Source organism: Sminthopsis crassicaudata, chromosome 1 (assembly GCF_048593235.1).
Source record: "Sminthopsis crassicaudata isolate SCR6 chromosome 1, ASM4859323v1, whole genome shotgun sequence".
NCBI lineage: Eukaryota > Metazoa > Chordata > Mammalia > Dasyuromorphia > Dasyuridae > Sminthopsis > Sminthopsis crassicaudata.
In genome coordinates, this window is record NC_133617.1 from 582,102,863 (window position 1) to 582,679,578 (window position 576,716).

Below are 576,716 nucleotides of genomic sequence, written 5' to 3' on the forward strand. Positions count from 1 at the left end.
AAAGTCAAAGATAAAAAAAGGAACCTATACATACAAAAATAATTACAGCAACTTTCTTTGTGGTGAAAAAGGATAGAAATTGAGGGGATACTTATCAACTGAAAAATGACTGAACAAATTGTAGTACATGATTGTAATGGAGTATTTGCACTATAAGAAATGACTAAGAAAAACAAACTTTGAAAAATTTTTTTTTTAATTTATCAAAGAGGTGGCTTCAGAAAAAAACATATAAGACCCTTATGAACTGATGTAAAGTGAAATGAGAAGAACCAGGAGATCATTATGCACAGTAATAGCAGTGCTGTTAATGACCATCAACTATGAAAGATTGGGCTACTCTGATCAATAGAATGATCCAAGATAATTCCAAAGGATTCATGATAATAATAATAATAATAATAATAAACTATCTACACCCACAAAGAGAACTAATGAATTCTGAGTACAAATTGAATTATAATTTCCTCACTTTTTATTTTTCCCCTTTTTGGCAATATGGCTAATATGGAAAGATGTTTTACATGATTTTATATTTATAACTGATATTTTATTGCATACTTTCTCAGTAGGTAGGAGGGGCTAGGAGAGAAGATTTAGAACTCAAATTCTAAAAAGAAAAGAATGTTAAAAATTTTTAAATGGTAATCTTACCTCATGGGATAGTTGTGAGGATACAATGAGATAGCATATGTAAAGCATTTTGCAAATATTAAAATGATACATGAACATTAACTGTTTTCATTTTTTTTGGTTAAAAGAGCTTTATCCGGCATATCTTACCCAATCCAATATGTTCCAAGCATTCTCAAGTCCATTGGTCTTGGCAGTTGTTCTTTCCCTTTACTACCACAAAATGGGACTATCAGTGCTATATATCTGATGAATTTGGCTCCTCACTCCTCCAGATCAACAAACTTAATCTCTGTTCTATTTCCTGCTTTTCAGGCAGTTTTGATTTGCATACTTATTCTTGGTGGTCCTAGAAGTCCATAAGTTATGAAATTCATATATATATAAAACATCTGTAAGCTAAACCAGAAAAGAAAAATATATGAGCACTTTCTGTTCTACTGCTCCTTACAGGTGAACAGAATCAAAACTCCAAAGCAGATTGATGAATTGATTGAAATTGAGAGTGATACAGGGACCTGGTACAAGAGATGTTTTGTTCGAATCCGCACAGAACTGTATGGAGTAAGTAATGAACCCATCTGAGATGTTTGTCTTTCTCAGCATTATGAGGTTAATACTCTCTAAGATTATAAATTAAAAATGAGTTATTGATCTATAAAATATAAGTTCAAATTGGCCTCAAACACTTACTAACTGGATAACTTTAGCTAAGTCACTTAACCCTGTTTGCCTTGGTTTCCTCAGCTTCTAAATGAGGGAATTTCCATAAAAGACGTTTCCCACATCAATAAAACCATAGGCCCCAATCCCAAAAGAAAAAAGAATAGTAATAAATAGATATAGCAGTCACTCTCAAGAGCTTATACCCTGCTGATACATTACACCTGATTCCAGAAATAGTTTCAGGTAATTGGAGGGCCTTGATTCACAGTCCCACTCTGCTAGGTTTTACTTGTGACCCAGAGGGACCCATTACCCCTCTTTTCACCTCAGTTACTTCATATATAATGTCAAGGATTTGACCCAGATAAGGTACATTCCATTTCCTGTGTTCCCAAAATGCTGGGATATCCTTAGGACCAGTGAGACCAGAGAAAATTGAAGATCAGTTCCTCTCTTTGCAAAAGGCAAGTCTTTAAGCAATGATGTGGGATAGGTTATAATTTTGGGATATCTAGGGAAGAAACCACAGTCTCAATATTGACAGCATGAAAACTCATTATGATCTAGTTTCCTGACTTGGGAACCTTTTCTCTTTTACTTTAACTAAACAGGATCAAGGAAAGCCCAATTTTTCCAGACCAACAGTCTTCCCATCTAAGCACATCATTTTAAGTTTTATTCATCTTGGGTTTTGCTGAACTATTATGTTAGAGAAACTAACTTTCTAATATTTCACAGATCTGGTTAACTTTTATGAGATGTTTTAACTATCCGGTTAAAGAGAATACACTGAAGCTGACAGCAGTTTGGTTCACCTTGTCTTTTGGGTAAGAGTCATTTTGATTTTTAGAAGAAAAAAAAAATGATAAGAATTCTTCCTTCCTTATGCCTTTTCCATTCTAATGGTAACTTTTATATCACTTGGTGACCAAGACACACTCTGTGGTTGTTTTATTTTTCTTTTCATTTTAACGTGTGAATAGTTCCAGTTTCAACAAAAGGAACTGTCTGATGATTTCATTTATTTCATATATCATGATTATGCAAATAGAGAGGGCAAAGCCCAGTAACATTTGGAAAATGATCTTTTTGCCACAAAGCTTACCATCTGGTAATTAGAATGCTGAAGAAAGGGGGAGCAAGGGAAAGAGGGAGGAATTTTATCTGCTTTTGATTGAATCCCATTTGTTGTTGGAAAATTTTAAGTTATCATCTTCCTAATTCATTGTTTAAATAACTGAAAAACAGATAATATCCTGCATTTGGAACTATATAGTAGAGATATGCAGCCACCAACTATAGTGCCTCAAATTAACACACTTCTGGAAGTGACTCAAAAGGCTGCTCAACATCCTACTGGCTCAAGCTAAAGAAATAGCAAGAGAGCCTTCTTTCCATGGAATTTAACTGGTTTTCTACCCAACAAAATTTACACAATGGTAGACCATAAGTCTTCCAATTTTCTCCCTTTTCTTTTCCAGCTAGCTAATATTTATTTAGTGTTTTGCAGTCAGCTAAGGGGCACAATGGAGGAAGGGCCAGTTCTTGAATCAGGAAAACTCATTTTTGTGAGTTCAAACCTGGCCTCAGACACTTAAAAACCGTCATCCTACGCAGGTCACTTAACCCTGTTTGCCTCCATTGCCTCATGTATAAAGGAGCTGGAGAAGGAAAAAGCAAACTACTCTGGTATCTTTGCCAAGAAATGCTTAACCTGGGGTCACAAAGAGTCAAATAATATTGAAACAACTGAACAACAATAATTTACTGCTTTAAGATTTACACAGTATGTTATAAATATCATCTGACTATATAATTCTATAAGATTTTATGGCATCTTGAAAGACAAGGTTTCATGAGAATTTTTGCTTCTAGCAGAGTACCTCTGACCAAAGTGATATATTCCAGGGGACTTCCAAATAGCTTTTACCCATCAGAATAATCTGATTTTTTGTTCTTTTAAAGACAACAACTGTATGTTCAGTAGAGAGTGCAGTAAATCAGAAAGAATATTGTATGGGAGAGTCCTGGGTTCAAATGCAAACTCCACCACTACCCTTATGACCATGCACAAGTTAATCACCAATCTGAACCTTGGTTTCCTGAACTATAAAATGGAAACAATAGTAATTGTAGTGTCTACCTCACAGGATGCTGTGAGAATCAGAGAAGCACTTATCAAGTGGATATTAGTTATTATTATTAGTCTTAGATGGATATAAGATATGTCTCCTTTACTTGACTCCTTAAAAGGTCTTTTTAACTCTGAATATTTTTGGGTAATCATCAAGAATATGAGAATACACAATCATCACTGGAAACCCTTATATGATAACAAGTGGGGTACAATGGAAATGGGCTAGATTTGAAGTCAGAAATACTAGGTTTGATCCTGCCTGCTTATTTGTCTCTCATATGATATTGGATATATCTTTTCCCTTTTGTGAGCCTCAGTTATTTTGTTTTCATTTTTAAAATGAAGAAAGAGGACTCTTCTTTAAGAAATCATTGATCTCACTGACTCTGCATATTGAGGGGCTCACTCTCTTGAAACTGCTTAACAAGAAAGGCTTTTTATGTTTCCACAGGTACTATGGATTGTCTGTCTGGTTCCCTGATGTCATTAAGCATCTGCAATCTGATGAATATGCTGCCCAAGTGAGAAACATTGGCAGAGAAAAAGTGGCCAATTTTACTCTCAACTTCACCTTGGAAAATCAGATCCACACCAATATAGAATACGACAATGGCAGGTCCAGAAACGTTTAAGTACAATCATTTATACAATCACTACCAATCTGGGAAAGGAATTATAAGGTTGCTAAGGCAATATGATAGTGAATGCTGAATATTCTTTTTAGTTTCTAAATATAAGATTTTATTGTGCTCAGCGTTAGAGCTTATAGATGGACTTAATAAAATAGGAGGTATCAATTTTTTCCTATTTAATTTATGAAGTGTGTGTGTGTGTGTGTTCCAGTCATAAAAAAAGTTAAGAAAGATTTGGACAAAGTCTTAAAGGGCACAAATAGGAAGAGAAACAGAACACATACACACATATATCCATCTGGTGTTTTCATTTTATACTAAAGGGGGAGGGGAGAGAAGGATATTGTATTAAGTTATAGCCAAGAAGTTTAGGTTAGACTGTTGGAAGAATTTCCCAGTGCATGGCAAGGGATGTAAATGTAACACTAGTCACCTGGTCCGGATTACATAGAATATATAACTGACCTCTAGATGTTTTTAAGATAAAGGTTGAGAACTGTCTTTCTAAGAGAGTTCAATTTCATTCTGGCCTAGAGACAGAAACATATTCAAGATAGTTCTAAGGATATGCTGTCCATATGACCATCATAATAACTTATATTTGCATTCAATCAGCAAAGACAGGGGACAATTTAAATCTTCTCATTTGAGAAAATGGAAAAACAAAGATCTGAGATAACTGGGCAGAGTTCTATAACTCAGAACTAAACAAGATTGAAAGATAGGAAGGGGTTCTAAGCACTCTCTTCTCTGGAACTTTTTCACTATCCCTTATCTTGAGGACTAAATGGAAAAAAAAATATTAAGAATCCAGTACATGCAGTCTGATCTAGCTATGTGAGGCAAGAGGAACTATTATTTGCTCAATATAGGGTCAACTTTGTTGTCCTACAACTGTACTTCTTGACATGGTAGTCCACAGACTCCTAAGGAGTCCTTGATAGATTATGGAGGACATGTGAACTTGAATGGGAAAAAGAATTATTTTTACTAATTAAATTACTTTAGGTAACCAAAAATTTATTTTCATTAACTTTTGTTTTCCTATACAATCAATTATTTTCTAATTTTAAAATACTATTCTATGCACATATTTAACTTATATCAGATTGCTTGTTGTCTTGGGGAAGGGAGGAAAGGGAAGATGGCAGAAAAATTTGGAACACAAAGTTTTAAAAAAATAAATGTGGAAAGTTGTCTTTAGATGTGTTGGAAAAATAAAATACTAATGAAAAAAAAAATACTACTATTCTAAGGCTTCCCCAAAGTGCCAAAAAGGTGGGTCATAATATAGGAAAGGATGAAGAATTCCTAGTCTGTGGCATATTATTTACTATCACCTGGAGTTGCAATCCTTGAGGACCCTAAAAGCTATCTTATTTAGCCAGTATAAGTTAATGAATGATGTTTATAAATCTTATTACTCTATATCCTCCTTGGATGAGAATTCTACTTTTTTTTATATTATAACTCTGTGTATAGTATCCAGTAAATATCTCCATGGAATCTTGTATTCAGTAATGTCCATGAAGATCATAAGCAGAACTAAAAAATTGTTTTCATCAGTAATCCCCCAGATGACCCAATTAATAGTGTTGGGATAATTTCTTTAAAATGTACACATTTGAAGGTAGATGAGATTACAGGATTTTGTGCAATGCAAAGAAATTTAAAATATTAGCCCAACTTATTTTTTAAAACAGCTTTCCCATTCCAAATCCACTTCCATTTCAAAAAAATTGATTGTCTCCTAAAAATGCAGGGCTATTTAATGCCATTTTGTAATTTCAATCACTATCCCCTCTGCCCTCAGTGAACTGATCACTTCCAAATAAAAATGCCTTGGAGAAATAGCAAGGCTCCAGCTTCATTTGTTAGGCTAAAATACATTTTCAAAAGAAAATTAAGCCAGATGATAGTTGAGAAAGGAATATGCACTAGATCTTATTTGTCTTTAAAAGGAATTACAAATTGGTAAATGAAGTATTTTTAAATCAATGGCATTCTTTACATTTTCTTCTGTTGATAGGGGTAGTATAACTTTTTTAGTATTGACAAGACCTTAACTTATTCCAGTCTCTGAATTTGTAAAGAGATGGGGAAAGACATCTCCCTCTCAGTAAACCCTTGTGCTTTTATATCCATTCTGAAAATTAACAAGGAGCAATTGTTGATCCCATGGGGCACCTAAGTCTCTGTTACCTGGTGCAAATGAAAGACTCATTCAGAATATTATGATAACATTATTGCTACCATCTGTCAGCATTCCCATCAGTGCCATCCAAGCATGTTTTCAGTTAGTTTCATCGTTCTACTTACTTTTCAAAATGTGCTGGGTTATCACCTTCCTTTTTGATGAACAGAGTCTAATCACTAATACTGAAAAAGAAAATGTGGCTGGAAGTGTTTGTGTCTGTGATGCTTCTCAAACTTTAAAAGAGGCCAGAATCTTTATTTCCTTTCTGTAGGAAAGCCTGAAATCATAAATATGAAACTGTGCTCTTTTAGAGACAATAGATGAGGGATTTTTAATTTTTATGTGTCAAGAAACCTTTTATTTACTTGTGATGCCTGTGTTTAAATTAAATGTACAAAATTTCAAAGGAAAACAATTATATTGCAATGAAATTATCAAAATATTTTTAAAACCAGTTCATAGATCTTAGGTTAAAAATCTCTGTTTAAGCAGACCCTTTCTATATTGTCCTATCATTCCATTCAATGGTCAAAGAACTTTTAATTAGAGTCAAAAAAGAGATATAATGGAGAGATGCTTGAGTATCCATGGTAAAAGTCTAAATGACTGAAATCCAAAAGTAAAACCCAAATCTAGATTTTAACTAAGTCCTACATTCTTCTTTCCAAAAAGTTCATTCACCAGAGCTGCTTGTAAGAAATGATGTATTAGTGTTTGTGTTTTATTTATTCTTTTTCTGGTGAAAAAAGAAGCTGTTGAAGTATACTGTTATAAGGTCAAGAAACAGGCAAAGGAGAAAAGAAATAGACTGGGGAAATCTCCAAATGTAATATTTTGAATCCTGAATAATCAGGAACTGATAATAATCAGGCAGTAAACTTCTACTCCAGCTGAGTCTTTTTGACCTAATTTTATCTCCCTTGGGCCAAGGTCATCAACTGAATCTTTTTTGTATCCTATCAGATTCATGGGGATGAAGTTCAAATCTGTAACTTTTAAAGACTCCATTTTTAAGAGCTGTTACTTTGAAGATGTGACCTCCCTGAACACCTACTTCAGGAACTGTACATTTATTGATACAACTTTTGACAACACAGGTATGTCATTCACCACTGCCATCAAAAACCGGTCATTTGGGAAGGTCTACAATAATCATTATAAGCTCTATGCATGTAACTAATGTGGGGATAATGGATATGTGAAAGATAATAATAACACCTGAAACAAATTCATTCTCTCAGAGTCAGGGTGAGTTTCCCATCTTATTGCCCATGTTGGTACAAGTATATTTGTCTTACAATTGTATCTCACTTTACCTAATAGGTGTGTTTCTAAAAAGTTGAATGTGAATTAATTTTTCATTAATGATTCTACATACATGATTCTACATGGAGAGTTCAGTACTTAAAAGTCATATTATGAATCCTTTGAATAGCAGAGAATTTGTTTATAATTTATCTGCTTTTGCAAATCCAGGTTTTCTTAGTTTTCTTAGCCTGAGTTTGCTTAGAGTGTACTACATCTTTCTTCTTTTGTAGCAAAAGTCAACAGCATGATTTAGGGGGAAAAGTTGGAATCAAAGCTCCAGTTCAAATGCTAGATCATAATTACTATACATGTGACCATAGAGGAATCATTTTTTTTTAAATCCTCAATTTCCTTATCTACAAAATGAAGGAGTTATGCTAAGTAGTTTTTAAAGTCTCTTCAGGCTCTACATCCATGATTCTAGGGAAGTGTGGATGTTATCTACTTTTTTGTTTGTCCCTCTTGGGAACCTTAAAAATATCTAGGTTGGGATCTAGCAGGAATGAGTCCTATGTGACATCCCCAACCTAGAAGAAAAGTAGAGCAGACTCTGCTCACTTGTCCGTACTCTCAGGAAGAGAAAGGGAGGAGCCCACTGAAGGTTAACATGAAGAAAAAGGAGTCCAAATTTATGACTACTCATTCCTATCTTCCCCTTATCTGAGCCTTATGTTAGGCCATATGTGAGCAACTAATAGGAGGGGTCCAAGGTTACAGAAACAGGACTAGCAGTACTTGACAATTGTTAAGTGCTTGACATGTAAGCACCTGAGTGCTTACATTTATAGTTGCACAAAGAACTGCTGGGTGATTAAGTAGGTAAAGCACTAGCCCAGGAAATTAGGAAGACCTAAATTTAAATCTGGCTGCAGACACTTAATAACTGTGTGATCCTGGGCAGACAACTTAATCCTGTTTGTCTCAGTTTCCTCATCTATAGAATGAGCTGGAGAAGAAAATGGCAAACCACTCCAGTATCTTTGCCAAGAAAACTCCGAATAGGGTCACAAAGAGTCAGACGATAGAAACAATAGCAAAATGTCCTACAGAGTAGGTGGTTAATAACTTTATTGATTGATTACTTGATGAGCAGAACTTTCTGGAGGATCCAAAGGATATACTGCGCTCTAGATTCAGCTAATTTCACCTAATATTTATTTTTGTTGTTGTTGTTCTCTCTCTCTCTCTCTCTCTCTCTCTCTCTCTCTCTCTCTCTCTCTCTCTCTCTCTCTCTCTCTCTTCTTTTTTTGAGAGGCAAATGGGATTAAATGACTTTCAGAGTATACAATTAGTTTTAAGTATCTGAGGTAGAATTTGAACTCAGGTCCTGTACTCTATCCACTGTGCCATTTAGCTGCCTCACACCTAAATATTTCTAAAATATTTAACACAGTGCCATTCACATAGTAAGCACTTTTTCTTTCCCTAAATGTGAATTCATTTACTTAGTCAATAACTATGTTTTGCCTATGAAATGTGCTAGATATTGAGGAAGTTACAAAAATAAATATATATTAAATTCCAATTCAAGTTACATTAAGTTACATTGTATGGTTAGAACAATCAGGCAGCTCCATGATATAGTAGAGTGCTGGATCTGGAATCAAGAACCCCTGAGTTCAAATCTAGCATCAAATGGAGATAATAATAACATTTCCTTCTATGCAGATAAAATGAGATACTTGTATAAAGTACTTTGCAAACTTTAAAATGTTATATCAATGCATACTTTTATTATCATGCAACTTCCTTGTCTCAAATTCCCACAAAATGATAAGTATAGCCCACAATCTTACATTTTGAAACAAATTGTAGCCTCCATTAACTAGATGATGTTTGGTGCTATTAGAAATGCAATATTAACATGATTCAAAAAGAACAAAACAGTCAAGAAAAAAACAAGATTAATGACAGTTCATGATAAAACATTGCAAAAATAGTCTAAAACATGGTAAAAATGGTTTTTAAATAGTTAGAATTGGTAAAAGAAGAGACAAATAGTCTTCCTGAATTCATTTATTAAGTCAATAAATATTAGAGACAGTTTGGCTTGATTGGAGAAAGCTCTGGGATTGGAGTTAGGAAACATAGGTTTAATTCTGGTTTGTGAAACTTATTAGCCTTGTGACTCTGGAAAAATCACATAACCTCTCTGTGAATTAGTTTTCTTATTTATAAAATGAAGATATATAAAATTCAATCAGTCAATATATCAGCACCTTCTTTGTATCAAATACTATTCTAGTCACTGACACAAAAAAATAAAAAATCTCTTACCTTCAGAAGCTTACAGTCAGTCTATGGGGGGAGGTAACATATATACAAATAAGCATATAAAAATGTATTTCTCAAGTTGTGAGGAAAATACTTTATAAGCTCACTCTTCAAGTCCTATGCAGATATGAGTTATTATTAACAAGTATCTGCTTATACAAGGCATTATGGTTATTTCAAAAATGTGTAAAACATGGTTCCTATCCCCACTGGTCTTAGAATCAGGAATTTTTATCTTCATGAGTTCAAATCCAGCCTCAGACTGGATGACCCTGGGCAAGTAATTTGACCCTGTTTATCTCAGTTTCTTCATATGTAAAATGAGCTGGAGAAAGAAATGGCAAAACACTAGTATTTTTGCCAAGAAAATCCCAAATGGGATCACAAAGAGTCAGCCAGGACTGAAATGAATAAATAACAGCAGCTATATTCAGGAGGCTTACAATCCCAGTGGTCTTAATTCTTGGCATATTTCCTAATTATGTCACAATTAGGTGATATCTAATCACCTTTATTCTCTCTTTCACAGATTTTGAGCCATATAAATTCATTGACAGTGAATTTAAAAACTGCACATTTGTGAACAATAAGACCGGATGTCAGATCAGCTTTGATGATGACTACAGCGCCTACTGGATTTACTTTGTTAATTTTCTGGGTACACTGGCAGTATTGCCAGGAAACATTGTATCTGCGTTGTTGATGGACAGGATCGGACGTTTAACCATGCTAGGTATGTATGTGTTTGCCTAGATTATGTAAAATGAAGAAACTGCTCTTACAGTCTGATGCTCAGTTTTTTCTTTGGAAGTAAAATGTTTGGAGGTAAAAAAGACATCCTTTCTATAGATGTTTAATTGTAACCTGAATTTTAACTCCATTTTATAGGAGCAGTTCTCACTAAGAAATTTATAATATTCATTTCATAGTTTCCATGTTTGAAATCCAGTTGATTGGGCAAACTAAACTTTCTTCCTGCTGACTATCCTGCTAGGTCAGGTCAGAGATTTACAGTGGGGCATGGAATATAATAGGAATACTTCTAGGAGTCAGAAACTCCCAGATCTGACATTTTATTAGGTGTGTGATTAATCCTGGGACAAGTCTCTATTCCCCATTCCCTCAGTTACCTCATCTATAAAATGAGTTGGAGAAGGAAATGGCAAAACACTCTAGTATCATTGCCAAGAAAATCCCAAATGGTTGCAAAGAATCAGACGTGACTGAACAAGATGTCTCTGAACCTTGGATTCCCCTTCCTTAAAATAGAGATGATACTTATGTATAGTAAAGGCAACATTGTATAGCAGATAGAGTTCAGAGCTGGAAGTCAGGGAAATCTGGATGCCTCTGACATTTAGGAGCTATGTAATCCTTGACAAATCCTTTAATGTGCCTCAGGTGACTCCCTGGGATTTACCTGTGAAGTCACAGTACGATCTGTATTGATGGAGAAAGTTCCTATGTTGATAACACAACAGACTCATAATATTTTTATCACTACCAACCTTACAGGCTCATTGTTCAGCGTCATGCACAATGTAAATGTGAGCTATTAATGATGATTTTTGTCATGGTACTGCAAAAGTCCTTACCTTCAAAAGCTAAAAAGCTTCTTCCTGTGCTTAGCAAGGATTCAGATGGTCTATCAGCATTTATCAAGAGCCTATTGTGATGAACAGGCTGATTTTAGAAAAACCTGGGAAGACTTACATGAACCATTACAAAGTGAAGTGAGCAGAACCAGGAGAACATCATATGCGAGTAATAGTATTATTGTATGATGATCAACTGGAAATGACTAAGCCATTCTCAGCTACTCCAAAGGATTCATGATGAAAAATACTATTCACCTCCAAAGAAGGAATCAGTGAAATCTGAATGCAAATCAAGCATACCATTTTTAATTTTCTCTATTTTTCATTTTTAGTCTTCTTTTGCAACATGGCTAATATAGAAACATGTTTTATATGATTACACATATGTAACATATCAAATTGTTTGCCATCTCATGGAGAAAAAAGGAAGGGAAAGGAGAGAACTTAGGACTCAAAATTTTAAAAAATGAATGTAAAAATGTTCTTTACATATATTTTGGGGGAAATAAAATATTATTTAAAACAAACAAAAAAGAGCTTACAATGTGCTAAGTAATGGGACTTTGCTGAATTGAATGCTAAATATATCTGCTTTAAGGAAACAAACTGACAGCTTTTTATGTGGTTTCTTATTAGGTGGCTCCATGGTGCTTTCTGGGATTAGCTGCTTTTTCCTGTGGTTTGGTACCAGTGAATCCATGATGATAGGCATGCTATGTCTCTATAATGGCTTGACTATTTCTGCCTGGAACTCCTTAGATGTGGTCACTGTAGAACTCTATCCAACGGACAGAAGGTACGTTCTAACCAGTCAGCATGCTTAGGAGGCAGCAGGACCACAGAAACACGGAGGTATTAGCATTATCCAAATAGATTATTGTCCCTAGAAACTATTTGAAAACATCTGGCTTGTGAGCTGCAGGTTCCAGAGGAATATCAAATAATAATAATAAGCCACAATGTATAACTGGTAGCAAAAACAAATAGGGCAGAGAAACTGAAAGAAGTTAATTAGAAATATGAATTTGTTTATTGGCCGAGGATATGTGGAGGCTATAATAACACAGCAGGCACTGGGATTTAATAGCATCTTTTGGACTGGCTAATGAGTATGGGCAAAAATTTCCAACTGCTAATCAGTGCCAGGAGGGTGAATATGTTGGGTCAGCAGGTGTCTACATGATTTCTGTATTAATCAACCGCAAAAAATACCCCTAAAACTCAGATTGGAGGAAGGGACAGCACACTTCCAATTTCTATAAAGATTTCTATTGGGAAAAAAAATTATTTATCCAGTCCTAAAGGTGGAGGCATTCAGATCTCCAGCCTTGTGCCAGAAAAAAAAGGGTCTAGAGGAAAGGGCTTTTAGTTAGGAGGTGGAATGAATTCCACAATGGAATAATTGATTTAAAGAAAAGGAAGCCATTTTCTTGTATTGTTAGGCATGTGTGAAGGCAAGTCCTTTTTTGTTTTCTCTCAGTCTCAAATGACTCTTCCATTTTCTCCCCATGGAGATTCACTCTGCTTTTGGATGGAGTCAACATTGTTCTTGGTGCTTTGATTGGGAATGTGAAAGGGAGGAGGAATTTTTCCAGGATTTCAGTTAAAATGTTTTCACTCCTGAGTAGTAATGTTCCTCTACTTCACCATCCTGACAGTTCTCTTCTGCTTTTCAAGTGTTTCTCTTCTTTTACCCTTCTTACCTCTAGTTCTCTCTATTCCATCTGGTTGCAGTTTTTATTTCTTTTTTTTTTCATTTTTCTTTTATGTAATGAACATAACAATCATGACCAAAATCATTTTAGTTTACAAAACAAAAAAAAAGATTGTCTCTGAAAACTGTGACCTTCTCTCATATGAATTTTACCACTACCAAAATAATCATCTTAAAATACTACTTTCTTCATGACTTTAGCCTTCTCTAAATCTTCTACAATTCTACAATACCAACTGAATAAAATCCAAATACCTTAGTTTGGTATTTATCTTAGGAAATTTCCCAGAAGGAGTAGAATGAAATGGAATGAGAAGGTAGGAAAATTAATGTGACAAACAAAAAGGTCTGAATTCAAATGCTACCTCTGAAATTGCTACTTATCCATTCTTGGAGAATGGAATTTACATCAACAAAGACTTATTAGCTCATCATTATTGAATATTTTAGCCCAGGACTAGAAAATGGAAGCTTTCCAGAAATGTAATGAAGTAGTCCTCACTAATGACACAATTAAAGTCACCTTTCAGTTTGCTGGTGGAAATTGGCACTCATTAGAACCTAATAAAGTCAATGCATTCTATTTTTGCTACCAGGCCTAGTTTGTCCTTACAGGTTATTGCTGGTCTCAGCCCAGTGCCCGTTATTTCTCTCTAGAGATCTAGCTCAGGGAATGATCATCCAAACCTTCTGAGTTGCAGATCAAAACAAAAAGTTGGTGAGTTTAGACCTGGGGTCCAACAAAATTTCAAATCTAGTGCCTGTGAGTCCTTCATTGGCACTTTGGAAGAATCCATCTTGGCCGCTTTTGTTTTAGCCAATAAGGCCTTGAAGGACATAAGGCTAATTAATGTAAAATATGAAAAATAGTAAGGTTCTCAGGTCTGCAGTGAGATAGTCCCATGCAGTAATATTACTTCTACCCACCAGTTGTTGTTGAGTCATTCGGTCACGTCTGACTCTGTGATCTTATTTGGTATTTCCTTGGCAAAAATACTGGATTGGTTTGCCATTTCCAGATCATTTTAGAGATGAACAAACAGGATTAAGTGACTTACCCAGGATCACATGGCTAGTAAGTGTTTGAGGCTGGAATTTGAACCCAGAAAGTGAATCTTCTTGACTCTAGGACTGGACTCTATCCATTATACCATACATCTGTCATTTAAGTAGTAAGCATTAGAAGCAGGATTTGAACCCAGAACCCTTGACTCCAGAACCCTTGAAGAAGTATTAAGCTAATACTTCTTTCTACTGTATCATGCAGCCTCTTAAAGTGATTGAAAGTTCTTAGACATTTGCCCAAGGTCATATAGAAAATTAAGTGTCAAAGGCAGAATTTTGATTCAGGTCTTGTAGATTCCAAGTGTCAGTGAATCCATGATGATTCCTCCTATTATTACACCATGCAATTTGAGGGATTATTAGATTTCATGAGTTAATACATACAATCAGTGGGATGGGAGGGGGAAGAAGGAAGAGGGATTCTTTCAAACTTTCATATGCAGATATTTAGAAGATCCAGGATGTCTATTTGGGTGAAAATCAACTTTGGGGATATGGATGAGGATGATTTGGAATTTTAGGTATTATATGGAAATAGGACATGCTTACTTCTGTCTACCTGGTGAGACTGAGGCATAGGTAATTCTTTATTTCATTTGCCATATGCTCATTTGACCCAAATTTAGGAAGAACACACACACACACACACACACACACACACACACACACACACATACACACCCCTTCAGAAAAGGCCATACCTTTCTACATACCATTTTCTTCTCTAGGATCTATATCCAAGACAGTCTTCTGCCTCTCCTTTTGGGGCAAAAGAGTCCAAGAATTACCACTCTCCTTTTCCCAAATAAAATTTAGTGGAAAAAGTATTGACTGAGCTACAAATCATATATAATCGTGTTCTAGGCTTGACTACTCCATAAGCTGACTGTGAGATTCAGGATAAATGGCTTATCCTTTTTTCAATAGCATTTTTTCCCAATTATATATAAAGACATTTTACTTTAATTTTTCAGTTTCAAGTTTTTTATCTTACCCAAAAATAATAAGCAGTTTGACATTTGACACAGATTACATATATACATATATATGAAGTTGTGTAAAATATATTTCCCTATTAGTCATGTTGTAAAAGAAGAAACAGACCAAAAGGAAAAAAAAGGACATGAAAAAATAAAGCAAGTAGAATAATAGCATGCTTCAATCTGCATTCAGATTAATATTTTACTTAACTTCTTTAGACCTTTGTTTTTCATCTGGAAAATGGGGTTTTGGCATTAGAGGTTTGCAAAGTATTTTTCCAGCTCAAATGCCTTGTCAACAGGTAGAAATATTTGCTGAAATCCATTTAAGAAGTGTAGGCACTCATTACTGGGTCTGTATCCCAAGGAAATCATAATGGAGGGACATGTGCAAAAATGTTGGACACCCATCAGTTGGAGAATGGCAGAATGAACACTTTGTGGTATATGAAGTTAATGGAATACTATTGTTTCATAAAAAATTATGAACAAACTGATTATAGAAAGGCCTAGACAGATTTACATAAACTGATACTGAGTTAAACAAGCAGAACCAGGAATACATTGTACACAATAACAGAGAAGGTGTGATGATCAACTATAAAAGGCTTGGTTCTTCTCAGTTGTTCAGTGATCCAAAGGAATCCCAATAGACTTTGAACAGAAAATGCCATCTGCAGAGAGAACAAGAACAAAGGGGACAATATAGATCAACACATGATATATTCACTTCTTTTTTTTTTCTGTTTTTTTCTCTCTCCCATGGTTTTTCCCATTTGCTCTGATTTTCTCTCCCAGTATAATTCGTAAAACAATGTGTATTAAAAACAAATAAACTAAAAATAAAAAAGAAGTACAGGCATTTCACTATTCCATGTAGGAACTGATATAGGGATGTCAAATGTTTACTTTTCTTGGGATTTCATGAATTATTTTTGGTTTATTCATTTATAAGAAATTTGGTACTATATTTATTAAAATGTGGCTCTAAATTCTTTGGATTTGGATTATCATGGGACAAATTAGTGCTCCCTAAAACTCTCTACTGATTACATCTTTGATCTAGGTGTTTACTGGCTGTTGCTAGAAGCTTTCTAAAGGAGGACCTCTACCTTTAGAAAGTCTTCCCTCCGTGGAGTGTAATCATTTTATAGTGGGAAAAGTCTGGAGCTTTAAAGTTTCCACAGAGGAATTAAGAGCAATGAAATACTTTCTGACTACTGAATTCTAACTTATTTGCTTGTATTTAAAGAATATATCTGTGCATGGAATATTTTATAATTCACTTCAGTATGGCATGGAACAGAACTGCAAATATGATGTAAATCATTACAAACTTATTATCTCAAAAATTGATCAGAAGTTCTGTTTTCTACCATTGACCATTACAATTTCTATGTAACTTGCTATAGTCTGCTTGGTTAATACTGTCAACACTAGTATATCGGGCTGGAAAGATCACTGATCTTAGATGAAGGAGGCTTGGGTTTAAATCCTAGTTCTGCCACTGTTAAGAAAAATTCTATATTAATACTATATTTTTCATTTTAAGCACTTCTACCAAAAACAATTTAATTTAAGTTGATCTTAATCTATATCCAAGCCATCTCTAGCTTAGAGAGAGAGATCTTGAAATTGGCATGGTTCTACCATCTTTTAGGATAACTCTCTCCCTCAAGACAATTTGAAGTGACATTTGCAGGAAGCTTGAACAAGGAAAAAATTTTGTTAAAATACTGTTTGGGATTAACATTCCAGAGCAATAATTACTAATAGATTTCTTCCATTCTACTCCCCTGAGGAAGAAAAGATCTGCCTTTCTGAATAGATAAGAATGGGTCATAAACCAGTTATCTCAGGAAATGGAGAAGGAAGAGATCCCAACAACAACAACAGCTAGTGTGTTTGTGGGTGGGGTGGGGGGGTATAAACATATATATGTGCATATATATTTTATTGTGTGTACATGTATGCATATATCTATATATGTATACATATTACATATATGTGTATATTTGCATATATATATCACATTATATTACATTCTTTGGGGTTTACAAAATTCTTTAAGAATTCTTTTTATCTTCTCAACAATTCTATGAAGCACGTATTATCCCCATTTTACAGATGAGAAAACTGAGGCAAATAGAAGTTAATGGGCCTGTCCAGGGTCATATAATTAGTAAGTTTATGTAGTAGGATTTGAACTTAGGTCTTCCTAGTTCCACATCCAGAACCTATTCATTTTGGAACGTTACCTAGTTGCAAATATCTCTTTGTTAAACTTTGTTTTATACCCTTAATCCATTTTCTTAGGGAATAAGCAAAGGGTTTTTAGACCAGAGAAATAGTTTATCAATATTTCTAGTTGCCCTACTAAAAAAGGGGTTTTTAATATGGCCACTGTGTAATTTGGAATAAGTCACTTTAGTTTTTTGAGCCTCAATTTTCTCATGTGGAAGATGAAGATAATATTATCAGTATAGAAAGTAAGATGAGGCACTATGGGACAAAGGGATGGAAAAAAGAAAGGTAGATCCATATATGTTTCTAGCATATCTAGCAGTAATTTGTGTAGAATCAAAGAACTGTCGGAATGCTGAACAAGAATCATATTGTAGTGGAGGAAATCTGAAAGGATTGAGGAAACAAAAGTTTGAGCTTTAAAGCATATCAATTTATTAAACGATTGCATGCCAACTGCAAAGCAAATCAGTACCAGATCTCCTCAGCTTGGCAATGGATCCTGAAAACAGGGAGAAATAGGTAAGCTGGATAGAAAACAGAATGTATAATTTGGTAATCTGATTTCTAATTAGAAGAAAGATTAGGGGCTTTCCAAATCAGGACAGGGAGAAAAAACAGGTTCAATTTTCTGAAATAAGAAAAATGGATGTCCCACTCCCCCTCAGTGTCTGTATTTAATCAAAGGAACATAGAAACAATAACTGACTGATTAGCATAAAGCTAGTTTTCAGGTAAGACATATCGGTGGCTTTAAATATTTAATTGTGAGAAAACTCTTTGTGTCAATCTTTGGAGCTGATTGTGTTTTTGGTCAGCATTACTTAGGTTCTAGTTAAGAGTCTCTAAAATAGGTAGAAGTGGTCCAGCTTCCCAACCATACAAGGGTAGATTCAAACAATTCAATAAAGTTTTGTCACAACTCCCATAACTGAATAAAGTTTTCTCATAAGGCAGAAATTGAATTAGACCTATTTGAATAGAAAAGAAACTGAGCTACCTCCAGAACTGAGTCACAAGATGTCAGTGTGGTTCACTCAATTTCCACAATTCCCTCAATTCTCCTTTTTTTTTTTTTTTTTTTTTGTTTCTGAGAGAGGAGGCACCAATTCTCCCATGGATAACTTATCTATATGTCATATATCTGAAAGATTTTTCATATAGTCATAATGAAGATTATGTAAATTAGGCCACAGATCAAACTACTTAGAAAGCTCACAACAGACTAATTTTGAGAGAGATTTACATGTGACTGAGGTAACCAAGAAAATGCAACAAATATAAACAACACAAAACAAACCCTCAAAATAATACAATGATGATCATCAATATTAAATAATATCAAGTCTTCTTCTAGTTTGGTGACCCACCACCGATGTTCATTTAGTCATTACATTTTGTTGGAATCCCAAATGTCTCCTGTCTGGTCCTATCTTCTATTGAACATTCTATCATAAGTCTCATCCTCAGGGTTATCTTTGAAAGGGGCTCAGCTTCTCTGGGTTCTTAATCACTTGTAGTTATTCCCAAATAATTCTGCTAAAATCTCAGAGTAATAAAAATTAATACAATTTAGTACAATCTCTTAAATTTGGTTCTCCAAACCTGAAACCTCAAATAATTCCAGTTTTTGCATATCATTTGTTGTTTCTATCTTTACTGAAATCCTGTACCTAAAATAAATAAATAAATAAACCTGTACCTAATATAAGAACTTTAAAAAAATAAATAAATGAGAAAATAATTTTGCTTTTATTTTATAATTACTAATACAAGTTTATATGTAAAATCCTTAATCTAATTTTGAGAATTTATTACTCACAGACTCAAAGTCCAAATTTCCCTGCTAGATAATTTTGGAAGTAATCATATACATATGTATATAGTTCTCAGAGAAAGTATCCTGTTGCTTTCTCAATGATTATATTCTATTTAATTAGAAAACTTTTATATTATATCTTTATATAATTACTTTGTTTAATTCTCCTATTAGGAGAATATTATCCCCATATTATAATTTGACCATAAAATTTCTTCATACTTGCATCCTATTATAGTAACTCAGTATCAATTTATTAATTAGTCGATTTAGTATTGTACTTATCAAACTTACTCTCCTGAATATACAATTTGCTATGAAGGAAAAAGAAGGGAAATAGTTATTACAGTGTCAAGACTCATCCCCTTAAGGACACAGACTGTCCTGATAATAGATTATAGTAGGGGAAAAACAATCTTATCTCTGTTTGATTATAGACATGAATCATATCTGACAGTCAATTATGTATTAAAGCTCCAGAGAGTATTAGAGATTCAAGATTAACAAGTTGGGAAATTTTCTGTTCAAAAAGGAAATAGCACAATGGAGAAACTGAGTCAAAAAAGATCCTATCTGGAATTATGGCTTCCCATTATGTTAATTAGAAAACTGATAAGACTGAAAAAGTATAAGAAGGGAGATAAGTTTGAAAAACTAGGTTATAGACAAAATGGTCATAAAAACTTTGACTTTTAAGTCAAGGTATTTAGAGTTTTTTCTGTGGACAATGGCAGGAGTTACTGAAAGTTTTTGAGTGGCAAGTGACATTATCAAAGACATTAGAAAAGCCCTTTATAACCCATTGTTTTCCCAGTATGCCCCTCTCTCTCTCTCTCTCTCTCTCTCTCTCTCTCTCTCTCTCTCTCTCAGAGCTGTTCTACATAACAAATAGTATTTAAGACAAAAAAAAAAAAAAAGAAAAGAAAAATGAGAGAAAAAAATCATCATACTTGATCAATGAGTAGGAAAAAAAAGCTGAAATATGTATAATGTGTAATACTAGTGAACCTACCACCTCTACAAAGGGCTGGAAGGTAGGAATATATTCTCATATCTTTTTTTCCGACAATGCACATTTTCACTTCCTGTCCCTCACATCTGAAATGTTCTCCTTTATTGTCTCTATGTCCTAGGTTCCTTCAAATTTCAGCTAAAATTCTACCTTCTGAAAGAAGCCTTTCCTTAACTCCCTTAAGTCTAGTGCCTTTCCTCTATTGATTTATTTCAATCTGTCCTATCGATATCTTGTTGGTACAACTATTATTAACTTATTAACAATTTATTAATAAGTAACAACTTATTGTTAACTTTACGTATTAGGCTGTGACCTAATGAGAGCAGGGACTATTTTTGCCTTTTTCTGTATACCAAGTACTTAACATACTTCCTGGCTCTTAGAAAGTGCTTAATAAATAGATGCTGTTGGACTTGAATTGAATTTACTCCAGGAGTGAGAGAGAGTGTAACCAGAAAAGCGATGCCAGAATCAGAACTGGGGATGGTGAGTAGTCCAGTTGTCTGTAATATAGGATAGCATGAAATTAGGCTATAAAGCAGATTGCAGCCATATTGGGAGGGCCTTGGATGCTAGGCTAAGAAATATGTAGTCATCCCTTCCAAATTGCAACTTGCTCCATCGTGGTTTTGATACATACACACACACACACACACACACATATACGTATGTGTATATATATATATATATATATATGTATGTATGTATATATATACATATATATGTATATATACATATATGCACATATGTATATATACATATATACATATGTGTATATATATAGTTTCAATATAGCATAAAAATTAAATTGGAACATTTTGAGAGCTTTGCAGAAGCTGCATATGATACTGCAGGCAGAGAAACAGAAAAAGTTTAGAAACTCAGAAATGCACAAAATATACATATGTATTATATAATATTAACATTTTTATCTCTTAATTCCATTAACATGCACAATTTCTTCTCTGTTATGAAGGGAGGGCTAAATTTTTTTACATGTATTTTCCTGGTATCCTGAGATTATGGGAACACTGTGCCCCTAACTCTTACAATGTGGAAGGGATAATCAGATTTTATTTAATTGACAAATATTGATTAAACATCTACTGTGTGCAATAAATTGTGACAGGTGCTACAATATAAAGATAAAAATAATTGGTTTCTTTTTTTTTTCCCCCCTGAGGTTGGGGTTAAGTGACTTGCCCAGGGTCACACAGCTAGGAAATGTTAAGTGTCTGAGACCAGATTTGAACTCGGGTCCTCCTGCAATCAGGGCTGGTGCTCTATCCATTGTGCCACCTAGCTGCCCCAAAATAATTGGTTTCTAACCAACCAACCAACCTAATAGAGAAGATGACATATACGAAAATTGCCAAAATTATCCCCTCCAAAAGACTAGGAAAAGTGCATGAGATTTGAAAATTCATGGGAGGGAGAAATGATTGAGGGAACTAGAAATTGGAGGTAATGGCATTTGAGCTGGCTCTTGAAGGATTGCTAGGGCTTCACTGGATAACTTTTGGAGAAGGATGGAAAGATAGCCTAATCTTAACAAAGGTATAGATGCAGAAATTTCTTCTAGTATAGGTAGAGTTCAAAGTAAAGGAAGCCCAGAGTATAAGAAAGAAACTGAATAAACTTTTTCTGTTTCTTTGCCTGCAGTATCATATGCAGCTTCTGCAAAGCTCTCAAAATGTTCCAATTTATTTTTATGCTATATTGAAACTATATATATATACATATATGTGTATATATATGTGTGTGTGTGTGTGTGTGTGTGTGTGTGTGTGTGATCAAAACCACGATGGAGCAAGTTGCAATTTGGAAGGGATGACTGTACATATTTCTTAGCCTAACATCCAAGGCCCTCCCAATATGGCTGCAATCTGCTTTATAGCCTAATTTCATGCTATCCTATATTACAGACAACTGGACTACTCACCATCCCCAGTTCTGATTCTGGCATCTCTTTTCTGGTTACACTCTCTCTCACTCCTGGAGTAAATTCAATTCAAGTCCAACAGCATTTATTTATTAAGCACTTTCTAAGAGCCAGGAAGTATGTTAAGTACTTGGTATACAGAAAAAGGCAAAAATAGTCCCTGCCCTCATTAGGTCACAGCCTAATACGTAAAGTTAACAATAAGTTGTTACTTATTAATAAATTGTTAATAAGTTAATAATAGTTGTACCAACAAGATATCGATAGGACAGATTGAAATAAATCAATAGAGGAAAGGCACTAGACTTAAGGGAGTTAAGGAAAGGCTTCTTTCAGAAGGTAGAATTTTAGCTGAAATTTGAAGGAACCTAGGACATAGAGACAATAAAGGAGAACATTCCAGATGTGAGGGACAGCAAGTGAAAATGTGCATTGTCGGAAAAAAAGATATGAGAATATATTCCTACCTTCCAGCCCTTTGTAGAGGTGGTAGGTTCACTAGTATTACACATTATACATATTTCAGATTTTTTTTCCTACTTATTGATCAAGTATGATGATTTTTTTCTCTCATTTTTCTTTTCTTTTTTTTTTGTCTTAAATACTATTTGTTATGTAGAACAGCTCTCTGAGAGGGAGAGAGAGAGAGGCTTACTGGGAAAACAATGGGTTATAAAGGGCTTTAAAATGGAGAATTTTTGTATCTGACTCTGAAGGTATAATAATGAGTTAACTGGAGTTTATATTGGATAGGGAAATGACATGGTCTGACCTGCATTTTAGGAAGATCATTTTGATAGCTAAGTGTAGGATGGACTGAAATGAGGAAGACAGGGGATACCATCCAGAATGCTGCAATGGGAGCATGCATGCTCTCCCCTTCAGTTTTTGACTGTTGAAATTCCTCCCTTCTTTCAAGTTCCAAAACATCTTTCATAGTGTCTGATATGATTTCCCCCCTCATCCCCAATGGACATCATTTTTCACTCCTATGAACTCTCATTGAATGTTTTTTGGACTTCTCCTTTATATAAACTACACTTCCCTGATATTCACGTGTGTGTGTGTGTGTGTGTGTGTGTGTGTGTGTGTGTGTGTACATGTTATTTCTTTCAGGGGTAGTCTTATTTTATCAGTAGAGTCAGGGTTCAATACATCTTTTATATTGACTCTAACACTAATTATTGGTGTATATTAAGTCAAGTCCTATGAAGCACTTTGTAATAGATGGGTAGGAATGTCTTAAACATAAACAGTTACACACTAATTGGGGAAGAATAAACTAAACAATAAGGTCTCCCTTTAGGTTCAAGAATGTTTGACAGAAGTTCTGAAAAGGAGAAGGGTCTTAGTAGATCTTGTCCTTGGAGAGATTTCAAGTAAGACTGAAGAGAACGTCAATGTAGTTGTAATTATATACTTTGACTATTAGAATGAAGAGAGAAGTCCTGTTTGAGAGGCATCATACAGAAACAGATCAAACAATTGGGTTGATTAGTGATGGCTTCCAGGAGGTCCAACATACAAGCAGGAAAGAAATTTGCATTTTCTCAATTCAGCCACATTCTGCCATTTTGCCTATTCACTAAATAAGGATCAATAGAATAGAACTCTGATTACTATACTCCCCTCATAGAAGGTAAATACATGAACAGTTTCTAGTGAAATTATAATAAAAAGATGGACTCACGTTTATATAAAACATTATTCCTTATCTGAGCACAAGATGTAGAATCAGAGAACTTTGGTTCATGTCCTATTTCTAATGCTGACTCCCTGTGATCCTGGACAGATCATTCAAACTTGTTGGATTTCAGTTTCCTCATCAGTAAGATGAAGGGATTTAGGCTCAAATAGAAGTGGAGTTCCATTCCAGTTCTATACCTGTGCTCCTTCGACCTCACAACTCTCTTTATTCTTCCATAAAACCTCTCCCAGAGCAAAAAAATCTGCCCATATCCTTCTCTCTCAGGACTTTTGTCAAACATTCTTGAATGTATAAGGACACCTTATAGTTTAGTTTATTGTTTCCCAATTAGTGTGCAACTGGATCATATTTACGTTTAAAACTGTCCTACAGTTATAAAGTCCTACTGTTATAAAGATAGTATAAAACTTATTTGTTTCATAGATAAGGAATTGGTTAAGTGTTTGTTGTGGTGGTGGTGATGTCAGTTTTCAATATGTCTGATTCTTTGTGATCCCATTTGGGGTTTTCTTGGCTTACATGAAGGAGTGGTTTGCCATTTTCTTCTCCAGCTCATTTACAGATGAGGAAACTGAGACAGATGTGGTTAAATGCTTGCTCAGAATCATACAGCTATTAAGTGTCTGAGTCCAGATTTGAAGTCAGGAAAATGAATCTTCCTGACTCCAGACCTGGTACTCAACTACACCACTATAAGTTGGTTAAGTTTCCCTGTCTAATAAGTAAGTGCCAGAACACGGACTCAAACCAAAGTTGATGCCAGATTGAGTGCTCTTTCCAAAACACAATGTTGCTTCTTATTGTCTCCATCCTTCCTGACTTCTCCTCTGAGATGTCTTCCAACTGCCCAAAGAAATATGCTAATTCACTGAGGTTCATTTCTTTTCTTTAAATCATGGGAATTAAGAGGAGTTTTGTTTTGTTTTGAGCCATGGAGCTTAAAGCTGTCATCAGAAGAATCTAGACTTTTTTCTTGCCCTGGCCATGGTTTTGCCAATACCAATTTTGCCAAGTATCAATTTCCCAATAGTGATTTTCTGCTGCCACCTTGTGGACATGAAGATTTTTCTCTCCAAGCACAACACATCTTGTCATCCATCCAAAGCAATTTTTCCAAGTCCAATCAATGCATTGTGTTCTTTGTCCCTACCAATGGCCCCTCTTTTTTTTTTGGAGTACAGGATCCAGAGTCCTCATATAAAACACCCCCTACTTTCTACCAATGATGAGATCCAGACTCTCATTGTTGGTTTCTGACTATGGTCAGATTCTTTCTGTCCAATCAGACAAGTCTCGTGAGTATTTATAAAGCCAGCTTTTGTGTTTTTCTTCTGGTCACTGACCTCCTTCCTCTCTTATTTTGAGGCTGTTGCTTGCTATATGTTTGGTTTCAGACATGATCTCAGAAAAGGATTTGAATGTAATAATCTGGATCATTCACATCTGCTGTCTTCATCTAGTCCGAACCAAGCATCTGCTTTCAAAGAATTTAACTGGGATATTACTTCCCCCTCCCGATTCCATCCCTCTGGCATAGTATTAAACACCTGGGCAGAGTTAAACAATTAATTCCTTTCTCTAAGAGCTTTGAGGGATATGTGTGTGTGTGTGTGTGTGTGTGTGTGTGTGTGTGTGTTGATGAGGGGTTTGATGTTGTTTTGGAGTGGTAGGGACTTTATCAGGAGATCAATCAAATTGTATTTTGATGTTAATTGATATTGATGCATTTTATTATTATAATGCATTCATTTCTAAATCTATCTCTTCACTCTCTGCTACCAGCCCCCCGTCATGCAGCAGTTGCAATAAAATATTAAATGAAGAAGAAAAAAAAGCAGTTTTGGCAAAATCAACCAAAATGTTGATCATGCCTGATAGTACATACAATATTTCACACCTGTAATCCAGAGGAATTTTTTTAGACGACATAGTTCTTTTCTGGCTCTTGCAATTCAGTATGGTGGGTGGTGGGGACACTAAATTAGAGGACAGGAGACATCTAAATCTGCCAAGTAGCCCTGTGACCTTAAGGAAATCACCCAGACTTTTTCAATTCTAAGTCAACATCATAAATCTGTGTAGCCTTGACTCTGTTTGTTTTCCTTAACAAGAAGGGTAATGCAGTGGAAAGAACACTGAATCCTGGCTCAACTGCTTGTGGCATGTGGGACTTCAGAAAAATCATTTAAGCTTTTTGTAAAGGAAGGGAATAAGCATTTAAACAGTACCTATGAAGTACTAGGCATTGGTTATAAATATAATCTTATTTGATCCTCACAATAATTCTGTAAAGTGCTGTAATCCCCATTTTACAGATGAGGAAATTGAGGCAAACAGTTTAAGTGACTTGCCAACCATATATAGCTAATGAGTGTCTGAGGCCAGATTTGACTCAGGTCTTCCTGACTCCAGACCCAGCTCTATCCACTACTTTGTCTTTGAGCCTCAATCCCCTCATAAAATAAAATACCTTTTGGGTCTTGTCCAATTCTAAATCTGTGCTCTTATGATAAATTTTTGTTGCACTGAGATGAGGACTGAATTTGAAATTAAGAGATCTGCGTTCAAACCCTAAGAGAAATCATGTTTCATAGCATGAAAAGCATTATATAGGCTAGTAATGGAGTTAATTTAGGACAAGATGGTTTTTTGAGGTCTCTTCCTATTATGTGTTAGGATGACCCTATTTGTAAACATAAGTGAATTCAGTGTGTTCATATTATGTGACTATGATAGTGCAAAGAGGTTAGGGACCTTTTCCAGAGTCCCATAGCTAGTAGATATCAGGGGCAGCATAGAAACTCTGTCTGTTACTACATATTGCCTCTACTGTTAGATGAGGGTTGAGGGAGGAAGTAAGGAAGTTTAAATTTCTGTCATTCAGGTCAGAAAACTATTGTTTTTTTGGAATATGAAAACTGATTTGGCCACACACACACACACACACACACACACACACACACACACACAATCAAGACGTCTGTCTCTGCTTTAGAAATATATAGAAATGTATTGTGCATCCACCATGGAATTCTCCATGAAAAATGACATTTTTGACATCTTAGCCAGTTGAGAAATTTGCCCAGAAAATTTCAGCACATCATGATGTTTCTAATAATGCCTTTTGTTTTCTAAATAAAGCGTATTCCCTGCCAGTTTTCTATCTTCCACTTGTCAGAGCCAGGATATATATGATATAGAAGGACTTGCCTTTTTTTTTTCCTTTTTACCTGGGAGCAGATTTAAAGATAGAAAAAAATTATCTGTCTCTCACATGTAATAATCCCACAAATAAATGCAGCCATGTCTGACTGGGGCCAAGATCCCCTGCTGGTGGCTGGCATGCCATCAAGGGCTAAAGCTGTGGGCCAGGTGGTGGAGGAGTCTGGTTTGGCAGGAATCAAGCTCAAGCTATGGCTGTTGGCCTTGTATCTAACAGTGATTTGGTCAATGGGATCTTCTCAAGAAAAAGTTATAGATTTGAAAGGACAGATTATCTGGTCCTCCTTCTGTCAAAGGAACATAATGGACAACAGCCAGGTAGCAGGCATTTAATAAACATTTACTATGGATCAATCACTACTTTAAGTACAGGAGGACACAAATATAAGCAAAAAGAAAGAAAGTCCCTAACCTTAAGCGGCTTACATTCTAATGGATGAGAAACAACATAAAAATAAATGGAACTGAAAAACTGGGAGGGGAATATCTATGGGGAATTGGTAATTAAGTCCAAAGAATGAAGAATGGCTAGCCTTGGACCCACCCAAAATGGAAACCCTAAGAGAAACTTGTAAGGGGCCTTTAAATGGGTGCCACAGCAAATCGGGAGATTGAGTGGTCCGGAAGTAATTTCTGTGGATATTAGGACTGCCCTTGGACGGGATCCTGGCCATATTGAGATAGTTTCGTAATGGGTGACTCTCTCGCTGATTGGCTGTGTGTGTGACCTCACAGGCCCTATCTAAGCCCACTGCAGGCAGCAGTCATTCTCTTTAACCTGGCGTTCTTCACCCTGGCTTCCTAGCCTGGGTGGCCAAGCCAAGATGGATAGCCAAAAGAGGTAAGGGTTTTGGTAGTGAACACGTGGGTCTTCTGATCAGGTGTTCACTCGGGAACCAACAAGTCAGGGCATCAGTTAGGGCATTATGTGAGTAGGTATAATAAAGGCTTTTAAGATTACACGTGGCTGTTCTTGAGTGCGCTACCGGTTATTAAGCTAGTAATTGTAACTGCCAGGAGAGCACGTTACAGAAACTCACCAAAGAGAAAATGGGACTAGAGTGTTATGGACCAGTACTGCTGTCTTCCTCCCCGTGCTGGGTGGGCATGGACAAGCCCCACTTTATTCTGGGGTTCAGAGGCTCACTGTTTGCATATGGTATTGGCCTTGGATGTCTCATAAGTAATCTGCTGATCCACTGGCTTTTGAACCAGAACAGATTAGCTAACACTGCTGTATTTTGGCTAAGAGCTTCCCAGGCAATTACCTGGCCCTGGACCTGGGTCTCTGCACTGTACCTGTACTTGGCTGCCTCCTCCCAAACCTGATTGAAACAGACCTTTTCTGAATTCCTCCCTCTACACTAGAGGATACTCCATGGTAAGAAGACTCCAGATACTAATGAGTTTTGAAGGAAGAAGGCAACTAAGACTTGGTTATAAAGTTTAAAGAGTAAGAAAGGGAGTAAAGATTGACCTGACCTGAGTCCCCTCTCCAAAAGAGAAACCCTGGAAAATATTCACTATTAGGAGAAGGGAGTCAGAGAGATGTTCTAATGTGAGAAGACCCCAGGTTCTGAGGGATGGAGCTCCTGGAAAGTGGAAAATGCTGAGTAAAGAGAAATAGCTACGGTCAAGAACACTCTTTAAACTATATAGAAAGTCTTTTTTGGCTTTGTGACAGCTGCTTCCTTACAGCAAAGTCAAAGTCTAGCCTGCCTCCATCCCTCCACCCCCATCCCAATAAATGCTGCCCTAACTAATCTCAAGCCTCTTTCCTTCAGAGGGATTTTGGGTGTTCTTACTGTCAAAGACCAGGATACTCAATAGCTCAGCCTGCACTGAGAACTAAATAGAAAGTTTAGAAAATCCTAAGGCTGCATTGTTAAAAAGCCATTTTTTCCAACCCCTTGCTCAGCATAGGATACAGAGAAAAACCCATCTTGTTTTTTAAACTCTCCAGAGAAGGCGGTTGCACAATTTCCTTAAAAAGCTATATTTTGATGCAACATGATTTTTGCCTTCAGGAATCTTTTTTTTATAATTCATTTAAAATCTATTTAGAATTCATTTTTTCTTCTTTTCTCACCACAGTAGAAATTTAGAATTGATGCTCATTGTCCTACACACACTTAAAAATCATCCAATTCCTCCAAAATTTCTTCTTTTCTAAATTTCCTTCATTTTAATATAAGCTCCTAAAGGCACTTCACTGCCTTGCTTCCTTGTATTTGTATTCTCAGCACTTAGCATAATGCCTAGCACATAATAAATGCTTTATATATCATCTATATATCTATCTGAAGAATATCTCTTCAGATACCTACTAGCAGTAGGAACCTAGGTAAATCACTTAAAATGCCTTTGCCTCTGTTTTGTTATCGTGGAGTTGTTTTTAGTCCTGTCTGACTCTTCATGGCCCTTTTTTGAGGTTTTCTTGGCAAAGATCCTAAAGTGCTTTACCATTTCCTCTTCCAATACATTTTACAAATAAGGAAACAGAGGCAAAAAAGATTAAGTAATCATATAGCTGGGAAGTCTCTGAGGGCAGATTTAAACTCAGGAAGATAAATTTCCCTGACTCCAGGTCCAGCATTCTGTGCACTATGGCACTGCCTAACTGTCCAGTTTACTCATCTGTAAAGTAAGGAAAACTGAACTCAACAGATACTGAAGTTCCTTTCAGCTAAAAATCTATCATCTTATGAATCCCAGTTCCTACCCTTCCACTTGGGCTTTATTTTTCAGCTCTTTAATCTTCTCTGTGGTTCCTTCTCTGAACTTTATCCACATGTTCTCCTCGTCTTTTATCAGATCATAGACCAAGAATTGGAAGAAACCATAGAGACCACCAAGACCAACCTCCTCAATGGCAGTGTCTTGCTCAGAGTCATACAACTAGTATATGGAAGGGGATTTGAATCCAAGTATTTTATCCTTTCCATATCACATCACTTCTCAAATGGTGGTGGCCAAAACTAGACACAATTCTTTAGAAAAATCTAAACACTCCTAATTTGGTCTGTATTAGAAAACTAGGAATTTGTTCACCTAGAGGCAAGTTATAGAAGCTTCCTGAAATTCCATCTTCATCCCACCTCTTACCTGGTTTCCTTTGGAAGGCCCTCCCTTGATAAGATGGAAACCAGATAAGATACTTCTCTAGAGTTTATCCTAGTAAATAGAATTTCAAGAATTATCCAGGTATAAAGGAAGAGTAGCACCTTTTCTCCTCTCCAGAGGTGATCAGAGGATAGTGATAAGTTTGTGTTCCCTAAGGAATTATGTAAAAATCCCAGATCCTCCCCTCCCCCCAAATAACTTTATTCTGAAATGGACATTTTGGCCAAAGAACTCCAACCTTTGATTAAGATCATCTCCTGGTTGGTATTTGGGGAAGAAACAGGATATACAAAGAGAGATCAAATAAAACCACAAAGAAAGAGAAGATATGCTCCAGATATCACCTTCTGTTCTTTCAAGTTTTGATCTATTGGTCTTCTAAAATATTTTCACTAGTGAACTTAAAGACTGACCAAGAAAATACAAACAAACAAACAAACAAAGCACTTACTAGTGAAGTCAAATTTATATATTTCTATTAAGAAAAGTTCCATTTCTCAGAGGAAAGAAGTTTACCAAGGCCATAAATAAGTTAATTTTCCTATCCTTTCACTCACCTATACATGGCAGAGTCTAATGGCCTCCCCCAGTAATTTATTCAATTACTGATGACTGAATCAAAGAATATGGTAAATCACAACAATCACTGTTCTTTTGTAAGAGCAGTAATCATTGTAGTCGTTCCTTCTGTTGAAAAGGAACTATGACCAAGAGCCAAGTGTAATTCACCCAGTCAAACTATATTCCTGTTTATGGAGGACAGTGTCCATACCTGCTGGTTATTGATTTTGGTGAATTTAGTGCAAAGTCCAGGACATTTACTTTCACAGAAATCCCAATTTGTTTTTTTATAGCCAGCAATAAGGAAACATATAAGGAGACTATAAATTGCAGAGCAGGTGCTGATCTGTCTTAGTGGAAGGAATTTCCCTTATAAGAAATTCCCTAGAAAAGTGAAATGACAAATCCAGTTTTTAAAAAACGTTTCCTAGAGTTTTCTGAAACATATCTACATCTTCTCCAGTTTCATCCATGCATGAGAAAGTGTATGTTGTTTTTACTTTTGTTTTCTTCACCAGAAATAATGGTGGATAGAAGGGTAGGAGCAGATAAATGGACAGAAAAATAGTAGAATAAAAGGAAATGAAAGATAAAGAATAGGTGGTGAAACTATAATAAAATGTGAAAAAACATTCTCAACCCAGTCTTCAAAATCACCAGCATATTGTATCATCTCTACTTACCCTTCCCTGAATTGTCTCTCAAGGCATCGTTACCACCACTAATAGTGAAGGAGGGAAGGTTGGGGGAAGAGTAGTCTTTCTGTCACTATTTTAAAAAGTAAAATCCAAGAAATGAAGTTTTGTTTATTCAATGAAAAAGTCCCAGGGATAAGTAGGTACCAGGTCAGATCACAATGGCCCTGGCTGTTACTTTCCCCATAGCTACTTAGAATATCTTCAGGAAACCTGCTATATATTATATATATGTATATATATAAATATATATGTATATATATATATATATATATAAATATATATGTATATATATATATATATATATATATATATATATATATATATATATATATATATATATATATATATATATATATATATATATATATATATATATATATATATATAAAACCAAGTTCACACTTGTCAGACAAAGGAGCTAATAATAAGAAAGAGAGAGAGAGACTGACAGAGAGAATGATAGAGAGAAATGGAGAAAAACAGAGACAGAAAGATGAGGGAGGAAAAGAAGAAGAGAGAGAAGGGGAAGGAAAAGGATGGATAAAGGAAGAGAAGGAGGGGAAGAAGGGAGAGAAGAAAGAGAGAGTATTAGAAATGTGGGAAAAGCCAATGCTGCTACTTAAACACAATGTGCCATCAATTGGGGTGGGAGTGGGAAATTAATGTTCAAAAGATTCCAATAGATTAGAACATGATAGAAACAAGGGAATTTTCAGTAAGAAAAGGAATGTTTAGTCCTCTTCCACACTTTTGTTTATTGGTAGTTGTTAGAAGATAGAAAAGGTTCATTACCATACGTAAAATGCTGCAGTAGTCAGCCCCAGCTGCCTAGAAACCAGCCAACAGCAGGAGACTCCACACCACCAGATCTATCTGTCTGTAGGAGCCTTGCTTTATGCATTTCTCTTAAGTACAAGGAACTGTGTTTAACTTAGCTCTGCTTACCTCATGTGCACAGAACTCTCAAAGAGACTTTCCCTTCTGTGAAAGACCTTTCTAAAACTGCACTGTTTCTGATGACTGGCCTCTACCACAAAGAGTTGGAAAGTATCCCACTTTCTCCAGCTGCAAGTGTTCCCTGAAGGAAAGGGAGATGAATTCTTTAGTGGGTTGCCACTATTTTAAGCCTGTCATAGGTGTCAAATCTCCTGCAAATTGTCCTCCTCAAAGACTGTCTTTGCTTTTTTAAATGAAAATGCAGATTCCTGGGAAATCAGGACAGTGGAATCTTCCTTAGAATCCCATGGATACCAAACAATCAGTATGTTTGTTTGCCTTTAAACACTGAATAGAAAAATCGAGTTCCAGAATGTTCAGGAAATTTTATGCAAGCCTTTGTTACTATTAGAATGTCAAAAAAATAAATAAATAAATAAATAAAGGAACAGTCTTTAACATTTTCTCAGTAGTATAAAACAAGATATTTCTTGTATTGGGGAAGTATTGTGTTACATTCCCTATCCTACCATCATTTGCCTAGTAATTTTTATACCAGATGTAAATTCTGTATTGGTTATTTTGTTAACCCTTGAAAGAGATTTGCTGAAAAGCTTCTTAAAAAAAAAAAGTTAAAAATCTCTTACTTCTTCTCCTTTATTTACTATGTACAACACACAAGAGACAATGCCTTCATCTACTGTTATGTTAATAACCCAAACCCTGGAGAGCTCTGCCAAGTCCTAAGGGTAACTATGAACAAATCTTTTCACTTTTTTGAGACTGATTCCTCAAGATTAAATGGAGATAACATCACTTGTGCTTTCCCAACCCCACCAACTGCTAGGTGGAAAGCTGCCTTGTAAACATTAAAGTGTTAAAGTTTATAAACATGTTCTTTTTTCCAAGGGGGAAAAAAAAGACTAAATTATTAAACCAATGTTTAAAAAAAAACAACATTTTTGCTGACAGAAGACAACTTCAGAATCCTGGCATCATCTCTTGATCCTACTCCTAGGAAGAAATTTCTTTATACTGTCTTCTGAAGAACACTAATTATTCAAACTTCTAACACTCAAAAAGCAAACTTTAAGTCACTTTATTTTTTCAATTATTTTCCATGTAAGCAATCTCTTCATTTTTGGACTTGGTGCTGACATTACTAATCTCTTCATTAAAAAAAAAAAAAAAAAAAAAAAAAAAGGAGATAAAAAATAGCATGATCTTGTGACTTGTTTCATGCATTTCTCTAGTTCCCCCTATTCTCTCCTCAGAAGTTCCCATTTTTTTCCATCATAAGAGATCCTGTTACATATCCTCCACATTCCACACTACTGCCAACTCCTAAACTGCAGGAATCAACTTACTTTGTGGTTTGACTAAAAAGTTCTTTTTTGTTGCTGGTTACTAGGTTGCTTGCAAGTAGTAAAAGGATTAACATCACCTTTAGCCATAGGTTCAGTTGACAAAGTTCAAAGAAGAAAGTTTTTTATTGATGGCACATTTTCTAGGACTATGACTTCCCAATAATGCCGTTCCTACCCACATTGAGGATAAGCAGATAGCACAGTGAATAAAGTGCTATGTCTGTAGTCAGAGAGACCAAAGTTCAAATCTGACCTCAGACACTTCCTATCTATGTGATCCTGGGCAAGTCACTTAACTCTTGTTTTGCCTCAGTTTCCTCATCTGTAAAATGAGCTGGAGAAGGCAAAATGAGGGTTTTAATAGCACTTACCATCCAGGACTTTGTGAGGATTAAATAAGATAATAAATATAAATCACTTACCACAGTGCTTGGCACATGGTAGATACTAAATAAACATTTGTCTTTTTCCTTTCTCTTGAATGATTAGTGTATTTGTGAATATGCCGAAGAAAAGTGTACATGCTGTAGCAATCAGATACTTTCTGGCTCACACAACCTTCTTTTATATTTAGCTAGTTTTGATTTTTTTCATAAGGAAACACATTATAAAAATAAAAAATATCACATTGGGGCATAGTGATAATCAATTCAGGCCAATTTTTGTCTCTGCAAGTTGAAAGAAAAGAAGTATCTGGAATTTTCCAGGGAACAGAAATGTGGATGGGCATTTTTCTTCCCATACCAGATGAGACTGCCACCCCCACAACTCATGATCCTCAACTGACAACGCATTCCCCTCCCCTCCTGTTCTCATATCTATCACACATTTGTCCCCACTCCCTTACCTGGGCTTCCAACTATACCTTCTCCTAGGGTCCGGGCCAACCCACTCTGCCACTGCTTGGACATCCTGCTTTCCTCCAATAATAAAAGACTTGATTTTTACCATGCCTTCTCCATCAAAATGCTCTCTGCCTGCTGCTTCTCTCCCCCACCTTTTATTGGGATTTAGGGGATCCAGGGCTTTGTCTGGGGAGACACATAGACTTTCCCTCCCCTGTATAATTGGACCAGATCAGGTAACGAGTGGGAGACCTACATAAAAGCCATCTGTGGTGTACTGGAGGTACAAAATCCTCACACTTTCCTCAGTTCCAAGTGAGCTCTTACCCAATGAGCAGCTTCCTTATCTATCTCAGCCTTGCTCTTCACCCTCTCCTTTTTTCCTCCCCCTCCCCCTTCCCACTGCCTACATTCCTTTTTTTTTTTTTTTTTTTTTTTTTAGCACTTGGCCCAGACATAATCATATCTTCATCCAGCAAAGTTACCTAACAGCTTATTCCCTTGGTCAAACCCTGACAATGCAAACTGAAGAAAGGATGTACTAAGACACAAAGCTCCAAATGACTTATAATTAATATTTGTTCCTCCTTTGTCAATGCAATTTTATATTTTCATTTGTACATAGTGGTGTGAAATGACATTTTGATAAAATGTTAAATTCTAAGCCAAGAACTGTCAATCTTCCTTTCAGTCTTCCCCAGACTCCATGCTTTCTTGTGAAGATGGAAGATGCTACCTCTTAGATTGCAGACTAGCTGCAGGATAGTTGAGAAGATGATTTAAGTTTTCTTTTAGTCAGCTTTTCTAGTTAATGGAATAAAGCTGAAGAAAGGGGGCAGGACTTCCTCAACTTCCTCACACCTTCGTGCCCTTCTGACTCAAAGTTATAGGAAACTGTCCAAATGGAGGTAGGGAGGGAGTCATCAGAGGCGCCTGAAAGCAAAGCATCAGCTGCCTTGGCTTTGTCTCAGTTTTTTGCTTTTAAGGGTTTAATTATTCATCCCCATAATATGCAGAATAATCCACCTGTGAAGACTTTAACCTATATTATAATAATTGAATGTTCTTAAAGTAACTCTTGATTGTAAGCACAGAGACCGTTTTCTTCATGTTTTTCATTTTTCTTTTTTTTTTTTTTCAGGTCAACAGGTTTTGGCTTCTTGAATGCTCTATGCAAAGCAGCAGCTGTGCTTGGAAACTTAATATTTGGCTCCCTTGTTGGTATCACCAAAGCCATCCCTATTCTACTAGCTTCTACTGTGCTTGTATGTGGAGGATTGGTGGGACTCCGTCTACCTGATACGAGAACCCAGGTTTTGATGTAACTGATAGGGAAGAAAAAGCCATTTGTCATTTTGTTTTTCTCTCTTTTCCAAGTGTCAATTTTCTTGATTGGTGCAAAGGCTTTAGAGATTTCATGCCAAGAAAGATGGGTCAGATATTATCATAAATTGACCTCTTGTGGTGACTAACGCTTAGCTGTGTGAGTCCTTTCCCCCAAACACAATATTTGCACACATTGCTTTGCCATGCATCATTTCTTTCCAAACTGTAAGGAAAGCTACCTCCTCCTAAAGTAGACAAGAGAATGACAATGCATGCTGAAAAGCCGGCTCTTTTCATCAACAGAGGCCTTTCTAAAAATGGTACTAAGATAGCCAGGATGGCTTCAGATTTTGCTGAGTCAAATCAAGAAAGCTGAAAGGGGAATAGTGATGGTGTATATAAGTGCTAATGTCAATGCAATAATACACAGGAAATATAGGTTGGCTTATTACTACATTCATGTTGAAAAAAGAGATTCTATTTTTTCCCCAACAGTCTGATATTTCCTGTTTACATAGAAAAGAGCAATGCATAATTTGGGCTATCCGAACCATGTGGTGGTATAGAGTAGATAGGGCGGGGTACTTTCAGTTATGAGGGTGAAGGAGAAAAATCATGACAGGACAGCTGACAACAAAAAGTGTGGTAAACAATCTGTGCAAGAAAAGTCCATGGAGGGACTTGTTTTCTGATTTCTGACATGATGTGCAGAAATATTGGTGAGAACAGTGTACATGAATGTGGTTTTCTGAATATTTGAAAATTAAAGAGAAATTCTGATCCTAATAGGCAGCTGTCATAGACAGAAAGGTTAAGAAAGGTTCTAAAAAGGTTTCTGTTCTCTCTTCTGCCCTATCTTGTTCTACTACTCTATCCTTCTCAGTAGAACAGAGATGTCAGGTGCAGTTAAACAACTTTAACAAATTAGTTTTGATTTAACAAAGTGAAATTTGGTAGAAAAATGGTCCCTCCATCTCATCAATTCTGATCTCAAAGAACAGATGCTATGGCTGTTGATGAAGTGCTTACACGTGACTACTCCTGCTGCTTCCCTGCAACAGATCACCCAGTTTGAAAATATTGTTTTAAAATTTGTCCTCAAACAATTTTAAAATGATTCCCTGAGGCATTATAGGGACAGTGTTTTCGGGGTTACAGTGTTTGCCTTCGGCTTGTGTTGATCAAATCCATCCATATCTCTACAAAGGTAGCCATGGAGTTATAACAGCATCACAATCCCAGTTGGCTGCTTGGTTGTAATTTTTCATTGGGAATTTGCTTGAGAATGGCAATGGGAGGGACAGCAAAGAATTCCCATGGACCAGCTGTCATCCAGATGACCCCCTCACCTCTCCCACATGCCTCAGCCTTGGAATTTTGCTACGTGTAAAGACACATCTTTCTTTGAAATCTGAAGCTTCTGTACATACTTGGAATAATAGCTCAGTCCGCAGTAAATCATCTTTTGTGCCATACATACTGTCACTTGAAATGATACATGCTTTTGAGTTTGGTACACTTCCTTAGAAGATTGTCAACATTAGCTATTCTGTGGGGCAATATGACCAAAAGAGCTAGGTCTCAGGAGCCACACAAAAGTGAAGACTAGCCAATGGAAGCTCTAGTTTGGGACCTTTGTGTCTAATAATTAATTGACTATAGGTTTGACTCTAAAGAGCAACTCTACCTCTCCCTGTCCCATGATCACTGTGATCTGAACTGTGATCTCAGTTCAGACTGTGCATGGAAGCTTATTTCAGTAAAACAAGCCCCGGACACCGACTGCCCCTCATTGTTGCTCAGGTCTATAGCACCAGAATGTCTTGTCTTTGGAAGAGCAGGAAGGGCATTTTTCCATAAGAAGAAACTGTTCAGGGCTAGGCTCAACAAGAAAACTATAACAAGAGAGGGAAAAGGATGGAGAAAAGCAGGAAGAAGGACTATAGAAATCAAGGAAACAGGAAAGAGGAGCCCAAAACTGGAAAACTAACCAAAATAAACAAGAGAATCCGCTGTCATTAAGAGGCAAAGACATTGGCTGTACTAAATATCTTAGACCTACGTTCCTTTGAAATTTACTCACTCTCTTCCTTCTGTTTCCCCTTCACTTTTTTTCCCTTTCAAGGAAACATTCTCAAAGTCTTTTAGATTGATGAGAAATATGTAAACAGCAAGACTGTCAGTCATTCAGCATCTACCACATTCCAGGCACAGATAGAAAAAAAAAATTGTCCTTGGTCTCAAGATGTTCCCAAAAGTAGTATTTCCAAATCCTATGTAGTCTGAATCAATAAATCCTCATTACTAATTATATGGGGGGGAAAGCATGTGTTCCTATACATCAAGATCATCAACTTTTGCACATCCTAGATACCTCTGATAGTCTGGGGAAATTTTTGAATTTCATCTCAGAATAATGTTTTTGAATGTGTACAATCAAATGCATAGGGTTTAAAAACCAATTTTATTGAATAGTTATCAAAAGTATAAGAACAAAAAAGTTTCTCAGACTCCAGGTTAAGAAGCCCTTATCTAAACTCAAAAAACAATTGTTCTTATAGTCTTACTGGGTTCTCTAGTCCTGTTATACGATTTTTATTTATCTTGTGTCAATCAGTACATATGATGCTTCTACAGAGAATGTACATGATTGAACTATATTTTAGTATAAATTGAGTCAGCAAAGCATTAATGAAAAGTTAAAAGCAGAACTCCACTTCTCTGAAGCCATCTCTTTCTTCTGCCAGTAAGCAGGGTTCTAGGAAATCCACCTCCAGAGATCTACAAAGGACCTTTCTCATCCCTTGGTCCAAAATCCAAGCTATTGGTCTTTTCCAAGTGGGAACTTTTTGCATGCCCCTATTTATAAACAAGTAATTTTTTTGCCAGTTTCTACCTATTTCACCTAAGTTCCTCACATTTGTTTTCCTCTTCCAAAGATTCTCCCTAAAAGAGATCAGGTTGTTTCCAAGGTATGTTGCAAAGCCTGTCTAGCGTGTTTTGGGTTTGACATTTAGCTGCAGATTAAGATGTAATGATGAGATAAGTATGCTTATGAATCTATCCAGTTATTGGGTTACTCACTGATACATAAAAGTTTGGGTGACATGTCTTTTCATCCAAAACAATGAAGAAAATAAGAAAGAACTCAGATATGAAAGCCCAGAAGAAAAACAGGCATATTTAATTCCTAAATTTCCTATTCTTTTGGTACATATGCCAATGCTTCTGAACCTTCCCCAGAATCCAACCAGAATTCTTCATGTCCCCTCAGGGAGAACAGAATACCTTCCCCATATACAAGTTCAGTATGTCAAGCTGTGCTTCTTATTATTATGTTTCAGTGACCAGACTCACATTTAGCATCACTGTTTTATATGCCAAGCATAGTTGGCAGGAGGTATCTCACTTACCCTGTTGTCCCAAGAGCCATCACAGACTACTCCATGGAGGGGATCCTCTACCTATCAAAATTCAGCTGAATTCAGGGAAAAGGCTCCTTCAATTCTGCATTAATCAAGAGATTGCATTCTGGAGTATTACCTACTGGTAATACTTCTACAAACATTTGATACACTCAATTTATAACTGAAAATATTAGGGAATAGAATAGAATGAACAGAGAGAAGTTGGGTAATCAATTGGGACACAACTGTGAGAAGTGTCAGAGGTCAGCGTTCTAATTGTGTTTACCCTGACAGCCTCTTTAAAGTCAAAAATTCAACCCTTCAAAGCTGAGAACCCATCTTTCCAGATTGATATATTTGTCAAATTCACTAGTTTTTTAAAATGTACAATGGTCATATCTATTGGTTTTCCTGCACATATGTTTGGCTCATATACTCTTGAAAAAGCTCTTGAATAGGTCTTTGCTGCCAGGAACACAAGGTTCTGATGGATTCTCTCTTAGTTGAAAGTTACACTATCACAAATATATACATAAAATGACAGTTCTGGTTCTTATCAAAAAGAATTTTGCTCTCCATTCATGGAAAGGATAAAAGGGGGAATGGAGAGCAGGGAGAGTGATGGAGGGTCAGAAATGCTAGTGCAAAAAAATATTGTGGTGAAGAAATGAAGAGTATAAGGAAAGGACTTTTTTTGAACCACAGGATTCAATTAGGTAGCATGCCAAGGGAATGCCATCTGCTCCTTTCTGCTAACCAAAATAGAATTGGATATCTGCTAACCAAAATAGAATTGGGCAGTTTCAACATTTATTCTTTTCAATGACAAAAAAGGACTTTATTATTTCTTTCTTCAATAAAAACACTTTTCCTGTTCATGTAGTAGATTTCAGGTCAAAAATGTTCGAGTTTGACACTTAGCACCATAGAAAGAGAGTCAGCTAGCCCTTAAAAGCCAGTTTGGCTCTAAGTCTAAATTTCCTTTTTATTTTTTATTTTTTTGAAATCTCTATTCTACACAAAATTCATCTCAGTAGCTGGGGGTGGGGAGGTAGGAGGGAGGAAACACCAGTCATGTTGTGATAACAGAAGGAAATGTTACCAATCTGCACCTTAAAAATTCTGAAATCAAACCTAAACTCACACAGTTTTTCCTTCTTTCAGGCAATGTATGTTTTTTGTCATATTTACCATGTTATTCAACAAGTTAAATCTATATAGTATGTCAGTGTCTCCTGTGTGCTTTATCTGTCCACTTAACTATTTCCTTGTATGTGTTTACAGTTGCTTTTGTACTATTCTTGTCACTGTCTTGACACATGGTTTATGTCTGTTCTCCTCAATAATCTTTGCCCAACCTCAAGAAATAACCATTGCCAGAGTTTCCTGCAACTGACAGTTGATGTGAGCAGGATCTCATTCTTTATTAGTGACTTACTTTTTTTCAAGAGTCCAGTCTACAAAATGGCAGCCCACATTGGGAACAAATGGAGCAGTAGGGGAATTAGATGGCAAGAGAGATTCTCTATTGCTGGGGACATTTACTGTACTCTTCTCCTGTGATAAATGATTCATTCTTTGTACCACCTTTAAAGAAGAGGACACAAAGTTAATTGTGTCTGTCATTGAAAGGCAAAGAGCAGAACATCACATTGACCACAAAAGCAATAATTTCTTACAAGGAGGGAGAGAGGAATTTGGAAATTAAAACCATCACCCAAGCCTGCCCAGCAAGGCAAAAAAGCTGGTACTACTACATACCTAATAGGTAGAGCTACCTATTCACAAAGTAGCATTGTCACACTGGGCATCCTTATAGAAGCTATTTAGCCCACACTTGGGGGGAAAAAAGGAGAAATAGACAAATCTGCCGTTCTTTTCAATGTTATTATTTTAAAAAAATATATCACCCAGAAATATTATTTTAAGGTACAAGATGCAAAAATAACAACAAAAAAAGTAGCTACATTTTGAAGGAGAAATTATTTGATTTTTAAAAATAAGAAATGCTCTATAAAACTGTTGCTGTCTATTTTCAGGAATCTTTTCTAGGCCTGCAACTAAAATGTGTTGGAAACTCTGTAATCCAGCAGTCTTTGGACTCTTCACTCTGGAAAGCATAAATTAATCTTATTGCTTCTTATATTTCCCTTGAACTAATCAACTGGGTAAATTTTCCTTTCTGTTTTCAAAGATTTCTCCACCAAAGGCTTCCCTTATTCTTTCTTTCCCTTTCTATCTTTTCTTCAAAGTTAGGATAAAGCAACAAGGATTCTCCTCCCTCCCCCATCAAGCATTATGAGTTAGAGGGTACATTTTAATATAGTCACGTAGAAACTACAGAACTTAAAGTAATTACAATCAGTTAAAAGAGGTAGCTACTAAATGTACCCACATCTGGGCCACAACAGTAACTGATTCCCCCTCCTGACAAAACAGAATCAATCCTGATTATTTCTTATATTATTTTCACATCATAAAATACAAAGCTACTCACCCTAAGTGTGCTGCTTATTCCAAGCACTAAGCTATGACTACATTGTCCTTTCTTCCAATTTATCTATCTTTTCACTCTCTCTCCTGCTCACCTTATATCTTCCTCACCTTTGTTTCCTTCTCTACTGCCTGTGCCTTAGAGGAGCTCAGAAACCTAGCTTGATCATAGTAATCCTCAGCTGAAGAAAGGAGTTTTTAATCATTCTTCTAAAACATGAATATAGATATAACATGTGGATAGTGATTGTCAAATATATTAGTTGTGAATACATTGCCTAATGAAAAGCTGGTATTCAACAAGCCCTCAACGCCTCTGACATACAATTATGAAGATGATATTGAACCATGATTTGGCAAAAGTTTTCATTTGCTTAGAAGCCATATACAATAGCCTAGTCTCTGTCCTGTCTCAAATTCCTAAGTCAAGATCACACATGTAATCATATATTCAAAGATAATACTATTCATTTGACTGTATTTGTGATAAAACTATATAAAACATTGAAAGTTCTAGTGCCTTCCAACCCAAATGCTAAAATTACAATGGTTGATCTTCCCCCTTCTTCCTTTAAAACAGAATCATGGCACTACAGAAGGTACCCCTTTGTCCATACTCTTTCCTCATCCTCCAATAGGGTTTAATCCAAGTTAAAACTAAGTTAAAGTAAAAAAACAAAAAAACAATTGCCCACTTGAACAATAAGACAAAGTCCTTGGCTATCAACTAACTTAACACTGATAAAGAAAATTTAGGCAACAGGGATGACCTTTCTTGTTGAAGTTGCACGCCTTACAACAGTGATTCTCCAAATCTCATTCTTTCACAAGGTCCACCAGTAAAAATAATTTTATAAAAATACTAAGACGTTTTAGTTTCTAATAAGGTATATATATATATATATAAAACCTATATAAGCAAAAGCATGGGGGATGGTCCTTAATGATTTTTAAGAATGTAAAAGGGTCCCGAGACCAAAAAGTTTAAGAACTGCTGCCTTAGAGAATATTTAGCTGCTCATCATGCAAAGATGTGATTGTGACTGCCTTACTGGTCTTACAGAAACCAAGATAATGAAGAGGAGAGAAAGGTCTTCTTTATGCCCCACTCTCATGAAAATTTGCAAGGGCTTTCTATCCTGAGTTTATGGGAGTTTATCCTCCACCCCACAGAATAGTGAACCAAGTTCCTTGCTTTACCCTCAAAAGAAGAAATTCTAACAAATCAGAAAGGATGCCAGATACATTATTAGATGCAAAGTAAATAAAACCAATAGAATTCCCTTTCCAATTGTATGAAGTCTATCTCCAATCCTACACATGCGCAGGTAGAAGGTCCTAGGCTGAAACTCCCACCCCCACCTGCCTTTGAAGTTCACCAATCTTGCCTAGGTGCTGGTTGACATATTGTTCTAATTTCCTCTCCACCACAATTGTTATAAATTTATGGTGCCTAATCTATATACTAAATCAAAAAGATTAAAGGGTAAAGAAGTGTTCTCTCTTGATTTATGCCCTCTCCACATTCAAAAACTCACTGTACATCCTTAATTCTGACCCAGGGATATGATGCCCAGGTCTCACATCTCATGCTCTTTGCTCATGTGTACATAGTGTATATAAAGCACTAAGCTATTTTTTAAGTTAGATTTCCATTTTGGATGCATTTTCAGATCAACTCTTTTGCAAAGAGATCTTGGCAATGGTCTTGTTTTTGGTTTCTATATTTCCTGCTCTGTGTGCTCTCCTGTCACGTGGGTCCTAGTCACCACTATTGTACATATGTGTTTGCATGTGCATACCCCCAATAAATCCTCACTTGCAGGTTTCTGGATTTTTTCATCCTGAGTCCAACTGGTCCAATTGTGAACTCATCCCTCTGGAATGCACCTCTGTGTCAGATTGCTGACTGCCAAAATGTTTGACCAAGTGTGTTTTTACCGAAAGCCTTGAAGGAAGTTGGCTGTATCTTGGTGGAAGGGCATGCTCTGTGTAGAATGATTGTACATACGGTATAAATCTATCAACTGTGGAAGTGTATGTAAATTTATCTGCCAGATACCTGACATTCATGTAACAAACACAAAGATATTTAATGTACATCAGATTAATAAATGGGCATTTTTTGCTCCATTATATTCAAATAAAGAATTTTTCTTCATCAAGAATATAGTTGGTTGATTATTGTTTTTTTTATTCATAAAGAGGATCAAAATGGCATCACTATGTTAGAGTTGGGTTACAACATGTCTAGCTGTGGCTGATCAGACCAATACAACTTTGGAGCGTGCTGTTACGGGTTGGGCACAAATAGTCCATATTTGGAGGGGATTCTCTAAATTTGCACATCTCCCTTTTCTTTTGAACTACTTTCATTCTGTTTTGCTTATACAGCACAGTGCCTTCACTGATGAGGGAATGCCACGCTAGGTGGTGTGTCTCCTATATCACGCAATCAATTCCAAGTTCTTCGGAGAGACCTTGAGACAGTCCTTGTGCCACTTCTTCCTACCAACATGTGAGGGCTTCCCTTGTGTGGGTTATCTATAAAACAGTCTCTTAGGCAAGCATACAATTGGCATTCAGACAACATGGCCAGCTCAATGGAGTGTGCTCTCTGTAGTAGTTAGAGTGCTTGCCAGTTTACTTGGAGAAAGGACCTCAGTGTTCAGTACCTTTTCTTACCAGATGATCTTCAAATCTTGCCAGGTGTTGTATGAAAGGAGAAAAGGTTAGCACCTACTTGATAAGGACAGAAGAGGTGCTAGTGGTCTTTACTATATATATACACACAGGTAAAGCATTGCCACCTATTCTATAGCATCTAACACTATCAAGAATATAAGCCAGTATTAACTTTCTTTGAAAATGGGTTCTTTCCTCTGCATGGTGGTCCATACTTATAGCAACTGTTACTGGGGAAGCTGAACCTGCTGGATTGCTTGAGTTTAGAAATTCTTTGTAAATGATCGCTTAGCCAGCTGGTGTCAATATTAGGTCCAGCATTAATATGGTGCAATATTAATTAATAAGGAAGGAATAAGCATTAGGAAGGAAGGAAGGAAGGAAGGGAGGGAGGGAGGGAGGGAGGGAGGGAGGAAGGAAGGAAGGAAGGAAGGAAGGAAGGAAGGAAGGAAGGAAGGAAGGAAGGAAGGAAGGGAGGGAGGGAGGGAGGGAGGAAGGAAGGAAGGAAGGAAGGAAGGAAGGAAGGAAGGAAGGAAGGAAGGAAGGAAGGAAGGAAGGAAGGAAGGAAGGGAGGGAGGGAGGGAGGGAGGGAGGGAGGGAGGGAGGGAGGAAGGAAGGAAGGAAGGAAAGAAGGAAGGAAGGAAGGAAGGAAGGAAGGAAGGAAGGAAGGAAGGAAAGAAGGAAAGGAGGGAGGAAGGGAGGGAGGAAGGGAGGAAGGGAGAGAAAAGAGAAGGAGGGGTAAGGAAGGGAAGATTAGGGAGAGAGGGAAGCAAGGAGGAAAAGAAGAAAAATGAGCCTTTTAATATATCTCCAATCTTTATATATATATATATATATATATATATATATGCTTTCCTTGACATAGGATTTACTTTTTTCTTCTTCTAGTGAACTGATATATCTTGAGTATTGATATGTTTCACCAGAAAACTCCATGGCAACTATAAGGGATCACTAAAAGGAAAATTCATTTGTAAGGAAATTCAAATTCTTTTCCCCCAGCAGATGCTCCTTATCTCTTAGTTCAGAATAGCATTTCTTTAACAGGAATATTAAGAAAAGTCATAAAAGAAGTTGTAAAAGGAGAACAAATGCTAATTCCCATGTATTCCAAAATTTAGTCCCTCTCTAGTCTAATCAGTGATGCAATAGGCAACAATCTCAACTTGAATAAATGAGTACTTACTATGTGCCAATCACTGTGCTTGAAGTAAAAATAGAGAATACTCCATATTCTCAAGGAGCTCACATCCTAATTGGAGGTGATAAAACATATAGAAGAGTTTATCTATAGAGCAAATGGAAATATCTGGAGGTCCTCAGGATGCATTGACTGGAAAATAAATCTGGAGGACATAGCCATAGAGAAAATAGGGCATATAGCATGGCAAGATACATGGTAAAGTGTACCAGAGGGATTTTAGATAGTGAATCTTGGTTCATCCAAATGATATTAGCAATCATGTCTTCACCACAGTGGGAGGGGAAAGAGGGGAGGTTGGAGGCCATTGCTCAATATTATTAAGAAACAGGAAGTGGGCCCAAGAATCAAAGTATACTAGGACCACTAGGTTCCTATCCAGAGTGATACAATTGGCATTCAGACAACATGGCCAGCTCAATGGAGTGTGCTCTCTGTAGTACTTAGAGTGCTTGCCAGTTTACTTGGAGAACGGACCTCAATGTTCAGTACCTTTTCTTACTGACTGGAGTTAAAGCCATTTTGTTCCTCTCTATTTCTGCCAGCATAGACTAGAAATATCCAGGTCAATCCCAGTGATATGTTGATCACTATTTTACACCAGGCACTTGGTAAGGAGGGAGTGAGGGGAAAGAGAAAGAAATCCACAGAACACACTGCATTAGTCAGTCTGCATTATTAATATTTGTGCCATCAATTTCTTTAGACTAGACAATTAACAAATCAATAAACCATACTCTGTTCTGTAGGGAAATACTTATACTAAAAATTTAATGATTAACTCTCACATGTCTGTTGGAGATAGCCCCTACCAACTTCTGTCCATCGTTCCGAGTGATCTCACAGTCAGAGGAAATACAATTTTTAAGAAAAACTGTAATCTGACTCCATAAAGTGTTTTCTTCACAACAGTCCTGTGATAAAGGAAAACTCAATAATGCAAGTATTAATACCATTCTTGAATAGATTAGGAAGCCAACAATCAGAGAGATAAAGTCTTATGATGAGAATAGAAGAACTGGGGCTCAAACTCAAATTTTATGAATCCTTCATTCAGTGTTTTTTCTACTATTACACTTGAAATATACAATATAGCTTATGTGAATTCAGGGCACTCCTACCATGCTTTCCTAGAGTCCAGGTTCAATATTGTCTTTCCTTTGCTGGAAAACATTTATTTTTCCCTATTGTCTATTAAAATTAAATTTACCTGGCATTCAAAATCTACACGTTTTAGTCTCAACCTACCTTTCAGGTCTTTTCTTTTATTTACCCTTTTTTACCTTATACAAAGTCTAAATTATTTGTATATTTCAGGAGAAAGAAAAAGAGAGAAATAAAGGGAGAGGGAAGGAGGAAAGGGGAAGGAAAGAGAGAAGAGAGAAAAAGAAAAGAGAAAGAGAGGAAGGGAGGGAGGGGGAAAGGAGAGAGAGGGTGAGGGAAGGAGGAAGAAGAAGAGGGAAAGAAGGAAGGAGGGAAGGATGGTGAGGGAAGGGGAGAAAGGGAGGAAAGGGAAGGAAGAAGAAGGAGAAGGAGAGAAGAAAGAAGAAGGAAAAGGAAAGAGAGGGAAAGGTAAAGCAAGGACATCTAAAAATCCCAGGGGATAAGGAGGAATTATAAGTGATAGTAAGCTGCTATCTCTAAGCACACAGTATACTTTCACCTTGATTGAGTAAATAATTGGACACTCAGGCTCTTTTGTGCAGCTAAGCAACTGTCAAAAAAAAGCTTCAAGATGTCAAGATAGTCAAGTGGTTCCTGTGGTGAACTGCCTGTTGGTCATTCCCACACTGCTGCATCTTCATTTTCAAAGGTAGCACCATAAAATCATAAAACTAGAGCTGGAATTAACATGAGAGGTCATATATTCCTGAGATCCCATGTAGGGTCATGTAACTGAATGTGGAGGTTGTAAAAAACTGGGCAACAGTAAAGAATTTCTGAACGTAACAACCAAAAATTAATTCATTATCAAACACATAATGCATTGGAGCTATTTCTGGCAGCACTTGCTTATGTTGCATTCTGTGACCACTACAGTCTTGATTTTTGAACATATAACATGTGCATTTTTCTCTGAACATGCAGAAATGCTACCAAAAATACTTTGGCTTAGATTTGAGTCAGGATCATGTAAAAATTTCTTGGGTGAAAATGGACTTCAATCTAGTCAATGCTCTCATTTTTAAAATGGGGAAAATGGGGCTCACTGAGCTCCTTGAGTGATTTGTTCTAAGTCAAATAAGCATTAAGTAATAGAAATGAGATTTTTAACCCAGATCTTCTGAATCCAGAGCCAGTGCTATATCATATTGCCTATTTAAATATACTCCTTGCTCTGAAGTTTGTCTATTGATTCAGCCAGCAAATAAGAAGAGTCTGGTGGGTAAAAATAAGGATATTGCATAATTTCAAATTAATAAATGCTAACAACTACATATGGGGACTCTATATTTTTCTCTTGCCTTGCAAAAATATTAAATATATTCCCCCAAAGGGTTCTGGTTGTTATTCTCTGCTAAGATATTTGTCACCTCTTCTTACATATCCCCAAAGTCCTCTCACAGACCTTTAAGGTGTTTCAAAATATATCCAATATCACACATTTTGTCCATGAACAATTACATAGGGACTCATGCTTGGCACTGAAAAGGACCAAATGAATTTTCAGAGTTCACAGGGACATACGCTATCTAGCTATCCTGTAATACTACAAGAATCCTTGCTACAACATACTTGCCAGGATCATGCAGTTATTTTAAAATGTATTTATTTATTTTTTAATTTATGGAATGAAATAATCATTTTCATATCAATATAATAAAAGATAATTGAATGTGAAATTACAAATATGGTATGTACAAATTGCTATTCCTTTTAAATATATAATAAAGTTATCAGGTAAATTTCTATTTTTTCTTTTTTTTCCCCTCCTTTGCCCACTCTAGAGATGGCTACCATTAGAAACAAATATGTGTGTATCTATCTATCTATCTATATACACATATATATGCATATATATAAATTATATATACACATATATAATCATTCTATACATACTTCTATTTATTAGTTCTTTCTTTGGATATATCCATTTATTTATTGAAAATGTCCAGTGATTCTTTGGATATATCCATTTATTTATTGAAAATGTCCAGTGAGGGGCAATCTACTATTTTCCAAGGAAGCCCGTTCTACTATTGGCCAACTCCAAGAGTCAGAAAATGTTCCCTGCCATCAAGCCTAAATTTTCCTCTTTTCAAATATTATTTATAGCTCCCGGTTCTGCCCTCTGAAGTCATAAGCAAAAAAAAAAAAAAAAGTTTAATCACTCTTTTCTACATGACAATTCTTCAGATCCTTAAGGATTATCATATCCCTATTAAGTCTTCCCTTCTATACACTAAGAATCCCCAATTCCTTCCATTTCTTCTCATATGATGTTTCCTTGGGTCCTCTCTATATTTATGACTGTCCATAAGCTAAATTTTGTATTCTATCACATCACCACTCCTACTCCTACTCAATAAACTCCAGGGGCTCCCTAAAGCCTCAAGATCAAATACAAAATCTTACATTTGTCATTCCAAGCCCTTCATAACCTAGTCTTCCTCTACCATTCCAGTCTTCTTATCCTTAAACTGCCCCCTTTCCAATCCTCACACCCCCTTGTACACCCCCAAAACACATACTGTATGATTCAATGACAATGACCTCTTTGCTGCGTGATAAACTCTATCTTCCATTTCTGGCCATTTTCTCAAGCTATTTTCAATTGCGAGAATCCTTTCAATGCTAATCTCTGCCTCCTGCCTTCCCTGACTCCCTTCAAGTTCCTACTAAAATCCCATCTTCTTTTTTTTTCTCTCAATAATATTTTATTTTTCCAAATATATATTAAAATAGTTTTCAACATTCATTTTTGTAAGATTTTATGTTCCAAATTTTTTCCTGCCCTTAATTCTCTCCTACTTCCCTAAGATGACAAGCAATCAGATATAGGTTAAACATGTGCAATTCTTTTAAACACATTCCACATTTGCCACATTGTACAAGAAAAATCAGACCAAAAGGGGAAAAAAAAAACAAGAGAAAGAAAAAAACAAACAACAAAAAAGTTGAAAATGCTATGCTTTAATCCACATTCAGGATCCATAATTCTCTCTCTAGATACAAATGGCATTTTCCATCCCACTTCTATTGCAATTGCCTTAAATCGCTGCATTGCTGAGAAGAGCCAAGTTCATCATAGTTGATCATCACATAATCTTGCTGTTACTGTGTACAATGTTCTCCTGGTTCTACTCACTTCATTCAACATCAGTTCATGTAATAATGGATTAATAATAATCCATTACATTTATTTACCATATCTTATTCAGCCATTCCCCAATTGATGGGAATTCACTCTATTTCCAAATCTTTGCTGCTATAAAAAGAGCTGCTTCAAACATTTTTGCATATATGGGTCCTTTCCCCTCTTTTATAATTTTTTTGGGATACAAGCCCACTAGTGACATTGCTGGATCAAAGAATTTGCACAACAAAATGCCATCTTCTACAGGAAGTCTTTCCAATCTCTTCATTTTAATGCCTCCCCTCTTAATTATTTACTATTTATTATGTACATAAGTTGTTTGTACATATACATTAACTTATTATCTCCCTCATTAGATTGTGAACTTTTTGAGGGCAAGAACTATCTTTTTGCCTCTTTTTGTATCCTTAGCACTTAGTGTAATGCCTGATATAGAGTAAGTACTTAATAAATGTTTATTAACTGACTGCTCATGATGGAGTATATTGAGATCATCACTACTACCACCAACAATTATTCTGGACATTATGACTCCAATCATTCAACCAAAAAATGTAGCTTTATTTGCTGGTCCTAATCAACCTGTTGACTCATATTGAATTATAGTTCCCTAAAATTGCAAGAACTTTGTTGAGTGAATAACTATTTAGCCATGCTTTATCCATCTTGTATCTGTAAAGCAGTCCATGATTATTTATGATTTTATTTTTATTCCTATTAAAATTCAGTCAAGTGTTGCAGCTTTTAGAAAAAAAAAATCTATTGAGATACTGATTTTGTTATCCAATATGATCGCCATCCCTCCTAGTTTTGGATCATTAGCAAATTCATGAAATATGTCATCTATGCTTCCATGCATATAACTAATTAAAATATTAAGCAGCACAAGGCCAAGCATAGCTCTCTCAAATACTCTTCTAGAGGCTTCCTTCCCAAAGGACATTGAATCAATAATGACTATTCATTGGGTCTCAACTTTAAACCAGTTTTAAATCTAATTTTACCATTATACACCATGTCTTTCCATCTTTCTCACAAAAGTTTCTGGAGAAACTTTATCAAATGCTTCACTAAAAGGTAGGCAAATTATATCTTTAACAAAATCCTGATATACTAATCTAACTGCCCTATTTTAAAAAATGACATTAGGTTAATTTTATTTGCCAGAAATCAAATCAAATTTGCTGTGCTATAGTTTATAGATTCCATTCTTTTCCCTTTTTTTAAATTCTAAACCAGAAACACCATTTGTCAGCTTTTTGCTATTTGTCAGCCCTTCAGAACATTTCCCATTCTCTTTTTAAAATTTTCTTTTACATATATATTTATTTTATCCTGAACTTTAAGAATAAAACAAGCATTTCCATAACATAGTAAAATAGAAAAAAATTGCACATGAAGCTGCAAACTTATTATATACAACTTGCTATTATTTTAAAATACTATATAATAGTCATCTTGTAATTTTTTTCTTCTTTCTTTCCTCCTTTCCCTATCCTGAATATAGCTTCATTAGACACAAATATGTATATGTAAGTATACACAGACATATACATGTGTGTATGTGTATATATGTGTGTTTATACATGCATGCATAAAATTATTTTATACATACTTTTATTTTATAAGTTATTTCTCAGGAGGCAAATAGCATCTTCCTTCATATGTCTTTGTAGTTATTTTAGGTATTCAAATTTGGGTGGTCAAAATGAAGTTACTCAAAGTTGTTCTTAAAACAATATTGCTTTTTGAAATATGCCTAAAGGGTTATAAAACTGTGTATAACCTTTGATCCAGCAGTATCTTTACTGGGTCTGTATCCCAAAGAAATCATAAAAGAGGGAAAAAGACTTACATGTGCAAAAAATATTTGTAGCATCCCTTTTTGTAGTGGCAAGGAACTAGAAATTGAGTGAATAGCCCTCAGTTGAGGAATGGTTGAATAAGTTATTGTATATGAATGTAATGAAATATTATTGTTCTACAAGAAATTGTGAGCAGGCTGATTTCAGAAAAGCCTGGAAAGACATGAACCAATGCTAAATGAAGTGACCAGAACCAAGAAAACATTGTACACAGTAATAAGATTATGTGATTATCAATTGTGATGGAGTTGGTTCTTTACTACAATGAAATGATTCAAGGCAATTCCAAAAGACTTGGAAAGTGCCATACACATCCAAAGAGAGAATTATGAAGACTGAATGTTAATCAAAGCAAAGTATTTTTACTTTTTTGTATTGTTGTTTGCTTGCTTGTTTTTTTTTTCTTTCTTGTGTTTTTTTTTCTTTTGATCTGATTTTTGTTTTTTATTCTGCATGACAAATGTGTTTAGAAGAATTGCACACATTTAACCTATATCAGATTGCTTGCTATTTTAAGAAGAGGGAGAGAGAAGGGGAGGGAGAAAAATTTGGAACACAAGGTTTTGCAAAGGTGAATATTGAAAACTATTATACGTGTATTTGAAAAAATAAAATACTGTTAAAAATCAGTGAAGGAAAAAACCCCAGTTTTGCTATTACTATATGTAATATTCTCTTGGTTCTACTCATTTTGCTTTTCATTATTTAATGCAAGTATATCCATGTTTTTCTAAGATCAATAAGCTCATCATTACTCATCATAATATTCCATCATGACCACATACCACAAATTGTTCAGCCATTCCCTAATTGACAAGCATCCCATCAATTTTTAGTTCTTTGCCACCACAAAGAGAACTGCTATAAATATTTTAGAACATATAGGTTCTTTACATTTTTTTCCCTATTCATCTTGGGAAATAGACCTAGTAATGGTATTATTGGATCAAAGGGTATAGACAATTTAATAACTTTTTGGGCATAATTCCAGATTACTCTTCAAAATGATTGGATCATAATTCCACCACAGTGAATTAATGTTCTAATTTTTCCACATCTCCAGTTTTTATTACTTTCTCCTTCAATCATTTTAGCCAATCTGATAGATATAAAATGATATTTCAAAGATGTTTTAATTTGCATTTCTCTAATCAATAATGATTTGGATCATTTTTTCATATGAGTATAAATTATTTTGATTTATTTTATCAGAATGCTATCTGTTCATATCCTTTTTATCAATTGGGGAATGACCTATATTTTTATAGATCTGACAAAGTTCTTTATGTATTTGAAACATGAAACTTTTGTATGAGGAACTGTCTACAAATTTTTTCCCCCAATTTCTGCTTCCATTCTTATTTAGGCTACATTTGTTTTATTTGTACAAAAACATTTCAATTTACTGTCATCAAAATTACCCATTTTACATCTTTCTACCATTCTCTGTCTCTTATTTATTCATAAATCATTTGCGTAATTGTAGCCATAAGACTGATATGTAATATATTCCATGCTTTTTACATTTTCTTATAACATTTCTTTTTATATTAGATCACGTATCTACTTTGATTTTATCTTAGTAAGTGGTATATGATATTGGTTTATACTCAATTTCTGCCCCACTGCTTTCTAGTTTTCCCCAATTTTTAACAAATAATTATTATTCCCAAAATTTAAGTTTTTTTACTTGTTAAACACAAGCTAATTAGAGTCATTTGCTACCATAAATTATGTGTATTTTGTTTCACTGTTCTCCCTTTATATTTCTTAGTACCAAATAATTTTGATAATTAATGCATTGTAATATAGCTTAAAATTTGGTATCACTGAATCTCCTCACTTTACATTTTTTAATTAGTTCTTTTGACACTGTTAGTCTTTTATTCTTCCAAATAAATTTTATTATTATTTTTTCTCAATAAAGTAATTTTTTGGTAATACAATTAGGATCACATTGAATATATAAATTAATTTAGGTAAAATTGCTATTTTTATTATATTGATCCTACCTATGAACAACTAATATTTCTACAATTATTTAACTCTTATTTTATTTCCATAAAAATGTTTTATGGTTTTGTTCATATAGTTTAAGGGTTTGTTTTGGCAGCTGTACTCTTAGATATTTTAATGATATATCTCTTAGTAGCTCTTCTTGCATATTTTTGTTTGTGATATATGAGAGCTGATTTATGTGGATTTACTTTATATCCTGCTACTTTGCTAAAATTGTTATTTCAACTTACTTTTCAGTTGAGTCTTTGAGGTTTTCCAACTATTTCATCATACTGTCTGCGAAAAGAAATAGTTTTATCATCTCTTTCCACATTCTGATTCCTTTTATTTTTTTCTCCTTTTATTGCTATTGTTAGAGTTTTTAGTGCAATATTGAATAATATTGGTGACATCTTTGTTTCATAACTAATTTTATTGGGAAGGCTTCTAGTTTATCCTCATTATAAATAATGCCTGCTAGTGGTATTAGGTAAATTCTTTTTACCAATTTAAGGGGAAAGCCATTTATATCTTTGCTTTCAAATGTTTTATTTTTTTTTTCTTTCAAGCGTTTTTTTTTAATAGAAATGAGTGTTGTACTTTGTCAAAAGCTATTTTCTGCATCTTTTTATATAATCACATAATTTTTGTTACTTTAATTATTGATATGACCAAATATGTTAATAGTTTTCCTCATGTTAACTCCTGATATAAATCATGTTGTGTAATCTTTGTAATATGTTATTATAATCTTTTATTTCAGTTTTTCATCCATATTCATTAATTAAACTGGTCTTTACTTTCTTTCTCTGTTTTACCCTACCTGGTTTAAGTATTAATATCATATTTGCTTCATAAAAGAAGTTTGATAGGACCTCTTCTTTGCCTACTATTCCAAATAATTTATTTAATATCAAAATTAGTTGGTCTTTAAATATTTGATAGAATTCACTTGTAAATTCATCTATCTTTTTTCTTAGGAAACTTATTTATGGCCTGTTCAATTTCTTTTTTCCAAAATAGGCCTATTTAGATATTTTATTTTCTTTCCTGCTAATCTAGGCAGTTTACATTTTTGTAAATTTTTTTCTACTTCATTTAAATTGTTCAATTTATTGGCTTAAAATTGGATAAAACAACTACTAATGATTGCTTTGTATATTCACCCTTTTTATTTTTAATGCAAGTTATTTGGTTTTCTTCTCTCTCTCTTTTTTTAATCTTTCATGATCTCTCAAAGCTCATTGATAACTGCTCTATGACCATAACTGCCAGTTCCCTTGGTACCTGAGATATAGCTCATCCTGGACTTGTTGGGCATATCAAGCACAAGATAGGTTCTTACTTTCTTCCTATATATCTTAGATATTAACTCGCTATTAATCATTTTTGTTCTTTCCTTTCCAATTCAAAAATCATCCTCCTCCACAGGAAGAAAAAAAAAAAACAAATAAAATTATGAACAGCTCTGTTCTGCTCAACAGTGTCTGTTATAATCATCCTATTGTCCCAAAATACAGGTTCTATGCCTTCTTTGAGCTTTCTGTTTTACCCAATATAGCCTCTTCCCAATCCTATTTATTATTGGTTTTCTTTCCCAGTCTCAGTTCCTTCTGAATTTTTAGCATTCTTAACACTATTCCAAAAGGACCAGACTAGATTTTTGCATTGGTCTTCTTAAAAAGACCAGTAGTTAGGAAATAGTTTTCATTCCAGCTCTATTCTTAAAAACTTTGAGCCATTTACCTTGTCATTATCTTAGTTTCCTTCTTTATTCCTCTGTGACATGTTGATAGACATTCATGACATCTCCCAAGTCAAGAAGCTCCATCAGAATCTTGATGACCCCAGAGTTAGCCAAGGCCAGTGTCTGCCCCTGAAAGGCTTCAACAATTTTTTGTGTCAGTTCTTGAGATTAAGCTGAAAAGATATGATCAGATAAATATACTCCCACTCTCTCCAGCCATTTGTAAGAGGTTTTCTCACTTCTCATGAGTTTTCTGAAGAATGTGCTTTTCTTCACTGACCGATTATTACTTATTTTCTTTTCTATCCCACCTCAAATAAATGCTTTGCTCCTTCATTTAATGTTCCCACTTGATCTAGAACTAAAATGTACATTTAAATGTGAGCTTGAAGTGGAATAATTGTAATCGTTCCCAGAACAACCCACATTGGACCCAGATAAGGAAGGAGTCCAGTTTCAAGAGAGAATCTGGTTACATACAATGACTGTAACAATGTTAAATTGTATACATATATTGTATTTAATTTATACTTTAACATATTTAACATGTATTGGTCAACCTGCCATCTGGGGGAGGGGATGGGGGAAGGAAGGGAAAAAGTAGAATAAAAGGTTTGGCAATTGTCAATGCTTTAAAATTACCCATGCATATATTTGGTAAATAAAAACTAAAAAAACCAAAAAAAAAAAAAACATTAAATAAGGAAAACATTAAAATAAACAAAACTTTGGACAAGAAAGTACAATATTAATAACTCATACTACAGAAATGGAATTAACATATTCTATAAATTGTAACTAACTATAAGAAGAGTTCACTTAAGCTTTAGAGTAGGGATTGTAAGGGATTGTTTGATAGAATGTATCTTGTTTCAAAACAAAGTATTTCAAGAAAAACCATTTTCCTAAAAAAGAAAAGGAGAGGAGGAACTGTTCCTTCCCATATCCTAATGTCCTGATTCCCATAAACATGAAGTGGTTGTACTGGACAGTCTGTAAGAAGGTACCATCCAACTCTAATGGTCTAGGAGTGTCAAAGAACAGAATTTACATACTGCTTACTTGTATTACCTAGCTGACATGATGTCCTGACTAAATTTTTGCAAGATCAACACTGATAGGCTGCTACTGGTTTCTGATTAAAAGTCAGTAAACAGCCTTTTAAATTTGTTATTTCTTTTCTTCAATAAATAATTTTTATCTTACATTTCTAAACGAGTCCTCTCCCTGGATCCCTACTTCATAATTTGCTCTTAAAGTAGAAGTCTAAATTCCAGGGCCAGAAGGGGGGGGGAAATCATACCAGCACCATGACTCCCTTACTCTTTGCTACCTAAAAAATAAGCAAATTCCTTGCAAAATGGCAATCTCCTTTGTTGGCCATCCTTCCCACAATGTAGTGATTATTTTATTCAAACGAAAGCTTTTCCTCTTCTCTTAAAACAGGACACACTGTGTAAGAAGTCTAAAGGTGTTGGCATTTTAGAATCTTGCCCTTCTATGCCCATGCTAAAACATGACTGACTGAATCACATATCCCTTGTCTGGAAGCTATTCATTCCTTAGTTGTAAGAACCAAAGATTCTAACTCAGTAGATTACAGTTTGTCCCTAAATGTAGACTGAGTTATGGGAAATCCCATATGAAGTAAGCTTCAGTCTTTCAGGTTGCTTGGGTAAGATAGCATTTATCAGAGAATCAGACATGTGGTAATCTCAACCATCTAGAATACCTGTCATTGAGGAAATGCTTTTTAAAGAAAATAATTATCATATCATCCATGGGCTTTTATTTCAGGAGGGCAATGAAGCCCCCTTATCACAATTTAACAATATTAAGTCTTGGTTATATAGCTTCTTAAGATGCAGATTATAGTAGTGGATAAAAAGCTGGATTTGGAGCCAAACAGCTATGGATTCATGTCCCACCACTGACATATGCTGTATGATGTACTCCTCATTAAATTGCTCAACTTTTCAGAGTCCTAAATAATTTTTAAAGGCTATATAAGTTACCCACACAATGCAATCATAAATTGAGTCTATCCATGTTGTACCCCAAAAGCATGTATTTAGGAAAATAAAAAGCTATTGGGGCAGCTAGGTGGCACAGTGTAGAGCACCAGCCCTGATGTCAAGAGGACCTGAGTTCAAATCTGACCTCAGACACTTAACACTTCCTGGCTGTGTGACCCTGGGCAAGTCACTTAATCCCAATTGCCTCAAAAAAAAAACAACTTTTAAAAAAGAATCAATAAAAATAGGAAAAATGGGAAATAAGGGGGGGATGAAAGCAGAAAGTCAATGGAGAAAATGTTTTAATAATACAGGTTAAACCCTGCCCTCCCCAACCCCATCCTGAGAGATGGCTGTTAAACATTTCACCTGCATACCCCTAGAAAAAAAAATCTTTATAACCTGAAGATCTGAGAAGGTATCAAGAAAGAAATAGCATTTGAACTGACTTTGGAAGAAAGATAAGGATTCTGAAATGTGGAGATAACTGAATACTGGCCTAGGAAAAGTAAATTGTTAAAATGCAAGGTGAGAGGGCTCTGGGAAAGTGAGGAGAGAAGCACCTGCTGAAGGCATTGGGAAGCTACAGAAATAGTATGAACTTAGAATCAGAGAATCTACCTTGGGTACCATTGCATGACCTCAAGAATGTCTCTTTGGGACCTAGTTTCCTTGTCTATAAAATGAGGGAATTGGGCTAGGAGACTTTGAAGTTCATATATAAATCTAAGATCCCAAGCTCCTAAATGAATAGACAACTAAAATGGGCTATAAATCTTTTTTTTTTTTAATTTGGGATAGCCATTTTATTAACATTGGCTACCTCCAGCTGCAAAAGATGCGTCTATTTCCCCCATTTAAAACTTTCAAGTTTTGGAGATTCTTAGAAATTCTTTCTTGTTGACAAGTGCAACTTGAGAAGGCAGAAAAGTACAGTAGAAAATGCACTCACCTATGTGCTATAAATCTTAGGAGAACTGGCTTATAAATTGTTAGAAACGTTTGCAGGTGAAGAGGTTAGCTGTTGAGAACTCAAAGTACATTTTCCTATATAAACAAAGTGATCCGACTTCTAGATCAGTCTACAAAATTCCATTTTACCCATAACAATCTTGAAGTACAGAGCACTACCAGCATTTAATCTTAAAGAGTTGTCTAAGGTAGGTAGAAGCACAGTGACTTGCCCAGTATCACACAATTAAAATAAAAAGTGTCACAAGCAGGAGGAGTTGAACTTAGATCTTCCTATCTCTAAGGTCAATATTTAGAAACTTGCCACTAAATCTCAATGTTGTTTTATTGCTTTAATTATAGCTAACTTAGGTGGAGCTGTGGGTCAAGAGTTAAAATAGGAAAACTGAGTTCTAATTTAGCCTCAGAAACTTAACTATTTGTGTGATTCTAGGCAAGTCATTTTACCTTGTTTGCCTCAGTTTCCTCATTTATAAAATAAGCTGGAGAAGGAAATGGCAAACCATTCCAGTCTCTCTTTCAGGAAAATCTCAAATGGGGTCAAGAAAAATGGAACATGACTGAAAAATGACTGAATAACAACGCTGAGTTCCAACTCATTCTAAAGCAGTTTCCAAAGCTGCTTTCCATACAATTTCATCAACATTTGGGCTATAACTTCATTGGGAGAAGTAGAATGGATATAACTGCTAAGTCATAACTTCTATATTTGCATGAAATAGAACACAATCTTTACATGGATCATTCTCTAAATATTCTGAATTCATGAACAAGAGAGAACAGGGATGGAATTGTGATAGTTTAGCTTCATGTTAGCCCATTTTCTGTGTATGGACACATAGTAAGAAACTAGTTAGTAAACATGTAGACTGACTATTCTTTATTTCACATTTTCAATGTACCTAATGTTTCATAGTATTTCCAATGACAATAATATAGAAAAAAAAAGTAAATTATCTTACTAATGGGATAATCAAATATAGGTACAAAGGGCAAATATAAAGCAAAAATATTCACTGAAGCTCTCTTTATGATGGAAACAGAATTAGTAACAAGGTGGGGGGAGTCTGTTGATTAAGAAATAGCTTAAAAAGAAAAGAAAATACATTAAATTAATGTAATGGAATATAAATGTGTCATATGAAATAACAAATATGAAGAATTTAAGGGAATTTGGGAAGTTTTTATTAAGCTGATGCAGAATAAAATAAATAGAACCAACTAAATGGGGACACAAAGAATCAGACACAAATTTAAATGGCTGAATAGAAAAGTCTGGAAAGATTTACATAAACTGATGCTGAGTGAAGTGAACAGAAGGAGGAGAGCACTATTCATAGTGGGTGATGATCAACTATGATAGACTTAGATCATCTTAACAATTCAGTGATTTAAGATAATTCCAATAGACTTAAAATGGAAAATGTCATCCATATCCAGAAAGAACCGTGGAGACTGAATGTGGATCAAAGCATAGTGTTTTTTATTTTTGCGGCATTTTTTTTCCTTTTGGTCTGATTTTTTCGTGTAGCGTGACAAATATGGAAATATGTTTAAAAGTATTGTACTTATATCAGATTGCTTGCTGTCTTGGGGAGAGATAGGCAAGGAGAGGGAAGGAGAAAAATTTTGGAAAACAAAATTTTACAGAAATTAATATTGAAAACTATATATGTATTTGTAAAAATAAAATACTATTAAGAAAATAAAATAAAATGAAAAGACTGAATAACAACAGCTTTTATGAACTTTAAAACATTACATAAATATGACATTATTATCATGGAACTCTTTTTCTTTCCTCTAAATTCAGTGAATGTGAAAGAAGCTATATAAGTTAGGAGCAAGAATGCTGGAACACCAAAGATGTGGGGAACTCTTGATGTGGAAATTCCCTCACTTAAGTTCTAGAGAGTAGCTGGGGCATGCTGAGAAGCAGGATTCCAACCTAGTTCTTCCTGATTCAAAATTCAGCAGCACCCAATATGCTGGTTTAATTCTGTGTTGTGTCTCATATCTTGAGATGGAACATCTCTGACATAGAAAATAGAGTATTGGAGTGAAGATTTAATACTAAAACCTGTACTAGATACTTACTAGCTGTTACCCTATTTTTCACAATAAAATTTATTCACAATCAGTCCCAATTTCATCATCTGTAAAATATGTATAGTGATAATTATAGCACTACTCCACAAGGTTGTTGTACTAAATGAAATTATATGTGTATACATATTATAATATTGGAATATATGTATTTTATGATATGATACATATATGTATATGTATAATGTTTTATGAATATTGGCCATTAAGCTTTTCTGATAAGGCCTTATTTCTCAAACATAGAGGGAACTAAGTCAAATTTATAAAAAACAAGAGCCATGCCCCAATTGATAAATGATCAAAAAATATGTTTTATGTCCAAAGGGCTATAAATTCATGCATATTCTTTGACCTAACAATATCACTATTAAGCATGAATACAAAAGAGATTTTTAAAAGGAAGGGCAGAAAAAAAAAAGGACCTATATGTTAAAAAATATTCATAGCAGCTCTCTTTTCAGGGCAAAGGATTGGAATTTGAGGGAGGCCCATCAGTTGGGGAATAGCTGAATAAATTGTGCATTGTGATTGTCATGGAATATTGTTGTTCTATAGGAAGTGATGAACAAAATGCTCTTGTAAAAAAAAGAAACAACCTGGAAAGTCCTCTATGAACTTAAGCAAAGGGAAATGTACTGTATACAAAGTAATAGCAATATTCTGGGATGATGAACAATTAAAAATGACTTTGCTATTCTCAGCAGTATAATAATCCACGACTACTCTGAAGGATATATGATGAAAAATCCTATTCATACCCAGAGAAGAAACTGCTTATGCCTCAATACAGATTGAATCATACTTTCTCTCTTTTTTTTAACTTTATTTTTTTTGAGTTTTTTTTCCTTTTTTTTTTTTTTTTTTTTTTTTGTTAAGGGCGGAAGACAGATGTTTTCTTTCCCAACATGACTTTTATGGAAATGTTTTCTATAACTTCACATGTGGTTTCTTATTGGGTATGGGAATGGGGATAAAGGAGAGAATTTGGAACTCAAAAGTTTTTTTTAATGTAAAAAAATTGCTTTAAATGTAATTGGGGAAAATACTAAATAAACAAATAAGATTTAAAAAATTTTAATAATATTGTAATCTGGAAAAGTGCCCCAAAATTGTCTAGGAAATTGAAATATTACTTTCTGCAAAGAGGCTACATATAATATTTATTTGGCTCCACATTATGAAATTATATTTTAAAAAAGGACTAAGTCTATGACTTCATTGGTATAGAGGACTCCTAGATGAATAAACTCAAATGTAGGTTGCAATCTTCTCTATAGCTTATTGTCAGAGAGTTCCCTAAAACATTGCCCAGGATCATATGGCTTAAAGGCAGGAACTGAATCTAAATCTTTCTAGCTTTGAGGCTTTCTCTATAACATCTCCATTGTCTTGCTACTTCTCATAAATTACTAGATTTTAAAAAAACAACAACATATGGGTAGCAAAATTATAATATTTGTTCACATTAATTTTATTTTGAGTTTGAAGGAGAATCTTAGATTTTTTTCTTCAATTTATTATATATTTATTTTAAACATTCTTTTCAAATTTTGAGCTCCAAATTCTTTCCCTCCATCTCACCAAGTTCTCTGCCACCCACTGAGAACACATGCAATATGCTATTAATTATGCATATAAAATCATATAAAACATCCTGCCAAATTAGGAATATTGCAAATAAATAAATAAAACAAGGAAAGTGAAAAAATTCTAATTCAATTTGCATTGAGAGTTCATTAGCTTTCTCCATGGGGGGTAGAAAACATTTTTTCATCATGAATCTTTTGGAATTGTTTCAGATCTTTGTACTGATCACAATAACTAAATCATTCCTAGTTGATCATCAATATAACATTATTGATTCTGTGCACAATTATCAGTTCACTTCACTTTGCATCTGTTCAAAGTCTTGCCAAGTTTGTTTTTTTTTAATTACCTTCTTCATCATTTCTTATAGCACAATAGTACTTCCTCAGAATTATATGCTATAACTTGATCAAGTATCCCCTAGTTAAGGGTAATCCCCTCAATCTCCAATTCATTCCTACCACAAAAAGAGCTGCTATAAATATTTTTGGACATATGAATTCCTTTCCCTTTGTTTGATCTCTTTGGAGTGCAGATCTAGTAGTGACCTTGTCAAGTCAAAAGCCTTTAGGTATAGTTGCACATTGTTCTCCAGAATGGAGAACCAGTTTATAACTAAACTGAGTGCTTTAATGTACCTATTTCCTCCATCCCCTACAGTATTTGTCATTTCTGATAAGTGTAAGGTGGTACCTCAGAGTTGTTTTAATTTCCATTTCTCTAACTAATAGTGAATTAGAGCATTTTTTTCATTTGGCTAGAGATAGTGTTGATTTCATCTGAAAACTGACTGTTCATATCCTTTGATCAATGCTTATCTATCATATTCTTAAAAATTTAACTCAATTCTCTATATATTTGAGAAGTGAGGCATTTTTCAGAGAAACTTGCTATAAAAATTTTCTTTCAAGTTTTCTGCTTTCCTTCTAATTTTGGCTGCATTAGGGATTTTTTGTTTTACACTTTCTAATTTGACATCATCAAAGTTATCTATTTTACATCTTGTAATACTCTATTTCTGTTTTGGTCATGAATTCTCTTCTCCATAAATCTGATAAGTAAATTATTCCATGCTCAACTAATTTGCTTATGGTATCACCCTTTATATCTAAATCATGTACCCATTTTGACCTTATCTTGGTAATATGGTGTGAGATGTTGATCTATAACTAGTTTCTATCTAACTACAATCTAGTTTTCCCAGCAGTTTTTCTCATATAATAATTTCTTATCCCAAAAGCTAAGATCTTTGAGTTTATCAAACACTAAATTTCTATGGCCACTTACTACTGTATATTGTTTGCTTATCTATTTCACTGATCTACCACTTTTTCTTAGCCAATATCAGATTGTTTTGATGATTACTGAGGATACAGTTTAAGATTTGGTATGGCTAATCATCTTCTTTCAATTTAATTTTCATAAATTTCCTTGATATTCTTGACTTTTTGTTCTTCCATATGACTTTTATCATTTTTTGAGTTTATTTGAGGAGTTTGTTGAGATAGTTTGGTATGGCATTGAATAAATAAAAGCAGAATTTATTTTAGAATATTTTTAACCATATAGACAGTCCATAACTATTTGGAATGTCTCATTTACATTAGATTATAGTTCTGAAATAAACTTTCCTCTGGATTCTATTATAATTTTTTGTCTGTGCCAACAACAACAACAAAAAAAGAACTTCTTAATGAATGTCTGATTTTTAAATGAGTTATAGAATCATAGATCTTTGAACTTTGAACTGGAAAGGACCTTGAAGATCACCTAAGTCCAACCCTTCTATTTTCAACTTTACCTGCCATAATATAGATAAAAAACCTGACTTCAGAAAAAGAATACTTGGAGAAATCTGATGTCTTTGAATTTTAAACAATCCAGTTTGGATTGTCAAAGAATGACTGCCTTTATGAATCCTCATCATTCCAGAGCATATTTATCCCAATAACTTGCCCATTCTACCAGGTGAGTGATTCAATTCATCAAATATTTGAAAGAGAAAGTCATGACTTTAACAGCTGTTATACATTTACACAGCACCATCTGTAGGCAAAATGCTTTATGTTCACTTTATTGTTCTTCAGGTCATGTGAGATAAGCAGATATATGTTCAGGCAAATAAATTAAAATACACAGTTGGATGACTTTGGGTCCACAAGGATACACAGTTAGAGTCCAGCTTAACATAATAATCTAGAGGGAGTACTTTTCATTTTGAAATAACCCTTCTTTTATCTTTAGGTCCAATGCCACATCCATTTTTACTTTTGAGCAAGTAAAGAGACTTACCTTCAGATTCTTTTTTAATTATCCAATTTGAAACTACCTAGGAATAAAGTGACCATAAATCTACAATGAGGTCCTTTCAGGCAGTCTATCCTAAACTTTGCTTCCCATAAAGAATAGAGGTTCCTCCCCACCCCCTAGGAAAAGTTAGAAAAGTATAGCCAGCTAGAAATGAAGACCTGACTTCTATATTCCTTCCCTTCCCCTTTCTCCTCCCCCATCCATAGCTCACAATTGTCTTGTTTGCTGACAATGCTAAGCTTCTGTGGGTAGATTCCAGATCTTAAGGAAAGAAAAAGAGGAAGGGAACAAGGGGAGATAGTGAATCTTAGGGTCAACTCAGAGCAAAGTGAGGAAGGGAAAGAGGAAGCAGTCTTCTCCCTTTTCACAGAATCACTTTTCCCAATGTCTCTGCTGCAAGGGTCTCTAATTTTATATTTTATATTTTATATTTCTGATCAAAGGGGTCAAGACTAGTTTGGATTATGTGCCAAAAAAGGTTTGTGCTCTAATCCTCCAACTGGGAGGGAACAGGATCATGATTTAGCATCGGAGCTGTCAAGCTACAAAGCCAGATCAGCTCTATCTTTCCTATTAAAGAAAGTGAGTCCCTTTTTGGTGGCTTTCCCAGTCTAATACATGTTTAAGTAGGGATCGTGGCTTCCTTCACATCCTAACTAAAAGTCTGGCTTCTGCAGGAATACTTCCATGCCTTCTCTATGTTGATCATCTCTAATTTATCCTCTATCCAGCTTGTTTGTAATTGTTCACAAATTGTCTCCTCAGTAAGACTGTGAACACCTTGAGAATAAGGATTATCTTTTGCTTTCCATTGTTTCCTTAGTAGTTAGCACAGTGACTTGTACATATTAGAAATGCTTATTGAGTATATCGCTATTTTGTGTGACTGGATCCCCAAGGTGATGCTGTGCCAAAGGGACACAGTATCTTCGTCCCCATCTCTCCATGTCTTTAGACAGACATGACAGGAGTTTTGTTTCTCCCTTAGAAATATACCACCTGACATCCTAACAGGAAGTAATTTGCATTGAATCAACTAAAATGAAGGAAAGGAAATTTCCCTTGGGGAAAGCTGTGTCACCAATGATAGACAGAATTTCTGGCAGTCTCTATAACATACAATCTAATTTGGGAAGGCTTTGGGAAGGAAGGGAGTTCAAGTTGCAGGAAATAATAAGACTAATTCACCTTTCTACAGAGCTTAATGTGCAATATATTTTATTTGTTCCTCACAACCAAATTCAAACTATTCTGTCTGGGAAAAGGCATTCCAGGGATTTCCAATTACGCTCATTCACCCAGATCCCCTCTTTCTGGATCCATCATACTCCTCTCTGGTGACCACATTCAGATAGTGGTGAAACAAATAAAAAACCCTGAAAGACAGAGATCAATTTATTATATTATAATTACATATTTTATATTATATGTTATTTAATTATAATCAATTTATTAATCTGGCTAGCCGGAAAACAATAAATTGAAAGTCAGTGGGTATCTCTTGGTAACCAGACTCCTCAATAAGAGTCTGAAAGCTTTAAATAATTCTTAAAAGAGAATTTCCTTGACAACTGAAATTTAATGGAAATTTAATGAAATGAGCTAACAATCTTTCAGCTCCTCCTGCTGAGAACATGGCTTGATCATGAAACTCAGCTTCTTCCAGTAATCTGGAAGCGGGAATACATTTCCTTCTAGACTACACTGGTTTTCTCCTTTAAGAGCCGGGCCATCCTAAATTCTTTTTTTTTTTTTTAATTGTTTTTGCCACCCTAAATTCTTATGGAGAGATACAATGACAGGAGTTCCCTTCCCTAGAATAAGAACTTGCATAGATTGGATTCTATTTATACTCAAAACAGAAGTTAGGTCTCCTTGTTGGGTGGGGTCCCACTCTCAATCTCAATAAGTCATGTAATCAGAGACTGGCTTTAACAAAAGCTGGGACTTAGGAAACTGAGGAAAAATTTGAAATTTATTTTATAGAAATATAGGAAACTTATAATTTTCTCAGAAATCACATTGCCCCATACTAATATCAAGTATAAAGGAATCACTCAGCAAATAACTGTCAGTGATTATGATAAGTTGATATGTTTCCTGTCAGATAATCTACCATTTTAAACTCACCTGTAATCAACTAAGGGGATCTACCTCAGAGTCAGGATCTGCAAAGACATTAGCAGATCTTTGTAATTAGAACCTTGGAGATGATTCAGTTTCTCGGTACTCTGTACTTTCCACACACTATGATTAGTAAATTCCTACCGTCTGTATCTCTAATCACCATGACTCAGAAGTATCTGCATGAAAACACCAGTTCTGCTCACACTCTCATTTCTGTCCAACTGAGTCTTTTCCGGGTCTATCCTTCACTGTCTTAACTTTCCCTTCAGTTCTCCAGAATCTTCCTCTTTTTTATTTACCCATTTGTTCCTGGATTTGTATCTGGGATTTCTTGGGCTTTTTTGTCCTATCCAGCTACACATGTGGTTTAAGATCTTCTCCTTATACTTTAAATGATACCATTTTTAGTGCCCTTTTTATGAATTTATCTTCATTTTGTCCTCTTCCTTATTACTTTGCCTTTCCTCTCTAATCTTAATTCTTTTGTCTAAATAACTGGCTCTCTCTTATTTGTTTTTTCATAATTTTCTTTGTGTCCTTCTGGAGGGTAGAACTTCTGGCATTATTCTTTTATCCAATTTCAATATTATTGTCTTTAAAGATATTACCTCCTTCTCCCTTTTTTACTTTTATCTCTCTTGGAAATATCTATTCATGAAATATCATTAAATGTAGAATGGAAGCAGTATTGTATGGTGATCACACTATGATTATTCACTACTCCTGCTGCTAGGTTATCCTGTCTCTTTTTCTTTTTTGTTTAATAATAACTTTTCATTTTCAAAATACATACAAAGATAGTTTTCAACATTCCCCCTTATAAAACCTTGTGTTCCAGATTTTTCTCCCTCCCTTCTCCCGCCTCTCTCCCCCAGACAGCAAGTAATCCAATATATGTTAAACATGTGTGATTCTTCTATACATATTTCCACATTTATCAAGTTGCACAAGAAAAATCAGCTCAAAAAGAAAAAAAAAAAGCAAACAACAAAAATGGTGAAAATGCTATGTTGTGATCCACATTTAATTCCTATAGTTCTCTCTCAGGATGCAGATAGCTCTCTTCATCACAAGTCTATTGGAATTGATCTGAATCAGCTCATTGTTGAAAAAGTCATGTCTGTCAGAGCTGATTATCGTATACTCTTGTTGCTGCAATGTATGATGTGCTCCTGGTTCTACTCACTTCACTTCATGTAAGTCTCTCCAGTCTTTTCTGAAATCATCCTGCTGCCTATATCTTTTTTCTATGTTGGAATAAGGTAACCTCTATTACCCAGATTGTTTTTAGAAACTCATATCCCCTATTTCCCAGAGTGTGCCATAGTCCTAGAAGTTAAAACACTTTCTTATGCAAAGTGTTCTATTAATGAAAAAATTCATTTCCTCCTCCTATAAAACCAAAGATGCCATCTTATCACAGATGCACACCTTCTCATACTATAGGGTTATTATTTAGTGAAATTCTTTCCTTTTCCCTACAGCAAGCTTTCCTTATGTTCTTCCTATCTCAAGACCTCATTTCCATTGCTTTTTATCCTATTCTAGGAGAATCCTGACTCTTGCTGAGACACTAAAGACATTTTTATCCCCTTTCTGCTCATCTATGACTTGAACAAGGATGAATCTTTGACTCATATTTCTCTTACCTCCTCTCCTTCTTCTTCTTCCCTTTACATAATGTGTAAGTTTCTACAGTGTGAAATAGGGAGAAAGAAGGTAAGAGATATAAAAGAGATAATTTAAAATTGTGGGAACAAGAAGAAGGAAATTAAGAGAAATAAAAGACTTTAGATATGTAAAAGAGATATGAGAAAGATATCTTCCTCAAAAGCTATTGGTTGAAGCAGAATGATTTCAGAGAAGCCTGGAGAGACTTGTATGAACTGATGCTGAGTGAAATGAGCAGAACCAGGAGATCATGGTATACAGCAACAAGAAGATTATATGATGATCAGTTCTAATGGACATGGCTCTTTTCAACAGTGAGATGATTGAGGCTATTTCCAATGATCTGGTGATGGAGAGGGCCATCTACACCCAGAGAGAGAAATGTAGGAACTGGGTGTGGATCACAACATAGCATTTTCACTCTTTTTATTGTTGTTTTTTTCTTGCATTTTATTTTCTTCCTCATTTTTTTCCTTTTTGATCTGATTTTTCTTATGCAGCTAGATAATTGTATACATATATATATATATATTGGATTTAACATATATTTTGACATGTTTAATATATATTGGACTATTTGCCATCTAGGGAAGAGGCAGGGGGAAGGAGAAGGAAATTTGGAACACAAAGTTTTGCAAGGATCAATATTGAAAAATTATCCATGCATGTTTTGAAAATAAAAAGTTTTAATAAAAAAATTACTAATGCTTAGTCAATCAGATATAGGACAGCTATTTATTTCCTCTACATTAAAGAATTGGTTAATATATGTAAAACCCCAAAGAATGCTGGACAGAAAGACAGGACACAATTACTTATAGCCATTGTTATGCTCTCCCAAGAAGTTAAGATTTTAAACAATAAAAATATAAGTCATTAAATAAATATATTGATTGATTTAGAAAAGATCATGAGATTTGAGCCTCAGAGTATTAATTCAGATCTTCTCCATTAATTCATTTCTTTTCTCCAGATTTTAAAAATTCTTCTTAAATCATTAACTACATAGGTCCCTTCATGATTCCTCTCTGTACTTTCTTCTATCTTTCAATGCAATGCCTCTTATTTTTTATTTTAAAAATAGCCTATACTGGCAGTTGGATGGTGCAGTGGATAAAGCACTGAAATTAAGAGAACCTAAGTTCAAATCCAGCCTTAGACACTTAACATTAGCTGTGTAAACCTGAGCAAATCACTTAACTCCTATTGCCTCACAATAGTAATGATAATATTATCATAATATATTATAATTACATATAATATAATAATTAATTATTAATAATATTAAAATAAATAAAATAAAAATAGCCTATAAAAATAAGGGAATTGATTTTATATTTGCTCGTTTCTTTATAACTGAATTCATCTTGCTCATATTGTTCTGGTTGTAATGTTTTCAAGCCAATTATTATGCTGATTTTTGCATGTTTGTTCCACAATGCCTCAAATGCCTATTTTTTGTTAAAGGTATATAACTTTTTTTCATTAATGATAAGGCTGAGTGTTGCAGTAATATATCATTTTCAATTGCAACTTGAACTCCCAGATATAAAAAAATAGCCACACACACACACGTACATGTACATGCACATATATCCAAAACTTCCTCAGCTTCTTCTAGAAATCAATATGCTACATCAGGGAAAGCACACTATGAAGCCAAGGAATCTAGATTTAAAGCCTATCTCTGAAATTAGCTACCTGTGTGAAAATTGTTTCACTTTCCCGGATTTATTTCCTCATCTGCAATAGTAAGACCATAAGTTATGACAGTCTGTGAAGCATCTTCTTGTTCTAGGGATATTGTCCCATTATCCTCTCATAAGAGATTGTGGGGGCCTAAGGTCCCTGGCCAGAGTAAACTCAGGGAAGAAATAAAACTGGTCCAAGCCAGGTTTCCAGGATCTGTTCTCTTAGGAATTGAAAGTTTTCTGTGACTCATTCAGTTTATATCTTCTGCTCCCCCCAGAGATGTGCTGGAGTGAACTCAGACCAGCAGCTTCCAAGATCTGAATCAATTGTTAAATTTACACCAAGCATTTAAATCTTGGAAACCAGGAAAGCTACAAATCAGGGTTTAAATTATCATTTTGTGTATTATAGACTTAAGAACATAATGGAGAAAATGTTAATTCAGGTGAAACTTAAAAGTATGTTATAAATGCATTCATTTGCCCTTGACAGCTGGTTGTTAAACATTTATCAGCACACTACTACTTCAATCAGTTAAAGTCTCTTTCTGCCTGCTGGTAGCTTGGTGCATTCAATGTCTACTGACTTTTGTAGGGACCAGGAAGATAGTTTTCAGGTTTAATCCCTGCTATTTGGGGATTAATGCTTAGTATAGTCTCTGACATATGGTAGGTGCTCAATAAATGTTGATTGATTGACTAATCAAAGAACCTTAGCAGTCAGACCTGTGAGTTTTTCTTGGCAAAGATAGCAGAATAGTTGGCCATTTCCTTTTCCAGCTCATTTTATAATGAGGAACTTAAGCAAATAGGGTAAAATGATTTGCTCAGGGTCACTGAGGAAGAGTGCCTGATTCCAAGCCCAGTGCCCTATTCACTATACCACCTAGCTGCCCACACATTTATTAATGACCTACTCCATACTAATCACTATTATAGACAGCGAGATCTTATCCTGCAGGACTTCAGTCCCATAAGGGAGACAACATGCAAACAATTATGTACAAAAAAAAAGTATACAGAATAAATAATTGTATATATAGGAGATAATCAACAGAGGAGAGACGCTGTCATTAAAGGGGATTGAGAAAGTCTTCTTATTAAAAAGTGGGATGTTATATATGTGCCAAAATGTTTGTGGCAGCTCTTTTTGTTGTAGCTAGAAACTGGAAGATGAATGGATGTCCATCAGTTGGAGAATGGTTGGGTAAATTGTGGTATATGAAGGTTATGGAATATTATTGCTCGGTAAGAAATGACCAGCAGGAGGAATATAGAGAGGCCTGGAGAGACTTAAATCAACTGATGCTGAGTGAAATGAGCAGAACCAGAAGATCACTGTACACTTCAACAACAATACTGTATGAGGATGTATTCTGATGGAAGTGGAAATCTTCAACATAAAGAAGATCCAACTCACTTCCAGTTGATCAATGATGGGCAGAGGTAGCTACACCCAGAGAAGAAACACTGGGAGGGGAATGTAAATTGTTAGCACTAATATCTGTCTGCCCAGGTTGCATGTACCTTCGGATTCTAATGTTTATTGTGCAACAAGAAAATGATATTCACACACATGTATTGTACCTAGACTATATTGTAACACATGTAAAATGTATGGTATTGCCTGTCGTCGAGGGGAGGGAATAGAGGGAGGGGGGGTAATTTGGAAAAATGAATACAAGGGATAATATTATAAAATATATATATATATAATAAAAATAAAAAATAAAAAAAAATAAAAACCTAAAAAAAAAAAAAAGTGGGATGTTAGCAGAAGCCAGGAGGGAGACATGAACAAGGAAAGAGTTCCAAGTATAAGGGAGAGTTCTGGGAATGAAAGATGTTATTGTCTGCCCTTCATTCTCTTTTTTTTTTTCCCCCTGAGGCTAGGGTTAAGTGACTTGCCCATGGTCACACAGGTAGGGAGTGTTAAGTGAATGAGACCATATTTGAACTCAGATCCTCCTGAATTCAGGGCTGGTACTCTATCCACTGTACCACCTAGCTGCCCCTGTCTTTCGTTCTCAAAGAGGATGATGACATCAGGGAGATGATGTTGTGACATGCAAGTGAATTGGATATGAAGGAAAAAGGGCTGTCCAAGGTCACCAAGCTTACTTTCTTCTCCAGGGCCATTTGGGTCGAGTGGCCAGATCTAGATCAGAATGACTAGAGATGGCCCTGAATGCACAGGGAGACAGACCTTGGATTTAGAAAATCTTTTGTAAGAAACAGCAAAGAACCTGATCCTGCTGGATCAGAGAAAGTGTCAAAGAAAGTAAAGTATCAGAAGACTAGAAAGGTAGGAAAGGATCCAAATATAAAGATCTTTAAAATTTAGACAGAGGGTTTTAGATTTGAGCCAGGATGTAATAGGGAGTCATTGGCATTTTTTGAATGGTGGTGATATCGTCAGACCTTTGATTTAACAACCAAGTGGAGGATGGACTGAAGTGGGGAGAGATTTGAGACAAGAAGATCAAGAAGCAGACTATTGCAATAATTCAATTCTGACTTTTATGGAAATGTTTTGCATAACTTCTTCACATATGCCTTCTCAATGGGGGAGTGGGAGTGAGGGGGGGAGAGAGGGAATCTGGAACTCAAAGTTTTTAAAAACAAATGTTTAAAAATTGTTTTACATGTAACTAGGAAGAATAAAGTATAACATTAAAAAATAATAATAAATTCAATCCTGAAATGAAGAGGACCTATACTAAGTTGGCAGCAGTGTCAAGGGAGAAACAAGAGTTCATATGAGAGATGTTATGAAGGTAAAATCTAAGGAATTGGAGAACAGAGTGGCTATATAGGTATGAAAGAGGAGAGAGTAGAGTGAAAGTTGATACCTAGATTTTGAGCCTGGATATTTGGAAGAAGAGTAGAGTACTAGATTTGGTGGCTCAATACTGTCTCAGACTTCCTAGTTGTATGATCCTAGGTAAATTATTTAGCCCCTCTGTCCTTTAGTTTCCTCATTTGCAAAGTGAGAGGGTTCCATCTCTAAATTTACTATCCTGTGATCCCAGCTGTGACTTTACATTGCTTTCATCTTCTGATGTTCATTGAGATTTAGTTTTCTCCTTACACCTCATTTGTCAGCTAGTTGTTACTTCTCTTACATCCCCTGACACATAGAGCCATGAGGAATAATCATCACCCTCTTTGTCACCCATTGTTACTTTCAGATCCTCCTCCTTCAGTCATCATTTTGCAGAAACTTATCTGTGGTGGTTCCACTATCCTAAATGAGGGTAAGTTAGGATGCAAGTTGGATTCAGAGAACTTAAGTCACAGGCTTTTATATCACTTTCTGGTTGTCTAAATACAAAACAGTTACATAGAGCTCTGAGTAGATGCTTGGTGGACAAACCATGATTGGCAGGGAAGCTTTGCTCAGCTAAATTAACTTGGGGTATCTTCAATTCATGGGATAGTTAGGTGGTGCATTGGAGAGGGTACCAGATGTGGAGTCAGGGAGACTCATCTTCCTGAGTTCACATCTGGCCTCAGACACTAACTAGCTATGTGATCCTAGGCAAGTCACTTAACCCTGTTTGCCTCAGTTCCTTATCTGTCAAATGAATTGAAGAAAGAAATGGAAATTACTCAATTATCTTTGCAAAGAAAACTCCAAAATGGAGTCACAAAGAGTCAATCACAATGGAAACAAACAAACAAGAATATCCTCAACCCATATCCTTGTTGAATATCCTTCACTGACTATGACTAAGTAAATCTTTTATTAACTATATAATGACTTATAAGTGTCTCTTTTTGTTCATTATAAAACATAAACTATCATAAATGATATCCTGAGTCAGGCTCAACCCCAACTTCTCTCTGAGTTCAAATTGAATTTTTTTTTAATTTCTTGCTTGAAAAAAATTGAACTGCCCAATGTAGAAATGTGTTTTGCATAACTGTACCTATTCATAATGTTTTAGGTTTTTTCCCCTTCTTGGTGGGTAGGTAAGGGAGAGAATTTGTAACTGAAAAAAAAAACTGAATCATGAAAAAAATAACATAACTATGGGAAATGAGAGTGGACCACAACATTGCATTTTCACTCTTTCTGTTATTGCTTGCTTGCATTTTTGTTTTCCTTCTCAGGTTTTTTTTACCTTCTTTCTAGATCCGATTTTTCTTGAGCAGCAAGATAACTGTATAAATATGTATACATATATTGTATTTAACATATACTTTAACATATTTAAGATGTATTGGACTACCTACTATCTAAGGAAGGGGGTAGAGGGAAAGCGGGGAAAAGTTGGAACAGGTTTTGCATGGTTTATTGTTAAGAAATTATTCATGTATGTTTTGTAAATAAAAAGCTATAATAATAACAATAATGAAGAAAAATCAAATCAAAAAGGAAAAAAATTGAGAAAGAAAAAAAAGCAAGCAAATAACAACAAAAAGGTGAAAATTCTATGTTATGCTCCACATTCAGTCCTCATAGTCCTCTCTCTGGATGCAAGTGGCTCTCTCCATCACAAAGCTATTTGACATAGCCTTTAAATATTGCATGGGTATTGTCTTAGATAAACAGACATGAGAAGGACCTTAGCTTAAAAAGATCAGGGTTTCCCATTGTATCTAAGGCCATTGGCAGTTATTCTAACCTAAATCTTGCCACTTGATTCAGATGATCCTGGAGAAAGGAATGAAGTGGATGACTTTGCAAGTAAATTCAATTCACTTGTAAGCCAAGATATCACCCTTCTGATACCATTGATCCTCTTCGTGAATGAAGAAAGAACAGCTGGCAATCTTCTCCACTCTAGTTCCTAAAATAAAAAACCATGACTTCTCAGTTCCCCAGTGCCCTCAACTATTATGACCTCTTTTCTCCCTCTACCACAGGAGTGGTCATGCCTTAGTTATCATTCCTTAACTCACCTCTCATTCTCAAATGAATTTGCTTTAGATGCTGAAATGACTGAATGAGGGAGGGGGAAAAGCTGTAAATGAAAAAATAATAAAATTTCCTCTATCCTGACTAGATACATCCTCTTAGAACACTAATTACAACCACCTGTGAGGTGGAGGTACTAGCACTTATACTTCTCACCTCTAGATATGAAATACCTTCATATAGATATGCTACTAGCTTTGCTCAAGTTCAACTGCCTAATAACTGGAGACATCACAACTAGGTCTTCTAACACAAAGTTCAAAGCCCATTGCTGCCTAATTTCTTTCATTCCATTCCAAGGAAATCCTTTGGTAGGTCATGGAGCTCAACCTAATCCTGCCTCAAACACTCATCAGCTGTGTGATGTTGGGCAGTCCTGATATCCTCCATTATCCTCATGTATAACCTTTCTCATCTGAAAAAGAAAAAAAAAAAAAAAACCCTGGATATAAAAAAATGAAAAGGAAAGAAAAAAATGAAACTTTGCCCCTTCCCCAAATATCATTAAATCTCAAGAAATCATGGTGGGATGGGGGGAGGAGAGGAAATACATTTACTAAAACCTCACTATTCTACATATATAGATAAACCGCAGGTCAAATCACAACTTTTGAGGGTATAGTATCTTATGGGGTATTTTGCCACCTTCGCATAAAGAAACTGTACCATTGGTAATAAAGTTTCCCCACTTTCTTCTTCCCCTCTCCATAATACTGTTAATGGGTTTTATTGTCTACATGTGCCAGTTTTAAGAAAATGATGCATGAAAATTTAAAACTTGCAAAGCAAATAAAATATAAGTGAGAACAGACTTGACAAAAAGATACTTTACATGAAAGATTGCCCAGAGTTCCTCTAAGTATATCTTCCTTTAGGACATTCAAGTGTTTATTTAGACCAAGAATTCGTAACCTTTTTTGGATCATGGATGCCTTTGACAATATGGTGAAACCTAAGGACCCCTTTTCAGAACAATGATTTGTTGTCTGCATAATTGATGGAAATGCTAAATTTTAGTTCATTAATGAAAATAGATATATTTTTCCTCATCCAAATTCACTGATCTCCTGAAGGATATACATGGAACCTTTTGATTCAGAACCAAGTAGGGTAAATCAACAAGAAGGCTTAACCTGGAATCATAAACCTTTGAGTATAAATCCAACTTCTGACACTTTAGGTGTCAGATGTGGAACTGTAGGCAAGTCACTGAAGTTCTTAAGAGTCTGAGAAAATTCTCAAAAACTATATGATAGATAGGGAGTTTTAAACTAAGTAATAAAGGAACTTGAAAGTAAATTGTCAAAAACTCCAGGCAATTGAAAATCACTCGGGTGGATGCCCATCAGTTGGAGAATGGCTGAATTAGTTTATAGTATATTAATGTTATTGAATATTATTATTCTATTATAAATGATCAGCAGGATGATTTTAGAGATGTTTAGAGAGACTTACATTAACTGATATAAAGTGAAATGAACAGAGACAGGAGATCTTTGTATACAACAACGGCAAGATTATAAGATGATCAATTCTTTTTTTTTTTTTTGACTGAATATATATATATATTTTAATTTTTTTTAAATTTATAATATTATCCCTTGTATTCATTTTTCCAAATTATGCTCCCCCTCCCTCCATTCCCTCCCCCCGATGACAGGTAATCCCATACATTTTACATGTGTTACAATATAACCTAGATACAATATATGTATGTAAATACCATTTTCTTGTTGCACATTAAGTATTAGATTCTGAAGGTATAAGTAACCTGGGTAGATAGACAGTAATGCTAACAATTTACATTCACTTCCCAGTGTTCCTTCTCTGGGTGTAGTTATTTCTGTCCATCATTGATCAACTGGAAGTGAGTTGGATCTTCTTTATGTTGAAGATAACCACTTCCATCAGAATACCTCTTCATACAGCATTGAAGTGTACAGCGATCTTCTGGTTCTGCTCATTTCACTCAGCATCAGTTCATGTAAGTCTCTCCAAGCCTCTCTGTATTCCTCCTGCTGGTCATTTCTTACAGAGCAATAATATTCCATAACCTTCATATACCATAATTTACCCAACCATTCTCCAACTGATGGACATCCATTCAAGATGATCAATTCTGATGATGTGGCTGTTCTCAATAGAGACCATTCAGGCCAGTTCCAATGATCTTGTGATGATGAGCACCATCTACACCCAAAGAGAGGACTGTAAGAACTGAGTGTGAATCACAACATAGTATTTTTACTTCTTTTGTTGTTGTTTGCTTAAATTTTATTTTCTTTCTCATTTTTTTCCTTTTGGGTATGATTCTTCTTATGTGTTAAGATAATTGTATAAATACTTATGCCCATATTGGATTTACATACATTTTACCATGTTTAACATATATTGGATTACTTACCATCTAGGAGAGGGGATGGGGGTAAGGAGGAGAAATTGGAACACAAGATTTTGCAAGAGTCAATGGTGAAACTTTTGGGATAAGAATTCATTATTTGACAAAAACTTCTGGGAAAACTGGAAATTAGTATGGCAGAAATTAGGCATGGACCCACACTTAACACCATATACCAAGATAAGATCAAAATGGGTCCATGATTTAGGCATAAAGAATGAGATCATAAATAAATTAGAGGAACATAGGATAGTTAACCTCTCAGACTTGTGGAGAAGGAAGGAATTTGTGACCAAAGAAGAACTAGAGATCATTATTGATCACAAAATAGAAAATTTTGATTACATCAAATTAAAAGGCCTTTATACAAACAAAACTAATGCAAACAAGATTAGAAGGGAAGCAACAAACTGGGAAAACATTTTTACATTTAAAAGTTCTGATAAAGGCTTCATTTCCAAAATATATAGAGAACTGACTCTAATTTATAAGAAATCAAGCCATTCTCCAATTGATAAATGGTCAAAGGATATGAACAGACAATTTTCAGATGATGAAATTAAAACTATTTCCACTCAAATGAAAGAGTGTTCCAAATCACTATTGATCAGAGAAATGCAAATTAAGACAACTCTGAGATACCACTACACACCTGTCAGATTGGCTAAGATGACAGGATATAATGATAAATATTGGAGGGGATGTGGGAAAACTGGGACACTGATGCATTGTTGGTGGAATTGTGAAAGAATCCAACCATTCTGGAGAGCAATCTGGAATTATGCCCCAAAATTTATCAAAATGTGCATACCCTTTGATCCAGCAGTGCTACTACTGGGCTTATATCCCAAGAAATACTAAAGAAGGGAAAAGGACCTGTATGTGCCAGAATGTTTGTGGCAGCCCTTTTTGTAGTGGCTAGAAACTGGAAAATGAATGGATGCCCATCAATTAGAGATTGGCTGAATAAATTGTGGTATATGAATATTATGGAATATTATGGTTCTGTAAGAAATTCTGTAAGAATACAGAGAGGCTCAGAGGGATGAAGTGATGCTGAGTGAAATGAGCAGAACCAGGAGATCATTATACACTTCAACAACAATACTGTATGAAGATATATTCTGATGGAAGTGGATATCTTCAACATAGAGAAGATCTAATTCAGTTCCAAGTGATCAATGATGGACAGAATCAGCTACACCTAGTGAAGGAATACTGGGAAATGAGTGTAAACTGTTTGCATTTTTGTTTTTCTTCCTAGGTTATTTTTTACCTTCTGAATCCAATTCTCCCTGTGTAACAAGAGAACTATTTGGTCCCACACACACATATTGTATCTAGGATATATTATAACATATGTAACATGTATAAGACTGCCTGCCATCTAGGGAAGGGGGTGGAGGGAGGGAAAAAATCAGAACATAATTGAGTGTAAGGGAAAATGTTGCAAAAAATTACTCATACATATGTACTGTCAAAAAAAAAAGTTATAATTATAAAATAAAAAAATAAAAAAAAAAAGATGAAGAGGATGGGGGGGGGGGGGGAGAGTCAATGTTGAACAATTACTCTTGTAGGATAGCTAAGTGGTGAAGTAGATAGAGCACCAACCCTGAAGTCAGGAGGACCTGAGTTCAAATCTGATCTCAGACACTTAATACTTTTTAGCTGTGTGACCCTGGGAAAGTCACTTAACCTCAATTGCATCACAAAAAAAAAAATTATACTTACATATGTTTTGAAAATAAAAGGCTTCAATAAAAAAAAAAAAACCTTAAAAGAAAGAAAAAAGAAAAGCAAGACAAAGCATGTATGAAACAAGTCAAAAGAAAAATAATTTGATTTCTATATAATTTTTCAGGAACACATCTATATCTAAGACAAAATACACTTTTATTTAAATTTGGTATAAAACTATGGTTAGAACCACAAATTTCTGAGCATTGTCTATAATAGATTCCTGGACAGGTAGAGATTAGGGTGGCTTGGTTTATTCGTCCTGAAATGGCATTTGCTTTAGTGAGTAGACTTTTATTAAGCATCTACTCAATGCAAAAAAACATTTTAAACAACTACTTTTTTCAAAGTACTATGTACTTATTTTTAATAACATAAATTTCACTGTGAGAGCAGCTAGAAGGCCTGCTTTGGAATTAGAAGACCTAGATGAAGGGTTGTTCCTAATACTTAAACTGTGTGGTGATGGAACCACATTACCTAAATTCTCAATGTTCTGGATCATTCTCTAAGATACCAATTTCCACTGGTGGGGGGAATTTCCACACCAGAAGTTCAATGTCCTCATGAAATAACTAATCTGGCTCCCACCATCACCCCACCTCCACAAAAAAAAAAAAAAAAAAAAAAAAAAAAAAAGCAAAATTTAAAAATTATATTTCCCTAAATGAAGTCTATCACTCTATAAACTTGGCAAGTATAGGATTTTGGCAAGTATTTCAGTACTAAGGGAAATACATATGGGCATACTTTCTTTAAGACATTAGAAGGCACAAATGTGTTTCATTATCATGACTTCACCATACTATTTTAAAATATAGTAAGTTCCTTTAAAATCCCCACAGCTCAAATTTCAAGTCATCATAACTCACAGTCTTGTTTAGATTCCCAGTGATAAAAAAAACAGGAGACATGAGCCCCTCCTGGTGGGAAGCAGAGCTGCAAAGACAATCTCAATCTCTTCTGTTATAACCCATAAACCAGTCAACCCAAAGCATGCTTCATTTCTATTTCAAAAATAAATTTCTTTCCATCTCCAATGAAACAATATATCTGTCTGCAAAAATGTCCCTTGCTCTAAAAATAGTATTAATCTTATATTCATACTACTATACATTAAGATGATCAAAATTGCAGCTCTTTTTTAAGAAAATTAAAAATGATTCTAGAAATATACTTTTTTTCTCAACCCATTTCCTTTCCTGAATTTTATTCTATTCCATCCATAGGACATTAATTCAATAACAGAATAATTCAAACTGCAACAGGTCACTCAGGTGACTAAGCTGCCTATTAAAAAACATGTAAAACAGAGTGAATACAATGAACAGTTAAACCTTGGCTTTCATTCCTAGCTTCCCAGTGTCTGAAAATGAGGTTCCTATTTCTGGACACTTAAGTAAATTTGCTTGCTTTTTAATGAAATTTTGCTGTCATTTGGAATTCTAGGCTAGAGTAGGCACTTTTAGGGCTTCCTATTTATAAAATGACTGAGACATTGTGATTTGGAAGCTGAGCTTTGGCAGAATATGCTTGTACAAGCTGTACGAGAGCCAAAGAACTGCTGTTGCTGCAGCTATTTGCTTGGAGATGCCATGGCCTCCTGTCTCTTGTACTCAATGTGAACATATGAACCACACCAAGCTCTATTTCCAGAAATTTCATTTTATATTAAGTACATAGCAAATGGAAAATCTTACATGGCTTTTAAACTCAATGAGCCTTAGCTAATAAAACCAATAAAAAAATAACTACTCTAAAAAGAAAAGAAATAAGTATTTATCAAGAGATTCACTATGTACCAAGGGCTATACTAATCTCTTTACAAACATTATTTCATTATTATTGTTCTATAAGAAATGATCAGCAGGATGATTTCAGTGAGGCCTGAGATACTTATATGAACTGATGCTAAGTGAAGTGAGTAAAGCCACAAGATCATTGTAAACGGCAACAACAAGTTTATGTGATAATCAAATTCTGATGGACTTAGCTCTTTTCAACAGTGAGGTTATTCAAGTCAATTCCAATAGAATTGTGATGGTTGCATATATCTAGATGAATCCAGAAAGAGGATTATGGGGATTGAATGTGAATCACAACATTTTTTTTTTACCTTTTTTGTTGCTATTTGCTTGCTTTTTTTCTTTCTCATCTTTTTTTTTTTTTCTTTCTGATCTGATTTTTTTCATGCAGCATGATAAATGTGGAAATCCAACAAATGTTGGATTACTTGTTTCTAAGGGAAGAAAGAGGATAGAAGAGAGGGAGAAAAATTTGTAACACAAGGTTTTTCCAGGGTGAAAACTATGTTTGTATGATTTTGAAAATTAAAACCTATTATTAATATATATATGTAAAATTTCATTTGGTCCTCAAAATAACCCTGTGAGGAAGTGATGACATTAAGCACATTTTATAAATGAGCCTATGAGTTAAGTACTAAGATTATGCTCACTTTACAGATGAGAAAAAGGAGACATAGAGATTGTGACTTGTCCATGGTTACAACACTAGCAAGTAACTAGTTCATATTTGCATATGAGTCTTCCCAATTTCAGGATCAGTGCTCAATCCACTATACCATCCAGCTTTCGTGTCTAGAAATTTTAGTGTAAATAACTTAAAGTGAAAGATTTTCAACTATTTTTTTTTCCATCGTTCTCACTGAACTACCATTAATCACATAAGAAGTTAAAATGTGCAACTTTAGCAGGTAGACCATTGACTTTGAATCTGTGTTGCTGAATCTAAATAAGATTTTCTCCTCCTACTGTATCATTTAATGATGAGTCTCAATGGACTCCATATACCTAGCCTATGGAACTGGAAAAGGAATTTTTCTTAACACTCTATAGGACTTTTAAATATGATGTGATGTTTTCTGGAGTGGCTATATTTACTACAATGAGACTTTCTTCAGAGAAAATATTTCAACTCCCAAGAAACCATTTTACTGACATAGAAGTGGGTTCATGATCTAGACATAAAGAATGATATTTTATATAAATTATAAGAACATAAGATAGTTTACCTCTCAGACCTGTGGAGGAGGAAGGAATTTGTGACCAAAGAAGAACTAGAGATCATTATTGATCACAAAACAGATAATTTTGATTATATTAAGTTAAAAAGGTTTTGTACAAACAAAACTAATGCAGACAAGATTAGAAGGACAGTAATAAACTGGGAAACATTTTTACAGTCAAAGGTTCTGATAAAGGCCTCATTTCCAAATTATATGGAGAATTGACACAAATTTATAAGAAATCAAGCCATTCTCCAATTGATAAATGGTCAAAGGATATGAGCAGACAATTTTCAGATGATGAAATTGAAACTATTTCTAGTCATATGAAAAGGTGCTCCAAATTACTATTGATCAGAGAAATGCAAATTAGGACAACTCTGAGATATCACTATACACCTCTCAGATTGGCTAAGATACCAGGAAAAGATAATGATGAATGTTAGAGGGGATGTGGGAAAATTGGGACACTGATATATTGTTAGTGGAATTATGAATACATTCAACCATTCTGAAGAGCAATTTGGAACTATGCTCAAAAAGTTATCAAACTGTGCATACTCTTTGATCCAGCAGTATTACTACTGGATTTATATCCCAAAGAGATCTTAAAGAAGGGAAAGGGACCCACATGTGCAAAAATGTTTGTGGCAGCTCTTTTTGTAATGGCTAGAAACTGGAAACCAACTGATGGATCAGTTGGAGAATGGCTGAACAAGTTATGATACATGAATGTTATGGAATATTATTGTTCTATAAGAAATAGAATGATTTCAGGGAGACCTGGAGAGACTTACATGAGTTGATGCTAAGTGAAATGAGCAGAACCAGATCATTATACATGGCAACAACAAAATTATATGATGAACAACTCTGATGAATGTGGCTCTCTTCAACAATGAGATGATTCAAACCAGTTCCAATTGTTTAGTAATGAAGAGAGTCAGCTACAGGAAGAGTGAGAATTCTGGGAAATGAGTGTGAACCACAACATAGCATTTCCATACTTTCTGTTTGCTTTAATTTTTGTTTTTCTTCTCAAGTTTTTTTTTTTCTTTCTTTCTAGATCTGATTTTTCTTGTGTAGCAAGATAATTGTATAAATATATATATACATATATTGGATTTAACCTATACTTTAACATGTTTAACATGTATTGAACTGCCTGCTATCTAGGGGAAGGTTGGGGGGGAAAGGAGGAGAAAAGTTGGAACAGAAGGTTTTGCAAGGGTCAATGTTGAAAAATTATTTATGCATATGTTTTGTAAATAAAAAGCTATAATTTTAAAAAATTTAATTAAAATAAAGAAAATATTTCACTCAAAAGCAAAAGACTAACAAACAACTTCATTTACATTTAAAGGGGAAAGATCCAAACCAAAGTTTGGACTTTTGATTTTTTTGGTGGGGAGGGGCTTCTAGTTTTGTGACATGTGTACTCATCACTCTCATGATGACATAAATTATAATAAAGATTATTTTTGAATAACTTTTAAAAAAAACACAATCCCAGAGAGTAGCAGTGCATTGCCAGTTGCAGCAAATACTCTATTTTCTCAAACAATAAACAACCCATTCTTCAGTCTTAGTCTTTTTATCATTCATTTTTTTTAATTATTAAAGTTTTTATTTTCAAAACATATGCATAGATAATTTTCAACATTCACCCTTGCAAAACCTTGTGTTCCAATTTTTTTTTCCCTCCCTTCCTTCCACCCCCTCCCTGTAAAGGGCTAGAACTGAGCAGATTCACTTAACAAGATAACCAAGCACTTAAGGCTAATTACCAATTGGACAATAATCTAGTAGCATATGCTTGGAGGATGACCCTGCTCAATTATTCTGTGCTGGCTTGGTTCTGTGGGTGTGGAGAGAGAAGGGGAGAGAGATCAGAGGGTGGAATAGGACAAGCAGGATCATTCTTTGGCAGTGGAGAGAGAGAAAGGAGGTGTGGAGATTCCTATATTTAATCCCTTGACAGCGACCCCAAAAGACCAAGAATAAAGACTTTTGCTTATCCTGACTCCAGCTGATTCTAAGATATCTAGGGTACTAACACAATCACTACATATGGCACCCAATGTCTGGGCCAAGCACCCTACTATCACTGAAGAAGTCCTCTGGTGACCAGGAAATTAGGTGAGTATTTTAATAGACAAACAGGGAACTTACTTTGTTAAGGGCTAAACTAGTAATCTTTTCTAGCTGAAATGGGGCAAATGTTAGGAAAAGATTCTCCCCCATCCCCACCCCCACCCCCACCCCAAAGGGGCTATAGAAAGCATGCTTAACTTAATTGAGGGGCAAGGTTTAATTATAACAGATTGCTAGACTCGTATACATTAGGAAGCACATCCCCTTGGTTCTTAGAGGAAGAAGAAATAAATGCAGATAATTGGACACTTGTGGGAGAACAACTCTTAGAATACTACAATGATAGAGATCCTCATTCAAATTCCACAGAAGCATTCTATATATACAACATAATTCAATTAGCCTTAAAGAATCTTGCAAGTTATAGAAAAAGTAAAAGTTTTAGAAAAGGCCAGATGAGGAAGTGTAAGGAAAAAGAGGAAGACAAAGGACAGCCTAATGATTGTATAGCCAGAGGGCATGGGGTCTTAAATAAGGTTCAAGGGCATGGTGATTCTAGCTCTCTTGAGGAAGCATCAACCCCATCTATGGAGCAGATTATTGACATGCCCCCATCAACTCCACCTCCAGGGATGGAGGGAGGAGGAGTAGTGGGAGGGGCAGTGATATCACCAGCACTTCCTCCCCAGCAATCACCCCTTCCTCCCCAGCAATCACCCCTTCCTATGACTAGATTGCAAAAGGCAGTACTTTGAGTACAGAAGAAGGGAAGGATATAGATGATCTGAAGCTCCAAATATATCCCATGATTCAACAGTTTAACTCTTCAAGTCAGGAGAATAGAAGATACACTCTTTTTGATATAGACGTCCACAAAGACCTGAAAAAGGCTTGCACTCTTTATGGGGTTACATCAGCTTATGTTAAGATGTTATTACAGAATTTGGCTTATGAAGTCTTAACTCCTAGGGACTGGAAATCTATAGCAAGGGTATGCTTAGAACCTGGACAAAACTTGTTGTGGCTTTCTGAATATAGTGACCTCTGTAGGATTTAAGCCCAACAAAATAGTCAAAGTGGAGTTAATATTCCAATCACCTGTGACCAACTAACAGGTGTAGGTTCTTATGTAGACATTTCAGTACAGATTATTTACCCCTTAGCAGCATATGAGCAAATTGCTGCTGCTGCTATCAAAGCATGGGCTTTTCTCCCGGGTAAAAATGACAAGGGTGAAACCTTCACAAAAATTGCACAAGGGCCAAATGAACCCTTTGCTGATTTTGTGGGATGTTTGTAAACAGCTATCATACAGACTGATGATGAAAATACAGTAACAGACATTTTGATAAGGCAACTTGCTAAAGAAAATGCTAATGAGATTTGTAGAAGGATTATAAGACTACACAATGATGCTCCTTTAGAGGAGATCATAAGATGCTGTGCCACAGTGGGCACAAATGCCTTTTATAGCCAGGTCATGATGCAGACTTCCCAAGATCCCGACATGGGAAGACAGGGTCCCTTTTGATAAGGGACTTCCAGAGAGACTCATCAATGCTTTCAATGTAGTAAAATAGGGCATCTGAAAGCTCAATTTTGGCATAGAGACAGAGTAAGAAAACAGGGTGGGAGAACAAGACCCAATACCTCATGTCCAAAATGCAACAGGGGCTTCCATTGGGCATCAGAATATAGACTGACTCAGGGAAATGGGATGAGGGGCCCAGCTCCAGGGCCCCAGGCAAAAAACACTTGGGGCATGATGGCAGCCAATGCTACACCCAGAGAGTGCCTAGAAGTTCAGTACCCAGACATGACCAATCAGCCAGGAAGCCATCTGATGGGAGAAAGGGATTACACAATCAATCAGCCAGGAAGAAACCTGATGGGAGAAAGGGATTATGATTGGGGAGGATAGAGTTGTATGCAGCTGGGACTACTGACATACCTCTTGGAGAGATGAAATCTGTTCCTCTCCAGCCTATGGATCCCTTGCCTCCAGGCACAGTAGGCTTGACCATTTCACCTCCTGAGAGTACTTACAAAACAGTGTCTATTCATACACTGATGTGGGAAACGGGGGAATGTGTAGATAATATTCCAGTCACTAATACAGGTAGACAATGTATGATTTATCAACCAGGAGAAGTAGTGGCATCAGGTTTATTGATATAGACTCCTAATAAGCAATCTGGTGATACTCGCCTAGATTCTGACTCCAAGCAACACAAACCAGGAATATTCTGGACAGCAGCTGTGACAGCTGACTGGCCTATGCTCACTATCTTTATATAGATAGTGATAATGGCATACCATTAGAAGGATTGGTAGACAATGGTGCAGATCATACAGTCATCAGAGGTGCCAACTGGCCCAATCACTGGCCAAAGATTAAGGCAGACACCTACGTGTCTGGCATGGAGGATCAATAACAGCTGAAGTTAATGCTACCTTTTTGAGATGGATTTTTGAAGGCAAAACAGGGGTTTTTACTCCTTTTATAGTTGAAAAAAATCACCATCAATCTGTGGGGAAGAGATATTTTACAATAATTAGGGTTAAAAATGAGTACTTTGGTTTTTTAGGCAGGGTTGCTATTGAAGGCCTGCCACCACTTTCACCTGTTCCTATCCAATGGAAAACTGATTCAACAGTGTGGGTAGAACAGTGGCCCTTAGGTAGCAATAAAATTCAGGCCTTATTAGACACAGTACAGGAGCAACTTGACCAAGGACACTTACAACCTCTTCTAAGTCCTTGGAATTCCCCAGTATTTGTTGTAAAAAAGAAATCTGGAAAATGGAGAATGTTGACTGATTCAAGAAAGGTAAATGAAAAGATGGAAACTATGGGAACTCTTCAGCCTGGACTTCAATCTCCTACTCAATTGCTTAGAGAATGGCCTCTTTGGGTTATAGACATAAATTAAGGATTGTTTCTATTCTATATAAGGAAGATATGAAAAGATTTGTTTTTTCAGTGCCCAGCGTTAACTTAGCTGAGCCTTATAAAAGATGTAAATGTACATTTTTGCTACAGGGAATGAAAAGTGAAAAGCAGCCCTACTATGTGTCAAATGTATGTTGCTTCTACTTTTACTAGAAAAGCATTTCCAAAAGTAATATTGTTACATTACATGGATGATATATTGGGATGTGCACCTAAGGAAAAAATGTTAGAAGCATGTCTACAAAAGACCATAGAAACACTGAGCAATTATAAATTGCACATGGCTCCAGAAAAAATTCAAAGACATGCTCTTTTTCAATAGTTAGGATATGAAGTATATCCTAAAGTGCTTACAGTACAGAAACTTTCCTTAAGAACAGAGAAGCTAAACACCTTAAATGACTTCCAGAAATTGATCAGAGATAGCCTATGGATGCATCCAGTGTTAGGCTTGACTACCTATCACTTGCAACCATTATATGGCATTTTAAGAGGAGACAGTGCTTTAAACTCACCATGCTAGCTTACAAAAGAAGCTCAAGAGGCTTTGAAAGAAGTTGAACTGGCTTTATCCAATGTGGTTGAGTCACTCAAAAGCCCTTGGAAATATCAGTTTTTGCTACACAAGAGGCACCCACAGCAGTCCTTCATCAAGGAGACAGTATGATAGAGTGGGTGAACTTCCCAGCACAACCAGAACAAAGTGTTACTCCTTACCCAGTGCTTGTGGCTAGAATTTTATTAAAGGCCATTAAGCCAACAGTACAATTATCTGGGATAATACCTGACAAGATATACACCTTTTATACTAATGCACAAGTTAATGTGTGCTGTCAAATCATCCCAGAGTGGCAAATTTTATTAGCCATGGCTCCAAATTTTACACACGTGTCTCCATTAAAAGTAACCAAACTATTACATAATTGGTGATGGATTCTTGAAGAAAAGGTTTCTAAAGTTCCTCTTAAAGGACTAACTATCTTTACAGATGCATACAAACCTAATATTTGTGCTGTATAATCTTATGACTTAATTATAAAGAGAGTAGTCAGAACTCCTTTTCAGTCCACTCAGCAGAATGAATTGTATGCAATCCTTCTAACTCTTACTTATTATCCAGGAGACAGAAATATAATATCTGATTCAGCCGATTCAGTAGGTGAATTGCCACAGCCCAAATAAAATTTGTAGCCTCTAATATATATCAGCTCTTTAAGGAACTTCAAGAGCAAATGAGAAAGCATCCAGGTAAGATTTATATCTTGCCTGTCCACTCTCATAGTGGACTTCCAGGTCCTATTTTTGATGGTAATTCAAAGGCAGATAGCCTTCTAACTATGTTGGTCAATACTCCTTTATTTCAAGAAGCCCAAGAATCTCATTTTAAATATCATCAGACTGCCTGAGCTTTACATTTACAATTTGGAATAACAAGAGAAGAAGTTAGGAGCATAGTAAAAGCCTGTCCAGCTTGCATTCCTTTCCATGCTCCTATGCTCCCTCCAGGGAAGAACTCTCATGGTTTGAGGTCTAATGAAATTTGGCAAATGAATGCAACCCATTGTAAATCTTTTGGTCGTCTGTCTTTTATCCATGTTGTGGTAGACACCTTTTCAGGATTCATTTTTGCAATACCAGCAGCAAAGGAGACAGCCCAAGTGGTCACTGAATTCCTTATACAAGCATTTGCAATTATGGGTGTGCCACAACTAATAAAAACAGACAATGGATCTGCATTACTAGGTGAGAACTCAGGTTGTCTGGACAGTGACAAGGTGAGAATTCAGGTTGTCTGGACAATTACAAGGTGAGAACTCAGGATGACTTGATAGAAGGAGCAAGCTCATTGGCTGAAGTGGTTCTTCCCAGAAGCCCTTGCATTATCCCACGCCCATTCTCTGGGAGGATAAAAGAGACAGCATTGGGCCCAGAGAGCAGATTGGCCTGGAGAAGGATAAGAGCTGGAGGAGATTCAAGAAGAAGACTCTGCATTGCATCAGGCTTGACGGGGCTCCCTGCAGGAAGGGAAGTCACTTCTCTGGACAAGAGTTAACAGCAACTGCCTGGAGACAACGGTTCGTTACAGGAAGAAAAATCTGCCGGATCACTCTCTGGGAAGAGATCTGCTGTGTCTTCTACTCAAATCTCTCCGACAGATTCTTCTTCCTGTAACGAATCGTTGTCTCTAGGTAGTTGCTGTTAACTCTTGTCCTTAGAAGTGACTTCCCTTCCTGCAGAGAGCCCCGTCAAGCCAGATGTAATGCAAAATCTTCTCCTTGAATCTCCTCCAGCTCTTATCCTTCTCCATGTAGACTCTCTCTCTGGGCCCAGTGCTGTCTCTTTTATCCTCCCAGAGAATGGGCGTGGGATAATGCAAGGGCTTCTGGGAAGAACCACCCCAGCCAATGAGCTTGCCCCCTCTATCAAGACAACCTGAGTTCTCACCTAGTAATCCTAACACACTTCTAAACATTTACACACTTTTATGCATAGTATAAGAGACATTAAGACACTCCTCCAAAAACAAAAGAAAGGAGGAGCCACAGGTAACCTTAAAGAACTTCTAAATCTAGCCCTTTATACTATTAACTTCTTAATCTTTGATAAAGATGCACTGGTTCTGGCAGAGAGGTTTTATAAACCACCAGAAGGGCAGTGTCCAGTGTGAGCAGCTCCACTGTCTTTAGATAATTTCCAGGTGATGTGGAGAGACCCAGAAAGTGGTGAATGGAAGGGACCAGATAGGTTAATTGCTTGGGGGAGAGGATTTGCTTGTATCTCCACAGATAGAGAAGGAATCAGATAGGTGCCAACGAGCCATATTCTCCTTGTCCATTGGAAAGAGATGGAGCAGACCCTTGAAACAAAGGAGAAGACCTAGGAAACATCGGGTGGTTCCATCGCTGACTTGGCCCACAACTGAAAGAGCCTGGCAGTTATGGCATTTGATTCATGGCCATCAAAAATTGTTGGACTTCAAAACCCTCAAGAATCACTGGATTCTCTGAAACATCATAAGACTGTTGTAGGACTTGAAAACCCTCAGGAATCATTGGATTCTCTGAGACATGATAAGACTTTGTAGGACTTGAAAACCCTCAGGAATCATTGGATTCTCTGAGACATGATAAGACTTTGTAGGACTTGAAAACCCTCAAGAATCATTGGATTCTCTGAGACATGATGAGACTGTTGTTAGGACTTCAAAAACTTGTGGGGATCATTGGATTCCCTGACACATGAAGCAATGGACAATAGATTGGTTTTGGACTATCTCTTGGCTACTGAAGGAGGCGTATATATGATTGTTATTTACACACCCTCCTAGGATTTCTGGAAATCTTTTACAACACTATGTTGATTTATATTATTTGTTATATCACTACTTATATGTACAATTAATGTTGGTTACACCATATCAAGCCTACACTGACTGTGGGGAAAATCATCACTAATAGTCTGTGCGTTATTGCTATGTGCTTGTGTAATACCTCCCATGCTGATAGGTTTCTGCATACTATCTCTAATAAGATCCTTCAGCCCAGAAACCCGCTAGCAATCCCCACTTCCTTTTGGTGCTTTTCATCTCCCTTCCTGAGATATCAGGGAGGGTGTAATTATCTCCTTTTTAGTGCTTTCATCTCCCTTTCTAAGAAGGAGGGGAAGGAGGGTGTGATCACCTCCTTTTCGGTGTTTTCACCTCCTTTCCTGAGAAGTCAGGGAGGGTGTGATCACCAGTGTTCTGAAACAAAAGAAAGCAGAAGACATAAAGGGCTAGAACTGAGCAGATTCACTTAACCAAGATAACCAAGCACTTGAGGCTAATTACCAGTTGGACAATACTGTAGTAGCATATGCTTGGAGGATGACCCTGCTCAATTATTCTGTGCTGGCTCGGTTCTGTGGGTGTGGAGAGAGAAGGGGAGAGAGATCAGAGGGTGTAATAGGACAAGTGGGATCATTCTTTGGTAGTGGAGAGAGAGAAAGGAGGTGTGGAAATTCCTATATCTAATCCCCTGACAGCGACCCCAAAAGACCAAGAATAAAGGCTTTTGCTTATCCTGACTCCAGCTGATTCTAAGATATCTAGGGTATTAACACAGTCACTACACTTCCCCAAGATATCCAATTATATTATTCACTTTTAAAAAACAGCAGCTCTACAGTGGAATTCTAGGAATACATGATAGTTTAACAAGAGAGAATCTCTAGAGAGTAGATAAAGAACTATGAGAAATCAGAGAAAAACAAATTTCTACAGTTATGAACTTTCTATAAAACATAAAAGCTACAAAAATATCATTTTCAGAGATATTCAGTAGAATCTGAATATCAATCTAGAAAGTCTTCAGCCAAATAATGGATGATGCTTAGTGTAAGGGAAGAACTTGACAAGAATTGCTTGAGAATCCACAGATAAAATTTCAACATTAATCATGGGAGAGAGATCCTACTTAGAGAATATCAAAGTATATTAGAATGCAAAGAAGGGAAACATTATGGTTCCTGTCCTCAAGGAGCTTACAAAGGGAATAGAGAGGGTAATCACTTTTTTTCTAGTTATATCATAGTGGAACCTTTCAGACATTAATTTCCTTTTTTACAAGAAAGTCTTTCTATTTGACATATGTTGTTCTTTTTTCCCATTAATCTACTGTGTAGTGGATATGTACAGACAATACTCCATAGATGAATTCTTTGTTCTGATATCATGCTATTAATCTATACAAGGTTAAAAAAAAAAAAAAGTCTTCATTTTCCTCCTTGATGAAGACATTGATCTGTCATTGATGAGGTCTCCCTATATAAGATGAAAAAATTATCTCTAGGAGCAGCTAAATGGCACAGTGGTTAGAACACTAGCCCTGAAGTCAGGAGGACCTGAGTTCAACTCTGGCCTCAGACACTTAACATCTCTTAGCTATGTGACCTTGGGCAAGACAACTTAACCTCAATTGCTTTGGCAATATATATATATCCCTAGACCTTTCTATCTGTCTCCCTATGCTGACTTGATTTGGGGAAGAAAAAAAATTATGGTTCTCTTTCTTGAATTTTACTATCAGTACTTGATCTGGTATATTTTCTATATCTTTGTAAAGTAGTTATGATGAGGTTGAGGTTTGACAATTGGTACCAGATGATGGGGTTTGGTAACAATTCATATGTGAAAAATTCACAATGGCTTTTTTTTTTTGCTAAAAGTTATTTTTATTTATGAGAAGAGATGATGGACAAAAAGAAAAGGTAAAATAGACACCAGGAGTAGTAAATATGAAATAGATTTGGGAGAACATATAGTTAGCAAGGAAAGGGATTTTAACAATTAACAGGGGAAACCACAAATTCTCTAGTGTAACTCACTAGAGATGAAAGATGGGAGTACACCATTGACTGGCAGATTAAATCTTTAAAGGAGTTAAGTACCCCCCAAAAAAAAAGTTAGCTAAATATAATAAGCAGAAAGACACCATGAGGCATGGAGAAGGGAAGGGGAAGAAAGACACCATGGCAAGCTGACCCAAAAGGCATTCAGCAAAGATGCCATAGGCCATTGACAGATTTATAAGGAATTTAATCTTGGGAATTTAACATCATAACTTGGCTTTCTGATTGGATATAGTAAGGTCTGGTTACCCAAGACCTCCACAAGGAATGGGACCAAAAGGTTTAGCTGATCCCTGATTACCTCAAGGAGTGTTATAATCTGATCAGAACTTCAGGCTTTCTGTGCCAACCCCACCTAGTTACCCAAGACCTCATCAATTGTGGAAGAAAGTTGGGCTATACCACTCCTCCTACTCTACCATATGTCCCATCTCCTGGCAAGACTTTTCTGGACCAAATTTAATGCAGCAGGAGTGAGAGCCAGCAAAGTGGGATGAGAGTGGCAGAAAAATGGAGGAATTCCTAGAGAACTTCCTACTTGAAGCCTCCTAACCCAGTGAAACAAACAGTCACAGGATTACAATTCTCAGACCTATCAAGAACTAGAGAGAAAAAAACAGCAAACCTAGATCTTACCTTTATTTGGGACTAAATTATTTAATGTTCTAAGCTGGGTCTGATTCAGACCAATCCACTGGTGCTTTAAATTTGATATTGAAACAAAATGAGATATACTATAGTCATTCAATAGTTAATAAAAAAGAGATTTATGTAGTCACTGCAGAAGAACATTCAAAAAGAATAAATACTGAGAACACCTCAAGATAATTCAGCTGAGTCAAGATCCCTGGCCTGAATTATCCATTGTGATCCACCAGCCAAGCCTCAGAGCCCCCTGGCACACCTCGGAGCTGTCTGTACTCAAGCCATGAGGAAGTGAAGACAGCAGTCTGAGTTCTTAGTTCCCTGAGCCAACCAAGTCTTGACAAATATCTCAATACCTTTTAATGAAAAACTTGCTTAACCGGCATAGGAAACAGGTTGACATAGATCCTTTCACTCATGAACTGTGCAGGTCTGGAGGAAGGAAGTCAATTCCCTATTGAGTTATTTTCTCTTACAGAGAGTTCCTGCCAAGAATAGTACTAAAGGTTTAGAGAATTGTATGGAAAGGTGGCACCCACTGAAGGGAATAGTTACTTGGAACTATTTAACAATTCCATGTGATTTCCCCATTTGGGGGAATAGTACTATCGAGAGGGCTGTATTAACCCTTTGGAAGGCTGAGCTTACCAGAGAGGGAAAGAAAATTTTCTTGATGATATAAGGGCTCCAAAATGAATCCTTTATGCCTTTATGCTTTTGTGTTAAATTAAGTTTAATCTATATTCAATGTTTTGTTAGTCTGAGTGCTTGCACAGGTTTTTCCCTTATTGTTGTGGAACCCTGTCTAAATTCTCATGCTACTAGAGGAACCTGGATAGATGCATCAAACAAGAGAGTCTCTGTCTCTGTTTCTCTCTGTCTTTTTCTGTCTCTCTGTCTCTCTCACACACAAGCAGAGAAAATGATAGCAAAGGATTGATGCTAAGATTCTAGTTAAAATAACAGATAGAAAGAAGAAAAAAAAGTACCTGTCACACTGAAGATATGGGTAGGGTCAAAAAAAAACTTTAAAAGTCATTTATTAAGTGACCTTTGAAACAAATTGAGGTCTTTGGTATAATGTAATTCACATTTATATGATGAATGAATTGTGTCATTTGACCTAGAAGGTATTATCCCCATTTTACAGAGAAGAAACCCAGTTATTTACTTACCTAATAACTAGTGCAACTGGGACCAAAAGCCCAGATTGTCTATGTTGAAGTCCAATACTCTTTCCAGTTTTCTTCATACTCTTTCAGCAGTATGTTCAAACAGAACAAGCCAGGCCTGAGAGGCCTGACCATAGACATTTTCTAGGCCTATTTTGTGGAGGATATCCTACTGCAGGCTCCAAGCATGCTGATCAACTTGAGTAAGGAAGCATTTACAGGTATGTCAAGGCTGATCTACTTTTATGTCAGTTGGAGTTGATTCACAGGCATACTGTATTTAGAAAAAGGCCATTCCCAAACTGTCATATAGCACTCCTCTACATCTATAGTGGAAGAAATTTACTGATTGCAAAGTGCCTGTTCTTCAAAAGTCTGTGTCAAATAAAAGTCTCAGAACTGAGGGAATTTTCTTAAAGAGGCAGCACCCACCTTAATTGCACTTCATGTAATGACTTCTCTGGAAGCCTTTCAGGAAAGTATTTAAACAATGACTCATGATCTTAAGGGTCTGAGGTCAGGCACTCTCACATAAACCAATACAGGAGGCCGCTAGAGGGGGGTGGGGTGGTGGGTGGGAGCAGGGGCCCACATTGGGGCTGGGGACAGACTTCCCTCTCTACTAGCCCAAGCTTTTTATCTTAACTTTTCTCTCAACCTGCTTCAGAAGAGCCGCTGGCTTAGTGCAGAAACAGCAAACACAGAATTTTGTTTGCTGACTTGGCTTAATAACACAGCCTGCTGCTCTCTGACCTTTTCCCTGTACAGTAATAAAGGGAAAGGGCACATTTAAAATGTGATTGCACAGGTTTCCCGTGTGCATTGCTCCAGCTGCAAATACACATACCTAAGGAACACCAGGCTGCTATAAATCGGGAATTGTTTGGGAAATATTCCCCTGAAGACTTTAAACAGGAGCCTATCACTGTGGGTAACAGGTGTAATCTTCACTCAATCAGTCAACCAACAAATATTTGTTGAGTGACTTTCATGTGGGAGTTACTGTACCAGGAACTGGGGAAAATACAAAGATGAATGGAATCGGAGCTGTGCCTACAAAGAGCTTACCATCTAGAAGCAACCAGGTCTAGACACAAGAAAAGACACAGACTTTTTGGTAGTAAAGACCTGAATTCAAATGTCACCTCACCTACTAGCTATGGAAACTGGGGCCTCACAGACTTGTTTTAAGAATAAAATAGATAATATATGTAAAGTACTGTGAACTCCTTAAGGTAGAAAATTAATTACATATCTGTATTGTGTATAATATGCATATAATTAGTTATCTGTATATTATCATATAAAATTATATTACAAAATATTGTTTTGTTATATAAATATATATTGGTAAAATATTATATATAAATATGTAAATTTATATTGTATAATATGTATAATTACATGATATAATTTGTATAAATATGCAACTTATTATTTTCAGCCTCATTGGTAAAATGAAAATAATAATAGTAACCACATAATGGGGTTATTGTGAAGATCAAATGAAACGATATCTATAAAGCATATCTTTTTTCCTGAGGCAATTGGGGTTAAGTGACTTCCCAAGGTCACACATCTAGGAAGTAGTAAGTGACTGAAATCAGATTTGAACTCAGATACTCCTGACTTCAGGGCTGGTGCTCTATCCATTAAACCATCTAGCTGTCCCATACATAAAGCATTTTGCAAATGCTTTTTATCCCCATTTTAAAGATAGTCCCTCTCACTATATAGAACTAGCTATAATAATAGCTATAACATAGACTATTAAAGATAAGAGAAATAAAGGTAGCAAATCTTAGATATCATCTGCCTTTTGGTTTAAGTTAAATACCTGGTGCCAATAGTGATATTGCTGGATCAAAGGGTATTCATAATTTGATTGCCCTTTGGCAATTCCAAACTGGATCAGTTCACAACTCTACCAACAATATATTAGTATTCCAATTTTCCTACATCTTCTCTGACATTTATATGATTCTATGTTCTATGGAATTCTTTATTATATAGAAATTTCTGAGCAGCTTCTCCTCTTCCAATAGCGAGAGTAGGTTAACATTAAAGGGAGAGTTCAAGACATAGATTTCAGTTCTGTAAGTATTTAAAAATGGAATAGGAACCATATGAGTCTATGGGAGTCTAGACTGGATCCATGATATTAAATCATCTCTCTTATGTCACCCAGGGCAACACAGTGATGTTTCTTTTTTTTTTTTTTTTATCAATAGTATTTTATTTTTCCAAGTACATGTAAAAATAGTTTTTAACATTCTTTTTGTAATACTTTGTGTTCCAAATTTTTCCTCCCTCCTTCCCAATCCAGCAAGCAATCTGATATAATTTAAACTTGTGAAATCCTTTCAAACATATTTCTATTTTTGTCATTGTGCAAGAAAAATCAGACTAAAAGGGGGGAAAGCAAAAAAGAAAAAGCAGACAAACAAACAAAAAAAAAAGTGGAAATACTATGCTTTGATCCACATTCAGTCTCTATTGTTTTCTCTCTGCACCTGGCCTTGACTCACTACATTGCTGAGAAGAGCTAAATCCATTACAGTTGATCATCACATAATCTTGATGTTTTTGTGTACAATGTTCTCCCAGTTCTACTCAATTTACTCAACATCAGTTCATGGCTTTTCTGAAATCAATCTGCTCATCATTTCTTATAAAACAATACTATTTCATTACATTCATATACCATAACTTATTCAAATATTTTGCAACTGAAGGTCATTCACTCAATTTCCAGTTCCTTGAAACTACAAAAAAGAGCTGCTATAAACATTTTTCCATATTTGGATCCTCTTTCCTATTTTCTGATCTCTTTGGGATACAAACCTAGTGAACACGGTGATGTTTCAAATCTTAATGATCAGAAAGTTACCCAGAAAAGGGTCAGAAGAAGAGCTGGTACTTGGGATAGAAGCAGAATTTAAAACCAGAGATTCTCAACTATATCTCGGAGAAAGAGCTGACAAGAGATTTCAACCTCCAAGTCTTCAAAGAGTTAACTATGCAAGGAAAGTAAATGGAATTTGTTCCCACTCAAAGATTGCATAGGCTCTTATAAGTTTGATGCCTCACTGTGTGCTGGTTGGCTCAGATCCAAACCCCTCATCAGTTAAGAAATTGCTCCCATAGTCTTTGTCCTCCTTAGTTATAACAATTCATTTGCCTAATGAAAGAGCAGGGTTTTTTTTCAGACCCCTGTCAGTTAGGAGAGCTCTCAAGTCACTGAAGCCTTCATCAACTTCCAAGAAATTTTAAGGCAGCAGAAAAAAAAAATTTAATTAATTGAGCCAGATCTATTCTCTACATAACTGGCTTTTTTTTTTTTTAATAACATTGGTCCCAAAGAAATGAGCCATGAGATAGGAAGGTTGTTCTTCCCGGAGTAGCTGTCTTAAAGTTATGTATTATCAAAATTTATTGTAACAGTTTACTATAGTGCTACCATTCATAAATTTGTCTCCCTTCTTTTTATTTTTTTAATCATTAATATATAATGGGGTATGAGGTGATCACTGATTAATGTAAGAACTTCTCTAATTAACCTAATGAGATCATAAGAGACCAGCCACTGGCTTGAGCTAAGTGGTTCACTAACTCATGCAATGCAAGCCTGTTACTGTGATTGGGTTTTAGAGACTGGGGCTTCCTCCTATTAAACGGTTGGATGAAAATCTGCTATTCTTTTTGGTGGTCTATAAAAACAAGCTGATCTCCTCTCGTCAGGATTTCCTCTTTGTCTTTTCCCCTTAAGTTTTGTTTAGGAAAATAACCAGCCATCCTACAAGCCCAATTCCTCTTCCCTCAAAAATCCTGAGATTTCTTCCCTCTGCTCCCAGAAGCTAATAATGACTTGAAGCAGAAGCACAAGACAGTAATAGAAATGTTCTTGAACACAGTTTGAGAAGAGAAATACTGAGTGGACTTCCCTAGTTTATTAGATACTAGCACCAGGGGCATTTGGAGGTTTCATGCAGAAGTTCACATGCCAACTCACTTTGTTCCAGAGACTGAAAATCCCAGCTTTGAGAATTGCCTTGTCACCAACCAAATTTGATAATTCCTGAGTTTGAAAGTTTAGACCTTCTAGAGAGAAAAAAAAAGTTTTCTAATGCAGCATACTTCTTGGAGTAAGAGGAAGATAGTACACCTATTTACTAAGCAGTATCTTACCTAGAAAGTCAGTGAGCTACTCAGACTCAAAGGAAAAGGAGTTGTTTGCTCAGCATCTGTTAAAATACATTTACTTTGGTAGGGATATCTAAATTATGAGTGGGAAATCTAGGCACCATCCACAGAGTACTGAGTCTGGAGTCAGAAAAACTTCTCTTCCTGAGTTTGAATCCAACCTTAGACAATTCCTAGCTGTGTGAAGCTAGGCAAGTCACTTTTTCCTGTTTGCCTCAGTTTCTTCATCTGCCAAGTTGAGTTGGAGACTGAAATGGTAATCCATTCCAGTATCTTTGCCAAGAAAACCCCAAATGGTGTCATAAAGAATCAGACACAGCTAAAGCAACTGAACAAAACTATAGGTAATTTAGTCTGAAAGGGATTGTATATGAAACTGAGAAAGAGAAAATAATTTTATCTACACATGTGTGTTGCTATAATAACAATCTTCCAGTTCAGTTTCCTTATGCAGAAGAACTGATTGGCCTATTTAAGCATTTTATGTTTTCTGTATCTGTTTATAGGTTTGTTTAAATCTTGGTTGCCTCGTGCATTTTCTGTGGAACAAATGCTATATATATAGGCAGTGGCTGTCAAAATGGAGAGAAAACTGAGTGTGGAATCAGGAAGACTAAAGTTCAAATTTAGATTTGACACATTAATGTATGTAGTCCTGGGCAAATCACTCTATCTCCCAGGGTTGTCATGAGGATGAAATAAGACATTTGTAAATCACTTTGTAAGTCTTAGCTATTGTTACTACTACTATTAAAAATAATAATAGAAGTTGTCATTATTATGTGCCTTCAGTACCTTGAGTGATGTTACAGAGGTTGGGGAAACAGTTTTCCCTAACTGTTCTCCCTACTCTGGAAGAAATGCAGACTTAAACTACCCTGAGTACATTAGGGAATTTCTTGGAATACCTCCAGGTAAGAGAAATAAGCAAGAGGAAAAAAAAAAAATCTCTTGGGGTCAGCATCTAGAATTAGGTTACAGTCAAAATGAGCTCAGAGACGTGGGGGAGCAATGGTTTCACATATGTTGTCTTCCCGTCAAAGGATTTCCCTGAAAAAAAAGGGGCTCTAGTTCCCACAACTAGTCCTATTGTCTCTTCCTCTCATTCATCTGCTTTAACATCTCTTTAACAACTCCTTTATGAAGAAAGAGCTTTATAATATGATTTCCAAAGATATCTTCATGGAATTTAGCTTGTTCTATATTTTTTCTATAACTCTGTAGTCTCTCTGAGACTCTGGACCCTTGGGTGTAAATACCCTGACTCCAATTTTCTTTTCTTTTATTTGTTTGTTTTGTCTGAATACCATTAAGTAGATGGTTTGTTGTTGTTGTTGTTGTTGTTGTTGTTGTTGTTGTTGTTGTTGTTGTTGTTTTGAGGCTGGGGTTAAGTGACTTGCCCAGGGTCACACAGCTAGGAAGTGTTAAGTGTCTGAGACCAGATTTGAACTCAGGTCCTCCTGAATTCAAGACATTGTACATGGTAATAGCAATATTATGTGATGATCAACTATGACAGACTTCATTCTTCTCAGCAATGCAATGATCCTAAACAATTCCAAAGGATTTCTGATGGAAAATGGTGACAACATCCACAAAAAGAGTGTGAATGCAGATCCAAACATACTCTTTTCATTTTTTTTGTTTGTTTTCTTGTTGTTTTTCTGTTGTGTCCTGCTTTCTAGAGCTTCCAAGTTGGGAGTGATTAAAATATACCTGGTGGAGAAGTGATGAGGAGGGACTCCTGAGGAGGGTGAGAAAATGGAATCCATTTATTTCAAGGGCTTTCCCCTTTATATAATATAACAAAAACTACACTGCTCACATAGAACCACATAAACAACTTGCTATTGTATGTAGTTTGCCACCTGCTATCACTCTGCTTCAATCACAACACAGGTTGTCTCCTCCCTTCCTCCCCCCCCCTCACTTCTCAGGAAAGCAGAGAGCCCTTAGGGGAGATGGGGAGCTGAACCTGACTTTATTAGCATGTTCCTTCTGGGCTGAAGAGTCTTATACCCACTGAGTGACCTTCTACATTTTCCCCTTTTGTTCTGTCTTCTTTCACAATATCACTAATATGGAAATGTTTTTTTAAATGATTAAAATATTTATAACATTTGATTGCTTTCTATCTTGGGGAAGGGGAAAGGAAGGGAGAAAATTTCAGAATTCAAAAGTGTTGAAAATTCTTTACATGTAATTGGAAAAAAAATAAAATACTATTAAGTAGTAAAGAAAAAAAATTAGGGTTCACAGTCTGGGATACAGATAATCACATTGGTTATAAGATTCTTATCAAGGGAATATGGAGAATGTTGATAAATATATTATCCTATGGAGATTATCTCTTTTTTCTGTGGTGCTTAGGCACGGCAAACTTTCTTTCCTTTCATGTTGAATAGGTATGCAACAAGATTAACTGAAAGTCAGGGAGTTCAGGTAATAGAAAAGGCTGGTTTAAATCTAAGCCCCTAGGTTAAATACTCTCTCCTACTAAGGCCTTTCCTAAGGGCTTAGTATTGTTCAAATTTGGCTTCAGAAAATTATTAACTCTGCAACCTTAGGCAAGTAACTTAGCCTCTATTTCCTCATTTATAAAAATGAAGATAATAATCATATCTACCTCCAAGGGTTGTTGTGAAAATTAAATGAGATAATAATTACAAATTGCTCAGCTCAGGATCTAGCATGATAAAAGCTATATAAATGGCAGCTGATATTGTTATTGTTATTATTTTCATGATGATGATAGTGTTAGCTCTTTGATGTCAGAAACTTTTCATTTTTTTACTTTGTAGCCAGCCTAGCATTTTGTAGAGAAGAGGTTTTCCAGAATCCTGTTGCTACTGTATTACAATGTCAATGATATTTAAGTAGAAACTGAATGAAAGACATAAGCCTCAGAATCACAGGATTTGAGTTTGGAGAAGGACCTCAGCAGCCATCTAGTATGGCCCAAACACTAAAGAAATAACCATTAAAACATATCTGACAAGTAATCACTCTTCTTTTTAATTTTAATTTTTGTAGATATACATTTTTTTTTTACATATTTCCATATGTATCATGTTAAGAGAGAAAAATCAGAACAAAAGAAAAAAAAAAAAAACAGGAGAAAAAAAAGTAAAAAATGGTGTGCTTCAATCTGCATTCAGTCTCCATAGTTCCCTCTCTGGATACAGATAGTATTTTCCATCCAAAGTTTATTGGAATTGCTTTGGATCATTGTATTGCTGAGAAGTCTATCATAGTTGATCAGCACACAATCTTGCTGTTGCTGTGTAGTGTTTTCCTGGTTCTGCTCAATTCATTCAACATCAAGTCATGTAAGTCTTTCCAAGCTTTCCTAAAATTACCCTGCTCATCATTTCTTATAGAACAGTAATATAGAACAATAACTTATTCAGCTATTCACCAACTGATGGACATCCAATCGATTTCTAATTTCTTGACACCACAAGAAAGAGCCGCTACAAAGATTTTTGCACATGTTGGTCCTTTTCCCTCTTTTATGATCATTCTTCTTGAAAATCTCTAGAAAGGAAAGACCTTTCAAGCAGTAGATTCTACTGTTGGGCAATTCTAATTATTAGGACATATCCCCTGACATCAAAGTTTAAATTGACCTCTTTTTAACTCCTACAAATTGTATCTGGTTCTGCCCCTGTGGCCGCACAGAACAAATTTTCTCACCACGGCAGCCCTCCACCTACTTGAAGACAGCTATCAATATGACTCTTCTGAGTCTTCTCCAGGCTAAAATGTCTTTAGATCCTTCAACCAGCATAGACCCAAGATATTTGATCATTCCCTCGCCACTCTTCAGTTCATTAATATCCAAACTGTGGTGTCCAGAATTAAATACAATACTTATGGTCAGGCCACAGGCAACAAATGAGGTATGATAGGAACAGAATGCAGTAAAATCATCTCCTCCCTAATTTTGTCCCCTTAATGAAACACTCTTAATGTAGCCCAAGATGGCACCAAGGGAAGAGAAAATTTTGCTCATAACTATCACTTGGAGTAAAGTGATTTTCCTTTTCCTTTTATTTTTCCATGAAGCTTTATGATCACAGAACTTTGGAACTGGAAGGGACATTAGAAATCATTTAATCCAACCCCTTCACTTATCACATAAGGAAATCTAAGGCCAAATAGATGAAACCACTACTCAAGATCACCATGCTAGTTAGAGGGAAAATGATATTTAAAACTTAGTTTCTTTACTCCTAATCTAATGAAGACCCCTAAACTCCCATTATTCTCAAGTTTTAAAAGCTGCTCTGTCTATTCTCTCTCCTGTAGCATTTTAAGATATTGGTCAATAGGTAAATATTTACCTTATTCACACTGTTCATATTTCAATTGCATTCCCTTCACATGTCCTGGTCAAAAGTTCTAATTGTTTTTTCTATTTTCATACAAGGTCTTCTGTCCTCAGCAACTTGTGAGAAAAAACTCCATTGGACTTAGGAGGGATGAAGTTTAAAAGTCTGTAATTACACAACTGCAAAGGTAGATATCCTAGAGAATAGGAACAATTGAAATCAATAGAAATGTCTTTTTTTTTTTTTTTTTTTTTTTAAATATATATCCAAAATGTAAGTCCCTCCTTCCTTGATTCCCCCATGAGTGTGAATCTCCACCCCTGGTTACATCATTAGGTCTCTATCCCCCTCCCCCCATTATATTATATACTATTAATCTAGAGATGTCATTTTTAGGTTCAAATTAAACTTCTGATTGCTATTCCTTAGTAGAAAAGGAGAGCCCTAAATTCTATATGCAAGACTTGAATTCTTCCCCACTAAGTTAGATAGCAATACAGGCAGAGTCTCCTTGTACCTAATTCAAAAAAGAATATAAACAAATAAATGAATGAATCTGGGAGGGGAAGACCCTCAGGGTTTCTGGCCAAAGCAGATGTTGATTGCTTTTTACATTCAATCTGAGTAAATCAGGACCCTAACAATATCAAAGGTCATTTCACAAGGGTGAATGCTGAAAACTATTTTTGCACATATTTTGAAAATAAAAAACTCTATCTAAAGCAATAGATAGACTTTGGAAAGATGCCATCTGCAACCAGAAAAAAAAAAAACAAAAAAACTAAGGAGACTGAATGTAAATCGACACATGCTATGTTCACTTCTTTTTCTGGGGTTTTATTTTGCATTTTTTTGTGGGCTTTTTTTTTTTTTTTTTTTTACTCTCTCCCATGGTTTTTCCCTTTTGCTCTGATTTTGCTCTCCCAACATGATTGGTAAAGCAATGTGTATTAAAAATAAATAAATTTACTAGGAAAAAAATAAAAATAAATAAACTTATTTTTAAAAATAATTTTAATGATCAATAAATAGGAAAATCTCAATATAATAACAAACAGAAGATTACATATGAAAACTGTGAACTACTATATATATTTTTAAAATATACATAAATCTTTGCATAGTAGTAAAAACTACCCAATATGTCTATGCCTCTTTCTAAACTCCTTTTCTCTTAGAGTATTTTTTAAATTTTTGTTGATTTTTTTTTATTCTTTACTTTTTTGTGGTACATTACTATCAACCATTTCCTATTCCCTTATCTGAACTCTCCCTTAACCTTTAAAACAAAAGCCTCCCCTAGTAACCAAACTAGTATTTTACACAGTATCTGATGCATAGTAAGTGCTTAACAAATGCATATTACTTCTCCTTTCTTCCCTCTTCACTTCTACTATACCATTTAAAATAGCATAGGCTAGGAAAGTTGAGCTGGAATCAGATGACAAAGGGATTTAAAAGGCTAGAAGAGAAGTTTATATCCTAAAGGCAAGAGAAAGGCATTGGGGTTCCTAGAGTGAGAGAAAAACTTGGTTAGAACTTCAGTTCAATAGTGAGAGTGAATTGGATAGAGAAAAGATTGGAGGCTGGAGAAGCAATTAAAAGGGAAAGCTCTTTAGATTCTTAAATATGTGTAAGGATGGAGGGGAGGGGGAAGAATGAATGGTACGGTTCCCCAATAAAGTCCTAAGGTTCTGTGATTCATTTATCTTCCTTGTTGTTGTTGTTGTTGTTGTTGATGATGATGATGATGATGATGACGTCTGTCCTTCCCTCTCAAAGAGAATCCTGACATTTGGGAGACAGTGTTATGACTTGCAAGTGAATTGGATTTAAGGGAGGGTAGGCTGTGCTAAGTCACCAATCTCACTTTTTCCACCAGAACCATCTGGGTCCAGTGGTCAGATATGGAGTGGAGATGGCCTTCTATTTTCATTAGTAAACTTATGCTCAGGGTAGTTGCCATGCTGATGAGCCATAGGTACCTTAATTCTAAAATAATAGCCAAATATGTATTTTCCATATTTGTTCATTTTAGAAAGGATGAAATGGAAGAAAGCTGGTTTGGTGATTCTTGTAATTGATCAAGAATGAGAATTAGATTCTGTTCCCACAGAATTTCTAAATTCTTGGGACGTTTTGTACCAAAATTTCCTTCTTAGATAAAATTCATCTCATATTTCTTCCCTGACTACCTCAATCAAGGTTATAAAAGTTAATGAGCACACATTGTTCCCTTCTGTCCAACTCTTACAGATGACCAAAGTCAAGGAGGACTGAGCCACTTCAAGGATCTCTCCCAGCTTGACTCTATAGATATCTATAGATATTTCTTACTCTGCTGTATTCCTTCTAAATCAGAAGTCTCCAAACTTTTTTGATACTGCACTTCTATCAATAAACAAGTTCTTTTAAGCATGTTCTTCCAATATGTGTAAAATTCTTATAAATTACATAATATGCTGATAATTATTTATAATATGGGTTCTGTAATGACTATACTATATGTTAGAACTTCCTTTCTTCCCCTCAAGAGCAACTCTGAAACTATGCCCAAAGGGCTATAAAACTGTGCATACCCTTTGATCCAGCAGTGTCGCTACTGGGTCTGTATCCCGAAGAGATCATAAAAGAGGGGAAAGGACCACATGTGCAAAAATGTTTATAGCAGCTCTTTTTGTGGTGACAAGGATTTCAGTTGGGGAATGGCTGAATAAGTTGTGGTATATGAATGGAAGGTAATGCTATTATTTTATGAAGAATGATAAACATTGATTTTTAGAAAAGCCTGGAAAGGCTTACATGAACCTAATGCTGAGTGAAGTGAGCAGAACCAGGAAAACATTGTATGTAATAACAGCTAGATTATGTGATGATCAACTATGACAGACTTAGTTCTCCTCAGCAATACAATGATCCAAGACAATTCCAATAGACTTGGTATGAAAAATGCCATCTGCATCCAGAGAAAGAACTGTGGAGATTGAACACAGATCAAACCATGTTGTTTTCAACTTTTTGGTTTGTTTTCTTTCTTTTATTTTTTTCCATTTTAATTTTTTGTACAATGTGACTAATATGGAAAAGTGATAAAAATTACTATACAAGTAAATTGCTTGCTGTCTTGGTCAGGGGAAAAGAAAAGAAAGGAGGGAAAGAAAAAAATGGAACTCAAATATTATAAAAATGAATTTTGAAAAATATCTTTACATGTAATTAGAAAAAAATAAAATATCATTAAGTAGTTGGGGGGGAAGGGGGGAGGAAGGACAGCATACTTGAACTGACCAGGTGGGTTCTGTGGTTTCTGGCAACTAGAGGCATCTTCAAATTAGATTAGAATTTATTGGCAAAGGAACACTGGTATGTCAAGCAGTTTGGGGCTCCAGAACCCTTTCTGATTGTACTTGTAATAAAACTTAATTGTCCTACTGCCCTGTGAAGAAGGAAAATTCTAACATATAGTATAGTAATTGCAGAGCCCATGTTAACGGGATATACATTATAGAATTATAATGAAATTGAAATTTAAAATAGATAAGGTAAAAATGAAATTAATATTTAATCCTAGAGATTAAAAACTTACTGAGTAGGGGAGTGACAGGAACAGTTTAGGAAAATCCCTTTGGCAGTTCTGTGAGAGATTAATTGGAATGGGGAGAGATTTAAAGATGAGGAACAACTGGGAAGCAATTGAAAAGTCTAGGTAGAGAGAAGTAGCTTGATATTATAGAGGTAGAAATGAAAAGATTTGCCATTTGATTGTAGATATGTAGTAAAGGCAAGTGATAAATTGAGAATACCAAAATTTTGAATCTGGAAAATAGTGGTGTGCTTGACAATAATGGGGAAAATGTGAAAGAGAGTGAGTGTGGTTGGAAAAATCATGTAATAAGATTGGAAATCACAATCCATCCATGTCAGCTTATCCTATGTTATTGACTCCATTCACACAAAATGGGGGAAATGAAGAGCTCTTACTCTCTGATGCAAGATCCATCCTTCAAAGGAGCCAGCTATAGCCAGGGGGTGATCTAGGAAAGAGAGATCAGGTATGCTGGAAGAGGGAGTAGCTGGATGAAGTAGTGGATAGTGTGCCAGATCTGGAATAAGAAAAACTGATCTTCCTGAATTTAAATCCAATCTCACTTGACTAGCTCTGTGACTCCAGGCAAGTCACTTAATCCTGCTTGCCTTAGTTTTTCTCATCTGAAAATGAGCTGGACCTCTTTGTAATGGCCAGAAACTGGAAACTGAATGGATGCCCATCAATTGGAGAATGGCTGAATAAATTGTAGTATATGAATATTATTGTTCTGTAAGAAATGACCAACAGAATGATTTCAGAAAAGCCTGGAGAGACTTACATGAACTGATGCTGAGTGAAATGAGCAGGACCAGGAGATCATTATATACTTCAAAAACAATACTACATGATGATTAATTCTGATGAACATGGCCCTCTTCAACAATGAGATGAACCAAATCAGTTCCAAGAAAGGAGTAATGAATTTGAATGAGATGAGGTGAGATCTTTCAAGACAGTTGTGAAAATCGAGTAAGGCTTCATCCACTTCAGAGTTTGAGTAGGCCTGAAGGACTCTGAAGTTCGAGCAAAGGGCATTGCCTTCCCCTCCTATGATATCATCTCCCTATTTCATCCAAATATGGACAACTATGTACTTATTGGTCAAGTTCAATTTCATGGGCAGATCTCGCGTTTAGAATGTAAGACTCTCAGCCAATGAGGATGAGGGTCAGTGGTGGGAGGGGGCGTTTTGCGTTAGGGATTAAAGGTGCTTTCCTGCCCACAGGAGGTGCTTCCTCTCTTCGATTGTCTACTCGAAGGGTGGAACGCCCTTCTCGCAAGAATGTACAATAAACTTTGCTTTTCTCTAGAGCTCTCTCCACTTTTTTTTATTAAATGGTGTTCCCTCACCATTTCCGTACCACACAAATTGAACCAGCTATACCTAGCAAAAGAACTCTGGGAAATGACTATGAACCACTACATAGAATTCCCAATCCCTCTATTTTTGTCCACCTGCATTTTGGTTTTCCTTCACAGGCTAATTGTACACTATTTCAAAGTCCGATTCTTTTTGTACAGCAAAATAACTGTTTGGACATGTATATTGTATTTAACTTATACTTTAACATATTTAACATGTATTGGTCAACCTGCCATCTGGGGGAAGGAGGGAAAAAGTTGGAACAAAAGATTTTGCAACTGTCGATGCTGAAAAATTACCCATGCATATATACTGTAAATAAAAAGCTATTTAAAAAAAATAAAATAAAATGAGCTAGAGAAAGAAATGGCAAATCACTTCAGTATCTTTGCTTAAAAAAAAAAAATCCTAAATTGTTAGTGTTAGATAAGTGTTAGATAAGATTGAACAACATTTTGGGGGATTGGTACAATTTTTCAAAATGTTCTACACAGCTGCCAGGGCCTGTAGAGTTTAGTTTAAAACTGCCCTGAAAGGAAGCCTACCCATCAGTTGAGGAATGACTGAACAAATCATGGTATATTAAAATACTGGAATGCTATTGAACTGTAGGAAATGATAAAAAGGCATAATTTCAGAAAAAACATGAGATTTGTATGAATTGATGTTTTGTGAAGTGACCAGAACCAGAAAAACAAAATAACAACAACAACAACAAAAAATGTTACAAAGACAAACAACTTTGAAAGTCATGAGAACTTTTATTAATGCTATAATAATTGTGGTTCTAAAGGATCTATGAGGAAGCTTGCTCCCTAACTCCTGATAAAGAGGTGGTGAATTCAAGATGGAGAAAGAAATAGACAGTTTTGGACATAGCTAATGCAAAAATATTTTCTGCTTACAAATTTGTAAGAAGGGAAGTTTTCATTTATTTTGAGTGGTTTTTAAATTACATTTTTACTTTTTTTTTTTTTTTTTTTTTTTTTTTTTTTTTTTTGTCTTTTTATTCAATGGGGAAGATGGGAAAGAGAAAAAAAAAAAAAGCATTCATTAAAAAAAAAAAAAAATTAAATTAAAAAACTGCCCAGATCTCAATCTGGTTGAGAAGGGATGAATTTATAAAATACTGCTGAGTAGGGGACTTAGAAAAGATTGAAGTAAAAGTGATTGTGCTGGACAAAGACCCAAAATAGACTAGGAACACTGGGAGATTGGAATGCAATTCATCTTTCCGACTTCTGATTGGTTACTCACATGCCCTTGAAGTCAAGCCATTCTCCTCCAGGGGGTCATTGTTCCAATTTTGGAGCTTTTCTATGCAAATACAGTCAATTTCTTTGAACTCCAAAGCTATAAATAGTAGTGGGTCTCTTTGAGGGAGGGGAGCCCTTGGGGCAGAGCAGGATTCACTTTCTCTCCCCTTAATTCTGTTCCAGAACTTCTTATTGAAATCCTATTTTGGTGCTATTCTACCCACCCAAATACAAACATCTCTTCTCCAGACTCACCTTTCAACTCCGGCCTGCAGTGAGATTTTAGGCTATTCTCTCTGGGTGACTAACCTATACTCTATATCTCTATCATTCTTCGCTTTCTCCTCCTCTTCTGAATTTGCCTAGATGCAGTGACGAGCAATTATCATTCTTTTCAACTCCCTTAATAAATTTCACCATTTTCATCTGATGGAGGAATTTAGTGTCCTTACAGCATATTTAATGAAGCAGCAGCCAAAGGGAAGAGATTCACAAAATTAAGAACAAGTTTATCATCTCTACTTCATCAAAGTCTCTAGTTATCTAAGATTCTATCATAACATCAGTTATCTATTTAATCCAATCTTCCTTCTCTTTCAACACTTCACACTCTCATTTTGTAGCTGAGAAAACTCTTGTAACCAGAAAAGTGAGATGATCTGAAGGCCATACAACTAGATACAGCAAAGCCAGACTGAGATTCTCTGCTTTCCAGGACCAGACTTTCTACCACTGGAATCTAATCTTACAGGGAAATGAAGAGTCCTGGTCCTGGCCCTTGGATAGCAAATCTCTTGATTCTGTGCATTAAGTAAAACAATTTCATAGACTTGTTCTTGCTAGATTGCAGGCTTCTGGCACTTTCCCAAGAGAAGTAGCATTTACTTCATCAAACAACAAACAACAACCATTCCACCATCCTCACCCCCCAAAACACACACACACACACACACATTTAAATATGTGTTTTATGGAGGAAATGGGGGAAGGAAAACACAGATAATGCAAATTATATTAACTTTGTTATGGTCAAATCTTGAGCTTGTTGCTTATCCATTGTATTTATATTTATAAATATAGATATATTTATATATAATTAAATTAAAATGAGAAAAAATAATCATATGGCCTGTGTAACCAACCAGTATGTTGTAGAATATAGTTTTTGGTGCTTACCAGAGAAATAGTATGTTATCAGCAATGTTTAACTGTCTCTCTGAAGAAATGGCAAACAGGCATTTCAGCTTCTTCTCAAATAAATAGCTCATTTTAGATAGCTTCCCCAAGATGGGAGTAGAACACCAGGCTGCCTAAAGAGGGGTAAACTGGCCCAGATTGGGAAAATAGAGCAAGTTAAAGTTTCCTAATTGAATTTGCCTTAAATGTCTCCCTTCTTTAATCTATCTTCACCATAGCTGCCAAAGGAATTATTCTAAAGCCCTGATCTATCAATCACTCCCTTACTCAAAAAACTCCAAAGGCTCCCCATGGACTCTAGGAACAAGTATTATTTTCATCTTTGCTCAATAATCTTTCAAGTTTCTATTTTTGTGTCAGTTTTAATTTATTATTTGTAATCTATATTGTTATATTATCTATATTTGTGTAAATATTATTGTGAAAATCTATAGAGCAGCAGTATAGTATATATCTTGTAAGTAAATGTACTCAGGGAGCTATTTTGGCACATATAGATATGGATAGAACTCAGGATGACCTGAGTTTAAGTCTGTAGTTGTGTGATCCTGGGGAAGTCACTTAACCTTGTTTACCTCTGTTTCCTCATCTGTAAATGTCAAACCATTCCAGTGTATTTGCCAAGAAAATTCCAAATGGGACCAGATATGACTGAACAAGAAGTAAACAAACAAACATGGGGTATAGTGTTAGAAAAAAAATTTTTTTTAATAATGGAGAACACAATCAAAATTTTGGAGAGACTTTTTAAAATATGCATGAAAACCCCATAATGGACCTCATTTAGGAGACACTCCAATATTCTGAGTCTTGAAACAATCAAAACACAAAGAGGGCTATTACAATTTTTTTTCCCTCAGTAGTATTTCATTTTTCCAAATACACATAAAAATGATTTTCAGCATTAAATTTGTGAGATTTTGTGTTCCAAATTTTTCCTTCTCCCTTACTTCCTTCTTCCCTTCCCAAGGTAGCAAAAAATCTAATAAAGGTTAGACATGAACAATCTTTTTAAACATATTTCCATATTTGTCATGCTATATTTTAAAAATGGAAAAAATCTATGGGAAATGAACAAAAAAATGAAAATTGCATGCTTTGACCCACATTCAGTTTTCATAGTTCTCCCTCTGGATGCAGATGGAATTTTCCAATGATCACCACATTACTGAGAAGGGCTAAATCTGTGGTAGTTGATCATCACATAATCTTCTTTCTCTCAGAAACCAGTTCTCCTGCTTCTACTCACTTCAATCAGCATCGGTTCATGTAAGTCTTTGCAATTTTTCTGAAATCAGCCTGCTCATCAATACTAATATTCCATTACATTCATTTACCACAACTTATTCAGTTATTCCCCAATTGATGGGCATCTCCTCAATTTCCATTTCTTTGCTAATACAAAAAGAGCTGCTTCAAACATTTTTGCACATGTGGGTCCTTTTCCCTCTTTTATGATTTCTTTGGGATAGAGACCCAGTAATGAGACTTCTGGATCAAAGGGTATGCACAGTTTTAGGGGGCCATCACAATCTAAGGGATTCTCTCTTCTAATTGGGGTCACAAGTAAAATATTATTCATGGCAGTGACCTAAATTTTTTGAGAAGCACACATTCCTGTTTTATGTTTCTAATATTAATTATTGGAGGTTGGAAATTAAAATATTATTTTTTATTTTTATCAAATTACTTTTATCAAGTTACCTATGCATAAGGGACTGAACCCTGTTAGAACAGAATCTTTCAGCCTTTATTTTGTTTTACTAAGTCAGTCTGGAAGGAAGTTTAATCAAAGAACAATAAACATATCAGGATCTTATATTTTTTGTATTTTTTAGTCAAAATGTGAATGTAAAGGTCCAGGCTGCCATAAAAAAAATAACTTGTTAAAGCTTTTCTGGACCATTCTCATATTTTCACCTAGTATACAGATCAATTTCATGAAGATTTTAGAATGACTAAAAGTAAAATATAGGTTTATAATTATTGATATTCTTTCCATCATTATTGGGATAATAAAACTGGTCATGATTTCTTCCAATCTTTTCATTTCTCCCACTTCCTGAAGTATCTTATAAAATAATCTTTTAATATTTTCAAGGTTGTGTGATATCCAGCACCTAATATCCTTGATTTAGTTATAATGGACCATCAATTCTTTATGATTTCCTTTTATTATTATTTAACTCTAAGTATTATAAACTCCTTGAGCAGAGGAATTATTTATTGTACTTTGTATTATTATAGGAAGTATGTACATTGTGATGCAAATAACAGGTATTCAGCATATTATTTGTGGAAGAAAGGGGAAAAAAGAAGGAAGGAAGGAGGGAAGGAAAAAAGGAAGGAAGAAGGGAGTGAGGAAAGGAAGGAGGGAGGGAGAAAAGGATGAAGGAAAGAAGAAATGAGATGAAATGAGGGAGAAAGAAATGCCCTAGATGGCAGGCAGAAAAAAGGAAGGAAAGAAATTTCTCCTACCTAAAAATATTAGTATAGAATGAAGATGATTATTCACAAAAATGGCTTCAACTTTTTTCCTTTAAACAAATCACTTAATTCCAAATTTTTTCTCACTTAAAAAACAAACAAACAAACAAAACAACTCTACACTCAGATTGAATATAAATGACAGAGGTAGGACATTTGGTATAACCTTAAGTCCAACTTCACAGAATACTGTTTTCTATGATTATAGAATGATCACAGACATTTCGGAGAGGGATGCTAGCTTTTAGTTCTTATTACAGCCAACTAACATTTTTCTCTACCCTGGTTCTCCCCCATAATTATCCACAGTAAGAGGGATGTCAGTCTGAAGTAGGGGGTCTAGATAAAGCTACCTCTCTGCTTCTATCTTTGTGATGAGGTCCCACTGGTCACAAAAGTACAAGTGATAAAGGTTAGGAGTCATTTAGAATGAAGCCACAGACTCAGCCCATTTCTAGGTCAAGGGACAAAGCTTTATTATATCTTCACCAGCTGGCAAAGTTGCTAATGAACTCACAATTAACTAGGAGCAAGGTGGGTCTTTTTATTGGGAAAAGAAGCAGAGCAAGGTGTGATAGTTAAGTTAATTGTCTCTGTGAATCTCCTTATGGTTGTGGCTGTCCCATTTGTACCAGCTAGCTTCTTAACCTTCAGATTTTACAAGGTCACAGTGGTGACAGTACAGGATAGTTGTCTTTATATGATAATGACAATACAAGATAATTCTACTAGGTCAGCTTGCTCCTTACTGGAGTCAACTCAGACACTAGGTTATAGCCAGTGACATAGTATTTTGCCAGAGTCTGTTCATCCTATCATTTGTTCATGAACTCTGCCCTTTCCCTACTTCTAAAAAGAAATACCTGAATTCAGAACCTCCTCTTTTAAGGCTGGAAAAATTAAAGAAAATATTTTACCCAAGACTATCAGGAGAGAGAGAGCTGCAACAGCACAAGGGCCAGTTTTCTGTAAAAATTATTACCTTTTAAAGGAAAAAAAGAAGGGAAAGGGCTTGAGAAAGATTATGGCCAAATAATTTCTAAATTCTTTGGGTCTTCAGAGCTGCAGGAAGTCACTCCCACAGTCAAGAAGGTGCTTCCTTGCCCTTTAAGTAGATTTGACCTTGGCATTGTACTTGGGGAGAGATATTTCCCTAAGCAATACTTGGCCCTCAGCCAGGAAGTTTTTCCCTTGGTGACACAGATAGCTTGTAAATTCTTGTACCTTTCCCAGTCAAGGCTGGTGTCACTAGGAATAAGTTATGAGAAATACTTAAATCCCACAGCTTTCCTGCACTTTTTGAAAAGGTGGTCTTTTTGACTAGTTCCTGGTTAGTCCTTTTTCGTCCACTCAGGTAACTCTGGTGAAAAGTAATATAGGAATGGTAAGAGGTTATGGCAGCTCCACCATCCGTTTCCTACCCATTCCCACCCCCTATTCTGAGTCCCATAGTTCCACAGAGCTTTTGAGTTAACAGGGTCTTTAGAGATCAATTGAGCCAGCCACCTGATTTGAGAAATAAAACAACTAAACCCTGAGGCCTAAAGCCACACAGCTAGATTATTATTAATAATGATAATAATTATTAATATATAATTATAGTTCATTCTTAAATTGTGCTTATTTTAAGATTTCCTTTTTTTTATTAAAGCTTTTTATTTACAAAACATATGCATGGGTAAATTTTTCAACATTGACCCTTGCAAAACCTTCTTTTCCAACTTTTCCCCTCCTTCCCCCCCACCATTCCTCTAGATGGCAGGTAGTCCAATATATTTTGAATCCAATATATGTATATATATTTATACAATTATCTTGCTGCACAAGAAAAATCTGATCTAGAAAGAAAGAAAAAAAACCTGAGAAGGAAAACAAAATGTAAGCAAACATTAACAGAAAGCATGAAAATGCTATGTTATGATCTACACTCAATTCCCACAAGCCTCTCTCTAGGAGTAGATGGCTTTCTCCATCACATAACAGTTGGAACTGGTTTGAAACATCTCATTGTTGAAGAGAGTCATGTCCATCAGAATTATCCATGGTATAATCTTGTTGTTGCCATGTATAATTATTTCCTGTTTCTGCTCATTTCATTTAGGATCAGTTCATGTAAATCTCGCCAAGCCTCCCTGAAATCATCCTGCTGGTTATTTCTTACAGAACAATAATATTCCATAATATTCATATACCACAATTTATTCAGCTATTCCCCAACTAATGAGAATGCATTCGGTTTCCAGTTCCTTGCCACTACAAAAAGGTCCCTTTCCCTCCTTTAAGATCTCCTTGGGATGTAGGCCAATAGAAACTGCTGGGTCAAAGGGTATACACAGTTGGATAACTTTTGGGACATAGTCCCAAATTGCTTTCCAGAATGGTTGGATCCATTCACCGTTCCACCAACAATGTATCAGTGTCTCAGTTTTCCCACATCCCTTCCAGCATTTATTATTATTGTTTCTTGTCATCTTAGCCAATCTGACAGGTATGTAGTGGAATCTCAGACTTGTCTTAATTTGCATTTTTCTGATCAATCGTGATTTGGAGCACCTTTTCATGTGGCTATAAATAGTTTCAATTTTTCATTTGAAAATTGCTGTTCATATCATTTGACCATTTATCAATTGGAGAATGGTTATTTTAAGATTTTCATGTCTTTCCTCATAACAGCCTGAGAAAGCTAAATCTAGGATTTTGAACTGGAAAGGACTTGACTTTACAGTCTTATAGATGAAGAAATAAATTAAGTAGTTACTCTATGATACAAATAAAAATGGAAAATAAAAATTATCCCTGGCCTTAAAGAGCTTATATTCTAATGACAGAAGACAACACACAGAAAAGAACTTGGGAATGGAGATAGCATCAAAGCCCAGGGGAAAGTCAGAAGCAGGACCAAGAGGGAAATGAAAGCCTGGTACCTTCTTTGATGATGGGGAGTCATTTTGTATGATCTCGTGCTAATATGTCCCATGTCTCATAACCAATTCCAAAGCTCTTCAGTGAGACTTTGAGAATATTCTCATATTGCTTCTTCTGATCTTTTTATGAGCACTTTCCTTGTTTGTAAAGTAGTCATTTAGGCAAGCATTTGAACAACAGCCCAGTCCACTAGAGTTGTGCTCTCTGCAGTGGTGTTTGAATACTCTGCAGTTCAGCTTGAAAAAGGACTTGTGTCCTTTATCTTGCTGAGCAATCATCAGAATCTTCCTCAGACAATTCAAATGGAAGAGATTTCATTGTCTCATACAGCATTGGAATATTGTCCAGGTTTACAATGTACAGTAATGAGTTCAGCATCAAGGTTCTGTAGACCTTCGGTGTAGTCCTTCTCTCCTGGGCTTTCCTTCAGAACCTCCCAAACATTGAGCTATCTCTAGCAATACATGCTTCAACTTCAACCTGTGTGTGTAGTATATATCCCTGTCAAGTACATTTTGGTAAACAAATCTATCGACAGTATTCAAAATGTTTCCATTTGTTATAACTAATGGTTCCACAAATGGATAGTATGGTGCTGGCTGGTGGGAAACTTTTGAATTCTTGGTGTGTATTATCTGGCCCAAATTAGCATAAGCATCAAAGCAAGGATCCATACTCTGTAGTAAATCTGTATTGGATACACAAACATGTAATTTTCCCTTCACTTTTTTTCTTAGATTATAGCCTTTTCAAATTAAATAATCTACCATCGGTGTGGCAGCTGACCTTGATGTTTTGTCTTTGAAGGCATCTGACAACATTGCTAAAAACATCATACTAAAAAGCATGGGAACAAACGCATAACCCTTCTTCACTCCATAGCAAATATTATTTTAAAAAAGCAGTGACATAATGTATAGAGTACTATTCAGGAAGTTCAAGTTCTGTCTCTGACATATACTGGTTGCATGATTCTGGGTAAGGCATTAAAACTCTCAGTGCTCCAAGGAAATGGTATTAAATTCAAACAGAAGGGGGGTTACAAAAACCATATTTAGGGATCCCTAAGTGTCACATATTGACTTAGGAAGCCATATATATTTACATATTTCTTGTAAAATTAATACTTAAATACATTAAAATCAGATAAAAACGGTATTTGAATCTGGTTTCGTGCATTCAGGAGTGTTATAATCCATTTGCAGTGGAAGGTTGAGTGTTTAACACTTCTTGCTCTCTAAGTCTCTAAGACTAAGTCTCTAATCAGAGAAAGTGCTGTTCTGCCTTGGTAAAGGAAGTTTCCTAACCCAGGAGTTTCCTATTTCAATAAAATCATATGTCAAACCCCTTTCTCTCTCTTTCTGTCTGGCTGTATGCCTGTTTTTGTCTCTCTTTTTATGTCTGTCTGTGTCTTTGTCTTTCTATACACGCGCACACACACACACACACACACACACACACACACACACACACAGAGAGAGAGAGAGAGAGAGAGAGAGAGAGAGAGAGAGAGAGAGAGAGAGAGAGATTTTAATTAAATTATCCAATAAAAAATCAAATTTTTCTTAGAATTTTTAAAACTCTCCTCATAGGAAAAAATTAGAAATCCACATTGAGAAATTATACATTTAAAGATAATTACATATATTTTATAGAAAATCAGTGAATTTTTTTCAAGCATAGAAATTGGAAATTCATTTTGTCACTCATTAATTTTTTTTAGTTGGAGCTAAAAATGTGACTGCTAAAGACAAAGCAGAGCTAGATTCTCCCTTGTTTCTTTACTTTGCTTTTATTCTTTTATTCTCAAGATTATTTCTTACTGATGGCAGTTGAAAAATCATTTGTAAATACTGTTTGTTTAATTGCTTTTTAAACAGATTCTTCTATAAACAATTCCTTTGACAATCTGATTTTTTTTTTTTTGGCTCATTTTCTGATAGTTTATAATTTCCAAATGTTAAGGAAACTTTAATTTTCTGCTTTTCTTTAACAAAACTTCAGCATGACTCATTGTGAGTTTAGTGAGCCTCACTCTGATGCAAAGCAAATGATGAACCTAGTTTTTAAATAGGGATAAGTGCTGGCAATATCCCTTTTCAAAGCCTAATCATTTCTCATTAAAAAAAACCAGATAATCAAAATTTGCTTTTTTTTCATGGCAGGAACAAACAAACCTGAAGTATTTGATTCACTGTTACTTTTTATAAGAAGGAAACCAAGCAAGAAATGTTGCATTTTTCCCCATTCAGAGAATTACTTTTATTTTGTTATCATTATTTATGAGAGGCACCTTAGGAAGGATAGGACTTTGGGATTAGAAGACTAACCTTAGTATGAATCTTGACTTTGGCAATTACTAGGTATGTTGTGACTTAGGGCACATTACTTCAATTTTATTTGCCTCAAATTCCCAATCTGTAAAATGGGGAATGATTATATTTGTACTATTTGCTCCTACAAGATTGCTAAGAACAAAGGACTTTTAAAATGTTTTTAATCCTGAAGGGAACACATAAATTACTTTTAGTTTTACTGTATACCTTTAAAAAAAAATCAATAGTTTTATTTTTCCAATTACATATAAAAATAGTTTTCAATACTCATTTTTGTAAGAGTTTGAGTTTCAAATTTTTTCTCCCTCTTTTCCTCCAAGATAGCAAGCAATCTACTATAGGTTATACATGTATTATACACTTTATTTTACATGTAAAAGAGATTCACCTATATCTTTATTTTACATGTAAAAGAGATTCACATATATACAATGTTTTGTTATACAGTATATATGGAGGTACTGTTTTCTCTGTTTTGATGTTTAAGCCCACAATAATAGATATTTAAACAAAAACCCTTTTAAAGCCCCATAAAATTTTTAATTATTGATCATAAGAAAACACATTTTAAAAATTTTAAAACAAAAATTACAACAAGGGAATTAATTATAGTATGCCCTTTCCCCACCCAAATCTCTTGCTACCTATTGACTGCATATGGATGGTGGATAGATTGAAAGGGCTAGAGCACTTTGAAAAGATTCCTCCCATCCAAGTGTATATTCCCTTTGACCTTTTTCCAATGAAATTGAGTGTAAAAGCCCTTTGTCATCATTGACCACCTTCTACCAGGATGAAATTCCCCTCATCTATCAGTTTGTATGTTTTTAAGACTCAAGGACTTTTCATTATTAATCAGAGAAATGCAAATTAAGACAACTCTGAGATACCACTACACACCTGTCAGATTGGCTAGAATGACAGGGAAAGATAATGCGGAATGTTGGAGGGGATGTGGGAAAACAGGGACACTGATACATTGTTAGTGGAATTGTGAATACATCCAGCCATTATGGGGAGTAATTTGGAACTATGCTCAAAAAGTTATTGAACTGTGCATACCCTTTGATGCAGCAGTGTTACTACTGGGCTTATATCCCAAAGAGATCTTAAAGAAGGGAAAGGGATCTGTATGTGCAAGAATGTTTGTGACAGCCCTCTTTGTGGTGGCCAGAAATTGGAAACTACGTGGATGTCCATCAACTGGAGAATGGCTGAATAAATTGTTGTATATGAATATTATGGAATATTATTGTTCTGTAAGAAATGACCAACAGGATGATTTCAGAAAGGCCTGGAGAGACTTACATGAACTGATCCTGAGTGAAATGAGCAGGATCAGGAGATCATTGTATATTTCAACAACAATACTATATGATGATCAATTCTGATGGACGAGGCCCTCTTCAACAATGAGATGAAGCAAATCAGTTCCAATAGAGCAGTAATGAACTGAACCAGCTACACCCAGCGAAAGAATTCTGGGAGATGACTATGAACCACTACATAGAATTCCCAATCCCTCTATTTTTGTCCGCCTGCATTTTGGTTTTCCTTCACAGGCTAATTGTACACTGTTTCAAAGTCCTATTCTTTTTGTACAGCAAAACAATTGTTTGGACATGTATACATATATTGTATTTAATTTATACTCTAACATATTGAACATGTATTGGTCAACCTGCCCTCTGGTGGGGGGGGAAGGAGGGGAAAAATTAGAACAAAAGGTTTGGCAATTGTCAATGTTGTAAAATTACCTATGCATATATATGGTAAGTAAAAACTATTAAATTAAAAAAAAAAAAGAAGAACCTTTTTCCTCCTTCCCCCCCCCCCCAAACTTGTTGGTCAAAGGTTGGGAAATACTATTGTAGGTTGTCACCAAAGCCAACAATTGATAGTTGGATCTTCTACACTAAAGGTAGATGAGCAACACTGAAAAGGACTGGGCAAGCCCTCACACCAGAGGTGTTAATCCTCCCTAAACACCTCACATATCCCTTGCAAGTCTAATGACTGTACCCCAGTAAAACCATCTTGGTGATGTGACACAGGACTGATGTAAACTTGAAATAATCTATCCCATCTCCCATTGTCAGGAATGAACCCATCCTGTTTCTATTGATGACCATATTATAAACAAAGGGAGGCCATATTCCTGGGATTTTCTTATTAGCATATCTTTTAAAGCATACTCAACTGTCTTATGGTGCAGTTGCTCATGAAAACATAATACACACGTGGGTTGGTTCTTGGCTGGGACCCTCCCTAACTCTCCAAATATGCCTTCCCCTTCCCTCTGACATTTAAAAAGCTTCCTTCCCTCACAGCCTGATGCTTACTCACTTTGATTTTACCCATGAGTCTTTTCAGGTCAATAAAGGGCATCTTTTAGATATGATAATGACTGTTGTAAATTTTTCAGATTTCGAACTACTCTCCCACAATTTGCTACTTCTTCATTGACAGATGGGCTAAACCAGATTGAAGATAACTGACAGATCTCAAACCTGTTAAGGTAAAAGGAATGTCTACTACAAGTATATGAAGATTTTCCCAGGTAGGATGGGCAGACGAGAACAATTTGTTCCAATGACCATGAAATCATCAAAGAGTACTAAGAGTTTAGTCAGACTCAAAAATTCCAAGGTCATCCATTGCAACCTGGGGACCATAACCAGTTATTTTGACTTTTGTCCTGCTACAGAGTTAGATGATTCTATAAGAGAGAGAAAAACTGATGATTTTGTGCAACTCTGCCATACAAATCCAATTCAAGGACAAGTTTTGACATCATCTGGTGATATCATTGGTCCTCTTTGAAAAAATGAAAGAGAAACAACAACCCCTTTAGTAAGGAGAAAAGGTTAGGAATTACTTTTGAAATGAGATAAACACTAGCTTGTAAGATTCCACAAAAAAAAATTTTTATTTTAAAATTACTTTTTAATTGCTTGATCATATCCCTAAGCATTGGCTTTAATTTGGCTCTTATTGTTTTGTTTGTCATTTCTTTTTTATATATATACATAGCTTTTTATTTACAAGATATATGCATGGGTAATTTTTCAGCATTGACAATTGCAAAACCTTTTGTTCTAACTTTTCCTTTCCAATTTTTCCCCTCCTTCTCCCCACCCCTTCCCCCAGATGGCAGGTTGACCAATATATGTTAAATATGTTAAAGTATAAATTAAATACAATATATGTATACATGTCCAAGCAGTTATTTTGCTGTGCAAAAAGAATAGGACTTTGAAATAGTGTACAATTAGCCTGTGAAGGAAATCCAAAATGCAGGTGGACAAAAATAGAGGGATTGGGAATTCTATGTAGTGGTTCATAGTCATCTCCCAGAATTCTTTCGCTGGGTGTAGCTGGTTCAGTTCATTACTGCTCTATTGGAACTGATTTGCTTCATCTCGTTGTTGAAGAGGGCCATGTCCATCAGAATTGATCATCATATAGTATTGTTGTTGAAGTGTATAAATCATCCTGCTTGAGACTCCACAAAATTAAAAATTATTGTTTTGACATAGGATACCTCAAGTAGAACCCTCTGGTCCCCCAAAAAACTCTTTATGTGTTGTCTCTAAGGAAAAAATAATGGTGAGCTTTCTAAAAGCAGGAATTATTTTTGTCTTTATATCCCTTGTACTTAAAGTCTGGCACATAAAAGGCATTCTTGATAAATACTTTTTATAGTCTATCATAGGACTTTAAAGCTAGAGAGGATTTTAGACACTATTTAACCCAAATTCATAATTTTACAGATAGATTTATTTCAGTGAAGCTTATCATATCAGAACTTTCTAGACAACTCTTATTTTTCATCATCAATTATGCTTGCTTTATGCTGCATAGAATCTCATCATCAGTCTAGTACTCTCCCTTCCTTTCAGGTTTTCCATTTGTCTGTTATCTTTCCTCATTAGATTGTAAATTCCTTGAGGGTGGGGATTGTTTTACTTCTTATTTGTAGCCCCAGTATCTAGCATATGGCGGTGTATATAGTAGGTGCTTAATAAATGTTTATTAAATTCAGTGTAATAGTCTCCCTTTTCCTACACCCCCCCAGATCTAGATATTTTATCTTGTACAATAATAATTTTTTTAGTCTTTGCTATTGTAAATTTATTTTTTTTTTACTAATAGCTTTTTATTTTCAAGAAACATGCAAAGATAGTTTTCAGTATCCACCCTTGCAAAACTTGTGTTCCAATTTTTTCTCCCTGCCTCTCCATTCCTTCCTTCTCCTACACAGCAAGTAATACAATATAGGTTAAATATGTGCAATTCTTCTAAACATATTTCCACATTGATTATGTTGCATAAGAAAAATCAGATCAAAAAAAAAAAAAGAAAGAAAGAAAGAAAGAAAGAAAACAAAAAGCAAGCAAACAACAAAAAAGGTGAAAAAACTATATTGTGATCTACATTCAGTCCCCACAGTCCTCTTTCTGATTGAGGATGGCTTTTTCCATCACAAGATTATTGGAATTGGCCTGAACCACCTCATTGAAAAGAGCCTTATCCATCAGAATTGATCATTACATAATCTTATTGCTGGATTACAATGTTCTCCTGGTTCTACTCACTTCATTTAGCATCAGTTCATATAAATCTCTCCAGGCTTCTCTGAAATCATCCTGTTGATCATTTCTTACAGAACAATAATATTCCATAACATTCACATACCATAATTTATTCAGCCATTCTCCAATTGATGGGGATCCACTCAGTTTCCAGTTCCTTGTCACTACAAAAAGGGCTGCCACAAACATTTTTTGCACATGTGTGTCCTTTTCCCTTTTTAATGAATTCTTTGGGATACAGACCCAATAGAGACACTGCTGGCAAAGGATTAATGTCCCATTTTCCCACATCCCCTCCAACATTTATAATTATCTTTTCCAGTCATCTTAGTCAATCTGAGAGGTGTGAAATGATATCCCAGAGTTTATTTAATTTGCATTTCTCTGATCAATATGATTTAGAGCACACAATAAGCTTTACAAAAAAAGCAAGTCTTATCTAGATGCTTAGAGTAATATATAGTTTAATGTATGATATCATCATCTTTTCAGTAGTGCTACTTTTTTTTTTTTGGTATTAAAATGCCTTTTAGAAAAGCATTCCTTTATCTAATCCTAGATCATTTAAGTGCTTGTTTATAGTTTATCAATGAACAGAGACAGAAAGGCTGAGGGAAGAGGTAAGGGGCTGCCCATTGAAGATCAATCAAATGGAAACAAAGCATTTCTGAAATCATAATGTAAGTCAAGGTGAAATCATGAATGATTAAAGAAAATTACTTTTTAAATAAGCTTTTATTTAGGAGCACTCTGTAGGACCTTTCTTCTGAGGAACTCGAAGTACTTCCTTAATGCTCATAAATATAGCAAGGAAGAAGGAAATATGGAAAGTAAACTTATCTCTGAAATCACAGATTCCCTGGTCAGGAACTAGAGTCTACATTCTTTCTTCTTTTTGATGGTATTAAAAGACATTTGGGAGAAATGAGATAGAAAGACCTCTAAATTTTACTATGAAGTGTTTGGAGGGGACAGAAGAGAGTAAACATACCTAATTTTTAGTAGATCTGTAATATTCATTGATTTTCAAAGGGCTTTGTAAAAAGCCACATGGATTATTTTGAAACTTATTTGTTCCATGTTTATGAAAAAACTTTGAGGACCAATACAATATTAGTCTTTAGTTAAACTAAAAAACAATACTCAATGTCTGACTGAATAAGTAGGAATAAGGAATTGTGTAGAACACTCCTGAGTACTGGGTTTATAATGAATTAAATGCACAAAAGACAAATACACAACATAAAACCCAGTCTTATTTGGGCATGCTCAATTCACATAACATAGAAATGTGTCTTTAGGGCATGTCCAGATTGCCTAATATGAAAGAGTCCTTTTATCCTATCACATATTCACAGAGGTTTCCTCCATTAATTAGCTGCCTGAATCTTTAAAACTGGTAAGACTGGTCCTTTTTCTTCTGCTTCTCTCTTCTCAGCCCCTCTTATTGTAATGCTGGAGAAACTGAGCAAGATAGACATTAGAGAACAATTTAATAGTTTATTAAATGGGAGAGATTTACTGGGACCAAATGGATCCATGGTTTGGTCCCAGGGCTGAAAGAGGCTATTGTCTCAAAGAATCCAGCCCTGAATGTTGGATACAAGATTCTTTTATAGGGTTACAAGACTGAAGACCTAACAGGCAGAGGAACCTAGGATGAGGATGTCATAATAGAGGCAGGCACCTAGGATGACTTAATGGAGGGAATAATGACAGGTACTGGAGAGGCTCCTGATATTCATATGATGTCTAAAATAGATAAAGACCTTTATCCCATCAAACATTAAGAGGGAATGACTATTGCCTAAGGTCTAAGATATAAGACCTTTATCCTAACATTAAGAAGGAATGGTTATAACCTGTAGCAGAGTAACAGAATAGGACAATTAGGGAAACTGAATCAGAACATTATCTGCTCATTTTATCTGGCACATTATCTGCTCCACAGATTACTCAGCCCTATCCCCTACCTCCCACTTGAGGGCCAGGTAGATTAGATATTTTTTGCTATCTCCCCATTCCCTCAGGTTCTGTAGTACCCCTTAAGGGGAAGGAAAACTTTAGCCTCTCTAACTGGTGTTTTCCAAGTATAGAAAATGTTCCCTTTTAGCCACTAACAGTCAGATTCACTTTAACAAAGGGATACTTAATACAAAATGTATAATCACAAATATATAAATTTACTCCCCCAACAGGTGTGAGACGATATCCTTTTCTTTTGTACCACCACCTCATCCTCTGGGGGAGTAAGGGGACTAAGTTTGTAGCTTTGCTTGGCTCCTACATAATAGCAATTTCAGTTCCAAGTCCAAATCTTACTTCAGGTTCAAATCCCAAGTATGGAATTCTCAGGGCTTTCATGCTGGGCTGTTTAGCTGTCCAAGTCTCTTGGAATCCTGGCTCCAACATTGCTCCAACTCTTTGATTCTGTGGTTATCACCACTGGTCCCTGAAACTGGGAAGAAGAGAAACCATTCCCCCAATCTCTCTGCCCCTCTCAACTCTTTTCTCTAAACCAGAGTAATATAGAAAGTCCTTCCCCTCATCTGTTTAGTTCATGGTTCCTATGATACAGGTAAAACATAATCTTTACCCTTTGGATACAGCAGATAAATGAATAGATGAAAAGAGAGCAGTTCCATCTTGCAAGTTTTAAAAATTAAGGTAGCCAAAAAAAGGAAGCTATTGCCATTGTACATGAAAACCTCTATCTTAGGTAACCAGGACATGCTCCAAAGGCTTCTTAAGGCTACTTCCTTGATAGATGAACTGAGCATGTCTAGACAAACCCAGGTTATTCAATTATACTTGCATGTGCACATATGCATACCTACATATGTATTTGTACATGTTTGTATGCACAAGTTTATGTATACATACACCTGTTCATACACACATACACTCACATGTGAGCATATTTCCTAAATAGGAATAAGCATTATGAAAAGAATTTAGGACTGGAAACTCCCTAGTCCTGGGATATCCCTGGGCCACTCATTTATTGTCCTTCAACAAATCATTTAACTCTCCAGGTTTACTTTCATCAATAAAATAAGACCTTGGATTAGATAGTTTGTTTGTTTTTAAAGCATTGAAATATTATTGCATGTTTTCTTTCTATTCTTACTAATTTTAAGTTTGATGCTCCACTAAATCAGTGAAGTTCCTTTTAAAAAACCAACAGAAATGTACTTTGGAGTACAATGTAGTTCCCGCTCCCTGTCAGCCTTCTTTTTATCTCATGTAATATGATTTGTGGGAAAACTATAGACTCCAAAGGATAGTGATTTGTTGTTATCCCTCTTACTCAAAAAGAATCAATATCAGGGTCACTGTATGGTTTTTCTGACTTTGTTAATCAGACCAAAACAAACCCAGAAGGCTCTTTCACAGGTTGGACACAAATTGTTTTTGTGAACACTTGGGATGTAGATGAATCTAAATATGTATATCTTACATTTCTTTTTTTGGTTTTCTTTGTTTCCATGAAGAAGGATGTAAAACTTTTATTCTTATGACTTCCTCTTATTGCATCTTTTGTAGCCTTTTGGGAAGCTTTCAGCAGCGATCAAAATATATCAATGTAGTCAAGTTAATACTATTAGGGAAAAAAAGTCAAATATTTCAAGAGAAAATGATACAACAAAGTTATATATCAAATCTTTTGATAATAATATATCTTTTTTTCTTTAACCCTCTAGATTAAGTCATTTATTATAGCTATATAGCTATCATATCTATACAGCAGCTAAATAAATTGGGTTGTTTTTTTTTTTGCAAACATTATCATATTCTCTTAAACTTATAAATGGAAAAGAAATTGCTTTAAAAATAATAAAATTTTAAACTACAGTGCTTTTTAAAAAATGTCTTTAGCATAGCTAGTTGTTTTCCAATGTCATCTTTTGTTTTACATTTTAAAAATCTTTTCATGCCTCATTAAAAAAACATTTTTTCATGAGATGGCTTCACTTTTTATTTTAATGTTCTTGCAAGCACAGTCATATGGTGAAAATTAAAACTGGCACATGGCCTAGTGTTTATTTGTAGTTGTTCTCCAGTGTCAAATAACAGAAAATAGTATAGCCTTTTACCTCCAAATTTCTAGTCTATGATTTTTGATGTGAAATGAACTTTGAAATAAGATCATTATAGAGTGACTACACATAGAAGCCCTAAAGAGTTCAGTGCTAAAACCTGAAGATTTTGTCCTCATAGTTGCTCTTAGGATTAAGCTCTGTGCAGAAACCTTGGACTTGATGAGGTCCTTGAACTTTCACAGATTGGTCAGAAGATCATGGTCTTAAATATCTTTGCTATTCAGTCTGTTATGACCAATTCCTCATGATCCCATTAAAACATAGTACACCAGGTCCTTCTATCTTCTACTGTCTCCCAAAATCTGTCCAAACTCCTTTTTGTTACTTCCATGACATTATCTGTCCATCTCATCCTCTCTTTTCCCTTTTTTTGCCTTCAATTTTTCTCAACCTCAGGGTCTTTTTCAATGAGTCTTGTTTTTTTCCTGGATTTCTCCTTAATGATAACTTTACTTTTCCCTTCCACCTTTAAGATATTTCCTAGACTTGTATTATATTCAGTCTATGTGCTTTGTTGTCCACCCATATATTGGTTCTTTTTAAAGCATTTCATATGTATTTCTAAGGGCAGGTAGATGTGCAGTAGATAGAACAATGGGGTTGGAACTACAAAAACTCATCTTCATGAGCTCAAATCTCCCTTAAGAAACTAACTTTTTATGATATTGGCAAATCATTTGACCCCTTTTGCCTCAGTTTTTCATTTGAAAAATGAACTAGAGAAGGAAATGGAAAACCAGCCTAGTATCTCTGCCAAGAAAACCCCAATGGGCCATAGAGAGTTGGACTTAATTAAACAATAACAAAAAATATATTTCTTGTATAAGTATTTATATGCCTGTTTTATTCAAAACAATAAGAGCCTAAGATAATTCTTCCCACAGTTCCTACCTGAATTAGGTCTCTTTTAAAAAATTCTTGCCTGAATTTGGAACTATGTCTAAAGGGCTATAAAACTATGCCTATCTTTTAATCCAACAGTGTCATTACTGGGTCTGTATCCCAAAGAGATGATAAAAGAGAGAAAAGGACCCACGTGTGCAAAAATGACAAAGATCTTGTCACTAGTGACAAAAAAAGTGGATTGAAACATAGTAATTTCATCTTCTTTGTTGGCCTGCTTTTTCTTTCTCATGGTTTTTTCCCTTTACTGATTTTTCTTACACATAACAAACATGGGAATATGTTAAAAAAGAATTGCGTACATTTAACTTTAAAAAAGCAAAGAAAAAAAATTCTTCCTAGTTTTCTCACCTTATTTTATCCCATCCCCTCTCATATCTAAGCTACACAATTAATCGACCAAATCTTCCTTTAATGTTCTTTCTCCTTTAGTGGTAGTACAGTAGCTAAAAATATAGCATGGCAAATGGCAGCAAAAAGTAGAGTTTAGAAGTGAATCTTCTATTTGGGGACTGAATCTGGGGTTATGAGGACAGGGATGACATCATATCAAATAAAGAAAATGAATTTATGAAGTTCTATCATGAATCTATGACTCAGTCTGTGATTGCCTGATTTTGAAGATAAAACATAAGCTTGAGTTTCAGAAACTTCTTTATGTCTTGTATTTAGTTTTACTTCAAAAGCCCTGGGTTGCTTTTTACTAGCCACTGACTTTATTTGAATTATTATAGACAAGTACAAAAATGTTTTCTACTTAGTAGGAATATGACAAGGAAGAGCAGCTGGGTGATGAAAATAGGGTACTGGGCTTGAAGTCCAAAAGACTAATCTTTGTGAGTTCAAATCTGGTTTGAGACAGTTCCTGGCTGTAGGACCCTGAGCAAGTCACTTCACCTGGTTTGCCTCAATTTCTTTGTAAATGGCAAACCACTGCAATATCTTTACCAAGAAAACCCCCAAAAAGGCTCACAAAGAATCAACACAACTAAAAATGACTGAACAACAACAAGGAATATGGGAAGGATGAAATTTCCATAATCATATATTGTTTTTCAGCCCTTTGGATAAAATAAAGGTATAAACTTTAAGTATAGTTTCTATTTCTTTCTTTAGCATAAAATAAAACATTTAATTGTTGGGAGGAGAATTTTATAACTTTTCTGTTCAATCATCTTTGCTAATTTCCTTTATTTCCAGGATAAAGTCAAGATTCTTCTTTTATACCTGTGTTTTTTATATCATCATATTTTGAGTCTAGTTCACTATAAAGTGAGTAATTTGTTTCCACTAGAAATGGTCCCAAATCTTAACTTCAACCCATATTTCCTTCCTCTAAACCTTTACTTTAGTTGTAAAAATAGAAGAAATGTAGTCTTCTTCTCTATTAAATTAAATAAATGTATGTCTGTGTGCATGTGTATATATGTATTTTAGTCCAAACTTAGAATTTCTTTTATTGTCTGATTAGATTTTGGTGTCAGTAAATATTTCTTCTCTCCTCTCTCTCAATAATATTTTTTCCCCAATTACTTGTGAAGATAGTTTTTAACATTTATTTTTGAAAGATTTTGAGTTTTAAACTTTTCTTTCTTCTTCTCTTTCCCCAAGACAGCAAGCTACTGTCATAGATTATACACGTATAATCATATTAAATATATTTCCACACTAATCATGTTATGAAAAAAGACTCAGAACTAAAAAGAAACACAAGAAAGAAAAAAACAAACAAACAAAAAAAGTGAAAATGCATTCAGACTCCATATTTTTTTTTTCCTCTATATGTAAATAGCATTTTCCTTCACCAGTCTTTTGGAATCATTGTATTGCTGAGAACTAAGTCTATCATCGTTAATCATTGTACACTGTTGTTACTGTGTACATTATTCTGATTTTACTAACTTCACTTAGCATCAATTTATGTAAGTCTTTCCAAGTTTTTTTGAAGTTAGCCTGCTCATCATTTCTTATAGAACAAAATTATACCATTACATTCATATAGCACAACTTGCTTAGCCATTCCCCAATTGATGGGCATCCTCTCCATTTCCTTTGCTACCACAAAAAGAGCTACTATAAATATTTTTGTATATGTGAGTCCTTTTCATTTTTTAATGAAATCTTTGGGATATAAATCTAATATATTGGTAGATTAAAGGATATACTTAGTTGGAGTACCTTTTAGGCATAATTTCAAAATTTTTCTCTAGAATGGTTTGATTAATTAATGGATTAATCCACCAACCATGCATTAGTGTTCCAATTTTCCCTCATCTCCAACATTTGTAATTTTCCTTTTTCTGTCATATTAGCCAGTCTAATAAGTATGAAATGGCACCTCAGAATTGTTGAATTTGCATTTCTCTAAACAGCGATATAGAGCATTTTTTCATATGGCTATAACTTTAATTTTTTCATCAGAAAACTGCTTTTTATATCTTTTGACCATTTATCAATTGGGGAATGACATATCTTTACTTAAATCTTATCATTTATTTAAGACTGAACTCAGTGCCTAGTCAAATTTCAGGTCCTCTCTGAAGACTTCAATGAATCTATCCCTGGATTTTTCCATCCCCTAAAAGTCATCAGCATTTAAACATTTTTCTTTGAGGAACATTTAAATGTTTTAAAGATCTGACATTTGCTTTATCTTATAGTAATTACATTATAAAGTCCTTGAGGACAGGATTATGGTGTTTATCTCTTTTATATCTCCCAGATCAACTAAGAACACACTCAGAACTGAGATTGTCATCATCCTTCTAGACGTTTAGCTCCCCAACCTCTGGGTTATCCACCATTCTTTCTTCATTTTCATTCATAACACATATCCAGTTAAATGCCAAATATTTTTATCCTCATCTCTAGGATCAAAGAAACATTCTCTACTTGGCATTCAAAGCCCTTTATAATCCTGCCCCCTCCTACCTTTTGGTTTTCTTTCAGCTTATTTCCAATTGGCTGAATACTGATATTGACCTCCTTACTGTATCACTAACAAGAAACTCCATCTCAGATTGTCCCCTATTCCTGGAACACTTTCCTAAACTCTGCCTCCTGGTTTGCCTGGCTTCCTTCACATCAACACTAAAATTCCATTTTTACAGAAAGCCTTTCCAATTCTTCTTAACACTAATGCTTTCCTTGCATTATTTATTTCCTATTTACCTTGTACTTAGCTTTTTGTACATAATTACTTGTATATTATACATATTTATTCTCTCCCCTACTAGATTGCAACCTTCTTCAGGGCAATGGCTGTCTTTTGTTTTTTCTTAGTATCCCCAAGTGTCCAGTATTTGATAGGAACTTAATAAAATGCTTATTAACTATTTCTAACTCCACATCTGTTCCTTTACTCACACAGCTCAATCCTTCTATCACCTTATATAAACCACTACAATCTCCAATTCTTCTAATTGGTTTACCTGCCTCAAGGCTCTTCCCCACTCCAATCTATCTTCCATTCAGCCAGCAAAGTGGTTTTCTTAAACACCAGTCTAATCATGTCATCTCCTTCCCCCAATAAACTCTAGTGGCTCCCAAGTAAATTTCTGGTCAAATAAAAATTCCTCTATCATTTAAAGCCCTCTTAAACCTTTCCACTCTTCTTATACACAACACTCTATACAATATAGTCCAGCCAACCTGGCTTTCTAAGTTGTTCAATAGTCCAATCTTCGACATTCCATCTCCCCAACTATCTATTACGAATACATTCCCTCCTTATCTCTTAGGATCCCTGTTTCCTTAAGATTTGGCTCAAAAACTACTTTCTACTTCTCTAAGCTTTTCAGGATCTCTCTGGTGGTTAGTATCTCTCTCCCTCTTCTCCCATTTACTCTGTAAATACCTGTTCTGGACACATTTTGAATATATTTATGTATGTGCACTTTATCACACCCTCCAATATACCTTGCATTTTATATCCTGCCTGGTTTTAATATTGGGGAGTAAGATGCTCAGAGCTGGTTTCCCTGTTTCTTCCCCTCTACTTCCCTGTCTCCTTTTGTGTCTTTCTTCTTTTCTAGATTGTAAGCTCACTGAGGACATAGATTCTCTTTCTTTTTGTTAAATGTACTTAAATGTTAAATAGCATTTAGCATAATGCCTGGAATACATTTTGCAGGCTCTTTGTATTTATTGTACCTGACATAATAGCACTTACTAAATGCTTGAGTAAGTATTTAATAAACACAACTTGAATGAATTATTAGGAATTAGGGCTCTTCCCCAACTGTTCTTTGATGGTCATATATGAAGTTTCAAAAATTAATTCTTTGGAAGGACCTTTAAGATCATGTAAGGCCAACCTCCCATCTCATATAGAAAAGCACCTCTGATTGGTTGCTATCTAGTCTCTGCCCTAATATTTCCAATGATGAGAAGTGCATTCTGTTACAAGATAGTTTATTTCATTTTTCAAGAGCTCTACTTAAAGAAAGTTCTGATTTTTAAAAGAAAGAAGGCGCTTAAGCACCTTAGTCGGGTGATGAGTTCTGCTTTCACTTCTTTCCAAAGTAAGAATAACATCTTCAACTCACAGGATCATCATGAAGCAAGTACTTTGTACATCTCATAAAAGCTATAGAAACTGAGGGACATGATCCTTGAATGTAGAAAACCAGATCTTCTCTAACTCCACGGGCTCAGCTGTTATGACAAATCCTTCCACCAGATTGGGTGGTTAGACCAAATAGCACCTCCCTTGATGCATTAAAGTACGGAGTCCAAAAAAAATAGACCCCAACAATTTTTTTACTTTCCAGAGTTTAATAACTATTGCTGTTTACTGAAGAACAACAACCAAACAAGTGATTCAACCAACTTTCATTGTTAAGTGGCCAATTGTGTTCCAGAAACAGTGTATAGCAATGGGTAAATTTACAAATCAGAAACTATGTAACCTCAAGGACTTTACAAGAGGGAAATAGCTGGGGATTACAGTGTTGAATAGAGTACAGGAACTCATCTTGGGTTCCAGTCTAGCCTGGGATACTTACTAATTGTATGAACCTGGGCAAGTCAATTAGCCCTGTTTGCCTCAGTTTCTACATTAGTAAAATGTCAGGGAGAAGAAAAGAACAAGCATTTCTTTGCCAAGAAAAGTCAGATTCAACTGAACAAAGGGAAAACAGAAGATAATAGATTAATTCCTACAAAAGTACAAAATGTATGCAAATATTTTTGAACAGAAGGAAGGCACTAGTAATTTGAGAGAGATGCCCACCACCAAGACCACCGGGTTATGACAAATGGGCGGAGGGGCGGAGACAGAGTGTGAGTTTTTATTTTTACTATAGTCCGGCCTCCAACAGTCTGAGAGACAATGAACTGGCCCCCTATTTAAAAAGTTTGAAAACCGATGGCTCTATGGTATTGGAAACTGAACTCAAATAGAGCAGGGGACTTTAAGGTGGATTTGAGGATTTAATTCTATTCTTCCCTCTCCCTTCTCCCACCCATTTAAATCCTATTCTTGACCTGTGCCTTTTCTATCTTCATAGAAAAGGGATCTGTTAGGATAAGAACAGGAAAAGCAAACTCCATTTGCTCTATTCTTTGCTGAAGTTTTCTTTGTCAATAGGCAAGGACTGTTTTTTTTTGTAGCGTTAAGAAGACTACGTAGCCTAAGAACGTTTGCACATAGGTAGAAAGGCCACAAATTACTTAAGATGGATATCCTGCGATCAGGCACAAAAGGAAAACAAGTTTCCAGAAGAAAAGACACAGTTTTAAACTTGCACAATAATGGAGAAGAAAACTTTTTCAGCTCCTTAGAAGTGTAGGTTGCCTTCTTGGGGGAGTGAGACCTCAGCTGGGCTGGGGTGACGATTGTTTGAAGAGGAAGAGTTGAAGAAGGGTTTGGTTTTCAGCTGTTTTTAATGATTGTTTGGGGGGTGGGGGTGGGGGTGGGGAGTGGGATACAATTCTTAGCTACTACTTAAACAACAAAGACTTAATTGTGGTTCTCTAACAAATTCGATCAATGTTCCGGGAATTAAGGTAAGGGAGGCTTGGCCTTCCAGTTTTGGAGCCCATTGCTTTTTCAGTGTTTATTTATTAACACTAAAAGTCAATTGAATAAATAAAACCAAAACAAAAAAGTTGATAAGCAGTTGTCCCCAGTGGGAAAGGGACTAACAGCTGTTTGTCTCTCGGTAACTGAGCAACATCCCCAGCGAACGAAGAGCCTTATTTCCTTTGCTGTCATTTCTTTCTTTTTTTTACGATGTTTCATTTCCACCCCTAAACCGCCAGAAATGACAAAAACCTTGCCTGCACTCGGGGCTCCGATCGCCCGCCACTAACGAGCTTTTGTATAAGTCAGTGTATGTGTGTGAATTCGCGCGCGCAAGGGTTTCTTCAACCATAGAGGTCCCGCTTCCCGCCGGTCCGCCCCCTCCTCCGAGACCCCAGCGGGACAGGGTGGCGGGAGGTGGGGGTGGGGAGAGGGGGTGTCCCCTAGATTCCGTGTAGTGCCTAGACTTGGGCGGTAGGGGCCGCTGCCCCGCAGCCCCAGCTCCAGGCCTGGGTGTGAATAACGGGGCCGGGTTGTAGGAGAAAGGAAACACTATGGGGAAGGGGGAGGAGGCGGTGGCGGCCGGAGGGAGGGAGGAGGAGAGTTCACTTTTCCTCAGGGTGTCAGCGCTCGGAGCTGAGTAATCGTAGCGCGAGGCTGCTGCTGCGGGCGCCTAGGAGAGTGCAGGGAGGTAGCAAATCACCTATCTGGTGAAGGGGGAGAGGCAGAGGAAGACAGACAGCTGCAGACAATCGAGGATCCCGGCTCCGCTGCCCGAAGCTGCCCGGGTGCCGTAAAAGCGAGGCGAGCGGAGCACGGAGATCCGAGCCGCAGGCAGGAGCGCACCGAGCCGGCCGCGGAGGCACGGGCGCAGCGCAGGATGCATCATGAAGAGCTGTCGTCGCCCCTGCAGAGACCCCGATATGGCTGTAAGTGCGCTTGTCGCGCGAAGCCCGAGTGCCCCCCGGGGATGGCTTAACGGTTAGGGACAATAAAAAGCAACCTGTGGAAAGGGAGGCTAACTTGCATAAAGGGGCCCGGATGCGCGGGGAGGAGGGGAAGCGAGGGAAACCGACTGCATGGCTGGTAAAGTTGGAAGCCGTGTTGTAAAGCGTCCTGTGGCTTCTTCCTCCTTCTCCTTTTCTTAGTCCTCTCCAACCGTGCCGTCCATAGTGGAGAGCACCCCAGAAGAGTTAGGTGGAATGTCACAGGCAGCTATCCAGCCTGGGATTGGGGAGGGGGCTGAAAGAGGGGCGCGTTTGGAGGCGGCGTCCTTCTCCCCCGCCCCCCATGCAGTGAGGAAAGTTTGCTGGGGTTGCAGGTGGGTGCTGAGGTCTGCCGCCCCTTAGCGGGCTCTCCCCACGCCTCCAATCTCTACCGATGCCAGGCTATGCGTGGGAGCAAGTTGGCACTCTTAGGGCTAAGCCGGCGGCTCCTCTCATCCCAATCCTGGTGGGAGGAGTCGAGCTCTCTCACAGGTGTGTGTGCGTGTTCAAGTTTGCGTGCGTGAGATTCTCGGGATGTCTGCCCTCCTCCCCCATATCGCTCCCTTTCGCTGGCCCCCAGCCTGAACTGAGGAGCAGTGGGTTGGTTGTAGTGGGAGGGCTGGGGCACTTCGCTCCGGGAAACGAGTTTGAGGCCGCGTGACTTAAAGAGATGGTATATGATTACAGAGTGAGAGGCAGCCCTAGGAAGTAGGCTGCTGGAGAAATGCAGCTGATCATGAGTGGATCTGGCCAGATTAGCACCAACCACGTGGCTCCGTGTACTGAGTTCAGAGTCCTAAACATGCGCCAGGAAGTGGTTTCTTTAAAAAAAAAAAAAGTGTGTATATGGGGAGTGGGGGTGGAGTAGGACGTATCTCTGAGGAGCTGGACCCTGGTCATTAAACCTGGAAGTTCAAATTCATCTTTTGCCAAGGCAAAGTACCGCTGCCAAGGCGGCCGAAGCCCCAGGTGCGGATCCCCGTGGCACCTGTCACCGCATTTGAAATGAGCATATTAAAAACACGGAGGTCTCCAAGAGCCTTCCAGATTGTCATAGACTGGCTGAGCTGGGCTTCCAGGCTACGTGAATCCCCTTTTCTCCAGGCTGCCCTCTTTAGATTGGAGGGTCAGGAGAAGGAGGTTAATGCCTCCCATGTGTATGACATGCCAGTCATACAAGTTTCTGTCCGCCGCAGGAAAGTGCATTCAGCAGTTGCAGTTGACCCAAGGCCCTGCTCGTTCTTGGCTTAACTACAGCACTAGGCAGAAATAGGAGAACATAATCAGAATGCGCTTTTGGGCAAAACAGCCTGCAAACACATCATCTGTTTTAAGTGCTTGTGCATATTTCGAGTACTTAAGGTTAAATGTTCGGGTTGTTTCTAGACTGTCTACTATTACATTGTATCCTGCTTTGTATCCTTTATCTTCCTGTATTAAAAATTGATATTAACAAAAACTGATTGCTTGATGGGTATTTAAAAAAAAATAGCAAGCTACCTCATTTTTTATTAGCCAGACTTTGAGCTGTGGACAAATTGTCTTGTATCTGAAAGGGTTATTTAATGTGGCCTAATCATTTATATTTGTTTCTGGCAACCTCTAGTGCAAAAGAGAACTTTCACCTGTAAGTATAAAGTTTGACATTTAGTGTTCTAAGCCTCTTGTCTGAGAACTCAGAATATATTTGTCACTGAGAGAACATACTAGGAGAATTGTAGGAATGAATAACTAATAATTCATTAATCCATTAAGTGGTGGTTGTCCCTTCCTCTTCCTCATTTGCCTTTGAATTTGTGTGTTTTGTAATTAAATAGGGTTCATTCCCCCTAAAAAATCCTATATCTCATGATCACACTCTTCTTCCTCCACTTTACTCAAACCAAGATTTTAAACATTCAACTTGAACTGTAATTTCATTAAGAAAAAGTAGTAAAAATGGCATATTTAAGTGCCTGCCTTCTGAGCATAAAACAATTTAAAGTTTCTTTATGAAATATAATCATTTTTTAGCAGTTATGTGATTTAAAACCTATTCCTAAGTATTACAGTGGATTAAGGACTCCAGATTTGTGCTTCATATTTCCCCTTGCTCCCTTCCCTTTCAAATATACTGTAGTTGCTCAATTAACTAACAAACACTGGACTGCCAGAAAATCTTTCAGATTCCTCCAGTTTAAGGATCTGTAAAATTCCAAATAGAAGCCTATGCTTGTGGGACTTTTCAATGAGTTCTCCATGAAGGCTCAGGTTTCTGACAGTTGAGAAAATTGCTGAAATCTTTGTTATTCTCACATCTTACCATTGAATTAAATAGTGTAGCCTAACATTACTTGGAAATAATGGCTGTACCTTGCTTTACATATGTGAAGTTATTTACTGTTATAGCTTTATATCTCAGAATGAAACTTAAATCAGTAATGTAAATTGTGCATCAGAATAGGGTGGGGAACAGGGTGGGGAACAGGGTGGATATTGTTGGAAATATAGATGTATATAGAAATATAGATTAGCATAGATTGGAAACTGCACTAACCACTGCCCAAACCATTTTTTCCCCTGAGATGATTGACAATGCTGATACAATGAATTTGAAGTTGTAGTTGTTAAATTAGTAATGAAATATAATAAGGAATAATAAGAAGGGAGGAAGAGCTAGGTGATTGTGTATCTCTGTACAAAATGCAAGGCTGATTCCTGTTGAGAATAGTCTGCTATTTTCTGTAAGACTATGAGCATGTCAGTTGGGCTTACCTGTAGGACCAGTGAGATCTAAGGTCCTTTCCAAACTTAGATCCTCTTATTCAGCTCTTTGTAATTCAATAGTCAAAATTGGGGTGCCTTTTAGAGTTGAAAGGGACTATTCATTTTATGTGAGGAAACTAATTTAGATTCTCAGTTCTATCATTGGGTAAAAGAATCAGATGTCAATAGTGTATAGCACCTCTAATATGCTAGACACCTGTCCTATTCAGTAGCGATACAAAGAAAATTAAACGATCCCTGACTGTAAAGAGTCTATATTCTAAAACTGGTTACCTACCCCATTTAGAAAAATTGGGGAAAATTATTTTTCCAGATATGCTTTAAAAATAGACTGCTAGTGAATATAAAATAATGTTTTTTTGGAGAATAGTGACTTAATTCTAGCTGCTATAAGCTACTTTTGAATAGTATTTTTCTTGAGACAATAACATTTCTGAAATTCCTTCATTGACATTTCTGTATAGTAGCAGGACAACTTTTGTCTTCTACTAGTTTGTGTAATGTCAAGAAACTTGGTGGAAGGCACCTAACCCAGCGTGTTGAGATTGTCATTCTGGAAGATTTATGGGGAGGTGTAGACAAATTTCTTTAGATGAGACAGTGGGGAAGAGTGCACTGTCAGAAAATTCACATAAGAAAAAAGATCTCACAATAGTGGAAGGATGAGCTTAGTTTTGCTACCTCAAATACAAATTAAAAAAAAATTCCATTTCTATTTGATATTAGAAATGAATTCAGCAATGTAACTTACTGCAACAGACATTTTTGATTAGTGCCATAGCCCCTGCAAGGGGCTTATATTGTATTGGAAAGGCACAAGAGTCCTTGTACATTGGTCAATAAATACAAAATAACTTATGGTGAGAGGTTCTGGTAACACAGAATCAGGATAGGATTCATGTAAAAAGTGGCACTTTCGATGGCCCTTAAGGGAAGACAGGCATTTTATAAGGAGCAGGTGATGGAATGCATACATTTCTGGCATGGAGGACTTTGATGGGAAAAAAAAGAGGGTAGAGACTAGAATCCAGTATAGTGAACTCAGAAGAGTGGTAAAATAGGATTATATGGCTACTCAGAAGATTTTTGACTTTTTTTTTTTTTTTTTTTTTTTTTTTAAATCTCTTGGTGTTTTGAAGTGAATTGTAGATTGATACCAGCTGATTCTCACTGAGCGGTTTCTTGGAGTGTCTATGAACCTCAAAAATCTGGCATGCTTCTTTATGATACTTGTTATTAAAGGTCACAGGTGGTATCCTAAGAGAGTGATGAACTTGGGATCTGAATCTATTTCTGACACTTAGCATCCATGTGATAATATACAAGTGACTTAACCTATTTAAACCTCAGTTTTCTTATTTGTAGAGTGTTTAATGCCTATAATATGTCTCACAGAGTTGTTGTGACCACTAAATGAGATGATATATCATCATTTTTCTTTTTTTTTTTTTTTCTTTGCTGAGGCAACTGGAGTCAAGTGACTTGCCTAGGGTCACACAGCTAGGAAGTATTAAGAGTCTGAGGCTAGATTTCAACTCAGAGCCCCAGCTCTAAAGTCAGGAGGACCAATCTACTGCTCTACCTAGATGCCCAAGTCATAATTTTTCTTTGCAAATCCTAAAGGTCATATAAATGCCAGCTATTATCACAATGTGAATCTGCATCTAGGAAAAAAAAAAAAAAAAGAAAGAAATAATGTACATTCCCCATGCTGTACTTTGTAAAAGTTTAAAGAAAACTATGTCAAGTTATCATACCTTATTCACATACACAAAAATTCACAAACCTGTAAGACTTTTTCAAAATTACCAGTTCTGCGCAGGCTGTTTAAGAAAGTGTCAATAGATTTAAGTGTTAGAATTTGATTTTATTTCTCTATCAGATATGGGTTTTTTTGTTTGTTTGTTTGTTTAATTTTTGCACATTTTCTTGCCTAGGTTAACCACTATTAAAGAACAGAAAGGGTTATTATTATCATTATTCTTTTTTTTTTTTTTTTTTTTTTTTTTTTTTTACTGAGGCAATTGGGGTTAAGTGACTTGCCCAGGGTCACATAGAAGTGTTAAGTGTCTGAGATCAAATTTGAACTCAGATCCTCCTGACTTCAGGGCAAGTGTTTTATCTACTGAGCCATCTACCTGCCCCTAGAAAGAGTTATCTTTATAAAATCCCCACAAGAACAACAATAAAAACCTAAAGTTCTGCTGTTGTGATAAACGCAGGTGCCATTGAAGTTTAAATAAAACTTACCAGGAAAGACTGTGGCTTCTTCAATTTGAACCTAGAGGCTCTCTCTATTCTGGGTCACTGATTAGTTCTCAAAAATCACTGGATTTCTGTGATTCTTTTCTGATTCACTCGATGTTTGAAAAGTGTATATTGTGTGTGTGTGTGTGTGTGTGTGTGTATGTGTATATATATATATGGAGGTATGTCTATGTTTTAATAGATATTGTGTTAAAAGATTGAAGAAAAAGCACAAAAATATCCTATTTTTTGTGTGTGTGGGGGGAGGGGTAGCAAAAACTGGAAAGTGAGAGTATATTCACCAATTGAATGGCTGAATAAGCCAGGGTGATGACTTTGAAGGTGATGGAATGATATCATGCTCTAAGAAATGAGGAAACATGATTTCAAAAATACAAAGACTTGGTATGAATTGATGCAAAATAAAGTAAGCAGAATGAGAAGAACCATTTATACAACAATGTCAATATTACAAAAGAGAATTGAGGAATGTTATAAACTGATGAATAGTGAAATGAATAAAACCAGGAGGACAATTTATATAATAATACTATAAAACAAATAACTTTAAAAGCTTTAAGAACTGTGGTCAGTATGACTGATTCCAAAGAGACAATGATGAAATATGCCATCCATTATGGAGATGTTATATATTTAAGGTGCAGTAAATATCTAGCTATATCTTTGCATATGTAGATATTTGTATGGTATGTGTATGGTGTACCATGATATAGATATATCATAAACTTACATACACATGGCCATTGAGGAAATTTGTTTGATTTGCCTATGTGTATTATAAAAAAATTGTTTTTTTTGATGGAGTGGGAGAGGTAGGAGAGTGAGAAATAGATTTTTGTTAAATTTTTAAAATAGGTAGGAGATATTAGAGATGTTAATGTTATATGTACTTTCGGTTGAGATCACTGTATTATTTTTATTAACTATTTTACTTTGTTAAAATAAACCTCTTATAAGGTGGGAATGATCTGTAAATATAAGGCAAAAATGAAATATATTAAAATAGTTAACACTGAAATATTTATTTACAGATTTGTGGGTTTTTAAAAAGATATAGTTTAAGAAAACATCTTTATAGTGTGCCATAACTGAAAATCTAAATGATACAGAAGTTATTTATGTATAAAAATGAAAAGGCCATACATTTAGAATTAGAAGAGATCTCTGAGGTCTTTAAGCTCAACTCCCTTAGTTGAAAATGAGATTTGAGAGATTAAGGACTTGCCTTGGGTCACCCAGCCAGTAAAGGTCAGAAGTTGAATTTGTTGAACCAGTCTTTCTGAGGCTAAATCTAGCCTTCTACTTCATACTTCCAGACAAAGAAACTACATCCCTGTAACTCTAAAATGCTATAACAAACCTTATCCTAATATTTATGATGTCCGATCCTAATAAGAATTGCTCAGCTATGCTCTCCTTTTTCTTTTGCTTCTTAGAGCATTATGGAAATTTAGGACCAAACTAGTCCAGCTACCTTATCTCATAGATAAGGAACTCTGGACACTTAAACACTTGCCTGAAGTCATACAGGTAGTAAGTAACACTATTGGGATTTGAAACTACTTTTGGCTTTCTGTTCCCTATTAGTCATGTGCTCCTTTATTTCCTTGTTGACATATTTATCTTATTTTTTCTTGGAGCTACAATTTCCTGATAACTAGTTTTTCTCCATTTTCATGGGAACTTTTCAGTTGTGTTTCATAATATTTCACAGATGTTCTTGTTTTGGTCTTGTTTGCAGGAGATAGTATGAAGAGCTTAATGTGATAGCATATCCGACTTTGAAAGTTCTCTAGGAATCTTTGCAGCTATCTCATCCAACTTATACACCCTTTTACAACAGACATTCCCTTTCAAGTGAATTGATAAAAAAAAATCAGAGGCTTGTGAAAATCTGGTGCTTAAAGAAAAAGTCCTATCATTCATTTATTTGATAAATTCAAGAAAGAAAATTTGACTTGCTATAATTCTAAGTATTAAAAGTATAGCAATGTAGTGGAAGAATCAGATGTAGAATTAGAATCTGAGTTAATAAATTCCAGTGGTTCCCTACTTCTTTCAGGATTGAATATAAAAATCCCCAATTAGGAATTCAAAACCTTCTTTAACTTGACCCCTTCCTCTTAGTCTTTCATCTAGTGACACTGGCCACCTTGATGTTGCTCAAACCATATCCAGACTACTGGAATTTCCCACTACTGTCCTTCATTCTTAGAAGCCTCTTCCTTCTTTACCTCCATTTCCTGGATTTCCTAAATTTCCTTCAAGTCCCAGCTGAAGTTCCACCTTCTACAAAAAAGCCTTTCCTAGTCCTCTTTGATCCCATTGTTTTCCTTCTGAGATTCCAATTTATTTTGTGTATTCATTATTTAGTTGTGCTTTACCCTTTGTGATTCTTTTTGGGGATTTTTTGGCAGAGATATTGGAATGGTTTAGCATTTTTACTGCAGCTCATTTTAGAGCTGAGGCAAGCTGGGTTAAGTGACTTATCCAGATTCATAGTTAGGGAGTATTTGAGGCCAGATTTGAATGCACAAAGACAAGTCTTCCTGGCTATCGACCCAGCTGCCACCTAGCTGCCCCTGTGTAATACCTTGATTTATATATGATCGTTTGCATATTGTACCCAAATTAGGCTGTGAGATCCTTGAAAACTGGGACTGTTTTTTTTTTTTTTTTTTTTTTGCCTTTTTATCCCATGTGCTTAATATAGTGCCTGTTACAGAGAAAGTTGAAATTACCTCCTTGGGCCTCAGTTCACTCATCTATAAACTCAGTGTTGTACTAGATGCTTTCCAATTTCTCTTTAGTTTTAGATCTTATTCTTGAATGAAGTTCTTTTCATAGTAATCTCTGAAAGAAGATCAAACACTTTAGGTGCCAACCAAAATACTAAGCATCTTTGTTCCTTAACATAGTTCCTGGAAGTAGGTACTTTTATTATCCCCATTTTTCATTTGAGGAAATTGAGGCAGACAGATTTAAGTAACTTGCCCAGGGTCACATAACTGTCTAAGATTGGATGTGAATTCAATTCTTCTTGACTCCAGGTCCAGGTCTATATCCCTTTTACCATCATGACTGCCTAAAACCATTAGATAAGAGCTTTTTTGTTGAAATAAAAACAAATGGGAAACAAAGCCTGTCTGCTGAAGAAGGGTTATATATGTGATAAAACATTGATGTACTTTTAAGAAATGGTTGATGAGACTGTTGTAGTAAATGATGTAGCATCAGGTAATATGCTTTAGGAAAAGCACCAAATGTTAAGGTTTGGTCATGTGAAAAATTTGCATTGGCTAGTGTCTTGGCAAAAGGTAGCTAAACCCTGAAAGGGATTTAGACCCCACTTCTCTTTTAGTGTGCTGAGAGAAGAGATATGATTGCATAAGGGAGTTGGGAGCCAAACAGGTGTCATGGGGAAGGAACTGCACTGATATGGATTATCTTCTTTCTGTTGTCTCAGGATATAATTTTTATTAATATCTCAGTTTCTCTCTGCCCACCACACCCACTATTCTGGATCTATTTTGATGATTTTGAGGTCTGAAACAAATAAACATGGAAATTAACTGGTGATGCAATCAAGAAATATACCACTCTCCTTTTTGGTAAAGCAGTGGGGAACTATGAGTGCAGAATATTGTATATATTTGTCAGTATATATTCAATATTAGGTTAGCTTAATTATTTTTCTTTGTTAAATGAGAGAATATGTTTGGGAATATCTGAAAATGCCTATTAAATTAAAAGGCATCATCTAATTATTTAAGAAAAAATTAAAGACCTAGGTGAGAAGTGTCATAAAAAATGGCCACATATATCTACCAGATAAAAATGTAATTAGGAAATATTTGACAAAATAATTAAAATAAAACAAAACATAACATCACATTTTAAAGTGAACATGCACCCTTCAGGAATCCTGAATTAATTATCTGTTTCCATTTAATACCACTACTCTATAGGGTTTTGCCAGTAAACTTAAATATAATTAAAAGCACTTATACTGACATTTTACATTCTAAGTTGACTATAAAATACTGCATCTCAAATTATTGGCACATTTAAAATATTTCACGTTTTTCTACTTTGTGAATTTTTTTTTCCTTAGTCATCTGAAAAAAAGTATTTTATAGTCAGTTTCTATCCAATTTATTTACTGTTTTGTATGTAGGTTATATTCACAAAGTGAAATTCTTTGTAACTTTCTAATTCTTTAAATTCAAAATAGTTGGGACAGCTAGAACCTTTAGGGAAGCAGCATTTCTCTTTGGCTAAATTTTCTCCTTCTCTCCCTGGATTTACATTTTGAAACACCTAAATTGTTATTTTAGTGATTTTTTTGAATGATAATCTCATGCTGATTATCATTTTTCTCTTATTCTGAAGCTGAGCATATTTGATTTGTGAGGATTATTATCATGAACACCAGGCACTATGCTACAATTCTTACTGATGTCTAGAGAGGCAACTGAAACACACAGGACTGTCTGGAAGGGCATTAAATGCCCCCATGTAGACTGCTGGACCTTTTCAATCTCTGTATTATTTTTTTAAGGATTTTTTTTTTCCCTTTTTTTTTTGCTTTCCTCATGGCATCTTTTGTCACTTAGCAACACCCTTTCCTGCTCTAATTTGCTGCTTCTGAACTTTAAAACCAGAGCACCAATATTGCAGATTTATACTCTTTAAAATTGTGTCTGTTACAAAACTTACTGTTCTAATAGCATGATTTTGTGAATAGAGAAAGACCTTGGATTGAACAGATCAGGGTTCAAGGCCTTCAGACAAATGTATAGTGTTCACTGAGAACCAAGTCAATTAATCTCTAAATTGCCTCAGGCAATTTTCTAAAACCATAAATTAGAGACAAACTGCTGATCCATAAAGGAGTTTCCACACTGGGAATTCCCTTTCTATAAAATACAGACCTAGAATTAGTTTTCTCTTTGAGAGTCTGTGTTATAAGGAAAATGTTGGACTTTGACATCCATCTTTAGCTGCTAAGGCCCCTTAACAATCTTTTTCCTTCCTGGGTCTTGGCAGAATTTGGAGATAAGAAATTGGTTTGATAAAGGTGCCTCTGGGTAAGGAGGTATTTACTAGGTAAACTTAGGGATAGTTTCTTTCTTTCTTTCTTTCTTTCTTTCTTTCTTTCTTTCTTTCTTTCTTTCTTTCTTTCTTTCTTTCTTTCTTTCTTTCTTTCTTTCTTTCTTTCTTTCTTTCTTTCTTTCTTTCTTTCTTTCTCTCTCTCTCTCTCTCTCTCTCTCTCTCTCTCTCTCTCTCTCTCTCTCTCTCTCTCTCTCTCTCTCTCTCTCTCTCTCTCTCTCTCTCTCTCTCTCTCTCTCTCTTTCTTTCTTTCTTTCTTTCTTTTCCCCGTTTAATCAATAAACAAGCATTTATTAAATATCTATTGCATATTCAAGGCAACGAGAGAACAAAAAACAACTTTTCCCTCTACGGATTTGAAATACCTCAAAAAAAAAAACAAAGCCCAACCAAAAACAAACCAAGAATATCAAGACAAATCCTGTTACACATATATTGGATCACTTGCTGATTTAGGGAGGCAGGGAAAAATTAGAATACAGAATTTGGTAGGGGTGAATGTTGAAAATTACCCAAGTATATATTTTGAAAATAAAAAGCTGTATTTAAAAAAAAAATCTTGTTATAATGGCCACATTTCATTCGTTATGTTAGAGTTCAATTCAACAAGTAAAATTTATTGAAATTGTGCCAAACATTTAAATCAATGCTAGTGATTTGCTTTGATTTATACCAAGTTCATCTCTTAATAGTTGAAGTCTAAGGGGAGACTTTATTTAAAAACAAAAAAACAACCTAGAGATAGGATATATATATTTTTTTCCCTGAGGCTGGGGATAAGTGACTTGCCCAGGGTCACACAGCTAGGAAGTATTAAGTGTCTGAGACCACATTTGAACTCGAGGTCCTCCTGAATTCAAGGCTGGTGCTTTATCCACTACGCCACCTAGCTGCCCCCTAGATAGGATATTAATTGATATTTTGAATGTGTTTTAAAAACTATTTTGTAGACATTCAGTTCTTCAAGATTAAGGAGGAAATAAAATATGATCCTGTCACCTCATGTCTCAGAGAGACAACATTTCTCTCCCCCACTTTTATTTTTCTCTTGAAAGTATTACCTGTGGTAATTTTAGTTCTCAGGTTTCCCTAAGGAGTTAGAGCCTTCAAATGAGCAATGTCTACATTTTGTTGAATAATGGCTAATGGTATATTTTCAGTTGATTTGTGTGTCTTGAAGAAATTTAAATATCATTTAAAAGGATTTTTAGCTCATCTTTTATGTTAAATGTTGGCAAGATTTTAGTAAATTGCAGTCCCAGTGCTTTCAAGTTTTATTTGCAATGTTTTTGTTATAGTTTGTGTGTGTGTATAAAGTGTGTAAGAACAAGTGCAACCCTAGTGCAAAGAGTGAGACATTTCTAATGTACAATTATAGCCTTCACAATTCTTACAGGTTTCATCAAGTAAGTGAAAACAGATAAGTGTACCTTAAGATTCTGATATCTAATATTCTTTATGCATATCATAGCTTTGTGATTTATCCAATCCAGGTTATTCTGGCTTTGCTTTTTCTTTAAATAAAATAGAATTTAATAATCACTAGTCTTTGTCAGATTAAGTATGTACAAAGATGAAATAAGGTCAGGTTTCAAAGGGCATATAGGGTGTACCTATTCAGAGGGCTAGGTAAGATGGATTTCATATAATCTACCTGGGGTGGAGAAAGTGTAGGTATTACTACTGCCCAAGTAACACCTAGATCCTTGGTGCCCCAGAGTCTAAAAGCTTTTAACACCAAGTCAAAAGGCAGACCTCCCATCCCCCAGGTAATTCCTGGGGTTTCTTACCACCTTCAGAATAAATATAAAATCCTGTTTGAGATTCAAAGCTCTTTATAACCTAACCTGACCCATTCCTATCTTCCCAATCTTTTTACATATTAATTTCCCTGTACTTACTTACCCTTTGATTAAGCAACACTAGCCTTCTTGCTATTTCATGAACCAGATTATCTACCTTTCAGTTCTATGCATTTTTACTAGTTTTCCTCCATGTCTAGAATTCTTTTTCTTGTCATTTCAGCTTCCTGGCTTCCCTGGTTTTTTTTTTTTTTTTCAAGCCACAACTGAAATCCTACCTTCTTTAGGAAGCCTTCATTGATTGATGATGTTTCCCTCAGAAAAAGGATTTAATCTTTTCTTTTTTCATGTTATTTTAAATAAAGTGAATTGATAATTTGCCTTAATGTTCCATTAGAAATGTGTATTACATATAAAAACATAAGAGTATAGATTTTAAACAAGAAGGAACCTTAAAGATCCATTTATTCACCACTCTTTTATAGATAAGGAAACTGAGGTCCAGGGAGGTTCATTCCTATCCCTATAGCCTTTTTTTTTTTTTTTTTTAATATGTTGATGAATTATTTTTTTTTTCAAACCCATCCCTACCTACTTCTGTGCTAGCCAGAATAATTGTAGCCAATACCGCTTTGTGACTACCCACCTCGTATTTCAAATACACTGAGATTTGCACACAATTAGAATCTCTTTTGTGAGGTCTTATGAACATGAAGCCTTTTCTACTATGCCCAACTGCTTCTCATGATTGAGACTTAATAATGTTTACTAATTATAGGATCTGCTTTTATGGAAACAGAGAAGTTTGTGATTTCTTGATCAATTTGAATCTTTGCTTCTTGTATTGATATATCTCTGAATGCCACTTTGCTGCTGAGGGATACTCTTATTTAAAAACTTACTTTTACCAGCTCTCAATCTGATAGCTTTCTTATGTTATGGGTAGTGACTGTAAGCAGTCACTAGTATATAAAAGTTTCCATGTCCTTTTCCTTTCACTTTTCTAAATAAAGATACATTACCCTTTTCCTTGTCTTTTTTTTTTTTTTTTTTAACCTGTCCCTCCTCCCCAATCTTCCCTCCAACATATAACAAAATAGGGTTGTTGAACTTGGGCAGAATCTCAAACGTAACTTGGAAATAAGATGCTGCCAAGGAAACTATTCTTGGCCATAGAAACTGCCCCTTCCAGCCATACTCTTATCCTTGAAACCTGAAGTCAAGTGAATCAATGGAGGAACTGTTTGACATTTATCAGTTTAGAAGATGATGTTCAAATGAATCTTTGTTTTCCTAGTCTTAAAAACAACTTCAAGTTGTACTGCAAATCATTTCAAATAAGAGGAAAGACTAGGTTCTTTCCCCCACCCTTTCTCTCTCCCTCTTTCTTCTCCCTCTCTTCCTTCTTCCCTTCCTTCCTCACTTTCCTCTCTCCTCCTCTCCTCCTTTATTTCTTTATTTCCTCCTTTTCCCTCTCTTCCTTCCTCTTCTCCCTCTGTCCCTTTCTTTTCTTACCATATAAGCAGATACAGACTTCTTCTTTTTTTTTTTTTTTTCTAAAGAGATTATAATGGTGTATAAAACCCAATGTATTTGAAATATGAGATAGGTAGTTACAAAGCAGTATTGGCTACAACTGTTCTATTTAGTACAGCAGTAGGTAGGGATGAATAGGGGAAAATGGCTCATCAATATATAAAAAATACTGAAGGGTGGGGATGAGAAAAAAAAAACAATAGAAGAGGAATAGGCAAGAGTTGTCAAGACTTTGAGCCTCCCCTTTGGGAAGAAAAGAAGGAAAGTAGGAGACTTTCTGGAAAAGGCTAACAAACAGGATTCATTGGGATGAAAGGCTTTGGAAATGCTGATTTTCAAGAAGTAAAGAGGAAAAAAGATTTAGTAAGGCAACAAATCTGAAGAATGAAGAAAAACTAGATTTTTTTTTAGCAATTGTTTAGGTGTATGAAGTTCCTAGTGGAATTGCTTGAGCCTCATTATCACTAATTTATATCCTTGAACATTCCATTGTGGAGAATATCTGTAATTTTTCATGGGTAAGGAAACAGGTGATTTTTTTTTTTTTTTTTTTTTCTGAAAGAGTTGGTCACTTTTCTTAAGAGGGAAAGTAGCTTTCCTAAACTATAATCTTTATTTTTGTTCCTGTTTCAGATTGCAAAGTTTGAAGTATTTGATACCTGTTGGGTGGGCTTAGTTAACTTGTGGCAATCCTAGTGGATGTGGGTGTGGGACAGTTTGAATGAAAAAGATGGAGGGGGTTGGGTTAATTCAACTGAAACCCTCTACCCTTCTTACATTAAACTACATAGTAAATTAACAATATTAGAGTGATACATAGAATAGATACTGATTAACTGTCTCGTACCTTTTGAAATAGAACAGATAGGTCATGTGAGACTATGTCACAAGTCTTGAGGAACATGCAAGAGAAACTGAAAATATTTCCCCTATCTTGCCAGGGTCAACAATTGCTTTTAGGTACCAGGTGTACTCAATTGATAAGAATTCACTGAGCATCTTCTATATGCCAGGTACTGTATTAAGCATTTAGGATTCAAAAATAAAATAAAATAAATTGGTTCCTGCCCTCAAGGAACTTACTTTCTAACAGGAAAAGAAGGGCAAAATGTACATAGATAAATACATATACCTGATATATACAAACTGGATAAAAGGTAGTTCTGAGAGTGAATGAATGGAAAACTTAACAAACACTTAAGTGCTAATACTGAGCTAAATTTTAGAGGATACAAATATAAAAGCAAAACAGTTTCAACCTCCAAGGACCTTATGTTTCAGTGGAAGAGACCACTTGTTGGTCTTTAGTGTTGGGGTTTAGTGGTCACTAGATGGCAGTTATGGTCTGAACACCCTGGATGAGTGAAACAATAGTTTCAAATAGTCATTATCCTGCCTTTTTTCAAGGGAATGGTCATTGAATTAATTTCATTTTCAGAATTTGAGATGGAAAGAGAGAGTACAGGCTCAGTGGGAGGACACAATGGCTTGGGTGAGGGATAAAACCAAAGATTCCAAAAAGTTCACAGTCTAGTTTCTTAGCAGCTGGATCAACAGGAAGGACTTCATACAGTAGGAGGTGATGCTTGAGCAGAGAATTAAAGGAAACCATTGATTTTTAAGAGGTAGAGTTGAGAAGGGAGAGTATTTCAGGCATTGAAAACAGTCCAATTCAGAGGCAAAGAGATGAGAAATGACGTCTCAAAGACAGCTAGTCATAGAAGGACTGTATAATAATGTGTAGAAGAGAATGTGTTAGAAGAATACTGCAAAAATAGGAAAATGTAAGATCATAAAGAGATTTAAATACCAAATAGAGGAGTTCATATTTAATCCTGGAGGCAATATAGAGCCCTTGGAGTTTATTGAATAGTGATTGTAGGGTGATTGTAGCCACATTTATATTCTGGGAAAATTGCTTTGAAAGCTTTTGAGGAGGACAGAGACTTGAGGCAGGGATACCAATTAGGAAGCTAGTATAATAGTCCAATTGAGAAATGATGAGGTGGTTGCAACAGCAGGAGTGATTAAAAAAATACATACTGTAGAAATAAAAAAGACAAGATTTAGCAACTGATTTGTTGGTGTTCATGAGTAGTAGAGGATGACCTTGAATCTGGGCTACTGGTAGAATGGTGATCCCCTTGATTAATAACAGGGAAGTTTGGAAGCGAGTTGGGCTTTATAGAAATGATGAGCTCTATTTTGGAAATGTTGAATTTGAAATTCCTATAGGAGGTGCAATTCAAAATGTCCCAAGAGTTCTCTTTTGTTCCTTCATTTTTTTAGTCATATCTGACTCTTCATGACTCCATTTGGAGTTTTCTTAGTTCTTGAATAATTCGCCATTTTCTTCTCCAGCTTATTTTACAGATGAGGCCACTGAGGCAAATAGGGGTAAGTGACTTGCTCAGGGTCACATAGCTAGTATTTCAGGCCAAATTTGAATTCAGCACATGTCCCAAGAATTTTCCATCATCAGTTTTTTGTTTGAACCACTAGGTTTTCCCCTTGAGTTAGCTTCACCTGGAAAAATATATAATTGTATATTCATTCTCTTGCCCCTTTTTTTAGTTATTTAATTGTAGATGTTTATTTTGTTTCCAATTACATGTAAAAATAATTAACATTCATCTTTAAAAATTTTGAGTTTCAAATTCTTTCCTTCCATCTCTCCTCCCCCTTAGCCTTTTAATTACATAGGAGGCAGTGACACATTTCACAGGATCATTCATTTTGCTTAAACAGATGCAGCTTGCCAACTTCTCTAAGAAATGGTTTAGTCTAAAGATAATAAAAAAGTATTCGATTTTATTCTGGAATCCATTGGTAATTGACTTAATTTTTAAGGTGGAGTGACTATTGAGATAGTTTGAGCTTGTAATAAGAATGGGGTTTGGATGAAAAACACATGGGATCCTATTTTTTGTTCTGCCAGTTGTTTGTTATAGCAAGCCACTTAGGTCCTAGTGTTAGAGTTAAATGTCTACATAATTTAAACTGAAAGAGTAATGAAGTGTTTATCTGTTTCAGTTTTTGTAACATTATTTCAAAAAGGAAACTTTTGATGCATAAGTGCCTTCTCATATTCCCTCTTTCCCCCTCCTTATATGATATCAACTTAAAAAAATACTACTTTATTTTTCAAAATATACGCAGATAGTTTTCAACATTCACCTTTGCAAAGCCTTGTGTTCTAAATTTTTCTCCCTCTCTCCCTTTTTTCCCTCCCCAAGACAATGGGCAATCTATTACAGGTTAAACATGTGCAGTTCTTTTTTTTTTTTTTTTTTTTTTTTTTTTTTTTTTTTTTAAAGCTTTTTATTTTCAAAACATACCTAGGTAAAACCTTATGTTCTAAATTTTTTCCCCCTCTTTTTCCCTACCCCCTTTCCTAGATGGCAAGTAATCCTTATATGTTAAGCATGTGCAATTTTTCTTTATGTTTCCACAATTATCATTCTGCACAAGAAAAACCAGATCAAAAAGGGGAAAAAAAACCATGAAAAAGAAAAGAAACAAGCAAACAACAACAACAAAAGGTGAAAATATTATACTTTAAAATATATTTGTTCTCCATAGTTTTTTTCTTGGAATGCAGTGGCACTTTCCATCACAAATCTATTAGAATTACCTTGATTCACCTCATTGTTGAAAAGGGCCAAGCCCATCACAGTTGATCATCATATAATTTTGCTGTTATTGTGTACAATGTTCTCTTGGTTCTACTAACTTCACTTAGAATAAGTTCATGTAAGTTTAAGTTTTTCTAAAATCAGCCTGCTTATTATAAACAATAATCTGTTACATTTATATACTATAACTTATTCAGCATTCCTCAACTGATAGGCATACTCTCAATTTCCAGTTCCTTATGTATCAACTTTTTAGCAGTTTTAACATCCTTTGGTTCAGAAGACAAAAGACACCAAGGTTAGAACTTTTAATAATTTTAAGTCAAGAAGATTGGAATTTAAGTTCTTCCCTCATATTAGCTGTGTGACCTAAGCAACTAAGATGATAAATTATTGATGTATTGGCAAATCTATATCCAGGAAAGAGAAAGTTCCTAGAAAAATAAACTTCAGAGGCAACTAAAAAAAGGTATATTGTAATAGAGGCCTATGTTTAAATATGCTTTTTTGCATGAATATTCTCAAACTCACAACCTCCCTTCACATTTTGACTAGAAAAGTGACCTAGATTAGCTCAAGTGGAGCTTAACCTCGGATTTAGGTCCCCTAAGAATAAGAGAAGGTCAAGTAGCCTAGAAAAGAAACTATTATGTTGTGTTTCAAACCTCTAAATATGTGTCTTGGAAATACTGAACAATATTATTATAATTATTTAACTAAAATAAAGGTACAGATATGCATATCCATAAATGTTTTGTACACTTAAGAAAATCTACAATATCAGGTGTGATATGGTTATAGATAATTTTAGATTTTAACATAGTTGGTATTGACAATTGGATTCTGCAAATTATATTTTGCAATTATATTCTTTTGCATTTTCTTTGGATGTTAAAATTTTTATTTATTGAATATCCATGATATGTTGAGGGGATGAATTGTCATCAGAATATTTTCAAGTATTTAAAAAAATTTACACCTTGTTTAATTATAAAGTTTTGTTAAGTAGTGAACATGTTTTGATTTAGTATATGGCAGAATGAAACTTCTTATTGTTGAAAGAGTTCAGAAAAGTATTTTTTCCAGAAGGGATTATAATGGTGTGTAAATCCCAGTGCATTTGAAATATGAGATGGGTAATCATAAGACAATATTGATTATAAAACTGTTTTGGTTAGCATACAAGTAGGTGGCGATGGATTAAAAAAAAATCCAACAATAACCATGACTCATCAAAGTAGGGAAAATGGAAGAATTTCCCTTGTAGGAGGGAAAGGGAGAAAGGAAATAGGACTCTTTTTGAGAAAGGATAATGAAGTAGCATGCTTCGAGATAAGTCTTTGGAGATGCTTATTTCCTTTTTTTTTTTTTTTTTTTTTTTTTTTTTTTAATTTTTTTTATTTTATATATATATATATATATATATTTTATAATATTATCCCTTGTATTCATTTTTCCAAATTACCCCCCCTCCCTTATTCCCTCCCCCCGACGACAGGCAATCCCATACATTTTACATGTGTTACAATATAGTCTAAGTACAATACATGTGTGTGAATATCATTTTCTTGTTGCACAATAAACATTAGAATCCGAAGGTACATGCAACCTGGGCAGACAGATATTAGTGCTAACAATTTACATTCCCCTCCCAGTGTTTCTTCTCTGGGTGTATCTACCTCTGTCCATCATTGATCAACTGGAAGTGAGTTGGATCTTCTTTATGTTGAAGATTTCCACTTCCATCAGAATACATCCTCATACAGTATCGTTGTTGAAGTATACAGTGATCTTCTGGTTCTGCTCATTTCACTCAGCATCAGTTGATTTAAGTCTCTCCAACCCTCTCTGTATTCCTCCTGCTGGTCATTTCTTACAGAGCAATAATATTCCATAACCTTCATATACCATAATTTACCCAACCATTCTCCAACTGATGGACATCCATTCATCTTCCAGTTTCTAGCTACAACAAAAAGAGCTGTCACAAACATTTTGGCACATATATGTCTCTTTCCGCTCTTTAGTATTTCTTTGGGATATAATCCCAGTAGTAGCGCTGCTGGGTCAAAGGGTATGCACAGTTTGATAACTTTTTGGGCATAATTCCAGATTGCTCTCCAGAATGGCTGGATTCTTTCACAACTCCACCAGCAATGTATTAGTGTCCCAATTTCCCCACATCCCCTCCAACATTTGTCATTATTTGTTCCTGTCATCTTAGCCAATCTGACAGGTGTGTAGTGGTATCTCAGAGTGGTCTTAATTTGCATTTCTCTGATCAGTAGTGATTTGGAACACTCTTTCATGTGAGTGGATATAGTTTCAATTTCTTCCTCTGAGAATTGTCTGTTCATATCCTTTGACCATTTATCAATTGGAGAATGGTTTGGTTTCTTATAAATTATGGTCAGTTCTCTATATATTTTGGAAATGAGACCTTTGTCAGAACCTTTGTTTTTAAAAATATTTTCCCAATTTGTTACTTCCCTTCTAATCTTGTTTGCATTAGTATTATTTGTACAGAAACTTTTTAGTTTGATGTAATCAAAATCTTCTATTTTGTGATCAATAATGATCTCTAGTGGAGATGCTTATTTCCAAGAATTAAAGATGAAAAAAACTCAATTAGATTTGGTAAGGCAACAGATCTGAAGAATGCTTTTCAGTGCGAGTAGTGCTTTGTTATAGTGAGATACTGAAAAAATGAAAAGTGTTGCTATCAACCAGGGAAATTTTGAGTAAAGATTCTTACTAGTTTTTTTTTTTTAAAGTACATTTAAGATAATGTCAAGGGGACATGTCATTTAAGTTTTTTGTATTTATTAGCTGTGTAAACTTGGTCAGGTCCCTTTGAGCTTTGTTTTTTCCCACCAATAAGATGGTGAAAATACAAACTCCTCATGTGACTGTTGTGATTATTTCATTTAAAATAATACATTTGAAAGAATTTTGAAACTAGCATAGGACTACAAAAGTTATATCAATAATGTTTTGTGTAAGCATAAAATTTTATTGTTTACAAAATACTTGCTTTGCATTCATTCTTATTAATGGATTAACACTGTGTGTCCTGTTTTTTGTTACTTGACCCCCTTTCAACAACAACAAAATATATTGTCAATCTATTAAATCAATGTATTTTAATACATCACTTATAATATTCTGCAGTTATTTACTGTTTTCAGTACCATTGAAGAGTTCTTAGCTTAAATCCCTTGGACCACTAAATGGAAGCCACTAGTTTGAAGAAAGTGTGATGTCCCATTTGTCACTACTCCAAATTATGATGCCTCTTTAACTTCATTATGTTATATCTTTTGTTTTAACTTCTCCTTCAAATAAGCTTTTGATTATCTTTCTCCCCTTAACAGGGGTTTTTTAATGTTTTATTTTGTCATAGATTCCTTTGCCATATGGTGAAGTCTCTGGACTTCTTAGAATAACATTTTTATATATATAAAATAAAATTGGACTACAATGGAAACCAATTACTTGAGAATACAGTTATCAAAATATTTAAAATAACAACAAAATTAAGAATGCCTATCCTATAATAAAAAACAAAACAAAACAAAATAAAACAAAAATTTAATCTCTGGTGGCAAAATCTTTGAGATCTTTAAGAGTTTTTCCTCCTCTGTTTATATGATTTTTGAATTTAAAATTTTCTGTGGTCATTTCTCACTAAAGAATTCTCTTAAAGAGAAATTGTTTTAAAATCCTCATATCTTGGCTTACCTTACTCTGTTGGAAACCCAAACTCATTTGAAAGGGAGAGTTGTTCTGCTATGATGTAGTCCTTTGCTTTGTGATATAGACCAAGAAAATTGTGATACCTACCTCTGCTTCACACAGACCATTTTGGAAAGGAAAGAGAATACATATCATGTTGATTATTGTGGGATCCAATATTAAAGGCTTTTAAAATCTTGCCTGATTATTTACCTAGGTCAAAATAGAAATATGGAGGTTAGGATGGTTTTCATCTGGAAAAAAATTAGGTAATTCTCATTTCCAAGAGGAAATGATGTTTTAAAACTATTCATAATACTATATGTTTGCATCTTTGGGAAAAAAAAATATAGAGAAAAAGGATTGGCAGATGTAGGTGGGGACTAAAAGCTCTCAAAGCCACTTGTAGCTTCATCTGACTGACTGAAGCTGTTCAGTGTGTTAAACCATCTGGATATTTCCTGTGTTCCCAGGATCTGAGGTATAATGATTAGTTAGCTAGTCAGAGATAATCCATATGTCTTGTTTTGATTGCCTGCCCAATTGTCAAATTGTTATAAATAACTTATTTTTGCACTATCACCGAAGTCATAGTTAGATCAATTCTTAGCCTTGTTTCTACATTGAACTCAGAGGTTGAATTGTCTGCAGATGATTAGGCCAAGGTTAAGATTGAGACATAGAATCTTATGTTGTTAGTTGTCTAGAGAGAACCCTAAAATGGAAAACTCATGGGAATAGGGATTGGCTGTTTAAAAAAAATATTGTGGCTTGTGAATAATGGAATATTATTGGGCAATAAAAGAAGGATGTGAGGAATTTGGAGAAAGATTGAAAAATTTGTATAAAATGGTTCAGAGGAAAAGAAGCAGACTCAAGAGCATAATATTACCAGTGTGAAGAAGACAATCTATTAGAGAAGTTGACTTCTGAGTAGTAAGTAGAAGAAGCAAAAACGGTCAAGCAAAACAGAAAATGAACCCAAGCTCATACCAGGGAATCAGGAGACTTCTAAGACAGGGACTGTATCTGTATAGTTGCGATTTCCTTGATGTAGGGAACTCCTTCCTCTGGAGGTTGGTATCTTCAGCTTAAATCATGAGTTTTTTCATATCGGGTCTTTTATGCTTAATAATTTTCTTTGTCACAACGGAAAGTTTGATCTAAAGGGATTGACTTTGATAAAATCAAAAAGCATAAAAGTTTTTTTTCCCCCAAATGTATTGGAATTGAAGTCTTGTATTTAAATGAGAACCCTGCCACTGAGGAGGTGCTTGACTTCTTACTAGTCGGTTAGGATTTTTTGGGCTGTAAAATGAGGATAACCTTCCTGACACATTCATTGTAAAGATCAAGTGTGTAAAGTATTTAAAATGTGATATAAATGTCAGTTACCTAACCCAATGCCATCAGGCCCAAGGAGCCTTTAATAACTAGCCCAAAGTCATATAAATAATTAGCCACAATCAGCTAGAATCTAGCTTTCCTGATTCCCAGTCCAGTGTTATTATTTGCAAATGGACTTGAGGGGAAACTGAAGACAAGCTATCCCCATTGTAGGTATTATTCTAGGACTATGTAAGCATGCTTTAGTTTCTTGAACATTATGCTTGGCCATGCTCCCCAGGATTAAAATGTACTAAGTAGTAACAATCCAAAAACTAGTTGTGGTCCAAGAAAAACTCAGCAGGCACCATAGGTGAGAAATTGGGAGAAAGTCACATAAGAAAAAGAGAGATCCTCTCTCTTCCATCCAAAGGCAGAGTAAAAGAAGAGAAGATAATTGTGATGAGATTGGCAGAGTAAATGAAGAAACTAAGAAAAGAAGCAAGCAGAAAGATCAGGACCATTCTAAAGACAGCCAGACAACCCCATTGAGCCAGATAGCTACACTCGGTCCAGATTCAAATACATGTCCTCTGACTTTAAATTCAGAGTTCTTTCTGCTCTATCTCCCCTAATTCTATCACATGATGTCTTTTTTTTTTTTGTATTATCTATGATAGATATAGTCATATTATCTTTTCCACTCATCTGTTACTTTTTTTTTTTTTTTTTTTTTTTACTCTTTTGGTCTTGTTTTTATTTTTTATTTTATTTTTTACTTTTTTATTACCTTCTGCTGTATGTATTCACATTTCAAGTCTTACAAGTTAATTGCATTCTGACTTCGTTTTGGAGAATCACAGATACAATTAACTTTTTCCCTCTCCCACTCCATTATCAGACAAGGAAAAGTTTTGCTTTAGTTGGATATGGCTAATAAGAATCCAATATGGACATTATTGGATATGATACAATGAATTATTGATACATATTTTCTGACATTGTTTTGAAAAAGTGCCTTTTACTTCCTTTTCCCTCTGAAAACAAAATTATGTCCCGTCTCCATCTAACTTTTTTTGCTCTTCATTTTGCATTTTACTCCCTGCCTGCAAGGATATTTGTTTTCTTTCTCCTTATTTCCTTTACAATACTTTTCTGAAAATGGTTACTATATTGTAGGTATTGGGAGGCATAGGAAGACAAGAGGAGCTAGAAATAGAAACCCTAGTAGTAAAGTAACTTCCCAGGGGAGGGCAAGTGCAAGTGCAAGTTTTCCCACGGTTTTAGGCCAGAACCCTCAATATTGACTCCTGGAAATCGGGGAGATTTGATTTGGTCTCAGTGTTAGTTTTGTTTCCCTTCAACAGAATCCAATAGTTTTCTTCCAGCAGCATTTTCCCTGGTCAGCTGGCGCTCTTCCAGCCAGGGCCAAATTAGATGCAATTGAACATTAGTTTAAGTCTAAGGTTTGGGGCTTTGGTGTATTTTGGATCGGCTTGAGTAGTACCAGGCCAGACGCTATTGTTTTCTTTGTGAATGTCATGCTAAGGAAAGGTTTCCCTTCTCTGGGAAATGAGCTTCACTTTCCTAGAAAGCATTCAAGGAAAAACTTTCTGGGTAGGAGAGAGGAGGGAAATTAATATAAGAAGCTGGGAAGAAAACCTTAGATACTGAATGGGGTGTGAAGAAAGGACAGGCACTTTTTAGGAAATTGAGATATTATTATTTACCTTCAATAATAATAATTCCCGAGTTCTTCAAATCCATGTTTTTGCACCATTCTTTTTCTTTCTCTTTGCTTCTTGGAGGTCACCTTTCTTTCACCTTTCATTCATTTTCCAGGGTGCAGTTACCAGAATAGATAACCCAAGGTCTAAACTATATCTGTCACCAAGAGATAAGGGTACATGAACTTCTTGTGAAAGAACATTGTGCTCTGGGATCTCTATTCCTGACTGTTACAAACTTCCAGGTCAAATCTTCTGCCAAATGTGGAAAACCAATAGAATTGACAGGATTCCAAAGCTTTTCAGTGAAGCTTTCTTTAGGACAGGCTTGGATGTTAAATGTGACAAGAGCTGGGAGAGTTTGGAGAAAATAATTGCAGGAAAACTTAGAGGAAAGAGGTTAAAAAAAAAAAGCCCCTCCACCCCCAAACCATCCCAAACTCCAAGATTATAAGACCTTTTTTTTTTTTTTTTTTTTTTTTTTTTTTAAATGTGCTCAGTTCCTTCTTTTTCCAAAAACCTCTAACACATATCTTAAGCTTTTCTAATTCCATTCATGGGACTAATTAAGGTTTTAGGATGTTAGTTGCATAAAATAAAAATCCCTCAAGATAATGCTTGGGAATTTGGCTTTGAAATAAAGAGTTGCTCAGTGAACCTAGCCAACAGAGGTGAGATCAGCACAGGAATTTATTTCATCTTTCTCAGACACATGAAAAGTGAGGAGTTTCTAATAGGATCAAATCTTAAGACAGGTAAAAGGATAATTGCCAAAAAGTGACCTTGCAAGGCCATGGAAAGCCTCCAGTCAGTACAGGCTATTCAGCAGCCTTGCCTTTGCCAATAAGAGGACATGAACAAGTAATCCTTTCATATCTATTGTGGTGACAGCTGGAGCCAATCTGGCAGCTCAACTTTTCAAGCTGTAAGTGATGGAGAGGTTATCATCAAGAAACCAGTATTCTTGCAGCATCTTACCTGGGATGATGAATCCTAAGTTGAAGAGTTGAACAAGGCAGCCCAGAGACAGATGGGTTTTTGCTGCCTGACAGTTAATGAACACTGACAGACTGGGTAATCTCTTGGGTCAGGCAGCAGAAAGGAGTATTTAAATTCTGAGTTCTTTGTGCCCCTCTAAAACAGGTAGCCAGCAGAGAAAAGCAGGTGTCTTGGCAGTCATCACATCAGGCCAGGGACCTAGGTAACTGGCACTTTTTCAAACTGCTTTTGTACGGGGCAAAGCTTGGAGAGTAGGCAGTAGATCTAGACATTCTAGCACTGTACAGGGGATTATTATTGGTATTTATCTTGATGCTTTATTTTTTTTTAGAGGTCTGAGCACAATTCATAAATCATAACACCTTAAAATTAGTTAGTTAATTTTTCTTTCAAGATGGCAAGGAAAAAGAAACTGAGGGGAAAATTTAAGAATATTTTACACAAAATGAAATGCAGAGCTTAGGGCTACTTCTTGTTCTTTGCCAACAATGGAAAAACTTCCCCTGGACATTAATCTTCACAGGCAAAGTAATTTGTGGGGTGTTTGCTGAAGATCTCAATTTCTCAATATAGTAATTATACACTGATGAATGGAATTGATGATTTTCTCAAGTATAGATAGATATGAGGGGGAAGGGAAGGAGTCTGGGAACTTGGAAGGAAAAAGAATTATATCTTTATTCTTATTAATCTCTAATTGAAATTCAGAAGGAAATTTGAAAAAATATATATTCTAAAGAATCCACAAACTTCATCAGACTTTCAAAGATATCTTGGGTAGGATCTGACCATTTCTTAATACTTTAAGTTCAACATTGGAACAAAATGAGACACTGAGAGATCAATTTTTTAGCAGTTAATGGAAGATGTATTTAACCTTAGCTGAAGAGAGATACTTCTATGAGTTGAAAACTCCTTGCATTGCTTTAACCAAGTGAAACACTTTTGTCTGTATTGTCCTTCCAATTTTCCACCAGTCAAGTATTCAAAAACCTTGAGGTCCTGGAGCTTCTCTAGTCTGCTTCATACTCATGTGACCAGAAGTGAAAGCAACAACCTGAGCTATCCTGAGCTAACTAAGACTTCATGACCTCAAAACTTTTAAAGGAAAAATTAGTCTAAATGGAGGAAGGACTTTGTTCTATCATATAAGGGATTCATGATACAATAAAGTTAAGAACTCCTAAGCTAGTGTTTCTTTGATGTATCAATAGCAACTTCTTGCCTTCTTCACTTTATTCCTTTTTTATTTTAAAAGTTTTGAATTGTATTCAAAATGGTTTTTGTGTTCCATGTTAACACATACACACACATACACACACACACATACACACACAAAACAACCCATGACTTTTCCTTCTGGTATGAAATTCTAGAGATTGTTACTAAAATTTAAGGCTTGAATTTATTGGACTTTGCATCCTAATCAGTTTGTTCTTGTTATTTGAGAAGCTTGTATATAAGAACTTCAACAATTAGACATTAATCATGGATCATCAATTTCACAACTGAATATGAATTTTTCTAATATTATTTTCCTTTATTGCAGTTGTATAAGTTATTCTTCTGGTTCTGAACACTTCCATCCATTCTTATCTATTTTCCCAATTATCTCTGAATCTATGTCTTTGGACATTTCTTAGGATTATGATACAATTGTTTTCCTTTATATTCATCAACCATATTTTTTCAGTGATTTCTTTTTTTAAATGATTTATTCTAAACTTAAGAAATAAATAATAATTTCCGCTACATAGTAGAATAGAAGAAAAAGATGATTGTACATGAAGCCTTTCTCAGAGATGGCTACCATTAGACAGGTATGTGTGTTGTGTGTGTATATTTATATATATATAAATATACACACACAACATACATATACACATATATATGTAAAATCATTCTATGCATATTTCTACATGCAAATAGCTTCTTCCATCATATTTCCTTTGTAGTTTATTTGAGTATTTATAATAGTCAAAATGAATTAAAAACTCAAAAGTTGTTCTTAAAACAATATTGCTATTATTATATATAGTTATTATAATTATATAGTAATGTTGCTATATAGTGTTCCTTTGGTTTTGCTCGTTATTTCTTGAAAGTCTATCCATATTTTTTGTTGTTTTGTTTTTATTTTATAAAGCTTTTTCTTTTCAAAACATGTGCATTGATAATTTGACAACATTGACCCTTGCATAGCTTTGTGTTTCAGATCTTCTTCTTCCCTCCCCTAGATGGCAAGCAATTCAATATATGCTAAATCCAGTATGTATAAACATTCATATAATTCTCTTGCTGCACAAGAGAAATCAGATCAAAAAAAGAAAATAAATGAGTAAGAAAACAAAATACAAGTGAACAACAACAAAAAGAGTGAGAATGTTATGTTGTGATCTACATTTAGTTCCCACAGTATTCTCTTTGGGTGTAGATGACTCTTTCCATCACAACATCATTGGAACTGGCATCAATCATCTCAATATTGGAAAGAGTCACATTTATCAGAATTGATCATCATATAATCTTGTATAATGATTTCCTGGTTCTGTTCATTTCACTCAGCATCACTTCATGTAAGTCTCTCCAAGATTCTCTGAAATTATCCTCCTGATCACTTCTTATAGAACAATAATATTCCATAACATTCATATATTATAACTTATTCAACCATTCTCAAATTGATGGGCATCCACTCAGTTTCCAGTTCCTTGACACTACATAAAGGGCTGCCGCAAACATTTTTGCACATGTGGGTCCCTTTCTCTTCTTTAAGATCTCTTTGGGATATTGACCCAATAGAGACATTGCTGGATCAAAGAGTATGCACAATTTGATAACTTTTTGGACATGATTCCAGATTGTTCTCTAGAATGGCTGAATCTGTTCACAACTCCACCAAAAATGTATTAGTGTCCCAATTTTCCCACATCCCCTCCAACATTCGTCCTTGTCTTTTTCTGTCATCTTAGTCAATCTGAAAGGTATGTAGTTTTCCATGTTTTTCTAAGATCATTGAGCTTATCATTTCTTATAGCACAGTACCATTTCATCATAACCATATACCACAACTTGTTCAGCCATTTCTCAGTTGACAGACATCCCTGCAATTGCTAGTTCTTTGTTACCAAAAAGACCTGCTTTAAATATTTTAGAACATGTAGGTTTTCTTTTTCTCTAATCATCTTGAGAAACAAACCACTTAACAGTGGTATTGGTAGGTAAAAGGATATAAGTAGTTTAATAATTCTTGTGCATAATTCCTTATTGTTCTCTAAAATGGATGGGTCAATTCACAATTCCACCAACAATGAATATATCCATAATCCCACATGTCCACCATTTGTTGCTTTCTCCTTCAATCATTTTAGCCAATTTGATAGGTTATTAAATGATAAATCAAGGTTATTTTAATTTGCTTTTCTCTAATCAATAATGATTTAGACCATTTTTTTTTCATGTTACTATAAATTGTCTGTTCATATCCTTTGACCTACTACAACTCCACCAACAATGTATTAGTGTCCCAGTTTTCCCAACTCCCTCTTCAACCTTTATCATTATCTTTTCCTGTCAAATTAACCAATCTGAGAGGTGTGTAATGGTACTTCAGAGTTGTCTTAATTTGCATTTTTCTAATCAATAGTGATTTAGAGCATTTTAAAAATATGATTAGAAATGATTTTAATTTCTTCACCTGAAAAGTATCTGTTCATATCCTTTGACTATCAATTGGAGAATGGCTTGTTGTCTTATAGATTTGAATAAATTCTCTATATAATTTAGAAATGAGGCCTTTGTCAGAACTCTTGGATGTAAACTTTTTTCTCAGTTTTCTGTTTCCTTTTTAATCTTGTCTGTATTAGTTTTGTTTGTGTACAAAACCTTTTAAACTTAATGTAATCAAAGTTATCTACATTATATTTCATATTGGTCTCTGTCTTTTGTTCATAAATTGTTTACCTAGCCATAAGTCTGATAGATAATATATTCCATGTTTTTTCAGATTTTCTTGTAATATTTCTCTTCATATGTATGTCATGTATTTATTTTGATCTTATTTTGGTAAATGCTCTAAAGAATTGACCTATACCCAACTTCTGCCATGTGTTTTCTATGCAAAGTTTATTGGGATTGCCATAGAGTTTTCTAGTTTTCTTAACAATTTTTACAAAATAATGAATTCTTATTCTCCAAACTTAAATTTTTACATTTGTCAAATGCAAGATTACTGTGTTTATTTGCTTCTGCAAATTGTGTATCTACTCTGTTCTGTTGATCTACCTTTCTATTTCTTGGCCAGTGTCAGATATTTTTGATTACGACTGCCTTATAATATAGCTTAAGATCTGGTACTGCTAAACCTCCTTTCTTTGTATTTTGTTTGACTAGTTCCTTTGATTAGTTATTCTTGTTTTTTTGTTCTTCCAAATGAATTTTGAAAGTAAAATTGTCATTTTTATTGCATTTTGTAGAAATTTAGGATATTGTAAAATCAGTAGAACATTTAATGTCTAGTTTGCAAAGTAAGAATATAACCATCTGACTTTAAGGACCGAGTCTGTGTCAAGATTTATTACATTTTATGACTGATAATAAGTTAAAGGAAGTTTGAATAGGAATGGGTTTAGAAAAATCAAAGAATGGATTAAGTGGTCATAAGATCAAAATTTCAGAGCTATAAGAGAATTAAAAAGTTGTCTAGTCCAGGATATCAAAGTCATTTTGTGCAATGCATATTTATTTTAACTTAAAAAATTTCAAAATAGCATCATATGTTACATTATAGTTTTATTTATCTTGTTAAATTGTATCCCAATTACATCTTAATTAGTTTCTGGTACACTTGGGGAATTTTCTAGTTGTGAAATTTATATCTCTGATCTTGTCCAACTTCCTTCTCATTTTATAGGCAAGGGCATTGAGGAATGATTTACTCCCTCAAGCTTAAGAGGATGAATTAGGACTTGAATCCAGATCCTTAGGAAAGAAGGCCATGAGTTGTACTAATACAAACGAAGGGGCACTATAACTCCCTTCTTCTTACTACTATGAAACTATGGCTTCCTTCCTTGTTTTTTAGCCCATAGATAATCTCAGTGCATTAGTCTAAATTCAGTAGTTGTGCTGTCTCTGCATGTACATATAGTTGCCATGGAAATGTTAAACAATCAGTTTTGTTTCCCCTGTTTCACTGATTAGGAAATTTGCTACTCAGTGGCTGCACAGTTCTCAAATTGGGGGGGGGGGGAGCAAAAAAAATCATATCTTCATGTTAACTTTTGCCAGAGTTGGGTGGCAAACACAGCAGACTTGAAACTTCTTTGTTTGTTACTGGTAAATACAGTAAACCATTTAACAAAGCTAAATTCAAAAGTAATTGAATTTAATTGTCAATGTGTTTATTCCAGTAGTATGAAGAATATATAGTTTTGTTCAGGGCTCCAAGTTGGTTGTTACATCTGACTGATCCTGTAACTTACTTTGAAGGAGTATAATGTGCCCTCAGCCAGGGTGTTCATAGTGGAAGAAGGAATGAAGGTTGTCCTGGCAGTCTTTCTTCCCCCCCCCCCCCCGCCCCCCCCCCCCCCCCCCCCCCCCCCGGAAGGTTTTGAGTCTTTTTTTCCCCCCTATGGTATCCTATAAAACACAATTAAGTCTTTAGGTTTTTTTTTAATGTTAATATGATTGTGGCACCCTCTTCCCCCCAAAAGTAAAAGATACCTATGGAAAAGAAACATTTTTGAGTATACTTTAAAAACTGGCTTTATATAAAATTAGATTTATTCATAATCTTTGAGGTTTAACTATAAAGTAATATTTTTAAATAGTAACAAAATCATAGGGTGTTATAGTATGAGCTAGAAAGGATATTTATAAAGGGCTCTGCCCTCAAGCATTAGACTTTCTCTTGTGTGGCCCTTCAGAGCCCTTTGAAATCTTGTTGCTTTGAACCCACAATATTTAAAGCTGAGAAATCATCCTATGTTTCTGTTTTATTTACCAGATGTGGCCACAAATTAAGCTACTAAAAAATTTTTTTTACAGACATCCTCAAAGGACAAAGATTTGTCACCAATGATGATATTTAATGAATGTTTTATGGGGCTAGAATAAAATTTTAGAAGAATTGTTTTTTTAGAAACAGACCTGTTAGGGAATCTACTTCCTTTGTTCTTGTGGGCTATACCTCCTGGAAAACATGAATGGAGAGTCCTGGGGATTTTTCCAGGGGTTAGTATGCAGCATATAGATATTTCTGGGCATTATTTAAAAAAAAATGCTTTATTTGTGTGTGTGAATGTTTGTTTACATTACCTTTTTTTGAGTAAAGTTTTTATTGATGTCTTTTTTTTAAACATCATTATTCTAGTAGTTTTCCCTGCTTCCTCTTAAAAAAAGAGGAAAAAATCAGTACTACAATTAGTTATCTGAAAATGTTTGAAAACATGATTTGGAAATATCCTCATTTACTTAAAAATATTGAGTCAGGCAAGAGCTACCTTCCCCTCCCACCTCAAATTCTATGTCTCCATTTGAGAACAATTGAAAAACAAAACCCATCATAAATCTGTATGTCAATCAGAGCACACTTCCATGTTGGCCATGGCCAAAAAAAACTCATTCTACATTCCAAGCCTTTTATTTCTATCAGGTGGTAGGTAACATATTTACTCATCAATTCTCTGGAATCTTTGTTGTTCATTACAATGATAAAAGTTCCACACAATAATATTCTTTTACATTCATGTGCTATAGCTTATTTATCTACTAACCAATTTATAGGTGAATCTCTCAGATTTCCATTCTTTGCAATCTCAAATGCATATTTTTTGGTACATCCTTAGAGTTTGTTTTAATTAGAAATAATCATTCCCTTAATGTACCCCCCCTCTAATTTCCCCTCCCCTTTCTCTCTTTTTCCCTCTTATTTTCTTAAGTGAAATAGATTTTTTTAACCCAACTCTATATGTGAGTGATCTTCCTTCTTTTGAACATTTCACATGAGAGATAAATTCAAATGTCAGTCACTCTCCCATCCCACCATCCTTTTCTTAAAGTTTGCAAAGATATCTACTTGTGCTCCCTAATTATGCAAGAACATTTTTCTAGTCTTCTTTTACCCTTTCTATCGTCCCCACTATATTGCTCTTCCCCTTCCTTTCCATTCTTTAGATCATCAAGACATAACAGACTTCCCCAATGACCTTGATGGTGGCAGGGTTCAGAAGGAACTAGTATATTATCTTCCCATTTGAATGTAAGCATTTTTTCCTTGTTTAGTCCTTTATTCTTATTCACTAATGTTTACTTTTTTTTTTTTAGGGGGAGGGGCTTCTCTTCACTTTTATGTTTGAATATTTAAGTTTTTTCCATAGGTCTAGTCTTTTCAGCAGGAATAGTTATCCTTTATTTCATCAAAAGTTCCATTTTTTCTTCTTTAGTATTATATCCATTTTTTTCTGGGTAAATTATTTACTGTAAGCCCTTATCCTTTGTCTTCTGGAATATTGTATTCCAAGCTCTCTTTTGCTTTTTAGTGTTGACTGCTAAATTGTGTATGATCTTAACTGTGATTCCTCAATACTTGGAATCTATTTCCTCTTGTCTGCAGTAAATTTTTTTTTTCTTTGACCTTGAAGTGCTAGATTTTTGGCAGTGATATTTCTGGGACTTTTCATTTGGGGGTTTCTTTCAGGAGGATTAGTGGAATTCTATTTCTACTTTGATTTTTTGGTTCTAATAGATCTTGATAGTTTTAAGTTTTTTTAAAAAGGGAATATATATAGGCTTTCCTCCCCTATGGTATTCAGATAGTCAAGTGATTCTCAAATGTTTTTAATCCTTGATTTGTTTTCCTGGTCAGGTGTTTTTTTTTTTTTTTTTTTTTTTTTTTTTGTTATAAATATTTTACATTTTTCCAGCCTTTTGATTTTGTTTCAATATTTCTTGTTGCTTCATTAAATCATTGCCTTCAGTTTGGTTCATTTGAATTTTCAGATAGGTTCTTGCTTGGGCAAAGTTTTGAACCTCTTATGCAATTAATTTCCTTTCCAATTTTTTCTTTCTTTCTTTCTTTCTTTTTTTTTTTTTAACAAAACATATTGTGAATTTTTATTTATGAGTTAACATGGCCAAAAGTTTTCTCAATTAAACTTCTAGAAAAATCTTGTCTACATTTACTGCCTCTACTTATTTATCTTACCATTCACTTCACTGCCCTTTGCAATTTGGCTTCTGATTTCTATCATTAAACTTAAAACTATTCTCTTTGAGGTACAACAATTTTTTTATTGCTAGGTTCAATAACCTTTTCTTTTTATTTATTAAAGCTTTTTATTTACAAAACATATGCATGGTTAATTTTTCAACATTGACTTTTGTAAAACTTTCTGTTCCAAATTTTCAAACTTTCCAAATCATCCTGCTGGTCATTTCTTACACAACAATAATATTCCATAACATTGATATGCCATAATTTATTCATCCATTCTCAATTGATGGGCATCCATTCAGTTTCCAGTTTCTAGCTACTACAAAAAGGGCTGCCACAAACATTTTTGCACGTGTGGGTCTCTTTCCCTCCTTTCCTTTCTAATTCTTTCAAACCCCACTTGCTTTTAAATTTTCCCCCCAAATGCTCTCATTTCATTTATAAAAAATGTTTTTTTCTTAATTTGCGATGGTCCAGTTTAGCTTCTCTGAAGGGCTCAGAATAAGTTCTTGTCAGGATAAGCAAAAGCCCTTGCCCCACGTTGGGTGCCAATATGTAATGTGCTGTTGTCTCCAGAAACTGCTGATCGCTCTCTGGTCTAGAGGAGAGACTTCTTCCTCTAGAGAGCGGCTTCAAGCCTGGCCCAGACAAGAGACTCTCAATCTCTCGAATGCAGCCCTCTTTTATCCTCCCAGAGAATGGGCGTGGGATAACGCAAGGGCTTCTGGGAAGAAATACTTCAACCAATGAACTTGCTCCTCCTAAGCATGCAAGCTCCTCCCCAGAAGTTCGAAGGGGTTGAAGTCCCAGTAAAGGCCGGAACTAGAGAATTGTTAAGTACTGACTTAGCACTTAGTAAGAACCTAATATCTCATTATCTCATTAGCACTTAGTAAGAACCTAACATCTCCTCCTTTCTTTTGATTTAGAACATAGGGTGGTCATGACCTTGAAACATAAATCCATCAATATAGGAGGCATTACATATAATTACATAGATTATATAAACACATAGTAACATAATATATGCTAGAAGTATGTAACAAATAACATGATCAAATAATCATAAATTGAGAATTTATAAATGTCCATAAGTCCATTGTTTAGTTCTCCATCCTAAGACTATTGGAATGAATCACCTCATTGTTGAAAAGACTCAAGTCTATCCCAGCTGATCATCACATAATCTTATTGCTGTATACAATGTACTCTTGATTCTACTCACTTGGCATCAATTCATGTAAATCTCCAAGTCTCTGTGAAATCATCCTGCTTATCATTTCTTATAGAATGATAATATTCCATCACATTCATATAGCATAACTTCTTCAGCCATTCTTCAACTGATGGATATCCACTCAGTTTCCGGTTCCTAGCCACTACAAAAAGAGTTCCTATTAAACATTTTTGCACATATGGATCCTTTTTGCTTTATAAAAAAACATTTTTAACTCTTTATTTTTAACAGGAATTCTCATTCAGTTGTTTCCAAGATGTCTTTTTCTCTGAGGAATTGATTGTCAAAATTTGGTGTCATTCTTTTTGTCATTTTTGTTCATTATGGTGTAGGGTTTTTTTCATTTTTCGTTTTTTGTTTTTTGTTTTTTAATTTGCTTATCTTTCCAGGCTACTTCCTGACTTTTGACTTGATCTTAGGGCTGGCACTGTGTTACTTCTGGGGGAAAATCTGGGTTAGTTCTATTAATTTCTTGGGAGTACTAACTATTGTGTTATTCTAGGATCTCAGAGACAGATTGGGGACTTCAAAGTTTTGAGTGTTCCCAAAGGGGTTTGATCCAGGGCAAATATCTATTTGCTGTTCCTCTTAAAATGAGTTTCTAACCTGGATTTGGTTCTGTATAAGGGTAGACCTCTATTTGACTCCACTCCTTTCATCTAGCTGTTGCATTAAAGTGTCAGTGTGATAGTCTCTTGTTTAGTCTGAGTGTTTGTCTTGACTATTCCTTTTCAGACGGGCCGAGGTGCTGGAAGTGATCCCCTGATATGAGTTTCAGATTTGAGGCATACCAGTAGTGTTACTTTCTCTTCTTCATTTCTCATAACATTGCCCAAGACCTCCCTATTGGAGAACGTCACTGTTCTGTCCCTTTTCACTCAAAACAGGTCTGGGCAACAAAGCTATCATTTGGAATCTTTCTCTGTCTTTAAAACCCCAGTGTGGACCGGGGGTGGCCAGCATGGGTTTGGAATTCCCTTTTATTTAGGTGTAGTATCTCTCTGATCTCTGGAGTGTTTCTGATCTGATCCTGTTCCTAGTGTCTATAAACTTCTCTGTTTCCCTATATCAACCTTGACTACAAAAAGGACTCACTGACTTTCTGGGTTTCTCCATTACGTAATCTAGTACATTTTAAAATCTGTTTGGAAAAGTTGTGAATAGGAGTTCAGCTGCATTGCTTCCTTCTATTTCCATCACTTCAATTTTAAAATATATCATATCACTTTTCCTTGCTTTATCCCTAGAACTAATTTTAAAAAAGAAGGGACAGAGTACTCAGTTCAGTAAAACAAATTCATACATCAATGGAATCTTGACAGTCTATACAAAGTTTGAGAACCATAATCCTTGACTTGTTTTCTATTTTTAAAATTTAATCTTGCTTTCTATTAATGAAAATCTACTTGTCTTTCCCATACTCCTTTCCCCTCAAGAAAAAAAAAGAAAAGAAAAGAAAAATAAAACTCTTGTAACAAATACCCATCAAAATGAATTCTTGTGCTGACCATTTGTCCAAAAAAAATATTTGTAGCCTGAATCTATCTTTCTGTTGGGAGGTTAATAATATGTTACATCATGAGTCCTTTGTAATCATGGGTCATTTCTTTGATTAGATTCCTAAAGTCTTTCAAAGTTATTTGTCTTTATAATGTTAACATAAAAATTCTCCTGCTTCTTTAAAAAAATTATTTTTTAAACTTAAATACATAAAGAGAAAAATAAAACTGTATATTTATATACAGCTTCATGTATATATCACAATCTAAAGAAAGGTTTCCCTATTAAACTATGACTTTACATTTTACATTGTTTACTTATTCAAAAAACTATAAGTACTACTTGTTTTCAAAGTTACTCTGCACTTTACACTTCCTTCTACACTTTTTGTTCTTTGCTGTGCACTTATATATTTTTTCTTTTTCTCTACAAATATATATGTATGTGAAATCATTATATATCTCTTTATTAGTTATTTTTTCCCTCTGGCAGCAGATAAGATCCACTTTCATAGCTTCTTTGTAGTTAATTTGGGCATTTATAATAGTCAAAATGACTTAATCACTCAAAGTTATTTTAAAAACAATCTTGCTGTTACTGTATGCAATGTTCTTTTGGTTCTGTTCACTTTATTCTTCATTATTTCATATAGGTGTTTTCATGTTTTTTAAAATCAACAAGCTCATAACTTCTTACAGCACAATAGTATTCCATCACAAATCATATACCACAACTTTAGCCATTTCCTAATTGATGGGCACTTCCTCAGTTTCCACTTTGCCACTACCAAAAGAACGGCTATAAATATTTTTGAACATACTGCTTTTTTTCCCTTTTTCCTTAATCATCTTGAGAAACAGATCTAATAGTGATATTGCTAGGTTTAATAACTTTTTAGGCATAATTTTAGATTAAATTAACAAAACACAGTCTTGTAAATAACCAATTTGTTAAAGTTCTCATTAGAAAACTTATTAGTGTGTGAATATATTTTATATTTGGGTATTCCTATTTTCCTTTGTATAATTTATGATCATTTCTTTTTATTTCTGATTTTGATGTCTACTTGATTGATTCAAACTAATTTTGATTGTTGATTTTATTAGCTTTTTGAAAAACATTTTGTGTTTTTATATTTTATTTATTTTTTTATTTACAAAGCATATGCATGGGTAATTTTTCCAACATTGACTCTTGAATAACCTTTTGTTGCAAATTTTCCGCTTCTTCCCCCTACCCCTTTCCCTATATGTCAGGTAGTCCAATACATTTTGTGTTTTTTTTTTAAAGTATATTTTTATTCTACTTCTGGTTTTAATTGTTTCATTTCCCTCTTTCTACCTTACTTTGATCATTTTGTTCCTTTTCTAATATCTAAAAAAAAAACCTTGGAAATGTAAAACCAAAAGTCCAGGAAGTAGAGCTCAGAACTAAGCAAAGAAATACTGAGTGATATAAGATATACAGGTTCCAGGATAGATTGGAAAAATGAAATAGAATCAGTATCCCAGCCAAATACTAAAACCTTAATGCATTTAATCTTTCTTTTTCTGTCATTAATGTAGGTGCTGTCTTAGAAATTTTCTTATATGATCTGATTGTCACATAATATTTTAATTAATGTTCTGATTATCTAAATTTCTCTTTTGTCAGCCCATACCTGTGATTTCATTGGTGTACGGAATCTCCTAATACAGAATAGCTCTCCACTGATAATATCAGTAGCATCACTCCAAAACAGGTTAGAACCTCAAGATCCATATTCTTGACAGCTTGCTTTTTATTGACTCAGAGTTGTGTGGGTCACTGAAAAGTCAAAGACTTATTTTTCACATATCTGTGAATGAGTGAAAGGATGAATATATGAATGAATGAAAATATTTCTGATACTAGGCACTATGTTAAACATTGGGAAGATAGATATTAGGAGGCAAGATACATACTTTGTGATTTTAAGATGCTAACTTGTTACTGGAGAAAAACAACAACAACAACATAGAAATGGAGGAGAAAAAGAGGGAGATATGGGCCAGAAATGATTGGAAAATACACTAGTAGTCTGGTTTGAGGCAAGGTAAAGGAAAAGGTACAGCTCAGAGCAGAAACTGAGTGCTGACAGGAGGGGGATGACACTAATATGAACTATGTGGCAAAGTGTATAGAGTAAAGAACTGAATACAAATAACTTTCTCAGATACTTACTAATTGTGAGATGCTGGGTAAATCACTTAGCCTTTCACAGTTTGTTAACAGCACCTATCTACATTGGTATGAAGATCAAATGAGATAATAACACTTTGCAAACCTCAAAGGAATTTGGTTTATGATAGTTAACACTTATTTATAATGAATTCTATTTTATTTTCAGGGCCAAATTTTCTTTTCCCTAATCCCCCCTCTTTGATAAAACAAGAAAAATAAAACCTGTTTCCAATATGTATAGTTAAGCAAAACAAATTGCTACATTGCTTTTGTCAAAAAACAAAAAGAAAAACTTGTCTCAATCTGAATTCTTGAGTCCATCATCTTTTATCAAGAGATGAGTAGCATCATTCGTCCTCTCGGAATTGGTATTGGTTTGTGTTGATTAGAGTTCTTAAGTTTTTCAAAGTTATTTGTCTTTATGATATTACGGTTATTGCATAAATTGTTTTCTGCTCAGTTTATATCAATTTGTAAATGTCTTCCCAATTTTCTCAGAAATCATCACCTTCATAATTTTTTATTGTTTTCAATTATTTTTCAGTCTTGTCTAACTCTTCATGACCCCATTTGGAGTTTTCTTGGCAAAGGGAACTGCAGTGGTTTGCCATTTCCTTCTTCATTTCATTTTACAGATGAGGAAACTGAGGCAAATAGGGTTAAGTGACTTGTCTAGGATTGCACGGTAAATGTCTGAGGTCAGATTTGAACTCAGGAAAATGAGTCTTTCTGACTCTGGTCCTGGTACAAAATAAATAGCACCACCCCTGTTAAGAGGCATTTTCCTCCTTCCTATTGAATGAAGGAAAACCTCTTAGTTTAAAGCCTTTGGCTCCATGGAAGGGTTCTTACCTGATAAAGCCTCAGGTTGGGCATCTTTTTTAATACTTTAAATGGAAAGCAGTAATAGATTCAATGAACTCCTTTCTCCTCACTTGTCCTTCTGTTCCCCCCTATTCCCCTCCTCTTCCCCACTGAAATGAGAGGTCAAAAGAAGAGAGTTGAAAGGGGGTTTTGTATGTTTATTTGTTTGTGGGGTTTTGGGTTACTTTGATGCCCTTATTATGAATATGTGAAGTAGAGATCCATAGTCAGGGTTTGTGTGATGTTGTTTAAAATGAATGTTATCTAAATTACCTAATAATTAAGAACCTTTTGACTTTAGCTTTTAAATGGAAATTTTAAAATGTATATATCCATTGAAATACCTTATAGTATATAGCCAAAAACAACCTGTGAGTTTAGGCACCTTTAAGAATTATCTTTTTTAAAATGACAGTTTATTCATAAAAATATGTCTCAATTTTTAAAAATAATATTCCTGATGTCTTTTTTTTCCATTCATCAAGGTGAGTCTTTTCTGTGCTTTTGGGAGCTAGAACTTGACATCTTTTGGGGTGCTATATGTTTGGGTAAGAACAAACAGCATGGTCAAAGAAATTAGGCCCTAAGAATAGTTAATGGAATTGTGGGGATATTTAGTCTGGAGAAAAAAATACTTAGAGGGAACATAATACTAGTCTAAAAATATTTGAAGATACATGATAATAGGAGAAGGGAAAGTTAGCTAACAAAGATTTTAGTTCAATCCAAGGAGTACGTTCTAATTATAAAATTGCAAACTTTTACCAACATAATCGTAATAATAAAATTACCAACATAATAGTAATAATTCTTTTGAAAATGAATAGAGCTGTTGAATCATAGAATGGTCTGCATGGAAAACAACTGCTTTCTCTGTTGGAAAAATAGTATTATGCAGTACTATTTGAATTGTGAAAACTATGTAAGAAGAGACTGTTTAATTGGTTGGACTTTTATGAAATTTAATGTTATTCCAACCCTTAATATTGTACACTAATTTTACATTTTTGATTGTGATAATTTTGTGAATGGTTAATTTCAAATTTTGCTTGACATCTATTATAACTGTTTGGCTACAAACTTCTTATTAATAATCTTAAAATTTACTTTCTTGATCACTGTATTGAACAAGGTGCTTCGATATTTTTCTTTCTGTTTAAAGATTTCTTTTAAGAGTTGATCAAAACCAATATAGAGATATTTTATTAGAAGACAGCTTTGAGGTTTGCAAACTCCTGTGTTTCCCTGCTACTTTATTAAGTGGAAAAGTTATCACACTGCACTTGGGTTATAATAATGTTTGTAATCTTAGTCATAATTTAAACATGAGTGTCTCTTAGTCATAATTCAAACGTGAGTGCCTCTTAAATCATCATTGCTAAGAAAAGTAATAAAACTACATTATTTTTTAAAATATGGTTTCAGGGAGGGGACAGAATGGAAATCCTTTCTGACAAAGTAAATTTACTTTTGCTGCAAGGTTGGTTATATTGGCATAATTTTTAGAGAACAGAATGAGGAGCAGCTTAAGGCAACTAACTCATAGAAGATGTTTCTTCTTACTTTCCCCTCTGTGTGTGTGTGTGTCTATGTCTCTCCCTTTTTTCCCTTACTAATTTGTTTCTGTGTGTGTCTATCTCTTTCTATCTCTGCCCTTTTTGAGGGCAACCTTGAAGGAGAAAAGTCCAAGAAGCCTGATATGGGGGTATGTGTTGTTAGGAGGGGAGTGGTAGTGCCATTTGTTTCTCTCCTCTGATGGATAGTTTTATGGGCTAATTGCTTGTATAAGAATGTTAAGGCTTTTTTTTCCCTTTTTTTTTTTTTTTCTTTCTTTTTTTTTTTTTTTTAATACCAGTTGAACCACTTCCTTTTCTTCCCTCCCTTTCACCTTGAGTCACTGCTAAGCTTTAGTCTCTTTCCTCTAACCATAATCTTTTTGGTTATTGTTCTACTCCAGAGAATCAAACTCTGAACTTATAATTAATACTATAGAGCCAGATTGCTATGTATGCTTTAGGGATACAGGCAATAAAAGGTCATAATTTCATAGTGGAATTTTATTTTTTTCTGTAAAGTCATTGGTGAAGAGGGAATATTACTTGCAATATAGGAAATGAAATATCAGTATTATAAATGGAAGAAAATATATTATTTTAGAATTTCCAAAGTTCTCAACAGTCTTCATTTTGAAGATCCAAGTTTCTATATAATACCCATTTAGTGTAAAATCTGATGTGAGGAAAAAGTCATAATGGTTTTATATTTTTAAAATGAAAAGATATTTAAACTATTGATGATATGCTATGTATGTGAAACTCAAAGTTTTGTCTCTGAAACACAATGAGATGAATGTACTGATTTTCAGGCATATGAAAATAGTGAAAAATCGAAAGTGATTTTTTTTTTTTTTTTGAAGGAGAAGGCACTTGAGAAGACAACAAAGAAAGTTTGTATTTAGGTGGCTCTTGAGTTGAGTCTTAAAGGAAAATAGGAATTTCTAAAAAGCCAAGGAGAAAGAGGAAGGGAACATTCTGGGCTTGGTGGGCAGGCCCATATGGTGGATAGGAGGAAATGGATAACCACATTGGATTTGTGGAGGTTAATAATGAATAAGAATGGCTGGGAAGGTAGGAGTGAAGACTGGCAAACTGCTTTATTTTAATCATAGAGACGAGGGGGCCTTTGAAATCAGAGTAGGGTCAGACCTGAACTTTAAGAATATAATTTTGGCACCTGTATGGAAGATGGATTGTAGTGGGGAAGATTTGAGATAAGAAACCAATTTGTTGTTAAGTTGTTTCAGTAATGTCTGACTTGTAAAACTTTTGTGGTTTTCTTGACCAAGACTAAAACAGGTTGTCATTTTCTTCTTCAGCTTATTTTACAGAGAAAAATAAGTAAAGTAGCTTGCCTAGAGTCACATTGTCTGAGGTTAGATTTGAACTCAAAAAGATGAATTTTCCCGACTTCAGGCCTGATCTACTTCAACATTTAGCTTCCCAAAGATCTGTTAGGAAGATTCCAATAATGTAGATGAGAGATAATGAGAACCTGAGCTACAGTGCTACCTTCATCTAGCTATAGTTTATACAATTCTTGCTTTACATAAATGAACAATTCCATTCTGCAGATCTTTATGTAGAACTGTTTATCCAATATGAATTTACCCCTATTTGCCCACTTTACTTAGTATTATTTTGTATATGTTTCTGCTATATAGGCTTTCACACAAGTCATAAACTGTATCAAAACGCAAACATTAAATACTTTACATGATAATAAACAGAATTGTGAAATTAAAAGTAAAACTAATTTACAATGTTATATAATAAAGTTAACATAGGTGTCAAGTATAATATCCTTTCCCCACTCATTGTACTTAGCCTTTATCATTGGTAGTTGACTCCATGTTTAAGTCAGATCTCACAGCTTCCTGACTTCAGGGCTGGTGCTCTATCCATTGCACTATCTAGCTGCCCTAAGCTTATCTTTTCACAGTAACAGAAAAAGATTTACTGAGATCATGAAATGCTTCTGCGATTTGCTTTGTTGTGAACTCACACCTACCTTGTTGGGAAAGTATGATCAGAGACCATACTATAAAAATTTTTGTGGTTTTAGAGAACTGTGGGCTCACTATATGTCTACTGAATGACAGGAGACACAGGAAAAGAAAAAAAAAAAAGCTGATGCTGTCTTGAGGTGCATTAAGATGAATAGTGTAGACAGCTAGCAACATAGTAAATAATTGCATTATTATCTATCCTAGTCAGGTTAAATCTGAAACATTGTTTTCACTTGTAAGTGTCATGTTTTAAGAAAAACATAGACCTGTTTGGAAGAAGGCAACCTTCTTGTGATGACTAGAGTATATTTCAGGTGAGAGTTGGGTAGAAGGAAATTTGGCTGTTTTGCCTGAAGAAGACTCAGTTAGATGAAGTATGGTAGTGGCTTCCATTCCTTCTTCTTGGCCTTAGAGGGCAGAACTGGGAGCAATAGTGAAAGCTGGAGGAGGTACATTTCCACTTGATACATTGAAAATCTTGCTAAAAATCAGAACTATCCCAGTTGTAGATTATATTACTTTGAGATGTACTGGGTTATTTCTCATTGAAAGTTTTCAAACTGAATTGTCATGTATGTCTCATGTCTAATTATAACCAAAGAAAGCTGCCAGCCCCCAAATCCTTGTTTAGTCTGACTAAACAAGGATTCTTGCTGGCAGGAAGAGGTTCTGATTCCTTCAGAGAGATGAGATACATCCCTGCTTCAGTGTGGGCTCTGAGGTGAGGTACAAGGCACGAGGAGCTATGGATATTGAGCTCATTTGGAAAACCTATGTGTGCAAGAATGTCTAATAATTATTGGTATTGGTTACCAAGTAAGTGCATGTTTTCATTAAGCAGAGAAGCATAATTTTATATACATATCCTTAGTTCTACTTAGATTTGCCTTGTGGCAGATGCTAATTGAGTTTTGGCAGCACCAGTCTTCTACAGGGTGATTGTGGCCCTATGAAACTGGAGCTACCTTTGTAATACTTGTAGGTGAAGTGTCCATGCTTTGCTTTCTACACTTGATCATGTCACATACGGACATTGATTCCTTTTCTCCCCCACCCCCATTCCTTGCCAAGATACTTAGATATAAATTATCATAAATCTTCAGTATATGAATTGTCAGAAAGTCATCTCTTCTTTTGTGCTCCCCCAAGCCGTTCCATCATGATAGTGTTTAATTCAGTGGTCCCTGAATTTGCAGTCCTATTATACAGTAAAGGAAGTTTTGTTGGGCTTATATTTTATTATTTCTAATAAGGCACTCAGAAGTATTTTTGAATCCTCTAATCTTTTGCCAATATTTTTCACCTAGCTGGCTACTAATAAAAATAAATTTCCATAGACATTTGGCTCTATAACTGCCTGGATAAGTAGAACATGCCCTGGCACAGGCCCTAATATTTGTGTAGCAGAAACAATGTCTTAAATTCTGAAGTTTTATTTGAATCCTCTGAGGAACTTGACATAGCTCTCATGCAAGCTGGGAAATTGGCTGACTTCTTGGCTTTGACAATAGATGTGCATCTCCTGAGGATTTAAATAAAGTACTATAGTCAGCAGCTAAGAATATGTATAGATGTCCAAAGAAAAACAAATATTTATAATTTAAGCATTTTAGTAGGAGTATGTTTTAAACAGATAGGCACAGTTGTATTCAATTTTCTTTTGATGAAGTTCTGGACTAAAGAAGACATGTTCTTTGGAAGTCTTTTGGTAACTTATATTGTTTTTCAGTGAGATTAATTTATTTAAAAACTTAATATTTTAAAAGCACATGTTCCATAGTCATCCAGAAAATATTATCTGTTTGCATCCATATGGAACAGATCTTCCTCCATGAGAAAGCTGTTCTACCAGTATGCTAATATAGTCTTGAAAATAGGTTTTCAAAAAATCACTAGGCCCTACAATTCTTTTTAACATGAAGAATTTGCTTATCTCATGCTATAGTAGCCAAAACAATCTCATTCCTATGTTGTTCAGTAAGCCTTTCAAAATGTACTTGAAAATCTCCTTCTAATGGAAAACTTATCTTGATCAAGGAATTGCCCTTGTTGCCTCCACCATCTCCACTACCACAGATACAGCAGTAGGCCTCCTTCTGTTAGCTTCAGTCAAACACAAAGGAGCCTGTCCTCAAAGAGTTTTTGTTCTACATGTAACTCAAAGAAAACCATATACATATGTCTGTAGTAAACACCCTTCACAAAAACCAAATATGTCAACCAAAAATACTGCTTTGTAAGCTCGAGAGTTTTTTAGTGTTAGGATCTGTTCTAATCTGCTAGAACCATATTGAACCATATGCAAGTTTAACTTATAGCTGTTTACTCCATCTTTTTAGTTTCTACAGATCTGTATAGTGTAATATATTCAAGAGCCTTGTTTTTGGCAGTGATTTTAGACTGTCCTGTCTGATTTGTTCATTCACACTGACTAACAAGCAACATATGTTCATGCTAATGGTATCCTTCTGTTCTACATCAGAGCCACCTATTTAAGTCTGTTTTATTAGTAAAACCTCCCCCAAAGCACTTTAGTTTTAAAAATCATTTGGTATGATAGATCTTTTTCAAAGTAGGATGCTTCTGTATTTTCTTCAATTTTTAAAACTCATCTTTACACAAATGAATACATTTATATTTATTCTTTGGTGTCTCACCATACCTAATTCTCCTCATTCCTCATTCCTGCTTTCAGAAGTCAGAAAAGTCATTTTTTAAAACTTTTTCTTCTTTTCTTTCCTCTTGTCCTTCTTCCTCCTCTTCAATCTGTTGCTAGATTCTTTCTCTGCATAATTTTACCAGGAATCACATCTAAATTAAATCCTCCTGCCTCCAACTAGTATACTTATTCAGACTTGGATCAACTTATATAACATAGGGACTCCTACATCTCATTGCATCATTTTCTAACCTATGTTGTCCAGTGCATCCATTTTTTTTCATTAATTTCTTGGTGTTTCTCCTTGGCTCCTAAGCAATTCATGGAGGATTTCAAAAACTTTTGCCAGAATATCCCTTCATTAGTCAATTCTGTCGTCATCCTTGAATACTTTGTTGAAGCTAAGGTGAACTATTTGGTTTCTTCTTCCATTTTTGGTTCCATACCCACTTGTAATATCTATAGACATCCTATTATTTAAAATATTCATCTTTTAAAATGTACATGAAACCGCCTTCTTAATGAAAACTTATGCTGATCAAAGAAAGGGTGGTGAGAGTTAACAACCTAAGGAGGTTTAACAGCACTACTTCTGACTTCTAAAAAGAAACTCACAGTAGGGGGAGGACTTTGTGAACATCATGGTAAAAGAAAAATCTTTATGTTATCATGTGGATAATTAGAACACACACTTATGGAAGACAAGTTAACATTTCTGAGTATATTTGAAACAAGTTGTAACTTAATAAATCATTATAATTTAAAAGGCTTATCATTTAAGATAAGGTGATGCAGCTAGGTGGTGCACTGGATATGTGATATTGGATAAGTCACTTATCTCTGCCTCAATTTCCTCATTTATAAAATAAGCTGAAAGGGGAAATGGCAACCCACTTCAGTATCTTTGTCAAGAGAACCCCAAAATGAGGTCACAAAGACTCAGACATGACTGAGACAACTGAATAACAAATATCACCAGAGAGGCAGTATAGTATATCTGGAGTGCCAGCCTCAAAACCAAAAGGACTAGGGTTTAAGTAGCACCTTTTACCTGCATGGTAAATCACTTAATCTCTTAGTGCCACCGGCAACACTTAAAATTGTAAATTGCAGAGGTCAAGCTTATTTTTCACTTGGAGTCTCCTATACCAATGAGGTCATAAGTCAGATCATTCATTATCCCTCTCCTGTGGTTAGCAGAGTAAATCAGCATTATGTGTCTAGAGCCTACACAGATATATATAACCTTACTCATCAATGGATATTTGATAAACAGACACAAAGGGACATTAAAAATTAAGATTAGTGTTATTTGGTCTTATATTTTAAATAATGTGATTTTTTTTTTTTTTTAACTGAAAAGAAAGGACTAGGTAAACATCACTTAGGAGATTTGGCAACAAGCAAAACTTTTGACTCTGTGGGGGGTCATCCCAGAAGGCGATCAGGCATAGGAGCTGTGGACTACTTGGAGGTTTTAACATAAAATAAAAATGACCATTGATAGCACAGCTACTCTAGAATTTCCTCTATTGACAAGTTAAGTCTACTTAAGAGGGACCAGCTTTTTGTATTTCTTTCCAAGATATGCTTTTAAAAAAATTAGCTTTTTCAAAATTTCATTTTCGAAATACATAGTTTTCAACAGTCAGCCTTTCAAAACCTTGTGTTCCAAGTTTTTCTCCCTCCCTTCCTTCAATCCCCCCCCCAGATTAGAAAATATCTAATATATGTTAAACATGTGAAATTTGTCTGTACATATTTTCATATTTATCATGCTACAGAAGAAAAATCAGATCAAAAAGGGAAAAAATGAGAAGAAAAGAATAAAAAAAGCAAGCAAGTGACAACAAAAAAGTTGCAAATACTATGTTGTGATCCACATTCAGTCTCTACAGTCTTCTTTTTGGATGAAGATGGCTCCATCCACCAGAAGTCCATTGGAATTGGCTTAATCACCTCATTATTGAAAAGAGCCAAGTCTACCAGAGTTGATGATCACATAATCTTATTGCCTCTGTATACAATGTTCTCTTGGTTTTACTCACTTCATGTAACATCAGTACTTGTAAGTTTCTCTAGGCCTTCTTAAATCACCAGATATGCACTTAAGCTCAAATTTGGCTTCTTGCTTTGACATATTTGTAAAAATTAATTTGGAATTAAAAGGAAAAGCACATGTGATAGTTTTCTTGGTCCCTAGTATTGGTTTAACAGTTGAACAGCATGGCTAGTGTTTCTAGATTATAGGCTCTATAGGAAGAGATCTAAAATCATAGGGCTTGAGTTCAAATCCTAACTGCCATTTCCCAGTTGAAAGGTGGCATCTCAATTTCCAGTTCTTTGCCACCACAAAGAGATCTGCTATAAATATTTTAGAACACAAGTTCTTTTCCTTTTACCCTGATCACCTTGGGAACAGACCTAATAGTGATACTGATGGGTTAAAAGGAATACACAAATTTAAAAGTCTTTGAGCATAACTTCAGATTGCTTGCCAAAATACTTAGATCAGTTATCAGTTCCACTAACAGTGTATTAATATCCCAATTTTTTCATGTTTTTTCCATTTGTCATTTCTCCCTCCCCTTCTATCATTTTAGCCAATTGGGTAGGTGTGAGATGATACCTCAAAGTTTTTTTAAAATTTGCATTTTTCTAATCACTAATGATTTTAAGCATTTTTATATGACTATAGATAGCTTTGATTTCTTCTTCTAAAAACTGCCTATACTTTGACCATTTTATTATTTGGGAAATATGATGACTTTTTAAATAATGGCATTTTATTTTTCTGAATGCATACAAAGATAGTTTCCAGTAATTTATTTTGATTTCAATTATATTAATAGTTTTTCTTAGATTGAACCAGCCCTGCATTCCTGGTTAATAATACCACTTGGTCACAATATGTAATTTTTGTGATATATTGTTGTAGTCTTCTAGCTAGTATTAAGATTTTTTTCATCAACATATAGTAGTGAAATTGGTCTATAATTTTCCTTTTCTATTATACCTCTTTCTGGTTTAGGTATCAATACCATATTTATTTCATAAAAGGATTTCCCTGAATCACCTCATTGTTGAAAAGAGACTTGTTGCTGTGTATAATGTTCTCTTGGTTCTGTTTGCGTCATTTGGCATCAGCTCCTGTAAGTCTTTCCTGGCCTTTCTGAAGTCAGTCTGCTCATCATTTTTTACAAAACAATAATATTCCATTAATATACAATAATTTATTCAGCCATTCTGTAACGGATGATATTTTTTTTCCTTAGGAAACTCTATTATAGACTGTTCAATTTCTTTTTCTAAAATTGGTTTATTTAGATATTCTATTTCCTTTTCTATGAATCTAGACAATTTGTAGTTTTGTAAATATTCTTCCATTTTACTTAAGTTGTTAAATTTATTGGCAAGTAATTGGGCAAAATAGTTTCTAATAATTGTTTTCATTTTGTCATCATTAGTGATATATTTACAATTTTCATTTTTGATATTAGTGATATGTTTTTGTTCTCTTTTTAAAAATCATGTTTACTTCATATTAGAGTTGGTCTCTGATTTTTTGTTTTTTTTTGTTTTTTGCTGAGGCAATTGGGCTTGAGTGACTTGCCCAGGGTCACATATCTAGGAAATTATAAGTGTCTGAGACCATATTTGAACTTTGGTCCTCCTGACTTCAGGGCTGGTGCTCTCTCCACTGCACTACCTAGCTGCCCCGGTCTCTGTTCTTAACATGAGGGGAATAATATCTCAGTCTTCAAGTTTTTCATGTATGTATATATATTTTTTTCTCCCCCCCCCCCCCCCCACTCCCCGGAGCTCTATCTTTGGTTCTTTGGCTTTTGTTTCTTCCAAAGGCCAGATCTAATGACTACTCCTTCTCATGTTTTAGTGTATGAGTGACCTCTGGTACTTTTCTCTAACCTTTGAGTCATGATCAAGAGTACTAACCCTGCTACCATACTCTGGCTCCCTGTGGTTCCCCCAGCCATGCAAGTATCAGCTGGCCCCTCTATCCTGGAATCAGAACCAAGGACTTAATTCTCCTGCCAGTGACCACAACCAGCAGAACCCTGCTTCTCTGAGACTGAATCTCTGGAGTGTGCTCTCTTCTCCTTATCTACAGCCTCAGCTTCGGACCATATCTAACAAATGCACCTGGACCCTCCATCCAGCACCAATAGAGAAGCTCTACAATTTCCCCCCACAAACCATAAGACCCTTGTACAGTTTGTAAGGTGAATACTCTTAGGCCTTGCTATTTGTTGACTGATGATATCTATACTGTGCTTATGATCAGATCTTTCTTAAAGACTTCCTAAGTTGTCTTATGATGGATAGCTGATTTACTCCAATTTTCAATTAATTCTGTTGTTCTAAAATTCACTTTGAGTAATTATTTTAAGTTTTGAACAGCAATTTTCTGACATCCTGCCATTTTCTTGCAATTCCCTTGAAATCTCCTTTTTTTTTCTTTTTTTAAAGAATCCTGATAACAAAAATTGCCTCAAATTTTTCAGAATGGCACATATAGATAGGAATATAGAGACTGCACCTATGATTTTATTGGTATAGGGAACTCCCCAGAGAGGAAATTCTCTTTACTAATGCAAGTCAGGACCTTTTTCACCCACTGACCATGAGTTTGATGCCTCTATTCTAGATATAAAAATAACAATTCTTGTTCTATCTTTCTAGAGTAGAGGTGTCAGACTCATTATCAGTGGGTGAATCAGATTAAAATATAATTGGGAAATGTTTAGCAGAAAAAACATAATACAGATAATGTTAATTTGTGGTTTTCTAAGTCAGTATGCAGTGTTCAAGGATCAGTTTCTATTCTGAGTTTGACACCAATGACAGAATGCTTAGAGGTTAAATGATTTTCCCAGTACACACAGCCAATACATATAAAAAATCTATCAGGTCTTCCTGGCTTTGAGGCTGGCTCTGTCTGTTTGTTTCTCCCTCACCCTCTCCATGTATATACACATATGTTTATTTGTTTATGCATATTCACACATATATAAGAAGTACATAAATACTCATGTATAGGTATTATTGCAAATAATTGAAACTATGAGTTTAAGAAAAGTTGGTTTAGATAAGTATTTGATCATGTGACAAATTTAAGATTTAGTAGCTGTGAAATAATTTAGAAAGCTGGTATTAATCCATAGCATATCAAATATCAAATAACTCCATTCATTGGCTTGCTTCATTCTGTGTGGTTTTTATATTCTCTGGGTTTTTTAAATGCCTTCTTTTCATTTTCCTAGTTCCTTATATACAGCTGTGTTCCTTTTTGCGTCTACTCTACTTCTGTAATAACAGGATAAATAGTCTATAAATGTCACCTCTTTTACATGTGGGAAAATAAATCTTTTAAAACTATTTGTCGAAATTTTACCTCAATGAAGATGAAAAGTTTTGTAATAGGGTAAGAGCTAGAATGGACTTAAGAGAACATCTGGTCTCACCTGTACTTGAATAGGAAATCATTCTACAGCATTTTTGAAAAGTGGTTCTTTAAAGTCACATTTCCTGGCCTTGCTGTAAATTCTGTTCTCATTTTGGGAAGGGACATCTTGCCTTTCTTTGATCCTGTAGCATCTTCTTTTTCTTTTGTTATGTTTTAAATGTTACTGAGTTGGTGATCACATTTCACCTGCTTATATTCTTATGCTCCAGTTCTTGAACTGGTCCTTGGCCTACTGAATGGTGATTTCCAGGCTGGGCAACACATTAATGGTGCTGTGTCATGGCCATCTTCACACCATTACCATGATCTCCCTTCCTACCTTATCCTCTTCCCCTGTTGTTTCAGTGTCATGGTGTTATTTGCCTTCAAGCAACATCTAGTTACTTGAACTCAAGATAACTGTATGTTAAATTTTTTTTTTTTCTATTTCCTTACATATCTCTGTAGCCACAGAGATATCTCTTTCCAAAGAGAATTTTTTTTTCCTTTGACTGCTTTTAGCTAGATCCCAGAAATTTGAGGATATTGTTTCATTATTTTCATTCTTTTTCAGTTATTTTCATTCTTTTTCAGTTATTCTCCATTATTTGTTCTCTGTCCTACCCAGTATTCAGGATATCATTATATCATTATTGTTTTCATTTAGGTTTTATCTTTTGCTTTTGTTTTCTTTGAAATTAATATTTATATGGTCTGCATGTGTTTAATTTTTCTTTATTTTTAATGCATTTATTTGCATTTTCTTATCATGTTGTTCTCAGAAATATGAATATTCTTAAATGTTCCCAGTCTGATATCATTGTTTTTCAGTTCTAAATTCTCCAAGTTTGCTCACTTTTATATTTTCCTTTCTGTTCCAATCTTCCTTGGGAGAGAAAGAAGAAGCAAAGAGTTAGTATGGGATGATGTTTCATTCTTCTGTTATTTTTATTTCAGAGTGTCTCTCTTACAAATAAAATATTCTTAGCTTTGGCTTTTTAATAAATAGCTAGCGTTCATTTCTAATAACCTCATTTAGAATGTTTCTAATTTTAAAAAATAAATTTCATTTTGAGAATTTATTTTTGAAACATATAACATTTCCTTTTTTGAGGAATGAGGTGATAGATAAAATTAAATGATTGAAGACTGCAATTATAGTACATGGTGGTATACCATTTCGGAAAGGAAGCATATTTTTAAAAAATTCTATGTTTTTCAAACTTCATTGCTATTTCATTCTCACCAAAGGCTCGATTAGTTTACTCACTGCCTACAAAATGATGAAGTTGTTTGATAATTTAATCTTCGTACAATGAGTTTAGTTTTAAAACATCTTTATTAGCTAACTTATTCAACTAATAAGACTTTCTGTGAGGATTTGTTTTGTTTTATAGGGAACATAGTTTTCTTATATCACTTATGTGGAATTCTAAATACTATGTTCTTGAGTGGAAAAGGAGTACAAAGAACAGGAATGGGGAAAGAAACACTCATAAACATCATAGGGGTGAAAAAAATCAGTTATCCCTTTTTAAAAAAGTCAATGAAGTCACCAAATTGGATGCTGTTCTTGGTAATAGTGATTTGCCTGTTTGCCCCTCTCATTTTAGGAAACCCTGATTAAGTAAATTTATTAAAAATGGGCTTGGATTTAGGACAATTTCATTTAAGAAAATGGAAGAAAATGAAGACTACATGGTGATATAGTATTTTCTAATATAGTATCTTCTTGAAATATATTTGCACATTTCAGTATTCTTGCATGTGAATGAATCAATTTCAGCTGAGCTGAAAATTTCTTCCTTCAGAAGAAAAAGATATACTCTTTTTGCTTATACAGATGGAATTCTCTTCTAGTGAACAAAAGATTAGAATTTGTACTGATTGGAATAAGGGAAAGTGAAGAGGGAATGTATGCAGCAATGGGCATATCTTTAATTTCTTCCTTGTGAAATAAAGTCAAGTTTTATGATTTCTGGAGAGAGATATACTAAGATCCTTTGAATGATAAAAATTGCTAGCAAATAATTATAATCCTATATTACTATAATAAAGATAATAAATTAATTGTTGATATGACTATGATAAACAGTAGTATTTTTTAAAATGATTTTTTTGAAAATAAGTTACAATATATGTTTTTAAATAATAATAGCTTTTTATTTTTCAAAATATATGCAAAGATAATTTTCAACATCTATTCTTGCAAAACCTTGTGTTCCATAATTTTTCTCCTTCCCTCCATATGGTGTCAGTTATTTTATATATAATTGTTCCTATATATGTTCCCATCTTTTGATTCAGTGGTATCCTGACTGGGACCATAACCCAAGGGAATTATTGACAGGAAAAAAATCCTTTTTTGTGCATACTGTTTATAATAGCAAAAAACTTCACTGCCTTGGACAAATTATGGCACATGAATGAAATAGATTTTGAATGAAGGGTAAATTTGGAGAGTTCAAAGAAACACTAAAAGACTTATATTAGGTAATGCACAGTGAAAAAATATAACCAGAAGTGTGATTATATGGTGAGAATAACCATTTAGTTGAGGACAGGAATATTGATAGTATAGCCGTATTATGTACATAGGAAATGCCTAAAGTATCAAGTCTGGAGTCAGGAAGACTCATTTTCAAGACATTTACTAGCTATATGATCCTGGCCAAGTCACTTAACCCTGTTTGCCTCAGTTTCCTTATCTGTAAAATGAGCTGAAGAAAGAAATAGTAAACCACTCTAGTATCTTGGCAAGAAATAGGATCACAGAGTAAGAGAGGACTGAACAACAACAATGCATGTTTGTGCTACTATATTAAAGTCCTTATCTCTTATTATATATAATTTTTTTTCCCCCCTGAGGCTGGGGTTAAGTGACTTGCCCAGGGTCACACAGCTAGGAAGTGTTAAGTGTCTGAGACTAGATTTGAACTCTGGTCCTCCTGAATTCAGGGTTGGTGCTCTATCCACTGCGCCACCTAGCTGCCCCTTATTATATATAAATTTAAAAGATGTTTGCAAGCATTCACAATGTCTTGTAAGTTTGTGTGTGTGTGTGTGTAGTTATCAATTTTATTTTTATTTTGATTTGTATGTCTATTTAAATGAAAATAAATCTTACAGTTATTTCAAATTGAGCTGGAATGGGAGAACAAGATCTCGTATGAGCATTGATCAGTCTTTTTACAGGACTGCCAAGTGAAGGAACATGGCTTGGTCTTTACTTAGGTGACCTGATGAAGTAATACTGTCAAATTTGAGCAGGTAGTTGGCAATTAGATTTCACTTCTGATTTTTGAAGTTTGATAGCGTCTGATCACAATGTCCATATTTAGGGGCTGACTGAACCAGTAGAACAGAATGTTAAAAATGAGGAACTAAGTATTAAAAGACAAGGTTCAAATGAGAAAAGTTGTTGGAAATATTAAAGAGAAAGGAAGGTTGGGAATAGTAGAGATTTCTAAAATTATTCAAATTTTTAATGTAACTTAAGGTTGGTATCTATATATATACCTGAGAGTCATACCTGAGGTAAGCCTACTATAAACAAGAATAAATAAGAAAGGGCTCAGGGGCAGCTAGGTGGCGCAATGGATAGAGTACTAGCCTTGAATTCAGGAGGACCCGAGTTCAAATCTGGTCTCAGACACTTAACACTTCCTAGCTGTGTGACCCTGGGCAAGTCACTTAACCCCAGCCTCAGGAAAACTACTAAATAAATAAATAAATAAGAAAGGGCTCATATTTCCATAAATATATATCATTACTGTCTATCTCCCTTACATCTCTACCAGTCTTCAATTTGGGCTATTTTAGACCCTCCTTGCATCACTAAGATACATTTGTATCTCTTTCTAATTTGAAATCTCTAAAATCTCTAAGTTTTAAGTAAAATTTGTTTTACTGATGTTTCATGAGGTGGTGTTCAAAATCTCTAAGAATAAGAAATAAAAATTAAAACAACTCTAAGATCCCATCATATACCATCAACATGACAAAGACAATAAATTCATTGCTGGTAAATTTTTGTTTGGATAGTTATGCCATTGCTACTAGCAATCTGTTAGGTATGGGGAAAGGAAGGCATTATAACAATAACACAGGGAACTCCAAGAAATTCCCTGATGGGTTGTAGGTATTTTGTAAGACTTTTGAAATTTGTCCATGTTGAGTTCTTTGAAATTGATTTTGGATATTAGCTTTTATATGTAAAATTTTCTATTAAGTTTGAGTTTTATTGATAGAAAGTCTCAAAAATCTGTAAGTTCGTTGAATGTCCATGCAATATTATAGATAATTTTGCTGGATATGATATTTTTGGCCACAGGTCTAGTTCTTTTAATTGTCAGTAGATAAGGATCCCTGTGGTCTTTTGTTGTGGCTGCTGCTAAGTCCTCTATAATTCTAATTGTAGTTCTAATAAATTCAAATTGTTTTTTTTTCTTGTTTCTTGCAAAATTTTCTCTCTGACCTGGAGTTTGAAATTTGGCAGTAATGTTCCTAATGTGTTTTCCACAAAGAATCTTGTGGTAGTCGGTAGATTTTTTTTTCCCCCTGAGGCTGGGGTTAAGTGACTTGTCCAGGGTCACACAGCTAGGAAGTGTTAAGTGTCTGAGACCAGATTTGAACTCCGGTCCTCCTGAATTCAAAGCTGGTGCTCTATCCACTGTACCACCTAGCTGCTCCTTAAGGTTATTTTTTTGGTCACAACTTTCAGGCAGTCCAATTATTCTTACATTTTCTCCTTTTTATCTGTTCCCTAGATCTATTGTTTTTCTTATGTTTCACACTGTTCTATTTTTTATAATCTGTTTTATTTTTTTCTTAGTCTCTCATAGCTTCACTGGCTTCCCCTTGCCCAATTCTAATTTTCAGAGTTATTTTAATCTTTTTTTTCCATAATCTTGTTTTTCTTATTTTTTATTTACTTTTTAATTTTTTTTTTTTTTTTTTAATTTTTCCTCAATGTCTCTTTTTAAGTTCTTCTATGAATTCTCTCTGGGCGGTGAGCCATTTTACATGACTCTTTGGGATAGAGGTTTTTTTAAAGTCAGTGTCCTCTAAAAATGAACCTTGGTCTTCCCTGTTCCCAAAGTAGGTTTCTATGGTGGGGTTCTTTCTTTTTTAAATAAGAGGTATTAATGTAAGCATCTTGGGGTACAGAGGGAAGGAGGATGGTGCCTCTGGCTTCACTTCAGCTCTACCCCCTCTGACCAGCATCCCCAGACCAAGAGTTCCACCTTTCTGCAAGTATTTGCAGCCAGCTGTCTCAGCTGCACAGCTGGACCTGGCATTCCCAATCAGCCAAGGTTCTCTGTCTTCCCAGATTCAGACCTGACTCCATGGAGTCAGGAGGTGAGGTTCCAGCCATAGCTAGCTAGCACCAGGGCTCCTTACTTTGGATGTTTCTATGGAGATAGCCTAGAAGTATTTGCATTTCACTTGAGTTAATCTCTAGTTTTGACTCTTTCTTCAGATCTTCTCTGGCTATATCTGGAGTATCCCTGTTCCTTTTTCACCAATCTATGTTTGCCCTGAGACAAATTTGTTCTATTTATGGGGGAAATTTGGAGAGCTTGAAATTTACCAATTTCCTTTACCATCTTCCCAGAATCCATCAAGCCTATCATAATTTTTATGTAAAACAGCTTTAATGAAGAATGTGAGGAAGACAGGAACTTTCTGGAGGGAAGGGAGTAGTCCCTTATTGGTTAGCATATATACATTGAGTTGCTCAAATCTGGAAGCTGATTTTTTTTTAAAATTTATTATAGCTTTTTATTTACCAGATATATGCATGGGTAATTTTACAGCATTGGCGATTACCAGACCTTTTGTTCCAATTTTTCCCCTCCTTCCCCCAACTCCCTCCCTCAGATGGCAGGTTGACCAATACATGTTAAATATGTTAAAGTATAAGTTAAATACAATATATGTATACATGTCCATACAGTTATTTTGTTGTACAAAAAGAATCGGACTTTGAAATAGTGTAGAATTAGCCTGTGAAGGAAGTAAAAAAATGCAGGCGGACAAAAATAGAGGGATTGGGAATTCTATGTATGTTCATAGTCATTTCCCATCTTTCACTGGGTGCAGCTGGTTCAATTCATTACTGCTCTATTGGAACTGATTTGGTTCATCTCACTGTTGAAGATGGCCATGTCTATCAGAATTGATCATCATATAGTATTGTTGTTGAGGTATATAATGATCTCCTGGTCCTGCTCATTTCACTCAGCATCAGCTCATGTAAATCTTTCCAGGTCTTTCTGAAATCATCCTGTTGGTCATTTATTACAGAACAATAATATCTGGAAGCTGATTTATCCTCCCCCAAGGGAGAAAGCATAAGGAAGAAAAGATGTCTTTTATACAAGTAAGGTTTGAGGCACATTTGAATGAGACCCAAGTACAGGAAGGTACATTATTAGATTTTATATTAAATTGAAAAGAATAAGGTAAAAATAATGCCTGGTGGCTACTGGTCTGCTGAACATTTGCTCAGTACAGAGATATCAAGGGCTGGAAAAAATTAACTTTTTTTTTTTTTTTTTTTTTTTTTTAAATAGGGAATCCGGAAGGGGAAGAGATTTCTTTTTGGGATTAAAAATGAGAAGCATATATTGGAGATTAAGAGTTAGCTTTGGGTAGTGGAGTCAGGAAATTCAAGTTTGACTGCTAGTGACTCTCTAACCCTGGGCAAATCCTCTATCTCTCAGCGTCCCAATACAACCCTCTGAGATTATACTTTGTAGAGGATGTTGGTTTAGGAAGCTTCTAACCAGATATTCACTGTATCAAATCACAACACAACTTTGGTCCCCAAAGTGTGAGTTTTACTGACTTCCTGAGGAAATGACGTTCCCTAAGGAAATTAAAAGAAAACATTGAAGGAAAGAAAAATTTGAAAGTATCTTTTCTTAAAGTACCACAGCATTTAATAAGTATTTTCTGAGGAGACTATGCAGACCAGAAATAAAGTCCTTGCGGGGCATCTAGGTGGCGTAGTGAATAGAGCACCAGCCTTGAATTCAGGAGGAGCCCAGTTCAAATCTAGTCTCAGATACCTAACACTTCCTAGCTGTGCAAGTCACTTAACCCTCAGGGGAAAAAAAAAAAAAAAAAGAAATGAAGTCCTTGCCTTCCAGTTTATGAACTAATAGCGTAACTCTTAAATTGTCCAAATAGGGCCCCTTCAAAGTCTTATGCTGTTGTTGAAGCTTAACTACTCAGTTTAGGTCCTTCATTTCTTCATGGGCAAAAGGACTGACCTACAAGTGCCCTTTTAGTTCTAAATTTATGTCCTTAGGTTTATTAACCATTATTTTGTTAAGAGGAGGTGTAATATAGTAAGTAGAAAGAGAATTAATATGTAAACCAGCAAAGTCTAGGCTGAAGTCTAGCCTGGTAATGCATATGTGATCCTGGGCAGATCATCTAATTTTCCTGCTTCATCTTTTTCACCTGTAAACTATGATAATCACTGGACCTATCTCTCAGGGTTGTTGTAGCCAAGACTATAAATTAGAAAAAGTGCCAATCTGTACTGGTAGAAGAAATTTTCTCACTTGTGAGTTCTTTATGCCTTTGAAACCACAGGTCCCATCCTTAACTATTAACAAGTCCCATCCACTTTTATAGTAGCATAAGTTAATTAACTAAATCCTCCTTCAGCTCCTGTGGCAAAGCTTTTGTGAAGATGAATTTTTCTCTGATAGGTACAGAAACAAAAAGGTGGTACAATGGATAAAGTTCTGGGCTTGAAGTTAGGAAAACTCATCTTCCTCAATTCAAGTTTGGTCTCCATCACTTACTAGCTATGATCCCGAGAAAGTCACTTCATCCTGTCTGTCTCAGTTTCCACAATTGTAAAATTAATAGTAGAAGGAAATAGCAAACTACTCCAGTACTTTTGCCAAGAAAACCCACACATGGGCTCACAAAAAGTTAGATATGACCAAAAAACAACTAAACAACAATACACTCAGCATTTGCCCTGCTCTTTGGAACCAAAATGCTATGAAATTTCCTTTTTAAATTTTTTGGGAAGGCAATGGAGTTAATTGACTTGCCTGGGGTCACAGGAGGCCCGGGATCTACACTCAGGTTTTCTTCTTCCAGGACTGGGACTGTACCATCTAGCAGCCCCAATGCTACAAAATTTTAATGGAAATCTTATGAACATTGTTAGATTATCAGTAGTCGGTCTTTGACTATTTAGGATCAGAGCAACAAAGCATATTTTTGAAAACAAATTGTCAATAGTACTTTGCATTTAAATTTAAAGTATGATTTAGTTTATGTTTTATGTCTTTATAGCTATTGTGGATGATGAAAGGCTTTCTGCAGAAGAAATGGATGAGAGGAGGCGTCAGAACATTGCATATGAGTATCTGTGCCATCTAGAGGAAGCCAAAAGGTAAATTCTTGTGTGTGTGTGTGTGTGTGTGTGTGTGTGTGTGTGTGTGTGTGTGTGTGTGAAAATTCCGACAAGAATTTTCAAATTGTGTTGATCCATTCACAGTTATTCAGTGTTAATCATGAGGAAGTTTCCGAAGGGGCTATAACTTGTCTCTTATAGAAAACTTATGTAAAGAATGTAATCTCTCCTTTTTGGGATAACTTAGATGTGGCCATGCTTTAAGGTAGGACATAAACCAGATCAGAAATTATTAGCAATACTTTTTTTTTTTTTTTTTTTTTTGACCTTCTGGGTAGGTCAGAGAGGGACATGGTTTGTGACCTCAGCCTTTCTCCTTCCTGTTAAATATAAATGTATAGGCCAGACAAATCCATGTCTCAGAAAAGGGTAGCTAGTAGCCTCCTGTGACTATGAGAAAATCCTTCAGTTATTTTGTGGAAGTCAAGGATCTCAAGGACAAAGTCTTTCGCCTAACTCTAGGATTTGTTGATTTGTATATAAATCTTTGTGATTGACCTCTTATAGGAAGAGCATAAGAAGTATATATCCCGTTTCACTGCTGCCCAGTAGACCAAAGTTTGGATTTTAAAAAAAGATTATATCAAGGATCCCTTTGGTAGTCTGAAAAAGCCTTTGTACTTCTTACTAGAAAAGTTTTAAATAAATAAAACAAAATATAAAGGTTACAAAGGAAATGACATGTTTTGTTGAATTATATTTGTATTTGTGTTGTAATTGAGTTGTGTTATATTATGTTGCGTCCCATCCCATCATAGACTAGGTCTCTCTGTCTTTACCAGGATGGAAGTGCTATAGCTATCAATGGACCCCTTGTTGATGAGCACAGAAACTTTGATGTGTTCTGTTTCCATCTGGGCCAGTTCATCCTTTTCTGTCAGTTTGGTAGCTTCCTATTCTCCCTGGGGTTCACTACACTATTTCAGGATTTAATGTAGTCACCCTGTTGGCTTTAGCCCTACAGTTTGGCTCAGAAATCCCAAACTCAATCTATCTACCAGTCTCAGTCTCCCACAGGAGTAAGAATTTCAAGTGTGTGCTATTGTACCTTGCCAAAACTAAGCATATTGAAATATAATTAGCAAAATATTAAAGAGAACAAGTGCATGGACCCCAGATTAATACTAGAGTTCTCTTCCCCTCTATGTCTGGCTAGTGGAAATGAAGCTGCAGTCATAACTGCTCCCAGAAAATCAGCCTCATCCAGGGCCCAGCCAACTTCTGATTAGGCAATGTGCAGATTTTATACTAAGATAAGGAGACAAAGGCCTTTTTTAACTACACTAATCTTAGAGAAGCAGAACCTATGTCCTTTAAAATATGGGTAGGTTTGATAAAGTTTGGTAGAATTTCTTTTGAATCTTCTGCTACTCCCATAGTTAATCATCATTTGTTTGAGCTATCTTCTGCTCCACCCTTCTTGTCTTTGTTAATGGTCCTGCCCTATCTGGCTTGTACTTTTAGCAACCTAATGATAGTGGGCAGTATGAAAGCAGTAGCAAATTATTTTTACGTTCTTCCTCACTTTTTCCTGCCCTTCTCCAGTCCCTATTAACCAACCAGCAAATAAAAATGAATGAAAGAAAAAATAACCAAACTCTAGAACCATGAAAAATTGTCCCACATGTTGTCTTCTGTTGTAATACCAGGGATTGACTTCCTACTTGTAGGGAGATTAGTTCATTATTCTTCTAAACTTGCTTATCTGTGGCTACTAAGTAAGCATATAGATATTTCTTAGAGTAAAAGTGATCTATTTGGACTTCTAAGTGCGTGCTAGTTGTCCTATGAGAAAGTGATGACCATCAAAGTATGTGTACTTAGTACCTTTTATCAAGGAAGCCAGGAGAACTTTGATTTTCACCTGGTATTTATGTGACAAATTAGTATATGGAGTTAAATAGCCACTTACATACTGTGATTTGGTGGCAAATTGTACTGTACAAAGGACACTTTTGCAAATGAAAACCAAAAATTTTCTGGTCTTTTCTTCTATGGAGGTAATAAAACAGAAAGTACTCTTAGCTCTTGTTATTACCTACTACTTGCAATGATAAATTGCTATCTGGAAAGCTGAGGGTTTTTTTGTTTTTTTTTTAAATCAGTTGTAGAAATATATGCAGTGCCCTATACATGGTTAGTACATTTCTTTTTGCCTCAAGGTTTCATCTTTAACTTTGTCAGAGGGCAGTGCAAAGATGATTTTCCTAAAGCTCTAATTACTTTCTCAAATAATTTTTTTTAAATTTCTAAGAGACTTTCACTTGGACAATGCATCTTGATTGGCAGTTCTTTTTTGTGAGACTCTTTTTTAAAAATATGTTTTTTATATTGGAGAAGGGATTGTTGCCTTAAAAGTTAGATAACGAGAATTATTAAAAGCTTGATTTTTGTGTTTTAGTAGAAAGTGCGGAAGAGATGAAAATATTCTTCCCCACATAATATACTTTACATATATATATATATATATTTCAAAACAAATATACTATTATGATACAAATTATGTCATTTTAATTATGACTCGTAAGTTTAACTTTCAAAATGTATTCAAAATCCTGTTACATTTTTTCATTTAGAAAGGTATCAGGTTTTTATTTGTATGTGTATGAGGGAGGGGGGAGAGAGAGGAAGAGAAGGGAAGAGAGTGTTCTTTTACTTGGGTATAGCACAGGTAACCCCAGACTCCTGTAGATACCTCCACCCCCCTCAGCAAGCAAGGGAGCCAATCCAGGGCTGCCAGTATGAAAGGAAAATAGAAAACAGAATAAGACTTAGAGTTTGGCATTTAGAGGGGATTTTCTCAATACCCAAGAACATTGTGAAAGAGCTTTAACAAAGAATTTAGATGAGGCAAGTTTATAGATGAACGTTGAAGAGAAGAGTCGGAATGTAGTTTCAACTCTATGATTTAATAAGGGTTATGTATAGTCAGACTATGTGTAATTGTTCCCATTTAGGTTCTTACAATCAAAGCATTTTTTGATATTTTGAGAAAGGCAGCTAAGATGATGCTGGGTCATTGAAAGTCACTTCTGTAGAACATGATGAAAATTTTGGTCTGAAGAAAGCTCGATAGCTAAGACATGATTAATAATTATGATCAAAGTTTTTAAAATTATGAAAGTATAGTTGTATTAATATTGATTTTACTTAATAATTAAATAATGTTGTTTTGATTTTATTTAATTTTGATGTTGACTATTTAAATGTTTGTTATTTTATTTTTCCCCAATTACATGTAAAAACAATTTTAAACATTCATTTTTAAAACTTTAAAAGTTTTATGGTAATTTACATTTAACAGTGAACTCCAGAATATGATAACCACAGAGAACATGTTTTAAAACAGAAAGGGGGTAATTTCAGGACAAATAAGAGGGGTACTAATGCAGGTTGCAACTTTTCCACAATTAAGTAGATTGCCAGAAATGGATTTCTGTAGCCAGAAACTTCTGGTGATGAACTTTTTGATATCATTTGAACCTCTCTGAATATGCTTTGTTAGCTGTTGACCAGGAAACATACTATTCTTACCAGGACTTATTGAATGCCTTTATAAGTGGGAATAACCTGCTAGAATTCTGTGGGTCATACTGTTGTAGCATTTGAATAATCCTTAGGTAGAGGACCATTTCATCCTAAAACTTTAGCCACATCTTTCTGATAAGAAATGTATTCTGTTTGCTGTTTATTTGTGTTCTCCTTCTACCTCAAAGAAAGCTTTTAATGATACTAAAGAAGGAGATTTCTAGCTTTTTTACTCAGGAAACTCCTCGACAGCTCATTGTTGTTTCTTTGCTGAAATGGGACTTGGCAGACGAGTTTGTCATGCTTGTGTTTTTGAAAAGTTCTTTCTATTGACCAAAACAAACAAAACAAAACCCCACCAACCTTTAATGCAGCAAAACTGTGCTATTAGAACAAAGAAGTTATTTTCCCAAAAACGATTGATACCATTGTCAATTGCAAGTTATTCTGTACAAAATAAATGGAAAGAATGAAATTGTACTTATTCCTTTTTTTAAAAATTAAAGCGTTTTATTTTTCAAAACATATGCATGGACAATTCTTCAACATTAGCCCTTGCAAAAACTTGTGTTCTAATTTTCCTCCCTTCCCCCATGCCCTCCCCTAGAAAGCAAGTAGTCCAATATATATTAAACTTGGAATTGTATTTATTCCTTAGTTCTTTAGGACAACGTGGGCAAATTTTTATAAATAGAGGTTTTTCTTTTGGAAACTCTGTGCTGTGGAATTAAAGCAAATTGTTAGTGGGAAGTTCAGAGAACAGAAGAGGGAATCTTGGCAAGGATTGCAAAGGGATTTTGCAAATCACAGTTGAGCAAGTAGTTATGAATGGAGCTGTGATTATGTCTCCAGAGAGGAGTTCCTGTAACATGATATTTTTACTCAATTTTTAAGGAAAGGGAAAACACAAACCTTCTTCTCTTACTGTGCTTCCTTTCTCTGTCCTCTTTTCCTCCTAAAAACAACAAAAAGAACCCCTACCCTTAGTGTTGGAATTGTTAGTAGAAATAAAAGCAGTTTAGAAATATCTCCTTCAAGGGACTCTTGTACCCAAGCCAAGCATTTCTCCATATTAGTGAGTCTAGAGCAGTGTTTTGTGTGTGCCCTGGAAAAAATACAAAACCCTTGTGTGATTCCCCTTTGTGCTGGTGCTTACAACCCAGATAGGGAAAGGACACCTCATTGATCAGACCTTTTCTCAAACTTCAGCTTTCACTAGAAATGAATCAGCCAAGCTAGAGAAAAAGAAAAGTTTTAGACATTTAGAATAATTGGATTCTAAGGAAACACATGAACTTAGAAGGTTGCTTAACACTGAATTGTTCAGTACTTTGGGAGAATTCTGTTGCCTTTGAGGAAATATTTTGTGGGAAACCCTGATATCAGCCTGGAAACAATGTTAATAGTTGCATACCTAAATACTTTTAGCCTCTTAATAGTAGCATCAGAATACCTGACATTTTAAGATGTTCAAAGTACACTCCAAACATGATCTTTTGATCTTTGCAGCAGTTTGATGAGGTGTAGATGTTTTTTATTACTGCTATACCCATTTTGTTTTATTTTAAACATATTTTGTTGATTTTTGCCTTTATGTTAGTCATAACATAACCAAGTTTAGAGCAGGGCTTTTAAAACTTTTTTCTACTCATGAACCCATTTTGCCCTAGAAATTTTTATGTGGATCCACGTATATGGGTTTGTAAAGTAGGTATACAAATTAAACATTTGCTAATGATAAATCACATTTTTGTGACTTCCCCCCACATTCCATTGAGACTCCATATGGACTTGAAAACAATTTTAAAGAAGCTGGGCTACAGAGAATTCCTTCTTTTCTCCAGACTGAGCTTCTCTTGTGACAAAGGAGTAAGCAAAGTTACCTGACATAGTGACTGAATCTGATACATGGTCACCATTCTGTCCTAGTAGCTCCTTACCTCTCCACCATATAGGATGGAGTTATGTTACACTCTATCTTCTTTGAAAAGTCACTCTTTTCCTTTACATGGTTCGTCATTGTGTATATTTTTCTTTCTTCTTATTTCATCATGTATAAACCCATAAACATTTTCTTTATATGACTCCAAATTTCTCATGCTCATAATTTCTTACTAAAAAAAATTGCTTTCTAATATCAGTTTTTTTTTTTAAGCAGCCATTTTTAAATTGATGGAATCTACTTGTTTGCCATTCTTTGTTATCACAAACAGTGCTATTATGAAAATTTTGGTATAGAAATACATTTTACAGGTGAGGAAGCTTAGGCTCAGAGAGGCTAAGACACTTGCATGTAGGCAAGTATTCATGTGAAGTACTTTGACAGTCAAAGACTTTCTATAGCCAGTAATAGTTGGAGACAAGAATTTGCATGTGTGTGTGTGTGTTTACTTATGTTAATGTGCATACATTTATCAACATTTCTCATTAAAATATAAGCTCTTTGAGGATCAAGACTATTGTCTTGTCTTTATAGTATTTGCCAGAAACTAAGGTAAATGCTGGGCATACAAAGGCAAAATTTTTCTTGTCCTCAAGGAGAGAGTCCTCTCTCATAATGAGAGAGATGCTTGTATATATGTAAATATGAACATGCTATATGCAAATTAAATAGAGAAGACTGGGGTACTAGGAGAACCAGAAATGTCTTCCTCAGGAGGGTGGCACTGGGGCTGAGCCTAGAAGGAAGTCAGCAAGTGGAGAAGAGGAAGAAAGCATCCTGGGTATGACAGAATAGCCAGTGAAAAGATCTGGCATGATAGAAGAGGGAAAGTTGAGGGTGGAAAAGCAATAAGCAAGCCAGTATGGCTGTAGCACAAAGTACATAAAGGGAAACCATGTGTAAAAAAGTTGGAAAGGCAAAACTCAAGGCTGTTCCAGAAAATGATTATCCCATTAGCTTCAGTTTCAGGCATATTCTGTGCTAAATGTATGATTGCATGAGATGAACTGATATCTTAATGCAAATCTAGTACTGCTTGTCTAGTATTTGACATTCTCTTTAGACAGGAGGATCTTTGACAGGACTTTAATTCTGCAGTTATTGATTACTGCACTGTAAGTAAACAGGTACTGGATGTTCTACTGGTAGCTCAAATTCAGTCCTTACTCTCAAAGAAGTTTACAAGCTAATGACAAGACCAAATGCTTCTTAAATTCTGTCTCTGAGGAGATAAAAATATTTAACTACGATAAGGCAATAAGGCCTTGTAGAGAGGTTATAGTAGGGAGAAGATATGTGTGTATGTGTGTGTGTAACCAGTAAAAAATTGGTGGTGACATGGATTGCTGTGATCTACCTGAAGAAAATGTTGCAGGAGTTCAGAGAAAGGAGAGACCAAATTGGGGTGAGTTGGGCCAGGAATCGGAGTACATAGTATTGGAACTGGGCCTTGAGGATGCATAGAATAAGATAAAATGAGGGTTATTATGTTATTGGTGAAGAGTCTACTCCAGATGGAGGAAGCAAAGGCATAGGAAATAAATTAAAAAATATATTTGGGTAGTGTTGTTCTATATTGCTGAAGGAAGGGAGATAAGGCAGGGGGTAATAGAATGTAAAGCAGGAAAAATATAAAATTTTCATGTCAGAAGGAGCCTTAGATCATATAAGTCAATTATTAACTGAGAATCATTGAAAATAAGTGGTCAGCCAACCTCTGCTTAATGAGTTAAATGATGAAAAAGTAACCTTTTAAGGAAATGAATTCTATTTTGGGATAGGTCTACTTATTAGCAATTTTCTCCTCCTGTGCCAAAATATGTCTCCTTATAACTTCTGCTTATCAGTTCTGATTTGTGTCCACTAAGGCCAAGCAGGATGAGTCTAATAGCTTAGAATCAAACTGGACTTCGAATACTAGGAATAAAGGAAGAGGAAATAGCTGGAGGAGATTAGAATAAGTTAAGTCCAGTTTGACCAAGCAGAGAGTAAATTTACTTTAAGAGGATTCTTTGCAGGATATTAAAAAGGACAATTGACATTGATGGATTAGGAAAATAGTGAGGGAGTGGCATTAGCAGCAGGGAATTAGTTGCTATGATCCAATTGAGAGAAGACCAAGGATTCTGCTGTGGGGGTGGAGGGGGAGAAATAGATACAAACCAGTGTTGTGAAGAACAACACAGTGGTTTTTGGCTAAATGTGGGGAGCTAAAGACAGTGAGAGGTCAAAGATTGCCAAACAGATCCAGCCATCTCTCATTTGATTCACAGACTGGAAGTTTCGTAGTTTCCCTCAGTTGAGCCTAGGGTGATGCTCACATAGTTGGGAAATTCTTTTACCCACCTGCTGTGGCCTGTAGCCTTTCCATTTGTTTTCTTTGCAGAGGCACAGTACATTCTGTTAACCTGTATGCACAAGCTTTGGGTGTGTGGGAAGCAGGTGCACTTGTTAGTCAGGTGTATACAGGTTGATCCAAGCACACCTTTTTTAGTATGGTTCATTATACACTTTCAACTTATTGAGGAAAATGAATATAACCAGGAAAAGACAGATTCTGCAACTGATAATTGATCCAGAAGATTCCATTTTTCCTCATGCTCTTCAAAGCCAAAATAATAGGAGGAGGGAGGGGAAAAGGAAGGAGGAGAAGAAGGGAAGGGAATAATATTGATATATTCCAGGTTGAACATATGTTTGAATTCAAATGTGCATTTTGGACTTCTTTTTTCTAAATTGAAATGGAATTCCTGATTTCCAGAGTCTTTATGGGTAAATTCTTTGTGTCTTTATACTTTCTACTTTAGCTTTGGCTTACTGTTTGGCTTACCTTGTGCATATTTCCAAGTCCCTCTTTCACTCCTATTGGGATGAAACGTATATATTCTGAATGGAACTTTTTTTAATGTAAAGTAAATTTATTATTGGGTCCCTTATGAAAAAAAAGTGATTTAAAAAATTGTCTGGACTCTTAGTTTTTCTAAAGAAGAGGCTTCTCTGAGAGGGAGATTTTCTTCTGTTTCCTCCTGATTATTGGGGCATAATCTTATTATTTTGCATTCTATTCATCAGTTGCCTTTTGGTTCTGCCATTATTATGACTAATGTGAAAGATTGCTTTGCTTTTCCCTTGAAACTCCAGTGTTATTTGGCCATTCTTATCTTTTGAAGTCTCTTCCTTCCTGTATGAACCTCTGCACCAGATGCTGCCTCATGCTGTGATACATAAAGCTTATATCAATTCAAGTGTCAGAACAACTGCAAGGAGGATTCACTGGAGAAACACTTTCAGGCAGTGGCCACAGAGCAAATTCATAATAAGAAGTTGCATTTATGTAGCAGTTCAGAGTGTTTAAAATGCTTTCCCATATATTACTGTCTCTTTTCATCCTCATTACCAACTTCATGATGTAGAAAAAGCAGGTTTCCTCTCTCTCCCACCCTATTTGTAACAGGAAACTGAAATGCTCAGAGTAGGTCTTGCAATTTGTCTAAGGTCTATTAGCTAAAAAAAAGTTAGGATAGAACTCTAACTAGACTTGTGTTGTCTGCCTTCTGCCATTATCACTTTTGTCTCAGTATGCCCATTTTCTACCTTAGTAAAAGCCTTCAGTACAAGTATTGATTAGTATTAATAAACACCTATTTTTTCTACTTTATAGTATTTTTTGTTTCTAATTCCATGTAAAAATAGTTTTCAACATTTATTTTTGTAAAGATTTTGAGTTCTCCTTGCTCCCCAAGACAATTTGATATAGGTCATACATATACAATCATTTTAAACTTATTCCCATATTAGTCATTTTGTGAAAGGAAAATCAGAACAAAAGGGAAAAATCATGAGAAAAAAGAATAAAAAATCGTATATTTAGAAATGCATTCACTCTACATAAATATCTCTTTGGATGTGGATGGGATTTTCTATCCCAAGTCTATTGAAATTATCTTAGATCACTGTATTGCTTCAGAAGAGTGATTTCTATTATAGTTAATCAAAACACTACCTTGCTGTTACTGAATAAACCTTTATTTAAATGTCTACTATGTGTCAGTCACTGGAGAAAAAAGGTCCAAAAAAGAGTTGAAATTCACTTATAAGGAAATCTTGAATTTGTTCTTAGTATGGAAAATTAACAACTCCTAACTCTCTCTTTTTTTTTTTTTTTCTTTAAGAAATTATATGAAATTTAGATTTTTCTTATTAAGGAGTAGAATGAGAATTGAGGAATCCTGGTCATTCCCCGTTATAATAATTCTGACTTTAGGTTTAAGAACTGGAATTTAAAAGCTTATCCTGGATTTTAAAACTCCATTCTAGTACATAGCTTTTATACTCAGTATTGTCCGTGGTCAGCACTGAACTGTCTGTGGCAGAAGGTATAACTTAAACATCAGCGTCCAGGAAAAAGTGTGAGGGATAGCTTTCTTAACAAGGCTTCTGAGTTACTAAACTCGTTCTGTTCCAACTCCATTGATTTTTATTCTAGGATTCTGAAGTTGTTCTAGTTTCATTGATATAGCCTCATCTGACTTTATATTAGTCCCTTAAATTGGACAGAAATGCAAAAATTCTATTTCCTCTTAGTTTAATGAAGGCAAGATACTTTTGGGATCACTAATCTTAGTCAGAATTGTCCTCCACATCTAATTAGTTCAACTTGCACTTAAAAAAAAAATCCATTAAAAATATTTGAAAAGTGGCAATCTAATGTTCATTTAAAGATGTTTGATGAGAGCGGGGACCCATTTTAGAAAATCAGATACTTTTTTTATATTCAATTGGAGTAATGGACAAAATTCCCACCAAAGGAATGGGGTGGGAAATTTCATCACAGGGATGATTGAATAGGAAGATGTGTACATTAGGCCAAAGCCACATACAGCCTTGAAGAGTTGCCATAGCACTGATGAAAACTTTAGACCTGGAAGAGTGGGAAAGTTTCTAGTTGCCCTATGTACACTTTTAGAAATGCAACACTATGTTGTTTCTGATAGTTTACATGGGAAGGGGTGAATAGTGACAGCAAAGGACTGATTGGGAAGACCTGAAAAGATTTTTGTTAAGGACATTAGCAGTTCAGGCACTGGAAATGTGGGGAGATTAAGATTCTTGCTCTGTACTCACATACTTGTACTTCCTTTGGAATCTGCAGATGATGCAAAATTTTGGGTCCAAAATTTTGGGCTTAAAAAAAAAATCCAGGGGCTGACAATAACAGAGTATTAACTAAATAAAACTATATGTAAGAATTTTAAAAAGTATAAAATGTTGTCTGCATATAAGGTGGTGTTCTATTCTGACCCTTCTTGTGTAAAAGTCACCCAGATGAACCATGCTTCTCTCAACAGAGAATAAATATATATGCAGGAAGAGTTATATTTGTGAGTGCATCTAATTATATCTAATTGTATGAAACCTGTTAATGTTATAGAACACATTACAGGAGGGTTCATTTTCCTTTTGTCACTTTTTTGGGCCAGGCTTCTTAACCATTTTTGTGTCACAGATCCCTTTGGCCATCTCGTGAACTCTGGACCCTTTCTAAATACAATTATATAGATACATAAAATGAAATATCTAGAATTACAAAAGAAACCAGTTATTTTGAAATAAAGTTACAAAAATATATATTTTTTAAAAGTCACAGGCCACCTGAAAACTATCCAAAGACCCCTTGTTTTTTTTTGTTTTTTGTTTTTTTTTGGAGGCTGGGGTTAAGTGACTTGCCCAGGGTCACACAGCTAGGAAGTGTTAAGTGTCTGAGACCAGATTTGAACTCAGGTCCTCTTGAATTCAAGAGGACCTGGTGCTCTATCCACTGCACCACCTAGCTTGCCCCTCAAAGACCCCTTGTTAAGAAATCCTACAATAAATATGCAATATGTTTGTGAACAGTTTGATACTAGATGTGGGAAGTGGCTGGGCAGATGTCAGAAGGGTAATCAAGATTTGGATGGGAGATAGGAGACAACAGAACAACGTAGTGCAGAGGTGTGAAAGGGGTAGGTGATAGGAAGTTGAAGGAGATGGTGGAATCTAGAGAGCAAGATTGTGATCGTGATTATATTGGTTCAGGTCACGATTTGGACCCCCCAAACATTTATTGAGCTTTGAGCATGTTTGTGTCAAAAATGATTCACTGCAGCTCTGCTACAAATGGGGAATAAGTACAAAGACAGACTGATCTTCTCTTTTCATCCCTGTTACACAAAGATCCTTAGCCTATGACAAAATTCTAGACAGGATTGTTAGAATTTTATTAATTTGTAGATGGGTGGTCAGTGGGACAGGTGGTGCATGGATAAGAGTGCCAGACCAGGAGTCTGGAATTCCCAAGTTCAAATGTGACCTCCGAAACTTACTAGATATGTGAACCTGGACAAGTCACTTAGTCCTGTTTACCTCAGTTTCCTCATCTGTAAAATGAGCTAGAGAAGGAAATGACCAACCACTCCAGTATCTTTGCCAAGAAAACTCCAAATGAGTTTAGGGTGAGTCAGAGACCACTGAACAACAAATGAATGGTCCATTTTGGGGTTGTATAGGGTAAACAAACTGTTGAAGGAAGCAGACAAAATTGAGCAAATAAGTTGCCATAGGTATAAAGGGGGGGTACTGTTTTTAAGGGAGAGGAGGAGTGTATTAGAAGCAACTCTCTTTGATATCCAGTAAAGATACCTACTTGGGAAAAATGAATGGTCTAGATAAAATAACACTTCGTTGTTGAGATTTTTTCTTTTTCTTCCTTCCCCTCCCCCCCCACTTTGGTGGATTATTAGTCTTTCTTGACAGCTATTGTATAAATTCAGTTTATATGAAAAACAAATTAAAAACTTTAGTCTTTCCTCATCCACTGTGAACTTCCTTAAGTTCCACCAATAACAAGGCCTGAGAAGGAAGGGGCCATCTTCTTTACAGCTGCTGGTGATTACTCAAGGTGTGTGTTTATAACATAATTTTCCCCATGTACATTGATTCCAGACACTCCAGAATAATTATAGGTAGGCCTTCTGTTTTTGATAAATGTCCTTGAATCAACCAGAAGAACAGCATTGCTTCTTGGATTCAATGTTGGTTAGTTCTTATTATTTTCCCTGTGATAACTCCTTTCTGCATGATATCTTATTATTCCTGAATCTATTTCCCTGATATCTTTCAGTTTGCTTTTTAGGAACTATTTTCTAAATTTTATTTTTAATGTATAGACTAAAACAAGCATTTTCAATCACATAATTAATTAAGAAACAAAAGATTGCACACAAAACTACAAATCTGTTGTACACAACTTGCTATTTCTTTTAAATATGTAATAAAGTTATCGTGTTAATTTCCTTTTCTCTCTTCCTTTTTTCTTTCCCTTCTGTCTTCCCCTCAGTTCTTTCTCTGGATGCACACAACATCTTTCTTAATGAACTACTTTCTTAGGTTGATTTTATCCCTGGTTTGCATCTAATGGGAGAAAAGAACAAAACCAAATCTTATATACTTGTCCGGTTAGGGACATCTTCTCCATGTAGAATGGTGGAAAGAGCTAGAGCTCAAGAGTCAGAAAACCCAGGTTCAGATCCTGCCTCTATTGATTATTACTTGTGTGGCCTTGAACAATATCTTCCTGAGTTCCCATTCCTTCCTTGAAAGAGAATTAGAGGGGCAGCTAGATGGCGCAGTGGATAGAGCACCAGCCTTGAATTCAGGAGGACCGGAGTTCAAATCTGGTCTCAGATGCTTAACACTTCCTAGCTGTGTGACCCTGGGTAAGTCAGTTAACCCCAGCCTCAGGGGGAAAAAAAAAAAAAAAGAAAGGGAATTAGAAATTAGATTTGATGGTTTCTGAGATCCCTTCCATCTCTAGAGTGGGATCCTATGCATATCTGCTCAGTGGACAGCTTGTTGAGTACTCACTCTCTTGCCAAAATAGAAAGTGTGTAAAATTCTGACTTAAGCCCCTTCTTGAAAAGTGTGAGTGTGAGTGTGTGTGTTTTAAAAATAGAACTTTGAAGAACCCAAGTACTGATGAATAAGAACTATGAACTAATGTAGCAGCTTAGATTCCCTATTATCCTCATGGCTTGGAAACAGCCATGGAGGCATTTAGGAGGCTCATAGGATAGAAGGCTGGACATGGACAAATCATTATAGGCCTCATTTTCCTCATCTGTAAAATGGGAATAATGATAATGCCTATTTCCCAGGATTTTTGACAGGATAAAATGAGAAAATATTTGTAAAGGATCAAATGAGATAATACTTTTAAAGCCCTTAACTTAATGTGGGGCACATAGCGGTACCTTATGCTTATTTTCTTACCCTAAAAGCATAGTATAGTAAGTACTACATAAATTTTAAATTATTATGTTTTTGATTAAAAGGTTTATGATGAATCCTGTCATTTTGCTCCTTGGAAAATAAGGCATTAAGCCTACATGTTGATATTGGTTTCTTGGTGTCATGGGCACATTGCTGCAGAGAAGGGATAAATGACAAGTGACATTATCTTAGTGTTTTGCAGGTCATACCCTATATTCTTATTCCATTCTAGATTCTTACAACTCTCAAAAGCAAAACACATGATATCATCTTCAAAATGGCACTCCAGCACCATGGTGATAGATGGCTTGGAGATAATTCTCATGAGCATTATTTTGCTTTTAAGGAGACAAGTCATCCCACCTGCTTCCTGGATGCTTGCAGGGGACATATGTAGTCATTTAAATTTTTTTGTGTGTGACATATGTCTTTGTAATTTTCTTTCCTCCTGCTGGAAAATCTGTGAGTATTCAAAAAACTTGGGCTTCTTTCAGAGCTACAGTTTTGTCTTCTGCTGGAATGAACATAATTTAGTGTTAACCTGCAACATCTGCCAGTATATACTCTACTTTTTTTTTTTTTTTTTAAGTTTAGGGCTAGAGGCAAAAATATGGAATAGTTGACCTCTTTCCTGTTCTGTAATTCTTTCATCAGTAAGGAAAAGACAACAAGAAAACAGACTGATGGGAAAGACTGGCTATTCCTCAGGGGTAGGATCTGTCATAAATCATGAGCTCAGATTCCATCACAATAACATAAATGTTAGTTTATTTTTAAAATATAAACAATGGCTATGGTGGACCTCATTGGAGCTGTTTTCATTTTATTTCTTCACTAGCATGATCCTGGTATGTCAATTTGAATCCCTCTCAAAGATATGGTACAATGAGTCAATACATTGCATTGCATCTGAGTTCAGGTCCTATCTCTACATGACCTGGGCAAAGTATTTAACCACTCTGGGCCTGACTTATATCTGTAAAATGATAGTTTGGGATTCTACAGATGGCCTCCAAGCCTCCTTCCATTTCTAGATGTATGATTCAATGAATTCTATTCTCAGTTCTGCACTTGAATGAGAAATAGTTACTCATATCAACTTTGATTTACATAGTACCCCATTTATAGTAGAGAGGAAGCAGAATTGTTCATTTGTTTCAACTGACTCTTTGACCAAGGCAGGGTGGGAAGTAAGTTGGCCATTGTCAATATAGGCCAACACAGTAAGTGTCTGAGGTCATAATTGAATTTAAGCCTTAGGACCAGTGTTGTAACTTCTGTGCTATCTGGCTGCTCCACTTAAAGTTTTTTTCTTTAAATCAGAGAGGAGTGTTCACAGATTGAACTTTTGAATAAGATGATAAAAATATCTTTTTTTTTTAATTAAAGCTTTTTATTTTCAAAACATATGCATAAGGGGCAGCTAGGTGGCGCAGTGGATAGAGCACCAGCCTTGAATTCTGGAGGAGCGGAGTTCAAATCTGATCTCAGATACTTAACACTTAACCCCAACCTCAGGGGGAAAAAAAACAAAAAAACATATGCATGGATAATTTTTCAACATTGATCCTTGAAAAACTTTGTGTTCTAATTTCTCCCCACCCCCCTCCACTAGATAACAAGTAATCCAATATATGTTAAACATGATAAAAATATGTTAAATCCAGTCTATGCATACATATTAATAAAATTAGATGATAGAAATATCTATAAAGAAAGATCATTAAGAATAAGTAAATTGACTGAATGGCTCCAAATTTAGATTTCTTTCCCACCTATTAATTTCAAAGTAGATTTCCAGTCAATAAGATAGCCTTTCTGAAATTTTGTTTGAAGTCATATTTCATGTTGTTGAAAAATAAAGTTTCCTATAATGTCTTTTCATTGCCTGTTAAATGATGGGGAAGAGGTTGAGACTCTTTCAAATGCCCCCTCCTCCAAAAAGTCTTCTCATGTCATAAATTACTTCTTTCCACCCTTAGGGAAGAGTTTGTATGTATTTCTCTAATGCACATAAATGTTATTCAATAACCTATATTTGTGTCTCATTCGCCTAGTAGCCTGGAAGCTCTATTAAAATAGACTTCTTATTTAAACTATCTGTCTCCTGCAATACTTGGTACTATTGTTTTTGATCCAGACTATAGAGGAGATGTTGAGAAATAGCCAAATGTTTCCTCTGAGTAGCCATAGCTAATGAATAAATTTATCTATATAATCTATATATCATGATTTATCTCAAGACATAGATAAATTCATCAAGGAATTAGAGAAGTGTGTGTGTGTGTGTGTGTGTGAGAGAGAGAGAGAGAGAGGGGGGGGGGGAAGGAGAGGGGAAGAGAGAGGAAGAGAGAGGGAGAAAGGACGACATGGGACCGACAGGCAGAAACAGAGAGGAAGTTCCCAATGACTTCCTGTCTCTTCTCATTCTGTTTTCAGTTAAAGATTTTTTTTTTAATTCCTAGAACTCAGTAGATGCTTGAAAAATAATTGCTATTTGATCATTAGATGAATGAATGAAAAAAACATCATTATAAGCACTGTGCTAAAGTACTGAGGATACTTACTGGGAATAGTCTGTGTTCTCAAGCAATTCCCATTCTAACAAGAGAAATAATACTAATTTTATCCATATATATATATATATATATATATATATATATATAGGGATACCTAAAGTTTTCAACTCCAAGTCACATGGAAAAATTTTCCTGGTCCTTAAGGTGCAGTTGCAAAGCAAATGCCTCTTCTTTTTTTGTGTTTATCATTGATAAAATCACTTCAGATTCTGATATCAAAACATTTAATTGTACCAAGGACTTCAGTGATGAAAACTTTCTTTTTTGTATCTCCACTAACTGTGGCTGCTGCACCTGCAGAAGCAGTTTCTAGGCTACATCTCCTTGGGGATTGCTTCCCAGAATGATGCTTGTTGGGAATGGACCAAAGCAGGACAAGTGGTCTTTGCCATTCCAAGGACTCCTAGGTTTATCTTCCCATTGGACGAACTCCCACAATAATCCTGTGAGATAGAAAGCACATATGTCATAATTCCTTATTCTTCATTTTACAGAAGAAGTACCTAGGGCTTAGAGAGAGAGACTGACTTATCCAAAGTTATGCAGCTAGTTAGTTTCAGAGGTGAGATTTGAACCTGACTCCAAATTACTCAATTCACTAATCCAATGTGCCATGCTAACTTCCCTCTTAGCTTTTTCATCTGTAAAATGGGGGTGATAATAACAGTGTAAAGAACAAGATACATGCTCTGCAAATTTTAAAGGACTGTATAAATGTTAGACTTTAATATTGCTATTATTGTTCATAATTAATATTATAATTCACATTATTCTCTTCCTCTTAATTATTATTATCTTTTTTGGGATACTGGGCCTCCAACTTTGCCTCCTCAGACAAATTGAGCAGAGGGTGATAAAAGTATTACTTAGTACTCCTTTTTTTAATGAATAGGGCCTCTTTGTTGACAGGAAATCCATTATGAGCTTGTCTTTACACTTAATGAAAGACTTAATGATTGACTAGCTAAAATTTATTTATCTATATTTAGGGTCAGTGGAGTTATGGTAAAACATCTCCACACTACTTAATTAAAGAAAAACATTAGAGAAAGAAAACATAAACATATGAAAGAAGGAAGCAGAATCAGTAGCTACATTTTTATACCTGCGATTAAAAACAAAGACGCTGCTGTCACACATTCAAAAATTTTTTTTCATTCACTGAAAGATTGGAGATGAACTATTCATTTGTGTGCAGCTGCAGAAACAATAGAAAATACACTCTTCGATTTTGATAAGCAGCCTTGTCTAAATAAAATTAATATGTAGTGGCCTTGGCTGAAAGCTAGGTATAAAAGCATCCTGCTGCTGTCTGCATTCATTTCAAAGGAAGATGAAGTGTTCCAGACTCAATTTAGTAACTTGGCATGGGAAAAGGGAAGATGATCATGTATGGACTATAGTAATGTTTGTTTTCCCCATAACCATCTGTGACTTTGAGTAAATGACCTATCTCTTTGAAGTACCCTCAGTTTCACCTTCTTTATCATGGGAATTATAATATATATCTAACTCAAAGGACTATTTTAATGACCCAATGGGATAATATATATGGAAATGTTTTGAAAATCATAAATCACTTTATAAATATAAAGTATTTTAATGGTTTGGCACTTGCTTTAATGACATTCATTATAGTAAATACTTTTAGTTTGCACTAACAGCTGTACATTTTAGACTTCTCAAGTTAATTAAAAAGCTGGAGAATGTGTGCTTTCAGCTGCTTTCTGTTAGTATTGTTTGTGTATTTATTAAAAAATTCAGGTGGAAGTGGGCAGACTGAGCACTTATTAAGTGCTTGCTGTGTGCCAGGCACTGTGGTAACTGTTAAGAATTTCATGAAAGGCAAAACAAGGTGTGTGCCAAGGCACTCCCCTTCTAATCAGGTAGTGTAGTAGCTTAGAAAAAAGGAAGGAAAATTTACCAAGTGGGAGAGGGTAGCTAATATTCACAAATACTTCAGAGAGGGCAGGGATGGAAAAAGGCTATTTGATTGGGCACTGATTGCCACTGACTGTTTTTGCTCACTTGTTGGTTGCCCAGATCACACAATAGGGAGAGAGTGAACAATTTAGCTTCTCTCTGTCCCATAGGTGTACTCAGAGATAGATAAGGTACTGGTGATTTCATTAAGATTGTTTTGGAATTCTTTTTGACTTGGCCAACTTTGTGTTGAATTCTTTCCAGAATTCAGATAAAGTAGTAAATCCCTTTTCCTAATATGACTTTTTTAGTTGGAAGAAAAAAACTGGACCCCTACAGAACAATATTCATGCTATTTAGTATTTATTGATTTAAAAAGTTACACCATGACAAAAACCCCAATTACTAATCCTATTATATGACTTTGTATTTTATTAATTGCAACAGCATCTGTGTGCACTTAAAATATAGTAATACACATACATATGTGTGTATAGATATATTAAAACAAAACAGACCATCATCTTATGTTTTGTGTCCTGAATAATCATCTGTATCCTGAATAATAAGTCTTATATGTAATTATGTGTGTGTTTGTGTATTTCTTGTTTTGATTTATTATTCAGTTGGTTCAGTTGTATATGACTTCTGGTTACCTCATTTGGGGTTTTCTTGGAAAAGATACTGTAATGTTTTGCCATTTCCTTTTCCAGCTCATTTTTACAAGTGAGAGAACTGAGGCAAACAGGGTAAGTGATTTGCCCAGTGTCACCCAGCAGTAAGTGTCTGAGGCTGGATTTGAACTCAAGATGAGTTTTCCTAGGCCCAGGCCTAATACTCTATTTCTTGAGCCACCTAGCTGCTCTTTTGCTTTATTATCCCAGGTCAATTAATTTGATATCACAAAATTCATGCTGCACATTCTTTTTTTTTAGAATTAAAGAAGCACAAAATAATGTTGCTTCTGTAGATTCATGAATCTCCTATGAGAACTCTGAGGTCTCCCCCAGGGTCTCTGGCCCACAGTTTTGGAACCACTGGTTACAAATATTTCAAAAGATGGTCTCTTATTTAAAACCTTAAAGTATCATGAATATTCAGAATTAGAACTTCAAATTAACTGATTTCATTTTTGAGCCTATTATCCATTTGAGAACTGTTTTTTCCTCTCTCTCTTAGATTGTGTTCTGGGAGTTCCTGAAGTAATCCAACATAATAGCATCTAGTTCAGTAGACTTTAAAATTAACTATAGCTAGCATTTGTATAATGCTTTAAGATTGCAAAATGCACTTTACATAAGTATCTCAACTGTTCCTCACAATAAAGTTGCCAGGTAGCTGCTATTATTATTTTCATTTTACAGAAATTTCCTTAAGAAGAGAGAAACTGAGTCTGAGAGAAGTGAAAAATCTTGTTCAGGGTCCCACAGCTAGAATCTGAGATGGAATGAATTTGAATCTTCCTAACTTCACATCCAACAAACTCTCCTATGCTATTTAACTGCTCCAACAACAAACAAACAAAACATGCTAATTCTTTATTTCAATGGCAGGTTATGAATGGTGACAAGTGCATTATATAAAAGGCATCTCAGATATAATATCTCCTCCCCCCCCTTCTCTCTTTGAATAAACCTTTGTTGAAGATCATAGTAAGCGAGAATATATTCTTTGGAATGAGCTTTTCTTCTTTTGTGTACATTTACTTAGGAAGTTTTCCTTTAATTTTGGCCTCTACAAAATTCTACCCATTGCTCCTAAGTATGTCCTCTTGGGCTAAGAATTCTAATTCCTTTTTCATATGACTTTTCTCATATAACTCCACACTTTTTGCTTCTCTTGCTAAACATCTGGTATCCCTAAAAACATTTCTGATTTCGTATGAGCTTAGCACCCCTCATCATCCTGTTCACCCTCCCCTGGAAATGCTTTGATACAAACCTGAACACAATACTCTTAATGTGGTCTGGCTAAGGCTAAGCCTTGGAGGATATCAACTTCTTCATTCTGGAACTGTTAATTCCTCTTGAGGTTGTAAATTCACTTAACAGCTCCCCCACGTCCCTATTTCAAGTGAATGACTAACTACTCGTGCTTTTCCCTTTATGTGATTGTCATTATGAAAAGGATGTTTTTTGAACTCATGTGTAAGACTTTACATTTTTACACCTATCCCATTTCATCTTCGATTTAGCCCAGTGTCTCACACATCTAAGTCTCTAGTCACCTAGTGTATTAGCTATTTCTGCTAAGTTGAGTCATTTGCAAATAAGATAAAAATGCTATCCATCTTGGGGGGATGGAGACAGCTAAATGGCTTAGTAGATAGAGTGCTGGGCCTGAAGTCAGAAAGAACTGAGCATAAATCTGTTCTTATGTACTTACTAGCTGTGTGACCCTGAACAAGTCATTTAACCCCATTTGCCCCAGTTTCTTCTTCTGTAAAATAAATTGGAGAAGGAAATGACAAATCACTCTGGTATCATTGCCAAGAAAATCCCATGTATCCCTGTAGTTACAAAGTTCATACATGACTGACATCTGAACAACAAAGTCAATCCAGATCAGTGATTTAAGTCCTGGCTATGTTACTCACTGCCTGTGAGATCTTAGGTAAATTGCAAATTCTGGGCTTCAGCTGCCTCCTCAGTTAAATGAACGGAATATAATAGATTGGAATTCTTGATCTCTGTGTGTGTGTGTGTGTGTGTGTGTGTGTGTGTGTGTGTGTGTGTGTGATTGCTTTATTTGTCTTGTAAAGCCTTTCGATCCTGTCTCAGAATGTTTTTAAATACATTACAAAGGATTATTATACATATATATTATTATAATGTATAATTATTATACACATACATGTATATATTATAATATGTATTATAATTATTATACATATATATTATTATAATACAAAGGATTATTTCTTTAAAAACACTAATTATGTCAAAATACAGTTACCTTTTCTCTCTGTGTGTACATTTATTTGTGTGTATGTGTGTGTGTGTGTGTGTGTGTGTGTATGTGTGTGGTGTGTACCCACATACACATGCATATTTAAGTTAAAAAAAATACATACAGTCCAGGTTAAGAATCTTTGACTTGGAGGCAGCTTGTAATTCATAGCTAGAGCACTGGACTTGGAGTAAGAAAGGAGAACATTAGCACTACGTGATGCTAGTCAAGTCACTTAACCACCTGTCTGCCGCAGTTTCCCCATCAATAAATTGGGAAGAATAATATCACCTATCTCCCATATATAGTGAAGATAAAATGAGGTAATACTTGTAAAACACAAATTTAAACTTAAAATCCTGCATAAATGTGAGCTATTATTATTATTAAGATAACTTTTCCTTACTTTAGTAAATATTAAGATTTAGTATTCTGATTGAGATAACGTCTTTGCTAATATTGTATTCCTTTAGTTGTTTGTTTTTAAATGGGGTACCTAGAATTCTTTGTTTCTTTAAAAAAGGAACCTTTTGTACAATTCAGTGGCTGCTCTTAATTTAGATAGAATTTATTCTTGAATTACATAAGGGGCAGATTGGTTTAAGTGTATATGACTTAACATGAAGAGTCAGCAAAATAAGTATATGTGAATACTTGAATATGTTTACTTGTTTCATGGTAATAAGTTGATTCATAACTTCTATTTTTAATTTTTTCTTTTTGCTGGAAATGTATCTGTGACATATAGATATGAATTCCAGCAGGCCTCTTGATAATTTTTGCACAAGGAAGATAAAACTCATGAACAAATCTTATAAAGGAAATCAGCCATTTGCACATCCTTTGAAAGATGGCTACCAGATTCATCCTCATAGACCTAGCCTTCCTTGACCTTAGAAGGGGGGGAACAGAAGTAGAAATTATCTTGAAATGAAGATAAAACACTCATAAAAGGTTTTTTTTTCTCATTATTGCTTACTTAAAATGGAAACAAAAATTTTTGTCATATTCAATACATTTTATATAGATGAAGATTTTGTATTGACATATGGAAGTGTTGGAAACCTCCTGGTATCTCACCATTGTAGTGTTCTCTGGTTCTCATTTTAAGGAATATAATTTCTGCATTATGATAGGTAATTCCATTTTGTGTATGCTGTATGTTCATTTTAAAATGAAATTTAAAAAATCTTTTGGGAGCAGATCTTTTGGAATGATCAAGCTATATAAAAACCAAGTTGGCAATGATTTTATCTTAACACTTTGTATTGTAATATTTCTGAGTCACCTGGATCTTTAATATTTATATTCTTCTCTGCTCCTTTGCTTTTTAATCAAGCCATAGCAAATATTTTTTTTTTCTCTTATTACAGTAACCTTGGAAAAATTTCATTATGTCTTAAGAGTAGATATCATTTAAAGTGGGAATAGTAATTTTGTGGCAAATATATGAATATAATTGACCTTTTTGTAAATAGCTTCCTGGGGCTAAAAAAAATTCAAACAATCTGGTGAACAGGATTATTGATAATTTTTAATTTTTAAAAAATAGCTTTACATTTGAGTCATGGCTGAGTATAGCATTGCTCCAGATTCTGATATGTTAAAGTATTATTTTCTTCTCCTGTCATCATTGTGCAAACTGTTCTTTTGCTTTTGCTTTTTTGCAACTTGCCTTATTTCTCAGGTTTTCCAAGGATTGGGAATTCATGTTCATAATTTATTATGGTACAGTAATAAATGGAGAGGATTATTGACATGATCCTCTTTGTTTAGTTGTTTTATGAGCAATTTGATAATGTGATCATTTCTATTCCTTTATAAAGTATGTTTCCAGGTTTTAACCTGATATGGATCATTATTTTCATTTGCTAATGCATTTGTCCAGAAAAGATAAGCATGATATTCATTGCTTTTTTGTTTTATTATATACCCTTTCTCTCCAACAACTTCTCCCTCTGATCATAAGCATTCTTATTTTATTGGAAGTCAATTCTTATTTCTTATTATTCTGTAAAGTGTCTGGGGGAGCCTTTTTGTGTATGATGTTCTCAAAGACTTGTTGATGTTGAACAAACCAATTTAGTCATTTCAGAACTTCACAAAGAAGTGGAAAGAAGTATACTTATTATTTAGACTACTTACAGATGTTACTATTGGTAGCCTAAAACATTATTTAATAAATATTCTCTTAATAGCCTAAAAGGTAGTCTATCTACTGAAGTGTTGGGAAATTAAAAGTGTATGTATTTCATTTATCCTAGTAGATTACCTATGTTGTCTCTATTAAAAAGTGGTTAATTAGAAGAAAGTTGCTTTTTGTCCATTCTAGAGTTTTGGTAGGTAGTTCAGTAGATAGAGCATTAGGCTTGAAATCGGGAAGACTCATGCTCATGACTTTAAATCCAATATCAGACACTTACTAGCTATGTGACCCTGGGCAGTTGTTTGCCTCAATTCCTCATCTTTAAAATGAACTGGAGAAGAAAATTACAAACTATTCCAGTATCTTTGCCAAAAAAATCAAAATGGGGTCACAAGGAGTCAGATGTGATTAAAGAACAGCAAAAAGCTCCATTCTAAGACTTCATTTGCATAGGGATGGTATATCTATAGAGCTTGGAAAATATTTTTCCCCATGCAAAGATTAAAAAATTTTCAAGTTCTACTTTCATAGATTAACCAATGTTTGAGGTCTAGAAATTTTTTGTGGCATTTGTGAATAAGGACTTAAGATCAGGATTTTCATAATATATCCAAACCAGACTTATTGGAACCAGATAACTCACTAATTAAAATCTATGTTCCTGGAGTCATGAAGAATTGGACACAATTAAAAGTTTATAAAATATTCACAAAGATTGCAAAATAGACCCAATGTCTACCCAACAGTAACTTGAAATTTCTAGTTTCTAAATTCATTACTTTGACTAATATTTCATTATCCATTGCCTACAGGGCATTGTAAAAGATACAGTTGAATACAGAAAGCAGAACCCTGCCTGACTTCAAGTAGCATATAATCTACTAGAGTAAATTAAAAAATATATATATAAATAAGTAATACAAGATAGAATGTTGCAAGTGCACTAAAGGAGATGTTAAGTGCTATTTATGGGATTTCAGTAGTGTGAGAGCACATTTGGTTGAGCGTGGAGTGGAAGAAAAAATTGGACATAGATTCATTAAGGAGTTGTTATTTGGGGTGGGCCTTGAATTGGATACAATTAAGCTTCAGGATTTGGGCAACACCTCAAAATCAAAGGAACAAATCATTTCTAAGGGTTTTTTTCTTTTTCTTTTTTTTTTGCCTGTTTCATACTGTTGATTAAAAAAAAAACTTTATCCAATAAATGCTACAAATTATTTTCTTTTTTTAATAGATTTCATTTTTCCAAATACATGCTAAGATAGTTTCCAACATTCACCTTTGCAAAACCTTGTGTTCCAAATTTTTCTCCCTCCCTCTCTTCCAAGATAGCAAGCAATCCAGTGGAAGTTAACCCTTTTCATATTCATTATGCTGCACAAATAAATAAATAAAAGAATCACATTAAAAGTTATAAGAGGAAAAAAAAAAGCACAAGCAAACAAACAAACAGCAAAAAGGTGAAAACACTATGTATTGAACCACATTCAGTCTCTATAGTTCTCTCTCTGGATGTGGATGGCACTTTCCATTAAAAGACTAATGGAATTGCTTTGAATCACCTCATTGTTGAAAAGAGCGAAGTCCATCAGAATTGATCATCACATAATCTTGTTGTTACTATGTATAATATTCTCTTGGTTCTACTCACTTCATTCAGTATCAGTTCATATAAGTTTTCCCATCCTGCTCATTATTTCTTATAGAACAACAATATTCCATCATATCTTATACCATAACTTAGTCAGCCATTCCCCATTGAGGGGCATCTCAATTTCCAGTTCCTTGGCATTGCAAAAAGAGCTGCTACAAACTATATATATATATATATATATTTTGCACATGTGCATTCTTTTCCCTCTTTTCAACATATCTAAGTTTTAACAAGCATTTAGGTATCCCCTCACTGGTGAGGATACCTCTAAAGTGAGGAGGTGAGGACTTTGATGTAGAGGGACTGGGGGGGTTAGAATATTAGATCTTAAACACCATTGTTGAAGTACACTTGAGGATGATGTCAAGTTTAAGTCCTATCTCCAATTCTAGCTCATATACTGTTCTAGGAGATATTTATAGCATCCCATAATGTGATTTTGTTTTGATAAGCAATAGTGTTGAAGACAGTCACAAATGGAAGCTGTATCAGAGCTCCCAGGGAAGGGAGCCCTTCCAAAATTTTTATCTTCTTCATGAAATGGGAATTTTGTGAAAAGAGAAGGGAAGTTACACAGAAGAAGAATACTATCTTTTGGAACACTGTTTCAGACCCTCTTTGAAAAGGGGAGTTAAAGTACAAGCATTTTGCTTAAGGAAGTTTCCTTAAGAATAAATTAGGTAAAAGTTCATCCTTGTATTTAATAATAATGACACATGAAAGAGTATTTTGACAGAGCATTGGCTTTAAGTTGTGATGTAATGTAGGAATTTTAGAAAGAGTCTTTTGATGATCCTATAAATAACTGAATCAAGTTTTGACCATTTGTTTGAGGACACCAATGAGTGAGACCTATCAAATGGATTGTTCACATAAGTTTACATGGATGTAAACTTATGACTATTATAATCTTTTTCCATCTCAAATAATTGGACAGTACTATATTTTGAAGTGAATGAACTCTTCTCTGGACATTTCTGCAGCCTTCACTTGTCACAGTATCTCCTGACACAATGTCATGTCTTGTTTTGTGTTGTGGCTATCTCTCTTTTTTTAAAATAGATTTTGTAGTGGGGCCATTGTGTAGGCAAAATCCATAAAGTTCTAGATAAAATGTGAGGAATTATACTTATCCTAATTAAATAATTAAATTATGAGCCCTTTGAAGATAGAGACTATCTTTTGCTTCTTTTTGTATCCCCAGTGCTTAGCACCATGTCTGACACTTAGTAAGAACTAGCTAAGAAGGCAGATTCAAAGTAAGAGAGAGAATAGTTTAAAAAACAAACAAACAAACAAAGCAAACAACAAGAACAAATTTTGGATCATAATTCTACCAATTTGATCATTTCACCCCTATATCCACAAGACAAAAATACCTCTCATGAACAAGTAGAGTTTTTCACTTGTGTGCCATATTTAAATTAGAGAACTTTAAAACTTTATTTATTTTGAAACAAAAATGCATGCCAAATTTGAGTAAGCCTGAACTTTGGGAATGTTGGGTAGATAGTTCAAGTCAAACATGGGTTTTAAGGAAGACATGTGGCAAATGAAAGATAAAATGACTGAGGAAACAAAGGTTCAAGCTTCCAAGTATATCAACTTATTAAGCAATAGATGTCAATTGCCCAAAAAATCTGGACCATTAGCCTTCCTTAATTTTGTTGTTGGAACCCAAATAAAGAGGAGATAGTTTTTTTTTTTTTTAATACATTAAGAACAATAAGTCAACTAATTAAAAGAAAACAAGAAACCAGGATATTTAATTAGATAATCTGATTTTTTAATTGGAAGAAAGATTAGGGAATTTCCAAGTTGGGAGGAGGAGAGTGAACAGGTGCAGTTTTCCAAAAATCAGAATACAATTAAAGAAACATGGAAACAGTAATGATTAATCATTATGGGATATATATATGTATATGTAATATATAGGGGTTGCTTGAGATAATTAATTGTGAGAAAATTCCTTGCATCAGTCTTACAATCTGACTGAGTTTCTAGTCAGTGTACTCTAGGACTCTAGTTAAGGGTCTAAGTAGCAGGTAGAGGTAGTCTAGTTTCCCAGTTATGCAGGACTAGACTCAAACAATTTAAAGGCCTCTTATAATTCCAATAATTGAATCAAGTTTTTTCATTGAATAGGAAGAGAACTGAGCTAGATCCAAAATTGAGTCACAAAGATGAGTCTGTGTGGTTCACTCAGTTCCCATCACACTTGCTGCTCCACTCCTGTTGATTCCCTCAGACCAAGTATATCCCAGGCTATTGAGTTTCTTTATATATTACATATAAGATGCTTTTGGTGCCAAAAGAAACGATGGAGCTTTTATAGGGATCCAGCTGTGACATGTGCTTTTGTAATCTGATTACTAGTTAGTGGTTTAATAATTAATGGTTGTTTAGGTACATGCTCTATGTGTCATTCACAACTCCTAAGGATGTAACCCAGTACATAATTGTTAATAACAAATCCACCTTGCATAGTTTTATCCTTCTTCACAGCTGGTTTCCTTGTGAAATTACTGTGGAGTAATGGAAAAACAAAGAACTAAAAGTGACAGGATGGGGCTGCCTATTACATTTTCTTTTTGTTCTCACTGGCTAGGGAACTCCTAGTGATGAAACTTCCTCTGCCAAAGAAGATCAGCATTTGTCCAACAATCAACCAGAGATTGATGCTTATCCAGAATATGTCTGAGATCAAACTTAAATCCATATCTTCCTGATTCCAAGCTTGGCTTTCCATCCAGTGTACCATGTTGCCCTATTATATAGATATAATAAATTATGCTCCTTAGTCCTTAGAGTCAAAGTTAGAGTCAACAAACATTTAATAAATAATCTATTATGTGCCAGGCACTAGGCTAAGTACTAGGTATATAAGGAAAGGCATGACTGTCTCTACATTAAAGGAGCTCACCATCTAATAGGGAGACAAGGAAAAAGAAAGTGAAAAGGTAGGGAAGAGGGGGATGATGGGGGGAAGGGGGATGATGAAGTCCTTCAACCTAGTTGAGAAATGAGCTAAGTAGCTAAAAATTTCAAAGTTGATTACATCTCACAATATGATGAATTTTTAGAGATCATTGAAGTCTTAAAAAACAGTCCAGTGGGAAATGATAAAGTGAATTCCCTGGGGCCCTTTTTTTAAATTGGGGAAAATCTGGTCCAAGTTCTCCAGTGCTCAGACTCTTTATCCAGGTACAAGATGAAATCAACACCAAAATTCCCTTGTCACAACTCCTTGTCCCTTTTTGGGGCACTTTCTATTACAATAAAATTGGTTACCTTTGTAATTGCATGTATTTTGTTTTATGTATTTAAGTATATCATTCTGAGGAGTCCATATACCACATCAAAAGATATCTTTAGCCTTCCCTCCCTCCAATATTAAAAATCTTTGGTTCATTATTGTCCAAATGAAAGAAGATTTCAGAAGAGTCTTAGCTAAAAGTATACATTTTTGAGTGAGCACAGAAAAAGTCCAATACTGACACTATGCTATTTTGTTTTGTTTTGTTTTGTTTTTTGGTCTGGATACACAAAGCTGAGCACAGTTTTTAAGTCTTCATAAGATCATAGTTAGTATTATAGTCTTATAAACCACAGTATCATTTTTTTGCAACCTACTCTAGTTTAGTATTCCAAGTCTATGTAAAAGGTGTTTGTCTCCAGGATGATGTAGTGATTAGAAAGAATTCTAAGTATGTAGACAAAATTGGAAAGACAGACAAATTGATACATTTGGAATCCAATTTTTATAATATGGCTTCATTTTGGGGGTGGTATTAGAGTATTAGAACCATGACCAAGCACAAATAACCATATCCCTCCAAATTTCCTAAATATCTTCCTTCAAGTAGGCTCCCATCATTCATTCCACATCATTCATGGATAGGGAATCAAGCAAATGTTGTTGACCCTTTGGTTAGGGTAGTATAGAAAGATTTTTCTTCACAGTCAAATTGAATCAGATGGTCACCGAAGTCCCCTCAGCTAAATTTGCCTCTGAGCTTTTGCTCATTTTGAATTGGGCAACTAGATGGCATAAGGGATAGAGCATCAGGTCTATACAATTGGCTTAGACATATCAGTTGTGATCCTGGGCAAGTCACTTTACCCTGTTTTCTTTCCTTTGTTTCCTCCTCTGTAAAATGAGCTGGAGAAGGAAATGGCAAACCACTCCAGTGACTTCCGTAAGAAAAACCTAAATGTTGTCAAATACAACTGAATTACAGCAACCATTGCATCTTGGATTATTTGCCCCTTTGTGCTTATTCACTAGTGAGAGCAGATGATTAAAGGTTTACTGCATAGTAGAAGTATGAAATAGCACCTATTTTTCAATGAAAGCATAGTAGTCTATCTACTCTTAATTCTTTAGCAGAAAAGATAGGATACTTTTTAAACTTGTAGGGACAGCTAAAATGTTGGATGACAAAATAGGGATTCAAAAAGATTTTCATAATTAAACTGTAGGACTGAATATGAAATTTAATAGTAGCAAATAGAAAACTTTTTACTTGGGTTTAAAAAATTAATCTCATAAATATAAAATGGTGGTATATGGATGGGTAGGCAACATTTTACCAGACAAAGAGTTGGGAACAATAAGGTCAGGATGAATGAAGCAGTTTGCCGTGACAGCTAAAAAGTTATTGGTTTATATGTTTGCATTGAGAATCATAGTGTCTATAATGAGAAAGGTGACAGACAGCTTATTATAATCTGCTCTGATCACTAATTTCTGGAGTATTCAGTTCGAGATGCCACATTTTAGGAGGAACTTTGATGATATAAAGAGCATTCAGAAGAAGATGATTAGTAAGGGCCAAAGAATAAAGTTACATTTGTTTACATTTATTAAAAGAGCCCAGAATATTTAGGCTGATGGGATTGGGAGGTGGGAGAGACCAAGGGGACCCAGGTGAGGAGGAACATGATAGTTATCTTAAAATTTTTGAAGCCTTATCATGTGGAAGAGGGATTAGATTTATTTGGTTTGACCTCAGAGGGCAGAACTAGAATAGCTGGTACATGTTATACTGGAGCAGATTTTAGCTGGATGTAAAGAAAATTTTCCTAAATGATTTGTCCAAAGGTAAAATGAAGCACTTCTGGATTCCTTTCAGGAGATTTCTCTTTTCCTCTCCCCATTACAAATAATTCCTAAATTACCTCTCTCCCCTCCCCCCAACACACACATCCTTCCTTGAAACAAAGATAGTTAAGCAAAATCGCTGAGAAAGCAAACACATCTCACAGCACATGCAAGCTTTCCTACCCATATTTTTCCACTTCTCTACATGTGGTTCATTGTTCACCATGACTAAGACTATGTTGAAATTAATGTTTGGCTGCTTTTGAGTGTTTTTGAAGTCATTGTGTACACTCCAGTCTGTGTGATTTGCTCCGAATGACTTAATATAGATCTGTCCATGATTCTGTGAATTCTCTATATTCATCATTTTTTTAAGGGCACAATAACATTGTATTACATTATTACTTTGGCAATTTTCCAGTCAATAATCTCAATTTTTAAAAAACTTTTTTGATACCATAAAAAGTGCTACTATGAATATGTTGGTATCCACTCTCTGTTATCTTTTTGTCTGTGGTGTCCTTGCTGTTTCCTAGACTGCTGGGTCCACCACATCTGCATTTTTGACAGGGAACTGGAAATTGAATGGATTTTCATTAGTTGGGATTAAATAACTCATGGTATATGAATGTAATGGAATTTAAAGGTTTTTATTTTCAAAACATACGTATAGATAATTTTCAGCATTCACCCCTGCAAAACCTTGCATGCCAAAATTATTTTCTCTCCTTTTCTTTCACTCCCTCCTCCAGACAGCAAGCAATCCGATATATGTTAAACATGTGCAACTCTTCCATATACTTTTACAATTGTCATGCTGCACAAGAAAAATCAGATCAAAAAGAAAAAGATGAGAAAAAATAAAATGCAAACAATGACAAAAAGTGTGAAAATACTATATTGTGATCCACATTCAGTCCTGACAGTTCTCTCTGGGTGCAGATGACTCTCTGCCTCACAAATTCATTGGAACTGGCTTGAATCATCTCATTATTGAAAAGAGACATGTACATCAGAATTGATCATCATATGATCTTGCTGTTGCTGTGTACCATGATCTCCTGGTTCTACTCACTTCATTTAGCATCAGTTCATTTAAGTCTCTCCAGGTTCTCTGAAATTATCCTGCTGATCATTTCTTAACGAACAATAATATCCCTTAATTTTTATATACTATAACTTATTCAGCCATTCTCCAATTAATGGGCATCTACTCAATTTCCAGTTTCTTGTCACTAGAAAGAGGGCTGCTACAAACATGTGGGTGCAGGTCTCTTTTCCTCCTTTATGTTCTCTTTGGGATATAGGCCCATAGAGACATTGCTGGATCAAATGGTATGCACAGTTTGATAGTCCTTTGGTCATAGTTCCAAATTACTCTCCAGAACAGTTGAATCAGTTCACAACTCCATCAACATTATATTAAGTCTCCCAGTTTTCTTATATCCCCTCCAATATTCATCATTATCTTTCCCTATCATCTTAGCCAATCTGAGGAGTATGTGGTGGTACCTCAGAGTTGTTTTAATTTCCATTTCTCTGATCAATAGTGATTTAGAGTACCTTTTCATATGATTAGAAATAGTTTCAATTTCTTCATTTGAAAATTGTATGTTCATAACCTTTGACCATTTATCAATTGGAAAATTGCTTGAATTCTTATAATTTGAGTCAATTCTCTATATTTAAGAAATGAGGCCTTTATCAGAACCCTTGACTGTAAAAAAAAATTTTCCCAGCTTATTATTTCCTTTCTTATCTTGTCTTCATTGGTTTTGTTTGTACAAAAACTTTTTAATTAATATACTCAAAATCATAAATTTTGTATTCAATAATGTACTCAAGTTCTTCTTTGGTTACACATTCCTTTTCTATAGAACTGAGAGGTAAGCTATCCTTTGTTCTTCAAATTTGCTTATAATGTCATTCTTTATGTTTAAATCATGATCCCATTTTGATCTTATGTTGGTATAGGGTGTTAGGTGTACGTCAATGCCTAGTTTCTACGTCAATGCCTAGTTTCTGCCATACCAATTTCCAATATTCTCAACAGTTTCTGTCAAAATGTGAGATCTTATCTCAAAGGCTGGGTTCTTTGGATTTGTCAAAGACTAGATTACTATAGTCATTGACTATTTTGTCCTGTGAACCTAACCTACTCCGCTGATCAGCTATTCTTTTTTTTTTTTTTTTTTTTTTTTTTTTTTTTTAAAGCTTTTTATTTGCAAAGCATGCATGGATAATTTTTCAACATTGACCCTTGAAAACTTTTCATTCCAAAGTTTTCTTTCCTTCACCCCATCTTCTCCCCTAGCTGGCAGGTAGTCCAATACATGCTAAATATGTTTAAAACTATATTTTAAGCCCAATATATGCATATAATCAAAATCATAATTTTGCATTCAATAATGTATTCAAGTATGCAATATATGCATACATATTTATACAGTTATCTTGCTGCACAAGAAAAATTGGATCTAGGAAAAAAACCTGAGAAGGAAAATAAAATGGAAACAAACAACAGAAAGCATGAAAATACTATGTTGTATATTGTGGTCCACACTCATTTCCCAAAGGCCTCTCTCTGGGTGTAGATGGCTTTCTTTGTCACTGAACAATTGAACTGGTTTGAATGATCTCATTGTTAAAGAGAACCATATACATCAGAATTGATCTTCACATAGCCTTGTTGTTGCCGTGTATAATGATCTTCTGGTTCTGCTCTTTTCACTCAGCATCAGTTCATGTAAGTCTCTCCAGGCCTCTCTGAAATCATCCTGCTGGTCGTTTCTTACGGAACAATAGTATTCATATACCATAATTTATTCAGTCATTCTCCAATTGATGAGTATCCATTCAGTTTCTAGTTTCTTGACACTACAAAGGCTGCCATAAACATTCTTGCACATGTGGGTCCCCTCCCCTCTTCCAAAATCTTTTTGGGATATAATCCCAGTAGAAACAGTGCTGGATCAAAGGGTATGCTTTTCAAGCATAGTCACAAATTGCTCTCCAACATGGACGGATCCAGTCACAGCTACACCAACTATGCATCAGTATCCAGTTTTCCACATCCCCTCCAACACTTTTCTATTGTTTCCTATCATCTTAGCCTATTTAACAAGTATGTAGTGGTATCTCAGAGTTGTCTTAATTTGCATTTCTCTGATCAATAGTAATTCAGAGCACCTTTTCATATGAGTACAAATAGTTTCAATTTCTTCATCTGAAAATTATCTGTTCAATTGCTTTAAACCATTTATCGATTGGAGAATGGCTTGAACTATTATAAATTTGAATCAGTTCTCTACATATTTTGGATATGAGGCCTTTATCAGAACCTTTGACTGTAAAAATGTTTCCCCAGTCCCTTCTAATCTCATCTGCCTTAGTTTTGTTTTATACAAAAAACTGTTTAACTTAATATAATTATCTATTTTGTGATCAGTAATGATCTCTAGTTCTTCCAGGTCACAGTTCTTCCTCCTCCACAGATCTGAGAGGTAAACTATCCTATGTTCCTCTAATCTATTTATGATCTCGTTCTTTATGTCTAGATCATGAACCCATTTCAACCTTATTTTGGCATACGGAGTTAGGTGTGGGTCAATGCCTAGTAGCCACCAACTTTCCCAGCAGTTTTTGTCAAATAGTAAATTTTTACCTGAAAAGTCTTTGGGTTTGTCAAATACTAGATTGCTATAGCCATTGACTATTTTGTTCTCTAAACCCAACCTATCCCACTGATCAGCTGCTCTATTTCTTTGCCAGTACCAAATGGTTTTGATGATCTCTGCTTTATATAATACAGTTTTAGATCTAATACAACTAGGTTACCTCCTTTTGTTATTCTTATCATTAATTCCCTTGAAATTCTTCCCCTTTTGTTCCTCCAGATGAACTCTTGTTCATCTAGGTCAGTAAAATAGTTTCTTGGGAGTTTGGTATAGCACAAAATAAATAGATTAGTTTAGGTAGCATTGCCATCTACCATATTCACTTGACCTATCCAAGAGCACTTGATGTCTTTCCATTTGTTTAGATCTGATTTTATTTGTGTGCAAAGTGCTCTGTAGTTTTGCTCATATAGTTTCTGACCATGCCCTGGCAGATAGATTCTGATATATTTCATCCTATTGCCAGTTATTTTAAATGGGATTTCTCTTTGTATCTCCTGCTGTTGGGTTTAGTTAGTGATGTATAAAAATGGTGATGATTTATATGGATCTATTTTGTATCCTGCAAATTTGACAAACCTGTGGATTACCTCTAATAATCTCTTAGTTGCCTCTCTAAATTTCTCTAAGTATACCAAGGTATCATATGCAAAGAGAGAAAATTTGGCTTCCTCATTATCCATTCTAATTCCCTCAATTTCCTCCTCTTCTCCTATTGCCAAAGTCAGCCTTTGTAGTACAATATTGAACATCAATGGTGATAATAGGCAACCTTATTTCAGCAATGATTTTATTGGAAATGCTTCCAGTTTATTCCCATTACATATGATGGTTACTGATAATTTTAAATAGATGCTACTCACAGTTTATTCCTATACTCTCTAGTGTTATGGAATAGGTATTGGATTTTATCAAATGCTGTTTCTGCATCTATTGAGATAATCATATGGTTTTTATTAATTTGATTATTGATATAGTCAATTATGCTAATAATAGTTTTCCTAATATTGAACCAGCCATGCATTCCTGGTATAAATCCTACTTTGTCAGGGTATACTATCCTGGGGATTATTTTTTGTAATCTCTTTGCTAATATTTTATTTAAGATTTTTGTATCAACATTCATTATGGAAATTGGGCTATAATTTTCTTTAGCTGTTCTTGTCCCAACTGGTATCAGCACCAAGTCTACATCACAAAAGGAACTTTGTAGGAGACCCTCATTTCCCATTCCCTCAAATAGTCTATGTAATATTGGAGCTAATTGTGTTCTCTTAAGGGTTGGTAGAATTCACATGCAAATCCACCTGGTCCAATAGCCTGCTTCATTTCCCTCTCCAAAATGGGGAAGGAAAGCAATTCATTTCCTCTTGTGTTAATGTGGGCAGTTTATATCTTTGTAGATAATCCTCCATTTTATCCAGGTTGTCAAATTTATTGGCTTAAAGTTGTGTGCAAAGTAACTCCTAATTATTGCTCTAATATCCTCTTCATTGGTGGAAAGCTCGCTCTCTTTATCCCTAAGATCAACAATTTGATCTTCCTCTTTCCTTCCTTCAATCAAATCAACCAAAGGTTTATCTAGTTTTTTTTTTTCCCATAAACCAACTCCCAGTTTCATTTATTAATTCAATAGTTTTTTTAGTTTCAATTTTATTGATCTCTCCTTTCATCTTGAGAATTTTAAGTTTGGTACTTGATTGGGGGTTTTCAATTTGTTCTTTTTCTAGCTTTTTAAACTGCAAGTCTAATTCATTGATCTTCTCCCTCTCTATCTCATTCAAGTAAGCATCCAGAAATACAAAATCTCCTCTTATTATTTTGACTACATCCCACAAATTTTGGCACGTCTCCTTATTGTCATTCTCCTAGACGAAATCATTGACTGTGTCTATGCTATGCTGTTTCACCCATTCATTCCTTAGAATGAGATTATCTAGTTTTCAATTACTTCTTGGTCCATTTTCCTCTGAACTTTCATTGTATGCAATTTCCATTATGTCGTGATCTAAAAAAAATGCATTCACTATTTCTGTCTCTTTACATTTGATCCCGAGAGCTCCATGTCCCAATACATGGTCAATCCTTGCACAGGTTCCATGAACCAACAAGAAGAAAGTGCACCCCTGTGCTGGATAGGTGTGGCCAAGTCCTATGTTATTCTGGGGTTCAGAGACTCACTAAAGTTCTTCCAAAATATTTTCTGCTGGAAATTTTTACCACTTCAAATATTTGTGGGTTCTATCACTCCACAACCAGTTCAGAGGCTTGATCTGGTGTCAATCTGAGGGATGCCAGGATTAGCTCAGATAAAGATCTATCTATCTCCACCATCTTGGCCCTGCCCCCTGAATAGTACTCTGTAAGAAATGATGGGCAGACTTATTTCAGAAAAGTCTGGAAAGACATGTGAACTGATGCTAAGGGAAGTAAGCAGAACCAAGAAAACATCATACACAGTGATAATAAGATTATGTGATGATCAGCTGTGATGTACTTGGCTCTTCTCAACAATGTAGTGATTCCATTACAAAACTACTGGAATTGCCTCAAAAGTGCCATCCACATCCAGAGAGAAAACAATGGAGATTGAATGTGGATAAAATCATAGCATTTTCACTTTTATTCTTTGGTTTTCTTTTTTTGTGTTTTTTTTTTTCCCTCTTTTTGATCTGATTTTTCTTGCACAGCATGATAAATATGGAAATATGTTTAGAAGAATTGTACATGTTTAATGTAAAAACAAAAATGACCACATGTTTACTTAAAAAGGGGGCTTCAAAGGTAGAGTTTTCATGAGAAAAGACCATAGGTTCCAAAGGAGATTTTTCTTTAAGTTCAAGTGGACTAAAGTTTTCACTTGTGGTCATGACCCCATATGGGGGTTCCCATATGAATGTGGGAGTCATGAAATTATGATTTATTATCAGTAAATATTTGATCTTATATCTGGAGTCATATAAAAATTTCTTGGGAGAAAAAGGGATCACATGTGGATAAAGTTTAAGAAGGCATATCCTAGGCAATCTCAATTCTCTAGATATTTTAGAAATGAAGCCTTTTATCAGAACCCTTAAATGCAAAAATGATTTCCCAATTTATTGCTTCTCATCTGATCTTGTCTTTGTTTGTACAAAAACTTTTTTACTTAATATAATCAAAATTATTTGGTGTTCAATTATGAGTTCCAATTCTTCTTTTGGACACATTCCTTCCTTTCCACAGATTTGAGAGGTAAAGTATCCCACGTTCTTCTACTTTGCTTATAATATCACTCTTTATGCTTAAATCATGAACCCATTTATATCTTATCTTGGTATGTGGTGTTAGGTGTGGGTCAAGCCCTAATTTCTTCCATACTACTTTCCAGTTTTCCCAGCAGTTTTTGTCAAATAGTGAGTTCTTATCCCAAAAGCCAGGGTCTTTGAGTTTGTCAAACACTAAATTGCTATAGTTATTGAGTATTTTGTCCTGTGATCCTAACCTATTCCACTGATTGACTACTCTTTATATTAACCAGTACCAAATGGTTTTGATGACTCCTGCTTTATAATATAGTTTTAGGTTTGACACAGATAAGCCACCTTCAGAAGCATTTTTTCATTAATTCCCTTGAAATTCTTGATCTTTTGTTCTTCCAGATGAACTTTTATTATTTTTTTATATATCTGTAAAGTAATTTCTCGGGAATTTGATTGCTATGACACTAAATAAGTAGATTAATTTAGGTAGTATTGTCATTTTTATTATGTTTGTTCTGCCTACCCATGAGTACTTGATATTTTTCCAACTGATTAGATCTGACTTGTGTGGAAAGTGTTTTGTAGTTGTGTTTACATAGTTCCATACTTTCCCTTGGCAGATAGATTCCCAAATATTTTATACTATCAGCAGTTATTTTGAATGGAATTTTTTGTCCTAGGCATTCTCTAAAGGGTCCTTCATAACTCTGAAAACTGAGAAGGCTTGAATAAAAGGCAGGATGGTGATGTTTTCATTCTGTGACTTAGTTATTAATGTGACTGATGGGGTAAGATCATATTAAAAATAAAAATAATAACAAGGTATATGTGAGCTCTGTGCTAAGTGCTTTAAAAGATTCTTATTTGAGCCTCACAGTAATCATTGGATGTAATTGCTATTATCTACATTTTACAGTTGAAGAAATTGAATATTATAGAAGTTTATTAAAAGTACAAATTTTAAAATATAAGAGGAAATAGATTATTACAGCATCATCAATATTTATTATGTAACCTGTGTTTTATGAAAGGTGAAAGAAGTCATAAAGTAGCGTGATTTTCTTTAATGTCATTTCATCTTTCCCCAAAGAACAATGCTAAGGTTAGCATAAATTCTTTTTCAAAAGATCTTTTTAACATTTTCAATTTTTCTACTGGTATGTCTTTTAAGAGACATAGAGAATAGGTTTTCGGCATTCTATAGCATATAACAGTGACCAAATCCTCATTCTAAATCCCTTCATCCTTCAGTTCTGTTAAATATAATGACTAGTATTATATAGTTTAACCTCTGCAAAGTAAGTCAGCAATATTTTTTCATTTTATTGTCCTTATACCTATGTAAGGTGGATATTATTATTATCATTCCCATTTTATGGACAAGGAAACAGAGGCAAACAAAACCTGAAAGCCTTTGCTTAGGGTCATATATTGTATATGCGCCCGAGTCAGAATTTGACCTCAGGTCTTCAGGAGTTCATGTCCAATGCCCCCTCCACTGTGCCGCATATAAGGTTCCAAAAAAGAAAGAAAAATAGCCCTTTGAATTAGTAATTAGTTTTTCTTTCTAAAAACAGATATTCTTAAATTTTTCCATGTCATGACCCATTTCATAGTCTGGTGAACACCTATTGAACCCCTTTTCTGAATGTTTTTTAAATCATTAAAATTATTAAATTGGAAGGAATTCTAAATTTCATCAGAGGTTAGTGAAAATCAAAATGTAAAGATTTCCTAGTCCAATCATGGAGACTTAGAAAACTTTCCATGAATTCCCTTAGGTTCATGGACCTCAATTTAAACACTCCTTAGCTATAGCCTTTACTCTTTAAAAATATTGTCATTAACTTCAAATAAATCTGGCTAAGCTTTTTATAACTTTTGTGCCTTCATTGGGACTCATTTGTTTTCCAGTATATTTGTTGGTTAATTGCATTTCTTATTTGATTGAAAGGAATTCTGCGTGGGGTGTGCATTCACATATAGTTTAAAAAAACAAACAAAAAAACTCCAGGAGAGGCAGGGTGGTGGATAGCTGGCCTTGGAGAGTTGGGGAAATCTTGGCTGAAATCTAACCTTTGACATACACCAGCTGTTTGACCTTGAACAAGTCAATTTACTTTTAGATGATGATCCTTTGTGATCAAAGAAGTTTGCTAATCAAGAATTTTCTGTTCAAGTGAAATCACAGGTCCAAATAAAAATGCATAGCATTAAATCCACAAATTTTTCCTCTTTATGAAAGAATACCACAATAACTATGTCCAACTTCTTCCCTAAAACCCAGGGTTGTCTCAACTAAGTTACTCCATTTATTCCTTTGTAAACAGTGAAATTATTGCCATATTGTTTGATTGTGGGGAACAAAATATTCCTTACCTGGTTAATGGCAGAGTTAGTACTTAAACCTAGTTTTTCTGACCACCATTCTCTTGCAATTGTTTTGGGTGACAGAGACTTTGACAGGAGAATCCCATGATCTTAAGAGAAAGAGTACTTCATTAGGATAGGCAGAGAAGGTCTGGACTTGTGATTTTATTGAAATAGAAATTCCTGGGCCAGAAAAATATTTTAATCAATAAAGATTGGTACCTCCTTTGCAGTAACCTAGAGAACAGCAGTGTGAAATTCAAATTGAAATTGCAACCAAAAAAACAATAAGGATCCCTACAAGTCTGATATTCATTTAGAAAACTACATGTTAATATTCTCTGATTTTTATGCTTTGTTAAAAAATATTTCCCAATTATATATTTTTAAACTGGTTCAAATTATACTGAGGAATGATGTTGGGCATATGTTTGATCTTTCTTCTAGGGCACTAAGTTCAGGGTCACACAACCAGTATTTGTGAAAGACTAGTTTCAAACCTAGGTCTTCTTGGCTCTGGAGCCAGTTCTCCATTTACTGTCTTTCAATTTGAAGGCATATAGGCCATCCAAACTACAGGTGGACTAGGGCTGGGCAAGATAGAGATATATGATAGAACTAAGAAGCTCTTGAACTCTTTGTAGCCTTTTTTTTTTTTTTAAATAATAGCTATTTGTTTTAAATAATATATATATGCATATATATATTATATAAATATATAATAAATAATATTTTTAATAATAGCTATTTGTTTTAAAAATACATTCAAAGATAATTTTCAATATTCACCCTTGCAAAATACTGTGTTCCAAGTTATTCTCCCTCCCTTCTTCCCACCTCTGTTCCCTAGACAGCAAGTAATTCAATATATGTTAAACATGTGCAATTCTTCTATACATATTTCTATGTTTAACATTCTCAGATCAAAAAGGCAAAATAATGAGAAAGGAAAAAAAAAAGCAAGCAAACAACAACCAAAAAGGTAAAAATACTATCTTGTGATCCACATTCAGTTTCCACAGTTCTTTCTCTGGGTGCAGATGGTTCTCTCCATCACAAGTCTATTGGAATCACTTCATTATAGAAAAGAGCCATGTTCATTAGAGTTGATCATCACATAATCTTGTTGCTGTGTACATACAATGCTCTCTTGATTCTGCTCACTCCACTTATCCTCAGTCTCTCCAGGCCTTTCTGAAATCATCTTGCAGATCTTTTCTTACAGTACAATAATATTCCATTACATTCATATACCATAACTTATTTGGCTATTTCCCAACTTAAGGGCATTTACTCAGTTTCTAGTTCCTTGCTACTACAAAAAGGGCTTCTACAAACATTTTTGCATGTGTCATTCCTTTTCCCTTTTTTATTATGTCTTTGGGACATAGGCCCAGTAGACACATTGTTGGATCCAAGGATATGCATAGTTTGTTAGCCCTTTGGACAGTTTCAAATTATTCTACTGAATAGTTGGATCAGTTCACAACTCCACTAACAATGTGTTAGTGTAGGACAAAACTTCTTAAAGTGTGGGCTGTGATCCCTTATTGGGTCATATAACTGAATGTGCAGGTTGCAAAAATTATAATACCTATCAGTAAATTTTTTATTTCTTTAGCTTTTTTACATATTTATATACCTGGAGTTGTATAAAAATTTCTCCAGTGAAAAAGAATTACTAGTGGAATTTTTTTTTAAAACTCTGTAGGAAGTAGAAGGGAGTTGTCCCTCTTCCAGGCCAAATCAAGCTCCTATCAACCCTTCTTGATTTGGTGGTTGAGTCCTCTGGGTACTTTGTTATTTCATTCACCAGCACATCTTAGAGATAACTGCAAGGATCTTGTTGTTTTGGGCTGTGCTGGTTGTTTTCGATCTCTAGCAGGTGACTGCTTGGTAACTGTTCCCTGATATCACTTATGGGGACCTGGGAAGTGCTCTTGGGTGATAAATTCTAAAAAAGGGAGTGGGGAAAGGTCCCTTGAAGAAGCAAAATGTCTAGGGGAGAGGCAGCTGATGTCATATGAGCTTTACGGATTTTAGAGGCCCAAGAAACCAGTGGGTTCTTGGACTACTACATACTGCAGAGTTGTTATTTTTTCCTCTTCTGCCCACACCATAATGATATGATTATCAGAGATCTGGGTTGAACTCAAAATGAAATAACAATGGTCTTTATGTACTGCCACAGTGACTTCTGCCAAGAATGCCTTTAGAACTGTGTTTCTTTCACCTTGGGAGGCAAAAAGAGAAGTCATTACTTTCTAGTTCCACCACTGTCAGCATGTGGTATGGGCCACCTGCTCCTTTAACCCAAGCCCTGGGTCCCTGCCAGTCTGTACCTTGTAATCATGCCTCCCTATCGTCTTTGTTAAGTAAGATTCCAGGAATAAACAGAAGTGGGCTTGCTTTGACATATTTTTCTTGAGCCTTCAATGTTTGTATGATACATATGGAGAATACAAGGAAAGATAGGATATGTCTTTTTATCGGAAGTGTTAGGGCATGAACAGAAATCATTATTATATGATAAAGTCTAAGAATGGTACAATAGGTAACAATTATTGTGGCTGTTCAGACCTCTCTTTTAGTTGGGCTCCAGATTAGCAGAGACTTAATGGAAAAAAGTGGTTATTGAGTTTCCGATGGAAAGAAGAGTAAGAACTGGGAAAAGAGCTGGAGAGGAAGGAAGTGGGTATGTCTGGGAAGTATTGATTAATCCTTAGTTAACTGGATGCTTAAGTGCATGAAAGTGAGGAGTAGAGGAAGATAGCAATGAAACATAGATTAGAGATAAATTGTCAGGATATTTACATGCCATGCAATAAATGAATAGGGTTTTCAAAGGTGGACTAGGAAATTCACCTGCATTCCAAATATCAAAGTGATTAGACAATCCCTATTTTTAAACTTATCTAAATTATTGTCCTTCCAATCCCTCCACCCCCAAAATCCTTCTTTCAACTTGAATTCAGATTTTGCTTTCAACCTCTTACTAGCTCTGTGACCCCAGCAAGATATTAAATTCTTTGAGCCTTATTTCCCTCTCTTGTTAAATAGAGGTAACAGTAGCATCTTTCAGGGTTTTTTTGGGCAAAAATTGGTGAGATAACACATGTAAAACACATTTTAATCCTTAAAGTATTGTGTAAATGCTAGTTATCATCAGCAGCATTTTCAGCATTCCTTGTCATTCATTAATTTCAAGAGGAAATCATATTAATGTAGCTCTTTAGTAAAAAATAGTATTGTCTAGTCCATTTTCTGTTTTCCCCCACCCTATGACAAAGATAAAACACATTTTTTTTTTTTGATAAAAATTGGCAGCTAGACTTTTTGTTGCTCAAAGTTCCTGCTTTGAATAGGAATAATTTTTCCTCACTCATTCTCTCCATTATTTGACTACAAGTCTATTTGAATGAAAAAAAATGGCATCCGGCCATTGTTATTTTTAATCAATAATAGTAATTAAAATCAATTAAAAATGAAAATCATCATGGTGATGATATAAATGAAAACAATTCATGGCAAACCATTGTTGTCTTAATAATGATAATTTGTAATTATGATGTAGATGATTAGATGATTTTTCTACAAAATATACTGAAGAGCCTAATCAATAAACTGAATTAGCTTGAATATTATCACAGGCTGAAAGAGGTTCCCCGTCTCTCAGACATGACACTGATCCATAAGAAGTAAGGAACAACATTTTTAATTGATGTCACCATTCCAGATACTTAAATATCTGTGTGGAATAAAGTTATTTTAAAATGTAGAAACCTAATGGAAGAGACCACATATTCCCCTCATTCTGTTTGCCACCTGACTAGTATCCAGGATGTTTTCATTGAGCCTACAGGAGATCAACTTATATCTTCTACAAAAAACAAGTTATTTTATCTCTTATGCAAATAATCCATAGAATATCAGATATAAAATATTTATATAATATATAAAATATAAAAATAGCATAGTGATTGCTCCTTGTATTATTTCTAACTGAACTAATTGAAAATGATGATAAATAATAGGTCATAATTATGATGATTTTAAGGTTTGCTTCACAAAGATGCTTCACAAAGATGCCTCACTGCTCCTCACAACTATCCTGTAAATGAATTCTAGTTTTTATCCTAGTTTTGCTATGAGAAAATTCTGGCTTAGTGAGATTTAAATGACTTGCCTGAGGTTACATAAATAGGATGTGTGGGAAGCAGCATTTTAATCTTATAACTTTTTCATCTCTTGAACCCATAGCAGACTGAGGGGTCTGTTATGTAAAGCCTGCTCTACATATAGGCTTCAGAATTTAGTTTCCTAGTTTAAAATAATAATCCATTGTGTTCATACACCATTCTTCTATTGTAGCTTTTTGTTTGTTTTGTTTTGCTGAGGCATTTGAGGGAAAGTGACTTGCCCAGAGTCACACAGCTAGGAAGTGTTAAGTGTCTGAGGTCACATTTGAACTCAGGTCCTCCTGACTTGAGGGCTGGTGCTCTCTCTACTTCACCACTTAAGATTTCCCTTCTGTTGTAGTTTTTAAGGTACTTTTTTCACATTCTTTTTAAGTCTGGTCAAATTAATATGAGAAATGCAGCAATGCTCTTAGTCAGAAAACAAACTAACATCATCCTTTTGTTTATCCATAGCATTAGTGAATCTGTTTTTAAAAGTGAATTAAGTCCCACCACCTCCTTTTACTAGTGAATTTGTTTTTAAAAGTGTTTTTAAAAGTTTTTAAAAGTTTCTCCTTCTCCCCCTTTCCCCCTTTCCCCTTCTTCTCCTTTCTCCCCTGTCTCCCCCCCACCTTCTTGCCCAGGATCACACAGCTACGAAGTATTAAGTGTCTGAGATCAAATTTGAATTCAGATCCTCCTGACTTCAGGACTGGTGCTCTATGACAGCTCCACCTAGCTGCCCCTGAATTAATTTCTCAACTATTTTGAAGCATATGTATTTTTATGTATTAGCAAACAATATAGATGTGTTCAGAAATTTCACAGGTATGATTTGGGGGGGGAGGGGAATGAAACAAATAATTAGATTGATATTAAATTTTTAAAAAATACTGTCCTTGCATGGGAATTCCAATTTTTTAGTTCTGTCAGATGACTATTTAAATATAGATGTCTCTGAGTGAAAAAGAACCCAGTACTTGTTACTACCAAGACACAAACCCCAAAACAAAGCTAGTCCTGACCTGGAGAAGCATATTACATTATACTGTAGGAGAAACAGTAGGTAGACAATGTATAAAGACAAATGTATACGAAATAAATACAAAGTAATTTTCTGGGATGGGGGGCAGAGCACTAATAATGTATAGAACTGGAAAGAAGGCAAAGACAGACATTTATTAGGAGTCATCTATGTGCCCAGCACCATGGTAGGAAATTAAGTGACTTGCTTAAGTCAGTTAATAAGTCTCTGAGGCTGAATTTGAACTCCTGAGTTGGGTCTTCCTGACTAGGGGGAACTAAATGCTTCAGTGAATAGAACACCTGCCTGAAGTGAAGAAGATGTGAATTCCAATGTAAACTCAGACACTTTGTTCTGTGTGATCCTGGGAAAATCATTAGTTCTGTTTGCCTCAATTCTTCATCTCCAGGGTCCATGGGATCAAGTAGAGTTAGACATGGCTCAATAACAACAACAGCAGAAGAACAAAAATGACTTTCTGACTTGAGGTCTAGTGTACATCTACTGTACAGCCAGGCACTGTGCCAAATGCTGTGAGTGCAAAAAGAAGGAAAAGATAGCCTCAGCCCTCAACAAGCTTGCAATCTAATGTGGGAGATAGAAGCAAATATGTATAAACATATATATGGAATAAATAGTACATAATTAACAGAGGGAAGGCACTAGAATTAAGAGGGGGTGGGAAAGGCTTCTTGTAGATGGATTGGATTTAGTTGGGACTTGAAGCCAGGAGGCAGAGATGAGGAAGGAAAGGCAGAGACAATGAAATGTCTTGTTTGTGGAACAGCAAAGAGGTCAGCATTACTGGATCTAAAAGTATAAAACAGGGGGTAAGGTGTAAGAAGACTGGAAAGGTAGGAAGGGATCAGGTTATGAAGAGCTTTGAATGTCAAATAGAACCTTTGGATTTGATCCTAAAGGGGATAGGGAGTGACAACAAAGTCAGACCATCAAGAAAATCTCTTTGAAGGTTCAATGGAGGATGGATTTGAGTGGGGAGAGATTGAGATAGGCAGAACCACCAGTAGCTATTATAGTCAGCCAAGTATGAGCTGATAATGTCCCAGCTCAGAAATTCAAATTTATCCTCAGACACTTACTGGCCTAGCAAGTCACTTAATTTTCTACAATAATGCTGGGCACATAGATGACTCCTAATAAATGTCTGTTTTTGCCTTCTTTCCATTTCTATACATTATTAGTGCTCTGCTCCTCACCCCAGCAAATTACTTTATCTATTTTGTATACATTTGTCTTTATACATTGTTTACCTATTGTTTCAACTACAGTATAATGTAATATACTCCTTCAGGTCAGGGCTAGCTTTGTTTTGGTGTTTGAGTTATGTGTCTTGGTAGTAACAAATATTGGGTTCTTTTTCACTTAGAGACATCTACATTTAAATTGCCATCTGACAGGCCTAAAAGATTGTGTAATTGCCATACAAGAACAGTCTTATTTTTTTAAAAAAAATTAATATAAATTGTATTGGAAAAGTGAAATCAGTACCCTTTGACAATAGAATAGGGGGAAGATTGTGAGGAATCCAGGATAACTCTAAAGTTGCAAGTCTGAGGAACTGGGATGCTGGTGTTGTACTTGATATTTTAGGGGGAAAGATAAATTTAGTTTTGGATATGTTTGAATTTAAGATGTCTACTGACAGCCAGTTTAAGATGTCTGAAAGAGAAATCGGAGATGTGAGATTGGTTATTAGTTAGTAGATTGGGTACATTTGAGAATCATCAGCATTGAAATGATAATTAAAAACATAGGAGCAGATGATCACCAAGTGGACTAATATATAGGAAGAAAGGTCCAGGAGAGAACCCTGAGTGACATCTATACAGATGGGCAGACTGGAGGAAAGGATATACTAATAAGACATGATCACTTCAGTCCTACAGAATTGAGATCTCATGTAACAAAACATCTGGACTTCTGGGTTATGGAAGTGCAAGAACAAATGGATGAGATATCAGCATAATCACTAATCAGCTTGAAGTATATCAAAAAGTGAGGGGGGGAGGGAGAGAGAAAGGGACAGAGGGGGAAGGGGAGAATGAGAATATAACTTTGAATTTAGAGAAGGATTTTTATTTTGTTTTGTTTTAACAGCCAGTAAAGTACTCTATAAATCATAAATCACTGTGGGAGACTTCTACACAATGCTTTCTTCTTCTTTTGACATTTAAACATTACCATAAAAAAGTACTGTTTGGTCAGTGTTACAGAATATTTTTAAGATGAACAGATTAATTGAAGAAAGCTCTGTGACCAAGAGGTTGAATAATCTTGGATATTTTTCTTTATATATTCTAGTTGGGGGGGGAACCTTAAAAAGGGAGCCCAGGAGAGTGAGGTACTCCTTTGTATAATTTTAGCTTTTTATTTCTTTTCTTTGAAGATATTTGAAAGGTGTTAAGCTCTTGGAAACAACCTGTGTGGTATCTATTTAAAACTCATCCATAGAGTAGTGATTAGCATGAATGCAAGGAAATCCTTAAAAAAAAGTTTTTCCCATGTTGCCTGTCTGTGCATGTTGTTGGCATTTACTACTCCCTGTGTTCATGTTGTAGAGAAAGGTCAGAGATTCAGGTGAGTGGACTTTCACCTGGTTTTATTTGTTGTTAAACTTTGACACCTTGACATTCTGATATATCACTAAGAAAACTACAGTGTAACAGGGAGTGGATTGTTTAATCTTTGTTTCCTTGATTAGGAAAAATTTTGAAACCATTAAATATAATTTTGTTTTGCATAAGAAAAGTGATGTGGCTAAATTATAATGGTAACTCAAATTTAAAGTGTTGAAGTGAGTCTCAGGCTGAGAAAGTACTCTGAAGGGATAATCCGTTGGTCCATTTTGTCCAACTGAGTTTTTCATTTTTCTTAGGCCTATAAAAGTTAGAGTTGGGGAAACTGACTCCTTTTTTCCCTTTCTCCATGTTAGGGAATTTGGCACAGGGAATTAAGTATTTTTTAAAGTACATCTGTACAAATGTAATCTGTATATGTACATATTCATGTATGTGGAGGGCAGAGAAAAGAAAGAGGAATAGAGGATGGGAAAGAAGGCAGCGACAGAAAAATACATTACAGTTAACAGTGGGATGAATTGAGGACTACTATTCTCAAAAAAACTTTTTGAAAAAGATAATGTGTATATCCCAGAAACACAAGGGGTTAACCTTCATACGAGCTTAACATACACAGAAGTGATTATAAAGTAATTGGGCTGATTGTGAAAGCCATAGAAAATTAATCCTAATATTTTATAGTCCCAGTGTATTATTTGGTCAATTGATAAGTATTTATAAGTATCAACTTCTTTTCTATATGCTGTGAGGATGCATAGGTACAGAGAAGTACCATACGAATTTAGAAGGAGACATTACTTGGGACCAGAATAGTTGGAAGAACATTTTTCGTTAAGTGAAAAGCTTGGGTGATTGGAATGGGAGGGAGGATGTTAAAATACATGTAAAAAAAGACCAGTCTGGTTGTCATGGAGGGTACACATAGTAAAGTAGTGGGAGATAAAGTTGCAGAGGGAGAGATTCTAGCAAAGGAAATTTAATTTTATATGTTAGAAAATTGGGGGGGGGCAGGGAAATTGAAGCTTTTCAAGGCCCTCAGGTGCTATAAAAAATTCATAATAAATGGTTGATCTGGGAATGGTGTCTGTGTGGCTTTGGAGAGGAGTACAGTAGAGGTTTTAGCTGTAAAAGAGTGGAATTTAAAAAAGAGAGAGAGTTGAATAAGAAAACAGTGCTAGGAATGATTATCCTGATTTCTATGTTGATAACAAGAGTCAGTTTCTACCTAAGTTCCTGGTTGGTAGAATGGTATTAGTAAATTGAGATGAGCACCTGTATGTTTGTAGGATCCTCATATCACAAGGGCCAAGATTTGGACTTTATTCAAAAACAAATGGACAATACCCTTTATGTGTAACCCTGGTGGCTTATGCCAAAAATGCCCCTTCAGTTATGTTCTTAACATTGTATTTATAAGCTTTGATTCTTGGAAATAATTCATTAGCTGCTGCCTAGGGGACAGATTCTGCTGAACATTTTTACATTGCTTGCAATAAAAGAGTAATGCTGATGAGGAATTTTATGGCATCATTATGCCCTATAAATGATATATACTTTCTGGGTGCTTTTTATTCTTTCCCCAGGAAGGTTTACCTTTTTATTTGGGATTTTTGCCGCATACTTTATTTGAAGCTCTTAAACATTTGGAGACTAAAATATTCATGCACTAGAAATTTATGAAAACATTTGAATGTAATGTTCAGAAGTTAGGATGAATTAATTGAGCAATGCTATGAGAAATGGAATTAGCCAAGTCAGTCTAGAAGGCTAACATCCTTTAGAATATAATACATCAAAGCCACAGGCGGCATTTTTACTCTACTTCTAGTCTACTCTAGTTTTCCCCTAACAGTATTAACAACTCTCCTTATGACTGCCATTGAGAGACATTCTAGTTTAAAGTTACAATTGCAGACCTTCCTTAGCAATCCTTTGCTCCAGAATTGTAGAATTCATAAAACTGGATTGGGTAGAGACAAAGAAAGACCAATACTTTCATTACTCTGAAAAGACTGGATAGATAGTAGAGTAAATAACAGACTCTTTAAAAATATAGATTGGAGAAATGAACTAATAACACACTTCATGGGAGCAGACTGTTTTATTTAAAAGAAAACCAATTAAAGGATTTTGTTCATTTGGTATTTATTGAATGCCTGCTTTAAGAAAGGAGTCATATGGAAATAAAAAGGAGACCAGGAAAAACCATGAAGAAGGAAAGAGAATTTAGATCAGACAGTGTAGCCTGGTATTTTGTGGTCAATTTTCTAGGAGGAATTCAGGGTGCTTGGAGGTGTTTTAAGTTCCCAGGCGGTAGAGTTCCCATTTTTAGCAACCTTGAGCCCTACATGGGCACCCATTGTTCTGATGTGTATCTTTTGAAGTGCCAAAGCTTGTTCAAAGAGCATTTTACTAACGGTTAGGATTGAGGCTAGAAAATATACTGCATGTCTCAAGCAAGCTTGCCCTTGACTTTCATGTACTCATGCACTTGCAGTTCCTGTTGGTTTTGAAATTTGATTCCTGCATTTTTAATCAGAAAATTTGTTGTGATAATATTTGTTGGCATAAATAGCAATCAAAGGTACAAATCTGGCCTAGGTGAAAATGAAAGCTTCTTAATCATAATAGTTCAGATTTTAAGAAGTGCTTTAAGGTTTGTTTGTTTTTTTTTAATTAATTTTTTACCCTAACTTTTAAAAAATACACATTTCTTTATGAACCATTTTGGGAGAGAAAAATCAGAATAAAAAGGAAAAACCATGGGAGAGGGGAGAAAAAAAAAAGCAGAAAAAAGAAGTGAACACAGCATGTGTTGATTTACATTCAAGCTCCCATAGTTCTTTTTCTGGATGCAGATGGTGTTTTCTATCCAAAGTTTATTGGGATTGCCTTGGATCCTTGAACCACTGAGAAAAACCATTTTTACCATAGTTGATCATCGCACAATCTTGCTATTATTGTATACAATGTGTTCCTGATTCTGCTTTGCTCAGGATCAATTCATGTAAATCTTTCTAGGCCTTTCTAAATTCTGTTTGTTCATAATTTTTAATAGAACAATAATCCCTTATCTTCATATACCACAACTTATTGAGCCATTCCCCAATTCCTACTTATTTTCCAATTCTTTGCTAACACATAAAGAGCTGCTACAAGATTTTTGCACATGTGGGTCCGTTGCCTTCCTTTATGATTTTCTTGGAATAAAGACTCAGTAATGGCACTGCTGAATCAAAGGGTATACACAGTTTTGTAGCCCTTTGGGCATAGTTCCATTTAAATTGCTCTCTAGAATGGTTTGTTTTAATGTTTATAACATATCCTCCACAAAGCCCCTGTGAAATAGGTAATGGCTAAGTAACACTTGGAGTCAAGAAGATCCGAGTTCAAATGTGACCTCCTACATTTACTACATATTTTTGACCACAGGCAAGTCACTGCCTCTGTTCCTTCAGTTTCCTCATCTGTAAAATAGGGATAATAATACCTAATTTTCAGATTTGTTGTGAGACTCAATGAGATAATAATTGGTGCCTAGCACATAGTAACCACCATATAAATATTAGTAGTTATTATTAATGTATTATTATCCTCATCTTAAGATGAGGAAGCTGAATTTCATCATCATTATCATACCGAAGTATGGAGAGGAAGGCTGCCTTAGTTTGTCCATGTTCACACGATTGGCAAATGATTTTGCTACAGTTTGAGACCATCCCTGTCTGTTACCATTAGTCTTCATGTAGTACTATACTGCCTCTTTTCAAAATGTTAGATTTTATATATTTGTCATATGGATGGATAGTCATTACTGCAAATTTTTTTTCTTACTTTGTGTTTTTTTAATTATTCAAGGAATTTTTGCTACGAAGCATTTAAAATCTTGGTTGTCTTTGGAGAGAGGGACTGGAAAGAAAAGTGCCAATCTGCCTACATCAGTATATAGCTTTGATGGCTGTGCTGCAAAATATCATGTTATGTTATTTTGGAGATAAAGTTTGTAATTTTATTTAATATAAATTTTAATTACTCAGTCTACATAATGTGATAGATATGGCATTTGCCAAATAAATAAAACTTGCTTATTACCCATGCATAGTAACTTCAGCCTTTGACTTTACAAAGAATCAAATGCATCAGACTTTGTCTTCTGAAAGAACTCAACAAAGATCAAAGGAAAAACTAACTTTTGTGAACATTCCTACTCTCCTCAAAGGTTCAGTGTGTTGTAGTTCCCCATGACAAAGAGTATTGCAACTGAGAGCAAAACTGGCTTGAGACCTTTTGCTCTGTGTGTACAAAAAGTAAAATTTATTTAAAGTCCTTGGAATAGCAGAGATGTCACTGCAATAGATAGCAGGTTCTGATGATGGATGATTTTTATTGCAGCAAAACTTTATTATGTAGCCTATGTAAATAGACTCCACTGATTTATTTGTTATGTCTTGTTAGTTTGAATTTTGAAAAAGGAACATTTTGGGGGTGGGTATACTTCCTTTTTTGAAATTTTTGGGTCTAAGGAAACCAGCTTTCACCATTCATTTAATTCTTCAGCCTCAAAAAATTAAAAGATTTAAGAGCTGGGAGAGACTTTGGAGGGTTAGTCTACTCTTTGTATAGCTGAGGAAGACCATTAATTTTCTGGTTTGACTTTATGGAGTGTACAGAGGATCCTATAGCTAGTTTTAAAAATATTAAAGGTGTAAAGTGACAAATATCATGAGTTGGATGGTGTTTTTTTGTTTTTTTCATTAAAGTTTCCCCCCCCCCATCCCCCGAGGCTGGGGTTAAGTGACTTGCCCAGGGTCACACAGCTAGGAAGTGTTAAGTGTCTGAGACCACATTTGAACTCAGGTCCTTCTGAATTCAGGGCTGGTGCTCTATCCACTGTGCCACTTAGCTGCCCCGGTTTTTTGTTTTTGTTTAAATTTTTGCCTTCTAAAGATCTTTTAAAGTTAATTGGTAGTGCATGCAGAATACTGTACTTTACCTTCTTTCCTTCAGGATGATTGTGCTTCTGAAACCCCCTGGGCAGAGAGGAAAGGTAGTAATATAATGACACATTATTATTATAGCTAGTGTTTGTGTAGTGGTTTAAGATGTGCAAAGTGTTTTACATAATTCCCACTTTATCCTTATAACCACCCAAGAAGATAGGTGCTATTATTACCATTTTTTTAAAGATGAGGAAAATGAGACAGAGATGAAATTATCTGCCCAGGGCAACAGTTAGGAAGAGCCTAAAGCTGGGTTTTAACTCTGATCTTCCTGATTCCAGATGTTCATGTGTCACCTCGCTGCCTGTATTTTGAATCTCAGAATATAGGCTAGCAGAGCCCTAGATTTACAAATATTATATCTTCTGAGTAGTGTCCCTTCTCTGCTAATGAATGGCATAGCATATGTATACCCCCTTAAATTAGGGGATAAAATAACATGATAAAAAATAAATGATTCCTTTTTAATGCAAGCAAGTCATAATTAAACTAAAACTAATTAGAAAAATTACACATATTTTTTCTTATTCAAAGTGTGCCTAATATCAATTGCTTTCTCTCCATATATACCTGTCATCTGTGCTCAGGAAAAAAATGTTTCTGTTACTCAGGGTTGTTTTTCTTGAGTATGGAAATCTGAAGGCTATGGGATATGTGATCTTGTTATTTTAAATATTATTGCTCTTTTCTAAAAAGCCTGATTTTGAGAGTATTTGTTTTGGTTTGAGATAAACAATTTTTTTTTCTCAGGTTGCAAACTTTTATTCTGTAGATTGTACACAGTCATTCTTACTTAGTGTAAATGATGGAACATTCAGTATTCCCTGTTCTATTTTACAATTGATGTACTTTGCATCACAGCCACCTCTTTCAAACAACAGATCAGTCCTGAGTTTTACAAAAATCTAGATCCAATAGAAATTACAATTTGGAATGTATATAATGAAATATGCCATTGACAAAGTTGTCTTTGGGGGGAGGAAGCTTGCTTTGAGATTTTATTAGTATAGAAAGACTATCCAGTCTGCCTTCCATCAATTTTATAGAAGAGGAAACTGGAGCCAAGTGAGTGACTAGTCTAAGTCACACAAATAGTAAAAGTGAGAGGCAGAATTTAAGCCTAACTTTATTGACTCCAGAGCTAATGTTCTTTTTACTAAACCAAGTTGCAAAATAGAGTGTGAGTGAAGAGAGAGAGAGAGAGAGAGAGAGAGAGAGAGAGAGAGAGAGAGAGAGAGAGAGAGAGAGAGAGAGAGAGAGAGAGAGAGAGAAAGTAAGTGTGTGTGTGTGTGTGTAGACAGGAACTGTTAACTTTTTTTTTTTTTTTTTATTCTCATATCCTTAGTGTCTTTTTATCTTTAGAGACTTGCGATTGTTTGAGAGGATGAACCCAGACTGTTAGAAGCTGGACTAACTGTAGAACTCTCTGAATCCAATATTGTCTTCTTCTTTATTTATTTATCTATCCCTCCCTCCCTCCCTCCCTCCTTTCCTCCCTCCCTCCTTCCTTCCCTCCCTCCTTCCTTCCCTCCTCCTTCCTTCCCTCTTCCCTCCCTCCCTTCCTCCCTCCCTTCCTCCCTTCCTCCCTTCCTCCCTTCCTCCCTTCCTCCCTTCCTCCCTTCCTTCCTCCCTTCCTCCCTTCCTCCTTTCCTCCCTTCCTCCCTTCCTCCCTTCCTCCCTTCCTCCCTTCCTCCCTTCCTCCCTTCCTCCCTTCCTCCCTTCCTCCCTTCCTCCCTTCCTCCCTTCCTCCCTTCCTCCCTTCCTCCCTTCCTCCCTTCCTCCCTTCCTCCCTTCCTCCCTTCCTCCCTTCCTCCCTTCCTCCCTTCCTCCCTTCCTCCCTTCCTCCCTTCCTTCCTTCCTTCCTTCCTTCCTTCCTTCCTTCCTTCCTTCCTTCCTTCCTTCCTTCCTTCCTTCCTTCCTTCCTTCCTTCCTTCCTTCCTTCCTTCCTTCCTTCCTTCCTTCCTATTTAGCTTTATTGCCACAGAGACCAGGGGACAGATTGAATTGAATATTGAGAGGCTCAAATGAAGGCGTTAGAGCCTTTTTTGGGAGGTTGAAATAGCTTTGTTCCAGGGCTCCCCAAATTCTCTCTTTAAATCCCACTGAAATACTGAAAACTTGTTTCTGTGGAATGATCCAGGTAGTTTATAATACAAAACCTCTGCTAGTGTAGCTTTTTTGCTGATATTTTAACCATCCCCAAGACTGAAATAAAGTCTTGCCAAGTCAGACAGATATCCCTAAGATTAATTATTTAGAACAATACCCACTATTTTGAGATCCAGCTGTTTCTGCAAGATTTATGTTGACTGTGCTGTTCTGAGGGTGGTTCTGTACCAAATAAACAATTCCGTTCTGGGTTTCTGAATTAATATGTTTAGTTTGTTCTCTCTCTCTCTCTCTCTCTCTTGGTCTTAAAACTTTTGATTATGTAAGACTAAATATTTCAATGTATAATACAAATAATTTACTTTAGGCAAAATTTTTGCTTTTACTATTGATTTGAGTGATCATTTCAGGGACATTTTCTCTTCTTTGATATCATTTGTCTTGACTTTCCAAGTAGTTTTTTAGTCTCAGTCTCTCCTACCAAATAACCTCTGGACTGGACTACTCCAGTTGCCTTAATTGGTTTTCTTGTCTGTCCTTCCCCTTTCCAATTTATTCTCTACCCAATGTCAAAAGCAATTTTCCTTAAGTGTAGATTTACCCATGGCACTTTACCATTAAATACATTTTATTTGGTCTGTATAGGATCAAATATAAAGTCTTTTGTTTGGTTTTTAAAGCTCTTTACAAACTAACCATTTTCTTACCTTTCCAGGAAGCGTGAAGTTTTTCCCTGTCAGCTGCATAGCAGAGTTAGCTAGCTCGTAGCAAATGATTTTTGTTTGTTTGATTATAATTTTTTATATAAAGTAAGACGTTTAATATTTAGGTCTATTTGACAGAGAAAAAAGAAATTTCAGATTTACTTCTATTTAATGTAAAATAAGACATTTTAATAGTTAATTCCATTTGACATTAATTAAAACATTTAAAGAAATTTTGGTAAAGTCATTTTTGTTATTCTTAAAACAGATTATACTTATAAAGTCACAGATTCCTTTTGTAGCATTTCTTTTTGGTTAAGTCTTTGTAAATAATATAAATTATTGTCTCATGGTCTGTTTAGCTGTTCTCTCGCCTAAAGAGAAGAATTTGTGGCTTGTTTTCTTTTTGTAAAATTTAGTGTTTTTTTGTTTTTTTTTTTAAGGGTAATGCCGGTTTAATATCTTTTCCTCCCCAACATCAAATACATCCAAACATTTTTGGTACCCTTATTTGCTACAATATAAATTCATTTGAATATAAATGTATACAAATCAAATATTTACTGATAATAACAATTTCATGACCCCCACATTCAGTTACTAGACCCCATATATAGGGTCTTGAAATACAGTTTAAGAAGCTGGGCTCTTTACCAATTAAGTTATAGGTTCTGTCTATATCCTTTGTGAGAAGCTCAATGCTTGTTAAAAGCATATTGCCACAGCAGATGACTTGGCAATAACTTGCATATGTGTATAACCTCATCTGATTTCCAGAAATTAGTTTAAAAATATAACTGATATCAGAGATCTGTACTAGGTTGATCCTTTTTTCATTTGCAAATCTAATTTAAATTTTTTTCTACTGCATCTCATCTATTCCCCTGGATGTAAACTTGAACATTGTATAGTTGAAATTTTGTCTGGGAAAGGTTTTAGTGAAGAAATTACCTCCCACAGTTTCCCTGTTTTCTTCAAGTATTGGTTCTTAGAAGTAAAGATTAAAATTTTTGTTTGTTTCCTTCTCTTTTTCCAAAGTTGTGCTTCATTACTTATGATATGACTCAGGAGTCAGAGAAGATAGTATTTCCTCTTTGTTTTACACTGAAACTTTGTAATATTGGTTTTCTGTGACTTAAATAGTTGCCTATGGTCTTGCTGCAGCTGCAGTGCTGATGGAAACCTATCATTTTCAGTTCATTAAAAAAATAATAACTGGTGAGTTTCACATCAATATAGTTCTGCACATAACTTTACCTGGAAATATAATAATTGCCCACATTTGGCCAGAAAACTTAGGCTGCGTGTGGTGGTGGGGGTGATTTTTTTTTGAGTATTTTTTTTCCTTTTGGATTTTGGTTATCATAGTGCGAAAAGTGCTTCATTTTATTTGCTAAAGGCATACATTACAAACTCATTGAAATATTTATTGTATGAGTTTTAGCCCCAATCTCACAGATTTTTCTTTGAGTTAGGTGTTGCTATCCTTTTGACCAATCAATTGAAAAATTGTCAATTTTCTTAAGTAGTCATTAAATATTGGTGATTATTACTTTTTAAAAAATCACCTTTATGAAGACAAATAGAAATGATTATCACTTACATATTCATTTGTCACTGTATTATTAGTAAATAGTAAATATTATTTCAGTCAATTTTAATTCCAAAACCAAATGAATTAGAAGGAATTAAAATCAACAAGAGTAACAACTGGTTGGTGATTGAGGGATCAGTTCCATTTGTTTTTTCCTTTTGGCATCTTATGGTTTCCAGATCACTTTTTTTTAGCATTGATATCAATTTCACTCATATCTCAAATCAAGATATTCCTCATGGTAGAGGAGTTAGAGTTCTCTTTGCTTCTCCTTAACCGCTTGCAGGTTCTCCTTCAGTAATCATTACTCAGTATCCTCTCCTTTTGAGGTTCACTCAATCCCTAGTTATTACCTAGTCAACTTTATGTGTTTACCTCCAGTAAATTCAGTGCCTAAGTCACAGTTTTTCTCTCCTTTCCAGTTCCTGCCTTCATACTAAGGAAATTCAACATATACAGATGTTCCCTCTAGTACTAGAACCTTCCAGTTGCTCAGTTTAATAATTTCCTGTTACCTATATCGTTTCAGCTATACATAGAGATATTTTCACTCACATAGAAGTGTTCTATCTATTGTCATGCTATCTTTCTCCCTGGCAATGCCAAATTTGGTTCTTGGTTCTTATTATGACCTTCAATCCCTCCACCCTTCAGTTCTTTCAATGCCATTATCCCTGCAATGGCTATACTTCCTCTTTTTTCTCCATTTCTTCTTAAGAACCTTGATCCCTTATCTTGTTGCAAATCTTGCCCTGGTAGATTACAACCCAATACCTGAACCTTTGCTCTTACTTATGTATTGTTGAACAAAACTAGAGAAAATCACAAAACTATGGTGGCTGGGTCCACTACAAATTTGTTACATAATCTAGATTGGGTTCTCATTGCCACGAGGTACTTTTTTTTTTTTTTTTTTTTTTTTAGCAGCTTCCTAATTGATTCACTTTCAGTTTACTGAGGAAGATTTTTTTTCAAACTTCATCCCTCCCAGGATCTTTCCTCACCTCCAACCCCAAGCTGAAAATTATAATTTATATTTTATCAAAAAATTGAGGTCATTTTTCTAGAGTTCCTTTTCATCTCTTCTTCTCCCTTCCCCCATATCCATCTCACATCACTTAGATGCCTTTTGTCATTAATGCCTCCTCCATTCCTCTGTGTACACAAGTGATCTCATTCTATTCTGTCTTCTTTAGTTGACTCTACTTCTTCATCTCTATTTTTCACTATTATTCAGTCTTCCCCCGTCTTCTTAACAAACACTTGAATGTCTCCTTTACCTCAAAAACTGTCATTTAACTTTCCCATTTCTGCTAGCTACCATCTTGTTACTTTTCCTCCTTTTTGTGGCTAAACTCCTTAAGAAGGCCATGTGCACCTAGTGTCTCTATTTCCTTTCTTCTCCTTTTAACTCTTCTTATTCGGCATCCATTCTCATCATTTAATTGAAATTTTTATTTTCAAGTTATTACCTATTTCTTAATTGCCAAATCTAATGCCTTTCCCAATCCTCATTCTTCTTGACTTCCTTATAGCTTTTTACATTGTCACTCATCCCCTTCTCCATAATACTCTTTTCTTTCCAAGTTATAATGATAATGCTCTCTTCTGATTCTCATCCTACATGTCAGACTGTTTATTCCTCAGTTTTTTGCTGGTTCTTCACCAGATAGTACCTGTTGAGCATGGGGTCTTATAAGACTGTTGTGAGTCTTATTTTCTCCCTCTGTTTCTTTCACTTGGTAATCATTATCACTTTATTTGGATTCAGTTATCATTTTTATACTAGTGCTTTCTCCTGACCTCTATTCTCCTATCTCCAACTGCTTATTGAACTGTTGAGCTGGATGGCACATAGACATCTTAAACTCAGCATGTCAAAAACTGAGCTGATTATTTTCTCTTCTCCTCTTAAACTTTTCTTTTATCCAAACTTTTCTATTATTATCAAGAGCACTACTATTCTCCCAGTAATCTAGACTGAAGACCTAGGTTTGGGTTTTAAAAAAATTTTTTTAAATGAATAATAAAATAGCAGTATAATTTTTACAGACACTCTGTTAAGAGACATTATAGGAGGTTCTATGTCCATTGAGTGAATATAGAGTTTTTCTAAAAATTTTTTTAACTAAGTGCTGAAGTTTAGATACTAGCTAGTGTCCTCTGTACATTTCCTTGTATTTTCCTTTTGACTATCAAAAGTTTTTGGTAAAATGCTTCTTATTTTTGGTAGAATATAATAAAGAATTAAATCTTATAATTGCAAGGTCACTTTAGCTAGACTTGATTTTGCTTGTGGGTTGAGTTACCCTCTTGCTTTTCTGTGTTTTGTTTTGTTTTGTTTTTCCCCCTTTAAATAGGCCATTCTTGAGTCTTAAAAGTTTTGATCACCTGTGATCTCTTTCTAGAAACTTCTGCCAGATATTGGATCTCCTCAGGCAGCATCCCATCTTTTTCCAGATGTCACTACAGAGATTGTTAAATTTAGTCCTGGCAAAAGCAACATCTCTCCCTCTCCCGTTTCACATTCATTTGGTATTTCTAATTGTTCTGTGTTCCTGCTTGAAATACTAATTTAGAGTGGTTGACTCACTAGCTGGTCAAAACTACTGATTTTGGCAATGATTATGAATTTCAGATCATTGTGTACCTTATAAAGAGCAACTTGCCTTACAAAAATAGTTTCTAGGTGATCTTTGGGCTCTTTTGCTTAGTTTTTTATATTCTTTGGGGGTTTTGTTGTTTCTTTGCCACTATTCCAATTTTTCCACTATCATTGCATCTTGCTGAAGCTGGCCAAAAACCGAAGATATTATTTCCTATTATGTGTGAAAATGAGAAAAGAATCTATTCACCTAGAAAAATTTTTGAAAATGATATTTCTATTTAACACTTTATATTTGCTAATAATTGAAGGCAGTTAGATGAATGGAATGCCAAGTGTGAAGTCAGGAAGATTCATTTTCTCCAAACTTGGCCTCATATTTATTGTCTGTGTGATCCAGGCAGACCACTTACCTCTTTTTGCCTCAGTTTCCTCACCTGTAAAATGATGGAGAAAGAAATAACAAATCATTATGGTGTTTCTGTCATTAAAACTCCAAATGGTGTCAGGAGTCAGACACTCAGAACCACTGATCAAAAACAATTCTCTTTAAGGTTGAATTATTTTTCACAAAGAATTTAAATAAACAAATTGTTGCCCCTCATTTTATTGATTAGGAAGTATATGCCCTTCTAGAAGTATTATCAGTGTCCCAGTTTTCCCACATCCTCTCCAACATTCATCATTATCTTTTCCTGTCATCTTAGACAATCTGACAGGTAGGTATGTAGTGGTATCTCAGAGTTGTCTTTATTTGCATTTCTCTGATTAATAGTGATTTGGAGCACCTTTTCATATGACTTGAAATAGTTTCAATTTCTTCATTTGAAAATTGTTCATATGCTTTGACCACTTATCAATTGGAGAATGGCTTGATTTCTTATAAATTTGAGTCAATTCTTTATGTATTTTAGAAATGAGACCTTTATCAGAATCTTTGAATGTAAAAATGTTTTCCCAGTTTGTGTCCCTCTGTTTGTACAAAAAATGTTAACTTGATATAATCAAAATTATCTATTTTGTGATCAAAAATGATCTCTAGTTCATTTTTGGTCACAAATTCCTTCCTCCTCTACAGGTCTGAGAGGTAAACTAACCTTTGTTCTTTTGATTTGTTTATAATAGCATTCTTTATGTCTAGATCTTATAAAGAGCAGCTTGCCTTACAAAAATAATTTCTAGATGATCTTTGGGGTCCTTTGCCAAGTCTTTCTTTTGGGTTTTTGTTGGGTTTTTTTTGCCACTATTCCAGTTTTTCCACTATCCTCTCTTTTAAAATTTTCTTTTTCCCAATTATATATAAAGATAATTTTAAACATACTTTTTTTAAAGTTTTGAGTTCCAAATTTTCTCTTTCCCTAAGATGGTAAGCAATTTGATATAGCTTATGTATATTCAGTCATATAAAAAAAATAAAGAAAGCGAAAAATAATATGCTTTGATCGTCATTCAGACTCCAAAAGGTCTTGTCAATAGGGATAGCATTTTTCATCACGAATCCTTTGGAATTGTCTTGGATCATTGTATTGGTGAGAATAGCTAAGTCATTCTCTCGTGTTCTGTATGAAAGCTCTCTTCCAGCCATTCTATTCTATTCTCAGTCCTCACTTTTTTATTTTTGCTTTGCAAATGAAAGTATTGGAGTCTGTAAATGGGACATAAGGTAGTTACTCTTTTGTTATCTGGAACACTTTTCAGTTCAAAAGATAAGATAGACTATCATGGTGCAAAAAGTATAGGATTCAAGACCAGGGAGATCAGGAATGCAGTCTTTTCTCTTATATTCACTAACTGGACAAGTCACTTAACTTCTCTGACCTTCAGTTTCCTCAGATGTGAAATATTACCTATAGCTCCAACCTCAAAGCATGAACAAATGGAATATTTGTAAAATGCTTTCTAAACCTTATTCCACTATGTAAGTGTTAAATGCTATTTTAGTTTGATAAGCAATTATTAAACATGGACAATTATCTCCATTATATGGCTGGCTGTAGCGAGCTGTCGTCTCCAGAAGCTGCTGGATCGCTCTCTGGGAAGAGATCTGCTGTCTTCTTATTATCCATGCTCTTTCAGTGTCAGATGTTTCTTAGATCTTCTCCTTTATTTTGAGCTTTTTCTCTTTTTCTGTCTCTCTCTGATGGACAAGGCGAATATGACTCGTTGGCACCCATCTGATTCCTTCTCCTGCTGAAGAAATACAAGCAAACCCTCTCCCCCAGGCAGTTAACCTATCTGGTCCCTTCCATTCACCACTTTCTGGATCTCTCCACATCACCTGGCGATTATCTAAGGACAGTGGAGATGCTCTCACTGGACACTGCCCTTCTGGTGGGTTATAAAACCTGTCTGCTGGAGCCAGTGCATCTTTGTCAAAAATTAGAAAATTAATGGTATAGAGAACTAAATTTAGAAGTTCCCTAGGGCTACCTGTGGCTCCCCCTTTCTTTTGTTTTTGGAGGAGTGTCTTAATATCTCTGTTTCTTCTCTCTACTATTGCCTGCCCTTGAGGATTAAAGGGTATGCCCGTGGTATGTAAAATCTTATACTGTGCACAAAAGTGTGTAAAATGTTTGGACGTATATGCAGGTCCATTGTCTGTTTTTATTGCTTGTGGCACACCCATAATTGCAAAAGCCCCACGTTGGGCGCCAAATGTTGCGAGCTGTCGTCTCCAGAAGCTGCTGGATAGCTCTCTGGGAAGAGATCTGCTGTGTCTACTCAAATCTCTCAGACAGATTCTTCTTCCTGTAACGAACCGTTGTCTCCAGGCAGTTGCTGTTAACTCTTGTCCTTAGAAGTGACTTCCATTCCTGCAGAGAGCCCCGTCAGGGCTGATGTAATGCAGAGTCTTTCTTCTTGAATCCTGGCTCTGAATCTCCTCCAGCTCTTATCCTTCTCCAGGCCGATCTGCCCTCTGCGCCCAGTGCTGTCTCTTTTTATCCTCCCAGAGAATGGGCGTGGGATAATGCAAGGGCTTCTGGGAAGAACCACCCCAGCCAATGAGCTTGCTCCTTCTATCAAGTCAACCTGAGTTCTCACCTTGTAATTGTCCAACCTGAATTCTCACCTCGTCACTATCCAGACAACCTCAGTTCTCACTTAGTAATCCTAACAGCTGGCATAGGGACAAACCCCATGAGATGGAAAATTCACATACAATTTTTTACCCTCCCTTCAAACCAGAGAAATTATTGTGGTATTAAAAGATAAAATATGTTGACATTATATAATGCTATACATAAATTTTATGCATTTCTCAACTTTCTTGTGTCAGTCATCTCTTGGTCTTTTCATCTGTGGATTCTGCAAAACTTCTCAAAAATTCACATTTAATTTCTTATATCACAAATGAGAATATTAAAACTGTGACTAGGAAAGTTCCACCGTGGAAGATATAACTGTATTCTAATATTTTGGCTACTAATGATATGAAAATTGAGAAAATATAGATCTGGCCCTCAAGGAATTAAATATGATCTAATTTTTTAAAAAGGGACATAAGCCTAATTTGCTATGATAAAAAGGAAAATGTGATGAGATGCAAAAGTTGAAAAATAGTGTGAGAAATTTGATGGAGGAATGAATGAAGGACTTTGAGCTGTGGGTCACCAAGAAGGATCGTTTGGAAGAGATGGCACTTACAAAGAGATGTGATAGGGTTGGATGAATATGGGGAAGTAAAAATCAGTCTGGTATGGTTGAAATTTGTAGTCTATGAGACTAATCCTCTGGAAAGGTATATGTAAATGAAATGAAGAAGATTTATTGTTGGGGGTGGCTTGAATTTCAGGATAAAAGGAATATAATTTATCTGATAGGAAATTCAGAACCTAAGACAGTTATTGAGGAGAGTGTTATAGTCATAATTAGCTTTGAAGAAGATTATTTGGGTAATATTGTGAAGGATGGATTGAACAGTGAGATAGTAAGAGCCTGGAGGCAAGAAACTATAAACTAGGCTGGAATTTAGATGTTTACAGTAGCATTTATTTTAATTCCTGAGACTAAAAAGCAAAAGAAACAAATAAAAAAAAACAAACCTACAAATATTTAGGTCAAAACTAGAGATTAGAAGAAAGCCTTGGCCTTTGATTTTGATCTGCTGTGCTTAGCTTGGTCAGCTAACAAGACATACAGGCCTTAGATTAGGGAATCACAGACAGTTTACAATTTTTTGGATTATCTAGGATAGCGAGAGACCCTTTAATTTCATGTCATGGTTATACATTCCTGAGTTTCTTAATTATTCCTTAATTTTCTTTAACTGGATTCTTATATTCATGGACAACTATCATCATGGAGGTAGGGGGTAGGGCGGCAAGAGTAATAAATTTTTAGAGAGAAAGATGTTTGACTAGAGGAAATCTATGAGTAATGATCGAGATGAGTTCTGAGTAGGATTCTGATTTGAAAGAATGAAGATAAGTTCATTCAGTTTTTTGAGAGAGAACTAAAGGATGAAAAAGCCAAAAAAAAAGGGGGCAACAGTCTGTGTTAGACAAGGATGCTAGAAAAAAATCTAATAATGAGGGTTTTTTGATTTTTTATCTTTATGGCATCAAAAATATATAAAACAATGTAATTTAAAGATATTCATAACATATAGAGTTGAAAGGTACTCCAAAGTTCATCCAGAACTACTCCTTCCATTTTATCTTCAGATTTATTTATTTGTATTTTTTTCCCCCCTGAGGCTGGGGTTAAGTGACTTGCCCAGGGTCACACAGCTAGGCTGTGTTACGTGTCTGAGAACAGATTTGAACTCGGGTTCTCCTACTTTCAAGGCTAGTGCTCTATCCACTGAGCCACCTAACTGCCCCTACTCTTTCCATTTTAAAAAGTAGGTTTAAAATTTTTTTAAATCTTTCCCTCCCTCCCTCTGCCTTCTCCAGGACTGGGAACAGGGGAGAGGAAGGAACATCTCTAGTTTTTTTTTTTAACAAATATATAATCCAGGGAGAAAATATACATTGATCATGCCGCAGAAGTTGTTTCATTCTGTATATTTAGTTCATTACAATTCTCTCAAGAAATGGGTAGTATTCTTCATCACTAGTCCTTTGGAATCATAATTGGTCACTATATCAATTAGAGTTCTCAGGTCTTTCTCAGGTATTTCAAAATTGTAATGTTGTGATATATAATATATATAATTGTTGTAGTACATGATATAGAAATGTTGCATGTAAAAGTTGTAATATTGTCATGTGTAATATAAATTGTTCTTTTGGTTCATTTCACTCTACATTAGTTCGTATAAATCTTCCAAGGTCTCTTTGAAATCAATATTATTATTATTATTATTATTATTTTTTGCTGAAGCAATTGGGGTTAAATGACTTGCTCGGAGTCACATAGCTAAGAAGTATTAAGTGTCTGAGGTCAGATTTGAACTCGGGTCCTCTGACTTCAGGGCTGGTGCTCTATCTACTCCACCATCTAGCTGCCTCCTCCTCCCAGTATTATCTTATGGCATGATAATATTGGTACATCCATGTACCATAACTTATTCAGCCATTCCCCAATTGATGAGGACCCCCTTATGACTTCTAATTCTTTGTAGTCTCAAAAAAAAGCTCTTATAGAGCGGAAAGAGACATATATGTGCCAAAATGTTTGTGGCAGCTCTTTTTGTTGTAGCTAGAAACTGGAAGATGAATGGATGTCCATCAGTTGGAGAATGGTTGGGTAAATTGTGGTATATGAAGGTTATGGAATATTATTGCTCTGTAAGAAATGACCAGCAGGAGGAATTCAGAAAGGCTTGGAAAGACTTACATCAACTGATGCTGAGTGAAATGAGCAGAACCAGAAGATCACTGTACACTTCAACAACAATACTGTATGAGGATGTATTCTGATGGAAGTGGAAATCTTCAACATAAAGAAGATCCAACTCACTTCCAGTTGATCAATGATGGACAGAAATAACTACACCCAGAGAAGGAACACTGGGAAGTGAATGTAAATTGTTAGCACTAATATCTGTCTGCCCAGGTTGCATGTACCTTCGGATTCTAATGTTTATTGTGCAACAAGAAAATGATATTCACACACATGTATTGTACCTAGACTATATTGTAACACATGTAAAATGTATGGGATTGCCTGTCATCGGGGGGAGGGAATAGAGGGAGGGGGGGATAATTTGGAAAAATGAATACAAGGGATAATATTATAAAAAAATATATATAATAAAAAATTTAAAAAAAAAGCTCTTATAAATGTTTCTACATGTAAGTTGATTTCTTCTTTGATTTTTTTGAGGGGAGGTGTATATATCTAATAATTCTGTCACTGGGTCAAAGTATATGCACAGTTTAACTTTTTGGACATAATTCCAAATTGTCTTTTCCAGAATTAGCAGCATCTTCATTTTATATATAAGGAAACTCAATTCAAGAAATGAAGGTACTTGCTTGAGATTACATTGGTAACCTGAGATGAAATCTGTGACCCCTGGCTTTAAAGATGATAAAATAGTAAAAGCTTCTTTCAGCTGATATGTTACAGTATGACCTTAAAACATGGGTAACCAAGGGCCACTGATTGGTAAAACTGTAAAGTTAAATTTTTACATGAGACCATATTATTTTTATTTTTCCATCAAAAGTTCTATGTTCTATGTCCTACAGGGGGCAAGAAGGGGAAAGAATAATTTTATTCTTTTTTTTTTTAATTACTCTAAACCTAAATGTCAAAAAAAGAAGCATTTTCTTAGAACAGAACAAAAAAACAATTTTTATGAAAACATGAATTTCATATTGCTTGCCTTTATTATTGAATAAATTCTTATGTTATTTTCAAATTATCAGATTGTTTTGCTTCCTTCTGAATTTTTCTCTTCTAAGCATTTAATAGAATGCTTTCAATGGTCCTTTTGTCATTGCTTTTTACTAAATCTATAACTTTTAATTTAAAAATCAAGAAAAAGGAAAAGGTGAAAAAAATTGTGAATAACATAGTCAATCTAATAATTCATACAGTGGCCATGTCAAAAAACATAGATCTCTTACTGAAACTTTCTTCTCTTTGTCAGGAAGTGGGATACCATGCTTCATCATAGGTTCTTTAGAGATATGATTGTTACTTGAAGTGGTCAGATTTCTTTTGCCTCTCTAATGTTGTTTTTCTTTACAATTTAATTGTTTCTATAGAGTTATTCTTCTGTTATTTTTTTGTTTTGTTTTTTTTTTTGTTTGTTTTTGTTTTGTTTTGTTCTTTTTTTTTTTTACTATGTGCTTCATTTCTCTGGAGAGATTCTCTTTTTTCACACTCTTTTTTCACTTCCCAGGTTAGATTTAGTTAACTCACTCTGTGGTGTTAATGGATATTGATTATGCTGTGTTATTCTACTCTGGTATTGTATTTATACTTTAAGAAAAGCCCTTCTGAAAACAAGCTTATTTTAAAAGCCAAAGAATAACTCAACTCTGGTGGTAGAAATTACAGGCAAGTGAGAGATGATGAAACAGATGGATCATTTTCAGAGAAAGCCAGTGCCCACTACCATCTCCTCATTATTATAAAATTAGAAGTGATGTCAAGCTCTTTAAGTGAATGCTTGGAAATATTGTAAAGGAGATCCCTAAACAGGTACCTCAGAAGTACAACCTAAGTCCAAAAATGAATCCCTAATGCAATATTTCCTTCAAGTGGTTGTTCTGATGGTACTTGGATAGAGTAAGACTACTGCTGCCTGAAACACATAGATTTGTAATTTCATTATGGATAGTCATCCTTTTCAACAAAGCCTTTAACTTTATTCAAAAGTTGGTATAATCAAAATATTTATTATTCTATAGCCAGTCTGTTTATCAAGGAGGCTAATAGACAATTGATATTCAATACTGTATTATCTGTACTCAGAATGTTTTGTATGGAAGAATTTCTTAGAACTTGCATTCTGTTGTCACTGCCTTATAGATCCTATAGTTACTTTTAGGCCACAATGAATAAAGTTTGTGTAGAGTATTGCTGCCATACCAAATTTATACAAGCACACACATAGGTGCATATGTGTACAAACAAAAGCATGAACACACACACACACAAACATACATAGAAACACAGTAGAGTATAAACTCCCTGAAGGCAGAAATAATTTCATTTTTGTTTTTGTTTTCCCAGTGCCTAACATAAAAGGAGATAATTAATAAATTCACATTGAATCTAAATACATAATTAAAAGTAAAAAACAAAAAACAAACACTAGAGGTGCACATATTTAACCCACAGGGGCATTTTTAGTTAGACTTTTTAACTGACCTTTCTTAGGATCATAACTGGCTTTAGAACCCCAAAGCCAATGTGATCTTTGTTCATGGAACAAATTGCCAAACTATTGTTTTGAAAACTGGACAAAAGTTTTTTTGTGTAAATTTTTGAAATTTGGGTGAAATTTTGTGGCAAATTGCCAGGTGGGTTTCTAAATAATACCACCCAGTTAAGATTTTGTTCAGTTGTTTTTCAGTCCTACTTTTTGTGATCCCATTTGGGGTTTTCTTGGCAAAGATACTAGAGTGGTTTGCCATTTCCTTCTCCAGATTATTTCACAGATGAGGAAACTGAGGCAAATAGGTGGATTTGGTTAAGTCCTCCCCATCTGCCTAAGTGACACCCCAAGGTTAAATTTTTGTGGCCAGATTTTGTTGGTGTGGTGTGGGAGTGATAAAACTTTTACTTTAGAATCAAATTCAGTTTGATTTTAAAATCTGCTAATTAGTCCCCTGTTTTGACTTTGGGTAAGTAATTTTACTTTTCTGGACCTCAATTTCCTGATCTGAAAATAAGGAGACAATTTTAGTCCTTTAAGGTCCTTCCTGGCTTTAAATCTCATGATCCTAAGATTTATAATATGATTTCTCCTCATTTTCTTTGTTTTGGATTTTAGAGGAAGTTCTTCCACTGCCTTCCTTTTATCTGAAATATATTAATACAGTGTCTTGAGTGTAGATTCTTTCATATCCATCACTTCAAAATAAAAGCTCTGTTGCAAAAAGGTCTTAGTATTCTTTGGTCCTTCTGATTCTGATTAGAATTAGATTACATCATATTACATAATTATTCTTCTTGGAGATAGAACTACATGTATCCCCTAAATGTATTTTTATTTTTGTTAAATATCCATACTTCCTTCTAAAGAGTTCTCATGGCTTGTTCTTCAGTTATCTCAATATCTTGCTCACTCTTTTTGAGAAAATGCAACAGCATTTGTCTGTTATCTATTGTACCCAGAAGTGTACAAAGTGTTTCAGAGAGTTCAGATATAATAGCTGTATAGGCAAGATAGATCTAGGTAGGTGATGGAAGGCCTTGAAAAGGTAGACAGAAAATTTCTACTTGATATAGCAAAGAAAATTATACACTCAAGTAGATACTTACTAATATTTATTTAATTGAATGAATCCAAACTAAATTTATATTTATTAAATATCTTCTGTGCCAAACTCTAGAGAAGGAATTTGGGGTCCAGGAACTTAAAAAAAAATTTTTTTTGCTACTTAGGTTTCAATATAGTTAGTTTCTTTGGTAATTCTACATATTTCATTTCATGGATTTAAAAACATTCCAAAAAGGAATATTTTTGGTTTCTCCTGATTGTCAAAAGATATTCATGATCCAAAAAAGATAAAGAACCCTCTTTGTGAAAGATAATCATGTTTAGATAAGATAGCATCTTTAGAGATCTTATAGTTTTATAGAGGGATGTATAAAAAAAGATACACAAATAGGGATAATATCAAAAGAATATGAGTACATTAGAGTGCTATGAGAAAGCATTGTGAGAATTAAGTAGAGAGAGAGAAGATTTTTGACTCAGGCTTAACACAAAGCTTTATGGAACAAATGGTATTTGAGCTGGGATTTTGAAGTTGGAAGGAACCACAAGATAGAGATAAAATAGATAACCATTCTAAGCATAGAGAACAGTATGAGCAAAGTCATAGAATTAGAAAAACATTGAGTGTCCCCAGAAAGTATTCAGGTCTCTAGTAGGAGGGGAAACTACAGAAAGGGAAATAGAGCAGTAAGGTGGTACCACATTGTGATTGGTAAGCTATGGAATTTTAATTTGATTTAGTGAGAAGTAGTTGTTAGTGAAGATATTAGTAGCAGAAGTGATTAAGATCAGAACTATGACCAAAGATAGGAGGGATGGAAGCTGTATGATAGTTGTATTGGAAAGGGGAGAGAGTAAAGGTGAGAGCCTATTAGGATGATAATATAATATATAATAATGTAGTATGATATGACATATTATATAACATAATATGATATAATATAATATTTTATAATATAATTATCCAAATGGGTTTTATACTACCTAGCTTCACTGAAGTGGAGAATCAATTTCTCTGATGTCACTGTGCAATTTGCCTGTTGATGAGTAGGCACAGAACCCTAGATTTAGTACTGAAATGGATCTCAGATGTCAAGTTCCAAGTCTTCATTTAATAGAAGAGGAAACTCAAACCAAGGAAAGAAGTTAGGTGGCTTGTTGAAAGCCACATACATACTAAGTATTACTGAACAAGGATGTGAACCCAGGTCTTCTGTTTGTTTTTTTTTGTTTTTTTTTTTTTTCTTGATACTATTTTATTTTCCCAAATCCATGTAAAGATCATTTTCAACATTCATTTTTGTAGGATTTTGAGTTCTATTTTTTTTTTCTTCCTCCATCTCTTACGTTCACCCTCCCCAAGATAGCAAATGATCAATGTTACATGTATAATTGAAACATTTCCATGTTAGTCATGTGCAAGAAAAATCAAATTAAAAGGGGGGGAAAACATATGAAAGAAAAAGAAAACAAAAGGTAAAAATATTATGTTTTGATCCACATTCAGGCTGCATTGTTTTTTTCTCGATGTGGATAGCATTTTCTATCCCAAATCCATTGGAATTGTCTTGAATCATCACATTGCTGAGAAGAGCTAAGTCCATATAGTCGATCATCACATAATCCTGCTGTTGCTGTGTACAATGTTCTCCTGGTTCTGATCACTTCACTCAATATCAGTCCACATAAGTCTTTCCAGCTTTTCTGAAATAAATCTGCTCATCATTTCTTAAAGAGCAACAGTATTCTATTACATTTCTTTGTCATAACTTATTTAGCCATTCCCCAATTGATGAGTATCCACTTTGACTTTACAAAAAGAGCTGCTACAAATATTTTTGCACATGTGGATTCTTTTCCCTCTTTTATGATTTTTTTTGCATATAGACCCAGTAGTGACACTGCTGGATGAAAGGGGATACATAGTATTATACCTTTTGGGGCATAGTACTAAAATGGTTAGATCATTTCTACTACTCCACCAGCAACTTATCAGTATCCCACATCCCTTCCAACATTTATTATTATCTTTTCCTCTCATTTTAGCCAGTCTGATAGGTGAGATAGTAAATTATCTTAATTTGCATTTCTCTAATTAATAATGATTTAGAACATTTTTTTAATGAGTATAAATGACTAATTTCTTCATCTTAAAATTGTGTGTTCATATCCTTCAACTACTTAACAATTGGGGAATGACTTGGTTCTCTAAATATTTTAGACATGAAGTCTTTCTAATTCAAATTCTATCATGCCTCCCTAACAAAGAAAATTTAAGTCTTTTCTGTATACATAAAGAAATTTAGAAATGGTCTGGGGGAGATGCAGTTGGTTAGTAGATGGATGAGTAGCTTCTGATTGGCTTCCTATTGCCACCAACATCAAATATAAAAATGTTCTGATTGGCATGCAAAGCCCTTCATAACCTACCTGTCAAGTTCTATAACTAACTTAATGATGACATATACCCTTTCATCTATTAACAGTGATCTTCTGGCTGTTGAACAATATAGTGTTTCTTCAAGCATTTTCTCTGACTATTTTCCATTCTCTATTCCATCCAACTAACTTCCCTAATTTCTTTTAAGTCTTTGTGTGTGTGTGTGTGTGTGTGTGTGTGTGTTTGTGTGTGTGTGTGTGTGTGTGAGACAATCAGGACTAAGTGATTTGTGGGAGTTACACAGCTAGTAAGTGTTAAATGTCCGAGTCTGGATTTGAACCCAGGTCCTCCTGACTCCAGGGTCAGTGCTCTATCTATTGTGACATAGAGCTGCCCCATTTCCTTTAAATCTTAACTAAAATCTCTGAAGCCTTTTCCAACTCCTCAAATTCCTTCCTTCTCTTATATATTTCCTCTTTATCTTGTATATTCTGTGGGTAAAAAGTAATATCCTCTCCCATGGAGGCAAATGATATTATAAAATGGTAACCTTTCCTTTCTAGAAGCCAAATTTCTGATTGCTTGTAACTGAGACCTTTGAACTGACTAAATGTTGTGACCTTTTGTAGATAATTTGTGTTTGCTGCTATCAGTCTCCAATAGAAACTGTTGGAAGTAATATAATCTATTGAATCATGCAGGTGAAAGCTAATTAGACCTACTTAGAGATAGAGTCTTGCCTCTCAAATGTTATCTAACGCAACTGTTTAAGTTAATAGTTTTTTTGCATACTTGATCTAGTAGCCTTAAAAGAAAATAATTGCCCAATTGGTTGAATCCTTTTCCTCTGACTGGTCCTTGTTTTGTTTAAAGAATGTGGTAACCTTCATACACAGAGTTCAGATTAAAGAATATTTTCTTCCCCAAAAGAAAAAAAAAAGTATGTTAACAGTCTCTCCTATTTAATTAGGCACTTGTAGTGCAGCCTTATTTTGGAAAATCCATATGGTTTAGAATTGAACAAATATTGAAATGTTGAAAATAAGTTTTTAACATTATTTTTTAATCTCTTTATTCCTAGGTTCTTTCATAAAACAATTTGCTGAAACAAAATTCCTATAATCTCCCACATTTCAAGTTCTACATAGTGCTTTAATCATATCTGCAATGTCTAAATAATGAGAGGTTGATGTTATTCTAAGTATGCATATGGGCTTTTCAAATTCATTTAAGATCATCTATCCTATTGGCAGGAAAATACCAAGACTTACATGGATGATATTTCCATTCTTTTACGGATATAGTTTTGCTAACATGATAGATTGGAATGAACGTGATGCCATTATTTAAGTTTTTGTCTTTTTTTTAATCTCTGGTGCCTAAGATAGAAATCGGCAAATAAATGGAATGCTTTTGTTGGATTGGGTTGCATATAAAATCCCACCCTCTACAAAGAAGCCTTTTCAATATCCCATTAATACTAGTGCTTTCCCATTACATATCTTGGTTGTACACAGTTGTCTTCTCTATTAGATTGAGAACTTCTTGAGAGCAAGGCCTGTTTATTGTTTTTGTTTTTTCTTTTTCTGTGTTTCCACAGCTTAGCACAATCCTTGGCATAAAATGAGCATATTTAATAAATGCCAGTTGACTAATATAATCTGTGAAATATTTTAATATTATATTCATGCATTCTTATTATCTATCACTGAAAATAATTTTAGTTTCCTTAACCTTTAATGAGAAAGTTGGCCAAAGTCAATTAGGTAGTTTTTAAGAATAGAGTTGAGATTTTTTAACTACACCATCTTTTCTTTTCCTCTATGCCCAAGATTTTTAGTGGATTGTTTGATCCATGGATTTGTAATTGTTGCTTTGTTTTTTCTTGCCACTCAGGAAGTTTGAACTGTGCCACAATTACACTCACGATCATTGTCATTTTGGTATTACAAACTATTTCATCAAAACTTTATCATTTTTCCTATTAGAAGAGGATCAAAAGGGATTAGAGCATTCATTAAAAAAAAAAAAATTGTCCATGATAAAAATATAGGTGTCTTAAAATGTTATGGAATAGTTCTTCATCTCAATTTAATTTGCTTAACTTCTTATAATTATAAATTTATGATCATTATTTTTACTCGGGGGCAAAAACCAATTAAAAAAAAAACCCTCCATCCCAGCTTTAGATATATAAGCTATTCTTACATATTTTGTTTATTATAACCCAACAAAAAACAACATAAATACTTTGCACCTAATTACCACATGGTAAACATAATTTAATTTTTTTGCTCCAAGATACATATACACAAAAGATTGGGATTGAATTGTAGAAGGGTAGGGAAAGGGGGGAGGGAAGGAGAGAGGAAGAGAAGGAGAGAGAGAGAGAATGAAAGAATGAAAATGTGTGAGTGTTGAGAATATAGGACAAGCAATAAGGAAATCTTCATCTCCTTGGTTATTGTCACTCAAGATTGTTTAAACTAAGCCTCTTCTCCAAGTTGAATTTTAGTTTGGGAGCTGTCCAGATGAAATGTGGCCAGAATCCAAAATGTTGAGTATGTTATCCTGTTAGAATGAAGCAGTTTTTGTTTTGTTCTTTCTTAAAATAAAGGTCAAAATGATGTATGTGCCCGTAGGACAGTAAGAGGTAGTTAAAGAAATGTAAACTTTCTCATTGAAAAGAATAGAAAAGCAATAGAATTTAAAATGGTATCATAAGTTATATGACAATATACAGATGTGTATATATCTATGTATTTAGTTATATGACTAATAAAGGCCATAAAATAATAATGAAGTCATCTCAAACTTTAGAAGGTAGAGTGACTATCCTTCCCCAGCAGTTGATTGCTGCATTTTTTTGAGTTCAGAGCTGGACCTCAATTGAAAAAGAACTATTTCTTACTGCTTTAGTATGACCGAGTTATTATTTAGGCCTTAGAGTTTATGATGTGAAGGACATTCTAGACATGATGTTGCAGAAAAAAATGTGCAAAGTAATCTAGTCCAAAGCATAATTCAATTGTCTAAAACATAACAGAAAATGGTTCTGCAAAATCTATTAAGCAGGCTGGTTGGCTCACAGAATTTTAGAATGGAGACAGATTTTAGAGCTTGTCTTTTCGAAATTCTTTGTTGTTGCTGAGATTTTTTTTTTGTTTTGTTTGTTTTTTTGAGATGAGAAAGACATAAATTGATTTTAGATATACCTTTTATTTTTAATTATAAGAAATATTATCTCACTCCAAAGCGAACCTTCCCTTATGACAAAAACAATAAAAACAAAAATATACATTGCAGTGACCAAGTGCAAGTTGTAAGTATTCTGCAATATTTGTTCCCTACTTTGAAGGGGGCTGATCTTAAAAAACATGAACATAATATAAGTGGCATATTATTTAATTGTTTCAGTTATGTCTGACTCTTTGTGCATCTATTTAAGGTTTTCTTAGCAAAAATACTAACGTGATTCGCCATTTTCTTCTTCAACTCATTTTATAGCCAAGGAAACTACATTAAGTGACTTGTCCAGGGTCACATAGCTAATAAGTCTCTGAGACCAGATTTGAATTCAGGAAGTTCAGTCTTCCTGACTTTATTCCCAAGACATTTATCTACTGCACTACCTAGCTGGTAGCATAGGGTAGAAAAAATAGACTGACTGATTGTGTGTCATCAAACTAATTTATAGTTCCTTTTAGAGACAATTCCATTTCTTTTCATTAGAGGATTAATTTTTTACTTTTATGATGACTTTGAAAACAGATGAATAGATTGAAGTGTTTAAAAATAGAACAATTATATCTTCATCTTATCATGCGCAAAATTTATTTAGCATAAAAGGAAAAGGAAGAATTGTGATTTGAATTTCACATTAGGAGCCACAGATTTTTCAAGGAATTAAATTTTTTTTTAATGTTATATTTTAGCTTAAGCTATGAATAAGCCAGCATTTCCTCCACTATAAATTGGTGCTTTGCTCTATCAAGCTTAGAATAATAAAAGGAGAAATCAGATCAGAGATGAAACTAGTCAGATTGCAATCAGTGTTGGCCCAATCAGGTATTGAATTTTCTGCTTTACCTGAAGACATAAGCAGGTAATTTTTCTTTTGTTTGCAAAAAAAGATTGAGAAGTAAAGGAAAAAGTGTGATTCTGTGATCTTAAGAGAATACTGGAATCCATTGAATAAAAAACATTATGCTTTCTGCTTCACAGCTAAAAAGTGGTGCATTCATTGCAGTTTTAGAATAAAGTTTCAGATAGGTTTAGTATGTTGTTTTATTTTGGCTTACTTATTTTTACAATGGAGAGTTGTATTTGGGAAAAATTGGGGAATCTAAATAGAAAAAGGGAATGAAGTTGATCCTGATTTTTATACATAGAAACCAGTTTTCCATTGGGGGCTTTGGATCATCTTTTGGTGGTTGTCACAAGAAGTCAGTTCTGTTAGAATTTCAGGGACAGACATCTCCCTGCTCACTAAGTGTTTAAAATTATTTGTCTGGGGATGCTAACTTTTATTCTATTACCAGAATTAAGGCTCAAATATTTTGGGGAGAGATATCATAATACTAAGTTTTTCCTCCCCATCTTAACAACCAAAGTTGTTAAGAACTGAAGCTAAATTATTTGTTAAAATTGGTTGGGTGGTTTGTTTATTTGTTTGTTTTTGGCTCTGGAGAGAGGAGAAGAGATTACATCATAGAATGACAGATTAATGGGGGAACAGGGAAAAGACAAGGATGATATGCTATATGTCAGAGAAAGAGACAGGATGCCAAAGTTGCTCTGTGTAAGAGAATAGTGAAGAAGGAAGAGGAAGGGAGATATAAGACAGAGTAAGACAAGAAATACTGTTATTTTTTGGTATTCTGCTACATGGTCTTGGGCTAATGTCCTCACCTCCTCTGGGTCTAAGTTCTTTCTTCATAAAGTATAAAATGAGGTGATTGGACCAGATGACCTCTATTGGCCCTTATAGTCCAATCTTGTTTATATTAGGCAAATCTAGACATAAAACTTTTGTCACTAACCAGAACTAAGCACTGCTGCAGAAATTGACATCATGATTAGGACTTGAATTCAATATTGCTTTGATTGGAGAGGATCTAGTTCATGAGTGTATGATTTATTTATTAGAATTATATAAATTTGGTTCTACAAATTTTACTAATTGGATTTTTGTGGTTTGTTTGGAGCTTAGTAAATAAGTGTACTTTATTCAAAATTTTATCACATATTCCTTTCTGTAGACCAGAACTTAAAACTAGAAATGGATCCTTCTTGAGAGGTGTTTGATGCAGTGGAAACAAAACCCATTAGGTCTGGAGTCGATATCCTGGCATTCACTTACCTGTATGATCTTGAGTATTTCATTTTTAAAATCCTTTTAGTCTTGATTTCCTCATCTGCAAAATGGGAGTGTATGGTGGTTAGTGGTTAAGAAAAAGTCTTTTTCCATCTACAAAAGTGAAATTGTGATGATGGAAAAATTTCTCAACTAATAACAAAGTCTTAGTATCACTAATGACAGAAGAGGCTCATTGGCTCAAGCCAATTTCTGCAGTGTTGTTGATCAAACCTTGGCTTGATCTTTAGAGATAGAGTAATAGAGCAGTTGAAGACAAAAGCCTTGTGTTTTTTGTTTTTTGCTGTCCTCAATACAGCTTTTCTTTCTGATTATTCTTCTTTATTTTCTCTAGAATTAGCTTTTCAGCTGATTTGGCCTCAGATTCCATTTTGGTCATTTTTCAATTTGCATATCTTGTTTTTGGAGAACCTCAAGCAAAAAAATCAATTTTGTAATGGAGGGAACTAGTTGTCTACACAATAGAAAATTTTTGAGTCATAAATTCTATCTTCATAAAAGTCTCCTTCATAATTTTGGAAAATGACTCACTTTTAGACTGTTCCTGCCATAGAGAGTTGCCAGAAAATGATCTAACTTGGATAAGCATGTTGCTTTGTGCAAATTTTCAGATTTTCATACAGTAACTATTAGTAACTAGCAGAAATAAGGAGGTGAGGGGAGGCTGGTATGAATAGGGTAGGGTGTCTGATATCCCAGATTATTACACAAACTTTTCATCAGTTTTATTTGTCAGAATATGTGCAAAATGATTGCAATTTAAAAATTTTAGAGTCAAGAAATCCTATTTGGAGTTTTTGTTACTGTACTTTAATTGAAGGAATTATTATAGCAGGTATGAGATGAGTCTATTGACATCAAGATATATCGAACAGGACCATGAACTAGTTCTAGTTAGATGAGGAGACTGGTGTTCCGTTAAATTAGGGGAGGACAGAAATCTGTGTTACACTGCTCTCTGTCCTCCCCTTTTGTCAAACTAAAACAGAAATAGAACAGCTTATTATTATTATCTTTAGCTCAGGTACTTTTTCATGTAGGAGTTATCAGATATTTTCTTATAAAAACTGTCTTTTAAAATCTTTTATTAATTTCTAAGGAATTTGATAGCATAACAGGAACTATACTTGGAAGTGAAAAGAATTTAAAAGGAATTTATGGGTGAATTTCCATGATTTTTTCTGAAATTTCTATCATGGACTAAAATTCCTGTTCAACTTTTGCAAACCTAAAAGCCTCAGAGAGAAAGAAACATAATAAATGCATCTCTCTCTCTCTTTCTCTCTCACATACACACACACACACACCTGTGCTTATTGACCTAAGCCTGTTATCTGCTACTAACATTTATGTATATACAATGAATATGTCTATAAATGTGTATATATGTATATTCTTTCATAAATTAATACTTATATGTGTATTTTTTTACTTGGAATCATAAATCACAGAGTTCTTCTGTTCATAATTGACCAATTTCATGACTTTAGCAATATACCCCCTCTCAGCTAATCTCGCCTGTAAAATGAGAAGACTGAATATAGAGAAGATGCTGTAATGTCTGAAGGTGTCAAAGTCCTAGGATTTCATGGGAGTTCAAAGTTATCTTAGATTATGGGAACCAAATAGAAGATTGATTTTTAGCAAAGATTGCTATCCTTTCTACAAATATATTTAAAAATTTTTTTTTTATTATAGCTTTATATTTACAAAATATATGCATAGGTAATTTTTCAGCATTGACAACTGCAAAACCTTTTGTTCCAACTTTTCCCCTCCTTCTCCCTACTCCTTCCCCAGATGGTAGGTTGACCAATACATGTTAAATATGTTAAAGTATAAGTTAAATACAATATATGTATATATGTCCAAACAGTTATTTTGAATTAGCTAGACTTATGAGGTTTGATGCTCAAATGTCCACAGCAGGGAAGAACAATTAGTCAGTCTGGGATCAGTTTAAGCTTTAAATTAAAAAAGTTAGTGGTAGTCTAAATCATATCTTAGACTTTGTATGGGAGTGTCAGAAGTGCTTTCTTCATGAAAGGATTCGTGAAGATTGATGGTTGGATATGATAAAATTACAGATTCTTTTGAAACAAACGCAGTGTTGCTTATTATTGGCCACTAAAATTTGGCACTCGGGGAGTAGCTCATTTGGGAAAGAAATTTGATTTTTGAAGCACAATCAGCAAAGAACTTTTCTGATTGTTTCCTATTGGGCTACATATCCATAATTGCTCATTGTGTAAGCATTTATGAATGGAATATGGAATGGGGGAGAGAGAGAAATGATTAGTCATTGGTCTATTTTAGGACATAAGTTAAAACATTTTTGAAGAATATGCTCTCATGAATTAGTAAAGATCTCTTGAATGTCAACTCCTTTGGTGCAAAAGGGAGGTAAGGAATTATATTCTTTCTTTTCGTGGGCTTTACATTTGAAATTCTGATATTCACTGTTACTGTTGCTATTGTCAGAGGAAATAATAAATGCAAAGGGTTTTACAAATCTTATAGTGCAAAGGAAGTGACAGTAGTTATTAGTGTTAATAGTCATTTCCCTCTTGCTGCTCTTGTTCTAGGCTTTTTTTTTTTTAAACATTTATCTTTCTAGTAGGAGAATGGAGAAAAGAAAGAAGCATTTATAAATAGCACCTATGATATGTCAGGCATCATGCTAAGCACTTTTTACAAATACCTCATTTGATCCTCATGACAACCATGCAAATTGATGATATCTCGATTTGACAGTTAAGGAAACTGAGGCAAATAGAAGTTAAATGACTGGCCATGGTCATGGTCACCTAGCTAGTAAGCATTTGAGGGTGGATTTGAAAGGAGGTCTTCTTGACTCCAAGCTCAGTATTCTATCCACTGAGTCACCAGCTGCCTGTGTGGGAAGGATGTCTCATTGATTATTTGCAGAGCTTTTAAAACTTTTTCCACTCATACTTTTTGCCCAAGAAATTTTTTTGCATAATTTTAGGTATATAAATATATAAAATAGGTATAGATATCAAATATATACTGATAATAAATCATAATTTTGTGACTCTCACATTCAGTTCTGAGACCTCACTCAGGATCATGAATCACAGTTTAAAAAGCTGAACAATACAGGATTGTCTTTATCTTCCCACCTCAATGCTCAAGAAAAGCTGAGGTGAATTAGAATTCTCCCCAAGTCTGTGAGTAACCTCAAGATATGCATGGCACCAATCTGATCTCCCCAGAACAAGTTTGGACCCCAGAGGTTCTCCTGAGCCCCTTTGGTTACTGTTGCTAGGAAAGGACTCCTGGGGAAAATGGGCGCTAAGCCAGACTATTTCAAATCAAACCTAAGGGGGTCAACAAAAGTCAGACTTGCCTTGGTGATGCCTTGAATTTAACAGCCATTTGGATGGACTGCATTTGGCTGTATTAGCCTACAAATTTGAAATTGGATAAACCTTCCTTATGCCAAAAAGCCTTACTCTCTATTCTTGACTTTCTACAATCACAACATTACTATTGTGCCACAGGGCATATGCATGTCTAAAAAAATGAGGTTTCTTAAATTTCTTAAAACTGAATTAGAAATTTAATTACTTGATCCATGCCTCATCGGTGTGAATATTGATTTGCAGGCAGATTTGATCATTTTTTTCAAAAACAATCAAACCATCTAGAATTTTATCTCTATTAGCCTTCCCCCCCCCCCCCCAATAATGCTGAAATGACTCTCTGAAGAATACTGATTATGGAAAAATTGAATTGAATACTTGTTTGCCCAGCCTTGTTTCTGAAGTAATGGGAGGTCAACTTTTCTACTTTTCTTCCCCTTAGAATTATAGAGCATTCCTTTGTAAGGGAACAGAAAATATCAGGGTTGAATTGTCTAGGGGAAGAAATGCAATCATGACCCAGCCAAATAAGTCCACCAAGAATTTTTTTTTAAATGTTAAATGTTAAGGAGATCTTATACCTTTAAAATTTCAATTTTCATATCTTTGTGTGCACTCACTCTAATGTGTCTGTTACTTATTATTGAAATTAATATAAAGAGACCTTTATTAGGGGTTTAGGGAAATTTATGCACATAGGAATGGGTATTAAAATCCAAGATATCTCATTTCCCCTTTTTCCTAACCATAGTCACATCAGAACAATAGAGTTTTGCCCTTGTTGCATTATAAATATGCTCCCCCCTCCTCTTTTTTTAATCATCACAAATGTGTTCTTCTTGCCAACAGACTCAGCAGGGAATTATCTTTTCCTCTTTCTCATTTTAATTCAGAGAACCAACACCTATACATTATGCATGTGGGTCTGGTATGTTCCTTTAGGGGGCAGTCCCCAAGAGACTACTCAAGTCTGGATTTGGGCGTGATCTGTGGTCTTTGCTTTTTGAAATACAAGAAGAGGATGTTACCTGACACTCAGAGAATCTTGGCTGGAGTTTTTGCTGCACTCTTCACTCTGGATTAGTTTACCATTATTTTATAACACTGCATTCATTTTTTTATACCAATTGTACCATTGTTTGCAGACGGAAATTGCTTTATGCTGGCAGGCTATTCATTACACAGTACATAGTGTTTCCAAAAAATAGAATACTCATGTCATTCTGCATGTCAGCAGACATCAGATTTGAGCTTTTTTTTTTCTTCTTATTCAAAATATTCAGAAAGCTAAATTAAGTTTAAAAAATTATTCCAAACATTTAAAAATATTTCCCAATAAATTGCACTTAGTGCCTAGTTGTAAGGTTGTTAAGATATGTATCTAGAATGAGTATTTGGGTTCTGGATGTGGATCAACTTTTATAATATTCTGGAAATGACCACATAAGATGAGAGGGAGGAAGGGGAAGACTATGGAGTGAAGACAGAAAATGGAGAGAATTTGCTTTAAGAAGTTGACCATTAAAAAAAATTAACACAAAATGGTCAACAAAATGAATCCAAATAATGAAATGAATTCAGATACTAAGATAGGTAGAGCAAACATTTAACTAGAGATTCCTAGAGAAAAAAAAATCTAATTCTGTCACCTTTGCTTTTTCTTCTAGTCCCCAAAAATCTTCATTCACAGGGAGACTAGTCTATTGTCTATTGTCTCCTAATGGGTCTGTCAAGGTTCTCTCTTATTCTTTCATATAGTTGCTAAAGTGATCTTCCTGATCACAGACCTGACCATGTAGCTTCCCATACACAATAAACTCACCTGATTTTTCTTATTCTAATATAAAATGTAAATTCCTTTGTTTTGCTTTGACGATCGAACCCCCCAACCTATATTTCTAGACCAGTTATATGTTACTCCCCTTTTTGTACCTTTCATCTCAATCAAACTTGGCTTTTTGTTGTTCCTCACATGAGACAGGTACTTCATCTCCCATATTAATATGTTATTTGCATTGACTTGGAGTGCACTTCCTGTTTACCTTTTTTCACCTTTGTTTTTTCAAATTTCAGCTCTATCACTACCTCCTAATGCCTTCAATTGCTAGTACCCAAATAAGTTAGTATTTATTCTATGGATATTTATACTTGTATATGTTGTCTCCCTTGTTAGAATGCAAGTTTCTTTTTTTTTTTTTAATTTTTAAAGCTTTTTATTTTAAAAACATATACAAGGATAATTTGACAGCATTGATCCTTGTGTTTCAGATTTTCTCCTCCTTCCCCCAACCCCTTCTCTTAGTTGGCATGCAATCCAATATATGTTAAACTGCTAAAATATATGATAAATCTAATCCAACATTTATACATTTCTCTTGCTGCATAAGAAAAATCAGATTTAAAAAAAAAACCTAAATGAGTAAAAAAAAAAAAATACAAGTGAACAACAACAAAAAGAATGAGAATGTTATGTTGTGATCTACATTTAGTTCACACAGTCCTTTTCTGGGTGTAGATGGCTCTCTTCATCACAGATCATTGGAACTGGCATTAGCCATCTCATTGTTGGAGTCATGTTCATGAGAATTCATCATTGCATAATATTGTTGCTGCTGACTTGAGGGAATTTTGCTGTTTCTCAGAGTGCCACTGAGCCATTCAAGGTGCTGAGAAGCCTTGTAAATTATTTTATTTAGTGTATTAAGTTTTTTTTTTTTTTTTTTTTTTTTTTTTTTTAACAGCTACTAGATGGCATAGTGGATAGAACAGAGCTTGGAATCATGAAGACTCAGCTTTTTGAGTTAAATCCATCCTCAGACACTTACTTACTAACCTTGTGACCCTGGACAAGTTACTTAAATGGGTTTGCCTTACAAACTGAGGTGAAATTTGAAAGAAACAAAGGTGAACTGTTTGCCTCAGTTTCTCATCTGTAAAATGAGCTAGAAAAGGAAATGACAAATCTCTCCAATATCTTTGCCAAGAAAACCTCAAATGGAGTTACGTGAGTTGGACATAAACTAAATGACTGACTAGCAAGAACATAAAGCTACTTAACTTTTGACCCTGAGTTATTACTTGAGGAGAAGTTTGTTTAAAGGGACAGATGATCCAGCCTCAATATCATTCCCACATCCACTCTTCCTCCCCAAATGTGCTACAAATACTTCAATTTGGTGTAAAAAGTTAACCAAGGGGCAGCTAGGTGGTGCAGAGGATAGAGCACCAGCCCTGAAGTCAGGAGGACCTGAGTTCAAATGTGGTCACTTACCACTTCCTAGCTGTGTAACCCTGAGCCAGTCACTTAACCTCACTTGCTTCAGCCAAAAACAAAACAAAACAAAACTGAAAAAGCCCCAAATAATCCTTTATTCTTTCTAGCGGTTATCAAGAATAAGTTGTAATATTTTACTCATTCCTGTTGAAGAATGTAGATATATATATATATATAAAGTCAAGAACACTTAAGAGAAAATTGAGGGATCTTAGTTCCTTGTATCAATGGTGATTACTATTTCATCCCAATGTCTTACTTAAAAAAAAAAAAATTCCAAATCAGATTCTGTAGGTCTCACTTATTTCCCAGTGTCTGGCCAAGATAGATATCTTTATGAAAACAAACTGGCTGTAATGCTAGCCAGATAAGATGAGAAAGATTCTTATTGGCAGAGGGAAGCTATTAAGAGGAACAGATGGAGACGGTGTCTAAACAACTTGGTGAAGGTGTGAGCTTGCTTTTCTCAGTGTTGCTTCCTGGCTCCCAAAGGCTGCTGGATCAAGCACTGCTGATAGACATTTTTTTTTTTAAAACAGGATGTTTCACTAAACACAGACCCTTTCTAGGCTATTTGAAACCTATGATAGATACCATGCCTTCCACTTAGAAATTCAGAAATCAGAGGGAGAAGCAGAAAACAAATGCAATAAACTCTTATGTGATTGGGCAAATAAATAGACTATCCTGGTTAATAAAATACTGTATGTAATATACGTATTACAAGGTATTCTCATACCTTCTGTCATTATTCCTTGAACAAGGCTATATTCCTCAACTTTAGGAAATTTCCTTGGCTTGGTTTACCCGGCTTTCCTCAAGTCCTGGCTTCAGGAAGCCTTTCTGTATCCCCCTTATTTCTAGCGACTTTCCTCTTTTGATGATTTTCAATTTGTCCTATATAGCTTGTTTGCATATAGCTGTTTGCATGTTGTTTCTCCCAGAAAGAGGAGGCATCTAGTTGCCTAGTAGACTGCTAGCTCCTCAAAGGACTGTTAGCTCCTCAAAGGTAGGGACTGTCTTTTCCCTTTATTAGTGCTTAGTACAATACCCTGACAATGAGCACTGTGAGATTGAGTAGTACATTTGTTGTTGTGCCACTTAGTCATATCCAATTCTTTGTGACCCCATTGGAGGTTTTCTTGGCAAAGAAACTGGAGTGGTTTGCCATTTCCTTCTCCAGCTTATTTTGCAAGTGAGGAAATTGAGGCAAAGAGAGTTGAGTGACTTGCCCAGGATCCCACAACTAGTAAATGTGCGAAGCCAGATTTGAACTCCAGAAGATGAGTCTTCTTGACTTTAGGCCTGGCACTTTATCCACTGAGCCATCTAGCTGCCTTGACTGTACATGAATCCCCTGTTTAGTAGCTAAAGATACTCAAGGCATGGAGAATCTCCTACTTGTCTAAAAACAGACCCAGTTTTGTTAATTACCAAGCTAGTAATCTTTGTAATGCCTCTTGCAACATAAATTGTATTCATGATAGTTATGTATCATCTTAAGGAAGTAACACTAGCCTTAACTGAGGTTAAGGGTCATAATTATGTCTACAATCACTGTATTGTCCAAGTGCAGAATTATTGGAGGAGGGAGATTTTTGTTTGATCCAACACTAGAATACCAACAATCTTTTATTGATCATCTCTGTCTCCATTTATCTTTCCTTCCATCCATCCTTCTGTCTATCTAAAGAGATATGTCATCCAGTCTAACCAGCTTTTATTGTCCTAGGAAGAGAAGAATAGGTATTTACACTAATGTACTCTCATTTCTCATATTTGACTCCTTTATTCCTGGTCTTCATCTAATTGTTGAAACTGTTTTGCTTATGCAGAGTTGCTTTAACCCTTCCTAATTGATTTCCCTGACTCTAGGATCCCTTCCTCCCAATTCTTCTGCCCTTTGCTGTTGGACTAATATTTCTCCCATCCTGCTTCACTCGTGTTGCCTTCCTATGTTAGAAAATGAAATAGTTCCTAGCCCTGTTATCCGTTATGTCACTTATGCTGTTAATTCCAAATTTTTTAGCTTCATATCTGAGATCCTCAAATCCTGGCTGTGTGTCTATAATCTTTTATTCATTGAATATTAACGTATTTTCACTCCATTGAACAAATTATCTTTAAAATAGGCTATGTTCATCTCAACGTATATGCTATGTGCTATTTTCCAGCAAAGTGAAATGTACCCTCATTTTCTATCTCTAACCAAATCCTTCAAGGCCCTGGTACTATTCGACTAGGTCCCTGAAACCTTCTGTGGCCACTCTGGTCAATTTTGATTCACTTATAACTGATTTTCCATGACACATTCTCTGCAATATATAGTTCAACATTTGGTCATATTAATTCTTATATTGCTTTCCAGTCATTATATCCATATATATATATGTATATATGTATATACATATATATATTGCTATATGCATGCATGCATGTACACACATATATATAATATGTATGTCATAGACATAGTTATGTGGGTGTACATATATGTTCACCCATGTATGTGTATAAGCGTATGTACAAATATATGTGTGTGTGTATGATTTTTGTGTGTGTCTCTAGCACAGCACAGGATAAATTGCTACTTTGTATCAGATGGTAGTTCATGATGTATTCTCTATTCATCCTTCCAAATTTTTTGATGTAGAATAGACAAACTTTGTTGCCTCATCCTTTGAACACCATTGGCTAATAAAAAATTTGAGATGGTAGATAGACTTAAATTTGTATTGTTAATTGGACAGATTTCATAGAAGTGGAGACCTTTTGCAGTTAATAGATGTCATGAAGAGTCAGACATAATGAGACCTCAGGTTCCTTTAATCATATTTTCCTCTTTTTTGAAATGTTCACTCTTCTGCACGTTAGCTGCCCAAATCCTGCCCATTGAAGCCCCTATCTTCTCCATGCATCCTCTCGTCACTTTTCCAACCCTTTTATACTCTTTTCCCCAAATTTCTGTAACACAATAAACATGACATGGACCAACACATACAGTGCACACACAAGCATTTCCCATTTGCCTTTAAATATACTCACATCCAGCTCTTTGTCTTATCCAGGGTAACATGGATTGTAAGAACCAGAGGCAAAATGATAATCTTCATTTTAACATGAGAAAACAGCTTCAGAGAGCTTAAGTGACTTGCTCAGCATAATACAGATAGTAATTATCACAAGTAAGATCAAGTCTTCCTGACTCCACATGCCAGTGCTTTATCTACAATGCCAACTTTCTTCTCCCTCTATATAGAAATATTTAGGCATCTCTGTCATGACTAGCCCAAGAAATTAAGAAGGTTACAAGAGTGAATGTGCATTTTACTATTCCTCTATTACAGAAATGATGTAGGGAAGGAGAAATGGGGCCAGAAATATTTAGATTAATTGTAAACTGTAATTCTAATTTTAGAGATGCTAAGTTTGAGGTGATGACAAGGTCAATCAATAAATATTAATTATCTTATATGTGCCAGACATAATCCATTTTGAAGTATACAATAAGGTCATAGAAGTGGTACTTGGGAGAATAATTAGTCATTTATCAAGATGAATTACTTTACCTTCTCTGTTACTAAGCAACAGAAATCAATTATTCCAGGTTAGATGGCAGATTTTGAATATTCTATAACCATTACCATTTTTATTTCTCTTTTCTGCTTCAGGTAATATTGAGATTTCAAGGAGTGGTAAACTTTTAAAAGCACACGTCCAATCTATAGATCCTAGATGCATTAAATCAAGTCACTTTCTAGCTTTTTCAGTAATTCAGTGTGTTGAAGAAGACTGGATATATTTATACAGTAAAAACAAAACTTTCTGAAACATTTCATAAAGTCTCTGTGTCTCCCTGTCTCTCTCTTTCTCTCTCTGTTTCTCTCTGTTTCTCTGTCTCTCTCTGTTTCTCCTTCCTCTCTCCATATAATATACATACATATATATATACACACACACACACCATAGCTTAGTAAAACTTTATGGATTGGATGGGTTGATTGCACAATGATTTTTAAATCAGTTTGATTTTTTTCTGGAATGAGATACATAGATGTATGTAGTAATGGATGTGTGGAAATGTCTTATTTCAGAGAAATGACTAGGCCAAATCTGGAGACTTGACATTAAACACTGCAGATTTCCAAAGTACAGACAGCCCAGCAAGTCTGAGTTCTGGGGCATTCTGTTTTTTTTTTTTTTTTTTTTTTTCCTCAATAGTGCTTTGTCTTCTTGTTAAAGGTCAGCCCATAGCAATTTGGTAGCGATATTTTTCCTCCCTAAGAAATTACTTGAGGGACGTGGGGGATGGGGGCGGATGGCAGAGTTGGAAAAGAAAAGGGAATTGCCAGGAAAGCAAGGATATAATCCATGTTATATTAGTCTGTTACAATGCTAGATTTTTCTAAGTAGTTTTTACAGTCCACAGCAAAGGGACTTGGCAAACTGTTCTTTGAGCTTTTTTTTTTTTTTTTTTTTTTAAATGCAATGTGTGTGATCTTCCCTATTTAGCAAGAAGGACCTTTGAATATTTATAACTTTTTTTATTTGATTTCAGTTTTTGACCCTTTGGGCCTGGAGTTGGGAAGTGTTCAAATACAGTCTCAGACACTAGTTGGATGACCAAAGGGAAATCATTTAACTGTTTCCCTCAGTTTCCTCATTTGTAAAATAGATAGAGAAGAAATTTAAGGGAAGAAGAGTAAAGATTTCTGAAGAGACTCAATTTTGGTTGTCATAAGAGTGGAAGATATAGACTACTGACTGATTCTCAGAATGATCTTTTCCATGTTTCCACATGTGGGCATGCCATCAGAGCAAGTTAGAGAGGTTTTTCTGAGCTCCTCTTTTCCCCTTGTTACTATCTCATTCGCTGTCTTCATCAGTTCCATGATGTGTCCAATTATAACCTGTATATAAATGATCCCTTTATTTTTATATTCATCTCTTAAGTCCTTCCTGACCTCTAATTTCATTATCCCTAAGAAATTTTGAACTGGATATTCTGAAGGCATCTACAACTAAACATGTCAAAAATAACTCAAAATCATTCCTCCTCAAATTCTCTTCTGTCAAGTTCCCTCTTCACTGTCAAAATCACTACTATCTTTCTAGTCACCTAGGCTTGCAGGTTGGTATCCTCACTCGCTTGTACTCAGCCCATATATTGGGAAAGAAGGAAATAAGCATTTATTAAGAGCCTACTGTATACCCAATACTGTCAGGGTAAGTGCTATTATCTTCATTTTTCAGTTCAGGAAACCAAGGCACACACACAGTCAAGTGATTTGCCTCAAGTCATACAGCCATTAAAAATCTGAAGCAGAATTTAACACAGGTATTTCTGACTCCAGGCACAGCACTTTATCCCCTGTACCACCTCTAACATATACAAATCAGTGGCCAAGTCTTGTCATTTCTGCTTTATCTCTTCATGTTTCCCATTTTCTCTATTCATACAACTGTCTCCTTATGAGTGAACTATTCCCATAACCTTCTGGTTTGTCTTCCTGCCTCAGATATTCCCTCATTCCAATCCATCATCCATCAAGCTGCCAAAGTGATATTGCTAAAAAGCACAGCTCTGACTGTGTCATTTCACAGCTTCCCCATTCCTCACTCAACTCCTTTGGCTCTGCATAAACTCCAGGATCAAATGTAAAATCCTCTATTTGACTTTCAAGTTCTTCACTTTATTCCCTTCTACAAACTTTAAAATTTAGTGACATTGGCCTTCCTGCTGTAACTAGAATATGATATTCCATTTCCTGATTGTTCCTCTCTGTCCCTCATTCTGGAATGATCTTCCTCTTTACCTCTGACTCTTGGCTCCTCTGGTTTCCCTTATGACTCAGCCCATATCTCAGTGTCCCCACCCTGACCAAACTACCATTGCCTTGACATTAACTTCCATTTATCCTGCGTATGTATATCTATTGTTTATCCCATTAAAATGTAAGCTCCTTTACAACAGGGACCATGTTTTTGCCTTTTTTTATATTCCCAATTGTTAGCACAGTGCTTGGCACACAGCAGAAGCTTTGTTGACTCATTAACTTACTGGGTGATATTGGTTTTTATCTTTTAGGATGTACAATAATTCAGTGGATTTCTAGCCATCTTTCCATGAGGTAAATAAGACAAGAAATCTCAAACAATGACAATGACTATCCTAATCAATGCAATTGGTGTCTTGGGAATTGTGCATTTTGGTGAATTCAATTTATCCAAACTTTATTTGCTTTTGCAATGGCATTGTATTGGGAATATACAGATTTTAAAAAATGATATTCCTAAATGTATTTTGCATGTCTATATATTCATAACCTATATCAAATTGCTTGTCTTCTTGATAAAGGGAAGAGGAAGAAGTAAGAAAATTTGAAACTTAAAATGTGGAGGAAATGTCAAAATGGTTTTATTTGTAATTGGAAAAAATACGATTAAAAAATTTACATGATATTCCTATCCTCAAGAATTTCATATGATTCTGGTGGATGGGGTTAGGATATTAATTAAGTACAACTTATATAGAGATGCATATTATAAAATGGGCTGATGCAGGTAAAGCAGAGAGCTAAAGTATTATCAGAAAATTTGAGGCTAAGAAGAACATTTTTGACTGACAGTATCAGGGAAGACTTTATGAAAATATTAATTGTGTTTTGAAGAAAAGACCTTAAGAAGTAAAGTTGAGGGGAAGAGAGATGACTGTCAGATATGGGGGAATGCCTGCATGAATTCATGAAAGTTGAAGATGGCAGATTGAGTTCAGAGAACAAGAAATAGTTCAGATTGGCTAGGATTATAGTGTCCAAAGGAGAATGGGGTCAAATAATGCAGGAAAGGTAGGATGGAGGACTTAAATCTCATGTAAAGGGGTTTGTAATTTCTAATCTACAGGCAAAACAGATCCACTAGATCAAATGAGACATGTTAAATACATTTCTTAAGCATTTTCTTAATTTCTGTATTGTTTCCCCCTTTGGGTATATTTTACCCTTCTCATTTGTTCTTTTGTCCTTAAGAATACTTTTAAGGAGAGGTGCAGCTTCTATATAGTAGTGAACCTTTATCTCTAGGGTTCTGGAAGTTAATGGTGTTATTAAAATGTCATGTGAGGTTCTGGCCAAGGCCTGTTATCTAACACTTTGGTACAAGGAGTCCCTAGATAACACTATAATAAAATGACTAGATCGCATGATTTATATCTGAATGTCTTTCTGATTTTGCATATAGGTGAAACCATACTTCTCAGTATCCTATCATCATCCATTATATCCAATTTATTATACTTTCTATTTCATACCTGGGAATTGTAGTTTTGCAGCCTTGAGAACAGAAAGGACCTTAGCAAACATCTAGTCCATATCTCCCCCTTTGTTTATTTATTTGTTTATTTATTTGCTTATTTATTTTTACAAATGAGGGAACTGAGGTTTGAGGAGATTAAGTAATTTGCCCAAAGTATTTTGCCAAAAGTGGTTTGAACCCCAGTTCTTTGATTCTAAAGCTAATTCTACTGTTCTACACTGACCCCTGCTGTAATTCAATGAGGTTCATGCTACAATCCTAGAAAACCTTTCTGTGGCTGAGGATCTTTGTAGTGTCCATTTCTGTTGAAATGAAAGGTGTGTGGAAAGGTGTCAATAATTTTTGGCAATTGTTGCCTACTTTTGAGCCTGGACAGTTGGGTAAATGTAAGTCCAATGACCTTTTTTTCTAGTCTTCATCCTTAAACTCTCCAGTTTTCAGTGTAGTTGGGCATACCTTCTCCTATACAGTCTTTTCTTGATTTCTTTTTTGGACAATGTGCAATTTTGATTCTCTGTCTCTCTATACTCCCTCCTTAACTGTAACATTTGGTAGCTTTGGGTCTTTCCTATTCTACTTAACATAATAGTTTCTAGTTCCAGCCTTCACATCTCAAGCTCTAGACCCAAATCTTTTCACTTTGTCTTACTTCAAATTAGATACATCTAAAACCCCGGTTATTGTTTTTCTACATTCTTTTCTTCTGAGTTTATTATTTTTGTCACTGACACTTTCATTGTCTTATGTTTGATTTTTAGTATTATGGTAGAACTTTTCCTCTTTCATATATTTTATTTCTATTCTATTGCCAAATCTTGATTCTATCTTCACAGTACCTTCAACATTCATACCCTTCTATCTATTCTTAACCTAGTGAAGGTCCTTATTACCACCTGCCTTTTGTAATTTTTTTTTTAAGAAAATAGTTCTTAATGATCTTTTGTTTTTTCTGTTATCACACTGTTTCTCAGTTTATTCCCACCTTCCCCCTCCTAGAGAGAGAAAAAACGACAAAAATCAGCAAAAGTAATTTTTCTCACTTTTGTAAAGGAAAATCTTTCATATATCTTCTTTGGAGATATACTTAGTCTCTAATTTTTTAACATTCATTTTTAATCCTTTGATGATTGTTCTTTCAATTTTATTTTGTTTTAGTCATTGTATGTATTAATTTCTTTTTTCTACTTCATATGAGCTCATATGAAGTCTCTCTATACTTTCCTGTGCTTGTCATATGTGTCATTTCGTATGGCACAGTATTATTGTATTCATGTACCATACTTTATGTAGCCATTCTTTAATTGATGGGCATCCACTTTTTTTTTTTTTTTTTTTTTTTTTTTTTTTTTTTGCTGAGGCAATTGGGGTTAAGTGACTTGCCCAGGGTCACACTGCTAGAAAGTGTTAAGTATCTGACACCAAATTTGAACTCAGGTCCTACTAACTTCAGGGCTGGTACTCTACCTACTAGCTGTCCCATCCATCTTGTTTTTAATAGGTCATCATATTCCTCAATATGGAATTTTCAATATCTCCTTAATGCTGATTTATTTGCCTTATGCATAGGTTTTGGTAATTTCCCTCAGATCAAAACATTTCTATGGTTCCCTATTGTCTACTGATCTAAATCCAAACTCTTTTACTTGGCATTGAAAACCCTCTGTAATTTTGTGTCAGCCTTATCTTAGCCTATTTTCCTGACTATAATCTACGTTTAAACATAAGCATCTTGTTCTTTATCATTTTCATTCCTATGTTTATACTGTTGAATTTCTATTCATCCTCTATATCCAAACTCAAATGCTACTTTCAGGGAATCTTCTTACTGTTGTCTATCTCCATCCCTTCCTTCCCCAAGATGATTTTGAACTCATATCCCTCCTCTATTTTCTTAAATATTTAGTTGGTATCATTTTACATTATATCTGTGTGCATAGTCTGGACTGTTCCAAGGAATCTATTTTTTCTCATTGTCAATGAAATCAAATTAAAAATATATATGTATCCACCTGCTTACTTTTCTGAATATTTACAGTGGTACTTTGAGAAGCCCTGTCTCACTTCCTTTGCATCTTATTGTCATGACAACAAAATACACAAATATGAAAAGTCCTTGGGTTTTTCTATCCACTTTGAAAATGATTACCAGACCAAAGTAAAATCCTCAGATAAACTGGTTTTGCTTAACTTTGTTTACTTAAATTCATCTAATCTTTAATTAGGAAAGTTGGTAAGATGATTTGACAATGTACTTAGATGTACAATGGAGTTACTTCCCCAAGTGCTATTGCAGGGACGATATTAACTTAATTCCCCGACACTATACAAAGTCATTGTAAATTCATCTGAGAAAGGGTTTAGTGACTGTAAGGATTTTTGAATTTAGATGATTAGGTTGGCATTCTCAGCTTCATTTGTTTATGCATACTATGCTGATCATTGTAAAAATAAAACTGTGCTTTTATTCCTAAAGAATTTAGATCTTTTTTCATTTCAAAAGCTGGGCTGCGCAATTTGTCCTATAATGGAAAAGTTACTAGTTTTCTATCCAGAAGCCCTAGGTGCAAATGCCCCCCTCTGAAATTTAATACTTGATAATGTTAGGCAAGCCATTTTACCTTCTAGAACTTGTTTTCCCTCATAAAATGAGAGGTTTGGATGGAATGATCTCTGAGGTCCTTTCTAGCTCTAGACCAGTGATCCTGTAATGCAGGTGTCTAGCCAGTGATGCGTGTGGACTGACTCATACAGCATGAGGTCAGGAATAAAAAATTGTCATACTTCTGAGAAAATATACATCATTTTAAAATAGTTTGGCATAGATCTTATATTGGTGTTATATTCTAAAATCTTTATTTCATGTGTAGCTGATTTACTAAAATAATTGACAATTTGTATATGTTTAGCTTTTTTTCCCCCAGCTGAGATTTCCATCAGAAGTTAGTGGTAATTTAGTTGACTTTATCCATTCACTTATTCATTTGTTTACATGAAAATTCATCTATTTATTCATCCATTCATCTGTTCATTTAGTTATTGAGAAAAAAGGGGTTATCATTTGAAAATCCTGTCTACTGTGTCCTTGCATGTCCTTCCCTTTATATTGAATTGGGATTTGGTAAATGAATGACGTCTCTGTCCTGCAGCCTTACTGGTTAAAACTGCTTTATCTTTGAGTAACCAGTTTTACCAGGAACAACTGACATTCCCACAAGAGTCAGTCATATCTAGAACTTCCCACTAATTCTGCTCAGTAATTAAAAACCGAATTCAGTTAAGAATTGGCTTAGTAATATTTTTAAATAATAGCTTTTTATTTTCAAAATATATGTTAAAATGTTTTCAACATTTATCCTTAAAAAACCTTGTGTTCCAAATTTTTCTCCCTTCCTTCTCTGCACTTCCTCCCCCTAGACAGCAAGTAATCCAGTTCTTCTATATATATTTCCATATTTATTATGCTGCACAAGAAAAGTCAGATCAAAAAGGAAAAATAAATGAGGGGGAAAAAAGTAAGCAAACAACAAAAAAGATGAAAAAACTATGCTGTGATCCACATTCAGTCCCAACAGTCCTTTTTCCGGTTGCAGAAAGTTTATTGGAATTGGCCTGAATCACCTCATTGTTGAAAAATGGCAGAGTAATTTTTAAAAATAGATTTTTATTATTATTAGTTTTTTTTATACCATACCTTTCTCCCAGTATTCCCCTTCATAAAAGCCAGAGAAGCATCCTATTTAGTAAATAGTATTTCTTAAAAGACCAATTAAAAGAGAAAAAAGAAAAAATTTAGCCTGAGCGATACATCAAAAAAAAATCTGTGCAATATATATCTATATATACTTAAGGAACTCTACCTCTACAAAGAGTTGGGTTGAGAACATCTCATTACTTCTCTTAAATTATTCTTGTTCTTTATAATTTCACATTGCATTTTTTCTTTTTTTATGTAAAAATGTTTTAAAACTTAACTAGAAAATTGAATTAAAACCTAAATGCAAAATAAGAAAAAACAAAATAGAAAAAGACAGAAAAAGAACATAAGGGAGGATTCAAAGTGTGTAACCATTTCAAGAAAGCATACATAATAAAAGAAGACTCTATTCATAACTGTCTTTTTTTTTTTTTCTTCTTTGTTGATTTTCTTTTGTTCTCTGATGGATACTTTTTACTTTATTTCTTTTTCCCCTTTCTTCCTCCTTTCCCCCAAGCAGGCTATAGTTATGCATGAATATATTTATGTATGATGTATTAACATTTTAAGAAGCAAATCTTCATATCTAGAGCTTCTCACTAGTACTGACGAGTCTTTTCACTAATTTGAAGATATATTCTCTGTCACACACCTACGAGTAAAAAATTTCAGAGTTTATATACACTATTAGGAACTCACAATTAGCAAAGTGTTTTGCAATGTTCATAAAGTGGAATGAATGTATAACAAGGAATCAGTGGATCTGGTTCTGCTACCTGTACTAATACCCTTAAGAAAGGTTTTTAAGTCACACTGATGCTTTTTTCTCATTTTTAAATTGAAAAGTTGGAAAGACCAATCAATAAGCATTTATTAAGTATCTATTGCATACCCAGTATCTCACTAGGCATCAGTCGGGGATTTCTATTGTTGTTGTTTAGTTATTTCATTCATATCTTACTCTTTATAGCCTCATGATCAGACCCTTAGATTAATTTGCTTTAATTCTTTTTTTTTTCCCATGTATTAGATTACTTTAATGAAAAACAACATCACTTTAGGAAATCATTCAAATATCTGATCTGTGAAATATCAAAACTTCATATTTCTAAAAGACTTTTCCGATCATTTCCCCCTATTCTCAGAAGACCCTTCCTGTTTTAACTCTATATATTTTCCTATTACTTTTAATTTACTTTAATTGTTGATCAGTTGTGTCCAACTCTTTGTAACTTCATTTGGAATTTCCTTGACAAAAATATTCAAGTGGTTTTCTATTTCCTTCTCTAGCTTATTTTTTACAGATGTGGAAACTGAGGGCAACAGGATTAAGTGACTTGCCCAGAGTAAAAAACCTAAGTAAGTGAGATCACATTTGAATTCAGGAAGATGAGTCCAGTGCTTTATTCATTGTGCCCCTCTTAGTTGCCCTTTATTATTTGAGGATATAAAGACAAATGACAAAATTCCTGCCCTCTTGGAAGTTTCTTGCTCTTAGGGGTAGATAACATGCATACAAATGTATGAAGTAGATAGGATAGGAACAGGATTTATAATTTTATGGCACAATTCCTTTAAATATATCTCCATATTTGTCATGTTTTGCAAGACAAAAGGGGGAAAAATCACTAGAATGGAAAAAAAAAACAAATGACAACAACAAAACAAAAGGTCCACATTCAGTCTCCATAGTTCTCTCTCTGGATGGTAGATATTTTCCATCCCCAGTCTATTAGAATTGCCTTGAATCATCAAATTGTTGAGAAGAGCCAAATCCATCACATAATCTTATTGTTATTATGTACAATGTTCTCTTAGTTCTGCTTACTTCACTGGTTATCAGTTCATGTAAGTCTTTTCAGGCTTTTCTGAAATAAGTCTACTCATCATTTCTTATAGAACAATAATATTTCATTATATATATATATATATATATATATGTGTGTGTGTGTGTGTGTGTGTGTGTGTGTGTGTGTGTGTGTGTGTGTGTGTGTGTATATAAAACTTATTCAGCCATTCCCCATCTGATGGACATCACTCAATTTCCAGTTCCTTGCCACTACAAAAAGGACTGCTAAAAACTTTTTTTTAAAATAAGCATATAAAATTGTATTTTTCCCTCCAAAAGATACAAATCTTTAATATCACTAAGAGTAAACTAAAACAATTAGGAGATTTTATGAGAAATGAGATAAGACAGGAATTGTCTGTTATTGTTGTTGCTGTTCATGTTTTGATCTTGAAGAGGACCAATAATCTCATCGGGGAGATGCCTTAATTTGCAAATGAATTGGATTTAAATGAAGCAGGGCTGGGCAAAGTCACCAGCTTCACTCTTTATTCTAAACTCATTAGATTCCAGTGACAAAACATACTTCAGGATGAAGAAGGATGGTGCAGTGGGAGATGTTGATCTTTTTAAGCCAAGTTCTTTCTCAGATCTGTTTTCTGTTAGGGTTGAAGAGGTTGTGGAAAAACAAGCACACAAATGATTGCTGCTGGAAATTGGAATTGGTCCTATCATTTTTGGGAAAGAGTTTGGAATTATGTAGACAAAAAATGAATAAACTGTTCATGTAGTTTAGTGAGATTGCAACTGGACATTTATTCAAGGGGATCAAAGAAAAAAGAGAAGAAAAGAAACAAAAAGAGAAGTTTCATATATGCCAAAATATTTATATTTGTTTTAATGGAGGAAAAAAATCCAAAACAAAACAAAAGTGAAGTAATGACAATTGACTGGGGGAATGATTAAAACAAACCATTTTTTGTGATTTTAATGACATATTGGTTTTCTAGAAGAAAAAGCAAATATGATGAAGTCAGAGAAAATTTCATATGAAGAAAGCAAGTGGAAAAAATAATAGAAAAAAATTAATGACAGCAATACTAAAAGGCAACTGACTTAACACTAAATATAATTATGAACATTCCTAAAATTATCCTTAATAGTCTGTTTTGAGAAATGAGATGTCACCAGTCTGCCAAAGGAGGGAACAAACTCATCTAATCCAGGTTAAAAAAAAATGAATTAGGATAAATTTCTGGTCTGTTTAGCTTAAGAATGGACCTGCTACACTTCCAGCTTTCACCTACTACATCTACCTTTGTGTAAGGATCACATGATATAATTAGGATAATGTTTGGTACATAGAAGGCACTAAATAAATGCTTGTTACCTCTCCCTTTCTTCTATGTCCTGTGCAAACCCTACCATCCCCCCAGTAATTACTAAGTACAATTGAAGAAACCTAACTTCTCTTCTATAACCTCAAGTCAGTGACTGTCAACAGGGAAAGGGGAAAAAAAAAAAAGTTTCTTTTGACTCATAGCACTGGCTGGTGATTTACATTGTAAAGTAAAGACTATCAGGACCACCGTCATCAAATGTCATTTTCGAGAGCTTCATTATGTAAGCTCCAGTCTTCTGCACTGATTGGCTTCCTACTGTAACCATGTCTTTTCCACTAGTAAATTTAGTGTGTCTGCGCTTTCTTCCTTATATCTTCCCTCCCCAGTCATTCCAGACCTCTAAGGTACTACAGTTCTGAGTGGCTGGAAGGCTTTAATACAAAGTGTCTTCTAAGAAAAGGAAACTTTTTTTAGTGGTTTCTTCAGGGTGGCAGTTGAGTTAGTTGGCATACAAGAGGTGCTAGCCCTGGAAATGTGTGTGTCAGGTGCTCTTTGGTTTGGGCTTAGGACAGATTCTCAGTCTTTTAACTTTGGAAGATTCAAATGCTGAGTCAATAAGCATCTTGTTTGACTTGGAAGTTGAGATAGCAAGCCTTAAGTCTATTTTGGAAATGTTTTGTTTAAAGTATTTTTTTTTTCCCAGAAGAGTTTACTTATTAAGAATTGTGACAGATTATGGTAACAAAAGACTTCTCTGCTGCCACCTTATGAAGTAGTTTAGCAACTTCATATTATTTTGCTTTGATTTCCACCCCCTCCCCAGGCAATTGGAGTTAAGTGACTTGCCCAGGGTCACACAGCTAGGAAGTGTTAAGTGTCTGAGACTAGATTTGAAGTCAGGTCCTCCTGACTTCAGGGCTGGTGCTCTATCCATTGGGCCACCTAGCTGCCCCATAGTTCATATTTCAACATAATTTATTAAGAAGATTTAGCTCTGGGAAGCCTGGACTGGGTTTAAATCCTTACTTAGACATTGACTTCATCGTATGGTCTTATTGAACTGTTCTTGACTTGAGTTACCCCATCTATATAATGGGGACAACTCCTCCTTCTCTGGGATTTTTTGAGGATCATATGAGAATATATTCGTAGACATAAAACATTTTAGAAACATTAAAGATATATAAAAGATATCTATCTTAAAGGTATACACATAATTATATTTATATCATGTATTTACAGTTTTATGTATGACTATATAGTTTAAAGACATAGAATGTTAGAAATGCTGATATTATTTAGTCACATGAATCACTTGGATTTTATCTTTAAAGATTCTGATATAAATATAGAACTGTGATTCTTACACTAATTGGTAATGTATCTAGACTTTATAAATGTTTTATAACAATGAGGATTTTCTGCTCTTTTTTAGTAAGTATGGATCTGAGAGGGACAGCTAGATGTGGTGTAGTGGATAGTATACTAAGCCTAGAATTAGGGATACCTGAGTTCAAATTCAGCCTCAGACAATTAATAGTTCTGTGACCCTGGGCAAGTTACCTAAGTGTAATTGCCTTAGTTTTTTCTTTTATAAAATGAGCTAAAGAAGAAAATGGCAAACCACTGCCTAGAAACTAGAAACTGTCTGCCTAGAAAACCCCAAATGGAATCACGAAGAGTCAGACATTACTAAAAATGACTCAATAACAACAAAAAAGTGAATTTGAGAGACACTTATTATCATGATACTTTGATCTTAGAATCAGAGAAAGTTAGAAGTGGATACAATTTTAGAGATTAGGATTTAGCACTTCAAAACATCTCAGAAATGAAGTAATTCAACTCCCTTGTTTCATCGATGAAGAAATAGGCCTCTTACTAAACTAAAAAACTGGCATGAACTAATTATAACCCAAACTCTCCCCCTTGTACTTCAGTCTTGTGTCTCCAGCTATATATTGTACATATATAACTTGATATCCTTTTAGTCCTTCAAATGCAACAATTTTACAATTAAAATAATCATTTTACCTTTGAGCAAAATATGTCTCTCACCCTAATTTCTCTTTTTTTGTTGCTAGTGTTAGTTGGTTGGCCTTGGATTTATCTTTAAGTTTTCCTTTTTCAAATTCCACATAATTTGAGAACTTTTTATATTGATCTATGATTGGGAAGGTAGTATTGTGGAAGATGGGAATTTAGCTGAGATTTGTAGGGAGCCGGGGATTCTAGGATGTAGAAATGAGGAGGGAGAGAATTCCAGGCATGGAAGACAGCCAATGAAAATGCTTGGAGTCAGGAGATGAAGTGTTATGTATTTGGTCATAATAAATCGTTATCAAAAATTCGTTAAATTGAATTACTTGTCCATGTATTGTCAAGATTAGCTCTTTGGGGTGTTTTTTTTTGGGGGGGTTGTTTTTAAAGCAGGAAATATCACCTTTTAAATGACATTTTGGTTAATTTTTAAAAAAATCATTAATAATATGACATTTCTTTTGGAGTTAAAGAAACCACAACAGTTGGTTTTCTCACAACCTCCTCAAAAGTGCTTAGCTATACCACTGCATAATAGAGATGTGAATCAGAGAGCTGAAAACAATTATCCTGCCAGAAATGAATTTCATTTCTTTTCTTCCTCTGAAAACATCTCCCTTTAAGATACTTATTTTATTTTAAAGAATATGTGGTATTACTTTTTTCATTCTCTAAATTAGTATCAGGAATGATTAAGATCATTGAATCAGTTTCTGTCACTTATTGTACAGCTAATTACTGACATGGCATGGGAAAAGTTAACATTCAAGCTGAATTTCTAGACATTATGAAGGATTTGCAGAAGGGAGAACCCTGGATAATCTTTATAATGCTGTATTTTCAAGGGCACTTAATTCTGGTGATAATTTCTCTCCATTTAAAAAAATTGTTAACTGGAGTAGTTTGGGGATATAAAAATATTGGGCATAAGTGTGATGAGATCTGACTTCAGATCTTTCCTTGGATTTCTCTCCCTCCAAGTCTTTATCTAAAAAATAGAACCAATAACACATATCTTCTAGGGTTGCTGTGAGTTAAACTATATAAAGCACTTTACAAAACTTAAAACATTATATAAAATTTTTTTCTTGCTGCTGCTGCTACTCCTCCTCCTACTTCTTACTCTGACTGCTACTGATGCTGCTACTACTAATACCACTCTACTTTCTTTTTAAAATGAGTCTATGTTTTACCAGGTGCATATCCCAATTGCCTTTCCTCTTAAGCATCCCCAGGTAACTTTTAGTATGAGATTAAGCTTGTTTAACTTTACTGCAAATTTATTTCTCTTTGTAAGCTATTCTATCCAAATTGGACTAGTGGCTGTTTCAGAAACTCTGTATAGTGCTTTCCGCTTTCATATATTTGAAGAAATCTTTTCTATGTCTGACATACTCATTCATTGCATTTCAAAATGCTTGACTTTCTAGTTTAGGCTTAACCCATAGCTTCTATGAAGCTTTTCTTGAGCATTTGAACCATTTGAAAGCATTTGAAAACTCTTGTGTTTTCATCTGTCTTGTCTGTTTTTAACTTTATGTCTGTTTCATATTTCTCCTTTCCTACTTTTCCTCTTTTACCTTTTCTCCTCTTCCTCCCCTCTCCTATTTTTCTTCTTCTCTCTTTCTTTCACTAAAAGAATATGAAGTTCCTTAAGGAGAAAGCCTCTTTTTAAACCTTTGTTCCCATAGCACCTATTAAGCACTCTGCCTTGAAAGTAGTAAGCACCCACATAAATGCTTCTTTAATTAATGAGATGGAGGGGGAAAGGGGAGTAGAAGGGAAACTTGTAATCTAATATACGATTCGAGCCTGTTACATTTTCTTTAAAAATTCTTTTCCTGTTTCCACAATTATGGGATTCTTCAGGGTTCTGGACTGAATATCATTTTATTATTAATTATGATTTTTATTAAACTGCCTCTAAATGAGGGCGGAATGAGGAGATTGCAAGAATGATGAGGGAGGCAGAGTAATACTAAGAGCCTAAATTTGCGCTACCTACCATGGGCCACCTCTCCCCCACTTTTTTCAGTTTGAGGCATAAGCATTGTGATTTATTTTGCTGTTAGAATTATGTGTCTGGTATAATTTAACCTAGGAATGGAAATATATTTCACCGTGTTATAAATTGTTATTTAGGCCAAACTCTGCATTTGACAAAATCAGAGACAAACGACGTTAATCATTTCAGGATTTGACTACCTGGTGCTTGCTTTTTCTTGTTCTTTCCGGCCAGGGTCCTGTTATCTTGTAAAAACAAAAAGCTTTGTGCTGCCAGTGGAAATTATAGCCCTGACTTCACTTTCAGCTAGTTTTGTGATACTGAAAGTATTAGATTAAAAGTTTCAAGTTAGCAACACCAATCCTTTTTTTTTTTTTTTTTCCCCTTGGTTTGCTTTCTGTTTGGACCCCATGACTAACATAATTGAAGATGGCCAATGAGGTGGCAGTTTTACTTGGCTAGAGAGCTGAATATTGGCTGACTTAAGTTGCTTTGGTTTAGAGAAAATAAGCAGTTACTGGATTTATGTTTTCTTCTGATTGAATCCTATAGCATACCTGAGCAACTGAAGCACATGAAGAAGTTTTGCAAAATCACACAGCTTGCTTTATTACATCATGGACCTAGGTTCAAGTCAGGGCCCTGGAACTCATATCTTCTCTTTTCTCTATCCTCTCTTCCATAGAATCATTTACAATAGATCTCTTACATCCATTCTCAATATTTCTTTTAAGGCCAGTCCCATGTCAACATCTGTACTGGATTTTGGGCAAGAACTTTCAACTCAACATGTCTCAAAGAGAAGTCATGATCTTTCCTCTCTATTTGTGCTAAAGGTACCACCAGCCTTCTGATCACCGGAATTTTCAATCTTGGTATCACCCTTAACCCATTACTCTGTATAGCCTATTAGTTGTCAACTGTGACATATAAAAGTTTGAAAGACTAGTTTCTGGGTAATTAATCATTTTATTAATTATGCTAACAAGTAATTAGTTGAAGGGTTCAGTGGCACTCTTGAATGCCAAAGACCTTTATATGGAACTCATTCAGTAGTTATATGTTCTTGGAAGAGTGGGTGTTGTTGAGGGTGAAAATGAATTCTGATTTATTAACGAAACATGGACCTATTCTAATGAGAATCTAGGGGGATGTGACTTTGATCCCTCTTAGTCCCAGCCACAGGCAATCTAACAAAGGTTCCACCTCCCTTTCCTTTCTAGCCCCCCACCCCAGACTGAGCAAAATACAATAGCTTCACTACTTTGATGGGGTCTGAATAAGATTGAGGACAAAATTAACCTAATCATAATCAGCAGTGTCCTTCAGATACTGGACTGATCTAGTAGAGAATGAGGATATAGGAAAGAAGAAAACTCTGTATTTCTCCAATAATTTGTTACTTAATAATCATTTCTCTTACATAGTTTATAGTTACTACCTTCAAAGTATCTCTTGTATTTCTTTCTCTTTAGTTACATCTCATTAATGCAAAGAGAAAGGTCTCACTGCTTCAATTGTCTCCTGTTTTTAATCTATTCTTCACTCATGATAAATTGAATCAATTCAGATGCTAAATTAAATCATCAAAAATAACACTTACTTGTTACTCCCATGTTCCACAAAATACTGCGATTCACTATTGCTTCAAGGATCAAATGATACCCTCTTTTTGGCATTTCATATCGTGACCCTAATCTTTTCTTATCGTTCAGTCATTTCAGCTTCGTCTGATTCTCTGTGACCCTCTTTAGGATTTTCTTGATAAAGATACTGGAGCGATTTGCCATTTCCTTTCCCTAGCTTATTTTACAGTCAAGAAAACTATAGCAAATAGAGTTAATTGTCTTGCCCAGGGTCACATAACTAGTAAGCCTCTGAGGTCAGATTTGAACTCAGGAACATGAATCTCTGGCACTATGGCACCACCTAGCTGCCCATTATTGCTAGTGGGCTTCTCAAACTTCTCAAATTTATAGTTCATTATTCTTATATACCTCAGGATCCAGCCAAACTCACTTTGTTTTTGTCATGAGATATTCTCTCTCTCTTCTTCACACCTTTGCACTTACTTAAGAGGTCATCATGTCTATTAGAATCTTCTACCTGAAATCCCTCTTATTTCTCTCCCCTTCTACCCCCTCTCTCCCCCCCCCCCCGCCCCGTGTTAATGCTTCCCTCCCAAGTAAGATTTTAAAAATATTTTTATGGGCTTATAGATAGAAAGAAGTACCAGAGTAGTGAACAGTGTTCTGGTTTTAGAACCAGGAAGACCTTGATTCAAGTTCCTCTTGAGGCAATTACCCACACAACTGTATGATCCTGTGATAGTCTCCTCATCCATAAAATGAGGGTTAGTTTCAATAGGTCCTAGCTTGCCTCCTGACTCTGATTATGATGTGTAGATACTATTTTCCAAATTACTTATGGACAGTAACAACTTCTTTTTTCTTTCAGATCCCTAGCTCCCCAAGGTAAATAGCAGGTGCTTGTCAATTGTTCAATTATTATATAGTAGTTGCAAAATGAGGACCACCTCAAGTTTCAGAGATGAGGGGGAGTGAGTAAGAATATTGGATGACAAGTTTGGGGAAAGAGTTATAGAGGAGGGAAAATGAGAAAATGTCTTGAGAATGAACAGGGATGGAGATGGCAGTAAGTAGAGTAGTAGAGAACTTATGCAAGAAAATTCTAATTAGCCATTGTTGGGGAAAGTGACTGACAATAGTAATGAGAAAAAGGATTGCCAGGTATCTTTGAGGGTCCAGTTGAGGTAGAATGTGTTAAATTTTTAGTGTACTCAGTAATTTTGTGATTTTTTTTTTTTTTTTTTGCATTAGTAATCAAACAATTTCAGAAATAGGGGTATACTATATTGGCTGTTGAGAATCAATTCTTATATTTTCAACATGACTACCTACACATTGGCAATCAACAAATGGTACAAATTAGGGCTTGATTTAATCTTTTGTCAAATTTTTAGATCTAAGAAAGTAATGGAGAAAACATGTTCATGTCATAAATGTCATATATATGTACACATATATGTGTGTATATACACACACAAACACACACACATACAGATATTCTCCATCCCTCTGTGAGCAGGTTTTTAAACATTTACCAACATATCAATTCCCAGAAATATCTTAACTTTTCACATTGGACAAAGAGCTCTTAGTGAAATAGATTTTGCTAACAATTTATTGTGCAGTTTTCTTTTCCTTTTTTTTTCTCTGTTATATTTCTTAGATTGTCCTTTCCACAAAAAGTAAACAGATCCCAGCTCTTCTATAGATCCTTTTGAATTATCCTCCCATTTTAGTGGTTTCTTACTTTTAAAGTAGAATATTATAAAAATAAATTAGAAAATCACCTGTAAAGTTTTACAATTGTTTCTTCAGCTCTTCACAAATTGAAAGTTGAGAATTTTATTTTCAGTACATACAGTACAATTAGGAATCAAATTGAGCTGCTTCTGTCTTCAGTTGAGCTCATTATAGAAATACTTATCAGTGGAGCCCTGGTCTTTAAAATTAAGTTGTTACAGAAATTTGTTTACTCAAGAGTACCCTGCATGAAGTAATTATTTACAGCACGTTAGAGAGAATGTTGTGTAAAGTGAAATAATTTGGACTAATCTCTTTACAGATAAAATGAAAGTTTCATGAAAGAGGGAGCACCTAATGTGGTTTGTAAAGTTAAACAAAAAAGCATTTATTTTTAAACATTTTTATTTTGGTAAATATTTTCCAATTACAGTAATTTTTTTTTAACATTCATAAAAAATTAAATTCCAAATTCTCTCCCACTTCTCCTACACTGCCCCCTTGAGAGATTGCAAACAATATGATCTATTATACTTTAAAGTCATGCAAAATATATTTCCATATTAGCCATCAGTAAGCATTTATTGATGGAAATGATTTGACCCTACTCTTAAGAAATTAACTGGACTGTCCTTGTGACCTCTCTTAAATGAAATCTCTCAATTCCCAACCATTCTGAAGGTCCATGAAAATCCACATACAATTCTTCTTATAATTATAGTTATATAGCTATAAGCTTACAGTCTTTCTCCATTGTTATTGTATGGAAATTGATGTTCTCTTAACTAAAACCTATTGCAAGAACAAATGTAAAATTTTTTTTGGTTTGTTTTTTAAATCTAGTTTGACTAATTTAGTTGTTCACATGTTTCAATTATGTCCAACTCTTTATGATCCCTTTTGGGGTTTTCTTCACAAAAATACTGGAGTGGTATATTATTTCTTTCTCTAGCTCATTTTACAAATGAGGAACTGAGAAAAATAGTGACCATTCTAAAAAGGGGTCCAGGCCTGGCACTCTATCCACCTAGCTATCCTGAGTTTATTATAGTGGTTATTAAATGAGGTCAATATGTATTTGAGGGATTGATGGATAAATTTCAGAAGATCTATGATTTTGTTCTTTAAAAAATATTTTCTAATTATAATTTAATATAATTATTTTTCTATATAATATGTTTCATTTTATGCATCTAAAAAACATTCTAAAAAGGAGTCCAGAATTACCAAAATGTTTCATGACACAAAGAAAAGATTAAGAAAGTTTTTTTTAGTTAAATGTATTGTTTTATAAACATATTAAAATACTATCTTAAGAGTAATTACCTACTTTATGAAGTAAAAAATAATCACATTTGACTAAAGACAATGGTAAACAGTGAGAGAGAAACAGCAAATATATACTTTGCCTCTATTTTGCTTTAAAGCCAATTATTTTATTTCAAATAACTTCCTATCACATACTCAACTTTCTATTCAAATTGAAACTATTGAGTCTTCCCTATACATATTCTATCTCACCACCCCAATGCTTTTATACAGGTTCAACCTCTATCCATCTGGTTTGGCCTAGAATTCCTCCTCATGTCAGTCCCTAGAATCCATAGTTTATTTCAAGCATAGCTCTTACATGAAATTTTTCCTTACCTTCTTTTCCCCTTTCTGTCCCACTCCAAATTGTTAGTAATTTCAAAAGGATATTTTATATTGCTTATATACTTGCTCTTTCATGAATCTGAGTGTATCTTACAATATCCATTTTAAACTGGAATGGCCTAGTCATCGTTTATTACCAGTAAGGAAGTTAGGACCCCTAGGGCTAAATGACTGGCCCCAAGCTTACTTAGATAGGAATAAGAAGAGACACAATTGATCTCCAGGCACTCCAAATTCAGCACCCCTACCATGCCCATATTTTATTTTCCAATGGAATCTAGTAAGCTCCTGGAGGCCCTAGGAAGACTTTTTTGTCTGTGTTTTAATCTCACATGCTTAATACATTTTTATTGAATTGCATTTATTTTTAAGTAATTACAAACTGCTTAATTAGAGCTCTGTGTATTTGCTTGATTGGTGTTTATGGAGAGCTCCCAATATACAACCCACAGTCATGTAATATCATTGATCTAGACAAACTCATGGGATTGATGGGTGTCAAATCAGGGAACAATTAGTAATTTGGATTTTGGCTGTGATGTGTGTATACACACACACAATCCTTTACATAATGAGTCCATATGAATAGATATACATCTTAAGTCTCCTTCTTTTCCCATGATTAAAAGACCATCAGCATTTTGCTATTCTATTCGTACCCAGAGATTACTGTATTAAGTAAAAGGTGAAAAGAAAGTGTTTCAAAGTGGTTGTTTCTTTTGTAAAAAACTGAAATGCTTAAAAACACGATTGTTTTCTTATTATGTGTTGGTCAACCACATGAGAAAGGGACATGTTTTGTAATTTGTGTTTTTAATCTAACGTATCATCCATTTTCATGAACTGTACTAAGGGAGCCATTTCAGTGAAGGCTGTGCACTTTGCAGAAGGTCATGGTGCTGCCCATTTACACAAGGTTAAGCCCTTCAGCCTTGTGTGCCAATATCAATAACTGAATGTACTGCTGACAAAGCACCCACATGTACTTCCATAGCTCATGAGACTGAGGATTTTGATGACAGCTTTGTACCCAGTCGGGGATGGAGGATGGAATTAAAAGGGCAAACTTTATTTCATACTTTTGTGCCTCTGACTTTACACTTTTTCTTGTGTCTTGAAAGGGGAAGAGTAATAAATCATTCTCTAAGCAATCCAGCAAAGGTTACTTAAATTCTATTAAGTGTGTGGTGCTGTGTTAGAGGCAGAAATAGAGATAGAGGGGGCACAGACCTTGCTCTGAAACAGTTTATGTTCTTTTGAGGAGGGAGAACTGCATGTACACAGGTAATTATGACATAAAGGAGGTTATGATAATTGTATAGAGATAGAAATAGTGCTTTAAGGAATTTGAGTAAGAATCATCATTTTTTCACTGGGGAGTGAGGTGCAGGGAAAATAAAAAAAAATTTTCTGAAAGGGATAGCAGCTGACATATAGGACAGTAATTCAGTCACTAAGCATTTATGAAATGTTCACCTTGGGCCAGGCATTATGTTAAGTATTAGGGATGCAAAAAAGATTCAAAAACAATTCCTGCTTTCAGGGTGCTCACAGTCAAATAAAGGAGAAAACATGAAAACCAGCATGTATAGACTATCCAGACAAAGTAGATGGGAGAAAATCTCATAATGGAAAGTATATGCAGGGGAGAGGCACATGTAACAGGAAAGGCTCCAGTTGAAGGTGGATTTTGAGCTCAGACTTAAAGGAAGCTCAGAAGAATAAGAGGGAGAGGAAAGGGGGCAGAGCATTCCAGGGATGGGAGACAACCAGTGAAAAAGTGAAAAGATAGGAGATTGGAATGTTGCATTTGAGGAACTACAAATAGCTAGCTGCAGAAAAGAATGCGTGGATTGGAAGTATAAGAAAACTAGGCCAAGTTATGAAGAGCTTAAATTTCAAGTAAACTACTTTATATTTGATATTGGACATAATAAGGAGCCATTAGAGTATATTCAGGAAGGAATTTACCAGAGTCTGTATTACTATGCTTTAGAAAATTTGCTTTTTCTGCTAAGTTGAAGATAATTTAGATAGTGGAATCCAATCTATGTAGGAAGACTGATGGAGTTGGCCTTGGCAAGAAGGGCTACCTTTTTATTTTTATTAAAAAATTTAAAAAGTGATAATTTTTTATTTTGCAAAACATATGCAAAAATAGTTTCCAACATTCACCCTTGCAAAATTCTGTCTTCCAAATTTTTCTTTCTCCTCTAAATAACCAGCAATACAGGTTAAATATGTTCAATTCTTTCAAGAATATTTCCACATTTGTCATGTTGTTCAAGAAAAATCAGCTCAAAAGGAGAAAAAACATGATAAAGGAAAAAAAAAATCAAACAAACAGTAATTACAAAAAAGGTGAAAATACCATTCTTCTATGTACATTTAGTGTCCACAATTCTCTCTCTGGATGCAGATGGCTCCCTCCACCGCAAGCCTATTGGAATTGCCTTGAGTCATCTTATTGTTGAAAAGAGCCAAATAAAGGGCTACCTCTTTATCTAAGACAAGAATAAAGAAAGGGATTTCAAAAAGCAGAAATAAGTTAATGGAAAACTGGAAGACAAAATGAGGGATGGCATGAGTTAAAACTGTAGAATGAGAACTGAGAATGGAGAGTGGGCCATTTTCACTGGAACAAAGAGCACATAAAGGCAATCAGTATGAGATACCTGGAAAAGTTTTAGAGGAAGGTCATGAAAAACCTTGAATGAGATCTAAGATGAGACATTGGATACCTTCTAATTGTTCTTGAGTAGAGAAGGGAAGGATCAGAACAATATGCAGAACATTATTTGGACAGCACGGTGAAGGGCAGAAAAGACTGGAGGTCAGAAGACCAACTTGGAAGCTATTGTAACAGCCTCACAGATAATTTGTTGTTGTTGTTCAGTTATTGAAATCATGCCTGAACCCCTTGTGGGGTTTTCCTTGTAAAGACACTGCCTTTCACATAAACTGGTTAAATCTAAACTAGGATTTAGATTCCCCATGATTTGGCAATTTGTTGAATGGGAAGAGCAAAGGAAGAGTCAATGATGAATTATAAATAGAAATTTAAATTCCATTTTTTTGGTAAAGTATTTTGGACGATTTTAGAGTTGTTGAGGAGGAAAGATGAGTTCTACAACTGGTCTCACTTAAAGAGTCCTAAGAAGCATGTTGTTCTAAAATAAAAACATTTATCAAAGGAACACATTTTCTCTTTCCAGCAGCAGTTCTACTTCTTTAACATTTGTTCTCTCCATTTTTGTGTGATACAAACCAAGATTTATTGCTCGTGATTTCCTGGATAGTAATTTGGATAGCAAATGCCTCAGTGAAACCACACTCATATGTCCTGTAATACATGCTGTACTGTAATGGAATAGGTCGTTTATCTCAAGGGATTTTTTTTTTTCTTTCCTGCTTGACAAAATGACATATTGATATTATTTTTTCCCCTCTCTGAGCCAAATATTAGCAACATTCTTTCCCTTTTGCTGACTCTTTTCCAAAAACTTAGATCTTAGCCTTTCACTTGTTTGAATACAAGTCATTGATGGAGATTGCCAGCTCATTAATGTGGTGTGTCAAAGAGAGGTTTCTGTAATGAGTTCATTTCCATTTGGCTTTAGTTTTTTAAAGCTAAAAACCCAAATAATTTTTGCTTTCTAGTAGAGAGGAAAGGATAATTAGGTAGAGCCCTGGGTTTGAAACCAAAAAGACTCATTTTCCTGAGTTCAAATTTGACCTCAGATACTTATTAACTATGTACCTTGGGTGAGTCACTTAACCCTATTTGCCTCAGTTTCCTCATCTGTAAAATTAGTTAGAGAAGGAAATAGTAAATTATTCTACTGTCTCTATTAAGAAAACCCTAAATAGGGTAACTAGGAGTCAGACCCAACGGAAAAATGACCTAAGAGTAAAAACACAGAGAAGAAAACAAATGTCAAGAGCCTACATGATTTCTTCCCATGTTTGCTTCTGTCAAAACTTGCTCACTTAAGATGGTTTTTAAATGCCTATCTTATTATTAACACCTTGAGGCAAGACATGCAATTACAGATTTGTATCAGAGATAAGCAAAAATTCTGGTAATAGTAGTATATCAGTTTCTCAGTCAGGGAATATCTTACTTTTTTCTTATCTCTTGTAACTAACTTAATACTTAATACATTGTGTTTATATAATAAATGTTTGTTAGTTGAGCACTTTAAGAAAAAGGGATTTGGGTTACTTTGGTTTTATTTCTATCCTTAACATATTTTTTTTATTCTCATCACAAATTATAAGTCTTCCATTTCTCCCTGTGTCCAGGCTATTTAACAACTTCAAAAGATGTAGTAAACTCACCACCCTACTGTGATCCTGGGTCATAGACTTAATGCAAAATAATTAACTAGGTAAACTATACAGCATTCTATACTTTTGATTCCCTTGCCACTTTGTTCTTCTGTAGTTTAAAATCCCTTTTATTTTCTATTCTTTTCTTTTTTTGGTCTTTTTTATTATTATAATTTCATAGCATTGTTTGCATTATTTTTACATTTATTTTTGTTCTTTCAGTTTATATTTTTTTGTAATCATTGTGTCTATTATTTTTCTGGTTTTACTTCAGTTGAGTCTCTATGCTTCTGAGTATTATATTCTTTGTTTCAGCATAGTGATTTTCTATGACTTCTATGCATATAAATGTTCTCTAGTTGATGGGTAGCTCAGTGGGGAAAAGTGTTGTATTTGGGATCAAAGGTTATAAATCTACCTCCTATGTACCTATTTATCTACATGTTCTTGAAGAAGTTACTTAACATTCTAGGCTCCTGTTTCTTTATGCTTAAAATTAAGGAGTTAAATTAGATATGATCCAGGATCCTTTTTAGTTCAAAATCTGTAATCGCCTTTGTTTTTAGTTATTTTGTCACTGCACAAAATGCTGCTGTAGATATTTTGGTGTATCATGGCTCTTCATCCAATGTCATAATTTTATAGCCAAGAAATTAAATATGTGGGATTTATGAACATTTTTGTCATTTTTTCAGCTTTGTAGAATTGGTTTTCAGCTTCAGTATTAGTGGATTAGAATGCTTGTCTTTCCCCATTGTTTCATTCACTTATGACTAATTCTCTTGCCTTTTCTCCTTAGCAGACTACCTTCTGATTCTTTCCTCATGTTCCTAGTTATAGCCTAAATTCCTTCTTTGAGTAGATAATATTTACTGAGAAAAAAAATTAAAATTATTTTTAATTTTATTTGAGAACCACTTGCTTTCCCTCTCGCTTACCTTCCTGCCCCCACCAATGGAGAGAGCAGAGCTAACAAAACCTTTATTACAAATTTTGTCAAAAAGTCAAATTTTTTCATTGGCCACGTTGATATAGATATTAAGTATTAGTGTGAGGGGGGAGGGAGGAAGAGAGAAGGAGGGATGGAGAGGGGAGGTGAGGGAGAGGGAAAGAATTTGTATTCGAAAAGACATCAGCTCTTTATTGGGAGGAGATCCCAGCCTTTTAAACTATGACTTAAGATCTCATATGGGTTCTTGTAACTGTAACTGAATGTGGGAGTTATAAAATTATGATTTATTTTTAGTAAATATTTGAGTTGTATACCTATTTGATATACCTATATACCCAGAGTCGTGTGAAACTTTCTTGGGGCAAAAATTAGTCACGAGTTGAAAAGTTTATGTTTGTGTCCCTTCAATAGCTCAGTTGGTAGAGCGGAGGACTATAGCATGAAACACGTATGAAAAGTTAATTTTTTTTGTAATCATTGTGTCTGTTATTTTTCTGGTTTTACTTCAGTTGAGTCTCTCCATGCTTCTGAGTATTATATTCTTTGTTTCAGCATAGTGATTTTCTGTGAGTTCTATGCCTATAGATGTTCTCTAATTGAGGTAGACACAGTTCATCTTGAGTCCTCTGGAATTGTGATTAATTATTGTATGTAGAGTTCCTAAATCTTTCATATTTCTTTGTCTTTACATTACTGTTGTGGTACAAATTATTCTCCTGGTTCTAATCATTTCACTCTGCATTAGCTCACATAAATTCCTCTGGAACCATCACTTTTTTAAAAATAGCACAATAAACATTTCCTCTCTCTCTCTCTCTCTCTCTCTCTCTCTCTCTCTCTCTCTCTCTCTCTCTCTCTCTCTCTCTCTCTCTCTCTCTCTCTCTCTTTCTCTCTCTCTCTCACACACACACACACACACACACACACACACCTATTCCCCAATTGATGGGTATACTCTCAGTTTCTAAGTTTTTGCCTAGAAGAAAAAAAGGTTGCTATAAATATTTTTGTACATTTAAGTCATTGTCTTCTTTCTTTGATCTCTTTATAGTATAGACCTACTAGTGGTATTATTGGATCTTTTTCTGTTGCTTTTAGACTTAACCAGCCATCCTGTGAAATTGAGTTGTAATTTTTATTATTTATTCAATACCTCGTGTTCCCTGTTTTTACTTAAAGGCCAAAATTCTATATTCTGTAATATTTAAACACAAAAACAATTTTTGTTTTTTGATTGAACTCTTCTGATATCATTGGAGGGTAAAAAAGTTCCTACTTGAAAATAATCATTTCAAGTTGACTTGAATGGAAAACTTCAAGTTTTAGTCCTAGTATATGCTTTGAAGGCAAGTTTAAGGAGGCTGAATAATTGCAAAGATGTGAAAAGTATGAGTAATACTTGCTTATAGGATCATGGGATTTAGAACTGATAGGGACTTTAGAAATAATATAGACTCACTCCTCATTTTAAATTTTATATTTCTCATTTCTGGGAAAATCAAGACCAAGAAAAGTTAAGTGTCTAGCCCATTATTCATAAAGTAAAGATTAGACTTGTGATGTGAATCCATTGTTATCTATATTGTATTAATATGAATTCTCCATACATTACCAGTGATGTGGGTTAATCCAATAGAATATACTATCCAATGGAAGGAAAACCATTCTTGGGGAAATTTTCCCTTGGATATGACTCAAAGGTCATTTCACCCAACTTCATAATTTTATAGCCAAGAAACCATCCAATTTGATGTGATCTTTTACTGTTCTATTTTCAGTGAGAATGTCTTTATTATTTTACAATTTCCACAGCAAGAGAGGTTACATCCCCAGTATATTGACAAGACCATATGTGCATTATTTCATGCAACTCTAGGCCACAGATTTTTGTGAAGGTATTGATGACAGAGTATGCTGGTGATGGTAGAGAGCATCCAAAATTGACCAACTGAAACAATAAAGGGCATTGAAATATGAAGATCTGTTGGAAGAAATAATTTAAAGGAAACAATGGAGAGGAGCAAAGGAGTATACTTGAATGTCTTGTGTGAAAACCAAATGAGGCTAGATGCTGGGTGGTCTAAGAAGGCAGAACTAGACACAGAACAGAGAAACAAAGGAGCATTTTCAGATTGATATATGGAAATATATATTTTTTTAAACAAATCCATGGGATCTAAAAATGGAAAGGGCTATCCCTTCGGAGGAGGTTCCCTGCCCCAGGAAGGCATAAAGTGAATTCTGGATAACTACTTATTGGTTATTGTAGGGGACATTCCTGTCTAGGTGCAGCTTGGATAGGGACCTCTGAGTTCCCTTCCAGGTCTTTAATATGTGAATCCAAACTGCTTTTTAAAAATGTCTAGGAACAGGAATTCCAGTGAAGTTAAAAGAGCACATCAGAGACCACACTTGCCAATAGTCTCTTCACCTCTCTAGGCTTTCAATTTTTACATATATAAAATTAAAAGGTGGGATTAGAAAATATCTAAAATGCCCTTTTTACTCAAAACCTATGATTATCAACAACTTTCCTTTTTTAATTAATGGACATGTAATAACTGTTGACTTCCACACAAGTGCACCATGATATCTTAGGTACACAGTAGCCTCTGTATCGGATTTTCGCTTCTTTTGAGTTTCACAGTGATTATTCAGTAAACAAATAATCATAGCTGACATTTGTACACAGCATTTTCTGCATATTAATTTTATTGGGTCTTTATAACAATGAAGAACACTTTACCCCTTGAAGTGGGTAGAACATGTATCACTGTCTCCATTTTACAGATGAGGAGAAAGACCCAAGAGGGTCACACAGCTAGTAAAGTCAGATTTGGGATATAAGTATGGAATTTTTAATTTCAAATCCAGTGTTCCATTTCCACTCTGCCACTTAAAAAATAAGCTCACTAGCTCACTATGGAACAATAATTCTAAATGTTCATCTTGGATTCGTGCAACCCTAGATATGGAAATGTTTTCTGGGCTCTTTCACTTCAAGAATATCCTTTAGTGACAATGTAGATTTATGTTGTTGTTCAGTCAAGTCTCATCCTGCAAAGGCAACCTGGCCTTTTTCTTCTCTAGAACAAACATTTGCTTTGAGTTAGGGGTGTCTGTGTGTATTGGGTGGAAGAGGGGAAAGAGAGATTGATTTAATTGTTTTATGTTTTTTCCTGCTACTCTAAACTCCTGCCTCACCCAAAATGTCTTCCAGACTATTCATTATCCTGAAGGATTATTATATATCTTAGCCTGGACTTTTTTTTATACTCAAATGCCATAAAATGTTGACTTCTTCATTTTCAAAGTCATCTTCCTGGAATAATATTGTATCTCTTTTGTTTGCAGGTGGATGGAAGTCTGTCTAGTTGAAGAACTGCCACCAACCACTGAACTGGAAGAAGGACTAAGAAATGGAGTTTACCTTGCAAAATTGGCTAAATTCTTTGCCCCTAAAATGGTCTCAGAGAAAAAGATCTATGATGTGGAACAAACACGCTATAAGGTAACTTTTGTTCCCTTAATTCTTTTACTGTTAGTGCAGGGATTTGGATGTGTGTGTGTGTGGGGGGGGGGATACCCAGAATGTTAGCGGAAGATGAGGGTAGTGTGGGGGTATAAGACCTCAAACCAATTCCTAGAATTTGAAGTTTGGGAACTCTTTTTACTGCAATTTCCTTAGTAGTTTTCGATAGAATTATTATTATTATTATTATTATTATTATTTTTTTTTTTTTTGAGGCTGGGGTTAAGTGACTTGCCCAGGGTCACACAGCTAGGAAGTGTTAAGTGTCTGAGATCACATTTGAACTCGGGTCCTCCTGAATTCAAGGCTGGTGCTCTATCCACTGCGCCACCTTGCTGCCCCCGAATTATTATTATTTCAAACTCTGTTATTTTGGACTTTTTTTTTTTACTCTCTTCTCTCACCCCCTCTCCCCTCTAATGTCACTTTTTGCTATCCTTCTACTTTGCTTCAATCATTTGTGAATTTTATTGGTACCAGGAGAGAAAGGCACTCATCCCCTTTCCACTTTCATCACAACAAACTTATTTATAACTCCTCATATTTCCATTAAGGATTTAAGTCCCCAGCTGAGACTTGAACTTGTGGCCCTAAAGAGCCAGTGCCAGTAGTAAAATGATTAGAAATTGATCACAGATGACCGGGAGAAAGGCTTTTTGTTAAATTTGGTGTTTAAAAAGAGACATGCTGTCACTTTTTATGGACAGTGAGCATACGGAATTACGTGTTTCATAACTAATTTTGTGAGAATTCTGAAGTGAAAGGCTCCTTTTGTTTTTGAGTTCAGCCTTTGAATTCCAATTCCTGGATGTGATAGTATCTGGGAGCAGAGGAGTAAGTAAAGCACAAACAAACATCAGTTTAATTCTGCCAACATTGATCAGATGACAATTATGTGGCAAATAATTAAGCATACATAAGTGAAAAAAGATACTGTCCTTGACTACAGGGAGAATAGTCTAAGAAGTGAGATATACCCAAGTAAAACAACAAAATAATGTGTTCTCTGAACACAGGAGAGGTCTGAGAAAAATGGTTATAAGAAAATTTGAGGGCGAAAAACATCACTTTGAACTAAGAGAAAAGGAAAAAGACTTTAACTGGGCCTAGAAAGAAGAAACAGAATCTCTGCAAAGGAAGTCAATTCCACACAAGTGGAAAAAACTGTAAGAATGTGGCAGGTAGAGAAATGAACAGGAACAGGCATCAATGAGCTATCTTATTTGAGTGGAATGAAAAATGCAGGAAGAGAAGTACTGTGAAAAAAGTTTGAGAAGAAACTTAGAAGTTAATTGTGGGGGCAGCTAGGTGGTTTAGTAGGTAGAATTCCAGGCCTGAAGTCAGGAGGGCCTGAGTTCAAATGTGGCCTCAGACACTTAACATTTCCTAGCTGTGTGACCCTGGGCAAATCACTTAACCCTCAGCAAAAAAAAAAAAAAAAGAAGAAGAATTATGGAGAGCCCCTGAATGGCAAAGATTTGTAAAATATTCTTTTGAGGAATTAAAAATGTGGAACATATCACAGATGAATAATTATCTTTTATTTTAAAAAGAAATTATCATTTTAATAAATATATTTGCTATGTAAAGCTATTCCCATTTAACCAAGTTCTTATTTCTATAGTATTTGAATTTACTTGCTCAAATCAGAATGTGTCAGATACCAAAGTGAATTCATCCATATCATTCCTCCATGACAGCCAGCTCTTTCCCCTGTCTCTGTTATTGTCCCTCTCCATCTCATTTCCTCTTTCCTTCTTTCTCCTTTCCTCCCTTTCTTTTTCCCTCCCTCCCTCCCTGTTTCCCTCCTTCCTTCTTTCCATACCTTCCTCCTTTCTTTCCTCCCTTCTTCCTCTTTCCCTTCTTCCTTTCATCTTTTTCTCCTTGCCTCCCTTTCTCTTTCCATCCTTCCACCTCTCCCTTCCTCCCTCCCCTTCTCTTTCTCTCTCACTTGTTCCCATCTTTCTCTTTTGTTCTCTCCCTCCATCTTTAAAGTTTCAGAAATTCTTTTATGTTTCATTTTGTACAAGAAGAGATTTGTACAAAAGGAAAAGAATGAAAGAAAGAAAGTGAAAAACATCATGCTTCGGTCTGTGTTCAAACAATATCAGTTCTTTCTCTAGAGGCAGATAATATATTCTTTATCATTTCTTCTTTGGAATTTTCTTAAGTCATCATATTACTGAGAATAGCTAAGTCATTCACAGTTGATCATCATACAATATTGTTGTTATTGTGTATAATATTCTGATTCTGTTCACTTCACTTTGCTCCATTTCATGTGAGTCTTTCCAAATTTCTCTGAACTCATTCTACTTGTCATTTTTTGTAGCATAATAATATTCCACCACAATCATACCACAGCTTGTTTCTCTAACTGATGGTCATCACTTCAATTTCCAATTCTTAGCCACCACAAAAAGAGTTGTAAATATTTTTGTATGAATAGATTCTGTCCTCCCCTCCTTTTTTACAAAATATTTTTGGGATATAGAGCTAGTAGTGGTATTGTTGAATCAAAGAGATATACACTTTTATAGCTCTTTGGGCATAGATCCAAATTGCTCCTCAAAATGGTTAGTTCAGTTCACAAGTCCACCAACAGTGCATTAGTGTCCCAGTTTTCCTATATCCATTCTACATTAGAATTCTTGATAAATTGGTACCCTCTACAAAAAAAGGAAGGCGAGTGAGTTGAAGGGAGATGATAATGAGAGGGAGAGAGAGAGGGAGGGAAAGGGAGATGGAGAAGGAGAAAGGGAGAGGGAAAGAGGGAGAGGGCGAGGGGATGGAGAAAGAAAAAGAGATAGAGACAAACAGTCTCAGAAAGTAAGCCTTTTGGTATATCCACCATTAAGAAGAACAAAGAGTTGTTTGGCAGGTAGGAGGGGAAAAAGGAAAGAGCAGTATCAGAAAAACTGACTGGGGAAAGTATAAGCAATCAACAAGGTCAAAGGAAGTCAATTATGAGGAGGAAGACTAGTCTTTATGTTAGGATCCAGTATTCATTCCTAAGACTTCTTTGCAGTATTTCCTAGCTTGTCAAACCCAAGTATTGCCCATAACCCCATTCTTCTGTGGCATTTTCTTTATAATTCTCTTTTAGCTACTCCCACTGCCAGCTTTGGTTACATACTTTGTCATTCCTAAACAATTATTTGTTCCTTGAGTCCTCTATAAACTAAAAACTGCTATCTAAATGGAAGCTTTGGCTAATGTTGAGGGACAGAACCATATCTCCTTTATCTGTGTGTTACCTTCAGCTTAGTATAAAAGTTTTATATGCTAAGCACTGAGTAAGTTAATTAAATTCATTTCTATTTAAAGTAAGTTGTAACTGAGTCTATTGATCTAATAAGTCTACAAAAGAAACCCAGAGAAATCAAATTTTACTTGTTAACATGTGAATTAGGTTAAAATTTATCACTTCATTTTATTTTTCAACATTTCAACAATTCTTTTGTCAAAGTTATAGCTTATGACTTAAAGCATTTGGATTGTTTGTATTTTTCCATCAATAAAAGGAAGAGGAAAATATTAATATAAATATTATGACTAATTTGGGAGGAAGAATTGTATTATGGATAGCTGGTTTCAGGACAGAAGACCTGAGTTTGAGTCATTTAAACTCAGTGTTTCTGGCAACTAACAAAAAATAGAAAAACAAATGCTTATTTGCATTGGTAAAGGGAGTCTCCTTATTAAAAGTATGCTATACAATGAAATCTCCCCCCTTACCAAAAAACCAAACTATTAAACATAGTATTTAAAAAAAAAAAAGGAATGTTTTTATTTAAATTTGTTTAAAGTATTTTCAAATAAGTGATAATATGATACGTTTGACAGGGATGATGATGTCATGAGGCAATATGGCATAACTGATAATGGTAGAAATGGAACAAGGATATTTTTGGTCAAAAATCTCTCCTCTTTTCTGCAGCAAGACTATGGACCAATCATTTAACTTAGTAGAGTTTAAAGTAGAGAGAGTCTTTATGAGAGAATCAAAGGTAGCAAACTAATTTTATTTCTGTTTTAACATTGTAATTCTAATGTATTCTGTTGTGAATGAGATTAGGTATTAAAAAAGAATTTCTGAAACTTTAAAGACTATTCAAATGTATGAAGAGAGGATAATAAGATTTTTCCACAAATAAGTTTGAATTTCATAATCCTCTCATTTCATAGAAAGATATTATCAAAACCCAAATGAACCTTTTTGGAAAAAAAGCAACTTTAAAATGAGTATTATAAATTAAAATGAAGGTTAATTTTTTAAAATAGTTCTTTCCTTTGTAGTTGTTAAGTATCTTTGCCATTAATGGCAACTGTTTCCTGTAGTTGAATGTGAGTGAGTATATTTGGTATGAAAAAAATATATACATATTTAGCTTAGCATAGTCTTTGATGATTTTTGTAGTATTAATGATTATATCAGCTGGAACAATGAAGACAATTCTCCAAGATCTAAATTATCCATTTAAGTTATCAACATATTTTGTATATGTAACTAAATCAGATAAGTTTACATCTGGAGATATTTTTCTTCTTATTGTACATGTTGGATCTTGAAGTTTGTGTTCATAATCTTTTTTATTCAGTTGTGTTTGACTCTTCATTGCTTCATTTGGGGGTTCCTAGCAAAGATACTGGAATGTTTTACCATTTCTTCCTTCCAATTTATTTTATGAATTATGAATTGAGACAAATAGAGTTGAATGACAGCGTCACATAGGGAGTAAGTATCTGAGGTTGAATTTGAATTCATGAAGATGTCTTCCTGACTTTAATCCTAGCACTGAACTACCTAGTGCTCTCATAGACTATGTTTAGAACTGGAAGTAACTTGCAAAGACTTTCAAGTCTAGGCTTCTCATTTTACAGATGAGGAAACTGAGCCCCAGAGAGGCAAACTGATGGTCCCTTTTGAGTGACTCCTTATTTATGTTTTCTCCCATATAGTGACTAAGTTATTGCAATACATTAAATAGATATTTTTACCCCTTATTGAACTTCTTGGCTCTGCCTTAAACATTCTGTTTCAAGGAAGGGGGATGGCAGAAGGAGGAGAAAGCTTGGAACTGAGATATTTTTATGGATATATTTTTAAAAAATGATAATGGAAGGGAAAGGATGCTTTCAACATCTAAGATCATAATTAAACTCAGTACGCCTTGCATAGTGATAACACTGATAAAGTCCTTTTGAGGATAAACATTTTCCATCCTATTTCCATTGCATTAGTCTATAGACAGGCTGGATTCATTAGAAAAAAAGATGATGGTGGGAGGAAGGAGGGGGAAAGGGAAGGAAATGGCAGAAGGAACGAGGTAGCTGCCAGCTGTTGTGTGGGATCTTCCTCCTGTTGCTAAAGAAAGGTAACTGATGCTCAAAAGGGAAAAGGAAAAGAAAAACAAGAATCTGCCCCCATTTATAGTAAAAGAGGTATTTTTTAGGGGGAGGTGTGTCTTCTGCCACATACCAGTATGAAAAATTACCTAGAATACTGAAAACTAAGTTCTAAACTAAACTAAACTTCTCTAATTCCTTGTCAGAATGAAATGCAAGATAAGTGAATAGAAAATTTAAGTCTCCTGTGTTGATATTCAGTATTTCTCAAAGTACTGAGTATTCTCAAAAAGTACTTCTGAAAGTACTGAATATTCTCAAAAAACTAATATGGGAGGACACTAATTCCTGGGCAGCTTCCTTGCTCTGTCTTCTGGAGATTAATGTATGGTATATGGATGGATGGGGTGTTCAAGAGGACTACTAGCACCTCTGGTGTGAAGGATTTCTGACCCCCTTTCATCTTTTTGTGGTGTCCATTTGTCATACAGCTCTCACCATGTAGCTCCAAGTAGCTGTGGCACAGGCAGTGGGCACACTCTGGTAAAACCATCTTGGCAGATGGTTACCCTTAACTTGGTTTAGTCCAACAGGTCTTAAACCCCATCAATCAATCAGGAAGATGTCTACTCCAAATATGTAAAGACTTCTTTCGTGGAAAGGACAGATTTGTTCTAGAGGTCATGAAGGTAACTAAAGTAGGTACTGTGGCATGCTTGGAGCCTGTCCAGATATTGAAGATGCCAAGGTCCACTGCATATTGGGCCATGGTCAGTTGTCTTGACTTGTTTGTCACTGGATTTTGACTCTGGGAGAGAAAATAAAGCTGATAATTTTGTGCAATTCTGTTTCACTTAAATCCAATTGACACTAAGTCAAGACATTACCCATAATGTCAATGGTTCTCTTCAAAAATAGAACAGAATAACAACAGTAGATATTGATGAATGTTCAGATATAGACAAATTGGACTAAGACCACAAAAACAATGATTGGCTTGTCTATCTTATCTTTGATTAAGCACTATGCTTTGTATATCATAAGTGCTTAATAAATGTTGGAATTAATAAATCTTTAGATCAAAATGGTATTTCTGGGACATGAAAGTATAAATTTTTCCATTCAGGATTCAAAAGAACTAGTTGATTTCCTTCTAGCATCAAGATTCTACGAATCTGCAGCAATTAGCAAATGTGTTATTTTAGGATAGGTGACTGAACCTTTCTGTTACTTGAGCCATCAATATATGATTGTGAACTAAAAACTACTACTAAAATAGACTGTATCTTTTGTGTCTGATACAAAATAAATTAATTTTATGTGTAGAATAGGATTAAGTAAATACTGCAAATTTATATCTTCATGGAATAGCCATTGATAGCTTGAGTATACCACTGTACTTTTTTGTTGTGATTTCATTGGTATTGTGAACTCCCATTGAGTAAAACTCATTCTACAATGCAGATTGCTATCTGCTCCATAAGCTAGTCCTTGGGAATTTCTGATACTCACATAGATAGTAAGTGTCCAAGGCTGGACCAACTTCTATCTCGGCCATATATCTACACCTTAAGTTATACCAAAAATCTCAAATTAATAGTTAATAAATCTGTATTTCTGTTAGTCACTTTGCCCTCTCTTGGACTAAACAATCTCTAGTTTCCTTTCAGTTCTTATATTTCCATGGTTTCATAGATTTCAAATTAGAAGGGATATGACATCATTTAGTCCCTATATTTTTTTAACCCAGGTTCTGCCTATTTTGTTCAATCCAATAAATCCAAAAAATGTTTATTAGAAATGTTATTCCACATTCTATGCTAGGTATTTATATCTTTATATTTATTAGATATGGTAGATACTTTACAAATGTTATCTCACAATCCTCACAACAACAGTTTGAGGTAGGTGCTGTTATCATCCCCATTTTACAGTTCAGGAACCTGAGGTAAAGAGAGGTTAAATGCTATGCCCATAGTCATGCAGCTTAATGTGTCTTCCTGACTTGGTGTTCCATTCACATCACCTAGCTGTATTTTAATATTTCCTTTGTAAGGCAATGTATTTTTGCTCTCTCTCTCTCTCTATATATATACATATATTCTGAGAAGGGATCCAGAGAATTAATCAGACACCAAAAAGAAGTACCCAGATCTAGCCTAATCCATTCATTTTACTGATGAGGTGTGAAGCTCATTGAGTTTGTGACTTGCTCAGGGTAAAACAGGCAGAAGGCCTCACAGGCAGTGAGGATTTTAATCTACACCATCTGCCTCACAATCAGATGCTTTTTTTTTTTTTTTTTTTTTTTTTTTTTTTAAGAGTAGAATGGAGGCTGGGTATGATCCTTACTTAATATCCCTGCTGTTAGGGAAAGCGGACACTGGTGTATTCTTTGAGTGTCGGAGCTTTGAGCTTGCAGTAGCCCTAAAGTGAACCAGGTGTCTACATCCAGCACAAATAGTTTAAGCTCAGGGATAGGCATAGGAGGAGTGATCCTGCCTTGGAAGGTGCAAATCAACCTAAACTGGAAAATGGAGAAGGTCCAGACTTCCATACCAATCACATAGGAATTTTTAGCATTTCAGTAGTCACTGCCCTTTCAGCCTGGGAAAGATAGTGAAACCCAGTCTTTAAAAAAAGAAAGAAAGAAAGAATGGAAAAAAAATAAAAGAGGATGGAAGACTTTCTTAACTGGTATTTATTTACTGTCCCTGGAAATGCCCCAGTAGATGGTAGGGAATGATATAGAGTAGAGTCATTTGTCAGATCCAGGATTGGACTGCATGATCTCCAAGGATCATTTAAATTCTGTGACTATACAATCTTTAGAAATTTATCTTCAGAATGAACTCTGGAAAATCTGAGTTAGCACTAGCAAGCAAGTTCTTGACTGAATAAGTTACATCAAGCTTGGCAAATTGACATGAGCTTTTAAGTCCAACATGTATAAACCTGGCAAAAATTTCTCAGTCTGTCCACAATGTCAATATGATAAACTTATTAATATTGGAATAACCATTTTTTTCAGGACAGATGAAGTAATGAAGGAAATTTTAGTTAAGATATTCATGAATAATGATATTCAGTATTTAATAGCTCCTTTTAAAGCTTTTTTCTAGAGATCATTTCTAATAAGCATAAAAATGTATTTTGAATGCAAAAACAGCATTGCAAATTTGCAAAACATATAATTAAGCTATTACTATGTATAAGGCACTGTTTTGTGCTAGGGATAGGAAAGATGCTGTACAGACTTTACTCTCCAGAAGCTCACAGGGAAGAATTTTATGAATAAAAAAATAACATAACAAGTGAGGTAAATGGAAAGAAACCCAAGCAAAGTGCTATGGAAAATTTGTTAAGAATTTTATTTATTTTTTTCTTGCCTTCTTAATGAATTGGGAAGAGGGGAGGATAAGGGTGAATTTGAAGCTGAAAATATAAAATTTAATTAAAATATTTTTAATGAGTCATCAGTGTTAGGATGTCAAAGAAAGGAAGTGATTTAAACAAAAATAGTGGAGGAGGCTTTTTCTGAAAAGAGGGCTCAATTAATGCAAAAATTTGGGAACAATAAAAGGAAGGCAGAAAAAGAAAGAAACATCTAGAATACAAATATCTAGAATTCATGGTATTAAATAAAACTGAAGAAAGTAGATTAGAGACAGAATTGTTTGTTCTCCTGGAGTTCAGAAGTAAATGAAGTTCAGGGATTTATTTAAAGTGTAACTAATACCCAACAACTCTTACTACATTAGACAAAACCAAGGATTTTAGAGATGGCTTACTTCTTAAGCTACTTTGTAGTTTCAACAATGTTAACTTTTCCTTAGCAGATTTCTTAATTGTTACATGCTTTTTCAATAGTGAAATGCTACAGGTAAGTCTTTGATTGTGGAAAAAATATATTTATTTACATGTAAGAACAATTTCATTTTAAAAATAAGATTTAATAATAAAAGGTTTGAAAGACAAGATAGTCAAGTACAGAATGAAATACTGAAGTGGCTATCCATGGAGTCAAAGACTGGATAGGGAGGAAAATGGGCCAAAAATTGTTATCCTAGACTAGAAGAATAAGTAGAACTTGAGAGACTACTACTAGTAGAATCTGCAAAATCATTAGTCCAAAACTTGAAGGAATCTATTTCATCTATTTCAACCCAATCATTTTTTTTGTGAATATATTTTTATTTTTAATAGTTTTTATTTTTCCAAATATATGCAAAGATGGTTTTCAACATTCACCTTTTCAAAACCTTGTGTTTCAAATTTTTCTCCCTCCCTCTTCCCCATCCCCTTTTATAGATAGCTAGCAATCTAATATAGGTTAAAGTTGTGCAGTTTTTCTCAACATATTTCCATATTTGTCTTGCTGCACAAGAAAAAAAAAGAAAAAAGGTGAGAGAAAACATGACACTCATTATATGGAAGAAGAATAAGCATCAGAGGTGAGATTTCAGGTTCTTCCAGGACTCTTTTCAACACACCTATTGAGTAATTAGCCAACAAAACTTTATTGAGCACTTATAATTTGAAAATACAAATAAAAACAAAAACAGCCCTTGCCTTCATAAAGTTGAAGTTCTAAGGAGGGGTAAATACATATGAAACTGGATACACAAAATAGATAGGAGCACACTAGTCACAATGATCAAAGATCAGAGTATGGAAAAGAATGATCTTTAAAAGGAAGAATCATTTATTTTGTAAGTTTATTGAAAAAACTCATCAAATTGGCATATTTTCAAGGAGACAGCATGATGTAATGGATAGAGAGCAAGCCTTAAGTCAAAAGGATCTGACATATACTGGCTATGTGACGATTCTTTAAGACTACAAATTGGTGCTGATTTGTGGCACGAGAAGTGATCCTCATTGATGAGATTTCAGTCTTTGGACTTGTCTCTTAGATATCTAAAGCTCTCACTATGATTCCTGAGTCCATATTTAAGGGCAAATCAAAGATAAGACAATTGGGTGATTTTTTTTTTTTTTTTTTTTTTTTTTAAAGACGTGATTCCATTAAGATAGGACTAATTAACTTCCTACTACTGAAGTTATAGACAGAGAGACACCACTCAATTAGGAGACCATACTAAATTTCTCTTCTGGAAATCATCAGACACATTAGATGTAGATATGAAGGTTTGAAAAAAGGGACAGGGCAAGAGATGGAGGACTAGATAGACAAAAGAGATGAAGATGTAAGATGCAGGAAAGAGATTTCTTTCCTGTTTTTAGGAGCAACCAGGATTTGCTCATTTCTGTCTTAGCATTTTGTTTTTATTCTGTAGAATATCACTGATTCAGAAAGCTATGTTTGGACCATGAAAAATCTAATAATAGTTGATAAACCTGAAGGACTCTTGGCTCAGGCTTGTAGATCATATCAGGAAGAGGAGTAGGTGTTCTCTATTCATGTCTTTGCCCTTAGAAAAATGAAACAAGTTACTCATTTACCAAATCGTGTAGAATGGTATGTTGGAAAAAATAAATTGAAAGCTGAAGTTTCTAATCTCCTTAATTTATTCCTCTCTATATATATATCTACTACCCAATAACTATTTATATATCCTTAATTTCAAGTACTTTACTAGGTAGTATAGGGAACAGGCAAGAAGTAAAGATATTATCTCTGTTGTCAATTCAGTTTGACAAATATTTTTATTATTTAGCTGATTTTCAGTTATGTCCAACTTCATGAAGGTGGAATTTTCTTGAAAAAGATATTGGTTTGTTATTTATTTCTCTAGTTCACTTTACAGATAAGGAAATTGAGGTAAATTAAGTGACTTGTCCAGTGTCACACCTATCTAGCTAACTCTAGCTGACTATTATTAGTAATGTGCCAAATTGTATGATGTTTTGTAACTATGTATACATATGGGATCACAGATTTGGCATTAGCAGGAACCTTACAGGCTATTTAGTCTAATGCCCTCATTCTTCAGATGGGAAAACTGATTTCTAGAGAGATAAGTAATTTGCTCAGATAGTAAATAGCACATAGGCAAACTTAGGTGCCATTACTCCAAATTCAGCAGTCTTCTCACTTCACCACAGGGAAGATAACTTAATATTCATAATCAAAGATTACTTTATTCCAGAGAGAATTTTCACCATTATGTATAAGATAATTCAAATAGACAATATCTGTTTCATGAATCCAGGAAACCAAATCCATGGTTTGGGGGGAGGAAGGGGAGGGGGGAAATCTGCATGCTTATTAGGATGTTTGAGAGTTGTAAATAGTGAACACTTGTTAAAACTTAAATACAATAACTGATTAATTTTCCCCCTAAACTTCTGGCTTTGTTGGCCATCTGTTGGAGGATATGATGATTATTTTCTTAAATGATCTTTAAGGTAATTAACCCTTATTATGGAATGTTAGTACTTCAAAGGAATCACAAAACTAATAGTAAACCTTCTAGAAAACAAGAGAATAAAGAAAAGGGTAGTGTGTCACCTTTGTTTTAATGTGCTTAACGATTGTAATGAAGACTAATATCAGCCTAAGGTTTCCTCTTCAAGAAATGAAACATTAAGCTTAAGAATCTGGAACAGCAGGTCAACAGAGCCAGAAACAGTGAATGGACAATAAAGACTAGCTGAGAGGTGAGACTGGAAACTGTTAGGATTATTTCAGGAAGACAGGAAAAAAACCGAGTGAATATTTCTTCACTGACTAGGACCAAATTATCCAGATAGACCACATTTTTGACTTAAGAGGGTTAAGTATGTGATTTACTTTTTCAAAATTTTCCTATTTTGAAATAAATTTATATTGTATATCTTCCTGTATTATTATATTCATTTGCCCTTAGTTGTAGTGATAATAATAAATTACAAGTATTCAGGTCCCCTTTCTTATGCCTTCTTGAGATTGCTAGGCTGTCCATTCATTGTTTCCAAATACCTAGTAACTTTCTTCATCTCCTGGCAATAGTGCGAGATGAGATAAAAATTCTTATCTGGCATCAAAAAGCCTAGGTAAGAATTAATTAAAAACCATAAAAGTGACAGGTGATATCATATTTGATGAAAAGAAGACTGAAGATGAAATAGATGATCTTTGAATGCAATAATAGACATTTGCAGGCTTAGCTAATGTGTAGATTTGTTTTGCTGGACTAGGCATGTTTAATATGAGAGTCTTTTAAAATGGATTATTCACGTGGAGGGGGGTACTGAAAAGAATGGAGTTATAAATGAGTGTAAAAATAAATTTAGTTTTAGGTAAAGAAATGCAATTAATAAGCTACTGTGCAGTACCACCCTGCCTTCCTTCCATCTCCCCACCCCCTCCAAATAGCAAGATTCTAATATTTATATATAAGTGGTTGGTGGGATTTAGCCATGACCTAGTATCCTTTGATATAACTCAACTAAGCCTAGAAAAGGAAGCACTTCATAACTATATTCCTTGAAGAAATATAACATGTAGATATCTTGTTGAAAAACATAATTTTAAATGGCTTATTTTATTTTATTGTATTGCATTCTTTCTCTTTCCTCTAGAAATCAGGACTTCATTTTCGTCATACAGATAATACTGTGCAATGGTTGAGAGCAATGGAATCCATTGGACTCCCTAAGGTAAGCAATGAAATTTTAAGCTTGAAGGCAAGCCCAGCAAGAAGCTCTAACTCTAATTAACCCCACATATATTTTGGATTGAATCAGAATAGTTTAACCTAATTAACAACAGTGTTGTTTTTTTCCCTATCTCCTGTAAGAATTGTGAAAAATAATTGTTTAAAATAGTTATGGCTTAGGGATTATTTCACATATGGAAATAAGAGGAAAGAACTAGATTACCTCTTTAGGACCACATGCTTCCATGATAATCATTATGGCAAAGCAAATTTAAAGTAAATTCTATATTTCTTTCATGCAGTATGTGTATGTGTAAATGAATCTACATAAACCTTGTAAAAGCTTTCTTTTTAAAGATTTTATATACAAGTTCAATTTTTCTTCAAATAATCTAATTTTTAGCACTTTTCCCTTATGAGTTAGCATTCCTGATGGCTATGTTATTTATTGACTTTAGTTTTCTTAATTTCAAATATTAATATACATTTCTCCTATTTTATGGAATGAATGCATTCCAGAAAGTTGGCTAAAAAGTAAATGTCTCTCATTTACCTTCAGGATTACATCAGATATATGATATCAGAGAGGAAGAAAAAAAAGCAATTTTAAGTTGAAAAAATATCGCAGAGAAGAGATTAATATGGTCATGAGTTCAGGATCATGCTATAGGTTAATATGTACTAGATATCCTGCTTTTACAAAATACCAGGCTCTGTATTATTCATGTTACCTATATTATCTCATTTGATCCTCACAATAACCCTGGGAAATAGGTGCTATTGTTGTCCCTATTTTTCAGATGATGAAACCAAGAGTCATTAAATGGAAAGTTGAAAAGAAAGTCCTGGAGTTATAGCAGTTGCTTCTAGACTCCATATTTATAGTAAATGAAACTCTTTCCTCTTCTTTAGTGTATGTTTATATTGCACATCACTGTAACATATGAACAATATGTATGATTTCTAAAATCGTATTATGAAAATTATTATAAAGCCTTTGATTTCTATAAAATGATATAGTTGATATTCATAAACAAAGATTTCTTTATTCCAAAGAGAAATTTCACTGGCATGTAAAGGATAATACAAATAGATAATATCCTGCTTGATCAATTTGATTTGTCCTTGACTTCTCCCAGAACTCAAAATATTTGAATAGTGTTTCTCATTGCTAAATTAAGGAATCATTGTTTTGGCACTTAAAATTCAGTTCTGATAACCAATCTCTATTTATCCTTTGAGTATAGAGGCAAAGTTCTGTAGCAAAATCTCCTTAAGTTGATTGATTGGTTTTGCTGAAATGAGTACTGATACTCTTTCTTGTTCCATAGATGTCCATAAATTGTTTGTAGATGATCCATTCAACTTTTTATATTTCTTAACTGTAGACGTAGCAATTCAGCTCTCCTTCTGTTTTCCCTCACTTATAAATAACCATAATTTTTATTATAGAGCAATTTAGGAAAGCAAAATGATGATTCCAAAGAAGTTATACCTTCCCAGATTCACAGGGTCTATGAAAACATTAAGCCTATAGATAGATGAGCTCTTGAGGGGAAAACTTCAATTTATTTTCAGTGATATTTTCACTCTGCAGTGATGTCAATCTTTTTGTAGATGGTACTTTTTGCTTGTTCCTCTGGATACGAAGATAAGCCAACATTTATGAATGAATGAAAGGAAAAACATTGATAATAAATGTGTGTGGAATAAATTATAGCAAAAATAAATTCAGTTTCTATAAATGAATATTCACTTATGCTCATTAAGTACTTTGAGTCTAATAAGGACATTCTAAATCTAATTGTATTGGATAATATATGGATATTTTTCACATTTTGAAAGGCTTATTTTAGTAGACTAAATATTAGTGCCTTTTTATATTTCAGATCTTTTATCCAGAAACAACAGATGTCTATGATCGGAAAAACATACCTCGAATGATATATTGCATTCATGCACTAAGGTAGGAAAAAAGATGTAACACAAGAAATCATAAGTAATAGATTTTAAGGAAAAGTAAGTCTATCTTCTTTAAATTTCTTGCTCTAAATAATTCCTTTATTAGATACTATAAATTTATTGATTCAAAATTTAATGAAGTATTATTATATTTCCTATAATTGTAATGTCACTGAAATTTTTGAGTTGTGATGCTTATAGCTTTCTAAATATAGCCAAATTTAATCTGCATAGAATAACAATAACAACAACACAAGTGGTTACCACTATTGATTTTTCTGTTCTTTTCTTCACAAATACTTAATTTCATCTTAGAAATTTAATGAAATATTTAAGTATTTGTGAAGAAAAGAACAAAAATATTTATCTTTTGTCCATTTACTTCAGTAAAAAGGTGTACTGAGGACTATGTAGAGAATTCAAAAGTAATCTTTTCATGTAATTTTTCTAATCTTTTAAAATTATTATATCAAGATTTAGAATTTCATAAAAGGTAGAATTATGCAAATTCAACAACATAATTCTATATAAGTTATTAAAAGATGAAATTATAGAAGGAAAATTAAAAATATTTATTACGTAATTTTAGATACTGTGCATTCATAGTTAATAATTTCAGTACTTAATGTCTAATTTCAATTTAAAATTAGGTCTACAACATCTGCTTTGTATTTCCTGTTAGTTGAAGTCTTTTTGCTGGCATATAAAATAGTTAGGAGCTTATATTAACTTCTTCCTGACTCTTTTGCCTTATTTCCTGTCAAAAGGAAATGATTTCTTTAGTAGTTATGAAGTTATGAAGTCAGACTTCAACAAGTGAGTTTGGGTTATAATGTATAGCTTTACTTGGTGATAGTTCTATTGTGATGATTCCATTCTAATTAATTCAAAATACATTTATTGTCTGTTATGTCTAGGCATGACTAGGCACTGAAATCACAAAGTTCAAGTAGTTCTTGTCTTCAAGGAGCTTGCCTTCTAAATGGCCTGGTGGCAAAATGTAATACATGCACATATATAACTAATGGAAGAGAGAATCTGATTAATGCAGCATGGAAATTCAGAATGCTGGTACATAGCTGAGGAGGCTTCAAGTATTTGCATAATTCATGATAGTTTGCAGGAATGTCGGTCTCATGAAATTGTCATTGCTATAATTTTTTTTTTATTCACTATAACTGAACCTCTCCCTCCCCTCACTCACATCTGTCTCTTTCTCTGATAAGACTGTCTTTATGATAACTAAGACTCTTATATAGCATGCTATCCAAAAATGTTTGCCTTTGAAGATAAATTCCATATAATTACAATGATTAGAACAGATCATGAAACATCTTTCTTGGGGAGGTAGGAAACTATAGGTATATATTGTTGGATTCAGTGGGTATATTGATTTTTTTGAACTGTATTATTCTTTCCCTCCCTCTCTCCCTCTCTTCCTTCCTTCTCTCCCTCTCCCTTCCTCTCTCTGTTCCCCCCTCCATCCCTTGCTCCTTTCTTCCTTCCTTCCTTCCCTCCCTCCTCCTTCCTTCCCCTCCTCCCTTCCATACAAGGCTCATTGTGTATTCAGAAATGACCATGATATAAAACAAAACACTAAGAAAAAATTTCAAATTAAAAAATAAAATAATATTAATTGAATGAGAGAAAAAAAGAATGCAAATGGGATTGTTAGAGAACTTCTCACAAAAAAGATAAAAAAATTAACTTTTACATGACAAGGTTTGGTTTTGAAGACTTTATTCTTGTGGATAGTTTAGATTCTTTGTCAAAAGAACCCCAGATTTGTCATTTTAGGTGCAGGAGTTAATATTGTGTCTATGAATGGTCAAGTACCTGCCCCATAATTTTAACATTATACTTGTGAATATGCATTGTGGTATAGAACTCTTAAGACTATAAACTGCTCATTATCAAGTACCTCAAGTAAAGTTCAAGTGATTTTCTGAAGTGGATATGTGGATTTTTTTCTTGTTAAGCTACTTATAGAGAGATGGTGGGTTAAGTTTTTTTGGGGTGATGTCATTGTCTCTCTCTTCCAAGGTTCTGTGGAGCTATACTAAGGCTTACCAATGCTTAAATGTACCCTAGTTGCAAAGATGATTTAATAATTTAAATAGTTTCATAAATAAAGAGGAGCTTTCTTATTATTTCCTGATCATATACAGATGCGATGAACAAATTCTCTTGGAAAAATTTTTCTGAGAGAACATTCTTAGTTACATATGATATGTATACTGATTGTTCATTGGCTGAGGCAGTGGAATACCAGAGAATAGGTACAATAGAACACTTGATTTTTTTTTTAATGTAAAATATTGGCCAGTTATCATTACATACATCTTAAAATCATTTAATCTCCCTGAATCTCAGTTCTCTTGATAAAATGATGGGTCTGGATCTTGTGATTGTTCAACTCCAAGTTTCATAGGGAAAAGAAGCCTAATACTAGTAATGATAGCATTTGCCAGACTTCTTATCCTGTTTTCAATTAAGCTCCCTAGGCTACAGTGTAAGAAGCAATTTCTATGGAGAAAGAGGGCCAGTCATCCCCACTAACTATGATCCAAGTGCAGCATGAGGGCACCCTCAGGGAGAGTTGGAGATAGCATTTGCCAAGGAAGCCAAACCATTGTCATCCCCTGGACTACCACCATCTCCCTACATCTCTGATAAAGATCATTCAGGAGCCACAACCCAAGGACTTTGGGAAGAAGAGTATCTCTGAGCCCACAAACTCTGCTTTTCAGCTTGGGTGCTTTCAACAGTCACTGAAAAAAGATATCCCAGGGGCCTTGTAATTGAGTAATTGCTTTTATGGATGCTGCAGCCACTATTAATGAAGGCCTAGACAGGAAAGTTCTAAGTACCATCATACTTGTCATCATTAAATTATTCAACATCAGAAATGGATATGTTTTTATCAGTAGAAATAGCATTACAGATGATGAATTTTTGCTTATTTTGTCATTATACTGTAATAACACTTTTTCCCATCTGATTTGTAGTTGAAATCTCTTATGTGATATTTCAATCACTTAGAATTTAAGCTGCTTAAAAACTGAGGACTGCTTTTTTTTTTCCTTCTTTTCCTCTCCCTCTTCCCTCCCTCATTTTTTTTTTTTTTTTAGCACTTGGTACCAAGCTTTGAACCTAAATAAGGCCTTAATAAATATTTATTTGTACATTCATACATATAAACCACTGTGTACAAATAAGCTATATACAAGATGAATTGAGATAATCAATAGAGAGGGACACAAACATCAAGAGTAATCAGGCTTCTTGTAAAAGATAGCTGGGATTTGAAGGACCCAGGGGAGGAGAGGTAGAATTCTTGTGTTGGTGGATAGACAGTGAAAATATATGGAATTGAGAGTGTCTTGTCTGGGTAATAACAAGACTATTGTCACCCCATCACAGAGGGTGGGGAAGAAGTAAGGTGTTAAAAGACTTGAAAAGTAGGGGGAGGGTAGGTTATGAAGTGCTTTGAATGCGAAACAGAAGACTATTTTTAAATAGGGATAGTGATAGGGAGCCACTGTATCATGAAGTGAGTAGCATGCTCTGATTTAGGCTTTAGGGAGATCGATCTGATAACTATTTGGAGTATGGACTGGAGTATGGAGAAAGCAACTAGGAGGCTATTGCAGTAATCAGAATGAGCAGTGATGCTACCAAGGTAGTAGCAGTTTCAGAGGGAAGAAGGAGACTTATATGAGAGATCTGTTAATGTTAAAATTGATATAGGAATAGATTGGATTTGTGTGCGCGCACATGTACTGAATGTTTGTGTGTGAAAGAGAGAGACAGACAGCGACAGACAGAGAGGGAGAAGAGTCTTGGATGATAATTAGGCTGAGTCTGAATGAGTGGGAAAATGGTAGTTCCCTTGATAGTAGTAAAGAATTTCAGAGCTTTTGACAAAGATAATGAGTTCAGTTTTGGACATGTTAATTCTTAGCTATCTCTAGTACGTTCAGTTCAAGATATCCAAAAAAGCATTTGGAACAGGAGGTTACAATTTGATAAGGAGATCTGAAAATCATCAGTGTAGAGATTATCATTTAATCTGTTGAATCTGATGAGATCCTGAAATGATCACACACACACACACACACACACACACACACACACATACATACACACACACACACACACATACACACACACACACGGCTTTCATGATCCTTGAATTGTTTATCTATAATAGATTTCAAAATGGTCTCTCACTTCTGTAATCTCTGCTCCAGTCATCTTTCATATGTCCTAAAGCAAAGATCTGACTGTGTCACTTCCCAATTTAAGAATTATTAAATAATCCTCAGCAGAAATAGGGAAACTTAGAGGATGAGTGATTTGGAGAAAAGATAATGGATGTAGTTTTTGACATGTTGAGGTGTCAGCTGGATATTCTAGTGGAAATTTCTAGCAGAAATTGGAGATGAGGTGCTGGAGTTAAGAGGAGAGACTAGACAGATAGTCGTGGGATTTATGTCTGGAAGTATTAATTAGGATGGAGATCACAAAAGGACAACTTATACAGAATGGAGAGAAGAGAGAATAGTGAAGCCTGCCTTTTTTATTTTAATTAGTGTTAGTAAGCTCAGCAACCTGGTAACTTCAGGGTGATACTTGAATGGCAGTCTAATATGGTATTATTATTCACTTTAATAAAGTTTCCTATTATACCAAGGCTAGAAAGAGCCAAACCCTTTCCCCTCTGATAGATAGACCCACATTTCTACACAGTGTTCTTGTGGGTCACGTGGTGTTATACTTTCTGAATAACGAAAAAAAAAAAAGAGTCACAGATCATTCAGCAAGCATTTATTAAGGGTCCACTTTGTGCCAAGAACACCTTAGGCATTGGGGATACAAAAGGAAAAAATATAGTCCCTCAACAGGTAGCATCTTCTTTGCCTAACTTATGATTATTTTCTATACTTTTTTTTTATGTTTGTGCATTTTTCTAATAGAATGAAAACTCCTTGAGTATAGGGATTATATTATTTTTCTTTGCATTCCCAGCTCTAACACAGTGGCTGTTGATTTGAATATTTTAATTCTCTCTTCTATCAATCCATTAGTAAGGTCAAGCTAAGCAAATTTTAGGTGGTGATTCTGTCTTCTGCTATCTGTTCTGTCCCTAGTGATCTCATACTGCCATTTGTGCACAACCTGCTCTCTTCTCTCACTTAATTAAGTCCTGCTTGTTCAGTATCAAAGCTTAACCTTCTTGTTTCCCATTCCTTCAAGGGCCTCCATTCTGCTAGGGAACTGAAAGGATATCAGTGTACTCATGAATATTGAATATGATGTTGAAATTTTAATTTTTAAAAATATATTTTAATTTTTAAATATATTAAAAAAATTTTTGGCTGAGGCAATTGAGTTAAGTGATTTGCTGAGGGTCATACATTCAGCAAGTATTAAGTGTCTGAGGCCAGATTTTAACTCAGGTCCTCCTAATTTCAAGGCTGGTGCTTTAATTATTGTGCCACCTGGCTACCGCTTACATTTGAATTTTAAAAAATAAATTGTGGCCAGCATAGTTTGTTTTTATATTAGCAATATTTTCCAGTGTTCCCTATCAGAGAGCTATCTTTTATAATAAATGATAAAGAAAGAGAAATCTCAATTGATTGATCGTAATTTAGAATTTTTTCAATCTAAATTAGAATTGCTAGGTTAAAAGTAGGACCTAGGTATATGTATAAAAATAAACAAACAAAAGGTTTGCCCCATTTAGTACTTAGAATATGTTTAATGATTAGTTTGAATCAGAGAAAAGCACAGTATCCAAAATGCCTGATCTTACAGGTCAAAAATTCCTTATTAGCTGGCTCTTCTTTGATTAAGGTGTTCTTGAATAGCATAAATGTGGAGGAATGCCATTAAAATTTCTTAAGTAGCAATAACTAAGAAACCATTTTTGAGTAGCATGGTACACCTTAGTAATGCATCCAACTTTTACTGTTATTAGTGTGGGTGATTTCATGTTGAAACAAAATTGTGCTTCAAATTATGAATAAAATGTTGTGAAGGTAACTCTTCAAAATGATAAAAACTTGCAAACTCCAAATACTATTTGGAATTTGTCAAGCTCTTGTTTATTGCAGATTCTTACCATTTCTAGAGCATTGAGCTCTAAGGTACATGATCTGTTTGGCCCATTTCTTACTAATTTGTGGTTTAAAGAATTAGAGGCCCCACATTTTTGATAAAGAGGTTAGTTTAAAACAATCCTGAAATGGTAGATTATAACTTTCATGTATAATAAAGGGGGAAGTAGAGTGTTAGAATACAATATTCTGGGCACTTAGATGAACGATGCTGAGTATAAAATGAAAATTAATTGAATTTGCACATGAATTCAAACTCCTATAATATTTCTTTTCCAATTTGATTAAATAATCTTGTGATGTATGTATGTATATATGTATCTGAATGTAGCTCATTTTAAATAAGCTACATTCAAATGATGATTCAAATATTTTAAGTTAGAGACATTTCAGAGATGATTACATAACAAAATATTGCATTCAATGAAAGGATTCACTGCAGAGATTCTTTAAATTTATCTATTGTCTGTGTTATGTGGGGTGTGTGTGTGTGTGTGTGTGTGTGTGTGTGTGTGTGTGTGTGTACACAAACACCCTTATATAATACCTGTCTTATGGAATTATGTTTAAAAAGATTGTGCTTGTTGTCTTAGGGAGGTGGGAGGCGTGAGGCGAGGGAGTTAGGCAGAAAAATTTAGAACAAAAATGACTTGAAAACTATCTTTACATGTATTTGGAAAAATAAAATACTTGGAAAAATTTAAAAAAAGATCTATTTGTCAATAAGAATACTATTTAACAGTAGTAGTGGTAGTTCAGAAAACAATTTCCTTGTAAGACTTTATATAATAAGTTAGGCTAGGTCTTTGGACTCCTAGGGCTCTCTGTATCAGTTCCATAATTTTGAAAGACGGTTGCTTAGAGTTAAGATCTCCAATTAGTCTGTAGCCATGGAATTAAAGAATGCCAATTGGTCCACATGAAAACTGAATCCATAATCCAGAGACTGAATTAACCACTTATATCTGTATCATTTAAAATACAGTCACTGAGTTCTAGAATCAGAATTAATCTTAGAGAATAAATCTAGTGGCCTCATAATGCAACTGAAACCAAGAAAGATTTGATTGATACAAAGTTATACTTAGTGCTAAGAGCACTAATAACTCAAATTTGGGTCTCCTGATCAAATTTGTTAAATTTGTTAAAATGCTCTTAAAAGATTTCAGATTTGACACTATTGTTTCTAATGAGGTGTACCTGCCTGCAAGTTCCTGGAAGAGAGCTAAGCCCTGCTTTTTCAAGTTTGCATTTCATCAATAGATATTTTTTCATCTCCTTGTGCCAATAGGAAAAAAAAAGTAATTGTAGTTTGGGACCTTTCACAAGAAGGTTTCCTAGCCTTGAATTGCTATTATGCATAGAAATAGTAACAAATAGATTCTAGCCATGTAGATGCCTATAGCTTTGTTGCCAGTAAAGCCCTGTATTTAAAGAGGCTGATGTTAGACAAAAGCGCCTTCTTTATTATACAGTGAAGGGGGGGAGTCATTAATTCTTCAGTTCCCTTTAGAATGCTCTGAGCCCTGCATGCGAGCCATGCAACTTTAAAAGGTGCTTAATAAATTCATTCTTGAAAGACTAAGAAATTTGTGTGTGTGTGTGTGTGTGTGTGTGTGTGTGTGAGAGTGACGAGGGTCTTTTTTAAAGTCTCATTATGGATTTGCTGTGTGTTTCAGGTAATGAATTGCTTCATTTGAATGAAAATGCTTAGGGGAGAGGGGAACTATTGGGGATTGTTGTTGCTTGGGAATACTGAACAAATACGGCTTCCTAGTAAACATTTATCCTCTCTGAGTAATCTGCTTGAACGCAGCTAATTCAATGTAGAATTTTAAGTGTGAAAATCCTAAGTATTATCAAGACCTCAGAGCTCAGATCTCAACTGTTATAAGTAGTCTTATATAGAAATAATGTAGACTAAGACAAGTCAGAGGTTATTTGTCAAAATAGGCCATTTTCCAATGAAATTGTTTTTGAATAAATGTCCTTCTTTGACAAATATTTAGCTGTTTGCTATGAGTCCAGCACTTTATGGAAAAGATCCAGAAATAAACATGATGTCCTCCTATTCTTCTTGGTTCCTTTTAGTAATATACTGTGTGATTCATTGATTTTTTAAAATGAGTTTAAAAAGTAAGGACAACTTAGATTATCGAACGTTAAAAACAATTTATCAGCACCACCTTGTGGTAACTAGTTTTATAAATCCAAAATACTGGTTAAGTGAGCATCCTGTCATTGTTTACTAAGATCACATACATATAAGCAGATATAATTAGTAATATTTTGAATGTTAGAATGGCAAATTTGAATATTTTGTGTTGTGGAAGTTGCTTAGTTCATATTTAGAGTGAGACATAAATGTCAAGAATATGTAAACTGAATAGTTTAATTTTATGTACTTTAGAAACTCTGGGCACAAGTACATGCGTATATGTGTTTCTCTTTGAAGTAAATATCATTGGAAGGCATAAAGTAGAAAAAATTTAAAAATTGAGAGATTTTCCCATTTTCAATTCTTTGTGCATCTAAGGAAAAGATGAAGGAATACATAGGACCCAAATATATGTATGTGTATATGTCTATATGTGTGCGTTTCTATATACATACATACATACATATATATATATATATTATGTGTGGACATCTATATACATACATATTATATATGCATGTATTTATACACAGGATTATTGTCTCAAGTGAGTGTGTGTCTATATGTATGTTTATATGCACACTTATATATATTGTATATTTGTTTATATATGTGTACATAAAATTGATGCAAATTTAAATGAGTAAAAGCTGATTAATAAAAATAGCACATAGTGGATACTATTTTCTTCCTTCTCTCTAAGCCCCATTAACGAATGACTTTACCTCAATTGATAGTTTTCCATTTCAAAAGTTTGTCTTAATTTTATTGATTTGGATGAATATTATGATGATCTTAAGCAATCTTTTAATAAAGTATTTTATGAAGTGAAAAAATTATGATTATATTTGTTCTATCTTTCTACATCTGAAAATAATAAATCTTAAAAATATTTCCAACTCCCTGCTTCCTTTCTGTTGTATTTCATTGTGTCCCTTTGAGTTTCTAGTTAGAATGCTTTTATGTTAGTAGTCACAAAGATAAAATTGTTTGGGTAATTAAATTAAAAATATTTTAGTGAAAGGTGTAGGTATACTAAAAAATTGGTCCAAGGACAGAACTGAGAACTGATGGCTCCATTGAATAAACAAAACATATTAATCAGAAAAAAATAGCAAAAAATGGTTGGCCAAATTTAATCCCCTTTTTGGCAGATGGATTCGAGCATGTTAACTAAAAGCAAGATTCATTACTTAGTGTTAAAAAAGAATTATTAAAGTATGTGGTCTAATTGTTGGTTTATGAATCATCTAATATCTTCCCCGAGTTTTTAAAATTATCCTGGTATCATCCTTTCAGCCAAATGGTTTTAATGTGCTTTTTAACAGTCAGTTTTATGTGTATAAAAATATAAATTAATATTAACAGATTTAGTATTCAATAACTTGGATTGGTTAATTTTTATTTTTTTTAGATAATTCAGAACTCCTCTGCTGTGTTACTAGGATGGCATGATTTATGCCAAAGCAAATATTAATCTTTTGGTGATTATTTACAATTTGTGATTTAGTCATATATCACTTTTTGCACAGGTAGACAAGGGTTGATGGTATAAAAGTATTTTTTGACCAAATACTGGCTCTGCCACTTATTCTTATCTCAAATCTGAGAGACAGAAGAAATGGATTTGAGTTCCTACTTTCTTAATTAGTAGATATATAATTGTAGGCACCTCACTCTTAAATCAGGATAATATAACCTCTTTTATAGAATTGTGTTTAGTAAATAAAAGTATATGGAAAATATCTCATAATAAAGCATATAAGATATAAGATTTTTTTGTTCAAATTAAGATCAATTCTCTTGACCTTAATTTCTTCATATATATAATTAATGTCTTTTGTTTTCTATGTCATCATAGTTTTGCCTGTCTTTTTCCCTCCCAAAAAGCTATATATTTTAAAATATTTTTAAAAAGACAATGAAAAATGCAGAAAAGAAAACCAAGAAGAGAAGAAATCAGTAAAAGCAAACACTGCGCTGGAAAATGTTTAACAACATGCACCATGTGCCAGTTATGGACCTCTGCTCTCCGTGAAGGAGTGGGTCAGGAATGTCCTCTTATGTTTTTTTTTTTTAATTTAATATTTTATTTTCCCTTCATATGCAAAATAATTTTTTATATTTTTTGAGTTTCAGATTCTTTCTTTTCTTTCTTGCCATTCCCCCCAGTTGAGAAGGCACATGTGAAGTTATGCAAAGTATTTCCATCTTCTTATCTCTTGATTTGATTCATGCTTGATTTTTATAATTTTGATGTACTCATTTTTGATATTCTTTCAATTTGAATTTTGTATTCATTGTTTTTTTGGCTTATGAAGGAGATTTTGAAGCAAACTAGGAAGATAATCAGCAGAAAATGATTGTTGGGCTTTATATGTAAAATTAAGATCTGAGACAAAGTGATATCTAAGTTCCCTATAAGATTAAAAAAACAACTCTGTAATCTATGATTAATGGGCATAACATTTCTGACTACTTTATGTTTTATCTTTCAGTTTATATCTCTTCAAATTAGGAATAGCACCACAGATCCAGGATTTGTTGGGCAAAGTAGACTTTACAGGTACTTTATTTATTCAATTACTTCCCTGATTCAAGGATATTCAATTTCATGGTCAATGGATGTTCCACTAGTAAAAATCATAAGTCCTCTATAACTTAGTAGCTAGTCATTGAGAGTTGATATAAGAAAAATATCACCCTCAACTAGTGTAGAGATGAATCTTCCAAACTCCAAATTATTTTGATGTCAGATATGCCATTAGATTCATATTTTCATCTTCAGAAAATCTGCCAGAACTTGTTTGTTTGGCAAAGTCTTTTGAACCCGGGGTTTACCTTCATGCTATTAGGCAGCATTAGAAGGTGACTTTAGTGGGATTTACATATACGTGTATATATAAATAAAATTTTCAGTTTCTTCTCTGTGACTAATAAATTGAGAACTATATAGTTAAAGCTTATAGAAACTACACAAATCACTTATTAAGATGCTTCATATGTGAGAAAGATTACTGGATTAGGACTCAAGGATCCCTGAATTCTTGTTCCAACTCTTCAGTGACTTAGCTAGGAGGCCTTTAAAAGCTATTCACTTCATCTCTCAGGTGAAAAGTTTCTTTACCTGTAAAAATGAAGAAATCAGAATATATGATTCCCCATGGTTTCTGATATCCTATTCCTTCAGTTCTATAGTTCTAAGTTTCTTTTTATCTGTACTTATGCTGGCTTCAAATTAAAGCTTTGAAAATCTTAATCTCTGATCTATATTTCCTTTTCTCCTGCATTTTTTTTTTCATACAGAGGAAGAGATCAGTAACATGAGGAAGGAACTTGAGAAGTATGGAATACAGATGCCATCTTTTAGCAAAATCGGTGGCATTCTGGCCAATGAATTGTCAGTGGATGAAGCTGCATGTAAGTAAGCTTGCTAGGCTATATTTTTCCATTTAGTTGGTCTTTATTTAATAAAGACAATGATTCATTTCGAAAACTAGTCACTTGTAATTTTTTTAAATGAATATACACATTTGAAAAATGTGTATTCAACTGGGCAAACACATCAGTTTCTGTGACTAAAACCTTTCTCCTTCCTCTGCATTATACATCTGGAGTTGTCTTTAAGAGTAGGAGATCAATCTCATGATGTAGTTTGAAGAGTATTAGAAGGATCCTTCTTGCCCCCAAAATATTTCCTGTATTCCTAACATGGTATCATTTAAGTTCTGCTCATATTGATTCCTCTGGATCTTCAAGAATTAATGCCAACAAGATTTAAAGGAAAGGACACTGCATCAGGAATGACACTTAATAGTCATGTGAACAAAAGCCATCTATTTAACTTCTTTGACCTTAAGTTTCCCCATCTATTAAATACTATTAGTTGTTTATCCTCCTGACGTGTGCTTGTGAAAAAGGTGTTTTCTCAACCCAAAGGTCATAAACATGGGCTGTTATGAATATAATTTGTTAAAATGTCAACACTCCTGAAATGGAAAGCTGTTGGCCAATCGCATAACATTTATTAAGTGATGCCAGTCACTGAAGGTTGGGAAAACAAAAAACAAAAACAAAGGCCAAGAAAAACCCTCCAAACAAAATTCCCACTCTCAAGTAATTTAGAAGAAAACTATTTGTAAACAAAATATATATTAGATAGATTGGCTATAGTCTCAAGGAAGGCAATAAGGACTGGGAGAGGCTTCTTCTAGAAATGCAAGACTTGAATAAAACTAGGGAACAGAAACTAGGTATTGACCCATACCTAACACCCTATAACAAAATAAGGTCAAAATGGATTCATGATTTAGACATAAATCATGTCTAAATGATATATATTTATATAAATATAATTATTCATATACGATTTATATAAAGAAAATCAAAAGAACAAAGAATTTTCTGCCTCTGAGATCTGTGGAAAAGAGAGGAATCTGTGGCCAAAGAAAAACTAGAATGAATATATTATTGAATACAAAATGAATAATTTTGATTATATTGTTTAAAAGTTTTTGTACAAACAAAACCAATGCAGACAAGATTAGAAGAGAAGCAATAAATTGGGGAAAAATTTTACATCTAAGTTTCTGATAAAGACCTCATTTCTAAAATATATAAAGAATTGATTCAAATTTATAAAATTTCTAGCCATTATCCAATTGATAAATGGTCAAAAAGTATGAATAGACAATTTTCAGATGAAGAAATTAAAACCATTTCTAGTCATATGAAAAATTGACAACTCTGAAGTACCACTATCTCTCAAATTGACTGAGATGACAGGAAAAGACAATAATGAATGTTGGAGAGGATGCGGGAAAACTGGGACCATTGTTGGTGGAGTTGTGAACTGATCCAACCATTCTGGAGAGCAAATTGGAACTATACCCAAAGGGCTATCAAACTATACACACACTTCGATCCGGCAGTATCTCTACTAGACCTGCATCCCAAAGAGATCATAAAAAAGGGAAAAGGATCTATATGTGCAAAAATGTTTGTAGCAACCCATTTTTTAATGACAAGAAACTGGAAACTGAGTGGCTGCCCATCTGTTGAATAAGTTATGGCTTATGAATGTTATGGGAATATTATTGTCCTATAAGAAAAGATCAGCAAGATGATTTTAGAGAGGACTGGAGAAACTTACATGAACTGAATGCTAATGAATGAACAGAACCATGAGATCATTGTACATGGCAACAAGAAGATTATATGGTGATCAATTCTGATGGATGTGGCTCTTTTTTACAGTGAGGTGTTTCAGGCTAGTTCCAATGGTCTTGTCATAGAGAGAGCCATCTGCACCCAGAGACTGGACTTTGGGGATTGAGTGTGGATTACAAAATAGTATTTTCACTATTTCATTTTCTTTCTCATTTTTTTCCTTTTTGATTGGATTTTTCTTGTGTGACATATATGATACATGAAAATATATATAGAAGAATTGCACATTTAACATATATTAGATTACTTGACATCTAGGGGAGATGGGTGAGGAGGAAGGGAGGGATGTGTTTCAAATTCAAAATTTTGAAAAACAAGGTTTTGTGAGGGTGAATGTTGAAAACTATATATATGTTTTCAAAATAAAAAAGTTTTAAAATTAAAAAAGAAAATAAGAACCTTTAACTAAAAGAAGAAGAAGAAGAAGGAGAAGGAGAAGGAGAAGGAGAGAAAGAAAGAGAAAGAAAGCCAGGGAAATTAGGGATGTGGAAATGAGGAAGGACTATTCCAGGCATAGGGAAGTCAGTAAAAATGCTCAAAAGTGAAGAGATAGAATACAAGGAACAGCAAAAAAGATGGATCACAGAGGATGTAGAAAGGATTAGTTATAAGACTGGAAAAGTAGGAAGTCAGCAAGTTATTAAGCACTTTAAAAGCCAAACAGGAAATTTTATATTTGATCCTGGAGTTAATAGGGAGTTGCTGGAATTTATTGAATAGAAGGCTGTTTTAGTCAGACCTCCTTGTAGGAACATTATTTTGACAGCTGAGTAGAGGATTGGCGTGGAGAAAGGTTTGAGGCTGGGAGACCCACCAAGAGGCTATTTATTTCAGTAATCCAGATATGGGTTGAAGGGATAAGAGCTTGTGCCAGCATGGCAGCTGTGTCAGAGAAGAGAAAGGAGCATATATGAGAATAGACAGTTCTTTTATAAGTGATTCGATGTTCAGGGTGAAAGTGGGGAGCTGAGGATGACAACTGAGTGACTAGTAAAATGAGAGTGCACTTGACATTAATGAAATGCACTTGAACTATTTGGGCGTCTATCAAGAGGGAAGGACTTGGGGGGAGGAAAGATTTTGAGTTCAGTTTTGAACATTTTTTGTTTAAAATGTCAATTCACTTTGAAATGAATGATAATTGGAAATGATCTGACCCTGTCCTCTCCACTTGCTCATTTCTTTCCCCCACCCCTCACCTCCCAACTCAGTAAACACTAATGGCTCCCTCTTGCCTCCAGAATTAAATGTAAAATCCTCTGGTTTTTTTTTTTTTCAAAAATATTCATAATGTATTGCCTCCCACCATCACCTTTTCAGTTTTCTTATTTCTATAACACATGCTCTTCAGTGCAATGACCCTGGACTCTGCTGTTCTATAAATGAGATGCTCTATCTCTGGTTATCCTTCATGCCTGAAGTATTCTTCCATGTCTTTGTTTGCTGGCTTCCCTGACTTCTTTCATGTTAAAATAAAATGCTCTCTTCTATAGGAAGCTTTTCCCAATACTTCTTAATTATGGCTTCTTTTCTCTCTGTTATTTCTTGTTTATCATATTTTTGCTTATTTTTTACATATTTGTTTCTAATTAGATTATAAACTTTGCCCTCAAGAAGTTTATAATCTATGTTTTGCCTCTTTTTGTATCCTCAGAATATAGCATGTGAATAGTAGACACTTTGACTGAAAGGTCATGAAAAGTGTCTCAACTATAGAGACAAGAATAGAGAGAGGTTATTGGACAGAAAGATTGTGGGTTATGGAAGGAAGAGTGTATGGTGATATTGAAATAAGGAATTACTAGAAAGAGGATCACGGATTATCACAGCACTGGTCATGGCAGTCCAGGATGTATCTGCAGTCATTAAACACTGCAAAGAAGTTAAGGAATAAGGCCTCAGAAATCCTCTTGTATGGCCTTGAGGAGAGAAGTTTCAGTGGTGGAAATGGAAGCCAGATTTTAAGACACTGAAATATAAGATCAAATATATAGAAATATAAGAAATATAAGATCAAAGTGGAACTAATGAGTAAGGACAGATTTTTTTACTAGAATATGAATTTGAGAAAGTTATATTTTGGTTAACAATATCAGGCTCCAAAAAGACTTCAACAGCTTAATCTATCAAGTGAAATTTAGCAGGATTAATTGTAAAATATGGCACTGAGTTGTTTTTGTCTGTTTATTTTTTAAGTGTCAGTATAAGGTGGAAAATAAATGTCTAGAGTGGATTTCTTTTTTAAAAAAATAATAATAGTTTTTTAATTTTCAAAATACAAAGATAGTTGAATTTTCAACATTCACCCTTGCAAAATCTTGTGTTCCAAAATTGTCTCCCTCCCTTTCTCCCTCCCCTCTCCACTGGACAGTAAGTAATCTAATATAGATTAAATATCTACAATTCTTCTAAACCTATTTCCACATTTATCCTGCTGTACAACAAAAAACAGATCAAAAGAGGGGGGAAAAAGAGAAAGGAAAAAATCAAGCAAACAAGCAATAACAATAAAGGCCAAAATACTATGTTATGATACACATTCAATCCTCATAGTTCTGTCTCTGAGTGCAGATGGCTCTCTCCATCACAAGTCTATTGGAGTTGGCTTGATTCATGTCTTTGTTGAAAAGAGCCATGTCCATCACAATTGATCTTCACATAATCTTGTTGTTGCTGTGCAGTGTTCTACTCACTTCACTCAGCATCAGTATCCCATATCTTATAGAACAATAATATTCCATAATATTCATATACCATAATTTATTCAGCCATCCCCAACTGATGGGCAGCCACTCATTTTCCAGTTCCTTGCCACTACAAAAAGAGTTGCTAGAAACACTTTTGTACATGTGGGTCCTTTTCTCTTTTTTATGATCTCTATGTTATACAGACCCAGTAGAGACACTCATGGATCAAAGGGTATGCACAGTTTGATAACGTTTTGAGCATAGTTCCAAATTGTAGAGCAGAATTTCTTAATCTAGATCTGAAAACTTGTTTTAAAAATATTTTGATAACTTTTTCAATATCATTAGTTGTTTTTTCTAATCTGAATCATGTTGGGGGTGGGGAGGCTGGCATTTAAAAGCTTTATTCTGAGAAAGGTTCCCTTAGTATCATTAGATTAACAAAAATGGAACAAATATTTCAGAACCCCTGCGGTCTGGATAGTACATGAAAAAGTTCTACTTGGTTACAGGATGAAGTATGGATCTTTGATGTGATTTGGGTATCAAAGGAAAAATTAATATAGATCTTAGGGTGCTTTTAAGAAGTCTAATGTCCAGAACAAATGAGATAATTGATAGTTCCATTATATACTATGATTGATGAGGCACTTGGATATATTTAGTCAAGGAATTGAATTCTTAAAGTACTTCAAAGGAGAGTTAGGTGTGAAGAAGCTAATGAAGTCAATGTAAGCAAGGAGTTGAGACAGATATGCATATAGAATATGAATATAGATATAGAATAGACAATAGAGAACCTTCAAATACCTTCTTCTCTAATATAGATTAAATATGTGCAATTCTTCTAAACTATTTCCACATTTATCCTGCTATACATCCTGCTTTTATTAACTTCCAGGGCTGTAAAGAAATGGTAAGTTAACTGATTTGTCCCCTGCAAAATTGCAAAGAAACAACTTTCAATGACAAGTACTATTTGAATGGTCTCAAACTACTCTGTGCCTTTTCTTTACAATAGCCTACCTATATCATTTTTATGGACACTTTAAATTATTGTTCTGAGTTCAAAAAATTCTAGAATTAAGGAGTCATTTCTATGTAAATTATAAATTATTAGCCTCAGAGAGCAGCTAAGTAGTATAGTGGATAGAGAGCTGGCCTTGGAATTAGGAAGACGCATCTTCTTGAGTTCAAATCCAGCTTCATCACTTACTAATCATGTTACCCTGGGCAAGCCACTTAACCCTGTTTACCTCAGTTTCCTCATCTGTAAAATGAGCTGGAGAAGGAAAGGGCAAAGTACTTCACTATCTTTGTCAAGAAAATATCAAATGGGGTCTCAGAATCAAAACTGAAAACAACTAAACAACAAAAAACTAGGCAGAACCTCAATTTCCCTCTTTTATGTCATCAAGATTATATAGAAAGTAAATTATTATTTTGCCACTAAGTATATTTTACATTTATGAGCAAAAACAGATTAATTACTAGTGTCTAGGAAAATATCAAGTGTTCTAATTGTTGATGTTCTAAAGAACTAACAGCCATAGAATCAATATAGCATTATGGATTAAATAGAGGGCTTGGAGTACAGAAAACCTGTTTTCTAGTCTCTCTAGATAGTTATTAGCTATGCAGTCCTGGACATGTAATCCCAGTATTTGTAGACTTCTAATAAAAAACATGTTGAAACACATAGTTCTAGTATTTTTTTTATCTATGCAATATTTAAGATAAAATAGAGTAGTTTTGCTAATAAACATTTATTTGCTTTTGTTGATTTTTAAAAAATTGCCTTCTATTCTTCTCTCATCTTCAGTGCATGCTGCAGTCATTGCAATTAATGAAGCCATTGAAAAGGGCATTGCAGAACAGACCATTGTAACTCTAAGGAATCCAAATGCAGTTTTAACTGCTGTGGATGATAGTCTTGCAGAGGATTATCAAAAGGAACTTTGGGAAGCCAAGAAAAGAAAAGAAGAGAGTGCAAAATTAAAGGTACTTCATTAGATGTTGAATAAATTCACAATATAGTTAATTTATTCTCCTGTGTTGGAAATATAGTAGTGTTATCCATTTTTAAAAAATCACTAATAGAGGATATTTGAGACATTGCTTAGTATTGAAGGACTTAAAAGTGTGTAATGTGATGAAAGAATAGCATCCAAATCCACAAAATGCATAAAGAAATTATTTTCCTTGTGATCTTCAATGGATTATATGGATATGGATAAAGGATATGGGTTAAACTGCAAAAGATGGGTAATATTTTATTTTGAAAGACCAAGAATTATCTCCCAATCCTTTTTTCATGAAGTCCTCATGTTCATGAAGTCCTCCACAATTGATATTTAGCTATATTTTTCTTGAAAGATATTCAATATGAAATTACACATATCAAAATGTATACTGCATGTAGCAGTTTTTCATTATGAAAACAGTCTTAATTTTTCTTCATTCCATTTCCCTTATCCTGAGTTTATTCTGTACCCCTGGAATGCCCAGTGTTTAAATCCACATGACCCCTATAATTAGTTTACTCTTATATGCATTGATAAAAGTTTCATTGTTCTACAATAAGCATAGTCTGTAACTCTGAGATAGTCAGTCAAGTAAGAAGTGTTTATTTAAGTGTCTACTATATGGTTGGCAAAAACAGTCCTTTATGCTGAAGGGGCTCACAGGTTGTATTATAATTGAGGAAATGGCTAGCCACTCTAGTATCTTTGCCAAACAAAAAGCAAAAAAATATCTCAATGGATTCACAAAAAGTAGAACACAACTAAAGAGTAGGACTGAACAACAAATGTAAAATGATTTTTAAAAAATTGAAGAACAGTAACAAAACTGAATTTTGATTCTGTACCCACTATGCACTTATTTGGTGTGATGGGATTCAATGGTACATTTAGAAACTGTTACCTTAAGTTCCAGGCTCCCTAAAACATCTTTGCTTTACTTTGGGAATCAGTGAAGATATTGTTTTTCAGAATAGCTTTATTTCTGAAGAGGAAAGAGATGTATATGAAGAACTCCTGACACAAGCAGAAATACAAGGGACCATCAATAAAATCAACAGTAAGTTAAGACACTTCGGGAAAGCAGTAAATTGTATTTGATTTTTGTCATTTGAATTTGTAGTTGTCATAGCTTTCTGTGGTCTGAGACTTGCAAAAACTCTGAAAACTTAGATTTCTGGCACAATCATATTTTTAAAATGAAAAATATTACACAAAATGTTATTGTTGTTATTAATGGTAGATGGGTGTTTGGCTAATTTTTTTTAAGCTTTTAAGGGGGCATAGAGTTTTTTCTTTCCATATCTTTAAATTCCTCATTGGTCAACCCAATCTCTTAGTCATCCATTTTATCCCAACACTCCCTCTTCTGAAATCCTACAAAAGGGCTTTGAATTTTGTTTTATTTTGTTTTGTTTTGTTTTGTTTCTAGTTTGAATCTTCTTATTGACTTCATGATTCAAATTAAAATTTTTTTTGGCTAGAGAAAGAAAATAAAGATGCTTACCCAGGGTATTATGTTTGTCTTGTAATGGAAAAGTGACAGCTGTTCTTTTGTTTTGTTTAGCACCTGCCTCTTCACTCAAAAAGTTCATAGTGTGTAAGAGCTGTTTTCTTTCAGCCTACTAGCTTTAGTCCAAGTCAATGAGAAGGTTGACAGGCAAGATGAAGGCACATTGATGACAGGTTTGAATCATACAGCTCTGAACCTTTCTGGAGTCGTGCAGCTAAATTCCTTATGGTATCTAGTAGAGATATGTGACCTTAAAGAGCAGAAAACTCAGGTAATTAAAATAAGGACATGATAGTTTGGATGCCTCAGCCTGCATTTTTCCCTCCTGCTAATACAAGTCACTTCACTCTGAGCTCCAGTAGAAACAGTAAGGAACTTTATTTAACTTCTACTCACATGCATCTAAATTGCCCATGTGTTTCGGAACCTCAACACATCTTAGTGTGCCCCTTGTGCTTAACCTCTGGATGAATTTTGCAGACTTGAATTGTGCTTTTCTATTGTTTTAAAGCCCAAGATTAATGCATGTATGTCAGTGTAACTGAAATACTTTGCTTTTAAAATAGTATTCTAATATACTATTAAAAAGTTCAGATATTTAAGGAGAAAGGAATGTATGTATTTTGTTTTTAATAAAGAACTACCATATGCAGAAATGTAGTGTAGGAATATAGAACCTTTTAAGAGCCTCTAGAGAAAAATGTTCATTTTTTTCTAAAACAGCACCTAACTGGACAAATTGCTGTTTTCAGTTTTATTCCAACAAAATGATTTGTGAACATGGCAGCCAGTATTTACAGTTCACTTAAAGAAGCAAAATTTGAAGTTTTTCTTTTCCCTCATGTTCGAAAGTTGAGTATTCCATTATGCTTGACAAAAATGTAGTAGAGAAAGAAATTAGTGTTTCCAGTGATACATCAAAGGCTCATAAGCTTAGCAAATAAATTCTTTAATAGATTTTTGCCTTCATTTATTTTTGAAAAGTTATAGCCATCATTTCTATCCTAGGAACCAGATTTTCTTTTTCAATTTGAAAGAAAATGCATCATGTCTATAAAATTTTGCTGATGTTCTCAGTGTCTGAATTGCCAGTCTACTGATTTATTTCAGGTTGTTTATATAATTTTTTCCTTCTTTTTGAATTGAAAAGGTATTCCTTATTCCTTGGAATTATTTTGATTAATAATAGTCAAACATTAAATTATTGAACAGTGTTGCCTGACTTGATGGCTTTAATATAGAAAAATAATCTGTCCTCATTTGAAAATCACTTTTGGTCTCAATGAACTATTTAATTTTGGGGAAAAAAAATTCTTATTTTTAAAAATGTATTGTCAAGTCCCACAAAGGACAATGGGTGATAATTCAATTAAATATTTTAAATATTGTTCAGTCTAGAGAGGTTATGCTGCTTTATTTTCCAAATATGCATTTAAGGAGCTCTAAATTTCAAATAGCATATAGTCATTGCAAATCTGATAGGATTCTATGGTCATCTGAACTAATCCATTTGCCAGTTGCTTCAGCTTGATGTGAGCTGCACTCTTATAACATCGTGGCATGGCTCTTGTGTTCTCTTAATATAATTTGCTCTTCCTGTAAAATATGATATGAAAAAGCAGAATTAATTGTCTTGTTTGTGGGAGAAGTGCATGTATGGTTAGTATTTTCATGTAGATTGTGATGATTCAATAACATTCAACCATACCAGGTGTGTAAATCCATTATTTTTGATGTTATGATGTTAGCAAAAGACATAATTCTCCCTTTAAAGAATTAAAAGAAATTGAAAAATCTCACTCCATAACAAACTCAATAAATGAAAAGTGTGGAAGTAATATAAGGATAGCAAACTAGTTTTCTTTCAAAGTCATTCTACTTGACATGTTCATTCTAATAGTAATGAAGTGTTCATTTTTCATAACTCTTTGTTTGAAGGAAAGACTAACTTTTGGCTACAGGATGGATACAGACTAGACATAAGCATTTCCTGACAGTTAGTGATGTCAGGCAGGGGAATGGTTTACAGAGGAAGTGTGTAGGCTCCTTTTGGATGTCTTTAGAAAGAGAATAAATTTCCATCTGTCAGGGATGGGTTAGAAGTAATCTTGCCTGGAATCTGGGCTTCTTAGTAAAAGGACAAGTGACGAAAAAGTCTAAAGTTTCTCTCTAAAGTTTTATTAGGGCTGCCTGGATACCTACTTTATGGGGTTAGAGTCCTACTTTGGTTTTTGACTCTATTCCCGGTGGCACACGTAAGCAATCACTCTTTCCTTGGTTGACAGCCCATTCTGTTCCATGGTCTCTGAAAACTGTGCCAAATCCATGTTTCCAAAATGTCCTCCCTGGAAACCTTCAATTTTAATTTGTTGTTACATATTAGAATTTATTCTTGATCTCCAGACACAGAAGCTATAACTATCTCTGAAGATCCCTTTTTGAATAAACTTATGTCTTTATTGCATTTGTTATAGAAAATCTAAAGAAGCTACCACTTAAATTGTAGATGTCATTGTTTTTAAAGCATTTGCAAAGATTTAAAAATTGTGAAAGGTATATGTACTTATTGATATTTTTACTTAAAAAAATAATTTTAAATGAATGTTAAAATTTGTCTTGACATGTAATTGGAAAAAATATTATTAAAATTGTAACACTTTGTAGAACACAAGGAGAGGAGCAAAGTGTCCTGAGAAATCTCTATTGCTAGTAAATCTATTTGTGAAGAAGCTTTTATTAACACTTAGTATGTGCCAGGTGTGGTGCTAAACTAAGCACTTGAGACACAAAGAAAAACAAGAATAAGTTTATAACTCTATTCAAACCCTCAAATCATATATTGAGCAACTATTCAATTTCACTAATAAATTAGATATTATGGGGGGAGGCATGGTTTGGTCCCTACCTTCAAATGACTTAGTTTTGTTGGAGATGCAAGATGAACCATATAAAATATATTATTACAGTGTAGAACTATACACAATTAAGAGGCAAATTACGAGATATAGATTGTATTTCTGTAGTTTTAAAGGACTGTGATTACTGAAGGCTAGATTATTGAAGGTTTGGTTTCATATAAAATATGAAACATGAGACTGGGTCTTGAAAGACAGATATCTTAGGAACTGCAGTTTAGGTACAGTGTAAATTAGCTTCCAGATGGACCTCTTTTTAAGCCTGTATAATGCATTAGTTTTGTTAGCCAAAAAGATGTATGGCATTAACTGACCTGTGGATTCATGTTGAAAATTCATGAAGCCTTCCATTTTTAGCTTTGCATGATATAGTCTACCCAGAAAGACTAGACTAATTCCATCTTTCCCCAAAGAGTAGTGATCTTTAAGACAAACCCCTCAGAGACTTAAGGAGGAAATGACAAATCAAATTAAATGAAATTCCGACTGCAATTTGTATCCTCTTCCAGGGCTTATTGCTATTGATCAAATCAATGCTGTGATTCGAGAAGGTGATCCCAGTAATACCCTGACTGCACTCATGAAACCTGAGGCCCAGCTGCCTACTGTTCATCCTTTTGCTGCTGTTATGTATCAGAACGAACTGTTCAATCTTCAGAAACAAAATGCTATGGTAAGACCAGAAGGACTTATGCTACATGGAGCCTGACATGACTATACAAGAGTAGATAGAATACTGAGTTAAAAGAACAGGATGGTATTGAAACTGATGTTGTGTTGATCATTTGGTTTTTTATATGAGCTTAAAGTGGGAAGACTCCCAAAGCAAATCAAGAACTTCTCTCTGCTTAAAGCAACAATTCCCCAGAAAGCTTCACCAATAAGTTGTCTAGCCGCCAGTGAGAGGTGATAAGTGGTGCAGTGGATAGAGAACTTGACTTAAAATCAGGAGGATGTAAATTAATATCTGAATGTAGATATTTACTAGCATGTGATCCTAAGCAAGTCACTTCTGCTTCCTCAATTGTAAAATGAGGATAATAAGAAGATAATAATAGCACTTATCTTGCAGGGTTGTTGTCATTCTGGGTAAATTATTGAACCTCTCTATGTTCTAGGTAATTTTTGTAACCATAAATTGTGGAGAATTTTTTCAGTCTGCATTGGTTAGGGGAGTTTCTTTAGCCAGAAACTCCCATATTAATGAAGTTACAGATCCATTTCCTATTTCCTATTCCTATCTAATTGTTAGAAACATTTCTATATTTTGGGCTGGAATACATCTCTCTGTAAATTCTAACCATTAGTCCTAATTTTGCCTTTTGGGGATTATGTAGTGTAACCTCCCCTTAGCTCCACATAATCTCTCCAGGTATTTGATAATCACCCTCACAATAAAAAAAAAATGTAGGGAAGGAATATTCCCCTTATTCATTATAGATATAGTATGAGATTATCAATATTATTATTGTATTCTCCCCTAACTGATGGCTATTGGGTTTTTGCTGTTATTTTTAACAGCAAAGTTGACTATCTTTAAGAGGGACCATCTTCTAATTTCCATGGTAAAAATGAGCAATTATCTGTAGATTGTTCATGTTTAGTGACAAAGATGCCTAAGGACAGCTCCTTTTAAATTTTGTGACACTTGAATAACTGACTACTCTCTGTGTGATAGTTGTTTTCTAAAGATTTCCTGATTGTAGTTCCTCAAACTTTTCTCTGGTAGTTTTAAGGTAAATAACCATTTTGTTTCTGCTATCTATAATATGTATATTGGGGTTGAAGAAATGAAAAAAAAATAACATAATCCCTTTCTTCAAGCAACTTTTTAAGATCCAGTGATGGATATAATTTATAGACATAACCATAGAGCTAGATAATGTGACTATAATTATTTTTTTAAAATATTATGGTTCCCCTTTTGCCTTTTTCCCCAAATATTTGTTTGCTTCTGTCTTTACTTTTTCATTGGTTTCTTCTTATTTGGACAAATGCCTATCTATGCTCCTGTATTCATTCCACAGTTTACTTTGTTACCAGTTTGTATCTTAAATAAATATCTTAATACACAAGTAAAAAGTAGGGGTGTGGTATATGCAACAAACATTTGATACCCACTAACTCGCCCAATGTGGAGCTTGTATTGTTGTGGCTCACAAATCAGATATAAGGTTGAGTTATATCATGTATGCTAAAGGGTAATTTAATACTTAGTCAACTCTAAGATCCTATCTTGGAAGAGATTGTTTTTGGCAGCTTCCTCCAGGGGTAAACGAAGAGAAATAGCAATTTCCTGTCATACTACAATTATATGATTGATATAATGCTGGGGTCCCCTATTTTCTCTGGCCATATTGATTTTTGCATTTAGACCTAAACCTTTTGAGATTTGTGGACAGTTATGTCAAGTGGGATGTATCTAATCATTTGGCATCCTCTCATGGACTCCTAGTGCTATTTTAAAAGATTTTCCTAACATATTCCAAATTCTTCCAGCTAATATATTTTGTAGAACAAAAAATAATTTAAAATGTAGAGGACTTGTCTGGCATAATTGAGGTCTAGGTGGATATTTTCTCCTATTTTAAAAAAAATATATATAACCATTGAAAATTGAATGGTATATTAAATTCTAATTCTAGAAAAGACAGATTGCACATTCATTCTACCTGTGGCAAGCCACCACCCAAACTAACAGACACAAAGGAAGACATGCATATAAGTACAGGGCAACTATAGCTGAGCATTATGAAGAATTCTACTTTTTTTTTTAATTAAAGCTTTTTATTTTCAAAACATATGCATGGATAATTTTTCAACATTAATCCTTGCGAAATCTTGTGTTCTAATTCTCCCTTCTTACTCCCCAACTTCTCCCCTAGATGGCAAGTAATCCAATATATTTTAAACATAGTAAAAATATATGTTAAATCCAATATATGCATACATATTTATACAATTATCTTGTTGCACAAGAAAAATCAAACCAAAAAGAAAAATAAAATGCAAGCAAACAATAACAAAAAGAGTGAAAATGCTATGTTGTGATCCACACTCAGTTCCCACAGTCCTTTCTGGGATGTGGATGGCTCTCTGCATCACAAGATCATTGGAACTGGTCTGAATCATCTCATTTTGAAAAGAGCCATGTCCATTATAATTGATCATCATATAATTTTATCTGCTCATTTCATTTAATTAGTTCATATAAGTCTTTCCAGGCCTCTCTGACATCCTCCTGCTGATCATTTCTTACAGAACAATAATATTCCATAACATTCATATACCATAACTTATTCAGCCATTCTCCAACTGATAGGCATCCACTCAGTTTCCAGTTTCTTGCCACTACAAAAAGAGCTGCCACAAACATTTTTTGCACATGTTGGTCACATTAGAAGGGAAAAATCCCTTCTTTAAGATTTTTTTGGGATGTAAGCCCAGTAGAAACACTGCTGGATCAAAGGAGATACGCATTTTGATAGCCCTTTGGACATAATTCCAAATTCCTCTCCTTAATGGTTGGATCAGTTCATAGTTCCACCAACAATGCATTAGTGTCCCAGTTTTCCCACATCCCCTCCAACATTCATCATTATCTTTTCCTTTTAGCCAATTTTTAGTCAGTCTCAGAGGTGTGTAGTAGTGCCTCATAGTTGCCTTAATGAATTTCTCTGATCAATAATGATTTGAAGCACCTTTTCATTTGACTAGAAATGATTTTAATTTCTTCATCTGAAAATTCTTTCTTCATATCCTTTGACTATTGATCAATTGGAGAATGGTTTGAATAATTCTTCTCTTAAGTGGCCCACAGCAAAGTTTCTGGACTTGTTTGCTAGATAGATTGATTACCTCAGAATTGATCACCTCAGAAAAGGAAATTTTAAAGAATAAGTAAGAGAGATAATAGGTATATAATGATGCATTCTGTAAGATCATTCAGCCTGATTTCAGAAAATCAAGAAGGGCTTAAAATGAGCTGCTGATGATAATGAAGTGAGCAGAAACAGGAGAACATTGTACACAGTGACAGCAAGATTATGTGATGATCAACTATGATAGATACAGCTATTCTCAGCATCGTGGTGATGCAAGACAATTCCAATCAACATCCAGAAGGAAAACTATAGGGCCTGAATGGGGATCAAAGCATACTATATTCATCTTTTTTTTTTTTTTTTTTTGATGTTTTACTTTTTTTTTTCCTCATAGTTTTTCCCCTTTTGTTCTGATTGTTCTTTCACAACATGGTCAATATAGAAATATGCTCAAAATGATTGTACATATAACCTATATCACATTGCTTCTTTCTTGGGGAAAGGGGACATAAAGGTGGGAGAGACAAAAAATTTGGAACTCAATCTTAACATGCAATAGCAAAAGATACTATTTTGAAAAAGAAATAATTTAAGAATAATTTGTAGGGGAAAAAAGACCACGCAGTTTGATCAACTAATTAGCTGACTAATCAGCTGTCTATATATCCATTCTGGAACCTGTAGCATTAATTGAGAGACTAGCTATCTGCATATGGCTTCAGCCCACCCCCACTCCCAGTATTGATGGACACATTCAATGCCAGACTTCTCTAGATAGACCCAGTCAAGCATAAATTTGATTTTCTAAAGATCCATATAGAGAATACTTCAGTATTGCCAATTTATTGCCAGTGGTTCTTGGGATCCACTGGATGGTTTCTATGTGTTTTCTCCACCTCTTTATAGTTGTTTCACTATCTTTCTCTTCCCATGCCTTCCCAGGGCTCCAAGATTTAGTAGTCATGATGCCCTTACATCAACTTCAGTTTCCTCATCAATAAAATAAAACTAATAATGCTAATGTGAACCTCCCTAACAGATTTACTTTGAAGATCACCTAAGCTAATGCCTCCAAATGATTCCCCCAGGTAATTGGGGTTAAGTGACTTGCCCAGGGTCACAAGTAGGAAGTGTTAAGTGTCTGAGGTCACATTTGAACTCAGATCTTCCTGACTTCTGGGCTGGTGTTGTATCCACTGCACCACCTAGCAGCCCCCCTGCAAATAATTCTTAAACCTTAAAATGTTGTCTCCGTATAGCATTCCACATGGCCCTCATGATTATCTTATAAAAATGTCAACTATTATCATTTTTATGGATTGCATTGTTTTTCCTTGACCATTTTGTTTTCTAGTGTTTCAACAACAGCACCATTGGCAAAGATTTGCTTAATGTGTGAGTTTTGGGGTTTTTTTTTCTTTTTTTAAATGATACTTGGTGTAATAGTGAGAAATTTCTCATCATTGACTTGTTTTCCAACAGAACTACCTGACCCATGAGGAGCTATCCATTGCTGTAGAAATGTTATCTGCTGTTGCTTTGCTCAACCAAGCACTGGAAAGCAGTGATCTTTTGTCTATACAAAATCATCTTCGAAATCCTTCAATAGGCTTCAATAACCTGAATGAAGAATATTTGGAACGGTAAGGGACCCCTCATTCTTTTAGCTCTTTTAAAATGCATAGGGATGATTTTGACATCATTTCCTCCAGGGATCTCTGCTTTCAAGGATGTGGTTCTTTTTGGCAAGACCCCTTTGAAAGAGTTTGTTTATATATCACAATTGGTCACAAAGTGCTAAAAATGCTAATGTAATTGTATTCACCATATTTCTTTTTGCCAAAAGGTAGGTTTAAAAAAAAATTCAATTGTATGTAATGTAAGGGAACATCATAATTAACATGTCAATGTCATGTCATTTAATGAAATGCTATTTTTTTTTAAATCAGTTAGCATAGGTCATATAACATAATAAAGAAGAAGTCAGAAAGACTTGGCTTTGAATCCAGTATTGACTATATGACTTTTCAGTGCTTAAGACAACTGTGTATATTGATGGATCTGATCACCTTTCCCTAATCAACAATATAGTAACCCTGCCACATATCATGCTATTAAAGAAGTAAACACTGAAAATATCAACCTTCATTTTGGCCTTTTCTTGGGAAACTATAGAGTAGGACCCTAGCTTTCAGATTCCAACCATCAGCTGCTGTTCCTTTCACATGATGCTTACCAAATTCACCCCTGATCAAGATACAAGAGCTATTGATGTAGGTTGGAAAAATGTTCGAAACTGAAGTAAAAAGTTTGAGAATCATTGTTGAATAAATGAGAAGGAAAACTCAGAATGCTTAGGAGTCAAACTTTGGATGCCTTATCATTTATGTTTGTTACCACCAGAGGGAGATATAGCCTCAGCTCTCCTAGTTTTTAAATCACCTTGATGGTTGTTGGATATATCCATATTAATTAATTACGTTTTAAAGTTGTAATAAAAAGTCACAGTCCTTTATTCTATAAATTAGATAGTGAAAAGGAGATTAATTAGGATTCTTTACTCTGATTTATTTTTAGTTGGATTATAGGATTCAACTTTTTATTTTACTTTTTTAGGAAAAGTATTCCAAACAGCCAAGTCAGACGAACATAGTTTTGTAAATCTGAGTTACTTTTAAATTTAGTGAACGGATAGATTAAGATTTTATCACTTAACAGCAGATAATTTAGAATTAACAGAATAAAATTATTCTGTTTCATAAAGGTTAAATTCCCATTTCTAGAAGAAAGAGAGTTGACCAGAGGCTAAGTTTCCCTTTTTGGCAGATGGACAAAGATTAACCAGAGATTTAAGTGTCTTTTTTCTAGTCTTATTGAATAACCTGTTTTTGGTTTTGTTTTGTTTTGTTTTGTTTGTTTTGTTCTGTGGTTTTTTTTGTTTTTTTTTGTGGAGCTAGAGACTGAATTGAGTAATGGGGTCTCTTTTAAAAAGTTTATTTATTTTTAATATGCATTGCTTTATGAATCATATTGGGAGAGAAAAATCAGAGCAAAAGGGAAAAATCATGGGAAAGATTAAAAAAAAATCAGAAAAAAGAAGTGAAGATAGTATATGATGATTTACATCCAGTCTCCATAGTTCTTTTTTTTGGGGTGCAGATGGCATTTTCTGCTTAAAGTCTATTGGGATTGCTTTGGATCAGTGAACTACTGAGAAGAACCAAGTCTTTCATTGTTGATATCACACAATCTTGCTGTTATTGTGTACAATTTATTCCTATTTCTTCTTGTTTCACTTAGCATCAGTTCATGTAAATCTTTCTAGGCCTTTCTAAAATCAACTTGTCCATCGTTTTTTATAGAACAATAATACAAGTAATGGAATCTTTTCAGAAAAATGGGGGATAACCACTAATTAGTGACCACAAATTTTTTCCAAGTACATTTTCTGGTTGCAAAAGGCTTCACCAGTAAGGAAAACCTTCTGGGTAGGATTAAGAAAGCCTGAGAGACCCTAACTAGTCAGATGACCTGCCTCACATTATAGATTATGTTTAAAATAAGATTCTTATCAAGAGTCAGGTGATTTGATCTGATAGGCAAATACTAACTTTACTGATTAAGTGATTAATGGCTTGGTTTAAAAAAAAATCACCTAATTCAACCCTCTCTTTTTATAGATAAGGAAACTAAGGTTTAGGTTAATCTGAGGCCAAATTTGAATTCAGGTCCTCCTGACTTAAGGGCTGATGCTCTATCCACTACTCTACCCCTAAAACATAAATTTCTAAAAAAGACCCAAAGCACCTCATAGTTTCTGTGGTATGTCTGAGAGTGGGGATAGGAGACTTTTATCTTAAAATTGCTATGTTAATGAATCAGCTTCCCTTTTGCCACCTACTTGAAAGAAAAATCTAGAAGTTTTCATAATAACATTTTTATAAGATAATTTTTCTGCTGTTAGGGAGTTTGGGTGTTCTGACAAAGTAGTAGATCTGAATTCAAATCATTTTTGCCATCTGACTTTGAGTCACTTAAACTCCCCTTTCTTGATTTCTTCATCTATATAAAAGAATTTGGGGATCTTATGAAAAGTAGACCAAATGATTTCTAAATTACTTGGCCCATGAGGAGCTATCCACTGCAGTAGAAATGTCTGTTCTCTCTCAACCAGGCATTGAAAACCAGTGACCTTTTTTCTTCTAGACTGCAAGGGCTGTAAAAGCACAAATGATCTCATAGCTTTTTAATATTTTCTCTTTCTAATGAAGGTAGTGAGAAAATCCTTCTTTACCTTTGGGTCTCTTTTAAAAATTGCCATTTTATGAGTTGGTATAGCTTTAAGAAACTATGGACAATAAACGTAAAAGACGAAATTTCTTATTCATGTAACTGAAAGTAGAGCAATTTATTATAACTGGATTTTAGAGTACAAAGAGAATACCAGCAAAAAAAAAAAAAAAAAAAAAAAAAAAAAGGCTTTAATTTTTCATTAGGTGTTTGCTATGTGCCAGGAACTGTGTTAAATTTTGGGCATAGAAAAAGGGGCAAAATTATGGTAATTATCTTCAGGGAACTCACACTTAAATAGGCTAGACAACATACAAAGAACTATGTACATACAATATAAATTCAAAATAGATGGAAAGCAAGTTCAAAAGGGAAGACATTAGCAAGAAAAACAGGAAAGTCCTTCAGTAGAAGGTGGGATTTCAGCCCAATGTTAAAAGAAGCCAAGAGTACTTAGAGGTAAAAATGGTGAGGATGGGAAAGCCAAAGAGATGCAAAAGATGATAAGAGGAGAAAACTGTAAATTCATTACTCATGTAATAATCCTAAGCAAAGTCTATTCCAACCACAACATTCTATGCTTATGTACTTTGTGTCCTGTATCATTGTATTTGTGTATTTTTTGTTCTCTTAGAGATAAAAAATTAATTTATTCCTGTAAAATCATAGTCATGCTGATGACTAACCAACAAGCATGTTCCACATGTGAATTTTACTGTTTCCTCTACAAAGAGAATTAGCCACAAATGATGCTTGCGAATTGACATATATCTACAAGGCTTTTACTGGTCATTTTTCCAGATTTTATTTTTTTCAATTATCAATTTTTTTTATCTCTTACCACATCTTTCTCTTTCCTTAGCAAATTGTTATTATAAGTTAGTACAAGAGATAATTGACATATAGTTCTCATAGAGGATTTGAGATAGAATAATAGTACAGTTATAAAAGAGAAAGTGATAGATTCTTTGCCTAGCTGATAATTCTCCCAAGTATTAAGCTCATAAACCTTGAGATATTTTAAGAATGCAGTGTTGTGTTCTGGAAACGATACTACATTTAAAGTCAGAAAATCTGCATTGGGGTCCCAGTTTTGCCACTTTGGCTTCACAGAATGACTTCTCTTCTTCATAAACCCTAATTAGTACCATTCAATAAAACGTGATGTTTAAATGTGCCCGTAACTCTATAGTAGGTGTTTTTTGAGTCAGGATGAAATGTTATTTTACTCTCAAGGGACTTGCTGGTTAAATGTCAGAAAACATAGGCAACAAAGCAATACACCAAAGAGTTATGTAGGGGCCAAGGTTAGTATGTAGCAAGAGGAGGATTTGGATGGATTTAACATTTGTGGTTTTGAGTAGGATGTATAAACAGAACCAAGGAATTTTGTAGAGAGTGAACAGCAACTTTAACTATGTGACCTTTTGAGGTTGTATGATGCAGTAAAAACAGTCCCTGAACTTGTGTCTTAAGCTATAACACTAGTGCTATGACCTAGAAAAAGTCTGAAGTTTTCTCAATTTAAATTTCTTCATGCCTTACTTACCTTGGCAAATTATTGTGAGAATCAAATAAAATAATATGTGTAGTCAAAGTGTTTCTGAATATGCTTGATCAACTTGGTAATTTGTTAGATTTTTAAGAAAATTAATTTTAGAACAGTTGAACTTGATGCATGAGATAATGAATATGAAAGTGCTTTGTAAATTGCACAGATAGATGAGAGAGACAGAGGAACTGGAAGAGGAGGGAAGAAAGGAAAAGGGGAGAGAGAGAGAGAGAGAGAGAGAGAGAGAGAGAGAGAGAGAGAGAGAGAGAGAGAGAGAGAGAGAGAGAGAGAGAGAGAGAACAAGAACAAGAACAAGAACAAGAACAAGAACAAGAACAAGAACAAGAACAAGAACAAGAACAAGAACAAGAACAAGAACAAGAGAGAGAACATTTATTAAGCACTTACTATGTGCTGGAGACAAATGAATATGAATGTTCTGAGAATTTTCTTAAATGGTGGTCCTACATAGGAATTCATTGGCTCAGAGAAGAGGTTCACAGGGATAGAGGCATTTCTAGTAATAGAGATAGGAAATTCCAGAAAATTACGAGTGGAGAAGAGAGTTCTCTGCACTAAATCTCCCTGGTTCCAATCTATCCTCTCTCCAGATTATGCTACACATAGCTGCTAAATTGATCCTTAATGTATGACTGACCATATTTTCAATTTTCATCCTTCTCAGGACTTCAGTGGGTTGCTCTTATTTCTAGGATCAAATACAAGCTGTTCTCTTTGGTACCTAAAAGTCCTTCACAATACTATTTTCAACCTTAAAATATTGATTTTAAATTGTTTGACCTTTTATAATGTATGTTCTAATCAAATTGAGAAATTAGAGATTATTATGTTTCATCTTGGTGTCCTCGAGATACATTGATCCTTATATTGCCTTGCATTTACAAAAATTAACATTTTACACAAGCTCATTATGGAATCAGTTGAAGGCTACAATCCCTATCAGCTACATACCACGTTGCTTCACTTTTCTTATAACGTTTCCCTTGCAATATTTTAAAATTCTCAGTATGTATGTTAAGTTTAGGCCATTTTGTATAAAGTTAATTCAATAGGTAAATTAAAGTTATTAATAGAATTTTAATGATTTGTGTCTTTCACAGTTATTCTACCACACTCCTGTCCATTAAAACAGAAGCTACATCTCAAGGACAAGATAATTTGAGCTGGAATGAAATCCAAAATTGTATTGACATGGTTAATGCAGAAATTCAAGAAGAAAATGAAAGTAAGTGCATTGAGTTCAGTTTTCCAAAATGGTTGAGGAAATAGATGTTCTGGATAGATGTTCTGGATAATTGAAGTTTTGCCTTTAAAACAATTATTTGCTGATTTTTTTGTTTTGTTTTGTTTCAACTTTTTTTTTGTGGAAATTGTTCTACTATTTATTAAATGATTTTTGCCTTACAAGATTGGATATCTATAGTACCTTCTAGGTTTAATCTTTTTTTCTCAAATTTGAACCTTTGATCATCACGTTGATCAATAATTGCTATGGAAATATGTTTAAAGGATGTGATATATTGAACATTTATTCAGCCAAGGAAATAGTTTTGGGTTTTGGGGGTAATCAAGAAGTAGTTGATGAAAGTAGCTGGAATGTCAGTCTAAACCAGATTCAGAAAGACATGAGTTCAAATCTTGTTTTGTGTAATTACTAGATATGCTACTCTGAGCAAATTATTTAATTTCTGTTTTCCTAAGTTTCCCCAATTGTAATGCGGGGAAAATAATAGTATCTACCTCCCCTGGGTTGTTGTAAGAATTAAATGAGACCATATTTGTAAAGCACTTAACAAGGTGCTTGTCACATAGTATGTACTTAATAAATCCTTCCTTCCTTTCCTTGAATAAGTTGCTGACATAATTTTAGGTTATATGGGTATCAAATTAAATAAAAATCAGGATATTTTTATTCTAATCCTGGCTATGGCCCTTTGTGATGATTGGAAAAATCACTGGGCCTCTCTGGGCCTCAATTTCTTAATATATAAATGAGGTTTTAGTACAAGTAATCTCTAAACTCCATTATGGGACACTTTAAGCTTCATTTTTTTTAATATTTGCTCTTTCTTCCTTGTTATCTTCCCTATCTTGGTTACCTCCTTTGACTTGTACATAGCAACTTCTTCATTTCTCTGAAATCAAAGAGGTTGTGAACCATCCTTTTCATTATGCTTTTGGCTTAATTACATTTTTTTTTTTTTTTGGTGAGTTTTGAAGGAATAACCTTTCCCATTTAAATAATTTTTTGGTGATAGTTTTTTAAGTCTTATTAGGCTTCTTATGCTTTGAAATTACCAAACTTCTCTTAGAATAATCCTGACTTAGTCTTGTGTAACCATTCAAAATATTTTCACCCCTTTTTATGGACATGGAGCCTGAAAATCCATCTTTATCTTTTCATCAAGGATCACTTACCTCAGACTTTGGCTATAGATCTTCTCAGAGTAAGTAGTGCTTGGCAGCTTTCTGTGAGTCAGGAATATAGAGAATTTGAGCAGCTTTCTTTCTCAAACTTTGATGTTGAATAATGTGGAGAGACCAATATTTTCCATATATAAGTGTGTGTACATGCACACGTGTGTGTATTTTCCATGTGAGCTGCTCCATCAGTTGTCTCATTTATGTTCTTTTTAATTTGTACACAGTCCCTTTCCCCACTTCACCTCCACCCTTATTGGGGTTCAGTACAGTTTTCTTATCACTTCTCCATTCATAAGGAATTTTGGAAATCTGCCATAAAATTACTTGTACTGTGTACATAATTCAGCACTGGAATCATGCACGAAAACTTGGGTTCAAGTTCCCTCTCTAAGTTTTATTATCTGTGTATCCACAGGCACTGATTTAAAATTGAAAGGGACCTTATTAAATTACCCTTTAGGTTACACGATTGTAACCTTTGTTGATTATTACTTTCGATCAAACGCCAACATCTTTAGTCTTTAACTCTACAGTATCTCTCTCCTCTATCCCTCCTTTCCATTGTTTTGACTGTCATCCTAGATATTAAACTGAACTCTGCAATAGCATACTGAATATTCTTCTTTCCTCTAAACTTTCTCCAACATATTCTCTACACTGCAGTTAAATTAATTTTTCTCAGTTTTGATCATGTTTACTAACTTGCCCAAAACACATTAGTCATTTCATTCTGGTTTTAGAGTGAAATTCACTCTTTAACTTAGCCATCAAGGTTCTGTGTGATTTCATTCTAACCTGCCTTTCCAGCTTTTTGTCCCAACCCCATAGACCATGCACCAATTAAGATGCCCTCTTCATCCAGCATTAAGTGGTCTTGACCTTGTAAGATTGTTTATTCCGTTCCCTTCACCACCCAATCATCTTCAACCCTTCTTCAAATTCCAACCAAAGTATGACTTTTCTTGAGTTTCTTCGCTCTTTCCTTTTACTGCACTGCTACTTCTATCCCTTCCTCTTATCCCTACATATCTATACTGCTTTGTACATCTCTTTCTGAGCTCACATCCCATATCATTTTCCTTGTATCCATATATTGTGACTGCAAGCTGTTTGTGAGCAGGTTGGATGTTGTGTCTGCCTTTGAATACTCCAAAATACCTAAATATCATGATGCTTAATAGTCACTAAATATTTTTATAAGTCACTGAATACATGATTTGTTACAAATGGAATATATCCACAATCACAGATTTCACTAAAATAGAGCTGGAAGGGACCCCATTTTACAAATTAGGAATTTGAGGTCCAAGGACATCAAATATTTTTTTCTTAACATTATTTATGATCATGGCCAGATCACTAATAGAAGATGTTAAATCTGGAATGCAATGAGCTGAAGATATATTAAAGAGATTACAAAATTTCCCCAGCTGTGTTCCACCCTGTTCCTTCTGCTAGAAAAACTAATTTTTCCATTCATGTAGCCTTAGAAGGATTCTTCTAGCCATGTGATAAATATGCAAGTGAATTTTTCCCTTTTTATCTTTCAATTCTCTGTTTGACTTCTTTCAAAACAGGTCATTTGTTAATTGTGAGACATACATACTATTTCAAATAAATCCCATTTAGGTGAACTCCATGGAGCTGCCTAAACTATTATTGTACCAGAATTATTATATACGAGATATTACTTTAAATATGTAGCCCATGAGCTGGGGTTTCCAAAATGTGTTTGTTTGTTTGTTTTTTAAGAAATAATTTTATCTTTGACCACAAAGAGGGACAGTAATATACATGTGCCCAGGAGGCTTCTGGGTAATTTTCCCCAGCTCCTATGAGGTCATTTACTATGACCTCACTTGCTCATGTTTTTAGAAACACACCAAAAAGAAAACCTAACCAAGTACCTTCAATCAGGAGTCAGCTGGCATGTCTGAAGAAAATAAACCAGGTGATCAATAATGAGGAATGCACTCTTAAATTTGACTGGACTTGGCTCACTAAGGATTGCTCTTTTGCTGAAGTGTTCAAAGCACTCAGCAGAAGAATGGAGTGTTCTATGCTCTCCAGGTTATCAATTCTATTGTGTGAAATGCTGTTCATCCCATATGTGTGTTTAGTAATTTGGACTCTTCAAAGCACTTTCACATATGTTTTCATTGTTTTTGAGAGACACATTGCATCTTAGATGATATAAATGTTTATGTTTACAGAGACTTAATCATACTTTCATAAATTGTAGCTAATTTTAGTGTCATTTTTTTTTCCTTGGGTTGATATATTCCTTTAGGTATTATTACCAGGGTTGGAAGGCTGGTCTTATTAGGTTGGTGGTGGTGGTTTTTTAGTCTATCTTGAGGATATCTTCTTTTAAAAAGTTTTAAGAATAATTAGACTATTCTGTGACATTTCATATTTGTAAAATGGTTTTTACTTTTTGCTTTAAAAGATAATAGAGATCCTTCCTCTTTTCCAAAAATATGTAATCATAATTATTGGCTGTGACCCTTAACCTGAGAATAATTTACTGTCCCTCAATTCATACTCTTCATACAGAATTTCTCATACTATAGTATTTAAAAAATGAAAAGGTTTCATGTTTTGTGTATTTTCTGTCTCAGTATAATCATAAACCCTGAAATGGAGATAGGTGAGAGAGAGAAGAGAAGTGCTCATAACATTTTATTCTTTGGTACAAACCATTAGATCTTGATGATGATTGAAACTGTATATGTAATTTCCCACATTTCTAATAGGAACATTTTTGAAAAGCAAAATTAATATATAAGAATGTTCCCAAGCATGTTTTAGTTGATTCTTCTTAATCTAGAAAGTTATTTTTAGTTGTTAGGTATTAGTTCTTTTTAAATGACCCCCAGTTTGTAATTTTTGAGCCAAATTAAGTGAAAGTTTATTAGGTAGTATGAGGAAATCAGGATTTTCTTCTTAATCTTGCCGAGTTTCAGGGTGGTTTTTTTTCCCCATAAAATGGAAGAATTTAGCACAGTCTCAAGTTCCAAGCCCTAAGTTCTTCAACCCTTGACTTTGTAATATTCAAGCAATGAATATTCATCTTAAAATAATTGTCATTCCTGTAGATATGTAATTTCATTGTTTCCTTCCTTTTGAGCTGGAATTTTCAATATTTAAACATCTAACATACTGTGATTTTAAAGAAAAATTAACTTTTCTCAATAGAACCATCTTCCTTTCTATCTCTATTTTTTTTTTAGGAGATATTGCCATTCGGGTTATTAATAAAGCTATTGATGAGAAAAATCCTGGGGGAACTCTAGAGTCCCTGCTGTTACCTGCTGCTAAATTGAGAAATGTGACCCCGGACAATGCTTATCATTATCAAGATGTTCTATTTAAGGCTAAATCGGAAAAAATGAAGGTAGGTTCAAAGCATCTCATGCTGCTTACATGTGTAACACTGCTCTTTTGAAAAAGCCAGAAATCGTTTTCTTTTTTCTTTTCTTCTTCTTTTTTTAAGCAAATATTACATCCTTTCTTTTATCTTTTATCTTTATCCTTGGCACCCCAAAAAAGCAGTGTTCAAACTCAATATTACAGAGTTAGTTCATTCCTAATTCTACTCAACAGTTATTGACTAATAAGTTCCTGCTTTTTTCTTAGCAATGTACTAGGTTCAGGGTAGGGGAAAAAAAAAGAAGGAGGTATTGGATCGGAGGTAGGAAAGCATCATTCCTGTTCTTAAGATGCTAGGCATTTATTTCATTGTGAATAGGAAGAGATACACAATTTAAATTTCACATTTGCTCCATACTCTTTCCAAAATATGTGTGATGTTTATTTACGAGGTCATAGACAATTAGCTATTGGCTTAGGCCTCAGAATCTTAATCTGAGGACTGTAGGTTTCCAAGGAGTTTGTGGATTCACAGCTTCCATGAAACTGGAAGAGAAAAGATGTATCTTTATTTTCATTAATCTCTAACTGAAATTTAGTTTTTTCCTTCAATTATTTAAAAACATTATTTTTAGAAGAGAGTCTGTCTTCATTCCCAAAAGGGGGGGAGGAGATACATAACACCCAAAAATGTTAACCCCAAATTTAGGCTTTCTCATTTATGAAAAATAGACTATTTGAGCTAATAGTTGAAAGATTGTCAAAGGTTGTCTCTCTGCATTACAGGATATTCTAGGCAGGGGAAATAGTTTGCACAAAGTCTGAGTGTATCCTTGCTTTTTCCCATGGTTTTAAAGGTTTCCCAGGGGGTTTAGTGAATTTTTGAGCATGTGAGAGCCTGAACTAATATCCCTGATCAGTAGTGTATCTATATGAAGTTCCAAAGATCCAGTGTCTGTGGTAGAGGGTGATTATTGGCCATGGGATGCCTTTAGTTCACATTCATTAAACCTTGAGTGAGGAGTATAAGAGGTTGAACTAAGATAAGCATAGAGGACATAGTCTATCTAGCTCACAGCTACCCAAGGAGTCTTCTCTAAGATCAGCTCAACTCCAGAGACAGTAAGAAATTGTTGGAAGCAGGAATTCCAGGACCCTTCCAGAGAATTTTAGTCTGAGACTTTCAAGCTTCAATGGCAAGATCTTGGTTTAAATCTTTCCTCAGTTCCTTTCTAGTTATTTAACCTTGGGAAAACTGTTTAATCTATTTATGGTATGAATTAAGAGGTTGGACTTGACAGTTTCTAGTCATGATCCTAAACTTCTATAAAATACTTTTCTGAGAAATTCTTCAGAATTTACAAAATCCCCCCCAAACAAACATGCACCCTCAAAAAAAACAAAACAAAATAAAACAAAAAACAAAAAACAGTATAGTTTTTAATCTGGCAAAAAGATACCTGAGGAAGATTCTTATCAAAAGGAAATGGTCACTCAGACTTGTTTTGACTTATACCACACCTCCCAGGCCCCAGATACAGGATCTGCTCTAGAATGAATTAGGGTTACAGGAAGAACATGTTCAATATATCCCACCTTGTATTTCTTAGTTGATTGTGGAGTTACCCAAAGAACTCCACTAAAGCAGGTTCACTGAGCTACATCTGGAAACTTGACAACTTTTGGTCTTTTTTTTTCCTCCTGAGACATGGGCAGAACAGTTAGGTCAGGGAAGTTGAAGGCAAGAAAGAAAAAATGATAAAAGAGTAAGTTTTTATCTTTGGTGGCTATTGTGATAGCCTCTGCTATATAGCAGAACTTTGCTCTATCAGGGCATTCTGATGCCATTGTCCATAGTCTAAGACCTTAGGAAAACCACAGTTACAGTGAGAAAAAAAAAAGGCAGAGAAAAAGGCCAGTAAAAGAATGATTCCTTATTATCTCTTCCTCCTTGCTTCCTTATCTCCTTCCTGAGCTTGCTTGGAGGCAGGGAATGATAGCATCAATGTGTCTAGCACTCTTTTTCTGTCCTACTTCTTCCCCAATACTGTCAGCCCCAAACATTTTCAAGACCATATCTCAGACTTTCAGAGGTGTGTGGTTATGCCTGGTTCTGCTAAGCTCTCAGAAAATGTCATACTTGATTGATTTATAGTATTGTAATGTTCAGAAGCCTTTAGGGAAGAGGAATACGAGTAGGGTCTTGGCTTGAGCAATAAAGGACATGAGTCACTGTCCTACTCTGACATTTTGTTAATCTCCAGTTCCACCTTTCCTCATCTAAGGAACCAGCAGACTATATATAAAATGTTTTGCATGTAGTCCAGTGTTATTGCTTTATTTATGTTCTTAAGCAACTGTACAGGAGTAAACTTAGAACAGCAATCTCTTTAGGAGAGCTCTAGTTTATTAAATCTGTAATATGTTAAGATCGGAATAGATGCTTTGTAAGATCTTGCATTCAGGAATATTTGGAGTCAAGAATATCTGAATTCAAATCTGGCTTCAGATACTTATTAACTATGTAACCCTAAGCAAGTCACTTAAATTGTATTTGCCTCAGTTCCTCATCTGTAAAATGGGGACACACTGGAGAAGGAAATGGCAAGCAACTATGGTATCTATGTCAAAAAAAAAAAAAAAACCTCTTGGACAATGTCCATGGCATCAAGTAAAGTTAGATAGGACTGATCAATAAGATCCTTCAAATTCTAGAATTGCATGATTCTTGATTCTGTGAAATTTCTTCCTGAATAAATGTTTTCCCTTTTCCCTTCCACCTTAAAACATTTTTTCTCCCTACCTTCCATCCCTTTCTCTTCCGTTATGACTTCTGAATCTTTTGCTTGTCATATTCTTCCAGACTAGATTTAATTTAATTTTAATTAATTGAGCTTGCTGATTGGCAGGATTTATCTGATTTTTGATATTGATATGCTGAAAATATAATAAAGGAAATCTGGTGATGTAGTGAGATGGAGGCATCCACCCATCCTCACCTTTTATAATCACATTGGACCAAACAAAATTCAATAAGCATCCCTTTAGTGCCTTGTGTAAACAAGATCCTATACTAAGTACTGAAGAATCAAAAGGCAGGCAATCCTGGCCCTCAAAGGTCTTAGGTTCTAACTTTCTAAATTCTACTGTAAAAGCATAGGTTTTATACTTCTGATATGGATACAAATTAAAGCTGGTGTCATAAACTATGCTTTTCCATGGAGCAAAATAGTTCTGCACTTTCTCTTCTATCAGTCTTCAAGGTCAGTGTCAGAAATATCAGAGTTCAAATCCAGATTCCAGCACTTGCTAATTTTATAACTTTGGACAAATTGCTTAATCTGTCTCTCTCGGTTTCCTTAGTTTTAAATTGGGATAATAATGCTTATTTCCTAGGATTATAGGAAGTTTCAAATGAGATATTATTTGTAAAGCACTTAGCACAGGCACATAGTAGGTGTTTAGTAAATATTTGTTCCCCTCTTTTCCTTCCTCTCAAAAACACAATTTGGTGGTTTCTACATTACATTCCTAGAAAGATTTTTCTACTTTGTTAATATTTTCTATTTGAAATCTGTGCCTAATGAATCAAAATTACCCCTTGCCCTTAAATGTTTAACTTTCCACTTATGTTTTCTGGTTTTGTAGAGAATGAGTAATAGTTTTACATACCTGAATTTATTTGGGAAAGTTGAAATAGATATTTGGGGCTAAATGATGTTTTCAGGAAAATGGTCTTTATGATAATAGAATTGAGAAGTTCAGATTATGCTGGGACTGTAGGTATAAACTGCTTTTCTCCTAGTAGTGTTCATTTGTTTTTGTTTCCTTATACAAAAGCTGTCTTTTACCTTTTTTTTTTTTTTCATTTCTGTAAATAACTTGTATGTGTAGATCTACTTATTAAAATTCTTTATAACAACCTAGTGAAATACATATGTAAATATCAAAAGTAATTTACAGGTTCACAAATATATTACAAACTCAAATATTTATTAGCTTATATAATTTATATGCATCTCTTAATTGAGTATTATTACACGCATGTTACTACTTTCAAACATCTTTAGTGCAATAAAATCTGTCTTAGCCTTTTTTATGTTTACCATACTTCATATTCTTCTCCAAATAGTCTGGATTTACTATTTGTGTCCCAACTTCCACTATATATGATATCTATAGGATAGATATCTATATCTATGTTATTTGAGATTTTCTCACAAAAATAGTTTCCTCATTAGAAAAATATAATAAAGGGGGAAATTCCTAAAGGTTACAGTGATAACAAAGTAGAATTAATAAGTTGTCTTTCACTGGAAATCTTTTCTCAAAATTTGGATGACAATTTGTTGGAAAGGAGAATTTTTTTTTTTTTAATTTCAGTATGAGTTGAGCTAGCTTGTCTATTAATTTTTTTTTAATTCTAAGAGTCTGTGATCCTAATAGGATCAGAATATTTGCTAATTAAGCCAATACCTACTTTAATCTTTATTATGACCTAATTATTTTTATTTAGCATGATATATTTTATAAGCCCTTACCTTATGTACCTAAATAGCTCTACTGCCACATCAGACCTATTATTTTTCTCTTTTTTCCCCCACAATGAAATTCCTGCAAAAACCCAAATCTGTATGTATAGGACACCATATTGAACTCCATGGAATTTTAAAAATATTTTTGAAACAAGCTAAGATCATTTATTCAGAACACGATATGCAAGATTGAGAAAGTACAACTTAAAAAAAAAAAAAAAAGGTGACTTTGTGCAAGCAGGATAGACTAGAAGGAAATTTTTGGCATCTTCAACTCTTGAAGAAATGCCAAAAATATACTCTTACAACGATGAGTCAATCCTTCTCAAAACTGATAATGATTCACTTTATCATAAACTAAATGAATCCTTTTACTTCTCACATATGAATGTATTTTATTATTATGCTAAGTTGGCTGTAGATTTTGCTTCAAATAGGAAGCATAGGAAAATACATACTAATGAAGTTCAAGTACATACTGAAAGCATATGTCTAACAAAAGGCTCACTTTTTATAAAATTATGTATATGTGGAGTACAGAAATTGTAAACTACATATATGTATATATAAATCTTTGTACCTCATAAGATAAATACATAGAAGAGAACTTCTTAGACGTACACATATTTCAGTATTTTGTAACATGTAGACATTATCTTTTCTGACTGATCTCTAAGATGTCTTGACCATTGTCAGGTAGGCACTGGACCGATCAGTGATTTTGGACATCAGAAAGTAAAGGAATGGATCTAGGCAACTGTTCAGACTGCCCAGACACAGTGCTATGAGATAGGAAAAATATAAGTCATCTGTGTTGTTGTTGTAGTAGTTCACATGATGACTAATAAGTAATATGTTGCTTGGCGTGAAACAAATAGCAAAAATCACTAGGATGAGGAGACTCACTTTAATATACCAGAACCATTTCTGATCATAGGCTTTAAGTGTCCGGATGATGGATATATAGCAGAAGCTAATGACGACGAGTGGAATTATAAATCCAATAAAGGCCAGGGAAATGAAGTAGTAGAGATGGAAGGGTGACATCATCTCACAGGTGTTGTGTACATCATGACAGGTGTAGATCCCAAGTTGGTCCAGGTAATACACTTGCTTTGTTATGAATAATGGCACCATATATAAGAAAAGAATGATCCAGACCAGACCACAAGCGAGCATCGCATAAGTGCGCTTTGGAAGCCCGCGGTAGGTGAAAGGGTGAACAATAGCCAGGTATCGGCTGATGCTGATGCACGCAAGGAGCAGAGTGGTGCAATACATATTGCCATAGAAAACGGCAGTGGTCACTCGACACATGACCTCTCCAAAGAACCAGTTGTTTCCATGGAGATGATAAGCTATCTTAAAGGGAAGTGTGACACAGAAGAGGAGATCTGCCACAGCCAAGTTAAGGTAGAAGATGTTCATGGAGATGGATTTGGCTTGGAAGTAAAGCATCCACAGGGTTGCTGTGTTGGCTGACACGCCCACTGAGAATACCACTATGTACATGGCAGGTATCAGCTTGGTGCTTAGCGAGCTCCTCAGATAGTCCATGGTGTTGTTGTTCACACGGAGTGTAACAACATTTGATTTATCCATAGCACACTTCTCTATAGTTGGTATAGTTCCACTCCACCCTTCTATAGCAGAAATAGGGAATTCTTCACTTGGCGGGGGAGCACCTCGAAAGGTCCTGATGTCTATGATTGACTCTCCAGAATTGTCAGGTTCTAAATCTGCACCTGTAATTTAAAAGAATATTTAAATCAACAAGTAATTTTTTATGAAGGTTGCAGCTTTGGACCTGTAAACAAAGCTGTTTTCATGATCACCTCATATATCAGTTTGTGTGGTTGTGGTAGTTGTACAATTTGTTTTTGTGTTTTAAGACAAACTTGTTCACGCTCAATTAATCAGCAGGTATTTGTTGACTACCTTTTCTTTATTTGATATAACACTCACCAATGTAGAGGACAAAAAAGAGTAATGAAATGTAAAACCATGCTTCTCATACTTAAGGAGCTTAAAGTGGTAGCTGGAGAAGCAAAACTAATATTTAGGTGCAATTTACAAATTCAAAATATTCAAATGATTAAGTGCCAAATTATATGATATCAACTGTAAGAGCAATTTAAGGTAAAACAATGAGGTAAGAGCAAATTAAGGTAAAAGAATGGAGGAAGAATATGGGCATGAATGATTAGGGAAAGCTTCTTGGAAAAAGTTGATATTATATGTATCTTAAAAGCTCAAATAACAGTTTTTGGTATAAATGAAGCTAGAAGACCTCCCCAAAAATGTGTGTACATGGAAGGAAGACTCACAATTTTTCCTTGGAAATGAGTAAATATTTAACACAATTTGTTCGCTCCGAAGCATTAAGAAACATAATTTTATAAGATATTTGGATATCTTGCTTTTTGGTGTTAACAATGAAAAAATAAGCCAAGAGTTGAAGATAAATATAGTTTATATGCCAGTATCCATTGAAGAGAATGAAAAAAGTAGAGAAATTCTTTAAAATTTTGTAAAATAATATTTCAAGAATTGACAAAGCAATCTAAAAACTGTGTTATAAAATATAGTTTATGGTGAAGAAACAAAAAACAGCTAGCTGGTAATCTGTATTCCCCTCATCCTAAATGTTTTAGACAAAAATACAAACCATTCTGGCAAACTCAGTAGTACTGTAATGAAATGAAATGAAACCAGCTAGGATTGCAGAAGTTGCAGAGAAGTTACTATGTATGACTTCTTAAACCAAATCTGTTCAAATAAAAATTAGATAAAAATAAAACTATGTTTGGCTTTCACCGTTTTTTTTAAAAAAATGTAGCTAATGGCAACTATATTAGGAAGATTGAAGCAAACCAGGCAAAGTGTCAGTCAGGAGATATTTGATCTCCTTGCCAAGCAGAAAGACATGGCAGGCAAAGACCATATGGATTAGAGCAAGAGTTCTTAACCTTTTGAATCATGGACTTCTGCTAGTCTGGTGAAGCTCCTTCTCAGAATAATGTTTATCTGTGAACTACATAAAGATGAGTAAGGAGACCATTAAATAGAAACATGGTTATCATCATATTTTAAAAACAAGTTCATGGACCTCAGGTTTAAGCCCCCCAATTTTTTATACAAACTCATTTCTAAAACCTTGGGAAGAGGGATAGGGGTTTCTTAGGAGGGATAGGGGTTTCTTACAAATGCTGAAAAGGCAATAAAGGAGAGCACGATCATATGGAGATTTTGTTTTTTTGAGAATCAGTTACACCAATTCCAAGAGCATTTTAGATAGAGTCGGGGGAACAGACTAATAGATATGAAATGGAATAGACCTACTAGCATTCTCATAATTTGTTTTTGGTGAATATGATAGTATATTCACCTTTTGTGAACTCAATAAACTATTCAGCAGACTATGTGAGTATCAATGACATAAAAAAACCCCACAAAATTGAGATTAGTTATATTTAGCTAAAACATATTTTCTGATACATAGATAAAATATTGATGGAAAAAGCAATGCAATTTTAATTGCACTAAGGGAATTTTCAAGATATCTCAAAGAATGTGAAATCCACAAGCTTGGTAATATCTATGACTGAAGAAACAATGGCAACACATGGAAGATGTTAGGTTGCAATGTAATATATGTGTATGTATGTACATATGTATATCCACACATGCATATATATGTATATGTAAAATACATATACATATATATAGTTACATAAAACTTAGTAGTCTTAATCACAAGAAGAGATATGAAAAATACATATATAACCACACATATGATCAGAAAAAAGAATGGATAACACAAGAGAACTGAATGGATAACAAAGAGAACTGTAATTCTGTAGTGCTGAGATGTCAAATTTGTCACCTGCCCTAAATGAGAAATGTTTTAACAATAAACAAAAATAAAATACAACATAGATAATGTTAATTTGTAGTTTTCTAGTTAATCCCTGCAGTTTGATAATACTCCTATGGTGGGTAGAGTCCTGAATTTTAATATCATTTCAGACACTATGACCCTCTGAAAATAATTTAACTTGTAAAATGAGAATATAATAACATCCACCTCCCATAGTGGTTGTAAGGATCAAACAAGATACACTGAATGCTTTACAAATTTAAAAGCACTAAATAAAATGTTATTTTTATCACTACACATGAGTACCTTGTAGAGATAATTAAGAAAACAAAGAAAAAACTTACAAAATATTGGGTGCTTGTGCTATAGAGGTTTTATGGAAGAACATAGACCAAATCACTTAGACTGGGATTCTACACTGGAGGGAGTACCCACACTGCAAAGAGTTCATAGCCCCCTTAGTATCTAAATGAGTCTGCTTAGAGTTGGAAATAGTTATTCTGAATAAAAGTAAGAGGAAAGTACTGGAGCTGTAGAAAGTATATGAAAATTATCCATAGAGATGATAGTAGAAGTCATTGTAATGGTGGAAGTCATAGAAGGAATTCATTTGGAAAGAACAGCAGAATCACTAGAACTGAGGTCTTGACATTTCTACTTAGTTGAATAATGTAGAAGAAAGATTTTGGAATGAAAATTTTCCCTCATTATTCAACTAGCTCATTGGTATAATTTTTTTTTATACTGGGCCTCCAAAATAGTTAATTTTTTTAATGGTAGAAATTAAATACTTAAAGATTTAAACATTGGCAAGCATAGTGAGCCTTATCTATTAAAGAATTTTCTCACCTGCTTTGGAGTTAAGGTCATTTTCAAAAGGAAGGTCTTTTAAACAACAATGAATTCCTATTGAAAGTAAATAAGATTGAATAACAGACTGCCCAAAATTTGGCTCCTAAAAGGGAAAGGTGAAAATGCTTATGCTTAGTGCCCCTTCTCCAACGACTCTTGTATGTATGTTAGTGGGTTTTTTTTATTCCTTTGTTATCAAGCTTATGAGTAAGAGATCAGATAAAAGAATTGATATTGGTTCAGGAAAGATTGAGACATTCTCTAGCAGAGTCAGGTATTTTATCAAGTGGTTTATTTAAATATTTTTTCTTAGAGGATATTTTGGAGGGTATTAAAAGTGGTTCTTGATGAAACAAAAAAGAAGTAAAATAAAAAATGTGAAGCTCATAATTGAAGTCATATTTTGTTTTGACTGTTTAGAAATATTCTATGATAGGGAAATTATTGGAATGGGGCAATTTTGGCTCTCTTACTAATGGTAAGTTCTTTAATCTCTTTGGCCTTCCCTTTCCTTGTCTAAATCTGATCTTATAGTTTAACATAATTTAACTACATGACCTCTTCCAACTTTTGGGTTTGTTTTTTTTTTTAAGTGTAATTCAGTGAAGAAGTGATATCAAAAATCACTTATTTGTGATTTGGATTTTAAGTGAGGTAGAACTATACCTCACTTTTTTATTGAAGCCCAGTGGCAAGTCAGGATGACTGGTATTGGCCTGAGATGCTATGGATAAACTTGCTGTTTTGGATGTCTGACCAAGTTCTAAGCACTGCCCAGCACCCTCTAGATGCTATCTTTGTGGCCAGAGGAACAAATTGTTTTCTTCTACCCTCTCCCCCCAAGGAAGTCTTCACCTTCTAGGGATAGGCCTCCCCCTAATTCACTGATATGTTTGATGCTTATTGGATAACCTCAAACTGGTTTAGTCTCTCTACAGAGATAGTTTACTGGGGTGTGGCCATTGCACATGTCACGGCTTCTTGAAGCTACAGGTGAGGATTGAGTGCCAGGGCCCTGAAAAGGGCCCAGCAAGCCTTCACACCAGAGATGCTAGTTTTCCCTGAATATTTCATATATCCCTATTAGTAACCAGAACAATCAGGAAAGACCTCTTAAAAAGACCATACTGTAGGTGAACGTTGAAGGCTTCTAGGGATACCAAGAAGTGATGTTGAAGAAGTAGGCTATGAAGGACAGTGGTCATGTCACAAGAATGAAGGTACAGGGAAAGTACTGCAATTTGTCTAAATTTTAGAGTGTATAAAAGGAAATGATGTGTATCAAGCCTGGAAAGTAGAAGGGGAAGGGACACCAAGCATTCTCCTAAACACTTTACAAATATCTATCTAATTTGATCCTCAAAACAACCCTGGGGAAGAGATGTTATCAATTTCATTGTTATTATTTCCATTTTACAAAGGAAGAAACTGAGACTACCAGAAGCAAGGTTAAGTGACACTCAAGATCACACTTGAGGCCATATTTGAACTCAAATGTTCCTTATTTAAGGCCCAGTGTTAAGGGTGTGAAGGGCTGTAAACTCCCCAAAGTGATATTTGGATAATGAGGGTTGTGATTTAAGAATATCACTTTGGAAACTGTATAGAGCAGGAATTCTTAATCTGGAGATAGATTTCAAAGAGTCTATAAGCTTGCAAGAGAACAGGAATTATATTTTTATTTTAATATAGACTTTGTAATTCTTTGCTTTTTAAATTTGTTTTATGCATGTATAAGTATCAAAGGGTCCATGGACTTAACCTAACTACCAAAGAGATCTATCATATAAAAATGCTTGAGAACTCTGGTACAGAGGTTGACTTGAAAGGGTGAATATTAAATGCTGGAAAGCTTTCTGGCATTCTATATAAACTGTATGTTATTGGTTTTCATTTAACAAATCCTTGTTTATTATGTATAATAACAAAAACAACAATTAATATTTTTTTAAACTGTGTGCCAGACACTGAGCAAAGAGTTTTACAGATTTTTCTCATTTTCACAACAATGCTTTGAGGTAGATGTTAGTATTAGCTCCTTTTGCAACATACAGTCAATCATTTTTTAGTCATGTCCAATTCTTTGAATCTTCCTGACTCCAGGCCTTGGACTCTTCTGTGACACTTAGCTGCCCCTGTATAACCATAGTTACTTCATGAACAAAGTAGAATTCAAAATATGAGATTGGTAAACTTACACAATTTTTTTGCTTTTTCATTTATTAATCTTTATTATTCATTTTGATAGGTTTTCTCACATACCGTCTGAAGATTAACATTCTCCCATGACAAAAGTTTCCTACAAATTTTTAATAAAGTAAAATACATGTGATATGATTTCTGAATTCCTTTACACTAGTCACTATCATTAAGCAGGGCAGAGAATTCCTTTTTTTTCCCCAAAAATGTGGATTTTTAGCAGAGACTAGAAGTCAGAGAAGCAAGGAAGCATGTGTATGTCTGCATGCATCTGTGTGTGTGTGTGTGTGTGTGTGTGTGTGTGTGTGTGTGTGTGTGTGTTTCTTCATATATATCAGAAGTCTTATGTACTTTCCAGGATATATATGACTTCCCTCTATAATAAATTTCACTTTATCTTATATTTATCTTTTGAGCATAGGATTGTTTGCATTTTAGCTCCCTGTTAGGTTGTCAGCTCTTTGAAGGGTAGGGACCTATTCCACATAGCAATACCTGTTAGGTATTTAGTAAATGCTTGTTGCCTTGACTTTGGGGCAAGATTAGAATTTTTGATCTTTTCCAAAACACTGTACTTATATAGTGACAGAAATAAGTGAAAAGTTTTCATATCTGACTTTGTTCCTGCTAGGTAGAGATCTTGTCTAAGTTGTATTTCTTTGTAAATGTGAACACATACACTCATTCTAAATATACATGGGTGTGCATATGTCTGCACACATAAGCACATATGTGTGTATGTATACATAAACAGCTGGGTATGTTGAAGTTAAGACATCCATGTGACATCTAGATGGAGATGATCAAAGCATTTTTGGGCTTGGATACTAGGAGTGAATAAGAGTTGAGAGCTAGATAAGTAAATTAGAGAATCGTTTTTAGAGAGATGATAATTAAATCCATGAAAACTAATGGGCTCACTAAGCTAAATACTATAGAAAAAAAAAGAATACCAAAGAAAGACTTTCAGGGTTACCCATAGTTAGTGGATAGGTTCTATAATGGATAAAATCCTTTAGATTTTGACAAAGTATTTCTTTTTTTTTTTTTTTAAATTTAATAGTAGCTATTTATTTTAAAAATACATGCAAAGATAGTTTTCAACATTCACCCTTGCAAAGTATTTCTTCATAGTAAACTGACAGTACAAAATGTTTAGAGCTATATTTTAAAGTGCCATACTTCCTAGAATCTTATCCTTGATAAGGGAATGTTTAAAAAAAAAAAAAAGTATGTGTCACAATTTAAAATCAATCTGTATGCCTACATAATAATGCCTTTTCTAAAAGCATGCCATGATAAACAGTAATGGTGCCATAAATAGGCTGGCTATTAGACTTTGCTAAAATCCAGTTTGGTTTGGTTCAGTATTGATCATTCTAATATTTTTCTTCTTTATACTTAGATATGAAAAATGTATGCATTTTGATATTTCATACTTTTTGTTTAAAGATTAAATTATCTACTTTCTAAATCATGAAAATGTTTCCAAAGTTTTCATTTGATAAAAATATTCCAATAAAATGATCATGAGGCCAATTCAAAGAGAGATAATGTATATTATTTCATTGATAGGTTCCAATGTACTACTTATCTAACTTTTTGTTTTGATTCCTCCTTCCTTTTTTAAAAAGACTTCATCCCTTTAAATTTTTTCAAAATATGAATTATGATTTCTCATAAAATAAAAAGCTATTAAAATTTTTTTTGCTTAATTGACCTAAAAAGCATATCAGCTTAAACTATTCCTAGAAAGATGTTTGAGTGTTAACAATAATAAATTGGCCTGATTCATCAGTAGCACATATGTGATTATGACTGCTGTGAGGATTCCAATTCCCTACTTGAAAAACACTTCTTTGAAAATGAATTAGTTCACAATCCCTGTTATCCATGTGGAGTCACTGGGTACAAATCTTTTACTGTCTGCCATACATTGATATTCTGATTATATCCTATTGCATAGGCAGTACAGAATAAATAATTGACATCAAATTGTCATTAATTTTTAATTCCTCCTACTAATTTTCCTACTGAAAGTACAGTTATAAAAGGACAACTTTTAACAGCCAGGTTGCTTAACTAAAGATTTGCCATACAAGCTGAATATCTGGTTTCCATAATTCCTTGTGTAAACCCCATGCCCACCTTTAGCACATGTCAACATATAAGAATCTGGCATAAGAAACTTTTATTTTGTAATATATATGTGTATATATATATATATTTGTAAGGATTTTTCAGTCAATTCTCAGATTCCCAAAAGTGCTTCACCAAAAAAAAAAAAAAGGAAAATTGATTTAATTTTATTCACTAGATTTCTTTAATTGGGTCACAAACATGAATGCAATAGTCATGGAGCATATAACCATTTTTAATCTTCAGAGACCTTTTTATATAGGAGAGAATCACATAAGAACTGTATTCTTGTTGATTTACCCTCCAGTAATTTAACATTGAAATGTGCCTTTTTTTTTTTTTTTTTTTTTTTTTTACTGAGACCTAAATTTTATAATACAGGAAAAAAATATGTTAACTTGACCCATAATTTTTCATATAAGTTAACTCACAATTTAAGGAAAAAGACTTACCACTTTGACTCAGAGTTGATGATGATAAGAAAAGCAGTTGAGTTATTACCCAAAAGAGAGTTTTCATTTTGATCATGGAGTTCTTCACAAAATACTTCTGTCTCTTAATTAAAGTGAAGATCTTTCCTTAATTTCATAACTTAAAGACAAAGAGTAAGATATTAGGAGCCTTCCTTATGTAAGTTTTCCCAGAACTGCTAACGGCTGGAAATTTCGCTTTAGCTTTCTGCAGCAAAAGGGTGTAACACATCTGAACACGTAAATATGCATGACTCATTCTGAGCTTCTGACAAACAAGGAAAATATTAAGTTGCTCATAGAAAAAACCATTTTTAACTCTTAACTTTCATTTAATACATTATTATTAGTAAGTGTGATTTCTACTCTCAGCTACCCCATTCATGATTAAAGTTAAAATTGTTATAAAGTTATAATTGTATTTATAAAGAATACAAATATTTTTGAGCAAATGTCCTTAATGATGAAAAAGTAAATGGAAAACAAGTGATGCTTGCCCTTAAGTTTTATTTAGTCCCATGTTTTCAGTACTACTTGTTTGATGGAAATCTAGATAACTGTAATCTGGAATTCCTTTGTAATAATTGGGTTTTATTTACATATTTCATTTAAGAATTCTGTATATGCTTGCTTTTTTGTCCCTAGCATCATCAGCCTTACCAGCAAAAACTATGCAATAGTTTCATAAATTTTTAGTTGACTCAATTCTTTGACCTCTGCTATCTTTGCAATAACTCAATGAAAAAGGAAATATTCCTTCTTTTATAAGAGAGTCAAAGCTCGAGGAGGAAGGAGAAGAAAGGAGAAACAATTGGAGAACTGTGCTTTTCAGGATTTCTGGGACTTGACTCAGGGTTTCAGGACACATGACTGTTAAGTGACAACACCAAGAATCAAACCCAGGATTTCTAAACCCTAATCCAAACATTTTACAGGGTCGAATAGTTTTGCTTACTTTTTCCCTCCCTTTTTCCCCACTATCTTCCCAAACCATAGCATATTTTAATTCTTAGATTCTTACATGCTTAATGTAAAAATTATTCATTATATAAATGAATATTCATGTTTTTTCATATCCATTTTAAATGTGCTCTATTGTTTTAGGCTCACATGAATTTAATACTTGTGTGAATATATGTGTTGGACTGAATATCACTCTCCATTACAATCCTCCATCCTCTAAAAACACATGGAAAATGAATTGATAAAGATTGAACATCAATTACCATGTTATAGTATAATCATTTATAATGCTAGTATGAAGGTAATGACAGGAACATAGTTTCCAGTATAATAGATTTGATAATTGCTCTAGGTTCCTTTGACTCTGCTACTCTTCCTTTTCTTTTCTTTTTCTTTTTTTTTTTCTTTTTTTTTTTTTTTTTGGTTGGAGAGAATCAGAGTTAAGTGACTTGCCCAGGGTCATACATCTAGTAAGTTTCTGAGGATGAATTTGAACTCAGGTCTCCCTAACTCCTAGGCTGGTACTGTCTCCACTCTACCTCTTAGTTGCCTCTGTTCTTTTAAGTAATGTTTAAAATGAATTTGACTTGAACCACAGTTTTAATTGGTTTAATTGAATGAGTCCCTATTAATTCAGTGTATGGGATTTAATCCTTAAACATTAGAACATAATTGTTTTTCTTCCTCCCTGTGTTTAAGTTAATTCTAGGATGTCCTTTCTATAGATAAGTGAATTCCCAACTCTCTTGATGACTATTTTCAACACAGAGAAAAAATTATATTTGATAATAATTTTACTGTTGGAAATGTATACCAAGAAAATATTTTTTAAATCAATCAAATAATGAGCATTTAAGAAGATGAAAGAATAGCAGGAAGATGTATAAGCAAGCTCTCTTCCCAATAAAAAATAGAACATCTCGAAACAGATCTAGAAAAGGCGTCAGACCAAATCCTCATGGAGAAATTTAAGTAAAAGTCACAATGAGTCATTTTTTTAGCCCTTATCAGCAAGGGAAATCAGAGAAGTTTGTGCCCCAACTAGAGATGGGGTCTGGCCAGGAATGGGTGATGGCATCATGTATTCCATCCAGTGTTGGGAAAATTTGTTTACCAGTACAAGATTTTCAGAAGCATAACCATTAGAGAGATTATGAAAGGCTTACTGCAGAAGAGGTCACCTTGAACTGAAAGAAGAAAAAGATGAGGAGAGAATCTATCCCAGTATGTGAGGCAGCCACAAAAAGGCCCAGAACCAGGAGATGGAAGAACTTAAGTGAATAGCAACAAGTAAGCGAGTGAGAAGTGTAGAGGTGAATAAAGTACAAGAAGACTGGAAAACTAGAAAGGACTAAATTACAAAATAAAATATCAGCAAATTTCTGGAGATGATGGGAAGTCTCTTGACCATATCCTGGGGAACATGGTCAGATCTGTGCATGAGAAGAATCACTTTGGAAGTCTTTTGTTGTCATGGTTTTGTTTTGGAGGTGGGATAAGGTTGCTGTATGGTTTGGAGTAAGGCAGGACATGAGCCTTATTGGATAGAGTATGAAACTTAGAATCAAAAAGACCTGAGTTCAAATCCAACCTCAGACACTTACTAACTGTGTGACTCTGGGCAAATTACTTCAACCTATTTGTTTCTTTTTCCTCATCTGAAACATGAACTGGAGAAGGAAATGTCAAACCACTCCAGTATCTTTGCCAAGAAAACTCCAAATTGAGTTACAAAGTATTGGATATGATTAAAATGAGGCAGAAAGACAAATTAGGGAGTTATTGTAACAGTTCAGGGAATGTGATGAAGACATTTAAGAGGCAGAAAGATCATAGAATGGATTATAACAAGAAATGAGAAAGGGCTTTTAAAGATCATCTAATTCAATTCCCTTATATTTAACAGATTTGGAAAGCCAAAGAGGCTAGGTAAACTTGTTCATTATAGTCTAGGAAGTGAATCTGAATCAGAATTCTTGTATTTTATGGTGCCTCATGAAGTAGATTTTCCAATAACAAGATAGTTTGGGGTTGGGGGATAAAGAAGATGGGAGTGCTGAATGAGTACATTTAGATGTGAATGATTGGCCTGCTCTGCTCTTAGTTCACGAGGTTTTTAATCTCATTAGAGTTCTTAAACTGTAGGTGAAAGCTGGAATTATTTTATTTCTTGTTCACCTATTTTAAAGATGTCAAGAGGATTAGAGAAAATGTGTAGTCTTCTATCTTGTTGCTTATCAGTCCTTTGTATGTTCATTTTCAGTTTCTAGTACTCAATTTGAGATTGGTTGATGGTTTGGTGTGTTTCTAAGAGTTTCACTGACTTTGCTAGAGACATATGATTTTTTAAATGATTTTTAGGCTATCTACAATCCTATGTAAAAATCATTTTGTAAATCTGTCCTGTTTATTGCACCATCTAGTCAACCATCAATTATGTAATAAAGTTGTATAGCATAGCTATTCTCTTATTAATCGTTATCAGGTAACTCAGATGATTGTAAAGTAGAAATAATTCAATACATTATTTGACTGCTGAGAAAGCAGTTATTCATTATCTATAATATTACTCATTTGTCTTTTCTTTCTACTAATTCTTTTTTTCTAGCACATGTCTCAAATTCTTTTGAGGCAAGAAATACAGGCAGCAATAGATTATGGCAACCTGGATGTAACCAAAGTTAACAAAGGTAAGCATTCCCCTATTTGGTTCAATATACATCTGCTTTATTCTTATTAATGTTCTTTATTTCTGGACAGATCTGTCTGAAATAGATTTCAACTCATTTCTATTTTATTTTTATTCATATTTTAAATAATTCATGACTATCTCCAGAAAAGTTCAGAATACTGATTTTTCTTTTGTTTCTATTTGAAATTAATCTCCAAGTTTTCTTTTTTTGTCTCTTTCCTTCTCTCTCTCTCTTTTTCTCCCCCCTCTCATTTTTCCTTCCTATTTTCTCCTTTCTTCCCTCTCTCCTTCTTTACTTCTACCCATCTATCCTTCCATCTTTCTTCTATATCCAGTTCTACTGAATTTCTCTTTTGTAGTTACCACATTTCTGCCCTGTAAATCTTCCTCCTTTCTACTATCTTCCATGAGAAAAGAACAGAAAACATTTGCCTTCAGTGATGATATAGAATGAATTGCATGATGATATTAAAGAAATAACAAGTCATTTAACTTGCAAAAGGAAAAATAAACCTTCTAATATATCATCAACTTAGATGAAATTGGTAAATTTTGCATCCCAAATATATTTTAAGGAACTTTGAAAAATATCAAACATCCATGTTTTGCAGCTGTTTCTTATTTTCTTAGAGTGGAATAAATATGTATATTTCTCCAACCTGAATTTTTCCACTCTTGGTGAAATATTAATGTTTTTCTTTCCTGCAGACCTAGATGAAAACAGAAATAAAGCATTAGGAATATGAGATAGGAACATATGGGAAAATTTATAATATGTATATATGGAAAGTGAAGATCTCACAAATTTCTAAACCTCTTAGAAAATATAAAGCAAGTTATAGTGAAGACAAAAAAAGAAGCTAAAGTAATAAAGATTTTATTTTTCAGAAAAATATTACTTTAAATGTTGTTGTTTTCAATTTCAACTTCTATTTAAATCTGATCCACAAGTTAACTTATCTTGCAATTAGATCTCTCATTCCATAGACTATTAAGGAAACTTTGGGAGTCTAGTGTTGCTTATGCAGTCTTGTCTCACATTGGGTTCGTTCTGCTTAATTCTTTTTCTTTGTTAAAAGCAAGGAACTTTTAAAAGGGGAGGAATTACATATCTGGATGCTATTATTAAAAAACTATCAGCTTTTTTCTATTGAAGGAGCTGGAATAGATTAATAAATTTTATATTTATATATATTTATAAATACAGATAAATATTTTATAAGTTTTACATTGTTTTAGAATCATTTTTGAATTATGTTGTTCAGAGTATAATTTTTTAAGGCTAAAACATCCATATCTGGTCTCTAGATTAGAATTACTGTTGAAGTTTGTTATTGTTTTTTATCAGCAAGGAATTTAGTCATATTTTTAAAAACATTCTTTGTGTCAAAATTTAAAACAGATTCTGGTCATGTGGTCTAAGCCAAAACCCACATATAGATAATCCAAGAGACGATATCCTTTTGGCCCTTATATTTTTGCTACAAGCTAGTTTTTTTTTTTTTAAAGGCAAATAACGTAGAACTTTAATTTACTTTTTCTGAGCTTAGGATTCTTTCCACTGAAAAATCAAGTTTTCCACTGTTAGCATGTTTATTTCTGTATTTGATTTAGATTTGTACTATTATGTTTATTTTATACTAACAAAGTCAGATTAATATTAATCATGGGTTGGTTGAACCAATTTTTTTCTTTCTTATTTATAGCTTTTTATTTTCAAAATACATGCAAAGATAATTTTCAACATTCACCCCTGCAAAACCTTGTGTTCTGAATTCTTCTCCCTCCCTTCCTCTCATCAAACCCCACTACCCCCAGACAACAAGGAATCCAATATATGCTAAACAAGCACAATTTTTCTATGCATATTTCCACATTTATCATGTTGCACAATAAAAATTAGATCAAAAAGGGAAAAATAAGGAAACAAAAATAAAGAATAACAAAAAAGATGAAAATACTATGTTGTGATATACATTTAGTCCCTATAGTACACCCTGTGAATGGAGATGGCTCTGTCCATCACAAGTTTATTGGAAGTGACCTAAATCACCTCATTGTTGAAAAAATCTATGTCCATCAGAGTTGATCATCACAAAATCTTGTTGATTCTGTGCACAGTGTTCTCTTGATGGCTGAATCAATATAATATAAATGACATTTCTGAATTCATTTACTTGTTCAATATTATCCCAATTAAACTACCAAAAAATATTGAGCTATTTAAAAAAATAACAAAATTCACTTTGAAGAACAAATGGTCAATAATATAAAAGGAATAAATTGAAAAGTGTAAAGGAAGGTATCAGATTTTAAGATGTATTATAAGGCAGTAGTTATCAGAAATAATACTTCCTTAGGAATAGAATGATGGATCAGTGTAAAGGAGACATACAATCCATAATAATAAATGACTATAGTAACTTTGTGTTTGATAAAAATAAATATCTAAGCTTTGGGCATAAGAACTCACTATTTGATAAAATTTTCTAGAAAAATTGGAAAATAGTCTGGAGGAACTAAATATAGATCAGTGCCATTTACCAAGATAATGTCAAAATGAATACATGACCTAGACATAAATGGATCTACCATAAGTAAATTAGAAGAACATGAAACATTACTTTTGATTTATGAAGAGGAGAATTTATTAATAAACAAGGAATAGAGAACATTATGGGATGTAAAACAGATAAGTTCGATTGCATTAAATTTTTAAAAGTTGGTGTACTGATTATCAAAATTAGAAGGGAAGCAGAATCTTTACAGCCATTTTCTCAAATAATGCCCTTATATCTCAAATATATAGAAAACTGAGTCAAGTTACCAACATGAGTTTCATTCTTCACTCCCTTGGCTTTTTAGGAAGGCTGAGAGCTTTTAGGGGAGGTAGGGAACCGAACTAGATATTGTCAGCAGCTTCCCTCTGGGCTGAAGGGTCTTATAACTCACCCAGAGTTCCTCCACTCTCTGTGGCCCTCTACACATTAAGAATAATTCTATAAACATTTTGGGGTCATGAATATGGCAATCAAATTTTCTGTAAAAGCCTCAGGCACATAGTCCTACCAAAAAACTCTAGAAAGATTAAAAATACCTTTTCCCTCCCCTGGCTCTATTGTGACCAACAAATAAAAAGTATAATTACTTATCTTTTGAGCTTTAGGAAGAAAGGAGCAAGTAGATTGTTAGGAAGCTAGAACTTAAATTTGTAAAGTACTTTATGTATCATATGAATTTCATAGTAGCCCTGTAATAAATTATGTACTTCACGTGTGTTTTTCTGGGAATAATTTATTTCACTATCCAAGCCTTCATTGGTGGTTATATTTGTTTTTCTTCAATGTATTTCTTTGGAGTGTTTTATTTATTCTGGCATAGTTTTATTTTTAGTAATACTTAAATGCTTGTTTTATTATTCAATATTCATCATTTTCATTTTTTATTAATGTTTTCAAAATGTTACATTTGAATTCCTTTACTCTTCACAACTCATTATTCTATTCCCTCCTGTTATTTGTGGTGGGTGCAAAATTAATGCCAAATTTTTTTCCTGTATAAGTCTTTTTTTCTAGAGGCTTGTGGAATTCATTTTTGTCATTGGAATTATTAAGCTTAATTGTATCTTGGAGTTTGTAACATGAGATGTTTTTTTCTGGAAGTGATCCATGGAATCTTTTGAGTGACATTTTGTTTTCTATGTTCAGAAATCCTGGGCAATTTTCTTCTATTATTAATTGAATTTTGGTATGTTTTTGTAGGTTCTTGTCTTATATATATATATATATTTATATGTTCTAATTTCCCTCTGAAACCATTCAGGAACAACTTGTTCAAGTTCTGTTCTCTCTTGAGTATTCATAGAGTCCCTTGTCTCATCAGGTATTAATTCATTTTCCTTTACCTTACAATATTTATTCATAGATATATGGACTCGTTTACATGAATTAGAGGCCACATTCCCTTTTTTAAATCTCATTTTCCCTAATTGTTTACCTGTTTGTACACAAAATCTTAAATCAATTTTTTTCCTCCTGAGCTATCTGCTAATTTAAGACTTTTTTTCTGTTACATTCCCCTGTTGTTCACTTTCTGACTCCTTTAATAGCAGTTTTCCTGGCCATTTATTCTCAAAGTATTTTAGTCTCTTATCCTGACCAATTCATGATTTATGAGCCTCCCTGTTCCGAAATGACTTTTTAGGAGACAGACCTATTTCCTGGCTGAATGTCAAAAATGAAAAAGGGAGGGAGGCAAATCCAGTTTGTTTTCCCTTTCCACAGAGTGGCTAATAGGGGGAAAATTGTTGAGTAAGTATTTTAGAGATTACATATTAACTTTCTCTGTTCATATTTTTGGTCTCATTTGGATTTTTTAGTATCTTAGAACATGACGATCATTGAAATTACTTCATTTCTTATGCCTAATACTTCTTATGGAGATATTTGAGAGATTATAAGGGTCCGAGAAAGTGTATAATCTTCCATTTTGTCAGTCATGTGACCACAGATGACTATAGTTATTATTATTGCCATTTCACAGATTAATAACCTGAAGTTCAGAAAAATGATGCTATATAGCTAGTTAGTGTCAGAGTCAATAGATAAGCCCCTTTTTCTTGACTCTTCTTTCATACACCACCCCACTGTTCTATTTGTCCTATTTCTTATGTAGCTCAGATAGGATGATGTATGTGAAAGTGAATGTAGAAAATGATTTATATTCTAAATTTGAAAACAGAATGTCTAGTTGGTGACCCAACCCATATATATATTTTCAAACTCAACTATGTTTGTGTAGATGTGTGTATATAGGCATATACATACACATTATGTACATTTTTATCTCCTCTCTTCCATGATTAAAGATTCTAGTCAACTAACAAAATCAAAATAAAACTTTCATGATTTTTCCAACCAATAAATAAAGTGAAGGTTTTGAAGATGCACCTTTTACTCAACAGGAGAACTCCACATGGACATCATTTTTGTTGGTAGGAAGGTAATGATAACACTGATATTTTGTACTTGAAGTGATTTGATTGCTCTTTTAATATCATTACCTGTGATTAAATATTATTTTGTTTAAAAAGGGCTATGCTTGTTTTTTCTAGAAAATTGACATTATTCAGAAAAACTTATTCCTCAATAATTCTAGGTGAATGAAGCATGGCTACATATAAGAAATCATAGCACCACAATTTTTGAAATCCCATTTTAGGAGTAAAAAATTTACATTGTAAATAAAAGGGCTGGCTTTAATGTCAGGATGATGAATGTGTAAATATTATCTCTAACAGTACCAGGAATGTTGTACAGACAAGTTATTTAACCTCTCAATATCTGTTCTGAAGATATTCTGAATTCATCACTAGAGGGAGTTTCCATATTGGGAATTAATCACAATGATGAAATTGCAGTTCTAAGCCCCTCCAAAAAAAAAAGTTTTAAAGGTTTTCTCTGGGTCTCTGATCCTAGTCCATGTCAAACCCAATTAATTCTTTGTCCTTTTCTATTTCCTCTTGATTTTTTTTCTCTGAAACTATTAAGCTATTTTCTTTTCTGTAACTTTATCTTTCAATTCCTTTCTTTGTTTCCTAAAAGCCCATCTTCACCAATTTAACATGAATGAGAACAGCAAATTCTTTTTTTCTTTTATCCAATTTAATAATGAGTCATTGTAAGCAAAAAAAAAAAAAAAAAAAAAAAAAAAAAACACCATGGCATCTTCATCAGCCTTGTGCTGGCAGGCCTGTCCTCCTACATTTTCTCCAATGAAACCAAGTCCCCTCTGACAGCCATGAGAAAGCTAGCCGAAGGTGGCAATAAAGACTTTTGGACTTTAACACCTGACTATTCTTGATTAATCTGCTGAAAGGAAGGCTGCTTCCAAGACCTCCAGAAAACCCACCGAGAACACTTTTGGCACTAGAACATTGCATTTTTTTTCTTTAGAAGTTTAGTTCTTCTAGGAGATCATTATACACTTCAACAATGATACTGTATAAGGATGTATTCTGATGGAAGTGGATATCTTCAACATAGAGAAGAGCTAATCCAATTCCAATTGATCAATGATGGACAGAATCAGCTACACCCAGAAAAGGAACACTGGGAAATGTGTGTAAACTGTTAGCATTTTTTTGTTTTTCTCCCCAGTTTATTTTTTACCTTCCGAATACAATTCTTCCTTTGAAACAACAACAACAAAATTCGGCTCTTCACATATATATTGTACCTGGGATATACTATAACATATTTAATATGTATGTAAATGCCTGCCATGTAGGGGATGGAATGGAGGGAAGTAGGGGAAAATTCGGAACAGAAGGGAGTACAAGGGATAATGTTGTAAAAAATGTTTAGTTCTTTAGTTGTAAAAAAGTTTAGTTCTTGGGTGGCCTTCTCCATGTTTCTCTGCTTTAATGTTTTATATTATATAATATTTTGTATTATATACTCCTCTAGGTTATGGACTGTAAGATATTTTGTGAGAATTATTTGACACACTATTCTATTTCATTTTGAAATAATACTATTTTACTCATTTACATATTTTAAAATAAATACTAACTATATATTTCTTCCCATCTCTTTTTTCCTTAACTTATAAAAAGGCAGTATTTTTTGTTATGCTCATTTCAGTTTGATGTTTCAGAGTTTTGTGCCCTCAATATGATGAAACACACAAATTTGAAATGAGCTAAAATGTTCATATGAACAAATTGATTCCTGCCTAGAACATCTCCTAGAATGTTTACCTTTAATACATGCATACATAGCAGTATCTATGTATGATAGGCTTATTATGTAGTGTAGAGATATCTTAGACTTTGAATTGTATAAATAGGAAATAGTTATGATAACATTTTAGTAGCCATTCTAGTCTTCTATGCAGTGGGCATTCAAATTATGAAAAAGAAGTTTTCCTGGTTGGGGTCATAGATTTGTTATTTAAATTCATCAAAGCTCATTTTAATGCATTATTTTGCTTTGTAGGATGTTTTCTATAATCAGGAAAGAATGCTAATTTTCGATGAAAAATTCAGTATTTCTTATACTTTAATATAGTTTGTCTAGCACTTAGATTAGAGTTTGACATTGGTGACCTATTTATGCATTCCTAGAATTTTGTAGAGGATATAAACAATATTCTCTTTCACCACAAGACCAAGTTCATTGTCTGGATTTACCAAATTAGTTGTTCCTAAGAGGTTTACTAAATTCTCTTCCTAAGGATTGATTTTTATCTTTCTATTTCTTCACTCTCTTCTATGAAGAAAAAAATATCCATTCATTAGAATCATTTTGTTTGTTTTTGGTCACTCAGAGGTTGCTATGGTATGTAAAATCAATGAGTATTTGAAATATGAAGACAAAGAAAAACTCCTGCAAGAACTCCGATCTCATTTTCCAGTTGCAAGAAAAATGATCTCAATACATGCTAAAAATTACTATCAAGTCCTTTTAGAAGCCATAAAGAAAAAGTCAACTGGAGGTAAATCTACTGATGTATTCTTTGAGTTATTCTTATAACAAAATGATTTCAACAGTGATAATATCTAGACATCTATATAGACTTTAAATAAAGTTTGTCGATCACATTATATACAATGTTTCATTTATAAAAGTTATCATATGTATTGTTATATGTAAAAAAATAACCATTTGGTTAATGGAGGCAACAGAACTTTAGAAAAGTTGCTTGGTTCGCAAGGCTAGGAAATGTCAAGAGGAGATTACTACAATATGCCTGGTTCCAAATTGAAATATCTTTCATTTACTCTTCCCCAGCACATCTTGATTGATTTACTTTCAAAATTCAGGCATTGTGCTAGAGATTTGTTCTTTTCAGTTTATCTCATCTGAACTTAAATTATATAAATAAAATGAACAAATTAATCAAGAAGTATACTCACAATTCACCAAGTTTTCTGCTCTCCTGATATCTCAGGGAGGATAATTAAGATCATCTTTGCCCACCTCCTTTCTCCTATCTATGCAGCTTAGCCTTTGAACATCTCAAATAGAGGTTATTAATTCTCAAGGGAATCATACATATATTTCAGAAAATCCTTAAGCTTATAAATGAAAAAAAAAATGCATCTTTATTTTTACTCGCCACTAACCAAAATTTAACATTTCCTTCCATTATGAATGTAGGGAATAAGTCACAGTACATATATATTTGGTTTCATTTGAATGCTAAGGAAGCCTATAAAATTAAAAAAATAAATAAACCCAGCTTGAGTATCCCCTAAGTCTATAATCAAGCTTCCTTTCCCTTCTAGCAAGTATGACTTGTTCATCTCAGAGTCTCTTGTTAAGTGCTTTCTTGGAATTTCATATACTATCATTAAAATCTTCTGTCTTCATGTTCACTGGGATGTATCCTATTTTTTCATTTAGTGACTTCAGAAGGCTCATGGATCAGTTTCACATTGCGTGAAATATATAACTACTATTATAACATAGAAACAGGAATGGGTACCTGGGTTTGTCCTGAAAATTATGCAGAGAAATCAACTTGGTTGACAGAACATGAAATTAAGGTAGGTTACTGACTTCATTTTCTGTTTGTAAAAGAGCTAACAGAGTAGTTGGTAAGGTGAAAGTCCTTGTGTTTACTTTTATCTTTTGAACAAAAAAGGGTTGGGTTTTTGTTTTGTTTTGTTTTGTTTTTTGAGGTAGGAGGTGCTACAAAGAACTGATTTATTTGAGGAATGGGCATAGAAAGATTGTGTCCTATTAAAAATGAAAATATAAATCTGGGCTTTCTGCCCAATCTTCATCTTTTAGCGTTATATATTTTTATCTGATTTTCCTTCATATTCTTTAACAAACGGAGTATGTGTTTTAACACTGGGCTTTGCTATCTCATCCAGGCTGGAAGTACAGGAGCTAATAACAGGCCCCATCACACTCCAGTCTGAGTTTGTGTTCCCTGTTTCCATTCTTTGCTGTTTCACTTTTAGGCATCCTACAGGGCGCCCAGTCCCAGAAAATATTTAATTATTTTCCCCCTTCTCCCCCCCCCCCCCACCCCGAGGCTGTGGTTAAGTGACTTGCCCAGGATCACACAACTAAGAAGTGTTAAGTTTCTGAGATCAAATTTGAACTCGGGTCCTCCTGAATCCAGGGCTGGTGCTCTATCCACTGCGCCACCTAGCTGCCCTGAAAATATTTAATTATTAATGTTAGTGTAGATACCTAATGGACTTAGCCTGCTACAGTTCAGAACTTCTAAGTTCAAAAGACCCACCAAGGTGTGTGCCATCTGCTTATACCAAACTTATAAGCATTTCCTTGTTTATCAATAGAAAGGAAAGTCAAGCCCTAGGCCAAACACTTCTTCCTTCATAACTTCATCCAGGTAATCTCTCCCTCTCAACTGTTTGAAACACGGCTTACAATCATATCAATTTCCAGTGTTCTTAGTGATTGCCTAATTTCCTGGTTTCCTTTACTTAATTCTCATTCTTCTTTTGTCAGCATAACATAACTGTGTTAAATGCTGTAGATGAACAGCAACACTCTAAATGCTTTTTTTTTTTTTTAAATTTTTCATGATACTGATACATCTTCATACCCCTTCTACCCCTCTTTAGTTTCTTTTGCTGGATTATCATCCATATTGGTCCCATAAACTTTAAATATATTCCCAGAGGCTCTGAACTAGATCCTTTTCATTTCTCTAACTGCATTCTCATTAGCTCCTATTGTTTTAATTATTTCTAATCCGAGGACTCCTAGATAATCCCTCTCTCCCGCCTTCTTTCCTTCCCTTCCTCTATCTCTTCTTTCCTCTAACCAAAACTTAGCATTTCCTTATGTTATGAATGCAGGAACTGTCAAAGCCAATAAATTGTTAAGTCTTACTCTTCACAACATTTTTCACATCAGTTGACTCACATGGCTACCTCCTTATATTATGACCCCATCCCCTGTTTCCTGGACTATAGAAATAGCCTTCTAAATATTCAAATTCCTTCCCTTTTCCAGTTTATTCTGCAGATAGCTGTTAAGATGACATTCCTTCCCCCCTTTATTTATTTTTAAGAAATATATTTGTCCATTATATGTAAAAAAAAAAACCATGGTTATACACATACTTTTTTTTTTTTACATATTTCCTTATGAATTATTTTGAGAGAGAAAAAATCAGAACAAACAGGAAAAACTATGAAAGAAAAAAAAATAGAAGAAAAAAAAAGGGGGGGTAGTGAACATAGCATGTGTGCATTGATTTACATTTGGTCTCCATAGTTTTCTCTCTGGATATGAATGATGTTTTCCATCCAAAGTTTAGAGATTGCCTTGGATCACTGAACCACTGAGAATAATCAAGTGTGTCATAATTGATCATATCTTGCTGTTTCTGTATAAATGTACATATAAAATTACATATGTATTACATAGAAATACATACATATACATACACACATATGTAATGTGTATTCCAAATGACATTTTTCAAAGCTGTCCTTATAGAGTGTGCTTTTTTCTGAACTTCTTTCTGTTCTATTCTGTGCATTTTTAAAAATGTTTGTTTCAATGGTCTTCTTTTGTGGAAAAAAAAATCATTATTGCAAACCTATTACTGTGGGCCCTTCCCTTAGCTAATCCTAATATTAAAAACTGAGGAAAAAGAAAACCTTGTAACATATAAACATAAACAAAATGAATTCATACATAGTGGTTGTGTCCAAAAATGTATCTTCAGCTTGAAACCATTGTTTCTCTGTTAGGAATCATCCTCACTTCTGATGACTTATTCTGAAAAAAAAAAAAATAGTTAAAATGTGGTAGAAAAAAAAAGTGAATTTTTTGGGGGAGGGGGAGAATGACATTTCTACCAGATATCATTGACCAATAAATAACCAAAACTTTACTACATGAATGATGGTTAAGGTGAAAGTATTAGAGAGAATAAGATGGAAGTTAAATAATTTCAAGAATAAAGCAGAACCTAGAAAAGTTTAATAACCAGAGAATCCCAAAGTTCCTCAAAAGGTTCATCAATCATCCTTCCTTTGAAAAAGATTCCATTTAGGTCTATTTTAGAAAAAGTCTCTTTTTCCATGTGTAGAGGATTTGGGGAACATGATCAGAGGAGATTCTGTATTCTTCTTGAAGATAACCAAAGAAGAATCAGTACTAGTGAGGTAGAAGTTATGAAACAGTCCATTTTGTTTAAACTTTCATTAAATATAACCATGTAAAAATGTTGCACTAGGATATCATTCATAAATTGACAGAAGAATACCTTTTTGATGAATTGTGGTCTACCAGTGGAGATCTTCTGGATGAGACACCTTTAATGGTCCGTCTTAAAAAACAACTTGAAGAAAGAAAAGCTTTCATTCGTAAACATGAGGCTTCTGTGATCAAAATACAGGTATGTAAACTAACTCCAAGTTTTTGTCACTGTTATTAAGTGATATATTCCTTGTGATGGTCTAGTTTTCTTTTTTTCTTTTTAATTTTTTTTAATTAATTTTATAATTATAACTTTTTTTGACAGTACATATGCATAGGTAATTTTTTACATTATCCTTTGCATTCCCTTCTGTTTTGATTTTTCCCTTCCTTCCCTCTACCCCCTCCCCTAAATGGCAGGCATTCCCATACATATTAAATATGTTATAGTATATCCTAGGTACAATATATATGTGCAGAACCAAAGTTTTTTTTTTGTTGTTGTTGTTGTTGTTTCAAAGGAAGAAATGGATTCAGAAGGTAAAAATAACCTGGGAAGAAAAACAAAAATGCAAACAGTTTACACTTATTTCCCAGTGTTCCTTTTCTGGGTGTAGCTGATTCTGTCCATCACTGATCAATTGGATCTGAGTTAGATCTTCTCTTTGTTGAAGATATCCACTTCCATCACAATACATCCTTATACAGTATCGTTGTTGAAGTGTATAATGGTCTTCCTGGTTCTGCTGGTCTAGTTTTCTAGACAAAATAATAACATTTTTATTTATTAATAATGAGGAAGAAGTACTTTGTCTATTTGGATCTTTCCAATCCTTAGCAGATATAGATACCTGCCAGCAATCACTTGTGTTTGGGACAGCTAATTTGCTAGTGGGTAAGAGAATATTATATATTCTATAATAGGTCATGCAGAATTACCATTTCAAGAAAAAGTTTTAAAGGCATTCCTTCCCCTTTCCTAGGATTCACAACCTGGTACAATGTAATGACACAGTACTATATATTAGAGTCAGAAGAACCATCCTTACCCCCTATAATATATAATAAGTCTCTACTGGATCTGTAATAGATACCAGGATTTCTTTCCTAACTTTATGATTTCTTGCCTCAAAAGGATAGTGTTTTTCCTTAGATAAGTTCTGATTTGAGTAAACTATTGAAATCACTATCTCTGAAATATGAACAATATACTTCTGTAATCTGTTGTCCATTCTTACTGTCACACTTCATTTATAACTAAGAATGTTTGCATTGCGGAAATGATGTATTTAAATTCAATCTTTCTTGCCTAAAAGCTGATACCAGTCTGAAATGAGAATTAAGTAGCTTTTCCATAGCGAGATTAGTCAGATGTGTTTCAATGTAGCAAATATTACTCTGCGAAGATACAGAGAAGACCCAAATCCTTTCCTAAAGTAAATAAATAAATAGATGAATAAACAAAGGAAGGAAGAATAACATAATTGGTGAAAAGTTTAATGTCTATGCCTGGATCAAGTCAATCTAATGAAGCTGGCAGTGCTATCTAAATTAATCCATAAATTTGGTGCAATTTCATTTAAAATATTTATTGTATACTTAAAAGATTTAAACAATTACATCCTTGTAAAAAGAAAAAAAATTGATAGAATTTCAAAGAAAATTATAAAGATTCCAAGTTGTATAACAGATCTGAAATTATAAAATTATCATAATTAATATTATAAAATCTTATTTATCTAGGTTCTCTAATACTATTAAGAACTATGAAAACAGACCAATGGAATAAGTAGAAATTGAAACAAAATTTCTATTAGAGAAATGCAAATTAAAACTATTCAGATACTATTTTATTCTTATTTGAAAAAAATTCGTTGATGTCATGTGTGAAGAAAAGTTACAACAAAACTGGAAAACCTCTTAATTTATACAATCTTTTCTGAAAGCAATAGAAATTTTATAAGTTCTACACTACTATTCTTTCTCTTTGATGCAGTGAACCTACAACCAGAACTGCCTAATCTAGCTATATAAAAGCATTTACAAAATTAGTAAAAAATTAGTTTAAAAAAATTTACTTTCCTTTTGATTAGGGAATGATAGAACAAATTTTGATATATGAATGTAATGGGATAGTATTAAGATATAAAATGACAAACAAAAACAATATATTAAAAAGATGGCATAATGTATAGTGAAAGAAATGGAACAAAAAAAATCTTTTTTCCCCATAGTCCTAGATTGTATATTTCAATATTTATGTTTGTTTGTACATATTGAGCATATTAAATAGGGAGAAAAACATAACTTTTGAATGGAACTTTGTTTAAAAAAAAAAGGCTTATAAAACTGTGCATACTCTGATACAACAATACCTCTTCTAGGCCTACATTTCAAAGAGATCAAAAGAGGTGGGGAGAAAAAGACCCATTTATACAAAAATATTTATAGCAACTTTGTCTGTGTGTGTGTGGTGGCTAAGAACTGGAAATCAAAGATTTGTGAAGGCATATTGTTCTAGCAGGGTGATTTCAGAAAACTCTGGAAAGATTTACAAGAACTGCTGATGCAAAATGAAGTAAGCAGAAGGAGGAGAGTGTTGTATGTAGTTATAGTAATGTTGTTTGAATAAGAACTGTGAATAACTTAGCTATTCTCAGCAATACAATGATGCAAAACCATCTGAAAGGACTGATGATTATGCCTACAATCTACCTCTAGAGAAAGGACTGATATTGTCTGAATATGGACTAGAGCCTGCTATTTTTTACACTTTCATTTTTTTTTTTTGAGCCTTCTTGTACAAAATAACTAATAGGAAATATTTCACATGATTGCATATGAATAACCTATTGCTTACCATCTCAGGGAGAGAGGAGAAAGGGAGGGAGGAATAGAATTTGGAACTTCAAAATGTTTTTAAATGTTTAAAAAATTATATTACCATGTAATTAAAGAAAAAAATATATATATATATATATACATGTATATACACACACATACTGTATTTATTTATTTATTTTTAAAGGTAGCTTTAGCTCCTACCCATATGCCAAAGCCTTTTATTAGAAATCATATCCAAAACATAATGGAAGTTTTCTTGAAACTATAAGGTGAGAGAATCCCATATTTACATTACATTGTAGATTTTCTCCCCAGTACTTCCTAAAAGAATTTGCTTGTTTTTCTTTTCAGTAGTAAAATAGTAAATTAAGTATATAAATAAAAAGTATTGTAAAATAAATATTAAATAAACTTTAAGTATAATAAATAAATAAAAGTAAAGTAAATATAAACAATATTCTGTCTTTTCTTTCTGTCTTTTAGGCTTTCTGGAAGGGCTATAAAGCCCGGAAAAATTTTGCTGAGAGAAAAGAATTGTTTTCGAGTAATGTTGCTGCTATTATTAAGGTAAAGAATCTTTCATATTTTGTTTTATCTGAGACCTAAGGGAAGCAGTCCAATTCTTTTACCTCTTCCCTAACTGATTCTCTAGTCCTCTCTCCACATCATATGTTTCAAGCCTTCTCTTTTCTCCTCAAGCCTCCTCCCACCACAGCCCCAAATCAATTATATAAGAACTTTAATTTATACTTTACCTTCCCTAGAAAAATGAGCTCCCTTTTCTCCCATTTTCATATCACTTCCCTCCAATATCATTCTTCTCTCTCTCTTCCAACTCTCTACTTTTTAATCAATCCATGGACCTTCTTGCTTAGGACCACCCCATTCTCCTCTCCCAATCCTCTAACAGATTGCTCCCATTATCACCTTCCTTTCTTTATTTAATCTTCAGTCTCTACCTATCTATTGGCTTTTTCCCTGCTACCATCAGTCATCTTAACAAAATCATCATGAAATCCAATATCACTGCTAGTTATCTTCTTTGTTGCTCTTCTCAACTAACCTCCTTAAAAAAGTATTACTATATCTTTCTCTTCTCTTCTTAATTGTCGAATTTAAATGCCTCCTCTAACTCTTCCTGCTTTCTGCTTTCCTGGATTATTCTTCCTTTTAACCTCAACTTCCTAAAATTCCTCCCTTCGTGATATGACTCAAATACTGCATGTGACTTTTTTTCAACTGTGATCACTACTTCCCATTCTCACTCTCCCAAGCAGCTGTTGATGGCTTCTACTTTGCAAAGATTACTTTGCATTTTTTTCTGTATGTATCTTGTATGTACCTATTTTAATACATATTTTTCCCATAGAATTACTGCTCCTTGAGGGAAGGAACTATTTTTCCTTCATTTGTTGTTTTTTTATGTGCCCATTCCATGTGGGACACTCTAATTCTAGGGAAACAGTTTTCTGGTAAAGGAAGACTCACTGCTTTCCAATAAGTTAATGGGAATAGGACAGATAACTCAGTGACTAAAGGGAATCTAACTAATAGGAATAGAACAGAAATATTCAATTGGCAAATAAAAAAGATGAATGAGGTTTAAAATAGAAATGCATGAATTTGAAATTACAATAAGATGAGGTTAGAGTGGAAAGATACCATTTTGAAGGAAGAGACAGTGAACTGATTGTTGTGGGCTTTAAATCATAGAGTATATATATATATCCTCTCAGAAAATTATTGGCTAAAATTGGGAGTTTGGCCTTCCCTTGTGGAGCATAGCCCCTCTACTATGTAGAAAGGGCTGAAAGTAGCACTGTTAGACTTTTCCAAAAAACCAAACAGATTTAGAGGGCTATCAGTTAGTCAGATTGAACCTTTGACTGTAACCTCAGGCAAATTTGTTGCCCCCTTGGAAATTTCCTTCTGTCTTATCTTAAGAGTTAGAATGCCTCCCTCCTAAATATCTGCTAAAACTTAAGGATAAAAAGGAACAACACATAAAGTGTTTTTGTTATGTCTTAGAAGAAAACAATGAAAAATATGGAAGGAAAAAGAAATCTTATTTTCTAGGTGATATAATTCTCATGTCATATTTATATAAAATATTAATATTTAAGAAAAACTGCATGAAGTTTTTGTTAATTTTCTGTTACTTATCTTTTTAGATTCAAACCTGGTTCAGAATGGTAACAGCAAGAAGGCGTTACCTTTTACGACAACAGCATTTCAAAACACACGTAAGAGAATTTTTTTTCCCTCTATAACTTGAAACAAATCCCTATCATCATAATGGTAGATGTGACTAGACTTTAATGTTTCAATGAATCAATGATATGATTGATATGAGTACGATCTGCATTGGTACAGATAGCCAATCATCTATGTGTTCCTTTTCCTGTACATCTGTATGTTCCTTTTCCTCTATGGGATTATTGTCCATGTTCTCCTATAAGATGTTGTGAAGCCTTTGCCTAATAATTGTGACCACTTCATCTAGGTCTCCCTCTTCTGGGGACCAGTACAGTAATTGCATTCTCTCTCTTGTATCCCTTAATCTTGCTGCATGACATTATTTAAATAGAGTAAAATTTCACAAATTTCTATTCCTTAGAAGGAAAGCCAGGTTTTACCTGTGAAATCACCAAATTACTGTGCATTTTTATGTGTGCATTTAAAGAACTGAGACTGTTATCTTCAGTAATTATAATAATAATGTTTAATTTTCTAAAATGTGTTCCCCTTTGTGAGCATTGGAAGAGGCAAAGCTTTTTACTAAGTAGGTACATTTGTAATTAGTGCCACATTTAAATGCCAGCACTATACTGAAATCTACAAATCATTCTTCAGCAATTTGAGCATTTTTTCTTTCATCTCATTTATACTATTTATTTGCTTAAAAAAAATTAGAAAACAGACAAAGTAAAGAAAAACTTTAGCAAGTTACTGTCTATATTTCCAAATTAAGAGTGTTAAAATTAATTCTAACTTGCATTACTAGGGAGTTGATTTTTTCCTAGATTCTGACTTTTCTCAAATTTTTCCAGACTGATCAAATTGTGAAGCTTCAGTCCCATATAAGAGCATTCAAAACTAAAGTTGACTATCAGACACTGGGTAAGTGGAATTATTTTGGAAATAGAGCATGAATTTTTTAGGTAACAAGCAAACACAAGTTGAGTTACCTGATTATTCCTATTCAGCCCACTGTTCCAAGAACAAGGTTTGGCATACAGGTACTTCTCTCAGAACTGGCTTGTTACACTAGTGGTCATATGAAAAAGAAATTGTGCCGTTACTCTTTTTTTGTAAGGAACAAAAAAATGTTTCTTAAGGAGCAAAAAGAATTTTTTAAAAGAGATTTAATGTCATTTTTATATGTTCATTTTGAGTTGAAAAATTAGGGATATTCTAAAAGACATATGAGCTTGGACATTGTCTACCTCCTACAAAAATTTTATCTTTTATATCAGCCATCTGGCTGACCTGAGCTTTTGAAGAAGAACATTGCTGGGATATTAAAGAGAGCCTTGTTTGTGAACTGTTGTGTAATATAGGGTTATAATGACATAACTGTTCATAAGAGTTTGGATAAGTTATTTCCGTTTTCTGTACCTAGGTTTACTTGCTAATAAAATGAAAAGGGGAGTTGAATTGAATTCTCTAAGGTTCTCTCCTAAGGCTGTGAATTACAAGAGAAATGAATATCATGTAGACAGAAATTAATGTTTGTATTAGTGATCAGGAATATTCATTCCTTTTAAAGATATTTTTAATACCAGAAACTTAACACTCCCAGCATATAATCAAACTATGGAAATAGAATTACAAAGAAATGCAAAAAAGACCTTTATGAAGCAAGTGACATAAGTAGAATAAGAACAACATGTAAATTTACTCTCACATGTAAACAAAATCAAAATATATACATTAATTTCAAAAGAGATAGAGCAAATGTATTTTTAAAAATTCTTTGTTAGGAATATTGAAACAAATGTACATGCATATGTTGTACATTGTCCATCTATATACATAGGTATAGACATGTATTTCATAAATGTGTTTAATTTGAAAACGTCAATAGTTTAAATTTTAAGATTTTATTTAAGGTTTGTCCCATATAGAGTTTGATTGTATGTTCACTAGTATTTGTTTTGAGGTACATTTCATTAAACTGCTTTTTATATTTTTCTTGTCTAGATTTAAAAGAAGTAGACTATATATTTTGCTTAATGGTGGTTCTAAGGTTCAAACCACCAAGATGAAATTTTCCCCTCTGTAGGTGTTGGGACCATGCAAACAAATTAAAACTATGCTGTATTCTCCTTTCCCTGCAGTGAAAGATAAAAATCCTCCTCTGCCTGTTGTATGGAAGTTTTTGTATTTGTTGGATCAAAGTGATTTAGATTTACAGGAAGAACTGGAAAGAACAAGATTAAGGGAGCAAGTAGTTACCAAAATCAGGGCTAATCAACAACTGGAAAAAGACCTGAACTTGATGGACATTAAGATTGGACTGCTAGTAAAAAACAGGATCACTCTGCAGGTTAGTAGGATTTTCCCTGATTCTTGTCTAATAGAAGTACATATATAAGAAAACATACACACATGCAGATAATATGCTGCTCTTCAGCTAAGCTCATTTAGAACCCTCAGTGAATTGCTCAAGGTTCATTTACCAATTTTTATAATAAATGGTAATTTTTTTTACTCCTGTTTATAATTTGTAATAGTTAATTTGGGAAACATTATTTTAATGATCCAGGGCATAATTCTCTTATTCCATATGTTCTAGATTTTCTAATAAAGTTCCATTTTCTAAAAAAAACTGCATTAAAATTCTGGGGCTTGCAGCACATAGCCATATCCCTACTTTTTGGAGACTGATATTGCTTGAGTTGTAGAGTTCTGAATTATAGTAGAACTAAAGCCTTTCAGTGTCTTCACCCATTCCAGAACTAATACGGTAAGCTTCTGGGGTCTACCAGATTGCTTAAGGAAGAATAAACAGACCCAGCTAGAAAATGGAGCCAGTCAAAACTTTTGTATTGATCAGCAATGGTATTAATTAGTTCCATGAGTAGCTGCTGCACTTCTAGCTTGGACAAGATAGGAAATCTTATTCTTTTAAAATGTTGCTAAGTACCATACTTAAATATATATCTTACCCACCAAAAATGGAGATTCTATAGTTCATAGATTATACATATATGTGTATGTGTATATATACACATAAGCCATATATACATGTGATGTATATGTGTGTGTGTGTAAATATTTGTATTAGTCCATAGTACGTGCATTAAAAACAGGTATAAATATAATCCTACTCAGGCATCTGTATGACATAGGGGAAATTTTCTGAATTGAGGGTAGAGATACTTAAATTTGAATCCTAGACCTACTTCTTAACTCAACTGGAGACAATAACACCTACTTCACAGGGTTGTTGTGAAGATCTGATAGGATAATCTTCATTAAATGTCCTTAGCATAGTTCCTGGCACATAGTAGGCCCTATATAAATTCTTCCTTTCCTGAAGTTTGGTACATCATTTAATGTCTGTGGTCTTGGTTTCCTCTTCTATAAAATGAGGAACTTGAAAGATGACCTTTAAATTCTCTTTGAGCTTATAATCATGCTTTCTAGAAGGACATGCCTCATACCAACCCACTGAAAAAGCTCATGAAGTTGTGGCAGTCAGGCAAAAATGACCATTTGTTCCAGGTTCTGGTTTAAGAGGAAAAAAACAACCTAGCTATATAGTATATTCCAAAAATCTAAGGGTAGTTTTAAACTCTAAAAGTTTAATAGTTTTAATTGAAAATTAAAACCTCATTTTCCTTTGTTGTTGTTTAGTCGTTTGTTTTTGTGACCCATTTGGGGTTTTCTTGGAAAAGATACTGGAGTAGGTTTCTTATTACTTTCTTCAACTCATTTTACAGCTGAGGAAATAGAAGCAAACAGGTTTAATTGACTTTCTCCCAGTCACACAGTAAGTGTCCGAGGCTGAATTTTTATTCAGATTGTCCCAACTCCAGGTCCTACATGCCATCTCCTGTGAATTGATAATAAAAGTGTACCAGATGTCATACAGAGTAGAAATATGAAATAGATTTGGGAGAGCATAATTGTAAAAGAATATTATAAAAATAGCACGATAGAGATTTGGTTTATCACATGGAATAACTGTGACAGAGGTCCCATCATAGATTGCAGAGGTTTTGCTACTTTATTACATGAATAGTACAATGGCTTAAACAAATATGACTAGGTAAGGCAGAGTCAGAGGTGATTAAGCAATTTGCTTTTTGAGGGACATGACTTTTAAGGTCTCAAAGGGAGGAGGGAAAACTAAAGGTGGGATCTAGGGAATGACAAAGTTTTGTACTAAGATGTTGAGACTATTTTAAAGTCTGGGAAAACTGAATTCTAATCTAGACTATTTCAAATATGCTAACCAAAATAGTCTGGGAAAACTTGAGTTCTCATCATAGTTATCAATAGGAACAGGATGGGTTCTTTTAGCAATTCCTGAGAATATGCTGGTCTAGCCCACAAGCTGGTCTAAAGTTCCCATTAACTGTACCTCTGATTTTCATATTTAATTTTAAAATGGAACTAAGATTTTTGAGATACCTTGGGCCTCTATTTCACATGAGGCTTTCTATTAAAGAATTCTGAGGTAGAAGATGGGCAAGGGGTGGGATAGAATGGGAGTTCTATGCAGCTGTGGAAATGAAACAATGGGTGAGAGAGCAATTGATGGCAAATGTCACTACTAAACTCTAATTCAATTAAAGTAAGCATTTATTAAGCATCTATTGTATGTAAGATATCATAATAAGTACTATTGATGTGGGAGTTAAGGCACAATCCTAGCCCTAAAACTAGCGGTATATCATAAAAAGAGAAGGTAGTGGTAGATTAGAAATTACAAATAAGACTTAAAAAATGGTCAGCAGGGGCAACTAGGTGGTGCAGTTGATAAAGAACTGGCCCTGAAGTCAAGAGGACCTGAGTTCAAATTTGGTCTGTGTGACTTTGGGAAAGTCACTTAACCCCAATTGCCTTAGCAATAATAAGAAAAGGTAAACAGGTTGAGAGGACATACTTATAACTGGAGCAATCCTAAAAGACTTCAAAGAGGAAGTGACATGGCCAAATAAGTTGGGAGAAGCCATATTATGAAGCTCTTCTAAACAACAATCACAATAGGCCCTTGGGAATTAATTTCATTATTTAATAGACTGAAATCCTAGTAAAGCAGGAATGTTATTTTTTCTCCTCTTCAAACTTCCTTTTTCCATCCAGGAGTTTACATTATAAACTTTTGAATTCTGTTCTCAGCAAATGGTACATGTTGATACCAAACCATTTGGATCCAGAATATATAAGGGATTAACTTTTTTGTTTGTTTGTTTTGTTTTGAGACTAAAATTATAACGACAGATTTTTGCCTCCTGCTCTTCATTTCCTGCTCTCTTCCAAATAGCTAGACACCTCAGTGCCCTATAAGGCATTAATACAACCCTGCTAAAGAAAGAGTCAAAGAGAACAAAAATGTTAAATTACTATGGAATTCAGAAGCTAATTAATTAGCTATTGCAGGAATGCCTCTCCTTCCCTTCTGCCTTATAAAACCCTTAAGCTATGAATGTCTACATTCAATCACTTCTTTCTTTCTTCTACCTTAGAGAAGATCTTATAGATTGTACTGCAAATTTTTTTTTTTTTTTTATTTTGGTCTTGGTGCTTGCATAAAATCACAGCAACTACAGCTTCTCTAATTTAATTAAATTTAGTTCCTATAATTTGCACTACTAATTCTGAAAGGAAGGGGGAAACAGAAGGATGATCATAAACCTTAAAGCTATATTAGATTGGATGATAGCCTTGGAATCACGAACCCTTGGATTCAGATTCAAGCATAGCCATGTGGTGACTGTGTGACTATGGGAGAGGTACACAGCCTCTCAGTGTCGCCAGAAAACTATTAGTTACAGCGCAGTTGTTGGGAGACTTTGATCAAGGGAGCCTTCTCTCTCTGGGCTGTCTGCAGAAATCAAATCACAGGTCTTAAAGGAGAGAAGAGCTGAGGAGGGAAGGATAACTATTTTCCATATCCCATCTATAGAAATACCTTATTGTTAGAAGACAATTAATTCATTTGATATTGTCCTGTGATCTTAAAATTTAGCATTATTTTAGTGAAATAAGAACTTCAGAAGGATGCCTCTTGCTATTTTTAAATTCCAAAGGAAGTTTATCATGTTTTCATGTATATGTAAACAGGAAATGTTTTACTGTAAAAAGGGGGCTTAGCTGTAAAATTGTAACTAGTTTAAATACTTGAGAGCTCTTAGGAATCTAATCATAGCAGACTGATCTTTAGAAAGGTCTGGGATTTTTAAAGCTTTCTTGAATAGACTGATAGTACCTCATGAAAGGTTCATCTATTACAATATTACCTTTGATAGAATTCTTTTTCAAATTTAGAACTATAAGAACTATTATTCATGAAACTACTTCAACTATGGAAGATATCACTTGGTTTCTAGGTATTATGAACTTGGTTTTGCATATTTGTGAAATAGATGTCAAGTCAATATGATGGCTATAGACTTGGAATATTTTCGATTTAAAAATAAGAATTCTCCTATTAAATAGCTGTAAAACCCATTAATTACTTTTAAATCAGAATAATTTCTCCAAGTCAGCAAGTAAAGTAGAAATTTATTATGTGCTTATTTTGTGCATGGTATCATGCCATGCACAATGTCCCAAATGACTGAAGATGTAGAGATGAAAAAAAGCATTGTTTCTATCCTCAAGATATATCATTTTGACTGAAGAGTCTTACAAGTTTGTACATATACAATTCTTTTAAAACGAAAGACAAACAACAACAAAAATTAATAATCAATAACAATAATGATAATATTAATAAGAGCTAACATTTATATGGTTCTTTAAGGTTTATATCCTTTATATTATTTGTTTCTCACATCAGCTTTATATGAGGTAAGTACTATTGAAAATTCCCACTTTATAGATGAGAATACTTAAGCACAAATGTAAAGTAATTTGCACAGGGATACATAGCTAATAAGTATTTGATTTAAACTCAGGCCTTCCTGATTCCAAGTCCAGCTACTTAGCTTAGATATATTCTTTTTATTAATTTAATTTTTTATTCGTTTAATATAAAAGAGAGTATTCTAAGCACATAAGAGACATACACAGTAATAAACATTCAGATGTTTGAAAAAGAGTGCAATCCTGAACACATCTTGCTTGGTTGTGCAAATGAATTTGGATGAATTGGTTGAATTTGGATGAATTGGAACAATTTATCTTAAATTGAAAGGAAAACAGGAAAAAAGAAAAAAACTTCTAGGGTTAGAAGTTGAAAGCAGAAAACGTCTCTGGGTTGTTAGGAGAGGATTCATAAGGCTGATAAGCAAAGCAGCCAGTAGCATTATGACTGTCATGTATTATAAGTCCACAGTCTTCACTTCTATGTATAAAAAGGTGAAAATACTATGCTTTGATTCACATTCAGGCTGCATAGTTCACTCTCTAGATGTGATTAGCATTTTCCATCCCAATGTATTGGAATTGCTTTGAATCACCACATTATTGAGAAGAGCCAAATCCAACATAGTTGATCAACATTTAATCTGTGTACATATTTTCTTGGTTCTGTTCACTTCACTTAGCATCACTTCATTTAGGTCTTTCCAGACTTTTCTGAAATGTCTTTTTATCATTTCCTATAGAACAATAATTCCATTACATTCATATACCACAGCTGATTCAGTCATACCCCATCTGATGGGCATCCACTCATCATAGCCAATATGAGAGTTGTGAAGTGGGTACCTCAGAGTTGTCTTAATTTGCATTTCTGTAATCAATAGTGATTTAGATCATTTTTTCATATGACTTTAATTTCTTCATCTGAAAGTTATTTATATCCTTTTACCATTTGTACTGTAAATTTGAGTCAGTTCTCTATATATTTTATAAAAATGAGAGCTTTATCAGAAACACTGGCTGTAATTTTTTCCCTTCTAATTTTGATTTTGTGTATTGCTTTTGTGTAAAAAATAGATGCCTATCCCATTCTCATACTCAACTCCCACAGATCTAGCATCTCAGAAAAGTGGGGTACACATTAGAAGTAGAAAAGCAACATAATTGAGGCACCTCCTGAATAAGTTCAATCAGAAAGCACCCAGTTATGTTAAATGATCAGAGATTCCTGGATTAAAAAACAAATCTCTTTGTGTTCATGAAGGACTCTTACTATATGGAAAAACAGAACCAAAATGTGGGAGCCTCTACTTTTGACAAGAAGAATGTCAGCAAATTTGGGCACCAAATGATGAGCTTAGCATAGCAATTCCTAGTTTGAAATACACATGTGACAAAGCCACAATGGCCATTTATTTAGGAGAAGAGGTTATAGAAGAGGTAAAATAGGCACCAAGAATGATAAATATCAAATATATTTGGGAAAGAAATAGGGTTGCCAAGGAAAGACGTTTGGAAGAATCCATTAAAAGAATATGCTGTGAGATATGAGTATGCCATTGATTCACAGGTTAGGTCCACAGAGTAATTTAGCACATTAACCAGAGTAGCTGTAGTAAGGAGAAAGACACCATTAAAGGGAAGACACTATGAAGAGAGAGAATATTTCATAGTGAACTTAGTCCTGAAACGGACTTAGCCAAAATATCTCTTAATAAGGACCTATAAATAAGTCCTCACTCACATTGTATATACACTGTTTAATGGGAAAAGAGAGAGGATTTTCTAGAATGATTGTCTTAGATGACTGATTAGATGACCTGATTGAAAAGAATAGCATTCATGATTCCTTTCTTACTTCAGAAGATTCCAGAGAAAAGTCACCATATAGCTTGTTGGCTATCTATATATTTTCAATATCTGATTGACTATATTTTTTAATTGTAGAAGTTGAGACTTAGATTAGAGCAACTATAGAATCAGGAATTAGCCTATTCAGAAAATTAAATGAAAAATCAATTGAGGCTATTTTCCTTTTTTTCTTTCTCCCTGAAACAATGCATTGGTTCTGGAGTTAGAGGACTCGTGTTCATATACTGCCATTGACATTTATTATGTGTGTGATCTTTAAATGACTCAACCTCCCTAGGACTCAGTTTTCCTATTTATAAAATGAGGGATTTGGATTAGACACTAAAGTCTATATGAACCTATCAAATATTGGAAAATATTTTGAATATAGAAATTTCTCTTAATCTGTTTAATTTTGTTTTTCTTAGTTTCTTCATGAGGAAATGCCAGCTTTATGTCAGCTATATATATGTGAGGATATCATCATAAGAGTAAAGAGAGTTAACTTTTTTATTTCCCTATAGGATGTTATTTCACATAGGAAGAAGATGAATAAGAAGAACCGTGAGGAAATGTTGCTGTTGTGTGGCAATGAAAAACAAGGAATTAAAAGTCTGAGTAAGGAGAAGAGGAAAAAATTGGAGGCCTACCAGCAACTGTTCTACATTCTGCAGGTAAGAGCATGTTTTCCAACTTTACTTATTGACCCCCTGTCTATAACTTACATATGTATATATTTTTTTATTTTGCATTTACTTAAAGAAACATCACAAATGTATTGCATGAGTAAATACTTTGTCAAGAAAAAATGAAAGTGATTTCTTGTTATGGGGAGCAGGGATTTTCTGGGTGAATGAATTTTTATTCATTTCTAATATTCTAATTGCTGTTTTGTAAGTGAATAGATAAAAAAAAGGTTAGTAACTGAACAAAGGGAAGAGGAAGGCTGAACTATAATTTGAGTAGTAATTTAAACTCTTTACTAAGAAAATATGGGCTACCATCCATAGTGGAGGAGGGTGGAAATATGGGACATGGGAAAGAAAGAGAGAATGAGACACCCATCACACACACACACACACACACACACACACACACACACACACACACACACACACACACGCTCTTCACCTAGCAGTAGCCCTAATTTAACTTGCAAGTTCCTAGGTCCTATAACTAATCCTCAGGAGCACCCACTGTGTTAGCCTACCCCTTCCTACTAAAGAAAATCAGTACCCGAGTGGGGACAAGAAATGTTTATTTTTTATTTCTAGAATGGAACTTCCAGTGACTTATTTTCAGTGTTCTGTGTTCCAAAAAGTTAATGAGGGCTCGTAGCTCTAATTGTAGCTAAGCTTTGAGCCCATTTTTTTTTTTTTCAATTCTTCACCTCTAATCATGGCTTTTATCTCAAAAAATATATGCTGTTGGTTCCAAAGGAAGGTAGATGAGCAGATGAGATGTTAATGCAAATCCATTATGACCAATACAAAATGACTTACAATCATAATAAAATGTAGTAATTTGAGATTTGCAAAGTGATGTGTGTGTACATGTGTGAATTTATGTTCCTTAAGACAACTATGCGAGTTTGGTACTATTGTTACACTAGCACAGATGAAGAAAATGAGTTCCTAAGAAACTAAATTTCCTTAAAATAATAAGTGGTATCTATCCAAAAGCATCAACAAGTATTCTGTGTAATGGAGATAAACTAGAAATATTCCCATTTTGATCAGGAATGATACAAGGTTGACCATTATTACTAATACTATTCAATATTGTATTAGAAATGTTAGCTTTAGCAATGAGAAGAAAAAAAAATTGAAGGAATAGGAGTAGGTAAGGAGGAAATAAAATTATCACTCTTTGTAGATGATACTAGGATATACTTAGAGAATTAAAAAGCTACTAGAAACAACAACTTTAGCAAAGGATAAATCCATATAAATCATCATCATTTCTATATTACTAGTAAAATCCAGCAACAAGAAAAAGAAAGAGAAATCCCATTTAAGATAATTGTAGATAATATAAAACATCTTGGAGTTTGCTTGCCAAGACAAAGCCAGGAGACATATTAACACAATTATAGAACACTTTTCATACAAGTTAAGTTAGATCTAAACAATTGGAAGAATATCAAGTGATCATGAATAGGCTGAGCTAATATATAATAATAATGACAATTCTACATAAATTAATTTACTTCTTCAGGACCATGCCAACCAAACTGACAAGAAATTAGTTTATAGAACTAGGGAAAATAATTACAAAATTAATCTGGAAAAATAAAAGGTCAAGAATTTCAAATAAATTAATGGAAAAAATGCAAAGGAAGGTTTTAGGTCTATAGCAGGCCTAAAACTATGTTATAAAATAGCAGTCACCAAAACTGCTTGGTACTGGCTAAACTGACTAAAACAGAGTAGAGAATCAATCAATAGATTAGGTTTCCAAGACACAATAGTCAATAACTACAGTAATCTAGTCTTTGCTAAACCCAAAGACTCCAGTTTCTGGGATAAGAGCTCACTATTTGACAAAAGTTGCTGGGAAGAATGGAAAATAGTGTGGCAGAAACTAGGCATTGATCAACATCTAACACCCTATGCCAAGATAAGGTTGAAATGAGTTCACAATTTAGACATAAAGGGTAATATTGTAAGCAAATGAGGAAAACAAGGAATAGTCTACCTTTCAGATTCATGAAGAAGGGAAGAATTTATGGCCAAAGAAGAACTAGAAATCATTATGAAATGGAAAATGGGTAATTTTGATTATATTAAATTAAAAGGGTTTTGTACAAATAAAACAATGTAGCTAAGCAGAAAACTGGGGGAAATTTTTTTTGCATCCAAGGGTTCTGATGAAGGCCTCATTTCTAAAATATAGAGAAAATTGACTCAAATTTATAAGAATAGAAGCCATTCTCCAATTGATAAATGGTCAAAGAATATGAACAGACCATTTTCAGACAAAGAAATTAAAACCATTTCTAGTTATATGGGGAAAAAAATGATGTAGATCACTATTGATTAGTTAGTCTTCAGAGTTATCCTGAGGAACCACATCACACCTCTCAGATTGGCTAAAATGACAGGAAAAAATGATAAATGTACAAGGGGATGAGGGAAAACTGGGGGCACTAACGCACTGTTGATGGAGTTATGAAATGATCCAACAATTCTGAGAGAGGGAAAAGGACCCACATGTGCAAAAATGTTTGTAGCAGACCTTTTTGTAGTGTCAAAGAACTGGAAATTGAGTGGATGCCCATCACTTAGGGAATGGCTTGAATAATTTGTTACATATGAATGTAATTGAATATTACTGTTCTATATGAAATGATGAGCACCTGATTTCAGAAAAGCCTGAAAAGACTTATATGAACTGATGCTAAATGAAGTAAGTAGAACCAAGAGAACATATATACGTGTGTGTGTGTGTGTGTGTGTGTGTGTGTGTGTGTGTTTATAGTGCAACAACAAGATTATGTGCTGATCAATTATGATGGACTTGGCTCTTTTCAACACTGAGGTGATTCAAGTCAATTCCAATAGACTTGTGATAGAAAAAGCCATCCATATCCAGTGAGAGTATTTGTCTGCTTGTTTTTTTCTTTCTCTGGTTTTTTTTTTTCTCTTTTTCTTTTATTTTTCTTACACAAGACAAATGTGAAAATATCTTTAGAAGAATTGCACATGTTTAAGCTATATTGGATTACTTGCTGTTTGGAGAGGATAAAGAGGGGAAGTTGGGAGAAAAATTTGGAGCACAAAGTTTGTGAGGGTGAATGTTGAAAATTATCTATGCATGTTTTGAAAATAAAAAGCTTTAATAAAAAATAAAAATAAATTAAAAAACAAAACAAAATACATGCAAAGATAATTTTCAACATTCACCCTTACAAAAACTTCTCTTCCAAAAATTTTCCCCTTCTTTTCCTACCCTCTTCCCTAGAGAGCAAGTAATCTAATATATGTTAAACATGTGCAATTCTTCTATACATGTTTCCACAATTATCATCTTTGTATATATTTTGAAAAACAAAAATCTCTTATATTTAAAAAGTACTTCACTATATATTATCCATATATACATTATATAATACTGTATACATATGTTGTATATGCATACAACACTATACATGTATGAGATATATACACACACTACACTACATATAAGTTATATATATATATATATATATATATATATATATATATATATACACACACATTATATGGCACTACCCATGTGCTATTTATATACATATAATATACATATAGAGCATATACTATATATACTACAAATATTACATATATTTTGTTATAACTACATGCACATATGCTATATATGCATTATATAATACTATACACATATATACTATATATTATTTTCTTTAAAATAATTTATTTTTTTCCAGGGAAGCAGGAGAATGGGTCTTTTGTGGAGTTTTTCCCTCCTTTAAAGATATTTAGCCTTGGATCAATGATCACTAAATTTAAAGAAAAATTAAAAACTTTTTTTTCTTTAGAATATTATATCAAAGGCAGCAAGATGGCTGGATCGAGCACTGGCTCTAGAGTCAGGAGGAACTGAGTTTAAATCCATCCTCAGACACTTAATATTTCCTAGCTATGTGATCCTGGGCAAGTCATTTAACACCAATTGCCTCACCAAAAAAAAAAAAAAAGAATCTTACGTCAACCAGTGGATTAAACTTTTATCAGAAAGCTGTAACTGAGTATAGATTTTGCTATGTATATTTTCCCAAATTGATTAGTCTAAAAATCTTAAATTCTGCTTTTAATTCAAGAAAGGCATGCCATCATTCTATAAAGAATATCATATGCTTCTTTTTTCTTGTCATTTACACATAGTTTGCAATGGAAAAATTAAGATGGCATTAAATATCAAGAAATTAGTTCCCAAATATCTTAGTACTAGTGGGCAATTTTATTTTTGTTTGTCAAACTTTAACCAGTCAACAGTGTCTGTGGAAAAGTACTATAAATATCTGACTGAAAACAGTTATAGGTCATGGGATCTTAAATTTAAAGGAACTTTGGAGAGCATTCAAATATTCATTCATTCATTCATTCATTCACTTAATATCAAGTATTTGGTTTCCTTTGTGTACTTGTTCCAAACCACAACTATTGTTTATAGAACCCTAAAACAAACATTCTAAAGCCCATTAGACTCATAGGGTATTGTAGCTAGAAGGGCCCTTATTAGGTAATATGGTAGTTTCTCTGTTTACAAAAGTAGAAAATAATATTTTCTTAAAAGAAAGATTAATAGTGATGGAAGGGGGAATTTCATTAAATTTCTTTCCACATAGTATTTCCATTAACATTTACTTCTTAATTTAGTTTTCTAATAATAGGAAGCAGGAATCTTATCCACTTAAATATTATAGATTGACCTGAAAGGAGGTTTTTTCTCTTCATTCTGTTTTCCTTTTTCTTTTTAGACCAATCCTACATACCTGGCTAAACTGATTTTCCAGATGCCACAGAATAAGTCAACGAAATTCATGGACAGTGTAATTTTCACACTATACAATTATGCTTCCAATCAAAGAGAAGAATTTCTGCTTCTCAAGCTTTTTAAAACTGCCCTAGAAGAGGAAATAGAGTGAGTATGTAAGCTTAGTAGTGTGCACAGGTTGATAAACACTATTTCTTTGTATAGTAGTTGTTTCTCTAATGACATGATTTACTCTAAAATTAGTATTTCATTATATGTTTATGGAAATGTTCTGAAAAATCACTGGTTTATGTAAATATTTAAAATTAAAGGTCAATATTTTCAGACTTGGGACAATGAGGTATTGCCAGGGGAATAGTACTCTAGACCTGAAGTTAGTAAGACCTGAGTTGAAATGTGACTTCCGACATTTATTAGCTATGTGACCTTGTTTGCCTCAGATGTCTCATCTATAAAATAAGCTGTCGAAAGAAATGGAAAGGCTTTAGCTCCTCATCTGTAAAATGAGTTGGAGAAGAAAATCATAAACCATTCTAGTATCTTTGCCAAAAAACAAAAAAAACAAAAAACAAACTTCAAATAGTCATAAAAAACCAAACACAATTGAAATGACTGAACCACTACAATAATAGAAATGGAAAGAATTAGGTGAATGTAAGACATTGAAAAGGAAGCATCTATAGGGATGTAGATTTGAGGAGAAAGAATTAAAGGGACAGCTAGATGGTACAGTGGATAGAGCACTAGCCCTGAAGTCAGGAGGACTTGATTTAAAATCTGGCCTCAGACCCTTCTCAGCTGTGTGACCCTGGGCAAGTCACTTAACCCCTATTGCATTAGAAGAAAGAAAGAGGGGCAGCTAGGTGGTGCAGTGGATAGAGCACCAGCCTTGAATTCAGGAGGACCCGAGTTCAAATCTGGTCTCAGACATTTAACACTTCCTAGCTGTGTGACCCTGGGCAAGTCACTTAACCCCAGCCTAAAAAAAAAAAAAAAAAAAAAGAAGAAAGAGAGAGAAAGAAAGATGTGTTTTCTAGTTGTAGTAATTAGACACAACTCAAAGTTCTTGGGCCCACTTCATAGGAAAATAAATCATGGCAACATAAATGTAAAGCTGTCAGAAACTTCCTGGGTCCTATAATCCAGTCCCGTCATTTTGCAGATGACTCACTAAACTTAAGGAATTTGTGCAGTCACACCGTTTGTAAATTCCAAAGTCAGGATAAGTTTTCAATTTCCAAAACCTACCTTCTTTCTTCTGCATATGTCTGAGAGAGGGAAGAAGAAAAGAGGAAAGAGAAGAAAGGAGACAAAAAAAGAGGGGAGAAATTTGGTGTTGGAAGAAAAATTTATTTGAAGAAGATAATAATTAAACTTTAGAAATACTAAATTAGAGGTGCTGGTATAATGGCTAAGTATCACTATGCAATGGAAAAGTCGAAAGCTGGAACCATAATTTAAAAGGGAAATCAGAAATGGATTGATAGCGTTAAGAATCATTCATATATATATATATATATATATATATATATATATATATATATATATATATATATTAAACCTCTGACCTTAAAGACCTTTAATTCCTTCCAAGACTCAGCCCAAGGATTCCCTTTCATATGAGACCTTTTCTAAGTACTAGATCCTTCCCATTTATGTTACCTTCTATCTATTTGTAACTTGGCTATAGTAATTATTATGTATTGCCTCTCCCATTAGAATGTAAACACCCTTAGGAGAGATACTGTTTTTATTTGATCCTTATATTCCCAGCACTTAGCACAGTGCCTGGAACATTTTAAACACTTCTTAAATGCTTGCTGATTGATTGAAGTCATAGGAATAGATGGCATCTCCCAAAAAGAGGGAGAGAAATTAGTCACAGACATTTAGGGATTTGGGATATAGTAGGAAAAGTCAACACAGAAACAGTCACAGATTTGTAAGGGAAACCAGATTTCTGCAAAGAGAAAAGGGATGTAGTCATCAGTGTGTCAAATGTTACAAGGAACTCAAGGAAAAAGAAAACTATATATGGTGAATGGGAAGTTGTTGACTTTCAAGAGGTTTTTTAAGAGTAGAAGGAAAGCAAGATTTCCTTATATTAAGAAATTATGAGTGGCTTAAAAAAAAAGTGTGGGATGTGGGTATAGACAACTTGTTTGGGAAATCTGGAAATGAAAGACTCAAGTAAAGCCACAATATCCAGTGCATAGGACAAACTCGATAAATACTTGTAAAAGGAATAGAAAAATCAGTGAGGACAATCTTTTTGTGCTGGCTTTATTCTTGAACCAGTGAAATGAAGAACAATGAAAAATTATTCTTAATGCCTTTAGCCCTCTCTGTGAAAGAGGCATGGAACTAGAAAAAATGATGATAATTTAAACTATGTGAACTTTTATTTTTGTGGAAAAGAAAGAATCCTAAATTATTTGATGGCACAGAGAATTGGATTCTTTGGCCATAGGAGCAAACTCTTTTTGATTCTTATTATTTTGGTTCTTATAGATCCAAAGTGGATCAAGTACAGGAAATAGTAACTGGAAACCCTACTGTCATCAAGATGGTTGTCAGCTTCAACCGAGGAGCCCGAGGACAAAACACTCTACGTCAGCTACTTGCCCCAGTGGTGAAAGAGATCATTGATGATAAATCTCTTGTCATCAACACAAACCCAGTGGATGTCTACAAGGCATGGGTTAATCAATTAGAAATGCAGACTGGAGAGGCCAGGTAACAAAACTTTCTAATTTTCTCCTATTATTCCCCCCCTTCCCTCACAAAAAAAAAAAAACTGAATTATAGCCATAATATATAGTAGCTTTCCTCTAGTAAAGCCTTGCTGACACTTCATTAAAGTATCACACTGCCAAAAATTCATTGAACTGCCATCTGAGGACCAGTCTAGCTAATCTAAGAGAAGTGCATTCCTTCATCTGGCTGGTCACCAGAAGACTTTTTTGATGTTGTGTGTATGTGAGGTGCTATTTTGTTGTTATTTTGTTTTATTCCAACATCTCATGAAGGTCATCTTCTAAATCATGGAGAGGTAGTAAATACCCACATCTAGTAAATCCACACATCTTTTGAAATATTGATGTATATAATGTATACATGACCTTTGTTTCTTTGTTTCACCTTTCCTCCCCATCCTTCTTTTTCCCCCCTTTTTCTCTCTGTTGTTTTCTTCTCCATCTTTTCTTTCTTCTCTTCTACCTCTCTTATTCCCTGCCTCTTTTCCTTCCTCTCCTTTCTTTATTTCCCAGTCCTTCTTTTATCTCTCTCCTTGTATCCTTCCTTCTCCCTATCTGATGTGTCTGTCCCTTGTTACTTCCTCTTTCTCTTCCTTTCCCCTTTCCCCTTCCTCATCTTCCTACCTCTCACATAATTGAAATTTGTCTATTTTCCTTTAACTAGATCATCTTGACAATTTTACACTTCCTTTCAGTTAAAATGGAGTATTAGAGCCCAAATTATCTGTAATTCTCTTCTCTTCATTACTTGAATTATGAATGACATAATCAGAAATAATAAGTTGTGGTTCACTTGCTCCTACTTAAATATAAATGACTTTGTAAATCACTGAGATAAAGCTTTAATGAGAAACATCAATTTACCTCAGCCTGAATTAAAAATAAATTAGCTATTAGCTCATTTCAGCATTATTTTCTCTGTGTAACAATTCTGTGTCACATACAGTTTTATTCTTCTTGGTAAATCAGAAAGCAGGTCTGAGTCAATTAACTAAAAATTCAGACTCATTCAAAGTCATTACTTGCAATATAGGTTAAGTTTATTTTTTTGGTGTTGATTCATTGTAAAATGGGGGAAATCTGCGTAAGAATTCTTTGCCATTGCCCTTTCTGTAGTGGCTAGAAACTGGAAATTGAAAGGATGCCCATCAATTGGAGAATGGCTAGGTAAATTGTGGTATATGAATGTTATGGAATATTATTGTTCTGTAAGAAATGACCAGCAGGATGATTTCAGAGAGGCCTGAAGAGACTTACATGAACTGATGCTGAGTGAAATGAACAGAACCAGGAAATCATTATATCAGATCAGTTCTGATGGAAGTGGATATCTTCAACAATGAGAGAATCCAAATCAGTTCTAATTGATCAGTAATGAACAGAACCAGCTACACCCAGTGAAAGATCACTGGGAAATGAGTGTGGACCACGACATAGTATTTACACTCTTTCTGCTATTGTTTGCTTGCATTTTTTTTTCTTCCCAGGTTATTTTTACCTTCTTTCTAAATCTGATTTTTCTTGTGTTGTCTTGTGGCAAGACAACTCTATAAATATGTATACATATATTGTATTTAACATATGCTTTTTTTTGAATAGTTTTTATTTACCAGATATAGGCATGGGTAATTTTATAACATTGACAATTGCCAAACCTTTTGTTCTAATTTTTCCCCTCCCCCCATTGGCAGATTGACTAATACATAATATATGTTTAACATATTTTTTTTATTTTATATGTTTTTATTTCCAAGTTTATAGTTTTTTGTTTGTTTGTTTGTTTGTTTTTTTATTTTCTTGCTTTAACATTTAACATGTATGGGGCTACCTACCATCTAAGAGAAGAGGTAGAAGGAAGAAGGGGAAAAGTTGAAACAGAAGTTTTCCAAAAGTCAATGTTGAAAAATTACCCATGCATATGTTTTGTCAAGAAAAAGCTACAATTAAAAAAAAATCTTTTAAAAATAAAAGGGCAAAAAAAAAAAAAAAAAAAGAGTTCTTTGCCATTGTACTGATAGGGAAAAGCTAGTTTTTCTATTACTGCCACCAAGTTAAACTTGGTAGGCTTGTTAAGCAACCTGAGCAACAATGTCCTCTTGTCCCAATTCTGCTTCCCCTAGCCCAGCTTTGTGCAAATTTCCTTTTTTTATTAGCATTAGTGGAGAAGATAGAATTCATTGGGACCAAAGTTTTGCTTTGTAATGAATTTTTCAGGTATTATTGTATGAATAAAGAATGAGATTTTGGTTGAAGAGAGGGAGCCACTGTAATCCACTTAAAACTTCTTTAATGTTTTCAGCAAGCTGCCATATGATGTCACAACAGAACAAGCCTTAACACACACTGAAGTAAAAAGTAAATTAGAGGCTTCTATTCAAAACTTGCGAAGAGTAACTGATAAAGTCTTGGACTCAATATTTTCTTCCCTGGATCAAATACCGTAAGTGACAAGTTATGAATCTAGAATACTCCCTTAATATTTCCTAGAAAGTTTCTTAAACTTTCTCCCAAAATATTATAGAAAAAAATTAGTTTTATTTATTTTACTTTCACTGAGTATTTTAAGGGAAATACAATGCTGTTTAGTTTACTTCTATGAATAACACTTTTCCTTCCAATAGAGGGAGCACTTTTCTATGTCTTGGCTCAAATTATGATTTAGTCAGAGGGTGGCTGATTCCAATATCATCTCATTTCACATTTAGATTCTTTTAGAAATATCTTTATTTTGCTTAACTATGACAATTTCTATGACTTTCTCTTATTCAGTTTTATTTTTCTTTTGTCAAATCTTGTATATGTAGCTATGGAATGAGATATATAGCCAAAGTTCTGAAGAATTCCCTCCATAAGAAATTCCCTGATGCAACAGAAGATGAGCTTTTGAAGGTAGATTTTTCATTTTAGCTTGTTTGGGGGACATAGACCAGAAGCGATGTGATGCCATTTTGCAAGTTTTCAAAAACATGTATAAAAAGCCTGTTCAAATTAATTGTACATAACACACACACACACATACATGTTTATATGTACTTACAGATATATGTGAGTATATAATGAGTGCTTAGATTATTTTGTTTCTCACAATTTATTTTAATTCTTAATTGTGCTGATATAATCAATTTCTTTATATCCTATTCAATATTGTTATGGGTTTTTTTGAGAGAAACAATAAGCACTTATCTCTATAAAAAACTAATCTAGTGGAGACAGCATGGTACTCTGACTGGAGGACTGTTCTTAGTCGTGAAAAGCCAGCTTCAAGTCTCCTGATATATATTGACTATGTAATCATGGACAAGTTTACACAATTAATGTTCCAGATAGCATTTTCTCTGCATCTTCTTTTTTTAAAGAGCTGTTTTACATTTCTGGAGGGGCTCTCCCACTGCAATAAAATCTTCCTTACAAGCCAAAGAACCTATGAATCTACCTTCCTTCAGCTGATTTTATCAGAATCCAGGTCCTAATTCCAGATCCAGTGCTCTCTCCACTTGAGATCTAAGAGTTTTTAAGAAACTCAGAGGAGGTGTTCTACTTTGAGAAATTGCCAGCAAATATTGAAATTGCTTTGTAATCACAGAAAAACTAAAGGAAAAACTTAAGAGGTCCATTTTCCTTTCATGTCTGCAGATTGTAGGAAATCTCCTCTATTATCGGTATATGAATCCTGCAATTGTTGCTCCAGATGGCTTTGACATCATTGACATGACAGCAGGAGGTCAGATACACCCTGACCAAAGGAGAAACTTGGGATCAGTGGCCAAAGTTTTACAGCATGCTGCCTCAAACAAGATGTTTGAAGGTGAAAATGACCATCTTTCATCAATGAACAGTTATTTATCAGAGACATATGAGAAGTTCAGGTATGGATAACCAGTGGGTTGGGAAGAAAACTTTTCTATGGGAAAATAAGTTCATTTTGTGTGACCAAAAATTAACATGGGTGAGAAAACAAGAAACTCTATAGATTTAGGATTCTTTCTAGATCATCTCTTTGCCAATTTGTGGAAAGAGAAGGATCAAGAAAACTAGAGGAAGCTATTATTTCAAATCCATTTGAACCTACTTGGAAATGAAAGATGAGAATTGAAGTCATCTTAATAGCAATAATTATAGCTTCCTTAATTGGATAGAAAAGTAGATGTAATATACTTTGTCATTTGATTCTTACAACAAAATTATAAGATAATGCAACTATTATTCCATATTTAGAGATGAAGAAACTGATGCCCCCAGAATAATTTGAATTGTCCACGATCATTTCTCAGTTAATCAGCACAAGCAGAATTTATTTCTAAATCCTCCAGCCTGAAGTGAAGTATATCTTCTACCATGTTATTGTCTTTCAAAACATTTCTCCCATTCACCTTGGGTCACATCTTGACTATGGCTAAAGAATAGTTATGTTTACTGCTTCTAACTGTGCTCACTACCCATTCTTCTCAGTCAGTCTGGCTTTATTGCTCCTTTCAAGGTGTGACACAAATGATCCACTTTATCACTAATTATATAGCTTTTTATTTCATCCTTGATCTTTGATGCATTTGATATCAGCCCTGGAACCTTTTCTTGATACTTCTTTTTCCAGACTGTTTTTATAGTTCTCCAGCTTATATCTCTTGCTTTTTTTTTTTTTTTTAAATTCTCCCTTGTTGGTTCCTCATATTTATTCCTCATGGAAGCTCTGTCCTTGGTGCTCTTTTCTTCTCTGTGTGATTTCATCTATTTCCATGGCTTTGGTTATCTGTTTTCAAACCTATAGTTCTACTTCCAAATTCTCCCCAGAGCTCTAGTTCCAGATAACCAAGAGTCAAATGGCCACCTTCACATGTATATCCTATTAGAATCTCAGATCTGTCAATATCAATATGTACTAGAAACTGTTAAATTATATGTTTGCAAAAAAAAGACAAAATAATCCCTGTCCTCAAGCAGCTTGCATTCTAAAAGAGAAAACAACATATAAGTAAGTAGTTATGTGCAAGATTTATGTGATACAAATAGAAAGTAATTTCAAGGGGGAAGATATTAGAAGGTAAAGAGACTCTTACAGAAGATAGGGTTTGATCAGAGTCTTGAAGGAGACTAGGGAGACTGAGGCAGAGATCAGAAAAGAGAGCATTCCAGATACGTGGGGAGCCATAGATCAACACAGAGTATAATGTTAAGTAAACTGTTATACCTGGATCTTGAAGTTTAGTGAGAAGGAGTAAAGTATAGGGAGAACTGAAACAGTAGGAAGGACCAGATTATGAAGAGCATTAAGTGATAAACAAAAACTGTTTTTGAAGCCAAAGATAATCAGGAGTGACTGTAGTTCATTGAACTGTAGGAAACCTGGTCAGAACTATACTTGAAAAAAGATCACATTGATAGTTTAGAGGAAGATGAAATGGAATGGAGAAACATCAGGAGACCAGATGGCTGAACTTATTTCTTCCTAAAACTGTCCCCCTAAATTTTCTATTTCTATTAATGAAATTACCAGTCACTCAGAATTGTAATTTTAGAGCCATCTTTGGCTTTTCCTTCACTGCCATTTCCACTTGCTACATCCTGTAGATTCTATTTTGATGCTTTTTCAGTCTCTTCAATGTATCCTCTTATTTCCATTTTAACTGCCATAATTTAACCCATTATAAATTCTTTACTAGACTGGTATAAAAGGTCTTCTTGCCTCTAATTCTTCTACCTTTAAACACATCCTTCATACCACTGGGTGAATTATCTTTCTAAGGATGATCATGTCACTTCTATTTTCAAAGACCTATTTCCTATCAAATAACTATATAAATCTGCATTCTGGTATTCAAGATCTTTCCCATTTTAATTCTAACTTATCCTTATCAAATAACTAGATGGCAAGTAGCTAGAACACTGGGCCTAGAGTCAGGAAAAACTAAGTCTAAATATGTCCTGAGACAGTCTGGGCCAATACTATTCTTTCCTTAATTTGAACCTAACCCTGGATACCTTTTTTTTTTTTTTTTTTTTTTTTAAGATTATTTTGGTATCCTCAAATAAAAGCAATTTCTCAAATTTCTTGATTTTCACGTTTCTGGATTTCTTATTTACATTTATCACATTCTCTCTTTAATGATAGTCATTGTCTACATCTTCCCCTTATTTTTATTATTCTCAGGGGAGCAGCAAGGATATGTGCCTCACCCATCTATGTTTCCTCAATGCCTGCTAATGATATTTTGCAGATATTAAACATTTAAGAACTGCCAGGGGAATTTAAATAAAAGAATATTTTTTGTGGAGATGTTTTTTGTTTTAAAAATATGTTATAAAATAGGTTATAATGGTGATTCCTTTGCATTTCCCTTCTTGCTTGTCCAACTCCTAGTGTGTTAAAACCAAATAACCTCTTAGTAATTAAGTCAACAGAAGACAAAATACTTCTAAATTTTAGCCAATAGATCTTTAATTTCAAATATTAGGTCACAAATCAGAATTTTAGCTTAATTGAAGAGTAGAAAATGCTCCCTTTAACTTTATTATAACAGAGTAAGCTCTTTGCTTCATAATTTGTTTTCATATTCTCTCACTTGTGATTACATTAAGTTTCTTTTTTTTTTTTTTTTTTTTTTTTTTTTTTTTTGATTACATTAAGTTTCTTAACTATGAAGGTAATTTAGGCCAAACATTTATATTAAATCATTTGCAACTGAAATTTTTTTTCCCCCTTGAAAACACTAAATAAATTAATCTTTCTCCCATTAGTATGGGTTTGTCTTTAGTGAGAAAATCCCAATGGTTCATACTTCCCTTCTTACAATAATAATGGGTGTGATGTATTTCTCTCTCCTTTTTTTAAAGAACACTTTCCCACTCAGGAAGAATCTGTCTCATCTGCAGGAAACAATTAGAGGAAACAATCTGTTTTGATTTGATGGTCTGGGAAAATCCAATTTATTGCATATACTAAAGGTGGTGTGTAATGCATGCCCTTTCTACTGATCCTTCAGAATGTTAAGCATAGGGATTTGTGAGCTAGAATATTCTGTTCAGTTGTCACTGTTGTTCATTCATTTTCAATCAGGACTTTTTTCAGGTGTCCATTAGGAATTTTCTTGGCAAAGATACTGGAGTTGTTTGCTATTTCTTTATCCATTTCATTTTTACCAATGAGGAAACTAATACAAACAGAGCTAAGTAACTTGCCCAAAGTTACATAGCTATTAAGTGTCTGAGATCAGATCTGAACTCAATTCTTTACTCTTTATCCACTGTACCACCCCATTGTTAAGGAGTTAATCCCAAAATATGTGTTAAATGATTGCTTATAGACAAGAAAGGAATCTGTGCATTTGGAAGCATATCTTATCCTAATGTTCTCTTTAAACACTTGATAATCTTGGCTTTTATTTTGTTGACTTGTCTCAGTTTGGTACTTTAGGCAAGTATAGAAAAATTCTTTTTTTATTGGTTTCTGGTCTTCACCTAGAGAAATTTAGGAAAAGGGAAATAATTATATTCCTTGTGACTAGGAGCACATCCCTATGTGTGTAAATAAATTTTCTTTGATCTAAGCCTCATTGCCCAACATTAGAAAATGGCATTTACGTTGACTTTATTGAATAGAGTGTATAAGATTTTGGTCACCATAAGTTAACTATACATGTCATTAAGAAGGTATAAAGAAGGGGGCAGCTGGGTGGCACAGTGGATAGAGCACCAGCCTTGAATTCAGGAGGACCCAAGTTCAAATCTGGTCTTGAGCACTTAACACTTCCTAGCTGTATGACCCTGGGCAAATCACTTGGGAAAAAAAAAAAAAGAAGGTATAAAGAAATATATAATACATTCCTTGAAAGTCCTGCCCCCCTCCTTTTTTTTTTTTTTTTTTTTTTTTTTTTTTTTTTTTTGCCATTTTGAGGGATGTATTTCTTTTCCCTGTATCCTTTATTATCCAAATTTCCCTCCATGGATTTTCCTAGCATTAAAAGTAAATACATAAATTCTCATTCTCAGCTCTTCCCTTCTATCTTAAAAATATATAATAATCAAACAAAAAACCCTAAAGAGAAATATTAACCCATTTATTGTACTTATAGATGTTTTAGAATCTGGAGAGTGATTCAGGATTTGGTTGAATAAAAAATTTATACTACAAGTAAACTTTGGCATTTTTATTCTTTGTGCCCCTTAAGCATTTAAGAGTTTGTCTACAAGACAGTGGGATCTTGGGCTCTTGGAGAGTTTCTTGGTACCAATGTAAGACCCTCATGTCTATGAGACTAAGCTCAAAGTTAGCCATGGAATGATTTATATTCTTCTTTTCATTCCTTTGCTTTGTTCATCATTCCTTCAATCAATGATAATGCCCAAAGGTCTTAAGGATTAATATGAAAGTGAAGGTAACAGAGAATAATAACTACTCTCATAGAACTTCGGGCAACAAACAAACATAGCAAAAATGAGACTTTTTTGCTATACTAAAGAGAAAAGCCAGGAAGCCATTTTTAAGCTTTTAATCTTCTTTCTCCCCTTTCCTATCATATGCATGTCTGTTGACCTGACAGAGACTTAGAGATTCATGGCACCTCACTAAGACTTTGGCTGAAATATGAAAAATATCCTTCAATAAATCTAGTTTGGATAAATCAGTTTTGTGCAATCTCGCTGTCTCTTTTTCCTGAGCTAACACAAATACTGATTGACCTTAACTGCTTATTTAGAAAGGAAATTGCAGCCAAATACAAGATTTTTAAATGGGTAGAAGAATTTGAACTAGGTCTTTTCATTTTAAAGAAAATATTCTATATCTGAGCATTTTTATCTTTTTAGTGTCCAACAATAGATCAGGAATTTCCACCAATATACAGAATAGATAGTAGGAAACTTTCTAATGATGTATATTATGAAACAGAGCAGGGAATATGTAAGAGTTTTCAGTTATTCTTGTCTAATAGGCCAGTTGTTCTGCTCAGAAATGCCTATGTCAGTTATCGTTTTAAGGAATATTAATATTTTAGGTTCAGATTAGCCAAAAGTCTTGGAAATTGTGGGGAAGGAGTAGAAAAGTTAGAGTAATAGATCATAGTAGCTGATACTCTACACTTGAAATCAAGAAGTCTAAACCTCAAAACACAAGCTACTTGCATGACCAGGGCTAAGTCACTTAACCACTCTGCCTCAACTTCCTTGGGTTTAATAGGGAGTGGTGTGACTCAGTGTGTCAAGGACTCTTCTAGCTCTTAAATATAGTCCACTATGATGATATGACACACTTAAGGGGAGATTTGCTAGTCATATTGACATCGTGACTTTTCCAGTGCTTCCAAAATGCCTGGTATTGAGTTCTCAGAAGTCCAAAGGTCTCTTCAAAAAACTGCTTCTTAGTTTTTGTAGAATACAAGCCTGGCTGTCCCCACAAGTCTAGCTTACAAGCACTCTCCAGGATTTAGGGTTTGTACTTCAAGGATCTATAATTTAACTCTTTTCACTGAAGATCACAACCTGTCTGTTCATTTTCTCTTAGATAATTATCTGAAACTCATCAAAGTCAAATGACTTGTCTATGGTCACACAAGTTCATAGGTATCATAGGCAGAATTTGTATATAGTACATTGTGCATCTCTTTTGTTAGCCTCGTGGTTTTTAGTTGTGTGTGTCCTTAGTTCTTGAAGATAACCCTGACAAGTGAGATGAGGTGATGAAATGGGAAGTAAATGACCCGATTTGAGTGAAGGAGGACTGTGTAGGGTCACCTGCTTCACTTTCTCCTCCAGAGCTATTTGAGTCCTGTGTTTTTTAGACTTTTGACTTAAATACCCAGTAACATTTTAAAAAATTAAACTTATATCTTAATTTTCTTGTCCTTTCTTTCATTTGAAGGAGTTCATTTTCAAGTAGGCTTTGAAACATAAGTTCAATAGAAGAATCCCCATCTCTCTAGTTACCCTCCAGATGAGCCTCAGAGGTGTAGAGATGTCTTTATTATATATATATATATATATATATATATATATATATATGTCAGCAAATGTGAATAAGCTGAGGAAGGTACACCATATACCAGAGATAAGAGGCTGTGATAGAGAATCCTTCAAGAGGCAGATAAAGGAAGATGAACTACCTTGTCCAAGAGACACATTCTCGAAACATTATTTTGATGAGACTGTTCAACTAATCTATTTTTGTGCTATTATCTTGTCTTTTCTTCTTTTTTAGAAACTTTTTCCAGGAAGCATGTAATGTCCCTGAGCCTGAAGATAAGTTTAATATTGATGAATATACAGACATGGTAACAGTCAGCAAACCCATCATATACATATCAATAGAAGAGATCATCAACACTCATTCTGTAAGTAGAAAGGGAGTAAGTTGGCATGAAAAATGAACAAGGCCATCAATGTGTATTTTCAGCTATTTTTAGGGGTTTTTTGGGTTGTTTTGGGAGAGAGTAGCTATTAGAGGGAAAGTGAACATTGTACAGAAGTTTTGTGTTCATGCATACATAAATTCGTATTTATTTTTATTTTCTGGATTTCTTGAACACAAACCTACCTGTTCTTATTCCTTTATACCATTTCAATTCCTAAATAAGCAACTCACTACTTATTTATTTATTTATCTACTTTTCTATTTATTTATTATTCAATTAATTAATTAAAACTCAGTGACTAATTTTTTTATACTGCCTGATTAAGAGATCAAATTATGAATGTATAACTTAAAGGAGAAACGCACTCCTTGCTTCATTACTATACTCTTTTCCCTCTACTACAAGGAACATGATCCACTTTTTAACCCAACCTGACCTCTCTCCCCTAGGAAATCCTCTCTAGACTTTGACAGATAAGAACTATCCTCCATTCAGGATGTGGGTAGCTGAGACAACATTTTAACCCTGTTACTAACAGCCTATAGGGGATCTTCTCTTTATCTAGGGAAATACTTTTTGTTTATACATATGACTTCTAGACTACTTCTGTCTACATCATGTAAGTCATTATCAACAAATTCTCCTAAATAATTGTAATGGGAGGCATAACTAGTTCCCTATTTACATACTTTTAAAGACCTAAGAAAATGGCCCCTATTGTGAGGTGTTTGTTTTTTTTTTTTTTTCTAATGTTGAGGGATATTGGGATTTTCTGAAAGAATCATCTTTATTTGCTGAATAGTTTTGGTTCCTAAAAAGAACACACCCAAATTTCTTTCTGTGATTCTTAATGAGATTAACCTTAATATTAAAAATCAAGTATAGCATAGATAACTAAAAATCTATGGATAATCATGAAATATCATTGTGTTCAATTGTAATCTCATCTTGCCATCAGTGAGGTTTGAGTGACAGTTATAAGAAAGAGAAACAATTTTTTCTTTGCTTCATAAACTTTTTTTAATGAATCAAAACTTGTGGGTTAAGGGATAAATCACATTCTGACCCTGAGTTCCTCAATCTTCCAAAGATATCATAAGAAAATTAACTGATACTCTCATTGCTCTCTTAAAATATTGGCCAACAGCAGACTACTTTCTGCTCCTTACCCTGACAAGCCATATATATTTACATCCAACAAATTGGGAGTCCTCTGGAGGCCCTAAAGTTTTTTTAATTGTCCCTTTCATTTTTGTTCATTGCCACAGCTATTAGTGATCAATTGAAAAAATGAGCTACACAAATGAAATAAAGGGGATTAGTTTCTTTTCTAAAAGTTTCACTAAAAACTCAGAAAACACGCATAGTGGTATAAAATTTCTAAAAATAAAAATGTATAGACAAGCAGTAGACTAATTTATGCAGGACAGGTTATTGTCTACTCTTTTGGCAATACTTTGTTTATTTTACTAGGACCATTTCAACACAATGGCTATGTGATGGTAAGGGAAATAGTTATAAATCCAATTTAACAATAATTTATAAACACCTTCTATATACCAGGGACTGTATTTGGTACTTAGAATACAAAAACAAATAAGTACTTGTCCTCAGGAAAATTGCATTCTCTCCTAGAAAAAAACTGGAAGGAAAAAAGGAAAGGAAAGGAGAAAAAGACAAGGGAAGGTAATAAGGCAGAAGGTAAGGAAGAAAGAAAAGAAGGAAAAAGGAGGGAGAGAGGAAGTAAGGAAAGAAGAAAGGTGAGAGGGAAGAACTTACTAAGAGCTTACTATGTGCCAGGCACTATGCTAAGCCCTTTGCAAATATTATCTCATTTGATGCTCACAGTAATCCTAGATGGTAGATGCTATTATACCTTCATTTCATAGTTAAAGAAAGTAAATACAGTAATTGACTTGCCCAGTAACACTTGGCTAGGTAGAATCTGAATCTTAAGCTCAGGTCTTCCTGACCTATACCACTTTAGTTGCTTAACAAACGATAGGAGGAGGTGTAAGAGGAGAGGTAGATTAAGTTAAAATTTTTAAAGGAGGATATCAACTAAGCAAGCTTGAAAAAAAAAGTGAGATTTTTGACTGACAGAGTTGTGGAGAGAGGATATTTCAGGAATGGGAAATGGATTGTGCAAATTCATGAAAGCAGAAGATGGGTATTTTGGAAGGAAAAAAAGGACAAGGGAATGTAGGAAGGCAGAAGGAAAAGAAGAAAGAAAAGAAGGAAAAAGGAGGGAGAGAGGAAGTAAGGAAAGAAGAAATGAGGGGAGGGAAGAACTTAGTAAGAGCTTACTATGTGCCAGGCACTATGTTAGAGGAGTAGTTCAATATAACTGGAAAATAGTATTGCGAAGGATGGAGAGGGGAAATAAAGGGAAATGAAGATGTAGTGACTGGAGCTCAATTCTGGTAGACATTGAATGCCAGGCTAAAGGTTTGCATGTGCTCCTATAAACAGCAGAACATCAAAGGTTTTTTAAGAAAGAGAGTTTGCACAGACACCACCAGTGTTCCTTCTAATTCTTGAGATTTGGTGATTCTTCAAATAAAAGAGATACTTTTCATAATAATGAATTATATAAAATAATATGTATAATATAATAACATAATATATGTAATAATCATAATAAAAAAATTGTGCACCTTATGCAATTATACAGTAAATATATTATTAAGGATTGTTCCAGGCATTAACTTTTCAGCAGAGTAGGAATAGAGCATAAAATCTTCACTGCATATGTGTTTAAATGCATTCTAAAGACAAGTAATTCCTTCCTTCCAGAATGGAACAAGGTGCTATTTTAGGGGGAAAAAAAAAAATCCAAGTCCAGTCAATTTTTAATTCTTAATTTAAGAAGGATTTAAAATGTATGGGTGGGTATAGGTATATATATGTGTCAATAGATAGATAAACTGAAAAGAATCTGTAAATTGTTTCTCTCTGTGTCATATTATTCATATTACTTCTTAATAAGCCAAGTCATGTGAAGCATACCTAAGGATTGTCTCAGATTCCATCATGTGGTAAACTGAAAGCAGAAATGTAAAAGGAAGAATGATTTGGAAAGAGTTCTACAAATGGTCTTTTTTAGATAAGAAAGCCTACAAATATACATACTTATATTGTGATTCATTGCCTCAGTTCGTTACCACCTGCCCTTTGAGAAGTTAGTCTTTAAAATAGAATCCTCTGCCTCTGAACAATTGGAAAATGAGGGGATGCCCATCAGTTGGGGAATGGCGGAATAAGTTATGGTATGTGAAAGTAATGGAATATTGTTGTTCTATAAGAAATGATGAGCAGGCTGATTTCAGAAAAGCATGGATGAACTGACACTGAATGAAGCAAGCAGAATCAGGAAAACATGGTCCACAGCAACAGAAACATTGTGTGATAATCAAGTGTAGTAGACTTAGCTCTTCTCTGCAGTTCAGTGATCCAAAGCAATTCCAACAAACTTGGGATGGAAAATGTTATTCACATCCAGAGAGAGAACTGTGGAGACTAAATGTAAACTGAAGCGTACTATTTTCACTTTTTTTTTCCTTTTTTTTTTTTCCTTTCTCGTGGTTTTTCCTTTTGTTCTTATTTTTCTCTCCCAACATAATTCATGGAAATGTATAAAAAATGAATATACATGTATAATATTTTTTAAATTAAAAAACAAAATAGATCCTCCCCAAAAGACTTTTCAAACACTTTCTATCCTGTTTGTCAAAGTATAGGATATTAATTCTATAGTTTTAACTATTACTTTAATATTCTAATATCCCTATAGAGTCTATCCTTATGGGATAAAAATTCTGTAATCTAAGAAATGGTTTTATTATCCTATCTATCTATCCATCAGTCTATCTAGCGATTATCCACTTTAGGGGATAGAATCAATCAATTAGCAAGCATTATTAAGCATCTACTATATGCCAGGTATTGTACCAGCCACTGACTCTTCAGCACAGCAGGGATAGAACATAAAATTCTCATGACAAATGTTTACATGTATCCTAAAGGCAAATAGTTCCTCTTAAAATGCAACAGGCAACTGTTATAGAAGTATTCAGTTTAATAAATTCTTAAATCATAGCAGAAACTAAAGCTGCATTGCCAGCAAAAATTGGTCTTGGGTCCCTTGCCAGTCTACAAGTTGCTTGGTAACTCAGCAGTATATCATTCAGTTCTCACCATGTTATGTACCTCTTATATGCAAAGTATCAGGAGAATTGGCATTATTATTTCCTTTTCTTAAGTACCATGTTTTTACTGATTTTTTTAGTCCCTCTTCTTGATGGAGAAACACTTAATTCATTTACATGTTACCTAAATCCATAAAGTTAAAAAAAAAAAAAAAAAAAAAAGAGGAGGAATCATCTGTTCTGCAAGATTGGTAGCAAGGCTAGTTCAGGAAACTTTGAAGTGAAGTACTTAAATAAGGTCTGATAGCAACATCATGCCTTCCTATGCCCTGCTACTATAATTGCTGCACCCATCTTAGCATGAGCTAAGATAAAGAGGAAAAAGAGTCTCTTTCTTTCCACTGCCATTTCTTGAATGCCAATTTCACATTCAAGTTCTCAGATACATTTAACAAAACGTCCAAAGAAAAACAAAAGAACTAAAAATTGGGTGATAGATTAAGAAATAGTCATGTGACTTTTGTTTTTATGTCTTTTTTTTTTTTTTTTTTTTAATATTAAGCTATTATTAGAACACCAAGATGCAATTGCTCCTGAAAAAGATGACCAACTGAATGAGTTACTAGAAGGTTTAGGAGAAGTCCCTGATGTGGAATCTTTTCTTGGTAAGATTTTTTTTTTTTTAACTAATCATGAAGAAGTGTATGAATGAACCAATGAAATATTATGAAGTAAAATGGGTTAAGCATTGGATATACAAATAGAAAATCAAGATAGTCCCTACTCTCAAGGACTTCCCATCCCAATGCAGAGAGAAAGCATATGCAAAGTTTCAACTAAAAATCAGAGGGAAAGGTCCCAAGATTCTTAAGGCTCAATAGCAAAGTAGATACTAATATCTTTTCCTTAATATTTCCACTGATAAAATCATATCAGTTTATGATATTGAAATATTTGATGCTGGGTTGTAAGTTTTTTTGTATTTTTTGTATTTTTTTTTTTTTTTTTTTTTGCTGAAGCAATTGGGGTTAAGTGCCTGGGGTCACACAGGAAATGTTTAGTGTTTGAGGGCAGATTTCAACTCGGGTCCTCCTGACTTCAGGACCCGTGCTCTATCCACTGCACTACTTAGCTGTAAATTTTTCTCTTCCAAATGCTTTTAACGTCTTGGAACTGCCTTCATCAGGGTGGAAGAGAGGTGTTGCTCAAGGTAGGAGTGATGTTTTGACCTAGTATATGTTATTTTGTCTTTCTCCTTCAAAGTGCTAACTTTGGCTAGGCTGACTTGAATGTCTTATCAGATTATAATTGTCATCTTCTGTTTGTCACCTAGTAATTCACACACACACACACATACACATACACCCCCCCCAAAAAAAAAAAAGTTGTTGTTTTTTTTTTTTGTTTTTTTTTAATTTTCAACCATTAAGAACAAAGTTTTTAAGATATTTTCATAGAGGCATTATAGTGTTTGTTTTTTTAAAATGATTTTGTTGTTGTTGTTTTATTTTTAAATAATAATCCAAATAGATAAATAAATTCCCTAGGAAACTGAACATCATTTTCAAGTAGACATATGAGAAAATGGTTTGTTTAAACATTTTCTTAATAATTGGATGAGTTTTATATTTTTGAGAAATCCCTTTTCATATACATTTCAGTAATCATGCTATTGTAATAAGTAAGTGAGCTAAAAAAATAAATCTTTGTTTTTCCTAAAGGGGAAGGAGCAGTTGATCCCAATGACCCTAACAAGGAAAATACACTAAATCAGCTCTTGAAGACTGAAATTTCACTTTCACTGACTAGCAAGTATGATTTAAAAGGAGAAGATATAGATCTCAAAGGTCTCATGATAACGTAAGTATTTTGTATTTGCAATATTTATAATTTCTCTTATAACAAGTGAATTTCAAATTACGAAACTCATGACTAAATTTCAAGGGAAAAAACAAACATTTCATAAATCTGAGAGTTTAAAAATACATTGTCTTCATACATCCATTGCTTAGTCAAACATAGAATCCTATAAGACTAACAATTTAACAAAGTTTTTTTTTTTTTTTTTTTTTTTATCTTTAATATTTCTCATAACTTTACCTGTTTCCTATAAGGAGTAGGATTGATTGCTTTGGCCCATGAGAATCATTTCATGATCACAAGAAAATCCATCTCTGGAAATAAGATTGGTGAGGAAGTTGTTTGAACATAAATTTAATCTTCTATGTTAATTGATATTGTTGACAGTCAGATTATATGATGTCATCATCATCTTTACACCAATGCAGCTTAAATTGTTTGTACTTTTCTATTTAGATAATCTTGTGGAATACATTTAACTTGAAATATTCAAGTTGAGAAACAGTTCCCCATCCAATAGTGCTTCTATATACATATTAAATACTACTTTAGATCTCTAAATCTTTAATTATATAGTTGTCAGATAAATTATAGTTATGTCTTGCCATTCATCTGCTTCAGATTGGAATCATCCTAGTCAATTCAATAATGTGTATTTTTAAGTTAAATTGTTCTTATTATTTCTAATATGAACAAGACACCTTCATTTAATTTTTTACAAAGTTATTTTGGTTCACTAGATAGATATATGTCATGGGTTTAAACTTCACAAAGAGCCCAGAAAACTTCTTTCAGATACATTTTTTACAGTACTCCATGAGTGATGTGAGAGTAGGATGACAAATTAAAATTAAAAACTCCTGTCTCAGGGTGTTTAGGTGTTTGTATCTTAAGTGGTGAGGGAAGGCCTAACTTTTATTTGGTATTTCATAATTTCAGAGTCCTAGTTTATGAGACCCCATTCCTACTATTAATTGAGTAACAGAATTGAGTAGCAAAGTGAGTATGGGACATAAGATCTCCCACTGTATATGTGCTTAAGTTCATTCTAAAGGCAAAATTCGTCCTTTATAGAGTCTCCATGAGACTGTGATCCTAAACTCATTTAATGAGAGCTGTTGTTTTCCAAAGAAATCATGATCTCAAAAGAACAATATTCACAATGGTCACAGTAACATGAATGAAAACAATACTAAAATAATAAAGAATAATATCTCGTATTCATATAATACTTTAAGGTTTACAAAACATTTTATAAATTTTATCTCATTTTACCTTCACTTCAACCCTAAGAAGTAGGGACTATTATTATCCCCATTTTACAGATGAGGAAACTCAGGTAAAGAGAGGTTAAAGTTATGAGGGTCATCATCAGCTTGGATTTGAAGTTGAGTTTTCCTGCCTCCATATCTAAGACTTTATCTACTGTGTTACCTAGATGGCTGGACAAGTAAGCCATTAATTGTGTCTTGGTCTTAGAGAAAAGATGGTAACACTTATTTTCTTTCTCTTGGTAGAGAAGGCAGGAAATTACAGGAGCTAAGTTGCTGATATACATATATACATACATACATAAACATGTGTGCATGCATACTATCAGATGGGAACTGTCAATCAGTTTTGCTGATCTGTTTTCCATGGTTACCAGGGAAGGTACAATGGAGAGAAGATGCATATCAGCAAATACTTTTTAAAAAGACATTAATGAAAGGACAAATACTTCCCTAGTAGATCTCTGCTGTGCTTGAGCAGTATTTATTTATTTTAACACTGTAACATTAAGGCTGTGATGGTTTTATACTTCTAATTATGAGATTGTTCAACTTAGTTGTCAGAGTTTGGTGTGATTGTCATTAGATTACTCTAATGGATCAGTCATCTTACTGATGTGGATGTTGCCCTGCCTGGATAATTCTTGTCCCTTTCCTTCCACAAGTCCTACAAAGGGGCTCCATTCTCAGTGATGTCCTTCATCTCTTTCTCTTGATAACACAAGGATATCCCCACTATTATCTCTCACTCTTGTCACATCTTCCTTTTCAGTCATGTTTCTTTGATGATATCTTTTTCTTTCATTGTCCCAGAGTCAAATATTTTTTTTCTGATGTGTCTGACTTGTGACATAATAGCACAGGAAAATTCCCTCAACTGGTAATTGTCCTGGGCCAGGACATGCTCTGTAATTTTACTATCTTAAAGAGAGTATACATAAGCAGGAATATATAAGAGATAAGAATCCAGTCCACTTCTCCCTGACTCCACGTCTGTCCATTATACCACATTGCATCCCATCTCCAAGTTATGGGGCTCATTTTTAATTCTTCAGAGACAATGGTGTATTTCATAATTTAGCAGCCACTAAAACTCCTGTAGCAAATAATGAAAATTATTTTCAAATTATTGTTGTTCAGTCATGTCCAGTTCCCATGTGGATTCCTCTTGGCAAAGATACTAAAGTGACTTGTGATTTTCTTCTCTAGCTCGTTTACAGATGAGAAATCTGAAGCAAACAGGGTTAATTGATTTACCCCGGGGTCACATGGCTATTAAGTGTCTGAGATTATTGAACTCCCTCTTAAAGTCTGGTCTTTAAACAATTGAATATATTACTCATCACTGTATTGCTAGACCAGCCCAATCACTTAATACTAAACTTAGATAAATTGAGATTTATTTAAAATACATTCTACTAACGGTCTTTACTTCTTCATAAGCTATTTACCTCCCTCCTCCCAATGTGTTCTCTCCCAAGACCTTGTTTAAAAATACTTCTCTAATCTAGCAGAAATTCCATCATCCTCTCTGTCCTGATCTCAAATCACTTCCTCTCTTCCCACCGCCAGCAATACAACATCCAGGCTGTTGAGCAGTTTAGGTCTGTCCCCCTGCAAAACAGCTGCTCCAAACCTTGTGAGAGCAATTCTCATATGGATGAATGAAAAGAACAAAAGGAGTTTGTGGTTGTGAGTCATTCTTGGTTGTCTGAATGTTCCCAGTAAATCATCCTGTCTTAAGCATTTTTCCCTTGTCCCACTCACAGAACAGATTTATGCAATCTACTCAACTAACACATTTCCATGGGTTTTTTTAGGGGGTGGAGGAGTGCTCAGCTTGGGCAGAGCACATTAATATAAAGCTAGCCAGGCGAAAGCAGTGGCTGAGGGCCTATCTTCATATCTCCATAACTGTGATATCTAGGCTTCTAACTACATCCAAACATTCCCATAGTGACCTTCATTCAACAAATACTGATTGAACACTTACTATGCACAAGGCACTGCTGCTTTCTGCCTTCTTGGAACATGGAGTTCTATAAAAGAGTCAAGTAAAAATGGCAGACATTTATTGTGAACCTATTGTTTGCAAAGTGCTTAAAAAAAATACTTGATGGCTCAAATAAATAGTAGTATATGAGTCAAGTGAAGGAGTTTTTCTAGCAAGGGGAGTGTGGTCAGCAATGTGTAAAAAAAAAGGAGAGAGATCAAGAAATTAAGGAGAATGAGGACTGGGGAAAGCCACATTATACATGGAAATTAGAAGGTTTTTTGTGGCATTCCCAAGAGCAGTTGCAATAGAGTGAATATTGGAAATGAATCTCAAAGGAATGAGAGGTGGAGAAATAAAAGTACTGAAATCATTTAATTGTATTATCATAGAATCCATATGTCCCCTTCTTTTTTGTACACATGTCTAAAGCACCCCATCTATATTATTAGCTCTCATCAGGGCAAGAATGGCACTATCTTTGTACCTACTATAGTGTCATATAAAAAGTTAGCACTCAAAAATCATTTGATAAAAGGTCAGGCCAGACTTAGCCCCAAAGAAGAAATATGAAAATATACTTCCCTTCATACTTTCCCCCCACTTAATTGTATTTTATTTTTTCCGATTACCTGTAAAAATAATTTTCAACAATCTGTAAGAATTCTGTAAGAAATTTTCATTTCTGTAAGATTTTGAGTATGAGCTTTTGCTTCTTCCATATTTCTCCTGTCCTTTCCCCAAGACAATTAACAATCTGTTATAGATTATACATGTACAGTCATATTAAACATATTTTCACATTATAGTCAAATTGTGAAAGAACAACCAAAAGAAAAGGGGGGAAGCCCAAGAAAGAAAAAACAAAAAAAGTGAAAATAGTATGTTTTAATCTGCATTCAAACTTCGTAGTTCTTTCTCTGAATATGGATAGCATTTTCATTGAGTCTATTGGAATTGTTCTTGAAGCATTGTATTGCTGAGAAGAGCTAAGTGTATCATAGTTGATCATCACATGATCTTGCTGTTATTTGGTACAGCGTTCTCCCGGATCGGCTTACTTCACTCAGCGTGAGTTCATGTAAATCTTTCCAGGTTTTTTCTGAAATCTGCCTGCTCATCATATCTTATAGCATAATAGTACACTGTTACATTCTTACACCCCAATTTGTTCATCTATTCTGCAGTTGATGGGCATCCCCTCAATTTCCAGTTCTCTGCCACTCCAAAGAGAACTGTTATAAACATTCTACTATATGTTCTTCCCTCAAATCTTTACTGGGATAAGGGACACAGAGTGAAGAACATGGCATATGTTTGTCTGATTCAAGTTTATTAGCAAAAAGACTGATTTTCTAGGACCAACATAGCTGACTCATTATCAGCTGGATGGCCAGCTGGTAATTAATTCTTTGGACACTTGTAACTTCTAAAACAAAAACAAAAAATATTAATTGATTCTGTGTGTCCCCTTTTCACTCCTGTACTGATGGTGGAAGAGTGTAATTTAAAAAAAAAAACAAAACAAACCTCTTAAACTGATTGCTGGTGCTTTAAATATAACATCCTTGTCAATTGAGGGGGGGAAAATTGATATAGGGACCAAATTGTTATAAGTCTTGCTGTTCTCACTATAAATGAAACCAAAAGAAATTGCACCTAAATGGAAAGACAGCTTACAAGTTTTCCTTTAAGTGTTAACTCTTGGGCTGGCAAGAGTTAGTCCTTATATATGCAAGAAAATATAATTTCATGGGAAACTTTTGACTATCTCTCATTATACTAATCATATTGAACATATGCCAAAGAAGACCGTTAAAATATTGTATCTTAGATACCAGCACTCCTTGTAGAAGTTAAGATAGAAGAATTCTATAAAGATACCGATAAGATCCTTCAAATCAAATAAGCATTTACTTTAAGACTTCAGTACACTAATGGATTTAGGCAAGGATAGTGCAACAACAACAACAACAACAACAACAACAACAACAAATGGAAAATTTAGCTCCAGATAAGAAACCAAAAAAGGTGTATAGCTTATAAAAACTTCAAATCTCTATTATCTTGAATACTAAGAGAGTTAAAAGATCCTAAAAAATGGGCATCAAAAATATCATTAAAAGTGAAATTGATTAAATTTGAATATGCAGGAAACAAGTTGCTACTGATATGGGAATTATTTCTGAATCAACTGTCTCCATATAGACCAACTACCAAACAGCACCTGCAATCATTGCTCCAAAAAATTTAAGTTGTAGGTCACTCGAAAGTCATTTTCTGTTAATGAATAGACTGCCACATGTTGCCAGTAAGGAAATTCATGTGACAAGTAGAAAGGAAAGAGTTCACTTTCCTCCTCTTTGCATAATGAAAGGTTATGGGGTAGCAGCCACATAACTTAGAAGATGGAGGACTGGGCCTGGAATCAGGAAGATTTTTTTTTTTTTAATTAGATTTTTCAAATTCAGTCTTGCTAGCTGTGTGATCCTGGGCATATCACTTAACTCTAATTGCCTCAGTTTTTTCATCTGTAAAATAAGCTGGAGAAGGAAGTGGCTAACCATTCTAGCATCATTGCCAAGAAAATCTCAAATGGTATTACAAGCAGCTGAGCAGCAACAACAAATGTGGTGCATGTGGACCATTGATTATACAATTATTCTCAGTTAGCTATTGGTTAGTTATAAAAGAGAAGAAGGAATGTATTGAGAAATGATGGTAAATTCTGGAGACCAATTTGGAACTATGCCCAAAGAGCTATAAAACTGTAACGTGCTCTCCTGGCAGTTACAATTACTAGTCTGTCCTAGACCCACCAGAGTACCTTTGACCACTGTCCTTTGCAGTGTGAGCTCTACCCGGCTCGCCTCCTCTGAGGCCTTCTAAGGTCTCTGGCCACAATCTCTTGAATCTATAGCTTAGTAACCGGTAGCGCACTCAAGAACAACCACGTGTAATCTTAAAAGCCTTTATTATACCTACTCACATAATGCCTTAACTGATGCCCTGACTTGTTGGTTCCCTAGTGAACACCTGGTCAGAAGACCCATGTGTTCACTACCAAAACCCTTACCTCTTTCGGCTACCCATCTTGGCTTGGCCACCCAGGCTGGTGAGCCAGGGTGAACAGCAGGAGGTTAAAGAGGGCGGTTGCTGCCTGCAGTGGGCTTACATAGGGCCTGTGAGGTCACACACACAGCCAATCAGCGAGAGAGTCACCCATTACGAAACTATCTCAATATGGCCAGGATCCCGCCCAAGGGCAGTCCTAATACTTCTGGGCCTCAATCTCCCGATGCACTGTGTCCGCCCATTTAAAGGGCCCTTACAATTCCCTTTCTCTTGTTTTGCGGGAACCGCACATCTCATCAAGCTAAACTTTTAGCACCAGCTATAGTTCACTTGATCCATGAGATGACCGAGTGTTATGCCCAAGGAGGTACAAAGCAGCAAATCAGTAAACAGAAGTATGACAATGAGAACCAGGCTCAACAGTGGCCCAAGTGTTCAACCCATTCATCAAAGTCATACTCGAGATAATAAGCCAAAGAGGTTGGATGCCAATGAGGTAGGATGTCAACACTGAGGTGGGAAGTCAACAAGGTAAAACATCACAATTCTAGTTAACAAATATCAGTAGGTAGGTTGTCACAATTCTAGTTACATTTATCACAGTTCTAGACCAATTCTAGTTTCTTACAATTTTCTGTTGCACTTTTCACACTCCTAGAACAATTCTAGCTTATCACAATTCTCAATTGCACTTGTCACAATCCTAGAGCAATTCTAGTTTCTCACAATTCTCTATTACACTTTTCACAATTCTAGAGCAATTCTAGCTTATCACAATTCTCAATTGCACTTTTCACAATTCTAGAACAATTCTAGCTTATCACAATTCTCTATTGCACTTTTCACAATCCTAGAGCAATTCTAGTTTATCACAATTCTCAATTGCACTTGTCACAATCCTAGAACAATTCTAGTTTATCACAATTCTCAATTGCACTTTTCACAATTCTAGAACAATTCTAGCTTATCACAATTCTCAATTGCACTTGTCACAATCCTAGAACAATTCTAGTTTATCACAATTCTCTATTGCACTTTTCACAATTCTAGAACAATTCTAGATTCACAGGTGCACATAAGCAAAGTCATGTCCAGTAACATTGTCTCAATAACAATGGCAGGTGGGTGTGTTGGTTTTTCACCCACTAATTTAAAAGCATAGTCCTTCAATAGAAAGCATAGGGCAAAGCCTCTTCCCAGGCCACCATATGGCAAGTGGCCACGGGAGAAGCAAGCAGGCCCATTGTCCATTTACAGTCTTTATATTGCGTATCACCCAAAACAGTCCATCTCAGCTGCAACACTGGAACCGTGTCTGCTGTCTCTGGTGTCACGGTCAGGAGGGGCATCGCTGCCATCGTCTGAAGGGCTGCGGACATCTGGCTGGTCTCTCTGGACTGTTGTCTGGTCCTTCTCTTGGATCCCCAGGTTACAAATGTCTCTGGTGGGGATGAACTCTACTGCTGGATCTGCACCTAGGAAGGAATGTCCCCGGGGCCCAACTTGGGCCTTTCCAAATGCCATCCAGGCCTTTCCACATCACAGTGGAAACAAAGTTGTTGTCAAAAAGATCAAAAGTCAGACAAAAGTCAGTCTGTCACTTAGCTGCACTTTCTGTGTATGCCCGAAGTGCATTGCTAAGGTAAAAGGCAAAGAATTTAAAAATGTAAAACCAAAATAGATTAAAAATATAAAACCAAAATAACTTTAAAATGTAAAATCAAAAATGTTTAAAAATGTAAAATCAAAATTTAAAAATTGTAAGCAATCACATATCCCAAAATTCCCTTCTCTTGTTTAGAAGAGAAGATCTTGGGGATAGTCTGTGCAGTAATGACTTTACTAGAACACTCGGCTATATCCCTGAATTCTTTTGCCTAAAAATCAAAGTTTGAGTTTCTGATACTGAATTGTACTTCAGGAGTGTGAATCAATAAATCTGATATTTTCCTCCTGGGTCAAAGATCACACACTGTCTATTTATTCTAGTGATTAAAACAGCAATTTTCCAACCCATTCTAAACATAAACACTGTTTTATAAGTACCCGTAGGGGGTTGGGAAATCAAGCTCACCTGTGGAAGTGGAAAATCCACGAGGTAAGAAAAGAGGAGTTCCAACTCTCCAAAGACGATCCTAGCAGTTTTACAAGTATAAAACTCCACTCTCTCTAACTGCAAGGTCTTGTCCCTGTAAGGTTTCTTAGAAATTAACTGAATTGTATTTTCAAAACTTTTCTGATTATACTCAATACCCCACAATTCCTTTTTGCCTTGGGGCATAAAGCCTTCTCCTGTCCTTTGAAATGAAGACACAGGAGTTTTAAATGGATTAATGGGCAGTGCTGATGATATTATCGCCCTTCCTTTTCCTCCTCCCCCTTCTCCCTTGGCCCAAGAAGGTGAGGCAGAGGGAAGAAGAATTGGAAAATTCCCCAAAGGCTGATTTAAAATCAAACCTGAGCTTTGCACATAAAAAGAACTAAACTTCTTCTCAATGAAAGAGTAATCAATAAATTCCTTAAAACAACAATGCACAAGGTAAACCAACAAAACGCTAAGAAGAATTTCTACAACTGAAGTCCATGTGATTCGTTTATTTCCTTCCTTAGTTTCTGCCACTGGTTTGAACTCTTCCTGTTCTCTCTGTAGTAACCTAGCTTTTTCTTCTTTCTCTATCTCCATCTGTAGTTTAACCTGCAATTCCAGCAACTCTTGCTGTGGCATTTTATACTCTCTACTGTCATACATACGCACTAGCTCTAGGTTGCTCCCTCTCCGAGCTCTATTTACTGGGTGTGGGGATAGCCTTTGTGGAGCTTGATTACAAGCTTCCTGCTGTTCTTCAGTGGTGATCTTTGTTAAAAGATCTTCCATCTGGCTCTTTAACCTCTTGATATTAGCATTATGTTCAGCTGTGTCCTTGAGCCTGATCCCAGATTTACCTGGGTCCATATTGCTTCTCTGTCTTCCCTCTTAAGTGGCGTTTCTACCGGATCTTTCAGAATCTTAATTCTGAATATTAAATATTTTCAAAACCTGATAATTCCTGATGCGTCCACCACGTTGGGCGCCATTTGTAACGTGCTCTCCTGGCAGTTACAATTACTAGTCTGTCCTAGACCCACCAGAGTACCTTTGACCACTGTCCTTTGCAGTGTGAGCTCTACCCGGCTCGCCTCCTCTGAGGCCTTCTAAGGTCTCTGGCCACAATCTCTTGAATCTATAGCTTAGTAACCGGTAGCGCACTCAAGAACAACCACGTGTAATCTTAAAAGCCTTTATTATACCTACTCACATAATGCCTTAACTGATGCCCTGACTTGTTGGTTCCCTAGTGAACACCTGGTCAGAAGACCCATGTGTTCACTACCAAAACCCTTACCTCTTTCGGCTACCCATCTTGGCTTGGCCACCCAGGCTGGTGAGCCAGGGTGAACAGCAGGAGGTTAAAGAGGGCGGTTGCTGCCTGCAGTGGGCTTACATAGGGCCTGTGAGGTCACACACACAGCCAATCAGCGAGAGAGTCACCCATTACGAAACTATCTCAATATGGCCAGGATCCCGCCCAAGGGCAGTCCTAATACTTCTGGGCCTCAATCTCCCGATGCACTGTGTCCGCCCATTTAAAGGGCCCATCACTTAACTCTAATTGCCTCAGTTTTTTCATCTGTAAAATAAGCTGGAGAAGGAAGTGGCTAACCATTCTAGCATCATTGCCAAGAAAATCTCAAATGGTATTACAAGCAGCTGAGCAGCAACAACAAATGTGGTGCATGTGGACCATTGATTATACAATTATTCTCAGTTAGCTATTGGTTAGTTATAAAAGAGAAGAAGGAATGTATTGAGAAATGATGGTAAATTCTGGAGACCAATTTGGAACTATGCCCAAAGAGCTATAAAACTGTACATATTCTTTGACTCAGCAGTGCCATTACTGGGTCTGTATCCCAAGGAAACCATAAAAGAGGGAAAAGGACCCATATGTACAAAATATGCGTAGTAGCTCTTTTTGTGGTGACAAAGATTTGGAAAATCATTAGATGCCCATCAATTGGGAAATGTCTATATAAATCTAATGTAATATTGTTCTATTAAAAAATAATGAACAGGCTGATTTCAGAAAAGCCTGGAAAAATTTATATAAACTGATTTTGACTGAAGCAAGCAGCAACAGCAGGATTGTGCAATGATCAACTACAAAAGATTTGGTTCTTCTCAGCAGTTTAGTGATCCAAGTTAATCCCAATAAACTTTGGATGCAAAATGCCATCAATATCCAGAGAGCCAACCAGAGACTGAATGTAGATTAATACATACAATTTTCACCTTTTTTCCTTCTGTTTTTTTCTTATGGTTTTTCCCTTTTATTCTGATTTTTCTCCCCCAACATGATTCATATGGAAATAGGTATTAAAAAAATAATGTAATGTACATAACATAAAAAAAATTGTTTTACATGCAACTGGGAAAAATAATATTTTTAAAAGGGGATGTCACAAAGAGTTGGATACAAACTGAAATTTAAAAAATTTTTAAAAGTAATGAAGGTGTTATGAGTGGAACAAACAATATAAAGTGGGTCATTGGGAAGGTATGTGATTAAAAAAGGAAATGGTTCAGTCTTATAGCAGGATTAGGGGTAGAGAAATAGCCAAGGGACAACCTATATGTTCCTTTGACATCCAAAGCAATGTTAAAGTCTCTGGAAGAGGCCTTTAGCACAATGGGTGAGCCACCATAGAGGATTTATTAGGGGAATAAAATAGACCAGAATGGTGCAGGATAAAAAGATATAGATGGGTTATAAAAACAGTGGTAAAATGGATAATTTGCTAGACTTGGAGCCTAGATCTGAATTCAAATCCTCAAATCTCTTTAAAAAAACTATTAATGTCAGGTCTTTTTCTGGCCATGACTACCATCATCCTTAAGATCTCTATACCATTTGCCTACAATGATGATATTATGGATTTGAGTAATCTGACTATAGAAGTTTAAGAAATGTTTGTTACATTGGAACTGCCTTTCTTTTTTTCTTTTAACTGGAAAAAAAATCATAATCTGAAACTATTCCTTAACTTTAAGGTACAAACTGGATAGGGAAGAAGCATCCTAAATGGCTGTCCAAAAAGCAGCTTCCAGAGATATACCGGCAGTCTCCCACATGGTTGTAATTAGATTGCTAGCTACATTTGTCTTTTAGTGGATTATATATTAAACATTCCCAGACATTTTCCCAGTCTCTTCTGTATTTCAGGATCTTGGAATCAGATGAAGTTATTCTTTTCTGGGGGGAAAAAAAGCACTAAAATTTTCATCTTTCTTGGTACTAAGACTTGATTTACAATCTGATTTTTTTTAATTTTATTTTTTATTATAGCTTTTTATATACAAAACATATGCATGGGTAATTTTTCAATATTGACCCTTGTAAAATCTTCTGTTCCAACTTTTCCCCTCCTTCCCACCACTCCCTCCCCTAGATGGCAATTATTACAATACATGTTAAATATGTTAAAGTACATGTTAAATACAATATATGTATACATATTTATACAATTGTCTTGTTGCACAGGAGAAATTGGATTTATAAAAAAGATTAAAAATAACCTGAGAAGAAAAAAAAACAAAAATGCAAGCAAACATTAACAGAAAGAGTGGAAATGCTATATTGTGGTCCATACTCATTTCCCAGTGTTCTTTCTCTGGGTGTAGCTGGTTCTGTTCATTATAGATCAATTGGAACTGACAATTTGATTTAAAAAAATCTAATTTGATCTCATATGATTTCTCACAGTTCTCAGAAATAAAAATAGTTGATTTCCTTATATGTTGAGTCTCTGATATATGTAATTACCTATGTTCTTCTAAGTATGATAAACCTTTATGATAAATGGACATTCTATTTTAAAATTTAAATAATTTAAAAATTAAATATAAAATCTAATTTTTATTTATTTATTTATTTATTTAGTTTTTATACATATTGGGCACTCCTGCTATCATTTGTAAAGAAATTCATCATATAATGATAAAATTGCATGTGTGACTATGAATACATTTGAAGAATTAAAACAACAGGGAGAAACTATGAAAGCATAGACATAAGATTAAATCCATTAAGGAATCAAAAGGAAACTTATATTTAGGAAATTTTTTTCATAGTCAGAGAGTCTATTTTCAATAATTATGTTCCCATTTAGTTTAAAGTGAGCCTTGTACATGGAATGTACTGATCATAATCAGTACTTTCTTGTCCTTTATGTAACAGTTCTTCATTTCTTTGACCACTGCATCTAATCCCTGAGTAAGTAGGGATTGCCTGCTGATAATATGCAGAATGCATCTGGCAGGCCTACCAGATAATTTCACCGGATCCTGGGAAGGACTGCTAGAGGAAGTCTCCTGGCTCTTTCTTGACCAATTTATTTTTCTTTTTTTCTCTTGCTTATATTGAAAGGGGTGGTTGTTAACATTTATTGCTTGAAATTTTGAATCCCGAATCCTTTCTTTCTCTTCTGTCCTTTCCCTTCCTTTTACAATGAAGAGCAAGTAATATGATATCAGTTATACAACACGTGAAGTCATGAAAAACCTATTTCTAGGTCAGCCATGTTGGGATAGGGGAAAGGAAGAAAAAATAAAATGAAAAAAGTATACTTTTCTGAATTCATCAGTTCTCTCTCTGGAGATACAGAACATTTCTCATCATGGGTCCTTTGGAGTTATCTTGATCTAAATAGCTTAGTCTTTCACAGTGGATCTTCATTATAGTAATCCTGTTATTGTGTACAGTGTTCTCCAGGTTCTGCTGACTTCACTTTGCATCAGTAAATATAAGTCTTCCTAGGTTTTTCTGGAAACATCCTGCTCATCATTTCTTATACAATAATATTCATCATAATCATATATCACAAATTGTTCATCCATTGTGCAGTTGTTGGCATCCACTTAATTTCAAATTCTTCGTCACCACAAAAAGAACTGTTATAAATATTTTTATCCATGTAGGTCCTTTTCCCTTTTTTTTGATCTCTTTGGAATATAGACCTAACAGTGAGTCAAAGAGTATATACAGTCTTATAACCCTTCAGGCATAGTTTCAAACTGTTCTTCAGAAAAGTTGGATTATTTCACAGTGCATTAATGTCCCTTTTTTTCCACATTCCACATTAAGATTTTGTCGGGGGCAGCTAGATGGAATTGTTTGTAGCAGTAGATAGAGCAGCAGCCCTGAAGTCAGAAGGACCAGATTCAAATCCGGTTTCAGACACTTAACATTTCCTAGCTGTGTGATGCTGGGCAAGTCACTTAACTCCAATTGCCTCAACAACAATAACAAAAGATTACACTGAAAGTTCTCTACATTAGTAAAATCACAGATTTTGGAGAAAAATATGAAGTAACAAACTATAAAGTATCAGTTGTGCTGCCCGCTGATAGCTCTCTCTGTTTACTTAGCACAACCCTTTGAAAAGTTGATCTATAGTGATCTCAAGAGAAGGCCGGGGCACAACAACAAAAGGGATATGGTGTGATTAACCATAGGGTAGGAAGACAGGCCATAATCTCCATTCCTTGCAATAGCTAATCATAATAAGGTTCATCTGTAGGATAACCACACCTACTTTCTACCACTATAGCCTAATTTTCCCTACTTGATCCTTACCCACTATCCCCTATTTTCCCACTTTTGTACTCTAGATTGACCTAGAACTATAGTTATCTATCTGTGATACAGAAACCCACCTCAACAGATAGGTAGGTGTCATTGGGAAATTTCTGTCTGCCCCTCTCCCAAACCAGTGTACTTATCCTTGCTAAGCATGAATTTAAAAAAAAAAAAAAATGTTTTTAAGAAATTTCTCTGCCTGGACAGATTGATCAAATTAATTGTTAATTCATCAAATCCACTAATAATTAATGACTGACAATTATTAGTTATAAGTATGCCCAATTCAGGGCATACCTTGGGATTTAAAAAAAATTAACTGGGTATATTTTATTGTATTGTTCTTAACAAAAATATTAATTTTAGTAAGAAAAAAGTTTTTGTACCATTTATAAGATTAAAAATATGTTTAAGTACTATTTTTATGTCATCCTTTTTAAATTTCTCGGTGCTTTTTATATTGAACGCTATATTTATATAGCAGTACATAATATAATTTATAAATTAACTTATGCTATATATAAAATTTTATTTGTATATACATATATATATAACATATACTAAATGAATGCTAAAAAAATTTTTTTTACTAGTAGGGTTGTGTGAACAAAAGTTTTTGAAACAATTTCTCTAGACCCCTTAGCAAATCTTTGGTAACTTTAATTTGAATACTGACTAGAGTTAGGAAGCCAGTCATACATCAATACATTGCCTCTAATTTTCTTTTCTTAAAAGCTGAAAAAATATTGGCACATAATGGATATTAAATGAATGATTATTGATTTGACTTGGTTACAAACTCCCAAGGTCTTGCTTAGCTTGAAGGCACATGGGTTTTTTGTCTGGTCTTACCCCTGATACCACCTATATCTCTCACTGAAGCTTCCATGCTACGAACAATTCCAATACCTGCTCAGCCTGCATTGGCCTACAAGTCTGAATCCTAAATCTGTAATTTTTCCCATTACAAAGAGCCTAGAAATACAAACACACACACACAGCATTAGGTGGTACGGTTAAAGTGCTGGGTCTGGAGTCAAGAAGACTCATCTTCCTGAGTTCAAAACTGGCCTCAGACACTTATGAGCTGTATGATCCTTGCCAAGTCACTTAATTCTGTTTTACAGATGAAAAAACTGAGTTAAATGAGCTGGAGAAAGAAAAGGCAAACCACTTTAGTAGCTTTGCAAAGAAAATCCCAGATGGGATTACAGAGTCACACAACTGAAACAACTGAGTAACATATCTACATTATATAACTATATAACTATATATATATATAACTATATATAAAACTATATATATATAACTATATATATATATATATAGTTATATATACATATATATAAATGGACATGCAATGTGGATACAATGCAAAAATATACAAATACATGAACTACCTGCCATCTAGGGGAGGTGGTGAGGGGAAGAAGGAGATAATTTGGAGCAGAAGGCTTTGCAAGGGTCAATGTTGAAAAATAACCCATGCAAATGTTTTGTAAATAAAAAGCTTTAATAAAATAAAACAAAAGAAAAATATACAAATGCATGTGCTTGTATGTGTAAACATACACATACATAAATGTGTATATATTTACTCAGGATCACCTGACACTTTGGTCATCTGTCCATTAAGGTTTTTTTTTTCCAATTCTGAATCCTGTCAACTGAAGGATGGTATACCCTGTGGATAAACAGACACATACATACTCAATCATATGTGTGTGTGTCTAGGTATGTGTTTTATGCCTATAGTTGATCCTATCTCCTTTTAGGAGATAGCTTTTTAAATATCATTTTAAAAAACTCAGTGTTCCTCATATTTCTGTACAGTAAATAAACTTATTTCTTATGCCCATCCACAGAAAAAGGAATCAAAATAAAAAAAGAAGAAAAAGCAAAGATACTATCTCTTATAATATACCATTTAAGCCCAAACAATTACTCAGGTCATTTTTTTAAAAATGGCCTTGGACTGGTCAGCATTCTCAAATTTTAAAGAGCCTTAAAACAGCACTGAATTTGTATTTTTTTTCTCTGAGTCTAACTTTTATTTCATCTCTCATTTTACAAAGAACCAAAAAGCTGGTCCTTGATGTAATCCGAACACAAAAAGGTACCTCACTGGCAGAAATCCTACAGACTCCAGCAACTCCAGAACAGGTACTTTGTTTTTGGATGTGTGGATAGTACTCAAAAAAATCCTGGGAAGTTACAGTAATGCTTGGAAGGTTTTTTGGAGATTGCACTTGTGCTCTTATCTAGTATAGTGGTGGTGACTATGATAATAACAATATCCATAATAATAGCAACTAGCATTTAGTTGTTTTAAAGTTTGCAAAGCACTTTACATTTGCAAATCTCATTTGAGATTTGCAGCAACCTTCAGAGCTGGGTATCATGATTATCCTCATTTTACAAACTGAGGGAGTTAAATCCATAAAGTTATACTTTGGTCAACTTAACAATAAGGTTCTTTTCAGTTCTGAATCAACTGAGGGCTGCCATACATACCATAAAGCAAGCAACTAGCACTTTTCGAATAATTTTAACACAATCATGGAAACAAAGCATTAGAATTATGCTAAATATACTTGAAATGCCTTAGAATCATCATTTTGAGCATTAGCTATTGAGCTGTGGATTTGATTACACCCTGGTTAATATTTTCTGTTGGCAGACTCCCAGATGAAGCAAATTTTTCTTTCTGTTGCATTTTTAATGACTGAAGAATCATTCTATAAAGTCAAAATCTCTTCTGTTGACTTTAGAGTGTTTTTCCAAGCCCATTGAGTCCAGAGTATATTACTTATTTTAAATGGAAATACAGTGCCATTTTTTATGGAATTTTTTTAACATCAGCTTGAAATACTTTTGATAAAATTTGTACTTTCATCTAAGTTATAGTTTAAAATGTCCATAAATTGTTTTAGCTATAAAGAATAATGCAATAATTACTAAAATTAAATGGTGAGCCCTCACTAATTCTTTCCTTCTCACCAAAGTAATATTTTTGCAAAGATTTTTGTTGTAAGGGAACCAAAACTCTGAGTTAATTTCTATTCCTTAAATCATATAAACAAAATATATTGTGGGCAGAAAGCTGCATTGTTTTACTATGAGATTTTTTTCTTTTATTGTACATTTTTGTAATTGTTATTTACTTCAACCTAAATGTTTGCTGGTAAACTAGCAAATGGTTTTTCCTATACATGATGTCTAATCAACTGTATACTTAATAATGATCCACAATCAGTTAATTAAAAATATAGCTCATCAGTAACATCCACAATTCATTGAAGGGTGTAATTCGTTGAGGAAGCAGAACAGCTATCTTAGCTTTATAAAAGACTTTGCTCATGCAAATAACAGGAAATGTTTGTCATCATCCTTTTGGGGGGTTTTTTTGGATTGTTTTTTATTTTTAGAAATCTCAGACTCTGGATTTCTCAGTTTTTGTCCAGGATATTATCAGAGTTGAGTATATAGAAATCTCTTCTTCCACTCAGATCACTCATGACTGGCCTACCACTCATAATCATCCTGACAGAATGCCAACATGTGCTGGGTTTCAGCCTTTATTTTGCACTCTCTTTCTAGGCTTGCCATAATCATATTTTACTCAATATCCATAGATTCAAAATTCAGAGGAATCATAGACATTTTTTCCAATCTCTTCATTTTATATATTTATACATAAAGAAACTGAGAGCCAAAAAGGTAATAGAAGCATGCAAATAAATACTTGGGTACAAAGCTAAGATCTGAGTCCATTTCTTCCTATTCTAAATCTAGCACATTTTCTATAAATTACACTACTTTTCGAATTTTACTTCAGTTTCAACTTGTCTTTTCTGGAAAGGAAGTTTGAGAGTAAGAACATACTCATTGCTAAAAATAGTTTTAGCTTTGGTAGTAGAGGTAGCCATTTAAAATTTTTTATGACTGATCTTTGTAAAAAGGGGCTTTCTTGATAAGCATCTATATCTTATATGCAATGTATAGATATTTAAAGGTATACAATTATTACTTTGTAAATGCCTGTTTCAAATGAATACATTTATTTTCCTAGGTTTGGGTTGGGGTGGTGGGTGGGGTTCTGTCCAAAGGAGCACTTTTTGGCTTTTTCTTTCATAGAACTTATTAATTTAAAAACCTATTGCTCACTTTTCAATCCTTTCTTTTCTCCCTCCCTTACTCTTCCTTCTTTCTCCTTTATCCCTTCTTTCCTTAACTCCCTCTGACTCTCTATATCACCCTTCCTCTATCTCTTTTTCTCTTTCTGGCTATCTTTTTCTGTGTCTTTGTCTCTTTTGTGCTCTCTTTCTCTCTCTCTTTTTCTCTATCTGTGTCTCTCTCTGTGTGTCTGTCTGTCTGTCTTTCTCTTTCCCCTGTCTCATATTTACATTTTTGGGATAGAGACAAGACAGAAAGGAAGGTTAAAAAAAAAAAGCCCTAAAGTTTTTCTTTATGCTTCCAGGAACATGCACATTCCTTAGAGATGGAGAATAGGGCAATTTTGGAATCCAAGACCCCTGAAGAAATGAAAAACAACCAGTCCATGCTTGAGGATGGCCAATTACCCTTAGAACAAAAGAAGAGGAAAATTCAGAGGAATCTTCGGATACTAGAACAGAGTGGACTTGTATCATCAGAAAATAAATACCAAGAAGTTATCAATGAGATTGCTAAGGTTTTTGGCAATGATATTCTTTTCTATTTATTCAACAAAAATTGGTTGAGCGCCTACAATATACAAGTTGTTGGACTAATTCACTATGTAGGATACCAAGATGTATAAGACACATGATTTCCAGAGGAGTTTAAAATTGGTAGCATTTTGATATAGATATTGATAACATCTGACATGGGCAGATGCACTCCCCAAAATTAGGAAAAAAAGAAATATTGTACAAATTTATTGAAAAGCTAACAGCCACCCTCATTAAAAAGCACTCGTGAGTTTTGGAATAGTGCTTTATAAAGTTTTAAAGTTATCATGACATTTAATGTACTCTTAAATTTGACATCAAAATGCTAATGTTACATAAACTGCAAATATTTCTTTGTCTAATTCTTTGCAGTTGAATTGCAAATTCTCTTGTGAATCTTGGTGACAAAAAGTCTTCAACTGTGTAGGACTAAAGAACAAAACAATATAGGAAATGACTATATGGTCTGCATGTCAGAGATAAGAGAAAGTGTTCATTGTATAGGAAAGACTGTTTATCCTTTCATTCCCCCCTTTATAAATTTACCTGCATCCAAGAAGGTAAAATGAGTTAGTTGAGAAAGCAGAAATATATTCACATTTTTTCACATAAAGAAAAAATTAATGCTTAGCTTTATCTTGCTTTGAAAATCTATAGAGGTTTCTAGCTATAAATTTGCTTCCTATTAACTTCAGAGATGACTTGTGGTCTTCATTACTGTGGAGAAATGATAAGGAGTTTTTTTTTTAGGAGGGTGGGGGCAGTCAATTTTTTTCTTAAGACTATTAGTATTAGGCTTTTCCCCTACTTGGATCCTGTTATGAAGGAATCTCAGGTTGAAAAAGTACCTTCAGCTTTAAGTGTTAGAAGGTTTTTTGGGAAGACTTAAAAATTGGTCTAGACACATTGATATCAAACTTTCAGCCCAGCTGTAAGTCACCATAACATTCCTGAACCCCTCTAAACTAATTGGGAAATGCTTAACTAAATAAAAATATTATGCAACATAGAGGATGTTAATATGTAGTCTTCTAAGTCAACAGTTGGCCTGGAAAAGTTTGATATCACTGTATCAAGGGGAAATAGGGAAGGATAGACCTCTTTCTAAAACAGAATACATCCAAATCTTGCCCATTCTATTGCAAGGGATGGAGATTGGTTTAATCTTGCCCATTAGATTGCAAGAAATGAAGATTTCTAAAAATCACAATAGCATTTCAGGTTTGAGACAGTAGCTTTTTTTGCATTCCAGGACTTGTTTTGAAAGTCCTAATCTAAATCCTGTAATCAGCATTGAGATACCATGGATTTTCTTCCTGTGAAATCTCAGGAGAAATGAACTTTGTCAGATCAAAATATGAAATTGTCCTTATTTCCTCAAATGAATAAAATGATCATCAGTGGACCCCACTCAGCAGTTCAAATGCATCTATCCAAAATGTAATGAATATTCAAGAGTATGGGAAAATTACATATCTCCTGCCAAAGAATCCTTCCTTGCAGTAGTCAAGTTAAAAAATTAATTTTGGACGTAAACAATTGTGAGATTATTCTATAATTCTTACCACTGGTTAAAAATTAATTTTAGAAAGTGTCTTTTAAGGAACAACTTCCTATTCTTATATAAGATGAAAAGACTTTATAATTTTTTTTGCAGGTGAGAAATTGTCATTATATGACTTTTCTTAGAAACTTGCAAATTTCTCACACATACACACACACACACACACACACACACACTTTTTAAGTAAGAGAAATTAGTTATGAAATTATTTCAATCCCACATTATCAGTATTTTGAAGCAAATTTCAAAATGGCATTTCTACATTAATCCTATATAATGGGTTTATATTTATCTTCAGGATATTCGGAATCAAAGACTCTATCGTGAAAATCGGAGAGCTGAGTTGGTGAAACTCCAACAGACCCTGAATGCACTTAATTCTAAATCAGCATTTTTCGAAGATCAAATTAACTATTATGACACCTACATAAAGACTTGTTTAGACAACTTAACAAGAAAGTAAGTTCAAATTATGTCTTTTGAAACCTTTCTTTTATTCTTGAGGAGAACCAGAGATGCTTGTGCTTTGAGTCTATTGGGTTTCCGTTGTAAGTAAATGGAATATTTTAAAAAGTGAACCATCATCATACATTCTGTCACTATTTAAACTGTGAGTTGAAAAAGCACAAATGGATTTTGAAATGTTATTTTCTGTATCAGCTTTAAAAGTTTGATATATAAACTTTATAAATTCCTATTCACTTGTATATAATTTGAGTATGAATTCATGGAAAGGTTATAAGAATATTGGAATTCTACATTCATTGAGTAGAGGATTACTATCAGAAATGTGTACTTAATATTTTTGTTATAAAGATATACAGCTCTACTAGGTGTAATAATATTGCATGTATAGCACGTTCATATCTCTATTTTTATTGTTGTTCAGTCATTTCAATTGTGTTTGACTCATTGTGCCCACATTTGGGGTCAGTATCCTTGGCGAAGAAACTGGAGTGGTTTGCCATTTCCTTCTGTAGGTTTATTTTACAGATGAGGAAAACTGAGGCAAACCGGATTGAATGACTTACTTAGGGTCATACAACTAGTAAGTGTCTGAGATTGGATGTGAATCCAAGAAGATGAGTTTTCCTAACTCCAGGTCTGACACTTTGCACCTAACTAGCCTAGTAAGCTACTTCAAATAAATCATATTTTTAAAAATTCATAAGTTGAGAAATCTTTTAATAAAATTTTCATTATTCTGGTAATAGATAAATTATTAGTAGTTTATTGATAATAATATCTTATTAATATTAGCATTAACATGTGTTTAATAATCATAATAGCTATTATTTGGTTGGTCTTCATAACAACCCTGTGGGGTAGATGTTGTTATTATCCCTGTTTTACAAGTGAGGTAACTGAGGCAAACAGATGTTAAATGATTTTCCTAGAATCACATAACTAGTCAATGGGTCTTCCTGATTACAAGTCAAACTTATGTTCTATCCATAGCACCATTCCTTGTTTCCTATAGACTGTAGTGAGTAATGGTAGAGATACCAAACATAAAGAACACCAATTAAATTTTATTTATTTATTTGTTTGTTTGTTTGTTTTTGATGGGGTAATTGGGTATAAGTGACTTGCCCAGGATCACACAGCCAGGAAGTGTTTAGTGTCTGAAGCTAGATTTGAATTCAGGTCCTCCTAATTTCAGGGCTGGTGCTCTATCCACTATACCAACTAGCTGCCCCAATTAAAATATTTTAAAATACACAAAAGAAAACAAAACCGTTCAGAATGGGGATGCAAATAAGATAATTTTGTGACTGTTGTATTAATATTATTTCAAAATATTGCTTTACTTTTTGTTGTTCTCAACAAACTGAAATGTTCATGTTGGTGATGAAATTCATAATTTTTAAAAATGTTATTGTGTTGAAAATTTTTCTATTTTATTGGAGGAAAATGTGTTTTGAATATAACAAAGCCAGGGAATGCATTTGATACATTATGTATTTCAGGTTAGCCTGCCATTAGAAATATCTATTAGGTAAAATGATAAAAGTCTTTCTCTCTTATCAGAAACACAAGAAGGTCATTTAAATTTCGTGGAAAAGAAGAAGCAAGTACATACAAGAAGGCAAAGCCAGTGAGGTACACAGCATCCCGACTCCATGATAAGGGCGTCCTGCTAGAGATTGAAGACCTTCAGACCAATCAGTGAGTTTCCTTTGCACTTGAAGGGGAGCCAGTTAATCCTTAAGTACTTTCATCAAGGCCCATTAAAAGCATCTTCTGCATTTGAGGAGAAATTTCATGAGTTCATGACAATTTGTGACCTACTAGGCTATAATCAAAATGTCTTAGCTTAGCATTCAGTGGCTTTCACAATCTAACACAGCCTAATTTTTTTGCCTTTTTATCTCTACCTACTTTGTAAAATTAACCACTCCTGCTAAATTGATTTAACACCTAGCATGCCTGGGCTTTCTCATCTTTATTTCACTTTCTTGGTGTCTATGTCTCTTTAAAGGTGCTTTTTTTATCTTCCTCTCTGTTGGTCCAAATCCCACTCAGCCTTCAAGGCTCAGCTCAGATTCCACGTCTCCTAGAAATGTGCCTCTTGTAAATTCTGTGTTCCTTGCTTTCAGTGACCTTCAATTTGCCATTTCTCATAGCCTATGTTTTGAATTATTGGTTAGCAAGTCATTTGTATGTCTCACCCCTCCAACTAGATTAGAAACTTCTTGAAAACGAGGACTCTTGCTTAAATTTCTTTGGATCTCCCAAAACCACTTGTATAATTATATATATTTATGTTATCTTTATAACTTCCTGTTAGTATTTATTGGTTAACTTCACTTCCTTCAACAGAGCCTTCACTTGGGTTCTATCAATATATTCACTGTCCCCTTGAAGAAGTAGATTATTCTGTTGCTTTGATTTTCCATGTGGCAGTCTATATACTTAATTTATATTGCTCATCTGTACCTATCAGTACTTCATCTGTTTCAAAGCTCACTTGCTCTACAAGGGTTGCCACAATTTATTTCCCAGCTATTCCTCTTCTCCTTCCTCTCCCCCCCTTTCATTTATTTTGTGTGAGAATAGAATTTTTAAATAAATTTTTAAATATATATATTATATATATATGTATGTATATATGTACATTTATATATAATTGAGTGTAAAATAAGTGATTTGTAAATAAATAAATAAATTTTAATTTATGGAACAAAACAAGCATTTCTAAAATATAGCATAATAAAAAAAAGATGGTTGAACATGAAACTTCAAATCTAGAAAAGGCTAACATTAGACACATATCTACATATATATATATATATACATATGTATATATATATATATATGTATATATATATATATACTTTAGGATTTTCTCAGTGCTACCTTCATATACTGTACCTATGTGTTAGTTTATAGTTCACCCAAATGGGATTCATATTGTCTCATATCATTTAAGGCTTGTGATCTGTAATACTATTTATTATGAATGCTTTTCTCTCAAGGTTTAAGCATGTTATGTTTGACATCATACCCACTGAAGAACTGGGTCACTTTGAAGTTAGAGCAAAATTCCGAGGTGTTGAGATGGAAAAGGTTCACCTTGATATTCAGGTAAGACATCATTTTCTTTGCCTACCTGGAGCTTAAGTGTGATGTCCTTGAAAGAACATTAGATTTTGAAATCAAGGAACAGAGGGTCCAAATCCCAGATTATCTACTTATTTTCTATATCATGTCACTTTGGTCAAAACACTTATCAGATTTTGGAGGGGGAGAGTTAAAGAGTTTTGAATAAGAACATATAGTTGGACTGGCACCCAACTATTACCAAATACATAAGAATTTAGATAATAAAAATTATAGTGTTCAAGATTAAGGCTTAAATACATTACATTGTACTGGCTTTATCTAAAACAATTTTTAGTTTTATCTACTTTTAATAAATCATTTGTGAAGTCTCCTAATCTTAATTTGTTTGTAGTCACACCTAGACTAATAACACTTGAATAAAATTCTGGCAAACTAGGGGGTAAAAAAAAAAAAAGAAACCTGTATAGTAGAGCCTTTGTGTGGTTAGTGCCTTGGGGGTAGAGGGAGTGATGACTTAATGAAAGATAGATAGTCATGTGATTTCCAAGGATTATGCTCCTGGATACTGAATTCAGCGGTAGGTGAATAGCATATGGCTAGGAGACAGTCTTGTTTTCTTTCAGTGAGGTCACAGTAACTTTAATGACATTTCCTTTAAAATCACTCAGTGTTGTAATATAAACCAAGCTTGCTTAGCTAATTTGCGATAGGATTAACTATTCCCATTGTCCCATTTTGCTAAACCTGGACCCGGGAAGTTAATTGCATACAGGTATTTGCATATAAGAACAAATGGATCAATATCCAAAAAAAAAAAATCACTTTTCAATTTGTAAACTTATGGTGAGCTCTACTGAATGGTCATATTGATAGTGAATTGCTGAGAAGGGGGTTGATTTGAAGAATAGAAAGGCATATCAAAGGCAGCTAAACTAGATGTGAGGAAACACCAATTCAGAGTCCCAGTCCTAGAACTGATTAGCAATATGATATTGAATGTCCTTTGCAGTAAAATAATGGGATCATATAATAGTTTCCAAAGCCCCCTCTAGCTGGAGGTAGGTATGAGTATGCAAGAGAGAGACAGTGATTCTCTTTCTGAGCTTGATTTGAGGCAAAAATAAGATAGAAATGAGAAAATCGCTTAGATAACTGTTAGGTTCTTACTAAGTGCTAATGAGATAATGAGATACTGGGTTCTTACTAAGTGCTAAATCGGTACTTAACAATTCTCTAGTTCCGGCCTTTACTGAGAGTTTTACTTGTGAATTCCTGGGGAAGAGCTTGCATGCTCAGGAGGAGCAAGTTCATTGGTTGAAGTAATTTTTCCCAGAGATAACAAAGGAAATTTTCTCTCAGCAGTTAAATTAGCCCTTCCAAAGCCCCTATTTAAAGTACACAACAGGGCATGTCACTCAGAAAATCGTTGTAGTCATGTTAGCTAGAAAGGTGCACCTGGATTAAATGCCTCAATCACCTTAGAGGACAAATAGGAAATGTTAACATTTCTTAAGAATCAGTCAATCAATGTTTATTAAGCACCTTTGAGGCACTGTGATAGGAACTAGGGATTTAAAATTAAAGATGAAACTCTTCCTCTCTTCAAATTACTTAAAAGACTAAGGGAGTAAAGTTTACTTCATTCAGAACAAATATATACCAAACCAAGAAGTTTGTTGTTGTTCATTAATTCACATCCAATTTGTTGTGAACCCATGGATCACAGCACACCACGCACCTCTGTGCTCCATCATCTCCCAAAGTCTGTCCAAGCTCATGTTCATTGTTTCCATAACACTATCTGTCCATCTTATCCTCTGTCATCACCTTTACTTTTTGCCTTCAATGTTTCGTCTCATTATTTGGCCAGGTCTCGTTTTAACTGTGCTTCTCTGTCTTTGACCTGATTTTGATATTGACCATCTGGAGATATCCATGTATACACTCACCTTTTGGTTTATAAACAGCTATAAACAGCAAGTTATCTTGGTAAAACTTATCAGTCCAGCTGATGTCATTTTGTATTCTAGAAACAAACTTCCCTTTTATCCAATTATCTTTTGATTTCCTATTTTAGCATTCCACTCTCCTTTGATGACTGTGATTTTTTTTTCTTTTTTTTTTTTTTTTTTTGGTGTTATTTCTAGATGTTGTAGGTCTTAGAATTGACCAACTTTTGGCCTCTTCAGCATCAGTGATTGGAGCATAGACTTGTAATACTGTGGTGCTGAATGGCTTGCCTTGGTTTCAAACAGATAGCATTCTGGGGTTTTTGAGATTATATCCTGATACTGCTTTTCTTGCCTTTTTACTGACTTTTTTTAAAAAAAGAATATATTTTATTAATCTGATTTTTCTTTTATGAAGGCCTTTTTTTCTTCTTTCATTAAATTGTTGAAATTTTATTTTATTTTTTTGTGAAAGTGACCATCACCTCACACAAACATTTCATTGTTAGAGGTTTGAGGATTATATAAGAAAATGAATTCCTGTAATGTACTAATTGTCTTTTTAAGAAGGCTGAATATAGAAAGATAGATACCAGGTTTAGCAAACTAAAGTGATTTCTTTTTTTGCTTTCCTAGCCTATATACCCATCTGAGAAGTGATTACAGAGTTAAATGTAAAAATATATTAGTTGCTTATAGAATTAATACATTTGAAGATTCTAAAATTAGAAGCATATCTAAGTAGTTTAGGATTAAAACTGTATATGCCTAAGAAGTTAATCATTCTCAACTCCATTAAAACAAATTGCAGCTTTTATAAGCAACTTTGAGGATTGTAGGAGACAAGGCAGTAGGTTCATGATTAAAAGTCCTTCTGAAGAACTAAGGTTTCAAAAGTTAGAGAATGGTAAATGAGACATTGCCATCAGTCCAGAGTAATTCAAGAATGAGCTTCCCTAAAGAAATTAATGGCAAGGACCTAGTCAAACAAAAGTTCAATCTCTTAAAAAGTATTTTATTATTAGCCTTGATTATTTAACTACATATTAAAAACAAGCTAGAAATGTGTATACCATCTCAAAACCATGTATATCATCATCATTGGCAAAAATAATTGAAAATGACACTCCTGTCATAATGGCAGTCACAATCAAACAATACTGGTTGAATAGCAAACCTGAAGCTTTTTGTGGGTGGGTTTTTTTTGGGGGGGGTGTTTTGGCAGTTTGGGCTTGTATATAGAAAAGATAAAAAACTTTAAATTCCATTATTATAATTCCTAATGAGTCCACCATTTGGAGTTTATCCTGAATATGATATCAGAAATGAGAAAAGAAAGAGCTATGTGTTTAGAGATTTTCATAACAATCTTATTTGTAATTGAGCCCTGCTTTCTTTTTCTGCCCTTCCCTTCTCCCCATAAAATTGGAGTAATGTAAATGTCCAACATTAGGGAAATTGCTAAATAAATTGGGTAACATAAATGTAAATTGTATTCCATAATCCCATTAACTTTGACAAATGTGGGATATATAAAGAAACTAGGGAAACTCTTAATAAAATAATGCAAGAAAAAAAGCAGGAATAGAAAAATAAAATATATTGATTGTATACTGACTACAGATATTTGAAGATATTAATAAACTGGCAAGGAAATCTGCTAGATTTCTAAATGGGAGCAGCTGAAAGTTTTTGATGAAAATCCATTAAAAATAATGAAAAATAAAGCTTAGTTGCTTTATATCTATTTAAGCATTAATAAAATATTTGATTTGAAAGAAATAGTCAAGAAAATGTCTTTCATAAGTCAACTCTATTATCATCATAATGGCCAAATGAGTTTAGTTTATCCATACACCCATTTCTTTTTTTGTGTTTAGAAAATGTCTAAAATAGCAAAGTTGTAATTTAATTCTGTTCCTTCTGATTACAGGATTTGCTTCAGATGCAGTATGATGGAGTAGCTGTAATGAAAATGTTTGATAGGGCTAAAGTGAATGTAAACCTTCTTATATTCCTGCTGAACAAGAAATTCTATGTATAATAAAATGCTTCCAGATATAACATGGACTCTACATCAAATGGATTGGGAAATGCATTTGTTCAGAATTTTTGTTTTAAAATATGATTGCAGTCGCTGCTCATGGAAATGTGTTTGATTTTTTTCAAAGACCAAAACTGTTCAGAAGAATGTACCCATGTGCCTTTTTGATGATCTGCTATTACAGTAGAATGCTACACAATATGAATCAATGTAAACCCTTCCAGATCATACAGTGGTGTAGGGATTCTGATTTGAAACCTTCTTGTTTCACAATATTTTCAAGTACTATGTTTCATTTTAAAGTAGTTGAAAAAATGTCAAAAGCTATTTTCCTATGAGGATTTTTTAAATGTTTCATTTGCATATTAGAATTCTTCATAGATTTTTTTTTTAATCTATGAAGAAATGAAAACCTAATTATTTGTAAGGAATCACTTAGACAAATAAACTTAGTACTAAATCCTGCCTTCTGGGAGGTGTCAAAAGTGAACTTTTGTGCAATTCAAATAAAGTTTTTATAGGTGATTACAATACAATAACATTTTCTGTATAAAAGTATATATTTTATGTGATTTATTCCTACTAAATAAAGTGCACTACTGCCTCATGGTCAAAAACTTTCTACTCAAGGCCTTTAATTTAAGTGGCAAAGAAGCAATGTGGATAGCAATCAGTAGGGCTTTTTCCCCTAGTTTATTTAAACACTTAAATTGTGCCTCTCGATTTCTTTTTTTTTTTTTTAATGCAATAAAATCAGTATCTAAATGGTTTAAAATGTATTCCTCAGAGATTGTTCTATGTAAAATAAATGTTACTTAATTACATTATTTGTTTCTGTCATTTTAACAACATTCTGACTGTATTGCAAGAAAAAGTTTTTTTTAGGGAAGCTTACTCAGAAAAGACATCTCTAACAAATTATAGCCCAATTTCACTTATCTGCATTGTGGTTTATTTGCAGCCAATTTTAATTCTTAGCCTAGCTTCCACTGATAGCTTATATGCCTATAAATGACCTTTCTTCAACTCTTACTGGTATTATTGTCTTTTATAGAATAGAAATTAATTTTAATGTCCACTTATCCAAAACCCACATGAGATAGCCAGGCTGCTGAGGGGAAAATATAACACAGTCCAAGTTGAAGTTCATTTGCACAATTAAAAGATGACTATGTTTAGTTGCATGACTGGGTGGTTAAGTGAGAGAGCGGTGGTCCTAGATGCAGGAAAAGCCCCAAGTTCAAATTTAGCCTAAGCACTATCTGCCTCTGTTTCCTCATTTGTAAAATGGGGATAGCACTACCTCACAGTGCTGTTGTAAGGATAAAATGAGAGAATATTTATAAAGAGTTTTTCAAACTTTAAAAGCATTATATAAATATTAGCTATGACAAGCTAGTCCGTGTATTCAAAGGAATAATGGAACTTGGTTTTAAGTTTGCTGTCCCATTAAATCTTATGTGAGCTTTAGTTTAGTACTAAAAGTACTTAAAGGAATTTCATCACTTTTTAATGTTAATTACAAAATATTGACTAAATTGTTATTGCTTATTATAGACAATCACACAAAGCATACACTCCTCAGAAATCTAGTGGCAAACAATTTAGGAAAAATCAAATTCTAAAACAATTAGGAAGAGAACTGTAGCGAAATATCAGTACTAAATCAAGAAATTCACCTCTAGGAATACACAGGACCTTTAAATACAACTGTAAAATATAGTGCTTTATCACCCCCACCGCTATCCAAAAAAGAAGTCCTAAATAATCAAAATGAGTGGGTGGGTAGCACAGTGAATAGAATATTGTACTTGGAATCTGGAAGTCTCATGTCTCTTGCATTCAAATTTGGTCTCAGACTCTGACTACTTGTGTGATCCTGGGTAAGTCACTTAACCCCTGTTTGCCTCAGTTTCCTCATCTATAAAATAAGCTGGAGAAGGAAATAGCAAACCAATCAGTATTTTTTGCCAAAAAAAAAAAAAAAAAAACTTCAAATGGGATCACAAAGAATCAAACATGACTGAAACAACTGAACAACAACAAAAATGTTTAATATTCCTAGATGGTTCAAGTTAATACCATAAAAATGAAAACACTTTCAAGATTAATTTATTTCCTACAATATCAAAACATAATAAAGTGGTTATTTACACAAGTGATTTCACTGATCTTTTTATTATCTTTTTTCTTTTTCGAGGCAATTGGGGTTAAGTGACTTGCCCAAGGTCACACAACCAGGAAGTGTTAAGTGTATGAAACTGAATTTGAACTTGGGTCCTCCTGATTCCAGAGCCAGTGCCCCCAACTTCGCTTATCTTTGCTTGAGTTTCCTGATCTTTAACAGCTCTAAATCTACAATCTTAAGAAACTGTATATATTTGCTCAAAAGGAAAGCTGTGATACCATTAAGTAGTTCTGTTTTCAATGTCTTATGCACTATTATTCTTTTAAAAAATACATTTTCATTGATATATTTTATTTTCATGTATCTATATTTCACACTGTATTTCTCCACTGGCTTTCAGAAAACCATTCCTCATAATAAAGTAAAAAAAGAAAGGAAAAATGGGTTTAAAAAAATTAATCATCCTATCAAAAAAGTATGTTGTTGTTTTCCATATTCTACACTCATGGTCCCCAACTTCAGTATGGTTATTCTCTGACAGAGCTCAGTAAGAAAAATGTATATGGGCGGCAGCTGGTTGGTATAGTGGAACAGAGTACCAGTGTAGAAGTCAGGAGGACCTGAATTCAAATCTAGTCTCAGATACTTAGCATTTCCTGGCTGTGTGGCCCTGGGGAAGTCACTTAACCCCAATTGCTTCAGCAAAAGAAAAAAGAAAAGAAAAGGAAAATGCATATAAACAGGTAATTTTCACCTTAAAAGTGAACACCTGCTTGTTTAGCCAACACTGACATTGGAAATCAGTAGGTTTCCTATGAGCTGAGTGTTTGGGGATAAAGCTGAGTCATAGATCCTCATACTGCTGTAAGGGGCTCATTGTCTATAGATTTGCTTAGAAAGTTTCAGGTAAAACCTTCCTAGCCAAGTTTTGCCCTCCAAACATTCTTTCCTAGGTAGAAATAAACTGTAAAGTGTCCTTTGACATGTTGCTTGTTGAGTTATTTTAATAAACTGATTGTAGAGCAAGAAAAGGAATTTTCTTAGGGTGAAAAGAAATAATAGAGACCAGTGCTGATTTTCTACTTGACAATTTATTTAAAGCAAATTTTAGTTCTTATACTGGCCTCTGTTGATAGCTCTCTGAATGACCTTCCATCTCTTCCTGGAATTATTGTGGAAAAAGAAGAAATTCTATACTCTAAACAAAGTTAATATTAAAAGAAAAAAAGTACAAATTAGGGTTTGAGGAATTTTTGTGTATATTTGACAATCTGTATGCTATGAAATGGAGTTGAAGTCACAGGATTGTACTGATTGGATCCCCTGTAAATTCTTATTAGCAAACAGACCCTCATTCTAGCAAGGAAATCCTTTTATTACCAGAACTGGATTTTGCAGTAAATAAAACCTGGGATTTGAAATCAGGAAAATCTAAATGGAAACTTTGTCTCAGATACTACTGTCTGTGAATCTCTAGGTAATTGATTCCCTTAATCTCTCAGCCTCAGTTTCCTTACCTATAAAAAAAGCAATGATAAGGGTACTTACACTGTAAAATTGCAAGAATCAAATGAGATAAAATGAAGCATTCTATTATGGGTTCCTAATTAAATCCCCCTCCCACTCTTTCAAACTATTTCAACTGCTCATGTCCCACCACCTGCCCCCCTTCCCACTCTCACTTTATTGAAAAAAATTAAGTCATTATCTGTGAGCTCTCTCCTTGCCTCTTCAGAACCCCTTGATATTTCTCACTCTTCTTAAAACTGATAGGTGCCACAAAAAAAAAAAAAAAAAAAAAAATCAAAAAGATCTGATTGAAATCCAGCATCAGACATTTCTTAGCCCTATGATCTACAAAAAGTCATTTAATTTGTTTCCTTTACAACAAGACAAAAACAATACTTCTACTTAGAGCTCTTATGAGTGGCTGATATAGGGTAGGCAATATATATATGCTTATTCCTTTAACTCTTACAATAGGTGACTAAAAATAGTCACCTCCCTTTCCTTTCTCTTTTCTCTCTCACAATAATAGTCATTTCCTATCTCCTTACCAAGATCAGTCCCTCTATTGTGCTCTTGCTTCCCTCACATCTCTTCAATCATATTCCAATCCAAATCATCTGAAATCTTCATCCTCTACCTATGTACTAGTTCCTTCCCTATTGCCCTCAAATATGTCTCTCCATTTTTAAATATATTAAATCCTGTCCTCCTCTCAGGCTATCACTTATTTTCTACAACTTCCTGACATGACAGGATTCTCTTCTCTCTTCAGAGCTTTTTTTCCTTTATTTTTCAAGTCTAAGTCAACATGTCTTCTTTAGTACTTTTAGCTAAACACTGAGGTTGCAAAAAAGACAAAAGTAGTTCCTGAGTTCAAGGAGCTCAAAATCTAAAGAGGAAGACAACCTCTCATGTAGAGTTAACAGGGGACAAGCACTAAAATTAAGAACTTGAAAAAAATATCTTGTAGAAGGTGAAATTTTATCTGACTTGAAGGAAGCCATGAGGTCGAGGTGAGGAGAAAGAGGATCTCAGATAGGGGGGAACAATCAGTGAAAATGAATGGAGGTAAGAAATGGAGGCTCCTGTTTGAAGAACAGCAAGGGGTTCAATGTCACAAGATCATAAAAGATGTGGATGGAGGAATAAAGTGTAAAGAGAAAGTTAAGATAGAGATAGGTTATGGAAAAACTTTAAAATGCCCTGAGTTTTTGATTCCTGGAGGCAGCATTGAAGTCATTCAGATGTTTTTTGAAGGAATTTGTCATCAATAATAACTTGGCCAGTGGAAAGAATTTCTTAAGCTTCTTTACCCTCTCTATCTCTAGATCTCTAGAAGAATATTCTATACTTGAACTCAACCATCAATTTAGTTGGGAGGCAGAAATGCTAATATTGCATTAGTTATGCTGGCTATTACAGAGTTCTCCCTACTCTATACTTATTAGAAATGAGTTTTTCAATCTTTCATCTTTCTTACTAATAGTACAACAGGTATGATCCTTCTCCCCTAATTAGTATCTTGCCAGCCACACCCACCTTATCTTCTCTTACAAACTTCTTATCTTTTCTTATCAATTATATTTACTTTGTCATGTCAACTACTTTCTTCTACTTTCCCTTCCTGTTCTTCAAGTCTTTCTTCTCCACAATTTAATTCAACCAAAAGTTTGTCAAGTGTTTACTAGGTATAAGACAAAAGGCCAAGATTTCCCATTTGATCCAGGGCCATCACCAGTTGTCCTAATATATATCTGATCACTGGACCCAGATGGCTCTAGAAGGGAAAATGAGGCTGGTGATTTTGCACAACCATCCCTTCCTCAAATCCAATTCACTAGCATGTTGTGGCATTACCTCCCTATAGAAGGACAGAAGACAGCTTGGGATTGGGAACACAAAGACAAAAACTCAACAGTTCCTGACCTCAAGTAACTTATATTCTATTAAGAAGATAGTACACAACAGAAATCATAAAATTATTTGGGAGTGGGAAAAGGGAAGAACTAACCAGTAAGGAGATCACTAAAAGGCTCCTATAGGAGTTAGCACTTGAGCTGAATAGATGTAGAAATTCCTGGGGGAAGGAGAGGGAGCTTTCTAAACATGTGTAAGGCATAATGGGAAATGAAATACCATAACAGTAAATGGGCCAGATGTGTGAGGAAGTAGTATTTCTAAGGACTGGGAAATATGATATTAAATAGGAAAGAGAGGATGGAAGTGATTCCAAAAGGCTTTATACCAAATTGAGGCGTTTGTATTGGGAACTGGTGAAACTTTTTCACCATTAACAATTTGCTTCTATTAGAATGAGGATTCCTTGAGATCAAAGATTACTTTGCTTTTCTACATGTATACCCAGAATTTGGCACAGTACTTTGTACATAATAAGTGTTTATTAAATGTCTTTTTATTCACTTATTCATTCTTCTATTTAATGTTAAGCTATTTCCTCTTCATTTACTTCCATTTAATTTCTTCTCTTTCTACCACAGCCAAAACCTTTCTGTTTAAACTTGAGTCTTTCTCTTTCTTCTTGATTCTTTCTCCTTCTTTAAATTTTCTTTAAATCCTCCTGAATTTCCCAAATTCAGTTTTTGACTTTTTTAGACCAAGTTATTGAGTCTGTACTATGGAAAGGACAGTACAACTTCATTTATTCTCTGTTTTTAAAAAGTTATGAAAATGTGAATAAAGTCTATTCTGTTCATCTTGACTCCCCCTCCTTTCCCAGCTAGGAAGGTCAATTAGAATTAATTAGAAAGAGATTGGAACCCTCTCTTGTTCTGGTAAATTTGGATCATGACTTTAAAATCTCATGGTTCATCTATTTAAAACCATCAGTAAACATCATATGTAATGGGGATAAACTGGAACCATTCTCAATAAAATCAGGAGTGAAACAAGGTTGCCTACTATCACCACTACTATCCAGTATTGTATTAGAAATGCTAGTTTTGGCAATGATATGAGAAAGAGATTAAAAGAATTAGAGTAGGTAATGAGGAAACCATATCACTCTTTGCAAATGATATGATGGTATCCTTAGAGAACTCCAGAGAATCAACTAAAAAGCTATTAGAAATAATCCACAACTTTAGAAATTTGCAGGATACAAAATAAATCCACATAAATCATCAGCATTTTTATACATCACTAACAAAATCCAACAGCAAGAGATACAAAGAAAAATTCCATTTAAAATAACTTGATAGTATAAAATATCTGGGAATCTATCTGCCAAGGAAAGTCAGGAATTATATGAGCAAAATAACAAAACACTTTCCACGCAAATAAAGTCAGATCTAAACTGTAAGGGCCCTTTAAATGGGCGGACACAGTGCATCGGGAGATTGAGGCCCAGAAATAATTTCTGTGGATATTAGGACTGCCCTTGGGCGGGATCCTGGCCATATTGAGATAGCTTCGTAATGGGTGACTCTCTCGCTAATTGGCTGTGTGTGTGACCTCACAGGCCCTATGTAAGCCCACTGCAGGCAGCAACTGCTCTCTTTAACCTCGTGCTGTTCACCCTGGCTTCCCAGCCTGGGTGGCCAAGCCAAGATGGGTAGCCAAAAGAGGTAAGGGTTTTGATAGTGAACACATGGGTCTTCTGACCAGGTGTTCACCAGGGAACCAACAAGTCAGGGCATCAGTTAGGGCATTATGGGAGTAGGTATAATAAAGGCTTTTAAGATTACATGTGGTTGTTCTTGAGTGCGCTACCGGTTACTAAGCTATAGATTCAAGAGATTGTGGCCAGAGACCTTAGAAGGCCTCAGAGGAGGCGAGCCGGGTAGAGCTCACACTGCAAAGGACAGTGGTCAAAGGTACTCTGGTGGGTCTAGGACAGACTAGTAATTGTAACTGCCAGGAGAGCACGTTACAAATGGCGCCCAACGTGGGGCGCCAAATGCTGGAACTCTATCTTTCCAGAAATCAGCAAGAGTCAGGATCACTAAACGTCTTTATTCTAGATCTTTACCTTCGCCTCCAACGCCCGGTCACGAGTGCAAGTGAGCGTGAGTTCCACCACCCAAGTTTCTCTTGCTCCTCCCACACAAATGTTAGAAGCATGTCTACAAAAAACCATAGAAACACTAAGGAATTATAAATTGCACATAGCTCCAGAAAAGATTCAAAGACATGCTCCTTTTCAATATTTAGGATATGAAGTATATCCTAAGGTGCTTACAGTACAAAAACTCTCCTTAAGAACAGAGAAGCTAAACACCTTAAATGACTTCCAGAAATTGATAGGAGATATCCAATGGATGCGTCCCGTGCTAGGCTTGACTACCTGTCAATTGCAACCATTATATGACATTTTAAGGGGAGACAGTGCTTTAAATTCACCACGCCAGCTTACAAAAGAAGCTCAAGAGGCTTTGAGACAAGTTGAACTGGCTTTATCCAATGTGGTTGAAAGAGTCACTCAAAAACCCTTGGAAATATCAGTTTTTGCTACACAAGAGGCCCCCACAGCAGTCCTTCATCAAGGAGACAGTGTGATAGAGTGGGTGAACTTCCCAGCACAACCAGAACAAAGCCTTATTCCTTACCCAGTGCTTGTGGCTAGAATTTTATTAAAGGCCATTAAACGAGCAGTACAATTATCTGGGACAAGACCTGACAAGATATATACCTTTTATACTAATGCACAAGTTAATGTGTGCTGCGAAACCATCCCAGAGTGGCAAATTTTATTAGCCATGGCTCCAAATTTTGCACACGGGTCTCCATTAAAGATAACCAGACTGCTACATAATTGGCAATGGATTCTTGAAGAAAAGGTTTCTAAAGTTCCTCTTAAAGGACCAACTATCTTTACAGATGCATCCAAACATAATATTTGCGCTGTGTATTCTCGTGACTTAACTATAAAGAGAGTAATCAGAACTCCTTTTCAGTCCACTCAGCAGAATGAATTGTATGCAATCATTCTAGCTCTTGCTTATTATCCGGGAGACATAAATATAATATCTGATTCAGCCTATTCAGTAGGTGTGGTACAAAGAATTGCCACAGCCCAAATAAAATTTGTAGCCTCCAATATATATCAGCTCTTTAAAGAGCTTCAAGAGCAAGTGAGAAAGCATCCAGGTAAGATTTATATTTTGCATGTCCATTCCCATAGTGGACTTCCAGGTCCTATTTTTGATGGTAATTCAAAGGCAGATAGCCTTCTAACCATGCTGGCCAGTACTCCTTTATTTCAAGAAGCACAAGAGTCTCATTCTAAATATCATCAGGCTGCCCGAGCTTTACGTTTGCAGTTTGGAATAACAAGAGAAGAAGCTAGGAGCATAGTAAAAGCCTGTACAGCTTGCCTTCCTTTCCATGCTCCTACACTCCCTCCAGGGAAGAACCCTCGTGGTTTGAGACCTAATGAAATTTGGCAAATGGATGTGACCCATTATAAATCTTTTGGTCGTCTATCTTTTATCCATGTCGTGGTAGACACCTTTTCAGGATTCACATTTGCAATACCAGCAGCAAAAGAGACAGCCCGAGTGGTCACTGAATTCCTTATACAAGCATTTGCAATTATGGGCGTGCCACAAGCAATAAAAACAGACAATGGACCTGCATATACATCTAAACATTTTACACACTTTTGTGCACAGTATAAGATTTTACACACTACGGGCATACCCTTTAATCCTCAAGGGCAGGCAATAGTAGAGAGAAGAAACAGAGATATTAAGACACTCCTCCAAAAACAAAAGAAAGGGGGAGCCACGGGTAACCCTAGAGAACTTCTAAATTTAGTTCTCTATACCATTAATTTTTTAATTTTTGACAAAAATGCACTGGCTCCAGCAGACAGGTTTTATAACTCACCGGAAGGGCAGTGTCCAGTGCGAGCAGCTCCACTGTCTTTAGATAATCGCCAAGTGATATGGAGAGACCCAGAAAGTGGTGAATGGAAGGGACCAGATAGGTTAACTGCTTGGGGGAGAGGGTTTGCTTGTATCTCTACAGATGGAGAAGGAATCAGATGGGTGCCAACGAGCCGTATTCGCCTTGTCCATCGGAGAGAGACAGAGCAGACCCTTGAAACGAAGGAGAAGGCCCAAGAAACATCGGGTGGTTCCGTTGCTGACTGTGCCCACCACTGAAAGAACCTGGCAGTTATGGTGTTTGACCCATGGACATCAAAAACTGTTGGACTTGAAAGTCTCAGGAATCATTGGATTCTCTGAGACATCATAAGACTATTGTAGGACTGAAATCCTCAGGAATCATTGGATTCTCTGAGACATCATAAGACTATTGTAGGACTGAAAGTCCTCAGGAATCATTGGATTCTCTGAGGCATCATAAGACTATTGTAGGACTGAAAGTCCTCAGGAATCATTGGATTCTCTGAGGCATCATAAGACTGTTGTAGGACTGAAAGTCCTCAAGAATCATTGGATTCTCTGAGGCATCATAAGACTGTTGCTGGACTTCAAAAACTTGTGGGGATCATTGGATTCCCTAACAGTGAAGCAATGGACAATAGATTGGTTTTGGACTATTTCTTGGTTGCTGAAGAAGGGGTATGTGTGTCTGGTGTCTACATACCCTCCTTCTAGGACTTCTGGAAATCTCTTACAATACCATGTTGATTTATATTGTTTGTTATATCACTATTTGCATGTACAATTCCTGTTTGTTACACCACATCGAGTCTGCACTGATTGTGGGGAGAGTCACCACTAATAGCCTCTGCGTTATTGCTATGTGCTTGTGTAATAACTCCCATGCTGATGGGTTTGTGCATACTTGTCTCTAATAAGGCCCTTCAATCCAGAAACCCGCTAGCAAATCCCCACTTCTCTTTGGTGCTTCTCATCTCCCTTCCTGAGATGTCAGGGAGGGCGTGATTATCTCCTTTTTAGTGCTTTCATCTCCCCTCCTGAGAAGTCAGGGGGGGCGTGATCACGTCCTTTTTGGGGTTCTCATCTCCCTGAAAGGTCAGGGATGGCGCGACCTCCTGTGGTCTAAAACAAAAGAAAGCGGGAGATGTAAAGGGCTAGAACTGAGCAATGCACTTGGATGATGAAGCACGTGAGACTAATTGCCAATTGGACGGTTCCCTATTAACTTGTTTAAGGTTGACCCTCCCCAGCTGTTCTGTGCTGACTTGATTGGTGAGACAAAGAGAGGGAAGTGACTTGTGTGGGAGGAGCAAGAGAAACTTGGGTGGTGGAACTCACGCTCACTTGCACTCGTGACCGGGCGTTGGAGGCGAAGGTAAAGATCTAGAATAAAGACGTTTAGTGATCCTGACTCTTGCTGATTTCTGGAAAGATAGAGTTCCAGCACTAAACAATTGGAAAAATATCAAGTGCTCTTGGATAGGTCCATCAAATATAATAAAGATGATAATACTACCTAAACTAATCTATTTATTTAATGCTATATCAATCAAACTCCCAAAAAACTATTTTACTGACGTAGAAAAAATAACAACTTAATTCATCTGGAAAAACAAAAGGTCAAGAATTTCAAGGGAACTAATGGAAAAAAAAAAAAAAAAAAAGGCAAATGAAGGTGGCCTAGCTGTACCAAATCTAACACTATATTATAAAGCAGCAGTCACCAAAACCATTTGGTACTTGCTAAGAAATAGAGCAACTAATCAGTGGAATAGTTAGGTTTACAGTACAAAATAGTCAATAACTATAGCAATCTAATGTTTGACAAACCCAAAGACCCCAGCTTTTGGGATAAGAATTCACTATTTGACAAAAACTGCTGGGAAAATTGGAAACTAGTATGGCAGAAACTAGGCATTGACCCACACTTACCACAGTACATCAAAATAAGATCAAAATGATTTCATGATTTAGAGATTATAAATAAATTAGAAGAACATAGAATAGTTTACCTCTCAGACCTGTAGAAGAGGAAGGAATTTGTGATCAAAGAAGAACTAGAGATCATTATTGATCACAAAATAAATAATATTGGTTATATTACATTAAAAAGGTTTTGTACAAACAAAACTATTGCAGACAAGATTAGAAGGGAAGCAATAAACTTCAAAGGTTCTGATAAAGACCTCATTTCTAAAATATATAGAGAATTGACTCAGATTTATAAGAAATCAAGCCATTTTTCAATTGATAAATGGTCAAAGGATATGAACAAAATTCAGATGAAGAAATTGAAACTATTTCTAGTCATATGAAAAGGTGCTCCAAATCATTATTGATCAGAGAAATGCAAATTAAGACAACTTTGAGATACTGCTACACACCTCTCAGATTGGCTAAGATGACAGGAAAAGTTAATGACAAATGTTGGAGGGGATGTGGGAAAAATGAGATACTGATATATTGTTGGTGGAACAGTGAATGACTCCAACCATTCTAGAGAGCAGTTTGGAATTATGCTCAAAAAGTTATCAAACTGTGCATACTCTTTGATCCAGCAGTGTTCCGACTAGACTTATATCCCAAAGAGATTTTAGAGAAGGGAAAAGGACCCATATGTGCAAAAATGTTCATGGCAGCCCTTTTTGTAGTGGCAAGAAACTGGAAACTGAGTGGATGCCCAGCAATTGGAGAATGAATGGCTGGATAAATTATGGGATATGAATGTTATGTAATATTATTATTCTATAAGAAATGACCAGCAGGATGATTTCAGAGAGGCCTGGAGAAACTTACATGAACTGATGCTGAGTGAAACAAGCAGAACCAGGAGATCATTGTACATGGCAACAAGTCTATATGATGATCAATTCTGATAGATATGGTTCTCTTCAATAATGAGATGATTCAAACAAATCCAATTGTTCAGTAATGAAGAGAATCAGCTACACCCAGAGAAAGAGTTATGGGAAATGAGTGTGGATCACAACATAGCATTTCCATTCTTTCTGTTGTTGTTTGCTTGCATTTTTTGTTTTTCTTCTCAGGTTTTTTTCTTTGTAGATCCTATTTTTCTTGTGCAGCAAGGTAACTGTATAGATATATATATACATATATTGGATTTGCATGTACTTTAACATATTCAGCATGTATTGGACTACCTGCCATTTTGGGGGGTAGATGGGCGAAGGAAGGGAAAATTTGGAACAGAAGATTTTGCAGAGGTCAATGTTGAAAAATTATCCATGCATAAGTTTTGTAATAAAAAGCTATAATAATAATAAAAAAACTCATGCTTCTCTATACTGCCCTAAGAAAAAAAATACAAATTAATACTGCAGTAAACAATCAAGGCATTTTAGAGAAATTGTTTACTTTTCAAACCAAAGGGCAAAATGAAAGCTAAACAAACTTTTAAGAGATAAGTATTGGAGATACCTGCTCCAAGAGATAAGACAGCATGGAGGTCACATCCTGTTCACATTAACAGGAACAACTCTACTTACTCTGTATCTTTTCTTTGTTGTTTCTGAGTTGGTCCCTGAAATCTCAAGACTTAATCACAGAAAGTAAGGGACCATAGTGAGGTGATAAATTAACTATGATAACTAGTGAGGCATTTAGAGGCAGTTGGTGATGCAATGAATAGAATACTAGGCCTAGAATTAGGAAAACAAGTTCAAATCACTTACTAGCTATGTGATTTTAGGCTAGTCACTTACCTTATGTCTGCCTCAGCTTTCTCAATTAAAAAATGGAGATGATAATAGCACTGACCTCATAGAATTGTTATGAAGATCAAATGAAACATTTGTAAAGTACCTGGCACATAGTGGGTGCTATATAAATAATGGTCATTATTAGCTATATTCTGCAATTTCTTTATGAAATGGGAATAAATCCCTGTGTATTAAGAATGGAGCAAATGACATTGGCCAAGAAGTCATGCCTACAGATGACCCTTAAAAGGCAGTGGGACAATTCCAGAGGAAGCCAGGTCAAGAGCACATAAGCAGATGCCAGATTAAGGAGGAATCAAGATCTCCAATAAATTGGGGAGAAGATGCATGTATCTAGATAAGGGTCATTCTTAGAAGTCGCATGGGATGGGGAAAACAGAAGCACCAAAGAATGCAACAAGGGTGTATGGCCAACCAGAATAGATACTATGTTCTAAAACTGCCACCCACTGTCTGTTAGATACCAAAGCTGTAATTCTGCAGCTTCTTTCTGTATTTGGCTTTGTTCATAGGTGCCTAAAGTCCATTTTCCTGGGTATGAGGAAAACTTTCTTTGTTTTAAACATCAATTTTGTCTCTATAAATATTGAATTAGCCACAGGAATTGCAGTTAATGGGACTGCACTTGGGAAGAGAAGGAAAAGGTGGAGGAACGAGTTGGGGGGAGAGAGACAGAGACAGACAGGGATAGAGAGAGATACGGTACACACATATAGAAAGAGAAAGAGAGTGATGGAGAAACAGAGACAGAGAGACCTAGACACAGAGAAACAAAGATAGAGACAAAGATAGACTGAAAAAGATAGAGAGACAGAGACAGAGAGATACAGGTGTGGACACACAGAGAGATGGAGAAACAGAGAGAGATATAAATAGAATCAGAGAAAGACAAAGAAAAATAGAGAGAGAAAAACAGATGAAAAGGGAGACAGACAGAGGTAGAGAGACAGAGAGAGAGGAGAGACAGAGAGAGAGGGAGAGAGAGAGAGAGAGTAAGAGAGAGAGAGAGAGAGAGAGAGAGAGAGAGAGAGAGAGAGTAAGAGAGAGAGAGAGAGAGAGAGAGAGAGAGAGAGAGAGAGAGAGAGAGAGAGAGAGAGAGAAATGGAGGGTCAGAGATAGATAGAAAAACATATGCAGAGAGACAAAGACAAACTGTCTCTGTCAGACAGAAAGATATTTATTTTCATCAAATTTCTCTGACTAGGGAGTTAGTCAAATGGAGAATTAAAGATTTCTTTTTCTATGACTTTGAAAAACAGAAAGTTAATATTGTCATTATAGGAATGCAAAAATATCAATAAGAGTGGCTGGACAAACTCTATTTATCCCCTCTGATATAAAGGAAGGTTTGAATGCCTTGACTACACACAACCCCTTCTTCTGAAGTTTTGACCCTAGTCTGAATGCCCCTGATTCTGCCTATGCTTCTGCTTTCCCAGCTCCATACGGCTTTTTCATGGCCTTTTTCTGGGCCTATATATCTGCTATGCAATATATCAAAATCTGGGTTTTTTCCTCCGTTCTGTTACCTGCCTGGACTCACAGGAACTAACTTCCTCTCAAATGGTCACTTCTTTTTAAGGTCCATCTGGAAAAGGATCAATCATTTTCAGTTCTAAACTTCATAAAAGCAACATGTCAGTGTTTTAACTAAACTAAAGGATTCCTAAATATCATAGAAACTGCCTGGAGCAGCGAGGTGGTCTAGTGGGTAAAGGACAAACCATGGAATTAGGAGGACCTGAGTTCAAATCCAGCCTTAGGCTCTTCCAAGCTATGGGACCCTAGGCAAGTCACTTAAACCCAGTTTGTCAAATAAGCTAAAACAGGGAAATGGCAAAACCACTCCCAAATGAATTCACAGAGAGGCAGACACAACTGAGAAGAAACTCTATCCAATATTAGTCGCAGGTCTCTCCAAATGGAGTAAAGGAAAAACAGAGCAAGTATTTGAATTCAGATACTGTGGACCTAGACTTTTTCTCATTGCAACACAGAAAATGCATTTTCAGCATAATCTTTATAACTTCTATTTTTCAATCTGGCTGAAAGATTTAAGCAAGACAATATTCATAGGCTCAAAATATGTCAAGATGTTTATAGTCACTCTTCAACTAAATGATTCCTAAATACCATAGAAATTCTGCTTGATGACAAATTATATTAATCTCAGTAATATTCAAATGGAGGAAATAAAAAAAAAAAAAACCAGAAACAAAGAGCTACCAGAAACTTAATAATAGTATGAAGCTGATGTTCGGCTTGCTAATGATGAATGAAAAACAATATGTGTGCCTAAATAGGTCAACAGGCCAGGAGACAGAATACAAATGAGTCATGCAAGAGAAAAATAAAAGGCCTTTGGGCTAGGGTACAAGGGGAAAATTTACTTATATTGCTGCCACTGTGTTCTTTGATTCTAGTTGAAATGGGAACTCTTATAGGATTTGCAAGGAGGAGGAAAGAGATCATTATATATTACATATTGCACTCAAAAGTAAATTCATATACAAACTTTACTTTTTACCTTAAGTTAAAAAAAATCATGACAGGAGTATGAGGCAACATAGGCTTTCTAATTCACCAAGGATGCAGCTGTAAATTGTTTCAAACCATCTGGAAAAAACAATAAGAAAATAGCTGAATTGTTCATACCCTTTGACCTAGAAGTTCTATTTACTGGGATAAGGTCCCAAGGATTTTAATGACAAGAAGAACTGACCCAAATGTATCCAAAAAAATGTTCATTGCAGCATTATTTGTCATGATGAAAATCAGGAAATGAAATATGCTCCCAATGACCGGAAAGGAGTTAAAGATATTATAGCATAAGAATGTGAGAGCATGTGATTGTACTATAAGGAATGACAGATATGAAGAGTTCAGAGAAATAAGGGAAGCCTTACATGAAATGATGATAGACTCAACAAAACAATGTAAACAATGACTACAACAATATAAATAAAATTTGTGTGGAGAGGCAACAAAACTGGTCAAATGTACCACTTGTTCCAATTCTTCGTGACCCCACGAACTGTAGTACACTGATACTATCCATGAAGTTTTCTTGGCAAAGATACTGAAATAGTTTGCTATTTTCTTCTCCAGTGGATTAAGGGAAACAGAGAGTAAATGTCTTGCCCAGGATCACACAGATGGAAAGTGTCTAAGGCCAAATTTGAATTCAGATCTTCAAGTCTACCGCTCTATCCACTGAGTCATCTAGTTGCCTCTAAAATAATTATTTTTTTTTCCCTCTTCCTGGCTATTATTCAGAATAACTTAATTAAACTAACTCCAATATGACTATAGGTCTGTGTAACTATATCCTCTGATCCAAGAAAGGCCCATGATAGAATTGGGGTGAAATTGAGTCAATGAAGCAATCTAATAAAAATATAGCAATAGTCGGTGGAATTATACTATCAAAGTTAAAGGACATATAGCCTTTGTTTGTCTTCACCCTCAATAAACTAATTTACATTCATGAGAGTTTGTTTGCAGGTTCACCTGTGTTGAAAACAAAATGTAGCAATAATGGTTTTTTTTAATTAGCAGGCAAATCAATAAATACTGAAAGTAATTACTGGTTATTGGTTTTAAATATATTGGATATATTGGATTCAAAAGTTAATGGACTTGTCACATCAATCAATATTTTTAAAAAGGCCATAGACCTGCCAAGAATACATACTTCATTTGACTTGACTTTCTTCCCTTTTGCTTTAAATTAAAAAGTAGCTCCAGCTTTTTGCTTGCTAGCCCATCCCTTTAAAAATTAACTAAGGAGAATTGAAGAAAGATTTTTAAAAATACTTCACAAATATTAATTGGTGATAACTATCCCTCAATAGAACCCAATACATTTTTTCCTTGGCAAGTTACAAAAGTAAAAGCTAAATGGAAATAATTATCTAAACTTTACTACTCACTGTCTTCTGTTTACTTATCAACTACACAGGACCCTGGATGTATATTTTTTTTATGCATTATCAGTGTGTTTTGAAAACAGAAACACTAAGAATCCATTTCCCTAGAATAGTATCTGAATCCTTTTCCTGTTCCTGTCTAGCATGACCCTTACTCACAAAATATACTTTAAGACAACAGTGTGGGAACCCAGATAATATTCTCCAAATGTGTGAGAATATATGAAAAAACAAAGATAATCTATGGAACTTGGAGTAATCAAATAATAGTTATCATGTTCTATCTGATAAAACTATTTAAGTATAAACTGTTATTAAACAAGTTTAATCAGTTTATTATTTTGTCCACTACAAGCTTTTTGATATTTTTTGTTTTTTAAAAAATATTTCCTTTTTTTGGCAGAGATTTGACAATTATACTCAACAGCTTCTTTCTTTCTTTTTCCTTTCTTTCTTCCTTTCTTTTTTCTTTCTTCCTTTCTTTTTTCTTTCTTTTCTTTCTTTTTCTTTTTCTTTTCTTCTCTTTCTTTCTTCTCTTTCTTTCTTTCTTCTTTTCTTTCTTTCTTTCTTTCTCTTTCTTTCTTCTTCTTCTTTCTTTCTTTCTTTCTTTCTTTCTCTCTTCCTTTCTTTCTTTCTTCTTCTTCTTTCTCTCTTTCTTTCTTTCTTCTTTCTTCTTCTTTCTTCTCTTCTTCTCTTCTCTCTTCTTTCTTCTCTCTTTCTCTCTTCTTCTTTCTCTCTCTCTTCTCTCTTTCTTTCTCTCTCTCTCTTTCTCTCTTCTTCTCTCTCATTCTCTCTTCTCTCCTCTCACTCTTTCTTTCTCTCTCTCTTTCTTCTCTCTCTCTTTCTTTCTCTCTTTCTTCTCTCTCTCTCTCTCTCTCTCTCTCTCTCTCTCTTCTTTCTTCTTGTCTTTCTTTCTTTCCTTCTTTTCTTTCTTTCTTTCGTTCTTCTTTCTTTCTTTCTTTCTTTCTTTCTTTCTTTCTTTCTTTCTTTTCTTTCTTTCTTTCTTTCTTTCTTTCTTTCTTTCTTTCTTCTTCTTTCTTTCTTTCTTTCTTTCTTTCTTTCTTTCTTTCTTTCTTTCTTTCTTTCTTTCCTCCTGAATTTAGGGCTGGTGCTCCAACCACCTAGCTGCTCCACCCCACCCCCCAACAGGTTGTCTTTCTACCACTACCCAAGAAGCAGTCAACTTTAAAGTGGAGACCAAGAGGAGGAAAAGAAGAGAAAAAAAGAGGACAGGAAGGAGCTTTGAGGTCAGAGGATTTCTATTCAGATCCCTTTGACATGTATTACTATATATGATCTAGGACAGCAAGTTGCTCACTTAGCCCCCCTGAGACTCAGTTTTGTTAATCTGTAATATAAGAGAGGACTTACTATTCAAGAAAAATTACTGGGAAAATTGGAAAGCAGTTTGTCAGAAAATAGGCTTAGTCCAACAACTCACGCATCACGTATATCAATAAACCCCAGATGGATTGATGACACATACAAATGGCAAAATCACAAATTAGAACAAGATGGAAGGAAATACCTTTCACATTTATGAATAGGGTATGAGTTCTTAACCAAAGAATAGAGAAGATCATGGAAGCTAAAAATAGATGGTGTTAATTACATAAAAAATTTTTAAAAGGTTTGCCTAAACAAAATTGATACAGGTAAAATGAGAAAGAAAATAGATGACTGGGGAAAATGCTTATAGTAAATTTATTCGATAATGGTCTGAGATTCAAGAGATGGGAGATTAGATAGTACAATTGATAAAAAATCTGGGCCTAGAGTCAGGAATTTAAGTCCAACCTCATGTGTGACTCTGGGCAAATCATTTAATCCTGTTTGCCTCAGTTTCTTCATCTATCAAATGAGCTGGAGAAGAAAATTAGAAATCCCCCTAATACTTTTGCTAAGACAAAATCAAATAAAGTCACAAAGAATTAAACATTACTGAAAAATTACTGAACAACTATGTTAGCAGATAAGACAAATGTTGTATGTATGTATGTTGTATGTTGTATTTAGTTAAGTTTTAGTGAAACATTAGGCAACAATATGTGCAAGATGGAGAGCTATGAATTAGACAATGTATATTTTTTCTTTTTTTATTAAAACTTTTTATTGACAAAACACATGCATGGGTAATTTTTCAACATTGACCCTTGCAAAAACTTCTGTTCCAACTTTTCCCCTCTTTCCCCCCACTCCCTCCCCTAGATGGCAGGTAGTCCCATACATGTTAAACATGTTAAAGCATATGTTAAATACAATATGTGTATACATATTCTTGCTACACAAGAAAAATGAGATTTAGAAAGAAGGTAAAAATAACCTGGGAAGAAAAACAAAAATTCAAGCAAATATTAACAGAAAGAGTGTAAATGCTCATTTCCCAGTGTTCTTTTACTGGGTGTAGCTGGTTCTGTTCATTACTAATCAATTGGAACTTATTTGGATCCTCTTTCTGTTGAAGATAGCCACATCCATCAGAATACATCCTCATTCAGTATTGTTATTGAAGTGTATAATGATCTACTGCTTCTGCTCATTTCACTCAGCATCAGTTGATGTAAGTCTCTCCAAGCCTCTCTGTATTCCTCCTGTTGGTCATTTCTTACAGAACAATAAAATTCCATAACATTCATATACCACAACTTATTCAGCCATTCTCTAATTGATGGACATCCATTCAATTTCCAGTTTCTGGCCACTACAAAAAAGGGCTGCCACAAACATTTTGGCACATGTGAGTTCCTTTCCCTTCTTTAAGATCTCTTTGGGATATAATCCCAGTAATAACGCTACTGAATCAAAGGGTATGCAGAGTTTGACAACTTTTTGAGCTTAGTTCCAAACTGCTTTCCAGAATGGTTGGATCCATTTACAACTCTACCAACAATGCATCAGTGTCCCAGTTTTCCCACATCCCTTCCAACATTCATCATTATTTGTTCCTGTCATCTTAGCCAATCTGACAGGTGTGTAGTGATATCTCAGAGTTGTCTTAATGTGCATTTATCTGATCAATAGTGATTTGGAACACTCTTTCATATGGGTAGAAATAGTTTCAATTTCTTCATCTGAAAATTGTCTGTTCATATCTTTTGACCATTTATCAATTGGAAAATGGCTTGATTTTTTATAAATTAGAGTCAATTCTCTGTATATTTTGGAAATGAGGCCTTTATCAGAACCTTTAACTGTAAAAAAAACTGATTTCCCATTTTATTGCTTCCCTTCTAATCTTTAAACAATGTATATTTAGAGAAACATAACATCCTGCTGCAATCAGCTCTGGTAGATCACATTTAGAATATTATGTTCATTTCTGAATACCACATTGTAGATGGTTAGATTTAGCCATTCAATGGTAAACCCAGAAGGTAGTCATTAATGTTTTGATGCCAATTTAGAAAAAGATCTTCAAAGAAGTGTCCCAATAACTTGTTTTACATATTTATTAATCAGTCTGTTATGCCACAGTTCTCTTTTATTGTCCTGACTCAGTTTCTCTAAGTGTTCTGCCTCAGTTTATAATTGTCCTGCAAAACCTCCCCTCCCTCTTTATCAGAATACTTAATAAGGATAAAAGATATTATGTTTTAGAATATCAGAATGCCTCTCCCCATCCCAAGCTATCAGAATATCAGATACTGTCTTATCAAGATGCCTCTCCCCAAGTCTGGGGTGCCTCCCTCTATTATGGCATCCCCTTCTCCAGAGGCTCACTCCACGCTGTCAAAGTCCCATTCTCAGCACCCTGACTCCGTCTCTGCCTCAGTCTACCCCTTGAGTCTGAGTCATGTGTGTGTGTATGTGTGTGTGTGTGTGTGTGTGTATACATACATACATATATATATATATATATATATATATATAATTGAGAACTCACACATCATTGGCTGGATGTTTGGAGATGAGAGTCTCATTCAGTCCTGGGACCAAACCATGAATCCATTTGGTACCAGTAAATCTCTCCCTTTTAAATAAATTATTAAATACTCTCTAATCTCTATCCTGCCTCAGTTTTTCCGGCTTTACAAGTCAACAAAAATTGATAAAGTGCTTTGGCAGCAAGGTAGCAATGGATAGAGCACTGGACCTGGAGACTCTCATTCAAACCCCGAATTCCAGACATTTCTTACTTGTGAGGCCTTGGACAAATTATTTAACTTCTCAGTTTCTCTGATTGTAAAATAGGCATAATATAGAAATTATAGCTCCTACCTTATAGAGTTGTGAGGATAAAATGAGACAATATTTGTAAAGGGTTTAATACAATGCCAGGTAAATGGCAAGTGCTTAATAAATCCTTATTTTTTCCTCCTCCTCTACCCCACATTGTCCTAAGTATTGAGAATACAAATACAAGTAAAAGGAAATGCTTGCCCTCAAGGAGCTTACATTTTAATGAGGGAAGACAACATATAAAATAAAGCTGAAAAAGGGACCAGGATAGGAACATGGTAGACAAATTCCAGAGTGCAGCCTGGGAAGGAATGAAAATATGGTCTGGGCAACTAAACAGAGATTCTAAACAGAGATTCTGAGAAGAGCCCTCCCATCTTGAGAGATGCAACAGATGTGGAAGATAGTGAATTCCAGGCCTGGAGTGAACTCCCAGATTTTTAGGTTTATACTTGTTAAACTTTTGAGTAAATCTTTTGTGAAAGCTAATCTGAAGTTGTGATGAAAATAAAACTAGGTGCTAGTCACTGGCATCTACAAAGCAAAAGCATAATCAATATGGGTACTTGTGATGGAAAGAAAAGAGAGATTCTCAGCTCTATCAGGGTACTAGACAATAGAACGAGGTTTGTAAAATGTAATAGATCTGGCCTTACATTGTAAAATGTAATAGGGTCAGAGAAATTTTGTTAGATAAAGATGAAGAATGACATAGTTCCTGCTTTAACAAACATTACAATCTAGTAAGTGTATGAGTTAAGTGCACAATTATAACACAAATGAGAAAAATATTAAGTGCATCACCTGTACAGGATGTGGAAAGTTTTGCACCTAGGGGGATGAGATCTGAGCTGGACCTCAAAAGACAGGAAGGACATCAACCAACAGAGGTGATAAAAAGTGCTGGCAGTAGGAATCCAAGGTCATGGAAGAACACAAGATCTAGAAATAGCCACTAGTCAGTCCAGCCTGACTGAATCATAGATTATGTAAAGAAGCAGATTTTCAAAAAAGACTGAGGAAGTGAGTTGCAGTAAAATTTGGAAGTGCCTTGAGTTCCAGGCTTAGCAGTTTGTATCTCATGTAGTAAAAAACAGGAAATCAATGAAGACTTTTAAGGGGTGGGATGACATCATCAGGCTTGTACTTTAAAGCCTTATTTTGTTAGCAGTTCAAAGACCAAGTCACAGAAGGAGAAATTGGAAGTAGAGAGATCAGAGTCAGGGAGACTAGATGGGAAATTGTGATGCTAGTCAAGTAATGGGAGTTTGATCTGTTGTGGCAATGAAAGGGAAAGAGAATAAATGAAATAAATATTTTTGTGACATAATCAATAGGATTTTCCCTTTGGTTGGCAATGAGGGAAGTGGAAGTTTAAAAAAAAATGACAGTTTTCCAAAATGCTGGTATTGTCAATAGAAACTGGAATGGTAGGAGATGGGGAGATTTAAGAAAGATTATTTCGGTTTGGATATGTGGAATCTGAAAGAGTTAAAGAGGTTTCTATGTGGATGTGTCCATCATCTCACTAGGGATAGAGAACTAGCATTCAGCTTTAGATTAGGGATAAAAATACAAATTTTGATGTTTTCTGCATAAAAGTGGTCATTGAAATCATTCCATTGCCAGAGTATTGAGAGAGGAGAGAAGAGAGCCAATGACAGAGTCTTGAGATATAACATTTAGCAAGAACAAAACCCTTAATTAAAGGAGTGTTAAGAGAACTGTCTGGGAAGAATCCAAAGAGTAATTACTTAAAAATAATGCCATAGAATGCTATGCAAGGAAAAAAATCAATAAGGAGTTAATCAACCTTGTCAAGAAAGATGAAAACTGAAGAAAAAAATACCATTGTTATCGGCAATTAGGGCATCATTTGGGATCTTAGAAAGAATAGTATCATTTGAGTGATGGCCAGAAACCAGTTTTCCAGGATAAGTGTTCAGAAAGGAGATGGCAAGTTTACCACTTTTAGAAATGGATGGTGAACAAGAAAATGATAATGTGAGGGGACAACAAGGATAAAAGCAGGGTTTTCCAAGGGACTTTTTTGTTCTGTAAAACTCTGTACCATCCTTCCCAAATTGTACCAGAATAGAAGCTCTCTGAGCATGCTTATGAAACAAAGGATAGGGACTGGAAAAGAAGAAGGCATTGAAGTTTGAGAAGAGAAAACTTTGGGGAATATGGAATAGGTATATTCAAAGGACTATTGTTTTCAAAAGGTTTATATATATATATATTGCTTTAACCCCAGAATCAAAAATTAGAACTAATGGGTAGAAATTGCAATGAGTCAGATTTAGGTTCCAATGTTAGGAAAAACTTACTAAGAATTAGCTACTCAAAAGAGGAATTGGAAGTTTTAGGAAGATTATTATAAAGAAGCACTTTATAGACTTTAGAGAGTTTGTTACATGTGAGTCATTTTTAATTTAAGTTCCATTAAAATAGAGAGAATAATAAATTCCTTGGATTTTCATAATCTGAAGTGCATTAATAAAAATATATCGGTGAGAAAGCTGAAATCAACATTAATTATCTACTGTGAAGAGTCCCACACCACAGAAAAATGACTGAACTCAACAATGAAATGTGCTATATGACCTTCCAGTCATACTTTCTTCCCATTTCCCCAACACACTGCATAGACTCCTTTCTGTTCCTCAGTTTTCAGTTCTAAGACATTTCCCTGGGTGTATCTCATGCCTGGAATTCTCTTCCTCTTCATCTGCAACTCCTAGCTTTCCTGGGCTCAAGTCTCAGCTAAAAAATGTCTTACTTTCTTCTGGGCTTCTTCTTATTCAGTTTTAAATCCCAGCACCTTTCCTCAGAGATTCATCAGCTACAAAGTATATAAAATCAGAGATGAGGTAATAGTATCACTGCAGGAGCACTGATCTTTACATCAGAAAGGGGTTAAAAGGGTTAAAGCTCCACTCTTGCCACTTGGTAGCTATGCAATTTGAGCAATTCACTCTGGTGTCTCATTTTTCTTATCTGTAAAGTGAGTCAGCTGGACTAGAAGATCTGGAAATGCTCTTCCGGGTTTCACATTTTGTGATCTCTTGAAGATAGAAAAAGGAGGAGAAGGAAAACATGATGGTTAGAGCCTGCTGTTTGGTTGTCTCTTGGAGCAAAAAGCACTGCCCTTGTAAATAAGCAAGAAAATCCCTTAGCACATGATTTACCCAACTTCATGAAATGGTCAACATGTTTCCTATTAAGTAAAATGGGCAATTTCACTATCTGCCTAAACTATTTACAAAGGGCTCCTTTTAATCCAAACTTTTTCCTTACTCTAAAGTATATTGCTTTTCTGCCTTATCTTCTTGGCTTAAAAAAATTAAAACTTTACCAACTGAGTCTTGCTTCTTTTGCCCCACAATTTGTCACTAAGGATCATGGGTGGATGACATGGACCTCGTCTCCAGAAGTACGTTTTAAATTTTTTTTTTGTTTTTTACTTCATTGCCTTACCAAGCAGAGCCTCAGGATCACTAGGTACATAGAAGCTGGGCCCCTGGAAACAAAGTTCCAAGCAGAGGGCGGGACAGAAAGGTCCTGTGGGTTTTTCCTGACAACTGCAACTGGCTCAGTCCTGGAGTCTGGGGCAGAGGGCCTCCTAGGGGCAGGAAGGAGGAGGGCCGATAGGAGATCTGACCTTCCAACCGCGGGGCTCCGACCACCACCAGCAGCAGCAGCAAATGGGGGGCGGGAAAGGGGAACAGAGAGGGGCAGCAAGGACGTACAAGCGCCTCTTTCTTCCTTTCGCATGAGAGCCTGTAGAAAGCGCCCAGGGGGAGCCAGTGGGCAGTGGAGGAAGGAAATGAAAATAACGGAGGAGTGTGCAGCAGCCTGGGGTCTCCCGGGACTATGAAAGCCAGACGACTCCCCGCGTGGTCCCACCACCACCACCGATCCACGCAGCACCGCTGAGGCTGGAGAGCAGCGCTACTCGATCACCCTTTCTCCAGGGTCCGCCCAAGCTGCGTGGGGGTAAGGGGTGCGTCCTAGACACAGACCCTCGAGTCTGAGCCACAGACCAACATCCTGTCAGAGCACCAAAGGGAAAGCGGGAGCTGACACAAAGCAGGCCCGAGGGGTTTGCTAGACTAAGAAGACCCCAGAGCGCCTGCCCTCTCCCAATCTTCCTTCTGCGACCGACCCAAAGCGGATCATCGAGTCCTCCTCCCCCTCCTCTCCTTCCTGAGCTACCACAAAGAAAGGGGGTCTCACCACTAGCGGACAAAGCAGCGGCGGCGGCAGAGAGGGAGAGCGGGGCAGGAGAGGGGGGTTCCGCTGTGGACAATGGAGCTGCGTCTCCTCCTGCTCGCCTGCTTGGGATTCAGCTTATTTCACTCCCTGTTGTGCGCCAGAACCCCGGCGCATCCTCTAGGTAAGAGCCACTAGCCTAGTCCTCTCTCTTGCATCTCGGACTTCAGTGGGGATGAATGGACAGTCAAAGGGGTAGGAGGGACCCAGGGTGGAGGAGGGCAGTTCACACCTGGGCTTTAATAAAGGGGCAAGACTGGTCTCGCGCTGTGCCTGCTCAAGTGCCCTGCACCCCGCCCTTCGCCCAAAAAGTTTCAGGGAGAACTCTGCCTCTGCTCCGAAATTTGGTGAGCTTGCCCTGCGAATCGGGCCGGGGGCGAGGAATGAGCAGGTGTCCTTTGTGTTCGGGAGAGAAACAGATGGGACTGGAGCTAGGGTGGAATTTGGGGCACAGATCCCCGTGTCCTGCGGTGGGTTAAGATGGCACCTCTCCCTTGTACATTGCTTTGGCGTTTTGCCTTTAGTCCCCAAATTACACTTAAGGAAAGTGTAGCAAATTGCTTTACAATTCTGATATTTAAGCTTTAAGGTTTCCAAATCTCTTTGTATATATATGATGCATGTATGTATGTATGATGATGCATCTCAGTTTCATAACGCCAGGGAACAGTTATTTTACAGTTAAGGAAACTGAGGCTCAGAGGAGTTAAATGATTTGCCCATGTTCACACAGCTAAGTGTGACCTAGGTGGAATTTGAATTTTGTTCTTTCTGACTCCCAAATCCAGCACTCATCATCTAAGACGTGCAGCCTACCAAATGAGCTCATTAGTCTGAATTACGGCTCCTGACGAGTTTTGTTGTTGTTTAACGGCTTTCCGTTTACAGATGAGGTAAAGACAAAGAAAACTCCTTGTCTTAAACACAATTAGGTTAGAATTTGTTCTTTGATCCACCAAAAAACTGGCATTGGTCACTGTACTATGCGATAGACTCTATATATCAAGACAAAAATGAGACAGTCATTGCTCGAAAGGAATGTCAAACAGAGTGTTTGTTTCTATTCTAATCGTTAGAAATGGCTTCCCCTAAACAGGCGATAATATTTATTCTGCAAAATTGGTTTCTCTCATACTCCCCTCTCAGAATTTCTTCACCATTCTTTAGTTTCCTATAGGCAGTTGTTTTACTTCCTTCATTTGCTTTACCTAAGAATAGTTCTCTCATCCACAAATTGTTTTCAGGCAGTTGGCTACTTTGCCAGGTGGGGCAGTTGAGCCAATTCTTAACCGTTTTACTTTTATAAATGTTTTTTGGCTTTAGAGATTGCCCCTAGGAATGTAATTACACAATATTTTAAGTTCTTTAGATTGAAACTATGAAATAAAATTACTATACTTTTTTTTTTTCATTCAGAGAAAATACTTACAGGATCAAAAGACAATAAGAATGGGTGTACTCTGAAATTATTCACAATCAAGTCAAAATATAACAGAGGAAGTTTTTCCTTTATGTGATTTGTTTGAAGAGAAATTTATAGTAAAGTTAATTTTATCATTCAGGGGCCTAATATTTTCACACTTAAGACTTTTTTTTAAAAAATCCTCCCCCCCACACAAACCACACTGCCATAAAACAGTATAAAGTAATTTTGTGTTTAGTGTTTAGCATATTAAAGGTTGTTTATGTGTGCCAGTCACCCACCTGGTCTTGTAAGCTCCCTATCACCTGACTGCATTCATTATTAAGAATCACAACATGGCTATAGACAATCATGAAGGACCTATTGAACAGAACAATTGAACAGAATTGGCTAAGCGATACCAAAAGTTGTGTCCTAATTTTTTTTTAATAATTGTGATAGATGGCAATCCCCAGACTATTCTAACATTTATAGATTAGGTATATTAAACAAACTGCAAATTCTAAGAAAGAAAATGAAGATTATAGAAATCAGCATGGATTCACTAAGACCAAATCATATCAAACTAATTTCCCCTTTTTGATAGGATTGCCAAACTGTGTTGAACAGGACAATACCACTGAATACTATATTTTGATTTCAGCAAGTCATTTGACATCCTCATGAGGAAAATGAGGAAATATAGATTGGATGGTAAAATGAGTAAATAAACTTATAGCCAGTGAAACTCCCATGCTGAAAGAATGTTTATTAATGGAACATTAACTTGTTAGGCTGTGAGTGGCTGACCACTGGATTTTGTCTTAGCTTGCCAACTTTAACTGGTGACTTGAGTGAAAACATAGAAGGCATGTTACTGAATTTTGCCAACGAAATAGAGTTTATAAGAGATAGAGTGCTAATATTTTGAGTGAACAATTTTTGATAGGCTAGAAGGTCTGAAAAGAATAAAATGAAGCTTAGTAGGAATTCATGCAAAGCCTGGCATTCAAGTTAAAAACATCAATTTCATAATCATGGGATAGTGGACAACTGGTCAACAGAAATTCAAGTGAAGGGGGTAGGGAATTACCTTAATAAAAGCTTAATATTAACCAAAAATGTGACCCCAAATATTAATGCAACCTTTGATTGAAGAACATGGCAGATGACAAATAGTAGAATGATATTTGTCTCAAAAGAGAGAGAATTCATAGGGGTGTCAAGATGATTGCTGAATTAAAATGTTAAGACACAGAAAAAGAATTGAGTACATTTTACTAGCTTCCAGAAACTAGAACAAAAACTATTTCCTATAATTTATAAGGAGGCATTTTCTTACCCAATGCAAGGTAACAATTAGAGTTGTAGTTCATGACCCTGAGGATAGAGTCTCCTTAAGTGGAAATGTCAAATTTGTATGTGTAACTTCAGTCAGTTATGTTGTTGGGGGAAGAAAGGAAATTCATAAAATTGGATGAAAAGCTGAGGTAGATGATATTTAGTTGTTTTTCAGTCATGTTTGCCTCTTTGTGACCCCATTTGGGATTTTCTTGACAAAGATTGATTTGCCATTGCCTTTTCCAACTCATTTAGATGAGAAAACTGAGGCAAAGAGGGTGAAGTGATTTGCTCAGGATAATACAACTAGAAAGTATCTGAGGTCAGATTTGAACTGCGGAAAATTCGTCCTCCTGACTACAGGCCTGGCATTCTAGCCATTGTACCACCTAGCTACCCAAGATAATATTTGACATCTGATCTTCAAATTCTAAAGTTTTGGGTTGATAGTTTGATTACAAATCTTACTTTTTACAACAGAATTCTGATCAAGAAAATGCTAATTGTTTGGGACTACTGAAAATCAACTAATAAATATTTATGAAGTACCTATTCCTTTTGCCTAATAAATGAAATCTTAAGTTTCTCTATATGGCATTCAGTGACCTTCATTATCTGAATTAATTTACCTTTCTAGCCTCATCTCATTCTATTCCCTTTATCTTACATTATTCTATAAAGATATTGTTTTCTATTTCCTACATTTCAAAAGGCCTCACCATCCAACTGTTAAAATTTAACTCACCTTTCACCTACCTGACATGCCAGCTTATCAATGAAATCTTCCCTAATAGCAGGGAACCGTAGGATCTTCCATAGCTCCCCATACTTTTTGAGATGCTCTTCTCCTCTTAAGTTCTTATAGAAAGCCCTGTTTGTAGTTCTCTCGAATGTATAATATTCCATATCTATTATATCTATTTTTGCATTTATTGTTTCCCTATGCTTGTGATCTTATTTTTTTAATCTCTCCTACAACTTAGCAGAAAATCCTGGAGATAGATGATATTTAATAAATGTTTATGAATTAAATTACTGTGACTACATATAGCATAAAAGATAGAGTTCTAGGCATGGAGTTAGAAAGACTGTTTTTCCTGAATTCAAATCTGGCCTCAGAAACTTACAAGCTGTATGACCCTGGGCAAGCACTTAACTTTGTTTGCCTGTTTCCTCATCTGTAAAATGAGCTGTAGAAAGAAATTACAAAGTTCTCCAGTATCTTTACCAAGAAAATCCCATGGACAGCATTAATATGCTCTGCATAGTTCATGAAATCACCAAGAGTTGGACATGACTGAACAACAAAAACAATTCTAAAAGGCTGAGGTGAGAAGAGAGTGACTATTAGTTATAGGGGTCAGTCTGTGCAAAAGGATGAATTATGTACAAGGAACAGCAAGAAGCCATTTTGACTGTATTGTAGAGTACATGAAGAGGAGCAATAGAGAATAAACACAGAAAGGTAATCTTTTACCTCTCTGCTGATGAAAAGTAGGTAAATTCTTGCCTGAATTCCTAAATCTTGATGAAGAAGCAGAGCCAAGAGAAGTGCATTTTTATAGATAAGAGAGTTGTTTCCATCCCCTTAATCACCCCTCTATGCAATGGACCCCAGTAAGTTTAAAATTTTAGAAATCTGTCAGATATGAAAATGCGTAGGACTCTTTGCCTGTGCTCAGTTAGTATTGATCTGTTAACAATACTACAAAGTTAGCATTTTCTATTTGTTCCTTCCATTTTTATTTTGCCTTTTTTTCCCCTCTTTCTTACTAAACTATTTTCATTAATGGACAAAGATAGCAAAACATACACTTATCTAAGTGATGCAGTTTTCCTAGGAATATCAAAATCTTCCTCTGTCCTAAGATATTCCTCCCTTCCCCCCATTTGCCTTGTCTTTTACTTGAATAATCAAAGGAGCCATGATTTTGTTAGTGAAGTGCAGGTTGTAGTCATCCTTTTTCTTAGTACAATGGCTTCCAAACCATGGACAGCCATTACAAGGATTCTGTGAAACTACATATGTCCACTCATAGATGTGTATAACTTTTTCAAAAATAGATTATAATTAATGAAATCTTAATTCCTCTAAGAGTCAAGTCAACAAATATTTGTTGAGTGTTTACTGTGTGTCAGACAGTATGCTAAGTGTTGGGGAAACAAATAGTAAAAAACAGTTCTTATCAGGAAGCTTGCATTCTAATGGGGAAAGACACATTGAAAATGCTAGAAAACGGAGGAGGATACTTTAAAAAATTACTGAATTCATAGTAACTTCTTTGTCAATATATATTTTCTCAAGCAACAGAGACTAATAGTATAATTTCTATTGAAAGAAAGTCTCCATTTTCAAAAAAAAAAAGTTGATGTATTAGTTAATGAAGTTTAAGAAAAAAAAAAAAAATCAAGTGTTGACCAGTCTTCTTCAAAGGCATTTCAATTAGTCCTTGAACAATAAAAATGGACCTGTATTTGAAGCCTTTACAATTTGGTAGGACCTGACAAGGTTTGTGTTCTATGGAACCCTAGAATGATCTCCTTAACATGATGAGGAAATGGAATAGGACCCTTTAGTGGGAGTCTTGCCATTTCTGAAATTCATTCAGTATCACTTCCTGAATATCTAGAAATCATCTCAAGAAGACCACTTTTAAAATGTGAGTGCAAATTCTTTTTGTATTTAAAAAAATATAGTTCAGACTATAGGAATTATGGTAATAACTTATAAATAACATTTGAAATATGTCTAATATAATTTCTGACAAGGATAAGGTACAATTATATAAAATATTTTCTCATATCAGATTCTATGACAAATGAAAAATGACCATCATAGGTAAGAAGGGATATAGAATGGAAGAATATATTAGTTGTAAGAAGAATGTATATTTTGTATTTAAAGACTGTTTTAAAATATTTCAAATTAGATTTTAGTTCTTATAATCAATATTTTTCTTTCCTTTTCAACTTCCATTTAAAAAATAAATCCAAAACCCTTAAAAATATGTATAGTCAGGCAAAAACAAATTAATTTACCATATTCAAAAAAATTTGTCTCATTCTACACCCTGAATCTATCACCTCTCTTTCAGGCTATAGGTAACATATTTCATTATTTATCCACTAGAATTGCAGTTGATCATTGCATAGATCAGAGTTTTCAAGATTTTCCCAGTTGTTTGATGTTGCATGAATTCTCTTGGGAATTTTTCTAGTTTTGGTCAATTTACTCTCCATTAGTTCTTACAAGTCTTCTGAAGTTTCATTGGAATTATCCATTTTATCATTTCTTATGGCACAATAAATATTCCAGTATATTCATATATCATTATCTGTTCAACCATTCCCCAATGGATGGGCACCATCTTTTAGTTTTTCTTTGTTGCTATAATAAGTGTTACTATAAAAACTCTTTTTTTAAAAAAAATATATTGGTCATTTTATTCTTTCTTTGACATTTTTGGGGATATAGGCTTAGTAAAATATTACTGGATCAAAGGGTAAATAGAGTTTACTAACTTTTTAGACATAGTTTCAAATTGCTATCCATAATAACTATACCCATTCACAGCTCCACTAACTTTAATACTAAGCTCCACTAGTATTAAGCCTATTTTCCCACAGCCACTCATTTTCATTTGACACTCCTTTTTTTTTTTTGGTCAACTTTGTCAGCCTTATTTCACCTATGTGTGATATATTTAATTGATTTAATTTGGATTTCCCTAATTATTGGTAATTTGGAACATTTCTTTTTACTTACAGCATATAGCACTCAGGAGGGAGGTGAGTGATGTGTTTTAGTTTTAGTCTTCTGAACTTCTTGTTTATCATTGTGTTGCTTAGAATTCTAAAATCTCTCAAAGTTATTTTTTCTCTATAATGTTCTGATTATATCAATTTTCTAGTTCTACTCACTTTACTCATTATGAGTCCATGGAATGCTAGTTTCCTCTACAACTGTCCATTTTGCCATTTCTTATGTTGCAATAATATTCAATTACATTCATGTATCACAATTTGTTTAGCCACTTCCCAGTAGGACCTGAACATTTCCTTATTTTGTACCATTTTTGGTCATTTTTTGGACCAAAAAAAAAAACTGCTATAAATATTTTTGTGCATCTGTGTCTTTTCTTTCTTTCTTTGATCTCTGATAGATATAGCAATGATATCATCTTTTATTTCTTCATCTTTTTTCTTCCTTTACTAAAGTTGGGTAAAAGTTTTAACCATAGAAAAAATGTGAAGCAAAAATTAACTTCATTGAAAAAGTGACTAGAAACTGAAGTTTCTGCTTGGATATTTGTCCCTAGAGAATAATTCCAAAGAGAATCATATTGTATCAGTATTGAGAATAATGCATCATGGGAAGCCAATGAATCACAAATTTTAAAATGGGACCTTAAAAGATTGTCCTGCTCACCTTTCTGCTTGTAGGCAAGATACTATCTATATTAGAAAAATTGTTGCCTTTCCCACTATTAAAAAAACAACAAAAACAAATCCTAGAGGAACAGATTTCATAATCTCTCACAGAAGATATCAAGCAATACCTTGATTCAGTATACGTATATTGCCTTTCAAAGGTACCTCTGCAGAATTTTAAAAACTTATTTTGGGATCTAGAATTTTATTTTTAAGTAATAGCCTGACAAAAAATAGTAGTTGATAAAACTTTAAGCAACTCAACAGACTATTTCTACTTGACTTAGAACAGTCCTTTTATTAGGAATATATAAAGAACAACATACTGTAGTGTGATTTAATTTTGACCTAAAGGTCTTGGATGGTTTGTGGAGTCTTGTATAAGCTTGTACAGAAATATGGCTGCTGATCTTTATAGGCCTTGGCTATAAGGGAAGGCAACACCTTAGGCAAGTATTTAATCAAAGGATTTTGAATTCTTCCTGGAAACTGGAGAATGACTTAGTGTAATGACAAATTGTTTTAATGGTATTATGTTTGTGCTGTACATATTCCAATTTCATTGAAACTTGGCCCAAGGAAGATGTTTTTAAGAATAAATTTTTGCAAAATATATTATTGAAAATAAAATGTTTGTGCATGCTAATGACAGAATAATAAATATAGAATAACATTTTATGACAGCACCTTTTCTTTCCTGGATTTGTTGGTGGTTTGTAGGAGGCTTAATTATGATTATTTTGCAGTTTTGAAATTGTTTTGTTCTTAAACAGTGTACTGATTATTATATATGAATACATAGTATATGGGTGCATGGTCTCACATTTTTTGTCTTTCAAAAGCTGGTCAGGCTCTCAGGCCCTATGAGAAGACAAATTATATGTCTTGTGTCTTACACTTTCGTGTCCACTCAAGTCAGACATTTTTATTTTATTATGTCATCATGGAATGTAAGCTTCAGTTTTTATTCATCCTTCTCTTTCAACACAGAGACTCACAATACGCCTAAGTAACCTTAGACCTTTGGCTGACAGAATGTGATACTAATCCTCATGAACTATAAATGTGACCAGAGTAAAAAGGAAATAGATAAGGTATAAGACAAAATGGAGTGAATAATTTTTTTAAGGCATGGAAGTTTAATTTTAATTTTATTCCTAAGAAACTGAAAGTTAACTCACACTTTTCAGCTTATGGGGGCATGTTTAATAAACATTTAATAAATCAATGTATCAATAAAATCAAATTAATAAATACTTTCTGACTTTCTCTGACAGTAAGGTAAACCTCTTAGCTTCCTGAAAAATTATTAAGAAAAATTAAAAGAGAAATATTCAATTTGAATGAATGAATGAAAAAGTATTTATTGAGTATTTATTTTGTGCCATGCACTTTGCTAAACACTGGGGATGAAAGTACAAAAAATAAAGATAGTTCCTGCCCTCAAAGAGCTTACAATCTAATAAAGAAGGGGAATAAAACATTTAAGGGAATAGTGGTTAAGATGTGGTTTGCAAAGTTACAGGGTTGAAGAGCAGAGCCATAGGCTTCTTCCCAGGAGCAGTGACAGGGTTGATTTAATTCAGGTGTCAGAATTATAAAGGAGAGAAATGAAAGAGAATAGTGAAAGGGGCATGGTGGTTGTCAAGGAGATATACAGGAAATGTAATGTGTAGCTGGAGCTCAGATCTAGATATAATGGATGCTTGGGGCAATCACCAGTCAGGAGAGTGGGGTCCCAAGGAGAAAGTACAGTAATAAAAAGATTAAATCCTATAGGGTTGGGTCTCTGATTTGGGCAGCATGGTGACTATAAAATAGATATCAGGGGCATTAAGTGAAGATATAACTTTACCTGATAATGTGTGAAATATTGAATTAATGTATGAAAATAGGTAAAAGATGAAAGATAAGTAATGTCATATCTCTTATATCATCCCCAATAATGTAACAAATTAGAAGGACAGTTTTCTTTCCACCCAGATAAACTTATTACAGACTAATCCCACTCACTTCTGAACAGTTACTTAGACTAAGGATAAAATAAATTAAATGTATTTATTTAAATTTATAAATATAAGTTAAATAAATAAAATAAAATAAATATAATCTAATCAAATTTAACCTTCTTAGCCTAGTCAATAAGAGTTGCATCTTGCCTATTATATTGTCTCTGTATAGATGACTCCTAGATCTATGTAAACAACCTGGTAGTTTCTCCTGAGCTCCAAGTGGAAGTGAAATAAGCATCACAAATTTAACATGTCCAAGCCAGAACTTATTATCTCTCCACAAATAGTTTTATTCAAACTTCTTCATTTCTGTTGAGAACACCATCATCTTTCCAGTTACCCAGGTTTACAACCTCAAAGCCATTCCATATCCCTCTCCTTTCACTGCCGATCTTCAGTTGCCAATTCTTGTCTATTCTATCTATCTATATCTATCTACTCTCCCACAAGCCATTGCTCAGGTTCTCATCATCAGGAGATGATAGCCTCTGAATTGCTCTCCCTTCTTCAAACCTTTCTCTGTTTCAATTCAGACCGTACATAGCTGCCAGAGTTCTAAAATAGAGAGCTGACGCCAAGTTCCACTGGCTTTCTCTTGCCTTTAGGATCAAATACAAATTTTTATTTGACCTTTAAAACTCTTTAGGCTGCAGTGTACCGTTTCAGACTTATTTCATATTATTGCTTTTTATCCAATGTACAGTCTAGCCTAAATGGTCTCCTGGCTCTTCCTCAAACACAGCATTGGATCTCCTGCCTCTGTATTTTGAAACTTATAGAATATTCCCAAATCATGAGACTATTTTGGGAGAAAAACAAAAATAACAATCACAAAAAAACTCTGACAGAATCTCTTCTAGAGATTTCTTATAAGAAAGACTGATTTTAAAGGATAAGTAGTTAATCATCTGGTTTTTTTCCTCTACTGTTTCCATCTGTCATTGTGTATTTTTCAAGGATTGTCAGACTGTTAAAGATTTGCCTCCCTAATTGCAGAACTATATTAAAGGACTTTGGAGGACTCATCTGAATAATATCAACATTAGAAATAATGTGACCACTTCATGACCCAGCAAGATGAAAAATCTTAAAATCTCTCATTTTAAATGGGTATTTCGCTATAGCATGAAGGAGTTTGTTGTTTAATCATTTTTCAATTGTGTCTGATCCTTCATAAACCCATTTGGGGTTTTCTTGGCAAATATACTGAGTAGTTTGCCATTTCCTTCTCCTGTTTATTTTACAGATGAGGAAACTGAGGCAAACAAGATGAAGTGACTTACTCAAAGTGATACAACTAGTAAATATGGAGACTAGATTTGAATTTGGGTTTTCCCAATTCCAGGCATGGCGTTCTAGCCACTGGACCACCTGGATGCCCCTTGTAGCATGAAGGAATTGTGCAGTAAAAGATTTATTTACCCTCAGTGAACCTGAAATAATATGTTGATCTTAACTCCAGCTCCTGCCTGTGTCAAGTATACAAAACAAATCATTGAGGAATGGTAGTTATATAATATGGTTTATATTTATCGTTTACTTTCCTAAGGCAGTTGGAATGCTCTTATAAGAATCTGTTCTATGCTGATTTGCATAGTAATCCTGTAGTTAAGTGTTTTGGAATCAGAAAAACAGCTTAAATCCCAGCATTTCCACTCAATAGGGGAATGCAGTGTTGGGAATAATAGTTACATGGCCCTGGAAAATTTGCCTTCCTTCTCATATTCTCGGTCTTCCTGTCTGTAAAGGAAAAGGGTTGTACTTAATCAAGAGTAAATCTTAATTGGAGTAAATGGAAAGAATATATAGATTAATTTCAAGGGCTATCTGACCTTGGATGAGAAAAAATTACATCTTCATTTTTACTAATCTCCAGCTGAAATGTTTTATTTCTTTCAGTTAGGAATATAGGCAACATCCTGTAGGCTTCATGAAACTTCCAAAGGGGTCCATGGCACCAAAAGAGATAAGTATCTCTGGCATACATGACATCTAAGATCCATACCATTCTATGATCCTGTAGCCACATATGACAGCTAGAAGGACTGCTGAGAAAGGAGACTGAGGATGCCTTTGGGGTGATCCTGGAGGAGACTGTGGTAGGCATATTACAGGGGATGTGGTTTTGAACTCACCCCTTAGTTCAGTAAGAGGGTCATCTCATATTTTCAAAATACACAAATAAAGCAAAATAAAGGATTTACTTAGGTAATGGAAAGAATGTTGGGCTGGCATTTGGGATATCTGACTTGTACCTATGATTCTTCATAACTAGATGTAAAATTTTAGGGAGATAATAGCCTTCCTGTGTTGGTTTTTTCACCTCAAAAATTATTTGTCAGTCATTGAGTGTTTTATTAAGCTTCTGCTATATGCTAGGTAATGTGCTAAACGCTGTGCATACAAATAAGGGTAAAAGACAGTCCCTGCTCTCAAGAAGCTCACAGTCTAATGGAGGAGACAATATGCAATCAACTTTGTACAAACAAAATATGTACAGGATGAATTGTGGTTAATCGAGAGAGGGAAGACATAGATATTAAGAGGTATCAAAAAAGACTTCATTTAGAAGGTGATATTTTTAGCTGAGCCTTGAAAGAAACCTGGGAGTGCAGAAAATAGAGAAGAAGAAGGGGATAATTCCTCTAAGAAGAGGGAAAGTGTCTTATGTGACATAAGAAACAGCAAAGAGACCAGTTTTATTGGACTGAAGAATGGATAAGGGCATAACGGTGTAAAGATATAAAGGTATAAGGTATAAAGAAAAGTTAGAATTAAGGTATAAAGAAAGTTAGAAAGGCAGGTTATCAAGGGATTTGAATGCCAGAGGATTGTTTATTTGATATTATGGGTAAAGAAAGCTGCTGGAGTTGATGGAATAAGGGGTTAACATGATGAATTCTGTGCTTTAGGAATAGCAATCTGAGATCTTAGTGGAAGATGGACTAGAGCGTAACAGGAAGACCAATTACCCAGCTATTGTAATAGTCCAGGGATGAGGTGAATGGACCAATGTAGTGGCTGTGTCCAACAAGAGAAGGGAGTATGTGTTGTGACGATAGAAACAATAGAACCTGGCGACAGATTTGGTTATTGGAGGAGGAGGTAAGCAAGAGTAGAAATCAGTGATTATCCCTAGGTTATCAACCTTCATGAATAGGAGAGTGGTGATGCCTTCAAACATAATAGGAAAATTAAGAAGGTAGAGCTTTCAGAAGAGAGGAAGATTATGAGTTCAGTTTCAGACATGTTTTATTTAAGAAGTCTATGGGACATCCAGTTTGAAATATCCAATAGCCCGTTGGAAATGTGAAATTGGAAGTCAGGACTAGATTAATAGATCTAGAAGTCATAAATATAAAGCTGAAGGCAATGAAATCAGTTTTACCTATTTGACAAGGTAGTTTTGAGGACAGCAGAATCATAGAATATTGATATTGTCACAGATCTTGGGCTTAATTACCATTCACCTATTTTTATAGATGAGAAACTAAGGATGAGAAAATTTTTAATGAGATCATGTGTAAAAGCCTTTGAAGGAAGGAGGAAACAATTTTAAAGAGAACTTTATAAGTATAATATGATATTATTATCTATGTCAATAGAACTTTAGTGGCCATTTAAAAGAAAGTGTTCTGTGGGGAGCCTTAGTTGTTAACCTTTTCCTTCATATTATCTAGCCTTTGCAACACAGGGCCCCAAAAAGGACAGATTCTGCTGAATTGTTTCTTTCACAGAGGTAATTTTAAGGGTGTGTTCACATCTGACTTTCAGGAAGAGGAACTTTTTGCTCACTTTTGTTATGTGTGGTTTTTAGAAGTAGTTCATTATCTGATGCATACTTTTGATTCTTATACTACCAAATCACATTTCATTATTATACTGAAGTTATTTTTATTGTGTTATTATTCATTCATTCAAATTATGAACAACTCTTCATAACTTCATTTGTGGTTATTTTGGCCAAAATAATAAATACTGAAGTAGTTTGCTATTTCCTTCTCTAGCTCATTTTACAGATGAGGAAACTGAGGTATAGTTACATGACTTGACCAGTGTCACACAGCTAGTAAATGAAGTTATTTTTATTGTGTTATTATTCATTCATTTAAATTATGAACAACTCTTCATAACTTCATTTGTGGTTATTTTGGCCAAAATAATAAATACTGAAGTAGTTTGCTATTTCCTTCTCTAGCTCATTTTACAGATGAGGAAACTGAGGTTAAATGACTTGACCAGGGTCACACAGCTAGTAAATGTTTAAGGCTGGATTTTAACTCAAGGGGATGAATCTTCCTGATTCAAGGACTGGCACACTATTTAAATCGCCACAGAATCATAGTATTTAGCTTTGGTAAGAGCCCAAACAAGATCACATGGGTTGTGAGTAACAGAGCAAAGATTACAAATCCTGAACTCTTTGCATTATACCATATTTTCTCTTAAGTAATCAAAATTTAAACTCCAAACTTTCCTAATGAGCTATCAGAAATAAACAAAAGAGAACTTGTTTCTTCTTCTCCTCTAATTTCTAATATTTATCTTTTCTCCCCCCCCCCCTTTTTTTTTTTCAGATTCTGAGGGAAACAATGGTACTCTGGGCCCAAGGTCATTTCTATTCAGAAATATTCCTAATGATTATGAACCATTTCCATACGAGGAGGATGACCAAGAAACCATTCCTGAAAACATATCAGTCTCCATCAATAAGACAAATCCTATTCAAAAGAAACAACCCAAACCTCTGTCTGAAGATGCTTCTGGATATCTCACTGGTCCCTGGTTGACCCTTTTTGTTCCTTCAGTTTATTCTGTAGTACTTGTGATAAGTCTGCCTTTAAATATCATTGCAATCATTGTGTTCCTTGTGAAAATGAAGATCAAGAAACCCGCTGTAGTATACATGCTACATCTGGCTACTGCAGACATTCTGTTTGCGAGTGTGCTGCCCTTTAAAATAGCATACTACTTTTCTGGAAGTGACTGGGCATTTGGGTCTGGAATGTGTCGCTTTGTCACTGCTGCTTTCTACTGTAACATGTATGCTTCAATAATGCTGATGACAGCCATAAGTGTGGACCGTTTCCTGGCTGTGGTCTATCCAATCGAGTCTCTTTCCTGGCGCACATTGGGGCGGGCTTCATTCATTTGTCTGGCCATATGGACTATTGCCATTGGTGGTATTGTACCTCTTGTTATCAAAGAACAAACCAAAGAGATCCCTGGGCTAAATATAACCACCTGCCATGATGTCTTAAACCAAGATCTGCTTGAAGGGTATTTTGTTCACTATTTCCTAGCTTTCTCATCAGTTTTCTTTTGTGTACCATTGGTCATTTCTACAGTCTGTTATGTGTCCATTATCCGGTGTCTTAGCTCTTCTTCTATTGCCAATCAGAGCAAAAAGACTCGGGCTTTACTCTTGTCTGCTGCTGTGTTCTGTATCTTCATCATTTGCTTTGGACCCACAAATGTCTTTCTGATCACCCATTACTCATCACTTATTTATAGCAGTACAACTGAGAAAGTTTACTTTATTTACCTTCTCTGTGTATGTGTCAGCAGCATAAGTTGTTGCATTGATCCCTTGATTTATTATTATGCTTCTTCTGATTGCCAGAGATATCTCCAAAGTCTCTTATGCTGTACAGAAAGTTCTGATCCAAGCAGTTTCAACAGCAGTGGCCAATTGATGACTAGAGCTAGTAAAATGGATACTTGTTCTACTAACATGAGCAACAGCATATACAAAAAATTATTAACTTAGCAAGTGATTAATTTTAAAGTTGTATTTAAAAATAATCAACTAATAGGTTTGAGATTCTATTTAGTACCTGTCAAAAAGTATTAATCTCACTAGCTAAAAGATAATGATGCATCCTTCTTAACTGCAGACATTGAGCATAGATGTTTGATAACAGCAATTTTCTACAGATAACATAAGTATTAATGATAGTGTTATTGAAGGAATGCATTTGTGAGCATTATCATAAAGTTGAATGTTACAAAGAGGCTAACTCTGATACATTTGCAGTATACTATATGATAGGAACTTTGAAAATTGTTTCTCCTACTTTTTTTTTTTTAATTTGGACCAAATGACGCTGAGGTCCCTTCTAGCTCTGTGATCATATTATGGAAAAATATGATTTTTCTAGCCATTTCTTTAATTACAGCAACTTTAGAGGGATGACATAGACTTGTGAAGTTTTCATGGATGAGCATAATTTGGGAGTCTTTTTGATTAAAACTTTTCAAATTATGGTAGACAACCTTTGAATCATTATGGGACTAATAGGTGTTTAAAGTATAATAACAGAATCTTGACCTTAAATTTTTAAGAAAAAATTTAAATGTGAAGTCTTAAAATGACTGAAATGATAAAAATACTACCTTTTTGCCAGTCCTAAAAACTATTTTTTTTTGTCATCAACAGATCAAAAACTGTGTTTGTAAGCAAAGCTGATAGCAGAATAAAGAAGTCACAAACAGATCCAGGATGAAAACATGTATAGTGTTCATGGGGCAGTTAAAAAGTGTTTGTACAATTATGGATTTAAATTTGTAAATTTGCACTTAGAAGTAGGCTGTTGTAATAAATAAAGGGCCTGTCTTGGACCAAATAGCAAGTCTAGAGATCAAGTCCTGTCTTTAATATATTCTAACTGGATGACTTTGGAGTAAGTTATTTAATTTTTCAGTTCCCTAGGCAATTCTCTAAGTCTCTCTGGATTCCATATCACTCATCTGAACTCCGCAAAAAAAAAATTTGCACTGGATTTATAAGAAGTGATTAAGTGTTTTTGAGAATCACCCCAGATCAGCATTATAATAGAAAACTGGAGGTAGTGAACAAAGTTTCTGAGGTTTGTCAGACATGGAAGATCAGGAACCCTCATGGTATAAGATGCCAGATACAGCAGCCATCACCACTGAAACAACAGGCAGGGCTTTTATTACTCTGTAATCCATCTGATTTATTAGGACCAGATGTGTAAACAAGAATACAGGGTACTAGAAGACTTCTTTCTGAATGATGTATCTCCATTTGCAGACCATATGCCCTAGGAGCATGAAAAGGACAGCTCCTTTACAAAGCTTATCACATAAGTTTCATTTTCCTACAACACTTTATCACATTTAGAAATGTATTTAGCAAGATCTGACTCACATATGTTTTGTAAGATGTATGTAAAGGCAGTCTTGGAAAACATCTTGACAATTCATGTTATTTCTGATGGTGTTAAGATGAAAAGAGAGTAAAACCACAGATGTATACTTTTGAAAATAGCTCCTTCAACCTGAATTAATTTGGACACTATCTACTTGTGAATGTTTTATTGAAAGAATTATCTTTAATCAGATCCTTCTGAATAAGTTGAGAACCTTGGAATGGTTACATAAGAAAAGTTCATGGAATTTAATGTCTGTGAAACTGGAGTACATCTTTGTGTTTTCCATATATTAATTCTGTATATAATGCTTTCTTTTCCACTTATATCTTTATGGTACTTATGAACTTCCACTTTTGATAACACTGATGTGTTTTTTCTTTTAAAAAAACTATTTGGATAACCTAAACAGGTAGTGATTTTTAAAGAATTTCATAAAAACAATTTTTAAAAAAAATCACTATAATCATTATAAAGTACAGAATATGTTCAATTGTTTAGATCTTGCTAATTTGGAAACCAAGTTGAAGTTTATCTTATGTCTGTGTCGGGGAGGGGGAATAGGACCTGATAATCAAATAAACTCTCTCATCAAGACTGGCAGGGGAATTTTGACCTCTTTAAAAGAACAAACTATGTCAAATAATTCATAAGTAACCATTAATATAAAATAATATAAATAAATCACAGTAAAAGCAAAGACTTGCTACTGAGGGAGTTGATATGTTCGGAACAAATCTTTCTGATAAACTCATTTAAGCAGGGATGAAGTTAAGTAATATCTCAGACCCATTTTTAAAGTAGCAAAACTATGTATTTTTACAAATTCTTACAATATTATCTAGTGCCAAGTTAGAGTGACTTTACCCCATGCTCTTCCAAATTAATGAAGTTTTACTGTGTGCATCATGTTCTATTCATTCTATAAATAATATTAAGCTGACCTGGATTAACAAAAGTATTTGTGTATTATCTGTGTTTGGAATGTAATGTGTCACTGTGTGCTTTTTTATTGTTTGGAATTTCATTTAACTTACACTAATAAACTTATAAAATGTGTTTGGGATCTATTTGGAAGAAATGACAATCTAACTAAACTTATAGTGAGTTTCCCCCCCTTCTTTTGAATTATCCTTAGAAATTATATTAAATTATATTAAAAAGAACTGGTGTTAAAAATGAAACCCAAGAGCTAAGAATATGGCCTATTAAGAAAAAAGAAGAAGAAAGAACACAATGGCTCTAGAATCAGAAAAAAACCATGTTGAAATTTCAAGTTGGTACAAATATTTATTTATTTCGTATGTACTGAGAGAAAAAAAGTGATTCACTTTTGCTAATCTCAGTAGTTGTGTATGTGAAATAAATAATTAGATCCTTTAAAATAAATGATCATTTGAAATAAATGATTAAATGAACAAAGAGCAAAGTCTTTGAGCATATTAAAGTGTTTCCTTAAAGAATCTTGATTTTCGAGAATATGGAGAGTGTTGGCAGCCTCTGACTTTTGAAGAATAATGGGAAATTAAGATATCATATTTGAAATTACAGGTCAGTGAAAAATTTAACTCATTTACAGAAATTTTCACACATTGTTGCAAGCATATAACTATTGAATGTAGAAAGGCATATCTCTAATCACACAGCCCAAAGTTTCAGGTCACAACCACGGGGAAAAAAAAAAAAACTGACAAAGGCTTCCTTTCTTGGTTTACATATCAATTTCTTAGCTGAATACAGTGATTGTTTTTAAAAGAAAACTTTTTTGGGGCAGCTAGATGGTACAGGGGATAGAACACCAGCCCTGAGGTCAGGATGACCTGAGTTCAAGTCTGATCTCAAACACTTAATGCTTCCTAGTTGTGTGACCCTGGGCAAGTCACTTAACTCCAATTGCCTCAGGAGGGGAAACCCAAAACTTTTTCTAGGTTTTTTTTTTTTTTTTTCAAATGCACATTTTCATTGGTCATTTGATTGTAGTCTAAAAGGATCCATATCATGGAGTACACATTGGAAGTTATCCTTGCTGATTTGGTCAATGGCCTGTACTAGTCCAGCTATTTGTCTGCTTCTAGATGGTTAAAAATTTAGCACTGAAAAAAACAAAAACAAAAAACAAACAAACAAAAAAAAAAATTAGCACTGAAAGCAAGCTCTTCATTGGCTGCTAAGCCAGAGGAACTAATATCTAACTTGACATAAAAAAGGCAACTTCCAACTCACTCTCTTGCTTCAACTTTCTTATTTGGCAAGCCATTTACTCTTTCTCTAAACCCTTATGAGAGATGGGGGAGAATGGATGTGCACTCCCTCATACCCTGCTATCATGTTGAGCATTTTTTTCCATGGTGGGACTTGTACCTGGGCCCTTGGACTCCTTTCCTCTTCATTTTTCCTTTTCTAGTAAAAAATAGAAATTTTTCTCAAAATGAAATTGTCCAGGCTTGGAAGTAATCTTGTAAATTTGAAATAACTAGAGATTATAGGCCCAATGAGTGGAGATGGCTATAGATGTGGAAACTTCATAGAAGAAATCAAACAAGGAGCTCAAGCTCTTGGCCTGACTTGCCAGAAAACATGGACTTTGTGGGAGACAGTGTTATATACCCAGTCAGCAGTCCTGTAAACTGCTTCATATTTAGATATATCAGCCTCTTAGTATTTTGTTATAGCAGGTATCAATTAAATTAATGAATCGTGTTTCATTAAAAGATAATATGCATTTTTTGGTACACCAGTCCAGATCCAGAGCAGTCAGTTAGCGAAGGGAATGTTTGCAATACCTCAGTCCCCTTGGGCCCAGTTGTGGTTCCCCAGTTTTCTCATTAGAATTAAACTGCCTTATAGTTTAATTGAACTTAAGGTGCAGATGAGACCAGTGTGGGCACTTAATATTATCTATCTATATTTAATAAAAAGATTAAGTCTCTTTAAAGTGGAGTTAGTTGGAAGGATTTGGGAGACAGTTTGGGAGAATATTACTCTTACTAAAAGTGGAAAAAAATTAAGAAAGGAGAGTCATTGAAAGTATTCTTTTAAGTGCAAAGAAAAGAAAAGAAGGAAGCTCAGTAGGACCCACAGTCAAACAAAACGGTTCTGAAAATATAGTAAGTTGAATGGCTTATATAGATGGAGAATGAAGCAAACTGTATGTGCTACAGATTCATGGCTGCATAATACAGCCTTCTTTTTCTATTCTAACACATGTAGAATGTTTATTCTACTTAGTACTATTTAAGTTCAAGATAAAATAAGTTTTATTAAAAAGTTAAACTATTTGCTAGAAGAAAATACTTCCAAGTTCATGAAATATACACATAAACAAATCAGTGTGTTTGTTTGATCTGTTCACACATCAAACAAAAATAACATTTAAAGAAAGTTGGTTTAAGAAAATAACTGTTTCTCCTTGTAGTTGAAAGTACATTTGGAAAATATCAGCCCTAAAGGTTAATTTCCCAGAAAGTGATGATTCACACATCATAAGGTTCTGGCCCAAACTTAGAGTTTGCTTGGGAGTCGTGTCCTACTACAAAGTACTATGACCTAAAACTGAACAGCAGCATGGTATACTGGATCTCAGACCTATCTTTAGAGTCAGGAAAGCAATTTCAACTGTTGCCTCTGAGATGTACTCACTGTGTGATTCTGGACAAGTCCTTTCAGTTCCCATAGGCAATTCCCTAAAACTGAGTTAGAGTTGCAAATGTGCATCAAGAGAAAACATAAAGAGTTGTAATCAGTGCTAAGATTATAAATTTAGATCAAATAAATATGTGAATAAATAAATGAATAAATAAATTGGTAAATTAGTGGATAATTTTTTTTAAAAAGTCCTGGACCCACTGACAGCAAAAAACCTGGATGCTGACACTGTAGAGCTTATTGAAAACTAAAAATCAAAAACAAGATCATTGGTGATACCTTAAGGGAACGTAACTAGTTTAAGTATCAATGAAAAGATTTTCATTCAAATTCTGCTCAGCCAGGTGTTTGTGGGGGATGAGTGATCAGCAAAGGTTCAAATTGCTTCTTTGTCCTGTTACTAAGGCAACTGAAAGTTGAGGTAATGAAGAAAGATTTCAAGAGCATTCTATTTCAGTCTGTTCTTCTATGAGACATGTTCTCCATTATTTCTGGGAAATCAGAGGCTCTGGGATCAGTAACTGTAGATGTAACTTTAAGAGCAGCCATAATATGTAGTGTGCCTGCACATTGGTGTTTTCAGCCACAGGGCAAATCAACATATGAAGAATGGTCAATCACTCCCTGATCTCTGTGTCAAATAGAGAGAGAGAGAGAGAGAGAGAGAGAGAGAGAGAGAGAGAGAGAGAGAGAGAGAGAGAGAGACAGAGAGACAGAGAGACAGAGAGACAGAGAGAGACAGAGACAGAGAGAGAGGGAGAGGAGAGAGAGAGACAGAGAGAGAGACAGAGAGACAGAGAGAAGGAAGGAAGAAAGAGAAAGGAGAATTGAGAGAGAAAAAAAAACAGAGAGACAATGGAAAGACTCAGAGAGAAACAGAGAGAAAGAGAGGGGGGAGAGGGAAAGAAAAACAAATAGATTAACAGAGCCAGAGACAGAAATAGAGAGGGCAGGAGGGAGAAGGAGAAAAAGAGAGAGGGGAGAGACAGAGAGACAAAAATAAGAAACAGAGAAGATCTATACATCTCTTAGCTGAAATTAGAACTTTTTAGGATTTTTTTTATAAATGTTATGACATTAAAATGCATGCTGCAGCAATAAAGTTGTTAATAAATGAGTTAAGTATAAATAATCAAGTAATAATCAGCAGATATGCAAACTTAGGAGAAATAAGCTATAACGTAGTATACAGAAACTTGAATTAATCGTGCATCACAATTAGAAAATGTTTTTTAATATTTTATCTTCTTTTTGTATTTATAATGTAAGTCATTTCAATAGACATACCTCTGATTTTAAAGGTACTATCCATTTCACATAGAGGTTATGAAGAGGTTAGGAAGTACTAGATATACAAATATTAGCTATTATTAATGGTGATATTATCATGTTATATGCTAAGGGTTTTGCTTTGGTTTGGTTTCCATTATAGTGTGGGCTGGAATAACTGAGATATATGAAAGGTTAAATATCAAGATTTATGGTTTTGTTCCTATGGGATATTCTTCCACTGATTTGAAGTCAGAAGTCTATATCTCATAATAGTTATTAAGTGACTTTCCCAAAGTGGCAAAACTAACAGAGTATTTGAATCCAGCTTCTGGTCCCTATAAGGCACTACCTTTGTTGGTCAATATATTCATTGCTTAATATTCTTTCAACTAAATAATGGTTTCTCTCACCCCAGAGACAGCACCTTTCTACATTTTAAATCATGTCTCAGAACCCCAACAACTGATGTTTAGGGAAAGGCAGAACTGTTAAAACATAACTTTAATAAATATTTTCACTTCTTTAATATTTTCAAGCATATTTCTTTATTCAGGACACCCAAAAAAATGTTTTCTAGGTCAACTTTGAACATGGTGGGTGTTGTCAAAAAGTTAAGTAAGAATTGTTTTTTTATTATATGATTACTTGTAAATATATCTTTTTCCCATGGTACTCATATCTGCCTTTTTTCAGGTACTCTTCTGGGAAGAGAGAATATTTTTAATCCCCCAGATAAAAGCATTTTAGAAGGATTAGTGAGCTTAAGAGTGATTTCTTCAGCTTATATTATTATGGAGATAATAAGTGTGATAGATACCTGCCTAAGCCTTCGCATATTTTAACAGGGAATGAGTGTGGTAATTTTCTATTGTTAATACTGAACCCTAAAGTACCATGCTTCTCAGGGTACCAGGTAGTGTCAAGAGACTCCAACATCAAATACATACAATTAAGGGTCTAGATAGGGAGAGAACTGTACTGATCAAAATTGTGGTATTACTTTCAGATAAGGAAAGAGCTAAAAAGACAAAGTGTCACATAATGTGCTGCACGTGACCTTTAATTGTCTGATGGCTAAATTCCTCCCAAATAAGGAAACATTTCTGAAGTGATAAGGACCCTTGTGCATTTTTTTAAAATCATCTCTTTTTCCCCCTAGGTGGCTACATATTTTCCTATTATCTCTTCACATATCTTGAACATCAGTTTCTTCTTAATCATACCTATTATATTATTTGAAGTTTGTGGATTTCTCTCCTTGTCTTTCTTTTATAAAATAAATGACTTAGAAACCAATGTTTTGCAATTATAATAACTGATTGTGGCCTTCAAGAAGACATTTTACAGAGATCAAGGACCATGGTTTCAGAATTTCCATAAATATAGGGATTGGTTTTGTGGAACTATTTTTATTTCTTTTTGTGTGTGTGTGTGATGACAAGAACTCTCTGTGTAGAGGAGAGAGATTAAGAAGTGAGAGTAATATAAAGACAAAATGCATCAAATAAAAATTTACAATAAATAAAAGGCTTCCCAGGGAAGTGGTGAAGAAATAGAACTCTATACTTTCCTTGGAGAGATGGAACCTTGTGGATGCAGAATATTGTATACACCCAGATAGCATTGCTATGTTGTTTGATTATGCTTAATCATTGTTTTTTATTATTTTATTTAATTATTATTATTTAATTAATTAATATGTTTCTCTTTGTTATAATGGAAGTTTTGCTGGATGGATGGGGTGGTCAGAGTCTATGTGTAAATAACTGTGATTTTAAAAAGGTATCAATTAAACTTATAAAAGTATAATTTTTAATGCTTTATCTGAACCCAGAGAATATTGTATATGGCACAACAGTACTGTACAATGATGCAATTCACATCCAGAAAAAGAACTGAGTACAGATCGAAGCATACTCTTTTTCATTTTCTGTATTTGTATGTGTGTGTGTGCATGTGTATTTTTTCCCTTTGAGTCTGTGTTTTCAATCACAACATGACTAATATGGTTATGTTTTCCATGATTGAACATGTACAATCTATATTAAGTTGCTTACTGTCTCAGTGAGAAGGAAGGTGGAGAGGAAGAGAGAAAATTCAGAACACAATTTTTTTTTTAATGTTAAAAATTGTTCTTACATAAAACTGGGGAAAGTAGAATATTATTTTTAAATGTTTTTTTTTAAGAAGGTAGGCTAAGAGAGGTTGCTGTTGTTTGTACTTTATTATTAAAAAGGACCATGACATGTAAATAAAATGGATTTAAATGAGGGAGGGTTGTGCAAGGTCACCTGACTCACTTTCCCCTCTAAAGCCCATCTGGGTCTCATGGCAAGATGACAAAAATAATTTATATAGGTGGACAGTCCAAGACTTATTCTTATATCCATGAAATATTAGAAGAACTAGAAGAATAGAAAGATTTTGCCTGACTGCACATGTATAATCTATATAAAATTGTTTGCTTTTTCAAGGGTGGGGGAGGAAAAGAAGAAAGGGAAAGAATTTGGAACTCAAAAATTTTTAAATTGTTTAAATGTTTATTTACATATAATTGAGGGGAAAAAAATTTAAGAACTATAAGTGGGGGGTCTTAGCATATTGGGTATGTTCAGTGATCAATTCCACAGTATAAGAAAGGATGGGTGGATTGTAGTCTTCATTTGAAGAAAGAGTACCCACAAAGATGAACAAAATTCCATTGCCATATTAAAATATATAAGTAATTTATTATAATCTTCACTTTCAACATCAACAAGACCAACTGAATTTACTTTATAATTGTCTACATTGACATAAACTTTGACATGTTATGCCCAAAGGAATTTATCCATCACATCCTCTGAGGCATCATCTGATTTGATTAGCTTTTTATCCTTATAAATTTCTCTATTTACATAGTCATAGAGTAGCATTCCAACAAGTTCCTGAGTTGATATAATACTTACAAATTAAATACACAGATCTATTTGATATTTTCTTTCAGGGATCCTAAAGAATCATCTCAGGAAACCCTGAAGTTTGATAACAAAGTTCTGTATCAGATGTTTGAAAATTGCTGCTTGAAAGCAGATGTGTTTTTTTTTTTTTTTCAAGAGCACTTAACTGTAGTCATTTGTTACCAACACCTGAAATATCCTGTCCAGATTCTAATGACTCATTGGTCCTATTCTGAGAATATAGTTTCTACCTCCTGCCTCTGTATAGAGGAGGAATACATTTGTACATTTTAAAATGAACTTCTCATACATCATTTTGCATTAAAATTAGTTGTATGAGTGACACATTACCATGCCAGACTATAAAAATATGAAGGCAAGAACCATGTCTCATTTACTTTCTTCAAGGTCCCCAATGCCCAGCACAGTGCTCTTTACCCAGTAAGTGCTGAATAGAGTGAATAAATTTTAATTGAGATGTAATTAAATCACTTCCTATCCAGTAATAAACTTTAGTATTTTCCATGGAAAATTAAACAAATTTGACCTAGGTCCAGCCCTTTGTGTTTATTTTATAAGTTTCTTCTTTAAAAAAATCCTAAAATCAGAGGATCATAGATTTAGATCTGGAAGGGAACCTAAGAATGACCTAATCTAATCCCTTCACTTTAAAGGTGAGAAAAGTAAGGTTCAGAAAGTTAAAAGTCTTGTCCAAGATTACACAGGTAGGAAAATAGATTTAAAACCAGGTCCTCCTCTGAATTTAAATCCAGCATTCTTTCCATTTCATCAACCAATGCCTTCCAACTCTAAATTCCTGCAATTCATGTATTATATTCTGAAGAACATTAGCTCTTCCAAAGTTACTATAATTAGAAAGATGACCAGAATTTTGTTCATTTCTGTAACCATTTTCTGCTGATTTTGTTTCACTTATCATTTCCTTAGCCAGACCTGCTCCTAACTCCCATTATCTGCTTCCTCCATGCTTACTCTGGGGCTTTTGAGCACTATTGGAAGTGGGAAGTAAATTATGCTGACTCAAGTTTGTTGCAAATCCATTCTATTTAATCACAACTAAACCCTAGGTGCTACATGACAATACTTTTTGCTAATCACGGATTAAATTACAAATTATATTCCTTCAGTGCCTTTTTTAAACTTTCTCTTCTCCTCTTAAACTACTTACTCTAATTGTGTTCCTCTCTGTCTCAGTATCTCTGTCAGCAGATAAGTTTTCCTCTTTTTTTTTAAACTTACTGGGAAGATTGAAGTCATGGATTTATTCTAATTCAACTCAACCAACAATTAATGTGTGCCAGATATTGTACTAAGTACCTAAAATGCAGACAAAAAATGAGGCAATTCTGCCCTTCAGGGACCTTACATTCTAGGTGGTGGTGGGGAATAACATGTATAGAGATGAGTTAGCATTAATTATATACAAGGGAAATGTAGGATAAATTGGCAGCAGGGAAACTCTAAAATGTGAAGGAATCAGCAAAGGCCTTCTATAGGAGGTAACATTTAAACTGAGTTTTGAAGAAATTAGAGCTCCAAGAAATAGGGTTGAGGTAATGTATTAGAGAAAGATTACAAAAAGCACAATCAGACAACAGAACATCCTATGTGAAGAATAGTAAGTAGACCAGTAGATTTTGTAAGGGAGAATAATGAAAAATAAGTCTGCAAAGACAAGTTGGAGTGAGATTTCAAGGAGTTTTAAATGCCAAACAGAGGAATTTGCATTTTATCCTAGAAGCAAATGGGAGTGACTGAAGTTTCTTGGAGGAGATATGTATGGTCAGACTTGTGCTTTTGAAATATAAATTTAGTAGATCTTTCTGGAAGATAGAGGTAGATAGAGATAAGGAAGAAAGAAAAGGGGAAAGACTAAAGCAGAGGGGCCAATTAGAAGTATATACCAAGAGTAGAGAGAAGAGATGAGAGCCTGAATTAAGATGGTAGTTTAAAAGTAAGAAAGTAGTAAGAAAGAAAGTAGATGCAAGAAATAGAATCAATAAGATTTGGCAACTTATGGGTTATTAGGGGTAGGATAAGGAAGAGTGTGAATCCAAAGGATGATTTAGAGGTTAGGGATCTATATGGATGCTCATATCCTCAGCATGTCATTGAATTGAGTTTTCACATTTCTCTTCCTTCATCCATAAAAACTTTTTGTGCTGTCATAACAATTCCCCCTTTTTTTCCCTTTAGTCTCAGAAAGAGAGATAGATCATTGTCCATCTTGGAAAAACACATCTCTCCACCATTACTTATAATGATATCCCTTCAAATATTCTTGAGCTTTGTTCCAGCAATAACTAAATTTAATTCAACAAAGTGCTTGCAATGTGATAAACACTTTAATAGATGAGAGGGATATAAAGACCAAAAAAATGGCTTGCAAGAAATGTGCAGTCTAATTGGGGATGAGGCATAAATACAAATAACACATAGATCCCTTCCTATTTTATTCAATTCAGCAAACTTTTATTAAGTGATATTAAAGTGCCAGACACTATATTAAGTGCTAAGGATGCAGAGACAAAAATGAAGTCATCTAAAAGCTTTTTCTCTTCCACCTCCTTTTATTTTATCTATAAGTAAGAACAGATTTCCCCTGTTCTAAAACTGGTAATGTCTTTGGCCTTGCAACTCCTTAAACTATAGTTTCCTATCTTTGCAACCTTTCACTGTCAAACTTCTAGGAAGAATAATCTGGATATATTGCCTCCGCTTCCTTTACTTCTTACCCTATGTTAATATAGCACCTGTCCCTCTATCACTCTAGTGAAATGACTCCCTCCATAACAACCAGTGACCTCTTAATTACCAATCCAACAGGTTTGCTTTTTGAAAAGTCTTGGTTCTCCTTGACCTCTTAGAAGCATTAAACACTATTTAACACTAACAGTACTTTCCTTCCTTCCTTCTCCTTCCATGGCCTCACTCTATTTCTTGATTCTCTTCCTGAGCTCTGATTTCTTTTCCTTTATCTTCTTCAATTTGTAAATTTGAACATCCTCCTAACATTCTCTCAATATTCTTTTTTTTCTTCTCTCTCTCCTTCCTTCCTTTTTGGAGATTTCTTCCACTCCAATGGATTAATTTATCACACGTGCACATAATCGTCAAATCTTTTTTCTGGTCTCTAGTCCTATATTCCTAATTGCTTGTTAGGTATGTTCTCAAGGATAACCCAGTAATGCATTCCAGGCAATATATCAAAAAATAAAACTTCCATTAATAAAGATCCATTATTCTGTGCATAACACAAAATTCTCTGGTCAGGGTCACTTTGAAAGGAAAGTCTGAAGAACAACTCCTTATGAATCCACTAAATCTCACTTTTGGGGAACAAAGAAGTGAAAATATCTATCTGTCCATTAATGATTCAGGACATTCTACTAAGAAATTGCTATGTATGTGTAAAACAGTGCTATAGGCACTGTTTGGAAGATCCAAAGGTGTACAAGCTGTGATCTATGTCTGCAAGGAGATCATAAGACAATATATTCACACTTTTAACTACAATAGGTTTTATTGTTCAGTCATTTTAGTCATATATGACCTTAGCTATCTAATTTGGAATTTTACTGAAGTAGTTTATTTCCTTTTCCAGCTCATTTTAGAGATGAGGAAACTGAGGCAAACTTGCCCAGAGTCATACAGCTAGGCTGAGCTGGATTTGAGCTCATGATAATGAGTTTTCCTGATTCAAAATCCAGTGTTCTATTCATTGTGCCACCAGCTACAATAATTGCTCATTTGTAAAATGAGGGGATTGGAATAGGAGATCAGGATCATATATTTAGAGCTAGAAGGGACTTTAGAAGTCAGATAGCCCAACTCCTTCATTTTATAGAAAAGAAACTAACTAAATGATCTCTAATATCCCTAACATCGCTGTAATATGATATTTAAATGTAATAAGCTGTGTTATACTGAGGGATCATAACTTACAAGTGGGATGATGAGAGAAGGCATCTTGGAAGAGGACCTAGCACTGGTTTTGTCACATGTCTAACATGCTTAGGTACTATTTCTTCAAGCTCCCCGTTCATTCATCAAGATTACTCACAGGGACTAAGTTCAATGAATCATTATCCTTAGCAGGTACTATATGCAATAAATTGCCAAGTCATAATTGAACCCTTCACAATGTTTTATGTTTGTTCCATTTTCTCCAATTGTACAAACTTTGCTCCCACTTAGGCCTTTATTACACTTTGCATTGATAAAATTTCCACTTGGTCTCCCTCCTTTGATCTTTATACTTCTCTAATGTACAGATTCCAAAATTATGATAAATAAATAGGTGGTAAGGGCCCCCCAAGAGGATCCATGAACCTGAATGGAAAAAGGTTGTAAGCTTATTAAATATAATCAGTTTCCTTTTGGAATTTTATGTATTTTATTTATGCATTCAAACACATTATTCTGTGAGGGGTTCTATTTAATAGAATGCCAAAGGGGTCCATGTCACAAAACATTGAATTCTCTACTTAGTTACCATATTCTTAAAACACAAATCAGATTGTGAATAGATAAATCAATGAAAAAATGATCAAGCATTTGGTATGGAATAGATGTGTTAAATGCTAAAGCTGCAAATATAAAATGCATTATATTCTAAAATACAAAAATAAAGTATATTTTAATAGAGGATTCAACCTATAGGGGGCAGTGGTGTCTAGGAAAAGAAGTTTTGATCTGGAGAATCCCAGGGCTATTGGGTCCATCAATGGGGCAGTAAATTGACATGCCTCCATACATAAGCAATAGTAATATTGATTTGATTATTATACTCAGAGAAAGAGGTAAAAAATTGGTGGCAGGGGTTGGAGAATGAGGGTGGAAATGGGGTTCTGTGTGTGGTGAAAGAGAAAATGGAATACTGGCCATATCACTTATCAGTTAATGTGCCTCAGCCCTGCCTTGGGAGCTGTAAACAATCAGCAGGATGATTTCAGAAAGGCCTGGAGAGATTTACATGAACTGATGCTGAGTGAAATGAGCAGGACCAGGAGATCATTGTACACAGCAACAAGAAGTTTATATGCTGATTGTTTCTTACAGAACAATAACATTCCATAACATTCATACACCATAACTTAGTCAGCCATTCTCCAGCTGATGGGCATCCCCTCAGTTTCCAATTTCTTGCCCCTACAAAAAGGCCACAAACATTTTTGCACATGTGGGTCCCTTTTCCTCTTTTAAGATCTCTTTGAGATATAGGCCCCGTAGAAACACTGCTGGATCAAAAAGTATGCACATGATCTTGAATTTCTTAAGAACAGGGCTTTTTATTTTTATTTTTGGCCTTTCTTTGTGGCCCTAGCTTTTATCATTGTTCCTGGTATGTAATAGTTACTTAATATTAAATGCTTGTTGACTGACTGATTGATCCCTATTATATTAACTACACAGTATTATTACCATTATACCACACCGAGGGGCAGACCCTGTAATTCTGAGGATAAATTAAATTTAAAAAAAAAATCTTTGAATCTCACAAAATAAAAGCATTATATCAATTGGTGATTTATTTTAAAAAGCAGGTATTTTTGGTGACTGAGCATTTAATTACACCAACAGAAATGCAACACATCTGTGCAGAAGCAGGAAGTAATAAACCACAGATACTTCCCCAGGATGATCTAATGTGCATATGCATAAACATTCTTCCTAGGCCTTGTTTACACTAAGAACTTCAAGGACTGAGTTAGAGTGGATCAGTTTGTTTTGTAAACCACAAGGATTGGTGTATACATGGTTCATTCAGAAGTGGTTTTGGTGGTATCAATAATGAGGGTAAGTGACAATCAAAAAAACTTTTATTAAGTACCTATTAAAATTAGTGTGCCAATATGTAGGGCAGATACAACGATTAAATAAGATATCATAACTCTCTCATGCTGCAAACAGTCTCAATCGTGGTGATCCTGATAGGGCTGCTCAGCTACCTGGAGAGACAGCCAAACTCAGAGCTCAGCAAACCTACTCAGTACAGCCACAGTTAAAGTGACTTTCCAACCTGCCTAAAGAAGGGGAAAATGTCTCATATATAATGAAACATTTATAGAAGCACATTCTGACAGTAAAAAACTGGAAATTGGAATCTGATCCATCCACTTTAGACACCTTGCCATCTATCCTGCTACCCCTCCTTTTTCTTCCCTTTTGGAACTATCCTCTCCATATCAAAGCTCCCTTTCCCTAAAAATATTAATTGGATGAGTTTTAGACTTCTTCCCTTGGGTTAAACTAGACTCTGGTCATCATTGGTAAAATTAAGGGTCTAGACTTAATGGTTTCTATGATTGCTTCTAGCTCTAAAACTATGAACTCCTGAATTAGCTCACTTTGAACCATGCTTTCACATATATTTTCTCCTTATGTTGTAAGGGTCCTTTAACTGGGCGGCCACAGCACAACAGGAGATTGAGTTCCCCAGAAGTAATCTGTGTGGATATAGGACTGCTCTGTGGGTGGGATCCTGGCCATATTGAGATAGCTTTGTAATGGGTGACTCTCTTGCTGGTTGGCTGTGTGTGTGACCTCACAGATCCTTTATAAGCCCACTGAAAGCAGCAGTCACTTTCTTTAGCCTGGATCCCTAACCTGGGGTAGCCGAGCCAAGTTGATGGATAGCCCAGAGAGGTAAGGAGTTTGGTAGAGAACACGTGGGTCTTCAGACCAGGTGTTCACTAGGGAGTTAACAAGTCAAGGAATTAAGTCAGGGCATTATGTGAGTAGGTATAATAAAGGCTTTTAAGATTACATGTGGCTGTTCCTGAGTATGCTACTGGTTATTAAACTATAGATTCAAGAAATCATGGCCAGAGACTTTTGAAGGGCTCAAGAGGAGGTGAGCCGAGTAGAGTTGACAGTGCAAAGGTCAGTGGTCAAAGGTACTCTGTTGGGCCTAGGACAGACTAGTAATTGTAACTGCCAGGAGGGCATGTTACATTATGTCTTGCCATTTGCTCTACACCCTTACCCAACAAGTTGTTTCCTACTTACTTAACTGTGTGATCCTAGACAAGTTACATAATCTCTGTTTGCCTCAGTTTCTTCATTTGTAAAATGGAAATAATAATAATAGAACCTATCTCTCATGATTGTTGTAGGAATCAAATGACTAATAATTATAAAGTGCTTGGCATAATACTTGCCACATTGTTGTTGATATTCAGTTGTTTTCAGCTGTATCAGACTCTTTGTGACTCCTTTGGGATTTCCTTGGCAAAGATACTGAAGTGGTTGGCCATTTCCTTCTTCAGCTCATTTTATATATGAGGAAATTGATGCAAACAGGGTTAAGACTTGCTCAGGGACATGTAGCTATTAAGTAATCTGAGGCCAGATTTGAACTCATGATGATGTATCTTCCTGATTCAGACCCAGCATTCTATCCCTTATGCCACTTAGCCACCTTTCTTGGTACATAATAAGTGTTATAGCGGCATTAGCCATTATTATTACTTGGTTGGGGGGAAGAAGGGAATCTTTTCTATCCTTCTCAGAGAAGAACTCAGTTGACACAAATCCTAAAGGGTTAAAGGAAGAAGGGACGTTGGAAATTTCTCTGTTTTTAAATAAACAAAAGTACTCTCTTCCCCATCCCATAACACAATACTATTGTCAAGGAGGGAGGCAGGAAAACTAAGGAACCACCCAAAGTTTGCTTTATTACAAGAAAATGCCAAGTTTTGGTTCTGGACTACATGTGGTCATCAAGAAATAGGTAATTCTGTACCAATTCCATTCCTGTTACATATTAAAAAAAAAAAGATATGGTTGAATAAATTATGGTACATGAAGTCAACAAAATAAAATTAAATTTATATTAAATTAAAATTAATAATAAAAACAATGAATAGAATAGAGAAATTAAAGAATGCAGTTGAGAAAAAGAAATTGAACAATTCATGAATGATCAACAAAGAAAGAAAAAAACAGGAACCAGATCAGATGGATTTCAGATGAATATAGTGTGTCTAAATCTATAAATTTATCAAATTTTAATTCCAATTATGGAAATTACGTACACCAATGCAGAACACCAACTCATCTGCAAAACTTAGTCTTAGAAAATTGCTGGAAGTCAATAAAAGGTTAAATGACTTCCTTTTAGATAACCAGGATGTATAAGAGGCTAGACTTGAACCCAGATCTTCCCGATTCTAACAACATACTGTTTATTTACTACAAGAAAGAAAAAAATAGAAGGAATAAGCAAAGCAAAAATTATTGCTTTACATAAATATGACCACATACTTAGAGATTCCTAAAGAACAAACAAAAAATTAATGAAAACTGATTTTGGTAAAGTTTTAGGATACAAAATGAATCTATATAAATCATTAGCATTTCTGTATATTTCCCACAATATGAAGTAGGAAGCAATGGAAAGATAAATTTGATTTAAAATAACAGTAGAATTTGTAAAATACTTGGGAGACTACACAGCAAGATATACACAAGAATTATATCAACCCAACTGCAAAACAGTTGCTATATTGATCATGACATATCTAAATAATTGAAGAAATATTGTTTATGAGCAGTATGAAAATAACAATACTATCTCATATAATTTACAATCAAAAGTATTTATATAATTAGAAAAAAATAAGATTCATCTATAACTAAAGATTCAAGGATAATATCAAGATAATAATTTTAAAAGTGGGAAGAAAGGAAATCAAACAATATTAAATTTCAAATCATACTACAAAGTCATAATCATCAAAAAATTTAGGAACAGTTTAAAAATATTGAAGGTGATCAGGGGAACATTTTAGATATATATCTTATGTAAGTGAATAAACCTAGTAGCATAGAATTCAATAAAACCAATGACTGTGGCTACTGAGATAAAGACTCACTATTTAACAAAAACTGCTGGGGAAATTGGGAAAGATACTGAGTAATCAATATGTCAGAAATTAGATAAAGATCAATATTTCACATCATATACTAAGATAAGCTCTAAATGGATAAATGACCTAGATATAAGTCATATTCATAATCAATTAAAGAACAAGGAAGAAATTATCTTTCAGATTTATGAATAAGATGAATTCATTATCCAAAAAGGTATAGAGAGGATCATAAAAGATAAAAAAGAAAATGTTCATTACATAAAATTAAAGCACTTTTGCACAAGTAAATCCAAGGTAGCTAAGAAGAGAAGATAATTAATTGTAGAGGAAAAAATTTGTAGCATGTGTCTCTGATATATAAGATATATAAGGACTTATATTTCCAAGATTTTCAAGATATATAAGGAATTGTTCAACATTTATTAGAATAAAAGTCATTCTCCAATTGATAGGCAGTCATATAGGCAATTTTCATAATAAAGAATTCAAGTTATCTATAGTATTATGAAAAAATACTACAAATCACACCAAAAATAGGGAAATTAAAATTAAAGGAACTATGAGGTTCCTCATCAGATTGGCAAATTTGGCAAAAAGTGGAAAGTGATAAATGTTGGAGGGATTATAAAAACAAATAAATAATACCAACAATTAAAAAAAAACCCTAAAAAACCAGAAACATGTATAAATTGTTCCTGGAGCTGTGAAATGTTTTAGACAATCTGAAAAAAAATTCAGAACTATGTCTTACAAGTCACGAAACTATGAATACCCTTTGATCCAGGAAAATCAACATTTGATTCATATCTATCCCTCCCCAAAGAGTCAAAGAAGGGGGAAAGATAATTTTTAATTGGAAAGATCTTAAAGTTATGAAAAAATATTAATAGCATTTCTTTTCGTGGTGTCAAAAACTAGAAACTAAGGAGATGCCCAACAATTGGAAAAAGTGTATCGTGTTAATATAAAACACTATTATCTTGTAAGAAACGATGAAGGATATAGTTACAAAGAAACCTAGGAATTCTTATATGAACTGATATATAATTAAGTAAGCAGAATTTTGAAAACAATTTACACTATAACAACAAAATTTCATAATGACAATTTTTAAAGACTTAAGAATGTTTATCAATACAACCACCAAGAATAATTCTGAAGGACAGGTGATAAAGAATGCTACTCCATACAGAAAGGTAACACATTAAATATGCAGAATAAAACATATGGATAATATGGGAATTTATTTTGTTTGACAATATACATGTTATAAGAGTTTTCTTTTTCTTTTTTATCCATTAGAAGGGAGTAATAAAAAGTAGCAAAATAAATGCTTATTAATTGAAAAAAATAATTTAAAAATAAAATAACTGAAACAGAGGGCCTCTAAGTTCCTTCTAATCCTGAGCACCTAGATGGTGTAGTAGTTAGAATACTGAATCTGAGTACAAATTTGGCTGGTTGAGTCTCAGCAAGTCATTTAATTTACCTCAGTTTCATCATATGTAAAATAGAGATAATAATAGCACTTATCTTTTAGGGTTGTTGTGAGAATGAAATGAAATTCTGTTGATATAGATAGATGCAGATTTATATATCTATATATATATATATATCTACATCTATATCTTAAAGTACCATGTACATGTTAGCTATTACAGCTCTTTTTATAAAATAAAATAATTAATAGGAAGACTTCAGAAAAACTTGGAATAATTTCCTTTGAAGTAATGCAGAGAAAAGTTAGCAGAACTGAGTGAACAACTTACAAGATGACTGCAGACAATAATGAATGATTTTAAAACTCTGCTCAATGCAGTGATGAGTTCAGAAGACTGATGGTGAAGAATACATGGAATGAAGCATGGAATGAGACATATGATCCCTAACATGGTCAATGTGTTGATTTATTGCATGTAAATATACTTATTCATTACAAAGGATGATTCTAGTGGAATTGGTAAAGTGAAAGGTAAAAGTAATGTAATGAAAAAGGAAATTGTATCAATAAGCTATTGAAAGATATATTGTTGCACAATAAGAATTTATGCACATGAGGACAAAATTATCTCTTTCTAGGATATCTTCCTTCTTGGAAAAGACCCTGATGTTGAGAAAGATTGAAGGCAAAAGGAAGAGGGAGAGGATGAGATGGATAGATAGTATGGAAATAATGAAAATGAACTTGGACAGACTTCAAGAGATATTGAAAAAAGGGCCTGGCATACTATAGTGCTTGGGATCTATTTTGTTAGACATGATTGAATGATAATTAAGGATATCTTCCAGGTTTTTATACAATGATTTTATTTCTCCTAGCTATTCAGAAGACTAAGACACTAACAAAACTTATTCTAGCTTGCAAATTGCTGTGATTCTATGAATAAAGGTCTTAATGTGTTATTACTTCCAAAAACATGATTCTGGTCAATCTTCTGGTGATGAGTCTCTGAACTTAACTAGGCTAGTCTTAGGATAAGAGGTGCACAATCTGTTTCTGGGCCCACATTCAATTTCTTACCTTGACTGGACCTGCTAGAATTTGATTCAAAGCTCAGAATCACTGGTATACCAGGAAGAAGTCATGTTCAACTTTTCATGATCCCATTGGGGCTTTCTTAGCAATGACACTAGAGTGGTTTTCCATTTCCTTCTCCAGCTCATTTTGCAGATGAGGAAACTGAGGCAAACAGGATGTGTCCAGGGTCACAGAGTTAATAAGTATCTGAGACTGGATTTGAAGTCAGAGAGAAAAGTCTCCTGACTCCAGGCTCAGCATTCTAATCACTGTTCCACTTAAATGCTTAAACATTGCCTATTCAATCATCTTGCTCAACATTTTAAAACTCCACAAAAATTTTAATGCGCTAAATAGCACATGTGCAAAGTATTATGCCTAATTAGGGCAAAAATATAAAAATTAAAATATAGAAATCCTTTATTTTCAAGGAATTTACTAAATATTTTGAAATAAATTAGAGTTTTGCAGAATTGAGTGTGTTAGTCTTCTGTTTTCTATCAGAGGATAAAGCACAGTTATTTGCCACAACTATTTTCCCCAATCTTTTAAAAAAAACTTTCATTTTAGATGTATTTTGTTATTTTGTAGAAATCTTTAAATGATTAACCCACTCATTTTGGTTTCACTTATCCTTCTATATTTGTTTAATTGAATAAAAATGTTCTCCATAAATGAAGCAGATTGTTTTTTTTTCCTTTCATGTATTATTATTTTTTTAAAGTATTTGCATTACTTATGTATTTAATATTTATTTTGCTATATGTTGTAAGATATGGACCTAAACGCAGTTTTTGTCACAAAACTATTCAATTTTCTAACAAATTTCATTTTACAGCAATGCTGTTCCCAATGAGATATTTTGATGTTTTTAAGGGCCTATTGTCTTTACATGACAGACTTTCCCACACTCCAAATTGAGTCTTTCCTTGTGCCAAAGAAAACGAATTTTTTAACTTTCTGATTTTTAATTGCAGTTCTAAATATTTTTCTTTCCCTGCAACCCTTCCCCCACCCACTGAGAAGGTAAGGAGTATTACATCCATTAAACATATGAAGTCATACAAAACATTTTCACACCAGTTATGTTTCAAAAAGAAAAGAAATAAACTGAAAAAAACTGCCTCAATCTAAGTTCATCTATTCTTAATATAGAGGTATTTTTCATCATGAGTTCTTTGAAATCATAGTATTGATAAGAGTAACTAGGTCTTTCACAGTTAATTATTGTGAGGATACTACTTTCTCCTAACTTACTTCATTTCACTGTGTATCAGTTTGTATAGTCCTTCCTTCCAGTTTTTCCTAAAACCATCTTCTTCATCATTTCTTAGAGCACAGTACTATTCCATTACAATCATATACCACAGCTTGTTTAGCTATTTCCCAATTGATGGGAATCCCTAAAGTTTCCAGTTCTTTGCCACCTTAAAAAGAATTATAGTAAATATTTTTGTACATATAAGTATTTTTCCTTTTTCACAAAGAAAAACTATTTAGCAAAAACATTTAATATAGAAAGGGTATCTGAATATATATTTATGTGAGGGAGAGGGAGGAAGAAGGAGGGAAGGAGAGAGGGATGGAAGGAAAGAGGTGGGAGAGAGGAAGAGAGGGGGAGGGAGAGAGAAAAGAAGGGAGGGAGGGAGGAAGAGAGAAAGATATGGAGGGAGGGGGAGAGAGAGAGGGAAGAAAGGGAAGAGAGAAAGAAAGGGAGTGAGAAAGAGAGGAAAGAATAAGGAAGAGAGGTAGAAAAGGAGGGAGGGAGGGAAGGTGACAGAGATAGAGACTAAGAGAAAGAGAAAGAGACAGAAAGACAGACAGGGAGGCAGAGACAGACAAAGACAGAGAAACAGAGACAAAGACAGAAAAAAAGAGAAAATCAGACACAGAGAAAGTGAAACAGAGAAAAAGGGAAAGGAAAAAGAGAGGGGATAAAAAGAGAGAAAAAGTAAAAAAAATAGAGAAAGAGAGAAAAGAAACACAGAGATAGAAAGAGAGAGATGAACAGACAGAGATAAACAGGGACAGAGAGCTAGAAAGAGAAAGAGATATAGAAACAGAGAAAGAGAGACAGAGGCAGAGAAAGAGAGACAGAGGCAGAGAAAGAAAGACAGAGTCAAAGAGGTTCTGCATGGTGGGGGGAGGAGGGAGGAGCGGGGAAGAGCGGGGAAGAGGAGAGGGAAGGAAGGAAGAGAGAGAGAATTCTGCCCTAATAATCAGTACTTACCACTGTGTTATGAGAGGTTATATGATCATAGCTCCAGAACTACAGAAGTCATATAATCCAATATCCTTATGGAGGAGGGTAAGATCCAGGGAAACTGAGTCAGGTAGCAAGTGTCAGTGGAGCCAGTGGTTTCTATACTGTATCCCTATATCCCATAGGGATAAATGCTGTTATCCCCTCTCCAGAACCTGATTTTCCATTACTCAGAATTCAACTTCATTTTAGTGATCTGGTTCTTTATAGTGTTCGAATCATTTCATGTCTTGTCCTCTTGGTTCTGCTTTTTTCAGTCGATAGCCAGTCATTCAAATCTTACCAGGTAAGATGATAGATACAGTGCTATAAGGTTCCTCACAGTGCTGAGTTAGGATAATCTGAGCTTGAATCTTTCCTCAGGCACTCTCTTCTCTCTCAGCCTTGATTTATCCTTCCAGAAAAGGAGGGTTTTGACTTTATGTCTTCTGTGATCCCTTCCCCCTTTAAAAACTAGAATGTTGTGTTCCTTTTATCACACTCTTCTCTCTCTCAAAATACTCAACTTCCATCCTTTATCCATGACAATCATTGGAATATTTTTTCTTTCCAATTAAAATTTCACCTTCTAGAGCCTAACTTTTTAAACTGTTCTTTATTACCTCATATGGGATTATGTAACTGAATGTGGAGGTTATGAAATTATGATTTATTATGAGTAAATGTTTGATTTGTATATTTCTTTTATATACCTACATACTTGGAGTCTGTGTAAAAATTTCTCAGGTGAAAAGGGTCGGGAGTGGAAAAAGTTTAAGTAGCCTTGCTCTAGAGGAAGCTTTTCCAACCCCTCTTATTCCAGTGCTTTCACTCTTTTTTAATTATTTCCTATTACCTTGGGTGGGAAACTAGGTGGCACAGAGGATAGAGTATTGGACTTGGGAGTCAGGAAGACCAGAATTCAAATCCAGTCTCAGACACTTCGTATCTATATGACCTTGGGCTTCAGTTCTTGAGCTGAAGAAGTAAATGAAAAGTCACTCCAATTTCTTTGCCAAGAAAACCCCAAATGCTGTTACAAAGAATAAGATACAAGTGAGGTATGATTGAACAATAACAAATCAATCTAATAGGGAAGGTACTCTCACTTAAATCATCTGCAAATGCCCTCCCCCAACCTCAGTGACTAACATGTTTTATTGTCCCTTACAGGTGCTTAATAACTGTTTGTTAAATGAATTTACTTGAGGGTTTTGCTTTGTCCAAAAAAATAAAATAAAATCATCATCTTTTTGTCAAATATGTGAGCTTCATCATATTTAGCCAAAATAGTCCTTGGATAACAGACATAGTTTATGGAGTAAGTAAATTTACAATCTATATGAATGACAATAAAGACACAGAAAGGGTAATGATTTTCTTTAGGTCACACAGCCAGTTAAAAATATGCTAGAATTCACATTCTATGATTCTCAGTCTAGTACTCTTTGTATTTGACTATATGTCTCCTAGTGACTGGCATTTGATAGAACTGTAATGTTCCAGAATTATGTCCTCCCAATGAAAGGAGAGAGGAGGTTGTATTTGTTTTTTGGCCTTGCCTTTCATGAGCAACAGTCCAGAAGCAATTGTGATCTTTGGCTCCTTTATCAGAGTAGTCTTGCTCTAATAATTACCCTTGAGAAAGGTCATGTGACATAGACGTCAGGGATATTCTTAGTTTCTGTTTCTAATTAAGCTTGATTTTAGTTGATATTTGGGGTTTGTTTAAAAAAATACATGTAAATCTATTTCATTTTTTAAAAATAACTGCTTGAGATCCTATCAGTAGCACCCTCCAGATATCAAATGGTGATTTAACCTTTAACTGGAATTTTAGAATTTTTTAAAGTGCATTTGGGATTATTTTGAATTTTTATTTTTCTTTCACAAATTAAATAAGATCCTATTTATATGATTAATCGTTTAATTAATTGGATGACTATTTTTCTGTGATGAAAAGTGACTTGATTTATCCTTGACATTTTCAGTACAGTAGGGGTATTGTTGGGTATCCATTTTTCCAGCTGGGGCCTGCTTTACAATTCAAGGAACAAGACATCAACACTTCTCAGAATGGGGATGAAATGGCTTTGTCTGTTATAAATGACTTCTTGCTAATATTCTAAAGGTGTTTAACAACATTTTGTAAACTCTCCATTTCAGGAAATGGATACAACATCTGTAAAAAGAATCAAGGCCACTGGAGGTAAAACACAAAACAGAATAAATTTCTTTGATGAGAATTTGTCCACCTATAGAGAGTCACACTATACCAATGTAACAGCATTGGGGGTTTTCTTGGCAAAGAAACTGGAGTGATTTTTCATTTACTTTTTCAGCTCATTTGCTTTGTGAAATTTGCCCCAAAGAAGTGAAGCTTTTCTAGACTTACATGAAATCTCATATAATAGCAAATGGAGAAGATGGCCTTTTTTTGACCTGAGAATATTCATTCCAAAGAAACTCAAGCAGTTTCAATAATTTGAAGTTATCAAAAGTGCTGTAGACATGGGAAAAAAAAAAAAAAAAAAAAAAAACAACTCCATTTTCCAGAATTCTAAAAAAAAGGTAGGACATGATAGAAAGATACTGAGGAGAAATCATGATGAGAAGAGGGAATAGCAAAGAGGAATGTGATATTCTGGAAAGACTCCTAAGTAGAGACAAAATGAGCCAAAAAAAAGAAGCCTTCAAGATCAAATAGGCAGATAGGGAACCTGAATTCAAATTCTGCTTCCATCATACAAGATCTTAAGTACATTATTTTACTTTCCTGGATCTTAATTTCTTTATCTGTTGAATGAGGTATAATTGAGTCTCCCAGGTTCCAAATAGCTTTAAATTTATGATCATATGATACTAAGAGAAAACCTGCTGAGTCAAAAGGAAACCAAGACACTTCCAAAAGAAAAACTTCTGATGGCCTATTGTGACTGTTGTTGTTGTTGTAGATGCTATTGTTGTCATTGTTATTGTTGTTTCAGCCATGTCTAACTCAACCCCATTTGGTTTTTCTTAGCAAAAATATTGGCATGGTTTGTCATTTTCTTTTCTAGCCCATTTTTACAGATAAGGAAACTGAAGCAAACAGGGTTAAGTGACTTGTCCAGGGTTATCCAGTTAGTAAGTACCTGAGGCCAGATTTGAATTCAAGAAGATGAGTTTTCCTACTTCCAAGCCCAGTTATCTATCCATTAAGCTAAAACCTGTTGAGTCAAATGGAGGCTGAGTTACTACTGAAAGAAAAACTCTGATGGCTACCAAAGGAAAATCCAAAGAGCAATTCAAATTTGTATTAGTTAATGATGGAGGTGCTGGGAAAACTACATTTGTAAAATGACACTGGACTGGTGAATGTGAGTCAATAAAACCATTTATCCAGAGATAAACAGATAGATAAATGAACAGACAAACAGATAGAAAGACAGATATATAGATAGATATTTCATAATTTTGACTTGTCATTAGCTATTTTGGATAGAAATTACTTTCTTTCCGAGTTTTAATTATAAGATTACCACAGACATATTAGTGTTTAGTAATAATGTCTGTCTGATACTGTCATATCTATTACTTTTTGTTTAGATGATATTAAAGTTGTATTTCCAATAGCAACACAGCTATCTCCCAGACTTGGTTGGTCCCCTTTGCGATAGGGCAAGATTCAAGATATACCTTCCTTGATCTAAGTTTCTGCTATTCTTTGACCACACTTACATGGCCTCTTGGCCACTGAAGGATAGATATGTTTACCCTTCTGGGGTCAGAGACTTTCATTGTTCAAAACTGGGTGAGTCACCACACTGTCCTAACCAGAAACATTTCCAAAAGGAGTTAAATGGGGTTAGGGGATTTGGGGGTGAGTGTTGCATCTACCAGAGATAAGTACTGGAATATCTTTGTTGAATATACTTTCTATGCTAAGTAAACCTCTTGTTGTTAACCATTCAATAACTTGTGAGTACTTCATTTTGTCCCAACAACAAATTTGATGGCCTGATTTAGACCTCTCTCTAATACCCTCTAACTTTCTTGCAGAATAGCTCACCTAGAAGCTGGGATCCTTACCACATTCCCATGAGAAAAACATGATGAATGGTAACCAGAATTACATCCTTCCCATACAAATGACATACTGTCTCTGACCTCAGTTTTGTTTTATGGAAAACAACAAATAGAAAAAAGGGAATTAAGTTTAAATGATCACTAAATTTCCTTCTAGTTCTAAATTCTATAATCCTAACTTCAAGATAACTTCTGGGCACCAGCCAATTCTCTAATGTTCTCCAATTCTATCCACACTTTCCATTTTCAGCTATAAATGTCACTTATGTCCTTATAGGATCAGAAACACATCCTATTATAGAATTCTATCACTAAAAACTTTCTGCTTAAAAGGAAGGAAACATTGATGCTAGGGCTGAGAAGCAAACCAGAATGGTGACAAAGAAAATAAATGTAAACGTCCTTTTGTCTTGTCAATCATGATATTAATCAGAATTAGAGAACAGGAAAGGATCCTAAAGAACACCAGATTATAGATTAATATCAGGATTTGGGGACCTGGGAGGTCATTTAATGTAACTTCCTCATTTTGTAGTTAAGGGAAACCAAGGTCCAATAGGAGTTCAGGGACATGTTCAGGGTCATACAAATCATTGATAGTAGGTTGTCTGACTTAATCTATTCTATTATACTGCCTCTGAAGGTCATGGCACTGGAGAATGGTCCAATTCATAAACTGAAGGAAATAATAGGGAATATTTAAAGATTAATTACTTATTTATTATTTTGAACAATTGCTATTAATTCAGCATTGTTCATCAGTGTTAATTATAAATATTATTTATTATTAACTAGTATTTGATATTATAGGTGGTATATATGGTATAGTAAACATGGTATCATATCCAGACTTAAAACTGAGAAGATCTACCTATATTCAAGTTCTTGCTCTGATAGATATTGACTGTGTGATTCTGAGCAACCCCTCAATGTTCTAGGCAGTTCTGTAAGACCACAATTCCCAGAGGAGATGAATACCTGCATTGATGGAGGGAATTTCTTCATCTGGGAGTTTCCTATACAAATTAAATCCAGATCTTTTGAATAGTGTATGTGACAGTAAACAAGTCATTTAACTTCTCTGTGGCCCAGTTTCCCCATTTGTGAATTGGGACTGATGATTCTTGCTCTATGTACCCTAAAGGATTTTGAGGAAAACTTGCAAAGTTTGTTGTTGTTTAGTCATTTCCAGTCATGTCCAACTCTCCATGACCACATTTGGAATTCTATTGTTATTATTGTAGTTGTTATCCTAATTCAATCCCTATGAAATTTTTAGTGGATTATTTGCTAAGGAAAACAACTTACTTGATATATTCCCTCAACTAATTCAAAGATGAAACCACTAGCTTATCTCATTGCTTGTGGTATTGAACTGTTTCCAATTTCTACCAACTATGATTTATTTCCTGTTATATTCAATCCATCTGATGCCCTATAAGTCTCTTAAGGAGGACTGGAGAAATATAGGCATAGAAATACCCAAATTCTAATCCTAGCTTAATCACTGCAGATATGTCATTTTTGAATTTTTAATTCACCTAAGGTAATAAGCAACTTCAGATAATTAATTCCTTAATATTTGAATATAACTCTAGTGTGGATTATTATACAAATCACAATCAGGGCATGAACTATTTCAGAGTAAAATAAACAAAACCAGAAAAATATTGATTCTGGAATAAGGACCTTGGTTGCAATTTGACCTCTGATACCAAATCCTTGGTGGAGCCTCATATAAACTCTCTAGGTCTCAGTTTCCTCATCTGTAAGATAATTTATTGACCTCTAAAGCCCCTTCTAGGTTTCAATCAAGGCTCCTAAGATTTGATAACAATATACAAATTAACTACAATTAGATCACTATAAGGATGTTGGACTCCAAGTGATTAAAAAAGCAATTATAGCCTTGGAAAAGAGATGATGACATCTACATTCCTCCCTTTCCTTGGCAGAGGCAGAAGCTGCCAGACAGAATGTCACATACCTTACCTACATCTGGATTGGTTGCTTTTGCTAAACTATTTTTCTTTCTTATGAGGGAGGTTTAACTTAAAGATAAGAATGGACTAGAGAACATATGTGGGAGTGAGAGTGGAGTGGGGAGGATGTCTGCAATGATTGTGGTGTGAAAACAAGATGTTTCATTGATACTATTTTTAAGTCATGAAGAAAATTTTAAAAATCACAACTTGAGCTGGTTCCAACTTTGCAATTTGGGGGCAGGGGGAAGTCTCTGAATTGTTAAGAACCAAGAAACTGATCTGTATGGAGAGTAGAGCTTATATGTAGGAAGCTTCTTAGAACACCAGTAAAGACTGTGATCTTTTGGTTTTGCCTATTTATGGTTTCAATTTATTGAAATGAAGGCCGAAAAGAGATTGAGGAAATGGAATTTTTTGTTTGGTTGCTGTTAAGGTGATTTTCTATTTGAGTATCACTTGCTGTTTTTTCAGATCCATTTTTTCTCCAGTCCACTCCATAAGGGTATGTAATATTTTGCTTATATGCCAATTGGCAAGCAACATAACTCAGTATAGAATTTAATTCAGCATAAAGTGAATCCATCTTGAATACCGCCTGAGCAACCAAGAACCAAAAGAATGATCTTTTTCTACAGCAGTCTCATCCATAAGGGAACAGAGACACCAAGGAGAATTATCATAGTGGTGATAGTCACTTTGTCATGGTCCTGTTTGACAAGAAGGATCACAAATCACCCTGTTGGCTATGGTGATGCTCCTTGCCCACCAGAAGTAGTAGAGTAGTGCCAAGTTCTCTACTAGTTTCAGATACCCCATCACCTTTCATTCCCAGCTACACTTCTCCCTGAGTAGATACTAGCTCATGATCCAAGAGGTGCAATTATTGTGGATTAACTCACTCTAATCTTTTGTAAAGCCAGCCTCTTTTCTGACTTATATTTCTCTGAGTCCTTAGTTTGTGCCCTTGAGAATAGACAAAAACAGACAACAGTTACTTAACTGTATCAGTTGTTTTATCCTTGCCATAGAATCAATGCATGTACTAAGTAAATAATAAAACTTCTCCCATGGCTCTGTGCAGTCCTGGAATTCTGGACGCAGAAGCTAATAATTATAGGAAATGCCTAATACTGGTTGTTTGGTACTGCAAGACTGCCTCTTCTGCCAGTGTGCAAAGAAGTATAAACAATGCAATACGATGTACAACTGCTTCTTGACTCATATGTACTGGAAGGGGAAATATTTACATTTAATAATTCTGGACCCAGGACCTCTAAAGTTCACCTTAACATCATGGGGCATGGAATCATGATTTGATAAACATGAGAAAAGACAGAAATTCCCAAAGGTAGTGTTTTCTTTTGTGTCAGGTATGTCAGCAGGGATTTCTGCGTCTTCCTGCCAAATCTAATTTATTATTGGTAGAGTAGATTAGAAACAGTCTCCACTCTAATTATCTTCTTGTTTCCTCCTTTTCTTCCTGGATTTTCCATGACCTTGAGCTCTAACTCTGCCTGTAGACAAAGCTCTGACATTTAAGTCACCCACTGGGGAAAGTACCTGACAAAACCAGCAGGGATGCTTTGCCCATCAAGTCTCTGATTCAGTGATAATTATCTAATGAAGTTTCCATACTACTTAGGTTTTATTCCAAATTAACTTCTGAAAAATTAAATTTAAATCCTCCTAGTAAGGTCAAAAGAATCAGAACCATCTATACATTGGCTTCTTTTTTCTTTTGGAAAAAAAGGAGGAAGAAGAGGAAGAGGAGGAAAAGGAGGAGGAGGAAGGTGAGAGGGAAAGAAGGTGAAAGAGGAAAAGGAGCATGTAATGGGTGTGGGTCAAATGTGAGGGAGTGTGAAGACCAAGTTAGCACCCTGGATGCCTTAGAATCAACCAGAGCCAGGATAAGCAAAAGTCCTTGGTCTTTATTCTTGGTCTTCAGGGGTAGGGGACCCAGGATCTCCATGACCTTCCTTCTCCTCATCTCCTGCCAAAGTGACTTTGGCTTGTCTTACTCTACCCCCTACTCCCTCCCACAATTCTCTGTATACACCAAAAGATGAAACCAGCACAGAATAGTAGGAAGGGCCATTTTCTAAGCATATGCTAATAGAGTATTGTCCAATCAGTAATTAGCCTTAAATGCTTGGTTGTCCATCTCCAGTACATCAACTCAGAGTTTCAGCTCTTTATATCTCCCGCTTTCTTTTGTTTTAGAACACAGGTGGTCACACCATCTCTGACTTCTCAGGGAGGTGAGAACCCCAAAAAAGGAGGTGATCACATTCTCCCTGACTTCTCAGGAAATGAGGTGAAAACACTGAAAAGGAGGTGATCACACCCCTCCTGACTTCTCAGAAAGGGAGATGAAAAGCACCAAAGGGAAACAGGGAATCAAGCCAGATATTGCTCATGGCTTTCTGGGCTGAAGGGTCTTATTAGAAACAGGTGCACAAACCCATCAGCATGGGAGGTATTACACAAGCACATAGCAATAATGCACAGGCTATTAGTGGGGACTCTTCCTATAGCCAGTGCAGGCTCAATGTGGTATAACAAACATGAATTGAACATGCAAGTAGTGATATAACAAACAATATAAATCAACATGGTGTTGTAAAAGATTTCTAGAAGTCCTAGAAGCAGGGTATGTAAGGTATGTAAACAACAGTCACACATACACCTTCTTCAGCAGCCAAAAGATAGTCCAAAACCAATCTATTATCCATTAACTTCATGTGTCAGGGAATCCAATGATCCTCACAAGTTTTTGAAGTCCTGCAACATCTTTTTATGTGTTAGGGAATCCAGTGATTCCTGCAGATTTTGAAATCCTGCAACTGTCTTATCATTTCTCAGAAAATCCGATGATTCCTGAAGGTTTTCAAGTCCTACAACAATCTTATCATGTCTCAGAGAATCCAATGATTCCTGAGGGTTTTCAAGTCCAACAACAGTCTTATCATGTCTCAGAGAATCCATTGATTCCTGAGGGTTTTCAAGTCCTACAACAATCTTATCATGTCTCAGGGATTCCAATGCTTCCTGAGGATTTTGAAGTCCCACAATTTTTGATGTCCATGAGTCAAATGCCATAACTGCTATACTCTTTCAGTGGTGGGCACAGTCAGCAATAGAACCACCCAATGTTTCTTGGTCTTTTCCTTCATTTCAAGGGTCTGCTCCATCTTTCTCCAATGGACAAGGTGAATACGGCTTATTGACACCCATCTGATTCCTTTTCCATCTGTGGAGATACAAGCAAACCCTCTCCCCCAAGCAATTAACCTATCTGATCCCTTCCATTCACCACTTTCTGGGTCTCTCTACATCACCTGGCAATTATCTAAAGATAGTGGAGCTGCTCGCACTGCATACTGCCCTTCCTATGGGTTATAAAACCTGTCTGCCAGAGCCAGTGCAGAGCTAGATTTAGAAGTTCTCTAGGGTTACCTGTGACACCCCCTTTCTTTTGTTTTTGGAGGAGTGTCTTAATATCTCTGTTTCTCCTCTTTACTATTGCCTGTCCTTGAGGATTAAAGGGTAAGCCAGTCATGTGTAAAATCTTATACTGTGAACAAAAGTGTGCAAAATGTTTAGAAGTATATGCAGGTCCATTATCTGTTTTTATTTCTTGTGGCACACCCATAATTGCAAATGCTTGTATAAGGAATTCAGTGACCACTCAGGCTGTCTCTTTTGCTGCTGATATTGCAAAAATGAATCCTGAAAAGGTGTCTTCCACAACATGGACAAAAGACAGACGACTAAAAGATTTATAATGCATCACATCCATTTGCAAAATTTTATTAGGTCTCAAACCATGAAGGTTCTTTCCTGGAGGAAGTGTAGGAGCTTGTAAAGGAAGGTGAACTGGACAGGCTTTTACTATGTGCCTAGCTTCCTTTCTTGTTATTCCAAATTGTAAACGTAAAGATCAAGCAGCCTGATGATATTTAAAATAAGATTCTTGGGCTTTCTGAAATAAAGGAGTATTGGCCAACATGGTTAGAAGGCTATCTGCCTTTGAATTATCATCAAAAATAGGATCTAGAAGTCCACTATGAGAGTGGACATGCAAGATATAAATCTTACCTGGATGCTTTCTCACTTACTCTTGAAGTTCCTTCAAGAGCTGATATATATTAGAAACTACAAATTTTATTTGGGCTGTGGCAATTCTTGGTACTATACCTATTGAATAGGCCAAATCAGATATTATATTTATATCGCCTGGATAATAAGTAAGAACTAGAATGATTGCATACAATTCATTCTGCTGAGTGGACTGAAAAGGAGTTCTGACTAGTCTCTTTATAATTAAGTCACGAGAGTATACAGCACAACTATTATGTTTTGATGCATCTATACAGATAGTTGGTCCTTTAAGAGGAACTTTAGAAACTTTTTCTTCAAGAATCCATTGCCAATTATGTAATAGTCTGGTTATCTTTACTGGAGATCCATGTGTAAAATTTGGAGCTGTAACCAATAAAATTTGCCATTCTGGGATGGTTTCACAGCATACATTAATTTGTGCATTAGTATAAAAGGTGTATATCTTGTCAGGTCTTAAACCAGGTAATTGTACTGCTAGCTTAATGGCCTTTAATAAAATTCTAGCCACAAGCACTGGGTAAGGAGTAAGGTTTTGTTCTAGTTGTGCTGTGAGGTTCAGCCACTCCATCATACTGTCTCCTTGATGAAGGACTGCTGTGGGTGCCTTTTGTGTAGCAAAAACTGATATTTCTAAGAGTATTTGAGTGACTCTTTCATCCACATTGGATAAAGCCAGTTCAACTTCTCTCAAAGCCTCTTGAGCTTCTTTTGTCAGCCGGCATGGTGAGTTTAAAGCACTGTCTCCCCTTAAAATGTCATATAATGGTTGCAATTGATAGGTAGTCAAGCCTAACGCTGGACGCATCCATTGGATATCTCCTATCAATTTCTGAAAGTCATTTAAGGTGTTTAGCTTCTCTGTTCTTAAGGAAAGTTTTTGTACTGTAACCACCTTAGGTTATACTTCATATCCTAAATATTGAAAAGGAGCATGTCTTTAAATTTTTTCTGGAGCTATGTGAAATTTGTAGTTGAAATGGTCTTTTGTAGACATGCTTCTAACATTTGTTCCTCAAGTGTATATCCCAACATATCATCCATGTAATGTAATAACATTACTTTTGGAAAAGCTTTTCTTACTGGAGTAAAATCAGTAGCAACATACATTTGACACATAGGGCTACTTTTCATTCCCTGTGGCATATCTTTTATAAGGCTCAGCTAAGTTAACGCTGAGCACTAAAAAGGCAAATCTTTTCATAACTTCCTTATCTAAAAGGATAGAATAGAAGCAATCCTTAATGTCTATAACCCAATGAGGCCATTCTCTAGGCAATTGAGTAGGAGATGGAAGTCCAGGCTGAAGAGTTCCCATAGTTTTCATCTGTTCATTTACCTTTCTTAAGTCAGTCAACATCCTCCATTTTCCAGGTTTCTTTCTTACAACAAATACTGGGGAATTCCAAGGACTTAGAGAAAATTGTAAGTGTCCTTGGTCAAGTTGCTCTTGAACTATATCTAATAAGGCCTGAATTTTGTCTTTGGCTAAGGGCCACTGTTTTATCCACACTGGTAGATAGGAACAGGTGAAAGTGTAAGCAGGCCTTCAACAGCAGTCCTGCCTAAAAAACCAAAGTACTTATTTGTAATCCTAATTGTTGTAAAATGTCTCTTCCCCACAGATTGATGGGGATTTTTTCAACTATAAAAGGAGTAAAAACTTCTGTTTCACCTTCAAATATCCATCTTGAAGGAGTAGCACTAACTTCAGCTGCTATTGATCCTCCTACGCCAGACATGTAGGTGTCTGCCTTAATCTTTAGCCAGTGACTGGGCTAGTTGGCATCTCTAATGACTGTACGATCTGCACCAGTGTCTACCAATCCTTCTAATGGTATGCCATTTATATAGATAGTGAGCATAGCTGCTGTCCAGTATATTCCTGGATTTTGTTACTTAGAGTCAGAATCTAGGCAACTTTCACCAGATTGCTTTTTAGTAGTCTGTACCAGTAAACTTGATGTTACTACTTATCCTGGTTGATAAGTCAAACATTGTCTACCTGTATTAGTGACTGGGATATTATCTACACATTCCCCAGTTTCCCACATCGGTGTATGAATGGACACTGTTTTGTAACTACTCTCAGGAAGTGAAATGGTCAAGCCTACTGTGCCTGGAGGCAAAGGATCCATAGGCTGGAGAGGAACAGATTTCACCTCTCCAAGAGGTATTTCAGTTGTCCCAGCTGCATGCAACTCTATTCTCCCAATTGTAATCCCTTTCTCCCATCAGGTTTCTTCCTGGCTGATTGATTTGTAATCCCTTTCTCCCATCAGGTAGCTTCCTGGCTGATTGGTCATCTCTGGGTGTAGCATTGGCTGCCATCATACCCCAAGTATTTTTTGCCTTGGGCCCTAGGGCTGGGCCCCTCATCCCGTTTCCCTGAATCAGTCTACATTCTGATGCCCAATGGAAGCCTCTGTTGCATTTTGGACATGGGGTATTGGATCTTGTTCTCCCACACTGTTTTCTCACTCTGTTTCTATGCCAATATTGAGCTTTCAGATGCCCTACTTTACCACATTGAAAGAGTGCAAGCCTTTTTCAGGTCTTTGAGATTTCTATATCAAAAGGAGTGTATCTTTTACTTTCTTGACCTGAAGAGTTAAACTGTTGAATCACGGAATATAGTTCTATTTCAAATCAGCTGTATTCTGCCCTTCCTCTGTGGCTTTAAGTAGTGCCTTTTGCAGTATAATCATAGGAGGGGGTGATTGCCAGAGGGGGGGAGGTGCTGGTGGTATCACTGTCCCTCCCACTCCTCCTCCTCTTCCTCCCTCCATCCTGGAAGGTGAAGTTGATGGGGGTATGTCAAGAACCTGCTCCTGTTTAGGCAGGGTTGAAGCTGCCTTGTGACAGAGAATCACCACACCCTTTACCACACCCTTCAACTTCACTTAAGTCCTCACGCCCTCTGGTGATATTGCCATTAATCTGTCCTTTTTCTTCCTCTTTTTCCTCACATGTCCTCAATCTGGATGTTCTTAAAATATTCTTTTTTCTATAACTTACAGGATTCTTTAAGACCAATTGTATTATGTTGTATATATAGAATGTTTCCTTGAAAATTGAATCAGGGACCTTTATCATTGTAATATTTCACATAGTTGATCTCCTACTAGTTTCCAATTATCTGCCCCTATATCTTCTTCCTTTAAGAACCAAGGAGACATGTGTTCTAATGTACCCAAGAGTCTAGCAATCTGCTCCCAAGTTACAATTAAGCCTTATCCCTTGATCAACTTAAGCATGCTTTCTATAGCACCCACTCAGGGTGGGGGTGGAGGTGGAGCTGGGGATGGGGGAGAATCTTTTCCTAATATCTGCTCCATTTCAGCTAGAAAAGGTTACAGGTTTAGCCCTTAACAAAGCAAATTTTCCTGTTTGTCTATTAAAATACTCACCCTATTTCCTGGTCATCAGGGACTTCTTCAGTGAAATTAGGGTCCTTGGTGCACATGTTGAGCACCAAATGTGAAGACATCCTGGATGCCTTGGAATCAGCCAGAGTCAGGATAAGCAAAAGTCCTTGGTCTTTATTCTTGATCTTTAGGGGGTAGGAGTGAAGGGGATGGACATGGGATCTCCATGACTTTCCTTCTCCTCGTCTACAGCCAAAGTGACCCTGGCTTGTCTTACTTCACCCCCTAATGCCTCCCACAATTCTCTGTATACACCATAAGATCCATACAGCACAGAATAGTGGGAAGGGCCATTTTCCAAGCATATGCTAATAGAGTATTGTCCAATCAGTAATTAGCCTTAAGTGCTTGGTTGTCCAACTCTAGTGCATCAACTGTTGGGAGTTCTCTGAGGGGAAAAGCAGTAAGAGAAGGAAGATAGTGGTTAAATCACAATTCTGATACCACCCCAGCTCCCCATGTCTCATACTGAGGCTAGCTATGTCTTATCACTCATTCCTTTTCTTCTGGACTGGGCCTCATTCAGATCCTGGCGGTTTGAGGACATTAGACCAAATTTAATCACTTGGATCATTTAAAAGTTAAAGGAAGATTTATTTAGTCATAGGAGGAGAAGGATATTCAATAAGAATGAATACTGAGAATTCTTTGAGTTGATTCACTTGAACAAAGTTCCTATCTCCACCATACAAGGATCTTGGAGCCCCTCCAGTCTCTCTTGTCTGCTCAGGTGATGAAGAAGTAACATCATAAGTCTGGGGTCTTGGTTCCCTCTCTAACGGAAGGTTTTGGGAGGTTTAGTGCTCTACTCTACAGCCTTCTAATGGGGGGGGGGGAGAAGGGAGAGATCATTAGAAGTTGAGAAGGTATTGACTTAGTATTAACAGTGAATCAATCAGCATGATAATGAGATTTCCGATCAACTTCTGAATGGTATAAGGTGTTGAAACGAGTTCAAACTAATAAGAGCTGCAGATACAAAGTGGAGAGTTACATGAAGTTTTACTTGCAGCTACTTAGAGTTACATTGTAGCTGTCACCCTTCCTTACCCTGATTAGATGCAACACTAACAATAGCTATTGCGCTCTCTCTCTCTCTCTCTCTCTCTCTCTCTCTCTCTCTCTCTCTCTCTCTCTCTCTCTCTCTCTCTCTCTCTCTCTTCTCTCTCTCTCTCTCTCTCTCTCTTTCTCTCTCTCTCTCTCTTTCTCTCTCTTTCTCTCTCTCTCTCTCTCTCTCTCTCTCTCTCTCTCTCTCTCTCTCAGAGAAGCTTTGCTGTTTTTTAATAAGTGATTGCAGGAAAGTCATGGATCCTAAGTTTGAAGCTATTACTGCTATTTAATGCTTATGTGATCTTGAATAAGTTACACCACCCAAAAGGGGCTAAGTTTCTCCATTTATATGTAGCACAGATTCTGGCCTTACCCTCCCAATTCCCCACTTATACTAGCAGATCAGGTCTCTAGAAGGCACTTACTCCTTCTCCCTTCAAGGTGATGGAGATGTGAATTCCTGAATTTAAAGACTAGCCTTATAGATACATGAGTCAAACAATAGTTGTATTTCATTTTCTATATTCCTTTGACCAATGGCAGAAGAAATGTCCTTGGGACACTGAATAAATCATTTTGCATTTCTTATAACTACTAGCTTCTGGCTCAGAAATTCAAACCTGAGGGGATGCAGGTGTTTTTGTTTGTTTGTTTGTTTGTTTGTTTGTTTTTAGCATTATTACTCTTGAGATCCCTCTCTCTGAAGTATCAGTGAGCTAAGTATCATCTCCCCAATTTATCAATTAGCACCAATGAACCAAAATACCCAAAGGGTATTTACTGAGATTATAAAGTAAAAGCTAAAATGCAACATTCAAAACTGGAATTTTCCATCTATATACCTCAGGTCATAAGGACAGTGACCTCAAATGTGAGAGTTATTAAAAAACAACCTTGCTAAGGACCATGCCTGGGTGAGGGGCAGGTCAATTATCTGGGGACTTCTGCAGCTGTGGATTGTGACACTTGAGAGAGTTAAGGGACAGCCTTTACTGACACAGAAGTTGCTTGTGGACTGGGAATGAAATAAATTGGAGGCAGAGGGAATCGAAGAGGGTCAGACAATGCTAACTGTCTCTCAATCTCCTTGTATCATCATCATCCTCTCACAGGAAGAGAACCATTTTAGAAGTCTAAATTAGACCTCCAACAGCCACAGGCAGGTGGCTCCTGTAGCACAACACATCCTCTTCCTGGAGTTAGGTAGGAATACTTCTCTTTAATCTGGAAGCTCTTTTCTCCCTTTGCATAGTACCCACCACATTCATTTCTGGCTATAGCATGGTTAATGCATGAGTCACTCCCTTGCTTGTAGGACATAGTGTGGCTTTGGAGTTGTATCAAACAGGTAGCTCTTCAGGGATAGTACCTTTCTAATCTCAACAATACTGCTACAGGCTCCAGCCTTTCTGAACTTGTAAGGTTATAATTTAGTTTGTTCTTATTTCTGTTATCCATTAATCTAAGATTGTGGGAGAATAAATATAAAGACAAAGAAATGATGGTATCATGCATTCCCAGCCACATAGTAACCAAATGGAGAAATAAAGTAACTGTGGCTTTATTGCTACCCCCTTTTATTTCTCCTACACCTAGAGTTCCAACATTTCTCTCTTACTCTAAGGCTTACAGGAAAGAGAATTCATCCATTTGAACCTTTTATATACATAACTTACTCACTTCTGTCTCAGAAACCAATTTAAAAAAATTTTATCACTATGCAGTAAGCCAACAAGAGATAGTCAGAAGATACATATATGTGCTCTGAAGTAAGTATATATCTCTATCACTCATTCTTGGAAGTAAGTTCATGAAGCTTTCTTTGGTCCTCATAGAAGGCAGAGCATAGTGTACCTATTGTAAAGAATGAATCTTCATTGGCCAATATTCTTATTGCATGTACATTGAGGGAGGTGGATTAGATCCTGACTTCTTAAACTGTGGGTCACAACCCCAAATGGGGTCTCATAACTTAAGGGATGTGAAATTATGATTTATTATCAGTAAACATTTGATTTCTATATCTATTTTATATACTTTTATCCCTGGGATCACATAAAAATTTCTTGGGTAAAAAGGGGTCACAAGTGGAAAAAAGTTTAAGAAGCCCTGGATTAGATGAGCTTTAAAATCCTTTTGTATCTGTATTTTTGATCCTATAAGCTATGAATGCTAAATGAACTATAGTAGAGAGAGGGAAAGGAATATATGGTGACATTCTAGTCATACATACATATTTATGTACTGAGGGTCAGGGCATGGGTTACTCAACAATCTCTACACAGCTAATGGCTAACCATTAATGCTACAAAAGCAACACCAAACTATATACAACTCACAAAAAAATGGATCTATGATGTTATCTTGTATATTTTATGACTTATAAGCAGAAACTAGCTATAGTATAAAGGCTTATAGGAGTTTGAAATCTGTAACAGCCTTAGAAATCATCTATTTCATGCTTCAGAGTTCCAAAGAAAGGAAATGACTTACCCAAGATTATAAAAGTGGTAAATACCACTACCAGAATATAAAACCCAACTTTCTGATTCTGAATTTAGGGCTCTTTTTTCTATGATAAGTATTTCTATGCCTTTATTAACAATATGTGCCAGGGGAAGAGAAGGGAGGGAAAGAAAATCACTCCTAATGGAAAACATTCTAGTGATGAGCTTCTCTACTCTTAGGCTAGTTTTGAGGTGACATACAGATTATTATCAAGCCTGTATTCCACTCCAACTTGGTAGGAGACTTCCAATGTTTGTGCTTCACTGTCAAGTATTAGAGAACCTAGGATAATCTCCACACCAGAATGAGAATTAGAGTATGATTTCAGTAGTTGGAGATGTTGGATTATATTGGCTTAATGTCTTATATGATGTAGTACTTAAATTGCTCATCTAGCAGAAATAATATTGAGGGAAGGCATTGTGAAAAGAGCAAGCACTGTCAAGATTAATTTTCCAAAGCAATGAGTTTCTATTACATACAAAGTATGTTGTTGAAATGGTTACTCACTGAAGCTCAATCTTACCCCAGTTTTAAATGTGCCATCTTTCATCACTCTGACTTACCATGGGAAAGAATCTCATGTCTCAGGGTCAATTTATTTTAGGGATTAGATATTTACCAGTTTAGTGAGTCAGTTTTCTGGGATTACTATTTGTATAATCTTTTTTTTTATTAAAGCTTTTTATTTTTCAAAACATATGTGTGGACAATTCTTCAACATTAGTCCTTGCAAAACCTTGTATTTTCCCCTTCTTCCCCCACTCCCTCCCCTGGATGGCAAGTAGTCCAACATATGTTAAACATGGTAGAAATACATGTTAAGTCCAATATATGCATACATATTTATACAATTATCATGCAGTATAAGAAAAATCAAATCAAACCAGAAAAAAGAGAAGCAAAATAAAATACAAGCAAACAATAACCAAAAGAGTGAAAATGCTATGTTGTGAACTACATTCAGTTCTCATAGTCTTCTCTCTGGTGTAGATGTCTCTCTTCATCACTGAACAATTGAAACTGTTTTGAATCATCTCATTGTTGAAGAGAGCTATGTCCATCAGAATTGATCATCATATAATCTTGTTGCCATGTATAACGATCTCCTGGTTCTGCTTATTTCACTCAGCATCAGTTCATGTAAGTCTCTTCAGGCCTCTCTGAAATCATCCTGATGGTCATTTCTTATAAAACAATAATATTTCATAACGTTCATATGGTATAATCTTTAACTCCAACACAGCACTGATTTCCATTGTAATTTGAGGTCTCAGACAGGCTGTTTACTGCCTGAGCTTTTACAACTGGAAGCCTCAAAGCTATATTTTGTGTTCTACCTCTTTTTTTAATTTCTTATGTCTGCTAAAAAGTCTACCTGCAGCCACTCTGCTTAAAGCATAAGAGATAGGGAATTCCTAGTGAAACTCTTGGCTTTGGATTTATGAAATTTAAGGCCAAAAGAGACTTAAGGAATCACCTAGTCCAAATCCTTCATTTTTTACAAATGAGAACACTGAAACTTGTTCAAAATCATTTAGCTTGGGAAAACAAAACCACAGTTTGAATCTATACCTGCTGATTCTGGATACCCATATTTTTCTCTTTATGACAGACTATAGAGTAAAAAGAACAAACAACTAAGCAAACTTTGTCTCCCTCTCCCCTCAGGGCAGTAATGTTGCTTTTTTGACATTCACAATATGATTTGGAATTTGGCAACCACTAGAGTATGAATTTGTCATTTTCTGATGATGAGATAAAATACAAACTTTGGAAATTAATTTGATTAAGTTCTGTTTACACTACACTAGCCTCCCTATGATCATCTGGGACTACAAGGGGAGGAGCTGTTTGAAGGTTTTTATAGGAAAATAGGATTTTACAATGTCACTACACTGGAAAGGGATGCATTTGTAAAATACTGCAAATGTTCAAAAATGAGTTTGCCAGCCTGAAAAGAGAGAGAGCCATAAGCTAAGGGGGAAAGGGCCTGAGGATCCTGAAAAATAGGCCTGGGTATAAGTTTGCATATTTTTCTTAATTTTTTTCAATTCCAGGAGCAAGACCCTCCAGCTGAGGGTCTTAACCCAAAAGGATCTAGGAGTTAAGGAAACCAAGTCAGGTACTGAACTCAGCCTGGCAATGATACCCTGAAGAAAGATACTAACAGCATAGGATTGAATTAAATTGCAAACCTAATATCTTTACCTTTCCCAAACACTGAGGTATTATAGAGGGAAAAATAAGAATTATGCTCCTGCTTCTTCCTACATGAGGAAATGTTTGTGTTTTTTCTTTTATTGCTATAGCTTTCTGAGTAAAAAATCTCTTTGTCAAAGCTAATCTGATATTAAGTGATTACATAGCACTAAGGAGAGCTAAGTGGCACCATAGTACAGAGAGCACTGGGACTGGAGTCAGGAGGACTCATTTTCCTGAGTTCACATCCAGTTACCCTGGGCAAGTCACTTAGACCTGTTTGCCTCAGTTTCCTTATCTGTAAAAGGAGCTGGAGAAGAAAGTAAGTGGCAAACTACTTCAGTATCTTTGTCAAGAAAACTCCAAACAGGCTCATGAAGAATCAGATATGACTGTAATGACACAATCCAACAATGGAACACTAGTCATTGGGCCTCTAAAATGGAGAAAATATAATTGGTAAGGGGTTAAACAAATGACAACGAAGAGAGACACCTCAAAACTATCAGGGTTCTAGAGAATCCTATCAAGATTTAAAATGTAATAGCCCCAAAGAATGGGCCCAAAGTAAACCATATTGCATTAGCTTAATCTTTTTGCCCTATTTAAAAGGTAGATTCCATTTCAGTAGAATCCGCTAGTATGTATTAGTGATTAATTAAAAAAAGAAATCAAAATTATTTAAAACAAACATGGGCACATAAAATTAATCAAAATCAAAGAATCACAGAAATTGCGAGTTAAAAGAGTGAATACAACTCATCTAGTCCATCTAGCTCAATCTGTATCTAGAAGATATACTTATTATTACCTGCCTGACAAATGGCCACTCATAAGCTTGATCAGTTGATAGCATTGGAGTTGGGCAGCACAGAGACACTACAGAGATGAAGGTCAGTAGCATCAACTCATACTTACTAAAAACTTTGTCAATTTGAGAGAACATTATAAAGATTAGGAAAAGTAGGAAAGTTTCTACCTATCCAAACTAAAGAAGAGTTTTTGAATGTCATTAGGCTCTTCTCATGTGGCAAAGTGCCTGGTGCTGATTCTATTCCAGTTGAAATTTACAAGGGATGGAGTCCACTGCTCATACAAAAACTGACTAAAATCTTCTGAGTTATATGGGAAGAAGAAGTTATCCTCCAGGAGTTCAAAGATGTCTCCTTTGTCTATCTCTATAAAGGAAAAGGAGATAGGTTGTCTTGTGGCAATCATGGTGGAAAGGAGGAAGTGTCTCTCTTAGTCACTGTTGGTGAGATTCTTGCTAGAGTCCTCCTTAATAGGCTGATCTTTTACCTGGAAAATCTACCCAAGAGCCAGGGGGGCTTCAGAAAGAGTGACAGAATGGTTGATATAGTGCTTGCTGCTCGACAACTCCAAGAAAAATGCCAGAAGCAGAACAGAAGTCTATATATGTTCATTAATCTGACCAAGACCTTTGATACTGTCAATTGAGAGGGCTTTTGGAAGATTGTGATGAAATTTCATTGCCTGGAGAATTTCAGCAGTACTTTATGTAAGTTCCATAAATAAGGCTCTCATGCTTCCTCAATCACTAATGGAGCAAAGCAGGGATGTGTACTTGTTCTCATGCTTTTTAACATGATATTTTCAGGAACAAAAACAAAAATGGCATCAAATTAACTACTGTACTAGTGGTAAATTATTTAATTCACAAAGTCTATAAGCCAAGACTAAAGTGGAGGGAGAGTTGGTATATGACTTCTTGTTCACAGAAGACTCTGAATTCAATATAGCCTGTGAAGTTAAGATGCAATGAAGTATGGATTATTCTCTGCCACTTGTGCTAATTTTGGCCTGACAATTAATATTAAGAAAACCAAGGTTCTCCATAGCCAGAACTGCATCATCCATATGTGGAACCATTGGTTCCAGCAAATGGAGAAATTTTGAAGCTGTGGATTCATTTATATACTTTGGAAATATATTTTCCAAGGATGTACACATAGATGATTAGGTTGATGCACATATTGATAGACGTAGCTTGAAATTTGGGAGATTCTGAAGGAAAATGTGGCAGCTATTAGGCTGCCTACCGAACTGAGCTATTGTACTGACTTCATTGTTGTATGTGAAACCTAGACAGTCTACCAGTTCCATCCCAGGAAGCCGAATTGCTTCTATTTAACTTGTCTTAGGAAGATTCTGAAGATCAACTGATGAAATAAGATACTGGACATTGAGGTCCTTTCTCAAGTTGACCAAGCATTCAAAGTCTATTGCAGAGAGCACACCTCCAATTGGCTGACTAGATTGTTAGAATATGTGTTTGTTTAAAAGATTGCTGCTTAAAAGACTGCTTTATGGAGAACTCACATAGGGCAGATACTGAAACAGAGATGGAAGCAATACAACAACATTCTCAAGGTCTCAAGAACTTCGGAACTGACCATGAGACATGGGAGACTGACATAGTTCTTCCCAGGATGGTATGTTGACATCAAAGAAGGCACTGTGCTCTATGAGCAAAGTAGAATTCAAGTAGCTCAAAAGAAATGTGAGAAGTGCAAATTTAGAGATATTTCCTCTAAAAATGTTCTTACAAACTATTTGTACCCAGAGCCTTTCAAACTTTTACTGCTCTAAGCAGCTATAGGAGGACACATGTGCATTGACCTGATATAGGGATATCATTTTGGCCCTCTTCAACTATGAAGTACAGCAACTCATTAACTGACTGAACTGTTTTTACTTATTGTCTCCATAACTCTCTCCCTCTTCTTCTTCTCTGACTTCTGACTTTCCTGGCTTCTTTCAAGTCTTAGCTAAAATTCCACTATATTCAACAAGATTTTCCTTGTCCTCCTTAATCTTTTTTTGTTTTGTTTTTGATGTTTGGTACAGTCTGACTCTTTGTAACTCCGTTTGGGGGTTTCTTGGCAAAGATACTGGAGTGGTTTGTCTTCTGAATTCCTATGATTATGTTCAGCCAAGTGGACACATTGTACATTGACCCTGACATTATGATGTCATTTTGGTTTTCTTTGAACAGGAAGGACAAAGAACAACAAAATATACATAAGGATAATGTTAATTTCACATTTCTGTTGAGTAAGTGATCACAATAAGTAGGACTATCCATAACTTTGGTCAAAATAAATAATAAAGATGACCCTATTTTTTAGGACTATATAGGCAAAGTAGTCAGCCTTGTGTTGTATGCATTGTATATACATATATGTAGATGTGGACATGTACATATGTTGAGGGCGGTAGCCCCTTTGGTATTCTTTGTTTGATCTCCAACTTCCTTTGGGACTTGGATCTTTGATACAAGATCTGGTCAAACTAGTTTGGGCTATCTGAGATGGCCAGGGTTTTACAGCCCCCCATTCTAATCTGCTCAGATAGACCAAATGGCATCAGGAAATTCCTTTTGGGAAGAGACTTCTGTCTGTCCCCAAAAGATAACAAGAGAGTCTCCTTATCTTAATTTACATCACTCTCAGGAACCTCCCTACATCACTGCATAAAAGAGAGAACAGGAATCTTCTCTTGGCAAATGGCCTTGTACCGTGCAGCCATTTTGCCCACCGGCTCTCGGGTGTTTCCATTCTAATCAATAAAGACTATGTTTCCATACAGCATTAAGTAGCAAATTCCTTTGCTGCCAAACCCGCCATTGGTTACTTTGGGGAAGGAAGGAGAGAGAGAAAAGGAACTGATCCATCTCTGTTTAAACCACAATTTACTCCTCAATTTACTACTCATCATTTAATACTCATCACATATACATATATGTTCTCTTTATTGAAAAGAAAAGTGATGGAGAATCCATATGGTTGTGTATGTGTGTACACATATATGTACATATACATGCACACATATATTTATATATGTGTGTATACAGATATACTTTGGATATATTGTGGGTTTGATTCCAGATCATCACAATAAAGTAAATATTGCAAAGAAACAAGTTACATGAGTTTTTTGGTTTCTTAGTGCATAGAAAAGGAAAAAAATTGTAGTCTTTTAAGTATGCAATACAATTATGTCTTTAAAAAACCCAATGTACATAACTTTAAAAAAAGTAATTTATTGCTAAAAAATGCTAACCAGCCCCTAAACCTTATGGTTATCATTTTGTTGGTTGTAAGTCTTGTCTTGATGTTGATGGCTGTTGACTAAATAGGGTAGTGGATACTGAAGTTGAAGTCACTAAGATTATTTCTTTCTTTTTTTTTTTTAGTTTTCCTAAGCTTTAGGCAATTTTATTTAAAAAATTTTTAATCCTAGCTTTTATTTTTAAAATACATGCAAAGGTAGTTTTCAACATTCACCCTTGCAAAACCTTTGAGTTCCATTTTTTCTCTCCCTCCTTTCCTCTCACCTCCCTCCCCTAGACAACAAGTAATCAGTATAGGTTAAATGTGTGCAATTCTTCTAAATATATTTCTACATTTATCCTGTTGCATGAGAAAAATCAGATCAAAAAGGAAAAAAATGAGAAAGAAAAAAGCAAACAAACAACAAAAAAGTGGAAATACTACATTATGATCCACATTCAGTCTCCACAGTCCTCTTTTTGCATGTAGATGGCTCTCTCTCCATCACAAGTTTACTGGAGTTGGCCTGAGTCACCTCATTGTTGAAAAGAGCCACATGCATCAGAGTTGATCATCACATTATTTTGTTGTTGCTATATACAATGTTATCCTGGTTCTATTCACTTCTGTTAGCATCAGTTCATGTAAGTCCCTTCAGGGTTATGGCAATTTCTTAAAACAACACAACAATTTGCTCCATTGATTGAGTCTTCCTTTCACTTGAATTCTTGGAGACCAATGTAAGGTTATTGGTTGGCCTAATTTCAATATTCTTGTATCTCATTGGAGACAAAGAAAAGTGAGGGAAATGTGAGAATATCCCATTGGTGAAGCAATCAGAATTTGCATAGCATTTATCAATTAATTGTTTGATGCTATCTTATATATAGCAATGTGATTTGTGGCTCCTCAGAACAATGACAAGAATAATATCAAAGATCACTGATCCCAGATCACTGTAACATGTAACAATAATGAAAAAGTTTGAAATATTGCAAGAATTACTGTGAGCACATGCTTTTGGAAAAATGGTGCCAGTAAACTTATTCAATGCAGAGTTGCCACAAACCTTCAATTTATAAAAATCGCTATACCTATGAGGCACAATAAAGTTAAGTGGAATAAAACAAAGTATGTACACACATATCCATCTATTTTAATGGTGGAAATTTCTATTCTCCATGATGTATGAATATTTATTTCATGATGTTTCAAGTTTGCAGTCTTTCAGTGTAGACTCCAAGTTTTTGGTAAATATTAATATAAAGGCATTAAAATTTTCAAGTACATTAGAGTATAGTTTTTAAACATGAATAAGGTATCTAGTGACTTATTTTGGTTTTTCCTATTAGATGAAAGCTGAAATGGTCATATCTTTGAGAAATATTATTCTGAGATTATGTACAGACTAAGTAGGGGAGGGGACAATTTATGTGACTTTTTTATGAGCTTTTCTTTGTTCCCTGGAGCTTTTTTTTTTTTTTTTTTTTTCTATTTACAGCTTTTCTCTTATCTTCAGTCTTAGCCTAATACCTCATTATGGTAAGAACATGACCCTACATTCTAACAGGCTACACTTTCCAAACATGAAGTTTTAGCAGTTTCTACCAAACTGGAAAAGCTTCTAGGAAATATCCCATGATAGACCTTAGATATACTGCTCAAGAATCATTCTACCTAAGAACAGATTTACTCATGATAAAGTATTATTCCTTTTATTTTACTAATAAAAATACATGTATAAAGAAATATGTCTTTCAGATAAAACATAACATGGACTGGAGGAGCATCAAATAAAGAGCTAAGAAAATCTGTTCAAGAGTAGAAAAATGGTTGCAACTATAGGGTATTATAGTCCCATGGTTCGCTTGCATACAGTTTGTAAGAGTTTGAGTGGGTGAACACATAAATTTTTGTGATGAATTGTTTTAACTGGAGACTGTGGATGACTAACTAAGGACTGTTAGTTTCATAACTAACAGACGATAGATCTGATGAGTTTTGTCTCATAAGGGAGTCATGAGCTTTTGGCTATCTGAAGGTTCTGTTTTAATAGTGAACAATGAAAAAGAATAGAAGAATAGAGTAGAAGAAACAGATATAGAGTTGTGATAGTATGGAAATTCATAGGAGAGATTTGGGTCCCTGGTCCCTGTTATGCTATGTGGTAAATAGCATTCTCTTAGATTGGCTATGATTGTTACCAGAACTATGGGCACATTCAAAAGACCTTATTTAGCCTCTTTTCGATGTTTTGGTTTGACTTCCTTTGTAGCTCCTTCCCACCATCAACATTTTGGTACAAGAAAAGAGACAATGCTGTAAAGAGAAGAGATCTTGGTCATTGTCTATCTGAAAGCAATATGGGCTTTATGACAATAGACCTCAACTCAGTGCCTCAGCATTTATTTTTCAGTTTTAGAGGAAATAAATCAGGGGCTATAAACTTGTGTTTTTCAAAAGGTAAGGAAATTGAGTCATCAAAAGTCTAGGAACCTAGAAGTCAAATCCATGGTGGGTTTTGCAGCCAACCCAGTATTGTGTGTACCCGTCCTCAAACTTTTTAAATAGGGGCCAGTTCACTGTCCCTCAGACTGTGGGAGGGCCTGACTTTAGTAAAAACAAAAGCTCACACTCTGTCTCCGCCCCTCAGCCCATTTGCCATAACCCGGCGGGCCACATAAATGTCCTCAGCGGGCCGCAGGTATTCTTGTCCCTCAGTTTACCAGCATATATCTGTTTTTAGAGTTTGAAAGGGCTAATTTACAAAGTGATGAATTGTTTAACTGGTAACTATGGAATGACTAAGTAAAGACTGTTGGTTTCATAATTAACAGAATGACAGATTTGGTGATTTTTGTCATCATTGATGCCAATCTGGTTGTGAGGTTGGAGTAACCAAGATTATATAGAAGTTGTGCTGACAGAATCCACTCTCTTCAGAGACCAAAGGATGAATGTACTCCCTAAATTATTGGAGGACAGAGAAGATGTTTATACTTCTTGCTATATCTTTGAAGGAAATATCAACAATGTAAATATGAGTGAAAACTAGCTTTGTAAAAGCTAATTGATGCTAGTTTCTGTTCAATAGAACTAGGTTGCTAGTCACTGGTGAATACTAACTTGAGGGAAAATATTTGGAATGGAGGCTTGAATCTATAATAGTAGAGAAGAGATACCCCAACTTCTCCAGGGGTGCCTGGAGAATCCTGAGTGAAAGATGTAAATAGCCTTACTCTGATGCCAGAGTTCTCATGACACTTATGTGTGCATTATTTGCATGTTGTCTCCACTGTTAGAATGTGAATTCTTTGACAGGGATTGCTTTTTGCTTTTTTTAGACCAGTGCTTAACATATGTAAATGATTAATAAATTCTTGTAGCCTGACTGAATACAATTTAATTTGAGAACAATTCCAGCTATTTCCTCTAAGTGAGTTAAATGGGCCAAGGCTTGGTTATATTCAACTATTGGATTCTTACATGGCACATATGTGTGCTTTTAATTAAAGTTTTAGACAGTTAGGTGATGTTGGGGATGAAGTGCTGGCCTGAAGTCTGGAAGACTCATTTTTCCTGAGTTCAAATCTGGCCCCAGACACTAGTTCTGTGACTCTGAGAAAGTTACTTAACCCTGTTTGTTCCATTTTTCTTATTTGTAAAGTGAATTGGAAAAGGAAATGGTAAAACGCTTCAACATCTTTGCTAAGAAATACTTAAATGGGTATCACAAAACATCAGACACCTCTGAAATGTCTGAATAACAATAAAAGCAAGACAATTTTAGTATGCCTTCTGGAGAATTTTTGATATCCTATGAAATCTCATATTATTATGTTTTATTATTTTATTATATACATAAATCTATATAATACATATATAATTATAAAATGATGTATGTTATATTATTATATTATTATTATATTATCTTAATATTATTGGAATTTCCCAAACTCTGAGTTAGGATCAAAATGAACTTGGAACCCAATGGGATTTCATCAAAATCTCAAGTAGCAAGTTCTGAACTCATCATTCAGTGGAATGGAGAGCTTTTTTTTTTTTTTTTTTTTTTTTTTTTTTTTAACCAAATATCTATATTTAGGCTAATGTTGCCCTCTACTGTATAAAAGTAATACTACAACTTTTTTCACACTCATGCTAAGCAACTTAAGAAAAGTTTGAAAGTATATTGTAGCTGACATGGTATTCAGGAAACCTGGATATTAATCTTGACTCAACTGCTGACTAATCCCTAAATTAATAGAATCTACTCATTGATGGAACAGGAGTACTCCCTTGGAGGGAATCCTTTAGGGCAAAGAATCCATGACTCAGATTGTGACCAGGAGAAATAAGTAGAGGGCCAGATCACAAGTCTGGTTCAAATCCAAGAGTGAGGAAGGAATTGTTTTTTAGATACCTTTTTATTTTTCCAAATACATGCAAAGATAGTTTTCAACAATCATCTTTGCAAAACCTCTTGTTCTAAATTTTTCTCCCTTCCTTCTCCCAACCCCTCCCATAGACTCAAACAATCCAATATAAGTTAAACTTGTACAATTCTTCTAAACTTCATGCTGCGCAAGAATCATATCAAAAGGTGAAAGTAAGAAAAAATAGGAGAAAAAATCCAAGCAAATAGACAACTAAAAAAAAGCGAAAATGCTATGCTTTGATTCACATTTAGTCTCCATAGTTCTCTCTCTGGGTGTGGATGGCTCTTTCCATCATAAGTTTATTGGCATTGCCTTGAATCACTTCATGGTTGAAAAGAGTCAAGTCCATCACAGTTGATCATCACATAATCTTGTTGTTACTGTGTACAATATTCTCTTGGTTCTACAGCAATTCATTCAAGTCTTTCCATGCTTTTCTGAAATCATCCTGCTATCATTTCTTATCTAGAAAAATAATATTCCTTATCATTCATACACCATAAATTACTTAGCCATTCTCCAACTGATGAACATTCACTCAATTTCCAGTTCCTTACCACTACAAAAAAGGGTGCTACAAACATTTTTGCTTGCACTTGGGTGGGATGCAGGAATCCTTAAGACATCTATTACAAAAGGTACAAAGACAAAGAAGTGAGTCCTGAGGAATCAGAGAAAATGTTATCGGGATTTCAGGGAATAAGCTTGTTTCACAGAATAACTCAACTGTGATCTGTTATGACGACAGTATACTAGTCATGTCTCCTTTCTCTGGTCTTTGTTCTTTGATCCCTTATTAATCACAGAACATTAGTGTTGGAAAGGACTTCAGAGATCATTTCATTCAATCCCTTTCTTTAACAGCTGAGAACACTGGAATACAAGTTAGATGATTCATTCCAGGTCCCATGGAAGAAATGTGTTGTCCTGACTCCTCAGATTGTGGTTTTTTGGTAAATTACATCTCTCTGACTCCCTAATCATAAAATCATAGAGCTAAAAAACATTTAAAAATTCTTTCCAAGTGTTCTAAACCTGGGATCAGTGAATTTTATATATGTGTATGTATGTATGTATGCATATTTATAGATAGATAGATAGATGTTCATATATTTAGACTTATCTAAACAAATCTATATCTACATGGTATTTATATACATCTATATTTATATGTCTGCCCTCTATAACTATATAAATCTAGATATATCTGAGACTTTAAGGACCTGCTTCCCATCCCATCTAATTTTGGACTCCTGATGTCTTACAAACTTCTCTGCAGATATCTTACATACTTCCTTGCTGTTATCTCTTCACTCCTGATGGAACTGTCCAGAAATCCTGCTCTTAGCTTTTGGGAAGTTAAGTGATTCAACTTTAAAACTCTCACCCTAAGGCTGAGCTACATTGTTTGATAAGTGTGTATTAATGTTAGCTCAATGTATGCAACTGGCCCTAGAATAACCTATTTTGAACATCCCGTTTAGTCATTCATCCCAAGAATCTTGCCTTCCACTTATTCCATTTATTTTTTGCCTCCCTACCTTCAGTACTGCCCTCTTTTTTTAGAACAGTAATCCATTCTCTGACCCTATGACTCTACATATCATGCCTCTGACTTTCTAGACCGAAATTTCCTTTCCTAGATACCATTATTTTGTTTCCTCTCCCCTATCCCAAATCCTAGGTAAGGATTGTCTCATTTTTGTATTTGTATTCTCTTACTTAGCCCTATATGTGGGCATTTAATATTTTTTCATTCATTCATTCATTCATTCATTCATTCATTTACTCATTCTATCCCTCTACTTAACTCTTACTCTATTTCCACTTTAGTTTAATATTGAATGCCACCAATGAAAATATGAAATGATGACTAAGAGATCTTTTTTTAAGGCTCTAGAGGGCTATTTATTTTTGAGAGATACAGAAATAATGAAGGATCCAAAATGTTCAGCTTCTACCTGGCCAGAGTGTGCTGGAGCCAGCTCTTACTTGCTTGTCAATTTAAAATTTTCAGAATGAGAATTTACATCTTAAAAATTTCAGCAAATTTAGAAATAAGTGCTTGATTTATTTTGTGATTATTGGATTTAAGAAAATGAAAAAGGAAATGCAAATAATGCAGATTAAATTTAAAAGTGGGTTGTGGGTACATTCCCTATCCTTCCTTCTTTGTTAAATATTTACCAGCATATCCCTACAAGTGGTACCATTCTTAAGTGTAATCTAAAAGTAACAACATTTGACTTTCAAAATGTCCATTAATATTTAATTATAGATATAAATACATGTGTATATGTGTGTACACATATATATACATTTCCTTTTTGAACATGATAAGTTACATTTTAAGAAACACACACCCTATTAGTATCTCACACATATATAGCACTTTAAAACTTTTCAGTCATAATATGTAGGATTTGACATCTTTCTAAGTAAATACTACTTTCTAGGGTTTTTTTTTTTTACTTGTTTGTTTGTTTTTGATTCAGAACCATGATTTTATTGATATGGGGGAACATTCAATAGAAGAACCATAGCAGAAAATTCCCTCTACCAATGCCGTTCAGAAGTTCCTTTAAAACATGGAGTTAGAGAGACTTATAGGACACTTGGGGCTTAAATGTTTTGCCCAGGGCCATTTTATGTCAGATGTGAATCTTGAATCCAGATTTTTCTATCTTCAAATACTTTATATTTATTAAGGGATTTTTTAATTTTTCAAAGTATTTTCACACACATTGTCTCATTGGATTGTCACAGTCTTATAAGATAAATGGAGCGGATTTTATTATTACCATTTTATAGATGATGAAACTGAGACCCAGATAAGTTAGATGACCTTACCTAAGATTATAAAGGTAGTAAAAGGGAGAACTGGGACTAGAAGCGTGGTTTCCTGACTCCTCAGTCTTCATTCTTTCTACTAGAATCATAGGGTCATAAATTTGGAGCTAGAAGAGACATTTAAGTCCAAACTCCTCCTTTCACAGTGAGAATATAAACGTTGAGACATGTGAAATTATTTGTCCAAATACTACATAGCTGATAAGTATCTAAGTTGGGATTTTAATCTAACTCTTCCTGATACAAAGTCCAACATTTTAATATGCTGTCATAGTGGCCCATGCTCATTATACTACTATAGTATAAATGACTTTTAAAAGAGATTTGGGTGGTGAATGAAGACAATTCTAATAGACTTTGGAAGGAAAATTCCATCTGCATACAGAGAGAGAATTATAAAGACTGAGTGTGATTAGAAGGATTGTGTTTTCACTCTTTTTTGTTTGCTTTTTCTTTCTCATGATTTTTCCCCTTTTTGCCTGATTTTTCTTGCACAACACAACAAATTTGGAAATGTGTTTAAAAGGATTGCACATATTTAAACTATATCAGATTGCTTGTTGTCTTGAGGAAGGGAAAGATAAAGAAAAGGAAGAAAAAAAATTGAAACACAAAGTCTTTCAAAAATAAATGTTACATTTGGGAAAATAAAATATTATTGAGAAAAAAAACAAAAAGAAAAAGATTCAGAATAAGTAACAGAGCCATTATGGGTTATTAAATGAGAGGAGGATACTTGTATGTATATATCATTTTTGAGGCAAATATCTTGGCTAGTTCATGATGATCGGATAAAGAATAGCAATTGTTTTCTAAACTCTTAACCTTTTTGAATAGTTTTTTCATACACACACACACACACACACACACACACACACACACACACACACACACACACATATGTAGGCACACACACCCCTTTTTGACCTGAACTTGCAATTCCACTAGTATGATGACCTTCCAATATGGCAGCTCCCTCTACTAATGCAAATAGATGAGAACAGGTAATTTAAATAGTTGTCTGGCATCACTGACAAGTTGGGCAGTCTGTATGTGGACCCAGAACTAATATGTAATACAGACAGAGCTTGAGTGTATTTCTTCCTGCCTCGAAGGCTGGCCATCTATTCACTATACACACTTAGCAGTTTATATTATTTTCTTGTATGCCCTCTCATTTGATCCTCAGAGCAATCCTGACAAGTAAACACAGAGATAACATATTCTTAACTTAAAAGTGATGAGGGTTAAACAAGCCTATGATTGGATCATTGCCAGAACCAGGAATGAAGTAACTTGGGTTTGTTTAGCACTTTACAATTTATAAAATTTTGTTGTTCTGACAACAACCCTAATGAGGAAGACGGTACAATACTTCCATTTTAGAAGTGAGGATAACTGAGGCTCGGAGAGCTTATATGATTTTATTCTAGGCTAGTTAAATTATGTCTCTGGATGAATGTGCAATTTTGTTATTAAGGACACATGAACAGTAAATAGCAGTCATGACTTGGTCTCCTGACTTCAAATCAATGTCCCATCCAGTTCTGCCTCCTTTAAAAAGCCTTTTGATGCTACTGAACAGAATAAAAGTATATTTGATCAAAATTCTAATGTGCTAAGCTTGGTGCTGCAATCTGCTAGATATCTCATTTTGTTTCTCTTATGTACCATCTCCAATCAGTCACCAAGAACTGCCATTTCCACTTCCATACCATCTCCCTCATATCCTCTTCTATCTCCTCTGACGGGGTCACCACTTTGGTGCAGACCCTTATCACTTTACCCCTGGACTATTGCAGTAGTTGACTGGTGGATCTGCTTGCTTTTAGTCTTTACCACTCCAATCCATCCTCCCCTTGATGGCCAAAATGATCTCTTAAAATACAGGTCTGACCATGTTACTTGCCCCCTCTATCCTAACCATTCAATAAAATTCAGTAGCTTCCTATTACCTCAAAGTTCAAAAATAAAATTTTGTTTATCTTACAAATCCCTGATCTCTTTCTAACTTTCAGTCTTTTTATACTTTACACCCCATTCTCCCAGCCCCATGATCAACAATCCTGTGACACTGGACTCTTTCCTGTTCCTTAAATTAGACATTCCATCTCCCAACTTCAAGGCATTTCCATTTACTGTCATCCCATGCCTGGGATCTTCTCTCTCCTTATATCCATCTCCTAGATTCCCTGCCTCTTTTCAAGTCTCAGTTTTAAAGTCCTACCTTTTTTCAAAAGCCTTTCCTGATTCTCTCAATGTCAGTGTCTTCCTGCTTTTGATTATCTCCAATTCATCTCATCTATAGTTTATTTATACATAGTTCCTTGGATACTATCTCTTTGAGAACAGGGTTTTGTTTTGATTTTTTCCCTCTTCAAGGTGGGTGGTATTATTATCATTGTTTTATAATTAAGAAAACTGTGACAAACAGATGTGAAATGTCTTCCCAGAGTCATATAATTCATAAGTGTCTGAATTGGATTTGAACCAGATATTTTTGATACCAGACATAGTGTTCTAGCCATAGTCTTAATTCTATAATAAAACCAAATTAAGTGTTTATTTCAAAGTTATAAAATTTTAAAAGTCATTTAAATTATGTTCCTCACATCAAGTTATAAAGTCTAAAAAAATACTACAGTAAATAGTGCATTAAGGAGCAAGAAAATTCATTTTAAGTCCTAACTCTTCTGCTAATTGCTGAGTGATTATGAGTAAGTCAGTCAATGTCACTGAACCTCAGTTTCCCAATTTATAAAATGAAGGAGTTAATCTGAGGTGTTTTCTAGCTCGAGGATTCTATTAAGTATATAATATATTTTTTCTCATTTTAAGGTCAGTCTTTGGTAATGAGTTAGTGTTAAAGAATGTCTATTGACTGTTTGGGGCCTCTGGAAACTCCCAAAAATGACATAAATTGATCCAGAATATTGAAGGCCAGATACCATTACAATAACCTCACTCAAAAGTTAGTCACAATTATTTTATTATTTCAGAACCCTATTGTAATGTATTTTGTTTTGAATAAAGAATCCTTGGAGATGTCTTCATCATATAGGGATTTTTTTACTGTGAAGTTCAGTTTCATTACAACAGATTCTAAGATACTCTCTAGTTCTTCTGCTATGTTAGAAATTTTTGAATGAGACAGTCCTGAGTATGGAATGAGTACCCACAGACACCAAATAATTATAACAATAAATTAGACATTGTCTAGATCAGAATTGTTTTTAAATCAGGGGGTCTCTTTTCTTACAAATAGATTTGATTCTTGTGCAATAAATAATTTAGTGAATTGCCTCTTTCAAAACTGTAATTACCTACAGTGAATCCAGTATTCCCATGTGCCTATCAAATATCCATTTCCTATCAGTGTAACATAAGCTTGTAGAGATTCAGTCTTACTATGTTTTCCAATTAAACTGGAAAATATTAGTCACCATGTTAAATGAAGGCTAGATGTATATTATGTAAACTATTTGGCTAGTTGTAATCAGTGTCTTTGTCTGAAATGTTTCAGGTGTACATGAAATAAGGCTGAGAACTGAGATAATTGGTGGTAGGAGAGTAGAATGGATTACTGAGGAAAGTGTGCAGGGTTTTCAATAGTCCTAAGCTGTTGTCTGCTGAAATAGCTAATGTCTTTAAAAGGAAAAACCTCAGTGATCTCCAAGTAATGTATAATGATATCAGGAGAATCAAATTTTCAGGTAACCCAACTAGCAGAGAGGAAAGCAACATGGGGAAAGAAGTTACCAATATGAATTATAAGAAGTGGCATAAATAACACTATTAAGGAATTGAATGACCAGAGATTGATGTGAACAAGACACATATAACATACCAGACCTTTTATTATTATAGTGAACCTAAAGCAAAAGAAAACATATCCATGTCTACAAAAATATTTATGGCAACTCTTTTTGTGGTGGTAAAGAACAGATAACTAAGGGAGTTGTCCATCATTTGAGGAATGGCTGAAAAAATCATGATATATAATTGTGATGGAATATCGTTATGCAAAAATGACAAAAACATTTAGAGAAGCCCAGGAATACTTAATTGAAATAATACAGTGAGTAAAATTAAGAGAATAATTTATACAAAAACATTATAAAGAAAAATAACTTTGAAAGACTTGAGAATCCTGATCAAGACAGTAATGAAGCATGATTCCAGATAACCAATGAAACACACTATCTCTCTCCCGACAGAGAGATGACAGACTCAAGCATCAGAATGAAAGATATGTTTTTGGACATAACCAATATAGCAATTTGTTTTGCTTCACTAGCACATTGTTATAAGGGTTTTTCCTTTCCTTTTCTTTCCTCCTTTTTGTTGTTGTTTAAAGGAGGAGTGGGAGGAAAAGAAAATAAATGTTTGTTAAGTGAGAAAAGATAATTTTTAAACATTTAAAAGAGAGAGAGATAAAGCAACTTGTGGGAAATTGGTGAATACTCCCCATGTTGGTATAAATCATAACTACATGGGTTATTAACTATTAAGATTTAGTATATACAAAAAGGGTTTATTTTTCTATTCAAACATAATATATATCACCAAGTTTATCTGATGCATTTTTACCCAGATACATAATCATTTTCACATTTCTCTTTTCTTTTCAAAGGCTTGCCTATTTACACTCCAGTTGCTCTAATCCCAATCCAAAACCCACAGCTAACCTCTCTTCCCTCATGTCTTGACCAGAAGAAAGAGGCTAAGGCCACAAACAACTTTCTCTTTTTTCCCCTCCTACAAATGGTTGGTTTAACTTATGGGTTTCCAATGACGCAACAAAGGACTACCCATCATGAGTTGGCTAAAAGAGTTTATGAAATATGGAGTCTCATTAAGGATCAAGGCACACCAAGTTCTGTTCAGAAGATAGAGAATGAATCAAGACAACAAGCAATAAACAGGTAAGTAGTAAACACCACTCTTAGATCATATTACCCTGGAAGAACTAAAAATTTACAGGTCCCTAGAAGTATCTTTGAAAACAGCTGCACAAAACCCCTAAAGCAGAACACCCTGGAAGCAGAGCCCTACTTTACAAAGTATTAAAAGTCAAGTAATAGATTGGGAAAATCAGCAAATAACAGAAAAAAATTTTGACCATAAAAAGTTACCATGGTGACAAGGAGGATCAAAACACAAAATCAAGCCTGCTATATCCAAAACCTCCAAAAAAAAAAAAATTGGTCTCAGATCATGGAAGAGGTCAGAAAAGATTTTGAAAATCAAGTGATAGAGATAAAGGGAAAAATGGGAAAAGAAATGAGTGATGTAAGAAAATAATGAAAAATGAGTCAACAATTTAGTAAAGAATACACAAAAAATATTGAAGAAAATAACACCTTAAAAACTGACTAGGTCAAATAGTAAAGGAAGTACAAATACCAATAAGGAGAAGAATGCCTTAAAAAGAATAATTAGCCAAATGGAAAAAGTAGCTAAAAAGCTAAAATTGAGAAAATAGGAGCTAATGACTTTATGAGAAATCAAGAAACAATAAAACAAAATTAGAGAATAAAAAAACAAGACATTGTGAAATAACTTATTGGAAAAACAACTGAGCTGGAAAATAGATACATCAGTGATAGTTTGAAAATTACTGGAAAAATGTTCATTCAATGAAATAGAAAAATGTCAAGCATTTTTGATGGAAGGGACAAATGCTGAACAGAAAATTTGACTTTCAAAGGGAAACCATAAGGGACTTAATAAAGGTTAATCTGTTTATATTCCTACATGGGAAGATGATACTTGTAATTCAAAAGAACTTCCTAATTATTAGGGCAATTAGAAGAATATAGAGACAGTAGGCACAGGTGTGAGTTGAATATGAAGGGATGATATATAAAAAAAATTAAGGGATTAGAGGGGTATATACTAGGGAAAAAAAAAAGGGAAAGTAGAATGGGGATAAATTATCTCACATAAAAGAAGCAGTGAAGGGAAAGAGGGAGTGAGAGGGAGGGAGTGAAGTATACTCTTATCAGAATTGGCTCAAAGAGGGAATAATATACACACGCAATTGGGTATAGAAATCCAGCTTACATTATAGGAAAGTAGGAGAGGAAGGAAATAAGAGAAGGGAGGATAGATTGGGAAAAGGAATAGTCAAAAGTAAATTACTTTTGAGGAGGTACGGAGGGAAAGGAGAGAGAGAATAAAATACATCAGGGGTGGGGAGGATACAGTTAGCAATAATAAGTGGGAAAAATTTTTTAAAGAAGTTTCTCTGATAAAGATCTCATTTCTTAATATAGAGAGAACTGAGTAAAATTTACAAAAAGTAAAAGCCATTCCCCAAATGATAAATGATCAAAAGATATGAACAGTTTTTGGATAAAATAAGCACAGCTCTCTATAGCCACAAAATGCTTTAACTCACTATTAAGTGGAGAAATGCAAATTAAAATAATGCTGAGGTACCGCTTCTCACCTATTAGATTAGCTAACAGAACAGAAAAGGAAAATGATAAATGTCGGAGGTAATGTGGGGAAAATGAGTCATCAATACATTGTTGGTGGAATTGTGAACTGATTCAGCCATTCTGTAGAGCAATTTGGAACTATGTCAAAGGAATATGGAATCATACATACTCTTTGATCAGGTACTGCCACTACTAGGTTTGCATCCCAAAGAAATCAAAAAAGGGGAGAAGAAAAAGGGGGGAGAAGGACCCACATGCACAAAAATATTTATAGAACCTCTTTTTGTAGCAGCAAAGAACTGGAAATTGAGGAGATGCCCATCAACTAGGGAATGACAAGACAAATTATGGTAAGTGATTATGATGAAATGCTATTGTTCTATAAGAAATACTAAGCAGTATATTCTCAGAAAAAAAACTTAAAAGATTTACATGACCTGATGCAAAGTGAAATGTAGTGTGTAAATTTAACATACTGTTAAATTTTTATAAGATGTTTAATTATGAATGGTTTATCTATTCTCATAAATATAATGATCCAAGACAATTCTGAAAGACTTATGATGAAAAATGTTATCTAAACATTTTTCTAAAATCTAAATATTCAGAAGATATCTAAATATAAACTGAAGTATACTCTTTTAATATTATTTTTCTTGAGGGTTTTGGGGGGAATATCTATGTTGCCTTTCACAACATGACTATTATGGAAATGTTTTGCATTACTACATATGAATAACCTATATCAAATTGCTTATATTCTCAATGTAGGTGGGGGTAAAGGGTAAGAGAAAGAATCTAGAATTCAGTTTTAAAAATAAATATTAAAACTTGTTTTGACCTGTTGCTGGGGGAAAATAAAATGCAGAAATTTCAGTGACTCCTTATGGGTTGATATCTCAAAAGTTGAGAACCACAAAGTCATGTTCTAATGCAAACTTCTTACACTGTGGGTCACAACTCCATATGGGATCATAGCTGAATTGGGAATCATGAAAATTTTGGCAATGCTAAAAGGTATCAAAAATTTCATGAAGATTTAATTCTTTTATTTATTTATTTAAATTTTTATTAATTTTATAATTATAACATTTTTTACAACATTATCCCTTGTACTCCCTTCTGTTCTGAATTTTCCCCTACTTCCCTCCACCCCCTCTCCTAGATGGCAGGCATTCCCATACATATTAAATATATTATAGTATATCCTAGGTATAATATATATGTGCAGAACCAAATTTTGTTGTTGTTGTTGCAAAGGAAGAATTGTATTTGGAAGGTAAAAATAACCTGGGGAGAAAAAAAATGCTAACAGTTTACACTCATTTCCCAGTGTTCCTTTTCTGGATGTAGCTGATTCTGTCCATCATTGATCAATTGGAATTGGATTAGCTCTTCTCTATGTTGAAGATATCCACTTCCATCAGAATACATCCTCATACAGTATCATTGTTGAAGTGTATAATGATCTCCTAGTTCTGCTCGTTTCACTCAGCATCAGTTCATGTAAGTTTCTCCAAGTCTTTCTGTATTCATCTTGTTGGTCATTTCTTACAGAAAAATAATATTCCATAACATTCATATACCATAATTTACCCAACCATTCTCCAATTGATGGGCATCTGTTCATTTTCCAATTTCTAGCCACTACAAAAAGGGCTGCCACAAACATTTTGGCACATACAGATCCCTTTCCCTTTTTTAGTATTTCCTTGGGATATAAGCCCAGTAGTAGCACTGCTGGATCAAAGGGTATGCACAGTTTGATAACTTTTTGGGCATAATTCCAGATTGCTCTCCAGAATGGTTGGATTCTTTCACAACTCCACCAACAATGCATCAGTGTCCCAGTTTTTCCACATCCCCTCCAACATTCAACATTATTTGTTCCTGTCATCTTAGCCAATCTGACATGTGTGTAGTGGTATCTCAGAATTGTCTTAATTTGCATTTCTCTGATCAATAGTGATTTGGAACACTCTTTCATATGAGTAGAAATAGTTTCAATTTCATCATCTGAAAATTGTCTGTTTATATCCATTTATCAATTGGAGAATGGCTTGATTTTTTACCCATTAAAGTCAATTCTCTGTATATTTTGGAGATGAGGCCTTTATCAGAACCTTTAACCGTAAAAATGTTTTCCCAATTTGTTACTTCCCTTCTAATCTTGTTTGCATTAGTTTTGTTTGTGCAAAAGCTTTTTAATTTGATGTAATCAAAATTTTCTATTTTGTGATTAATAATGATCTCTAGTTCTCCTTTGGACACAAATTCCTTCCTTCTCCACAAGTTTGAGAGGTAAACTATCCTATGTTCCTCTAATTTATTTATGATCTCCTTCTTTATGCCTAAATCTTGGACCCATTTTGATCTTATCTTAGTATGTGGTGTTAAATGTGGGTCCATGCTCCGTTTCTGCCAAACTAATATCCAATTTTCCAGCAGTTTTTGTCAAATAATGAATTCTTATCCCAGAAGTTGGGATCTTTGGGTTTGTCAAACACTAGGTTGCTATTTTTATTCACTATCTTGCCCTGTGAACCAAACCTATTCCACTGATCAGCTAGTCTATTTCTTAGCCAATACCAGATGGTTTTGGTGACTACTGCTTTATAATATAGTTCTAGATCAGGTACAGCTAGACCACCTTCATTTGATTTTTTTTTTCATTAGTTCCCTTGAAATTCTTGACCTTTTGTTCTTCCATATGAATTTTGTTGTTATTTTTTTCTAGGTCATTAAAATAGTTTCTTGAGAGTCTGATTGGTATAGCACTAAAGAAATAGATTAGTTTAGGGAGTATTGTCATCTTAATTATATTCGCTCGGCCTATCCAAGAACACTGAATGTCTTTCCAATTATTTAAATCTGACTTTATTTTTGTGGCAAGTGTTTCGTAATTTTGTTCATATAATTCCTGACTTTCTTTTGGTAGATATATTCCCAAATATTTTATACTATCGACCGTTATTTTGAATGGAATTTCTCTTTGTATCTCTTGCTATTGGATTGTGTTGATAATGTATAAAAATTCTGAGGATTTATGTGGATTTATTTTGTATCCTGCAACTTTGCTAAAGTTCTGAATTATTTCTAATAGCTTTTTAGCAGAGTCTTTGGGGTTCTCTAAGTATACCATCATGTCATCTGCAAAGAGTGATAGTTTGATGTCCTTATTATCTATTCTAATTCCTTGAATCTTTTTCTCGGCTCTTATTGCCGAGGCTAGCATTTCTAGTACAATGTTGAATAGTAATGGTGATAGTTGGCAACCTTGTTTCACTCCTGATCTTACTGGGAAAGGTTCCAGTTTATTGCCATTACATATGATATTTACTGACAGTTTTAAATATAAGCTCCTTATTATTTTAAGGAATAGTCCATTTATTCCTATACTCTCAAGTGTTTTTAGTAGGAATGGATGTTGAATTTTATCAAATGCTTTTTCTGCATCTACTGAGATGATCATATGGTTTTTGTTAATTTGGTTATTGATATAGTCGATTATGCTAATAGTTTTCCTAATATTGAACCAGCCCTGCATTCCTGGTATAAATCCCACTTGGTCATAGTGTATTATCCTGGGGATGATTTTCTGTAGTCTTTTTGCTAATATTTTATTTAAGATTTTAGCATCAATATTCATTAGGGAGATTGGTCTATAATTTTCTTTCTCAATTTTCAGCCTACCTGGTTTAGGTATCAGTACCATGTCTGTGTCATAAAAGGAATTTGGTAGGACTCCTTCAATCCCTATTTTTTCAAATAGTTTATATAGCATTGGAGTTAGTTGTTCTTTAAATGTTTGGTAGAATTCACATGTAAATCCATCTGGTCCTAGGAATTTTTTCTTAGGGAGTTGGTTAATAGCTTGCTCTATTTCTTTTTCTGAAATGGGACTATTTAGACTATTTACTTCTTCCTCTGTTAATCTGGCCAAGCTATATTTTTGAAGGTATTCTTCCATTTCATTTAAGTTATCGAATTTATTGGCATAAAGTTAAGCAAAGTAGCTCCTAACTATTGTTCTAATTTCCTCTTCATTAGTGGTGAGTTCTCCCTTTTTATTTTTGAGACTAACAATTTGCTTTTCCTCTTTCCTTTTTTAAATCAGATTTACTAAGGGTTTGTCTATTTTGTTGGTTTTTTCATAGAATCAACTCCTAGTTTTATTAATTAATTCAAATTTTTTTTTTACTTTCAATTTTATTAATCTCACCTTTAATTTTTAGAATTTCAAGTTTTGTGTTTGTCTGGGGGTTTTTAATTTGTTCCTTTTCTAGCAATTTTAGTTGTAAGCCCAATTCGTTGACTCTCTCTTTCTCTATTTTATTCAAGTAGGCCTCTAGAGATATAAAACTTCCCCTTATTACTGCTTTGGCTGTATCCCACACATTTTGGTATGATGTCTCATTATTGTCATTTTCTTGGGTGAAGTTATTAATTATGCCTATGATTTGCTGTTTTACCCAATCATTCTTTAGTATAAGATTATTTAGTTTCCAATTATTTTTTGGTCTATTTTCACCTGGCTTTTTATTAAATGTAATTTTAATTGTATTGTGGTCTGAAAAGGATACATTTACTATTTCTGCCTTACTGCATTTGATTTTGAGGTTTTTATGTCCTAGTATATGATCAATTTTTGTATAGGTTCCATGAACTGCTGAGAAGAAAGTGTACTCCTTTCTGTCTCCATTTAGCTTTCACCAAAGATCTATCATATCAAACTTTTCTAGTATTCTATTTACCTCTTTGACTTCTTTCTTATTTATTTTGTGGTTTGATTTATCTAATTCTGAGAGTGCAAGGTTGAGATCTCCCACTATTATAGTTTTGCTGTCTATTTCTTTTTGCAGCTCTCTTAATTTCTCTTTTAAGAATTTAGATGCTGTACCACTTGGTGTGTATATGTTTAATATTGATACTGCTTCATTATCTATGCTACCCTTTAACAGGATATAATGCCCTTCCTTATCTCTTTTAATTAGATCAATTTTTGTTTTTGCTTGATTTGAGATGAGGATGGCTACCCCTGCTTTTTTGGCTTCACCTGAAGCATAGTAGATTCTGCTCCATCCTTTTACTTTTATTTTGAATGTATCACCCTGTTTCAGGTGTGTTTCCTGTAAACAACATATAGTAGGATTCTGGCTTTTAATCCAGTCTGCTAACTGCTTCCTCTTTATGAGGGAATTTACCCCATTCACATTTATGGTTAGAATGACTAATTCTATATTGCTTGACTTCCTGTTAACCCCTGCTTATGCTTTTCTCCTTTCCTTCCCTCTTACCCCCCTACTCAGTATTAAACTTGTGAACACCACTTGCTTTTCACAGCCTTCCCTTTTTAGTATCCCTCCCCCACCTTAAAGTTCCTCTTCCTATTTTACCCCTTTTTCTCACAATTTCTGTATTCCCTTCCCCTTAGCTTACTCCTTCCCTCTCACTTTTCAATGAAATAGAAGAAGTTTCACCATATATCGAATATGTATATTGATACACACTGTGTTCATCCCCCTCCTTTCTTTCTCTCAGATATAATAGGTTACCTTTGCCTCTTCATGAGATGCAGTACCATCACTTTACCCTTTTTTATGATATAATTTCCTTTCCACCTCTAGTTTCTATGACAAATTATACATGTGTTCTTTACATATCTTTATGGCAGAAATATAGTTCTCAAGATTTCTTTTTACCTTTTTAGAAATCTCTTGAGTTCTGTATTTGAAGATCAAACATTTTATGTAGATCTGGTTTTTTCATCAATAGCTGGAATTCATTTATTTTGTTAAATGTCCATCTTCCTCCCTAGAAAATGATGCTCATTTTTGCTGGGTAAGTTATTCTTGGTTGCATACCAAGTTCCTTAGCCTTTCAGAATATCATGTTCCAAGCCCTTCATTCTTTTAATGTGGACGCTGCTAGATCCTGGGTTATCTTTATTGTGGCTCCTCCATATCTGAATTGCTTTTTTCTAGCAGCTTCCAGTATTTTTTCCTTTCTGATGGTTCTTAAACTTGGCCAGTATATTTCTTGCCTTTTGATTTTAGGGTCCCTTTCAGTAGGTGATCAATGAATTTTTTCACTGTCTATTTTACCCTCTGTTTCCAAAATGTCTGGGCAGTTCTCTTTGAGAATTTCCTGGAAAATAGTACCCAGGCTCTTTTTTTCCTCACATTTTTCAGGGAGTCCGATTATTCTCAAATTGTCTCTCCTGGATCTGTTTTCCAGGTCTGTTGTCTTTCCAATAAGGTACTTGACATTCTTTTCAATTGTTTTGTTTTTCTGGTTTTGCTTGACTACTTCTTGATTTCTCCTTGAGTCATTCATTTCTACTTGTTCCATTCTAATTTTCAATGATGTATTTTCTTCACTCACTTTTTTTATATCTTTTTGTAATTGTCCAATTGCATTTTTATCTTCTATGGAATTTTTTTCCATTTCATGCATTTTATTTTTTAGAGAGCTGTTTTCTTTTTCCAGCTCACTAATCCTGTTTTCCTTGGAGTTGTTTACCTTTTCTAATTCGCTAATTTTATTTCTCAATGATTTGATCTCTTTATCCACTCTGGATAACTTCTCCAGGCTCTCTTGCCAAGCTTCCCTTTCCTTCTCCCATTTCTCTTCTAGCTCTCTTGTGAGAGCCTTTTTGATTTTTTCTATGAGAGTTTTGTGTATTGAGGAGCAGATCATATGCCATTTAGGGGATTCCTCTGGAAACAGTCTGCTTTTAGTCTCCTCAGGGTTTGAAGTCTGATCTCTCTCCACACAGAAGCTGTCAATGGTTAGAGCCCTTTTAAATTTTTTTGTTCATTTTGTCAGAGCGGGAATCGAAGAAAACAAAATGACAAGAGAAACATTTGGTCTGTTTTTTTGGGGGGATGGGGCTGGACGGTGTAACCGGGCTTTCTCTACAGACTGGGGGAGACAGCAGCGAGGCACTTACAGGACAGTGATGGCTGTTCTGCATCTGCACTCTGAGGCTCTAAGAACTCCCTGAGTCACTCTGGGTGGGGGTGGGGGTGGCCGGTCCCTAGAGACACTAGCTTTCCAGGGGTTTTATTCTTTACCTCCAGTGTTTACACCTTCTCCGCTGATCCTGGCTTGCTGCCAAGACAGAACATCCACACTGGGGTAAAAGTCTTTTGGCAGAAATGGAAGAGATCGCACCCCTCTCCCCTCTAGTCCAGGCTGTGTGAGCTGTCTGTCTTGCTCTGGCTTGCCTGCCCTCAGTCTGTGCCCAGTCTGTTTGACCCTCCCCCGAGCAAACACAGACCTACTCTGGCAAATTTCAAGGATGTCTTCTGTTGGTGATTATTTGTGGGTTTCTTTTCCGGTCAAGCATTAATTCCGAGGCTTGTCATGAAGTAAGAACTGAGAGAAAATGCGGAGCTCAAGCAGCTGTCTGCCTCCACACCGCCATCTTGGCCAGAAGTCCAGATTTAATTCTTCATGTAAAAACAAACAAGTACATCATCTTATAAATTTGCTTCTTTAATAAATGGCAAAATTATATATATACATATATATATATATAAAACACAAAGAATTGTTTTAAAATACATGTTCTTATGATTTATTATCAGTAAATGTTTGATTTGTATGCCTACTTTTAATATCTATATACCTGGGGTCTCATAAAAATTTTTGAACAAAAAGTGGTCACCCTCTAGAATTAACTCATATTGATTGCTTATGAGAAATTACCTGTTCAGTAACTCAGTTACTAAGTCCACCAAGTATCACTTGCTATCCTAGGGACTATGGATCTACAGATAAAAATAAATTGGTTCCTACCCTCAAGTTGCTTACTCAATTGGACGAGACAACATGTACATATGTAACTATATACAAAACAAATATTAGGTAATTTGTGGACTGTAAAGTATGAAAATGGTAATAATTTGCAATTGGACTGGAAATGTAATTTATAACCAAAGTCTTTAGAAATGAGAAAAGGATAAGTACAAAAGTTGGAAAGGATGAAAGAGACTGTTGAAAGATCTTGGAGATTTTTGCTAGACTTAGAATTTATACAATATTGCCTTGATTTTTTTTTCTCATGGCTCTAACAAAATGATTAGTTCTGCAAGGTCCACATCTGTAATGATGGTTGATGTGTGCTTTCTTTAGCTAGGCTTACAAGAAGAAAGTAAGAAAGGAGGAGAAAAAGACAGAAAGAAAGAAGTGGGGAGAAAAGAGAGCTGTCTGTTGAAGTAGTACATCTTAAAAACAGAGTTTGGCTAAGAATAGGGACTCTGCAGAGAAGAACACATCTGTGTGATAATATAGCAGAGAGTGGTGAAAGAATTGATTCTACTTTAGTCCTCCAGTTGACTGGTTGTGAGACACTTAAGTCACTTAATCTTCAGGTTTTAGTTTCTTCAGTGGTAAATGTAAAATTTTGATTATATAATCCCTGGGGTAGATCTTTAAAAAAAAAAAAAAAAAAAAAAAGATTCTGTGTATAACTGAATAGCTTTCTGACCCATTGAGGAAAGGTCAGAACTCTGGACAGCTCCAAGCGGTCTGACAAGACTAACCAGACCATTGATTGATTGCTTGCTAAAATCACTAAGTGATCATTAAGCACAGAGAAGCCTTTTTAAGGGAACAATTAGACATGCACAGCTGGCAATATTGGAACAAAATTGAAGGAAAGTCATGGAACAGCAAGAAAGACCTATATAGGGTGAGGTGGTAGGGCACCTTTAGCCACCTGATGCTAAATACTCTCTCCCTCCTTTATTTTTAGCCTTACAATTCAAAGGGTAATTTCAGTGCAAGGAATGGCATTTGTGGAATGTTTATTTTCTTTTGGTTCTTGCCTCCCAGCTAATCTGTTGTTTTCCACTTGAATATTGGACACACCTCCTAAACATTAGGCATTTTAAACACACACACACACACACACACACACACACACACACACACACACACACACACATACAAACACACATACACACACACACACACACACACACACGTTTTTATTTTAGGAGTTGATAAAGAGTTTTACAAATCCTCTTGAAGTTTCAGAGTATTAAAAAAAGCCCTTGACGTAGAACAGGGATTAGAGAAAGGGCATCTATGAGTAGCATGAAGGTGGGGTAAACAGGAAGGGGAATGAATAAGCAGCATGGCACGAAGAATACACATAGAGTTTTGTTAACCCAGCATGTTCATATGCCATATAGACTCTGAATTATAAGTCCATTAAAATAAAAGAACAGGTATGTGGTAAGTGTGTGTATGTGTGTGTCTGTAGTTTTCTGCCTTGATACACAAGAGATAAAATTATAATGAGGCGTGCTAAGTAGAACAGAAGATAGAGCTCTGGGCTGGAAGTCAAGAAGACAAAACTTCAAATTTGCTTCAAATCTTTATTAGCTTTGTGATCCTGGGGCAAGCTATTTAACATCTGTCTGCCTCACTTTCTTCTACTATAAAATGAGGATAATAATAGCTTCTAATTCCTAGGGTTCTTGAGAATAAAACAAAGTAATATCTGAAGAGCATTTAGCACAGTATTTAGCACATAGTAGGTATTCAATAAATGCTTATTCCCTTCTTCCTACAATAATAAACAACATTCACACAGGCTTTAAGACTGTCTCATTTGCTCCTCACACAACCCTGTAATAGAAATACAAGTGTTATTTTCCCTATTTTAACAAATGAAGAAACTCAAGGTAAGAGACTTACCTATGCATAGTCACAGCTAGTAAGTCTCTAATATGCTAATTAGATTCAGGTCTTCCTTACTCAAAGTCCAGTATTCTGTCCACTACCACTCTATTTCAGAATTCATATCAGGTACAATGAAAGTCCTCCTGCTCCTTGACCTTGATAATTTAAGCACATGGGCCATCAGTTTCAGTATAGGGACAATATTTTTGTGACTAGATTGTAGGTCTGACTTCCTGCAGTTCAAATCTGTTGTATCCCACCAGATTCATTCAGATGGGTGAAATAAGATATTAAGAAGGCTGCTACAACTACTGTTGTTTCTATTTCCTTCAAGGTGAGGGTAAAGGCAAGAGATGATTATCTCTCCTTTCTTATTCAAATATGACACTATTGAGGGTTATCTGTCCCTCAAGCCAGACTTCAAGTACACTTATTTCACATTATTCACTTGAATAATAACAGAAGCTGTCATGAAAACAGTTGACAGTACTCATTTTTCTGTTAGCCTGAATTTGTTTTTGAAAATAGATTGCCTTGCTGCCTTCATTTTTTGTTTTTGCAAAAGTCAGTTTCCCCTTAATTTTTCCTTCTTGATCACTTAACTCTCTCAGTTGGAGGAAAATATTCCACATATTGCAATTTGCTGAAACAGAAACACATTAATGATGGACTTGGACAGGATTTTTTTTTTCTAGTCAGTATTCAAATCATAGGATTTGAATTTTGTAATAACAAATGAAAACATTCCATTGCAATGAAGGAACAAAAGTATATCATCTTCAGTTATGATTCTTTTTAATTTTTTTAAAAAATATTATTTTGCTTTCCCTAATTACATATGAAAACAATTTTAACCTTCATCGTTTATAATTTTGAGTTTCAAATTCTCTCCGACCTTCCTTCCCCTGCCCCATCATTGATAAGGCAAGCGATTTGATAAAAGTTACACATCTGCAGTCATGCAAAATGTATTGCCATTTTAATCATGTTGTGAATGAAAATACAATCATCGTACTCCTCCAAAAGTAAAATACTTATATGCTTTCATCTGTATTCAAATTTCAGCAGTTCTTTCTCTGATAGCATTTTTCATCATGATCCTTCAGAACTGTCTTGGATCTTTGTATTGCTGAGAATAGTTGTCATTCACACTAGGTCATTCTACAATATTGTTGCTACTGTGCACAATGTTCTCCTGGTTCTGCTCACTTCACTTTGGATCAGTTCATGTTAAATTTTTCTGGGTTTTTTTTGAAAGCATCCTGCACATCATTTTTTATAGCGCAATAGTATGCTATCACAATCATATACCACATTCGTATTTATAGTTCTTGAAAGGGAGCTATGGCAATGTGGGTATACTCATGGGTTGGATATATGTTCTCAGAAAACTAAGGACACTTTCCCTCTGAATCTAGTCACTGATGATCTAAGTGCAGGAAGTATATTCTCCCTTATTCTACCAGAGAAAAACATGCTATATCTGAAGATTGGGGTTGGGGGGGGGGGGGAGCTTTCTAATATTATAGGCTATCTTTCCTCCACTGTTAACCACCACTAACTAGTTCTTTTTCTTTTTAGAAAAATCATATTTCCTTCAAAGGATATTAACTAGTTCCATTTAACACTGATTGCTTTTTAGAAAAGGTTATTTACTTCAAAGCTATGGCAAGAAAAGAAATATAACCATTTTCCCTGATGCTTCAAACACCATTCCCTTCTATCCTACCTCAGTCTCTGGGGAGAGTGACCTCAAATTTATCAGTTATCAACGTTATGTCTAAATTTGACATTACTGCCACATAAATCCTTGTCTTAGCTATGGTAGGAATGGGTCCAAAAGCTCATTCCTAAAAGTCCTTGCTCACTCCTTGCTCCCTGGGCAATAATTACTGTAAAACTGTAGGTCAGAAGGCTGGAATTCTTTTTTTCTTGACTTTTTTTTTTTTTTAATTCACAAGGTCATGGTCATCAACTGCTTTATTTAGATGGGAAAAAAAAAACAAGTGGTGGAGCAAGAGGACTGAGGTCCATTTTACCTTGGGACACATACCTACTTCCACAGGGAGAAGGCCTAAGACTTCTCCTACAATATTGTCTCACCAAACCCCATCAATGAAAGAGTCAAATCAAAAGCAAATATCCCAAAAGAAAAATGCTTCTGATCACAAATTCTTTTAAAGACCTTCAGCGTCAAATCAAAGACCTCCTATTTATCATGAAGCTAATTGACTGTAACCATATATAGAATCTCTATTTACCCTCTAACTTCTTAACTTCTTTCTAAGTGATTTCCTCAAATTTCAGCCTCTTTATCTTCTTCCACAGGGAGAATAGCATCAGAGCTCTACTCTTATGCCAGATCTCTCATTACATGAGAATATTATTGCTCCATTTAGTAGTTTTTACTTCCTGGTGAATTAGGAATGCATTTTGATTATGTATTTTATTTAAGAGAGACAAAAAATGCCTAATGAAAGAGACTTCTATAATTTTAATTCTTAATTTGACATGAGGGGGCTGATTGAATAAATTAATCAAATTACCTTCCCCCACTTTAAATTAAGTGATAGGATGATCCACCTTTATACTTTAACCTAAAATTTAGATTCAAAAGTCATTTTTGAACTAGAGAGCCAAGAAGTCTGTTTTTTGATTATTTGAAGGATTTTGTCATATCCTGGGGGTTTATTTGGACCCCAAAAGATCCAAGCAAGTGATGAGCCAGAAGAAAGCAGTTCTAGCCAAGCCACTTTCTATGTTCTGAAGAAATCCCTTGAAGTAAGAAGAGAGTAACTTAACTGTGGCCTTGACTTTGCTCTCTTTTCTTCAATCTTGGGTAGATGGGGAGCCTTTTGAACCTCAGAGAGTTGGAGGATTTGAATTTTTTTGATATCTTAGCAACATTCTGAGGACAATAACAGTTGATGGCAGTGTTTGCATCAATAACTGAGAACATGCTAAGAACGATGAGGAAAAATGGATTCAAGGCTCCAATAAAAGGCACAAGATGCCCTGCAAGAACTTCATGAATACTTTCCAATAAATGGAGAAAAAGAACTTTTAGCAACTAGGAACTGTGAATTAACATTTTTGTTACCTGTATACTAATCTTGAGTCTAGTTTTATCAGTACATACTTGAGGGGAAGTGTGTCTCTAACTTTTTAGGAGAATACAAAATGTTCTTATTATACATATCCTTAGAAAATATCCATTTCCTAATGTTAATTAAATCTGATTAAGACTAATTTACATCAACTGTTGATCATAGAGGAAACATTCTAATAGAAGCTTTTGAGTTTTAGCATTGGAAGGACTTCAAGGGATATCCCTGGAAGCATAACAGGGAGGTATTTATGAAGTGACAACTTGTGCCAGACATTATATTAGTCTCTACACTACTCTGTGCTTCAATTTTCTTATCTGCAAAATGAAGGGATTGGAGTAAATGATCTCAAAAGGTTCTTCCAATGCTGACGTTCTATCATTCAAAATTTTTAATGACCAAAAAAATTTTCCCAACCCCTCAGTTTTCTCTCTCTTTAATACAGAGAACACCCTGAAAAAATAGATCAGTCGTTCTTAAACTTTTTCTATTCCTGACACCTTTTCATTCAAGAAATTTTTATGGGGGCCTAAATATGTAGACATATAAAATAGGTATGCAAATCAAATATTTACTGGCCACAAATTATAATTTTGCTACTCCCACATTCAATTATGAGATCCCATATGGAACTGTTGTAATGCTGGAGAAACTGAGGCAAGATAGAGATTAGCAATTTTTAAATATTTTATTTGAAAGGGAGAGATTTACTGGGACCAAGTAGATCCATGGTTTGGTCTCAGGACTGAATGAGACTAAGGTCTGTAAGAATCCAGCATCCAGCCAGCATCCAGCCAGCACCCAGAAGCCAATTCGAATTCTCAATGACATATTTATACACAATAGCTAAACAAAGGCAGGGTGGAGGAGGGTGGGAAGGGGTAGAGTCCAAACTCTGGTGATGGGGAATCTCCAGGCAGGAACCATCAACTTGGCTCTGACAGGTTGAGGGGGTTGGACCATAAATTCTTATTAATTAGGAGTTAAGAAAGTGTCTGGCAATAGAATGTCTGGAGTACCCCTTTCTGAGTTTACACATTGACAATTTATAACCTCTAAGTTATACCAGTCTTAATGAACTAGAGGGGGAGGGATGCAACTAAGGGGATTGAGGCAGAACAATTAAGGAAACTGAGGCAGGACCAATTAGGGAAACTGAGGCAGAACAATTTAGAGAAATTAAGTCAGAACAATTAAAGAGAATTATGGCACAATATTAGACACTCTCTTCTGAATATTCAAATCATTGATCTACTTCCTCTACCTGGAAGATTTTAGCACCATAATTTTGGCCAACCCTATGTAAAGCCAAAATAAAACTAGAAAAATGCAAGGACAAGTCTCTCCCTGATAACCGGAGTTAAAGCTGTACAAAGACTCCCTTGTTGCAAACATGTCAGGTCCTCTGCAGTTCTGAAGCACTATCTCAGCCAAAGAATCTAGTTTGAGATGGACAATTCACTGTGAGTTAGATCTGTGGTCATTTGTGCATTTAACTCAGCCTCTGCTATAGAGCAGCAGGGCTCAAGGCCCATTCAGAGGGGTAACCCTCTCCAAGGGTGAGGCTTGGAGTAGCTCCACCTGTCCCCACCCAGAGGAACTGACAGGGCTGCAGAAAGGATCAGATTTCTGAGCAGAGCTATCAGATCATGCACAGTTAGACCATCAAAGCAGGCAACCCGGAACTTTTAGAGTCCTAATACCCAAGTGCAAGGTCCTTTGAGAAGGCTGAAATACTAATTAAGGAACTGAGGTTACAGGAGTGGAGAAACAGATCAGAGAGACTGCCAGTCCCAGGACAGGTGTCTGATTTCTGGTTGTTTCTAAAAATAATCCCAAGAACTGAGTCTACCAGGGCAATTCTAATAGAATAAGGGGTTCCAAAGCTAAAGCATAATAAAAATGAAAAAAAAAAAAAAAAAAAAAAAGGACTGTTTAAAAGACTTCCAAATTCAATCTGAGCTAATGAAATGGGGGGGGGGGGTAGAAGTGCCTAAGGCAAAGTGAATAGGAGCTAGGGGTTCCCATTCTTTCAGGTATTTTGAGAAAAATATACCAGTTTCCCCAATTTTCTATCTCTTCCTCTCTTTTTTTCTCACAAAAAGGAATTATCAAATAACCATACCACATATAAATCCCAAGAGTGAATCAAAATTTCTATACATAACAGACTAGTACAGTAAGTTTCCTAAAAATCCCTCAAACATAACAATAAGAGTTACACAGTTTTAATAAATTCCATCCCAAATCTTAAACACACCGTAATAGATGACCTAATCAAGGTTTAACAGTCATTCATCATCCTTTCCCAAATTCCCTCATATCAGTCCAAAGCACACTAGTAGCAGAAAACGGTGGGGGAGGGGGGAGGGTTGTGAGTTGAATCTTTACCTTTGAATACAAAGCCTCCTCTCCCATTTCTCTCACCCACCTCTTCTTTCTACTCCCGAAAATCTTTCTCTTACTTCCTAAAATCATGCAAACCTTTAATTGCTCCTACAAATCAATCCTTCATAAATCATCTGCATTCTTCTTTCCTTTTTCCTTCAAAACCTGTAAGATTCGCACTATAGTAAATAGCTCAAAACTCCACAAAACCCACACATGTTCAGCAGAGCTGGATTTAAAGTATAACTCATTCCAAATCACTATTGATCAGAGAAATGCAAATTAAGACAACTCTGAGGTATCACTACACACCTGTCAGATTGGCTAAGATGACAGGAACAAATAATGATGAATATTGGAGGGGCTGTGGGAAAACTGGGACACTGATGCATTGTTGGTGGAGTTGTGAAAGAATCCAACCATTCTGGAGAGCAATCTGGAATTATGCCCAAAAAGTTATCAAAATGTGCATACCCTTTGACCCAGCCATACTACTACTGGGCTTATATCCCAAGGAAATACTAAAGAAGGGAAAGGGACCTGTATGTGCCAAAATGTTTGTGGCAGCTCTTTTCATAGTGGCTAGAAGCTGGAAGATGAATGGATGTCCATCAATTGGAGAATGGTTGGGTAAACTATGGTATATGAATGTTATGGAATATTATTGTTCTATAAGAAATGACCAACAGGAGAAATACAGAGAGGCTTGGAGAGACTTACATCAACTGATGCTGAGTGAAACGAGCAGAACCAGAAGATCGCTGTACACTTCAACAATGATACTGTACGAGGATGTATGCTGATGGAAGTGGATTTCTTCAACATAGAGAAGAGCTAATCCAATTCCAATGGATTAATGATGGACAGAACCAGCTACATCCAGAAAAGGAACACTGGGAAATGAATGTAAACTGTTATTTTTACCTTCTGAATCCAATTCTTCCTGTGCAACAAAAAATTCGGTTCTACACACATATATTGTATCTAAATTATAATGTAATATATTTAACATATATAAGACTGCTTGCCATCTGGGGGAGGGGGGTGGGGGAGGAAGGGAAAAAATCTGAATAGAAGTAAGTGCAAGGGATAATGTTGTAAAAAATTACCCATGCATATGTACTGTCAAAAAATGTTATAATTATAAAATAAAATAAAAAATTAAAAAAAAAATAAAGTATAACTCATGTTAACAAATAAAATGAATCAAACCAAATACAGTTTTTTTATAAAAGTTTTTTTTTCTGCCTGAGTGTTCTTCTGACAGCAATTAGCATCTCTTTCTTATCTGTCCAGGCAGAGCTTTTATGGCCCAACCCAAGCTAAGCTTGAATTTTATTGCTCTTTCCCTCCTTTCTAACTAGAGCAGCCTGCTTTTTTTTCCTGCCATTCCTAGAATAGATATTTTTTTTTTCTTTTTCCTCTTTAGTAATAAAGGTTTCAATATTCAAACAAATTCCAAGATCTTACACTCAGAATAAACAAATCTTGCATGCAAAGGCAATAGTAAAATTATTTCCCACAATTTCAGAATCATCCTAAATTTCTAATCAAATGTTTTCTCCTGCCTGAGTTTCAATCTGATAAGGTTTTATTGGTCTTTACTCTAGTAGGCTTTGAAAACTATTTCAGACCAGTTTTTTTTGTTGTTGTTATTGTTGCTCTTTACTTACAAATTAATTCATCAGGTTAAAAAGTTTAAAATTACAAGCAAATTTTTATACTAGTACAGTTGCAACATTAAAATAACCAATTCCCAAATTACTTAATCATTGTTCTTAAAATTTAACAGAGCATTTAAATCAACAAAACAGACAGATCACATGGAACATAGAACACAAATCACACAGACTGCAGTTGTGACCTTAAACAAAATATTTAACACAGAGACTAGGGGCTTTTCCCTAGGAATAGCTTGGAGAGAAGTTTGTTTCAGCTTGAGATACTTCCCTCCCAGAATCCAAAGAAGCTTTTCCAAACTTCCAAGCTCATTTAGTGCATTTCTCTGTCTTCACAGAGAATGCCTAGATATAACCAGAACCAAGATTTTGCCCAGAGGCCACATGAATCAGAACCAGACCCAGATGGTATCAGAACACCCAGCCAGATTTATACTCTAGAACATCCAGAGTTGTGCTGCTGGCACACAGAACCAGATATGTGTTTTAAAAGACACTCAGAACAGAGGATATAATCCAGCATCCCAGAATGATATCCTTCTCAGAATTTAATGCCATCGGCATTTTATTATTCTGAGAATCCAGGTGCTAGCATAGATAGAACAGATAAACAGATGTCCTAAAACAGACATTCAGACTTACTCTCCCATGGCTGAAATGAAGGTGTCCACCACTGGGAGTAGTTGCAACTGAAAACTGCTCTCTTCCCTGGAGACTCTGGAAATAAATCCAGAGGGCAGCCTCTCCAGGCCAAGAACTCAGATCTCCAGCCTCCCCAAGGCCCAAGGCACAGACCCAGAGGTTTCTAATCTCTAATCCCATTCTCAGTTTCTAATATCTCACTGGGGCCTCCAAATATAATGCCAGAGAAACTGAGGCAAGATAGAGATTAAAGAGTTTTTAATATTTTATTTGAAAGGGAGAGATTTACTGGGACCAAATAGGTTCATGATTTGGTCCCAGGGGCTGAATGAGACTATCGTCTCCAAGAAGCCAGCATCCAGCCAGCATCCAGCCAGCATCCAGCAGCCAATTCAAGTTCTCAATGATATATTTATACATAGTAGCTAAACAAAGGTGGGGTGGGGGAGGGTGAGGAGGGGTAGAGTCCAAACTCTGGTGAGTGGGAATCTCTAGACAGGAACCATCAACTTGGCTCTGGCAGGTGGGGGGTAGGATCATAAATTCTTATTAACTGGGAGTTAAGAAAGTGTCTGGCTGCAGACAGAATGTCTGGAGACCCCCTTTCTGAGTTTACACATCTTCTGAGTTATACCAGTCTTAATGAACTAGAGTGAGGGTTTGCAACTAAGGGGATGGAGGCAGAACAACTAAGGAAACTGAAGCAGGACCAATTAGGGAAACTGAGGCAGAACAATTTAGGGAAACTGAGTCAGAACAATTAAAGAGAATTGTGGCACAATACTGTGAACTACAATTTAAGAACATATCCTTATCCATGGAGATTGTGTGTGTCCTATGCAAACATAACCTCATCTCAAATTTCATGAATAAGAGTAGCTTACACTGTCCTAGCATGGAATTTTTAAAAATTTTGTTTGTTAAACATATGCTTCTCTATCAACAAGATTCCTACAAATATGCACAATTGTTGCTGCCTACAGAGATGGGAACATCTAGTTAAATAAGCTTGGATCTCAGATCCTTCTCTTTCAGAAGTCTCCTGCCAAGATAAACACCTTGAGATTCATGGCATCTAGCCACTAGAGCAGAGAAGGTGGTGGTTCCTGACAGCACAATCTGTGTTAGAAGCAGATTCTGTTTCACCTGGTACCTATTATTCCCTACCTGCAATTTCCTATCTTTTCAGTGCCAGAAAGAACAGGAAATGGGATGGTTTCTGGGCAGGCAATATAAATGGAATTGCCTGAGGTCATTCTTTTGCTGTGCTATGAGTGGGGTGTGTAAAAAGGGAGTCACACTGCTTAGTGAGAGTGCAACCGGTGGTAAAAGAAGGCACTGGGCAATGGAACCCTTTAGGGATTTGTTCTTTCTGATTATATCTCCCAGAAGTCAATTGTGGCACCTGATGAGGAGACTCTAAAAAAGATATTGACTATGTTTATGGATGTGATGACAGTCTCACCTGATAGATGG

The 576,716-nt window shown here is 34.8% G+C and overlaps 4 protein-coding genes and 1 non-coding gene across 6 annotated transcripts in view; 4 read left to right on the forward strand and 1 right to left on the reverse strand.

Moving 5' to 3' along the window:
* Positions 1 to 42,597, forward strand: part of SV2C (synaptic vesicle glycoprotein 2C) — a 247,113-nt gene extending 204,516 nt beyond the window's left edge. Inside the window, exons 7-13 of the mRNA XM_074282309.1 lie at positions 1,087 to 1,197; positions 2,038 to 2,126; positions 3,888 to 4,052; positions 7,229 to 7,362; positions 10,377 to 10,580; positions 12,082 to 12,241; positions 35,826 to 42,597. Coding sequence (XP_074138410.1) covers positions 1,087 to 1,197; positions 2,038 to 2,126; positions 3,888 to 4,052; positions 7,229 to 7,362; positions 10,377 to 10,580; positions 12,082 to 12,241; positions 35,826 to 36,009 — 1,047 coding nt within the window. The 3' untranslated portion in view covers positions 36,010 to 42,597. The remainder of the gene's footprint in view (positions 1 to 1,086; positions 1,198 to 2,037; positions 2,127 to 3,887; positions 4,053 to 7,228; positions 7,363 to 10,376; positions 10,581 to 12,081; positions 12,242 to 35,825) is intronic.
* Positions 42,598 to 44,619: 2,022 nt separating this feature from the next.
* Positions 44,620 to 44,746, forward strand: LOC141552396 (U6atac minor spliceosomal RNA). Its single transcript, XR_012485189.1, has one exon. It is a non-coding gene; the product is annotated as a U6atac minor spliceosomal RNA (small nuclear RNA).
* Positions 44,747 to 134,474: 89,728 nt separating this feature from the next.
* On the forward strand, positions 134,475 to 457,880 carry IQGAP2 (IQ motif containing GTPase activating protein 2). Of its 2 annotated transcripts, XM_074282311.1 has the most exons (37): positions 134,475 to 134,789; positions 193,787 to 193,886; positions 308,717 to 308,873; positions 321,771 to 321,848; positions 323,737 to 323,813; positions 334,591 to 334,658; positions 335,399 to 335,512; positions 341,831 to 342,009; positions 343,002 to 343,089; positions 346,967 to 347,130; positions 351,764 to 351,924; positions 357,245 to 357,369; positions 361,802 to 361,965; positions 379,587 to 379,668; positions 387,000 to 387,167; positions 388,079 to 388,221; positions 390,906 to 391,067; positions 394,196 to 394,279; positions 395,884 to 395,955; positions 396,763 to 396,832; positions 398,053 to 398,261; positions 405,130 to 405,279; positions 410,085 to 410,248; positions 412,613 to 412,837; positions 415,157 to 415,297; positions 415,662 to 415,746; positions 416,491 to 416,723; positions 423,044 to 423,176; positions 427,908 to 428,010; positions 428,532 to 428,555; positions 429,067 to 429,205; positions 445,296 to 445,383; positions 447,701 to 447,913; positions 449,795 to 449,955; positions 451,528 to 451,665; positions 452,976 to 453,084; positions 456,946 to 457,880. In XM_074282311.1, exons 1-37 carry the CDS (start codon positions 134,741 to 134,743, stop codon positions 457,054 to 457,056), a joined length of 4,731 nt encoding a protein of 1,576 aa, XP_074138412.1. In that variant the 5' UTR covers positions 134,475 to 134,740; the 3' UTR covers positions 457,057 to 457,880. The 2 variants fall into 2 exon arrangements, with proteins under 2 accessions (XP_074138412.1, XP_074138413.1); XM_074282312.1 differs by lacking the exon at positions 428,532 to 428,555.
* Positions 366,618 to 376,277, reverse strand: F2RL2 (coagulation factor II thrombin receptor like 2). The gene is made up of 2 exons (XM_074282313.1): positions 375,998 to 376,277; positions 366,618 to 368,220 (listed from the first exon to the last, which is right to left on the reverse strand). Exons 1-2 carry the CDS (start codon positions 376,071 to 376,073, stop codon positions 367,148 to 367,150), a joined length of 1,149 nt encoding a protein of 382 aa, XP_074138414.1. The 5' UTR covers positions 376,074 to 376,277; the 3' UTR covers positions 366,618 to 367,147.
* A 24,070-nt stretch (positions 457,881 to 481,950) lies between the features above and the next one.
* Positions 481,951 to 500,469, forward strand: F2R (coagulation factor II thrombin receptor). The gene is made up of 2 exons (XM_074282314.1): positions 481,951 to 482,810; positions 496,450 to 500,469. Exons 1-2 carry the CDS (start codon positions 482,723 to 482,725, stop codon positions 497,640 to 497,642), a joined length of 1,281 nt encoding a protein of 426 aa, XP_074138415.1. The 5' UTR covers positions 481,951 to 482,722; the 3' UTR covers positions 497,643 to 500,469.
* Positions 500,470 to 576,716: the final 76,247 nt, after the last annotated feature.

Excerpts from the sequence above, each read along its gene's own strand:
- IQGAP2 (XM_074282311.1), top strand. The coding sequence starts at position 134,741 with ATGCATCATGAAGAGCTGTCGTCGCCCCTGCAGAGACCCCGATATGGC. Across the intron at positions 334,659-335,398 it reads GGGCAAAGTAGACTTTACAG|AGGAAGAGATCAGTAACATG; the intron begins GTACTTTATTTA and ends TTTTTCATACAG. Across the intron at positions 394,280-395,883 it reads ATGTTGCTGCTATTATTAAG|ATTCAAACCTGGTTCAGAAT; the intron begins GTAAAGAATCTT and ends TTATCTTTTTAG.
- F2RL2 (XM_074282313.1), bottom strand. The coding sequence starts at position 376,073 with ATGATCAAAATGAAAACTCTCTTTTGGGTAATAACTCAACTGCTTTTC. Across the intron at positions 368,221-375,997 it reads ATCAACTCTGAGTCAAAGTG|GTGCAGATTTAGAACCTGAC; the intron begins GTAAGTCTTTTT and ends TTTAAATTACAG.
- F2R (XM_074282314.1), top strand. The coding sequence starts at position 482,723 with ATGGAGCTGCGTCTCCTCCTGCTCGCCTGCTTGGGATTCAGCTTATTT. Across the intron at positions 482,811-496,449 it reads AACCCCGGCGCATCCTCTAG|ATTCTGAGGGAAACAATGGT; the intron begins GTAAGAGCCACT and ends TTTTTTTTTCAG.